The following is a 536,263-nucleotide window of genomic DNA, read 5'->3' on the forward strand; positions in this document are numbered from 1 at the left end:
TTATAAATACTTGTGGATAAAATTATTTTAAATTTGTCTGGAGAACTCTGGAATATAACTTCAGTCATCCACGGTATTGTCTGATCTCTTCAAATGACAGTTTTGCCAAAATTGGCTAAATATTATGGTAACAATGGTCTCATGCAATCTGTTGCAAGCTGATGGCTTAAAATGCAACATTAAGTCATTACTCCTCCTTCACATTACATCACTTTGTGCTGACTGTCCCTAGTACCACTTCTGCACTCTGATATGCAGGTATGGCTGATACAAAAGGGCAAGAGCAGCAAGCAGTTACAGGACCCTCAATGTATGGGGAGAGACTGGGGAAATCTTTAGGCTTGAGTAGTTCTTCAGTATTATATTTCTGCTACCTGATCCATCAATTTATTTTTAAAATTTACCATATAAAACCCCCCAAACCTTACTATTTTCAAAGTATATTGAAAGTGACCTCAACTCATTTAAATATCTTAATTGTGGGAAGAAGGAAGAGATTTTGACCAGCTGAACTACCACCCTTTAAAATCCCAGTGGTTATCATTTCAGCAATAGGAAATATTCTTACAAATTAAAGCTTTGCCCTATCTCTGAGGAATTTTCAGTGTTACTTGTGCCACACATCAGAATGGCTTACTCATCAGAATTATGCACCATTTTGAGTGCTTAAGAAGTGCTAGAGAGTTTTTGCATCATTGCTCAGGTAGACTGTGTCTAGATTAGGGTCTACATCTTTTAATACCAAACCTGGATCTGATACCTCAGCTTTAGGAAATATATACTGGAGGACTTCAATTAGAAAACAAGGAAGAGAGGTAAACAGCTTATGTTTCAAAGAAATAAACTGAAAACTGAGTAACCATATCAAGGAAGCACTATATCTGTGGTATGAATAGTCAAGGAATCTCAGCAAGAAGAAATGGAGTGAAAACACTTAATTAGATTACAGCATAAAAATACAGTCTGAACTGAGTTAAACTACTGACATTTATATTAAAATGTAAAAGGCTATAAGAACAATATATGTGATTGAAAAGATCTAAGATCAAAATGCTTTAAAAACCCCACAGATATACACACTTCTGGAAGATTTTTAAAAATCCACTTTCAGAAGAAGAAAAAATAAGATGACTATATTTTTGAAAACTACGAAGAACCTAGGAGAAATCTTACCTGACACAGGAGAATACATAGCAGTCATTTGACATATTACATTTATTTAAATAAGAGAGAGAAACTACAATATTACTGACTTAACTATTCAAGTTAGTGTTGAATCTTGTAACTTCGGGAATGAAAACAACTGATAGTGAATTTATGACTGATTTACTCAGAAGTATGAATGTTACATTAAGCACACAATTTTTCTATTATTTTCAAAAAATGCAATGTTTTCAGAGGATTCTCACTCTAGCTATAAGCAAATGAAAGGGACTATAGTAACCACTCAGTGAAAAAAAACAACACAAGCTAAAAAGAACCTTTTACCATTGTAAACATATCAGCAATCAGTTTTCCTACAATCTGACAGGTAATGAAAGACATGCATTTATAAATTATTGCAAATTATTTTCAAGCAAGTCAATGACTAGGTTTTCTTTGTTCAGGTTGTCCAGTCAGAAATTAACAACACATTCTATAGGTTACAGGTACCAAATTAAAATTATATCAGATAAGGTAGGCATATTCCTTTCTAGAAAAAGAAAGTACATTTTTTTGTATTTTTTTTTACTGTAGACTTTATGTACAAATGGAAACTCTAATAATTCTGCTATGTATAACATATCATAGTAAAGCCATTTTATCTACCTATCTAGTCACTAAGTGACTACCTGGAATTTAAGTACATGCCAGGAAAATAAAAGCATGGAAAAATAATAATGGATGTTATTTCTTAAAATGTCATTTCCTCTTATCCATTACGTGACCTTGTAATCACTGAATTATATGCTTAATTTTACAAAATTAACCTGTTGAAATTGACTCAACAGAATTACCAATAGAAAATTTACATGAGAGAGATGTTCAGATCTGTTGTGTTAAGGAAAAATAATGATAGCAGCAGTACTACTCTGCATTTTTCACATGGTTTCTAGGCTTTTTACAGATCTGAAATTAACAAAGCCTAACAATAACCTGAAAGATGACACTGCAAAATGTTTATAGATCTGAGCTGAAAATCTGAGCTGTAAAAATTAAGAATTATTTACAGTAAAAGGGAAAAGCACCTATAAATTAGGTGCCACCACTTGTACATTTGACATCCAGGCTAAGAACAGGATACAAAACCAGACTAGATGCTTGGACTCCCCTTAGTAATGACCTGCTGTTCAAAACACCATCTTGTGAATCAAGAGTGATATACAGATGCCCAGAGGAAGTTAGGAAAGCCATTGAGAGGATATGCAACTACATCTCTTAGTTCAACGAGCTGAGTACAGTGGAAAGTCATCTAAGGAAACAGAATTCAATGTCATCTTTACCTTTTCTCTTCAAACGGAGAGTATTCAAACTTTTATTTCTGGAAAGATCCAAACCACAGCCAAGAGACAAGACTGAAGTGTTCCCATTTTCTATTGGAGCTGTGACATCAGGCAAAAAAAATGAAGGAAAGACTCACATGACTGCTAAGGGAGTAAAGAAGAGCCTGACTCTACCGCCCATGGTTAGGGCACTAGTTGTAAGGGAGGATGCTGAAACACTGGTCTTCCTATTCATCCTGCATCAGAGAATAGTTATAGAGAAACACAAACAACCAAAATAGTTTACAGCACTGGGAGTCCAGCATTCCTTACTCCTAAGGGAATGCACTGGGCAATACTACACAGAGTGATTGGAACAGTAGGTTGACAGGGTTTTTCTGGGTATGTTGTGTATTTTATAGATGTATTGATATTATTTTTTTCAATTTAGCCCTAAGCAATTTGTTGATTCCACACAACCATTTAACGGCAAAGCTAATACACGCATCCCTACCATGACCAGCAACTCTAACTCCCACTGAGAGTTCTTGAAAGGCATTTTAAAAGCCTGAGGCAGATGTCAGCAATTCATGTGAAGTACAAAGGTTTGGCAAATGCCAGAGAATCTGGTTACCTCTCCTGCGGAAGAAAGGGTTTTTTGACAGCTGCCAGAAGAGTTGATCTTTTTCATTGTTAGGCCACAATGGGTTGCATATCCCAGTGTAAGGTGGGGAAAGTATGTCAGTGGCTGGGCAAGTGTTCTTCCTATATCTGTATTCTTGATGTAAGTTTGGCTCAGCTCTGCTGGGGATTATTTGCCACTCACTGCTTGCATATTATTGTATTAATGAATCGTATATATGCATGGTGGGAGAAATTTGGATCCTAGTGGAGTTACTGGCAAACATCCTACTGACTAAGCAGGAGACTTTTTTGAACCCAGTGCAGACTAAGGACACAGATGGATTCCTGTGGGGTGTTTCTCAGCAAAAATGACCTGCTCTGCAGCTGGCAAGCCTCTGAAACAAGGCAACCATTAGCTATGCCATCAACTCTTAAAGTATTCTAGGTAATGTATCTAACTGGAAATAGAGATGAACTTGTTACCTTTATTTTTCAGACAAAGCTAAAATGATGCTTTTAGAAAAGTAGAAATAAATGTGTGGGTTTTTTTTAAAAAAAAAACAAACCAGAAGCAAAATCAACTACTCAGCTTTCTGAATGCAATATGTGTGATTAATGTGTCTCAAAATACAGACATTTCTATAAAATATTAATTATCTCACCTCTGGACTGTATTAAATTATGTTTAGCAGTTTTGAAATTCCTTCCATATATGTTTATGACTAAATAATATTTATTATTTTTTTTTGTCACAGAAACCACTTCCTGAGTAATTTTACTCTTTTTGTTAAAAATCTGACCAAAATTTGAGACATATGAATGTTGAAGAGTGACTGATTAAAAACAAAATATAAAAAATTCTGCTTTTTAGAAAGTATTATAACATTGTGGCTTCTCCAGCTTAAATGATTTACAGAGGCAAATCATATGAAAGTTATGAATACAGCTCAAATACTTGATTTACCTCAAAATACCCAGAATGACTGAAATTTGTTTAATTTTCTGTTTTGCTAAAAAGAAAAATTCCCCTAATTGCAAAACTAATTTGGTGCTATATTAGTTGTTTGATGTAATAAGGTTTATCATATCACTTAACAAGACTATTTTGTTTTCTTTTTAATCTTATTAAGAAGAAACTTTGTAAAGAAGGATTAGATTGTAAGATAACAAAATGATAATAATGATAGCTACTGTTTAATAAACACCATATTTTCTCTTATTCATGTGTTCAAAGATAGAGAGTAGTGCCACACCTCTTTCATGTGCAAAACAGATTCAGTGTCAGAAGAGCAAGAAGTCAGCAGGCTCATGAATAATGCTAAAGGAGGAGAGCAGCTGTTTAGTTACAAAACCTTCTCAGAGCCTTTCAGTCAGTTGCTGTACCATTTGACGTGGTAATCATGAGAGTGTGCATGCAAGCAGATGTAACTGGAAAGGCAGGAATGTAGAAAAACAGATCCCAGTGGAAGCACTGATTGTCATATTAACTAGGTAAATATGTCAGTTTTTTATAAAAGGAAAGGAGCTCCTGAAAAGAGTCCAGAGGAAGGCCACAAAGATGATCAGAGGGCTAGAGCATCTCTCCTATGAAGACAGGCTGACAGATTTGGGGCTGTTCAGCCTGCAGAAGGTCTCCAGGGAGACCTTACAGCAGCCTTCCAGTACCTGAAGGGGCCTACAGAAAAGCTGGAGAGGGACTTTTTACCAGGGCTTGTAGTTAGCTGACAAGGGTAATGGATCAAAACTGGAAGAGGGGCGAGTTAGGTTAGACATTAGGAAGAAATTCCTTAGTGTGAGGGTGGTAAGACACTGGAAGAAGTTGCCCAGGGAAGCTGTGGAAGCCCCATCCCTGGAAGTGTTCAAGGCCAGGTTGGATGGGGCTCTGAGCAACCTGGTCTAGTTGGAGATGTCCCTGCCCTTGGCAGGGGGGTTGGATCTAATTGATCTTTAAGGTCGCTTCCCAGCCAAACCATTGTATGATTCTATGATTTTAAGATTTTCATTAGGAAAGAACCACCTGAAAGGAACCTCTCCTCTGGCCCTTTTTAAACTTCCTTTTGCCAGCACAGTACATCTACACAAGGTACTCTGCCACTATTTCTGTTTCTTCAACACCCAGTTAGGTAGATAGTGGCTTTTGGACAGTCAATGGAAATTTTGCCATTTATACCAACAAGATACAAATTTTACCATAAGACTTTTCTCAGCTTTACCATTATTTAAAAAAATAAAATACAACAATGCAATTGGAAAAGACAGTGTAAGAATTACTGAGGAAGAAATGATAGGAACTAAGAAAAAAACAACCCCCCCGCAAACAAAAAATAAAATAAACAAAAAGCCACCTGAACAAAATGGCAAGGTATGACTTTCAGACACCAAATGAGAAAAATGTCTTCGTTGCTTTTTGTTTGGACAGCTCCCATAAATTTACACACATGTAAGTTGTGCCTACTCAGTAGAGTAGCTCTCTTGACTGCAGTCTGTCAAGTCTATATATAGAGAATGGGAAGAATAGGCCTGTTATCCCAAATTCATACCACTGGGCAAAAGGGGAGAATTGCCTATCTATTTAAGGCAACTAGCTTCTATTATGAATACACTGCTGTTCTGCATTCTTCGCATAGGCTAAAAAGTCACATACACTTCCGGTAAAAAATAGAACATGTGCAGAAACAATTGGTTTCTAGAGGATATATTCCATCATTGTATTTGTTTGCTCTTGTCCAAGAGAGATACAAGGATTTAGGTGTGAAGTTTTGCTTTTTCTTCTAAATTTGGGCTGTTACACTTCATGACAGAAATTACCCTAGCAAAATAAAGGCATAAAACATGTCCAAAATTCCATTACATTAATAACTTCAGATTTGTATTTAAGTGTATGAATACAAATCCATTAACTCATTTTACAATGATAACAAAAGATCTTTTTACTCTTTATTGTAGGTACATAATAACTTGGCCTTTTATTTGGCAACACTTTTAAAGTCATGTTTGCTCAACTGACTGTTTTCATTCATATGTGTTTTAGTGTGTGATTTAGAGGTAAAATATTTGGCATAGGTATTTACCCATTTCAGAGTCATAGCTCAGAAACCAAGTTTTAGGAGTGAATGTTCTTAATGTTTTGTTAACATACTATTGGCTCAAAAGGCCTGAATTCTTCTAATGTAGTTTCATCTGATTACATACTGAATTCATACCACTGGGCAAAAGAACTGAACTGTGTATCTGTTGAAGGCAATCCACACCTAATAAGAAAACAATGGCTGTTCTGTGCTCTTCACACTGAAAAAAAAGAGCCACATGCACTTTTGGTGAAAAAAACCAGAACACATATACACAAACAGTAGACTTCTAGAGGACCTGTTTTGTAGCTGTATTTGTGTGCCTTTGCCCAGGATTCTGGTAGATATACAAAACAAGATCCTATTCAGCCTCTCCAACCTATAACACAAGGTCCAGCAATCCTTTGCAGCATATTTCTTTCCTAGCTCTCCCTTTAAGTCCTGGGAGGGAGGACACAGAGAGGTAAAGCCCTGAAACTGTAATTTGGCTTGAAAGTACTGCAGCCTACAATCAAATTATTGGTAGTTGGTGAACATTCTTTATTTCTGTTACATTTACTATTTGAGACAATTTGTAATTAAGTATCTTTACAAGGATAGTTTAAATAGTAGAAGTCAATATAATAGATGGTGTGATCATTTTCTAATTGTAATTGGTTGGTAAAATAAATGTTCTCCCTACTCCTTCCCACATAATTTGTTGTCTTTAAATCTGCTCATATGTTTACAATTTGGAGGAAACTGGTCTTCTTGCAGTATTGAAAAACCACAGTCTCTGACAACTCTTTATTAGAGAAGGAAAGGTGCTTGCCCTGTAAGTAAGACTGCTTTGAAAAACAACACTTCTCACTGTTTCTTTAGAAACTTAATATTTTAGCATATTTTTCTTGTAACATCTAAACTGTTGGTATTTGATACAACAACAACTTGGGTATTGAAATCACCTTGGTATGTTCGGAATTTGACCAGTAATATTGTAGTCAAATGAAGCAATGTATTATTCATGCTTAGTTAGGTCAGCTGAACACATTTCAGCCTTACCGTGTTTGCAATCATCTTGACTCATGTCATAATATTTTCCATCACCTCTCCCGAGGCACATTTAGCACCTTTTTTTTCCCCCTTTTAGAAAAAGAAATTTTCAATTATAGCTGTAAAGCAAACAGGCAACTGAAATCCACCCATTTCCTAAAGCTCTATTATCCCAAAGGTATCTGAAAGAAAAATATATTGATACTAATTACTGAGCAGAAAGCAATCAGGAAAATCTTTTTTACTCCCAACTCTCTCTTCTCCCCTTACTCCTGCATCAAATGTGCCTCTAAAGAGGAAACCCAGCATTGTTTTAAAGCATATAGGGGCACATGATGATAGCAAAAGCAAGCCTTCTTTATGCCCTTGTCCCTAGGAGACTTTTCTGGTATCTTCTCCTTGCAGCCCTCTTCTTGTTCACACGTGATAAGTCTAATCTTTTCTCAGCAGCTCCCAATGCTTCACTCACTGATTTCAACAAGCAAGCAAACAGCAGAAGAGGTGTTGTTCATAAAAATCTATCCTCCTCTCCCTTTACCTTACTGATGAATGTACTGAAATGATTTGTCATCAGTAAGTCCATAGGGATTGGCATCCAAACCAGCATGGGTTACAGCAGTAGCCTCTTTCAGCTAGAGAGGATGCTGTGGGCATGCCTGTTGCACACATCCAGCAAGGGGAGCGGGGTGCTGGGGGAGGCCCAAGTGCTCTGCTGAAGTTTCTGTCAGGCTGGGCTGGTGTAGCCAGGGGTTTGGAGCAGGAGGTAAAACTGGCTTATTTTAAGGAAAATACCTAACTGGAACAATCAGCTATTTCGTTGAGCAAGGCAGTATCTCTCTCCTTGGTGTTTAGGTTTCGTTAATATATACTTAAATGCTAAAGTTATCCTAAAAGGGACTTTTTCTTTCTTTTTCTAAACTAAAGCATGGAAGGTGTCTGGCTACTTTTCCTTTCTAGTTACCTTTTAGAACTGGATTCCATGTCTTTGTACACTGTCTCTCTCCCATGCTCTGTTGGATCTTTCTGCACTGCTCTGGCAATTTTCAGACTCCAGAAGTCAAGGTCCATCCCGGCAGAGTGGAACATAGCACAGCTTAGAAAAAGACAGGAAGTCATGGCACATGTGCATCTGGTAGCTGTCAGTCCTATATTGGAGTGTGATATGGATGTTTTGCTCCAATGTAAATCACAGGACAACTATTTTGTATGGCAGATTCCACTTTACTGCTCTTTCATGAGATTTTTTTGTCCTTGTTAAAAAAGAGCTTTATTGTACAACATGTTCTGCTCAAAGTCCCCTTGAAAATAGCTTCCTTTTTTATTTTGTTTTTTTAAACTATTATAAAGTAAATATTTTTCTGGTAATAAATAGAGATTCAGTTATGTAGCACCATGCTGGTCTACAGAAGTGATCAGGATGGTAAGAATGCGATGTCTCAGCATCTAGAAGAAGACAAAAAGAGCCGGTTAAACAGACAAAACCAAAAAAGCCCTTTGGATAACACCTGATTTTCTTACAGATGTGGAAAGAATGATGGTTGTGTCACTCACAGCAAAACATAATGAAGCCATGGAGTGAGAAAAAAGTATATCATTTTGTGAGTATACATATTAATAATCTTGGCACAGAAATTATTAAATGAAATTAGGACTTTAGGAAACAATGTTGCATCTAGCCAAGTTAAGCAGTGCATTGACATATTTAAATATTTATTTACATTTCAGTTTTCCATAGATAAAAAAAAAACATTCTGCTGCAAAAAAAGTCAATAGAAATTTAAGGGAAGAAAATCTTCCATTATTTATTTCCAAAATAATGGACTTCTGGAAATCTAAACAGTGGTCTATGGTCACTGTTTATTAATAACTTTTTTTATTTATGTGAAGAAACCTTAAGAGAAAGAGTACTGCATGGAAAAATTGTTTGATTTTGTATAAGCCAGGCTCAGTGAAATCACTGACCATGCTCTTGATGTTCCTTCTGAAATGGCAGATCATTCAAATGAAAAAAAAAATAATAATGGGAAGACTTTTTTTACTATGAGGGTGGTGAAACATTGGAACAGGTTGACCAGAGGGGCAGTAGATACTCCATTCCTGGAAGCATTCAAGGTAAGGTTGAATGGGGCCCTGGGCAACCTGATCTAGTTGAAGGTGTCCATGCTCATTGCAGGGGGGTCGGAACTAGATGACCTTTTATGTCTTCTTCCAACCCAAAACACTCTATGATTCTATGATTATATGATCAATGTAGTGTAAAATTTAAAAATTAGTAGAAGATTTGTTGAAAAAAACCCACAGCCCCAAAACCTGAACCCTCAAACAAGAACAAGGGTAGAGATTAGGAGAAAGGTAAAGAAAGGAGAATGGTCTATCTGCTATTTCTTTTTTCAGGTGTACTGATGATCAGGAAATCAATAATGCTGGTGAACTTTCCCCTTAGCACTATGAAATTATGTAGTTATTTGGGTCTCTTATAAGAAAATCCATTTATTGAAATTATTCCTATTAGAAACTAAGCAGGTTTTCCTTAATTTCAGATGAAGGTTTAAGTATTTACACTTCTATTTTGCCCACTCTTCCTGAAATAAATCCTTTTACATGCAATGCAATGAATTAACATGAGCATAAACACTAGCATGATCTCAAAGTGTGTGACAGTTTTCTCAGAAAGTCTTGTAATATTGATTCTTAAATCTTATGCAAAGCAGTGTATTTTCCTTGAAGTAAGACAGACCTGGCTGTTCTGATGTTTAATGAGGGATGGTGGGGAAGAGGGCAGCTTGTGGCAAAATAATATATGCAGATTTCATGTTCTACAACCAACAGCACATTGACTTTAGGTTTAGCACACTGGTGAGATTGCTTGCTTTGCAATTCCAAGTGGTGTAAAGAAAGCAATGCTACAAGAGCAAAGACAATTAAGAAAATGCTGTGCCTGTGCAAAGTGTGTGCATTGCTGATCTCATCTGTGGTTTGAAATCCCCCTATTCCAGAAGCATAGGGAAAGTGAAATAGGACTTTTCTCCCACTTGGCCCTGCTTAATGAGAGAGACAGAAAGAGGATTGGAAATGGTGGATTGCTGCTGCTGTTGTTTTCTATTCCTAGGACTCTGCTGTCCAAAAGGAAAGACAGAAGCAAACTTCCCATTTTTTGCTCACTTTGTATATAGGCTTCTAGATATCCAGACTTTATCTGTGTTTAGCTATGTTTATAATCAGCCTTTGTAGCATGAGGGTTTTTCAAAAAGGAAATAGGCTACAGAAAAAGGTTTGAATAACAACAGGAGCTATAAATAACAAATGTTGCATATCATTAATGACTTCCTCCTGAGTTTTTCAAGGTTTACTAAAACATTTATCGGAAATGTGTTTCTGTATAATTAAACAAAACCACTAACCTCTCTAAATTACTAATTGGATTTCATTATTACACTTCATTTTTTTTTCCAGTATTATTCTCAATGGTGGAAAGATTTTAAAAAACATTTATTCTGACAAATATTCTCAAAGATTTCTGAACTATTGTAATAATTTTTCACATTAAAAATACTTGGAGTTGTTTTCAGTTATCATTTCATTATGCAGTCTTTAAGTAGTTCTGTAGCTCTAACTCATAAAGGCATTAAACTACCTGTGCGGTTAGTGTTTTCTCACAGAGTTGCAATTTTTTCACCTCTTTCCCTGTGAATCTTTCTAAACCTTGCATGTCTTCTTAGTAGGCATCTGAAATGGCACATCCACCATTCCTGTAACTAATGCTGTTGCTGTGTGTTTCTAATTTGCAGAATTATTGAGGCTCAGAGGAAAAGTCCTCTGAGATCACCAAGTCCAACCTATGACCTCACACCATCACACTGGGTAGCACTGAAGCACTCCTCACTGTCCTTGCATGCTTCAGGTTAAAGTGGGCTGGGAAAGGCTTCCTGTTATTCCCAACCTCATGTCCTGCTTCTTTTTTTACACCTATATCTATGTAAGCCTACTCACTTTACTGAGGTTTGTTTGGTTTTTTTTTGTTTTTTTTTTTTAACTCAGATCAGGATCAAAGCAAGTGATACAACCAATTCCTACACAAGAAGTCTTCTACATGATAAAACTTTATGAAAATTCATTAACTGTTTAAGTTAATTAATACCTATGCAGAGTTTCAGAGGATACAGATCTCATTACTTTAAATTTTTATTTAATTAAGCTAAGAACTCTCATTTTTTTAAAAAAATCTGAATATAATATTTTAATTCTGCTAGTGTGAACTCAAGGCATGTATTTTGAACAAAAAAAAAGCAACCAAGAAACTAAAAATCAAGCTATTCAAATTAAAATTAAGTTCTGTTTTTAGGCTTATTTTTTGAGAAATAGGGTGTGACCGCAAAAATTCTTGAGCAGACACTGTTATTACATTGTCAAATATTTTTACATCTCTTTAGTGAGGACCTACCTAAGATGAGTATTTCCACAAATACTCTTCTGTAAGGCAGTGTCCACACAAGGCTGTTTTCTCACGTTTAACACAGAAAGGTTTAGCTGGTTAGAATTTTCTCAGAAATTCAAGTTCACAGGTAATGTGTCTTCAGGAAGGATATGAATTTTGAATCTTTTCATTTCCTAATTTTCAGATGCAAAACTTTTAGATGTGCATGCAGTCTGTAAAATTGCACAGAATGAGACATGCTGTTATTAAACATTATGGCAACAAGTAAAACACTCAAAACTTGCAATTTGCCAAGAATAAGGTTGCTAGTAAAATATTAATTTGTTCCTTCGTATGCATACATGAAAACGATCTTCAGCAATAAACGGAGAGACCGTGCACTCCCGCGTACCCACACGCGTGGCACGGGCGCACGATGCGCACAGCAGGTGGAGCAGATCAGTCCTGCTTCCTGCTCTTTCCCACGTTCCGTGCCTCACCTGCCACGGCCCACGGAAACCCATCTCTGGAGGCAGGAGCACGGACAGCCGTGTTGGCCACTTCACAGCACCTTCCCCTTGCAATTGCTTCATGGGTCTCAGTTACAACGCAGGAGGCCTCAGAGCGCGGGCGAGGGCCTTTCCCCGCTGCCAGCCCCCAGCCCGGTACCGCGCGGCGCCGGGGAGCTCAGCCCGGGCAGCCGGCCTCCTGCCTGGAGCCACGTCCTACCCTCCCCGGCAGGTCACCTCTGCAGGCCAGAGCGGGCTCTGCTGCCGGGCCTCACTCTTTTAATGACTACAAAAGGAAAGAAGTTTCGTGTTACAGTAGCTAAACCCGGGAAACACTGTGAAAAGTGACAGGCCGCCGGGCGAGGCAGAAGTGGGTGAAGGGGGCTGACCAACCCGCGCGGCATTTTGACATCTTTGAATTCTGTCTCAGCCATTTTCTCCCCGTGGCGGCACGGCTGCTGGGTGGGAGCCCGGGCTGGCCTCCGGCCCCCGCTGTCTCTGCCCTTCGCGGAGCCGGCCGCTCCGGGCAGCTCCGTCGCGGTGACGGGCCGTGCGGACGGACACACCTCGGACTGCTCGCCCGCCCGGCGCACGGCGACGCCTCGGCCTGTCCCGCTGCCCGAGCCGGGACTAGAACCCGCGGCCTCCCGGCTCCCGGCGCCTCGCGCTCCCCATCCGGCCACCGGGCCACAAACCCGCGGCCGGCGCGCGTGCCCGCAGGGGCCGGGGCGGGGAGGGGGGGGCGGAGCGGCGCGCGCGCGCGCGCAGCTGGCGTCCGGCCGCGCGCGCTCTCCCAGGCTTCCCGGGGAATCCAGCGGCAGCAGGAAGAGGCGCTTTCCCGCGCACGCGCAGCTGGCCGGGCGGGCGCGCGCTGAGCCGCGGCGGCGGGCGGGAGGGGGGAGGGGAGGGAAGCTGTGCTGAGGTAAAGTTGGGGGAGAGAGAGACTCCGTCAGCGGAGCCAGCGCCGGGGAAGCGCGGCGGCCGCCATTACTGAGCCGGGAGCGCCGCGGAGGGAGCGGAGAGGGGAGACGGGGCTGCGGCGGCCGGGAGCGCTCCGGAGCTGCGGGCCGGAGAGCGGAGAGAGCCCCGCGGGGAGGAAAAGCCGCCGGGGGCGCCGGCGTGGAGAAAGCGTCCCAGGAATGCTGCCGCTCCCGCCGCCGCCGAGGAGCCGGATCCCGACGGCGCGAGGTGAGGGAAGGAATCCGGTCCCGTGGGACCTCGCCCGGCCCGGCGGCCCGGAGCGGAGCGGAGCGGGGCGGGCGGCCGGCAGGCGGAAGGGGAGCGGGGGGAGGAGGCGGCTGCAGCCCGGCGAGCTGGTGCAGCGGCCGCTGGCTGTAACCAGTCCAAAGGGCTGGGGCTAGTGTGGGGCGAGGGGAGCCGGCCTCCCCTCCTGCCTCCCCGCGCGGCCGCCTCGGCACCCCCGCCCGGGGGAGGGGAGGCAGGAAGGGCAGGGAGCGGAGCGCCTGGTCCCAGACAGGTGATGAAGGCCTGAGCAATGGGAGGGTCTGAGCCTGCTGTGTGAGGCTGCCAGCTGGTCACGGCTCTCCAGGGAGGGAGGAAGGCAGGAAAGGGAGCTTCCCTGCTCCTCTCTTCTTCCTTCCTCATCCCCTTCTTCCCCCTACTCCTTTCGCTTCCTCCCTTCTATTCCCACAGCCTTCCCCCCGCTACCCCCCCCCCCCCCCTTTCTGTTCTTTCTCTGTACTTCTTTTCCTCCTTATCGCCCCCTTCTACTCATTCTCATCTTCTCTGTTCTTTTCCTTCTTTACTATATTTTAACAGTTGTCAATTCCTCTCCTTCTTCCTTTCACCTTCAAATACTGCTCGATATTAAATTTCAGAAAACTTCACTCTCCTAATGATGTGTGTGCGCTTCTGTTTTTCCACCAGGTGGATTTTAAGGCTTTGAAATAGGGTGGCCAGTTGCAGTGTTGCAGCTTTTAAGCATTTTGAATCCCTTCAGCCAGCATAACCTTTAGACTCTCTCCACCCAAGGAAAGCACCACAGATACACAGATATAATGCCATGGCATTGTCAGTATAGGCCATAAGGAGTATAAAACACAGTTTTGATTAAAAATAGAAGAAAGGCCATTTACTTAAAAGGAAGACATACTTGGCACCTTCCCCCTCCAGAATCCACCCACCCTTCCTCTGTACCCCCCCTTTTGCCCTCTCCTCTGTCGCTTTTGCTATCAGTGTGGAATATTTTCTTAATAAGTAGGAGGGAAACATTTTTCATCTAGACCAAAATAGGCCTGTGGGGGTATGTGTGTATTCTTTAGTTTAGTGTCATGCAGATAACTGGAGGGTTTTTTTTTTCTTAATAAAGATCCTTGACAGATATTAAAAAAACTACATTGCAGAGTAAAAACAGTAAAAAGAACAGCATTTGCTGGCCAATTGGACGTCCATTTTAAACCTGTGCATTGAAGCCAGTTCCAGCACTGACACTTGTATACTTATTTTATAAATGAATGAGGAATTAATAGGTGATAGGGTTTCTTCTGTTGTGATATCTTACCTTCCTGAGATTCTTCAATATGACAGCTGTTTTCAGCAGTGACATCAGTGACCAGAGTTAAGTGCTTTCTTAAAAAACCCATACCTATTTAAAATTTATAGTACATATCTAAACCTAACATATTACAAATACTCATTCAGATGCATTTTTGTAAAGATTATTTTCCTTTGTATTCTGGAGTTTTTTTTTAAGAAGTGCTAAAATTCTATTTATAGTACTGTACTGAAAGTGCTACTAGAGCTTGCAAGGTATGATGTAAATATGATAGTTGTAAAAAGAGTCTATAGTGCTTAAAGTATCAGAAATTGCTTTTGTTACATTATCAGTGGCTTGTTTTAATACAAGTTGCTTTTAAGCGTGAAACACTTGAGCTTAAACAGTATGCTTTTTTTTAAAGTACCCTGTTTAAAGCAGCTGCCAATGTTGTGAAAATGTAAATAATTGCAACCAAATGCCTACCACTCCCTAGTCTTGTACTGTATTTTAGCTAAGGTGTTGAATGTGTAACATAATCCAATTAAATCCTTTAGGCTCAGACTAAATTGTTTTTAAATGCTATATATAGCACTAACAGAATCAAATGCTGCACGTGTTTTTGAGGTTAAAGATAAAGTGTGCTTTCCTAAAGCCATAGGTGTTTTTCTGTGCCCAAACTTCATAGGAAAGAAAAGCATTAATCACAGTAATAGATTTTTCTGTATAAGTTTCCCCTTTGGGACTTGTTATTTGAGTAGATTGTGCGAAAATAATTCAATCCCATTTAGTAAAGGTATTAAAGGATGCTGGTGGTATGTTAAGACTTTCAAAAGCACTTTCTTAACAGAATTATCAATCCCGTGTACTGGCATCCTTCAGGAATATGTTGCATAAAACTTCAAAACACTCCACATCACTACTTTTAGGATACTAATATATGGTATGTTCTTAAAGTTACATATAAGGCATCCTTCAGGGGTGATACTTCCAGACCTTTACTGAGAGAATGGAAATTTGCGACGGGAAACATTCAGCGTTAAGTTCTGCGGGCACAGTTAGGTCGGGGAACAGCCTGAAAGCAGTCACGGTTATGGACATGACGTACCTATGAGAGCAAAGCCCGTGATGCATTCTTGCTGTGTGATAACGAAGGAATGCATTCGGAAGGAGCTGGCGCTGTTGGGGAAGAGCTGGCCGGGCTGGAGAGATGTCCCAGCCCCGCGCTGGGCGGCGCGGCCACCAGGGGGCTCCGTTCCTCCCGCCGCCGGCCGGGCTGCCCGGCCCGGCCCGGCCCGGCCCTGCCCTGCCCTGCCCAGCCCAGCCCTGCCCTGCCGTGCGCTGCCCGGGGCAGGCTGCCTGCCTCTCCATTTCTAGTAGGCGCTGAAAGTAAATCATGCAGTATTTGACCTGAGCTTCCCAGTGCCATAGCTGTATGAAAAAGTTTAGTTTCAGGTAGTCGTGGTAGCACTGGGGGTTCTGTATTAGGGCTGTCTGGTTTATTATTTTTTTCCCTGTAGCTGTGTTGTTTTTGTCCTAATGGGCACACAAAACTCTTAGTTGTTTTTGTTTTCGATTTTCCTTCTGAGAATTTTTAGCCTAAAGGTCAGTGTTAGTGAGCTGGAATATTACTGAACTTTTTTTCATCAGCTTTAAAAAGTAATTTTAAGGATATTATATTTTTCAGATTATTGTTTGAACCCTCTCATCGCTTCCTTATAGATACTGATTATAATGAAATATTAAAAGAAAAATCAATTTCAGCTTCCTCATAGGAAATTCTGAAACAATTGTACTTAAGTTACCTTGAATTTGAGTATTAAGTATGCCTTTCTAGTCACTTTGCATGTATTGGAAGCTGAAATAATTTATCCATGGCTAGTTCTGCACATTACATTTTTTTGGTAACTTACAGTAGTTTCTTTGGCTTTGAGTTACAATTCCCGTGCATTTTTGCAATTCTTCCTCAGCTGACGTACAAGCATAATAGAAGAATGTCTGCATTTGAAAAAGTAAAACCAATACCTGCATGCATGATTTTGGAAATTATGTATTTTTGCATCTTGGCATTAGTTTATCTATGTTGACTTATTCTGCATAATATTATCTGCTGCTTAAATATGGCTTTTCACTTGCTTGTTTTATAATTTAAATGGAAGTGTAGTGGGTAGCCACTGTTCTCATTTTACACAGGTCAGAATTACACATGTGACTTGTTCAAGGTCAAACTACACACTACTGTTTGAATTTAGTGTCAAAACTTATGGTGTTGGTTTCTGGGTTCTATACTGCAGTTTCTTACAAAGCAAAGTAACATTAAATGATCCAGATATGTGGATCAATGAAATTTGTCAGAGTTGCTGCTGCCAGGATGTATGTTTTTCTTTATGCAGCAAATGCATTTTAGCTTTTTTTCTGTCCTTGCCCTTATCTCTCATTCCTCATTTGTTTCTCTTTCTTTCATCTATTTTTGTCAATTCTTTCTTACATCCCCTTTATAAAATTTCTCCGTTAGTTCTCTTGTGTTCTTCCTGAATAACTTTGTCAATACGCCTGATCAGGTAGTCTTGTGCTAAGAAGCTTCTCTTGAGTGCAATGCTTGTGTTTAGTAGGAGCTTCACCTGTGCAAAAAGAATTAAGGATTTATTTTTCCTGTAAACTTGTACTATTTCCTTTGCTGTAAAAATACAGGCTTTGAACCTATGTTGAATGCTCTCATATATTCATAAATCTGCAGAGAAATAACTCAAGAGGCCTGAGTTCAATATAGTGCGATGCTGATAATTTGAACCTTTTGCAGTTTACCTTTTTATTCTACCTTGATCTAATTTGTTTAGGTTGTTTTTTTGTTTGTTTGTTCTTGTGAACAGCAACAATGGCTGGAAATAGATGCCCCTTGGAATGCTAGATTCCAGCTAATGAGTGATGTTTTGTTTTGCATTCAGAAGTAAAGTTTATGCCTCGGTTTAAACTTGGGTAGTACACTGGAGCTCTTGAGAGTATTATTATTAATAGGAGAAAAATACTGAACTTAGTAAGAACTCGTAGCTTTGAACTTTTGTTTCTAAACACAGTTTTGCATTGATTTGTAATACGAAGCTGGGTGGTCAGGCTTTTTCTCCTTTTTTTTTAAAGTTATTAAAAATTACTTAGCTTTTGTATGCAAAGAATTACCTAGACTGTGTAACTTCTTTAGGAATGGTAGTTGGCTGTCATACTAACCAAATCTGAAATGAACAGCAATTGGCATAATCCACTCTCATCCTTCATTTACCTGGCATGACTAATCACCATGCCTCTTAAACTGTATTCATTTTCAGTCAGAGTATCACTATTGAAGATATTTCAAGGCATTTTCCTTTACTATCTTGCCATTGCTCGATTGAGCTTATTTCCTGAATCGTTTTCCCCTAGTGTTGACTGGTACTTGCAGAATTTTACTAGGGAGCACTGTATTTACCCTTACTTATAAATAAAATTTCAAGTATGGTTACTTAAGATTACCAGTACTTGTGAAGACAAGAATATTGGTGTGTTAGTAATGAGAACAGGACATATAAAGTGTCTAGGACCTCAGCAGACTTGAGTTAATTGAAATTGTTGGCAAGATGACATTTTAGTTTCTAAAACTTAATTTGATTTGAAGAGAAGATTTCTTATGCTTGAGTGAGAAAGATATCTCTTGGTAAATATTGAATGAGAAGAAACAACATTACTTTAAGCTACATCAACATTAGATTTTTTTACTGTTTCTTGAAATTAAAATGGTTGAGTTATTATCTTGGTATGTTTTGAGTAGAGCTGTAATGACTGATGTGCTGATAGGTTTTGGAATTCGGATATTGTACTAAATGCTTACCAATGCCAAGTTTTGGTTCTCAAAAAGTGTGAAGTGAGGGATGACTCGGTATAAAAACATACTGTCAGCAGCAACCTATATCTAGAGCTGTAATTTCCTTGAAATCAAAGTCTTTGATATTTGAAAGTGCTGTACATTCAAATGTTGTCCTACAAACCATGTCATTGATATCTAATGTATTTCAGTTTACTGTGTCGATCTGCTGTCAAGTTCACAGTAACTTACTTTTGGTGTATTCCTATACCCTGCAAAGCAGACTAGGCAGTAATGGCCTTTTTTTCTATGTGTGCTTTTCTTGGCCAGCTAATTTACAAACGCTATCACAAGACTATGGTAATTGAAACTAATGCTGAAAAATAGTGGTCTATAGACTTGCATTTAGACAACATTACAGTGAGTAAAGGACTGTGAGGAAAACACTATTACTTTTTTGTTGGCATTGTTTTCAGCCACTTAAATAGCCGTGGGTCATGAGCAATTCTGTCTTTCAGAACATTTCTGACAACATTTGCTGTCTTTCAGACAACATTTCTGCTTCAGTCTGCAGATGGTAAACATTTTTAGGTTCAGAAAGCAATTTCAGAAGGTATTCAGATACATTCAGAGTATTTATCTGTGAGTGATTTTCTTTGCTATGGACCTGTCTACAAGTTCCTCTGCAGCCACAATTGCTAAATAATATGTGATTAATAATTTCAGTATTTATTAATTGCTAATAATATAGCATTCTATGTTAATGGTTAGAATTAACTGAGAAGACTTGGGGAGACATGTATGTGAAAACAGGACTTTCTCTGGCCTCATCATGTTTCTGGCTGTTCTTGTAGGGGCCTGTCTTTGAGCTTTTTCTTGTGGCAGTGAGCATTGCAAAATAGCTGGTATCTCCCTCCCCGCAAGCCTCAGATGCATTCTAGCAGGCAGAGACACTTTTCTTTTTGTCTGCTCTTCCACATCCTCTTCTTTGGTGTCTGGTAGTCTGTTTCCTTGTGTGCAACTGTGCTCTGCTCACCTAGCTGTGAACACAGAGGAGTGCCACAGCTAGTTGGTAAGGCCAGGGAGTGGGACTTTTCTCCTGTCTTCTCTTTCAAGTGATTGAGTTTAGCTTTGCAGCTAGCCTGGGTTTAGTGTAGGACTGATAGTCTGCTGCCTAAAGATTTTAGTGTTGTTTGGTACCACAGCTTGAGAATTACAGTATTACTGTGGAATTGGTGTATTGCTTATTGATATTGCAAAATTAAATTTTTTGTCCAAAAAACAGTTTACTAAAGCTTAAACTTTTTCAATTAGCTATATTATTCACAAAGCAAAATGAAATTACTAAGAGTATAATGGTAAGTGATAGAAGAAAAATAACCTCTGCCATGCCTTCTTGATTTTATGCATCTTGCTTAAAAATGACACTTTTCCATAGTTAAAAGGGACATACATTATGATCCAGTGCAAGTGCCTCAAGTTCCTTTCCTTTTCTGCATCTTAATATATGCATCTACTGGCCTGGCATTCAAAATCTGGGATTTGTTTGAATGAAAACTGAAGAAATTCAGTGGAAGAGAGTTTGGTGCTTGGTTGCTTTGTAGCAGCATCCCTGCAGTAAAATCAACATTTACCAAAGTTATACTAATACATTGTATCCTAATTGAGAGTTCACAATCTTCAAATATGATCTCCTTTCAGTTTCTGATTTGTCACAGTCTGTGAGGCCTTTTAATTTAGAAATCCTGTACTACAGGGAAAAGGGTTTTCAGATACACTCTACCTTTTTCTCATCATAAAATGTACGTACATGTATTTAGACATGTTCATTTTATAAATTCTGTATTTACTGACTATACTGACTTTATCTTATGAAATGATATTCTATATATTTTAGAATTTTAAATTATTTTCAAATGATTAGTGATTTTTATATCTCATGTTTTGTGTGTTATCTGAGACACTATATTAATTTTTTTTTTTTTTTTTGGAAGAGGCTTCTGCAGCCCAGACCTTTGAAATCACAGTCACTTAGGAAGAATTGTGTCCTGTCTGACCCAAGTATCAATAGCTGTGCTTACAGGATTTGAACACTCCCAGTTTAGATGAAGGCCAGTTTGAACTCTTGAGTTCTGCTTATGGGTTTAAACTTTGGAAAATGATCCTCATGTGTAGATGAAGTGTTGTACCTTCTCTGATTGCTCCTTTTTCTTTCATAATTCTGAAGATATTAACAAATCTTACTTTTTGTTTTCAGATCCCTCAGGGAAGGACTTGCTGAAGGACAGTGTTTAAATGTGTGACGTTACTGCAGGAAGATCACAGCAGGATAATAATCTTGCTTTGCACCTTCTTTTCCTAACGGTAAGTTTGGGCTTTTGGTCTTCATAATCTTGTTTTTAAGGGGGAATGTAGGTGAATAAATGCAAGATGATACTCCTCATTTTCTTTGTAACTGTTTGGAAATCTGAAAGCCTGTAGATACAAAGTCCTATGGTGTGACTGTAGAAGGTCAGAGATTCTTCCTGCAGTAATGTCATACACTTTGTGTGTTCTGTAGTTCTTCAAAGTTTTTCTATTTAAACATTTTTCTATTTAAATGTAATGCTCTATTATTTTCAATTTAAAGACTGAAATTAGTTGGGGAAATCAAACATCCCCACCTTTGAATCTGTAACAAAGGTGAAGGGAGTGGGGGTGGATGACAAATTGGAGTGTTTTTAATTTGTTATAAGGGAATTAGGCAGATTGAAATAAGATTATTATCACTTGCCATGAATTTCCAGTGTATATATTTTAAAACTGTACAGAACTGTAAAGTACCTTTAAATTAGTGGTATACCAAAAATAAAACTCTTCCATTTGGAGAATAATTTCATAATGACTACATATTTAACGTGAAGCCATTGTAATGTCAGGTTTTTACCAGGCTTATTACTTAATTAACATAGGACATGGGCTTCGTTCTGTTGCTTCACTTTGTACAATCAGTTCAAAGTAAAAACAGTATAAAAATGAAAACTACATTGATTTAAAGTATCTTTAGAGATTCGGCTCCCACTGTGGTGGAAATCTTCATGTTGTGAGAGACTAATGTGTATGTTTTCTCTTTGTCAGTGTCCCATTTCACCTTATTCTTTGTACTTATTTTAAGAATGTATTGATTTGACAAAACATTATTGCTGGAGGAGAAACCCTTGCTACATGAGGGTGTAGATTATCTGAAAGTATTAATTGTTTCTTATAAACTAGCTGCAAGTTGACAGCATCTTCCTGATTAAATGAAGTAATCCCATGGATGAAGATTTTTGTGTTCTAGTTTAGTCCACATAAAATCTGTATTGTGCTGTGGTAAACAGAAAACATTTTATACTGTAAGTGCTGACTAAACTTATTCTAATAGTTTGAATGATGCTACTATGACAAGCTTTGCTTTAGAAAAAAAACACACTGGGTTTATTTGTAGCAATGTGAATGATTTACTTTTGCTAAGTATTTTTATTCTCAGAGCCATTTTCTGTTAGTTCTAAATTCTGTGTTTTAAGAATTAAAAAAAACAAAACACAATGGAAAAAGTAAAAAGCAACATTTAAAATACAAGTTCTCTTTCTGAATGTCTCTTCAAGTAAACTGATGTAAATAAAAAAGAAAAATCATTCCTACAACACATCATGAAAGTTTCAGCTCTTGCCATGTAAAAACTCTCAAGTTTATTTTTCTCTTAATTTTGTAGTTAAATTTATACTTTTAATAAAAAATGCGCTTTCCTTGGCTATGAGTTCTATAACTGAAAGTTGGTTTTACATATGTGATTTTTATTTTATATTTAGGTCGACTAATTTCATTACAGATATTGTTACATAAATACTATATTTCTGATCAGAACAACAGTTTTATATTTCTAGGTGTTAATAAGTTGGAAAGCTCTGTAGGTTAGCCGTTGGTTCTATGTAAAATATTAAAGGTTTCAGTATTTTTATTTTCTGTTGCAACTTTTAATGATGCAAATACTTCTTTTACTTCTGCATGTTTTCAAACTCGGATATGTTTTAGCAGTTGTGAATTAGATTTAGAAGCATTAGAGCAGATTTTGAGAGCTTTTTGGGTGACAGATCCTGTGCTACTTTTATGTTTTTAAAACTAAAGGAAGGTACTACAGTACCATTCTTAAATTGTTGCAGAGAATGTCAAAATGCATAACAAAGCTGAAATGTTGAGACTGAAATTTCAGTATTGATAATTATTATACTGTTTCCTTTGTATAAGAGCTATTTACAGGTTTGTTTGCATACACTTGTATTATTTCATGGAATTGTTTGTGTTGGAAGGGACCTTAAAGCTCATCTAGTTCCAACCCCCCTGCATGGGCAGGGACACCTCCCAGTAGACCAGTTTGCTCAAAGCCCCATCAAGCCTGGTCTTGAACACTTCCAGGGAGGGGACATCCACAGCTTCCCTGGGCAACCTGGTCTAGTGTCTCACCACACTCATAGTGAAGAATTTCTTCCTAGTATGGAACCTGAACCTACCCTCTTCCAGGTTAAAACTGTTGCCCCTTTTCCTATCACTACACGCCCTAGTAAAAAGCCCCTCCCCAGCTTTCATCTGGCCCCCCTTCAAGTACTGGAAGGCCGCTATGAGGCGGCCTCAGAGCCTTCTCTCCAGGCTGAACAACCCCAGCTCTCTTAGCCTGTCTTAGGATGAGAGGTGTTCAGTGCTCTGATCATCTTTGTGGCCTTCCTCTGGACTTGCTCCAAATACATTAAGTGCAGTGGTCTGTACTTTTCATTTATAGTACCACATGATAGCTGTTTTTTTACCAAGAAAATGACAAAAGTATATTTATCAAAATATTTTAACACGATTATAGGTAGGTTGGAAGCAACCTCTAGAGGTCATCTTGTCTGGCCTTCCTGCAGGGTTACCTAGAGAAGGTTTCAATGAGGGAGCCTTTGCAACCTCTTCAGCTGACCTGTGCTCATTCACCCTCACAATAAAAAAGTGTTTCCTGATGTTCATATGGCATCTCCTGTGTTTTGGTCTGTGCCCATTGCCTCTTGTCTTCTGTCACGGGATGTGACCAGAAAGAGTCTGGCTCTGCCTTCTTTGCACCTTTCCTCCAAATATTTGCACGTCGATGAAGTTTCCCCCCCAGAGCCTTCTTCAGGCTAAAGAGTCCCATCTCTCCCAGCCTTTACTTATATGAGAGATGCTTTAGTCGTTTAATCAGCTTAGTGTTCCTTTGCTGGACTGTCTCCAGTAGCTTTGTATGTCATACTGTACAGCTGGACACAGTGCATCAGGAGAGGCCTTACCAGTGCTGCATTAGAGGGGAAGGTTCACCTACCTTCACCTGCTGGCAATACTTTGTCTCATGCTGCCCACGGTACCATTAGCCTTGTTTGTCACAAGTGTGCGTTGCTTGCTGTCCACTGGTCTTTTTCTGCAAAGCTGCTTTCCAGGCAGATGGATCCCATCATGTACTCTTACATGGGGTTATTCTTCTCTCAATGCAGGACATTGCAGTTTACAAGCTTCCTGTCAGGCCATGGCTGCAGCCTGTTGAGGTGTCCCTGAACAGCAGCACAACCCTCTGGTGTATCAGCCACTACTCCCAAATTTGTCATCCATCACCCAAGTCATTAGTGAAGTTGTTGAATAGTACTGGGCCCAGTATTGGCCACCTGGACTACACCACTTATTACTGGCCCCCAATTAGATTTCACGCCACTGATGACAACTTGCTCAGCCCAGTCATTCAGCCATTCAATTTTCTCTTTTTTCCTCATAATGGGATTCTTTCTAAACCCGTAAATGTATTTCTATTTGCAGTATGTATGTAAACAAAGTCTTATGATTAATAACTGAGAGTCAGGGGTAATTGTTATACTTGACAACAGCTTCAATAAAACTGCTGGAACCTTGTAATAATTCTGTGGAAATTTGAGTGTAGATATAGTAGTTTTTATTTAAAATGATCAAAAGTTATTTTATTTTCCTAGAGACAGAGAGAATGATGTATTACATCATAATATTAAAATATCAGACATAAGTCTTACTTTTTCTGTATCTAGTATCTGCATGACAAAATTTGTAATTTTCAGGTAGAATTCAGGTTAGAAACTTCTCCTTAAAAGCAGTTGATTGTTAGTATATGCATAAAGTAGTTTACTTCCATGGATAGGCAGTGGCTGAACCACATTGCCAACTTCCTGGTTTTACAGGTTCTTATTTTGAAAGTTTCTTTACTGAAAACTAAAACAAATCCTACAATTGCACACAAAAGTGGTGTTATTTATGCAGATAACAATGCTATCTGATGGAAGTATGTGTGTGAATAGTAATGTGTGTATGAATTTTGTGTTGGGTTCAGAGTTTTTGTGTTCGAATTATCATAGTGGAAAATGCTATTACCTTGTACCCATAAGCTATGAAGGAAAACAGTAATTTGGGGTTTGGGTTTGGCTTTCTTTAGAAGTATGCAGATCACCTATCAAAATAGATGATTAAAGCATTATTAAACTGTGCCTAAAACCTGTTTATTTTAAAATTTATAATACAAGTAGCATTACCATTAATGAAGATTAATTTAAGATCCCATGTAAAGTAGTTGCACAATTTCAGGGTGAACAAGCAAAAGCGCTTTTTAAAATCCCTTTTCTCATGAGTATTAGAAAGAAATACCTGCACTCTTTTAAGCTTTTTTCCCCTGTTTGTTTTGTTTAGGAAGATGATCCTCCTCATCCTGGTTATCTGAGGTTCTCTCAATGACAAGCTGAAGCAAGAAAAACTGAAAGCTATTTCTGGAACCCTGCATATACAACTTAAATTTGTAGGAACCTTTCCAGAATGAAAACCACATACAGTTACCTTGATAATTGCAAAAGGATGAGAGGAAAGTTATGATGGCAAAAAACAAAGAGCCACGTCCCCCATCTTATGCTGTTAGTGTTGTTGGACTGTCTGGAACTGAAAAGGATAAAGGTAATTGTGGAGTTGGAAAGTCGTGTTTGTGCAATAGATTCGTTCGTTCAAAAGCAGATGAATATTATCCCGAGCATACCTCTGTGCTTAGCACAATTGACTTTGGAGGAAGAGTTGTTAACAATGATCACTTTTTGTACTGGGGTGACGTAACACAGAGCGGTGAGGATGGAATTGAATGCAGAATTCATGTAATTGAACAAACTGAGTTCATTGATGATCAGACTTTCTTGCCTCATCGGAGTACGAATTTACAACCATATATAAAACGTGCAGCTGCCTCCAAACTGCAGTCAGCAGAAAAACTGATGTACATTTGCACAGATCAGCTAGGCCTGGAGCAAGACTTTGAGCAAAAACAAATGCCTGAAGGGAAATTAAACATAGATGGGTTTTTATTGTGCATTGATGTAAGCCAAGGATGCAATAGAAAGTTTGATGATCAACTTAAATTTGTGAATAATCTCTATATCCAGCTCTCAAAATCTAAAAAACCCATAATAATAGCAGCAACGAAATGTGATGAATGTGTTGATCATTATCTGCGAGAGGTTCAGGCCTTTGCTTCAAATAAGAAGAACCTTGTGGTTGTGGAAACATCAGCAAGATTCAATGTCAATGTTGAAACATGTTTTACTGCACTGGTACAAATGATGGATAAAACTCGTGGTAAACCTAAAATAATCCCCTATCTGGATGCCTATAAAACTCAAAGACAGCTAGTTGTTACAGCAACAGATAAGTTTGAAAAACTTGTCCAAACTGTGAGAGACTATCATGCAACATGGAAAACAGTGAGTAATAAACTGAAAAACCACCCTGATTATGAAGAATACATAAATTTGGAAGGAACAAAAAAGGCCAAAAATACATTTTCAAAACACATAGAGCAGCTTAAACAGGAACATATTAGAAAAAGAAAAGAAGAATACATTAATGCATTGCCAAGAGCTCTTAATACACTTCTGTCAAATCTTGATGAGGTTGAACACTTGAGCTGGTCAGAAGCCTTGAAGTTAATGGAGAAAAGGCCTGACTTCCAGTCCTGTTTTGTAGTGCTCGAGAAAACACCCTGGGATGAAACTGACCATATAGATAAAGTTAATGACAGAAGGATTCCATTTGACCTGCTCACTACGCTAGAAGCAGAAAAAGTTTATCAAAACCATGTACAGCATCTTATATCTGAAAAAAGGAGGGTTGAAATGAAGGAGAAATTCAAAAAAACACTTGAGAAAATCCAGTTCATTTCACCTGGGCAGCCATGGGAAGAAGTTATATGTTTTGTAGTGGAGGATGAAGCATTCAAATACATCACTGATGCGGATAGCAAGGAAGTATATGGTAGGCATCAGAGGGAGATTGTTGAAAAAGCCAAAGAGGAGTTTCAGGAAATGCTTTTTGAACATTCAGAGTTGTTTTATGACCTGGATCTTAATGCAACACCAAGTTCAGATAAAATGAGTGAAATTCATGCAGTTCTGAGTGAAGAACCTAGATACAAAGCTTTACAAAAACTTGCACCTGATAGAGAATCTCTTCTGCTTAAACACATAGGATTTGTTTATCACCCAACTAAAGAAACTTGTCTCAGTGGCCAAAATTGCACGGACATTAAAGTAGAACAGTTACTTGCCAACAGTCTTCTTCAACTGGACCATGGCCGCTCAAATTTATACCATGATAGTGCCAACATTGATAAAGTCAATCTTTTCATTTTGGGCAAAGATGGCCTTGCACAAGAATTGGCGAATGAAATTCGGACACAATCAACTGATGATGAATATGCATTAGATGGAAAAATATATGAACTGGATCTTAGGCCAGTTGATGCAAAATCCCCATACTTGTTGACTCAATTGTGGACTTCAGCCTTCAAACCACATGGTTGTTTCTGTGTGTTTAACTCTATTGAATCACTGAATTTTATTGGGGAGTGCATTGCAAAAATAAGGACTGAAGCATCTCAGATCAGAAGAGATAAATATATGGCAAATCTTCCATTTACATTGATACTGGCTAACCAGAGGGACAGTGTTAGCAAGAATCTGCCTATTCTGAGGCATCAGGGACAGCAGCTGGCCAACAAATTACAGTGTCCTTTTGTAGATGTGCCTGCTGGTACATATCCACGCAAATTTAATGAGACCCAAATAAAACAAGCTCTGAGGGGAGTACTAGAAGCAGTTAAACACAATTTTGATGTTGTAAGTCCAGTTCCCACCATTAAAGATCTGTCAGAAGCTGACTTAAGAATCGTCATGTGTGCCATGTGTGGTGATCCGTTTAGTGTGGATCTTATTCTTTCACCCTTCCTTGATTCTCACTCCTGTAGTGCTGCTCAGGCTGGTCAGAATAATTCTTTGATGCTTGATAAAATAATAGGTGAAAAGAGGCGTCGAATACAGATAACTATATTATCATATCATTCTTCAATTGGTGTAAGGAAAGATGAACTTGTTCATGGATATATACTGGTCTATTCTGCAAAGCGAAAAGCATCCATGGGAATGCTTCGGGCGTTTCTTTCTGAAGTTCAGGATACCATTCCTGTCCAGTTAGTGGCTGTTACTGATAGCCAGGCAGACTTCTTTGAAAATGAAGCAATCAAGGAACTCATGACTGAAGGAGAGCACATAGCAACAGAGATTACTGCTAAGTTTACAGCTTTGTATTCTTTATCTCAATATCATCGTCAAACTGAAGTTTTCACATTGTTCTTCAGTGATGTATTAGAGAAGAAAAACATGATTGAAAGTTCTTATATGACAGACAGCACAAGGGAAACAACGCATACAAGTGAAGATGTTTTTCCAAGGTCTCCCAGAGGAAGTTCCCTTGACTATAATTATCCAGATTCAGAGGATGATACTGAAGGACCACCACCTTACAGTCCAATTGGTGATGATGTAAGGTTACTCCCAGCACCGAGTGACCGTTCAAAGTACCGATTGGATTTGGAAGGAAATGAGTATCCTATTCACAGTACACCACTCAATTGTCATGATCACGAACGCAACCATAAAGTGCCTCCTCCAATAAAACCGAAACCACTTGTTCCAAGAACAAATGTAAAAAAACTGGATCCTAATCTCCTGAAAACAATTGAGGCAGGTATTGGCAAAAACCTTAGGAAGCAACCGTCTCGAGTGCCTGTAGCACCATCAGAAGATATAGACCAATCTGACAACTATGCTGAACCTATTGACACTATTTTCAAACATAAAGGCTTTGCAGATGATATCTACGCAGTTCCAGATGATAGTCAGAATCGTATTATCAAAATTCGAAACTCAATTGTTATAAATACCCAAGGCGAGGAAGAAAATGGGTTTTCTGATAGAATATCCAAAAGCCATGGGGAAAGAAGGCCTTCAAAATACAAATATAAGTCTAAGACACTGTTCAGCAAAGCAAAGTCATACTATAGGAGAACTCATTCAGATGCAAGTGATGATGAGGCTTTCACCACCTCTAAAACTAAAAGAAAAGGAAGGCATCGTGGAAGTGAAGAAGACCCACTTCTTTCACCTGTCGAAACATGGAAGGGTGGCATAGATAACCCTGCTATTACATCAGATCAAGAACTGGATGATAAAAAAATGAAAAAGAAAACACACAAAGCAAAAGAGGATAAGAAGGTAAGTCAGTTGATTTAAATTTTATTTACAACTTTTGGTGTGTTGTAAGAAGGAAAGAGTCAAAATATGCAAAAGTTGCACCCTATTTTGAACCAGCTGCTTTAAGATTTTGATGTAGCATTGTTTGATTTTTGTCCAAGTTTCTACTTAGCTTGCTTGGAACTGGCAAACCTGAGGGAATGAAGTGGTTTGTCTACTTAATCAGTTGTTCCATAAGTTTCAGTTCTTTTTGCCTCTGTGTGTACATGTGCAATCTGCTTTCCATATGAGTAAGTGAAAGCAGAATTTGGTCCACAGATCCTTCTTTGTTAATCACAACTTTTTATTTTCTTTAAGGGGGAAAAAAAAAAAAAGGCAAAAAGCTGCTTTAGGAGTTCTTGAGTGGAACTGGTTCTTTCTGTTCTTGCAGTTCTGGCTGTTGGAATGAAGTTTAGGGCTGATGAATGAAAGGGCTGGTTTCCTTTTAATTCTAAGGTGTCTGCCTGGAATTCTAAAACCAAGGCTCGAAAAGAAAACTTTGTATAATGTTTTACTGACTACTGCATTTTCCTAGAGTGGGCAAGCAAGTAAACAAATTAAAAACCGTGCTACCTGTACAGTTCTGTATTCAAACAAAATAAAGGGAACAAAATGCCTGCCCAGTGTGGTTTTCTAAATAATAAGGTGACATTCTGCTTGAAAATGGTCTGTGTTTTATTTTGATTATTATGCTTGATAGCTAGGCTTTTTTAGTTACTGTTTTAAAAGTTGTTATATCAACATAGTGTTGTAGTGTAGGTACTGGATGTATTCTCTTTAGATTTTAATTTTAGGCTAGCAGTCATTTTCTTGCATATAGTTTTTGTTAAAAATCAGGAGCATTCCTAGTCGGGTATTTTATTTCTTGTCTCAAAATAAGTTGACCTTTTAAATTTTGTCTTTTGTAGCTTTTTAGAAACATCCCTTTTAGCTTAGATCTGACAGTATTTGAATAGCATTTAGAAATAAGTTTTGTTCAAGTTAAATTTAGCATAGTTAAATTTTACCAGTGGATTAAATTCTGAATTGCACTTCCTAGTATGCAGCTGTGATTTGAATTAAACATATCTGAATTAAAGGGCACTACATTTTGTAAAGCTTACTCAAAAACATAGATAATGATGTACTGTGGGTATAAAATCAGATAGTTAAAAATAATTTGAAGGTTTTTTTTTTTAAACTTAAATGTTTTTAAAAACAATTTATATACTTTTGATTGAAGTAATATTGATACATAGAAATTTAAATGTAGTCATAACCCTCCTGCTGTCTCAGCTGTGTGGAGTCAACAGAAAGTTTCTGTGGGTTGCATATTTTTGTTTAAACCTTTTAAACCTAGTAGGATATTATCTTCCTGACATTGTCTTAAAAAAAACTCTGATATCTTGGCTTTGGCCTATTGAGAGACAGCCTGAGTCAGACGTTTCAGGCTATTCTAAATTTCTGTAGTGGCTAAGACTTGAAGAATACAAGAGCTGTTTCAAGGTTTTTTTAATGTACCCCTTGGTTTTACTGTTGTTTTTTGCTGGGTTTTTTTTTAATTTATAGTTTATTTTACTTGGAAGTTGTGGTCCAGGGTTGATACTTTTAAATTAGGTAAAACATTTAATAGAATCATGGAATGGTTTGAGTTGAAAGAGACCTTAAAGATGACCTAGCTCCAACCTCCCTGCCTGGGCAGGGGCACCTTCCATTAGACCCCATTGCTCAAAGCCACATCTAGCCTGGCCTGGAACACTTCCAGGAAGTCAGTATCCACAGCTTCCGTAGGCAGCCTGGTCTAGTGTCTCACCACCCTCACACTGAGGAATGTCTTCCTAATATGTAACCTGAATCTACCCTCTTTCAGTTTAAAACCGTTGCCCCTTGTTTTATCACTACATGCCGTAGTAAAAAATCCCTCCCCAGCTATGTCTAATAGTAGTACAAATTATTGTAATGATGGAGATAGCTAAAATTTTTGAAAGCATTTGAAATACCTAAGAATGCTGAGTGCTTAATGCTTTTGATAAGTAGTGGCTTCTGTGTGTGTTGACTTGCATAGTTCCAGTTTATATGATTAGTCGTTCTAGTTTGAAATATACTACTTTGGTTTTTTTAACTGTTGATTTTTTTGAAAGAGAGATTTAATTTTTTTACTTTTGGAACTTATTCACCATGTTTTTCTGTGTTGTTTTAGATGAACAGCTAGCAGTCTGTAATTACAAAATTAAAAAAAAAATATTCAAGTTATACTTTCCTTGTGAAGTGTTATTTAGTCTATGTGAGGGATGTTAGTGCACCACTATTTATGCTTACTTGCTGGTTTTGATTTTTTTTTTTAGAATTCTGACCCCTTGAATGTGAAAGGGTTAAATAAAACTTGTACTCTTTTCTGAATATTTCTTAAAGGTCTTCCTGATAGTTTTTCTAAATTGTTTGACTGTATGTAAAGGAAACATAAGACACACGTGTAACTACTGCTGTAATTATAGTGATTTGGAAATACAGAAATCTTACGAACAAAATGAATTTGCTTGGAAAATCTCAACCTTTGGAGTATGAGGTTGTTACTGTCTCTGTCAAAGATTACAGCAAGATTTTTTTTTTTAACTGATTTTTTTAAAGTAAGTTTTGTGATATGCTGTTTCTTTTTAAAGCACAAATAGGATGCAACATTCTTGATATTCCTTTCATCTTTGTTGGTTTGAGGAGTTTGAGATGTGGTATTTTTGGGTGGGTTTCTCACATAGCATTGCAGAAAGCTCCTATCTACAGTAATTTGTGGGTTTTGCACTTCAGTTTTCAGTTATGCAAAGCAGGTTTCATCTAGAGACAGAATTTGCCCATGCAGATTTTTACATTTAGAATTTTTTAAAAAATTATGTTCGAGGGCGTTGGTTTGTTTTCAGGTTTTTGTGGGTGTTGGGTTTTTTTCCCCCCATTTAAATACAAGTTAAATACAATGGAAGTTTCTCAAAGTGATACTTACTTCCTCTTGGAAGTTCTGGAAAATGTTTTGAAGGCAGGCCCAGATTAAGAAAGCATGTAAACACAATGTGTTTCAATAGAGACATGGTCTTACTGCAGGATGCTCATTCTCTCCTGATGCTTTCAGACCACAGTTTCCAACAAATTCATGTAAAGGTATGGGCACTAGGACAGATGCAGGGATGCAGAGGGTGGGTGTAGAGTTATGGTAGGATTCAGTTTAAAAATTGAAGTGAACAAGGTGAAAGGTAGGATAGATAGGAAGGAGGAATGAAATTCTTGTAAACAATAGAATAGGAGAAAGAACACTTCTTTTTTACAACCCTGGAATTAGTACTCATAGTTTGACTGCTCTGCTAACATATATGTACCAAACTTAAAAAAAAATATATATTGCTACTTGTTCCTGTTAAGAAGCAAAAATAAAAATGTTTTACTGTGGAAAGTATGGCAGTGACATCTGTGGTGAGCAGGTAATGTTTCTTGTAAGGTCCTCTAAAACATTTTCAATTATTACAGAAATAATTCCTCTGAAAACTTCCATCACCTCATTCTTACTATTCTGTAAAACTCCAGAACTTCTGTTACCTCTGTATTGGTGAGGAATCTTCTTTCAGTTTCCATTTTTCACTTTCCTTGTGGTAACCTTGCTCCTGAAATGTTTTGGTGGTTGTTGTTGTTGTTATTATTATTATTATTATTATTATTATTATTATTATTATTATTATTATTATTATTTTATTTATTTAGTGTCTGTCACCTTCAAACAGGTTAAGAGAGTATGTCTGCTTCTTCACATAAGTTTTTTTAGAAGGTTTTGTAATAGTTTTTGGATGAGGATGACTGAAACTGTGGGTAGTATTGCAAAGAATGTCATTGTAGTGCATCATATAATCTTAATGTTTGTTGATCTTTACTAGAAATGACACAATTGCATGATTGCGCCCAACTTTTTCTCAGCTGCAGTTATTGTCACTTTATGAAGATTTGGCCTATTATTATCCTTGGTAATTTCCAGCTAGTAACTTCCGACTGTATAGTAAAGGTGGTGTATACTACATGCACTTTATAGTACATACACACATGTATAGTAGGTACACATAATACATGTATGTTACAGTACATGCTATGTGCATGTTCCAGTGCATGATTATTCCAGTAGTCTATGACTTTATCATTTTCATTGTTGAACATCATCCTGTTTCTGGTACTCCAGTTGTCACAGTAATATCCTATATGCCACCATCAAATGCCTTACTGAAGCCCAGAATGGTAAAACCAACTGATTGTTTTAGTCTTTGCCTCTAGAAGAGTATGTTTCCAATGGAGAAGGTTGAATCAGTCTAGCATAGTCTTAACTTGTGACACACTCATCTTTATCCTTTCTTTATGTTACTACCATGTTTCTAAATGTTCTGAAAAATGTATTGTGGAGGACTGTTGAACTTTTTCGGGTATATGAAGGAAAGTGGAGAGGAGAAGAAAAAAACAAGCAGAGTGGCTTCGCAGTTATAGGACTTTTTAGCCAAGTTGGCGTGTGCATACTGTGCTTGAGAGCTTTCAAGCACATGTTGTGTGCCAATATTTGTCAAGCTATTGTGTGCTTTTTTTCCACCCCCCCCCCCCCCCCCCCCCCAAACTTTTTTATTAAAAGTTTCTCTTATGAAAAAGTACCAAGTTCTTTCTACTGGTATTATGCAAAGTACTTCTCAGATTAAATGCATTTTCCGTAATGAATTCTCCCCTATATCAAGATGCTTTCTATGTTTGATTATTTGTTTCCTTACCAGTGTTCACAAACTTGCAGGAAGGAAGCACAGAATACAATGTTCATATTCAACTTTGCTTCAGCTATTTCTGCTTTGCCAAGTTGGACCTCTTCAGCTGAGATGTGTGCTCATTCAGCTCCATGTCTTTTTAAAAAATTGCAAGTGGGAACCACAACTAGATGCTTATCTTAATTGGAATCTGTAACACTGTAGTACTAAGGTCTAGTATAGAATATTATTGTGTGTTGGTACACACACTCTTTAAAAGTAGCAGCCTTGCAGGCCGTATAGTACATTAACTTGATGAGTTTGGAGATAGGGAGCAACAGAGAGAAAATGCAGAAAATTTCAGGACATGAAAGGGCAGTGAACATTCCTAGAGGATAAGAATCTTGCTGGAGGAAATTCTTACATCTCAGGATGAATCTTTTCATGTGTGTGCAATAACCCTAAAGCTGCAACTGTCATGCAGTTTATGCATTGATATAAGGCCCAAACCACAGTTCTCCTTGGCTTTTCATTGTTCTCACCATGTTCTTCTTATGTGTAAATAAGCTTGATAGATGTGTTTAAAAAATTATTGAATATTAATGATTTATGTATTTATTATGTATTTATTACTACTTCATTAAGTATTTGCAAGTTATTTTTAACCCTTGTCTTAATTTAGTAATTCCCTTTACAGCAGGAAGCTTGCCTGATCTGAAAACTCGGTATATTTACAATTCATAACCTTATTATTTATCTTTGCTATGGAATTGACGAGTATTAAAAACTTACCCATCTAATTTAGAGCTCTTAGCTTTGTGGACACTTTGAGATATGTTGGTTGTCTAATAAAGGCTCTATTTTTTTCATTCTTACAAAGTATAGGTATTTTAGTTTTTGTCCTCCCCAGTATTTCATGAACAGTAAATATCCTGAATTTCTGTAAAGTGAAAACCAGAGCCTTATATTGAAAAAAATTCTTTGGGCTTCTTGCCTGGTTAAAGAAGGATTATTTGGTTCACACATTTGTAAAAGCAGGGCTAAGATTAGCGTGAATATCTTTAATTTGTAGTACTTCTGAAAACAAATCCTAATTAAAAGAGATAATGTAAAAATTTTTGTAAATTAACTGACCAGGAATAATTATTTGATATGCCACTGTTAAAAGTTACGAAATCTGAAAAAAAAATTATGCCTTGTAACCTTGTTTGTTGCTTCCAAAGAAGGTTGATAATTACTTTCCATTTTCTGTTATGCCAAGAGGATTGTAAGATGCCCTTAACTTTAAATTAATCTGAAAACTTGTCTCAATATTTCAGCAAGAAGAATCCACTTGATGAATTCTCACAAATCTTACTATAACTTGTTTTAGGACATGATATAAGTAGCACAGGTTTGACATCTATTTTTCTGTGCTTAAACTTATGTCCTATTATAATCTCAAAACTATATGAAGTTTTATGTTGAAACTGTTGCTGAAATAGCATTTAGAACTGTTTATCTCATGTTTATCTCAGTTTTAATAAGACTATGGCAAACATGTGAGAAATAGGAGGTCAACTTACATTTTTACTCAGCTGTTCTTGTGTAAATTCAATGGTTGACTTAGCAAAGTACTATACATTTCACACTGGAATGTGCAGTGATTTTTTTTTTTCCTCCTGAGGAGTTTAGGAAATAGCAAAATCTGTACTTTTAGGTTTCATCTGTTCAATTTAACACTCTTAAAATGCATACTTGGAGCCATATGCCTTCTTGAGTCTTTGTAGTTTAAAACTTAGTGTAGCAAGCTGGAACTCTAAAAATGGCAGAAGGCATGAGGGTAAGAAAGTGTGTTAGGGACCATCATCTGCATTATTCATATGTTGTATAGTTTCTGAAGAGCTAGCCATGGATTAGAGATTACAAATAATTTATTAAGCCTATAAAATGAATGCTGTTCATGGTGCATGGTTTATTGAAGTATTTTAGTAGTTCTGAAAATATTGACTTTGCTCTCTGTGACCCTAGGACTAAATGCAAATGAAGCAGCCAGAAAATTTGCTTTGTATTAAAGGTAATAGTGAAATGTGTGGGAGGTAGAGAAGTGACTGAATTTCCCCTTTGATAAATAAAGTACTGTGGTAGTTCTGGTGGGATGAAGATGAGAGAAAATAAAAATCAGTGGAGCTCCTCTTGAACTGAGAGGACTTGCTATAGTAGGCAGCCTATCCATAAAGCGATTTGATACATAGGTTTGGACAATTTTTTTTTCTTTTCTGAGTTCATTTTGGTAGGTTGGGTTTAAGAGCATTAACAGCTGGCTGAAGTCTCAGCCTAGTTTCTTTCTAGGAGATGGGTGCTGCTTAGCTGGTTCTCTGGTAACTACAGTCAAGAGGGTTAATCTTGAGTATACTTTAAATCTACTTTATTACAGCTTTATGCTTTTTATAATAATATTTCTAGTTTTGAAATAAAGAATTGGACACTGCCATGCTAGAATACATGTTTTCATGTTTGTCTTGTCTTCTGCTAAGAGGACTTCAGCTGGTCTTTTGTGGCACCATTTCAGTGATTAAACTAATGTAATTAAAGCAATATTGCAGGTAAATGCTTTTGGTATTAGCAATGCAAGGCAAGTTTGGGATTCTGAGATTTAAAATGCTTTTCTACCAAAGGATCAGCTGGAGGTTTGGTATTAACCTCTGATCCGAGATGAAGAGAGTCCTTGGGAAGAAGTGAGTGGTGAAACCCTTGCTGGAAAGCTCAACAGTAGTGCAGCAATCAATTATAAAAAAATCCAGATTTATATGAAAACTAAGGATTTCAGCTTTACAGTGCTGTGTTTGTGTTTTAATTGCTAATGTGAACTAGTGTTATGTGAAGGAATGAGCTTTTGCTAGGATTAACTAACAAAACTTCTTTGCTGGTTCTTGTCTCCTCCAAATTGGTGCCTCTTAGTCCTTTTATTATGATGTAGAAGCAGCATACAAAATTATCTTTGTTAGAAATGATTCACCTTTTCAGGTGCTGTTTAACTAAATGAATATTTTAATGTTTAACCGTGTTTTTTAAAAAATAATTTTAATTAGAAAACTTTTGAAAGTTAACTTTACAGAGATAAAATTATCATAGTCATAATCTTGACCAGCAGATTCAAAAGGTCCATGACGGGTGGATCAGAAGAGCTTCAGTTTTCTCAGAGTGGGGAGTATAGATTAAAAAAAACCCTTATTTTTGTACAGTAAAATGCTTTTTTGTTTAGAACAGATTCTCTGCTTAGGAAGTCTACTTAAAGTATAGAAGTCTTAAATCAAGAAATAACATGGTGCTTTATTAATACCTTAAAGTGTTGTTAATTTGCAGAATTATTTTTTGTAAAGGTGGTGTTATTTGCAGGAAGATTTGGTTAGTGCTGACACTGAGTGTTTTCCCACTCCTATGACCCGAAAAAAAGGGAAATCATTAAAGAGGTATTTTTTAAGAAATATTGACAGGAGAGGGACAAAATACATGATACTCAATGGGAAATGGCTTATAGAATTGTTATTGTAGTGTTGTCTACTTTGTGAAATCCTAATTTTGTATTTGTGGAATAGCCCTGCAACAATCATCTATTCTCTTCCTCTACTTTTAGATCAGTTTTAAAAGGACTTCAGGGTGTTTTTTTTTTTCCTTTTCTTTTTTCTCTATTCTTTGAATTCTTTAGACAAATTCTCCCTTTCCTAATTGGAGATTAAGCCAATTTTTTCAGGTACACAATTTGGTTAAGAAAACTTTCTGCTTTTTTGAGCACATAATCTTACCTGATATCTCAGTCCCTTGCAACCATTCTTCGAAATGCAGGACAATTATTAGAAAAAATGTTTCTTTATTCCAGTTTTGCAGACAGACTTGATATTTTATACTATTTTACACAGATAATATTAATTAGTTTTATAATTTTCATAAAATTGTGTGAAATCCTAGTTTATTATTTCATTAACAAGATTCTTTTCTACTTGCAGCAACAACATTTGTTTAAATTTAATTACATGATGCTAATATTATGTCTCAATCAAAGACACACAGTATTTTTCTACCTGCTGTGCCTGAAATGCACAGTCTGAGTGTTGCCTCATTTATTCTAAGAGGGTGCATATTTGCACTGAGCACCTTGGAGAAAAATAATTTCTATTTGTTTTTGCTTTTTTCATTGCATTAATGGATGTATCTCTAAAATGATCTTCCAGCATTTGACAAAGGCATTTTTGCTGAGTTGTACACATTTTTTAGCTTCAGCTCAGTCCTTTCAGCTGTTGCTCATCTTAACTGGATGTTGCCTAAATAAATACAATTTTGCCACTAAAGAGTAAATGGCCAGTGACCTAGGTTGGGTACTGGGCACTTCAAAGCAGGGGACTGTCACACTGAGAAGGAAGGAAGAAAAAGCTGTTTCTAATCTGAAGGCACATACTGATGGAACCACGGATAATTTACCCAAGATGAACAAAAGTCATGCAAAGAGTTGACAGATGAAAAGAAGGCTTTCAGAGATTTATCCTAAAGTTTTATCCTAAACATTGTTTCATTCAAAGGTTGAACTGATGACAGTCCCTCTCAGGAAAAAAAAAAAAGAGCAAAAAAAACCTGAACAAGCAAGAAAGCTATATATGAAGATCGTAATTGTTTTAGGATTAGGTGCAAACCTCCTTTTGGCTAAAATCCTGTTTGTGTAGCAAAACAATCATGCTTAGTAGGAGCAATTCTAACTCTGAGATTGATGGCTATACATTCTGCATCAGCATGTTTTTTTAGCATAGTTGTAATGTAAAGGTTATTTAGTGTCTTTAATGAGATGCTTATAGAAGACACTATTTTTTTTTTTTTTTTTTTTTTTTTTTTTTTTTTTTGTGATAGGGCACTTCACAATCTTACCCTAAAGCAGACTTGTGTTTCAGATGTGATTCATGTAGATTCCTTTGAGTGGTGCTGAAAGTTAGTATGTAAAAACTTAGCACTAGAAGTTAGTAGTGTGTTTATTTTTTTTTTTTTAATGTATTTCAATTACTGTTGCATTGGATCATCTTGTTCTTCATGTGATACAAAAATGACCAGATCTATCAGAAGTTCTTTTCAGTGCTTTGTATTTGATATGTGCTGGTTTAGAAGTACAATGATTTTTGTTCGGTTTGCCACAGAGGAATTTTAATGTCTGATAGGGGTATGATCTCTTTGTTTTTACTGAATGGTTGCAATATGATTTGATTAAAATACTATTTGAATATTACTTAAATAACTCTGTTTTGTTGTAGCCGAAAAAGAAAACAAAGACATTCAATCCTCCAATCCGTAGAAACTGGGAAAGTAATTACTTTGGGATGCCCCTACAGGATCTGGTTACATCTGAGAAACCGATACCTCTGTTTGTTGAAAAATGTGTACAATTCATTGAAGATACAGGTAAGATAGGAGAACTGTTGGAGGGGAAATACTTTTCCACTTTGCATAGTGAGTAAAGCCTCTCATTTCCTGTTTAATATACTTTAAGGATTTTATCCTAGAAATAAATAATTATGGGAAAAGCAAATTTTAAAAGTACAATGTGTTATTTAACTCATATGGTTGATATGTGACAGTCTTTTGTCTTTATTTACACAGTTATTTGTTTTACAAACATTTCAAGTTTAACATTTGTTTCTTGTAATTGCATCACTTTCTAATGCCAAATGACGTTCAACCCCGTGGTGTTCCAGTCTTACATGTCTCAGTGTCACCACTGTATTTTACCTTGTATATTGAGAAGCTCTGAAATCCACTTTTTCCAATTGCAGAGAATAGGTACTTGGTATGGCTTAATTAGTCAGCTTGCTTGCTTTATTTTACTGGTAAACCTAATTTTGCATTTTAACTTATGGAGACTGAAACATTTATTTTCAAAATAGTACATAATTCTACATGAAAAACGTTAAGCAATTTGTTTAACTTGCAGATTTCCAGTTTAATGTAAAACATTAACCTGTATGTGTTTGCACTAGGGTGAAATTTCACAGTACTTTTTCTCTCTCTCCTTTCTCCTTGGCTCCCTGGTTGTGTGTTTGTATCTGCTTTCAGCCTGTTTTGGGTTTGAGGCAAGTAACATGATCTTGCTGGTCCAGCATAAGATTACATTTATGAGTGGGGAGTTTTTTTGAGGTTTCGGAGTGACCTGTATTTCGGGTTTCGTTTGGTTTGGTTTTTGTCTTTAAAGATGGCAAGCACCAGTTTTCATTTAGTGCGTAGATCTTGCTTGCTCTGAACTTGTATAAATGCTGTATTTGAAACAAATGAAAGGGTGGTACTGACTGACTGGAACAGGGACTGCCTTTTAATGGGTGTCTGCAGTTTGGTTATGTTTAGCATCAAGTCAAACAGTGCCTTTTTCAGCATTTTCTTAAGTTCTGTAGTACAATTTTGGCTGTAAGATGACAGTAACAGTTTTAGCAAGAGTAAAGCTGAAGAATTTTCTTTTTAAAACTACATTCCGTTTTCCTGCCATCTGTAAGAGTATTGTTTCCAGAAGAACTGCTACAGGTGGTAAGCTTAATAGCTGTTTCTGAAGTCTTATTTGCTGCATTCTTGCAATCAAAAAAAAGGTGAAACCTGTCACTGATCTTTTGGGACACAGGGGTGTTAGTGTAAATCTTTTTTTAACCTTTACCTCCTACTGATTCCTTGCCTAAAGGAAGGAAGCAGTGTTTTCTTCCCTCTTGCTTTTGCTTCCCCACTTCATGCAGGAGAAAATGGGGAAGGAGGAAGAAAGGCAAGGAGTAATAGAGGGTCTCCTCAAAAGTGGTGATTCAGGAGGTACTGCCTTTCCTGTAACTGGTTGGGTGTATGTTAGTTCATCTTAGGATGCTTATGCAGCTACTGAAAGCTGGATAATTTTAATTCTGGCTTAAATTAAATTCTTTAATTTAAGCTGGACAAACATTGTGCCATCTGCATGCTTTGTGGCTGTGAAGACTGTAGTTGTCCCACTGTTACTGTTAAGCTTTTAATAGGATGGAGCAAACCTCCAACTTTTGATCTGTATTACAGTTTTCTTTCTCTTACTCTGGATTCTGTGCCAGTAGCTTTCGTTGTTCTTTCAACTTCCATACTTGGCTGTGGGAGTTTTATTTTTGGTGTGTATTATTTTTATATTGGGGTAATATTTTGTAGACATTTGTGATTCAAGCAGTGGTCTGATATGATGTATTTGTTGCCTTTGAGAGAGGAGGATGTTAATTCACTTGCATTGCCTGTATTGAGATAGACTCACACCGCTGAATGCCTGAGAAAATCCCACAAATACAGTTTTGGAGGTGATCAGTCTGCAGAAGGCAAGTCAGGAGTCCACAATGGTACCATTCCTATTTGATAAAGCTGTTGTATCAGCTGCTTGGCTCTTGGGAGTCATGCAATACTTCAGATGTCTCTTAAAAAGTCAGCCTACTATCATTAGTAACTGAACTGAATGCTAGAGTTTATTATAATTGACTTTTAATCAAGACGTGCAGTCTTTTCCAACTCTTCTTGAGTGAGGCTAATCTGTATTTCTCTTACAGAAGGCATATTTGTTTAGCTTTTTCTTCTGAGGTATTTTCACAGAGTTCAGCTCTTTCTATTACCACATGAAATTTGCACTGTGGCTGAATCGCAGGTTTTTTGTGAATATATTATTAATCTCAAACCAAAGGGCTAATCTTAATTTTTAATGTTCCCTATCTCTGCCTCAAGAAATTATACAAGGTGGTGCTTTCTACCCACTCATGTAAATTGTGACTGAGACTAGAAGGTATGCGGTGTGAAAAACAGTTTTCTCTGTTTTGGATGCTCAGATGATAAGGTAATATCAGACAGTGTCTTTGAATGTTATTGCTCCACCATAATCCTTTAAGAATTGAGCGCATGCAGAAAATAACATCAAATTTTTGTTTTGCCATACTGTTCTGGCATATCCTCATGGAAAAAAAAAAAAAGTCTGCATCAGTAGAAGAGGGGAAAAGCTGAAAAGTTTTAGCCTTTTGTAAATCAACATATTTTTCTTTTGAAGGAGCCATATGAATTCTGTCAGGGGAGGTCTGGTAGAGATAAGAGATCCAAGGTCAGAGCCTACTAATGTAGGTATTTTCTGTGTTCCTGTTTAGTTTTATGTTTTTCAACACAAAGTTTTATTCTGAAGTGGTTTAGCATTATGGAGTCAACTGATTTCTGATCTTGAAAGATAATCTAGGGTTTGAGTCCCTTTGGAATGTTTTTTGATGGTAGAAAAAATGAAAGATAGTAGAAACTGAGGGAGCAAAGTGGATAATACTGGAGCAGATGTAAACTTAATAAGCAGTAAGTATGTCTCGAAACCTCTGTTTCAACAGCAGTGTGTACTGTTGCTGTTACTGGTAGTACAAAGCAGCAATAGCACATAATACTTTGTTTTGTTGGAATCTATTGATTAAAAAAAATGTATAATACATTTAAAAACGCTGTCATTCCTGGATAAGGAATGTGAGGAAAGCTTGGCTAAATATTGTAAACAAACTTTGCTTGTATGTTTATACATACTTCATGACTATATGAAAACCTTTTATCTAACCGAGCCTTTGATTTGATTCATTGTAATAATAGCAGGATGAGTTTTCTTTTGATTGGTTGTCAGAGCTCTTTCTTGTTGATTATTCAACAAGATGATCAAAATAATTTTGTCTTTCAGGTAAGTAACTTGATAATGTTGAATTGTGAAGTTTTCCACAAAATGGCTTGGTACAAATGTATAATGTTTTTAGGAAGACTTTTTTTCTGGTACAGATACTGTGATCTTTCCTGTTTACATCTACAAACTGTAACGATTCTCTATCATTAGTGACACAGCATAATGTATAAACTGCTGGTGTTTGTATTCTTTTACCTCTGTCATATTCATTACAAATCAGTATGTAACTTGCTCTTGAGGGCAGCTACTTAAATTGACTTTTTCACATTGGTAGTTGTTTTCAGTTATGGACTTCAAAAGATTATTTTGATGATACAGTTGTACTGGTCTATTTTGTTGCTTTTTCTGGCTAGACTGATTAAAAGGTCATTTTGTTACGTCACGTTAAACGAACTTTTAAGTGTATTGGTTTTCTGCAAGCTAGATTTATTGAAATGTATTTAGCTGGGGAACTAGAGCTCAGTTGTGACTTTTAAGAAAATTGTACTGGCTGCTTTTGTACAGAAATAATGGTGCTAAGATGTGCTAGAAAAACATAAAACAAACAAAAAACAAAAATCCCTGCTTTTTTAAACAAAAGTTCTATCCAATGTAGACCATTACTTTTTTTAGCGTAACTAATTTTTTCTAAATAAAAGCATCAGAAATGAGAATTTTTGAAGCTAAATTGTTAACTGTATTGATAGCATGAGTTCTCTGTTTCACTAAGAGTTAGGTAGAGAGTAAAGAGGGTATTCTGATGGGCAGTTTTGTTTGAGAGAGAGGAATACAGATTTCTGAAGGGTAATTGAATATTTAACTTCCAAATGTTGGAATGATTCAAATTTTGTATTTCAATGCCATGTAAAAATATCTACTGAATGTCTAATTTGTTTAAGTATAAAAATTTTACATGTTTATTACAAATTTGTACCTCAGGTGTTGTGTTAGTATCATTTTTATGCTGCCACCAATTTAATTTCAAGTGCTATTTGTGTGCTATTCAACACATACTCTTGTTGATTATTGTTAACTTTCCTAAACTTGTAATAATTTGGGCAAAAATTATGCATGCTAACTAGTAGTAATAGCAATAGGAGGGTTTTGGTTTTTTGTATTTCCGTTTTTTTAAAATTGATGGTTTTGTTTCAATTTTTGTATGCGTCATTGTACATGGGTGAAAAGTTTGGTATAAACTACATTTCATTAAATTTACTAAGGAATATGGTATTAAATTAATATTATGAATGCTAGCACAGTTTTGCCATTTAGTAAATTCAACTTTAATAATAATAGCAGTATTTTAAAATGTTTTTTTCTTACTTTTCAGGGTTTTTTTAATCTTTGTATTGATATCTGTGTGCTTAATTGATTAAATTAGAAATTATAGATTCTGTACTTTGAGAACTGATAGCATTTATATTGTTAATTCTAAATTAAATAAGTGAGGGAAGAGAAGCTTATTAGAATAATATATATTCTAATAATTTAGTTACTCAAAAAATGGAATACAGAAGGAGGAATTAATCTGACAGAGCCATATCTCATTTAATGTCTCACATGGTCTCTGTGGAAAGCTATAGGTGAAATAAAAAATTGTGTATTTCCTATATGTACAATAATTAGTGCTTTTGATACTTAAACCTTTTTGTAATGCTGTTAAATTTACAATTTTGGAGTCATTTGAGTAAAAGACTATTGCCTTTTGTGCATTTCCCTCTCACCTAAGTTATACTCAGGTGTTTTACACTGAATCTGCCATGAAACCAGATTTTTTACCTTGAAAGTATAGATAATGCATAGTTTGTCTCCAGAGAATAAGGATTGGGTAGAAATCGGTGAAGGAAATGAGTCAGTAGCACCTGATGAGGTAAAAAGGCTGGTAAATCGTTGAAATATATTCATAGTGGCTGCAAAATCCAGAAACTTAAGATGGATTATGTCTCCTTATATTCGCAGGGCTTGAGAGAGCTAGAGGCTTTTGGGATCCTGTTCTGTTGTATAGAGAACAGAATGGGACAGGAGAGACCATCCCCCTCTGCCTGGTGAATGAGACCCAGCCTTCTATGGGTAGTTTCATAGTGGTGTAACAGCCAGTAAGGTGGTCTCCTGCTGTACACTTCTGCCACTTTTCATTCTGGGAGCTTGTCAGATGTCTCTGAATCAGTGGGATTCACTATCTTGGAAAGCCACATCAGCAAAAATGGACAAAGTCCCGCTGTTTAGTGTAACAGCTGCTACGTTAAAGGTCAGATAGGTGTCAAAACAAGTGCAAGGCAGGGAGCAGGACTGTGCAGCTATGAGCAAGGGAAGGAGAAACACTGATTGATGAGAAAGGGAGTTAGACCATCTTTTTCAGTTGTAACGATCAGTTGTAATGTAAGTTGAGCCAACTGCCCGTGAAGCTGTATGTTTAGCAAATAAAATGCACAGGCCATGATTCTGTAACTCTTGGATTTGGATAGATAGAGTCACAATAGAATTAATAGCTCTTCAGTACATTTTGTACCCTAATCAAATTTGTGAGTGATCTAGAGTGAATGGTGTGGTTAATAAATTCAAGGCCAGGGCTTCTGTTCAGAGGAATGTAGACAAGCTGGTGGAATAGAACAACAGGAACCTGATGGAATTCAGCAAGGACAAATGTCAAGTCTTGTAACTAGAATTGCAAGGAGTAAAGCTGTGCAGTGGTACACTGAGGACTTGACTGGCTGCATAGTAATGCTGCTGAAAATGATCTAGGGATTGTTGTGGAGGTTAGTCAGTAGTGCATCCTGCCAGCGTTGCATCCTTCTGCATTGGACTGTCCCAACCAGAAGTGTAGGTACTACAACAACAGAAGTGATTCTTCATTTTTACTCTGCACTTGTTAGACCTTACCTGAAATACTACAAGAAAGGTGTTGACAAACTTGATTGAGACTAGCAGAAGAGGGTCAGGGGCTGGAGCTCCTGACCTGTGAGTTTATTCAGCTTGGAGAGAGGAAGGCTGAGGAGGTACCTGAAAGTGGTTTCCCACACCGATGAGGAGATGGCTGAAAAGGTGCCGCCAGGCGAAAGTACTGAAGTATATGGCAGGAAGAGACAATGGTCATTAAAATACAATGTTCCAACTAGAAAGAAAGGGAAACTGTTCCTCTGAGGATTGTTTAAGCACTGGTTCAGGTTACCCAAAGAGATTGTGGACACTGTCCTTGGAGATACTCAAGATCAGATTTAAATAAGCAACCCAGTCTGAATTCAGCATTGATCCTTGTTTGAGAAGGAGGTTGGATTAGATGACCTTCTGAGGATCCTTTCTGTGATTTCTTCAAAATTGTGACAGAATACGTTTCAGTAATTAGGAAACGGTAAACCAGTTTGTTTTGCAGTTTTAGAATTAATCAACAGGGAGGAAACTGTCCAAACGTGAGAGAAGGGGAAAACAGTCATAATTTTTTCTCTTAATGGAAGACTGGCTACCAGACGGATGGAGAAGGAGCACGTGTGTTATTTTATTAATGTTTGAGAATCACTGAAAGGTGTAAACAAGTATGTTTTGGAATATTCATAAACATATTGTGCACTTGAGCTGTACTGCTACTTAAGGTATCTCTTCAAAGGAAACATCATGGGAATTAGGAAAAGAATTCCTAAACAGTGAAGACAGGACCAAGATGTCAGTGTCTTATGGTATTTATACAGTCCCTCTTATTCCCCTAGCTTTTCTCCAGGCCCAAAGTGACCAAACAGCTAACATGCCTGGAAAATTAGAGTATCTTCAGATGTCACCCATTTTTAATGAAACAAAGAATGCAGTACCTCTTCTTAGGCATGTTTGTCATGTTGTATTAATCAAAGCCTTTTTTTTTTTTTTTTCCATGAACAGGCCATGAAATATATGATTGAGTGACACTTCATAAAATTATTGAGACCTTGTTTAATAATTGATTAATGTAAATTATAGAAATGTTAATTCAGCATTGGATGAGAGCTCCCTTTTTTTTGAGTATTTCTAAAAATACTGCTTATTTTCTTACACTGCTTGCTTTCTATTGAAACTTTCAATGTTGTTTAAATTATTTCGTTACAAGAAGCAGTAAGACACATTTTTTTGTTCTCCTTTTCATTATGTTAATTGAATGTCTTGGATCTTTAAATGCCAGTGTTGATATACACAGATAAGAACATATTAAATGTAGAATTTTAAATGTATTTTATGAAGTAAATTTAGTGCTAGACTCTTACTTGAAAAGAGTTTGAATTCTTTGCTATGTAATCATTTGTATTTTAGGTGTATGTAGAAATTACCATTCTGGATCAGGAAGGTGACAGTTCCCTTAGTTTTGTGTAGTCTGGGTAGCATAGGGGCTGAGAAGACATACACCAGGTCAATCTGTGGAATAAAATTATAGAATTATAAAGATCATAGAATGTACAAAGGTAAGTGTGGAAATTATAATCTCATCTATTGTAGTGGAGAATGATTCCTGAAAAGTTTTAATAGGTCACTCTAGGGTATGGAATTGAACTGAGAAACAGACTTGCTGTCATATGGTGGTATGTATTCAGAAATGTAGACAGACCAGTGATAGGGAAACCTGGCTATGGATGTCAAGTTGGCAAATACCGTTTGACTTTTCAGCAGACTAAATATTAGTGTAGCTGTTGTCACTTGGGAAAAGGCTTTAAAATCTTCATAGACAGCTGTCTGAAAACTTCAACTTTCGGTACTTGCTATCAAGCAAGCAAAAAGAATTATGAGAGTGAGCGATATGGGGAAAATCATTCCATTAATCAGTTCCATGATATGCACGCAGTTTGAATACTGGTTATAGTTTGGGTCAGTCTGTTTTAGAAAAGATACTGCATATGATAGTAATAGTAAGTCTTAGATAAAGCAGGACTGAATTTGTTAGCTTAGAAAATTTGTGAGGAAGGGAAATAACAGAAAACTTAAAACCTGGTGCAGGGAAAGAGTAGAGAAATTTCTACTGCTTGTTAATAAAGAAAAAAAAGATTCCATTAAAACTTCAGGTACAAAGCATAAGCCCAGTGTGCATTCCTGAATTAGAATATTGTGTTTGCTGTGGATTGTTATAAAGACAACAGGTAAATGACTTAAGGGAGTTAGTACAAATTAGTGGAGGATAAATTCTCAAGTGGCTATAACACCTTGTGCAAAAGTCTATGTAAGCCCCCATTTGCAGGAAGCTGGAAGTATATACCAAAGAAAATTTGCTGGTGTTTTGGTTTGTAGGTTGTGTGGTTTTTTTGTGGTTTGTTTTTCCTTCTGTACTTCTCCTTAAGAATATGCCACTTAATTGTGTGGAAACTGGATATTGTACCAGGTAGACTTAGGTCTGCCCTTGTACTGAAGTTATTATATTCTATGGAGGAACCAAGAGTTATGAAATGTATTGGTGACTAAGAATGGAAGTGTTCTACAAACTAAGTCTTCATATAGGTGCAGATCCACCTTCCTTATTTTATTTGAAATGCTTTGAACCACATGTGAAGTTCCAGTTAGATGGGATGGAACTCTGATCACAACTGGAAGCACAAAAGAAAGTGCAAGAAAATAATCTATTAGGCACTAGGAAGTACTTTGAAAGAGGAATAGTCTATACAAAGGAGATGAGCTCTGTCTTGAATAAATTATGCACTACTGTGACATGAAATAAGGAGGATCTAATTCTTTAAACCTAAAGGTGAGGTAAAGCTAGCAGGACAGAAGCAAATAAACCAGATTATTTTGATATATATTACAACAGCCATTGTCTCCAGTAAGGATATCTTGAAACTTGCAGCTGGAAAAGGAGGGAAGCAGGATAAGAACATAGGTAAGATTTTCTGAAAAAGTCACTGCACTTGCAGGTGAAAGAAAAAAACATAAATACTGCATGCTCTATCTCAGTATGGATATACATTCTAGATATGCAAGTTAAAAAGCTGAAAATAATGAAATAGAGTGTCTTTTACTTGATGAAGATCTAGATGTAACAAGCATTGCAGAAACCTGGTTGGATAGTAAAAAACAAGGGTGAATTAAAGCATTACTTAAAAAATTACTCTTTCAGATTTCTAGCTGGGCGTTTGCAGACAAACAGATTAAACTTGTCTCCTTGTGTGCCTGAGAGAAACAGTATAATAACAGTTGACCAATCATTTAATGAAGTGTTACTTTCTAGAATATACAAGCAAGAAAAATAGGTTTTGCTTGAGGGATTTAGTTAGCTTAATCCAGAATAACAGCACTTAGCTATTTTTGGAGGATGCCTAATTTCAGGATGCCTAAATTGACATCTTGCTTAACATGAAGATTTTCTAAAGTTCTGGAAGCTGTCTTTTTTTTTCTTTTTCTCAGAGCTGTATTTGAGCAAAGAGACTGTCTACTATGTGATGAAATAGGAAAAAAACCAAACCAAAGCAAAAAAGCCCAGATGCTGCAACAGAGCATCTCTGTCTCGAGAGCAGCCCAGTTCAATTATTCAAGTTTTAAACGCTACTACTAAACAGTGACTGGATCTGACTTTTCAAAAAATGCTATTACAGCACATTCAATTCCGTTTTTGCAGAAAGAAGTTTAATAGTAGTTGATAAAACACAGAATGTCCTGGGGCTGTAGGGTCTCCAACTGAGAATTCTCCCATACTAAACAAAGAGAATCTCCATCCTAGTTTGTTCTTATCTACCATGTGGTTTTCTGTATTTCTTTATTTACAGCTTCTGGAAGTGAAATGCAAAGTGTTTCCATTTGTGATAGCGTGTAGCACATTCTGTGCATTCTTTTGAAGACAGGTTTGAAACCCCTTCCAGCTGTGGAAGCTATTGAATCACTGAAACCACTCAGTGCTTTCTGTACTTGGAGCATTGTAACAGGATTACTAGTGTTTCTTGGTAACTTAAAAGGCATACTCATTGACTGTGGTGCGACAGAAGAGTTATGGATTGATCTGATAATCTAAAACGCATTTAATTATTGGGTTGTGATGGTAAAGAGCAGAGATTTCCTAAAGCTCTCAAACTTCTGAATTTTTAAATAGAACTGTGCACTGTTATGTAGCATACAGTCTAGCATACAGATAATTTATACCCATAAGGTAACTGGGAGAGTTATGGAACTATAAACTTGTTGTATTCCTTAATGGGTTCTAAATTAACAAAGAAAAGGTTATTAGGTAATAGTGTGATTAGCAGGATGGATGCTTTCATTGAGTGAGTAGCTGTGGGTGAAAAGATAGCAGTGTGTTAGGAAACAATTATTGGAATGAAGTGAGCATGTGTGTGTGTGAGTAATAAAGGTGTATTTTTAAATGTTATTCACCTTGACTGGCTGCAGTAATTATGAGGTCTCCGTACGCATAGTAAAATAAATAACGGGAAGCCTGGAGAACCTCTGCTTTCTGACACCTTTCTCCTTTTCCCACCTTCCCTAGCTCCTTTAAAGGCTTTTAAATGACATGATAATTTACCTTGGAAAAGAAGTGTCTTTCAGAGATCAGGAAGATAATAATTTTGCATAGATTATTCCATAAATGCCTCCAGTCAGGTTCTTATTATCCTACAGTGTGGTTTCCTTTGATTCATATTAAATCAGATAGTGGACTCTGGTGTTTTGTGCTTTGGTAGTCCTTTTTTCACTATAATGGTTAGTATGTTACTTTATAGGCACTTAAGATTTGTATTCCTGCTTTCGATTTCTGAATTGGTAATTATGACTGGTTCTGTTTTGCTCTATAGTATATAAACTTGGTTTTGAATTTATTTTTTTCTTCCCTTCTAAGGATTGTGTACTGAAGGCCTGTACCGTGTTAGTGGGAATAAAACAGATCAAGACAATATTCAGAAACAGTTTGATCAAGGTAATGACAGATTTTATTATTTAAAGACAAAACAGAACTTGAATTCTCCATTGATTTATTGTAGCGTAATACAAAGTGGGTTGCACTTTAGACTGACTCCCATAGCACTGAGTACTTAATGCTTGGGTAGATTGTATTGGTATGGTCCAGGTTATTACTAATGAAGCTGTAAATAAACCTAAAATGGAATAGAATCTTTTTACAGCTGCCTTTAAGTGCTGTTAAAATATTTTCTAGGTGGTATTCTAGTGTTCAAAATAATTTAAATGCAGTGTTAGCTGCTCCTGTGTTAGTAGTTCATCAGACCTGGCCATTAAGGCACTCACTTCCTCCTCATATCTCCTCAAATGTAGTACTTCTGGATACTTAATCTGTTGGAAGCTTTCTTGAATAATATGGATTAACAATTAAATCTTGATTTCCAACACACCCTTTCTCATGCTAGAGTATACTATAATGTGATTGGTAGATCTTATTTTTCACTTTGATGTGTTCAAAGAGGGCTCCAAATTATTTTTTTCCTTCTGTTTTCTCACTTATTATGTCAGTTGATATTTCAAAACAAAAGCTTCTTTAAAGTTCTTGGGTATCTTAATAATGAAGTTGAGCCTGTGAAAAATTGTAAAATTCCTCCTAGATAAAAGGAAAATAAACATACTAGGTTTTTGTGCCTCACTATGCTGTTTCAGATCATCTGAATATAATGCTAGATTTTCTTCAGTCAAATTACTAAAGGGTGTTCCAGAGTTCAGGTGGAGTGGACTTTTGAAACAGAAACATAGCATTTTCAAAATTTTGGCTTTTAAATACTTAAAAGTTCTGTGGCTTACAGTGATTCCACTTCTAGCCTTGGTTTAAAAATTATGTAGCACAACTTTGTTATTACAAATTTCATTAAAAAAAAGAAATCTCTAGTTATAAAACAAAGCGTCTGTAATTTGGGAATCTAGCAGTAGATTATATGGCCATGTGTGGTCACGGGTATGTATTGTCAATTTTTTAAAAGGCTTCATGTGAGTCATATGAACACAATCACACAAATTCTGCAAATTGATGTGACCTGTACTGGTTTTAAAAAAAAATTTGACAAACTGAATTTAAAACGTATTATTAGGCAAAATTGAGTAATTGGAATCTAGTCAATGGCAAATAGAAAAGCATTTAAGTGTGCATGGAAAATTGGACAACTTTCTTTTCTGATCTTCTGCTGTTTTCTTATATTTCCAGAATTTCTTATGCTTGATTTCATGTGGGTCAAAGTGATGGCAACTTATGCATACATTCACCTTTTCATGCATTTTTTAACAAATGTTAGACATAATTTTCATTCCTACTGTTTTGAATAAATTTTTGCTGTCGTAAGTTACTATGAGGGAATGATAGCTGTAGTTTTTACTTAAACTGCTGTTTAATTTTGGTTTACAGATCATCATATCAGTCTAGAGTCTATGGGAGTAACAGTAAACGCAGTGGCTGGGGCTCTTAAAGCTTTTTTTGCAGATCTGCCAGATCCATTAATTCCTTACTCTTTGCATCAAGACTTGTTAGAAACATCAAGTAAGTAATACACAATCTTGTCTTGATCTAATGTTGTTATATTAATTGCCCTTACTGCAGTTTTTACTTCATTTTAAATTGAAATTGCATTGAAATATTTTTAAAATTGCTTAGGCACATGTGTTTTTTAATATTCTTTGAAATTAACAAAAATATATGAGGAAATAACGATAATATGTTATTTTTTCTAAACAAGTTCTGGATTATCATTTCCTCCTTTCCTGGAATATTTAGTGGGAGAAATCTGCTGTTTTTCAATTCTGTATTAGTGCTGCGTATGATGAAAGCTCTTGAAACTCTATTGCAGTTGTTAACAGGGTGAAACGCCCTTAAATTCATGAAGTCTTACATTCAAAGTAGGCTTTAGAAGTCAGATGCATCTATGGAATATTCTGGTAGTTCTCTGTTAGCTATTTTTCAAATTCTTTTTGATCTCCTTGAAAGATGAAATGCTTAATTTTGTTTGCCTTACAAACATTTTTCAGTCACTTATGAATGATGTAACTAAATTGTTCCCTTTTCTTAAAGAATATCTCTCTTGGGTTGGCAGCAAACTTAAAAAAGGCTGCTATGACTTTTTGCAGGATATAACTGTGGCATACAGTATTCTTAATGCTTTTTTGTTCAAAACATGAAAATACTACTGTAAAACTAAGGCTTGGGCCTGGACTTGATTAATATATAACTGTTAGAAATTTTGTGCTTCCGGACTATATCTATATATGGTTATTTGTGGTATTTCTGCTGTATTTTTCAGACAAAATGCTTGTTAGCATGTAATTAGTTAGGTGTAATTAGTTAGGTTTGCATTATTTTCTTAAAAGTGTATCACTTCGATTTCAGTCAAAACATGCAATAGCTAAGAATTTAAGTGCAATTATTGTTTTAAAATGTCATTAATACTGCTTTATCAAGTATCTTTTTAGAATACAGGCAGGTAATAGAAGTGAACCTATATTCCTTTTTATGATATGAATCATCATGGTGTAGAAGTATATTCTGCAGAATGTATGGTTCTACAATACTTCAGTGTTATTTTCCACAAGTGTTTAGCAGCATATTAGTTGTGGGTTATTTGGGGTTTTTTTAAGTTATTTTATTCCATAGTCCTTTCTTACATGTTGCTCATTTCCTCTTTAAAGCATAAATAATTTCCCTTGGGCCTGTGAAAAATTGCTGCTTTCCTTTAAACAGTAAATTCAAAACAGCTCTACGAGGCTTGTTCATAATTTCTTTATTGTTTTTATAACTGAGAAATTTAAGATATTCTAAATTCATGTGAATGTCTTCCTTCCCCCAGATCTTTAGGAAACTTAAGTTTGAATAAATTTTAAATCTAAGTCATAATGTTTGCAAGCACAGGAAAATCCAACACGAATTCACCCGGTCACAATATTAGTTATCATTTTACAAACCAGCAATGAGGTGATGAAGTGATTATTTTCTGTTAAACACGGATAAATAATTCTGCTTAAATTACAATAAAATATTTTTGGGTTTAGATAGTTACCTCTATATTTAAAAAGTTATTCTATGCAATACATTGTGTGCAGATAGGAATTTCATCAAAAGTTTTCTCACTTGGTGCTTCTTGGTGGGTATCTTACCTGTACCGTTATGCCAGGAAAAAAGCTTAGCAACACTTTATTCAGTATGTCTTTTGAGATGTGTCAGAAAATGTCACTTGTTTCTATAGAAATCACGGATAAGACAGAACGGCTACACGAGTTAAAAGAAATTGTGAAGAAATTCCACCCAGTGAACTATGATGTCTTCAAATATATCATAACGCATCTAAACAGGTTTAGTATTTTTTTTACTAAATTTTTTTGTTGTTGTAACAGATGCACAAAAGGTTGTGTTAGAAACACTGAATCAACCACCACAATTGAAAATTTCACGTTGCATTGCTTATCTGTTAGCATAAATGGGAAAAATGAAACTAGAAGTTAGAGGTTGATTGGAAAAGTTTTGTGTATTCTATTCTCAGATTTTCTTGACATATAAATGTCTGGCATCATCACTACTATAAAGTTATAAGAGTGTGTACATAATGAAGAAGCTTGAAAGAGTAACTATGCACCACAGTTACAGATCTCTTTTTTTTTCTTCTTTCTTTTTTTTCTGTTTGTTTTTGTGGTTTTTTTTTCCCCAGGAAGCAGTTATTAAAATTATGAACTATTACAGGTTATAAAGGATCTCACAGTCGTTTGGCATAAAATCACTCTCCGGCCCTCTCTCTCAACCCCTTAAAGCAGGGCTAGCTTCAGTCAGCATCTAAAATGTAGCACCCCAAAACTTTGGTGAAAAAGTAAAATATAGAACAAAGCTATAAGTAACAGTAAAAGGGTTACACTTGCTTCCTAAATCTTGCCTCTTGCACAGAAATTTAATGGTGTTCTCTTTAAAAATTATTTATCTATTTACAAAAATAATCTGATATGAGTAGATGTGCTCTGCCTCGTTATCTACCCCTTTATGTGCACAACTGTACGATATTCAGTCATAAAGAACAGGGTCAGCTTACTCATTTTCCTTTTTCAGCTAAAATGAGATTACTCTGAAATCCCCTAGATGGGATTGTTACCTATATTCTTGAAAGATAGAATAAACAATGTCCAAGCTAAAGTAACTTTTTTTTTTAATCCAGTAATCTGTCACTTAAAGATTAGCTTGTTATAATTTTTCTGCATTTTTAGACACAGTAACAGAATTGTCGAGGTTGTAAGGGACCTTTGGAGATAGTTTAGACCAACCCGCATGTACATGAAAGAGAAGAAGGTTATCAGGAGTAGCCAGCATGGATTTACCAAGGGGAAATCATGCTTGACTAACATGGTAGCCTTCTACGATTTTGTGACTGAATGGGTAGGTGCAGGGAGACGAGTGGATGTTGTCTACCTTGACCTTTAGCAAGGCTTTTGACACTGTCTCCCATAACATCCTTGTGAGCGAGCTCAGGAAGTGTGAGGTAGAAGAGTGGACAGTGAGACGGATTAAGAACTGGCTAAACAGCAGAGCCCAGGGAGTGGTGATCAATGGTGCAGAGTCCAGCTGGAGACCAGTAACTAGTGGAGTCCCCCAGGGATCAGTGCTGGGTCAAGTCCTGTTCAACATCTTCATCAGTGACCTGGATGAGGGGAGAGAGTGTATCCTCAGGAAGTTTGCTGATGATATGAAAGTGGGAGGATTGGCTGATTCACAGGAAGGTCGTGTGGCCATTCAATGAGACCTAGACAGACTGGAGAGCTGGGCAAAGAGGAACTTAATGAGATTCAACAAGAATAAGTGTGGATTCCTGCACCTGGGAAGGACTAACAACATGCACCAGTACAGATTAGGAGCCGACCTTCTAGAAAATGGCTCTGTGGAGAAGGACCTAGGAGTCCTGGGGAATAAGAAGTTATCCATGGGGCAGCAATGTGCCCCTGTGACCAAGAAGACCCGTGGTATCCTGGCATGCATTAAGAAGAGTGTGTTCAGCAGGTCGAGGAAGGTTCTCCTCCCCCTCTATTCTGCCCTGGTGAGACCCCACCTGGAGTAATGTGTCTAGTTCTGGGCTTCCCAGTTCAAGAGAGACAAGGATTTACTTGGGAGAGTCCAATGGAGGGCCACAAGGATGATTAAGGGCACCTGTCTTATGAGAAAAGGCTGAGAGACCTGGGGCTGTTTAGTCTAAAGAAGAGAAGACTAAGAGGGGATCTTTTTAATGTCTATAAATATCGAGAAGGAGGGGCCAGTCTTTTTTCAGTCATGCCATGTGGTAGGACATGGGGCAACGGATGCAAGCTGGAGCACAGGAAGTTCCACCTTAAGATGAGGTAGAACTTCTTTACTGTAAGGGTTGTGGAGCACTGAAACAGGCTGCCCAGAGAGGCTGTGGACTCTCCTTCTGTGGAGACTTTCAAGACCCATCTGGATGCATTTCTGAGTGACCTGCCCTAGATTCTGTGGTGGTTCTTCTCTCTCAGGCGGGGTGGACTAGATGATCTCCAGAGGTCCCTTAAAGCCCCTAACACTCTGTGTTTCTGTAAATTGTTCCAACTACTGAGTGTGTTTTTGCAGATACTAGTAAGGATCTAACTGGGTGTGTAATATGGGGGCAGAAATTAGACCTTTAACTTCCCTATTTAGTTGGCAGAGGTGCAGGTGGTCTCTCTTGCAGTTTGGAAGGAGTCTGCTCTCTCCACTGAATTCTGAATTTAAGCATCTACTTTTATGTTTCTCTCCATCACATTAAGACTTGCTAAAGCTTTATAAAGTTATCAGTTTTCCTTTGCATGGAAATGAAATAGTTTTTCTATTGCAGTCTTGGCAAATACAAATTCAGCCCAAAAATACTAAAATCATATCAATGGATATAATTATTCCATGCATTTGTATATTACAGAATTGCAAGATGTGCTTGTGTGTCTGAAATAAAACAAAAATCTCACACTTGACAAGGTTATTAGTAACCTGAAATGTTTCAATAGTTCTTAATAGACCTGATAAAACTTTTCATAGAAGAGTGGCAATCTCCAAATTGTCAGAAGTCTTCAGCTGGTCACCTATTTCTGTAGCACAGCTGAATGTACAGTGTCAAGTACCTGGATTGCAAGTAGAAGAGTTAAATAGAATTTTTAAAAATCCTGCATATGTTCTAATGCATGCTTACCTACAGACAAATGAAATCTATTAATTGTGGAACTTACTGGAGAATGTAAGAGATGTACACTGGCCTGTGCTCTCCAGTTCACTCTCTGATGGTGACTAATTTACACTGTGGGTTGCTAGTAACAAAATAATATTTTCTTAGGTAAGAAAGGTTGTAATTATTTGAAATTTTGCAGTGTCAGGCAGTTGTGTTCCACTCTACAAGAAAACTGCCTAAGCATAAGCAATTGCATATATATATTTATACATATATGTAGATATAGGTGGATACGGCATCCTAAAGGGAACTGGTAACTAAATTAATAACATTCTATATTTATTTTTACAGGATTCATTTAAGGCAAATTACTCTAGCGTATAATTAAAATGGAAATATTGTTCGTCAAATGAATTTAATTGGTAAATGAATTAAACCACTCTTCTGTATGATGGGAGAGTTCTCATCACTAACTGATGTCTTAAAAGCTGTGTTTTTACATCATATGTCATTAGAGTAAGAAATGTGGTATTGTTGTATGGTTAACAGAGGTTGGTGATTGATTCTATTTTGGTGTGTCCACAAGCACAGTCTTGGTTATTTAAAAAAAATTACAATTATCCAAATGAGTGTGCTATTGAAATATGAGAGGCCAGTGACCATGAGAATACAATAAAAACAGTGAGGTGAATTTTTCTTTAGTGTGACAAGCACTTTTCAGAGCATACTAGTTATCTATTTGTGGTTGATTAACTGTAAGCAGAAGTGAGTTTTAAAGATGGAGTTGAGACAGGAGAGTGTTGGGTTGACGTTGGCTTTTTTCATATTTGTTGGGGTTTATGTTTGTTCTTTATACTTAAGGTTTCATATAGCATAATATGCGTCTGAAGTCTGGCAAAACATAGGTGGTACAACTTATAAAGTCTGATCATGAAGCAAGTTTTACAGCCTGAAGTTCCTGCAGAGTTTGCAGTGGAAGAAGGTGGCAGGATCAAGAGGAACAGACTTTTTGTTTTTCATTTTGAGTGAACATGAAAGGAGTCGAGTAGACATTTGCTAAACACTTAGAGAAGATTCTGAAGTAGTTTGGGAAAGACTGATAGAAGAGGGCATGCAGATTGGTTTTTTTTTGTCTAGCCTTAGAAAGGAGAGAGGTCAAGTTTAAACACAGGAGAGAATAAAGGTGGGAGGTTGTTTTGTTTAGTCTGGTTGGGAGGTGCAACTGGGAAAGAGGTACATTGCTCTTCTCCTTTCCTTACTTCTAGCCATAGGTTCGCAGTCCTTTATTTCTTCGATCTAATTATTACAGAGCTGCAGCACATTCTAAAGGAAATCAGAAATAGCGGAAATCTGATTTTCTGTACAATACACTACCTGATCTCAGACCTCTGCAAGGCCACCCTGTGGTCTTATGCCAGAAACTAGGTGGAGAGGGAGAAGGAAGAGGGGAATAATGAAACTTAACCTGTTGCCCACAGCAGCAGCATTTTACAACTAGATCAGATTAGATTTAAGAAACAGTATGAGAGAGACAGCAAGCAGTGAACTCATGACAAGGGAAGAAAAAACATGCTTGAGAGGACATAGAGGTTCTTAAGGATGTTGGAGAGTATATGTTTGGCCTATGCAACTGAAGAAGCCCCTTGAAAGATTTTTAAATTCAGAGCAAAAATGACAGGAAAAAAGCAGTCTGCAAAATAGATTATCTGTTTTGTTTCATAACAAGTTCTTTATTTTCCTTTATTTTATAATGTATCTTATTGTAGTTTTTTCTCTAATGAAATACACTGTAGAGTTTGAAATCCCTTTTGTTGTTTTTCATTGTACGAATTTTAGGAACAAGTACAGGCAGTTCTGATTCAAAACTGATTCATTGTCCCATCACAATGTCTTAAATTTTATTTAATTCTCACTAAGTCCCGCTCATTCTTCTATTTCTAGATTATAGTTTGGGAAGAATTTATACACAAAAAATTCTGTATAGGAGGAAAAATCTGTAATAAAAATGCTAAGAAAAATGTTATTTATATTTTCAGGTTCTTTAGTCCTTAAATTAAGTTTAAATTTAATTATTTTAGGAAAGAGATTATGAATAGTACTGTCACTCAGAAGTAGTATCCAAATATCCTTTGGACCAAACTTATTCAAAACAGATTGAGAGGCAGTATTTGTGTACCCTCACACTGCTTGGAATAAGTAATGCACATGTCAAAATGGAAGTCTACCCTTTTTAGTTACCCCTATGCATGCATTGTAAATAAGTGAAAATATTTTCTTATAGCGTTAATTCTAGTGTTTACTATGGTTTTCACAGCTTTTGAATCTATGGACTACAGCCAGCTGTCAGGAATTCTTGCAGTCTGCTCTTGTTAATTGTAAAAATTGCAGCTGACAAGTTGCTGAAGTTTTATTTTCCCTCTGTTTCTGCAGGACAACTGTAGTTGTCACCGTTGTGCTGTCTGCTGTAAAAGAGTAATTGCATGTTCCCAACTGAATGAATATCTTAGGTGTTTGTCAGATTTATTAACACATGGTTTTTCATGTATCTATCACTAATAATTTCTAGATAAAATTAAAGTGTTACTTTAGAATGTAGAGTATTTTTAAGAAACAAAATACCCCTGCTCTTTCTAGCCTACTACCATGAAAAGCAGGTGTGCTTTTTCTGAGGAGGCATTTGATTGTAGATGCTGAATTTGGTAACAGGATGGTTTGCTGGTTTTGAGTTTGTGGGTTTTTTCTTGTAATAGTATTTTAGTAATGAGTTTAGCTCATAAGTGAAGAACCTGTTTCAGCCCTTGCATAAAAGCAGGGAACTTCTAGGAAGAGTAACCCAGTTGGAAACCTTTATATTATACATTGAAGGAAAAAAAAAATAAAAATGCTGATATTAATGAAATTTCCACTGATGATGTTGCTTACACTTTTGCCAAATTTTGTTGCTAGCCAGTATGAAAAAATCTGCAGAGTTGTGCTTCAATCAACACTTGATTTTTTGGGGGTTGTGGGTTTTTTTTAACATGTGATCTAGTGTGATGCCTTTTTTTTTTGAGTGCCATAGATGTTAGTTGATATCTGACTGTCCTACAGTAAAAAGCTATTTCTATCATTTTTCTTCTAGAAATTATAATGGACAAAATTTTGTTTTTTTTAAATCCTGTAGCTGAAGTTTGTTTATTATTGTCACTTCAGTGTTTTGGTGGAATATTGAATTTATCTCGATTAAAAGCTTAATCCGATTTATATTTGTTAGCTGTCCAAATGTGGAGAAGTCATGGTTTCTAAATATTTTTCTGCATAGTCACTTAAGAAACCCAAGAACGATTGGTTAAATGTATAGCTGGAGGAAAGGACAAAGACCTTGAGATTGTTTAATAGTAATGCTTACAGTTGGAGTGGTTGATTGCATACCAGTTTTAATTAATTTGGTGCGTGTCGTTCTTATTTCAGGGTTAGTCAGCAATATAAAACCAACTTTATGACTGCTGATAACTTGTCCATTTGTTTCTGGCCTACATTGATGAGACCTGATTTTGAAAACAGAGAGTTCCTTTCTACCACCAAAATCCACCAGTCGGTTATAGAGACCTTCATTCAACAGTGTCAATTTTTCTTCTACAACGGAGAGATTGTAGAAGCACCCAACGCAGCAGCGTGTCACCCACCACCTTCCAATGCTGTGCAAATGGTGGAACCAATGGTACCTCTGCAGTTACCTCCACCACTGCAGCCTCAGCTGATACAGTCACAATTACCAGCAGACCCTCTTGGTATTATATAGATGGAAGATGATTGCGGCAGCCTGGCACTGGACAGTAAAGACAAGCTGTAGACATGCATGTTTCAGGATACAGTAATGTACTTCATATTTATGAAAATTCCCATCCAGCTGATTGGACATCTTTTTGTTTTATCCCGTACTGTGCTCCTCATTTGTACACATTGCAGATAAAAACTATGTGATAAGCATGACTGGAGAGGTTTAATTTTTAAAAGCAAAAATAGCTATAAAGTACAAAGCTGCTGCTGCATGATACCTTATTGCAATCACTATATCATTCCCGTGACAGTTTGTCACAATATATTGTGAATAAAATTTTTCTATAGAAATTTAATGATTTAAAAAATTACATTTATGAAACATTCAGTGCTTACAGCCTGCTTTATGGCTGGTTTTGTTATTTAACATGCTATTTTTGGCAATTTTATTCACATTCAAGCATTCTGTGTAAACAACTAAATCTCAGCTATAGTTTATTTTGTAATCTCCTGGCTACTTATGTAATGGTATGCTTAGGATGGTTAATGGAAGAATGCAAAATGCACTGTTGAGAATTTTACAATTCCTCACCATCCATCTTTACTTGTAACTAAACCTGTGGACAGTTTGCTAAGGGTGGGTGAATTTGCGTATTATTTCTTACAGCACAATACCAAGGACATGCTTGTTGTAAAAGTTAGTTTCAAATATTGTACAAAAATTTTGATGTTGCCTACTTATTTCTTTATGTTCCATTACTGAACTAAACATTTTGTAAAACTGTTAATTCTGTAAACAGCTGCATGTTTAAAAGATCATTCATGGTCTTGTAAACTTAATCTAATATATTTTAGATATTTTAATTTTTCCCACTTGGGAATACATGTAGTGTTTAGAAAATAGTTCATGACATTTTCATATAAGGTTATATAACTTTTCAGACATAAACATGAATTTTGTTGTAGTAAAATTCTCTAAACCAAACAATGTTTAATCTAGGACTTCAATTAGTCTATTCTTTAAATCTATTTTTATGTGACCCTTTAAAGATATACAAAAATGCATTGCTAATACATAGCAATAAATACTTTGGGTACTGACAATTAACCTCTTTGGAGTGTGTATATATAAAATCACATAAACTTGTATTCATATTTTTTTCCTGTGGTATATTGTACTAAAATTTCAAATTACTGATATTTTTTTTCCCCACTGTATTTTTAAATTATCTCTTTTTTTTTTCATTTATTTTCCTTTTACATTGGTACCAATTTTGCTGTAAAAAATGCTGCTTAATTTAAACAAATCTTTTGGTTAAATATTTTGTTAGTGGTAAAAAATTTAGAAGGTTACAAATTGTAGCAAAGGGGAAACCACAGATAAACACTACCTGTGAGACTTTTCATAGCAGCTTTTTTCTCTTTCATGCTCAAAATATCCCTTTTTTGGTCTGCAGAGAAGAAAATAGTTTTGGCTCATTCAGCTGCTAGAATGTTTTGTGTAGTTTAAAAAAAAAGCTTTATGATGGTCACTGTTGTAATCTTCACTTATAACAAGATTTAAGATCGTCTTGTATGTATTATAGTAAATAGATGATTTTGAGAATTAAGGCTTTTAAGAGTTTGATTTGCTCCATTTTCCCCAAATAAAAATTGCCTTTCCCAATTATGTCCTAGGTATTGTACTTCTAATTATGACTTGGATTCTCATTATGGATTACTAAGATACCATAAACCCGGCTGCTGTTTGAAGTACATGTATATTAGAAATTATCTTGATATTGTGTTATATTCTTGCAAGTAATTATCTTTTCTAAGAAAACATAAACAAAAAAAGAAAAGTCAACTCTATTCCTATTGCAAAGCACACAGGAATTAATAGTACAATAAAGTCTGTCCTGTAAATTGTAGTATTCTTAACTTGTTCTACTTTACCTGTTGTCTATATAGCTTTTATTTATAGTTGTCAGTTTAATCTCAGCATGTTTAGCAGAGAAAATGAAACGTCAAGAGTTTTATAAACTATTTCTAGGTTGCTAAAGAATTTATTTTTCTACTGTATATGGTATAGGCAAAGCATCACCTGTACAGGAAACAAGTCTATTTCTAACAGAAGTAAGCTTAAAAATAAGTGCCAGTCACTTCCATGTTTAAAAGTTCTATCTATAAAGTATCTCCAGTCTTTGTAATGTGAATTGCATTTTAAACTTTCTACAAATTCCAAGTTGTTTGCCATAATATTTAACTAATCTTTGAATACTGATTTTTAGAATAGTTTACATTCCATATCATGGTGAACTTTCTTGTTGAACTTGTCATCAGAAGCATTTGCAGTATCATTTATTTCTTGTTTATGATGCTATTGCTAAATCACTTTATAACTTCCTTAACACTTATATTTGGCCAAATGTGAAAGTGTTACTACATTTACTGGATAAAACATAAAGAGAGAAAGAACAAGAAAGTACAGCATGTGGTGCTTGATTGTCACATGGAAAAGTCCCTGCATATTGTTTGCATTATAGAAGAGGTATATGCAGGAATGTGGATATGTGTGTGTGAATAATATATCCACTTTGATATTTTTCATGTGTTTGTTTATGTACACAAGCACATGTGCACAGACTTGCATGCACATATACCCACACAGTAAAGTTTTAAAAAGATACTAGGAAATTGTACCATCATTATTAAAGATTTATAATAGAGCTTTCTCTATTATTATTTTTATTAGTGCTATAAAATGAGGAAGTATGTCATTATAGATTAATTCCTCATACTTTGAATCATTAGTCCCTTCTAGTTTTAATGAAAATCCAAACAATAATAAGTATATTTTTTAATGTGAGCATTTTTACAGTAATATCTATCTTGATAAAGATACAAATGTATATTATTTTTGGTTGAGCATCTCAATGACACGTTATGGAGTAGTTTGTCTTTTTAATGTAATATTGGTATAGACATACTGCAGTGTATTTTCTTTCATGTTTTAGCAATTTTAAAATCCCAGACCTGATTTACAAAAGTGTCATTTTAAGTAATGCTTAACAGATTATTTCAGAATTCCTTACCCTCCATGATCTTGTGGAATTTTAACATATTTAGTATAAATAGATCCCAGATGTCAACTGAAGTGAAAGGAAACTTTTGTTGTTTTATGTTTTCTCCATTATTTTAATCCTGGTTGCTAGGAAATTACAGATATGTTTAGTTTTAGTTGCTGGAGTTTAGCTTCCAATATTTATGATCAATCTAGAAACAGTATCAATTGGAGAAATGGGCCTTAGCTTACATGCTTATTTAAGGGGTTTTTTCAGTAATTGTGATGCTGTTTGTCAACTGAAAAAATTGCACATATATAAAAAAATATTTAAAGAAAAAATTGTTCTTTGTTTATAATGTTTTTTGTTGCTACATCAGCAGAATACTGCAGTGAATTAAATATCAGTGAAGCTTATTCTGTATAAAAGATGCAATGAATAAAATACTAAGATGCTTATTGTGTATAATGTTGAGTTTAGTTGCCTAAATTTTTAAAGGCAAAAGCACCCTCTCTTGCACATCCACAGAGATGAAATGTAGCAGTAAGTCTTGCTAAACTGAGTGCAACAGGGTTTAAGGCATTCTCGAGTTGGAGGGTGTTTCTCTTCTTATGTTTGATATGTCTTTTAATCTGCTGAATTTTGGAAGTGACTGTCACAAAGGTGAAGACTCTTCTCTAGGTAACGCACCCCCAAGACGTGCAGACGCTAGAGAACAGACCTCCAAAGTGGCAGAATGTAAGATGTTCTGTTTAGCTGTGTGTGACATGTGAAATTCTGTCGCTCATTTGACCTCTGAAATTTTTCACCTGATTGAGCTGCTCAGCAAGCAAGGCTGTGATTGTAGGAAACAGTTTTCCAGATTTCTACCATGCTAAAGGAATGGGCCTCTTAATATTATTTTTTCTATGGAATTTTTAAACCTGAAGTAAAAATGGTAGGTTTTGAGGTCAGCTTTACGTTTTCAGAGTTGTACATTTTTTGTCATAATTCTGCTAACCATAAGGGATAAATCCACATTTGATGATAATACTGCTTTTAGTTCTTGTGCATGCAACATCTGTACTTACTTTGTTTCTTCAGAGCATCTTGAGTTGTATGGCTGATGCAGAAATAACTGCAAAAACTTCTGACAGCCTTCAAATCCAAATGCTGTTCAAGTTTTATAACACTTTTCATAACACTTTCAGATACTGGAGCACTTTAATCTCAAAAAGGATGCATCTTGTGTATAATTTACTCAGTGTGCAAATTCTGTCTTTTAGATTGCTGTATCAAAAAACATCTCTACTGAATCAGGCATAATGCAGTACTCAGGCTATGTAGCAGACCACAAGTTTCTGATTAATAGCTGTCCTAAAGAACCGAAGTGTAACATTAGTGTTCAACCTGTGTCAAATTTGATCCTTCAACTAATTCATAGTTTCCATGGAATCAGAAGGGATGAATTCAATCTGTCATCATGGGTAGTGAAAACCTACACTTACTTCCTTTCCTTATTGACAATTTTTTCCCCCCAAGTGTGTAGATGTGCATGTTATGGCTGTTGCCCATATGTTTCTCATCTTTATAAAATACAGTGCATGTGTGTTTAGAGCTGGTATTTTTGTTGCTGAATTGAGTGTCATTGATGCCTAGCCAACATTCTGGTGCTTTCATATTACAGAATAGGGTTTAATATAACTGATTAATAATACTTTGTCCATTACTGGTTTTTATTTGTTGCGATTTAGAAAATATAGATAATTAAATAATTTAACTGAATTGCTGTACGGTGCTGTAGCTGCGGTTTTTCAGTCTTGGAGTGTGATAAACGTGAAAGGCCATTGTTGCTTCTACTTACAAGCTGTTTGAGTTAAGAAAAGATGGGAAGGGAGTCTTGTGGTTGTACTTCCAGCCATGACTGCATACCAGTGCTTCCGGGGTAAACTGACTTGAAGAGAAGCTCTGGCAGCTTATGTGACTGACTGATTTATATAGTGTAGCTGTAGCTTTTATTTTCCCCAGAATTACGGTATCACAATCTTACTGCTCTGACAGATTTTTCTGGTTCACAACTGAAGAAGTGAAGGGAAGGCAGAGTACCCATTCTCATCTCTTCCTGCAGTTCTCTCAGCTTTGCCACTGATTGCTCTTGCAGGGTTTATGGAATGAAAAGTATGCAAGTTATGAGTTGAAGTTCTTTAGTTAACTGACAATGAGTGTGATGAATTGCTGAAGCATCCAGGAAAAAACAAGTTTGCGCTGTGAAATTACAGGCACTGTGGTCTCCCCTTGAAGGTTCCATGCTCAGTACTTGGCAGGGCAACCTGAGTTTCCGCACTGACTGCCCTTACTTGGTCATATTGACCGCATGCAAGTTGGGAAAGAAGAAGAGATGAAGAAACCTACCTCAAAAAATATTAATCATGTACTTTGAACAGCTGCCTCTTAAAACACTTAGATGAAATTGTTAAAAGTAGAATGTAGCAAAAGAATAAAGTATGGAGAATTAAATGTCTGTGGTTCATTATTGAAATATGTACATACATATACACTTTTTAAACTTTGTAAGGAAGTAGATGTTGATATACAGTCTGCTGTAGTAACAGGTGGCCAGACTGCTACAGAGAAATATTGCTTAAAATTCAGATGTAAAGTTTTGAAAATTGAATGTAAATAGATGTATCTAATTTTGCTACCCTATTTATGAGTTGTCTAGTTCTAACATTAATTTTGTTACCCTTTGTGATCACTCAAGCCTGTTTGACATTTATTTAACTGTGTTAGAGTTGAAAAGTTTATTCTCCACAAATTACTGCTTTCTTTATTCTTTCTTCTCTTAGTATTTCTTTTTCAATTAATTAGTCATTAAAACTTACAGTTAATAACATCATTATAGTGCTTGTCTCCTGTAAAACATACTGGGACCCACATAAAGTTTATAAAGATCTGTTAATACTCTTTTGTCCCCCTTTGTCTGCGCTTGTGTGTGTTCACTGGATTTTCTGGGTATGCAGAATCTGGGGCAATGTGGCACTTGTCCATGTCAGGAGATTCTCATAGCTAGGAAGTTAGTATTGGAATGATCCTTTTCCTTATCCTAACCTGCTTTTAATGAAAGAGTGTTGGAAAGAGGAGCAGGGTACCATTTAAAGAATGGTGAAGGATACATTGTACAAGTCTTTAGTAAATCAGGGAAGTGAAGATGCTCTCCTCAGCTGGGCTTCATTTCTGTGCTAGGAGTTTGTGTGGACGAAAGCACTTCCCTATACCCTTCTCTTTAACCTCAAGGGCCTGTGTTGTTCTAGCATGATTTGGGACACCGCGTCCTCTATGTCTGATGTGGATTTTTGGCCTCACAGAAAAATAGTCATGGATTTGCATGCAGCCTTCAACCAAAATTGGTACAGTTAAACACTGGGGACATACATACCCACCTTAAAGTGTTCCTCAGCATTCCTGTTCCTAAAGTGTGCTGCCCTGAGACTTTGTTGTTATTTTTAATGTAAAATAATTTTGAGTGATATTGCTGTCACAATCTGCAGTTCTAAGTCATCTTTACAAGTCCTCATAGCTAGGCAGGATTATTTACCAGAACACAAAGCTTCTCTGACCTGGAATACTTCTGGGGAAGGAGAAATCAAGCTCCGGCTCCTGGATCTTGTATGTGGTGCTATCAAGTACTATTTTGTTTTCGCTGCGCTTTTCAAAGGCTGTAGTTTCAAAGAAAAATGAGAGGGCTGAACTGTTACCTGTCAGAGGTGTGTTTTTGTAGCATCATATTGACACCATGTAGTAAATATCCAGCTCATTCAATGAAGACATGGAAGTAGTGTATGAAGGCGTGGAAGTAGTGTATGAAGACGTGAATCCTGCTTGAATAATTTGGAAGACTAGCAGAGTAAGTGAATTGTGAAACAAATTATCCTCTCAATCGCGGCTGTAGTTCTTTGAAGAAAGCTTAAGACTTTTTGTTTTTTCTCCAGAAGGGAGTTGAACTGGTGTGCATGTAATGTGGTTGTCAAAGCTGAGCTCTGACCCAGTGAGAAAATGAGTGAACAATTTTACACCAAAACTACCCTAAAAGACTGCAAATGTCTGTGTCCAATCCTAGTATTCAAAGTAATGGGAGGAACTGGTTTCTTCTGTTTTTCTCCATGAAAAAAGTGTGTGCTTCCCATAAGGTGAGGGGCAGGGTCTCATAGCTCCCTTTGGATTTTGACTGCTACCCCACATCTAGTATTCTGCTAAAAACACTGGCCATAATAAATGCATTTTTGAGCTTCTGGTCTGTAAATAAGTTGAGTCTAATTTCCTTCTCCCCATGCCCCCTTGGGTTTTTGTTTTGTGTTTTTTTTTTCCTCTCTCCCTTTGCCCCACCCCTGGCCCCCCAGAAACAGCAGAGCTGCTCAGCTAGACTTCACTCAAGATGAAGGAGGGATTCTGCTGCAGGGCGTTCTCATTTGGGAGTGGTTGGCTTTAGTCTCACCTCTCCTCCTTTGCACTACAAGAATGTAGGTCTGTTAACTTCTAGGCTTGCTGCAGAACCTATTTTTTGGCCCTCCATAAAGTTTCTGAGGATGAGTGGGCTGAAGTGTCTACAGGCAGTTACTTATCTTTGTCCATTAATTTATGGTGGAGTTGCCCAGAGCCCTAGAATGCAAAATTTCTTCAGAAATGGAAAGAAAAAAAAATTTTTACAACTTCTATGAGTCTTCCTTCTGATGTACTAATTAAGGAAGCCTATAGCTATTCTTGCACTGAACAGTAGTAGAAAGTATGTTCTGAACTTAATTAGATGATAAATGTCTCTATTTCTGATTTGTCTTAAAAAAAAAAAAGTAAGCAATTGCCTTCATGCAAATAGTGGTTGCACATACAGCTGAAGTGAAGGACTACTAGAAAGCATGCTAAATATGAACAAATAGGATATGCAACTGATTTAGCCTACCAGTAGGAAGCTAAGAGTGGGAATTTTAATAACTTAGATATTTTAAGTTGAATTGAAGGAAATATTTATGGTGGGTATTTTCTCCCTTTCAGTGTTTTCAGTGGCTTCCACTTGCATATCTATAATAGGAGGACGTATTCCAACACACACCATTTCCAGTGCTGCAGTGGTCACAAAAGCCATCCAATTGTAAGCTTTATGACAAGACTGTTGAGGACATGCTGAAGACAGTTTGCACCAGCCTTCTCCTTTTCACTGTAAGAACTGAGAGCTTTAAAAGAAATGCCTACTTACAGGAAGTGTTTTCTAGTTTCATGTAGGATAAGAGAGTTTCCCACCCTGACAAACTTCTCAGGAATGTACATGGCTGGCCAAACCCACAATCTCAACAGTTTCTGTGGCTTTTTTTTGTCGGTTGTTGGTTTTTGTTTGTTTGTTTGTTTTGTTTTGGGTTTTTTTGTTTGTTGTTGTGTGGCAGGTGTTTGGTTGGTTGGTTGTTTTTTTTCATCCTCACCCCCATTTTTATAAAAAGGAGGTCATCATGTACAAAACCTAATATGCATTTTTAGTGTTTAATTGAAAACGTTTTTAGGGGGATGGAATTTACTATTCAAAGGAAGTATTATAATTACCTAAGTAAGCCTCTGGAAATACCAGTGAAGTATTCATATTGAAGAGAATAATGGTTTTTTTGTTAGTTTTCCTAGTGGCATCACAATCTTTCTCACTAGGGAAACACATTCTTTCTTACGGCTTTGTCTAAGTATATTTTATTTGCAAATATATTAATGTAATTTTAAAACTACTACAGTTGCAGTCAGTAGTTTCTAAAAAAAAAAAAAATCTTACGTGGATGTATGCTTATAGGAGTCTGGATTATTCTTTATTCTGATGGTCAGTAAAAGGGATCCAGATTTGTTACTGAGAATATAGAAAGGAGACAGCTGACATTCTTTCTTATTAAAGAACAGCTAGGATGACCTTTTTTGTTTTGCAATTGCAGCTGGCACTACTGTATCTGTAACATCTGGAGCATCTGTGTCCCTATGCATGTAACTTTCCAAACAGGAAAGCAATTGGTAAAGCAGCTAAAAGCATGCCTTCATTTTGCCTTACTGGAAATTTGACGACAAGCTGTCACAGCCTTATTGCCTCATCCCATTATCTGGCCAAATATAAATGCCAGATACATATTGTCTACCCTGTCTCTTAAAAATACTTGGCAGACCTGTGTTCTTACATTCATTGTATTCTCGTTTCTAACATACACCCAGTTCCTTTTAAAAGAGAAATTGTCTACAAATTATTAAGCTATTAAGTCTATGGCAGCATTAGCCCAGTTTAGAAGGCTTAGTGGATGTTGTCAGAAAACAGTCTTTGGTTAGACTTTGTCTGATAAAGTTAGACCAAGTCCCGTCTTGCTGCTGAAATGCTTCTCTCCTTCACCTTAGGAGGAATTACAGTTTTCATTTACTTGCAAAGTCTCGAGGAGGCAGCTTCTGCTTGGTCAGTGGAAGTCACATTAAGTGCATGAAGGCACAGAGAGTTATGAAAATTGCTCTCTGATGCCGTTTTTTTTCCTCTACTTGTTAGTCTATCATTTCTTTGTCCCCAAATGTCTAAGATTCAGCTATGTATAGCACCACATGTTGAGTTTTCCACCTCATGTTGGAAACTAAAACTCAAATTTTCTGCAACTGCATAAATTTTTAGTCTATGTCTGCTTCCTGAAAAGCATCTGTGCTTTATCTGTATATTTGATATTCAAGAAGCAGAGGAGAAAATAAAGGTGAGTGATATTACCTCTGCGAATTTCAGAAAAATCTGAGAGTTTCTGTACTGGGAATTGGTCCCTGTTCTGTGTCTGTGGAATAGATGCAGCTGCACTTTTCATGCAGGTGTGCTGTGGGTAGCTGGTCCCTGGTGTCTTGTTTCTAGGCAAAACAGAGACTTGAAAGGTTGGCCTTTCATGTGCAGTTGTATTCTTGAAAACCTGTGGTACACGGCTGTGTACTGCCCTCTTTCAATACTGCGAATGGAAATATCTCTCCCTGTGATTTTGAAAATAAATTGTAAAAATTATTCTCTTGTTTCACATCAGCAATGTGTATATGTTCCCTTTTCCGCAAGTTGCTTAAAGGAACACACTTCAATTTCTGAAGTACAAACTTTCCCTGATCCTTCAGATTTTAATTGATGTAGGTGATAAAGAATTGTATAAACAAGCTTTCCGAATAATGAAATGGCAAAATGGAAGAAAGAAGTTCAAATATATTCATGAGAACTTCATGTGCACATAGTGACTGAGCTGAAAATAAAAGTCTTTGCTTTCCATTTTGACTCTGAAAACAGTTGTTTTAAACATGCGTATAACAATGCATGGGCACAAGTATAGTGATTTTCTCATATCTAGGGATCTTATATAATTCTTTGGTTTGTTACAAGAACTGCAAATGATATTCTTAACAAGCTTAATGCTAGGAATTCTTCAGCCCTCCCTACTTCCCCAGATGAAACAAGTAACAAGGAGCAGAGAATTACTTTGACTCACATCACTCGCTGTTACACGCTGTTACATCACCTTATCCATTTGTCATAGCCAACTGTTGTCTCTTGCCTTACTTAAATCACAAGTTTTTTAAACATTCTATGTGGTATATGGCACCTTCTTGGTGGGGCATCTAGGACCAAATACAATAAAAAATAAGCTGGCCAGTACACACTGAGTAGCTGGGATTGTGCTGATATTTGTAAATCATGTTGTTGAAATGTAATTTGATACAATACCAATAGCATTGTATTAACTTTTTGTACCACTATAATTTATTTTTTTTTGCCTGCTTTTTCCAGAAAGAATCAGCATACAGTAGGAATCAAGTTTAGAATTGAGAAGTCTTATAATGACTCACTCATGACACTTTTTTTTTTTTTTTTTTTTTTTCCCCCTCATCCTATGAAAGTGCTTTCACTTTTCTCCTTAGGTGAATACCTACTTTATTTTTGTGTTTTCCCTTGCTAGGTGATAAACCTCTATAGCCATGTAGTATTTTCTGCTAACAAGTTGTTGGAAGTTGGGGAGATTGCATGGACTGGTTAAAAAGTGTATAGTCTGTGGGTTGAAAAGATGACAAGAAAAGTTACATAACATTGAGAATAATTTGAAAAGGCCATAACATAGGGAACCAAATATGCAAATGTGAGAACTAGAGTTAAGGCAAAGATCTTAAAAGGAGAAAGAGCCAATTTAAAAAATAAGGTCAAGTTCCACTTCAAGATGCAAAAATAAGTTACTTCCAACAGAGGGGAACGGCCACATATGTTAATGTAAGGGTTCTAGCTCAAGGTGTGCAAGTGCAATTGTCTGACTAATTATCTACATTTAGGTTGTTGTGCTGATTTAATCAGAAAAAATGCTTATTAGGTTTTAAAATTTGCACAGACATTGAAATGCAACAACTCTTGATCCACAAGATATATTATAAAAATAAATATTATCTTGAATAAACAATTGTAGGTCTTCAGCATTCTTGTATCTCTGATAGAAATTTCTCTATACTTTTCTTCAAAACCTGTGAAATAGATTCAACAGACTTATCTGTGTCTTATTTCAGTGATTCAGTATCCCAGTGGGAAGAAAGATTCTCTTGGGAGCCAAGCTAAATCTTCTTTACTGCAAGAAAAACCAGCTTCTTCTTGTTCTATTGCAAGTGGATGTGGTGAATATTTATCACTGTCACCTTTATGGGGATCTTTAGATGCTGGAAGACTATGTCCCATTTCTCTCTCACTGCTTTCCAGGGCTGTCTTCTTTGTCCAAATAACACCCTCCTTTAAGCTTTTTTTACAGATTGTGTTTATAAACCTTGTAGTATCCTTGTTGCCCTTCTGTTAAATATAGTGGTGGTCCAAGCTGGGCATAGTCCTGGCAACACTAATACGAAATACACCAGTGTTATATCTCTTGTACCTTGTAAATAATCTGTAAGGTTGATTAGCCCCTAAGCCAATATATTGCAAGCCCCAGATTTTCTGACAAGTGTTTAATTCTAAAATGGTACCATTCAAACAGAGGGACTGGTTTTAGCTGGAGCTCATGAGACTGAAGTTCTTCTATTACACTGTTCAGTGCATGTTTCCACTCAAGAACTCAAATGATGTGAGCTGCTGGTTACTGGTGCCTTTTCATTAAGCACAAAAGAGATGTGGAGAAGATGCAGGATGAGGCATTCTGCAATTCTGCCTTTCAAAGAAGTTGTGAGGCAAGTGGTTTATTACTAGTTTCTCCTGAGATACTAGGTATTAAATCATGCTACAACTCTGCGATCCAAAACTGTCATTGAGAAGGATGATTTAGAAAACATAAAAGACACAGTGAACCTTGGATGAAAAAAAAAAGGTGGCCTTTCAAAATGGTTACTGAATTAAGTGGTGAGGAATAGAAATGTCCCTTACAGCATATAAGCTTATTGCAGATGTGCCATTTTTGTCAATTATCATGCCTGGCTTGCTTTAAAAAATATCAAAATTGCTTAATCCAGGGAGGATTCTAGAATTAATGTTTGTTCTTTAGTGCGTGCTTTTAATGTTCAAGAGATAAATGTGGTTTGGTGGCATAAGTTAGATGTCTTCACTTCTGAATTACTCCAATGTATCTAAAATGTTAAAATAATTCCCATTTGTTGGAGTACCTAATTAAGATTTTATAACTCATTCTAAAGTTGAAGGAAATGAGGATTTTCTTGCAGCATTTTTATCTTTTCTGCAAGGGTATATGTGATGTTGTATAAACAATGCAAATACCATTGGCATTGAATCCTGTAATAAAGATCTCATTTAGTACATGCTAATTTAAGATTTATTGTCATGTTTCCATAAGGTTTGTTGACTATTAAATTTATGAGTCACTTAGTCAGTTCCACGCCTGGATAAAAGCAAGAAAAAACCCAAATAAAAATCCACTTTAATTTGTGAAATAAATACCACTGTCTGAAAGTCTGTCATTTGGCTTCTTAAACATGTAGCTGTCCTCTCATTCTTCTCATTTCCTTCACATTCATAGGAATGTGAATCCATAGCACTGCAGCATGACTCTTCAGTCCAATGGAGGTCGTCAGCCCAACTTATTTTGGTTTTGGAGTGCAATATCAGTATCACTCCCTTCAGCCTCTAGGGTTGACAGTGCATTCTAAAATGTTAGAGTGGCTGTTTCTTAAATAGCTAAGCAATCAACTTACAGTACAGCTGCAAAAGGTAATAACATGCAAGGATTGTTTTAAGAAAAATATCCTATTAGGAAGCATATTTCTCTGATGTTCTGGATATGTTTATAGATACCACTATGCACATGTGATACGATATAGAATGAACTGTGTATTGTCCCAGAAATGCAGTCCATTGTGGGGTGAATGTGACGATTTTATTGACAAAAGTGTGGGATAACCATAGGAGTAGTTGGTTGCAAAGCCACTGCTGAAAGCTAAAGTACATATATAATAAAGGATATGTAAATAGGTAAAATTTTCCCAATATTGCATGTTTTGAACTGCTGGGGTGGTTATACAACATGAATTTGTTTTCTTTCTACCCCAATTGTGTCATCAGTATTCAAGTGAAGCTTTATTAAGGTATGTCTGGGAACCAAGAGGGGATTTACTGGGGTACTGATGTTATCAAAGATCATTTGGTTTTGAGTTTGGAGTGGAAGAGCACCAATGCACTCTGGCTATTTACTTACATCACACTGCTTTGAATAGGCACCAAAACAGATATTACAGGCACATGTGAATTCTTTTGGCTTGCAAGGGCCTTGCTGTGAGTGTGGTTTGGATAAGCTTCCTTCGTTATCATTTGGGGATCTGATGACTAGGTTGTAGAATTATTCATTTGACCTGCAAGTGGTTACTTTCAGCAGCACCCCACTGGTGGGCCTCAGCAGCAGGCTTTTGGGTTGGCATGTGTGGATGTGCTCTCTGCAAAGACAGGATAAGGTGCCACATAGGCAGGGGTTTCCAGCTGTAGAGTGAGTACTGTCTGTGGACTTCAAATAAGCTGGCTTCAGCTGAGATTCACAGCTGGGCTTCAGAGCTCAGTGAATGAGTTTCCTTTTAATAATGAGCAGGCAAAAAGAAACCACAAAACTAGGCAAGTAAAAAATAAGCCCTAAAAAGTTCCTGTGCAAAGATAGGATGTGATTTTTCTTTTCTTCTAGCTTCCCCTTCTCAATGAAATGCCATAATACTTTCAGGGAAGCAATACGATTTGTGAAATATTTTGCTATGCATAATTTCAGTAATAATATTTTAAAGGTAAAATGATAATGTATGTAAAAATGCATGCTTAATTGCTTGATGACATTTTAGTCCTTTAAAAATTAATTTATTACTTTAAAAATTTGTACCTGCTTGAACCATTAAAAAAAAAATCTCCTACTTTCCTGATTGTTTAAAATCTTTTGGCCAGTTTTCATGTTCCTTCTCTCAACCAGATTTGCATATCTTGATGTTCGTCATTGAAAGTGTTTGTTGCCAACAGCTTCAGGTCTCCTCAGGCTGAATTAGACATAGGAACAATCCTCATGTTACCTTTTCAGTCTGAATGCCTTCCTCCTTTCTCTCCTTGCTGTTGTTGGGAAGGGATCACCTGCTGAGTGGTTCTTCTGCTCAGCATTGCTGATGAGCAACTCAGGCAGCAAACCAAGCAGAACTCTTGCAGATCTTTTTCACAAAGAAGTTGTTGAGCAACATCATCTGAGTTCCTTCTCTCTGCAGCACTCAACTGTCACTAAGGTGACGGTTTGCATTGGCTGCAGGCCTTCAACCATACAATATTTGCTAGGGGACAGGATACACCTGAGTCAATGCTCCAGCAGAGAGACGTGCAGTAAGACAGCAGGCAAGTTCATTTATAGACAGCTGAAGGCCAGGAGGTCACAAAGCCCCAAGTGTGTATGTTGTGTAGGAAGGAGGACAGGATGCTGTCCCTTGGAGGTTTGATATCATCACTCAGATCTCCAGGTGAGCATCTGGGAGCTGGCGTGCTGCCAGGGCCTGAGAGCAAACAGGCAGAGTGCTGTGCGTGCTCCCCTGGAGAACCAACCCCTGCAGAGTTTGTACACTTCTGTTCCTTTCTTTACTTTCTCCCAGATCTCCTGTGGCCACAATGCTCCACTGAATGTTTCCTTGTATTTATTGCTGAATTTCAGTTTCTTTTCTCACAGATGGATTAGCTTGTATTTTTCCCAGCTAAAAATATCTGTGTTGGAAATAATTAAACCTTCCTGAATCTCTTATTTTGGTTATGGCAATCTTAATGAGATGTATGATTGACTAAGAATGTGACCAATGTGCTGCTCTCATCTTGGCATGCTCCTTTCAATTAATCAATACAGCCATTAAATGGAATGGGGCTAATATGAGTCTCTGGGATGAGGTTGTGTGATAAGAGCTTCAGCTTAACATTATGACATTTACTGTTAGCCTTTGTGTATGACTGTACAGCCAGTATTCATTTGTGTGACTTGCACAGCTGGATTAGTTCTCAATTACAGACTCCAGATTAACTGTATTGAATGTATTATTTGTATTTAATTTGATGCATTCTCATAATCTGTGATGTTCTCTCTGGATTAACTTTGTCTCCCAGTGTGGCAGCTTTCTGTGCAGCCTAGTGTGCAGACATGTCATTTCCTCTTCTACCAGAAGTAAACCCCATAAAGCACTAGATAAATGCCATTATTACATGGAGATGTATTAATCATTTTGATGGGATTTTAACTTCTGTGATTCTAATAATAAATTGTTTTTCAGTTCAATTGCATTTTTTTTCTTATGGGGTTTTATGTTGTTGAGAGGTCCCATCTAGGTACTCTAGACTATCCAGAATTTAGAGTTGACCCATTTGATTTTATGGAATGTAGAGTAATAGTCTTGCTCACTCTAAAATAACTTATTCTTTCCATTAATGTAACGAGTTGAAGTGTAATCCCTCACCAAAGTGAAGAATGCTGTTCATTCAGTTCTCATTGTGGTGTCCTTTCTACCTTGAAACTGTACATGGGACTTCATCCAGATTTTTCCTCTCCCAGGTATTACCTTAAAAGCACACATATGACAACCTGAGTATTATTTTTGAATTTTAGAAAAACCAAAGGATTAAGTATTTTCATATTTCTAAATTATTTCCTCCTCTTTGTTATCTGAAAAAGTCTTTGCTTCAACCTGATCATGTTCATAAAATGAGCACATGTAGTAGTTAGGATGCAAAACAGGGCTCATGGCATTCATACATATTTTTGTCTCGTCTGTTATCTCTAGGTCTCCTTACTGTGTCTCTAGTTTTTCAAGTCTGCAGTGTAAAGACAGCAGCTTTTCTTTCTCTCTACCACTGTGAGAGACTCACTACTTCCACTTTAAGTAATAATCTTTATGAAAACAAATGTCAACTTGCTGTTGCTACTGTTGCTTTATTTTGTCAGGAATGCAACTGAGGCAAATGCTTCACTAAAATATCTCTGTTGAGTAATGACCCTACTGTAAACACTGACTATCCCTGTTTAATAGAGTACATAAGAAATAATAATCTTCACAATGGGTTCATTTTAGAAAATATTTTTTTTTTCCATGTTTCATGCAGTAGTTTTGACCCCTAAGCTAAATAAAAGATCTGAGAGGCCTCTATTCACATTCAGCATTGAACCTGAGAACACAGCAAATACATAGGGCCAGACAGGAAAAATAAAGACTTAATGTATCAGACCCACGTGATAGACAGATTCTCTCTTCGCATTACATCTCTTTTAACCAGATGTGAACTGTATTATAGCTAGAATAATGGTCTTGTGTGCTAGAGGCTAATATCTTGAATCAGAAAGCCATTTGTTTTATTATGCTTAAAGCTCTTACACTGCAGGAACCTGCTGCAATTGAAAAGTGTGAGTAGACAGGCTGATGCTGATGAAAGTAAATATTGCAAAACACTGATAACAGAGAGAAACATAAACTGCTGAGCACGTTACTTCCATTTAGATGATTTCCAGTGTTATATCAGTGCAGTTCACCAAAGACAACTGAAATTAATATTATTGGGTTTTGTTTGTTGGTGCAGACATTGTTACTGTGGCATTGTGTCTACACATGCACACTTACTATATGTTGAAGGGACTTGAATATTTTGACTTGCAGCAGTTTAAAATAATCAATATTTTATTAAAAATAGGAAGTCACTGCTGTTTTCTCTTTCTGCCTGTGCTCTACTGAATGTTATGTATGTAAATGTTAATTGAAGCAAAGATTCAAAGCCCAGTTTTTCTTAGAAAAAGTGATTAGAGCAGCCTGCATCATCACTGGAGGTAGGACAAGAAATTTCAAAATATCTCAAGAGGAGAGTTGATCCAGAGACAAATCTCCTGTGTTTTAAATAAACATTGCAGCCATTTAACTATAGGATGAAGCTAAAGAACCATTACTCCATATCCTGGTTTTGTTTTATGAGCAATGGCTGTTGGAGACACCAAATTCCAGGAATAGGCTCAAGACCATGAATTCCACACAGACATGAAAATATTTCTTCTGCCAAGATTGTTGTTTTCTAGATCCACTTTTTAGTTATAAAATCTTTCCACACAGAAGTCTAAGTCACAATTAGTGGCTGTGCGTTGTACTAGACCATGAAGTGGCGAGAAAGAGTTGCACTAAAAGCAAGCTGTGGATCTAGCCTGATTAATGAAGGATATTCTCAGGCCTCTGAAAAGAAGCAGGAAAGGCTTATGTTTTAGGTTAAAATGCAACATTTTACAGAGAACTATCATTCATTTCCATGTGCTTTAAAACTGTACTATAACACCGCCCTCTGGGAGGTGTTTTACAAACAATTTGAAAATCCATCCGTTGGAGACAGAGAGATGTAAGCTTGTCATGTGTCCCAAGGTAGTATGTTCTGGATGGTTAATCAAATCCTTCAGTTAAAGCAGGGATTGGAGTGGCTGACTTCTTTTGTGTCCTTGGAGCATATTTGGAAAATTGGTGCTTAAAAGACTGAAGAGGTTGTTAAAAGATACTCCTTTGAGGGATGACTGCTTGCTTTGATGCAAACTGGTTGTCTAACAAACAGCCAAGTCAGGTCCATTTACAGCATCAGAAGAGTTGGACTACAGGGAAACTTATTTTGACTGTGTATTCAGTTGTCATCCAGAAAAGCGGTTTGTATAACTGAACATTTCACTACTATGTAATGGTATGCAGCTGATAATTTTTTTTCAGAAGTTACTTTTATTGCTTTTGTCTTGGTTTTGTGTCATGAAATGGACAAGAAGCACAAGATAAAGGTAGTGGCTGAGGGAAAGCAGTGCTTGTTTGGCTGCCTTTCCACTACATGCTGTTACAGTCATTTTTAGTTCTCATTTACATTTGGTACGCTGGGTTTACTCTTATTCATGCTTTCTTGCTTTGTTCACCTTTATTTGCTTCTCTTTTTCAGGCAGTTACTCTACTTTATTGTTCTTGTGTGCACAATTCCGCTGCAGTTATATTTATGAAAGAGAGTTTAGCCAAACAAACCAGCTTAGCCTATGCTCTACAGGGACCCATTAAAGTTCTTATTATTCTTACTATTCATGTTAATGCTTTGAATTTTAATTACTTTCACATGCAGATAAATAGTACATGTTCTTTATACTTGTAAAGCAGGTTCTGTGAATTCTATAGTATCCCTTCTGTTATATGTAGTATTTGTTTTACAAGGTTTTCAAAAGGAGCAAATTATATAGAGTTTACTGGGTTAAAATTCACACAAAAATCCTTGCTGTTTTTTATCTGTGCTAGATGTATCTTTTTACAGTGTTTTGTACATAATTGCAAGCTCTTAACACGTGTGTATATCAGGTCCATGTTTCATTGTGTTGCTGCACTTCTAGAAATGAATGTCACTTGTGATCTTTTCTTGAATTTTACACACATAAAGAACTTGAGCCACGATAGCACAGACTGAACGTGTATTGAGGCAGTACACATAACTCAAAAAATAATGCAGCAATTGAGACCTAGGTAAGATCCTACTGAGCTGCAGAATCAGCAAAGAGGATTTCTGGAGGAATTCACGGAGTTGTGTGGATGTATCGGAGTGGGAAGAATCCTGCTCTCCTCAAATAACATTAGGAAACATCACCATTAGCATTGGCTGCTTCACAGGCAGATGTCTTATTTGGAACTTTCTGAAATCCAGCTCCCTTCCACAGGTAATGTGGCTAGGGACAGCCATGTTAATTTGTATTGCACAGCTAATTCAAGTTGAGGAATGACACTTAAATCTGGGTAACTTCATAAGACCCACATAGTAGAGTGTATTATGGGTTGCAATATTTTTCCGCGGGAAAAGAATGTTTCTTGACACCTAAGACAGGGCTAAGAAACCATATAATAATTTCTTACTATCACAATTAATTTGGCTGTTAAGTAAGTGATTCCATATGTAGAGCAAACCACAAAACATTTAGTCCTTGAGTACTGTTGTTTGAAATGCCTCTATAGCTGTGGATTAAGAAACAGCTTTAAAAGACTTAAAAGGTAAAAAATCCCATAGAAGGTTTTAAACAGGAATATTTTTTCATTCTTTTTTGTATTGGTTTTACCCTCAGAGAAAACTTTTCTACCTCTTACAAAGGTTTTAAAAAATGTAATTATGTTTGTGCTTTGTGCTTTGACTTTGATAGACATAACTGTATATATTCTTCTCTCCCCAAACACAGGTTATTTCAGATTGTAGCTGATATGAAACAATAAATAATACAGGTTTTCCTTGGGCTGCTCTCACAAGCCATACTTTCCTTAAAGTAATGAAATTTATTTCAGCTTCCAAATTATTTTGTGTAGATATTTAGTTCTATAGAATATTTTGCAAGAAAAAGAATCTCTTAACTCCCTAATGACATAAAAACCAACCAAATAAAAAGCCATTTTGATGTAGTCTTCTAAATCAGCTGGTAGACCAAGATCTTTTAACTTCTTTGTGTTGAAATGAAAATTTTAACTCTGAGCGTTTTTTGCATGGAACAAACAAACAAATAAAAAAACCAAAACAGAAAAAATGATTCTTAGTTTTCACTGGAGGATAATATCCATTTTACTTAGGTTTACAATGGACTGATTGTGCTCCGATGAGCAGGCACTACATGTAACTCTTGTAACAAGGCTAACAGGAGTTCAAGCATTCGTCATATTAAAAACTCTAGAGACGGGAAGGCAGCTTATATACTTTAATATTCTCTGGCTTGGTGCCCTGATTTAAGATACTCCTATAACATCTTTTACACATACTTTGGATTGGCTGTGTTCAAAGCAATGGCATGCAATTGTTGTAGTTAACCATGATTTAGAATATATGTCGTGTTTTCTGTCAAGATCCCAGAGCAGCTCAAAACATAATTTCCTTATAATCCTTCTGAAAACATGACTTAGATTTTTAATCTATATCAAGACACGTTATGACTGTTACTAGAGAAGGTTTCCGGTTTTTTGGTGTGTTGTTTCGGGTGTTTATTATTATTTTTTTTTTTGGTGATGGTATTTTCCCCCTCTTTCTTTATTCTCTGTTATGGCTTTGGTTTATCTGCTTTGGAGAAGGAATGCTGCAGACCCAAGCAGACTTACAGCCAGAGTGAATTTGGCTGGGTACCGGCAACCACTGTGTGTGTTATTTAAATTATTTATATGCTCCTTTGGGAGACCTTCTTCGCTTCAATCTTCTGCTGTCAATCATAAAAGAAAAACAAAACCAACAAAAAGCAATAGGCAATGAATACATTGTGATTCTCTCTTTGGCAAGGTAGGGTAAAACGTACACAGAAATCCGTGGTATTTCTTTCTTTCCCTTGGTATCTGTGATTTCATAGCAAAGCTAATGATCAGTAAATGAGCAATTTTGTATACAGATTAATTTTTCAGCTGCTAGGTGGTGAGATTCAGTGTCCTTAGGTTTATTTATATGGGTTTCCATAGAAATATTGTGTACAGAATAAAGCAAAAAGATGGTTAGTTATTAGAACGGAAACAAGTAAGGAACAGGACAAAGCTGTTTTCATTGTTACAAAAATTGCAGAGATAGGCCAGATTTTTCAGCTTGACAACTGGGAGCTGTGGATCATTTGACTTGTTTGTGTTCCTATCTTTCAAGTTTGTAGGGGAATGAAGTTTACTAAAATCATCCCCGGTTTCCCCGTTCCTTTGTCTGTTGCACCTAGACTGAGGGTACTGCTGCTTTCCTGACCTGCTGTGCCACTTGCCTCTTGGGCTGCAGCCACCATCTCACAGTTGCCCTGTGTGGCTGTCCCCTGTCCTGGCAGCTGCAGCCCTGCCATGGCATGTCCCTGCAGTCAGCTCCTCACCCTTTTGGAGGGCACTTCCTAGACAGCAGGCTCCTGCAGGTGGCTTGAGACTTAATCTTGGCTCTGCCTGATGTGAAGGAGTGAGTGCTCTGTGCTGCAGTAGCCTGCAAGGGCTGACTTCACCCTCGTGGTCCTTGTTACTTTGGCTGCCTTAGGTTGCTGCATGTGTGTGTGTTTGTGGAGTTTTGTTTTTTTTTTACAGTGGCAGTATTTGTAACTAAAACTCTTTGCTTGTGACTCCTGACCTGAAGCAGTGCTGGCTGTGATTTAATGCTTTCTCCCTCACTGGCAGTCCCTGCAATTGGCTCCTGGTATGGGCTGTGGCAGGACCTGGACTCCAGCAGCCTTAGTAAGAATTCCAGCTCTTTATCATTTGGACAGAGAGATATCCTAATTCCAGCTTGCTTTTCCTGTAATGTATGTCATTATTTCTTCCACAGTATGAAGAAGAAATAATGTTCAGACTATTTTTTTGCACAGACAGATGGTGAATAAATGAGTCTAATGAGTGGAATAAGTTGGATCACTGTGGAAGCGTCAAAGAGGGGATTATTGGAGGTCTGTCTTGCACAAGCTGAGAATGCAACAAACATACATTGTAGCCAAAGTATATTGCTGTGTGGTTTTCTTATTTAATGTGTTACCTCTTTGCCAACATTTTTGCAACTGTCCTTGTTACTGAAAGGTAACTCAGTGCCATTCATGCGCAGGCATGTGTTCTTGTCAAAATTAGCTTTGAAATTTTTATTCCTGGCTCTGTTCATGTGTGCATTTTAATATTTCTCTTCCCAGCTTCCCAGATCTTGGATTTTATTTATTTATCTTCGCCCCCCCCCCCTCCAAAGTGGTAGGAATTGAATAAAATATTTTATTTTTTGTTATTTGTGTTGCATGTGGAAAATGTTTGGCAAGTGTTGCTGTGCCTGAGGTTTGCTCTGACTGACTGGTGAACTAAGAACACTTAATTGCACTTTGCTGTCTCTATCTGTTCTTGGGAGATTATGGTTGTGCATGCATCCCAAAGCCTGGCAGTTGGCCTAATTTAGGTTTAGGACCCATTGTATCTAGAGGTATTCAGGGTTGGCAGTTGGCCAGGCCTATTTTAATTGCAGCTTCTCTCAGGCTCCTTCCTGAAGTTTTGCTTTTCTCTCTCCCCTACTCTTCAGCTGTGTGGCTGGAGAGGGTGTAGAAGAGCAAACTGTTCACAAAGACTTGAATATTGGAAGGCATGCACAGGCAAACTCCTTTGCTGCAGACTAGCCACCCATGAACCCTCCTCATCCAACTGGGTAAAGCCTTTGGAATTCAGTTGATCCATTATTTTTGGACTAGAGAGGCTAACAGGATTGAATTAAAAAACTGAGAAGGAAGATGTAGCTTTCACTTCATCTGTCTTATGAATAAATTGTCCTTGCCTGTGAAAAAGATTTCTGTTTACAAAATTATGGCCTGTGGTTCCTGAGTGGGTTGTTTGAATCAGGCTGTGCCTTTTACCTACACTTTTCTTCATCAAATGATGAATCTTGAGACAGTCTATTTACTGTCATTTTTAATTATTATTATTATTTTTATTTTTTTAATTTGCAGAATGCAAGTACTTCAGCAGACAATTTAAGTTTAGGGAGAGAAATATAATTATGTGTTTCCAATATCTGAAGTGTTTGGAAGAAAAGGAAGACTCTTGGTTGTGAGTATTTTCTTCACTTCCATGTTACTCTTTTTAACTTGCTTCCTATCTAACAATAATTCTTCTTCCATTTGCCTTTTATAGCAAGAAGGAGAGGAAACCTTCATGTAACTGAGCTGTAGCCTTGCAGGTGCTTCACTGCTTGTGTACAGGGTGATGTGGGAGCATTTAGTTCAGTAGGAAACTTGACCATGTTTGTCCCCCAATGTTTACTTCATCTATAAAACTTATTTTCATTCCATCCAATTCTGATGGTACCACTTCTGCTTTCTTGCTAACACATCTTTTCATCCATTTACAGTTGAAATGCAAAGTCATGATGCTTAAAATGGCATGTAAAAACTTATTCAAAACACAGATATTAATTAATTTTCAGAGGAAGGTGGTGAATCCTTCTTCACTTAAAAAAAACCCAACAAACCAAAACAGGCAGAAAACTTGGCACCATATCTTAGAAAAAAATATGCAGTAGGCCAAATATCTCAACATTTGTCTCTTTCCTGGAAAAGATCAGTCCAACATCTTATTGCTGCTTTATTTGCAAGATTAATTGCATATCTGGAACAAGACTGGGATGGGGTTTATTTACAAAGCAAACAACTATTAGAGGAACAGTCTGTTTTTCACCATTGTTTTATTCCTTCCTATTTGATCTGTTCTGCAGCATAAAACAGGTGCTTACTTTAAGCATTGACTAGTATTTCCAGCAACAGAAGGTGCACTCAGAAAAAAAGATCTTTAATTGATGGGTAATGACAGGGGAGAGAAGCTGGGGGAAAATTTGTGCCTATAATAAATACTGCAGTGTCCACTGTGATAGTACTGGAAAACTTGGTAGAATGACTAGCTAATATGGCTGACTGACTTTTTTGATCACAAATCTGGTTTGTGGTGATTTAATTCAACTGCATCTGATGTTAACAATGAAATACCTAAGAAAGTTAAACACTGACAAATATAAGAACAAAGCACATGAACCTTAATGAATACATCTGATTCAGCCAGAAGAAACCTCTGTGATCAATCCATAAAAGAACCTTTCTTCTTAAAAGCTTGCCTACCTTGCGTAGTTTGCTAGCCTTTTGTAACCAGTCCTTGTTCTCCAGAAAACACAAGCTTTAAGGCACACTCACCCATCCCTGTATTTTATTCTAAACACTGTCAATACCATGTCTGTTCATTGCATCAGAATACAGATAAGATTTTTACATTTCTGAACAGAATGTTGCAACTGGGCTGCCAAAGTCAGTTAGTAATGCTAATGAACGAAGCCTTCAAGGCTTCCCTTCTTTGACAGTTAACGTTATGTACAGGTTTCCACAAACAAATCCCTGTGGTGTTTGAAAGGAAAACACACACACACAATACTTCAAGGAATAGAAAAAAAAAAAAAGTCAAATATCCTGTCCTTCTCTCTTGAATATGCAGGTGCTCAATTATTTATTCTTTCTCTTCCATAATAATAACAACAACATCAACAACAATAATGAACTTTGCACCTTTTTGATTCCATGGGTTGTTTGGTACATTTTTTTCCCAGCATGGGAATTGAATTTCACCTTTCCCTTACCAAAAATCAGCAACATTTTGTAATTTTTTTTTTCTTTCAGGGCTATCCCCAGCACTCTACTTTTCTTCAGTTTTTATTTGCTGTTAGAAATGTATCTCACACATGAAATTTCTGTCAAATTAATTCTGCTTCAGCAAGAATTATTTCTGCCTTTTTGACCTTTTTATTTTGAAAATGTCTGAAATATTTGGATTAATTTGTACTGAACCAGACAGGACGTTTTTAGGGTTTTACCAAAATCGACTGTTAATCATAAAAAATTTAATAATAACAATAAAGTTTTCCTTTTCACTTAATCTGAAAAAGAAAACTACACTGAATGTCTGGGAAGTCTAATTCTTCTAATTTTCAAAAGGCAAAACTTAAGTTGCCATACTACAAATGAATATTTTATCACTCCTTTGTCTATTTTCTGGCTTTACAAGGGTTTTTTAAGGTAAAAATCTTTGTACTAATCAGGAGAGCAATAATGAACTATGCAGGAAATACTGTCTTGACCTTCTCAAGCCCTGGAAGTGGTAATCTTGAAACATGAGGATTAATATTTCCTGTATTCTTGTAGTGTGTTTTACAACTTTTTATATCACAAGATCTTAACAGAAATCTGAAATATCAGTAACACTTTTCCAGCAGCTGCAAGCACAGATAATACTTCAAAGCTGCAATAACTGAGAAAAGAGCAAAAGTTAAAGGAATGGTAAACAAAAAGAGTATTCTCTTAACTTCTCTATATGTGTATGATTGCTTTTTCTCCTTTGCATGGTTTTCAGAAGTACAACACACTTCCTCTATATTTCTCATCACATCAAAGTGCTACCCTCTCTTTATTTATTTTTGTTGTTGTTGTTGTTGTCAATTGTACTAAATTAATTATTTATATTTTCATTATGTAATATAGCATCAACTTGTAATAGTTTTACATGACTTTGTTAAAGTGCTCATTAATTCCAGCTGGTCAGGTTTAGCATTTATTTAGACAGAGCTCTGCTAGGATAGGGAAACATCAGAGAGGAAATAGTGTCATATGGGAAAGGATAACAGGTTTTTTTTGTTGTTGTTGTTGAAATCAGGTAAAGTTTAGTAACATACAGATTATTCAGTCTCTTTACCTGCTTGTCAGCAGCCTTGGAGTGTGCCTGTGGAGTCCTCAGAAATCCATAAAGAAAGGCATTTTCCCTTGCATGAGAAGACATTGTTCTTCTTCCACATAAGTGCTGTTGGGAAAGATGGGAAAGTCATCATTGGCCGTGTACCAGAAGTCATCTGAGAAATCAGCTCAAATCATTGAGAATTCATATTGGGTACTAAGTGGACATCCTTCATTCTTACTACCAAATAGCCAGAGAGGTAATTTCAGTAAATAGGATTTAACATGTCCTTTTTTATTTGACTGCTTTCCTAGACCCAGTGTGTAATGAGATATTAATACCAGAGTTCTCCAAAATTCAAACATAGGATTATTCACTTCAGACAATGAAAGGAGGTCCTCTTTGTTCAGAACTTGACCTTCAAAGGTCGTTTAAACCAGACTGTCCATAGCACACATGAGCTAGATAGCCAGCTGTCTGAAAGGGAAAATTAGGAAGAGCTGAACAAAAGGCTCCTTTTCTCTTAAACAAATTAAAAAAAAAAAAAAAAAAGTCTTAGAGAAAAACTGTTGTCTCAACAAAAGGAAAGGATACCTTGTTTAGCTGGTATTCATCTTTTCTGAATGGGAAGTCTTGTTTAATTAACTGATAGATGTTCACAAAAAAAAACAAACAACCTTTGTATGATAGGAAGGTAAGCCTTATTATGAACACATAAATAGAAGGAAGGAGAATGTGGCAGAGGGACTAAATAACCAGCTGGATTCAGGACATAGAGCAGAACCAGCGCAGGCCAAAGAAGAAAAATCTATCCCATAAAAAAACATCTCTGAGAGGTGCTTTCCAGGCAGAAACTCAGTTTGAAGCTTTCTGAAAATGAATGTTTGTTTCTAGATTACTTGCTGGCAAGGATACTGTCAATTTTGCTCTCTGAGCTATGCAGTCAAGATATTTGAGACAGGTAGTTTGGCCTTCATTTTTCCCAGGCCTCTCTTTCTTTTCCAGTCTAGCAATAGTTAATGTTTATGTAGCTGGGTCTGTTATGTTAATCCCATATGACATTTTTCTTTCCATGACTCCTATACTGTTTATGGGAAACATGCCCATCAGATGTAAAGAAATTCCAAGTGTCACCTTTATTTAAATCCATGAAATCCCTAGTCCAATTGGTTTAGCTAAGTGTGTCCCATGTGTGCCCTTCGGAAACAGAAAATTTCAAACTCTAGTATTTTTTAAATTATATTCTTGTGTCTCTAATACTGAGTTTTATTGTATTGAATAGACTCATGGTTGTTCCTTTCAAGATCAGTTCCTCTTTTCATCCATAAATAAATAGGTCTTTAATAGTGTTATTACAGTTTTTTAATAATCTTTGTCAAAGATGAGACAACTCCTGGTAATTATTTCAGTGCTGTCTGTTCACCTCTGGACCTATACTGCAGCCTCTCTTTCTTCTCTCTCTTACATCTAGCAAGCCATTAATCAAGAAGGCTATCAAACATCTTTATCTTTCCCTGCTATCCTGGACAGGATTTAGACAGCTGTGCTCCATTCAGGGTTACTACACCATTGTGTTTCTGCTTTATGGAGGGTATCCCATTTTGTGATCTTCAGGAGCAGATCCATTCCTTCTAACATGCTTCTCAGGTTCTCTCTATTAACATAAGGATGTTTTGTTTTTCACTGACCACACTTAGTTCTTTAGTCTAGTTAAACATGGTCCTTTCACTGAACATACCCTCTACCTGAATACATTAGTCTTCATCGTTAGGCATCCTTTTCCAAGGTAAAGTTCTTCCCATCAGCTGTGCCAATCTCAGAGCCAAAGGTTAGTTCTCCTGATTTTCATGCAGCATCTTCTCTTCAAAATAAGTGGCTTAATACATTTTTCCCCCTAGAAATTATGTATATATAAAATAAATTCACTCTGCAGTAATCCTTGAGTTGTCTGTTGATCTGCATAATTTGTCATTGCATTTTCCTTGTCAGAAATTCTAAAATTTTAACATAACTTCTTCAAGGTGGAAATTCTGTTTTTTGAAAAAAGGTCACTCATCACTCCTTCCCTTACTGTCACAACTTCCACTCTAAAATCTATCTACATGCACTAGAGCCTACCTATTAAAGACAAGTTATTGTCAATCAGGGTAGAATTTGCTTTCAAGCAAGAGTTGCATGATTCATCTTTTTAGACCAGTTTATAGCACTTTCTTTATAACCTGTGATTAGTGTTTGCCTGATAATTTTTATTAGATGCTTAAACATCCTGTACTATCAAGAATTAGCATGCTTCGTTAATATTGTTGTTTGAACTGAATACCAAGGAAGTGTTTGGTCACAATGAATTGTAATATCTGTATTTTTAGAAACATTTGAATTTGCTGCCTTGCTTACTAAAAGAATCAAGACTGTATCTTATGAAGACATGGCTAAAGTTCAAGTTATTAACAGATTTCAGATGCTTTTCATGTGAAGGATGAGAACATAAGATTCGAGTTTGTACATTTTTTGAATAATATATTTAATTTCTTATGGTTTCTGTAGATGCCACTAAATTAGCACATACATGGCACCAGATGTCAGTAAGCAATATACATTACAGAATCATAGAATGCCTTGGGTTGGAAGGGACCTCTAAAGGCCTTGTAGTCCAACCCCCCTACAATAAGCAGGGACATCTCACACTAGAACAGATTGCTCAGAGCCCCATTAAGCCTGACCTTGAATGTCTCCAGGTATGAGGCTTCCACCACCTTTCTAGGCAACCTGTTCCAGTGATCCACCACCCTCGTATTAGAGAACTTTTTCCTAGTGTCCAACCTAAATCTACCCTTTTCTAGCTTAAAACCATTACCTCTTGTCCTATCATTACATGCTCTTCCTTGTGAACAGGTCTTCTCCAGCCTTCTTATAGGCCTGTTTCAGTTGTTGTAAGACCGCTATAAGGTCCCCCCAGAGTCCTCTCTTCTTCAGGCTGAACAACCCCAACTCCCTCAGCCTGTCCTCATAAGAGAGCTGCTCCATGAGAGCCCTCTGATCATTTTTGTTGCCCTCCTTTGGACATGCTCCAAAAGGTCCACATCCTTCTTGTATTGGAGGCTCCAGAGCTGAGCAGAGTACTCCAGGTGAGGTCTCACCAGGGCAGAGAAGAAGGGCAGAACCACCTCCCTTGCCCTGCTAGCTACACTTCTTTTGATGCAGCCCAGGATGTGGTTGTCCTTCTGGGCTGCAATTGCACATTGATGGCTCATGTCCAGCTTTTCATCCACTGGTATCCCAGGTCTTTTTCCACAGGGCTGCTCTCTAGTGTGTCTTCCTCCAGCCTGTATTAATATCTCTGGTTGCCCTGGCTCAGGTGCAGGACCCTGCACTTGGCCTTGTTGAACCTCATGAGGGTCACCTGGGCCCACTTCTCCAGCTTGTCTGGGTCCCTCTGGATGGCATCTCGTCCCTCTGGACTATTGACCTCACCATCCAGCTTAGTGTCATCATGAAACTTGCTGAGGTTGCTCTCAATGCCGCTGTCAATATTGTTAATTAAGATATTAAACAACACTGGTCCCAATACTGACCCCTGAGCAGCAGCACTTGTCATGGTTTTCCATCTGGACATTGAGCCACGCTCCAGATGTGACCATCCAGCCAATTCCTTATCCATTGCACAAGCCAGCCATCAAACTCATATCTCTTCAACTTAGAGAGATGGATGTTGTGGGGGACTGTGTCAAGGGCCTTGCAGAAGTCCCAGATAGATGACAACCATCTTCCCTTGTCCTCTGATGCAGTCACTCTATTGTAGAAAGCCACTAGGTTGGTCAGGCAGGATTTAACCCTAGGAAAGCCTTTTTGACTGTCCTGAATCACCTTCCTGTCCTCCCTGTGCCTCAGCACATGCCTTATCTATGGCATGTGCTAGGAAATTAGAACACTATGGCAACTATGTGTCAGCATTTCAAACTCCTAAATACTGTAATAACAAGTGATTATTAATAAGGCTAGATCATTGTTGTTTAGTGACAGAGAGGATGGTTATACTACGTATAAGGATGCACTTGTTTCCTTAAATAACCATGATCAAAGTTATTTATGAAAATGGCAGCACTTCTCTGAAAGGCAAGTCTTTGAATGGCTATGCATTATTTCCATTTTCTTTGCACATGAAGAAAGTAGCAAACAAAGTTGGAGCCATCCTAAAAAAACTACCAGGCTTTCAGTTGTGAATAGTTTGGTTTGTTAATCTGGAACAATACCTATGGAAATTGGGACAGAGGCTGAATTTCTATGTGACAGACTTGCCGTGGCAAGTCCTGGAGTGCCGTCATTTGTGTGTGGCATTCATGATCAATCTATCCTAATCTGTGCCTGCAACTGATTCACTGAGAACATCTGATTTCCAAGAGCTACCCAATGATGTTGCCTGGCACCGTGGGGGATTTTTGACAGAGGAAGTGTCAAATACTTTACTCTTCCTTGCACACCAGAGTTACTCTGATTGCCACATCTGTTATCTTGTACTTTTATTTTTAAAAGGTTACCTCAAACAGAAGTCAGTAATGTAAAGAAAACTACGGTGTGATGTTAGTAGCACATTTTTTTTTTCTGTTCACCAGTTGTGGCCTAATGTAAAGGTTCACCCTTGGTAGTTCAGCATCTTCCTTCTCCAGTCTTTGGCATAACTTTTCAAACAGCCAGTCAGGAGGCCTGTTTTAGGGGTATTGTTGGGGAATGAAACTGATGTGAACTGGACCGAAAGGTTAGATATGTGCACAGTTACTGTGGATCTGAAAATTCATAGTAATACTTCATGTATGTGCTCCTAACTAGAAAAACTGTAAGTTGTTTTTTTTTTTTAGGTAATTAGATTTAGCACATTTTCACTGAAATTCATTAGTTCAAGCTCCTATATAGATTAATTAGCCCTGCTTATTAGTCAGACTAATACTGCATAGGTGTGTCTGTCTTGTTTCTGGTACTTGAATTAATGCTTTGGAGGCGGCTTGGGTAGCTCACCTCAGGTTTGATTTGTGTGATGTAGACACACCCTTGTTACACCATTTAACAGAGCTATGGCTCGCCACTTCGGCACATGGAACAAAAGCAGGCAGTTGCAGCTCCTCCACTTGTAATAGAGGTCAAAGTTGATCCAAATCAGCCCTAGCAAACAGCTAGCTATACTACAAAAAGTAGCATGTTACTTGGGAGTATCTAGGATGCAGCTAAAATAGGTTGTAAGACTTCTTTTTCTTTGCTAAACAAAATCATTCATTTTTGCAGCTGAGATGTATACGAGGTTGTCTCTTCAGTTTACTAAAAGCAGCCTTCAGCAAAATGGCTTAAAATCTTGAAAACACATTAAAGACATTAAGGTAGTGGGAAGTGTGTTTTCTTCTTTTATAGGTATATCTTTTGGTCAGTGCTTTAATGCAATGATTGATGAAATTGTTGTCTATGCCTGACATCTGGGATTATTAATGGATGTGGAATCAAATTTCTTTGGCATTAGAGAGAAAAGGTGGTCTGTGTCTCACTAGATAAAATGTTTAAATGGGAATGGACCTTCAGTGTAATTGTAAGTATTACGTTTTAAAACTGTCAGGCTAATAAATGATGCTTAAGTCTGTGTTACTTATGAAAGTGTGTAACTTGGTAACGGATAAGAACAAGAGCTTTGAATTCTCTGGCTAAAATCTGAAGCCTTGATATGCATAAAATTCTAATCAAAGCCAAAAGGATGTCAAGTAAAGAGCAAATAGGCAAGTTCAGAAGGTGGCATTTTGCTCTGTAAATGCTATGTTTTACAGCATTCCATGGGTTAAAAGTAGAACACTGCACAAGGCTGCTATTGTGAGAAGCCAACTCAAGGATTTTTAATGCTGTAAGACAAAGGGTTCCCTTAGCTAAAAATAATCTTTTCTTTCCTCCTGCTCCTAAGCTTTTTCCTCCGGGGAGCAGATTCATTATGCTGCGTGTACGTGTTCAGTGCATTGCAGGAGTTGCTGAGATTTATGACGTCATGGCTCTAAGCCTTCCTCTTCTGCCACAAGGTCTGCACACATAGCTGTTGCCCTTTGTGTCTTGCTAAAATGCCACTTTGATGTACTAGTGTGCTCTTTACCTATGTAGAAGACAGCATTTGCTGTTTTAGGTCAGTAAATTTGCAAAGGGAAAGCATGGATAAAGAAAGTGGGCTTTTTTTTGTTGTTGTTGTTAGACAAAGCTTTCCCTTGATTTTAGGGCTTGCTAATCAAACAAAACAAAATGCACACCTCATCAAGATTTTACACGGTTCACTTGTCAAGCAGAAGTGTGCCTGGAATCCATTTCCAGTGTAGGTCAAAGATCAGAAGTGCTAAGGCAGCCAAGGGAATGATTCCCCTGTGACACTTTTTCTGTGTTTTGATGAAAGTGAAAGCCATGTGGTACATGGATGAAAAAGCAAACAGATTTTTTTTTTTCCTGTGGCAGTGCTGAATTTTGAAGCTGAGCACAGCAGGTAGGAAGAGTCTAATATTTGAAAAACATTGATACATTGAGACACCAAGTACTTATTCCAGCCTTTTTAACCCCTTGCTATATTTCTTACACAAGTGTGTGTTTTTAAGATTCACAATTTGGTATTTGTTTGTTCTTTTTTTCCTCTCCTATGAGCCTGGGTGTTTCTCTTAATCCCACACTGGGAGTGGAAGAACTGTGTACGTAATACATGGAGGTCATAATGTGGCAAACTGTATGTATAATATCTTGCTAGAAGTATACTTCCCCAGTAGGCATATTAACTTAAGTATGTGAGTGATATATGTTGGCGTATTACCTAAGGATGGGACTAAAAGCCAAGGTTAAAATTAATTTACTATAGCTTTTGGCTATGCCAGAAATAATGTCTTGTTCTGCTCTCCTGACAGAGTATTTCCTTCCAACAAGTAGCAAGCCTCTTACTTTCCACCCCTTTAACTGTTTTATATTCTATTGTATTGCCACATTTGAGGGTCATTTAATGCAAATGCTTCCATCTCTTTTACATGCAGCTTTTTATTACGCATTTTTCTGAAGCTTGATGAATGCGCAATTTTTATAAGATAATAAACAGCAATACTGCAAAAGCCACCTAGAAAAAAATATCAAGGGATTTTATGACTCAGGGGATCAGTAATGGAATACAGAGTTTTTCACCTCTAGGGCACTGATTCAAATATAACCTAGGTCATTAGTGAGCAAAAATCATTACCAGCAGCTGTTCAGTGACCTACTGAATGTGAAATGAGTTTGTGGTCTCAATACAGTTTCTACTACATCTGTATACAGATAACAGAAAAACCACAGGCAATGCCGGCCTCCTTGTTGGCATTTTCACTGGAGAAGCTGAAATCCAGGCAGATGCCTGGAGTGACTAAATGGCTCTCACATTTGTGCGTATGAAAAACATTTGACCGATATGAGGAAGGAGAGAAATCCCATCGACAGTGTGTTTAAGAAAATGTACAGCTGACAGTTATTGATTGAAAATCCTCTCTCCTCTAATAAGGGTAGATTCCCTTTCAAGTGGCTGCTGCTGTGGACATCTGAAGGTCTTGAATTAGGCTTGTAGTTATTTCATTGTTGTTAACATAATATGCCGCCAACGAAGCAAAGAATCGTGGGTTGAAATAACAAAGCATTAGGCTTGCCAAGAGATTAATTTCAGTTTCTTAAAGTTTAGGTGGGGATTGTGCAGCAGCGCAAACAATGTGGGTGGAAAAATGTTGTGGGTGGTGGGAGGGATTTCATGGCAGCTCTTTCCACATGACTGAATTAGTTACTGCCTTATCTTCTAAAGCAGTTATGTGTTCTCTCCTCAGCTGATGGATGTAGGAAGAAGATACATTTTTTCTTGGCCATTTTGCCAAGAACAAATGTATCCTCAGCTTACTATCTGAGACAGCCCTTGCAGTGACACAAATTTGATGAGCTCTGTAAGCGATTTCCATCTTAAACTACAGTACAATTAGAGCTTAACTGACTAAGGATTTGACACTGAGCAAATTTTCTTCCTGTCTATGTGATTTTTATAGAATTTGCTAAATTCTTAGTTGTGTTAATTTCTTCCTTTTTCTTCTGATATTCCCAGCACGTGACTATACAATGTTATGAATACTTTCATATTTTTAGATAATTGATCAGATTTGTCACATTTTATGACAGAGTTGGGACTTTTTTTCTAAAGAACTGCAAGCTTGATTGCACTTGCAATAACGTTTATGAGAATAAGATATAGCCATGCTGTCTCTGCCGCACTCTGAGTAAAACAGCTTAATTTAGGATAAATTTTCTGTGAAGATGCCGAAGAAGAAAAGTTGTGTAAGAGAGCTTCATGACCGCATTGCTTTCAGAACTCTGCATTATTTATCCAGGTATGATGCTAAGTGATAGCTAGTAGGTAGGAGACACGGAGTGCACAAAGCTATCCTCAGTTTTGCAGAGTGGCTAGGGGAGTTACAGCTGTGTGTACATGATCAGTAATGGCTAGGTAAGATCTGTCCTGCTTGGCAGCAAGGTGCCTTCCTTCTGTGTAGTGCTCCAGTAACTTATCTTTGTTTTGCCTAAGCCCATTTGGACATATTTTTTTTTCTGTTTCTCTGATGCCCATTAACTATAATAAGTAGCTTTGCAAAGTAGATTATCCCTTACGAAGTAAACACCCCCCGCCCCCTGGGAACCATTTGCAGGGTTTCCTCCAGCTCATTCTTCTGGAGGAGGGAGCAGGCTGTTCTTGGTGACTAACTCAAGTATTTAGCACTGAAACCAGTCAGCTTTAGAAGGCTGCAAGATCCCAGCAAAAGGACTTAAAAGCCACTGTACTGGTTCATTTCGTTTACTCCTGCATGCCCCATCTTCTGGTAGTGTGAAAGCCTAGAAGTTGTCAGCCAGGACAAGCAGCCACCTGGTAGAGCATGGGGGTGCTTATCAAGGGGAGAATTTGCCATATAGACAGGGGAGGGGGGAATCACTACTGACCTGGTTTGGCTAGACTTGAAAATACAAACCCAGCACACACTGGAGTTGTCATCTTTATGGACAGATAATTTTTTGCCTACTCTGATATCCTTCCTTCATAGTTGTGATATAAGATTTCTTGGGGATTACAGCAAAAGTAGAAGAGCAGAAGCTCTTGCACTCAAGAGCCTGTGCAGTGTCTGCTGTGCTCTTATTTCCTCTCTCCTCCATGTTGCCATGAATAGTTTAGTGAAAACATAGAAGGGCATTTTGTTGATGTTTAACTTACCAGTCTTCTTCTGCTAAGAAAAAGCAAGCCCTTAGCATTTGTTCCTGTCCTAAAGAGAAGATGATTTAAGTAGATAAGAAAGGCACAGATGTAGCAGATGTGGCAGGCTGCCTCCATCACTTCTCAGGTGAGAGCAGAGACGCAACTCACTTGACGCCATCTGGAGAACTTGTGAACCATCAGGGTGACGAATCCCTGTCTCATGAATTTGAGCTGCAAAATCACCTATTTTTTTTCAAGCTTAGGTCATGAATAAGACTGATATTTTTTGTACATGACATAGAAGCACTTGAAATGTGTTTTCTTTTTTTTGTAAGGACAACCTTGTTAAAAGTCCTGGCTTCTCTCAGATGTAGGGCAATATCTCTACAGGTGCAGAGTCCCATTGGTATAAACAGAAGCTATTCTTAAACTCCACTAAATTACCTTGGAGGCTCTGGCTGCTTTAAACTGAAACTCCAAAATCCAATGAAGGATATGACAAGGTTTACTTGTGGCACCCCAAATGGATCAGTGAATTATTTTTTTAACTTAGGTCTGTCTCACCTGATTGTAGAAAAGGGGGGAAGCCAGTGAAATCCCACTTCTTAGGTCAGATAGCTGACACCACGTGTAGGAGACTCAAATGAAACTGGGGTGCCTCTGCAAGTCTGATGGGCTTGCATAAATAACTCTCCTAAAACCATTAGCCTGATCTCTAGGACTGGAGCAGGAGGGAGGATGACACTTCTGAGGCTGCAGTCACTGTGGCACTATGGTGGATGTTGGAGCTGTTGTGTAGCGCAGCCAGGCTTCTGGTAGCTGTTCCATTTGCATGTGGGCAACACATTCAGTCTGATGACATACTTTCTTCCTGACAAGTAAAATATTTTTTTTTTTTTTAACACTTCACAAGAATTTTAATCAGTTTAAGCTGATTTTTAAATGCTTTCTTAATTTGATTTTCTGGCTTCAACACACTATGGATCATTTTTCAACAAAAACATGGACATTTTCACAAGTTGAGGAGGATGTTTGTCATTGAAACAAGGTCATGTCAGGCCTCCTCAGCACATGACTGTGTTTACTGCCATCACTGCTGTGTACTTGGCTGTAACTCTTCTGTCCATTTTAGCTAGCTTTTCCCCTGACTTCTGATTATCTTTTGCTTCTCATTTAATTCTGAATTAACCACAACAGTAGACTCCACTAAAAGTTTTTTCATAAATTGTTATTTTTTAAGCCTCTAAAAAGGCCAGTGGTTCACATGGTATGCCAGGACTGGAGGCCTTTCTGGAGTGTGTCAGGACTCTTCCTGCTTCTGATCCTCAAGGAGGAAATTGCAATTTATTGACTGAAGGTGTTGACAAAAGTGGCAGGACCTGGTATAGAAGTAGAGGATTCTTGTGTATATGCAGCACATTTTTTTTTTTAACTGCTGTAAAAAACAGGGTCAAATGGACAGAGGGAGAGATTCTCTGTGGGGAGAGATCAAAAAATACTGTGTTGGGTAAGAATTGATTTCCTGTGATCAGCTATAGCCAGTTTAGGCAAATCTATTGGAGGAACAGAAATGTAATCTCTAGTTTGGAGCAATGCCTTACAACCTTTTTGTAAGGAGGGACCCTGTGGTGCAGACCTGGGCCCCAGCTCAGCCCTGGGCTCAACCCCTCTGTGGTGCAGGGGAGCACCTGGCCCACCAGGTGTGGAGGCTGCTCCAGGCTGCAGGGCCTCTTACCACCATCCTGAATTCATCTCCTGATCCTGCCCTGACTCCTGGACCTCGAGTCTTGCCAGAAGGCTCCTGCCAAAAGGCTGGCTGGGCGCCCTCCTCTCAGGCTGGCCCTGCTCCTGTCACACAGGCACATGTGTGAGCGTTACCACTTCATGGCCAGAGGCACAGCCCTGTGTCAGCTGGGGCTGGAGGTCCTTCCCCACACGTGCCCTGTGCCCTCATTACCCACCTTGAAACTTATGTTTAAAAGCCACTTTGTCTCAAACTGCTTTTTCTGAAGCTTTATTATCTGAAAACTCATCCAACGTAAGGTTATTGCCCTCCAGGCTGGCTTAATTTATATTAAAATTTAATCCTCTTTCTTATCCAAATTGCCTTCATATCCATTTTTCCATTCAGATAACCGAGGTATCACTGGATGGCATTTGTGCAAAGCCTCCATTTGCATAATAATGTTTGAGTAGGTCATGATGACTAAGCAGTTTAATCTCTTCAGTCTGTGATCTTCTTCCTTAAGTCTTTGTTATATCATAAGAATATATTTCACTGTTGCAATTAACATAGAATTAATTAAGAATTTGTTTTGCCTGGGTTCTAGGACTTTTAAAGTGGTAACTCTGTGACAAGATAGAGGTTGCTTATAACCATTGTTGGTCAACTGTGTGGTCTTTCTGCCACCTTGTGGAGAAGAATCACTAAACTGCTGAGATGAAATTGAAAAGAGGATACGGTTATTAAAATCCATACGTTTCATAAGTGCTTCTAAGAGCAGCTGAAGCAGAGCAAAAATTATTACTCTCTCTAAAATGTTTTAAATTATTAAAAAAAAAAAAAAAAATGGTGCTGAGATCACTCCAGATCACTGACATGTCAACCTCTTGTAACTGTGCTAAACTATTACCACATGTATTAATTAGTTTTGTGGTATTTTTTTTTTTAAACATGTTCTATCCATACCTTCCATACCTTCATAGCACCAGTCCTTCTGGCCTCCCTGGATTGCCCTTTTTGAGCAGCATAGGTTACTATGATTTTCGACACTTGGATCTGAAGCTTCAGGCCCTGTTTTACAAGGGTTATCTAGCCTATCTAGCCCATCCTCTAATTCAGTCATTGCACATATAATTAGCCTAAGAGATGCACCAGCCTCTGTTCATTGGCCATGGTGAGTGTCTGTGAGCACCAGATGTTTTTAATTTCTGTCTTCTAATTCCTGGCTGAGGCCCTAGCATCCAGCCTTATGTAGACACTAAAATAAAGATGCTGCCAAATGGGGAAATTTCTGCCAATGGTAACCAGGCTATCCAAAGATTAATTTAACCTGGAAACATGGTTTTTTTTTTCACCTGAACATATTATAAGTGACTGTGTTTAGGTCTCTATCACTCATGTGCAAAACCTTTAAGTTATTTTATTATACACTGTACATGAAAAGTTTGGATTGCTGGAGTTCTGTGCATTACAGATTTGTATTACAAATCTTCAGTGAGCCAGAAAGTAAATTCTTTATAGATTCCTGTCATTTGACATTCAGCCTAGAAGCATCCTGCTTCTTCCTTCTTTCCTTTCTTCTCTGCTGTGTTAGGGTCAGAGAATCCAGCTTCCCTTTTTTCTTTGTGTTGGGACACAAGGAAATATAAAAGATTTACTTTGTTCAGTCCCCAAATTAACTCAGAATTCTTTTATTTCAGTAAAATCCTATAAACATTTATACACTTCAGTATAAATGTTTCTGTGGATTAAAATATGAAATTTAAGAATTAATTTCAGAAAATTAATGTTTGCATATCTGAAATATCCATTATTACAGTAGCTAAATTATTCCAAGTTTAGACAAAATGTGTATTTTTCAAAAGACAGCAATGTGCTTTTCATTGGTAACAACAGACATTATACTTTTGTTAGCTTGGCTTCCTTTGATTCTGTAGCTCTGCAGGTAAAGAGCTTTCGCAGCAGTTTATCTTTTATTTATTTCCTTTTTTCCTGGTAAGAACAAACGATACAACATAGATGTTAATGGTAGGAGTATCTGTGTCCTGTTTTTTATTAGTTGTATAATTCCAGTCCCTGTAAAGATGTCTTTCTCAGTTTCACTGAGAAATTTGGCTTTCTTCTAACATTTCACTGCCAGTTGTAGCAGAGAACACAGTCCCTAGCTTTTGCTTGTGTTTTAGCGTGTAGTTATATACAGTTTGTGAACATAAGCATATCACAGAATAGAAATGAAGTTGGTTAGCATGCTGTATCTTAGAATAATTTTGACTCACTGCAGGCCAAAGCAGTACAACAGAGAAAAGCACAGTGTAGACTGGAGTAAGAACTCTGCATGTCACTTCATTCTCCTTCATACAGGAGAGAGGAGGCAGATGTTCTGTGTTGCAAGTTGCTCTGTTAAATCTTCCAGTGTCATGTTAGCAATCTTGGCACTCAGTCAGGAGGAATTAATTGCATTTTCCTTTCTGCTGAGAATGAATATCAAAACATGAAATTGCTTTAATTGCTGTGACTGTTAATCATCATACTTACCTATTCCACTGTGCTGTTGAGATTAATTCTGAGGTAAGTACCTGGATGCTATTTCATTGTTGGCTGATCCCTGGCAAGTTTAATTGCAAAGAGATTTGAAGGGGGCTGTATGAAGGAAGCAGACACAAGAGCTGGAGAAGTAGGGAATTCCCACTCCCCTAGAGGGGCTGGCTTTCTGTTGCAGTTCTCTAACCTGTAACAACTTTTATCATCTCTGAAATCTGTCCTTCCCTTGAGGCATAAATAGAAATGCTGAGACTCAGGTTGGTTCTGTGTATACAGTAATATTGGGGCAGATACTTGTGCATAAGAAAGGAAAAAAATATCTGTTTTTCACTCCTCAAATCTATATTCAAAATTCTGTAGAGTCCCTGTGCAGGTGCTTCAGGCTGAGATAATTTTATCAAGAAGGAAGACTGCTTCAACAGAGGTAGCAGCCTCACCCTCTGTGCCTGTGTCACCAAGAGAGAAACTCTGTCTGTCTGTGTGAATAGATGCAGAATATCACTGAGGACAACAGGCTCTGGACATCTTCTGAGTCAACAAAGTTGAGCTTTAAGTCAGTATTGTGCAAAACTGGGCTGAAGACTTACGAAATAAATAGCAAATTCACAACAGGCAAGTTATTCTCTATTTTGTCTCTTTACTCCTCCTTCCTGTTACGTAGTTAAAAAACCAAAACAAAATAAAACAGAAAGAAGTTTACACTGGAATGTGTCCAGATCACTGAGAGAGCCAAGCTCATCTAAAACCCCAAGCAGAATATTTTTGTTAGAGGAGTTAAATTTGTAGAAAGTGCTGCAATGCAGTACCACAGACGTTACATTTGCTGGCTCTCCTTTGTGCTGGTGTAGGCAGCTAGGTGGGCTACAGCCTGTGTTTTGTATACATTGAAAATATTTGCCTGTTGAATGAGCAATTCAAGCGGTAGGGCCATGATTTTTCCTGGTATTTTTACACATAGGATTTGAAATACTTTATGTAAGAACCTGCTGAACTCTCCCTGCTCAGGCTAGAAATGCTAGATGTGAAAAAGTATTTGCACTCTATTTTTATTTAAGGAATGTGTGTTAGAACATGTGACATTTTAATGTGAAAAATAGATTTTATATTACATTTAAACTTCGAAAAAAGTTAAAAAATTAATTCAATTCATTCAAAATTCACACTTGAGCCAATTCAAGTAATTTATTGCTCTCATATGACGTATAATACGTAAACTCAGAGAATTTTAATTTATACCATATGTAGAACAATCTAGGCAAGGTGTAGAAAAAAGTTTTAGTCTCTTGTATCACCTTCATTTTTATTTACTTATTTTTTTTCCAGTGAGCTAGGTTTCTTTCCTTCAGGGAATGTCCTGGGGGTTTGGGTTTTATTGTTTTCCCTTAGTAGCTTTTAAATTGAGGTCAAGTACCAGAGGGTGATTGGGCCTGGAGGACAGTGGCTGAACCAAATGATGTGGCAGCTGCTGAATAAAACTTTTTGATAAGTGTGTAAATATAATACCTGTTCCACAGTACAACTCAAAAGTGCTTTTTTGAAGAGTGAAATAAAATGGTAATTGAAGCTCCATGTGACAATTTTATCAGAATCTCTGTTAGGTCCTAGTTTCTGTTTTCCAAAATAAAAGCTCAAGGATAAATAATTTTTTATGACATTTAGGATTCTAAATGGTCAAGTTAATGTGCAATGTAGGACTTGGGAGCTTAATTTTTGTTGCAAAACCATTTAATCCCAATGACTATCAGTTTGTGTTGTAAAGTGGTAAGCTGTACATGAGTCATCCTATCTGTGTAGGATAAATCTAGACTCAGTCTCATAGACTCATTCAGTTTTACAATAAGAGGAAAAATTAGTTTTCAATTAAGGACAGGCGGTTTTATTGCAACTATTTCAGTCTAATACCCTTAGTAAGCTTTAGCAGGTTTCCTATCTTATAGTGACTGTCTCTTTCCCACTTTTTTGCAGAAGCTTAAAGCAAAGCAAAGCCGTTTTGAGATGGGCAATCTGAGGCTGACCAGTTCCATCTTGTCCACTGTTAACAGCATCAAGCCTCTTGCAAATAAAGCTAAGAAAAGACCTTCACAGACAGCAAGATTTTCCCTGCTTCCCCTCCAAAATCTGTGTAGAGGAGATTGCCCATATGTTTTCCTGTCTTTGAGCCAAATGGCATCATGTAATGATGTTCACAGCCTCATTATCTCAGAGGTTCCACACAATGCTATGATTCATGAAATAATGGAATGTCTTTTTAAAACTCTGGAAGCAGGCTGACACCTCCCATTGAAACTGTTAGAAAGCAGCCGCTCCCTCTCCCTCAACCAGGAAATGCTGAGGGCTGGAAGCAGCATGACTCAGGCTGACTTGCCCAGGTCCTAGGCTCAGGGAGCAGTATCGGGGGAGACCTGATATTCACACTGGTTTCAAATCTATCAAAGAGAAGAGCAGTGAATAAATATCTGAAATATTAGTGAATTTAGAGACATGCATTTTCCAGTGGTATTCTTATTCTGCCGAAGATTCAAGCTGTTGAAAGATGATTCCTTCTAAGTCCTTGGGCTACAAAAACTTCGAATTCCACCTTATAGCACCAATACTCAACCACTGTATCCTAAACCTTACTTCAGTTGCTTAAGACATTTTAGTCAAAGCCCTGTGTGCCCCAGTGAAGCACAGGAGGTCCAGGACTAGGATATTTCCTGTGTCATCTGCTATTTGTAACTACCTGGTTGAGAGAAACTATTTTGAGGAATAATAGGCTGTGCAACAAAGGGGAAAGTTCTATTTTGTTTTCACTGGGGCAGCTTTGCAAGGAGGGCAGATCAGAATTTTCGATCCTTCCTCCCTCTATTATCTACCAAGTTGCTTCTCATTGTTCCATCATAGCATTAGTATTTCATATGCTCTTTGCTGTTGTAAGTTGCCACTGCTGTTTCCTAGTTTGCCTGAAGTCAAAGAGACTGTGAGACTACTATTAGGATGTGCAGTATATATATAATGTGGGGTTTTTTATGTTGTCATTTACCTACTTTGCAGTCCCACCTAGAGAAAAAAACTAAGAACAAACCAGCTTCTTCACTAGGAGGGTAAAGTAACACTGGAGCAGGTTACACAGAGAGGCTGTGGAAACTCCGTCCTTGGAGGTTTTCAAGACTTGGCCAGACAAAGCTGTGGCTGATCTGATCTAGTGCTGGCAATAGTCCAATATTATTCAAGTCATGGGTTGGACCAAACACCTCCAGAGGTTCCTTCCAACCAACTGTGATTCATCCCCCTGCAGCTGTGAGCTATAAAACCTCGGAGGGGCATGACCCAGTGTAAAGGATGGATTCTGTTCTCATCTTTCACGTGGACGGACTTCATGATCTTAAAGGTCTTTTGCAACCAGAACAATTGTGATTATTAACGTGCACGTCTGTTCTGCCTTGCAGTGAGATTACTTTTTTTTTTTTTTTTTTTTTTTTTACATTCTGGTCACTTTATGGAAGAGGGCAAAAGAGGGGAAAAAAGAGAACAACATTAGTGTTATTACTTTCAGAGACAGCAGCTATGGAAAAGTAGATGGAGTGGAAACTCACACTATACCAGATAGAATATTTTGCAGGTTCAAAGCATACTTGCTCCTATGGATTTCTGCTGCTTTGTGCAAATTTGGATGGTGACTAAGTGTAGTTTGCCTTGCATAATGCCAAGAATAGATTATGTATTGACAGGCACAGATTTTATTTTTGTTCTGGCAAGACCTGGTTAAACCCCATCCCATTGGGAGAGAGCATATATCCTTAATTAGCCTGGAAATAGGATGAGTGATGCACCCAAAGGCATTTCTGGGATATCACTCTCAAAATTCTAACATCAAATTTGTGGGAGGATTCCTGGGATAATTCTCTCTTTCAGAGTTTCCAAAATGCCAAATAGACAATGTTTAGTTGTTTCTATATCTTACAAAAATGCACCTGAAAAATCAATTTTTTAAAGGTAGAAAGCTTAATATTTTCACTAGTTACCCTATGATATGGAAGCAATGGATTTCTATTTTTTTTTCATTTTACCAAAATTTTACTGTTATGCACCATGCAGTACATACATTACCCTCTAGGTTCCAGATCAACTATGATGTTCTACAGAGGAGTCTAGCTTATTAGAGAATTGATTATTAAATTATGCAACTTTGATGCTAAAGTTAGCTTTTTGCATTATTATTGAGCATATTTAAAACTTCCTGCACCAAACAAACAAATGACTGCCTCCAGGTGGGGAAACACTTAGTCTTTACTCCTGTTGCCATCTTCTCTGTGGCTGTATACATCTTTAGGCTACAGAAACTACAAGAGTTGGAGGCAAACATTTTTACAATCTCATGTTACACTACTGATTCTATTAGAGATTTGAAATAGTGCCTTGCAAAATGCAGACTTTTGAACAAATATTTTATCCACCTTTCTCTTTCCTATTGGAGACAATCGCTATATCAATTTTCCTCTCTCCAGCACCTTTTTCCACTCTTAAATACCAGCTCCATTTTCTGTCACATATTGATTTAAGCTTTTTTTGAAAGCATTTATTCTCAGCTCATGCATATCTTTGAAATTCTCTGCTTTTGTTTACAGAGAAGGACTAATGTTTAATTTTCCACCTTTGTGAATCTGTCTGATGAGAATATATCTATTCTAACTTCACTTCTACTACTGCTCAGTTTGGTAGGCTGCTGGTACCTTGATACCTCTGCCTTATGACCTGCACAATGCCTAGAATAACCAAGGGAGTTTTAAGATGAGATTTCTTAGAGATTGAGAAAAATGTTCTTCAGATACTTATGTGGTGCTTTGCCAAAACAAAACTGTAAGCAAACTGTTCTGGGGGTTTTAAAGGATTGTGGAGTTTTGAGCCTTAAACTGATTTGGAAAGGGAAATGAAGAGACATTGGTGTGGTGGTGATGGGTTAGGAAAGGAATTGGAATCAAAGCCAACAATTCACACTTGTGAGAAAGCAGAGAATGCAGAGAGCAATACAGGCCAAGTGAGAGTCAACAAATTATGGTTTTAGTTTCAGTCTAGCTCTATCAAGGTCAGATGCCAAAAAATGGCAGTAGGTGAGTCATGAAATGGTAATAAAGTGGATTAAATCTGTAACTGTGCCTATGGATAGACAAGAAGGGCTGTGTCTTAAAGTCTTAAGGCAAAAAGACTTCATAAAGTTTAACACCCATGGTCATTTTGCTGAGGGATACAAAAATTTGTTTTCCTTTGTTAAAGTGATCTCTGGCCTTTGGAGGAATACAGCTATTTTGCTTGTATGGCACCTTGTTGCTGACAACATTGGAACACTTACAGTGAGTTGGGTAGCTCCTTGCTCACTGCAGGTGCCCTCAGCTCCCAGTGAAAATCCCATGCAAGGGACCATGCTGCACTGCAGCCTTTTCTTGTCCTGCTGTCACTCACCAGCACTGGTCAGAATAGAGGAAGATATTTAAAAATTAGAACATTTTGCACAGTGTATAAGTGAAAAGTCACTTTTGGTTTTTAGATCACTAATGTCACTTTTAGTTTTTATATCATTTTGATAAAGATGTAGATGTGCAGACATTGTGGATGGGCTATCCCATTCTCATAATATTTTCAAAGCTAAGCATTTTTGTGCCTTCTTTCTTCTTTATTGCATGCTTTTATTTTTCACAGTTTTCAAGTTTTTCCTTGAGTATTGTAATTGAAGCGTTATAAAAATCCACTTATATAACTGATTTATATTCTTTTATGTATAGATATAATAAAGTATATATTCTTATTAATTAGAAGACTAATTTGTATAGACAATATTAAGTAACTTAATTAAACAATAAACCAATTTAGTTGGTGCAAATTTCCAAGAGGCATGAAAGATCCAGATTTTGTTTTAATCAAAAGCTGATAATTTTCTTCTTCTCTGGCAAGTGCACATTCAGAATGGAAAGCTTTAAGAAGAAGCATAAAGTCGGCATAGCTGTTTTATTTTTACTGAGACATCCAGCTATGTCTTAACTAGCCTTGTGTTAGAAAAATTACAAATTTTTCTCCTTGTCTGCTGGCAGCTGGTAGTTCTATACATTTATCACCTAATATCCTTCATATGAAAATGTATTCTGATTTATTATGTATTGATAGTCCAAAGATTACTGAAGAAAAGTCACTTAAACCATAAGTCAGTCATCTGCCTATTTCACAGCATTAGAATTCCATTTGAGGGCCAGGCAATATCTGGGTCTGCTCTTTGGCTTTGGCTTGTGCCTTCTGTGCATGTATCAGAGATATGGATCTACTCCAAGGAGGATCAAACATACAAAATCACATGTATTGTTTGAAAAAGCTGTTCTATAGGTCACTGTTAAGATTTAGTCTCCTGACTTAGCTAAGGTAGACAACACTAGAATTAACGTTGAAGGGAACATCTTTCATGAGTGCTTTCTAATACAGTCTGTAATTATAATGCTCATCTACTGTTTCCTCCCCTCAAAATGGCACATGGGAAGGACCTGTGATAAAGGAGTGAAGGCAAAAGAGGTGAGGAGAAGATTTCTGTAGTATACACAACTATGGCAGAAGTTGAAAGCATGCAGGAAGTGAGTTCAGGAAGGTTTAAAAACTCACAATTTAGGCCTTTGAGTTCAGAATGTTTCTTGCCCATGTTTCTGCCTCTACTATACAGCTTCTGTGGTGTTGACAAGTTTACTTAAACTAAGCTTCTGACACCTGGATACTTGTTTCCTTGTTTTCCTTGGGCCTCACTTGAAGCCTCAGGAACTGGCTTGCTGAGTGTTCACAGCTGAAACTGACAACAGAAGATGTGCTTTGAATAGAGAGCATGCTGTAGGGAGCCATGTGCTCTTGAAAAGTCAAATCTTAGATCAGACACAGAAAATTAGTCATACTTTTATTTTTAATCTTTGTGTGCCTTTTAAAATCTTCTTTAAAGCAGAGTTATAACCTCTCCTATTATAGGGATTTCATGAAGATGCAGAAGCTTGGACTTTTGAAGATTTCAAGTACCCCGATGAGGAGTAACACAGAAAAGTTCACAAGGAAATGTAATCATTCTGCCTCTTGAATTCATACAATGAATGACAGCCTATGGCTAACCATTGAATGAGAGTAAAACAGGATGGAGTAGCAGCATGCTAAATAAATTTTACCTACCTTATGCAGGGAATCAGATGACACCCTCTAGATTAATATAATCATGATCTCTCTGAGTTGAACAAATACATCTCTGTTCCATAACAGGGATGGAAAAGTATTTCACAAAACCCATTACACTGGTAAACAAAATAAAAGCATTTTGGGAACATTCAAGGTCAGGTTGGATGGGGCTCTAAGGAACCTGGTCTAGTGGAAGATGTCCCTTTGTACTGCATGGGGGTTGGGCTAGATGACCTTTGAAGGCCTCTTCCAATATGAACCATTCTATGATGCCATGATAATACAAAAAGAAGGATGCAGAAGACAGAGAAATATATGATGATGTTTGATCATTGGGAGGTATAAGCTGCAGAGGTAATGGGGAAGGACAAGCACATAAGAGGACCAATACATACAAGCATTACGCAACCACATTGAAGTAACTGTCAGGCTGTCCTGTCAACGCCAGCCCTGATCCAGCATCAGGCAGTCTCTGAGGAATGAATCCTCCCCCACCAAGCCCAGAAACCATATGTCAGAGAAATATGTGGTTTGGAGAGAGAGGTGAAACCATCTATCAAATTCTCCTGAAAGTGGGAGTGGCACAGACTGAACTGTTTACCCTCAGCCAGTCAATTTATTTTACTAATTTAGCAGGATATAAACCCAGCAAAAATTGGATCATTTTCTGCTGAACTAGTGAGTTAAATGGACTGATGAAATTACCTGACAAGTTTCGTTAGTGTGAAGGAAGGCGTGTAATTGCTCTGCTGGAAAGTTAAGAAGGGACTAGTAAGGAAAGATTAAGTTTTCTCTTTTTTTTGGTGGAAAGTGAAAAACTGGATCAACTCAGCTGCATTCGATGATTTTTATATGGAAAACTGTGGAATCCAGTCTTGCAATGGTAAGATACCTTCTCCATTTACCACGCAAAGTACAGATGCCTCTTTGTTTACAGTGGCAGGCGGAGGCCAGACTAGACACCTACAGAGGCTACGAAGGCATGGGACAGTGTCAGCCTCACTATAGCAATGACTGCGGAGGCTCAGCCACACCAAGTGAGAATCAGTCCTCAGAGACTGTGGCCAGTAACACCTGAAAAATTCTACCAACAAATGTGAATTGTAATTTTGAGAGATCTCAAAGTCTGACAGCACAGGAAGGTTTAGTGATACAGTGAATTTGACAGGAGAGAATGTAAGTGAAAGAGAGGAGTGGTGAGATGGTCTGTGGCATAGGGAGAGACCTGAGGAGGAGAAGGGCGGGAAGAAGATTTGGTTTTATTGTAAGACCAGGAGGGGAAGAGGCAATGATGCAGAGTCAGTTCATTCTTACAGGACTTATTAAATCAGATGCTGTGCTGTACGAGTGCAGCTGCTCTGTCTTTAGGGAGAAGCCAGATTTTGAGACTATGCAGTCTCTTTAACACAGCACAGAGCTAATAATGTTGGTTCAGAGCCAGCCGTTCCTGGAGCTGTGAACAGCGAAGGTGCTTTGCAGGAACCTCACAGGGCCAGCTGAGTCTCACATCCCTGCCTCAATGGCAATGTTCATCCAAATGAGCCCTGTTTCTCAGTCTGAGCAGAGCTGTGGGGCAAAACAGCTGGCTCTGGGGTCCTAACTCCTACACCAGCAGCATTACAGGAGGCTTCACTGCAGACTCGACCATGTTTTGTTCCCAGGATTAAATACTTCTTAGCAGTTGGAGTGCATTGGTTGCTCTCATGGACTTCGTCTGCTGGTTTTGCTTTGTGAGAAAGGAATGCAGTTTAGGTTATTAGAGACTGTTCAGTGATCTGAAGGCAAGTACAATAAATGTAGATGATGGGGAAAGTTGCTTTAAAGATGCACTCCTCTTTCAAGCTAGAAAGATAATTAGAGCATACACATGATAATTAAATAATCTGGATCTAGTTTGTGTTTTGAAAAGAAAAACTTGGCTTGACATGTTGCTTGACATGGCCTTGGTCTCTTCTATGGATCCAATTAACCTTTGTGTTCAATGTGTCATAGGCACAATGCTGCCTCTTAGTGTTTTGACCCTAGTTGTCTCAGCAGACCCACAGAGCCATGGCAGGATTGAGTGTGGCTGTTGAACACAGCTGGCAAGTTTGGTACTGGGGAGAGGGGGCTTCCCTGGGTGGCAGCAGATATGCAGCACCTAGATTTTCAGATTCAACCCTATATGACTCAGATTTCAGTTTGTCAGTTTGTTTTGCATACATAGTCTTTGGACAACTGGCCATAAATAAAGACAGTTAAATCTGCTCTGTGGCTGAGTTCTGACATAAGTTGTTTTGCACTGTCCTGTGAGCATACCTAACTCCCAAACTCTTGAAAGAAAACACACTTAAAAATTGGAGGGCCAATCAGTCCCTCTGCCCTGACATGGCTTTGGATTTTTCTCCTTAAGCTCCCAACAGCTTCAGCACTTTGATGGAAATTCTGGTAAAACACAAGCTGAAAGAGAGCATTGGCCTTAGGTTACCAAAGCCATCCTTCATGAGAAACTGCATCTGCTCTTTAGCAGGAAATCAACTCAACTTCTACTCAAGGGTGAAACTTTAGATTTTGAGGCCTCGATGAAGTTGACAGCTTGATAAAGTTTCCCCCAGCATTGTCTTGATGACCAGATTAAGCACCTGCTGGGTGAGGAGACCCCATACAAGGGTTGGAAGCTGAGGGAAAGGAGGGGCAGGAAGGACCCCACAGGTGGGATCAATAGGCCCTGATGAGCCCAGGTTGTGGTCATTTCAGCATGTGGCAGCAGGCAGAACACAGGCTTATGGTGAGTAAGGAATCTTTGTCTTTGCTGCACTGTGGGTAGGGAAGAGAGCTGTCAATAATTTTGCTTTTTCTGCTGGTTAGAGAAGCTGCTTCTGTTTTGGTGGTGTTTTTTTGTTTTTGTTTTGTGTGGGGTTTTTTTGGTTTGTTGCTTTTTTTTTTTTTTTTAATGGGTTGTGTGTTCTTGTAAGGCAGGCAAAGGAGGGGTAGGACTGGGGCTCAAATGTGCCATTCCCATCTAGAGAACTTGCTTTTAGAGCAGTGATATCTGTAGTAGATCTAGATCTGCTGGGGTGTTAAATCTATGCTGTGCTCCAGTATGGGGGGTAATGTAATGCTTGCTCAACTGTTTTGATCATCTCTGAAGCCCAAGATGTTTATATAGACTATAACTGTAGCCAGAGCCACCTCTTGAATGCAGAGAGCACTTAGTGATATGGATAGTAACTTAGATCTGATGGGTGAAGGATATTGGTCTGGGGCCCAAAAGATGGTTAATACCCATTCTAATTTGAGAAGGTTTGCAATATAAAATTTAAAGTAGTAGAAAAAATAAACAGTGGCTATGTTTTCGATATATGAAATGAAGTATTTAAAAGACACATGCATACCCACCTGGTAGGGGTTCTGAATAAGCGAGTTGGTAACAAGATATTCTTGCCATAATAATAATGTAGCTCAGCATATTTGTCCTTGGATAGTAAATGTAAACAGTTGTTTATAGCAGTGTGAGTAAACTTACGAATCTTGGTGAGGCCGCTTCCACAGCATGTATGTGCACTGCTACTAAGTGCTTGCACAGTCTTCCTGAAGAGCTGTTGCTGTGTGTCCTGAGGAGCCTGTGTACAACTTTACTACAGGCGGGCATGGGCATCTTGCTTACATCCTCTTCACTTGTTAGTGAATGACATTAGTTGCTGTGTGGTAACAACAGCTAAGGTGAAAATACATAAGCAGTCCCAGGTTTTTAATTTTTTTTAATTTTTTTTTTTTAAAGAGTATACTTGTCTCCTGGAATAAAAATGAACAAATTTACTGTCTTCCAGTATCTAGGTAATTTCAGCAAATGGATCAATGACCCAAAGGTGAAATTCCTCATTTTGCTTATAAAAGTGCCTGCTGCATGAACTAGTTAGTATGAGGTGGTAATATACCAAGTAGGGCTTGTAATGTGCTGATGGAACTAGTCTGCATTTTATTCTCTAAAGCTGTCTTGCTTCAAAGGGCTATCAAACTGGTCTATGACATTAACTTCATAAAAATATTATTTTGTTCCTTCCAGTGCTAATTGCTTCTGCTATATAATGAATTTTTGTACCTTGCAGCAACCTACGATGATCAGAAGTTACCTGGTATTTCTTGCTGTGTTCCTCCTCCTGTGTTTTTTCTGTTTTGTTTGTTTGGGTTTTTTCTTTGTTTGTTTGTTTTTACCCATAGCTCTGTTTTCAGTTACACTAGTAGCCAGAATTCTTTGCTATTCTACTGTGTTTAAATACTAACTTGGGCTCCACTGAATGTTGAATTATGTTTTTTTTTTTTTTTAAAAAAAAGAATAAAGCAGCCTGGTTGTAAATAGGTGTTCTTAAAAGTATTGGGCCTATAGAAAATGAGAACAATTGTCTTACGTTATTATTTTTGTTAAATGACTGTTGCCTTCACATTCTAAAAATAGTTTCCTTCTTTAACTAACATGGGGATCCATGCTGTGTTTTTACCTCTGTGGGTATATGTACAGCAGCTGACTTAGCTATAAAGTAAACTAAAAGTTTATCCTAATAGTGGAATGCTGATTTACCTTCAAACTAGCCAGTTTCAGAGCAAATATCTGCAAATGCAACAGCATGAAACTAAAATGCTTATTCACCTTTTCCCATGGACTTTTCAGTCTTTTGTGTGTACTATGTTTATGCCATTAGCTGCTTGTTTCTAAAATGCAATACATAGTGAATGTATGAAACAAGTGGGGAGGAACACCACAGACTGGATGAGGCTGAAATAGAGGAAGGAAAATAGAATGTTTTAGAAAATGTTGGCCAAATATAATATAGAAGTCAATCAGGGATCGTAGTCAGCTTGTTGTTCTCCTGTTTGTTTACAGATAAGTTTAGAGCTGTGCAAAACAGTGTTAATAGAATTTTAATGAAGATGAAGATTATCCTGGATTTATTTTAGTTTTGTGGTTTTTTTTGTTTTTTTTTTTTAATTAGGAATTTTTTTTGCTGGCAGGAGGGAGCGGAAAAGGGAGTGATTGTAGAAGGAATGGGCTGGCAAGTTACTGACAAGACCCAAGTATAGTCAGTGCTGTGGGAACTGGAAGAGGAAACTATGCAGCATTTCCCAGAAAGTCTGAAGCAAAAATAGAAATAAATGAATTATATAGGATCTAATACTAAGGGATTTAAAGCTCACTGTAAGATGAGCCAGGAAGATGGACTTACTTGTAATACCCTGAATGGCAAGGGCAGAAATTGATCTTTGGTGGTTGGTGAGGAAGATATTGCAGTTTTCAAGATATGAATTGATCAAGTCACCTTGAATCAGACTGGTGTAAGTGGAAAAGAAACACGAGAAACAAGTTTGGAAAATCAGGAAAGATGCACACAATGAGGTCTATTGGTCAACACGCATGGCTGTAACAGGTGCAAAACCCAGGCTGTGACCTCTGGTGCTGTCTATAGTGGTAAATGGAGTAGATAGAAAAGCTCATAGGCAAGATTCACAACTTGAATTGGGAAAGATTAAGTTTTGTTACTAGAACTGACTGGTTTTTATATTGCATATAGGTTGTATTTCATAGCATAAGGAGAAAAATCTCAAGCTAATTTAACTTTTTTTTTTTTTTTCTTATAAATATTATTTTAAGAAGCTGAAGACTACCTAGGGCATTTTCTGACTGTGCTGATAGTATACTTCTTGGGTGGTTGAAAACAGGAGACTGGGGAAAACAAATACACTATAACATCACAATAATATATGCCCTGGAGTGTTGTAGTAGCAACATAGTACTTGGTCCAGAGCTCAACCAAACCACCTGGAGCTTGTGTTTCTTCATCTGAGGGCCATCAGTTAATTAGTGGCTGGTAAAAGGGTCCTACTACTCATGTTCGTGCTGTGATCTTTTGGTGTGTTGGAAAAGAGGATGCTGCCTTGCTTTCTGACAGAATTCTTTGAGTTGTGACAAAATAAGGTTTACAGTAGAATGGGATTGTTTTTCTATTGTATGTATGTAGAAAAGGGGTGACTGAAATGTTTCAGGTTGTAGAGTTACTGCTGTCTTTGTTTATTATGTGTTCTTGACTGTTTTGTTGTTGTTCTTTTTTTTTAATAATTTGCAAATTATAATTCTGAATAGACTGAATATTGGCTGTTTGCACTAGATGTATTATGTTAAAGGCAACGAAGAAACAAAAGTACTGTCAGATACAAACTTACTAACCTTCCAAAAAATGAAACAAAGTAGTCCCACTTAGGGAAATGCAATTTTCAGCCTTTTAATCTAATAGCCTCTCTTGAGACTCACATGCAGATAGGAAACCAGCGACCCTGTTCCCCTTCAAGCTGTAGTAACAAGTGTGAGTGTGTTCACCATGTAAATAGGAAGTTCTCTGCATAATGACTGAGTGTGAATGAGGACCTTCAAAATCAAGAGAACCGAGTGTATGTTCTGGCCGACACATTTGAGTTGTGTAGTTGTGGGAGCCCTGCTGCTTTTCTACTGCATACAAGGGTACAAGCTTGCACGAGAACAGCAGTTCCCACACCTAGTCTCCCTCAATGTAAGAACAGAGGCTCAGATGACCTTGATAACAGAGCAGAAAATATCCCTTATCTATGATGTAGGTAGATGTAGATGTTTAATGAGTTCAGTCAAGGCAGACTATGTATAAAACCTCAATTTGTATCCTTTCCCGTTTAGAGGAAAAGGATCAAGTTGTTATAAATGTGCACGACCTAGTCTTTCCTTCTGACAGAGTCAGGGGTGGAATGGAAACCCTGATATATAGCTGTTTAGTTAAGGCGCTCAATGCAGACTCTGGGAGATAGGTTCTTGAACTGCATTGCAAAATCTTGAATGAGAATCATGAATTCCTTTGAGTTTCATTACACCTTGCTGATCTGTCGTGCATCAGCATTTAGTAATTATTGTTTTCCTTCTTATGCATTTTATTTTTCATTTAAAGCTTGCTTCTGGCTTGTCTGACAGGTAATTCAGAACACACATTTCTCATTTCCCTTGGTCCTCCAGTGTACTTCCCCATTTCTCTCTTGGTGATTTGGGTAGGCTGACAACTGGTAAGCAACTGCTTTCCTTCATTTGGAGGAGGAAACAAATTGAAAGGAAACATCTGGATTTTGTGGATAAAAGGTCTGCAATGGTATTTTACTTTGCTTAGCTGTGTTTGTGAGTTGGCTGTGAACTAATTTTCTTGAACACTGTTAAATGGAAAGTGAATCATGTCAAGGTTTGTTCCTGACCTATTACTGATCTTACTGAGGGGAAATACGACTTCTTAAAGTTAAGGCAGTGCCTACTTACATGGCAAAGGCTTGCTTAATGAAAACCTTTGTGAATTGTGCAGAAGTTAGTTACCCACAGAAACTGATCCTAAGCAAAAACAACGACAGTAGGTAGGCTTCTTCCTTTCAGTTGAACTTCAGTAAAACTTGTTCCCTTCAAAAAAAATTGGGGGGATTCCAATATGAGGAAAGGGAAAGACACTACAGCTTCTGTTGGAGAAGAAGGTTATTAAAATAAGGATAGAAAAAGAAATATGTGCCCAGCATTAACTTTTGATATTATGATTGAAGGTAGGATAAATATTTCTATTTTGATAAAATAAGTCAAAGTCCCATAGTTTTGGCTTGGAAACCTACTGGTGATACTTCAAAATCATCAAGATGTTAATGGGGCTAAAGGATGACTTGGGTTCTCTCTCTCCTTCTCTTGTTCCAGTGAACTAGAAGGGATGCAAACAGAAAGCGATTTTAAAGCTTAGGTTTGAAAGATACATCAGCCCTGGGTTGGGCAGCTGTCTTAAACCAAAGGTTTCATTAAGGTTTTTCCCCCTTAAATAATAATTAAAAAAAAAAAAGTCTGGAGCAGCTTAGCCCAGCTCTCTTCCTGTAGATCTGCAAGTATTAATTAGGAGTCCACAAAGCTTGGGGGTGTTACTTTTTGTATTCATAAGGCAGAAATTCCTTTTAGCATCTGTTGTTTTCAGCCTTCTATGTAAGGTCACTGTCGTACCATTTGTAACACCTATGCATAAATCCTTAGTTAACATTCTGCCTGGGACCTTCCTGGTGTAACAGTCTTGCATGTGATCTGACACGTGCCCTGGCTCATGATAAATATTTTTTGGGAAAAATACAAACCAGATGGACACTTTAAAAATACTAAACACTCAAAAGTCAGGAAAATCACTATAATTTAGTCTCTATTTACTTATTATAACTTGCATATGTGAATAGACAGACTCGTATACCCCGTAGTTAATACTGAATAGGCAGAAGTCTTTGTAAAAATAGCCTGATATTTTTGCTGCTCCTACATGACCTCCGTCCCTTCCCCATACTCCTCTGCATCCCACATTAGCCATTCTTCTACTGCATCTATGCAGGAGGAGCTTACGTGGAGGCCACATACAACCAGAGGTGTTCTGAAGGGTCTGGAGCAAGAACTTGGAGTAGGACATCTGGTGGAGACAGCGACTGTGCTGGGGTGGGGCTAGCCCAGGCTGTGCTTCCCTGATCTGCCAGACCCACCAATTTCACTTTCCCAGCATTCAGGAGCAAAGACAGGCATGAGGAAGGGCCCTGGTCTCAACTAGATGACAACTTTTGGCTTGCCATAATGACTCTGAATTTTGTACTTTTCTAGGAAAAACAAAAGCTCACTGCCTCCCTTCAGCTCCACACCCATAGCAGTAAAGGTAGTAAAAAATATATCAAATAGTTACTAGGAAAAGAGAAAAAGTCCCTTTAATGAAAACTTTCAGAAGCTGTTATTTGAGCAGTTTGACACTTGGCATCCTGTGAACTTTGCTAAGTTGCAATGACATTCCTTAACTTTCTTGTCAGTCCAACTTAAATTCTGCTCTAATCATATTGTCCCCTGCTGAACTGTGAATTATACACTCAGAAACTTAAAGTTTTAAATGTTCAGTCTTTAAGTAAAACTTTATTATGGATCACTAGGCTGGATTTGATAGTGAGTCAATTAGAGAGCTTCATTTTGTTACTTGGAATGACAAAGGTTTAGTGTTACAAGAGAGAAACTATAAAAAAAATGAGAACTTGCAGGGTAATGGCAGCACTAACTAGAAAGGCTATGATATTTCCTAGATTAATGGCGGCTTTGTATTTAATCCATAAATCAAAAGGTATTAATGTCTTTAAAAATTTTTTTTGTTTTATTTCAAACATGGGTTATGGGGAAGAAATGGTAATTATTTCCTATGGTTTCTTCTGAACTCAAAGATCAAAGTTTTTACTTACAGGCTAAAGTTTAGTGGAATGAAGGGCTTCAGACGGTGGCACCCATATTTGTGGGACATCTTCAGTGCACTGAGGCTTCTTGCTACAAGCTGACCTTTTGTTTTACTCTGTGTTTCAGACTAACAAGTGTATAGGGTTAAGCTTTTTCTGTACTTTTTTTTTTTGTCCTCTACGATGTAGAAAGGGATTTTCATTGCTAGAGAATGCAGTTTTTGCCAGAAACTTTTCTCATCCAAATAGAGCTGTCACATGACAGGAAATGTGTTGGTTCTGCTTTGGCTGTGAATTTTAATTTCTAGACAGCTCCTTTTGGTACTTATTCGCATAGCATTTGCTTCTCTTATCACAACTGTGAACAGAGGATGAGAGCATGTTCCAGGAGCCAAAGGTAACGTCTATAGGCTTTGCCTCCAATCCCAGCCCCTCAGGCAGGTTATGGGGAGGGACTCTCCCCTTTGCTGGCCTTCCCACTCTACTTGGGAGGTGGAGGCTTGCAGCTTGTCCACAGCTTTCAAAGTCCTCACTCATCTGTCTGCCTCATAGGCAGATGAAAGCTGGACTACTCAGCATGCAGAGGGTAGTGCAGGTTGCCCTACAGTTGAAAAATGATAAGGAGATTTTTACTTGGTTGACTAGAAGCTTCTTTACTCCCTCATAAATAAAGAGCCACCCCCTTTTTTAAAAACTCATTGTCATTCATTCAACAGTGTGAAATCTGCTGATTTTGAAATACCAAGTGTTTTTCCCTAGCAACAAGATTTTTCCTGTAAATGAGAGACTGGATGTAGGAGCAGGGTGGGGCTGGGTGGAAATATATATTTCTTAAAATATTGTTCAATAACTATTGTTTTTACAGCCATAGTGTTAAAATAATACTACTGACTTTTTTTATCATGTATGGGAACCTGTCTTAAAATAAATTTGACTTATAAGATTTGTTCTTAAAATGGAAAGCGTGGTATTAAGTTTTAAAAATAAAAATAATTTATAACACATACATCTCAATTCTGTATCACCATGCAAGAATAATTTATCTAAAATGTGCCCTAAAAAAATGCATGTATTGAAACACGGGCTCTAAAATCTATGGCACAGTACTTTAAAAGCTTGTTTGCTGTCTGTGTCTTTAAAGGGCTTCCGTATTGTCTAGGGCTCCCCTGGAAATGCAGTAAGGATTCGTATCACATCTCAGTTGCCATGGCAACAGCAGCCTTTCCCATAATGAGCTGCATCATCTGAACTGATGTCACAGCATCATGCAGCAGGTCACACAAGGCACCTCCTAGTATTGCATCTTACAGATGTGCTGTAAACATCAAAAGAGGATGATTTGAACAGGACATGGTAAGTAATGCCGTGCTGTTCTTAATTGCGCTGTTATTTTTTCCTGTTTTATGAGGTTTTCCTAATATAAGAATATAGGGGATTTGCCTTGTGAAAATCATTTTGAAGAAAGATGCTGCATGCCTTAATATTGTTTTTCAGGCAGATGGGCTAAGACAAAGGCCTACAGAAAATGTCTTCAGTCTGAATGTTCCGACTTGTCTTTGCGTTTGTGATAATACCCTAAAGATTCAAAGAGAATGTATTTAAATGTCACAATCCAATTAAAGTTGGTACGGTCTGATTTGCTTAAATGGAAAGAATAGGTGCTTTCAGTTTCAATGCCATAAACATAGCTTGTTCCTTTCCCTGTCTCTTTATTTAAGCATTCCTAATATGTGTAGCTCTTTTTTTAACCTCTTTTATTTCAATAGCATGGATAGCATCTATTTACTTTTGTTGGCCTTCCATAATGTGATAGGACAGAAAATACTTTGGGAACCAGTGCTGAACAAGCAGCCGGAACAGTATAGATTTTAAACATGGTTCAGTACTGTCCTATTTCTGTTGATGTTCTTAAAGGCAGAAAATTGATTGTAAAACAATAACCAGGTATTTTGAAGGTACAGTAGCATTTGGCTTTTCTACTGTTTGGCTTTCCTTAAATCTGTTTATTTATAGTAGTAAAACTCATGTAAGGTGTTTTAGATCTATCTTTTACTGAAAGGAAAACGTTTGGTTTGTTGTTTTTGTGGTTTTTGTGTGCTCTTTTTTTATTTCCTGCTGCAACTGCAGTAAAAGGTGTAGCCAAAGATCCAGGCATTCTAAGGGCTTTTGCTATGAATAAAATAATAATAGGAATAATTATAAAGGCTTCCACCTATATAATGGAAAGAAAATATGTATTTTTTGTATTTAGCAAGCTGGTTAAAATGTCTATAATATCTAGCAGTTCTTTACAATGTTTGTTTATTTTTTATTAAGTTCTTGCTTCTGGAGGCCAGGCTAATTCTGCTTAACTTCAAGTTCATCTTTTTGGATGATATACAACAACGTTGTTTGATTTCCACATTTAAAAAAAATCAGTCTTTCAGCTGCTTGCTATTAGAAAGAAAGAAAAGCCCAGACACATGTCATTTTAATTGTTGAATATGTCCACTAGGAATTAGGGAGTGGTCTTTGGCTCTGTTCTCTCTGTGTAGTTTAAATTTCAAAAGTGCAGCAAGAAAAAATAGCAACTGCTTATTTTTCAGTGATGTCTATATTAATTGAGGTTTTTAGCCCCTTATACTTGATAAAGTATAGAGTAGTAAATATAACGAGATCTCACTGCTCTTCCTAGGGATGCAGTGGTCTTGTCTGGCACAGGCTGGAATGGAGCTCCTATATCTGAATTAGTCTGTCTGTACTGCATCATAGATGCTTCTTTTCAGCATGGTCTGGATACATTTGTGGAGTTTTGTTTTTCCTACTGCAAAACACAAAGGAGATGACTGTACATGAGTGTTAGAACGATGTTGTTTTATTTATTTGTGATGCATTTTAGAGTGTGAAAGTAGATGTCTCCTGTGCTTGCTGTACTTTCCCCAGACAAACTCAGAAGGTATGAGTTAGCAAGAGGGAGGGAGGCAGGCAGGCGAGACAGCTGATGTCTGGGTAGGGTCAGAATTAGAGATGTGAAGAGAGCTGGTGAGCGATGAATTTAACTTGTGAGTTTAGGTACCATCAAAGAACAGTTAATAAGGAATAAGTGTAAGACATGTTTGGTTGGAATATTAGGCCTTTATTAATAATAACAGACTTGGTTAGATTTTGCAATTTAGATTGTCACTGCAACTTCTCAGGCTAGAGTTAAAAATGAGGAGAAACATACAGGGGAAAACCAGCAACTTTTGACAGTATTCACAGAGACATGACTTGCTAAGAAGGCCCCAGTGCGGAATTTTTAAGTTTTTCTAACAATGAGAATGCAAATCCTGCTGTTTTTCAAACATTCCTTTTTTAAAAGCTGCTGTTACTCTCTATTCCACACCCTTCCCACAACATTATTTGTCCTGGGAAACACCTGCTAATAATGCAACTGTGATGACACTACTTATTTCGTGGTGAACATCTTAGCTAATTCTGTATCCAGCTGAATGTCTTCCTTGCAGAATACTTCCTGTTAATTTTCATAAGGACCCAAGTGTTTCACTGAGATCTGTACATGAAGACGGGGAAGAGTATGGAGTGAGGAAGAGGATCTTACTATAAAAAGCCAGCCTGATTGCCTGTGTCAAATCATGGCCAAATGTAGCAACATGACAGATTTAAGGCAATTTTGCTTGTTGTTGAGACAGATTCATAATTGGTACGATTACGTGTGAGAGAGTGTTCAACAGTAGGAAAAGTGTGTTGCTTTCAGTTTTGTTCCACAGCTGGTTTTACTCATCATCACTGAAGGCAACTGCATTTTGTGAATACATGCCTTCCTCTTCAAAGTAGCTAAATTTGGACACTTAATCTGGAGGCTAAAGTTCTTTGTATGCATTTCCATGCTGATGTGTAATTGGAGATGGGCTCATACTAGTGAACAGAAAGGGTGTTACTGTTTAATTGCTGCTTTATTAAATGATTTTATTATATTGTCAGTTGTATAGTTCCTACATAGCTTTGTACTGAACACAAAGAGATACAGAAGCTTGATTCCTCCCAAAAGAGCTGTGAGGGTTCATGAAAAAAACCTGATTCCAGCAATAGCAGTTGGTACAATTTTAACACGTTGCAGATTTTTTTTTTTATCAGCGTACAGCAATGCAAAGCCTACTGAGGGGGGATCAGAACTTGTCCTCTGTGGAAGGAAAACCTTTTTTCTTCTCTAAAGAGTAGCTGAGGGAACCCTGAGCTCTAGACTTTATTTCTGGTAGGTCATGTCTCTGTAAAACAGTGGCGGGTGGGTGTCCCATCCTCCCTACCTGTGGTGGCTCTGGAATGGGTCTGTGTCCAGGAACTAACCTCTGGGAAGTCAAGTCAAAGTAGTCCTCTTTATCAGAAGTGCTCAAACATTGATTAGAACTGGTGGCACTTCCAAAATGCTGGTGAAATTCTTCCTTCAAAATAACTTTTAAATCCTGTGCAATGTCATAGTTGACTTGCACTCTTCTGTTAAAATCACTATTATTCTGGGCTTGATGGTTTTCTTGTGTGTGTGCTGAATGCTACCTGCTACAGGAAGGGAAGGAGCAAACAGAAAAGCTGAGCTGGATGGAGAGCCAGTAGAAGTCTAGATTGCTGCTTTATGTAGTGGGGGAGTGGGATGTACAGTGGATGGAAGCAGCAACCATATCTGTCATGACTCAGAACTCTCCTGGAAGTGGCAGCTGCCATCCTGGGTTTTGTCAGCTTTTGCAGGCTTCGGCTTAAGGGAAGAGAGACCTCAGATACACTCGTAGCCATAACAAGTCCTTGCTATAGCTATTTTCTTTTTTGTCAGTGCTTAAAGTGCCCCTGTCTCATGTTTGCTGGGTGGGCACATAATGCTGTTTAATCACTTCCTTGTACCAGTGGAGTATTATTTCTCATGTCTAGTTTTGTATCTAACATTTTCTACTGATTTTAAAATAAAAGCACCTGACCCCACTTCACACCCCCTAAGTCAAACTTAAAAATGCACAATATAAATCCCTTAACTGGCATGGTATGGTCATCATAGCATGACTGTTATTGCAGTTAAACTAAGTATACCCACACACATGTCTCTGTGTAGTGATTCAGAAGGATCATAATGAAAATCGCTCTTTTTAAGAGCATCAAAATGTGCTTTCCTAAAGCAAAATGTTTCTTATTTTTAAAATACCTTCAGAAAAGCTTTGCTTCATGTGAAAAGGAATGGGGAATAAAGAAAAAAATGCCCATCCAGGTAGCTCTTCCCTTCCTGTTTTGTGGTTGAACTACCAGTTTAAAATATCTAGACTCTCAGGTACTTTAACTCCCAGCAAGGCTGACTCAGCATTTAATACCTCCAAGGTCAAAAAAATCAGCTCTGTGCAGTTTACAATGTCTGGCACTTTCAGACAAAGTGTTTAAAGCCAGGAATGCTTTCTGCTTTGTGTGAACTCTCAGTTCTCATGGCATGTGTCAGAATACAGGCTTGCCCTGGCAGCCTTGGCCAAAATGTCATCACCTCCTTCTTGTCCAGTATTCATTTCTGATGCCAGGCAAAGAGGGACTTTCTCTCAAGTGGTGAATCAATGTCTTCTAAGGCACCTGGAACAGGACTTGGCATGTAAATGAAGTGTTTTCCAGTCTTGAGGATAATTGTTGTGTCATATGAAGAGTATTGTGAATTGCAATGGGACGTTCTTACCTTTGCCAGCTAACTGGCTTCTGCAACTGTTCAGAGCACCCAGGGCAAGTGGTCAGCTCTCTGGATGACCAATTGTTTTTCAAGGTGAAACAGTATGAAGGCAGTGTGCAAGGGAAACCACAGGACCCTCCATGCAGCTGTCAGGCTTCTGTGAGGCTGAGTGCAGGTACAGAAAGGCCTGAACTCAAGTATTGTTGATGCACCAAGTCCAGCTACTTTCTCATAGACATCAGGTGTTCCAAGAATATAGCTGAAATGTGCTGTCTCTCTTTGGCATAGAGATCTTTCAAGTGATAGTGGTTTCTATGATGAAATAGCTCTGCAAAATAGACCTCCCAAGCCCCCATGGTACAGTGTCTTGTGGGAGCTGGCACACTTAAAAAGATGTTTAGTTAGTATTAGGTTGTGCTAAGTCCTAGCTTTTAGGTGAGGAAGCATCCAACTGCAACAATTAGTTGTTTTCCATCTAACTGTAAATCTATTACTTTTGCATCTTTTTTTTTTTTCTTTCAGGAGTTGCCCTGTACTGATTGTCTTGTAAGCTAAATGTTGTCATAGTTTCAGGTTTAGGAAATCAGACATGATTTTTTTCATAAGCTTTCAAAAATAATTATTTTTTTACCAGTTTGGTGTGTGGATAAAATAAGGGAGGTATGCACCTAATCATAAAACAAGTTTGGTGGGTTTCGGTGTGTGGGTTTTTTGTTTGGTTTTTCTTTTTTCCTCTGTGTCATTTGTGCGTCATTTCCTCTCTGAACTAAAAGGTTGTAGCTGAGTCTTCAGTTTTAACATGTATCCCACACAACCTCCTTGCACACTGTTGAACTTGCATTTCTTGCTTTCCACTTCTTCTCAATGCTATAACTTCTTCTGTGATCTACTTGCTCCTTCCAGGTTTCTGCTCCTCAATGTTATGGTTGTAATTCCTCTCCTGAATCAAGTTATGATTCTTTTCTTTTTAAATACCTTAGAAAAAAGTTTTATTTCCTCTGCACAGTCTCTAAAAAGTAGCTTATAAAAAGTTATATTCAGAAAACTTCTGGAACTTCAGGGTCATAACTGTTTTAAAATAATAAAAAAAACCAATTCAGATATCTCTACCAAAGTTTGGATAGGACCCTTACAGTCCTAGGGACTGTACAAAAACCTGAGACATGGTAAAGTCTTTCCTGACTAGATTGCATTAATTTTCAGTTTGAATTGAGAAGAGAAACTATTTTCCTCACTTACCCTCTGTGAGAGATGCTGAGGATAAGTAACTTGCCTGTATCTTGGAAAACCTTTGGAAGGCCTGGGAGAAGTAGTAACTTTTCTTTATTGTTCATCTAGTACTTTGAAAAGGATACAAACTTCTGCCTGTCCTTGTACTTTCCTGTTTGTGTTTCTGTGTTTTCTGAGTTTGGTGGTGGTTTGCTTTTTTTTTAATGTGGTGACTGCATTGGACAAAGCTGAGCTCATCGGAGATCAGTGAAATTTCAAGGGATTTAAAGCAAAAAAGATTGTTCCCTACCCTAAATTAGGCTGTAGCTTAATATAATGATCTTGGTAAAGTTATAGTATTTCAAAAGAGGAGGATTTGCTTGCTAACCTTTTGGAGACAAAACTTGAACTGTAATATTTAAACTGAAATAAGAAAAATACGTACTTTAGTTGCTGGAATCTGGTCCTTTTTATGCTTAGATGGTTACAGAAAGGAAAAAAGCTCCATGCGCATCTTAGTTTTTAGTACATTTGTTTGAAAATTTTAAAACAGAACTTCCTCTATTGGCTAGATAATGCTTGTCCTTTAACAAACTGCTGTGACAGAATACTCACTACTAATGGAGTCAATATAAAAAATATTTCAGCAAAATAGATACAAAAGATTTCAGAACACAACATACTTGTCTACCGAAATATTGGGCTGGCTAGTTTGGAAATTGGAGAGTAAGGATAAATGCCTGGTTTGCACTACAAAGAACAGCCTTAGATGCTTGCAACTGAGCCCACAGAGAAATAATGTTGAAAAGCTGACTTGTATTGCATTTTTGCTCTTACAATAAACAAGATTTTTGACATGTATTTATTTGATAGAGACCAATAGAACTCACAGAATGAATACAAACCAAAAAGGAGCCAGATTTCAAACCTGAGAGTTATGTAAAATTGTTTTTCAGCTAATATTGCAAGACAAGCCTTAGAGAAACTCAAAATATGAGCAATGACAAAACTAATAAAAGTCTTCTCTCAACACTTAGCTCTGAAGTGCAGCTTCTCCTGATAAAAACTAAGTGCTATTGACGGAATAACTAGGGTCTACTGAGAATGTTTTCAAATAAGGACACCTTTCTAAGCTGTTGCATGTTGCTACTGCAGACTGCTTACAGTTTTCAAGTGTGTTAAATCACGTTCAGAAGCAGCTTTTCCTGCTTAGGAGGCTAAGTCCTTGGTCAAGGCAATTCTGTACTAGCAAGTATGTATCCTTCCTGTACTTCCAGCTGCACTGTGAGTCTCCTCAAACATGGTATTTTGTTAGAATAATAAATCAGTTTTTGATTGCCACAAAAAAACCCCACCCCAATCTCGTAGCTTCAGCTAGAAAAGGCTGCTGTCAGATTTCAGCACATCTAGTCCGTGTTGCTAAGGCAGTGACACAGCAGATACGTGAGTTGCCATTTTAAGGGTCAGCTATTAATATACACAGGGTATATTTTACAGACCCTTTCATGTGTCATCTACAGTCTTGATGCAGCAAAAAAAATCTTAGTTATGCATTTTGTTCAGCTTCATTATGTCATTTTGAATTGGACTAGAACTTGTTTCGTTTGGTGGTCCTGCCTATATGATAGCTTTGCTTTGTTGTAACTTATAAGCCATTTTGACCAAGAGGGATAAATCCCCCTCAAATATGTTGTCCTCCCTTCTTGTTGGGCAATAAGGAGAAATGTTTGTCAGCATGTTGAGGGACTGAATGGTGAGTTATATAGGGCACAAGCACTAGATTAATACTTGTTTAAGGTAAAGATCTTAGGTGTTCTCCCTTCCCCACTTGTCATGAAAATGTATTGAAATGAGTATGAAGACTTCCTACATTTAAATTTTAATGTTAGAATAAGACCAAGTCAGAGAATAGCTACAAGAAATATAGCCTTGAGCAGTGGCCTGTGATACTTGAATCAAGGAGACCTGGAAACTGCTTCTGGCTCTGACACTGGATGTGCCCCCTGCTAATAGTCTCTGAACATGTGCCTCTTGTTAATTCCCTGTAGAATGGACATGATGATACTGATCCACTTTGCAAAGCACTCTATATAGAGTGCTGGGTGACACTATTATCAGTTTAACTTTACACACACACATATTACAGGTAAGACAGTAGCAGAAGCCATATAGACTGGTGCAAGGGAACACTGCTGAATAAAACATAGATGTGGGTGCTGAAAATAAAATGTAAAATCTAACAGCAGGAAACTAGCTTTTGGGATTTTTGTCCTGGGATAAAATTTTGCATAGTAGAAGACTTACCCAGTGTATGGAAAACTTGTGGCTTCGGCAACACAAAAATTACATTTGTAAGTAGTGTTTGCCAAACTGTCGAGTCTGCTTATTTGAAAATAAAAGCTTAATTCCACAATTAAGTTTGAAAAGAGCAGGCAGATATATCTACTGATTCTAAGTGTTTTCCATACGGACAGAGAGGCAGGAACACCTGGTCCATAAAGCTTGAGGCAATATATGCATGCGATTCTGCTGTAAAATAAATTATTCCTTTTTTTGGTAAAGAAGGGGGACCCACCAGATTTTTGCATGATCTTCATGAGCTCCATTCCACAGTTAGAGCTTGATAAGAATTATTCTACAAAATAATATTTTCTCAGTCATTGCTGATTAAAGAAAAACAACAATATGTTTTTTAATGAAACTTTTTCACTTCGGTTTTGTTCAGAGAGCAAACAACCCAAAACAGTGGATGACTGATGGATGTGTACTAAAATTAGATGAGATATACACAGGAATAACATCTGTTCTGAATTGGGTGGGCCTCTGGCTGCTGGAGATACTGCTCTTTCCAGTCTAATAAATACTTATTTATAGAAACCAAAATAGCTGTAAGTGTCAAGTGAGCTGAAGATATTTATTTCCAATTGATGTGCCAATAGCTCAGGGATGAGGAGCATGGCAAGAAAGGCATCTCATGAATGATCAAGAGTAAAAGCAGCCCCCACAATTAACCTGTATTGTCTTCTGGCTCCCAATGTAACTTTGAAACCACTTCAGTTTAGTCTTCCTTAGACCTGTGTATTGGCATGTAGCTTCGATTCCTGTGTTAATCCTTTGAACTGTTAAAAAAAGGAATAATCTAAGAATGTGTGTAATATGTAAGTAACACAAGCTAATATACTAAACTCGACACCTACAATTAATGTTAGACATATTTTAATTCCACAAGCATGTTTTCTTGAACTGTCTTGAATGGCTTACAAATTAATTGTGTTTTTCTCTGTGCTTTTACTGGGTGCTAATTGTTGATGGAGTATTAGTGGGTATTTTGATTTTTATAAACTGCCTAGTACCTCATGTTTTTTATATTTCAGCTAATTCTTAGTAAGTTCAGACAGCAATTACATAATCAAACATACAAAGATAAAACAAAGTTCTGAGAAACATTCTTTGGTTTGTCTGGTGCTTTCATCAGTATAGAAGAACCACAGAGGTTGTAGAGAAGCGCAACAAACCTTCAGTCTGTGAAATGGTATTTCCGCCCTCTAGATCTGACTTGAAAATTATGTTCTGAAAGTGAAATTTGATAGCATTTGGAGCCAGGAAAAAAGCCAGCTTGGCAGGGCTCTTTTTTTTTTTTTTGTTTTGTTTTTGTTAGCAATATATTTCTAGACTGGAGAAGGCCTCAGGGATTATAATTAGCCTGTCTTGGGCTGATTAGTGTTGGGTACTTGAAGTTCCTTGATCAGCAAAATAACATATCCTGACAGCCTAGTGGAAGGAAGTCTACCATTTCACTTCTCCCTGCAGGGAGCCAAAAAAGAATCGTTTTGGTAAATTAAATCCTCTTAGGAGAAAAAATGCTGTATGTATTGAATACTTAAAGGTGGTTATCTCCCAGGCCAGGATGCACAGTGCTTTATTCCAGCCTTTCAAAGCGTTTTACTGAAAGTAAGGAAAATATGATCTGTGCTGTAAGTTTCTGTTTAAGTCCCCTTCTTATTGATGGATCATAACTGCTAGCTGGGCCATAGCAAAATTTAACTTGTTTCTTAAACCCAAAAGCAAACATCTTTTCATCTACAGCTTCAACAACACACAGACACATACTGATGATTAAAAGGCTAAATAGATCTTTTCTGCTGATGAATGTAGTTTTATGGTGGGACAAATACTAAATAAGCATTTCAGTTTTAATTACATGTATTTTAAATCTAGCTTAATAAATAAGTTTATATTATTTGCTAAAATAGGAATGCAGTTGTGTTCAACAAAGACAAGAGAATGAGTAATTAAATGGTATGTAGAATGTGTATATTGGAAATGGTTCAAATTTCCTCCTGAAAATTATTTCAAGTAATCCTAGAAGATCTTCATCCAGAGAACTAAAGTACTCAGTATTATACTGTTGCAATATACTGGTTTTGCAAACCAAATCTCTATTAATAGTTGCATTTTTTGTAATAAAAAACTTCAGTTGGTTCTACTATCAGACATCATTCCCTACAGTTTATTTACAGCATTCTAACAATCTCTTCTAAGATATATCTTTCAAATATTGCAGAATCAAAGTTAGATTCAAATGGGAGGAAAAAAGAAATACTTCAATAACAAAATTCTGTTCAGCAACAGATGTAGATGTAGGTCAGATTACCAGTCATTTGATATAAAATTTATGAATCTAATGGCAACTCTGTGGTGCTGAGAGCAGAAAAAAAGTCCAATAATATTTCCCTGTAATTATTAATCATACTAGGGCCTAGTATTACACTTTTTGGTTGGTAATGCAATACAAGTAATTTCCTTTTATAAAGAAGAAAAATATTTTTCATTAAGATTGAAGAGATTAGAGGAGTAGAAGGATGGGAGTAGGAACAGGGACTGGTATCTAAGCATTCATTTGACTAGCACGTCAAAAGTATGTACCACAGACATTAACTATGACTCCAAGAAAAAAATCCAGAACATATTGAAACACAGCAGGGGAAATTTGATTAAAAAATGCACAAATAAAATGTGAGCTTCTGAGAGTGAGGTTTTTGGTTTTTTAAGTAAGAGTGAGGGAGGTAAAAGGGTATAATGTTACTTTAATGGCTCCCAGGCTTTGCACCAAGATAATTCCTGCTGCAATGACAAAGAGGAAGACTGTCCAAGTTCCCTTGAGAGCAGTGCAGTGCAGAGGCTGGGAGGAGCAGGGGCTGCAGAACAGAGGTTAGTCTTGAAGCTACCTTAGTATTTTCCTTTCACGATAATTTCTCTGCTGCAGCTATTACAGGCACACTGCTGAAACTTGCCTCAGGAGGTGTTTAGTTCTTGTTCAGGCCTAACTCTGCTTCTACTGATTTCTCATGTTTCTCTTCTAATGGAAATATAAACTTGGAGGTCTTATTCAAGGCTTACAGAAGTAATTAATAAGCTTCAGGCCCAATATCTTCCCATGTTGTGTGGGTGTTAGTTTTGATTTTTTTTTTCCTGGTTCTGCGATTTCCCCAAGGAAAGGTTTGAAAAAGGTCTCTTTGACTGTAAAGATTTGGGAATAATCTTGCTCCTCAGTTTCCTGTCAAATAATGAAAATATTATTGGTATCATCTGTGAAGTTCAGGTTGCTGTTAGTGTACTGTGGAGTGCTAAAGCATTTTTTGTGTTCTGGAAAGCTGATTAAGAGCTGAGCACAAGTAATATTATGCAGGTGGGTTTTAGATTCCTTTTTCAAGAAGCCAACATGAATTCTTTGCCTTTCTGGTGGTGATAAAATATCTTACAAAAGTTGAAGGTTTTTATTGTGGCTGCAGTTTTTAAAATATAGTATCAAGCTTTAAAAGGGTAACGAAGCCAACATTTTCAGGAACACATCAAGAGCTTTATAGATGTGTGGCTTTATTTTCTAAAAGGTCAAGTGAGATATCCCATGACCTGAAAGTAAAATTAAAAAATTCATTAATTTTTTATGTGGGGAGGACTAGACTGCTTGATATTGGCTTATAGTTTTGTTGGTTTTGTTTTGCTCTTATTTCAAATGTGAAAAAATCCCAGTACTGAATCTCAGCATAAAAGATTCTTGTTGTACAGGGAACAAAGTCTGAAGTAATGATTTCTTTGAACTACAGCATAATGGCAAACTTAAAATATAAATTTACAGGAAATATTTATGATAGCCCTAGGAGATGAAGTCCTATTTAATACAAAAGCAGGGATAATAGTGACAAAATACATGGGCAGTAAGAATATTAGTTGCAAGATTCATGACTCCATCTGCTAATATAATTCAACCCAATTTTGGATTAAAAAAACAGTTCAGTAAATGCCATTTGTTTTTGTAAATTCTAAAATCAAACCAAACACAGTACCTTGTCTTGTTTTGATATTAGTGTTATATCTCTATGGTTATTGCTGTTATTATTGTTGATGTTGTCAGAAAGTGAAGCTTAGCAGGTGAAGTCAGGCACAGATACACACAAATCCTGAGGATCTCCTCCCCACCGCAAAGCACATACAGTGTGAGTCTGAGAGCACACCTGCAAAAGAACATACCAGGAATGTGGTAAGTATGTGAGAAGATATGAAAAATTTGTTATATGAGCTCCTGCGTGACATATAACAAGCCTATTAGGGGTTCTCTCCCTCCATCACTTGTTGATGCGTTAGATATTTTGTGGTTGGTGGTTTTTTTTTTTAAAGAAATTAATCTTGCTTCTAGAAATATGAGGAGTGCTAAACGAGATAGTCAGTAGTATCCCTTTAGGATGTTTGGGCACACAAGGAGGGGAACTGAGATTAAGAAAAGAATGTGCCCAGGGTGTGCTCGTGATATCAAGGCACCCTGTCACACAAGGAGATAACAGAGAGGTAGCCTGGGACAGCCCAGCTGGTGAGGTTTATGAGTGTGGAGAAAGCATTAGAGAAGAGGCACACAGCAGGAAAAAAGAGTTTGATAAGAGCTACCTCAAGCAAAACAAGGGAGAATTGTGTTGCTACAGGCTACACGAGTTTGTTGTGGGCTGTAACAAGCTGAGGGAGAATGAGGTAACAACTCTTACAAGCAAGCCAGAAGTTAACTGTTGCTTAAAGACTTTGCAGGCACCTACTCCTGTCAAAAACCCATGAACATTGCAAACTCCTCTGTGGCCATCTAATGGGTATGATGCACTATTTCTGGTTGTATTGGGAATAAGTCTAAGAAGTTTAAAGTACAATATGCAGCAAAATGTATCTAATGGCACTATCCAGTAAGGTTACAGCATGTAAAAAATGAATCAGCAGCAATTTAAGAACATAATAATATATTTAACTTTGGCTAAGCAAGTTCATTTTTTAAATCCTTGGAGACTCTGCGGAATATTTTAATAGGTCTTTTGTGATATGGATATTTCCTCAGTTTCAAAACTGAACTAAATAGGTTCATTTTGCATAACTTAGGAAGGAGCCTTCATATGGTAATGATTTTAGGTCACTGCTAAGTTAGACCAGATGTGGATGAATGGCTTAACAGTGAAATGCTGCATATGCCATTACAAAGCTTTTCAGCCTTAATATTCTTGCCTCTTGGCAATAAACTTGCAATTAATGAGTGAGTTCTTAATATACAGTTATGTGTCAAAAAAGGCAATAATAGTTCCACCACAGTTCTTGATGATTTGGGGAAGCCTTTGAAGCTAATAATTGACAAAATAAACTGATGGGGCCATCTGAAATTAGGAATAAGTTAATTTGTGTATCATTGCCACCCAGAAATATATCATCTTTCTCTGTATTATGGAGGTTAGCAGAGAAGCACATTAAAACCATATACTAAACCTGTTTCTGGGGGAAAATAAGGAAATGGTGTCCTGTAGAAAGCTGCTAAACAAGGAATTAACTTTCTGAAATACCAGCTGCAGCCTTAACAGTTATTGAAGAGTTCTCATCTAAAAAGAAGACATTATTCACATGCAGAGAGGCAAAAAGTTAATTTTCTGTTCTCTGAAATATCAAAAATAATGAAACATAATTTACCAGCCTTTCTTCTTGTTGATACTTAATACAGAATAAACTATTTCAGTTGGAAGGAACCTGCAATGATCATCTAGTCCAACTGCCTGATAACTTCATGACTGGCCAAAAATTAAAGCCTGTTATCAGAGGCATTGTCCAAATGCTTCTTGAACACTGACAGGCTTGGGGCACCAACCTCTCTAGGAAGCCTGTTACAGTGTCTATCCGCTTACTCTTTAATAAGATGTCAATCCTGAACCTCCCTTTCTGCAGCTCTGTTTCAAGGACCTGCACATCCTTCCTAAATTGTGGGGCCCGGAACTGCTCAGGGTACTCAAGGTGAGGCTGCACCAATGCTGAATACAGCAATAACCACCTCTTTGACTGGTCATGCTGTGTTTGATGCAATCCACGATGCAGTCTGCTCTCGTGGCTGCCAGGGCACACGGCTGCCTCACTTGGAGCCTGCTGCAGAGCAGCACCCTCAGATCCCTTTCAGCAGGGCTGCTGTCCAGCCACTCCTCCCAATTTACTGATATCCAGTGTAAGCCAGCTTTATATTGAATTTGAATACAATGTAAAGGTAGATGTGAAATGGTTAAAATGATTGGGCTAACAAGCTCAAATATTGGTGAAATCTTGATTGCATTTGGTGCCTAACACTTTAGTACACTTGTAGGCATCCCCTTTTTAGTTTAGATGGGTATGTTACATGAACCTTTTGACAATGATAGATCTTCCACTAAATGTTATTAAGGTGCTTGGTCAATTAACTAATTAAGCCTTTATTGCATCTGTGTTCTCCACCATTAATTTTTCCTGTATGTTAATGCTTTGTCATAGATGAATAAAACAAAATTTAAGTAAACAGATAAGAATATAATTAAAATCAATGTTTTGTAGAACTTTTATACCTTAAAAGTAATTATCAGTGTATCTGCCTATATAATGAAACAATAGATCTGTCCTGTGCTTATTTCAACACCAGTCCACATTGAAAAGCCTTTTTTAAAGCTGTGTGCCATGATTTTAAAACAAAGAACAGAGGGTGAGTGAATAAAAAGTGTTTTTACTGATTTGCAATATCTGAAATATTAAAGAATAGGCTACTTTCCTCTGCAAAAAAACCAAGCTATTAATACAAATACCTGTGTTACTTTCTGAAAATAATAGCTACATCATTCTGGCATGGAGTTCAATTTAATCAATGCTGTCTTTGCATACTTCATGAAGAATTTGTTTCCCTGGACTATTAGATCACAATATTGAATGATGATCTGCTTAATAAACCCAAGGATAGCAAAACTGCATCTTTAAAGCAGCAGTTGAGGGCTTCAAATTCTAGCATAAATGATATTTTCTGTGTTTGAAACTAAATGAGAGCCATAATTTCATAATTTTTTTTTATTCTGGAGTGTATAGGTTATTTTTCAGCACATTTTGTAAACAAGCTTAATAGGCAAGTGATTTTCTTTTCTCTGGGAAATAATGTTTTCTTCAACACTTTGAAGTCTGCTTGTTATTTTTAAAGTTTCTAAGAGGGCATATACTGACCTAGTACCATAGGTCACTCACAGAACTATCCAAAACTGGGGAGTGACCCAGCGAAATTTTTTCAGTGCAATGATATGGCCCAGATTTCTTATGTTTCTTATGCCTCCCGAAGTAAGAAAAATGTTTGAAACAAGACTGGAAAAGCCAGTTTGGTTCTCTTAATTAAATTTTTTCCATTATGAGGTTACTACAACTTGTACATCAATTATTGTCTCTTAATGAAGTTACCTTAGTGCATTTTAAAGAAGTTTTTTGGTTGTTTTTTTTTTCTGTTTGGAAGTACAAAATAGAAATTATTAAAGATTTTTCTCTGTTTTTCATGAAACTGAATTTCCTGCCTTCATGAGACCATTCTTAAGAATCTTTTAAAAAATATTTGATTTCACAAATATATATTTAAAATCACGAAGAATGACTGCATTATAAAACACTAAAATTGTCAATCAAAGTAATAGAAAAATGGAAAGAACTTTTGTTGCAGAGCTTGTCCTTATTTCAGAGTTTTAAAACCATTCAGAAACTGATTCTAGAAGATATTTTAATGGTTGTAAAACTTTATCTATTCTGAGAAATGTAGGCACAAAGCTATTATAACATTTTGGAGTGGATTTTTGAACAGTCTTGTTCCTCAGTATGCTGACTTACAGTTAGAAGTTTACAAATTGTTTTTAAAGAATGAGGGAGTAGAATTTGCAACTCGAGTGATATTTTCTAACCTCCATGAGAGAAATTTCTGATCAGCTCTGAAGAGACTAAGAAATTGTGACAAGTCAGAGAGTGATAAATGTTAACAACAACCTAAGTGTAGAAAAAAATTCTGTGACACTGGCCAAGTATTTACAACTCTCTTCACTCATGTTTTCTAACCAAAAAAAGCCCACTTCACCCCTCACATTAATTCGTAATTGTCTGTAGGTCTAGGAATATAAAGTTTTCAAAATAAAATATTTTCAGCTAGAAAAATAACTGAATTCCTAATAGCAAAAAAAAAAAGGCAGTAGTAAACATGGTACCTATTTCAGTCTTTTTCCCTGGCAGTTTCCTAAAGCAAAATGTCTCATGTAATAACAGAATTAAAAGTGAGACATTGAAACGAAGTTTAAAATAGAGAGCTTTGAAATCTGCAGCTTTAACGTACAGCAAAAGATACTGGGCTTTTCAAGCCATTTAGTCTTCTCTAGCTAATCAGCCTTCTCAAAAGGGAAAAGAAGCATTCCTGTGGCTAGTATGTGGATTAGCCTAAATGCTTATTTGGGCCTCAAAACATTTTGTGATGTGAATTTTTGGGCAGTTTTGTCCTAGTTTGCCTTCTGTTTATTGGGTTTTGCATTTAGAAATTCTGAAGTGCTGTGGGAACACATTCTTGTGGTGTTTATGACCTGACCCAAATGAAAAATTAAATACTAGAAAACACAATTTTGTTGTCTGCTGCTATCTGCTGCCTCTGAGATATTCACTGTCATCATAACTTCCTTTGGTCAATTAAACTAGTTACCTTAGGAAACATTGTGTTGGCTACTGATCATAAGAAAGTGTTTCTCATTTTGTTCACTTTTGAGGCTTAGATGAGATATCGATGTTCACCAAAATTCATTTCTGCTGAAATGTAAGTAGCAGACATCACTTCTGAATGCCTGGAAGTTAACTCAAAGTTAAATACTTTCATTTTCACGGACATTACCTTTTATTCAAAAGTGCCTTTCATATAATTCCATCAAGTAAGAACCGATGGGTGCTGATCAATGAATGAACTAAGACTGGAACAAGATAAATTAGAGTCTGGAATGAAAAGCACTGATAATTGAGCTGGCAGTCTCAGTCTTTAAGTCATGTAGCAGTTGATAACTTTCATTACCATCAATGGAACTAAGGCAAGTTTAGGTGCATTGCTTTTTATGGAGGTTTTATAAAGGGTGAAATCCTGTAGGGAAGTTGGAGAACTGGATTAGCAGGAATGGCCTTTTAATGGTCTGTTCCTAAATTGTGCAAGTGTTGAGCTTAATTCCTGCAAAACTGATATGCTGACAGCTCTGAGCAGGCCCATGTTCAAGCTTTGGCAGGTTAGAGCTTGGAAAATCTACACTGGACTAAAAATAAACTATATTTTTTAGCACATTTTAAAAAGATGCATGAGTGAGTATCAAGGTATGAACAAGTAAAGATACAATAATTCCATAAAGATCCTAAAAACTGCAATGCATATATTAAACCTCTTTGCAAGAGTCCCAGGACAAGTCTGGTGCTGGCAATTCTGTAATGAAATACACTGTTTAGTAACCCCTGAGATAACAGTAAACTAACTTCCTGGCTTTGCACCATGTAGCACCTTGGTATGGAAAGCTCAGGCTGCTGAAGCAGTAAGGTCACTAAGAAGAGTACTCCACCTGAGGCAATACATTTTTCTATTGACTGGACTTATTACTAATGAAATATGGCTACTTTTGGAGTAACTAAATTCACAAACTTGAGAAGCCCTTCACTGCATCCTGCTGAGTGGTAGGGATCATTGCAGTGTCCACCTCACACATACGCTCACCTGCTGTCTACAAGCAACTAAAGTAATGATGAAAGGGAATCTTAAACTGACTAATAATTCAGGAAAATACTCACTATGAAAGAACTTGCATTATCATAGCATGACTGATATAAGATTTATATGTAACCCTAATGTGTGCAGGTACACATACATGTGTATACACAAACACGTTATGTAAAGAGTTCTGGAATACTAAAAAGCTTTCCTGTATTTAAAAATCTTTGACTAATGACTCAGTTCATCCTAATTTCAGGAAGTATCTTTCCATCTTCTCATAGAGTGATGATCATTCTTCACCACCTGCAGTTTGGCCACTGGCAGATGGGAAATGGGTCAAACCCCCTCAGAAGCCATATGTTAGCTCCCAGTGGGGAGGTGAAGGAAGAAAGGATTGATTTAATCCTTATTACTGCAAGAGCAGCCGTGTGGAAAATAGATTTCTCTTAGGACCCTAAAAATTAATTCTAGTTAAGGTAGAAAGTGAATTGGAAATGCAGTACAACAGAATAACTTTGTGTACATGCATTTCGAGTTCATCATGATGGGTATTTTCTGCTGCTGCCTGTTTGCTGCCAAGCAGCTGCTTCAGCATTTCCCTGGCTTGCTGTTTCCTCAGCTGTTATCAGCACTGCCTTTCCTCCTCCCCCTCTCCTTATTGAGATAATGGACAATGTAGTTAGCTCTAAACTCCTGCAGCACCTGCTCTGCTGCAGACCAGCCCTGGCTGTTGTGCTACTCTGGAAGCTGGTTTGACTTGTTGGCAGTTCTCTTTGTAGGTCCTGCAGCAGCTTGCCTCTAGCCATTTTCTCAAAAGATGCTTGTTCCTTTTGCTGACATGCACTCACTCTCTTGGACATGCCTTGCTTAGACTGGAGCACAGTTTTGTGAAGAGCACTGTAACAGTACTTTATTATTCCATCTGTAGGCAGAGGAGATTTTTTTCCCCTTGATGTTACTGAGTCCCAGCAAAGAGGAAATCCTAGCTCTTAATTTACTTCAGGTATAGGCTTAGATTCTTTGTTTGGAAACTGCTGTAACTTGTTTGACCGCAAAACAGGATAATGAGTGATAAACAGAAATTAGGAACAACTAAGATGGCAGCAGGGCAGGGACCTTCCAGTAGCTATAAATGATCTTAGCAGTAACTGAGGCATCAATTTTACTAGAACCAAAGTGTCACATTCTGCAGGGTCCAGACTGGAAGAAGAAAGAGGCTTTTCAACTATTTATTTAGAAGTGTTTGCTTTCTTTCTGATGACCTATATGGAGATTAAGCTCTAAGAAGTCTTGTGAGCAACAAAAGCGTAAGAGAACCACAGGTGAAATCTTTTGTTCCTGTCAATATTTTGTAGTTTTCCAATGTGTAGTACTGTGAAGATTTGAAAGATTCCTGATTTGAAGGGTGACATAGATGATATTGGCCATAATACATTGACTTTTTCTTAAAATTCCTCAGTGCTGGTGTGGATGTCTGCAAGTGCACACAGTGAAAGTGTATATAAACATGTAAGCTTTTATTTGTTGATTCTGCTTTGCCTGTGCTAGTTGTTGCACACTGTGCTGCCAAACAGAGAAATGTCTGCTGTTTGTGTGCTTACTTTTTCTCCTAGCTTCAATTCTCTCTTGCATGTCTGGGAGGCAAGAGTGGAAGACCATTATTCTTCAGCCTTTGATTTTAACAGCAAAATGAGATTATAACAGGAGTGGGATTTGCTTTACATAATAATTTAACTCCTAATGTATCTATCTGTTTCTTCCCTTGCTGCAGTAATTAATGCCTTCTGATCTTTCTCCATGTCACTGTATTTCCAGAAAGTCTGAGCCATGAATTTGTCAGCAGAGTGGGTGTGGGCACCAGTCCCACATCTTTGTCTTCACTTGTTCTTGCAGCTGCTATTTCTTCACTACATCACCTTTTTCATCTAAGTGTAACCAGTGAGAAAGAGAAAAGGTCAGACTCCTCTTAGTAAATCCATGTTGTATTCCTTTGAATTTATGAACCATAGCTTTTTCATGGACATTCTCAATAGCATTGATTTTTTTCTAATTTTTTTTTCCCCCTTGAGCTCAAAGGGGCATCCTCTGATAACTGTCTGCTGTTGCTTGACATTTTTTGTGGAACTGCTGCATACTGATGCCTCTCCAAATTCAGGAGTTCTATTGATAATAATTGTACCAGATTCTCTTGTTTTACTATTGGCTAGTGGACAGCTTGTCAGGAGTAGGGCTTCTTAGGTCAAGCCCTCCTTTTGAATGGCTGTGTATGTAGAAATATGGTTGAATAGCCCAGGATGTATAAATCAAACCAGTGTAAGACAATCCTAATAAAGGGCAAAATGAGGAAACAGGAGAATGTAGCTGAACTGGACAGAAGCCTCAGTAAATGCACTGAAGCCCTGCCAAATCCTACACTTGCATCTCCCCAGCTGAATCATTAACGTGTGCTAAAGTAAACTGAGGTTAAATCTCTCTCTCAGACTTACTTGTTTGAAGTTTTCTAGGGCTTGGATCAGAGAGTTTTTTGTTGGCTGACAGGGTTTAGAGAGAAAATTTATGAAAAACATAATTAACTTACATAGAAAAATTATCTAGGATGTAATAGAAGTGATCTTTGTCCCAAGCTCTGTTTATCCCACTCTTCCTGTTTCCCTCACTAATGCAGTTTTGTTCATAGAAACTTTTATAGGATCATCAGTGCAGACCAGCCACTAGCACCTTAATCACTGTGATGCGTATGTACCATTAATCTAGAAACTGAAGTGGTGAAAATGCTGACAGCATACATGCATTTCTAATCCTGTTTGATAGCTTCCTGTACCATGACTGCAATCCCAGAATGCTTTTCCTATGTTTAAAGTATGCTGTAATTCCATAATGCTCAAACTGCAGGCTAGATACAACCCAGAGCAGTGATCTCTGACTCATCAAATGAACCAAATTCTGAAAAAGCACTGAAGATGGTTGTTTTTTTCAGGCTTGGATTTGCAGCTAGTGCTCCGAGACAGAATTGAGAAGCAAGTATGTGTGAATGCTATGATAGGATTGAAAGACTTAAAAGATCACCACCACTACGACTAAAAAATCAGATCAGAGTAGCTCTCTGCTGTACTGGGAGAAGTATCCTGAAGCATTCTAGTGATGGGATGGTGATGCTTGTTCTTCACTACATCTTTAACTAAGAATAAGGTGCAACTAGGACCAAGGCTTAGCTAGGAACAAGGTTCAGTGTGTTCCTCTTGTGTCTTTCAACACACAGACTTGAAATAGTTCTGCAACTGGAGCAGTCTATTAACATAATTGGGTCTGAGGATCAACCCCAAGGGGCTTAAGCTCTTTGTTTTGAGTTTATTCCTCTTCTCCGCTCCTAAGTATTTTCTTTTTTTTCCTTTAGGTTTAGCTTGTAGTTTTACAAAATGTTATACAAAGATTATTTAGCTTTCCTTCATCCAGTGGCCATTTTGTGATTGTGTGGAACAGGAATAAGCAGCTCACAGCAAAATACTTAGGATGTAGAAAGCATTGCACCTATGTAAATTGTGTCCAGGCAAGAAAAATACAATGTATCTACTAGACATTTTAAGATGTTGTCCTTTATGAGACCTATTTACTTGTGCCTGGGTGGTCACATAAAGTTGTAAATGCATTTATATGTTTATGCAGGCTTTTTTTTTTTTTTTTTTTTTTTCCCCCCACATGTCTGTGTGAGGTGGTGTGTGAGCTTTTGATGAATGTTTACCATTTGACATTAAGTTTTACAGATGGATAAATGCCGAAGGCTGGATTTTGTTTGGATTTCTTTTGGGAGAGGGAGACAGCCTTTTTGAAAAATATGGGAGAAAATACACATTAACTAGTATTAATCAAAATAATAAGCAAAAAACCTGTTATAATTTCTTTAGGGTGATTTAGAGTATCTTTTATATATTTTTAAAAGATACTTAAAAAGCAAACCGTAAAATAAGAACTTGCTATTGGCAGAGGTTTATCCTCCTTCTTTTGCTTCCACAGGCAGTCAGGTGATATGGTCTTGAAAAAAACATTATTTATGTAGGTGAGATTTACAGTTGGTTGCAGTTTACCATGCATTGCTCTTTGAAATTTCCAAGGGTAAGTCTTGTGCTCGGCATGAAGATGAGACCAGGAGAATAGTTTTCTGTTTTTGATGGTCTTTTTGCAGTTTTGCAAGCAGTAAAGTGGTAAAAGTGACCTAAAGGTTCACAAAAAGTGCAAGATTTCCTGTATCACAAAACAGTGTTCTAGCTTCAGATTACATACATCTTGGGAGAATATAAAATTTTCCAAAAATTTCTTTTTCTTTTTCAAGTATTTAACAGGTTCAAAATTATTTTTCAGCTATAGAGTATAAACCCTTTTATGACTCTGGATTGCTTATTCCTCCCAAAAGCACCTTAAATAGGAAATACAACCAAAATGATTTTACCTTCTGTGTTTCATTCTCTACCTCCAACAAATTTCCAAAATTCGGATCCATTAAATATTAGTTAATTCTGACACAAACAGATGTTCTATGTGCTCCAGTCTAGCCTGAGCACCAACATCCGTATTGCAATAAAACCTGTTATATAATGGGTGTTGCTTGAGTTGCTCTGAGGACATCAACTGTTTTTGAGTTTGAGCTAACTTTATTTGTTAGACCTGGAGATTTTCCTTTTTCTTTACTTCCCATTATTAACATGATAATCTCTTTGCATTGCTCCTGAGGGCTTACAGTAACTTGCATATTATACATAGATCTACAAATCCACTTTTATTTTAGAAATTTTCCAAAAGAGTGAAGGATATTCAGTAACAGTTGACTCATTATATTTAGTGTGTTTTATTTTTTCTGAACCTGATGTGAAAATAAACAAGTCACAGAAACAAGAAAGGTGTTTTTCTAGTACCAGTTTTTGATAGATCTATAACCCCAGGACAAATTATTTTCCACTTCTTTTTCCTAATGATGCTTAAGTATTTAGACAATAAATAAATAAATAAAGCATGTCACAACATGTCATCAGAGCTTCTAGATCTTTCACAGGTATGTGTATTTTGGAAAAGGCTGTAAGGCAAAGTATCGAAGAGATGAGAAACAGAGGAGACCTCAAAACTGTAACAATTTGGATTTTTAGGTTATATAGAGCTAGTAACTGGAATATGAATATATTTAGAAAATCAAAAAGCCTGCAACACCAGTGTCCTTGCCCATCATGTTGTCTGAAACATATGCTAGTTAATTAGGTTAATCATATTTACAGAAGTGTTCCCATTTTTCAAAATTATGCTGTGCCTAAGAGAATCCATGGAGATCTGGTCCATTATTTGCAATACTTCTTTGCCTACCAACTGTTATTTACCTAATTAACATTACAATGTAGTGTTCTAGTTCCAGTATGCATTACAGAAGTTTTTCACTAAAGACCCCAAATTAGTTCATTAGTCATGTTCGTTTGGTTACTGCTCATTATGATGGTCATAAAAAGAGCCATTCTTATTGTTTTCTATTTGGTGCATGGTGCAGGTTTTTTGTCTTTAGTTTTATTTGACTCTAAATGCTGTAAACTACTTGAACATAAATTATAAAGATAAGGCTCAGTTGCATCAAAGCATGCTTTATAATGCCTGAATGAAGCCAAACCTTGCCTGTTTGGGGGTTTGATTTTTCTTTCTTCTTTGGTATGTTTACCATGTGTTATGTGGCATATCCTTTCCCATTTAATGAGAGTGCATTTCAGAGACAGACAGCTGGGACTTGTAAGAGATCATGTGTTTTTGAGAGCATGCTGTGCACAAAATTTACCAACTATGAAAAATCTGGCATGTTTTCTCCTTAAAGGTGTACTGCAGACATACACCACCGTGGTGCTGTTTTAATGTGCCTTTTGAACGCACTTAGGAAAAGTTTTGTCAAAACTATGTTACTCAATCTTCTGTAAATCTAAACAAATAGATTTGTCTTTGCATTTTTACTCGGAAAGAAACAATTTGACATATTTTAATGTTTTTATATGAACAAACTTTAGGTCAATGCATGCAAAATATTTGCAAAGATGGGTCTCTTCCTTTATTTGAGATAAAGACTGATAGAATTGAATCATAGAATCATCAGGCTTGAAAAAGACTTTCAAGACCGTGGATTCAACTGTCTGCCCTACTAAACCGTCTCCTGAAACACCACATCTATCTGTTTTTTGAACACCTCTGGGGATGGTACCTCCACCACCTCCCTGGGCAGCCTGTTCCAATGCCTCACCGCTTTTTTCTGTGAAGACATTTTTCCTAATCTGACCCTCCCCAGTGCAACTTGACTCCATTTCCTCTTCTTCTATCTCTAGTCTCTAGAGAGAAGAGGCCAACAACCACCTCCCTACAACCTTCTTTCAGGTAGTTGAAGAGAGTAATGAGGTCTCCCCTCAGCCTCTTTCTCCAGGCTGAGCAGCCCCAGCTTCCTCCACCTCTCCTTTTAAGACTTGTTCTCTAGACTCCTGTTCAGTTTAGTTGCCCTTCTCTGTCCTCTGTCCAGATATACCCCGTTGCTCTTCTCACTTGTACAATTCTGTTACACAACAGCATGATGCACTTCAGAGAATGCTCCATTCTGATGCACTGTGGCCTTGTTCTCAGCCTGTATTTCAGATTCTTCCATTAATGTAGAATAAACCATATATATATATACACACATACACATTTGAGAGAGCATTCCCCAGGCAGAAATATGAGCAACACAAAAATTCTTACATGGCCCTCATGGCTGGGTTACAAGACTGAGGACCAGCACCACATGTTACTAATTCTGAGACTTGTACTTGCAGGAAACAGCTTCCAGCTATTTCCTCCCTACTCCCTGTAGACTTCTGCCTCAAGCATCCTGTCCCTGGGTTAGCGAGGGTCACAGTAGAGCAGTTACAGCTACTCTTCTGGGTGACTGTGATCTGTTTTCCTTCTCCCTATGAAATCCTGATCTCTCCCAAAAAGTGGGTCCTATGGTTCTTTATCTGCAGCTTGAGAGAACTTCCAGCTGGGTTTTTATCCTTATCAGGAGGGAGCTTTCTAAACAATGTCTGGCCCTGTTTTCTGGTTGCCTGCTATTACTATTTCCTTCACGGATTTTCTGCAAGAAATTGGTGTCACCTTTGCTTCCATTGTGCTCTAGCCCATGCAGAATATCTTGCATGTAGCTACTATCAAAGGACAGCAGTTTAGATCAGTGTGTTATCTGCTCCAGATTACAGCTGAAGCTGCAGGGCCATCCAGACGCAGCAAGCTGGATAGTTGTTGCCATTTCCTATTTTTAGATGTGAAGGAGCTATATTATTTTGCCTTGAGTCTCTTACAAGCTTCACTGTCTATAAGTTACTGGTCCAAGCTTTTAAAATCAGGTGTTGTGGTTTGTTTTTTTTTTTCCTTGTATTTATGTTGCCATTATGATTCTATTCAGAAAGAAAGAAATTTTTCTTCCACTGAAAAGCATCTGTACGGTGCACTACTCTCTTCTGTTTAGACTTTCAGCTATTGTTTTTTTTATTGGTATTTACAAAAGGGTAAAAAAGGGTCATACATCAAAATAAACAAAACAAACAAACAAAATTAGCACACAGTCTATACAGGTGGATATTCCTCTTGTAAACAAAAAACCAGTAATTTTAAAATAAACCAATCCCCAGGCAGACAAACATAGTTACAGTACTTCTACAGTTGTAGTAGAATGAATAGTTAAATGAGTAGTTAAACAAGAAACCCTGGTTAAGTAAAGATTACAAAGAAGACCCTTGATAGAGAATTAGAGAACAGGCCAAAGAAGGCAGTGTTTCAGTTCAGGAAGGCTGTTGTGACTTGAGCAGATCCCCTGGTTCTGCCTGAGTTACCTGCTCTAGGGACTGGAGAGGCTTTCTGGTGCAGGGACTCAGAAATGCAAAGGCAGCTTAAAGTCACTTTTACTTCTTGTTCCTCCTGAGTTAAGAGTTCTTCTGTTTGTCTTGAGGACAGACAGCAGGTAGCATCACTGTACAGCCATGTGAAGGCAGACAGAAAACAGTTCCAGATGGTGATACTGTATTTGTTCTAATGTACCTAAAGTGGTACCCTTGGAGAGCTGGCTTATCTCACATTGTATTTCTATTACTTTTTAATCTGTCCTTTTAAAAGAGCAACCACCCTTCACCCGACACTGCATAAATAATACACAAAATGTTGAAGGGATAGGCTATAGCTGCAGCCTCAGACAAGACAGTGCATTCAGAATTTTTCCTTCTCCCTGCTGTGGACCAATAAATGTTACTAAGATCTTGTGAAATGTACAACTGTTGCCTTAGCAGCATGCTCATAATTAGCGTTATCATCTGATCATATGAACATCTTCAGTCATATTCACACCTGTCATGAGTTATTATAAGATTCTTCTCACTTACGTCCTTGTCTGGCCATATTTAAAGTGTAGTCTCTCTTTTAACCCATTTCATGGAAAGTTCATTTTTCCACATTTTTTGTTTGTCCCCATACAGAGCAGGATAAGTAGTGTGGACAAAAAAATAATTGCTTTAGTTCACACTTGTGTCCTGAAAGTATAAGGAGAAGTTTTTTAGAGTCATATTATAGCTTCAGACCATTTAATATAATAATAACTGACTCTGACTTAAGGAGTGTTTACACTGAAAGTTTCACATTTTGTGCAACTTGGTAAGCTTGTGTACAAGGCACATAGAGTTCACAGATATGAGCATGCTTGAGTGTAACATTAAGTGGGTTTTAGAAAGGACAAAACATATCTAATTTTTTGAAAAGGGTAACAGCAAAACAATGCAGCATTTTACAGCATTATCAGGAGCAAGAAAAAGAGCAGGGCAGTAGTTCTCAAGTTCAGCATGTCACTTCTAAGGCCTTCCTACCTTGCAGAATTAATAATCTGAGATTAAAGTCCAGATACGTGGGGGAATAAAATATATTTAATGGAGTTTAGCATATTAAACATTAAAAAAAATCCTAGCATGACATAAAGGAATTTATAAGCCCATTCCCACAAAAAGGTGTGGAGATCATTAGCTCATCTGAAGCGCATCTAAACCAGTGCTTGTAGCATGGGCAGCAAACAGGAGCTGGAAGACGCAGCAGGAAAACTGTGACATACTGGTTATCACAGAAGTGTGATGGGATACCTCACATGACTGGAGTGCCACAGTTGATGGCTACTAGCTCTTGAGGAGAGACAGACAAGGAAGGAGATGCAATAGGGTGGCCCTGTATATTAAAAATTGTTATGAATGTCTAGAACTAGACTATCCTGATGACAAGGTAGGGTGCATTTGGATCAAGAGTAGGAGCAAGGCTAACAAGGCTGATATTTCTGTGGGAGTCCTGCTATAGACCTCCCAACCAGGGCAGTGAGGCTGATAAATTGTTCTATAAATACCTCGGTGAAATCTCACAGTCATCTTCCCTTGTTCTTGTGGGGGAATTCAGCTTCTCTGATGTCCACTAGAACTACAACACAGCAGAGAGGGAACAGCCCCAGAGGTCCCTGGAATGTGTTGAAGATAACTTCTTGATACAGCTGGTGAGTGAAGAACCAGGCAGGGTGCCCTGCTAGAACTCCTCTTTGTGAACAGGGAATGACTGGTAGGAGATATGACGCTTGGAGGCCACCTTGGGCACAGTGACCACAAGTTGTTAGTTTTCTATTCTTAGAGACACCAGGAGGGGCAGCAGCGAAACTGCCACCCTAGACTTCCAAAGGGCAAACTTTCAATTATTCAGTAGCCTGATTGTCAGAATCCCTTGGGAATCTGTTCTGAAGGGTACAGGAGTCCAGGAAGGCTGGACGCTCTTCAAGAAGTAGACATGCAATCTAGGCTGCTGAGGTCTGTGTGTGCAGCTGACTGTGTCACTGGCCAAACATCAGTTGCACAATAGCGCACACGGATGCACACCCAGGTATGTGACAGGAGTGCCTAGGGGAAGGCTGTGGCTCACTTCCCCCAGAGGTTGAGCAGCTCTGCTATGAACAACTGCCAACAAGATGAGATGCAAAACTTCTGAGCTTACAATGCAAAGTGCATCAGGACTGTTTATACCTACTGCACACAGTCACTGACAGCTGTGAATCATGTACTATACAAACGAAAGCTGTGGTAATGGCAACTGGTACTGTTTAGCCATGCAAATGTTCTCTTGCTTGGTGTCAGCTCACATCTTGTAGAGATGGCAGGTACTTTTTCCCCATGACAGGGTCATGTTTTTTTCAAGGCTATGAGTCATGCTTTGCTATTCTTTTACTTCGAAGCTCAATGAAAAAGATTCAATATGCAGGTAATAGAGTGCAGAAGTGAAGGTGTAAATCCCTCATGCTGAAATGGAGAAAACTGAGGCTGTAGTGTTTATGATGGTTGTGGTTTGACAGCAGTCATCTGGCATGTCATAGCAGTTTTACAGAAACTGCAGGCAGACTTGTAGTTCCTAGAATCATATTTATATAAACAAGTCTGCAGCTCTTCAAAGATGGAGCAATTTTGTGAGTTAGTAAATTTTCAATTGTTTCAGTGTCAAAGGAAAAACACCTAGCAGAATGAAACTGTATAATACAGACTGCAGCTGTATACAGGATTTCTGTAATTAAAGAATATCTTGCAGTGCCTTTGAAATATGTATGAAACTATTGTCTGTTTTCTGAAGTTCTGAATAAAATAGTGTTTGTAAGTTTATTAGACTATTTTATTTACTGGATCCAAGAATTATAATTTATTTCTTTAATTGCACTTGCCCATGCTGAATTTTCTAACTAGAGAAATATAGAAAAATACAGAAAGAGATCCCTAAATATGAAAAAGTATTTTTGATATAAAGCTTCTCTAATTTAATCTCTTTTCCCTTCAGAAATGCTTTGAAATAAAATTTTCTTTTCCACACAAAAGAAAATACTTCAGAAATGCTAGCAGATGGTAAAATCCATTATTTACAAATCAACAATGTGTTTATTAATGAATCTCTTCACTTGGTGAGGGAGATGGGTTATGACAATGAAATGGTGTTAGATATTCAGAACAAAAACCACAATGAAACAAAGATTCTTGAGACCATGATCAGAAGGAGTCAGATGCTTATTTTTCTTGTAGCTCATCTTCTTTGCTATAGTGTGAAATATTGTGTACCCTAAGTGCCTGAATAATGACTATGGAAATCTTCATTTCTATTCCAGCAGTCTTTTTTGACAATTTTATTTCCTGAACAGTTTCTAGGTTTGAAAATTCTTAGATTTTTTTCATATTTTGCAGAGAATCTGCCTTTTTTTCCCCTCAGTAATTTGATTATCATGCCCATATTGCTGGAGACTTCTTTCATAACTTGACCTTCTCTGGCTTCAACTTTCACACCTGAGTTTTCCTCTGGATTTTAATAGGAAACATTTTCCTCTTTGGAAGTTCATCTGTTCTCCATGGAAAATGTCCTCCAGTTTTCCTGTTGATACAGTCAACAGATTGAGCTTTATATGCCTTCCAGTTTTAAGCATCTCCTTGTTATATCAATGACTTCTGCCACACACATTCCAGTTTTTCAACTTTTTTTTTTTTTATCTGTATATCACACCTCCACACAACATTCCATTCTCACTGTTACTTATATTCAGAGGTAGTGCTCATTTTTTCCTACTGTTCCCAGCTCCTAGTTTGTTCCAAAAATTGTATTTACTCAATCACAGCATACCTTATAGCGCTCATTTAGAGTTTGTCTTTAACAATCCTTAATTTCTTGCCTTAGTCAAGATTCCCCTGTATGTTAGTTACAGATTTAATTCCTTAATCTTTGTTGTGCAACTTTACATTTGCTTAGTTTAAAATGCATTTTATTTATTGGGCTAGTTTTCAAAAGACCTTATCCACCAGTGGGGATCCTCTGGAAGAGCAGGGAAGGCTTCTTGCTCTAACTGACCTGGACTGACAATTTTTTAGCTTTCCACAGTCTATCTGCAAACATTACAAACAGTGTTTTTACGTTTGCCTCCAGATTACTGGTGAAAATGTCAAATAGCACTGGGCTTTAGTAATCTCACTCAGAATGGCCTTGTTTGATTTCCCACCAAATGCTTCTTTCCAAGATCCCTCAGCTAACCAGCAGCTTTTAATTCTTTTTGGTATATGCTTTGTATTGAAAAAACACTGTGTGTTTTATCAGTGTTTACCTCTCATCACTGTAAACATGGTTCTGGTGTTAAAAGGCCCTCACTCTTGCCATGGGAAACCCTGCCTACATGCCTGAATAGAAGAAATTGGCTTGGAAAGTGGGTAGGTTGCTGTGGGAAAACTTGGATTATTTCAGCTTGTTTCTTCTTTCCTCACTGGAGAAATGCATTTCCTATCTCCAAGCCTATTTTACTTGTGCCTTTTAAAGATGACTAGATTTGTGTAACCAGAAAGAAACTCAGGGCAGCAGAGGCATGGCAAAGGCTGTCACTGGATATTACTTTAAAGAGCTACTGTTTCAGTTAAATTTTTATGTTAATATTCAGTACTGTCTTCTATCTTTGCTCTCTAGTAGGTAAAAAAGCTGGTTTCCATTCTGACTAAAACCATTTGGTTACATCAAGAGAAAATGAGGTCATTAGTGCTACAGAAGAGAATGCCAATTGCTGTTATGCTATGTTAATGTAAAAGGATGCTTTCACAAACAACGAGGCTTGAAACAAGATATGCATTAGAACTCCTACAGGGAGCAATAGCAAATGCCAAAGGTCACCTCTTCCTTTGATATTGTTACATTTTCCTTGTTGTTTAAGGTCTATTTATGTCTAAAGGATGAAAGTTAAGTGGTGAAATTTAAGTTACTGTTCATCCATATACTCCTATGCACTACAAAAATCTTACTAGTTCATTTCATCTTTGTATTTCATCTATGTGTTTCTGTTATATGGTGGTGCATAAACTATGTGAGTGAATTAGTCCAGATTTTAAAATATTCAGTGAGAATATTCATTCAAAAAGAACTGCATCTCTTGCATATCTTGGCATTTAGAATTTCTTTTTCATATATGGGGTGAGACTCCATAGTATTGGATGACAGTTTCTTATTGATTAAATAGTAAATTGAAACTTGGAGCATTTTTTCTAGGGTAACTATTCAGCTGCATTCAGTTAATATTGTTATGTAGTTAACAAACAACCAGGATGCAGCTAATCCAAACAGTTATTATCAATGTAATTGTTGTATTTTTTTTTGTTGTAATTTTTTTAATGGCTCCTGTTATTTACCAATTGGAAGATCTAATTGTCAAATGCTTTCATGTTCTCCTTTCTGCCATATTTGTATTTTTAACAGCAGCATCATTAGTTCCCTCATTTACATTTAACATTCTTTCTTCCCACTGATGACTCACTTTCTGCCCAGGATCAGTGTGTAACTCATCTAGAAGCTTTTGCTGTTCAAGGAAAAGATATTGAAGTCATAATGAAAATGGTCTTGACAGCACAGTCAGTAGCTTTTTAATACAAAGTAAATCTTCTCAAGTTTATTTTAAAATTTATTACTTCAATTTCAGCACATTCTACTGTACTCTTTGTCTTTTTGAGTAATATTTCAAACTGAATTCAGTTGGAAAGTGTTTGTGTGTTCATTTTGGCCTTCTTTAATATTGCATGTATAATCAGATATGCATATTTGTTCTGCAGAGGCAGCAAATTCCTTTACAAAAAGTAAAAGCAATGATAGAAGGAGAAATATAAGGCTGACAGCTAAAATATGACCAAAATTCTCTAAAGTGAATGTCCATTAGTGCAGAATATTTAATTGTTAATAAAATAATATATATTATTTCAGAGGAATATGTCATTCTCATAGGTTTCAGACAAAAAGTCCTTCTGGGTTTGGATGAAGATTCTCAATTGTCCCAAATACAAAGAGACTCAGGATAAGACTCAGGAGATAATGCTGTGGGGTCCTAGAGTGTGACTCAATTAGGGGATATACTTTGAACAACATGAGAGGCCCAAAGGTAGATGAGGAGATGTAAACATGCTCTAGTGAGAGGTGCTTGGAAAATGAGGTGGGCAAACCACATCATGGACTATTAGGCCTCGTTTCAGTTGTCCGTAGGTATTTGGGATGCCCCAGAGCAGTGGCAGCTCTAGCACTTTTAGCTGGTGGGGATCTCAGCAGGTGAGGCTGCCACACTTTGTCCCCTGACATGTGCTGTTGCTTCTGGTGAGTTGTGCAAGATTTGATGCTGGCATGTGTGCAATTCATACTTAGTGTGAGAGGGGAAATAGAATCCTAACACGGGTTGTAAAGTTTTGGTGAGTGATGTTGTCACCAGGATAAGAACTGGTAAGAACTGCACTAACCTAGAATATCTTGCCTGGCCTCTGGCTAGATCGGTTTTCCCATTGCTCTTATGTTACAGGTACCAGTCCCATGCAAATGTCCAGATACACCCTTAGAAGGGTGTGGTCCTAGTTACTGATGTTAGAACAAATGAGTCGAGGTTTCTTCTATCTAATGGATTAATACAGGTTGGGAAAATGTTTGCAACTTAAGAATTACTGGATATGAGGTTGGTTTGTAGGTGAGTCTAAGAAGAACTTGTGATAACTAATTTTAGGAGTGAGAGGTTAATTCAAGTAGAAATGAGCATCTCAACAAGGAACAGGATAGGAAGCTATAAGGAAAGAATTATAACTATAAAAAGAATAGTCATGGATGTTTACTGAGACTGAAAATAATCTAAACAAATTGTTGATGTCACTGCTGCAAGCACCAGAGTGCCTAAACTTGCTTGAAATCACATGGAGAATTTTCAAAATAATTACAAACAAAATAAGTCTAAACTATGTATGTGGATTGAAACTTTTTATATGACATGTTTTCTAAATATGGTAAATAGTTTATTGGCATTAAAATTAACTGATTTCCTACCAAAGAATAAACTATTTGTGAAGTGACTAATAGTGTTCCTTCTGAGACTCAGTAATGTTTACACTTTTTTTTTTTATGCTCCCATGTCTGGGCCTGTGCTTTCAATACAATCTTGTCATACCTTCCATATAGAGACCTTCCCTTTATCTAGCAAGCAACTGTTTAGAATAATTTCTTATGGCTGAGTTACTAAATAGCAGATATAACTACTTTTTAATTATGTACATTTTTAATGTATAAAGGGATGTTAAATAAACTAGCATGTGATATCATTATTTACGCGGATTATAGTATCAAGTACAATCCCCTCTTGAGGATCATAATGCTATTATGTTACATGCTCATCAGAAGAACAGGGAGGGATAAAAATGCAAGATCATGGAATTCCTGAAAAAGACCAAACAGTGAACATGAGTGAGTTACAGTATCAAGCAAATTTAAAAATGATTTTGCAGTTCTGGTTTTCACTTGGCACTATAAAGACAAAAAGCACCTACATTTGTCTGTAACAAACTTGTAAAAGGCCTATGTGAGTTTTACTACTCTGGATTTTTATTAATCTTTGCATAAAGCAATATGCTTATTTAATTCAGTCCTCCCAGTCAGTTCCATTATAAGTGAGTAGAACTGTCTTTGGATATTGCCGAGAATGTCAAGGATAAACACTGAATGATTTGTATGATAAATCCCAGTGATTATCCTTTTGAATTAATGTATGGGTATTGGATCATTGGTGTAACTCTGACGACAGAAAATGTGAGGTGACATTTTCAAAAATACACGGTGTGGGTCTAATTCTGCTCACTTGACAATAAAATATTTTGAGTTTAAAAAGCAAACATGAGGTTAGTTCTGCCTATAGCTATAAAATGCTTTCTTTAGCTATAAAATTGCTTTGACACAGCCAAGGCCTCGGGCATATAAACAGATATCATATAGGACTTTAGCAGAACAACTTGCATAAGTCAATTAAGCACATGAGTTGGTATTTCTCTTGAATGGCTTTGATGTAGGCCAAAATTCTCAGTAATGCAGATAAAGACAATGATGAAGATACTGAAGGAAAAATAACACAAAGAAAAGTTGATTCTAGAGCTGTTAATGTTATAAGGACTTGCAAATAGTAATCTGAACATGGACATGATTAAACCTATGAAAAAACTCTTTATATTCAGGTTAGATGCAGATATGTTTTTTTGTATGGGAGCCATGCACCATCACATTTCATCACTGGATCTGTGTATCAACCCATGTGATGGTAAGGGAATGAAAGAGAAAATAATCCTTTTCTTTCTTTCCCCCCCCCGCCCCCCCCCCCCCTCCAATTTCATTCTCTAGTGCTTGGTAAACTTGTAGCTGTTTTTCCTGTGGTTATCAGTTGTTACACTTATTGCAAGACTGTGAGAGTATAGTTAATTTAAAAATACTTTAAAGATGCATTTTTGGTCAAAATCTGTCATTAGTTTTGAACTTGCAATTTATAAGCACAAATAAGTACATATATAAATACAAATGTATAGGTCATAAATTAAATTATTATTATTTTATGATAAATTTAGGTAATTTTTATTTCTTTCAAATCCTAGCTGTTTCCTCATAATGGAGATTTTAGCTAATTCTACCAGCAGACCTTCTCTGCTGTAATAAAATGTAACATTGTGTATAAGGGTATTAAAAGTGCTTAATAGCTAGACTTCCCTCCTTTAAAAGCACTTCCCACAAATAATGTCTGAAGAACTGCATGCCATAAGCACGTCTGTAAAACCTGCATTGAATCTTCACACAGTCTTCTTATAACATCCATAATACTACTGCATTTTAACATATCCAAAACGGTTGTGATGTGTAACTATGAAGTGTTAATAATATTATACCCGCTGAAGAGGAAGAAACAAAAAAATCACTATGGCAAATACTTGAATATGATAATAAAATGGAATAGAGTACTCTTGCAATTTGGCTTCCAAGGTGACTTCCAGGAGACAATAAGTACAATTAACAAACCAGATGTAATTTATGAAAAGTTGTCCTGGTTTGAGCCAGGATGAAGCCACTTTTACTGATTTTCTTTTTCCCTTAGTAAGATCTCTTTTAGGAGCATTCACAATCCCAGTTTAGTTTGAATAGATTGCCAAACACATTAGAATAAAAAGAAAAATAATTCCTATTATAGGCAAGAAGGGTGGAGTTAAGGTTAGAGGAGCTGTTCTTGGTCTTTGTATTTACACTGTTTTTTTCATAGCTTTGTGTTACTTAAGCAAGCGATAAGGGATTGTTTTTTTCCTAGAAAAGAATCTGGGAAACAGTTGCTGCTCAGCAGATGTGTGTCTTCCATTCTAATTATTTAATAGAAGTGAAACTGTGCTGCCCTTCATAAATGTCTACTTCTTTAAGACTCTACTTCTCTGTTTAAAGTGTACCACTACGTCTCATTGTTACTAGAGAACGAACTGACGGTGCCTGGAGGGAAGATGATTAAGTCCTGTATGTTCAGAGTGGCTGTTACTTTGCTTTTCCATTTTCTTCACTGCAAGATATTGTTTACTAATGCTTAACATTTCCAGATAAAATCGGGCTCCATTTTGTGCATACTGAAGAGTCATTGGGCTGAGGAACTGACTCATCCAAGGCTTGAAACAGAGGCACAGGGAGGTGATTTTCTTATTCAACAAATGCAGAATCACTGGTGCAGTGATGGTGTCTGACATGGCTTTTTTTTTTTCATCTACACAATGGAGAATATGAATGACAGCACTAGAGAGCAGGAAGGTGCTTTCCATCTTACTGATAGCCCTACCTTTCTATTATATGTTCCATATCATTTTATGATTTTATTCCTCAATGAAAATGTTTATTAGTGAATGAAAGAACAAGCTTGGGAAAGACAATTATCTTATTTTACTGTCCATCATAAATGACTATTTTAAGCTTAGAGGAGTGTTTAAGGTATCATACAATAGAATAGCTTCTATTCCACAAGGAAGCATCTGTAGTCCTTGTGCAACCAAGTTATCTGAAAATAAAGGACAAACAGACCAATTAATCCATGATGCAGTTTGCCTTTTGTTTTGCAAAATAAATTTAGTTAAGACAGAAGAGTCTGTTCCTGTTTAAAGTGTCATCAAGGGGTGTAGTTACCAATTAGAAGAAGAGTGATGCAGAAAACATCCATGTTGGCAACTGCAAAGAAAACTACCTAACCAGCAGACTGTTCATCTCTCCCTTGCTCTTAACTTCTCACTGATTTAAAGATTTTTCTGGGAGAAAATGTTATCACTTATGGCAGGCCCTATAAATAGCACTTAATTCCACAGCTGCTGGGAAGACAGACATTTCCAGCATTTTCCACTGTTTCTGTTCGTAGCCTTCCAGCAGCTGCAATATCCCCGTCTGTTATTTTCTGTTACTAGGCTCTAGAATAACAAGCTCATCGCAGTCTTTTCTGAATTTATGTGTTAGACCACACATCTTCTTTCATTTTTTTGTCCTGGAGCCCTGCTATCTGACCTAAACCAGATAAATCTCAGGGATCTGTGAAGTGGCTGCCCTCAAGTTTATTTCAGCAGCTTTTCTGAGCTTCCACTACTATTCCTTACTGCTCAGTAAGTAATTTATTTGTCTCTGATGCTGTTCACAAATTTCCCCAACAGAAAAATGAATTTTCGTGTGCAATGCAGAAAGAAAAACAATGTCACCAGAATGTAACTTAAGTAGACCCAAACTTTTGAATGAAACATACCTGGGAACTCCTCAGTGATAACATCTACTGCAGCTTGTTTCCATGCTGTTTCTTTGCTCAAGCAGTTAACCAATACTTGATGTCTTTGTTGTTTCTGTTTGAAAAGGACCTTGCCATTAAACTGAAGTTACTGAGCTGAAGCAGTTTTTATCAAAATATGCTTAAGTAGACACAAATATTTTTCATGGATTATATCTTCCTTATTTAAACTGTCAGACTGCTTTTTTGCAACCTAGGAGCAGGTGTTTTAGTGCAAAAAAACATGTTCCAATCAGTATTAAATGGTAGCTGTATTTAATAAATCAGTCACTGATTACATTGTCATATTATAATGCTGATACATGAATGATATCTGTTTTGTTTTTATGTAGGATCTTGCACTAACTTGTTGAACTACAGCTATGGCATGTTTTTGAACCATGCTACTATTTCTTTGAGGTCTTGTCTCTACTTCTCAGAACGATAAATTTCAATAAGGAAAGACATAACAAAAATTAGATCCAAATAAATTCCACTCTCCATAGATGGGTTAAATGATGGGATGACTGAATTGTGCTAACACTGTAGTATTTAATAGCACCATTTTTCATACCGCTTTGGTTTCATCTTAATCAGTTTCTACTGATTTTCCATACCTGCAATGCACTGAAATGACCCTTTGGCATGAAAGAGATATAGATATAGGTACTGATATAATGATTTATAAAGTATACGTCTTCTAATAAGTGAAAGGGCACTTCTGTACTGTTACATTTGAAGAAGCAGAGGAAGCTTCAGCAGAAGAAAAGAATATAAGGCCTTTAGCTCTGAGAAAGTAACTTAGGTCCAATGCCATTTCATATACAGTACAGCTGGTCAGAATGAATTTCAAGTCAGTAGTCATAGGAGTGTATAAAATGAAGGTAGAATAAAAAATGTAAATTGGAATTTGGCAGCTGATTAAACAGACCTGACAGTGTGTCATTAGATGTTTTCAACTAAATGTTTTCTTTCAAAATTCAGTAATCTGAATGTTGGACAGTTAATGTATTTTTTTTTTTTTTACTGTGTTCCTTAGAGTTTGGGTGTGTATTCCTCAGAACCTAGCTAGGACTGGAGCTTATAATTCTGAGTTCTTGCAGCACCTACCTTTTGACGGAACAGATTGTCTGTCAGAGTTAAGAACAGAACCCTCTCTGCAAGGTGTGAGGCAAGAGATACCTTAACGGTAATTCACCATGGCCTCAGTGTAGACCAGCATAAGCCAACAAAGATGGTAAGCACAGGGATGTCTCTTACATCTTGTCCTAATCAAATTAGTTACACATGTTACGCAATTCAGAATTCCATGGGTTTTTTTCCTTCAGTTCCATGATCTGTATGAAAAGCATGCCAAATACTATTCAGTTTTCTGACAACTTGGTTACTTTACATGTGTGTTTAAATCACACATGCAAAATCTGGAGCCTCGTGCCTTGGGGAGAAACATTTCCTTATACTTGGTAAAGAGAAAGTTATGGTGGTGGCTTTTCCCCCATGTACAAATGACTGCAGAAACCTTAAACCACATGAGATTTCTAATTGCTCCTCCTGCTTTGAAATGGCATCCATTCTCAAAGAAACCACCTCATACAGAACTCTATGAGGTGCTTTGAGTGGAGCTTGCTCAGTTGCTCCAGTTTAATTCTACTTTCTGTAAACTATTTTTAATACAGTGTCTGGAATCTAGGTCTGAGCCTTCCCAGGTGATTATCTTAGAATTTCAAGTTACTGTGGAATCTGTAAAACAATTCGTTTTTCCATCTCTGAACAAAAATGTAAGTTCTGAGTCAAAGCCCGATATTCTAATTCATGCTGAAAGCCTGAATTTTTCTGAAATACTGCATCAGTCTCAGTGTCACAGTTGCATCATTTAGCATACCATAGGAGGCTGGCAGCCACAAATAACTAAACTGAAACTCTCTGAAGACTGTTTAAGAATAAAACTGTAAAGTCATCAGTACATTTAATCAATATGTTAACTCCTGACAAAATTAAGGTACCAATCCTGAAAAATTCCTGTAGGCCTTAAAAGAAGTGATAAACCACCAGAACTTCTCAGAAAGAGGCCCTAAAATAATGTAAAATTAACTATTTGGAATTACTCTCTATTTTTTGAAAGCAGAAGAATTAAAGGTTTCTGTTTATTCAAGTATTTGTATAGCCTTGAGAAAACTGTTTAACATGTTTTGGTGGTTTTTTGGTGATTTTTTTCCCACCTTTTTCTTGATTTAGTTGAGGAACAAGTTAGTGTCATAAAAGAAATTCTATTTTGTGAGCATTTTAAACCTGGAAAGTGATGATGTCTGTTGACAGGGATTCTTATGGAATTGCAATCCCAATTTCCAGCTAAAAGCTACACATAATAAACAGATGCTTAATCTTTTAAATACAGAATTTGTTATTCAAGTTTAGGAAACACATGTAGAACCACATGACTTTGTATAAATTCAGTCATTGCACACAAAAAAATTGTTCATGTAAGTGCATCTGGGGTCGCAACCGCTATAATTTATCTCCATGTACAGTGCACACAATTTTCAAATGTCTACACATTATTTTTCTACTTTTTAGTGGTTTTCCATTATAAAATTTTTCTGGATGTGTGAAATATCAAACACATTCCTGCATGCATATAGTTCATATCTATATGTTTACCTATCTTTCTGAACAAATTCTGCCTATTTATATAACTTGCTTTACTAGAGTAAAAACAGTTGTTAATAAACAAAGATAAACTGAAGACATACAATTGACTTGTAGCAATATGTTCAAAGCAATAATGAAAATGTATTTTTGGAAGTAGCTACTATTTCTTCATAATAATAATTTTAATTTTATACAAAATTTGAAGATCATACAGAATAAGAAAATCTAGAGTAAAACTGTGAAGAGTAACACTGGATACAATTGGTCTTACTTCTGGATAAGTGAATATTTCTCCATTCTGCCCATATACTCTTTTTATGTGCTGTACACGTATTCAGTGGTAGAATGAAAAAGCTTTTGAATTGGAAATACCTGTAATTATATGTACTGACTTGAATTTTAACCAAAGAAAAATGCTAGTTTGTATCAATATTTCAATTCTTCAAAATGTATTAAGATTCTACTGTTTCTGTAGATGCTTGATCTAAAATTTAAATTGCAGATCAAATTGAATGGACCTTCTGCAGTCCATTTTATTTTTTATGGCCTCTCTGTGTTTTTCATTCATGTTATTGAATTGTTCAGTACAGTTCTGTTAATAATAAGAAAATTATGTGAGGGAAGAAAACTTACCCAAAGCGTACAACCTATATATATGCAGGGAACAAAGAGTTTGCAGATGATTTGTTAATAAAATATGCTGGTGCCAATGTCTTACTGCCTGCTGGTGGCAGCAAACAGGGTAAGATCCATCACACTCAAGCTACTCTTATGAATAAAATCTTAAGATCTTATTTGCGCTAGCAAAATTATTTCTGGCTCTGAAAAATTAAAATATAAAATCCTGGTCACATTTCTAGGAGAATCTTCTGTGCTTGAAAACACTCCAAGAAGTCTCAAAGCAAGATGCTACAGATACCTTTTATATTAGGAGAAAAAATAATAAACCAGAATGAACACTGTAATTATCTGTACATTCTTACTGTACAAAATGAGTGTAGCTCAGTCATTATAGGGCAGACAACAAAGACAATGCTTTCTGCATTGTTGAGGTACAAGAATCTGAACCAGAAACACCCAAGCCTGTTTATTCCCATGTACAAGTAGCTTTTGGAGCTGGAGGCTGCCACCCTTCTCTTCCATGGCAGCCCACAAGTGACAATAAAAATGTATGAGATGAAAACTGGAGAGGTTTGATACTGCAAAATGGCTTGGCCACTATCAGTATGCTTGAAACTGGTTTTGAATTTAAGAATAAGTTCTGCAGTTGCCAATATTTTTAGATTTTGCTGGAGTTCAGGTGCAAAATGAAGTTGGAAGCACTCTTGAATCCTGTTTAGAGATGCCTTTGATACTGTTTATCATATAGCTTTTCTTCCAAAATTTGTAAGGTACAATGAAATGAGAAAGTAATTTTTTTGTTTGTATTCAGAAGATGAGTGATGGTGAAACTAGAAAGCTCTGAGTGCAAAAATAGTATTGCATGTGGAGAAAAAGAAGTTGCCTCTGTCATTTGGTATAATCCAGAAACAATGATTCTGTGGTCAGGTTGGGGAAAAGTTTTCTGATGCTTTGTGTCAATCGTAAATGACCTTGTAAAATGGCACAATAGAAAGAAAGGTGATAAAGCAACTGTACTCATTATCTTGAGTGATGGTGTCAATCAACTGATAACACAGCATGAGTGGATATCTTTTCAGTTGACCAGTAATTCTACATCAAGAGTCAGAATTTTATTCATGTAGTGACTGAGAACAAGTTTACAAAATAGTTACTGAAGCCATGATTCATCCTTGTAGTGCAGGAAGTCTCTTATTTTCATGTACATAAAAAATAATCCCCAAAATAAACGTTTTACAGTGCACGATTACTGTGATAACTGAATGTCTGAAACAATGGAGTGTACATGTTTGATAAGATATTACTGGTGTTAGAACCAAAACAACAGAGCAGAACTCTTCAGTATGACTCAGTAAAAAAAACCGATTGGTGCTCCAAATGGCTTACTCTATTTCTGTGAATCTACAAATTGAGATAAAAAGCATTGACTGCAGCATTCTGCTGGGGAGGGACTGTTTATAAGGATGTGTAGAGATAAGATGAGGGGCAATGTCCGTAAACTAGAGCAGGGTAGATTTAGATTAAACATTAGGAAAAAGTTATTCACAAGGACGGTGGTGAAGCACTGAAGCTGGTTGCCCATAGTTGTTGTGGAGGAGGCCACATCCCTGGAATCATTCAAGGTCAGACTTGACGAGGCTCTGAGCAACCTGATCTAGTTAAAAAGATCCCTGTGCACTGCAGGGTGGGCCAGGCTGGATGACCTTTAAAGGTCCCTTCCAGCCCCACACGTTCTATAATTCTATGATTGTATAATCATCTTCCATAACAAAAAGAAATAAGCTTGTTTAGCTACTTGATAATTTTCTTTGAAATAATGTTAAGAATTCTCCTAAGTAATTAGAAGGTATTTACGATGAAACTGGAGTGTGAAATTGCTGGGAAACATTTTTATTTTACGTAACCTTTAGCTAAGACTGCAGCAGTGCCTTTCCTTGTGTTTCACAAAAGAAGTTCTGAGAACACTGGCTTTAAGGTAACTTCCACGAAAAAGAGCAGAACTTGTTGAAAGTCTGCAGCAAAATTTATTTGCATCAAAACACTGTGCTTTTTAACTGCCAGTATTTGCTGGAAAAGGAAAGAAAAAAAAAAAAAAGAAAAAAGTCTTTATTCCTTTCCATTTTGGAGATTAAGAGAAAGAAATTTGTATTTAAAAAATGGTTTGACATTATCTCTTTCATGTAAAATTTTGGAACAGGAGGCCACCTTCTCACCTTCTTGCTAGATCAATTATTTCTCATCCTTCAACATCTGACTTTTGTACCTGGTGAAGTAAAAATTATTGTATGAATACAAATGCTTTGCTGACTACTGGCCACTAGAATGACAAAAGTGGCTTTATCCAGGAAGATTAAATAAAAACCCATCCAAAAATACAAATCAAACCAAACAAACAACTGCTGATGCGTATGCTGAAGAAACAGCATATGCAAGTTGCCACTACGTATGTGTTCTATGTACTGCTGACACTCTGGAGTGGAAATTAGGACAACAAATGCCTAAGGTGGTGTAGAGCGGTTAGCTTGTAAAAGATGCTGAAGTAATGAACTAACATGAAGTACCTAATTTGTCTTTGTCTGTTGTAATGTTGATCTCCTTGCACCACATCATCTCCCAGTCATTGTTTCTTACTGCAGGACCAACCTGTGATGACTCAGAAATGGCCAGGAAACACAACTACTCATCACAGTATGTTTGCTTCTCAGAATACATTCCTCTATCCATATGAGTCTGACACTACACAATTGTTTTCAGTGTCTGAATATGTAATGCAGATTTTTTTCTGATGTGTGTCATAATGGTTGTATAATGGGATCACTTCCAGCCTAGACTCCCTGCTTTTTTGTAAGTAAGAACATAAACTTATAAGAGCCAGAGAGTATAAATTTCATGTACTGTTTCAGGCAAGACTTCACTGTACATCACAGCCTTCAGGTTTTTACATAAGCACATATGACAGAGGTTGTGGTTTTGGTTGTAGTTCCACACCTCCCCCCACCACGTGTTTCGCCTCCATTATTTTTGAGGGTAATTACAGTTAATCCTGGACTAGAGCAGTTGGATATATTTTTCGATAAACTCTGTGCTTGTGTAAAGATCCACAGTTGGTACCTATTGAGATGTCAACACTGTCTGAAGCAGAACTCTACTTTGCTTTGTTTTAATCCACTGATTAATTGTAGGGGCACAATACTGTGTACAGTTTCCACTGGATTTATGCCCGATGCATAAATTATCATACTTGTGGCTTTATATATATCCTGAAATTAATTTAGATCAGGCATGTGAAGTTTATTGAAGCAGCTGAAGACACCAAATAAAGTGAAGGCTTGAGAGAGGTGAGTTCAGGACTTTTTGCTGTTTGAAACGTTTAGTTATGCTTTCTTTAAAAGGAAGTTGTTTGAAGGTTAAGGTCTTTTGTTGAGTTGTTCCTGAAAGGAATACTTGAAAGTGATGATGCAGTGATGTAATTTTTTTCCAGCTTTATTTCCTATTAATTTGATAAATATTCCTAGAGGATTTTTTTTATTTTTTCCTGCTATTGAGTATTAAGCTGTTTTTTTGTGGAGCTTTGATTGCTTTTCTTCCAACACATTGCTTTTTCATAGTAACATTAATCTTGGAGCCTGTTCTATACATGCACTTAGGACTCATTTTTTTGCTCATACATATAACTTCGTGTTTGCCTACAGTGAGTTTAATATGACATTTTATTGCTCAATTTTTCTGTCTTGCAAAGTCCTGCAATTACTCTGAGCCTAAATTTGTCTCAGGTATTTCAAAACTGTCTACAGACTTTTTCTCCTGATTATTCACCCATTTTTCAGGTCATTTATCAGTTTATTGAGAAGCATAGTGCCTAGCAGATGTTTCTGTGATACTCTCTCTGCTTGTGATCTCCATTTGACTCCATTCATTCTGGTATCCTTAGAACCAAATAAGTTTCAAATGAACTGTCACCACAATCAGCAATTTGGCTATTTCACCCTTGGCTTCTCACAGATTGCCTGAATGTATAATGCCTAGAGCTGGTGTTCTATCCCTGTGTTTCATACTCTCTCCATTATGCCATTTATTTCAGATAGATCCTTTGCTAAATTCTGCAGCACAATTTCCACTTACCCAGATTTGCCCAAGTATTTCCAGTTTCTAGCTAAACACTTGGCTTCTAAGTTTTATGTTTTCATTCACCTCATATTAGAAAGAAAAATAGCAGATACCAAATAGCATGTTGGGTCATTGAAGGGCTTTAAATCCTGATTTATAGACAGAATCTGGAACTCAAACATCTATAGTGGGGTTTTCACAGAAAATAATTGGTGGTCTGGCTTGGCTACCATTAAAACCTTGGGGATAGAATTTTTAATGGACTTTAAATCAGTCACATAAAATTTTTCAATCATGATTCACATTAATGTTCAGGCTTAATATTGGCATTACTATGCAAGGCTCTTTGGTCCATATCCTGCAGGGGTTAAGGCATCATTGTATTCCCTATCACATATACCTTCTAAGAGTCTACACACATCAAATAGGAGGCCCAGCAGTGCTACATCAAGTTTATTTCCTTTCCTGTCTAGTTTGTTCAAAATTTTAGGTATAATAACATAACTGTAAAGGAAGTATTTTTGAGATATGTTCACAGAGAATGATATGAAAAGAAAAACATCTGAATTGGTTCTCTTATAATTCAGTTCTCTGAAAGCTTTTTGAAATTACTGTATGTCTCGGTTTGGTGGACAGGGTGAACCAAAATCCAGAGAACAAAATTGCTCTCTGTTACTCCCCTCCATCTTCCCAGGGGAAGATAGAAAGGAGAATAAGGAAGAAAGACTTAAAGGCTGGAACTTAAAACCAGAACAAGTATACTAGAACAGGAAAGGGACTGTAACACGGGGTAATAATGAAAAATATATAAATATATACAAAACTAGGTTTCAATGTTATGTGTCTGAAAGTCCCTTATGGCAGAGCTGATTTGGGTAAAGATTCTGGGGCTCTTACCAACACAAAATGGAGTCAGATCCTGTAGAGAACATGGCAAGCTGAAGATAAAGAGCGCAAGTCTCTCTTCAAGGTATCCAAGCGCAGGAAGGAAGAAGGAACATGAATGGGTGGATTTTTCTGCTCTCCTGAATTTTTTAGGGTATAGTAGGAAATGGGAAGGAATACTGACCATTCTCTGTTCTTTACCCTGGGTACCTCAGGGTCCTAAAGAATGTCCTCTCTCAGGGTCCTCATAACTGATGCCATAAAATTAGCCTGTGTTCCCTCAAATCATAACATTGTATTTCTTAAATCTTGTAGGAAATTGGCAATAGACTCAGCATATCATGGATGGTATTAATGTGATATTAAATTCATGTTGCTCTATATGCAGTTACTGACATGAGTATTTCAGTTTTTTTGGTGTACTGATATAATTTATCTTTGCAGTAGATACAAGAGATTGCATTTTCAAGGAAAGATGTGAAGGGCCTTATAACTTGGCAGAGTATTCCTGGGACCACTGAAATGGAAAATATATAAAATTGTAACTTGGATGTGTAAAATGTTAGTTTTGATTGTATCTGTTTAAGAAAGCTCACCATCAATGACCTCATTAAATCTGATGTTAAAATTTACATCATTAGATTTCAAAGTCAGCAAGCACACATAATTATTTAATTCTGGAGATTCTCTGTTTTTTTGGGGGGCCATTTTGGAGAATGAAATTAATTGTTTACTTGACAGACAGGTGGCTGTATAGTGCTTGTGGCTGATTTTAACAATATGTGACAGTAAGAAAAATTAGAGCTCATTAACATTCATTCGATCTTGTGTCTGCACCACTGATCAATGCTTGGACTACTGGATGGCTTAAAATGCTTAATGAATCTTTATTTGACAGGAACCAACTGACATTGAGAAAATGTGGATGATCTGATAGCTGGCAGAGTGAATGTGGCCTGTACTTTTTAAACAAGGTAAATGTGAAAAATGGGGAAGCAGAATGAGTGAGAGAAGTCTTTCAAGGCTTGTGGTGATTGATGAACTATATTATGGTGGACACACACATTCTATGTTTCGCATAAAAATGTTAGTATCTGATTGAGCAGAAAACCAGGGGAAAGTGAGATTGCTGATGTGATTAATGGAAAGTAATCAACCATCTGTTAGGCATAATGCACTTACTAAAGATGAAGAGAGAAAGCATATGTGTGCATGTGCTTACACAGGATCTTTCACCTTCTATACAAGTACCCATGAAAATATAGAACCATGTATAAAGAGATAACACAAGGCAAAAAATTACTCTACAGTAATCTATTTTTTTTCTCCTGTGAGAAAGATTCAAGCTTGTAGCTATGTTGTGTAGCTCATAAACGTGTCCTCTCAGTGCACTGAAACAGTAGCTTCAGAAATTACAGAAACAAATCATTTGTGGTGATTCTGGTGATATAAATAAGGCTATGCCCTGAAAATATTAAGATATGAACTTTTTATTGATCACGACATTTGAAAATATATTTTCAGCTGTTGGCCTGGAAAAGTAAATTCATGCAATTTATACAGTTATTCCAGATCCAGAAAGGATTTGTTTTAGAAGAATGCTAGACTCTGATGTAGCATTGCTTACCCACCTAAAACTGTCACTGATGCTACTATGATTTCATGATGTAGAAAATGAGACTGAGCTTATCTTTTCATGTTTATAAAGAACTTTAAGGGTGATAGTGGTCCTGCTTAAAAGGAAATCAATCAACTACATTGTGTAAAAAATAATTTTTGCATAATAGCATATAAAAAGCAACTCTAAAAATTGTATTCTGTTTCATTAAGTGTTCTAACACTTATTATAATAGTTTACAATCACTTTCTGTATATCTCACAGAATCTGGAAAAAACAAAATACACCAGAAGTAGAATGAACACTAAGGCCAGCATTTAAAATTAGTTACTTAAAATTTAAATCAGCACAGTATATTAAGTCAAAGCATTGTTTAATTTTGGGGGGTTTTGGGAAATGTTTTAGTCCATCAGATGACACTTCGTGTATGGAATATTGTTCCTGCATGCACCTTTTCAAATTTCAAATTAAGATTGGCTTGCTGATATTTATCCTATGTCACTGATGGTACATTATGCAATACTGTAACTGTTGAAGTAGGACTCCCATGCACCATCTTGGTGTTTCTAGCTTCCATATTTCAGTATAAAAGTAATACCCTAAATATTTGAGGGAAAAGGGAGGGTATGTCCCTACACGGGCAGGAACACTTCCTACTAGATCAGGTTGCTCAGAGCCCCATCCAAGCTGGTCTTGAACACTGACAGAGAGACGCAACCACAATTTTCTGGGCAACCTGTTCCAGTGTCTTGTCATCCTCACAGTGAAGAATTTCTTCCTAATATCTAACTTAAATCTACCCTCTTTCAGTTTAAAACCACTACCCCTTGTCCTGTTGCTGCAGTCCCTGATAAAGGGTACCCCCTGCCAGCTTTCCTTTGGGCCCCCTTCAGATACTGAAAGCCTCTATAAGTTTTCCCTGGGGCCTTCTCCAGGCTGAACAACCCCAACTCTCTCAGGGTGTCCTCACAGGGGAGGTGCTCCAGCCCTCTGATCATCTTCATAGCCCTCTTCTGGACCAGCTCAAGCAGGGCCCTGCCTTTCTTATGCTAGGGATTCCCAGACCTGAACATAACATGGAATTCTAACTTGCACAAGATCAGTAATCCAAAAAGTAGATCCTACTTCTGGTCAAAAGCGTTTTGGCAACTCTTAAAACTCCTAAATTTCTCAAACTAGATTTGTCTGTGAGGTTTGTTGTCGTTGCTGCCGAGTCTTGTTTGCTCTTTGGTATTTCAACATTAGATCACTGTAAAGACAGCTCTGTGGTGGGGATTTTCCAATTCTTTCATACGCAACGTGGGAGTGTGACCGAGGCTTGTGTGCTCTCAGTGCCCTGCCAGCACATTTCATAGGTCAGTGCAGGCGTGACAGGGGAGTTATGTTGCTTCGCCAGAGTTGCAGAGGAGCTGGGGGAGGGATAGTAGGGTGGAGCTTACTGTTTCTCCAGTGATTTTAGAAGCACTCCTGTGAACTCGTCACTTCAGCGCTGGCTTTCTTCAAGAGCACGGGAGAATCTTTCAGTTTTCTTTTCTAGCAGTGTAGTTGGAAGATGATGCCCTTTTATTCTGCCAAGAAACAATTTAATGAATCTGTGTCCTAGTGTTAGGATTCAGTAATTTCTAGCTGCAACAGTTTCTCCTTTTGAGCATTTGTGGGCTTTTTAAAGTTCTCCCAGGCCTTTCAAATTATTATTCACGGTGTGTTGTATTACCTTTGTAGGATTTTTTTTAAAAGAATGTAAAAAGCAATGATAAATTTTAAAGTTTCTCCGCATACTCTTACTTGAAGTGTTGCAGTTCGTGATCTGGCAGAAATAAAAGTACTTGACTTTAAGAGCACCTAGGATTAAGGAGGCATTAGCTTCAATGCTGGAGAGCCAGTATATAGAGTCAAGCACATCGTAACAAAATCAGGTCAGCAGGTTCCTAACGGTTGCTAATTGCAAACTCAGTGTATCGAAGCTAGAGCTATGCTCTGCATGCAGCATGGACTAGCTTTTGTTTGCTTCTGCAGGAGCATGTTTTAATTTCTGTTTGCTAATTGCTTTAATGTCCTCACTAGAGCTGAGTCATGTTGAAAATAGAGTGCAAGGTTTATTTGTGTGGAAGACTGCTAAGCAAGTGCTGCTCTTCCTGTGTTTCTGTATCATTTAGTGATTCAGGACCAACTATTTTGCTGGCAGGCATGTTTAATTTCCTAACAATAAACAAGCAGAAATAAGGACCACATGCTTCACCAAAATTTCATTTTCAGGAGGAAATAATGTAAAGAATATGCTTGAAGTAATAAAATAGTTTTGGCTGTTAGAACAGTTGGTATATATGATTTAAACTGGGGATGTGAGTAGCAGTGTCCAAGACAATAATGTTTTCGAATTCAGTCATTTGTCTAAATATATTTTCAGTATGTATAGGAGCAGAGTTTAAGCTGAAAAATTGCCATGGAAGTTGGAAATTTTGCAGTGTGCACTGAGAATGATTGGAACCTTCATCCATTTTCCTTGATTCCTCTGATAGAAAATTTTGTTCTGAAGTGCCAAATTAATATTTACTAGCTTAATATCTATTCTAAATACTGTTTTGGGAGAGTGGTACACATGCAGAAGATAACTTACTAAGTAGCAGCAAGATAGGAAATAAAATTAAATTAATGTTACATGTAATATTTTTGCTTTTCCTGGCTATGAATTTGGTGTTTGGGTACTCTGCTGGTACTCTCACTGTCTGTAGGAGTAGTGTCTGAATGCTAAGAGTATAAGTTTTAATGAAGTTTTATGTCAAAGGCAGGCATATGTCAAATGTGAGTCTCTTCAAAGTTAGGTAAAAAGTACATCTCTTAATGAATGAAAGTTTTTAGAATGTTTTAGGTACTTAGCTCCAAACCAGGTGCATGCAGTTCAGGGGAACATTATTTTCTTGAATGTAGGGTATACAGCAGCCTTCTGTGTTACAAACAGCTTGAGTTGACCGGGAAAAAGGCACAAAGTAAAGTGTTTTACTTATTTACTTTTTCCAGTGAATCTTTAAGTGTATATTGATGACACAGCTCTTGGATTTTCATAAAGCCACTCTTGTAATATGATGCTTTAATTTTAGGTATATATTTTGATATTTGGAGTTCTTAACTATAAGTTTTGATGGAGTTGTTGCTCATTGTAACAGTTCTTAATCTAACAAAACTGCAAGAATTTAAACTTCAAAACTAAAATCTGCCCACTATAGATCAACGAAGTGCCCTCAATGGTTGCTTCAGATTTGCCTCCAAAATTTTTTGTTGTACGTGGCCAGTTGGAAAATTTGAATAAAACTTGAGATAATTTGTGTTTAGTCATAAATTTTGGGCCGAGCAATATGCTCTAGTGTGCTAGTTTACAAATACCAGTCCTACATTAACTGGTGGAGTTCAATAAAGTTCTGATAGCTTTACCAATGCTCAGTTTACTTATGTTGCAGTTGTAGAAAATTAGAACATATTTTTCACAAATGAAAACTGTCAGTTCCAAGGTGACTGTCTACAATGAGAGAAACATGGCATTTGTTAATTTTCTCAGAGAACCTGTTTGTTCAAATCAGCAAAATTAATTACAAATAATTTATTTATTATTGAAATTCTAGTGTATATTTGCATGTCAAAGAATTTGTTTAGAATTATGATACTTCTCAGACATTGCCATTTAGTCCTTGTCTTGTGATCATTTTGACTGCAAAATTTGGTCTCAAAACAGTAGTGTTTCTTCTTTTCATCTTTGCAGCTATTTTGGAGAGAATTGTGGTTTAGGCTTTCCCATGTTAGCCATGGATGTAGCGCTTTCTCCCATGAGAACACAAGAACTAGATCCCATGCCATCTGATGCATCTCCCATGCTTATAAACATGACTCCTACAGTGGAACAAGAAGGGGAAGAGGATGTCATGAAGGAACTTGATTCTGGCCAGCAATATGAAAAGCCTCCTCCTCTACATACTGGGGCCGATTGGAAGATTGTTCTTCACTTGCCAGAAATTGAGACCTGGCTTCGGATGACATCTGAAAGAGTCAGGGATCTGACCTACTCTGTCCAGCAGGACTCAGATAGCAAGCATGTGGATGTGCATCTAGTGCAGCTGAAGGTAGGATGAATTTTATATTGCAGACTTTTCATTGAAGGTGGTTTATTCGACTCTGCTACTGGTACAGTTAACAAAAGAGCTTTTCATAACTGTTGTAGCATGTCTGACAGCTGGTGTTGAAAAGGAAGTCCTTTTCAGGGAGATAATAGAAACTGTATAATTCTCAGATTTTTTTCAACATTATTTACTCATCACTTAATTCAGCAGTCATAACCATATTAATGAACACGTTCACACTCCAACAGCAGCTAAAGCAACACTAACAGTAACCTGACTGCCCAGAAATATTCCCATTAAGTGTAATGGGCTTCAGTACCTAAAGCTCCCAAATTTGTGATGACTCATTTGAAAGCTAAGCAAGTTTCAGTGAGAGTAGCATAGAAAGATGGTGTAATGCCTGGCTTTTCAGTCACGAAAAGTTTACATGAAGATTGAACTCAGGTGGGACTACACAAAATAGTAAAGGTATAGAATTTCTTTTCAGATCTGAGTCTTGGTAAGAAATATGAAATGATAAGATCTGAACAGTCACAGCCACTAAATCAAAATTTTTTTTTCTTTTCTCCAGCAAGAAAATGCTTTAGCAAGACTGAGTTTTTTCTCAAAATTCTGTGTTTTGTGGAAATTAAAAGAGCAGCAATCTTCCTTCCTCAACCCAACAACTGAACACAAATATCTTTAAACAGAATCTCTGTCCCAGAATTAGATCTCGGGATTGAATCTTTAAAGATATTAAAGAAATTCAGGGTGAAATTAAAATAAACAGTGTCTGGGAGTGTATGTGTATGTTCGTTTGTGTGGCTTGGTTTGCTGCAGCAGATGAAGCATGCTTTTGAAGGCAACAAACAATCGCCATAAATAGCAGGCACATGTTATCTCTTCAGACTGAGCTGTCTTCAGAGTTTCATTCTGAGGCCTGTTCATGAGAACATAGTCTTCCTTCCTACTCAGTAAGATGGTATTTTATTTGTGTTTATCTTAAGAGTGGAGCTGTGGACTGTCTTAAAATACAATTCTGTGTACTAATGCTAACCATAAAGCAACTATACTGCAATCAATCCTAATCAAATAATAAGCTGATCTTGAATTTTTTATGGTCCTGCCATTTTAATGAAAAATTTGGGGTAGATAATGCCAGCTTTTGATGAGAGAAAGGGCTATATCCACAATGTGCAGTAGGTTTTTAGCAAATTCACCAAAAAAAGGTATTTCTGCAGGCAACACAGCAAATCTTGCTGGACTTAGTGCCAGTTCTGATCTATAACTCCTTGTGGCTACATTAGTGCAGTGCTGAGATTAAATTAAAGAGATGTAGAGCTTGTGGATGGTATTCACACAACTTTGGGCTGGCTCAGACCACAAACAAAACTAAATTGTGTCTGCTTACAAAATGGGAATATTCTTTACATATAACTCACCCTCACATGTATTTCCAAGTGGAGGTGAGTGCATGAATAGCATTCCTCACATTTTCCTCCATTTTAGAGTTTATTTGTGAAGTTGTGTCAATGGTAGTTAATAAAATACCTTCCTAATGGTTTTTTTCTGTGTAAGCAGTTGCTGTAGCATGGAGGGATTTTTTGTGACTAGAAAGAAATCTGGTTAATGCAACTGTAAAAAAGGGCAAAAAAATAACACGAAGGAATCTCAAATATCTGCAATTATCTGACTTGTCAGCCTGGGAGGTGTGAGGATTGCAGTTGAGTCTGTCAAATATTCTATGTACAGACCCTGGACACCCAGGGAAGTGTTCTTCTCTGTATGTTTATGCATGTGTGTAACTGCTTGCATGCATGAAAATTACTTGTATTTAAAGATATTTTAAAAACTTGTTACATACTTTTAAAATTTTCACAGAGTAACATAAAAAGAAAGAGCTTTCAAAAAGATATAAGGTCATAGAAAAAATGCAACAAAGTCTTAGCAAGCACATGAGGAATACAACACTTCTGTAACCTGCTTGCTTTAGAAGAAACTTCTTTACTGTGAGGGTGGCAGAGAACTGGAACAGGTTGCTCAGAGAGGTTCTGGAGTAGCTTGCCCTGAGTGGTCCTGCTCTGGCAGGGGGGTTGGACTAGATGTTCTCTAAAGGTCCCTTCAAACCCTTAGTATTCTATGACTCTATGAAACCTGTACTGATAAAGATAATGCCGTAAAAGCAAGTTTTGTGGAAATGCTTTTATTCAGACTTTAGCTATATTTTAAATTGTATATCCTTGTACTGCCTTGCATTATGTAACTTATTGAAAACCAGCTAAGGAAAAAAGACCCAAACATAACTTCATATGGCTCCTCTTTTATTTCGTCTATGCTCTGATAGCTCTCTATGAGGGGCTCCTTCCAAATGATCTGGTTCCTTCTGGAATTGTTGTGCCCAGGTTGGACAGAGGGCCCAATGTGAAACTTCGTAATAGTTGAGTAGACTGGAAAAATATTTCACATCTTTCAAGCGATACTTACCCGTTTAGTATTTTGGTTTGTTGTGTGTTTTTGTCGTGTTTGTTTTTTGTTGTTGTTGTTGCTTCCCCCCCCGCCACAACAGCAGGAGATGGTTGATTCATGTTCAGCTTGTGATTCACTGCAACTCACAAACTCCTTTGTTGCACTATGGGTTTTTCACCTTTTTCAAGTTCTACATGTAGGATTTGCCTTTGTCCACTATTGTACTTAATTTTTTAAAATCTTTTTTCTTATGTGTGTGTACATGACTTCCTCAGTTTCAAATGTGTCTTCTGTTATGTTTGAAGTATCTCCCTCAAGCACATATATTTTTTGTCATCTGCAAGTTTAAGAAGCCTTCTCTCTACTCCATTGTCCAAATCATAAAGACTAACATGAATGGTACAGAGTCTGGATATAAGTCTGAAATACTAACTTACTAGCATAATAGTTTCTGAATATAATTGTTAAACTGTAAATGTAGCAGTAAAGCAAGCATTTTTAAATTTTGTTATAGGTTATTTTCCTTAGCCAGGAGAGGTTAGCCTTATCTTTGTTTTGGATGTTTGAAGCTGATTTCCTTTCTCTGGTTTTGAGTTGGTTTGTGGTAATAAGGCTAGTTTGAGGATCTAGGCCATAGCAGACTTTTTATGTTATTCTTTGGAAAAATTGCTCAGCAAACAGATCGTCTCCTTCTCTTGTGAATATTTGCTCTGTATCGCTGTTGTAGATCTGTGACTCTGCTGTTTCTGTAATCAAGAGCGTGGTTGTTTTTCTGTGGCTTGTCCTGGGAGGATTTTGGTGTTTGCTGGCAGTTTCTTTTCATGCTACGTGACTTAGGGTTTTACTAGTCACCACTGATCCTTTGAAAATACTAGTTTCTCTCACTTTTGCAATGCCCTTTCTCAGAACTAGCCATGCAACATGAGTTGGAGGCTTTTTTTATGTCATCCCATGGGAAATTTCCCGGAAATCTCAGCTTCACATGAGTGCCTCAGTAAGCTAGATGCTTGAATCATAGCTCTCTGGGGTCCAGAATGCCTTATATTAGTCACTTATCTGGCCATCACTCTTAACTCAAGCTGTGCTAAGATACATTTATATGTCTCTAACACATTTAATGTAGATGTTACTGATTGCAATTGTTTGTAAAAGAGATGAAAAAATATGTTTTTGCTATAAACAAATCTTAAAGTGCTCTCTCTGTCCTTGTGTTGTGTTAACTTGCTGAGATGCTTTCGTGATCCATTTAGGGGTTTTATTCTGAATAAAATATGCTTGCTTTTACAAGAAGTCATCTTTCTTGGAAAACCTCCTGAGGTCCAATTTGGATTCAGCTCCCATTCTACTTTATTTTATATCCCTTAACCTTCTCAGGGAAGTGTCATTTTGGATGATCTAATATAATCTTCAGTATTTGATAGGTCTCTTAACTTCTAACTTATTGAGGAGTAAAGCACTGGCTGCACAACTTTATGACTTAAATGTCTGAACCATATGTTATTTTTTGAAATAGAAACAAACACACTTTATGCTATTATAGTGTCTCTAGGTCTTTGCAGACCACTGATCTTTTCTCTCTTTCCAAGCAGAGAGACTTTAGTAATCTTTTTTTCTAGGATACCTGGGTCAGCCTCAAACCTCTCTTGAGTGGATCTTTCATCTTTCCTTCTGACTCCTATAAGGTTTTAATGAACTTTGGATACAGGTCAAATATCATGTAATCATTATCCTTTTGCTGTCTCTGTTTCTGTTTTTTTGGCGGCCAAAAATTTTTTAGTTGCTTTTCTCCTTGTACTTAAACCCTGAATAAGAGAAAAGAGCACAGTATTATCAAACAAGATATTAAATCTGTAGTTAGACAAAGATTATTCCTTTTTTCATTAAATTAAAAGCATTCTGTAAAACTGTAAAACCAGTGTTTTACACCTACAGAAAGTAGGTGAGTTACTCATCTCCTTATCTTGAATTCAGTGGCTTTTATTAAATTAGTAGTATTAAATATTGCTGTGTTTGTCAAATAAATGCTGAAGACTGGGCCAAATTATTTTTCTGAGTACTTTTCAACTATTTTTTAATATATATCAGCTCCTTTCAAAAGAAAACTCAGTATTGTTTTTCAGATGTTAAAATTAGTCACCCAAAATATGACTGAGTCTGGAAGAGAACTTCAGTAAGTTCAATTTCTTGTAACTTGAGTCTCAGAACTGTCTTTATACTAATCTGTAAAAGGACATATTCAATATTAGCATCACTGGTGAAGTACCTCCTCTACCACATGTCTTCCTATAACTTCAGAAAGAGAATTGTTCTTTCTTCTCACTTTTGGTTTGATGAGTCTCAATGGCTCTATTCTGAGGCTGTGACAACATACCTTGCTTCTGCAGTTGTATATCTTTTCAGCTGTGCTATCTAAAACACCTTTCTCTAAGTGCTCAGTTTAAATTTTTCTAGAGTTCAAATCTCTAGACTGTATAGACAACTGTGAATTATAATAGAACTTGGAAAAGAACTAAGCCTCATCATGTTACCATAACATAACTGGTCTTTTACAAATGATCACAGAAAATGCTGGTGACAGTCTTTATGAAAGGATATATAGATGAAGATATTAACGGAAATACTGTGTGGACTGCCTTGACAGAAGTTTGCCACAAGTTATAATTCTTATGTTCAGCAGATGAAAATAAAACCTTACCTGGAGAAGCTGACTGCATCTTGGATCAGCTATTTTGCTTACATGCAAGATATGATCCTGATAATTCAAGCAAAGTGTTACTTTGAAAATTTATTACAGTTGCTCTTCAGGAGTTAAAGGAAAATAAGGACTTACATCCACAGAAGTATTTCTGAGAAGACTTCTGGGTGTGTTTAACAGTTATGCTTCATTAAGCAAATTTCTCTGACAAATAGTTTTATAACTTCCATATGTGGGTTAGTATGATTGTGTGTAAAAGTAAAAATATACCACTTAGAGCTCAATGAAGACAACTTGAAGACATATTATTGTACTTAGATCTGAGGACCAACAAGTTTTTGCACATAAATTTGTGGAAATGTTGCTATTTGCAAAGAGTCTCAGGTCTGGCAAACAGGTTGAGAGCCAATAATATTTTAATTATTTGATTTTGTCACTATTAACAATCCTATACTAAGAAGTCACCTTAAGTTGCGTAAGAAATAAAACTAGTTAAAAAATAATTTAAATGTAATTCAGTTAACAAAAACGAGCATTTACGGGGTATTTGTGCAATAAGGCGTCTCCACTCTGAAATGGGGTTTTCAGGTTTTGAGAACCATCTTAGATTGTCTCTCACTAGAGGACAGAATGTGCACACCAAACCACCTAAAATTAAAGTGGACCTTAACACAGGGAAAATGTAACTTTTTTTATACTGAAATAGATAAGATGTCCTAGAAGTGTAGGACAATGCATGTCAAAGGGACTGTCTTAAACTAATGACACATGGTGAATTTGAGCCTCCTTAGTCCTGTTAAAGCTGTAAACTTTTCTGAGAAAATTAATCTGAAAAGGTTAAATTTAAAAATTAAAATTTGAAAGAATTTGAATGTCACCCTCTATATCAATGACCAGCTGGAGTCTGTAGAGCTCCGTCAGGGGATGGAGGAAGAGTCAACTGAAACTTTATGGGTCAGGGTTAAATGGAAGACAGGGTCAGGAGATGTCATAGTAGGGGTCTGCTACAGGCCATCAGACCTGATTGACTGAGCGGATGAGGTAGACAGCAGCATCTTCGAGCTCACAGGCCCTAGTCCTCATGGGGGATTTCAACCACCCGCGATATCTACTGGAGGGACAACAGAGCAAAGCACCAGCAATCCAGGAAGTTCCTGGAATGCATTGATGACAACTTCCTCCTCCAAATGGTAGAGGAGCCAACAAGAAAAAGTGCTCTGCTGGACTTTGTACTCTCCAAGAGAGACAGGCTGGTTGATGATGTATGACTTAACGGGAGACTAGGCTGCAGCGACCATGGCACAATTGTATTCAGGATCCTTAAGGTAGTGAAGCAAACTCACTACCCTCAATTTCAGGAGAGCAGATTTTGATCTCTTCAAAGATATGCTTGGTAGGGTACTGTGGGACAAATCCCTGGAGGGGAGCCCGGGAAAGCTGCTCCATGATCACCTTCTCCATGCCCAGGATCTTCGTGTCCCAACAAAGAGGAAGGCAGGCAGGAGAGCCAGGAGGCCTGTGTGGATGAACAAGGTATCCCTGGACACAATTAAATGTAAAAGCAAGGCATACAGAGAGTGGAATCAGGAACAGGTAAACTCAGGGAGTACAGACAAGTTGTCAGAGAAGCAAGGGATCAGGTAAGGAAGGCCAAAGCACAGATAAAGCTGCACCGGGCCAGAGATGTTAAGAACAAGAAAAGTTTCTGCAGGTAATGTCAGCAATAAGAGGAAGATGAGGGAAATGTGGGCCCATTTCAGAATGAAACTGGAAACCTGGCCATGCAGGACATAAAGAAGGCTGAGGTACATGATGACTACTTTGCTTCAGTCTTCACCGGCAAAAGCTCTGATCTCACTATCCAAGCTAGTTACAAAACTACAATTTTGAAAGGCATGGACTGTGAAAAGGAAGACCTCTCCACTGTAGGAAAAGAGCAGGTTTGAGACCTTCTGAAGGACCTGAAGGTGCACAAGTCCATGGGACCTGATGGGATTAATCCACAGGTCCTGAAAAAACTGGCTGATGAAGTTACAAAGACTCTGTCTATCATATTTAGCAGTCTGGCAAAATTCCCACTGACTGGAAAAGGGGAAACATAAACCCCATTTTCAAGAAAAGAAAAAAGGAGACTGAGGGAACTACAGACCAGTCAGTCTCACCTCTGTGCCTAGCAAGATCATGGAGCAGATCCTCCTGAAGGCTCTGCTAACGGACTTGGAAAACAAAGGGGTGACTGGTGACAGCCAACACAGCTTCACCAAGGGCTAATCCTGCCTAACTTATTTGGTGGCCTTCTACAATGGGGTCCCAGCATTGGTGAACAAAGGAAGAGCAACCAACGTTGCCTACCTGGACTTGCGCAAAGCTTTTGACACTGTCCCGTGTGACACCCTGGTATCCAAACTGGAACAATATGGATTTGATGGACAGACCACTATCATGTTTTAACGCTGGGCTGGCAATTAAACGAATGACAGATTGCTCTCTGTTAACCCCCCTCCCTTCCCTGCCAGGGAAAAGAGAGGGAATAAGGGAGAAAGGCTCTCATGGGTTGGAAACTAAACAATACAGCTTTAATGAGACAGTAGTGATGAAAATAAAAAGTGGTGAAATATACACAAATATGTACAAATGCACTATCGTGCTTTCAACCCACCTCCCAATAACACCCACGTCACCACCGACGCTGCAAGGCTGGCCCTGAAAAAGTCCCAGACTTGACTCTTGGGATCAATGGCAGATGGGAGCTGGGATGCAGGAATGCTGGGATGCAGGAATACAGGGTCTAGGATCAAAGGCATATAAATGGATGGAGTACTCCCAGGATGCTGACCATGGACAAAGAAGAGAGCGAGCCCCTTGTGATCCCTCAAATTTAGATCCAGTATGACATGTTTAAGGGACTGGAACACCTGCCTTACGAGGAAAAGCTAAGAGACCTGGAGCTTTTCAGTCTAGAGAGGAGAAGACTGAGAGGGGATATAATTAATGTCTATAAATACATGAGGGCTGGGCATCAAGAAGGCAGGGACAAGCTCTTTTCACTTGTGTCATGTGATAGGACAAGGGGCAATGGATTCAAACTTGAGCACAGGAAGTTCCATCTTAACATGAGGAAGAACTTCTTTACTGTGAGGGTTATGGAGCACTGGAACAGGCTGGCCAGAGAGGTTGTGGAGTCTCCTTCTCTGGAGACATTCAAGACCTGTCTGGATGCCTTTCTGAGTGATCTGCCCTAGTTGGTGTGGGATTTTGTTGTTGTTGGTTTTGTCCTGCTTCGGCAGGGGGTTTGGACTTATGGTCTTCATAGGTCCCTTCCAATCCCTAATATTCTGTGATATGTTTGGCATGGGATACTTCATTTGGTTAACTATGGTTGCCTGTCTGGCCCGTTCCTCCCCAGAGGAGGGTCTCAGGTGTGTTTCCTTACTCCCTCCTGGTTCCAGAGCATATGATGTTTTTTTTCAGAACCAAGCAGTGACCTTAGTTCTACATAATGTTCTTTTGCTGTAACTATGAACATTATGCGTTATCAGTCCTAGAGGCAGACACTGACTGGAAAACTTGCTGTTAATTTCATCAGCTGTAGCTACTTAGAAGGGACTTAAGTGAAAAGTAAAATCACAAGAAGGAAATTAGTTCAGGAGCTCCCAACATAAGAAGGACATGGACATAATTGAGAAAGTCCAGAGGAGGGCCCCAAAGATGATCAGAGGGCTGGAGCACCTCTCCTATGAAGACAGGCTGGGAGAGCTGGGATTGTTCATCCTGGAGAAGACAAGGCTCCAGGGGGACCTCATAGTGGCCTTCCAGTATCCAAAGGGGGCCTACAGGAAAGCTGGGGAGGGACTCTTTACAAGGGCTTGTGGTGAAAAGACAAGGGGTAATGGATTAAAACTGGAAGAGGGGAGATTTAGGTTAGGCATTAGGAGGAAATTCTTTGGTGTGAGGGTGATGGAACATGGGAACAGGTTGCAAAGGAAAGTTGTGGATGCCCCATCCCTGGAAGTGTTCAAAGCCAGGTTGGATGGGGCTTGGAGCAACCTGGTCTAGTGAGAGGTGCCCCTGACTAAGCTGGGGGGTTGGAACTAGATGATCTTTAAGGTCCTTCCAACTCAATCCATTCTATGAAACTATGAAATCTATGAAACTATCAACAAGCATGATTAAACCAAAATTTGCTGGAGATTTTTTAAAAGACCATTTTCTTGAATTAGTTGAGCTTCTGGTGTCCACTACAGTTTTAAAAGCATTAAAAAATGAAAATGGTAGCTGTAGCTGTATTGCACTCACAGTTTTGAGGATCAGGATTTCTTTACTGCACATTTGGTAAGAAAAGTTTAGATCTTGGTTCTCTGTGCAACATATGGGTTATTTCTGTGTTGGATTACCCATTTAAAGGAAAATATATGCAAAATCAATTTGCTCTTATCCTTTTTTTCCTTTTTTTTCTTTTTTCTTTTCCAAATCCAACTCAAAATCTCATCTGATGACAGGTCATATGTTTGTGAAGCACTTGAACACCAAACAAATAGTACTTTCTCTGTAAACATATCATGTATTACAGTGCTTTTTATGCTTAGTGATTCCTAAGATTTGACAGTCTTTGTAGATTGCAATCTAAGTAACTGCAGATGGGACTTTTTTTTTTTTTTTTTAGCCAGAGGGCTTAATACATATACAACATAGGCAGAAATATGCTACCTGACTGGCTGCAGATCAAAACCAAGTTTTTGTTTATGGAACTATGGTGAAAGACTAGATGATAAATGCATTTATCTATATGGAACATTGCCAATGGAATGTATTTATATAAGCACATACTATATGTTTATATTACACTGGTATTGGTGAAATGCTTTTTTTTTGGAGGTGAAGAGTTAGGATTAATAGAACATTCTAGCTAAGCCTCTAGTCAAATGCTAAACTCACTGTGCACTCATCCCAACAACCTCAGTGGCTCAACTTTATGTGCCTTAGTTCTCCCAGCATTTAACCAGTGGGTAATAGCATTTATTAGGATAAAAACAGCTGTGTTGTGGATATTATTTTAAAATATTTTGTACTACCTATCATATTTCTTAAGACCGTATACATTATGCACTCCAAGAATGTCAAGCACTCATAGTAACTCTGCAGGAGCAGATGATCCACAAATATATGTATATATATATGCTATATATCTATAGCATATCTATATATGCTATGATGAGAACTTGGTATGTCTATGTATTGGCAGAATGTATCCAATATATGTATTAGTTTTATGGCATGTCAACCCAAGATTTCATATGCAATTTAAAGAAAGTAATTGGTTGATTAAGAAGTTATGTTCTTATTTAGTTTGACTCTGAACATCTTGCTGGAATCACATCATTCGGTAGGGCAGTTTACTGTCAGTTCTGGCAAATGCAGATTAACTGTTCTGAAGCTGGGCTTTGCACAGGCCACTCTTTTTTTACAGTCCTGGCTTGAACATCAAACTGGAGGGTTTATTAGCTTTTGTTATTTTCTGAGTAGTTGAGTGTGCCTACATTTTAAAACCTTCTTATATTTTCCTCTGTGCCCTGAGCATATTCCTCTGTTTTGGAAAAAAACCATGACAACAACAAAACCAGAATGGCAGACATGGAGTACCAGAAATAAATACTAGTTTCTCAAAATCTGTTTGGTCAAACAATCACACTGTTTGGAATCCTTCCAGCTTGTATGGCATTTCTACACTTTTTCTTTTACTCACCTACAGAGTCAGTGACTTCAAGGATGAAAATGATGATGAAGTACATGTCAATTTTCTAGGTAGTAATTAGGCTTAGAAATGAGGTGCAAAGTTGCTCAGACTTGCCAGGACTGGTGGTAGTCTGAGCTCAGAAATGCAAATTTTTAGGCAGCTGGATGCTTTTAATGGAATGATCAACAGAGGTGTACCTGTGCTATTTAGATATCTATGAGCTAAATGGCAACTGAGCAAGATGATAGCCTTGTTGTCTGCCTTCTATCCTAATGTTTATTCTGCTCTGGTTGTTGAAGTCTGTTACGAATGTATTCCTGAAGACCCAATCTTAAGTTCCTAATGGAAAAAATAATAACTTTCTGATTGCTCATAACATTTCTCAAGAAACACGTTAGTGTATTGGATTAGTGCTAGCTAAATATTATTGTTAGTGCTGAAATAATTTGTGGTATTACAAATATTTTATACTAAGTGATTATCTGTTAAGCCTATGTGGGTTCTTACATTAATTTAACTTCAGGTACCTGGGTATTGCTGGTGACTATATTGGTTTATTAACTTTCAGACAATCTGTTTTTCGATTGGAATATTAGAAAAAAACAATACACACCAACATTTGTAATCTAATTTTAAATTAAAATCTAGTGCAGTTGTAGAGAATACTGCAATTCTGAAATGATATTTTATACCTTTAGGATTTAATTAATGCCCATTGATAATAATGGAAGGTTAAAACAATACTTTTTTAAAAATTGCTGAATTTAAACTATGCCATTCAGCATAATAGAAAAAAATCTTTCCCTCTCTCTTGCCAGTATGGTTAAGTCTGCAGCCGCAATGAAGTTAAATTTATTTTTTTTCTCCTGTTAGAATTTAGTAAATAAGTCTATTGATATAGCCCATAGTTAAACAAACCCACTGTCCTCTAATTTATTGCATGGATGCCATAGGAGATATACTGTGGACATAGAAGGAGCATACATACTTTACTGGAGATTCAGGTCTTCTGAAGAAAGCTGGTCATTATTTGAGGGATCAAATGAAGATGGAAGGCTTCTGGTTAGATTATAATAAGATGATGAAAGAATTGGGAGCTAATAAAAAGAAGCAAAATGGAGAAATAAGAGATTCCTATATCTTGTGATAGAGGAGTAGAAGAGTAAGAATTACTTGGTTAGTCTGCTGTTACCTATGTATCAAGAGAATGAAATTAGCTAAGAGCTGGAAAGGATTTAACTGATAACTCCAGTGATAATGGAGCATCTGGCTTGCATAATTTATCAGGATAAATGAATAAATAATTAATGTTGCAGACAGTGTACAATACCCGTTTTTAAGCTTGGACTTTATTTCTAGAGGAAAGGATGTCAACAAAAAAGCTTGGAATTACTGCTCTTCTGACAATGGGACTTGAATAATTCTTAGAGTGGTAGAAGATACCAGCAGTGGATACCCCTTCTAGTCTTGAGCAAAAGAAAAAAGAGAGGGGAAAAAAAAGTTTTAAAAAAAGAAAAAATAAGAAAAAGAAAAAAAGGAAAAAGAAAAGAGAAGGCTACCTAATTGACTGATTTGGGGTCCATATGCATGGCTTTTGGAAAGGAATTGTAAGCAATGTGTGGAGCATCTACGCCCTCTCCTTACTGCAAGGGTAGTCTCTGGAGAGCTGCTTAAATCACCTTGATTTTCCTCAAAGCAAACCAGTAAGGATGCACTGGGCAAAAATACTGCAACCTGTGACATTACTTTTAAGGGAGTGTTCTTCTTGCAAGGGTGGAGGTGCATTCATCAATTTCTGAGCAATATATTTGGACACAGAAGGGTGATGAGTGATTCAGGGAGATGTAGATATGAGCAGAGTAGGATCTGCAATGCTACAGAGGTCTTAAGGTTGTCCTAAAATATACATTTGGATTAGTCAGCAGTCAGGAGACTCAGGAGAAGGAAGGTAAACATTTGCCTGTGAAAGGGAAAAAGAGGAGGTGATTGGTGACAGTCAGCTTGTGCCTGACAAATTTGGTGGCCTTCTAAAATGGGATTACAGCATTGATGGGTAAGGGAAAAGCAACTGATGTCATCTTCCTGGACTTGTGAAAAATATTTTACACTGTTCTATGCAACATCTTTGTCTCTACATTGGAGAGACATGGACTTGATGGATGAAACACTCGGCAGATGAGAAACTGACTGGATGATTGCACTCAGAGTTGTAGTCAACTGCTCAATATCCAAGTGGAGATCAGTGACAAATGGCATTTCTCAGGGGTTGGTATTGGGACCCACAGTGTTTAGCATCTTTGTCAGTGACATGGACAGTGGGAGTGAGTGCAACCTCAGCAAGTCTGCTGATGACAGCAAGCTGAGTTGTGCAGTTGACACATGTGAGCGATGGGATGCCACCCAGAGGGACCTTGACAAGCTTGAGAGGTGGGTCTGTATCGGCCTCATGAAGTTCAACAAGGCCAAGTGCATGGTCCTGCACCTGGGTCAGGGCAACCCCGGTCACAAATACAGGCTGGCAGAGAATGAAGGGAGAACAGTGCTTAGGAGAAGGACTGGAGTGTGTCAGTTAATGAGGAGGTCAACAGGAGCAGACAGCGTGTGCTTGCAGCCCAGAAAGCCAACTGTATTCTGAACTGATCAAAATAAGTGTGGCCAGCAGGTCAAGGGAGGTAATTCTCCTCTTCTGCCCCACTCTCTAAGTGAGAAACTCCCTGGAGTACTATGTCCAATTCTCAGGCCCCATAACATAACAAGGACATAGAGTTGTTGGAGTGAGTCTAGACGAGGGCCATGAGGATGATCAGAGGATGGAAGCATCTCTCCTATTAAGAAAGGCTGAGAGAGTTGAGGCTGTTCAGCCTGGAGAAGGGAAGGCTCCAGGAAGACCTTATAGCAGCATTCCAATATCTGTGAAAGTTGGGGAGTGCCTCTTTACAAGGGCATGCAGTGACAATACAAGCAGAAATGGTTTCAAACTGGAAGAGGGTAGATTTAGTTTAGACGTCAGGAGGAAATTCTTTAATGTGAGGGTGGTAAGACACTGGAACAGGTTGCCCCCTCCCTGGAAGTGTTCAAGGCCAGGTTGGATGGGGCTTTGAGCAACCTGGTCCAGTGGGAGGAGTCCCTGCCCAAGTGGGGGAGTTGGAACTAGATGTTCTTTGAGGTCCCTTCCAACCCAAACCATTCTATGATTCTATGAAAAGGGAATTGGAGGTCTAAAATACAAAAAAGTGGGTGTTTTAACAGTATTAGTTTCTTAATCTATTTCCAAAAACAGAAAATCTGCAAATTCTCACTGTCATTTGGATATCTGATGTTTTGATATGCTCACTTTTTCTGGAATTTCTGGATTAGGCCACATCAATATAAGAATGCATGGAAGTGCACTTTGACCAAATATAATTATTATTTCTTACTCTTCTGACTTCACATTGCTCCTGTGTTAAAATATGCTAATACAGGCTTTAGAAAATGAGCTAATGTACTCTACTGATGGTCTCTAGAGAATTATTAAAGTAAATATCAAATGCCAGTGCAGATGTTACCTCTTACAGTCTTCTCTATTCTGTATCTTAATGTGACTCAAACACAAATGTTTGCTGGATATAATGATGTAATTATATAAATACTTTTCAGTACGGTGAAAAAAATGTGGTATTTTAAGTCACTGTGCAAATTAATTAGCCAAAACATTTGCTGAGGCAATGTATTTTCTTGTTTAGTATATATGATGATAATAACATCTACTACATGTCCAGATTTGCTGGAAAGAAACCCTAAATTAATGCTATTTCAATGGCATGGGTAGGATTTAGTACTGGCAACTTTTAAAAATAAAGATTGTTGACACTATATCATTATTTTTATTTAAAAGCAAGGATGGCAATGGGAATTTTTACTATGATAACTGTGACTTGGTTGAAATAATTTCTTTTATATAGTTGTATATACATAAATATATATGTGTATATATAAACAAAAGTATACACAAAAAAAACCCATGTCACATAAATCCTTCTGGTGATTTTTTCTTGAAGATTTATTTGAGTCTATATGTAGTTATTATGTTTTATAACAGGCGTTTAGTTCTGCTGCACATCGTTAACTAATATGCTTACAGAAGTTTTCTTGCCTTGAATATTTCAATGCACTTTGTGGACATATTTATTGCTAATTATACTGACAGGTGTTGTTGCTTTTTTAATTGATCATTGCATGTCACTTATAATAGATAGCTAAAAACTCTAATATGGCATGAAAGAGTAGTCATAAAACAGGCACAAAAAATTGCAGGAAATGTAAGGAATTTTTTAGTTTGCTCCATTGTTTTTAACAAGACTGATGGGCTTTTATTATGAGAGTTAAGAGAGGAAATTTCAGGTTATAGGATGATCTCTGTCTGCATGCCAGAAATGCAAGATGAATATTTCAGTAATATATCACACTTGCATTTTAGTAAGAACAAGTTCCACAAATTTGTGATTTTTAAACATATCTGGATATTTGCCTCTTGAATAATATTAATTCTTCCTCAGGATGGAATCCCTTTCTGTGTAATTAACTGTTAAGGATCCTCCTGTGAATTGATGTGATTCCTTACTAATTCAATTAAAATCTCACAATTAACAAGCAAGTAAGCATAGCAAAAAGGTGTTGTGTGTTTTCTTGTGGAGAACACAATGGCTTGTCTCTACAACTCTGTGTATATTTCTAATAGAAATGCTGCCTTATGCATAGTACCCACCCTGTGACTGAGATGCCTGAGATTTCTTCTGGAGGATTGAGAAGAAGTTCACGTGTCCTTGTCTGAGCCAGATCTGTCTTCCTGGGGCAGACTGGGAACCATGCTGTACCCTGAACCTTTCTTAAGGATTGCTTTGGATCTTTATCTCATTCTTTGCCTCTGACAAATGTAGCCGGGTGATAAGTCTGGAACCTAGGCTCAGGCTAATATCTGACTGATATGGTAGGTGTAGTGATGTCAGCTTCTTCAAAAAAGGTTATAAATGCACACTAGATTTCTTTATCTTTGATTGTCTAACTCTTGAGTTATGCATCAAGAAGCATTAGTAATATTACATACATAGGTCAAAAATATTTGATTATTTGAGGTTGTAACATGTTCAATGTTGCTGTCTCTAGTGACATTATGATGAACAAGCTATCACTTTGACCAGCTTTTATGGAGTCAGCCATGATTCTATGCCATGCATTTCAAAAGATGGGGCACTTCTTTTTCTTAAAATGTTTCAATTTCTTTTTGGAAAATACAGGTAATATAGAAGGTATAAAGCAGCATGGCATTAGCAATTGTAGCACAACAAAAATAGGATAGACCTTTCATAAGTTTTCACAAATACAAAATCTACTGAATCTAATAATACATTGTGGTTTCCTTTCCCACTGAGTAGTGTACTTGCTTTTCATAATCTGTATTTGCTGAGAAAACGCATCTCGTAAATTTCAGTGAAGTATATTGCTTTTATTCTTCCCAGTTGGCTCTGCAGCCATCCCTGCCCTTAGCTGTGGTTACATACTTCAAAAGAGATTTGAAATAAGTTGCAATATATAGTCTCTTTTGGTGCAGCAATTAATCTTTTTGTGATCTCGTGAGTACATGTGCTTCTGATCACAAATTATACAGACATTTAAAAGGAGAGAAAGCAAGTAATGTTTCTGCAGAATAGGTTCTGTAGATTTGATCATATTATGTAGTAATATATAGGGAATAGATAATTTTATATGCACATCTCCAATGTCATTGTGATCTGATATTCTGAAATATGCTCTTTTTAATAGCTGACATACATATAGGGACATATATGTGCATGAATATGTGTATGGAAGGTTTGTCAGGAATTTGTCACTACATCTCAACACTGTCCAGTAGCTACCAGACAAAATTGTCAAACAGAAATGTGCAAAATCATAAGCCAACTATGCTTTAGAATCATAGAAATTGCTAAAATTGAAATACTAAGTTGAATATTCTTATTTGGTCTTCAGAAGTTACTTTGAGAATATATTTTTAAGAAGGAAGCAAGTCTACAAACCTTTTAATTAAAACTGGGATTTTTAGGTAATAAATGAAATTCACAATCTGAATATTTAAAAATATTATCAGGTAGCACGATACTCATGATAAAATAAAAGGAAGAGTCCAAGGACAATACAGTCAGATTTGTGTAGATATGGTATCTTTCAAGATATCCTATATTTTTTTTTCCTGAGATCATCTGGATCTCTTTCGTATAGCATTTGTAGGGACTTCCTGAGTTCAGATGCCTGGTTTAACTGTGAAGACAAGACAGTTTGGTATGTGTCTGTTTGTTCATTATCAGATACAGGATCCCTTCTTTACCTATTTTTCACATGGGGATGGCATCTTAACTTGGAATGGTTACTTCAATACATGCGATTAACAGGGCAAATGTTATGCAGTGCTTTACCTGAAAATATGTGTAACCTCATGGATTCTGGCATATGATGCACATGACTATAGTCTGCTCTTCAAAGAGTAGTTTAAGTATCCACATTTTTATCAATCTGGGGCAGCAGTTCAGAATGAGGGATTAAGGCAGAAGTAAATAGGAAAAGTATACATGGGAAGAGAGCTAGTCACTTTTCTCCATAGATTACACATCTCTGGTTATGAAGAGCATTGTTTTCTTTTAAAGAAACACAAAACATTGGCAATGCAGTATTTTTCAAACTTCATGCTGAAAATATGCTTTTTTACCACATCACAATTTAAATTAGATGCTTTTGATTTTCAGCTGAGATCTGCAAGAACAACTTCGCTGATTAAAATCTGTTCCAGATTCTTTCTTGATCCTAATTATGAATTAAATAATTATAATATCTCTCAGTGTCTACCCTTGTTTCTCTCTCTTTTTTTTGGTTGTTTTTGTTTTATTTTGGTTTTTTCTTTCTACCCCCAAGTGCTAAGAAAAAAAAAAAAAAAGAGCGACAAAGACTTTGTGGTGATCTTCACTGCAATTTAAGCAATTGTTTCAGTTTTGAAGTTACAGTATTTGGAACTGATTTGTGAATTTTGCACCAGTTTTTAATTGTCAGCTGGATTTTCTTCACTACTGGGTTGTTAGAAGATCAGATAAAGATAGCAACTCAGAATGACAGGGCCACACATGGCAGTTATTACAGAGGTTTCTGGAAAAATTACCAAGGAAAACCCCAGAATATCCCACATGATGTAGGTATCTTAAAAATTGCTAGAAAAGAGATTTTCCTCTATGCAAAGGAATACACTTTTCAGTGTGCACCAGCTCAGGAGTTTTATTTTGTTGGGTTGCAAATCAGTTTCTAGCTATCAGTTGCTAGCTTTATTTTCCAGCCTCTCTCTGTTTTCTTTTCCTTTCTGCTCTTTTCAGGTTCTCTCACAATTTCTGTTTTTCAAAACTTGCATCTGATTCTTGTCCTTTTTCATTTTTTTATTCCTGTTTGTCCTTCACCAAAGCACATTGCAGAGTCATCTGCTGCCATGCTGAATCACTACTTCAAAAAACTCTTCTTTCTCTCTGAACCTGGACCAATGCTACATAATGCCACATTCTGTGGAAAGGGCCTGCCAGAGCACATGGTTAAGAAGTATTTACTGCATTAGAAATCAAGGGGGAAGTAGAGAACAATATTGTTCTCTCCACATGGGCCTTATTTCATTCTAGTGCCTTTTTTTTTTTTTTTTTTTTAAAGTTTAGCTTTGTGTAATTTCTATGACCATATAAAAGCAAAGAGAAAGGTCAGTTTAAAATTTTTAGTGCTTTTTCTAGGATGCTCAAAACAATTAATGCATAGGACTTGCTTCTGCCTCAAAGAGTTTCTAGTATGGTTGTGGTGTGTTACTGCAGCAAATTAGCTGGTCAGTACTTGGCTGTGGATTTTGACACATGGTCCTGCATAACTAGAATCTGATCTTACCAACTTTAATGGAGGCTTTATACTTAGTCTTGCATTTTCCATTATTAAACACCAAGATGCACTTGTAACTGAACAGCTACTGGATTTGTTGCCTTGCTGTTTGAATAATCTGGCCTTGACTAAGAAATACAGCTATTAGCATTTATACTTAATTTTGATAGTGAAAATTGGCAACTGAGAAGGAACTCTAAGTTAGACATCTACAAGAGCCTCCTGGAATTCTCTAGCAAGCTGCAATTAGTGAATGCTTCAAGTCTATTTTGAAGGCCTCACTTCATCAAGCTGTTTCAGGCAAGCAGACTTTACTCTTTTGCAGAGTCAGCAGCATCTGGGAAATCACTCAGTGCATAGAAGGCCCTTAGCAGGGACAAAATTATGAAAAATTAAAAAAGCTACAGAAAGTCGAACTGTCTGCCTTTAGTAATATAAAGAAAGCCAGAGAACTAATGGACGTTTAGAACACAGTTCTGGAAATGTGCACTACAGCAACTTTATACTCCTAGGAAGCCCTTGAACTCTATGGAATCATTCATACGTGGAGTTTAGTAACACATTTGAGATACTTTTTAGCAAGTTTAAATAACATGTTCACAATGGTGTACCTTGTTGAGTTATTTCTAGAAAGGATTAGAATGTCTTTATTGCATTGTAACCCTATTAGAGAAATTACTTCTACAAGGTACAAGTTTTGTATTATGTAGGAAAATGAAAAAGAAAAAGAAAAAAGAAAAGCCTCTGGGTCATAGTCTTCAGTAACAATGTTTAGTAACTTCATTATTAAAAAAGAAAAAGCAACGAGCTGCTTCAGGCAGGGTTTGCTTTGTACCGGGCAGATCTCGGTTGCGGTTGTGCTGCAGCACCACCTGCTGCTCCGGGAGCTGAGGGAGCCTCCGAGCAGCTGCCGGAGCTGAGGGCGGGGGGCGGGGAAGAGAAACGGGCGAAAAAAGAAAGGAGAAAAAGAAGTCTGTTGTCACATGCGCGGAGCTTTGGAGCATGGATATTCGTTTGGGAAAGTTTTTTAGTGGTTCTCCGAAAAAAAGTCGTCACTAAAGTGTCCAATTTAGCATAGTAAGACTTACAAAATAAAATGCTTGATCTTGAAATTATAGTTGATATAGAGCCCCTATGGAAACGTGTGTAGATTTATGCATATACTTGTACATTTTTATACTGGTACTCCTGGGAAACATTCAATTTCTATGGCGCTTTATATGAAAAAAAAAAATAGCAGCCTGGCAACGCTGCTAAGGGGAGACGTTTAACTTCAGAGTGTCCCTGAAGAGGGAGTCCCCTATAAACCCAGAAATTTCTTGTTGGGTACAAAACTACAGTTTCTCCAGTTCTTTGTGGGTCACTGGATAAATTCATATTTTAGTTGTTTTTACCCACTCTTTTAAAGTTGTTTGCACAGTGCAAGTTAGCCTGATCACACCCACCCTGTACTTGACATAATGCAGACAAAACAGACACAATGTGGCTTGTACTGAGTTCAAAATCACCAGGTAACAAAATCAGGAGTAAGAACAAGCTCTTTTAGTTCCACCAATCTAGAAGACCACTGCTGTTGTCCTCCCCTTGCCCTCTTTGGGCAGTTCCTAAGGGAAGCTCTCTCTCTGTAATAGAATGGTTCTTTTACTGTTTTGTTTATGCTTCACAATTTATTTAAATCAAAATGGGCTTCTGTACTGTTCAATAAGCATTATTACAAAAGAAGTTTTCTTGAAGATATGCGAACATGAAAGTAACAACATCCTGGAAATGTGCAGTATTCAGCCTAATAAAGTTTGAGAAATGCCCTTATGTATAAAATAGACTAATGGATTTTGTTTACCTTCCTCTTATAGGTAACAGATAATTTAAATATGTAATACCTAAATATATTTCTAAATAGAAACATTATAAACTCCTTTTATCCAAATGTACTCATGATTCTATGGTTCTATGTTTTCCTTCATTGAAAAACAAAACCAAACCAGTGAAAAAGATGTAAGGTAGGCTGAGCTTGAAGCTCAAAAAGAAGCTGATTACATGAGCTGGCATGTATCATCAAAAGTGTCTGTGCTCTACTGTAAAAATCTCCATGTGTGCTTCAACTTCTTTTTTCCCTTCTATGAAATCCCGTTAAAATTATTCACACAAAACACATACAGCTGTGCACATCAAACCCTAGTAAGAAGCAATGTGAAATACATAACAGAATACTGTACTGATCTTGTGAGTGGGATGAATAAGGGGGACCAAGATTTTTGTATGCTGCATTTCCCTAAGCTCTGTTTTCTTTCTATTGCCTTGGAACAATATGTGCATTCATTTAAATGTGGAATAAAACTGTTTGGTCTTCTGCAGCTTCATTTAGCTGCAACTCAGATGGACTGAAAGGACAGCTGAATAACTTGATATTGAAAACTTAAAGGTCATGAATATTGGATGTAACAGCTGTTTCCATAAAAAAAAAAATCGCATGATGTAATCCCATTGCCTAGAAATGTCTGGAATGTGACAATCAGTCACTTGGAGTAGGAGAAGGAAAACCAGTTTTAACCATCCTTCCATTTTCTAGGAAAGGCCATGCTTGGAGTTTTGCATGATTAACTCCTTCAGGGCAAAATCTGAAACTGTAATTTGTTTAGCTATTTATCCTCTATGAAATACTAGAAATGCAATTTATAAAAATAATTCCTCTGCAGTAGACTTACTCAGCATTTGGTTTTTCAGGATGATGATGAAATATTATAACAGAGAAGTCTGGCTCCACTTAGAGTCTTTCAGTAACAAAATATATCTCTGAATATGTCAATTCATACTTTGTAATGATAACGTATTGAGGATTTTTTAAATAGGATGCTAAGCTCCAACTGTGTGAGTTAAATCTGCAGCTTCATCTGTTTTCAGTGCATTTGTTTGCTAGATTAAATAGGAAGCCATCATGTGCACTCCAAGTAGCCCTGTTTAATTTCTGATTTTCTGAAAAAAAATTTTAAAATGTTGGGAGGAACAGATTAAATCTTCAGTCTCTGCTGTGTGCAAATGGAAGATATGCTGTGACAAAGGGATACACTGTGAAAAAAAATATTCTCAGTGTTTCTCAGTTTAAATGCCAGTAACAAACATGCCAAAGGCAGCATTCACTGATGTTTTCTTTATCAAAATGCGAAGTTAATGTCTCTACTACTTCTCTGTGCCTCACATAGATACCTTCACATATTTTTCATGAAATTAAAGCAGATATGTTCAGTCAGACCAGCATTTGGGACAGTTTTGATGTTAAACTTTATTTTTAAATTAAATTATGGTGATGCACAGACTGCAAAAACTGCCATGTTGTAATTAATCTGTTTTCATTTCAATCTATATGTTGCTTCTAACGTATGTGTTTTCATTTTTTTGTTTATAATTATGTAGAAGGGTACTTAGAGAAAATTTTAGCAGAACTTACAAAAATATCAGTTAATTGAAACTCTGTTAAGTTTGAAAATTCCCATTCTTGTATTTAGATTTGGTTATTTTACCTGTGAGAGAATACAACCACCGTGTTTTGATACCTTCAAATCCCTAAATAGAATTTTAACAAAAACTTTGCAGAACAGCATAGTATCACTCATACTACACTTGTCTTGATATGCTTCTTAATTTGTTTTACATACATCTTTGATGTACTCCAGGTGTAGTTACACTTCTGTGACTTAGGAAATACCAAGTAGAAAAGAGATCTGAAATTTGTTCTCTTACATCTTACTTGAAAACTACAGAAACATAATAGGCTGTAAAACAATTTTTTTTTAATAATGCATATTGAGTTGGCTATATAAACTGAATATCATTGAGGGAAACCTATTCTGCTTTTGAGAAACTTTTCCAGCCAAATTGTACACCAGTTTCTTAGACTATTATATTTAAAAAGTGGTTTTTGTAATATAAATTATGTAGCTTATCTGATTGGTTAGGATAGCACAAGGGAAAAAAAATAGGAATTAAACCTCAAACAAAATTATATAATTGAAAAGTTACGGTGATTTTATAAGTTTGAAATGAAAATATAATATTATATATATTATATGTATATTATTTCTGGTGGGTTTTGTTTGTTCTGGTGTTGGTGGTGTTTTTTGTTGGCTTTTTTTTTTCCCCACCTAAAACCTATAAAATCCATCATTATTAACAAATAAAACCCCTCAGCTCACCCAGTAATTCTATTTAGGGTGTGTAAGTCAACCCATGACCGATGAAACTGATCATGGGTGTCACTTCATTGAACGTTTGCGTTTTTCCTAACCCTGCTAAAAGTATTTGCCTTTAAGAGAAAACATAAGATTCATTAATTTTACCCTGAGTTGTTTTCCTTACTTCATTCTCTCACATCTCCAGAAGAATTTGCTGAAAATGTGCCCTGTTTTGCAGAGCTACTAGCAAGAATATTATTTCAAAACACATATGATGAAACCACCCAGCTCTGCTGAATTATCCTCCTACTATATGCTGTTTATTTATTACAAAGTCAGCTCATGTATATTTTTCTGCTTGTATTTCTTTCACCGTGTATTTATTAATGATCTTTATAGTTTTCTGATTAAGCTTGTAGCCATTTCCAACTCATCAGAAGACTACATACATGCCTGTCTCACCCATCTTGATTCATCAACAGCTGCCTCTTGGAGTAGGGAGTTCAATCAGCAAGTAAAATAGTAGCTAGTAATGCAAGCTGAAATGTGTTTGTTGAAGGTTACTGGTGTTCAACAGGAACTGGATTTCCTGATGCTAGACATGTATGAATCAAATTTCAAAGAGAGAACTGAGCCACTGATCCTCAGTTGTATTTTCTCACCATTTTACAAGTTAAGCCCCAAAACAGAGGAAGCAATTGCAGATTCATAGCATGTGAAGGTTTTATGCAACTGTTGCATATAAATTAAAGGGAGGTTTTAAATAACCTCAGAAAATCTATTTAATATTATAAAAAGGATACAAGCCTACTGTAGCTTATGTATCTACCTGTTTAAGTTGATGAAACCAATATTTTTCCTATGAAAGATATCATATTTCTGAACCAGAATTATTTGAAATGGGACAAAAAAAATCAAATAATAATTTGATCTATTTTTAAAAATTTGGCCAGAGAGCTTCAAATGACATTTTCTAAATGACTTGAGTAAAAACATATAATACAGTGTAGGATATAATCTTTGATCACAGAGCAAGCAGCTGTGGCCAAACTTGGAAATGCTGCTTCAGGCAAATTTTTCTCCCCTCTACTTTGAAGTCAGTAGTCTCAATTTGTTTTTTAATTATGCACTGAAACAAAATATGTGCCTTACTGGTATTTTTCCTGCCATTTTGAAATCAAATACTGTTAACACAGTTTGGTTTTTTAAAAATTACTTATTCTACAGAAGTCAACATATTTCTGTGTTCAGGAATCAATCTAAAATGGAAAACACATACACTACTTTAGTGCAGATTTTTGTATTCTTGGGTTTTAAAAAAAGAGAATATCTGTCTGAGAGAGGAAAAATATTTTTTATTAACTTACTTATTAGAGTTTCTGATGGCTGAGATGATCCTGTATTAGCAATCTAATGCTTTCTTGATGTCTTCAAATAATTAAGAGATGATATTTCAGAAAGATTATTCTCTTATGAAGGTATTCTGGGGAAAAAAAAAAAAAAAAAAGTAACTGTGCATCCATGACAGTATTGTTTCTGTCCTTACACTCAGAGTTCAGAAGTGTGTATGCATTCAGGTACTGTACTAGTGACTATGTTACCCTTCTGAGTCTTGACCATCTCAAAGATACATCAAATACCAGTTCACTCAAAAACTCTAGCTCCTGATCTGGTGATATATTGGAAAACTCTGCCTGGTGCCTGTATTATAGTTTAAAATTTACTATTTGGAATACCTCTAACAGTCAACTTGTTAATTGTTTTTAATGCTTTCTCAAGTTTGTATGCAACTCAGAATACATTTGACATTTTTAAATGAGGAAAAATTGAATTTATGTTGTTTTCACCATTGTTTTCTTAATACTCTTTATTCTCAAAGAACATTTTGCCTCAAGTATACTTTGCTACAAGATCAAGGGAGCAGATTCATTTTTATTTGTGATGTGTAGAAGTTACTAAATAATTTGCAAAAGCAACAATTTCTATTGATAGGGATTTTTGAGTGATTAGTTTTGGTTGGGACTTTTTTGTGGGGGTTGTTTTCCCCCCCATAATTTACTCTCTCCTTTAAAACTTGTCTTGTGTGTGTGCATACACATGAGCTGACTGACCATTATAGCTCTAGTGTGGGGCAGTTGGAGGAGCTGTTTGTCATGGTTCCACTTCTGAGGTTAGATCTGCTGCTATTGGAAGTATGAGGATGGGTGGGAACAAGAAAGCTGATCCAGGAAAAAAAAAGAAGAAAGGAGGGGGAGGAATGAGAATGAACAACGAATGAGGGTGTGGAGGTATGACTGAGCCTTTCCACACGACTTTGAAATAGTTAGACAGTCAGAGAATTCAAAAGGAATCCAGGGCTACCAAAGGCCTGTACAGAAGAGGGAGCCCTTTTCAAGAGAACCGAGGAGAAACAGAGTCCAGCTGTAATAAGGTCAGAGTGGTAAGTGATTTTCTCCTCCCATTCAGAATGTAATAGCCAATTACTAAAATGTGAACCTTACAAAAGTAACAGTCTCTGTTTTGTAAGTGATGAATCACTCCATTGGGGAAGTCACAACTTCCTATTAATACATTTCTTCCAAGCATGTGATCTACCAGGTCCTAAAATAAATCATAAGCTTCCTAATATTAACTCAATAAATATTTCCATTTCATTTGAAGCTTAAAAATGAAAATCAAAGTAAATTGGGGGTCAGATATTTACTTTAATACTATGAATTAAAGAGTCTGTCCTCTCTAGGATCAGCGTTACAGGGTTACCAAGAGACGGATAGTATATTAGATTCCTTCCTGTCATAATGCCACAAACATTCTGCTGGAACTTAGGTCAGAGCTTAAAATAACCTTGCTAATTGCAAGTCTACAAGTGTCGGCTGAAATTTCAGTTAGCTGCCATACAGCAGATCTAAATGCTGAGAAATCACTACTGTATTTCAGAATGTGCAAGGGAAGAGCAGACAGGCCTCAACTTGATCTGCACAATAACACAGGTAGAGGCAGCAGACTATTTGCTGTATTTCATGCAAAACAAAAGCTGTTGACTCTGCACTGAAGTTTAATTGGGTTACAGATCATCTATGGCTTATTTGTCAGTCTTTTAAACAGATACTTATTTTCTGAATTACTGGTTGCATGTAATTCCTTTAGCTAAGGAAAAGAAATGGGACAATCTTTTTTTTTGCAAAGCTGATACCAGAAAATCCTCCTTCCAGTATAAATAAGGTAAGACACCATTAAAAGGAAATATTTTACATAATGTTAGAAATGTCTAGCACAATAAATTATTGGTGTTTGCAAGTATTTTTTACCAATAAAAGTCATTTTTTTTAATCAGCTGGTTCTCAACTTCTTTAGCAGTTTTATATTGCATTGCCTGACCACTGTAAATGTAACTTGCAAAATTGACAGATCTTTTGCCTTGTGGATGTAGATTTCTGAATCCGAGAAAAGCTTGTTCAATCTCTTTTGCTCCCTATTCTACTTAATGTGAAGTTATCTGCAATCATAATCTCAGGCTTAAGCTATTTAAATCTTTAGCTACTGAAGGTAAAAAAGAAGTGTTTGTTATGTGTAAATGAGGAGATTATAGCTTTTTTTGTGTGTGTGGAGGTGAAACTTAATGCTCAGTCTTCTCTATTCCCTGAGACATTACTCAGCTAACTTTTTATAGGTCACATTATAATTAGAAATAGACACTGTAAGATTATAATTACATTACTTTGGCTAAAACTCTGACCTATATTGTGAAGAGATGTATTTAGTAAAACCTCAGGAAACCAACAGATTGAAAATAATGTAGGTAATGGAAAGCATGAAACTTCATAGTTATATCTAGACTTTACTATCTTTATTAGAAGCTTAATAAATTCTGTAGCTCTTCATAGGGAGACTGAATGTGATATACAAACTCTCTGATGCTTATCACAATTGCAGGAGACCATTTAAAAAATACTCTATGAGCTGTAACCTTTCCAAGGGCCCTTTGTTTTATTTTTGTTCTCAGCTCACAAAGTTGTATGTGTGCCATATCCTGAGGAATATGCTCTGACTGCTCAAAAGTGTCCTCTCTGCAGAATTGTTTATTCTTTTGAAACTGTATCTACATGAAAAGTTCAGAAATTTTTGGCTCGTGAAGACTGTTTTCTTCAAAGATTTACATTGAAATAAAACAATAAAGCCTTTTGACTTTCCTGAAGCAAAAGTTGGCACTGGATGGGGAATTGTTGACTAATGTATAGTACACAGAAGGTGTCAGAAGAATGGGAGATCAGCCATAGATTATGGCTGCAGTTACAGCTGGTCTTTGGGTAGCAATTTTGCATTTACTTTTAAAAGGTTTTTACTTTTGCTCTTCAGCTGCCTGTACACCAATAGCCAACTGCTCTTTTTGAGACTTTGCTGGCTAATCAAGTTAGGACCTTCATCATCTCTATAATGGCAGTCTTTGCTGTATCCTTCTTCAAAGTGTTGTTAGTGAAAGTTTCATTTTAAAGCTCAGGAGCATCACAGAGTGGAAATTTCTGCAACTGGTATCTGTGCTTAGCACAGATTAAGTGTAGTGGGTGCTTATTACATACATATTGCATACATATTATTGCTCCATTTCTTATTCTTTCCTGAATGTTTTTTTTTCAGATACTGAAGTATATCAGTAAAGTCTGAATTCTTTCTGCTCCATATAAGAAGAACTAGAAAGATCTTTTTGCTCTTCCATGGATATGTCTATATAACCGTTTTAGTTTGGGTTGGGAGTGTGGTTTTGAAGTGAATCTGCTTCTTATCCCCATTCAACAATCTTACGTTCATGCTGGAGAGCAGTTTCCCTGTGTGCAAACTTCTTGCTGCTGTTCACAGTCTTTGCCAACAAGGGGTTTCTTTTTTGTCATTTGTTTTCTCAACACCTTTGTGTCTATTTATGTTTCATTTATTGTCACATATGAAGTGATTTTTTTATTTAATCTGTGTTGATACTTTCTTGTTCAAGTAGGTTTTGCATTTAATGTATGATTACCCTGAATGAGCTAAGATTAGATTGTTTAGTATTTGCTTTTTCCATATCTGTTGCTTGTACTGATAAGCAAAGAAACTTTCTCACAAATTAATTTTTGTCAGTTTATTTTTGCAGCGTGCTCATTCAGAGACAAAATCAGAAGGTGCAGAGTCAAGCTCAGTTTTCATTATTACCTGAATTTTAAGTCTGCACAACAGAGTTTTCATGCTATATTTTCTATTCATTCAAGTTGAAAATATCTTCAGAAGATATTTTTGAATTATTTTGATGCTCCTACCTCCATTTGAAATGGGGAATAAAACAAATAATGAGATATAAACAGTAATGGTAGATTTCAGAAATTCTTCACGCTGTGACCTTCAAATCAAGGTATGACTAATGTTTTGGGAAAGGGTCATTACAATGAGTAATTTTGTCATCCGTTTTGCTCATGCTTTAATCTCAGAGTGAGAGACCGTTCTATTCATTACAAACTACGGCCTTCCCCAAACCTTTATCAAGAGAGCTAAAAGTGTGGATTTTAGGATGTCTTCTTGCTGGAAGTTAATTTATAGTAATGGGTAAGAGGAGTCATGATACTTAACATAGTACTTAACATATTAGTGTTGGTTAATGTATTTTTGGAGGGCAGGATACTGAATTATAGGCAGTGCTAGAATTTTAAGACAACTGATTTAGGGGGTATATATACTAGGTCTGACAGATTTGCTGTTCTCAATACTGTTTCAAGGATTTCTCAGCTGTCTGAATTTCCTATTCACTCAGTGTGACTCAGTTTCTCACAAAACCCTTGGTGAGGTGCTGAAAAACTCTCTGTGAAAAGACCTCAATATTTAAGAGTGTAATAATAATAACAAAAAAAGATCATTTAAATAACCAGTATTCCTTCAGTTTTAGTCAGACTTGCCAGTTACTGTATCAGCATAGTCTGATATCCTACCGTTGCTTGTCAAGACAGACAGTTGCAGTTTTTGCTTTGTCTACAGCATAACAGTTTTCCATTTTGGTAGAAGATGACCTGCATAGAAATATATTGTATAGTTGAAACCTGTTGAAAAGGTACAGAAACCCCTAGAAATGTGGGCTTTAAGGGTGCATGGGGTGGTGTTCCTTGTTATCAATTCCACACTAGAAATGCTGGTTTTATGGTTGGGGCTGTGGCAAGTGTTTTTGTTCCCAAGACAGTCATAGAGTAACACTGTCTTTAGCCTACCAGAGTGAGTCATTCCCTCCTTGCCCATGAGCGTTTTATATTACCTGTGCAAGAGGTGGAGAGTTAGCCCAGCTACCCCTGGTAGGCAGAGTGAGTCAGGCTTTGGCAGGGGTATTACCTCAAGAGTGACACCATGGGAGTACAGTTACTGTATTTCCAGGGTCACATCCAGCCCAGCAGCAGCACAGCCACTTCATTGCAGAGGAAAGCTTGTGAGCAAAGCCAGGTCTCTGCAGACCCAGCTCAGTTGTTCCAAGAGGAATAGGGAAGTAGGAACCCTTGCAATTTGCCGTACTTCTTCCCTTCTTCCCTGTTTATACATCAGGCTGCCACAACCAGGGATCACATGCCATTTCTTGTGGATCTTATTGTCTGAGAAAGGAAAGATTTGACTTTGTGTAAATTTGGGATTTAATTCAAGGCAAAATCAATTATTGTTTTTGCAGGAAATAAAAATGTATACAAGTGGATAAAATAAAAAAATACACATTTGAAGCTTGAAGCCACTTAGGTTCATTCACTTCCACACAGAGAAGTTCACCTATTGAATTTCAAAGGGTTAGTTTACAAGCCCAGGCATGGCAACAAACTTTCTTGTCTCCCTGTGCCTGCACAGTGGTAAGAGTTATACTCATCATTGAAAGCTACCGTCTAGACAAAGATAATTTATAACTTATCCCTGTATAACTATAAAATAAAATTACATATAAAGAAAACCCTGTTGATAGAGAAAATAATTATTCCATCTGACAGCATAAGAAACAATTTGTCTCAACTGAAAACGTAGGTCATGCTGTCTTGCTTTCTTAAAGATGTGAACAACCCTGACTAGGAAGTTATTTATACATCAAGGATCTTATTCCAGTTAGCAATATCTAATAAATATATTTATATATATATGCTTATGTGTATATATAAATGCATAAATATTTAAATAAGCACTGCTCTTTTCCTGCTTCTTCCAAGGCACTTCAGTCCTACAGTGTAATGCAGGAGTACTCTATCAAACAGCATCAACATCCTAACACCAATTAAGCCTGTCAATGTTTTACACTGCAAAGTTATCTTGTAAAGATAAACCTGGTACTATTAGGAGAATTATCCTGCTAGAGCAGTCACAGTCACAGAGTTGTCGGGGTTGGAAGGGACCTCTACGGATGATCTATTCCAACATCTCTACTAGAGCAGGATCACCTACAGTAGGTCACACATGAACATGTCCAGACAGATTTTAAATGTTTCCAGAAAAGGAGACTCCATAACCTCTCCGGGCAGCTGTGTTACTCTCACAGTAAATAAATTTTTCCTTCTGTTTAACTTGAATCTCCTATGCTCCGGCTTCTGCCCATTGTCCCTTGTCCTGTCATTGGACACTGCAGAAAATAGAGTGGACCTATCCTCCTGACATTCGCCCTTTAGATATTCATAAGCATTTATGAGATCCCCCCTCATTCTCCTCTTTAGGCTAAACAGACCCTGCTCTCTCAACCTTTTCTCATAGGGCAGATGCTCCATTTCTCTAATCACCTTTGTGGCCTTGCACTGGACTCTTCTAGTAGTTTCTTATCCTTTATGAACTGGGGAACCCAGAATTTGATGCAGTTCTCCAGATGTGGCCTCACCAGGGCAGAGTAGAGGGGGAGGATAACCTCCTTTGACCTACTGGCTACTCTCTTCTTAATGCACCCCAGGATGCCATTGGCCTTCTTGGCTGCAAGGGCACATTGATGGCTCACGGTCAGCCTGCTTGTACAGGTCCTTCTCCCAAGAGCTGCTCTCCAGCAGGTCAGCCCCAACCTGTACTCATACAGGGTTCTTCCCCAGATGAAGTACTCTACACTTGCCTTTGTTGAATTGAATTAAGTTTCTCCCTGCACAACTGTCCAGTCTGTCCAAGTCATGCTGAATGGCAGCACAGCCTTCCAGTGTGTCAGCCATCCCTCCATGTTTTGTATCATCAGTGAACTTGCTGAGGGTACACTCTATCCCTTTATCCAGGTCATTGATTAATATATTGAACAGGGCTGGACCCAGCAGCAATCCCTGGGGGACCTCACTAGACATAGGCCTCCAACTAGACTCTGCCCCACTTAACTCTCTGAGCTCTGTCCTTCAACCAGTTCCCAATCCACTGCCCTATCATCTGATCCACACTTCTTGAGTTAGGTTGTGAGGATGCTGTGTGAGATAGTGTCAAAAGCCTTGCTAAAATCAAAGTAGACCACATCCACTGCTGTCTCCTCATCTATTCATCCAGTTATACTATTGTAGAAGTCTATCAGGTTGGTCAAGCATGACTTCCCCTTGGTGAATCCATGCTGGCTGCTCCTGGTGACCCTCTTTTTCTCAACATGCTTTGAGATGGCACCAAGAACAAACTGCTCCATCACTTTTCCAGGAATGGAGGTGAGGCTGACCTGTCTGTAGGTCCCTGGGTCCTGTTTCTTGATCTTTTTGAAGACTGGAGTGACATTGGATTTTTTTCAGTCCTTTTCTGTTCTCCAGGACTTTTCAAAGATGACAGAGAATGGCCTAGAAATGACTTCAGCCAGTTCCCTCAGGTGCATCCCATCAGGGCCCATGGATTTGCTGATGTCGTTTACTTAGTTGGTCTCTAACCCAGTCCTCTTCAGCCAAGCCAAAGTCTTCCTTTAGCCTGTCTTCCTCTGTGGTCTTGAAGATCTGGGACCCCTGAGGGTCAGCCTGAGCAGAAAAGACCAAGGCAAAGAAGGCATTCAGTAACTGCCTTCTCTATATACTTCGCCACCAGGGCACCCTCTTCATTTAGCAGAGGGCTCACATCTCCTCTAGTCTTTCTTTTGCCTTCAATGTACTTAAAGTAGCCTTTCTTGTTGTCCTTGACCTCCATTGCCGGTTTTAATTCTAAGGAGGCCTTATCTTTCCTCATTGCATCCCTTCATCCTCTGACAACATTCTTGTATTCCTTCCAAGTGATCAGCACAAGCTGGCTTCTCAGAATTGTCACATTGGAATATGCCATATATGAATATGCTGTTGAAATATGCTCTGTCGTCTCATAACATGTTTGTAACTTACAGTTACAGTATATTTAACTGGTTCTATCTGCAATATGTTTAATTTTAAAATTAAATGTTTGGTTCTAAATACAGTATTAAAATGCTAATTGCTGGCACTCTGAATATTGTAAGCAGCCAGAACAAGCATCTATTAATGACACTGAATTTTATGTTCATTAGAGATAATTTAATTAGAAATAAATGCTTCATTGTGTCTATTTGATATGGCAATTTTTACTAGATTATGTTGGAAATACTTGTGATTAAAGTACTGCAGAGACAGTATAAAATCTGAGTTTCAACCATCATCTACTTATACAGTATTCTCTTTAAATCTAAATTAAAAAAAAAAAAAAGGATACTACGGACATGATTTTCTCTGAAAATAAAATACCATTCACAAACCTTTAAAAATACATCTGAATTAACCAAGTGGGGGATGACAGTGAGATTTGGAAATAATAAGATAGTACAAACTACTAGGTAATATATGCCAATTATTTTTATATGTGAAGTCTCGTGTAAGCATTTTGGTACTTGCCAAAGCCCAATTAAAGTAGTTTGGATGATTGAGTTAGCTTTGGAAGTCATGCCAATCCCATAATTCCAGGCTTCAATTTAGTCTCCACTATATTTCTTCTCAAAAGAGTCTGCAAAAAACCTACCATATTCTTCTTTCTGTAGATGTAGATTAAGCTTTTTGTTTATTTTTGTCTTTACTACATGGAGGCCAAAAAACACAGTAACATTCTGTGCGACCCATATTTTACCTGTCACAAACAAATTAATAATGATTTATAGCACATTGTCTAATTAGGAATTATAATAAAAGGGTTGATTTGCCTGCTAGAAAGGCTCTTTCCATAAGTAAATCAGGAAATGCCCTGTGCACTTTAAGAAGTGAAATTAGAATAAAAATCTTTAACATTTTGAATGTCTTTAGGTTTCAGTATTCTAACTTTTATTTATTTTCCTAAAATTTCCTCTTTTATTTCTTCATTCACTTAAGACTTACATTTTTAAAATGGCAATTTAAGCTTTCTACCAGTCCTTCAAATTGTTCTTCCCGGATGTAACAAACTTAAGTGTGTTTGTTTTTGTTTTTTTGATTTTTAACTAGCACTGATAATTATTCAAACCCTGAGTCTTATAGTGAGTGATATCGAGTGTGAAGCAGGCCTCTTGGTACGCTGGGTAGGTGGTAGCTGTTTCAGACTACTGGAAGTGCCTCTACATGCCTGGAGTGCTTTGTAATTGTTACTAACTTATTGGAGGATCTGTAAGAGCTTCCAGCTGACTTGAACACTTGTTGATCTGCAGAGAGGGCAGGAAGGTCACGAACAGCAAGCAGCATGCGAGATAGGCTATAAGGCTTCTTTTCTACCTTTCTGAACCAAGCAAAAAGTTTCAGTGATCCCCATAAAGGTTCATGGATTAAATGTTAACTTTCATTGAACAACGTAAAAGGGAACAACAGTGCTAATAAAGCAAAGTCTGATAATATATGAGAGTTTGTGTACTTTTTGCTGCCCTTAACAATAACTGATGGAAAGTGACTTCAAAAACGTGTCACAGAAGCTCTTGGAGGCTTAGCTGCACTGATATAAAACAGCCACTTATCTTGAAAACTTCCTATTGTGGTGTCAACTTTCATTACAGAAAGCTTGGCACAGATGGTAGTTCTTCACTTCTGACCTTTTCCAGAAAAGAAAGGAGAGCGCAGTCACCATATTAAATATTTAATATGAGAGTAAAGACTGTCACCATTCTTCTTCAAATTCCATTATAACCATTAAGCTTTACTAAAAGAGAGCAAATGAGGTTGGCATTCTTTGGCTTGAACAAGTCAAAACATGGTGATTGAAATTTTTCTCTTGTGTTCTGCATGTCTGTGTAGAAGGATTGAATTTTTCTCCTGTGTGAATTTGCAGTTCCTTTTATTTATTTATTTAGACGTATTATATTTCAGTAGTTCATTGCTGCCTAAAATACTTCACACTATTAATCTGGGGTTACACTTTGTTGTTTGAAACTTCAGTATTTTGAGAATGAGACTTCTTTTTCTCCAAGGAATTTTTCTCTTTCATCTAAACTCTTCTCTTTAGGAGTAGCTGATGACCCTAATTAAGTCTATTGAGTTTAGTAAGAACAAAAGTCTTTCTGAAGAAGTTTATAAACTAAAAAATCTTTTAAGAAGAAATGCAACTACTTTCTTGTATTAAAAATAAAAAGAGATTGGCTCATCAGAAAACAGAGATCAGACAATGAAGAACCTACAGCTCTGAAGCTGAGACATCAGAGAAATAGTTTGGCTGCATAAACCTTTGAAAACTCACTTTTTTCCAAAGGGTAACCATTTTGCTGGAAAATTACTGAACTATTGGTGCATTAGTACTGAATTCTGCTAGTTATTTTATACTGTGGGCCAAAAAAAAGTTCTGATTAAATAATAGGAGTGGTCTTTCTGCTGCTTCATGTAGCTGACATGGTTGTTTATAATGTTCAATTTTTATATGTCTTGCATGAAATGATAGTAGGGGTTTTCTCATAGCCAATTAACTACTCTCTACACAGAGGTCAAAAACAGCCTAGTCCTGGCCAGGCTACCAAGAATTGGTTGTTTTCACTACAGCAAAGTGTATACGTTCACTGTGAGTAAAATGTCCTTCCATTTGCATCCTCAGTTTTAATTTGCATGCGGTATTTTGAACTTGTTAGAAATGCCTTTAATGAAATGCAAGGAAGTGTTGAAGAAAGACAGTAAAAAAATAAGAAACAAAGATAATTATCTAGACAGTTGCAAAATACATCCTACATACTTCCATTGTTACAGAAAAAAGTATAGAGCTGTGTGCAGAGAGCTGCAAGGTATTTAAGCACTTTTTAATAAGTCTTCACTCTTCCATTTCAGTAGATATAAATATATAATACATGATGAGTGTGCTTCGTATAAAGCTACCTCATAAATTTTTTTCTCATTTCTTTGTGCTCTTAAATGATCAGTGCAAGATAAATATATATATATAATTATAATATATAATTGTCCAGTGAGCAAGTATTTGAAAAATGCTTATTGTGTGTCAAAATACCAGATTATTGCCTAGGTTTCATACAGGTTTGGATTTTGCTATTTTTCCTTTTTGTCAGAAGCAGCTAGAATCACACAGCTCAGTAATATCTATCTCCTGGCATGAAGAACTACTCTAGAGTGCCTGTGTGACACTGTCTTCCAGGATGCAGTACAAAACCAGATTTCTGTGAGCACAAATATGACTTTCTTTCAAGTGCTATATTTTTTTAAACAGTATTTTTTTTTAAATTCAGAAAGTTAGGCCTTTATAAAAATCAGTATGCTTTCACATGCTTATAGTAAGATAAGTGAAAAGTTGTGTAATTGCTCATTGAAGAGATGTTGCAGAGTGGTAAGTTTAATTGGCAAAGTCTCTGAAAATTGTAGGCTTGACCAGTTCTGGGGTGTACAAGAATATATTTCTACTTCTGAAGGTTTCAAGGGGTTTTCAGGTCATAACTTTTGGCACATCACACAGTGGAACCAGTAGAAGTTCAGGAAGATAAAAACAACATTGAACTGCAGATGTCACATCACTGCCCACACCAAATTAGTTGCCGTATTCAGTTTGTATGTGTGGTTTCTTACATAAATTTAATTAATGCATCAATTTTACTGATGTTAGGAATATCACAGAAATTACCTAGCCCACATTTGTTTCCATGATGCTTCTTCAGTACTGTTCTGAGGTGTCCCATCTTACTGCTAAAACTTCTCCTGTGGTTCTCTAGTTCTACCCCACCACAGACTTTATGGTAGAGTATCATTGTGCATCACCTATCTGAAGCTTCCTGGGTGAACTAAACACTTCCTTGCACTTAAGAATCTGGCCTATGGTGAATGCTGTGACCAGAAAGTCTTTTTGCATTAAAGTACTGATTAAACTTAATAGGGAGGAAAAAAAATACCTTTGAAAGCAGCCTGTCTTCTCTGCAGCCATCTTCTCCTGCAGAAAAGGTACAGGCTGCCCTAGATTTGTAAGGCACTGCAGCTGGTCCTGCAAGTGAGTTGGAATGACTTTCAGCAACAACTGCCTTGGTTCTGGACAAAAGGATCTTTTTGCTTCTTCCCAGTATGTTTGATCATTTGACCCCAGCAAGGGGCCAAATGGCAACACAAATGCAAGTTGCTGGAATTCTGAGACAGGAGCTTCACAATTTACATTTCAGACATTGTTAATTGACAGCCTGAAGTGCTTAGTGAGTGATATAATATCTTACTCTCTTCCTCCTTTCTTCTTTCTCATTTTCCTTGCAGATTGAAAGTCAACCAATACATTTGCACAAGAAACATCCTACTAAAACACGTCACATAAACCACTAATAAACTATTATAGAGCAGCTCTGTGACTGTCACAGCCCCAGACAAACTTGCTGTTTTAGCAACACTAACAAAGAACTGGCAATTTGACATCAATTTCACATGACTTTGAAATACAGGGATATAATATAACTCACTGATCCATGTCATAATGGCATACACTAGAAACCTGCCTACCTAGAGTTCACCAGACTGTATATTTATTCTCAAAACTTTTTTGAGATTTTTGTAATAGGAATGTTTGGACAACATAATATGGGTCTCTTTTTCTGGCAAGAGTGTCAAGAGAGCTGGGCTTCTATAACACCTGAAAATGTCCATTGAAAAAGTTTGTTTGAAAACAGGACACTCTTAAAGAGAAAAAAAATTAAAATTATTTTTTTCTGCAGGAAAACATTTCTGTCAAATTAACTGCTATTCTGTATTCAAAAAATTTGAAAAGGTAAAATTAAGATTATTTACTGGACTTTTGCAATGATGAAAATGTCTCTCACTTATAACAAAGTAAATAAAAAGAAAACCATCTGGGAAAGAGAATAATGGGCAGAAAAAGATGGAGCACCTCAAAAAGTGACTATCATTAGTATGTGTATTAACATGAGGGAAGAACAGAGAAGCACAATGTATTTCCAAGCTGTCATTGCCAGTGGAAGAGAGGATCAGTGATCTTAGAGCCCTTGTCTTAGAGACAAACTCTTTTGCATTTTCTCCATACAAAATCATAAAAGGGCAGTACATAGATTGAGCTTAATTCATAATTTTAAAATAATTATTTTTTTAAAAATCTGAAAATTCTTTGGCAGATATTCTCATTTTTTTTTCTGAAAAGTAGAATTTGTACATTGTGATTGGAATATTTGTCTTCTGAGGAGTTAAAATGTACTTAAAAGGAAAAACCAAATAGATAGACATTTTATTAAATTATAGATTTTGTTTTGGATGTACAGTAGTCATAAGACTCAATGACTGGTTTTCCTATGGAAGTTTTACTGCGATATCAAAGAACAGAAATCTGCAGTATCACTTCTCTGTCACTGATATTAACTCTGAAGCAATTTATTGCAATCATTCATCTTTCAGTAGTTTCATGTACAATTTAACATAATTTATTGAACGGCAGATAAAAATATTTTTTAAAGTCAACATCAAAGCTTAGTTTTCATTGACTCTTGAGGGTTTGTTTATGCACTTTGTCTGCTGCAGTGTTTGCAGCTCAGACTATTTTAGTTGACATGGAGGGCTATGAGCAGGCTGATGGATTCAGCAGCTGCAAATTATGGGATCAGCTGTCTGGAAAACTGAGTGAAGTGGGCAGTTGGCAGCCAAATGGACACAGCTCCTGTAGCCTAAGAGATTCCATGGTCATTGCTATAGGATAGCCCATGAGAGAATGAAAAAATCTTTACCTTAACACCACTACGAACCTGTGTAAAAATAAAAATGCCTCATGGATGTTTGAGATCAATGATTACAAAAAGTTGTTTTGGAAATGGTGCTTGCTAAAAATTGGGCTATAATAGCTTCTGATGTGGAAAAGTATACTGATAAACTGGGGAAGAATTTCCATGCTTGTGTTTGTAGGCTGTATATTATTGTCATTGTCCTGGAATGATGCATATTTAGAGATAGATGCCAATAGACAAATGCTCTTTTCTTATTACTGAAAAGCACATGGTTTATTTTATTCACTTGCAGATTCTGATAGGAGCAACCAGCACTCATCACAGCATTTAGGTATTATCTTGTGTTACTGCTGTTCTTTATTTATAAATACAAAGCATAGAAAGGGCACATGACAATGTTCTGCTCTTTTTGCTGTTTCTAATGCAACTACAAGGACTTAGGAAGAATGGGAACTATGAGGCCATATTGTACCAGGTCTTCATATTGAATCTCAGTAAAACCAGGAACTTACATAACATGACATTATTGTTCTGTGTTTGAAATGCATTAATTATTACAGAAAATGATTAAATTTGCAGCTGTTCTAGATACAACTATTTAATTCATCTGATTTATATGTAAATCTAGACACCAAGTACAGTAGTAAGAAAAGATTTTATAAGATAATGCCAACTGGATTTCTCCATTTCAGCTGAGTTTGTAGCCATTGCCAAAAGAAGTTGATTTAATTTCACCACAGGCCAGGTTCCAGGACAAAACGGACTAGACCTGGATTACATATAATTGGAAAAAATAATTTAAGCCCCTATTGGTATCCTTTTTCCTTGTTTTTCTAACTGGCATATGGCATTACTCACCAAAACAATGTTATCAGATGCAGAAATGTGAACTTACGGTTCCTAAGATTTTTTTCAAGAAATACCCAATAGACTGGGCTATGACTGTGTGCCATGTGTGCTGGGTTGAATCTACTGGGGACTGCTGATCACAGAATCACAGAATGGTTTGGGTTGGAAGGGACCTTAAAGATCATCTAGTTCCAACCCCCCAGCTTGGGCAGGGACACCTCCCACAAGACCAAGTTGCTCCAAGCCCCATCCAACATGGCCTTGAACACTTCTAGGGAGGGAGCATCATCCCCCACAGCTTCTCTGGGCAACCTGTTTCAGTGTCTCACCACCCTCATAGGCAAGAATTTCTTCCTAGTATCTCAGCTAAACCTGCCCTCTTCCAGTGTGAAATTGTTTCCCCTTGTTTTCTCACTACAAGCCCTTGTAAACAGCCCCTCCCCAGCTTTTCTGTAGGCCCCTTCAGATACTGAAAGGCCCCTATAAGGTCTCCCCAGACCCTTCTCTTCTCCAGGCTAAATGACCTCTGCTCTCTCAGCCTGTCTTCATAGGACAGGTGCTCTAGCCCTGGAATCATTTTTGTGGCCCCCCTGTGGATGCACTCCAAGAACTCCATGTCCACCCTGAAGGGAAGGAGGCAACTGCTCACTATCACACAGGTGGCTAGTACATGTGCAGTCAGATTGTTGCATTGATGCTACAGCTATGTAAGCACACAGTGAATCCAGCCTTCTTTTGTCCAGCTTCAGACTTAGAGTGCCAGTGCAGGTGGACTACATGGCATATATGCAATTTTGAACTGGCCGTATTGAACTTGTGCCAGAACTTTAGATATTTGTCCAGGACTTCTGGACATTGAATAGCTGGAACTATTAATGGGGGAATTAAATCACTTTAAATCTAAGCCTGGCCCTGTTGCAAACTAAATCAGACTTCCTGAACAGTTCAGTCAGATTTTCATCTAATAGGAAAAGAAGAAAAAACCCAAAAGACATTCCTTAAGATCACACCATGACATAACATAGTTATTAGCAAAGGAAAAACTCCTTTCTATTCTCCCATGAAAGTAAAGACAAGGCTACAGTGATATTCAATGCTGTACCAGAAGGTAAAGGGACCTGATAATAAAGTCACAAAATGGAGCTCAGAGTTTATATAGTGTGAGAAGGTATGTAAGGACTTGATTTCCTTCCTGGCTCATTCAGCCGCTCCAAAAATAGCATCCTGTCTTTTGGCCATCCACTCTTTCTAAAACCTAAATCTTGTAAGAGCTGGTACTTTGTTTCTCTCTGAATGAGATGGTAGTCTTACATGTTAAGAACAAAGTATGTGACCTTTACTTGGATATGGACTAGGTCAGCCTTACATTGTCTCCATGTTACTGAGACTGTCAAGTGTGGTTAATTACCTTGTTAGTACAAAAAGCATTTGGCTGCTGCTATGCTTGTGGTAGTCTGTAAGTACTTCAGGCTTTGCTTTTTGAGGAAAATGAGTAACTTATAACAAGCCATCGTAAAATTAATAGCATATGTCCTTGAATATGTGTTTCTTTCAAGCCTCTAGGGTGCTGGGATTTAAATTTCAATACAAATTTTTCTGTGTTGTGGAAAGTTTGCCCACTTCAGAAATATGAGATGCTTTGGTAGCTAGCATAATGGAATCTCAAGAGAAAACCTGTTTGAAGTGTGGGTTTGAACTCTTAATTTAGAGTATTATCTAGATTCATTAGCCAGTATTTTTGGTGCATTATCTAACAATTGTCAGAAGACACTCAGCACTAAAACCTTCTTATGGATTCATGTTTGCAACCTATCTGAGAATTTTTATGGCAGTTGAATTCAGCATGTAACTGTGTTTGTGAAGCTGGAAAAGAATGAAAACTTATTTTGCAGGTTGGCACAAACTCGAGCTCATTCAACCAAGTAGTCTAAATGAAGAGATATTAAGTGTTTTTCTATAGATCGAGTCTAATCTACAGAGTTATAATTACTGGGAAACAACGTATTGTTAAATCCCTGAAATTAAAACTAAACTGCTTTGCAGCTAAGAGGAAAAAGGCATGAACAACACTGGGAAAGTTAATATAAATTCAGTCAAATTAATTCACTAAAAATATTCTTTAAAACATTTGAAATAATGTAGAAATACAGCTGTGCCTTTCAGTCAATTTTCAGTTTAGTTGGATAAACAGATAATAATAATAACCTTCTCCAAACTTGGAAAATATTTTGCTGAGCATTTTAGCTTTGTCTGTGTGTCTGTAGAATTAGACTAACCCACTAATCTGACAACTAGAGCATCCATTTGGTCACCTGGAAGTTTGTGGGTATTTGAAGTCCTGAACACTTGCAGTCCTACATGTTGCCAGGCAAGGCTGTGTATTTTGTATATAGTTGTTGTCCCAAGGGCACTGAGGGCATAGAGGAAGAGATATTGCCTCTCTCTCAAGGCAGCCCCAAAACTCTGCTTATTGAAACTCCAATGTTTTGTGCTCATCTCTGGCATTTCTGAGAGCTTCTCCTGCAGAAGACTTCATGTAGCTTTCAGTGCATTATTAAAATGAGTAACTACTGGTAGTACTCAGCTATAATAGTTTCTCAAGGACTAATATAGTGCTGTCTGTTGTACTCAAATAATTTAATATTATCTAGGGATTTGATTTTGATTTAATTTGTTACATACATGCAATTACACTTTCGATAATTTGGCTTTACTTTCAGACTGAAGATGTCAAATCTGAACTGATAAAAATTTCTCTATTGTACTCTTAATTTTTAAAGCATCAGCTTTAATGATTTTCTTATTATACGGCTGAACGTAATCACAGTGGTATCATCATACATGAGGTTTCACTGTAATGTTCTGATAGAACTGTTTTGATGGCAAATTTTAAATGAATCAAATGTATGTTGTTTATTATATTTTTAATTGATGTTATGCATATAATACCCATTACCTAAAAACAAAACAAAACAAAAACCAATTCTGAAGGTGTTTTCTTTATGTTTTTTTTTAAATAAACTGATGTTGAATTTTAAAATATGCTATTAAACCACCCTTAAATATATGTCAGAGATGTAGGAAAAACCTTCTAGGTTCCACTGGTAATTTCTTTTTAGTATTTTAATAATATTTCTTACTGGTTTATAATATGATTTTACATATGGTTTTCAAACAGGGTTGTCATAAAGATGTGTTGCTCAATAGCATATGCCTAAAAATTCTTTATTCTTGTGATTTACCCTTTTGCAAAGGAAATTAAGACTAGATTGTAAGAATTTTACACTTTATGTAGCACAGTTTAGACATCTGGAACATCAATTGTTAAATTTGGAGGATATCACCCCTTCAAAACCTTAGTTTGATAACCTGGTGACTAGTATTATTTTTTCAACTTTCTCAACACAACTATTTTCAGCTTCTCTGTTTTCCCTCCTCCCTCTCCACCATCTTCTTCTGTTCAATTCTGAGTCCAGAACAAGACTATGCAAAAGTTAGCGCACTCTCAACACAGCAGTCAGCAACGGATCTCAGAAACAGCTTATCCACTCTGAGTCTATCCCAGACTTTTGCCCTGCTTGGCTATAGAGGCTAGATTAAAAGGCAAATTGTGTCCAAAAGCATTTTGTTGATGATGGCACAGATCAGATTCTTTGAATTTTAAATGGGGTGGGGTAGGGGTGAGGGGGTGGGATGAGGGGGTTGGGAGGAAGCAGAGAGGGAGACTGCTTGAGGCAATCTTCTCACTTTCATTCCTATTGCTGTCTTCTAGGATGTCACTTTACAGTGTTAGTTTTCTGCTTCTGATTCATGTGATCTTGTTGTGTCATCCTTCTTTATTGTATGCTGTCTCTGCACTTACTGAACAGTCCTGCCAAACAGGACAGCTGCTGGTTCAGTTGCTGTAGCATTGCCATAAATAAATAAATAAATAATAGACAAGCCTGGATATATTAATTACATTATCTTTCCCCTCTGAATTAATCTATTCTGCATATAATACAAAGTACATTAAAAGTAGAGATGATCCATGAAAGAACCATGCCTGTAGCTAAATATCTACTTTCTTTTTCTGTTACAGGATATTTGTGAAGATATATCTGATCATGTTGAACAAATTCATGCTCTACTAGAGACTGAGTTTTCCCTGAAGCTTCTGTCTTACTCTGTCAATGTGATAGTTGATATCCATACAGTACAACTACTCTGGCACCAGCTACGTGTTTCTGTTCTGGTTCTGAGAGAGCGTATTCTCCAGGGACTACAAGACGCCAATGGAAACTACACCAGGCAGACTGATATTCTGCAAGCATTTTCTGAAGAGACTAAGGAGGTACAGTAAATAAATTCAATTTTGAGAATTTCATCTGCATTTGAAGCAGCTCCATCCTAGTTGCACATTTAAAATTGCTAGGATGACGGTTTCAAGGATGGCTTAGTAGTCTTCTAGATATTTTGTTAATTTTGTGTTTTAAATGTCTTCAGCTGGTATATGTTCTCATTCAACCAAATTAAAGCAATTTAAGGTCAGATTTCAATAGTGTCAGGCTAGTGGCTAGCAATACTTTCTCTTGCTTGAAATATTTTTCATAGAGGATTGGAAAAACTTTAAGAAACACATCTGGTCCAAAGTCATTGTTGAATTTAAGGTTCATATCCAATTAAAACCTCATTTTTTATATGTAGTGAAAAGCTTAGACACTTCTCATATACACAAGCCTGACGCTTACACAATGTTTTCCAGAACTTTCCAGCCTAAGTCAATATTGCTTTAAAGCAGAGACCATGGACTTTAAGTTGTTTGACTGGCAATTCTGCAACATGCCTCTGAACAGTCACACATTTTGTCTCAAAAACAATGATGCGTGAATCATGCATTTTTCACTCTGACAGAATGTCAGACTCCCACACATATAAACGCTTTGTAAATCTGGCTTCATTTGACTAAAATGCCTTTTCCTTTGAATTCATCATTACTAAATTAACTTAGTTGCAAGAACGCTACTGGCCCAATTTTAAACACTAAAAGAAGATGCATATTTTTAATAGGGTAATTAATGGTTAAGAGAAGATAACTTAGAATGGAAAGGATTCCTCCTTTGCTGAAAGTCCCAATGTTAGGATAAAGTGTTTTTGTTAGGATTAGAAACATTTAGAGAAAGAGACCTCTAGATCAATGCAGTGAGATTCTATGTTACAGAGTCAGAAGTCCCCTAAACATGTCCTGAATTTCAGATCACTCAAGTTTAAATAGAATGTGCATATTTCTCTGCTTTCTGATGTGGCTTTGGCACAACAAAGTGGGTGGTCCTGAATGAAACACTCAGCTATGCCCAGGCCCACCTTCTACCTCCCTCTTCCTGACATGTACATACCTGGTGCTTCAGATTCAGTTTCTGCTTTGCTGTTGCTGATATAAACCTCCTTTGGGAAGTGTGAAGGAAATCCACATTTGTTTGAATATCCAGAGTGGTGAATTAGGGTGAAGTAATTATTTTATGAGTGTGGTGGTTTCAAGATATAAGGGAGGGGCAGATTCAGATACTAAGAAACAGGAAATGTTCCATCTGGATCTGGTTACAGCTGCTATAAAAAAACATCCCTCCAATACACAGGCAGACTGACTGGGGACAGATAGATTATTTTCCAGTGGGGAAAAAAACATCTGTTGATGAAAATAATAGTAAAAAATATAATGTAGATACAATTGTATCTACTCCTATCTAACCTTATTTTTGGTGTTTCCCCCCTGTCCCTTCCCAGATAGGACTACATTATGGGACCTGTAAATGCCTCATGATACAAGTGTTATCCATTAGGGGTTTTCATGCTTACATGAATAGTGAAACTGTTTGAGCACATCTAGAAACCCTTGCCCATAGAGATAACCCTTCTCCTAATTTTCAGTACTCCTTATGGATTATGAACCTGGAATGACAGCTTATACTTTTCTCCTAAGATTGAGAAGTCATCTGGTTAGAAATGCATAGAAGGAAACTTTCACACACAATGAAGACTTCTGGAATTTACTACAGTAGGACATCTAGAATTGAAAAGAAATTAAAAAAAAGAAAAGTATGAAACCTAAGCAAAAATAGGAGGAATTATAACTTCCAGATGAGGAAGTCCCTATGCTGCTCATTGGTAGAAGCTGTGAGTGTGAGTAGAAATGTTGTGTGTGGAAGGGCCATGTATATATGCCCATGTCTTACAGCTCAGCTAGCAAAAAATGTTTAGAACTGATGCAGAGATGGGATATTGGGGTAGACGGAAATTTGATCTGAACCAGTACAGCAAATGTTATGTTTTCTGTAGTCCATAAACCTATATTTTCTCAAAATATTTGGCTTGCTTCTTAAGTCAGCTGTCTTCTGTGTAATGGTGAAGACAGGCTTTGGCTGTCAATGTTAACTGAGGAGCTCCATGGAAGGAGTGACCTGCCAAGGGTTTTTCCATGATCAGTGAGACAGACTCATCTTATTAGTATCCACTACTCTCCCACTTCATGGACTGCACAGCCAATCACAATGCAACAGTCCTGCCTGGGCTATATTTGATCTGTAGCTGTAATACATAAATGTGCACAAGCCAGCCTCAACGTAATGAAGAGGGATGGCACTGGCAGAGTAGCTACCAAAACAAGAATGTGTACAGCACAGGCTGTACTGGCTTGGTTAGGAGCCCAGTTCATTGACTGGGCAGTCAGTACCTGCTCTTTTGTCTATTTCAGCAGTGTCATACCAAATAAGATGCCAGCAGGAAAGGGCACAAAATATCTTATGGCTTAGAGAAAAGAGAGGAACCAGTGAGGCAAGCTGGCTGCCATGGTGGAGATGTCAAATTAAGCAAATACTTTTTAAAAATTGTTTTTAACTTCAGGTAGTTAACATTTTGAAGAACCATTTCTCCTTCAGGAATTACCTGCAGATAGATAAGTAAAGAAAAATAAAGAAAAGTGAGTTCTGTGTGTCCTGAGTAGCTGAATCTAACCTGTGAATTTTATTTCACAATTGACATAGCAGGAAATCTGGAAAGGTTCAGTATAAGGTTATGTTAAATTTCAGTGAATCCTGATGTTCTCAAACAGTAAAGTTACAAAAGAAATATCTTAGAAATTAGGTCATTTGAAAGAGTAAAAAAATAATCAGAATTGTGTTGGTTTAAATATAAACACAATAAAGCATTAGAAACAGGCTACAGAGCTTTACAGGAAGCATTACAATGTGAAAAGGGACAATTTTTTTTTTAACTCCTGCATTCTTATTGGTAGCCATACAACTAACTGAGTTTTTTCTGAAATAAAAACAATATTAAAAATGTGGTAATACAGACATTGAATAATGCTTGTCTGAAGCACACATTTAAGAGGCTGTTTGGAAAATGACCAAGCAAGATGGTTTAATGCATGTGATTGTAAATATTATAAATGAAAATAAACATATATTTAAGAGACAAAGGAATGGAGCTCATTACTTACGATAAATGAAGGCCCTTAGGGCTTTGGAAAGTGTTTCAATTTATACATGGTTTTACAGTTTTTAGTACTTTCCTGAGATGAGAGGGAAAATACAGCTGTAAAACTGATGATTGTTTAGTCATTATTTTCTTTAATAAATGCAGCTCCAGAATATAGATTTAAGAGATTATAGAAAATGCTTTTAATTCTGGACTATTGGCAGCATTTGTGGCATACCAATTTCTGGCATTGGTTCTACCTCTGGATAGAATGTGCTAAATAAATATATTTTCAGTGGCCAAGACTATGGTTGATGGATAACTTTCTAATCAGTCTTTTCTATAAATAATATTTTTAGCTGTAAGATTTTTTTATATTTCTGTTTTGAGTTAAGCAAGCAGAGTGGAAAGAGTACAGAGCTCAAACATTATATGTTTATAGAAGATGGCAAACAATAGCCTTCTTTATTGCGATTATTCTTGTTCAGATTGAAATCCGAGTGATTTACTATGAGATTAACATACCTCCTTCAGATACTTTGCCTGCGGTCCTTAAACTGTGTAGTGAGATAAGCTGTTCCAGAGAATAATTCAGACAGGAACCTATTGTGGATACACACATGTCTGCTTTAAAAAACTTTATTATGAAAACCAAACTTTGAAAGAAAGACCACTATACTGATTTAGGCACCTCAAGTTGGACTGGTATAACATGCATTTCTGCCCTTTATGATATTTTTAAGTAGTCTCTGTAAACACTTGGACTAATGGGTTTATGAAAGGGAGGTCTTGCTTGGTCAATCAGACAGCCAGCTAAACATCAGCCAGTTGTGTGTCCAGGTGGCCAAGAAGGCCAACAGCATACTGGCCTGCATCAGGAATAGCATGGCCAGCAGGAGTATGAAGTGATTGTGCTCCTGTACTTGGCACTGATGAGGCCACACCTCGAGTACTATCTTGATTTCTGGGCCCCTCACTATAGGAAGGACATTGAGGTGCTGGAGTGTGTCCAGAGGAGAGCTACCAAGCTGGTGAAGGGTCTAGAGAAAAAGACATACAAGGAGCAGCTGAAGAAATTGGGGTTGTTCAGTCTGAAGAAAAGGAGGCTGAGGGGAGACCTCATCAGCCTCTTAAATAACCTGAAAGGAGGTTGTAGTGAGGTGGGTGTTGGCCTCTTCTCTGGTTCAAGATAGTTTCCTGGAGTTACTTAAGATGTACACCAATGTAAATAAAAACAGAAATAGTTCCATAATTATTTGATCCTAGGTTCAGGTTTCAAATTATGTGTTAGCTTTTGGAAATAGTTGAGGCCTGCTCACGTGTTAGAACATTAAATCATCTACTAAAAATATTCTTATAAACTGTTGACTAAACATAATTTTGCTGTGTTTGTTATATCACAGGCTGCTTTTGGATTCTAATGTAGTCAGATTTTTTAAGTGTCCTTCAAGTAAGTCACCAAAATGTTTACAAACTTTAATTGGACTTTGATCTTAAGTTCTAATTTGCCACTTGAGATGGTCTCCTCTGGCTGTGTCTATGTTTCTGAGGTTGAAGGACTTCCATTGAGAAAATGCTCACAAGACAACACGGCAGGCAGATTTAGGATTCCCAGCTACAATTTCTTTTCCTTGAGCTGTTCTCTATTTATGCGCCAAATATCTAGCAAATAAATGCTCAGCTGATGATGCAACAACAAAACAACAGGAAAAACAACAAAAGAACCACAGAATCATAGAATGGTTTTGGTTGGAAGAGACCTTAAAGATAATGTAGTTTCAACCCTCCTGCATGGGCAGGGACACCTTCCACTAGACCAGGTTACTCAATGCCCTGTCCAACATGGTCTCGAACACCTCCAGGGAGGGGGCATCCACAGCTGCCCTGGGCAAGCTGCTCCAGTGTCTCTCACCACCTTAACAGTAAAGAATTTCTTCCTAATGTCCAATCTAAATCTACCCTCTTCCAATTAAAAACCATTACCCCTTTTCCTATCACTACACACCCAGGTAAAAAGTCCCTTCCCAGCTTTCCTGTAGGCCCCTTAAGGTACTGGAAGGCCATTATGAGGTCTTCCCAGACTCTTCTCTTCTTCAGGCTGAACAGCCCTAACTGTCTCAGCCTGTCTTCATAGCAGAGGTGCTCCAGCCCTCAAATCATCTTCGTGGGCCTCCTCTGGACTTTCTACAGGAGCTCCATGTCCTTCCTGTGTTGAGGGCTCCAGAACTGGACACAGAACTCCAGGTGAAATCTCATGAGTGCAGAGCAGAACTGCAGAATCACCTCCCTCCTCCTGCTGGCCACACTTAAGAAAGAAAGAAATGCAGTTAACAGCCTCTATCTCATATGGGAGGAAATGTCTATTGTTGCTAGATAATCCTTGGAAAAAACATTCTGGCAATCAGCTGAAAGATTGTGAAGCAGCATGGATTTCTGAGAACACGAGATTAACAAGGTGGCTGATATATTCAGCAGCTCCCAAGTTCTCCCTCCTGTTAAAAGTCTATTAACAGAGGAAATACTAAAAGTCTGCTGTATGGAATTTCTGAATCCCCTTTACAGAGTAAGTAGAACTGAGAACAGAATTTAAGGAGGAGACTACAAATAGAAAAGGGAGTTGCTATTTTTGGGTAACTTGCTGCACCAGACTGAAACTAAGCATTTTTCAGTTTACTCCCCTTTTTAATTCCCAAACGCTTTAGAATGGTTTGCTCATCTACAGAGCACTGCAAAAATAGGCAGGTCAGTGATGAATGCTTGTATAGACATTAGGCAGTGAAACAGAGAAGCTTATAGTTTGTTACTTTGTGTGTGCTGTATGAGAATCAATCTGCTAAAAAATACCCCATCTTTGTCTATTTCAGGACCGTCTTGACTCTTTAACTGAAGTTGATGATTCTGGACAGTTAACCATTAAATGCTCCCAAAATTACCTGTCACTGGATTGTGGTATTACTGCATTTGAACTATCTGATTACAGTCCTAGTGAGGACTTGCTTGGAGCTCTGGATGAGATGACCTCCAGCCAAGGGAAAGCAAAATCATTTGAATCCTGGAACTACAGTGAGATGGATAAGGACATTCCAGGATTTATCAGAAGTGCAGGTTTACTTGCAGTAGCAACTGATTCCATTGCTTCCCAGTGTAATGAAGCATTAAATGAGAAAGAAGCCCACATACCTCTTTCAGCAGAAGATGAAGAAGAAAGCAAAGACAGGAAACAACCACATGAGGTCTCACAAGTATCTCCTTCTGCAAACTCCTCTCTTTCTAAAGGACCTTGCTCAGAAGATGGTGGTTTACCTACTGACAGAAAACCAGCTTCTACATTAAATAAAGCAGAATGCAATCTTCCACAGCACACCAGTGAAAAAATCAAACACCCTCACTGTGAAAACTCAACTCCTAAGAGGTCCATAAGAGACTGCTTTAACTATAATGAAGACTCCCCTACGCAGCCTACATTGCCAAAAAGAGGTTTATTTCTGAAAGATGATGTGTTTAAAGATTATGTAGAAGCCAATGATTTAAAAAGGCAAATCTCTCAGATAGTTAAAAATGAAATGAGTAGAAGTACCCCCTCCTTGTTAGATCCACCAGACAGGTCCAAGCTTTGCCTAGCTTTACAGTCACCCTACACCAACAGTCCATCTGCAGTTAGTCAGTCATATGATTGCTTAAATAAAATAGGTGATAGAAATCCTGAGTACACAATAAATAATCACTTCAATGGCAGTCCCGTAAGTCTAGGGAAGTCTACTTTCTACACCTGTAAAGAAAAATCAAAGCACAAGAAGTCTCATGACACTCCAGAGAAAGTGCAAGGTGGCAGAACACCTGAAGGTACATGTAAAACAGTTCCACCAATACAAGTCAAAAAAAGAGGACGTTCTTTACAAAATGGAATTACTTCTCATAACTCTCAGTCTCTGGAGGAGACAGAAACAGATTCTTCTGCATCATCAGATTCTTATAACCGGAGAGACCCAAATGAACAATCACAAGGTAAAACTGAGCCTTTTAGTTCACCAACACATAGCCAAAAGAGTGCTTCCTCGGCTGGTTCTGAGCTTACCAGCTCATCACCTCTTCTACTGAGAAGAAAGAATAATAAAACATTCTCCTCAACAACAAGTTATACTCAAAAAACCAGTAAAGATGGTGAGGTCTGGTATGGATCTGATGAATATTTAGCACTTCCTTCACATCTCAAACAGACTGAAGTATTAGCTTTAAAACTAGAAAATTTGACCAAGTTGCTGCCCCAAAGGCCCAGAAGGGAAACCATTCAAAACATTGATGACTGGGAGCTGTCAGAAATGAACTCAGATTCAGAAATGTATCCAACATACCACACAAAAAAGCACAAAAAAGTGGGTAGAATTTCACCAAGCTCTTCAAGTGATATAGTGTCCTCCTTAGGTGACAGTATCGAATCTGGTCCTCTCAGTGATATTCTCTCTGATGAAGATATTTGTATGCCTGTATCTTGCATTAAAAAATACATTGAAGAAAAGTCAGAAAGGACGTCTGTCACTCAGCCCACTGAGAATGAGACATCTGCCTCAAATAAATCAGCTTTAATTCAGCAACTGATGCAAGATATACGACATCAAGACAATTATGAAACCATTTGGGAAAAAATAGAGGTAAGGCAATCATTCTGTCTTCATCTGCCTAGTGCTTCATAGGTCTATATATATGGAGATGGGGCTGTGGGCAGGGGTGGAGTTGCTTTCTTTTATTTTTTAATGGTGAAAATAGTCTCATCTAGGGAGTGCTAGAAGTAGAGAACAGCAGCAATCATTGTAATTGTAATAGACTGCAGTTAACTTTAACTAACAATATAGAATTTGCATACATTATTTTACAAGCACAAAAATCTTTAAACTTAACAATACATTATTTTATCAATAGAGCTTCTCTTTGCCAAGGTCAGGTACATGATATGCCAATTTTTTATGACATTAAAGATAAATATTGGAAAATCAAAAATCTTAGTTTTATTTGCATGAAGTGATTCAGATGATATTATCTGCCTATTTTCTTTATAAAAAAGAATTGCTTGAGTGCAAGAACAGCAGAATATTTTCTTCATTCCTGTGATATCATATGTAATGGTATTTCTTTTTAATCAGTTTTCTTCCCTTGCAGTGATATTTTCCATTATTATTCCCTGTGTTTTCCATTATTATTTCCAGTGTCAGTGGAACTAAGCACAACAACTTTTTTCTTATTTATTTTCTTTTTCTTTTCTTTTTTAAATAATCCTTCCTAAATAATGGCAATTTAATAGTGCAACATGCTAGAGCAATAATCACAATATACTATCTCATTAAACTTCAGATAAGATAGGATTTCTTTCCTGTCTTTCATTCCTATCATATCCTATGCTTCTGGCATCACTTCTTCAGAAGTAACTCTTTATAAAATGGAAGTGTTTGCAGTAGTTAACACTATGAAAGGTCTTTTTGAGAAAAGAACTTTGGAAAGGTGAATTTGAATGAATAATCAAATAAGGACCTAGTCATATCAATAATATAATTATTAACTTACAATCATAGTAAATTTTTGTTCCAGTTTTCTGGTGGGTTTGTCTTCCCGGCCATTGTAAAGGAGAATTCTATTCAGAACATTTCATGTGCATCCTCAATATAGTTTAGTAAAGTGACAGTCAGAAAAGAATGTTCTATCTCTACTAGATTCCAAAATAATTTAAAATTCATAAAATATGCTTTAAAGGGTGATCTTGGCATCTAAATGCTAAATCTAGATATATATTCTCTTCTGGTTATCAAGCTCTGTAAGAGCTAAGATAAAAAATTTTATAACTTCAGTAAATGCTTCTTACAGTCATGATTTCTGTAACTTTTTAAGACGTTGAAAGTATTATGACTAGTTGAAAAGTAGTTGAACTAGAGACGATTCAGTATAAAGTCAGGGTAGAAAATACAGGAAGGGAAATGTATTCTTAAACAAAGAACTTGAAACAGCTCTAAAAAGGCAGTGCTTGATGATTCAAGTCGTTCCCTCTATCCTGATGGGTGAGGTTCATCTTCTGGACTCTAATGAAAGAACAGTATTTGTAAGACCAAGCGGTTTCTGGGTTTGTGTAGTGTTGACAATTAGTCCAGATGAAGCTGACAGATTCAGAGCTCTTCATTCTGTGCAAGCAGTAAATCCCATCTAAGCTGATGGTGAATACACAAGACCTTGTCTTTAAAATGATACCACAAGAGCCTGTTTAAGTAATGGAATTATTGAGTGTCAAGGGACCAGCTCCCTCCACTAGATGCTGACGAGCATCCCTTTGGCAGGAAGCAGGTGGCAGAGAAAGTTTTTGCATCACCCTTTCAAATAATCATGTGGTGATTTTTTTCTCAAACTTTTTGAAAAGGTAGTTCACTTTTGAGGGGGTCATCTGTCTGTGTGATTCCCTGCAGCTGCAATTCAGTCCTGCCAGGATGGAGAAATAAGAAACAGGTGTTAACAACTGGCTCCAGCTGTAAACACCTGCTTCCTCTACATACTCATGCCCTTCTCACCTCCTCTGGAAAGTAGATTGAGCTCCTGACAGCAATTAAATGTAGTTAGCTGTTCTCTGGCCAGAGTAAACCCTTCTGGCCAGGGATTACAGCTGCTGCTCTAGTTCTACCATCTTGCTACTGCTGATACTGCTGTTTCTACAATTTCTCAGTGTTTCTGCTTATGATGAATGTTTGGGAAATGCTGATCATGGAGTTTTAAAATAGTTTCATGAAGTCTGTTGTGGGAAGGGGCTCAGAGTAGAAGGGCCTCAAACGGGAAGAAGACCAGATGCAAAGAGCACTGCTAGAGGTAGCTCAGTGATCCATGCCCTTGAAAGAAGCACGCAAGAGTTTCATATTTATTTTATGCAGAAAGATGTCTGCTAGCTACACTAAATGGCTTGCAAATGTGCTCCCTGAATGGTGAATAAAAACAGTCCAGAGAAAAGTTTGGAAAAGTTTTGCAAGACAATTGTAATATTATAGCATTTTAATGAAATAGAAGGTTTTCCCAAGCTGCTTAGTGACCTGAGTTTTTTGGTTGTTGCTTATTATATCTTCTGTTTGTAAGACTGGTAAAGAACTAATTTTTTAATACAAGAGCTCTTACCAAGGCAAATCCTGCTTCAGTACTACCATGGTGCCTTGCTGAGGTACTTTAATTTGACACAAGCAATAGAAAAATAAAAAATTCCTCCCTTATGTAATGTTATAAAGTATTGTACACAAAATCTAACTAAAAATATCATACCTATGTCTCAATTGAGTCCTTTCTTTTGCTAGATCTCCTGTTTCATAATTCCCTAAGCAAAGTATCAAAAGCATGCCATTGCTTTTTTAATGATCATTTGGTGTTTACATTAATTTTATTATTTAATAAGACCTCTCCAACTCTAAAGTGAGTTTTCTAATTGCATGAATATGTGTTTTAGCAATAATTCAATACTACTTTTGTTAACTGTATTTTGTTAGTGGCTAAGAAAGTCAGATCTGAGCGAAGAGCTTAATTAAGGACAGAAGAAGCATGATCATGTCCATTAGTAATTCAGTTAGATTGCTGCAAAAGCCTAGCCTAATATATTTTATTTATCGTAAAACAAAACTAAAATAACTTGACCTTTCATTTTGGGATAAAAACAGCTTAGAAATGACTGGCAGCCTCAAAATCATTGAAAGTCATGTTTTTGCTAGGTAGGGAAGTTTCATTATTTTACTATGATGGGAGTAATTTTGAATTCTTATAGGTCTGGTAATATCTTGTTAGTAAGCAATTTGTTGAACATATGAATTTATTGGAAGGCTTATTAATTTCTCAGTTGTATGGATGATTGTCATGTGCAGAAACTGATAAAATGTAGTTTTTCTTACTTGCAAAACATGCTGATGTCCTGGCATGGGTATTATCATGCTGTTAATCTGTCTAGCTACAAACAGAATTCTGCTTGACTGGCCCATTTGCTGTTATATAGGATCACTTTTCTGTTTTGCTATAAATATTACATACTCTTGCCAAATTTTGCTTTGTACTGCAGCTAATTCTTTGGCACATACCAATGTGTGTGCCATTAGTACTGGGTACTTCCGTTCTGGGGTACATAGAAATTTCTGTGGCAGGTCCTTATATGTTTCAGAAATTACTTTTTGGAGTTAAATGTAAGAACCAGTGATACCAAATTCTGAATGTCCCTCCTATTGTTAAAGTACAGTTGAGCAATTTTAGAAGCTACCCCAAATGCACTTCTGGAATGCAGGTTAAGCTCTGTAGTTTCTGTTATACTAACTGGAGGGGAAAAATACATAAAAACTTAATTCTCATGGTAAAGTCAATTGAGTGATTTGCTTTAAAACAATGGCCAATTGCCACTTCACATTTGTAACACTAGGACTCCATAGTAGCAGTTTCAGAATGCTTAAAGGTTTACTTGCTGTAACAAAACTGTTTTCTGTAAGATCATACTAATAATTTTCCCCCCTCCATTTTTATGCACAAACTGAAAAATTGGAAGAAAAGACTCATATTGGGCTGATCTAATGATAATACATTTTCAATCATCTTATGTGAATGAAATAATAACAATAAAAACCTTGTTCAGGCAGTTTCTTCTCCTCTAGAAAGCATTATGACACTGACTCTACTGACATGCATGTGCTATAATCTGTGGTCAATGATAAACCTGTCTACCTGATTTTTGAGGGCACTATTACAAAGGGTAAAAATGTGACCATTTGCAAGACATTCCATTTAAATGACGATGTGTTTGCTTTGCAGGGCTCAAGGTTAATTGTATGGAGCAAATTGCCAATTTTTTCCTGTTATATAGACTTCTAGCTTTTTTTGTCACAGGCTCCATTTCTGTAAGAGACAGCTGAATTTCCTCTGAAAGAAGCAATTTGGTATCTATCGATCCTATCTTTTCAGGTCATCACATTTCATGACCTTGCCCTCAATTCCATTGGCTCTGTATTTTTGCCTGGGGAGCCCAGTCAGCCTTGGCACGAGTTACCCACCTTCTCAATGTGCTAGGGGAATCATTTAATGCTGCTCTACATGTTTTTCTGCTTTGGGTTAGAGCATGTCCCAGGGATTCTGCAGCAAAGAGCCAGACAAAAGGCTTGCTGCCTTCCAGGACCCAGTCAGGGACCCGCTCACCCTCATGCAAACATTTATCCCCTCTGAAGCTGAGATGCTTCAGTAGAGCAGAGATTAAAGACCCCTTCCCCAATTATTTCAATAACAGGAATAATTTTCCTTTTTAGGAGGAACAAAGGGTCTGTGCAGTCTACAAAGGAGAGTCCAATATGAGAGCTCTAACCTTGTTAGAGTGATAAATAGCTTATGTGTTTGAGTGGGAAAATTTTGCATTTTTAGAGGGTTGTCCCAAAAGGTGGCAAAACAGCAGGTTTCTGGAACTGGCTAATGGACTTGTGTCATGGTTTGGGCCTAACACAACAACAAAGGAACAGCCCCATGGCCACTCACTCAACTCCTCCCCACACACACTCTCTGGGGTGAGGAGAACAAAGCTCATGGGTTGAGACAAAGGACAAGGAGGGTTCTTCACCAACTGAGGTCCCAGGCAAAAGAGACTCAGGTTAAAAATAATTTAATTTCACACTAATCAAACACACACAGGACACAGACAACACAAAGAGCAGGGGTTGCATATGTTACCCCACCCCTCCCTTCTTCCTGGGCCCAAATGACTTTTTTCCCGGTTTCTCTCCCTCCTTCTCCCCAGCGGCACAGGGGGACGGGATGGGGTTTAGAGTCAGTTCACAGGCTGGTGGTTCTTGCCACTCCACCCTCCTCAGGAAGAAGGATTCCTTACAGTCCTTCCCTGCTTCCCCACGGGGTGCCTCTTATGGGAGAGAGTCCTCCACAAACTTCTCCTTCATGAGTCCTTCCTGCAAGGTCCAGAGCAAGCTGTTCCAGTGAGGGCTTCTCACAGTCATGGGCTGCTTCAGGAACAGCCAACTCCCCTGGCACCAGGGTCTTCTAAAGCTGCACAGAGTCCACTGGCAGCAAATGCAGTGGCTACAAATCCAAGTCCACTGGCCAAGCTGACTCCTCCTGGAGCTTTCAGGGAATGTTCCACCATGTTCCTCCATGAGTGCAGGGGGACAGCTGCCATCTCGCTGTGGGTTGCAGGGAAACTTATGCTTGGGCACCTTCTTCCCCTTCTTCCTCACCAACCACCAGCACTGCTCTGCTTCCCCAGCACAGCTCTTCTCCTTTAAGTGCCCCTCTGCTCAGATGTTATCTCAGTTCTTTTGTATGTTAATCGCTGAGGTGCATCTACTGTCCCTCTAATGGCTCCTTGGCTGGGTTTGGAGCAGGGGGAGCTTCTCAGCTTCTCATCAGAGCCACTCCTGGGGCCTTTCCCCTGATACCAAAAAACTCACTAAACCAGAACAACTTGGTAGAGGAAGTTTCTATCTGAGATATAGCTGGGAGTACATTTAGGCAGTGGAGAGCCAGTCGGGTAGAAAATTTTTGCAGAACTTACATGATGGGGAGAAAAAAAATAGATTGAAAGGGGACGGGCAGGCAATGGACTGAAAAAACACCAGTACAGTTAAGGTATAAGCTGGATTTCTTGAGAAAAAGCAAAGTATATTTGTGTTTAGAAGTAATTTTCATCACCAGGGGGAAAAGCATGCACAGAGGACAAACAAAGGCTGTGGAGCTAAGGTAGAGAAAAACCAATAGGAACTGATAACACCAATGGGGCTTGGTAGCAAAACAGAAACATAGAACTGGAAACAACAGTGAAAGAACAGGTGGAAAAAGCAAAGTTAATCAACAGGGAACAGGACTGACTTATTTTTTATAGACAGATAAAGGATTTTTAAAGTGTTGCAGTGCTCCCCTCAGCCCTCTTCCTTTCAATAACTTCATAACAGTGCTTCTAATACTGAAATGGTTTGCATATTTTTCCTAATAGATTGAGTGTTTGCTAATTTTTTTTAATCTCTGAATGTTACTTATACTGCTTCATACAATTCACATTGCTCTTGGTTTATAACCAGTTGTCCTGGTGTTACCAGATCCAAAAATTCCTTGGCAACTCTGCAGTTTTCTCAGCACTCTTGCTGCTTTGTGCAGCATAATTGGAAATGTGACTTTACATTTTGCACTGGGAGTCAAGTTTGTCCTTTCCTGGTTTGTGTTCAATGAAACACCTCTGCTTTGAAAGCCCATTGCTCAGTTTACAAACTGCTTAAACTGTTATTAAGCAGTAAAGTAGTATTCATATGGAGCTCACTTTTACTCAGAAAAATACTTCTTTACCAGAAGATAATATTGAAATACTGTGAATCCTCTATTCTTCAAAACACTTTGTTCCTAACAGTTTGCTTGAATTTTAAACAGCTCCTCCAAGTACACTTACTTTTTGGCATTTGCTATACCACAAATAGTCTGAGAGAGTTTGTCACCAGAAATCTTTATAAAACCAGCAACTTCTATTTAAGCTGTGCATACTCTGAATTTGTAACTTTACATATAAAACAGAATGCAGAAATTATGCTTTCTTAATGAAAGACTTCTATTGTGAAACATAAGCTTGTTCAGAAGTGTTGGAATCTCCAATGTAAAGACCTCAGAATGATTTAGCAGTGAGCAGATTTAGATCAGGGATTTTTTATATTCAGTATTTGGCAAGTCAGTCCAAATGAACTCAGAAAAGAGAAAAAAAAAAAAAAGAGAGGGTGAAATAGAAAAAATTCTACTCACAAGTAATTTTAGTAGCATTGATTTGAGGGTATGGCTTTGCTAGTATTTTTACCTGATTGTAAGGAATATGTCTACATCCAGCGTTTGGCTCACCTCTGATGTGAGATCTTTGGTTATAAAAAGCTTCCTGCTTCTCTCTTGTTGTGTGCATAGTTGGGCACCTTAGCCCAGGGACTGCTACTAACAACTTAGATGAACCAAGGAATAGCTGCTTTTTGCATACATGATGCCGTAAGCACTCCCATTCTGATGAAGTCACTCAGATCAGCTTTAAGTGACCATTTGCTTTACAACCCAGAGTCAAGTCTCAATCATCTGTATCACTGTTTAGCTACCAGCCTGCACCAGAGCCATCCACATTATTTATTTGTGAACTGGATGTATTCTAAAAATTGGTCAAGGATTATTTCTTACCTTCTGGATCTGTACTAATAGGCAAAAGGGTGCAGCAGAACTGAAGATGGAAAGAAGGAACAGTAAGATTGTAAGAGCTGCATTTCCTGTGCTCACTGTAGTAAAGGACATTATTGAAGGTGAGCAGTGAGTGCCAGGTAACCTACCTGGGAAGCCATTAGAGACACCAGGTTTAAAAGGGACACAGCGATAACTTGAAGAACTAATCACTATTTACTTTAAGATGATCTTATGATTGACTTCTTCCTATCAGTGCAGAGACAATCTTTATTCCTTAGGACTGTTCAGGGCTTTCAGCTCTCTCATAAAGAAGGGCACTCAGAAACCACTGAAATAGGTTTGGAGCTTTCAGTGATGGTACTAGCTGTCAAAACACAGGCAGAAAGATTCAAATTGCTGTTGGGAATTTCCTCTTAAACCACCTTATGCACCTTGAAGTAATCTTCTTGTGTTGTTCAGGTCTGAATCCTCTAGAGCTCCTGCCTTACAGAGGGCAGGTACTGGGGAGTGGGTTGGTTGATAGAATGTGAAGAGTTTGAGATAACTTCTGAGCTGCTCTGTTAACTAGTTACTGTATTGATTTTAGGACTCCTTCAAGTGCCATCATTACTAAAAAGAAAATACTGAACTTAAAATTGTGTTTTCTAATATTCTCTTAAATATGGTAAATATGGGGAGGTGACAGATAATGCTTATTTCTTTGTATTTTTACAGTGATATGCCTTTCCCAATGTTTTAAGGTTTAGCTTTTCCATTACATAATATACTTAGGCTCTTGGCTACTTATGTTTTATGTATCTTCTGTGAGGAAGTACAGAATATTCCAGGAATATACAGTATACCAAAATCACTCTGCTCTGCACTAAATATTTAATTATTTAAATAATACATTGCTACTAACTTCTACCAAAATAAAATTCCAGTCTATCTACTGTTGTTAACACATTATTGCCTTAAAATAAGTACATGTTGGAGATGAGTCAGAGCAAGAGAAATGTTCAAGGGTCTAGAGGGGATTAACCTGAGAAGAAAGATCAAGTCCTCTTGTATAAGATTATTACATAACTCCTCAAAATATGCTCAGATTTTTTTATTCTTGTTTATCTTTATATGTTTTGACAGTGACTGGTTTTCATTCCTTCATCTTTTCCAGTATGTTATGATCAGGAATGAAACACTAAGCCATGCTGACTCCTAAATCATAGTTGTCATCATTAGGCAACACAGTGAATATAATTTGTGGTAAACATGGACAGAAAACTGTCTCTCAGAAGCTTGTTTCAGACTGTCTGTATGCTTATGCAAGTATTTTAAAGTTATCTTGAAAGCAACCAGAAAGGCAAAAAATTGTTTTCTCATCCTTGCTTTGGGTTTTGGAGAACTTCACAAATCCTTACAAACAGCCGACCTGTCCTTAGCAAATCAAGCTGGAGTATTACCTGAATATTCATTTATTGTTTGTAAAGACTTATTTTGAACACTGATTCTCACATGGGTCAAGTAAGGTTACCAGAACAAGGGCTAGATTTCCCTCTGGTTTCTCTTAGACAATATTTAGAAAGTCTCCAGGTTGACAGGGGAAAACCAACAAGCAAACAGTTTTTTGGTAGCGGGCAATATAGAAGTTCAAATCACAGTAACTTAATATTACTAATTGCTTTTTCCTTACTGATGCCAGCATCCAACTACATGGGTGTTTCCTCCTTGTGCTGCACAAGACTAAAGACATACATACAAAATGTAAATATTGCTGCACTATAAGCAGCAAATGAACTGTAGAGCTAGCATAAAATTTGCTCAGATAAATCCAAACTAGAGTCAACTTCATCTATAAATTGCAGTGTATATCTTCTGTAGCTCTGCTGAAGAATTAAACCAGGAAAAAAATTAGTAAATTTCTTAGCAACAGCTAAGCTTTTGGGGTTAAAAATAAAGAATATGAAGACAAAATAAAAAAGACCAGAGATTTTGTTGTTGTTGTTTAATTTCATTCTGTAAACACATCAACATTTTCAGATTAACAATATAAGTCAGAATTAAAGAGGATATTAAGGAATGCCCACCAGTGACCACTTATAAAAGAAACTATCTGAGAGGGAAGATAGAAAAATTAGAAGGAAAAAAAAAAAAGCTATTAGGAGGACCTAGTAGTGATAGGATTTCTTTGGAGACTGCAGGTGAACAAGAACCAAGTGTATAACAGGAGGTTAAATTAGGAGTAAAGAAAAGAGACGTTGACTCTTATCTCTCCTCACTGCTGCCATATTTAGCAAACAGTGGCAATCATAAATCCTCCTGTTTTTAAACTCATAAGTCTTAACTGCAAAACAAGCTCATGGATCAAAGAATTATATCTCTTGTGAAGTGGCAGACTTAACCTCTTCTAACCAATTTGACATGAATAGTAGGACATACTCAATTAAGCGTCCTGATTTTGAGGGGCTATTATGTCTTAAGTAATGTCAATGGTATAGGGGAGGTCAAAATATTAGCAGTTACTCACAAGCAAACAGCTTCTGTTCTGTTTCAGTAAAAAGGGGTTTTTTTCCCTTCATTTTCGAAAACTTTTAGACATGGTGATGTATCGCCCTCTTGAGGCCAGAGCTTGCTACTGCACCAATTTTACAGAAATTTTGCTTCTGAAGTGAATGAGACACAACTTTCAAATGAAGTTGTAAGAAATTCAGATATCAAATAAATCATAATCTAGAATATTACTTCCGTATGAATTTTTTTCCTTTAGTAGAGTCTCCAACATTTTTTTTTGCTATGCATTGTGTTCCAACAATTTGAGTTGCCATACTGTTCTGATTTTAAAAAGTAATAGCATGTGTATGCCAGTTACTAGATTTCAAAAATATAAACTTCACGTGTGAAACATATTAAAAGAATAAACCATACCTTCTGCAGAAAAATTAGGGTTTGGGTCTTCCTGAAGACATAACTGCCATTTTTATTATTATTTAAAGAACTATAATTATATTATGTAAATAAGCAGTGTTTAATCCTGCTTTTTGACCAGCAGACCAAAAATACAGTGGCTTTCTTCCTTTATTTATCACTTACTGGATAACTTACTGAAAATGTAATGTAAAAAAAAGGTTAATTTTGTTTTTATTTTAAAGGCACTCGAAACCCTGTGGAATTAATATTATGCCATTGGGTAAAGGTATACAATTTGGCTAATTTCATTAATTTAAGATTATTTGGTTTTTTGTTTGGGAAAGGTAAAATTTTTGGAAGTGCTCAAATCTGTTTAATTGAAAACATGCCATAGGGTCACTCTGATTACAGCCTACCTGAGCAACCATGGCGTATGAATATCATGTGCAGTGTGTTCAGTGCTGGGGAATGAGGTTCATTTCTAGCAACTATGAGATCAAAAGGTAAAGAAATGTTGGGACCTGTTGGGGGAGGTGCCAACGTGGCTTCTGTCAAGTGGCCTCTGGTGCTGCCCACCGTGCATGCAAGGTAGCAGCTGACCATTGGCAAAAATAACAGCTGCTCAAGGGCGTTCCACCCCCAGTCCACTGCCTGAAGCCCAAAAAACTCCGGCTATGCAAACCAAGGAATTATGGTCATTCATAATTGTCTATGTTTCAGAGCAGAATAAAGCTGTATACTAATATACTGCTGGGGGCACTATATGGAAAAATTGCAAATGAAGATTAGTTCATCTTTTGGATGCAGTTCATAATCGATACATACATTAGCTGTAAAACAATCTGAAAATAAAGTATGTTGCCAACACAACATTTAAAGTAATATATGAAGAGGCAATGCAGTACTTCCAAGTACCCTTACGTCACCATAAGTTGCTTCAATATAGTTATATTGGCAGCATTTTTAGAAAAAGCACATCAGACAACTAGCTTCATTGAAAATGAAGATACTGATTATAGACTTAGAGAGTTTGGACCATAGCAAACATTGCATACTGAAAGAAAGGGAATGGTTATGGATAGGAGATTTGCTTTAAGATGTATTAGTAGAATAAATAATAAATTTGCACTTATGAACAGATCCTGAACTAACTTCTACATTTTCTGTTCTAGTTTAGAGTTGCTCAGAGTGGACAAAAAATAAATTTGGGACTGTGAAATAGATTTGAATATACTGCTGCATTTTGCCATTATCCTTTAAGGAGGACATAGTAACTCATTCGGTGCCCATTTTTTTTTTTACCAAAGACAGGCCCTTCTCTTGTGCAGTGCTCAGGGTCCCTCCAGAATCCAGACACTCCTTCCAGCTGCAGTGGCAGAGTTGAAGTCCCACTTTCCAGGCATTACTAGCATAATCTTTCTTGGCTCAAGTAGATTTATTTATTTGCTGGTTTTGTTCTTCCCTTTCTGGCTACAAATTTCTGGAGAGATGTTCATAGCTTGCTCCCTGGTTGACCAGCTGAGTGAAGCAAGAGTATGTGACCTAAGAACATTCACATTGCTCAACTGATCTCTAGGTATGGCAAGTCATATAGACAGTTAGACATGGTCACATGAAGATATCATCTAATAAGGCCTCCATTTAGGATATTTGATGCTGTGATATATAAGAGAAACTTAAAACTTATCATGTACTAGAACATGTTTTGGGCACTTACCTTTATTCCCTAGCTGCCCCTTATGCCTCTTGGATTTTATGTAGAGAAGAATTACTCAGAAGAAAGTTATTGTAAGAGTAGTGACAGTTTCTGTGAGATATGACCAATAACAGGCATCACTCTTTGTGAATAAATATATTTTCAAAAAAATACATTCAATCCTAGTAGTGTGATGAACTTCAAAGACCAGATTTGGATGATAATTCAGAAGTTTGTACATTACTCAGATCACTCACAATGTCATCACTGCTGACTGTTCTACTTTTAACTCTAAGAGCTTTTCCCTGCCTGTTTTATTCCCAATGACTGAAGGAACATTACACTTAAAAAAAACCCACCACAACAAAACACAAAACAAAACAAAAAAACACAACAAACAAACAATATTTTCCTTTTTTTATATTTCCTTCTCCTCTATTTTTCTTCTTATTTATGGCCTGTTCCTTATTGTCTGTTTTCCCTTCCCATTTCTGTTTCATTTTCAGGGCTCTTGCTATCCTTTAAATCCTGTTTCTCCTTTCTGCTGTTCATATTGTTCACTCCACAGATTCAATATTTTTCCTTGGGAACCTTTTCCCAGCCAACCTCAAAATTTAACATGGACTTGTGCTAGAAACATATGAAAACAGATTGACATTGCAGAGGTTTTCTGACAAAACCCAGTGCTGCTTAGAAAGAACAGTGGAAATTACTTACTTCTTTAACCAATGTATCTGTGTCTGTAGAACCCAGTGGCGAGAAAACTTATTTGTGTAAAGGTGATGGTTTTTTTGTCAATAGTGCTTTCATCCTTTTGAGAGGACGCTTTAGCTAGCTGGCACAACAGTCGTTTTCAAGTGGTGTTGTCTCCACAAGAGGGCTTGCGCAGGCTGTGCTCCAGCGTTCCCTCAGCCAGGCTGCAGCTCCGAATTGCCGCTGCCATCCGGCACCGTGGCCTGACGTGGAACTTGAACAATTTGAAGTATTGCCTCGAAAATAACTAAGAGTCAAATTCCTATGCATGATAAATTAGGAGGCAGATAAGCAAAATTATTTTCTGTCATCTGGAATGTGAAGTCATATGTAAAATTTTTCCATACAAATAAGAATATGCTAATTTGCAGTTACTTTGTTCCCAGAAGTGCTTTTAATCTCATACCACTTTTGAGATACAGAACTGGCTCCCATATTTTCTCAGCATGAACTCTGTCCTCACCTGAATTAAGGCAGGATGCCTAAAACTTTAGCTGGATTTGTACCTGTCAACATTACGTCTCAGGCAGAAAGCATGGCCACATCAGTATGAGAAGAGATCAGCAACCATTTTGTATGCCTGGTATAACTGTCACCAGAGCAGATGGCATCTCAGGAGGTTTACAATCAATCCATACTGCTGTTGAGTTCATACCAGATGATTCTTACAATGATGGATGAATCAGATCATGTTCCTTTCCCCTTCCTTTTCTCCACCAGTTTTCTTTGCTCTTGAACACTTGCAAAGTCACAATGACACTGGCCTTTCCTTTGCTGCTGTGTCACAGAATCACAGAAGAGTCATGTTTGGAAAGGATCTCTGAGATCAGTCCAGGTAGCTATCTTGGCCCCAGGGCTACATGGCTCCCTTCTCCCCAGCATAGTTCTTCCAGCCCAGGGATACTGCTTCTGTGGTTGTAGATGTTCACCGATCCTTCAGAAGGCAGTGGGAAATGTTACCAGTGGTTTTGGAAGCTTGTCTGCTCCAGAACAACACAGCTCTTTGGAACAGGGTTTAGTAATCAAGTGGCTTATTTTTTCTGTATTTATCTTTGCTCCACAGTCTGATACAAAGAATACCGTTTTTTAGATCTTGTAAGTTTGAAATAGCAGTGGAGGGCTTGTGGTAGTTCTTCACCTGAGCAAAAGGGAAGACAAGGTATAGCGTGAAAGAAGAGTTGTTTGTGGCATCTGGAAAAGTTTAAGTAGTCTACAGATATACATTTAGGAATTATTCCTAATATTCAGATTAGCATAACCTGCTCTTTACCAGGAGCAGATGTAAAGTCAACAGTCCCATAGGGGTGGTGAACTCCTTATTGCAGAATCATGTTCACTGTCTTCAAGTTTTTAATGGATTAAAAAGTAACACTTTGCATGTTTTTCTGTATCACGCTTTTCAAGCTTATCTTACCTGTATGGCTCTAGGTTCTTGTACCTAGAAGGCTTTAGGACATGGAGAACTTCTTAAAAATCTTGTCTGCCATTCCTGCTCTAGTAAGAATACAGTATAGAAAAATAGCTTGTAAATATTAGCAACATCTCTTGATTTAGTAGGTCTGAAAAAAATAAGATTGAGTCTTAGGGATAAAGCTGGAACTGAGTTCATTTGTAGTGTTTTCATAGGCTTGTAAGAAATACACACTGTCATTCTCACTTGTTCAGGTCTAGAGGTACTCTCAGTTCTTCAGTGAATTCTCCCTGTAAAAGCTGAGTGTCCTGGTTTGATCCAGGATTAAGCCAATTTTCCTGTTACTGATTTTTCCCCCCCCTGCATATTAAATAACACTGTCCTACTGACATGTTTGGTCAGTTGTATGTTTCTATGAGGTCACCATCTGCCACAGAATCTTGACATCACACAAAGAATATTTTCCACAGTGGCTCCTTGGTTCCTTGGGTACCCCTAACATCTGTACTGCTAATGGTTTTATTGTTGCCTCCAAGTCTAATTCCAATTAAATTGACTGTGGCAGTTCGTTGCAACCTCATCCTCTTGAGTGCCTGGATTTCTTTGACTTACCTTTGCCTATGAAGAAAGTGCACTTTTATCCGTTTGAAAATAAAGTCCATGGGCAGGAATGTGTTCCTCCTGAGACTAATATGCAAGTCCTTTTGTGGTTAGACAAAGGGTTTTCTTAATGCATTCCTTGATAGAAGTGCCCTTAGAGCCAGCCCATCCTTGTACACAGACCCCTCTGTGAGCTCAGTCTTTTTGTAAACTGGGAACAAACTTTACAACACTGTCTTCTTGCAACAAAATTGGACATTCATTTTTAAGCACACAGACTCATAACCAATTCTTTCAAGAGAGAACTCCCTTTGTGTAATAAAAGAAAAGGTGGAAAGCAAAAAAGGTCTGGGGTAGTAATTTAACAAGCACTGCTGTCTGGTGCTTCCACACAGGTTTGTGGAATACAGTAGACTTTCCACCATCAACTGCTGTGGCAGGTGATTTTAGTATGTTTGTATTTGGTGTGTCTCTTTTATTCTGATTTTAAGCTTAGCTCAAATCTTTAGGAGGGCTTTGTATTTCTACAGATGCAATGACCAAAAGTACCAGCATATGTTCAATAAAAACATTAGACTAAACTGAGTGGTATTAACACTGCATAGCTTAAAATTGCAAGACAAAAGCTATGGAAATAATCTTGCTACCTGTGCCATTTAAGCATAGTAAATCTGGAAAATTTTTTTGGTCTAGGATGAGGGCCATACAACTTTTCATAATTGTCTTAACTGGATGCGGTTGCATCCTCTGTGTTTTATGGCATAATTTTGGCAACATAAATGCGAGCTTCCTTCAGTGCACATATCTAAATTCCCCATCTAAAGGAATCTCACATCAAAAATATACTAAAACCACCTAGGATATTGTTGCTTTTAGGATACAAAAAAATAATAAGAATTTTAATAGTCCATGTTTCCATGTTCTTTTTTTTTAGTAACCATAAATGTGCTATCTCTTAGACTAAAGCTCAAAATTACAGAACTGGGCTTTAGGCTGTTTCCATTCTAAGTATGGTCTAATAAAAGCTGTATTTCTAAAGTGATAGCTGTAACTGAGATGGAAACTTCCTCCTTTCCCATTCCATTCAATTAATGAAAGCTGAACTTCAAAGTCTAAATGAGATCATTTGAAGTGCTAAAATTATTGAACACTAGAACTGTTTACTTTCCTATGTGACCAAAAAAAGAGAGCTTGTAATGTAAAAGTAAAGTTAAGCACAGAAAAGAAGTTAGGGAACTTTAAAAGTTCTAGTGCAAGAGGTGGTGTTAGCTTAGTTGAGATGCAATTGTGCCTAATTTTAAGTGACTTGCTTGACAGTCATGCATTTTTTTCACAACTGTGACAGTGAAAACTTTTCTGGGAGGTCTTAGTTGTGTGCTACTCAGAAGAGTGTGATCCAGTGAGAATATATCTGAGCAACAGCCCTGGCAAGCTAAAACAATAAGCAGGGATATCATCAGGGACTGGAGTCTTTCTACAGTATCATAAGCACTTACATCGGTATCACTAGTTTTGTAGCTGTTATCAGAAGTTTTTATGCTTGTCAAATGCTTGTTATTTTCCTGACAGCCTACAACATTTCTCTGGGCTCTAGTTTGTCCTTTTTCAACCATGAGCATTGGCTGTGCCATCAGCTCTGGTGGAGCATGAAGCTTGGATCAGTGGGTACCAAAACTTCGATTGACTCATTTGATGACAGTAAGCATCAGCCTTGAGTCTTCTGCTGCAAGCTAGGAAGTGGGAAGTTAATGGTTACTTGATATCTTTTTCTACAGGAAGTTGGTCTTTGGCTGGAGATGGAGTGAGCTTCTGAAGTTCAATGGGAAAGTGTAGGGTGGGGCACTGTGGAAGCTGTAGAGACACATGGAGAGGCACCCCTGGGCTGTGCCATGAGGCAGTAGCAGGGTGCAGCTAGTGAGCAGTGAGGTGTGCTGAACAGTTGTGAGTAGGGAGGAAGATGCAAACAGGATCCAGCGGAACAGGAAAAAAAAAGGATGGAGTCAGACACAAACAGCTTGGGATGCCAAAGACTGCCCATTTCTGTGTTCATTTTAAGTATTTAATTTTTCTGACACACATGGGATAGACAGAATACACACAGTCCTTTTAACTTTTAGATGTAATGAATTACATGTAAGACTTGTTCATCTAGCCACTTCCATAGGCCTCACTGCCATGTTCCAGTGTTTCTTGTCCTGGCAGCATACCACCACAGCTGGTCTCCTGCTCTCTTATCCCACATGCCAGACGTAAGCAGGCTGCCTAACCTGAGATCCTTTAACCAGTTGTACCGGGTGCAGGGAGCCCTGTGCAGCCCCTGAGCGCTCTGTATCTTTTGTATGCCCTTGTATCTGACAGAACAAGAGTGGGAGGCATGATTCCAGGTGCACCCTTCCTCAGCTTGATATCCACCCATGCCTTTGGCCTCTGAGCTGATCCATCCCTGCCCTTTTTGGGTGGCTCAGCAAGTGAATTCTCATGTCTTATGATTAAAAAAATTCAGTGTTCTGGTCATTAATGACAAAGTCTCAGCATACACAGTTAAATCCCATCAAATTTATTTTTAATTCTTCAGTTAATTAATTAATTCCTTACTTCTATAGAACAATGGAATTAAGAATATTTTAATGCTATAAGACACCGAAGCTGACACAATGAGTTGCAGCCTTTTTTTTTTTTTTTACCCCAATAGTCACAATTGTCTGTTTTTTTTCATTCTTACCCATCCAGAGCAAAGAGAATTAGACCACAAAAAAAACCCAAACAAAACCAACCAACCAAACCCCACACACACTTTGTACATGCCAAATTTCAAATGAATCCATTTTTTCTCTAGCTTTGTTCAGTGATGAGTGATTAGAACTTTCTTCCTTCCCCTAGGAAAATCTGTAAAATTGTCATGAAAGAAAATAGACAAATTAATGTTTTAAAGGTGAATGTTGAAAACATTTTCAGTATGGGGTATGGGAGGAACTTTATAATTATTTGTAAACGTTAGTAGAGGTTGCTACAAATCATCCAGTTATAATCCGAAAACATTCGTTTCTGTGTTAAGCAGCATAGAATAAGAATAGCTTTATGCTGTGTAATGTAGGGGCTTGAGTTTTTTTAGCAACATTTAGCTTGTGAGCACAGAACAAAACTATTACATTTGCAAGACTGAACCAGCTAGTCAAAAGGCAGAGACTATATTATACTGGTGCTCCTTTCCCCCTCCCCCCCCCCCCCATTCTGTTTCCTTCTTCTCTCTCTGTGGAATTCTCATATAGTAATTTTTTGCTTCAATGTGGCTAACTATGGGTTTTCAACTTCCAAGAAATTTTAATGGAAAATAAAGCAGTTTAATTTCCCATTACCAAAGTATGGGTTTTGTATATTTTATTATATTTTCATTATGAGTGTGCTACTGTATAGATCAAACTTCTATTTAGTATAAATCCATAGTTCTGCTGAAGTTTACACCTGTTGAAACACTTAACTACCTTAAGAACGATGAAGAAAAAAAATAATCTAGAGAAAGAAAAACCTAAGTACAAAACAGAAAAAGCAGAAATGTAAGAGGTTCCTAGGAAGAAATGTGGTTTCATAAACATCTTAAAAAATGAAAACAAAACAAAACACAACAAACAAAGGCCTGAAAAATGCCCTCTATTGGTCAAAATTTGTCATCCTATGAATTTACTTCTTTTACCGAGTACTCCTGAATTTGGATTTAGGATTGCATACTAAGCCTTATCCTGTGTTTTTATGTGTTGTTATCTGCTTTTTCAAAGCATAGTTTCATGTTCAGTCAGAGTCTCACAATACATTTTCTGTATTGTAGGACCTTTTCTCCCTGTTCTTTTTTAGAACTTAATTTTGTCCAAAGTTTTTATTTAAAATACATGTTGTGAGAAACAGCCTAGATGATGAGAAATGCATCTATTGTAATGCTGTTTGTGTCCCTCATTAAATGTTCATCATTAATGGCATTCCATTCCAACTAACTAGGCCATCTTGATCACGGAGAAATTACTCTGTTGGTCAGTCTGTGGAGGGTCAGCAGCCCTTCAGTAATGGATAAGTTATGTTTTGATCTTTCCCTCTGTTGTGAGACTTGAGGAGGTGAAGAACTTGGGTTTATATTTGTCACAGGGACCAGTGATACTGCAGATGGTTCCTCTCTCAGCAGAAGAGAGCAGGCAGCCCCCTGCCTTGCGCTGCCTGGGCCAGCAATGCAGAAGAGCTTGCACCAGGTCTGGGCTCCAGCTGGTGCGGGGAACTGGCTTGGATCACAAAGTGCTGCTGATAAATGGACCTTGACAAAAAGTCAAAGGCAAGAAGGGAAAGTTCAGCAGCAAGAGTGAACTGTAGTCTCGTCTGTAACTCCAGAGATAAGGCTGTTGGTTATACCTGCACAGGCTTTGGTTTGCAAGCTGGGGTGCCTCCCAGGCGGGGATGAGTCATGAAGCTGGCGGTCGGTGAGAAAGGTGCCTCCTTCCTTGCTCTCTGCCATCAGGCTGTTAAAATAAATGGGATGGAATCATAGGCACAGCTATGGATTAAAAAAACAAAACAAAACAACACAACACAACACAAACACAAGCGGGGCATTGTTTTGATCATTAATTTGTGAGGAATGAAGCAGGCACTGCATTGTTGCCATTTAATCTTACAGACAAATTGAGATGTAGTTTTCTGTTCTTGTGCGCCTTCGAACGGCTGAAAACACACCGCCTGTAACGCTGCCGCGGTGCGCGCTCTCGAAGGGCTGTTCCAGTTTGTTTTTTCCCTGCGGGTCCCCACGATCCCCGTGTGCCCGGCCCGGCCCGGCCCGGCCCGGGGAGCCCCGCACCCCGCACCCCGCACCCCGCAGCCCGGGCCGAGCAGCCGGGGCCGGGCGCCTGGCAGTGCGGCGCCGCCAGGTGGCGCTGTGGGCCCAGGCACGGCAGCGAGTGGGCGGGCGCTGCGTCCTGCACTGGCGGCCCCGACGTGACCGGCCTGCCCTCCCCCTTCCCCTTCGCCTTCCCCTTCCCCTTCGCCTTCCCCTTCCCCTTCCCTTTCCCTTTCCCTTTCCCTTTCCCTTCCCTTTCCCTTTCCCTTTCCCTTTCCCTTTCCCTTTCCCTTTCCCTTTCCCTTTCCCTTTCCCTTTCCCACACCAGGGCCTTCTCGGGCCTGCAGTCCCCTCGTCTGCATGGCGAGGGTAAGTGCACCAGGCTGCTGGAGCCTGCTGCTTGGGAGTTTCCATGTACCAACGTCAAGTAGCAAAGTTAAAAAACGGACACCTTTTGTGGGAGGGCAGAAGTAACTTGGTGTCTGGTAGTGGCTTTTTGTACTGGTGCAAGCCTCTGGTCCTTCTGAGCACCTTTTTGGAGGCATACAGACACAAAGTACTGCAGGCAAACATAACGTGTCTGTCTTCATAAAATACACAACGCATATACAAGAGAGAGCCTTTCTTCATTTTTTTTTTGTGCTTAGCATATCACCTTGTCTCTCAAGGACAGCACATTGCTAAAATGCAGGCAGAGATTTATTGGAGGGACTAGAATGACTTTACTCCTCCTGCTCCTCTCCCTCTCAGCACACGTCTCACACTCCTCTGCCAATCTGGCATCTCTTATGCTCCACTTCAAGCTGGAAGAAAACAAACAGCAGAGCCAGGGGAACATCTAGCCCTGCCTCTGTCCCGTGGCTTGAAGTGGTGAATGTAGCCCTTGTGTCATGACATGCTGAGGGAGAGGAGATGCAACTACCTTCATTGCTCACCCCAGAGTGGAGGCATGTCATCTCAAGCTACCATATGCACTGGGTTGTTATTCTTGTCTGCTTCCTTTCTGGAATGTGCTGGTAAACAGCCTACAACAAAACCTGCAGATTAACAGTGTTCTTCCTTATAATGCTTTGAGATACAGTGGATAACATGAACAGAGAGGGCAATAGCTTCCTTCTCATCCTGAAGACTCGTAAGGACTCACATAAAAATAATAATAAACAAAGTCTTCAGAGTGCCTTAGAGAGTGCTGTCGTGCCTGCAGTATGTATTGAAGCATCCTGACAGAGGCTAGCTTCGGTTCAGAAGCACTGTCACTTCAGCTGGAAGCCAGGAGTAGATTACTGGACCCTGACTTCTTGGCACCACATTGGGCCAGGATGACTCTGCTACCATGTATTTTGTAGGAAGTGTGACTCTGCTTGGTCTGGTTTATTAGGATTGCACTTCTTTGCATAACACAGCTGTGTGCCAACTGCTTGAACTCCTGTTTCTGTCTCATTTAGAATTCCAATTTCATGTCTTACTCTGAAGAAGGGGATTTGGGCAACTGAGTCATTCGGAAATCTTTAAAATTTTATGCATAGCTTGCTTTTAGCTATCTGAATGGCCTAATAATTACCAGAAATCATTCCATAAATAAAGTGGTGAGGGTGAGAGACTAAGAGTGTATACTGAGTTGTTATCCAACCGGCAATTGAAATTATCACTGTGCTGCAAAATTAATAGTTAATAACTAATAGTATAACTAGTATTAGACCTAACTTGATCTAGTCTTAGGATGCTTGTAATAGATTGATTTTCCTCTCAGAGTTAATTTTCAGAGTGCTTAAAAACATAACGGTCAGTTTATTCCATTTACTCTCTTGCTTTGTGGGGGATAAAACTTGGCTAAAATTATCTGTACTCAGTATGTGCCTATAGTATCATCCAATCATGTAAATTCAGGGGCACTATTTTTAATCAGACAATATAATTGGTACTAATCTTGAAATAAATGGTACTCCTGAGAAGCAGGAGCTCCTGTCTTCTCAGGAGCACCATCTGTGTGGCTTATATGCAATCAGCAGTATTTATACTAAATGCTATATATTCTGCCTCACATGCTGTTTGATTTCTTGTCTCTGAGTCTCATCCTATGAACCAAAACAGGAATCACAAGACCCAAGTTCTGTAAAGTAGTTTATTCCTTCGGTCTACTGATATGTACCTTGTTAATGCAGCCTTTTTCAGCACTTTTTTTCAAACAATGCTCATGCTACACCCAATCTGCCCAGTGCAAGGTCTTCAGCTCAATTTTCATTGTAATCTGTATGCAGCTTTTTATATATTTCCCTCATTTCTTCTAAAACTTTGCTGTTTGTTTTTTTTCCCATTTCATCGCAGTCATAGGGTTCTCACATTGTCCTGTCCCAAAATGTCACCTTATATTATCCCCAGAAACACTATTCTGCTTCTTATTTAGAAGGCCACTTGCTAATTGTTTTGTTGTTGTTGTTTTTTCTGTGAATGACTGTAAAAGGCAAAATTTTACTGTACAACACTCTCCTGGCTTAAAAAAAATATTGAGCATACATTTTTTGGATTGCCATTTTGCTAACAAATATACTTTTCTTGTTCTTTCTTTTTCTTACCTGATAAGGGGTTTGTAAGCAAGCTGGATGAATTTATTCACTGGTTAAATGAAGCCATGGAAACAACAGAGAATTGGACTCCTCCTAAAGCAGAGACAGACAGCCTTAAACTCTACCTGGAGACACACTTGGTAGGACAAGATTATACTATGATTATTATCAGTAATTGGAGTGTTCTGCTGTGCTTTTTATTTTATTATTATTTTTCAATTACTAGTGTGCATCTATATTTTGATGTAAGATTTTCAGCCTTGCATTTTCTTTTAATGAAAATACCCACAAATTATTTTCTCTATTTGAAATATGCCCTTATAGCTTTTTAAAAATTAAATTAAAAGCCAGAATTACATTGAAATTCAGAAATCATCTCCAGAACTGAAATAAAATGGAAATAGCAAAAGGAAGAAAGGTTTTTTTTCTGCTGATCCTTCTTTAGTTTTTACTATACTGTAACATTATGAGAACTCTTACTAGTAAGGAACTCTTTTTGTCTCTCCCACAGTTTGAACATAGGCATTTATGGAGTCATTTAAAGAAAATTTTTGAAATAATTATTTAAATCATATTACTTGATATGCGTTTGTCATGTAATTATTACAACTGTCACTAACCTTGTTCTTGTGCAAAAAGCTGAAACATTGGGTGGAAGCAGAAAACACTTGGATGAATAATCTACTGAATACATTATGGGCTAGAATTATAGATAGAGAAATATTTGATAAACCTCAGGAGACTTTCATTGAATTCTTTGAAGAGTTGTTTCTGATGATGAAGAGGGGAAAAAAAGACCCAAGTTAAACCAGGTATTAAGTTTTCAAAAGCCAAATGTTATGCTGTAGGTAGAGAATGTTCAATGGGTAGGTATCTTAATGGGTAAACCATCTGGTAAAAAAAGAAAGAAAAAAAAAAAAAAGAAAAATTGAACCAGTGAGCTAGACGCCCCAAGTAGGTAAAGGAATGCATTAGCTGAACCCACATCAGAGTATCAGCCCCCAAAGCTCAATCTCATTTCCAGTGTCTGATAATCTGATGTGAAAAATTATTTGATCGTCCCAGGAAGTCACATGATACATTACAGGAAAAAATGTCATCCAAATCTCTACTGTAATACTGGAGTGATCATTATTTAATTAATTAAGTATACGTTAGCCACATATACAATTAGAACCAACCTGAAAACTGTCTTCAGAATTTCAGCTACACAGAAAACTCTTGTTTATCAAATGCAGTACAAAGACACTGAATTTTTGCTTTGCATTGCAGATTTTGGATTTTTTTGGCAGTTTGGATTTTTGCCTTGTACTGCACGCACTGAGTCCCATGATTCCCATTATGTTTACAGGTGCTCTGAAGACAGAGTACATTGTGAGATTAGACCTCAGAAAAGACATTGGTGATTTCAATTTGTTTTCCTCTTACTCTGCAACATGAAAGTTTTGGAGAGATGAGTTTTTATGAGTAGAATTGTAATTTTTACTCTTGACTGGGTAAAAAGAAACAATTCCAGGAACAGGGTGATCACCAGGCTGAGTCTCTGTCACAGTAATTTTTTTTTCCCTTTCTTCCAATGGGAGGAGCACAGTAGCTCTTTTGCAGGCAAATTGCTTCCAACTTTGCTTTGTGGTTCTGTGGGAGGTGAGGCCAAAACCTTCTGTCAGACTGGAATGTGGAGTAGTAGCCTAGAGGTAACTCCTTCAGTGCTAGAGGTAGTCAGAATAAATGTGTATTTTTGGCACCTGTAGTACTTCACATTCCTCTGTAAGTTCTTAGGCTCCCAGCTGTACTCTGTATATCTGCATGTATTTGGGGTAAGAAAATATTTGTATGTTTCAGGATGATTATGTTATGAAGCATGGTATTTTCCTTCTTTGCTTCTGTGATAAAGAAAAATGTCTAATGAACAGTTCAGTTTTGATTTGATGGTATTATTTTTATGGTATATATAGCTGGTGAAAAAATTATTGCACAACATGAATAAGAGTAACTGACTCTTCTATTTGGATTTCTAAAGACATATGCTATCACATTCGTTCCTACAGAGCAGAATCAAAATCTTAACATACAGAGCATTTTTATAGTGGGGAAGATAGTTACTTGTATTAAATTGTTAGCTTTTCAGATGCATTTTTCTGTCAGAAATCCTAAACTGTGTTTAAAAAGAAGTATATGAACTTCATATTAAGCTCAATGTTCAAATTTCTCTTGGTTGAGCATTGTAAGACAATAGTGATCAAGATCTTTGTGAGGGTACTTACACTGCTGATTTTCTTTTTTGCCAGTCTAGTTATAGAGGCTATCAGACTCACCTAAGAACTGTTGAAGTAAAAGGGGCTTAGTACTTTACAAGTTTACGTTCCAGATGTATGGGTTTGTAGTACAGACTGGAAAACTAAGAACATGTGTTGGTTATTGTCTATATACTGCATCTGCGCTAGCAAAGCTCAAACTGTGATTCCTCACTGGTGCAGATTTTCTGGTTGTAGTAGGCATGAAAACTCGGTGTAAATTAGTATTTTTATTTTTATTAGTAGAGACAAGGCCTTAGCCTTTGGCACAAATTATCAATTTCACCACCTGTGTTATTGTTTTCTTGGAAATATGTTTGTTGCAATAACAAAATAAGTGCCATAAAGAGAGAATATTTTGCTTTCATGAATTAAATCTCTCCTGTCAAAATCTAAGGAAAGAAAATATGGGAGCAGGAAACCAGAAAAATGTGCTTGTTCCCTTTCTCATTATTGGCTGGGAAAAGTCTTGCAGAGGAGACAAGGACAAGGTTGTGAATGTCCAGATTTTTTAGTATATAAAATTCTAGACTGCCATTTTGGGGTCCAAATATAAATTGTTGATAAAGGATTGAACATTAGAGTCTCTTCTCACTGAGCCTTGCTTTCCACATCTTCTACATTTCGAGAAATGGTGTGACACAGACACTTGAAAACAGTGTCCAACACAACAAACAAACAAAAACAAACCACAGCGAGAAACCTACAACTTATTAGAATCAACTTATTAGAATCTTTGCATAAGGTAATGCTCCCATGAGGAGTCATATCTCTGGAACAGGATAGTGTTGGAAGTCTCCATTGCAAGCATCCTTGCGTGGTATCTTCAGCTTAAATTCTCATACTGGGTGTGGCAAGATTGTCCACCTAGGATGTTAATCAGCACTTTGAAGCATAGCAGTAGTGTCTGTCAATTGGTCTTTGCCCAGCAAGTGCTGCCTGAAGGCATCCCTGTGACTGTCTAAAAGTCCCACCTGAACAGCTCCTGAAATAATTAGTGAAGCATTTTGTTATGAAGGTGAAAGGCAGCCTCTCCTCAAGTTGGTCAGTTCTTCCCGATTACCCCATTATCTCATCTATGCAGAGACTAGCTGGGAAGTTATTGAGCCACCCAGGGAATTCATGACAAAGTGCACTGTGTGCACACACAGACACAGTCCTGATATCCAAATGTACTACAATTATAATTATTAACTGTTGGGCAAATTGGAATTTCATTCTTAAATTACAGTTACAGCTTAAACTCCTTGGGTTTTTCCATTATGAGTAACTATGCAATTTGGCAAAGTATGTGTTTTTTTCTCCAGAGTCAAAGGTAGTCTACATTAGGTATATGTGCCAAAATAGACAATCTTCAGCTTGGAGGACAGCTTTCTTGCAAATTTTAAAACCTAGCTCCCTGATTTTCTGCAGAACAGAAGTTGCTATATACTTTATTTTAGATAACACCAAAGCACAAAGCTATCAATGAAAATGTTCTCACAGACCCCTGGAATAGTAACTGAAATTATTTCAATTTTATGGGTCTTCACAACTGAATAACATTGGTGAAACTTATTTGGTAGCTGTGTGCTTCCTATTCATATGGGAGGGCTGACATGGAACAGCCACCACTTGAACTTCTAGCACCTCTGCAGGCAGCCACTCAAGCCAGCAGATGTTGAAAACACAACTATGTTTTCATAAAACAGGAATGTTTTTCAGGAGAAATCTATGTTGCCATGAAAGCCTCCATCAACCTTGCTAGAGAAAAAAGTGAGGCAGGTTTTGAATTTTGGGAACAGTTAGGCTCAAATAAATTCCTAATGAAATGGTAGCTTCATTGAACTTCTGAAAATGGTTTCTGATTTGCTTTATCTTTTGTAGCTCTTTTTCTCTGTTATGCTGATTCTTGCGCATTAGCACCCTGATCAAAATCAGGTACTAGCAGACTCTAAGCTTAGACTTGGTGATATGCAAATCAGTTCTCATCAAAAACAGTATCCTGAAGGCAGCTTATGAGCTAAAATCATCTGTCTAGATGATACTGCTGTGCTTTTGAAAACAAATGGGATTTCTTACCAGCTCAACAAATAAGAATTCACCATGTTGGTCTTGACCATTTTAGTTTGCTAAAACAGAAATTTTACTGCTTTATCCCTGACTTGAAAAGATACGTTATTTTAGCTCAGTAAACAAGTAAGCTAGTCTCATAGTTTGACTCAGAATCGGCAATTAAACCAATGACAAAAATGCTTTTGGTCTCCTACCTCTCTCACCCAGATAGGGAAAGGAGAAAGAGAATAAGGAGAGAGACTTTCCATGTTGAAATCCAAACTAGACAGCTTTAATGAAGTACTAATGCTAAAAGAAAATATGTACCAATATATACAAGTATTTGCAGGAATGTGCAAGACTCTATTGCCACCCCCACCCTCAGCAACTTCCATGGCACTCCCCTGAGCTGTGAGCAGTTCCAAAATGTCCCAGGGATGGCAGCAGAGCAAAACAGGAGCTGAGGGTAGAGTTACAAGTGCCAGGAATGCATGGGCCTATGGATCAAAGGAAATGGATAGATGGAATCCTCCCTGGACACTAGCCATGGACAGACGAGAAGGAAGAAGAAGGGGCTTGACTTCCATGATCCCTGACTTTATACCAAGTCCTACATAAATATATGGATGGAATACTTTAGTTGGTTGGTTTTGCCATCTGTCTTGTCCGACTCTCCCTATAGGAGGGCTGCAAATATGAGTCTTCTTCTTTAGAAGTGTCCAAATTACAAATCCAACAAGTAGAGCAAAGTGTACTTGGTCTGTCAGCAGTATCTATAAACACTGAGCATTATCAATCCAGTAGCTGGAAAACTTGCTGCTAGTTTCAGCAAGTGTGCTGCTTAAAAGAGAGTTCATTGAAGAAAAAATATATCAATAAAAGGAAAATTGGAGTCATCCTGGCTCAAACCAGTACAGTTAGCAAATGAGGAAATGTGAAGAACCACTGAGAAAAACTGTATCTTTTAGATGAAAGGCACTATATATATTTGTTGAGGTCTAGGACTTTTAATTCTGTAGTCTTAACTTTTCCTGTTGTTAGCACAATACTTTTGTTTTCTGTTGTTGCACAACTCCTAGTTGTGCACCTTATTTTGATGTGCTCTTAGGTCTTTTGGCCAAAGCCATTTCTGTGTCTAGTATCATAAAAATGTGGAACTAGTATTCAAGCATTTTTGTCCTAACAATCTTACACTTTTGAGTTTATTTAATCCAAAAAGATTAAATTCTGAAATCGTGAGTACAGGGAACATAAATATTATATATATAGAGACACACACATATATATTTATATATATATACACACACACACATACAGAGAAAGAGAGAATAATGATATATTTTGCATGTTTGCAAAATCTGACCAGTGAATGGTGAGAGGTTCTGATGATTACGTACTTCCTTTCAAAATGGCTGTTGCCTTTTGCCGCTTTGGGCAAGACCAGGGCTGTAATCTGCCCATATTTGCAATCTGGAAGACAGCAAGTTATAGAATGATAGAATAGTTTTGTCTGGAAAGGACCTTTAGTCCAATATCCCCTGCAATGAGCTGGAAGTTCTTAATCTTGATCAAGTTGCTCAGAGCCCTGTCCCACATGACCTTCAATGTTTCCAGGGATAGGTTATCTGCCACCTCTTTGGGCAACCTTTCCAGTGTGTCACTGCTCTTGTAAAAAACATCTTCCTTATACCTAGTCTAAATCTACCCACTTCTAGTTTAAAACCATTACCTCCTATCCTATCACAATAAGCCCTGTTAAAAAGTTTGTCCCAATCTTTCTTAGAAGCCCCCTTTAATTATTGAAAGGTCACTGAGGACTCCAAAACTGGATGTAGTACTCTAGGTAGAGTTTCATGAGAGTGGAGTAGAGGGGCTTCTTTTGGTCAGCCCAGGAAAGAATTGGCTTTCTGGGCTGTGAATGCACAATGCCAGCTCATGGCCAGGTTTTCATCCAGCAGTATCACCAGTCCTTCTGCAGCGCTGTTCTCAATGTTTCACTTCACTGTCATTCTAACTGTGGATGTAAGATATCCTTAGATGGTAACCGGTGGTTGCCTTTTTCTCCAGACAGCACGAAGTAATTGTTGGTCACTCATGGAAAGAATGGAGAAGGATAGCCTCTTTGAAAGTAATCAATTGTTCACACAATTTTAGGCAAAAATATGTGTTCTGTTTAGCTGAAACTAGAATAGCAAATATTATTCTATTGAAAATACAAGTGTCTAGGATTGCATGGAGTCATTGCAGTATGAAGTGTTGTTTGGATATGGTAAATGATCGTTTCCCTGAATCAGAATTTCGTTTTCTTTTCTAATAAAGTGTGTGATCACTGTCTGTAATTCTTAACTCAATTTAGCCACAACCTTTGTCATGTATTAGAGTGTTTTTACATTCTTAGTCACCATATTTACTTTACATGCTACAGTCTGAAAAACATCATGAGAAAAGTATCATTAGTATTTAAAAAACAATTTTGCATGTTGATGCACACTGGCATTTACTTATATTCTTGATAGGAAGTTCAGCTGTCATCTCCACTCCAAACCCAAATTTTTCTTAAGACATGGGAATTTTGAGAATTTAATTCTCTGGAGAGAAATGAAATAAGAATTTTCTTGTGTCCAATATAAGTGTTTCTGGCCACATCATGGCTCAGCACTTTGTTAGCTGTAAACAGCAAATGCTTTCATACAGAAAATAGATTGTATTTTCACATTTAAGAAATTGTATTGGTGAAGTAATGATGCTTCTGTGACATCTCATGATAACTGATCATCTGTTTGTAACAGGTCTGCTATGTCTGGAAAACAAATCATTCTCATCTCCCTGGAAAATCTAATTTTCTGAAAAATGTCAGTTTAGAGAACTATTAAATACCAGTTCTCATTGAAAGTAAGGTTAAATACAGATGTCCCTGGGCTAATCTATTGGCTGTCTTTGTGGTACTGGTGGTAACAGTAATTTTATTAAAGGTATTAAAGCCTCTGAAATGGCTGTTATGTTATATGCTTTTGCTATATGGGCGTTTCCAATGTCTGTGGCATACAATTTAAGGTTTTTCCTCAAAATACACAATCTGCAAGCTGATGGTGCTAAAGGGCCTGAACACCATGAGTGGACTACTCTCTTGCTTCTCTAAGGTCTTTACTTTGAATCTGTTTAGTCTATTGCAAATATGCATTTAAGAATTTTATGGTGTTATCTTGAAAGGTATTTTGGGTTTTCATGGGTACCTCCATGTATGTCTTTGTAGATAGGAAGTAGTCTGCTGAACATAATCAGAGATACAGACTAAGCTTAGCAGGTTTCAAATAACATGAGCAAATAAAAGGACTTAACAGGAAGCAAGACCTGAACATTAAACAAAAGGAATGTATGTATACTGTCAATTGTGACTATTATTTGGCTTTTGAAAACTGTAAACCAAATACCTCTGTGTTTTTCTTTTTCGTGAATTAAAGGGCCTGAGATTATCAACAGGAAGTGTTGCTGCTATTTAACACATATTTGTGTTGTACTCTGGAGCCAGAGAATGTACAGTTGCTGGCAATGGGAAAAATAGAGGTTTATAAACTGCTTGGACAGTTCTTTTGAATTTCAACAACTTTTTTTGGTGGCTAAATTAAGAGAAAAATCAGGTATATAAGAGAAAATCCAGGTATATATCCTGCTAATCACAATACTGTTGTTCTGACCAATACAGACATTCTTCACTTGATCTAAAATGGTTTTCTGTAAGGTCATACAGTGTAGAAGAGCTGAGACATATATTTTGTTTGTAAGGAGAAGGAGTGGGCCATGTTTATGCTATCAGCATCACCAAAGTGAGGGATTTGTTGTGATGGAGATCTGTTATTAATATAAGTGTTTTTAATGAAGGAAGGACTGTCCATTTACTGTCCTTCCATTCTGTTGCTACTATTATTACCACACAGGCGCACTCAGGACATTTATTTTGTGCAAGCCTGTACCATAAACAGTAATTGCTTAATGATTTTTTCACAGACTGAATGGCTTAAATACTGTTAAAAGTACTACTTTTATCTAAACCTCTCTTCCAAATTTGTAGATACCTAAACATGTCCTGGTACTTTCGTAGGTATTTGTGTACAGCTTTGAATTAAAAAAGGATATTGCCTTTACTTTGCTTTTGATTGGCTCCGACCTTCCCAGGACTCCCTTTGTTCTCTTTGCTACCACCCCAAATTTACATAGTTGTGCATAGGATGAGGATAGGAGCCCATAATGAAAGTTATTGCTGTTGGACCCGCCTCTAACATAGTAGTTGTTAAGCAGCTCCACAGGAGGCTGTCATAGTCTTTTCTAGTTCTGAGAGCTGCAGCTGTCTCTTGATGGAGGACATATTAAACCAGAGGCAAAGCATATTAGGATGTCATTCTAAAGTAGCTCTGCTTCTTCTGCTGAAGTAGAAGGGAAAATTGTAATGTCCAAAATCTAAAATCTATCCATCACTTCTGAGGATTTTGAAGTCTTTTGATCTAAGTGTATGGATATACAAAGTATGAAAAAAATTGACCTGTATCTCAAGAACAACTGTATTGCTCTGTTGTTGGGGCTTTTTTAATTCATTATGTTTGAGATTTAAAAAAAAAAAACTAAAAACAAAACGTCACCAATATCCAGGATGCTTTTAAGCTGAATTTTATTGCTCTGGAGAAGGGAATGATGAGATCCTTAAAACACAGTGTTCTTTTACATTCGAGAATATAGATGGTGGTACATTCCTCTGGGTATGAATTAAATATCTGATGTAGTTTTCTTAGAAAGCAAGGCCAAACACTGTCATAGGGCACATTAAAACCCAGGTTGTTCAGACTTTTGGAAATGTTTACATTTATTTGCACTTGTGATAAAGCTGAACAAGGCAGAGTAACTTGATTTGGCAGTGTTATGTATGTTCATCCCCTCTCAAGTCCCACCTCCCAAAACTGTAAAACTCTTGGGTGCCAAAGTATCCCAAAACACAGACACTATAAGTTTGAGTGGTGAAAGTGAGGGATTATACTGTGTCCCTTCTGTACCAAGCCTGAGGAAGAAACTGTTTGCATGCAGAGGATGCAGTGCCTATAATAGTATAATGAAATCAAACTGCCATTATAAAACATTTTGAACATCAGCAAATTTCAGTGAAAAACTATTTCACGTAAGTCCTGGCTTAGAAGCTTTATAGCAATTGCAGATAATCACTCTTTGAATGGCAACTTGGTCATGCTCTTTAAACTGATTTATCACTGTAACAACTACTGAAACACCTTTACAATTTTCATTTGAAAATAATATTTATTTTATTAATAAACAGCATAATGCTTATGTTGGAACTCTGTTAACTGTAATTTTCATGTCTATTCACATGGATGCTATGGCCTGAAATTTTAGTGTGCTGGTATGATCAATTAAGTTGTAGTCTGTAATGTTTTACTTTTAAATGAAAGTGATTTTTAAAAAATTCTGAGGTGGGAAATAATTAAAATACATACTGCCAAGATCTCAAAGAACAAACAAGCACACTTTCAGCAACATTTAAAGTTTATTTGCTTTTACTTACCTGTCAAGAGCTATGGTCCAGTCCCATGGGCTCTGTTCTGTGCCTCAGAGGCATCATCCCATTCGCGCTTTAAGTACTAGAAGCAATACAGCTGCTTTCTGTGCTTTGGTGTTTGCAATGCCAAACCTTTCAGCAGAAATACAGAAAATTCAGAGCATGAATGGAGGTCTTGATTGGTAAATGTTTTTCTGTGCCTCCTCTCTGATATGTAATTTAAAAAAAATTCTTTTTTCTACAGATGAATTGGGTTAATAAATTGGGATCTCAGTTTGTTAGAGATATTTTGCTAAGGAAGACATTTTTGTGCACCTTTGCATTGCATAAAACTTTATACATATATAAAAAGCAAATTGCATCTCCCTCATATTCCCCTGAAATTTCAATAGGACTAAAATCCTTCAAGGGTTGTTCTAAAATTACATAGTGCTGTTTAGAGTCAGTGAGTTATTTTTTTGTCTTAAAATTAGTACATTTGTATATAAATAATATATATGTTTTAAATTCCTTAATAATTCCGTATTTGCCAAGGCTGCTATGACTTACTTATTTACCTTTGGGTTGGAAAGCTTTTTTTCTTGGATGCCTTTTTCTACATGTGGTAGAACTGTCCTGGTTTTGCTGGGATAGAATCAGAATCGATTTTCTATTCATGGAAGCTGCATTTCTGGGGAGACTGCAGCACCCGATACAGAAGAAACAAAGTTGACAAGATACTTTCATAGAATCATAGAATCACAGAATCATTACGGTTGGAAGAGATCTTCAAGATCATTGAATCCAGCCTTAATCCAACTACTACAACCACTAAACAATCTCCTGAAGTGCCCCATCTAAACACTTCTTTAACAAGTCCAGGGATGGCAACTCCACCACCTCCCTGGGTAGCCTGTTCCAATCCCTCACCACTCTTTCAGTAAAGGAATTTTTCCTAGTATCCAACCTGGCACAACTTAAACCCATTTCCTCTCATCCTATTGCTAGTTACTTGGAAGAAGAGACGAATGCCAGCCTCTCTAAAACCTCCCTTTGGGAAGTTGTAGAGAGCAGTAAGATCTCCCCTGAGCCTTCACTTCTTCAGACTAAATAACCCCAGTTTCCTCAGCCTCTCCTCGTATGACACGCCCTCCAAACCCCTCACCAGCCTCATCACTCTTCTCTGGACACGCTCCAGGACCTCAATGCCTTTCTTATACTGTGGTGCCGAGAACTGAACACAGCACTCAAGTTGTGGACTTACCAGGGCTGAGTACAGGGACGCAATCACTTTCCTACTCTTGCTGGACACACTTTTTTTGATACAGGCCAGGATGTCATTGGCCTTGTTAGCCACCTGGGCACACTGCTGGCTCATGTTCAGCCAGGTGTCTACCAGTACTTCCAGATCCTTTTCCATCGGGCTGCTTTCCAGCCACTGATCCCCAGGCCTGCTTGGGGTTATTGTGACCAAAGTGCAGGACCTGGCACTTGGTCTTTTTAAACCTTAACCTGTTGACCTCAGCCCGTCGATCTAACCTGTGAAGATCTCTTTGCAGTGCCTTTCTACCCTCAAGCAGATCAACACTCACACTCAATTTAGTGTTGTTTGCGAACTTGCTGAGGGTGCACTCAATCCCCTCATCCAAATAATTGATAAAAATATTAAACAGAACTGGCCCCAACACCGAACCCTGGGGAGCACTACCGCCATCTGGATTTGACTCCGTTTATCACAGCTCTTTGGGCCTGGCCATCCAGCTAGTTTTTAATCCACTGAAGAATCCACCTGTCTATGCCACAGGCTGCAAGTTTCTCAAGTAGAATACTGTGGGAGGACTTACTGAAGGTCAGATAGACAACATCCACAGAATTTTGCTCATTGACTACGTGGTTCACCTGGTCATAGAAGGAGATCAAGTTGGTTAAGCACTACCTGCCTTTCATGAATCCATGCTGGTGGGGCCTGATCTCATTATTATCCTGCACTTGCCATGTTAGTGCACCCAAGATGAACAACTCCATGATCTTCCCCAGTATCGAGGTCAGGCTGACAGGCCTGTAGTTCCCCAGATCTTCCTTTCGGCCCTTTTTCTAGATGGGTGTCATGTTTGCAATCCTCCAGTCATCTGGCACCTCCCCTGTTAACCAGGACTGCTGATAGATGATGGAGGGCGGCTTGGCAAGCTCCTCTGCCAGCTCCCTCGGCACTCTGAGGTAAATCCCATCTGGCCCCATAGACTTGTGAGTGTCCAGGTGGCATAAAAGGTCATTAACTGCCTCCTCCTGGATTATGGGGAGTTGCTGTTGCTCCCCATCCCCATCAGGAGGTTGAATACCCTGAGGATGATGGGTCTGACTATTAAAGACTGAGGCAAAGAAGGCATTCAGTACCTCAGCCTTTTCCTCATCCTTGATAGCAATGTTTCTCCCTGCATCCAATAAAGGGAGGACATTCTTCTTGACTATCTTTTTGTTGTTAATGTATTTGTAGAAACCTTTTTTGTTATCCCTCACAGCAGTGGACAGGTTCACTTCTAGCTGTGCTTTTGCCTTTCTGATGTTCTCTCTGTATGACCTAGCTAGATCCCTGTAGTCTTTTTGAGTTGCCTGTCCCTTTTTCCAGAAGTGATAGGCTCTCCTTTTTTCCTGAGCCCCTGCAAGAGCTCCCGGTTCAGCCAGGCTGGTTGCCTTCCCTGGCAGCTCGTTTTGCAACACATGGGAACAGCCTGCCCCAATGCCTCTAAGACTTTCTTCTTGAAGAACATCCATCCTCCCTGGGCTTCTTTGCCCTTCAAGACTGTCTCCCAAGGGACACTCCCAACCAGTGCCCTGAATAATCTGAAGTCTGCCCTCTGGAAGTCCATGGTAGCATTTTTACTGACCCCCCCACCTTACTTGACCAAGAATTAAGAATTCTATCTTTTCATGGCCACTAAGCCCAAGATGGCCTCTGACTCACCATCACTCATCAGTCCTTCCCTGTCTGTAAACAGTAGGTCTAGCAAGGCACCTCCCCTGGTAAACTCATTTACTAGTTGTGTCAGGAAGTTATCTTAGACACACTTCAGGAACCTGTTAGATTCTTCCCTGTTGTGTTGTATTTCCAGCAGATGTCTGGTGAATTGAAGTTCCCTATGAGCACAAGGGCTGGCAATTTGGAGACTTCTGCCAACTGCCTGTAGAATGTCTTATAGCCTCCTCGTCCTGGTTGGGTGGTCTGTAACACACTCCCAACAGGATATCTGCCTTCTTGGCCTTCCCCCTAGTCCTTACCCATAAATAATAGAATAGAATAAAATAGAATCATAGGGGTTGGAAGGGACCTCTGAAGATCATCAAGTCCAACCCTCCTGCTGCAGCAGGAACACCTAGGGAAGATCACACAGGAATGCATCCAGGTGGGTCTTGAAAGTCAACAGAGAAGGAAACTCCACAACCTCCTTGGGCAGGCTATTTCAGTGCTCTGTTACCCTCACAGTAAAGAAGCTTTTCCTTAATGTTGAGGTGGAACTCCTTGTGTTGTAGCGTGGTGCCATTTCCCCTTGTCCAGTCACAGGGTACCACTGAAAAGAGACTGGCCCATTCTTGACATCCACCCGTCAGATATTTGTAGACATAAATAAGGTCCCCTTTTAGTCTTCTCTTCTCAGGTCTTAGCCTTTCTTCGTATGACAGATATTCCAGTCTCTTAATCATCCTCGTAGCTCACTGTCGGACTCTTTCCAGCATATCCCTATCCCTCTTGAACTGGGGAGCCCAGAACTAGGCATAAGACTCTAGATGTGGTCTTATGAGGGCAGAGTAGAGGGGGAGCAGAACTTCTCTTGACCTCGTGGCCACACTGTTCTTGATACATCCCAAGATACTATTGGCTCTCTTGGCCACAAGGGCACATTTCTGTCCCATGAATAACTTGTCCACCAGGACCCCAAGGTCCTTCTCCATGGGGCTTCTTTCTAGCAGGTCCACCCCTAATCTGTATGAGTGCATGGTGTTTTTTCTCCCCAGGTGCAAGACTCTACATTTATTCTTGTTGAACCTCATTAGATTAATCTTTGCCCAGCTCTCTGTCTAGATCTCGCTGAATGGCTGCACAGTCTTCAGGTGTATCAGACAGTTCTCCCAGTTTCATATCATCAGCAAACTTGTTGAGGATAGACTCCATCCCCTCATCCAGGTCATTGATGAAGATGTTGAATAAGACTGCGTGCAATGCTGACCCCTGGGGAATACCACTAGTCACAGGTCTCCAAATGGACTCTGCACCGCTTATCACAACCCATGCGTCTTCTTTCCTTTTCCTGATTCCACTTCTTGGGTGGGGAGGGGTCACTGGGTAATAGAACAGCTGGCTAAATGAAGACAGCAACTTAAGCATATTTTGATGAAAAAGCTTTTATGTATGGTGGGTCTCCAGGTAGAAGAAGTGTACCTAGAAAATGTATAAGATCAGCCAGTCAAATATCATCTTGATAGAAAAAGGAGTCAGAAGACTGTGACTTCTGCAGATTGTTTCCTGAGTGTCTCAAGAAGACAATTATCAAGGAGAGTTATATATGTTGGTCTGGATGTGACTTTACCATGCTTATGGCAACTTAGCAATTATTTTTGCTGTATAGCTGTTTTGCTTGTGTGCTTTCCTGCCTGTGTTCTTCCATCCCTTGTTGATAGTAAGCAAACAGAGATTCAATTTAGGAAGACTCACATCAACTTTTTTTTTTTTCTTTTTTTTTTTTTTTTACAATATAAAGTGTTTAGACAGGCAAAACAAAGAAATTTGTGTAGTGAAACATACAAAAAAAGAAATTAGAGTTGGCAGCAGAAGAGTTTATGTGTTTGAAATATGAAATGTCTGCAAAAATAGCCTCTATTCCTTCTAAACTGAGTCTGCAAAATAGGTTTCCTGGAGAGTTGGTTCAACTGTTTTTTTTCTTCACATCCAAAATTAAGCATTCAAATATTAGCTAAATTACCTAAGAGATGACAAACACAATGAGGAATGAGAAGCAAAATTGGGAGACTTAAAGTATTTAATGAGATTGTGCTATTCAAGTTTAAGAGGTAACAAAGGGGAAAAAAATTGGTTGTTTAGTACTAGACTAGCAGAAACTGTGACAGAGAAGAAAGGAGTGAGGTGGTTTTACAAAGTATGAATTACTGTAGCACGACTAGTGTAGAGCCTGACACTTTGTATTTAGTTTTTCTGGCCCTTCACAAATTCTGTGGCATGTGAAAGACCTAAGCTACTGCTCTGTTAGCCCATTACATTGCAGTCCTTACTTCTATGTTTCCATCCAGTCTAGATTTAAAAGGGATCAGAGCTTTCACTGTTTCCCATAGGAGATTATTACACAATCTAAAAGATCTGACTTTCAGGAGAAATTTTACTGGTAGTTTCTTAAATTTTCTCTTTCTTAACTTAATTTCATTAGTTCCATCTGCTATACCCTCTGATATTGTACTATGTTAATTAGTCTTCTTTCTGCTTGGTGTTCAGATTCATGGAATACAAGTAGATAACAATGGCCTATTCTCTTAATCATAATTTAATCACTCTTGTCTTTTTCTTACAATCTTCCGCCATTTCCACCTTTAAACATCTTGTCTTTCTTCTTCACTGAACTCCCACCAGTTTGTCTCTTCATAAATGTGCTTGGTCCTGCCAGGCAAGAAGTACATCCAGATGAAGTTAAAGGTGAAGAATTAGTATCAATGATCAGAAGGTAAAATAAGTCCTGGGGCTGCTATAATTATCTTACTACTGAATACACTTAACTGAGAATGTTCAGTTACTATTGTATTTAAATGAATGATAAACTTACACAAAGAAATTTTCTGGGCAGTCAAACCATCTTGCATCTGATATACATCTATGGTGGCACAATGCCAGCATGAGATGATGATTATGAGATTTCAGTAGTGAGGTTCCCAGATAAGTTTTATATCTGTTTTAAAGGCATTTAAGATTATAATCTGATATTGTGAATTAACATAGACGGTGCTATTGTTATTTTGCCCTTTTTATCTGCCTACAGATGCCAGTGGAAGGGATACCCCAGAGAAACCCAAGAAATTATTGTCTTTTAAAGCTTTTTCATTGTTGCAAGGGGTAGAAGACCACATCTTCTTTCCACTACCTTTTCAATCTTAACAACTCTCTACCAACAGTTCTTCTGGTTACAGAAGAAAATAATGTGTGGTTCATCTAAGGAAAATGATGGTCATCTTGTATTAAGCATTAAAGATTTTCTCAGCAGTTGGTGATAATAGAATCATAGAATTATTTAGGTTGGAAAAGACCTTTAAGATCATCAAGTCCTAATGTCAACATAACACTCCCAAGTCCACCACTAAACCATGTCATCTACATGACATCTACATGTCTTTTAAATACCTCCAGGGATGGTGACTGGAACACTTGCCTGGGAAACCTGTTCCAGTGCCTGACAACCCTTGTCTTTCAGCATATGGGGACATCCTGCTTCTGCACCTGTAAGACTTCCGTCTTGAAGAATGTCCAGCTTTCCTGGACTCCTTTCCCATTCAAGACTGCCTTCCAAGGGACTTTGTCAACCAGGCCCCTAAACAATCGGGTAGGAAGTGTTCTCTTCAGAGTAGATCCACTCTGGATATTGGGCCTTCTATTTCTCTCAGGAGAGAGACTTCTATGACAATTACCCATTTGGGGTGTGTTTTTTTATGGAAGCTGTTTTGATGTGGGTGTAGGCCAACTTAACCTCAGCGACACTTCCAAGGCAAACCATCATCCTCATGACTGTTTAGTTAACCTGTTTTGTGAGGGCACCAGAGAAGGTGGGGTGGTCTCAGAGGAGACACAGCAGCTACACTGGGCAGGAACTTGCAGTCATTGCCTCCTGTCCCTTAAATCACCACATTCAACCAGGTGGAGAGAAGACAGGGGATGCTCCACATCATGCATCCTGCCTGCCTGTCAGCCCTGTCCCATGGAAGGTAGAGTGCGTTCTGGAAGTCACTTTCTTTCTTGCACTGCCTGATACTCCACAGCCTTCTCACCTCCTCCCAGAGCTGTGTTACTAAGCAGGGGAGTTTGTCTGCCTGGGCACACCTCCCACAGGCTTGCTCACTGCTGCCATCCTATACTGACATGGGAGTAGGGCACAGCCTGCAGCCTTATGCATGCCTGGCAGGGTGTTCCCTCCAGGGCTCTGTCTGGGAATCTGTGTCTGCATAATTGACCTCTTGGCCATCATTGCTATAGGGAGGATATGTCCTCAGTCTCAGGAGAGAGAAGAAAAAGACCCTTAGGGGGTGTTGTAGCTTCAGAGGCAGACTCACCATGCTCTCCTTAAAAAGCAAAGGTAGAATCCCTGCTATTGTGCTAAAAATCAGCCTTGAGTATGGAGCTGCATAAAACATTTCCATAGGCATTGTGTTCTGTCTAGCAGGTGGAGTGTCATTCAGAAATACGGCATGGAAGAAAATAAGAAAATAAAAATGTCTTTATAGTCACCCAAGTTTTATAGAAAATATAAAGAAATGAGACATTGACTGGAACCATTTCACTGGAAAAATTTAATTCATAGGAAAACATATCCTAGTGACTTCTAATACTGAGTAGGCTTTATGTCTCTGATGAAAGATGTGAGGCTTTCCTAAGGTATTTCCCAGTTATTAAAAAATCAAATAGTTTGATGACAAATGTATAGATGTAATGTGCGAAATGCACTATTTCATAGCAAATAAGATCTTTTTCCATGTACAAATTGCATATGAGTATCCATTTTAAATAACCATTGACCAACTAATTATGTATTTAGTATAATGTCATTAGAATGCTAAATATATTACAATTTCTATGTTAATATAAGGGCAGCTTGCATGGTAGTTATTTTTGATTTAGTAAATGTCATTGGTAGGCAGTGCTCAGGAGTATGAAAATACCATTACATTATTACATGGCTTATAAGTTTTTCACTTGAGTACCTAGATACTAGTCAGTAACCAAGCAGAGACCTGAAGTGTGGTCAGAACTCTATAAGGAAAATAATTTAAAATAATAAAAAAATAAAATACACAGCTACCTTTCCATAGCCAAAAGATTAAATCAGTACTTCATATCTTGGTATTTTGTCATAGCAAGCTAGTCTGAGGTAACTGTTCCAATACCAATACAGTTGCAAAAGTAACTGTATACAGTAACTGTATAAAGAATATAAGAATGAATTTTCAGGAACTGTTTAAAATCATATTCCCTTTAAGACAAGTGAAATATGGTCATTAAGAAATAATCACATTTTCAACTTTATTTTTTTTCTTAGAGTTTACTAGTATATAGCATATATCTAATAAATACGTGACACATGTTTGTTGCTCCATTTTCTAAAAACTACTGTGTTGAAACTGTCTCCCTACCCAAATCATAACATTATGATAATATTTGTGAGAGTTTGGTTATCGTTCTAGCTTTGTCTCAAAGAATCCTATTTCTTTTCTACTAGAAACTGTCCCCATCACTCTAGATATCACAACTGAATTATATCTGTTACAGTGTTATAATTAAATTTTTAATAATTTTCTATTTTTTAAAATAATTAAATTAGCCAAAATATACATTTAACTGTGCCTAAATATGGAAGTCCATATTTTAGTAATATTGTGTTTTTCTCCAGAAATGCAAATAACTATTAGGAAATTTAAAATTAAGTTTTCTATTTCAAATTTTAAATTATACGTCACATAGATAATTTCAGTTGTCTATACCATTGCTCTAAAAATATAATGCCCTAGCAGCAGTAATATTTTTCTCAGAAGTAGTTAAACACATAAAAAATGCACCTCAAGAAAATGAGGTCTCAGGGAATACCCAGTACATCACACATCCTAGTAGTATGATTGATTGAGAAAATTAAAATATTTCTTTTAATACAATATCTTAATCTGGCAATAGGTGTAAACTGCTGTTTCATTTAAACTAATCTATAGTGATGTATACATTGTAGGTTCACATGACATGTAGTTGCTTACTTGTGTTTCAAAGACACATAGTGCACCGGAAGTAATTGGTTTGACGCATCATGACTTAAAATAATAAATGCTTGTACAAAGTCTATGTGCCTCTGGAAACAAAAATATTTTATAATTGACAGTCCTTACTGCAGGTATGAATGGGTTAAGACCTGGGTTGGGTTTTGCTAAATTACGAGGATTTGCTAAGAGCAGAAAATTACAAAACAGTGAAGGACTGTGTATCAGAGCTCAGTATGTACATACTGTAGGATAACTACTCAATAGAAGTTTTCTAAGTTTAAGTATCTACAGCCGTAAAATAAATCCTCAGGGGAATTTTAAATAACTACTTTTTTCAAATAATTTTTCTCATCCCCAGCTGTATAGACAAACAAACTGAGAGAGACTATTATAAGCTGGGAAAGCTCTCTCCTATTTTTAGAGCACTGTAGATCAGGAGGTGCTGCTTTTTTTCCCTATGGAAGTTTCTGTGGTATTCTTGTCCAGTGTATCAATCAGTTTTCAAAAGTCAGGGGACAGCTTCATTTTGTGAAGGCTAGGGTCCTTTGTGCTGTTCAGTCAACAGAAGATAGCACTCCTGGAGCTTTGTACTTACGTTTTTTGAGTCTTCCTGTTTGTTTACAGTTCTGTAGCTTAAATAAAACTATATTTTTCCTGCCTCACTTTTCCTTTCTTGCTAAATAAGAACAATTGATATTTATATATAGGTACATGGTGACTAGGGAAAGTGCAGAGAAGTTCATAAAAATGGTGCTTGTTGCAGCTTGTAAACTACATTATATACTCTGCAGTGCTAGGGATGACATTGATGTGTTGTTTAAAAAGCTGTTGTCAGGGCGATGCCTATGTATTTTCCATAATGTGTATGTGTTCATGTGTGGTATTTAGACTGCTCCATAGCTGCAAATGTGTCAGAAAAAAATGCATTTGATTAACTGACTTCCCTCCCCTTCTCCTTTCCTCTCCTTAGATGCAAAGGCTCCATTCATTATCAGAGATGATCAGAGGAGGCGGGGAGCAGAGTACCTGGGTCACATGCTGTTAGAGTTACAGTTTTACAAATGCCATAAGTAAATAGAAGGGAGTGGGAAATATTTAGGGTAGGAGAGAACCTCTGTGTTTGAAAGTCCTCCTCCGTTCAAAGTATTTGGCCTGAATTTATTTTTAGCTGTGCATATTTACATCTCTCCATTGTATATACATACTTGTGCATCTTCACCTCTGTCCAACTTTTTCGTGTGTCACATTTTCAGCCACGCAGGTGTAAGGAACTACAAGCACTGATGCACTGATGAGGACTATTCTCTCTATGAATTTTCTTTGTCTATTTTTTCCTTCTTCTTAGGAAACTATCACACATAAGAAATTATTTATATAATTCTAAAGCTCAAACTCATACTTCACTACATCAAGTTGCAGTTTCCTTTGCTTCTGTTTGCATTTTTACTCATATGCATGGTTCCCTGCTTTTGATGCCCCTGTGCTGATAAGAGTTTGTTTCCTCTAAATTTCATATATGTTCACGGTATTTGTGGGACGTATAATTTATCCATAAAATCAGAATTTTGCACAAGAAGAATATTGCTAGTCAAATCCCAAAAGTTTGGCCCCATCTTTATTCATCATATTTTGCTGCTTCGGTTTAACATTATTACTGGTTAATAGGTGCACCTGAAAATCAAGCGGTATTGTAGTATCGGGTGCGTTATGTTAAATGAATCTTTTCTAGGACAGCAAGTCTCTTTTTTTTCCCCTAATGAAAAAGAATACCTCATCTTTTCCAATTTTCCTATCAAATGTATCCACATCATCTTGAGACACTGCCACATCCAGCTGCATCTATACTCAACTTCAATTATGTGAAATTACACAACCTACTCTCAGGTCCTTTAGGTTCTCTTTTGCTGTGCGAGGCACACGCATAGTGCATTTCCTGTGAAGTGCATGATTACAAACTATTCAGTACAAGCCTGTTTTAAGTAAACAGTAAATTAAATATTGTCAGTACTTTTTCAGACATGCTCTTATGAAGGAAAAAGAAGTTATAGATTTGGGTTCAAGAAACTCTAGATTTAAGAAAGGGCCAGACATAAACCAGGCGTCCTTTTTCCTTTTTAACTTCTCTTGGCTGACCCAGTTGTTCAACAGCTGGTACAAAACATTATATTCACATGCCCATACAAGGCATATTGGCTAGACAAAATGCTGAACATAGCAAAATTCCTGTTTATTGCTCTTTATTGGAACGGAGCTTTCTCAAAACTGCTCTGTCACTAACTGTCAGGCACAGTGCTGCCTGAAAGATAGCTAAGAGTCTGAGCAACATGCCTCTTTCAACCATGGCAAATACAGTAAAAGTACATAGTTTTATTGGAGTTCTGGTGCCATTATGTTCTGCTACACTAAACAGCCTGACTACAGGAGTTGGGAAAGAAAGGATTTTGTCACTTCCATAAGAAATGAGGGCCTGTGACTGTAACTTCCATACTAGCATGGTCACTAGTGTTTGGAGAAGTATAAGTAAGTTTTATAAAAAACAGAATTTACACATGTGTACTTGCAAAGTCTCCTTTCATCTCTGCCAGTTAACTCAACCCCAAGAAAAGGAAAACTCTTTTCTTTCAAGGGGTCAAATATTGTTTTCATTCATACCATAGATGTTTCAAAGAAAACAAGAGTTGCCTGTGTGTGTTCAGGGCTGCACATGATTTATGAATAAATACAGCAAGTACTCCCTTCTTTGTTGTATTTTGTTTCACTTTCTTACATGCAAGTATGAATGAGAAGCTCTGGCAATTAATTCACAAATCTATCCAAATTATCAGTGGTATATGAAATGGCATAACATATATAATAGATCATGTTTCCAGTTCCTCTGTCTATTACCTGATTTTAATGCACTTTGTAAAAATAAAAAATAAATTTAAAAAAGAAACAGTATTTTAATCACTGTTAAAGCGGAGATCCTTTGCAAAAGAGTAAAAATATTAGTGCAAAAAAGGATTAAAAAATACTTGCTTTGCAAATTAAGAATGCAGGCATCTAAAGCAGTCTGATTTGTTCTTTGAAAATGGAAATGAGAGTTAACTCAGAAACACAGTATTAATAGATTTATATGAGTGCACATAAGGCCAATATGTTTGATGCTGTAATTTTTTTATGGTTTTGTAAATAGTGCTATCACCAACATTTCAAAGAAATCTGAAAAAAACAGAGCTCATATGTGGTGACATAAATTTAGTGTATTTTATAGAACACTCTTACTCCAGATATAGCCTAGGGGTTGTGACTTTTCATAAAATCTAATGAATTTCTAGATTTGTCAGCTGTTTCAACACGGATGCACTTTGCTGATCTAATGGAAACATTTTGAGCCCAGATCCAAAATATCAATAGCTTTTAGTATTGCAAATTATTTTGGCTACTGGGTAAATAGGGATGTAGTCCTTGATAAAAAGCAGCAAGTAATTTTGTACATGTGTTTTATAATAACTGCCTCTCCAATGTCTGATACTGAGTTTGTTTCTCTGTCTTTTTTTTCTTTTTTTCTTCTTTTTTTTTTCTGCAGAGTTTTAAGTTGAATGTAGATAGTCACTGTGCTTTAAAAGAAGCAGTGGTAGAAGAAGGACGTCAACTTCTTGAGCTTATTGTATCTCACAAATCAGGTAAATCCTTCTGAAATATTGCAAGTCTTTATGTCTCCAGACTATTAAAGAATGAAGAGGCATTGCTGTAAATTACTGCATATATTCACTTCCTTATGTATTATTAATATTTACATTATCAGATTGACCTTCAAGATTTATAAATGTTTCATATACTGCATACAATGCAGTGATACTTATAAAATGAAATACTGCCTGCAAGTAGTCTGTTCATTTTATTTTGGTCTTGCTGCTCAGCTGAGTTTCAATTGAAATCACATCACTGAAAACTTCACACTGACACATTATTTGATGTAGGTGCTGTGGAAATAACATTAAGATAATGAATTAGGACTTAAAATGTATATATGTATTTTACATACTCTGCATGGGTAATTGCATTGATAAAACTTTATTTTGCCACTTAAGCTAAGTCTTACATTGATTTTAATATATTTATAAGGAATAGATTAAAATTAAAAATACCTTTTTCCTTTGGCAGGCTTGTCTTTTTCTGCACAGGCCTTAAATCAGGAGGGGGGATGGGTGGGGGAGAAATATACTGATTTCCCTTTCTCTATCCCCACCACTCTTATATTTTTAGATGTTTGCGTGACTTGTATGATAATAGGGTTTTAATCAGCATATACTGCTACAGAATCCCCTTTTAATTTTGGCCTACTTAGCATGCTTTTCCTCCAGGTTGAAGTTGTCCTTTGGTTTACTGTTTTCTGATCATGTTATACATTGTGACTATTTTTTCACAGCATCACACAGATTTGTCTTATGTGAAAGCTGTAGGAAATTAGTTACTTTTATTTATAGTTCTAAAAAGGTGTAGAAGCCAGAGCAGAGAAGGGTGGTGAAATGGAGGAAAGAAAAATATATTTGGAAGATTATTAAATGTTTTGAGTTAAAGGGGAGATATTAGAGGTGAGATTACCATAGCTTTCGTTACTGCACAGGAGCCATAGTTTAGGTGGGATTTTCCTTTTGTGGAAATTGTGAGCTGAAACATAATCAAAATCTAACATGATAGCTAAAATAAGTGTTTTGACCCTATAGTATTGTTTTGCAATATGAATTTGGATTTATTGCTGAGAAAATGCATTAAAATTCTTGTAGTACTTATTTTTTTTAGTATCCTGTTAATTCTTTGAATAAAGAATAATATTCAGAGATGCAGTTGAGTTTATAACTTTTACTTTCCCCCCTTCATTTTGGAGAAGGACTGAAGGACATGCTGCAGATGATTGCAAGTCAATGGAAGGAACTACAGAGGCAAATCAAACGGCAACACAGCTGGATTCTTCGGGCTCTGGATATCATCAAAGCAGAGATACTGGCTACTGATGTGTCTGCAGAGAATGAGGAAGGGACTGGGAGCCCGAAGGTAAGTGGCTTGAAGTTTGCCTTATTTCCTCTTATTTCTATCTTCTTTTGAACTAGGCACCACTGAAGTTTTCTTTCCACCCTAAGGCTTTTCATTTCTACTGGGTAAACTTTTTTTTTTTATAAACGAAATGAAATGCCTTACTCTGAAACAATAAAAAATCGTAAGTTTCAAGTTTTCCAGGAAGACCTGTCTCATTGTGTGTGGAGGTGCATGGGGCGAGGGGGGGGAACATAAAACATTTAGTAAACAAAACATAAAGCATCTTTAACATGAATAATCAGAATGGTTTTAAATTGTTTTGTTGCAACTATAAATCACTATAATCAGTGCAATCACTCAGCTCTGACATCCATTAGCCGCTTGGTTACAGCAAATTAACAAAGAAGAGAGAAAGTGATTCATTATCTCATTCCTGTTAATGACTATCAGATGCATTGCTTAATTAGGGGATGGCCATTGTAGTGGGAAGAAGGTCATATGCTTTTTCACAAATCTTCGTACTCTGAGTTTAAGTCCTCCATAATACTGCATGTGTTGAATAAAATTACTTTAAGGATAAGCTATCGATACTTACCTTGAGTTTGTGGATATTAATTATTAAATAGGGCTATAGTACTTACCCGTTGCCAAACTTAATGTTTGTAAGAGCATTTTAAATAAAAAACATGCTTATTCAAATGGGTGCAAGCAGTGTAGGGATACTACACACAATACAAACTGCAGATAGGGTCCATGACCCTGAATTATCATCAGTAGTAAGCAAAGGTGGTTGAGGAAGGATGTATTGGAAGTGTTGATTTTTCCAATGCAGTCTAAGCAAAAAATATGCTGCAGAGCAATCTGGTAACTCTTAACATCTTGGCATGCAGTAGGCTGAAATTTATAGAAAAATTCAGGATTACTATTTCTAGAAATAACAGAGATGGTTGTGCTGAGTAGGTTTTCAGATTCTGATGCCAGAAAAGTTTTTGCATTGATACTCAGTGCTTCCTCGAGAGCAGTTTGTAGTGGCTCCTGACTAGGATTACATGAAATATTCTGGTATTTTCTTACCATAATTCTCATAGCAAGAACAATCTTAGAGATGGTGGATTAAGAGCAAAGGATAACACTGAAACAAAAATACAGGAAAAGACCTATATGCAGGAGACAATTTGAACTGAAACCCTCAACACTTGAATGATGGAAAATGCCCTTGTGTCACATAGCTCTTACTTTAGGAAGTAAACTTTGCTTAATCAAAGTTATCACATAAAAAGTATTCCATCTTGCTTTTACTATGAAAAATATGGAATCCCTAGCTTAGAGTACTTGTATCCAAATATTTGCTTGGAAAAGGGGAAATGGAGGCATAGTTTTTGTTGCAATACATTTTTCATATATATCGGTGATAGTTCCTTGCCCCGTGCTTTTTATTATAGTGATAGGAACCTGAAGCAATACTTTTTTGTTGCCTGCAGCCAAATAAAACCACAAACTAATGACAAAAGGAAAAGTATTTTCAGGTTATTTCATTAATTAAATCACATCCCTATATGATCCTTGTGAGTATGGACAGTCAAATACCATCTACTTCTTCATACTGAAAGATTAACTAAAATAAAAATTCAGTTGTTAATATGACTGTAGATTTCAGTTTGCATTTATTTCAAAAGCCTAAAGGAACCTGAGAAGTATAGTAGGAAATCTAAAGATTATATCTAGAGGGTATTTTTCTTTTTACTTCGTTTGAGGAACTACAGGAACAGTGTTGTCATTAGAATTCTGTAAAGAAATAGAAAAAGGAGGAATTTCAAAGACTTTAGGAAACTTTTCCCTTAGGACTTTTAAAGTGTGTTTTCATAGCACCATGGCATCTTTTATGTAAGCAAATGTGAGTGGAAGGGAGAGAGGGACATTCTGCACTTTAGACATACATTGTCAACGTTGATATTCAATAATACAGATTTTGTTTATGGAATCTTTCATTTTATTGTATGTGAGTTTCATAGTGGTTCATGGAAATTGCTGTAGAATACTTGAGGGATTTTAAACATTTCTGATGCCTAAGCTTTTCTAGTGTATGACTTTTTTTGTACAATCATAAGAAAACAATGAAATCTGGTTTTTAAGTATTTGCTAAAACTAATATACTGTAATTTTGATATATTAAAAATTATTACTGTATTCAGCTTAAATTTGAGAATACAAGGTTTTACCTTCTTATTCCATTAGAAGTGCCTTTTAAAAAAACATATCAGAATTGCCATGATGCATTTTACCATGTACTGATCTAACATTTCAAGCAGTAAACATGACATACCTTTCAGACATACCATGACTTCCTTTCAGAATCTTAAAAAACTTGGCTAACAGTAGGGGGTTTCTCTTCATGGAAATAGTAATATTCTAAAATAGCTGGAAAAATAGGGTTATGTTTGCGTATGTGTGTGTATCTTGTGTTTTTCCAGCTTCTGGAGATGTCTGAGACCGCTTGTTTTGTAACTGATCTATTTATAATAAGATTGCCTCCTCTCTATCAGGAAAGGCCTACTGGAACAGTATTGCTTTAAATAAACAGCAGAGAGGAATATTGAAAAATAACATTATATTTCTTATCTAGTGGCTGTGAGTTAATACCTGAATATCATGCTGATCCATTTAACTCCTAGTTTTGTGGAAAAGTTTTTTGCTTTATGAAGAACTTGTAAGTTAATTGTGTAACTAATGTCCTTGAAAAGTGTGCAAAACTTAATAGCGTTTGCCCATAGTAGTCATTCTCCTTCTTTAAAAATTGTGTGGAACAATATTGTTAGGGTCAGTTGAAGTTTCTAATCCCAGAAGACATTTGGACAATTTGTTCATTACTATAATTTTTGGATCTGTATTTTTTTGTTGTGCAAGTAAACATTTGGCTGAATTTTTGGGGTTTTTGTGCAACAGTTCTGACCATGACATCAGAAAGTAAATGCTGGTAAGTTAAAAGAATAATGGTATACTCTAGAAATATATATGTAGGCTGGGCATGTTCCTTTCTAGAATAATTACTGTGTTACTGAAAAAATATTTCTACTTTTCCATTACATCTTCAGAGGAATAAGCATAAAACTGGTTAAGACATTGGGCCTAATGCTTAGAACATTAAAATCTGACTTAGTTGTCTCCGGTAAAAAGCCGTCTTGGAAGATTCTCTTAACTGTATGATGGACTTGTCTGTCAGTAGGTTAATGACAGAGGCAGTAAGAATTTGCAGAATATTAGAAAAGGTAAAAATACGTTTAATAAAGTAAACCTAAAATCACAGAAATAGTAGATGGCACAGTCTAACAGTGTTTGAAGTGGCTAAACAAACCTTTGTATAAACAGAAAATGAAAAGCAGTGTAATTTTCTCTTGATATGTAATAAAGCAGCACACTTTCAGGACCATCTCCCACTCAACTGATTACAATTTTACAGTTTTTACAGCCATTCTAAACAAGCAGTCTTCAGTACAGAGAAAAGTGATTTTCATGCAAAAACCAAAAACTTATTGAGGTTTTTTAATATCTACTACAGTTTGGGTTTCTGGTCTCAGACCTAGTGGATGAACTAAACACTGTGGTCCAGAGTGATTACATCCTTCTCAGTGTTTTAGTATGAGGATGAATTTGTGAAATAGACAACAAAACAAAAGGGTAGAGAATGGTAACAGTCATTTCTTTATTGCTGCGGAATTGTAGTTTGTCCTGGCCATCCAATAATGCTGCTATAACTACAACACTTAAATTAATACTTTGATGCAAAAGGAGTGTACAAGTGAATTTTTTTGACATCTTTGCCATCAGTGCAAAGAAATATCGTATTTGTGAGTAAATATTTGCTTTTTCTCAGTGCAGTTTTTTCAGCTCTAGATTTCTTACCTGTAGACACCAGTATGATGGCATATACTGTAATATTAAAGCCAACACCCCCCTATTTTTTCTGTTGTCTTCCATTATTTAAAAACAGGGAAAGTGTATTATTGGGATAGTCTTCTTAAATATTTCCAACAGATAACAGAGAGCATCAGTTCAGAATCTAGTGTTTTTACTTATATAGCCACTTTGAAAACTGTATTTCTAGCGTGCTGTAGGTTGGAGCATTGCGTGTAGTATTGGAGCAGTCAGTGCTTTGGAGTTGTCAAATGCCCTGGGTAAGGGGCCTTCATTCCCTTCTCTCTGAGTTAGTTGTTTCTAGTCAGAGGGCAGGAATATGCTAGAGGGATCATTTGAGTTGTATTGCTGAAGTTTCTTAAGCCACAGGGGGACTTTTAAAGCTTCACATCTCAAAGCGAACTGATTTATTTAATTTATTAAATTTATTATCTCTTTCTCTGTCTTCCACATGCACAAACTCAGGATCAGGTGCATGCCTTCAATCCTGTGTCTTATGTTCTCAGTATTGTGGAATAAATTGTCAAGTAAATAGCCATCACTTGGTCAGTAACAATTTGAATTATAATAAAAGGGAAAACAGACTCTGACATTGTACAGATATATGGAAAGGGAATTTCATCTGGTGATACACATGCCATCCTGGTCTATGGTTATCTCATTACTATATCAAGTCATTTATTGGAAGTGAAATGTACAAGGAAAGTTGGTATCTGCACTTTAGCAGAAGTAATTTTTTTCTCTAATGTGTCCATAACGAGCCACATTCCTATCTAGACATGACAGAGTTTTATGCCATGAATGCAACACCTTATAGATCAAACAATAAAATGAAGTTTCAACCACATTTATCTAGGCTTACTTCCAGTATCAACTTAATTCTTTGCAGTTTCATCAGAATATATTAGTCTCTTCAGTTCTGAACAACTGAATGGTCCTGGGCACAGATAAATAGTTACTATGTTTCACTGATTAATAAAATACTTTACAAAGTATTCCTGTGCTGAAAAGTATTACAGCAAGTCAGTAGCTCACCTTTCACTACTTCAGAAGATGGTAGTAGGAAAAGTGATTTTCTGTAATTAGAACAGAAGGCTCTGCTAAATTGCCATTGAGGCATAGTCTTAAATTGTTGAATATTTAAAACGCTGTCTCTACATAAATAGAGTATTATTGTGCCTAACAGCTGACCAGTTAAAAATCATTAATTTCACATTCCAGTTCTGAATCTTTTGGAACTTCAGAAGTTAGACTAAATATACTGTGACCTTACCCTTAAATACACATTATGCCATTAATTCTGCCCTACTAGGATGGAATGCGTTGCAGTTATTTTGCTTAGCTTTAGGTATTTTAGTTTGTGACATCACAGTATTCTTCATCTGCCAGCTTCTGTGTTGGGGATTATGAACCTTTATGACTGGTCAAATGGATGGAAAAAGTAGTAGTACGTACAAAATCCTTCTGTAAATCAATAAATCTACTTTTGGTTATGTGAAAAATAAACCTGTCTTTCAGTATTTCTACTGAAGCTTGTGAAACACAATTGAGTTATTTTTAAATTAGCTGTTATCCAAATACCGGATTGAAAACATATGTTAAGAATTTCCAAGCTAATCAAAATGAGCTACAATGATGTAACAATAAAAATAACCTAAGAAAGAAGCAAAAAGAGGGAATATTTGTGTCTTGTAGTGCGACTAGACACTTCAACTTCCTCCTGGCTTTTAATACTTTGCTTTATAAGTTACATATTTCTAATCTTGTAGACATCATCACATCACTTAGAATGTGCACAGACTTAGCCATCATTGTAACAAAAAGTATCTTTCTGAAGGATTTTAGAGATGAAACCATAATTTTACTCACCATTTTAGAGTGCCTGAATAAAAGGAAACAGAAGGGTGTTGTAGAATAGGTGTAGCAGCAGAAGCTCGCATCATTTGAACAGTCTGAATACAGAAAATTAAATGGTACTGACTTAGAGTGAGTCTTAATCATAGAATTTAAAATACTTATAAATGGGATCTAGGAAAAGGTTTCAAATATGTGATCATGATAGCTGGGCAGAAAAGCTTTGCTGAAAGTACTGTCGCAGACTCCAAGTATTAGTTGGAAAGTTTTACATGAGAATGTTAGTATAGATAAAAAGAAAACATAGAAATTTAGCACCTTTCGTCACATTTCTTGTATAGGTTTTTTATTGACAAAACCTGTATCTTGCCAAGAAAGTGCCTCTCTTTATCTTACTTCAAGCAAAATTTTCTTCAGATAAGCAGAAGCTTTCAAAAACGTATGCAGAACCAAAGTAGCCGCTACATCTTCTATGTAGAGAATGTTTTCTTTAAGCTTCTAAGTAAATGCAATCTTAAATTGATACCTTGCATACAGAATAATATTCATAGAATACCTCCTCTCCTTGGTAAAACTGCTAAGATTCTTCTGTCTTGTATTTTTTGTATTTTCTAGAGTAAAGGAATTATGTAGCTGAACACGTTCTTGCTTAGTTAAAATGCTTTAACTGAGCAAGTAATTATAGGGTGAAAGATTTTAAATTTTCAAGCTTGTAAAATTTGAATTTTAGGGTCATTAGACCAGGGCCTTTTTCACAAATACTGGAACAAGCCAACTGAACCTTTTTTGGTCAGCTCTTTTACAAGGGATTTCTCCCCACCTTACCCTGAGAGATGCAGGTGTCTGAACTACTGTTCCTTTCCCAGAGGAAGACTGCTACATTCCATCTGGCTGTTCATAAGGATTTGCACAGCTGAGATCTTCCAGGAAACTCTGTAAATCAAATCATGTCCTTGGCAGCTTAATCTTCTTGTGCTTCTGAAAGCTTGTTGTGGACTGTGCTGGTGGTGGGCTACTTCACAGGAAAGAGGCTGTGCTGTTCCTCCCTGCTGCCTTCCTCCCCACTGGTACTGGGGAGGAATGAGTCAGCCTGCATTACTGAGGCTGATTAGGAGGAAACTAAATTATTGTGTTGGGGGTAATATGTTGTGGTAATAACAGCATTTTAAAATGGGTAAGGTGCAGGATTATGCAGATGTGCTTGTAAATGGATTAGTAACACTTCACCATCACTTTTGGAAGTAATTTTCAGTTGATAGAAGAATTTAAATATTAAGTATCTGGGAGGGCTCTATATTGAAAATGTTTATTTTGTGTAAATAATTGTAGGGTTTGTTTTTCTTTTTCTGGATGACTGCAAGTAAACCAGTAGAAGTGCCCAAAAAAGATTCAGGGCAGTTGGATGTACAGTCAGCTTCTATATGGTAGATTCACTGCTATATACTGGAAGCTGTTTGTCCTGAGTTGTTAACTATGTGCCCTTTAGTGGGCAAGAAGAATAATTTTGTGTTTAATACAGAGCCTCCCTTCATGAAGAAAGGAGTGAAGCTTGGCAGCCAGTGTTTGAACTGCAATAAGAGAAGACAAATGAATATGAGTTCCATACTAAACTTCTTTCATGTTGCATAAGCCCTGTTGAAACTTCTCTATAACACACGTTAACTAAACATTTTGCAAGTTTTTCATGAAATTATGTCCCTGAAGTCTTAGTTACACAAGCCTGGGTCCCATTTTAGCTCACAGAGATTGTTTTCTCATATATCCATCAACATCCTTGCATATTTGCTGCGAATTCTCTTTGACAGTATTGTTTTAATGGTATGTAAAATAATAGCATACTTAACATATACTTAATAGTATACTAAGCATAATAATAAATCTCATTGTAAAACATATGTATGTTTTTAAATCAACCTATTCTAATATTTAGTGGAGAAATATAGAAAGTCTTATTCTACTTGAAGATGTGAATAAGGACTCCAAGATACCTGTCTTATGCTTCTAGTATTTTTTACACTGTGGTGGTTCTAGATACTGTATATTGATTACTTTGGGCAACTGTAGGCTCTTTAACAGCCATCACTGTTAATGGGAACAGTTATGCTTAAACAGTTAGCAAAGAAATTATTATTAGTTTTGACTTTAAGAATAAGGAAGGCTATTTTCTATTAAAACATAGATCAATTTCAGTTCAAAAGATGTTTTACATCTAAATTACTCCACTGAGAACAAGTGCAGGCTGAGAATTTGATGAGAACAGATATTTAAACTGACATACACCCAAGGGGAAAATTTTATCATAATGCTATTTGAATCTTTGAACATTATTATCTGAAACTCTGAAAGTTTGTTCAGCTATTGTAACTGCACGTGTGTAACTGGACCAACTCTTATAAGTTGTATTTAGGCAAAACTGCCAGTTGGGTTTGGCCTGTATGTGAAAATGTAAAAACACAGTATATTTGTGCATGAATTCATATGCAGACATTTATCTTAAGCCACTTAAACTCTTAGCCACTCAAAGGCCTTGATTTTCTGTTTTGCCAGTGTCTGTTCATTCTGCTTTCTGTACAGAATTGAATTGATGCATTTTTGTTCTGCTGTTTTTAATAGAACATATTTTCAGCAGTGAATATAGATGGAAGAGTTCTCTTCGTTGTGTCTGCCCCTTGTTTCACATGATGCTCACATTTCCAGAAAAATGCACATTTCATAAGTTTTCTGTAACATGCATACACAAATGCACAAATTTATTTTACTGAAAACTGGACAGCCTTCACTCTAAAGCAGAAATTTCTGGGATAGCCTGTCAGAGCTATTAGTTGTCTCCTTTTCTGTGTGGGTTCAGAATTCCGTGTGCCCTTTCAAGCCCAAGTTCTTACAGCCACAGGAGAAACCGACCTTTCCCCTTCTTTTTTTTTTTAATTGTTGTTGGAATTCAGAAGCTGGTAAAACACACTAAATTAAATTAATTAATAGGCAAGGGACAAGAAGGAAACCTGGATGACTGCAAATGTCTTGGTGGAACAAGTTTGTGGTTGGCTTTATAGATAGTGATCACTAATGAAGCCAATTATTTGAAATACAGATCTTTTCAGTTAACTTTCCGTCTTCGTTCTTGTTCCTGCTCCCTCGCCCTCCATGCCATGTGTTGATCTTCAAAATAGTTCAGGATTTCACCAGGATCTCAAGTGAAACAAAATACTGGAGTGTGTGAGAAGAGTCTCTCCTCACAGTGTTTACTGCCTGGTCAGACTCAGATGGAAGTGCAGTAGGAGTGAAGGCTAATGCTCTATAGACAGCATAGCTGATTTGCAGATCAAATTGGTTCTGGTCAGCCCACTTGAAGCCATGAAGTTTGCATGTGTATTCTACTCATGTGATGTTTACCAGTTATCATCCTGATAATTTTTTTTAATTGTTCATATAATAAGCCTAAAAGTCAGATGTTGGTCTTACAAGGTTTTCTTCTACTTTCTCCACTAGTCTATTTTGCTTTTTCTATCTCTGATAGTAGCAGTGCAGTATCACCTCATGCTCTTCATCCTGATTACCTCTGGGTAGTGCAGGCTTCAGTGGAATAAACTCATCTTGCCTCCTGTACTGAGATGCTTTTTTTGTTTTCTTTGGATTTTGGTGTTTGGGTGTTGTTTTTTTTTTGTTTGGCTGGGTTGTTTTTGTTTGTTTGTTTTGTTTTTTTCTTTTGTACCAAACTGTTTTGCTTGAAAAAGATCCATGTTTAAAAAGCTAGTTTTCCCTTTTCAGTACAGTCTCCTAAAAATAATTTACTTTAAAAGCAGCAGCTTAATATGGATGCTGTTGCCAATTGTAATTACTAAAGATTGTTCCTTCAGTTAATAGTATTCTATCTTTGTCATTTTATTAAAATTATATTACTGCTCTGGAAACAAAAATTGCTGCCTTATTCAACTGAAGAGTGACTGACATGGCACTCCTCTGATCTTTAAAAAGAAAAAATACTTTTATTGTATTTGTGCATTAAATAAAGTGTTCATATCTACAGAGTAAACTAACATCTTATAAATATTGCTGTGTTTAATTATAAGTTCAGTATTTGAGTTTTTGCTGTTATGGTTGATGTTAAAGAGTGATTAAATGTGTAATAGGCAACAAAGGGAAGACTGATGTGAACAAAGATACAATTAGATAACAGTAAATTTTATCTTCTGCATGTTTTTATTCTTTTTAAAGTATTTTAATTACTTTTATATTTGACATGATTGGGTGGCATTTCCTTTTTTTGTTTTTTTTTTGTTCAATTCAGTTCCTATTTTAGTCTTCCAAATTAACATCATCTAGTAATGATTTAATGTGTAGAATCTTTCCATCCTAGTCTCAGCTGTACACATAAACCAGCTATTCTTCACTGGGGTGGTCACAAAAGGGAAATCAGGTAAAAATATTTGAAGGAAAAATCTGCTTTGACATCCTGCATTTTAAATCTGACTTGTTCTTAAATGTCTTGTGGCATAGTACACTTGACTACATTTAAACTTTAGATTCAGAGAGATTTTGCTAGCTTTTTAAACCAATCAACCATGCTGAGCATAGTGTGACTTGTCTTTTTTATGTTTATCTGTGTTATGAAAAATATAAATTGACCTTTTCAGTAGAGCACTTGGTGAAATATAGACTCATATATTGAAAGACTGCAAGATGCTTATGGTAAAATCATACACAAGTTTGTTATGTCAGCTCTAGTAAATCAAGGATATTTTCTTTGGTAATTATACTTATCCAGAGTAGTCTAACTGGTGCGGGGATACAGTGGGAACTGCATCAGATTTAGAAATGTGGACTTGCTCCTTAAACACTTGCAACTTAACTGCAGACAAATACGTGTGGTAGTAGTGTACTTAGCCACATCCCATGGGCAGCTGTTCACATTAATGACAATTAACCTAAGATGGCTTTAAATGTAAAATGGGATTTCTGACCAGGAGACAGGTGGTATGCCATATTCTTTTATAATCACCCCATAGCATGCTTTATGAACCATCATCAGGCCAGAGAAAAAGAATAGCTCACCTGGGCCTGTACACTTCATTTCTTCATCCTCTTTTTCTTCTTTACAACCATGTTATAGAAAGGAGCCAGGCATTTAGCACAGAATGCCTTCATCCTTGAGTTTATGAGCCCTAAGAACATCACAGGTGGAGCTGATGCTAACAGGTCACATCATCCCTTATGAAATGAAGAAAAATGGAGAAAGGAGAGAGAAAATGGCAAAGGAAAATGTTCAGATCTGGTTAAGAGTTTGGCACAATGTGTTCTGAAATACTATGTCTTAAAGCTATTATATGCAACAGGAGTCTAAAATGGTGTGTTTAGAATTGCTTACATTTGAAGACTATCATTTCAGTTCAGAGGAGGGGGGAAAGAAGAAGGTGACTGAGGTTCAGCTTGTCTTTTCTGTCCTTGTTTTTAGTTTGGCAAATTTTCCTGGAGCCTGAAAGGGTCTTAAGTACAAGTATTAACTTTACAGGCTGCCCTTCCTTTCTTAGATTAGAAATGGAAGAATACAGAGTATTTTAGAATAACCAAGTTCTACTAGAACAGCAAAATATAAAGAAGAATGCAAGAAAATAGGATCAATATTGATTTTACAAACTTGGTGTACTAAGATGAAATGGCTCTTAAACAAGGAATGGAAGTGTATACCCAGCTGTTTTTTTTTCTAAATATGACAATTAATGGGTTAGTTTGCAACACTGTTATTTTTCATTATTAGCTAGTCAATAATAGTAAGGTTTAAAAGTTACTGCCATAGGTTTCTAATCTAATACATTTTTAAAAAAATATGTTATCTGTTGGACAGACAATGTTTTAAGGAAATAAATAGAAATACATAAGTTAATGTTTTGCTAGTTCATTCATTGAAGCCCGGATTCTTACTCTTTAGTATAGATATTGTATGAAACATCCGTATTTATCTCAGTGGACTTAAACTTGACATGTATTGCTACAAAGTCTTTTGTTTGTAGAGTATCATCTAATTAAAATAAATCTAAAACTGAACATGAAAAATGTTGATTTCCAATCCAGTAAATCCTAGGAATGTTTGTTTTTAATTCTTGAAAAATGTATTGAAATTAACTTTTCTCCCATTTACGTAATGCATATAACTAAAACTTCCTTCCTACTGTGAGACAGTTTCATTTATTGTTATTTGTAAACAGCTTACTAAAGAAGCATAGTGGATTGGTCTAGAAACTCCTTGAACAGTTTCTTTTGAAATAACACTACATACGTTAAGCTCAATTACACATCCAAACAGCCACAGCACACTTTTGGTAATTTATTCATTGATTTAACATAGTACCCAGAAGAGTCATGCCTGCTGTCAATTTTGTAATATATTATGTTTTAAATATACTCATGCTCACCCATGCACACCATTAAGGTGTGCATAAACCTGTGTTTTTCTCTCTTGACAGCTATAAATGTTTGTTATTATTACACAAAACATATGTTCATGTTGTTTTTGTCTAAATTATTCTATCTGGGGCTATAAAGTTTTAATGTTATTAGTTGCCCTTAGAATTTTAATGTTTCACTGCTGTAACCTTCTTAGGATTTCTCTGCAATTAAATAGAAACTATTACCCTGCAGCCTGGAAGAACAATATATTTTATACAAATAATAAAAAAAATCCTTCTTGTTCTATTTTCTTGCAGTGTAGTAAACTGTTTACTTGACAGCATTCTATATACAGCAGTCCTACCTGTATTATTTTCCAGAACTGAATAGGACAATACACTTTCCTGCAGTCTCCTCATTAAGAAAAATCTAGCTTAACCCTTTCAAGAAAGGAGGTATGTCATAAGCAGTTTGCTTTGAAGACCTTCTCTCTCTAGTTCTCTGTTCCCCCTCTGTTGTCAGTAAAGTAGCTCCATTACACAGGAAACCTATCAATGTAAGAGATACGCTATGAAAAAAGCTGAGATTTCAGGAGATAGCATATTAATGTTGAGAAATCATTTGAAGAAATATCTCTTGTGTTGTCTTCTAAATAGCAACAGTATTGACATTATATGTATTATTTCCCCCCTTTGAGTTTTCAAGGCCTTTTTTCTAAGGAAAGAGAGCAGATGGAAATTCATCTGTGCCTTTAAAAGATATTTGCTGCCTTTAAATTAGCAAAGCACTCACTTAGGATATTCTTTTCTACATACTGGATTAAGGCATATACACCTTTTTTCACATATTTAGTGCCAAAATATTCTCTCATGGAGCAGGCCATACATAATAGTGCCATGCAGGTTTTAAATGTCTGAGTTTTCTTATCTTGTTTCTAAGCATAGCACACTGATATTTCTTCTAGACTTCATCAAGTTTTGTTCCATAACCTGACTATAGCTCCCTCTCCATGTAAAGGAGCAAGAGAGAGCAGAAGTGATTAGAGCATTCAAAATAACCTGATGAGAATATGCTGCTTCTTTTAAATAGGCAGGATTTCATTTAGGGGGAAAAAAAATAATAATAAAAAAATAGATTATTTCTAACTGAATTTGTGCAAAATGCTTGAGGTACTTCAATCTAAGTATTTGAGTTGGAAGATGCTTCATGAATCTTCTATTAAAAACTTGAAATGAAAATAGCCTGCCTGACAGCTTTAAGAAACATACGAGCAAGAGGACATAGTTAATGGCATCAGTAGCTACCAATGCTTTATATTTTTGAAGAACAGCATATGGGAACTTCAGAGTGCCTTTTGTAAAAAAAGGGTGTTTTCTACAATTTACAGAGAAAGAAACTGAGGCAGAGGAATGAAGAGCCTTCCCCAAAGTTACAGAGAGAGTCCTTAGGCCAGCTGTAATTATAATTCAGGAGTTTTGTCTTCCAGTCTCATGTTGAGCTCAGTGAACCAGTAATTCTCACATTTCTACAGTAACAAAGATCCGTTAATATTTAAAGCTTCCAGGACTCTGCCAAAAAGATTTCTTTCTTTATGAAAATGAATTATATCCACCCAAATTTAATGTCTCCCCTACTTCCTTGCTCTTCTTTATTTGTTCTTTCATTCACTTTTTCCTTTCACTTCCTTTATGCTCCTGAGTCTTTTTGTGTTTTTAAATTAATTTTTCTTTTTTCCTCTTTTTGTCCCCATGTGGTTAGAGCACTGTATCTTTTCATCCTCAGCTGTATTTCTTTTTTTGTTCCTCATTTTCCCTAGGTATCTCAAACCTACCCTGAGAAATGCTCTGTCTTACAGGGCCAGAGCTGCTGTTCACAGTGTTTCATAGCACCCTAATTTTCAAGATTTTAATTACATCTGAAGCTTTGCCAATTACATGGTGAGCTGCATTGGAAAGAATAAGTCCACAGCTTTCTATCCTCAGAACTGAAAAGCCTATAATAGAAAAAAATGTACTATTTGTTGAAGAATAGAGATAACAGCAAAAAAGCAGTGTGTCAAGGTACTTGGTTAAACAATAATCTCTTACAGAGCACTCATTACTGCTAAATAATTGACTGTGTTGGGAGAAAGGTTTCTATGTGAAGAGAGGTTCAAGAAGGTCAGTTATCTAGTGGTAATGACCGTAGCGGTCATTAGAGGGTATTAATGCTATTAAGAACAGAACTTAAACTTTTTATTGAAGTTTTTATTTAAATTATATTAACTTTGATTCAACTTTTAATTGAGGTGCAACCATCCAAATTCTATAGTCAGGAACCAAGAAGTAATGAACATAAAATTGCATGTTCTTCTGATAGGCTGATGGGTCTTTAATATATTATAATTTCAGGAGTCTCTACAGAGCAGTTATTAGTATAAAACTATTCAGAGGTATTCTATTTGAATTAGGATTGGGTGACTGATTCAGGAAAAATCCCAGCTTGACCTGCAGCAAGTGCAGATGCTATATTTTCTGAGTCAAAAAGAAGTTCTTCTCATAAATGCACTTACATGTGATCTCAAAACACTTGCTATGTTTAAGCAAAAGTCCTTTGATGACTAAAATTATCTGTCTTATAAACCTGATGCATGGTGGCAGCAGCACTGAATTTATTCTGAATTGAGTTTATTGTTCCATCCTAAGTTCAGTACTTGTAGATAGAATCACATTCCGAAAGTGAGCAGGGACAGTACTACTGTTGTTCCACGAGCCACTACAAGACCTAGATCAGGGTATGGCTGGAGATCCCAGGAATCTGAAACATAAGCTACTAGGTGGAAGGACTGAGCTAATACTTCAGTAGCCTTCCAGCTCCATCTTTCTCTGTTGTCTTTTCCTCTAAGGAATTTTGGGAATAGGCTGCTAAGTGTAAAATGCTGGAGGGCTGGAGAAGAGTTCTGAGACTATAAAATGAGCTCTGAGAGGACTAGAGGAATATTGCCTCATGCCACCTTCTAGTCTTCTTGCAAAAGAATTTTTTGTCCTTGTATTTCTAACCTGAGGAAATAGTAACATGCTTTAAAATAACAGCAGCAGAACAAACCTGCCACCAGAAAAAAATACTAAACATTATATGTTTCATTCACATGGGTGAATGATGAGCAAAATAATGGCTGATAAACGACAGGAGTTAATCACGTTGCCAAGTGCATGTCTGGGCAGGTGCTAAGAGACTTTGGTAAGAAAGGAACAGCATAGTTACAGAAGATTGCAAGCTGAACAGAATCTTCCAGGCTGTCATGACAACTTTCCAAGGTACAATTTGAGAGCCAAAAGCTATATTGTGTTTATGAAAAACTGTGACATTAAAAGACATCTAGCAGTCTTATAATGTATGAAGGATAAAAGAATCTGGAGGTGAGTTATTTATATAACTTGCTCTCCACAAGATTTTTTTCGTTGCTTTTATACTAGTGCATCAAATAAAAACAATGAGGTTGAAGGGTAGTTATTTGTTGCATTATCTGAAAGGCTGTGAGTTTTGTTTTTTGGTTTTTCTTCTGTTTGTTTTTTTTTTTCAAGGAGGAAAACCCAATTACTAATACTAATAGTGGCAATTGAACTTACTACAGAAAAAATATTCTGCATTTTGGAAGGGTTCTGAGTGTTTCTAAAATCTCCAAGATGATACTCAATTTGCAGTTCTGTTTTGCATTATGTATTTCTATAATTTCACTCTATGGTTTCTTGTACAATGCTACGAAAACATCTTCTGCTTCTAAAACCCTTTGAACTTCTTTATTTTCTTATGATTACAGACTTGGGCAATACTTTTTATTAAATTGGTCAGTTGCCATTTTCTTGCAGGGAGATTTGCTGTACAAACTGATAATGGCTCTTTTTCCCATGTAAAAAAAAATAAGTAAACTGCTTTACATTTTTGGTAGGAAGCCAGGTTTTTGTCATTTAGACATGTCACATCATGATGAAAACATCATGCATCATAACACAACGCAACAATGTGATTTGCTGAGATGCTGGCTCCTCTTGAAATATTGTAAAGTGTTGTGTGCATATGTCCATGCAAAGAACTACTTAAGTATTTTCGAAGACTTTTCCTGGGGCTGCCTGGTGCAGTGTTCCAATGTATTATCCTTGTAACTGGGATAAGATATGTTCTAATAAGTCATGTACAAGTCTTTGTGGTTGTATTTCATAGGTACGTGACATTTTCATAAAAGCATAGAACAAAGTACTAAAAGATATTCCAGGAGGTCATTTAGTTCTCTGCCCTGCCCAATGCACACAAAGTTAAAAATTACATCTGAACTGATTCTGTTGTCTGATGCTTTTCTTAAAAATAGTCAGTAGTGGGTATTCTATAACATCCAAAACGATTTATTCCAGTGCTTAGCAAACTTGAAAGATTTTTTCCTGCTGTCTTGCCTGAATTTACCTCTCAGCAGCTTATGCAAAGCTGTTCTTCTCCTATCTCTAGAAGACACAGGGAATTGTTACTTTATTCTGTGTGGCAAGTTTTAACGTACTTGAAAATCACCACCCATTTACTATTCTGTTTCACATTGCATGGACTTGTTCTGCCAAACTGTAAAGCAAGTGTAAGAATAATAATAAATGAAAGGAAAGATAAAATGCTTCCATGTTACAGAAACAAAACAAAAAAAGAAGTGATGTTCTCTTCTCTGTGCCCCCTGAGACTCAAACATTATCCCAATATTCTGCAGTATGGCACAGAGCCTTCACTGTATCAACAGTCACAGAAGGACATTTGTATCTATCTCCCCTGGTCCTTTGGTATCAGCTCTGTACATAGCTGTTTCTCACAGTAAGACCAGTTCCATAATCCCTTAGACACAGTAGAGGATGAGCCTGGAAACTGAGCTCTGCAAGAGTTTCTGAAGATCTAAACTAAATGTCATTTGATAGCATTCCAGTCAGCAATGTATTGTTGTTAACCTACTTAAATGATAGGACATTTAAACTAGATTAAAGTAAAAATGTAATAATAAATATTCAAGAGAGATGAAATAGTTAGGATGTTTAGAGAGGGAGTAAATGAATCAATAAAATAAATTATGCACCTAATTTCCTAAAGTGTATCAAAAATCCTCTCTCTCAGACCAGTTGCTACTTGCCTCCTGTCAATGTGTGAGATAGGGCTTTGTGCATGCTCTGCATCTCCCATTCAGATCTATGGAGTCTAGGCTGTTTTAATCCTTTACTCTTCAAAATTCCTATTTTATTCTTCAACAGGGGAGGTTTTTGACCAGCCTCTTTATTAGAAAAAAATTTGTTTCTTTGGTAACTACTTAGAAATATTCCTTGATTGTACTAAGAATGATGTCCTGCACTTAACCTGCTAGTGAACAACTGCTTACTCTGCGAGATGTGCACTTTCCCCCTGCTCCTTTTGTTGCTACTTTAAATTCTCCTCAACGTGTAACATACTTTTTGCTGGACCTTACGTTCTTTAGTAATGTGTATGTTAAAAAAAACATAGGACAATTCTGTTTTCTTAGCTTTTTATTATTTCTTGACTAAGAACGGTATCTCATGCAGTTACTGGCTTCAGGGTGCTTCATTCTCAATTTTGTTTTAAGAAGACTTTGGTAGAAACCAAACAGATGAACAGTTGAAGAGGTGTGACATTGGCCAGATAAAGGCAAAATTAGTTTAAAGTCCTCAACATCTAAGTATTAACACAGTTAGGCATGTGATGATCTTATTAAAGACAAAGGAGCTATAAATACATAGAGTTAAACATGTTCTCAAAGGCTGCCAGAATTGAGACGCCTGTAGAAACACCACAATAAATGGTAACAAAAATTGGTTGTAATAGGTGTTTGGAGAAATGGATGAAAATAATAATAGGAGGGGTAGGAATGCCATGTATTCATAATGATAGCTTAAAATAAGGAGTCAAACTCATGTTTGTTTGTCAGTTATTTCATGTTTGTTTATTTTGTCTGTGTTGACTGAAGTAAAGAAGTTGTGGAGAAGGGAGGTGTCTGCAGTAGGCTGAACCTTGTGAAACATTCTAAAAACAATGATGAAAAGACGTTTAACTGAAGCAATACTAAGTAAAATATTGGGACAAGAAATAAGGTTGCTATATTTTTGTGGCTAGTGACTGATGTCTCTAAGCAAGGGAGAGGCCAGATCTAAGCTTGCTGAGATAAGAGCTGCTGTGCACTACCTGTCATGAATGAGTATTCTTTTTTTCCAGAGGTGGTAAAACAATGGGGGCCAGGAATGACACCATGAAATGATGCAGTTATGAATGATACACAGGATGTATATGGAGAAGCCACAGTGAGGAAAAGACAGCAGGGGTGAACAAACTAGGCAAACCTGAACTGATTTCCTCTGATTTTGGTGGAAGCTGATTGTGACTTCAGAGCTGGAAACGCCGAGCTGTTCTAAGGAACTTTTCCCAGAGGAGTGGTAGAGATAGAGTCTGTATATGCAGAAGACACTGCAGAGTGGAAGTATTATGCCCATCCAGTGTTAGTAACAGGGCATGGTACATTTTCTGTGTCTCTAGGATTGCAGTCGCTTTAAAGTGTGAGATGCAAAATAAAATAAGGGAAATTTTCATGCTGTCCATTTTATTTTGGGAGTTTTGTGTAAGATCAACTTGAGTAGAGTTCCTTCCTTATAAGAACACTGAAAGATTTACCCCCAAAAGAATGGAAAAAATTACTTTAAAAATAATTGACTATATGAATAAACATGAATCATGTTTTCACAATTCTCCTAAGAATTGCTCCACTAGGCTCACATGCGCTGTGTGAGCAACACTTTGTCAGGAAAGTCAAATGACCATGTGTATTGATTTTTAACTGTAATTGAAATAGCTTAGTGTCACATGGTGTCTGGTTCCAATTTGTGACTTTGATTTGTGGGGATTGTGAACTAATCTCGCCATTGCATGTAACATTTGTAAACTAAAGTTTTTAACTGTGCTGATTGGGCATATGTAGAAAATTACAGCTGCACTGCAGGCTTGCACCTGGGCCTGGATTTCAGCTTTTCTAGTCTTTACTCAGGGCATATGATTAAGCTATGAGAAAATTTATGGTGTGGGGAACTTGTGTTAGTAGTATGTGTACCACAAAAAAAGTGGATGGGAAGTTAAGACATGGTTCTGGGAATCAGAGGCAAAGCAATGGAAGCATTATTAGGAAGTTCACATAGCAGGTCCAAAGCAAGAGAAAATCAGAATCCTCGCTCTCAGTTCCTCTGCATAGATAAGTCCAGCCTGCTCCGTCTTTTGGTTCATTGGCAGAAGGTAATGCAATACCAGCCTCAGTTAGCAAAGGCAAGGAGGGGTGGAAGATACCCACACAGAGCGATTAGCAATGATACTATGTCCTTCGCATCTGAAAGTTTGTCTGCATGGTGGGCATCTAGGAAATCTTACTAAATTAATGAAAGTATCGTGCAAAAGTTAAAGAGCATTTAACTCCCATGTGGATGTTCTTACTCAAAATAGTCACCATAGCTTGCTCTCAGTGCTTTGAGAAGGATTAAGCTATAGCAAATTAAGGCCACTATAGTCCTGAATGAGGGTCCACATGGGGGATTATTGCACTTTAACTTATGCATGTTAGGTTTGAAGCATTAGTTAATTAATCTTAGAAGTCTTGTCCCCATGCTAGCAAGCTCACAGAGAGCTTCCAGAGATGTTGATTCCCAAAGTGCTAGTGAGTTAGTTCTTTTTGCATCTCTCCTAATAGGACATTTTCTGAAAAAATATATTCTTAAATATTTAAAGCTCAGTATTTAAATACATGCTTTCTAGGCATGTGCAGATCTAGTCCCTTGCTCATTTAAATCTCAAAACTAACATCTTGAATAGGTGATGTATGTCGATATCATAATGGTGTCAGAAAAGAACTTACTCCAATTCAGTAAATCACAATCATCTTTAAGATGGGAAAAATCACAAAAAAAACCCCAAACACAACAGGGTTAGGCAAACAATTTCCACACTATACTATGGTTTTGTGTAAGTATAAAATCTATTACAATCGTATTTGCCAAGTTAGGCTGTATCAATGAAAAGCAAAGCACTATGTAGAAATATCCCTGAAATTTGATAGTTTCTCCTGCTGTTGAAGTTGAATTTGATTAAAATACTTACTTTCTAGAGCATTTTTATTACCTTCTGAAACAAGGTTCTTAAAAGATACTGCACAAGACATATCTTGTATTTAGAACAGAAAACTAGATATTGCAAATAAGTACTGAATACTGGGAGACGGTATTGTTATTACCCAAAATAGAAATAATTAATCTAAAGCTGTTTAGAAGTTGGATGGCGAAAAAGAGCCAAATTGAAGTTAATTTAAATGGAGGCACTTGAAAAAGATGACAGAAGTTACTGGTCTTCCATTATTTTCTTAAATGTTCATCTTGAGTGCAGCTGTTTAAATAGCAAGCTGTCTAGCTATAAATAGGTAACGTGGCAAAGTCTCTCTTCTTTTTTTCATATTTCTTAACCTTACACTGTGTAATTGATTAAAGTAACACTCAGATAAAACTGTCTGAAAAGATATGCTTTTTTTGTTCCATCCCAGGCCAAGGTTTATATAAAACAGTACTTTTAAAAAAGTATGTTGTTAAGCAGATATTAATTTATCCTTCTGTATACTTTGTTGCTCAGATTGTGGATTGTGAAAAAAAACCCCAAAACAAAACAAACAAAAAAAACCAAACAGAATAAAACCCCAAAATAAAACCAAGATAAAGTCTGAAAGGGAAAAGATAATTCTTTATTCATCATGCATGCAGAGTTGTCAGTTCATTAAAATACACCTATAATTAAAAACTTAAGCTAATTAAGTTTTTACTTTTTATATTCTTGTTATCATAAAAGAGGAAAAAGAACAGTCTAGAGGGATCTTAATGTTTCACAACCATTGCTGGCTGGAAAACATCTCAACTTCTTTTTCTCTCCATTAAATACACTTACTGAAAAAATAAAAAGAGCATGGCTTTTCAAGAAGAAAACTAAGACGTTCTATCCATAATTTATACTAAAACAGTGTTGTAAAAAAAAAAAAAAAGTTGTACTTTTTGCAAAACAACAAAATACATTGTTAAACAACAATGCATTGATAAAATGGTAGTGCTGGGAAATCTTCAACATGCTTTACTCAGTAAAATTTTGCATTTAATTCATTTTAAGAAGTCTTATTGGTTTTAGCAGTAACTGCTATTGGCAGTTTTGTATTTATCACTACTAGTACATTTTGTTGTGGTTTTTTGTTTGTTTGTTTGTTTCAGTAAGCTTCTGTATCTGAATTTTCATTAAAAAATATTTCTAATGAACTGAGGAGCTCAGATAAACTCATAAAGAAGGGACTCATGCTGCTTTCTGCAGATCCTGCAAGAAAGACAGTTTGAAAGGAAGTAATAATTTTACAAGATCTTGTTTATGTACTTTGTATCAACATTCAGACTGTGATAAATCAGGAAAGGCACATAACTTTCAGTCACGTTCACTTTGAATTTTCTGCCTGGATGCAATCTTTATTTTTGCTTTGGATGCTGGGTGTTCTTGTCTTTCTGGTTTCCAAAAAGAAAAGAAAAAATGTGTTACATGTTGCAGAGTTTAAATCATCTCAAATTATTCCAAACCAAAATAAGGATCGATTGAGAGGTTTGTTCTGTTTTGGTCTGATTTTGTTTGTCTTCTTTTAGATATAACTCACAGCTTTTTTGAGTGCAGATCATTCACCAGAAACATTGTAGTATAAGTGTACTGTTAGACATGAGGTTTTTTTCTTTCAGTTTCTAAAATTAATGTTCAGTTGTCCTGGAAATCTGTAGCACAGACACTGAAAACTTGCTAAAAAAAAACCCAGCAGAACCCCCTCCATCATTTTTATTGGGCTTTTGGCATAGCGTATCACTTCCATGAGAAATAAGATCTTTCAAACAAGGTGACCAGTCATTTTCCAAGAGGCAATGGGCAAGGATTCTGCAATGATGGCTTCAGCTTGGACTCAATATCATAAAGGACTTTTCCAACCACAATGATTCTATGATATGAGGATACCCAAAGTGCTATTTTGCTGAATTCTTATAAACAGCCGGCCCACAGTCCTGTGTAGCCAATCCAGCATGTGAAGGATCCATTGCTACCTATTATTGTGAATTATTTACTAAACATCTATTTATTGTCTTCATTATGTATGAAGGAATGTCCTGCATAAGCTTTTCTTCATCTGCAAAAACAGTTTCTACTGAATATTTGCAAGTATATTATCCATGTCTAGTTCTGCAGCAGGAACTGCGTGGGGAGTCTCAGAGGTCTGCCAAGTTGTCCACCCAGGGTGTTAATCAGCACTTTGAAGCATACAAGTAATGTCTGTCAGTTGGTCCAGGCACAGCAGGAGCTGCCTGCAGGAATCTCCAGGACTGAGAGTCCCACCTGGAGAGCTCCTGAAACAATTAGTGAAGCACTTTGTTGTGAAGGTGGTGAGACAGACAGTTGCCTCTTAAGTTGGTCTGTTGTCTCCAATCAGCTCGTTTTGTCTGTTCAAAACTAGGCAGGGTGTTTCTGGGCCACCCAGGGAATTAATGACTAAGTGCACTGGATGTGCACACAGGCACATGATACCTTTGATTTCCAGCTGCACCACAATTACAACTTTAGCACAAACCTGAATTTCATCTTTATATTACACCTATAACTTCAATTCCATAAGCCTTGCCACAAATGTCTGCTGGGAGAGACTCACTGAAGGTAGGAAGGAATGGAATGTCTCTTGCAAAGCTTTGTAACAGTGAAAAAAAAAGAATTACAGCAGTGTTGGTATGTAAAATACAAATTCTCTGTTTTGGCATATTAAAATACAAGCATGAAAGAGAGAGGATTTGTATTTGTGTATTTCATTGTCTATATTTATTTGTGTATCTGTCACTCTAAGATCTGGACTGAAGACACAATAGAGATTAATTAAAATCAGAGTTACTTCACAAAGCGCTTCCTATAATAGAGCTGTATTAGTAAATTAGTTGTGACTAATAGTCTTTTGTAGATGGATTAGGGGAATGAATTAAAATGTAATCTGAAAGAATGTTGTTAAAAAGTGATGTCTGATAAATCCAAGTTAACTTCTATCCTTGACTGGAAATAAAGTGCCATTATGCCATTGTGTGCTTCTACAGCAACATGGACTAAAAAAAAGTAGCTGTGCTCTGGGCTGTCCCTTTAAAAAATGCATTAGTAAGAAGATTCAAAAGCACAAATAATGCCCACTTATTAATTAGCTGAGTCTATCATTGGATTCTACCCACTTAATGTCCTCTAGTTGTGTATGGCTACCAAGGCATAAATTAAGCTAATGTTATGAGTATGCATATCTATGTACGTATTTTCTATATATTTCTGTCAGTATCTAAGGGGTTGGTATAATTTAGGTTATTACTCTGACAATTTACTACCACTCATCTGGTCAAAATTTTCATCCCATGTAATTTATTGAAAAGAGCTGTTTTTTTCAGATCTGCCTAGAGGCAGAAGAGCTTTCCCTCTTAGAAGTTTCCGATGTAGGCTATTACCTGCAGGACATTTTGCAGAGTAGCTGCCATGTGAGAAATAATGCATGACATTTTATAAACATTTTGGTGAAATATAATAAATGTAAGGCAATATTAATATTCACCTCAAGCTGTTAAATTCCAGAAATACTTCTACATTAATGTACAACATTTCTCTACAAGCAAAGATGACTAATAACAGTATTCAGATTGCACGTGTCAAGTTTCTGAAAGACCTTTCACAGATTAGTGTTGTTTTGGGCTTCTCAAGTTCCATTTGCAAGCATTCAAAGTCTGTTTTGAAAGAGCCTAGTGAAAGTAGTAATCTAAAAGCAGCTAGCATAATTAATTCACTGTTTGAACACCAACACCAAAGTTTACTTTGGGACCAATACAAAGTTTAGCAAGACTTCTTCATTGTTTCTGTAGAAAGCTTCTTTAGACTGAGCATTCTTCAAGTCCCAAAAGCATAATGTATCTAGACTTTGGAAGCAAGGGAGATTTTTTGAAAGAAATAGGTTTAAAGGGAGATTTGTATGAGGATTCAGTGATTGCTTGACACATAGGATTTGGGAAGCTGATGAAAGTGTTAAGAAGTAGTATGAAGAAAGTATAAAGCTGAGAGTGTGACTAGATAAAAGATGAAATTCACTGCTATGCAAAAGGCCAGCACAAAATCTATACATCACTTAGATCTTACTTAATCCCTCAACATAGGGATTTATAAAGCTATGAACTGTTTGAAGAAATTATGATGGAGCTTAAGTGGGACTCATGCAGAGCACTGATCTTGTGCCAATTCATTGCAAAATGTGCACTTACCATATGGTGGAGGATTGGGCTGAATCTTAGGAGTCATATGGAATATATATAATGAAATCGAAGTACAGGTATAAAGAGGTCAAATGATGAAGACATTGAAACTGTAACAAGATGAAAGGCAATATTATTAGGAATTATAAAGAAAATAATATTTCAAGATGTACCTCCTTTAAGTAAATGGAAAGTTATGACTCTCCTCAGACTAACATAAAAATGAAATTAAAAGAAAAGAAAAATAAGGTCTCTAACACCCATCTTGTTTATACTAATCAGGGCTAGCTTTATCCTAATCAACAATCTTAGATTCAATCTGAATAATATTTCATTAGCTTTTCAGATCTACCTTTCCTGTCTAGGTCTAATTATATCTAATGGAATGTAGCTCAACTCACTATATTAAATCATTAAAAAACTCCTCATCATTTTAAATGATTATTGGGCCTTGGGAAAGAATAGTCTCTCCTTCTTCTAAGACCTAAAGGGCTTGCCCCAGATACTTGTCATCATTTTTCTGCAGCCTGTTGTATGCTTGAAAAGAAACTTAATATATCCATTTTCATTTGTAACCATCTATAAACAGCTACATAAATAGAAACATAAACATCTGTTCTAATCAATCCTCAGAGAAGGTAACTTATTCATAGAAATCTGATTTCTCTTAGAGAGAGATATTATTCTTACAATTATAATACTTTTACATTATACTTTTTTGTCTGTTCAGTGTCTTGCGTATTTGATTATTTATAATAGGGTTAAAGCATTAATTGAACTGTATTCAAATAGGCTATATATGGAATTGCCAAAATAATCAATACCCTTCAGACATGTTGCAAATATTAAAAATACAGACATATATCACTTAAAGGATGTTTGCCAGATCAAGACATAGAAGGGAAATTAAATTTATTTTAGAAATAATTAGTCCCAAAAAATTTAGGTCTCTGAACAGTGATAAGTAGCCTTTACTGGAGAATCCACAGGAGAATGTGGCATACTAGCTGATCACAGGCTAGGTCCTGGATTTTTAGGACAGCAGTAGGGCTGTTTCTGAATGGTGGAAGACGCTTCAACATAAGGTAGGCTTGAGAACATGTTACGTCTGTATTTCATCTCTTCATGTTTTGAGTAGATGTAAGATGTGTCACTTTTTAAGGGCTAAAAATTAACTTCAAGAATTCCCAAGAATTTAAGGAATTCTGAGAAAGAGCTATAGTAGTAATATTGCAGGTTTTATCACTGCTTATTTGTCTTTCTGGCAACTGTAGTTTATGTGTCACTGTGGCATCACAAGCCCAAAAGAATACAAAAGTAAAACATATTGATTCTGTGTTTTTTGTAGTAAAGCTGGAGACTGGATGCACATATCTTAAGAAGGAAGGGAGTGACCCTGCTGGGAAATTCTAGGGACTCTTGACTTGAACTTAGCTATCACATCTACTTATGTGAAGAGGTGCAGTAGTCACGTTAAAGTATTTATGCTGATAAGTGTGTTTGCAGTTCTCTGACCACTGAACAATCCAGTTCTATGCTTAAGAAAAAAACTGGTTAACAATAGATTTCTGGAAACATACTATCATTTGTAGAGAAGAACAAGATATAATAGTTTGGTCTGAAGGAAACTATTCCACAAGATAAAAGGCTGTTAGCTAATTAACTGCGTATCAGCATTATTTGTGGGGTTTTTTTCACATTTGCAAACTAACTTTATTGCTATTGTTGTTGTTATACTCCACTATATACTGATGATAAGAGAACATAATCAACATGAAAAATTATACTGCAGTTGTTGGATCTATATTTTGTAACTTTAGCATTGCTCTTTTTGGAGTCTTAGAGTTATTTCCCACTTTCATTCAATAATGGGCTTGCAGTCCATTGTATTTGCACTGTCTACATTGCAAGAGCATTGTATTTGCACAGTTTCATCAAAACTGTTTAATCTCTGAAAATTTTTTGTCTACATTGGTGGAAAAGTTCTGTTTCTGTTTAAAATTTTAATGTAATTTTTTGCCTCCCTATTTCAGGTAATAGAAGATTTTTTTTCACTGATACTTCCTTAGCAGTTGTCTATTTTTCCCATAGTGTGTAGATCTTATGTAATAAAATGCAAAGAGAAAAACCTTGAAATTAGATATCTTCCTCTTAAATGGATGATGCAAATAGCAGCAAATTGGAACAAGATCCATGTTTAAAATCATGAAAGTTACTTGCAATTGTTACGCTACATAAAAAGCTATGTCCTGGCTATGAGTAAAAGCGAATTGTTAAAAATAAAAGGTTGAATTATCCCAAATAAATTTATTAACATAGGGTTAAATTCTTAGCTTAATTCAGGAAGATTTATTTCCCTTACTATCTTAGATAAGATTATTACATTTTAGAAAAAAATAAGCCATACAAGTGTGCTAATAAAGTATAGTTTTATGTACATTTCCCAGGGTAAGTAAATGATGGTAGTACAATGCATTGGAAACTGATCAGCACAAAAGAAAACTCAGATTACCTTAGCTGTCTTCATTATTTCATAGTTTTTTGTTAAAATAACCAGAACCTGATTCAGGATTAGTGTACACAGAAAACTGCCAATACAGTTATAGTACACACATGTATATAATGTGCACAGCAATACATAATACATAAAGAAAGGAAGGAGAAATAACAGAGAGAATACTGTTTCACCCTTGGAACAAGCAATTCTGAGCTTTTTTTTCTGTTCACAATATGATTATATGTTTTGCCCAATACTTCTTTGATGAAAAATTACTACCGTCTCTAGCTTAGGACCACAATTAGGGCCAGGAAGACAGACTCTCATCCTGTCTTTTCATTTACTCAGAAGATTGTCTTTCTCCCTGGGTGATACGTAGGATCCCTCTTGCTTCTCTGCTGCATCAGGAATCTCATATTTCTGGTTCTCACCACCCAACTTCAGCAGGAAGAGCAGACACTACCTTGCATGCAGTCCAGCTGTCTGAACAGCTACTACGAGAAATCAAATCTCTATTTTTCAGCTTCCCAAGACAATGCCCTAATTACCAACCTGCCAAAAAACAGATTCATCATAGTAGCTCCAATGCCCAGATTTTTTAAAGAAAATTGTGATCCACTTCTCCTGGAGAACTAACCTATAGGGGTATTTTATGTACATTTTTTATGTTCAGTAGTCATTTTATGGTCTGAATTCCAGATTTCTGTGACATCTATTTTAGGCTTATGTGTGACAGTGTGAAACCTGGCCTTTCTTCATCATTTCCTCTTGGTTACTTATTTAATGTTCTGCTCAGTGCACTGAATGTCAGAAATTCCGTTCATTCTACCCAGCTATCTCTGTGCCTTCTAAAGAGAAGATAGCCACCTTGGCTGGACTGTGAATTCTATTTTTAAATTTCCTCCCATGTGTATGTCTTGAACTAGGTCTCATGAGTGTCTTTAATTTTGCATACCTTTTAGGTACATAATATACAGCAGGTGTTTATGTCATGGCAAATTCAGGATTTTAGTTACAACTTTCATACTGAAAAAAAGAAGACAGATTAAACCACATGGAGCCTAGTATTAAAGTGCTGAATTGTGAAGGTATAAGTCAACAGAGAGTTATGCATAAAATATTTCTTCACCTTGGGAAGGTCACTTAAAAATATTCAAACCTGTGTGTTAAGACTGCATACTTAAATCAAAACTTCAATGCCCAAGTGTCTTAGGTTTTCTTGGCAATAGCTAGGGCTCTGAGGCACCACTTCTGACAAGCAGACTATTTCTTGTAAAGTCCAGGTAACAGTTTAGATACATAATTGTATGCATAAATGTTTTTGTCTTATTATCTGGTAGCACATTGCCTCCTGGAAGAAAGATTTCCCCTCTGAGGTTCTCCAAATTTCTTTACCATGTGTTAGTCTGAAGTTTCCTTTCACCTCATTAAAGAGGAAAACAATTAAAGTTGCAGTGAGGTGGATCAAGAACTGGTTGAAAGGAAGAAGTCAGAGAGTTGTAGTCAATGGGGCAAAATCTAGTTGGAGGCCTGTGACTAGTGGAGTCCCTCAGGGGTCAGTACAGGGACCGGTGTTGTTCAACATCTTCATCAACGACCTGGATGAGAGTACAGAATGTACTCTCAGCAAGTTTGCTGATGACACCAAGCTGGGAGGAGTGGCTGACACACCAGAACGCTGTGCTGCCATTCAGAGAGACTTAGACAGGCTGGAGACTTGGGCGGGGAAAAACCTGATGAAGTTCAACAAGGGCAAGTGTAGAGTTTTGCATTTGGGGAAGAAAAATGTCATGCACCAGTACAGGTTGGGGGCTGACCTGCTGGAGAGCAGTGTAGGTGAAAGGGATCTGGGGGTCCTGGTAGACAGGAGGATGACCATGAGCCAGCAATGTGCCCTTGTGGCTAAGAAGGCCAATGGCATCCTGGGGTGCATTAGAAAGGGTGTGGTTAGTAGGTCAAGAGATGTTCTCCTCCCCCTCTATTCTGCATTGGTGAGGCCGCATCTGGAGTATTGTGTCCAGTTCTGGGCCCCTCAGTTCAGGAAGGACAGGGAACTGCTTGAAAGAGTCCAGCGCAGAGCCACAAAGATGATTAAGGGAGTAGAACATCTCCCTTATGAGGAAAGGCTGAGGGAGCTGGGTCTCTTTAGTTTGGAGAAAAGGAGACTGAGGGGTGACCTCATCAATGTTTACAAATACGTAAAGGGTGAGTGTCAAGAAGATGGAGTTAAGCTTTTTTCAGTGATGACCAGTGATAGGACAAGGAGTAATGGATACAAATTGGAGCATAGGAGGTTTAAGGTGAATATCAGAAAAAATTTTTTTACTGTGAGAGTGACAGAGCACTGGAACAGGCTGCCCAGAGAGGTTGTGGAGTCTCCTTCTCTGGAGACATTCAAAACCCGCATGGACGCCTTCCTGTGTGATGCACTCTAGGTGACCCTGCTTTGGCGGGGGGGTTGGACTAGATGATCTTTTGAGGTCCCTTCCAACCCCTATGATTCTATGATTCTATGATTCTATGATTCTATAAAGAATATGAATCTTAAGGATTCAAACAATATAAAGGGACAACTGTATATCACCTATGTATGTTCATATTTCCTACAGCTTTCTTGACTCTCATTACCATGGGCTTTTCTGGTCAGCCACTGTATGGATAACCCGTGGTTATTCCAAGTAATACAGCCTTAGAGTTCACCCATTTTCCTGTAGGTAGTCCTGGAGTTTATGGTAGAAAAATGCTCCTGGACCTAGTCTTCTATATCCTAATTTATAGCTTATAATTTGAAATTTCACTCTTGTTACCTCACCAGGTTGAAAAATTCAGTACTTATAAATCATAGTGCCTGCTTCCAAGGTGATGTTCATTGCATAACCATACCTTTTCCTGATAGTAAGTAGGAATTACTTTCTGTTTTCAGCTACACACCATCTGTCCATTTAGAAAAAGAGAATATCTTCCCTACAATGATCTGGTCCTCAGGAGATCAGTAGTTCAATTTTATATTCTCTTTTCCCATAGGAATATTCAAATGTATACTAAGCAAGATGCTGATCTTTGCTTCCTTTTTAATATAGTTTTCACATCCTCCTCCAGATTCCGCTTTCCCCTTAATTTTGCCTTCACTCCCCTCTTTCTCATAATCTTATGGTGACATTTTCTTTGACAAGGGGCTGGATACTCCTTTACTTGGAGACCAGCTGAGAATGTCTAATGAAAGGAAGGGTTTTCTGAGAGTTCTCATAAGGTGCCAGCACTGAAGGGATGGTTAGCGTAAGCACCACTGTTTTCAGCTGAAGAAGCCACAAGATAGTAATCTCTGTTAAAGATTTATTTTGTGTGGTGAAAACTGAAGCTAAAACCTGTGTTCATGCACGGGCACACTACTGACATCTACAGAGTTCCCCTCTATAAGAAGAATATCTGCTTTCCTAAAAGACCTTCCTTCTTTCTAAAGGTCAAAAGGAGTCACTGCTATTCTAACACTGTGCACTGAAAAACTAGATCAGAAAAAGCTGTTACTAATTTCTATGCATAAATCTGTGGACATTTTTTAAAAGTTCAAGTGGCTAAAGCTTATTTGTAGCAAGAACCACAGTCATGTATATGCTGAAAAAGTACCTTTTAAAATCACAGGAAGCGATCAAGAATATTGTTTATTTATCTTTTTGCAACACTGCAAATGCCAAACTGCCAGTCTGATTCCAGGCAGTCCTACATTTTGAAATTAGTTCATTTTTGCAGTTCAGTCTTGCCACACTTTTAAAAAGATTGCAGGAGAGCTCAGCATCCAACTATTATTATTATTAATGCGAGCATACACTTGAATTTAACTATCCAGTTGAATCCCTGAGCACCACAAACACCACTAAAAATTGTTTATTTTGAGCCAGCTCTATATTTGTTTGTTAAAATCTTCATCTTGCAACTACTTATGCCTGAGCAGATACCCACTGATTTTAGTGAAGCTTGTGCACTGGGGTCCACAAGGGTCTATCAACATGTTCAGCAGACTGTAGGAACTGAAGATATAATTTAGAGACATTCAGATTTTTTGAAGTTCTCACAAAGGAAATTGAACTGAGAAGGTAAAAATTTGGGCTGATTTAGTTCAACCATTTTAAAAGGTATTAAATTTTTATGGAGGAATATTAAATAAAACTTGGTGAGAATTATGCTCTTGCTTGGTTTATAAAGGTTAGTATAACTAAGTCTTGAATACTTGAAAATTAATTATCAGTACAAAGAAAATGTTTCACATCATTAAAGATGCGGAAACATCAACGGAAACTTGACTGAGAAAAAGAGATTTTATTAATCTCCCACAATGAACAGGTAACTTGAACTGACATATTTTCTCCTACCTCTTGCATAAACACTCAGAAAAAGACCCTGGCATGAATTCGGTGAAATGCTTTAACATGCACTAAAACTTAAAGCATGTGTGTTGCCTCATTGACTTTGCCAAAGCTGCTCATGAGCCCGAAGTTCCTCTCTCTAGTGGGGCCAACAAACACTGCAGCCAAAGGATAGATTAAGGATAAACGTTTTGGAAAGTGCAATCTTCAGTTCTGGAAGTAGTAAAGACAACTATATTCATCAAGCAACTATATTCATTAAGCTCCTGGGTATTCGAATTTCTCCAAGTTGTTTTTATTTCAGAACAAAAAATATTTAAGTCCCCGTAGTACAGCCAGAAGAGTGTGTAAGACCACTGTACCCAGTATTTTAAGATCTATCTTTGCTTGGAATATTATTTTTTTAAAAATCCAAATTTGTTAATGCACCAGTAAAATAATAAACAGAATAAATTATGAGATATAACTATTGTAAACATTAAATCCTCTTTGATATTATGCTTACATTTGTGTCTGATCAGGAAACTGTTAAACTTAAACACAATTATCTGTAAGACAGCTAGGTTACTTTCTAAAATTTAATCTCATCAGTACGTGCTTTTTGAATTGTGTATCTCTACATCTGTGTTAAGAACTGTCTCTAAATGCCTGTGAGTGTGTGTTCAGCAAGCACTATGAAATGTTGAGGTGTTCTTGTTTGCTAAAAAAAAAAATAATAAAAAAAATAGAACTATCACATTTCCAGTCTTCTTTTATATGGTGAAATAAATAGTAAAACTTTACTGTATCAACATGTTACATTAACAGCAATATAACATATTTCCTATCATTGAAATTAAAAACTCTTAAAAATTTCTAGATTGTAACAACTGAACAGATAGACTAAAGATTTCTCCTGAAAAGTCAACTTCCACGTGTAGGGGTCTGTGAGGAACAAAAGGCAATCTGTACTGCCTTGATAAAATATGAACTATTCAGTGTTGGATTGCTATACATCTGTTAGGAAGGTGGCTGAGCCACTTGGTAAGACACACTTTCACCCTTCTTACACCTATTGTGATTTTGTTTTGGTACATTTTTTAAAAATTGGATACAGTTCTCTTTTGGTTTTGAAAGCAAGATAGTCCTTTTTCAGAGGAGCAGTAAGTGTAAATTTTAACTTTCTCCTAATCCTAATCACTTTTCAGATGTTTATGCACTGAAATCCAGAGTCCTGGCAAACATATATTCTAAGCAGTACCTAAGAAAACCAGCCTTTTAACAATTTTTAAATTAGGTGTCTTTTATTTCTGAAAAGCTGATATCCAAATAAGCAACAGTAAAGACATCCAGGTTTCAATGAAATATATTTCATAAATTAGCTTATCATTGCACTGATTTAGCATGCCTAGCAGGTGAAAGACAAAAACATGTGTTATCTTCCCCAGGGAACCTTCAATGAATGTCATTCGAGCTTCATATGTCTCTCTTCTCTCCCCTTCTTGAACTGATATAAAATTCTAATGTGTGCCCTCTAGTTCCATCTTCATTGAAATCTAGCAAAACCGCTGAAGGTAAGATAGTGGCAATGGTGCATGAAAAAAGGGAGAATGAATACAGTGATTCATAGCATACTTGAAGAAAGTTGCAGTTGTTAACAGCACTACTTTTGTATGTAGACAGGTTAAAATGTGTCATATATCAGTGTTAAAAATAAAACTATTCATCTTGGCTATTTTCTCAAAGTTCAGAAAAAAAGGCAGTAAAACCTTTACCATGTGTGTCTTTAAAAATTATTTCACATTTCTCTGAAAACAAACCAATTCAATTGCTTCCAATGGTAGCAATATTAAAGGCAGCATTTTACATGGATTTGGTTCTGTAATTTCATTAGTTTTTGAATAGTGATTGCTCTTTGTTGAAAAGCTCCCACATGTTTTCAATCTTCCATCCATGGACATCCAAGTTACTAACATACAGTGACTTTTTCTTATTTTGCGTTTTCCTTGGAAATCATTGTTAAGAGTAGAAGTAGAAAACACCCAACAGATTATTGCTGTTATAATTTCAATTTATAGGTACCACATGGCCAAAGTGTCTTCTGTACTTTAATAAATTTGCACAATAAAATAGAAAACATAACCAAATAAGGCCAAGTGATCTGCCAAATATTGAGCAAATCAATAGCAGAAAATGAAATGAACATAATACTCTGTTTCCTCACATTCACAGTAATGAAAATGGAAGCAGCCATAAGAGTAACTTAGAAATAAAAAACTGTGACTGAGTTCTTTAGTCCTTTTCTGAAAGGCGGCAGGAATATGTTGTGTCATTGGTTATGTCAAAGAAGCAGAATCTTGACCTAAAGATTTAACAGACCTTGCTCCCTTCACTGCACATAGCCTGTGAAAGCTGGCAGGTGTGACTTGACCACTCCCTTTCACAGCTAGAGTGAAAAGCATTAACAGCTTTACTCTGCAAACGTGTAGATGTGGAAAGGAGTAGTCATTGAAGTAGCTAATGTGAATTTGGAAAATCTGCGACATGAATCAATTTCCTGCACAAGTACATGTTTGCAGGAAGGAGTCTGACTTGGTGTGCTGGCTACTGCACTCACACTGACATAATGGAAAGCTGCAGGAGTAAAACCATGTGCTGCACTTTGAAAATCAGCGCATCAGGAGAGTGGAACTTTCACTTTGGATGGGCAGCATCATGCTAAACAATTAATCTTCTTCAATCCCTCAACTTCTTAAATCTTCTACAGTGCACAAATGCACAAACCAGTTTGGGTTGTGTTTTTTTTTGCTGGATTTTTACAGTTTTTTGTTAAAAATGCGGATGACTTTTAGATGATAAATTATTGGAAAGACCTTTAAGCCACTCCATTTTGAAATGACTCATGACTGTACACAAGCCTCTGTCATCTATCCGTATTTCAGGCTCACATGGTATTTTAAAATAGCTGTAAAGAAATGGAGTTCTGGAGACAAATATTTTTATTACAGACATTTTCATTGATTCACTTGGCTTTGAGTCAGACAATGAAATTATTCTTCACTAAACATTTGAAGAAAGAGAGGAGAATTACAAATTATAGTGACTGCATAAAAAAGATAATCGATGTATTTTTGACAAGTATGAGAGGCCAGTGTCCTATCTGCAAAGGAGAGCTTTCTCTTTTTCAGACTAGAGAAAAAATAGCCTACTGCAATTAGTCTTTCCAATACAGTGAAGTGTTTTGTTTGGGTTTTTTTACATTTTCAATCCCACATTTATTTAGCATTCAATTCACAAGTAATGAACACAAAGGGAACAAATATGTAGGTATGAAGGTCCTGAGTCACCAAAACCTTTAAGCAAGTCCATGACTTGTAGCGGTAACTGTGAGTGTCATTGTATCGCCCTTCAATGGGGCAGATTGTGTGCTGGAAGTTAAGCATGTGTTTTACAGAATTAGGGCTTTAGTTATTGATTTTGCATTTTTATTATCAAAGTACTGTCACTTTTCATTCAGAATATTCTAGATCAAATATTTTAGAGCAAGCAGGTGGTAACAAAATGTATTCTTTATACAACCACAAATATTCTTATTTGGTATGGAAAAGTTAAACCCCAATTTGAATTTCTCCTTCATATTGGCTGGTTCTTTAGTGGATCAGTGGCTCATACAGAAAGCCAGTTTTAGGTAAGACAATAGAGTATCATAACAGTGAAACAGTATCAAAACTAAGTAGATAGATTTTCAATTAATATTTAAAAGTAATGTTCCTTTTAAATATTTCTGTACTGATTATAAATGGAACTGAATGGGGATTTTTTCAGTATTACATCCTATGTATTACATTATTTGCAAAAAGGCCCGAGCTCACACTGAAAGCATTTCTGGACACAGTGTGGATAGTTTGGTTAATGTCAGTGACAATAAATCCAAAGTATCTGGAGCCACACACTCCATATTTGTTAGATTAGGGCTTCTAAATGACTGACAATGGATTCAAGTGTAGAGCCAAATAAAGCTGCATTACTCATGAGCGTGTGTATCCTCATATTGAAATGTAGAAACTCCAGTTAAGCTCCAGCCCTTCTTAGTTCTTCATTCATGAGATGATACCTTTATAGCAAAAGCAAATAAGTAAAAAGTTTCTTTTACCCCAAATTAAAAAAGCGACAACATTTCTAAAATATAAGTTCGAAGTTAGTCTTCCACAGATAGCCAATTAAATTATGCTAAAAATGACATTTTTAATTAAACACCAAGGTAAGCATAAATGGATTTCAAAATAATTAATCAAACATCAAAAAATTGAAACCTTTTTCTGCTTGAGCAGCAGAAATGAAAGAACCAGTCTTCAGGTCTCATAGAGATTCAATCTAATTTAATTCTCTGTCTTCTCTAAATAAACATTCCTAAAACCTTTTTTTCATCTGGGGGAATAAGGATGAGAGGGGTAATCAATATTTCTAGCATTTTAATTAAAACCGTTAGTGGAATAAATCCATTTAATTATCAGTTAATGAAATACAAGGTCATTTACCTGACAGGAACTTTGAAGGTGGATTACTAGCTGGAATAAAGTAGAAGAACCCAATGTCACAGCCATTTAGCTTCTGTCAAATTTAAGGTTAAAATCCTTTTAGACTGTTTAACCTGTTCTCTACCATTTTCTATTATGTATGGCAATTGGCAAGAAGAAATACATGATAAAAAATTTACCTACCTTGAACTTTACTCCAAAGTTTTTGTGAAGTTTCTATTTCTTTTTCCTTTTGAGTCTGGAGATGCAAGGTACAAATGAATCCTGGGGTATTTCCATTTATTGCAGATGGTCTGCTCCTTGAGTCAAGTTAGTGTACTGCACTTTAAATTTTTTTAGGAAATTATTAGCAGTTAAACAAACGAAACACAAATGTAGCCAGTAAATTAAGCTAACAAGAAATTCTCAGTTAATGAGAAATATTGAGCTTCTCTATTTTTTATATATACTGAAGGAAAATCTATGACTTGATTACAGAGGATTTTTAAGGCTGATGTTCTCATTATGCATGTAAAAAGGAAAACAGAAACAGAAAGGGTTTTCTCTGTGACTGTGACAGAAAACTTCCCATGCTCCTGATAATGTCTCAAAACGACAGAAAATCAAGCTGTGAACAAAAGTTCTGCCAGAGACACAGGTAGTGAATAGCAGTATTGGCAAGCAGCAAGATCAACAGAGAAAGAAATACCCTTTCCAACATTCTGGCACAGGGCAAAAATCAACATTAAAATGGACTGTTCCTGCTTTGAGGTAGGATTTTAAGTTTAGGGTTGATTTAATGTAATTAGAAATAGGTTATATCAAATTGAAATGGATACTAATTGGAATTACAAGCTCACACTAAAGTGTATACATTGCCATTTGGAAACATGCTAAGGTGTCCTGCTCTACTGTCTTCAAGAACAGAAATGGCTCTGTGCAATGTTACAGCGTCTTTCATATTATGACATTTTAAACATAGAAAAATAAAATCTAGGTTTTCAAAATTGGTTTAATGAGTAAATTTCAAAGTTGCACTGTCATATTCATTGAGGCTTTTGTAAATGGAAGTCACGTTTGCCAAATTACTCATAAGACTCCACAAGACAAACTCATAGTTATCATTCCAGTTCATAAAGGATGTTAGTTATGTATTTTCATAGCCTAAGAAAAATCATTGTACTTAACAAAAGGATATCAGGTGCTGTGTATCACACATATTTTGCTTTTAGCAATTACAGTTTTCCAGGCATGTTTAAAGTAGTGCTTCAGAACCAGAACATGTCAGACTCTATATGATACAAGACTGCTCATAACTTTAGTTTGTAAGGACAAGTTATGAACTGTAGACAGGGTAGGGAAAGTTTAACATCTTTTATTGGACCATCTATTAGAAAAAGAACAGAAAGGTTAAGGGAGGGCTTTCAGGACAATGCAAGGTAGGCATTTGTCTATGGTATACATGATGCTGCTGTCTGCAGTTTTCTGTGTCTAAGTAATAGGAAACTCGTAGCTGCAAATGAAGAAACTGGTGTAGGAGTGGCACCTAGTACAGGAAGGCAAAATCCTCTTCCCGCAATCAACAAAAGAGTTTTGGTGTCCCCAGCCCTTCCTTCCTGCAGCAGTATTGGAGAAGCAAGGCCCAAGTTACTGACCAAACTCAATGTTCCCTGGTTTCCTCATGGTCAAAGGGAGCTACATTATTCTTAGAGCAGTAAAATTCAGTTTTTCCTGTAACTGCTGAAAAACATTGACTCCTCTGCCCTTACTTTTAAATTGTATTGGCTTGCAACCCTGTATCATGATAGTTATGCTACAGTCTGCATTCCTTATATTAAAAATATGAAGAATATTAGTGTCAGGAATCCGTATTTTTGAAATTATTAGTTTATATGTATATAATTTTTGTCACATGATTTGTAATATTTTGTCTTCTTAAAATGATAAGGAGAAAATTGGCACTTGCTTCGATAGAATAGATTCCATTGTTAATTTTCTAGGTTTAGCCGATTTTGCTAGAGGTGTTTGAAGATTTTGAATGTTAACACTTTAAAAGCCTCACTGGACAAAGAAAAAGGAAAAGGAAAAGGAAAAGAAAAAGAGAAAGAAAAAGAAAAAGAAAAAGAAAAGAAAAAGAAATAAAAATAAAAATAAAAAGAAAAAGAAAAAGAAAAAGAAAAAGAAAAAGAAAAAAAAGAAGAAAAAGAAGAAAAAGAAGAAAAAGAAAAAGAAGAAAAAAGACCTTTCCAAATGTCGTAAATGCAATGCACTTCATTCCCTGTATGTTTATAATACTTCTGTTAATTAAACTTCTTTTACACAAGTGTTTACTGATAGAAAACCCACTGCACTGAAGAAGGACGTCATACCTACTACACAGACCTGTTTGAGAAGTCAATTTTCATATTTTAAAACTAATGGATTTACCAGATTTGCAAGTTGCATATTTATAGTATTTGTGATGTGTTTTACTATGGTAGGACTCTTTTAAGCCATTCATTTTTAATAACAATCTGAACAAGTTTACATAAGGAAACTCAGAAATAGTGGCAGAGATGAATGAAAGCCTGATTTTATATTTTAGAATTTCTGGGCCAGTTATTCCCACCTTTTAGTTTGGTATTAAAAGTGAAGCATGTCTATTTTAACTTTGTGATATCAGGGCTAATGAAGAGTATAATGCTTGTAAAATCCATCACTCTAAGTTCAGGCTTGTGTAAGTAGTACAGCCAGCTATGAAAGCAATCAGAAACTTTTTGTCACCAAAACCAAACATTTGCAGAAGATCACTGCAGTCAAAATTCAAGTTTCTCGTTGTATTCTTCCGTTGTCCCCATTTCCCAACAATAGGGAGGATTCCTCAGAAGCAGTGACTGGTAGGTAGATCTAGTTATTTCATTATGTTGCAAAGATTATTTTCTGATGGGGCTCTAGAGGGTCTGGCCTTTTACAGAGTAATCACATATTCTAGAGAGGAACAGGGGTCTCAGCAGCTCCTTGATCATCATGTGGTCAATTCACTCTGGGTTCTTCATCTCAGGATGAGACTACCTTGATTCTCAAGGTGCTGCTTAGAAATTTTTAAGCACTTTCTTTGCATATCTTATTCTTGCTACTTCCTGTAACAAGACAAAAACAATTTTTGTGGATTCATTTAGTATTACATGTAAATCTGAACATGCACAGGCCTTGAAGAACTCTGTATTGTGAAAGTCACTGTCTCAAAAGTATTGTCACATTGCTTTACAGAAAACAATAGTTTCCTGATCTGTATGGGTTACCCAGATGCAAATCAGGACAGATTTTGACTATTTATGTTGGTTTCAGTCTAGCTGTGGTTTTGCAGGATATAAAATATGGTGATTTCAACAGCATGCCATGAAAAGCACTCAGCAAAGTATTCTTTTAGTTGTAATGTTCTTTTCATTTCAGGGAGAACTGTCAAAATTCCACAATATGTCTTGCAGAATCCCACAAAATCTGGCAAATAGCACCAAAGACATCTAGCTTTTTTTTTTTTTTTTTTTTTTTTTCCAGCTGGAAGCATTGTAGATTCAATGTCTGGAAAGCCTTACGTGTGTGTGTTATGAATATGAAACACAATGTAGGGTTTACTCCCATGGAGAAAAAGTGCTTAAAGTTAAGTTAATCTTTCCAGTTTTAAAGCTTTTTTTTTGTTTTGTTTTCATGCTTATTTCATGAAAGTTCTTTCTTAACAAAAATAAACAAATAGAACCCAGACATAACATTGATGTGGTACTTCTAGGAGCTTCAGAAAGGACATACTCTTTTCTTTGCACATGTACATGATGTCTTTGAGATCTGCAGATATTTTAATGCAATATGAATAGAGTGTTTGGTCTTTTCATATCATCCAGTCCTTTCCCTGCCAAGTGCAATGGAGGTTCAGAATGTGCAGAAATTGTAGAAAGACATCTAGGTTTCAGCTGGCTGTATTATTCCAGGCAACACATGCAGCATCTTATTATGAGAATAGTGTAACAATAATTAATACATGTTCCTTCTCTATGTATAGGGGAAGGAAGCAGAGGAAATACAGTGGATCAGAAATCTTCTATGTGATAATAATGAAGTTGTAGAAATGGAACTTATCATATTTAAAGCAAAGCTGTCAGGATCATAAGGGAAATGCATACCAGAAGGAAAGGATTAGGAAGATGAAGGTATCTTTGAATTGTTTGGAAATATGTATTCAAAGATACTGATGTTAAATTTTATTTAAAGAAGGATTTTTAAGATGGAGCTCTGCACCATTTAATTCCACAGCCTTGGATGGAGTTCCTTATGTTAGGTATGTCTGGGAACAGACATATAACTTCAGTTGCAAAATAAAACAGGCCAGAGTCATAAAAACCTTTTCTGTATCAAATAAATATGCCTGTAATTGGTTGTAAAGCATTAGTGTGCCTTGTTCAAGTTCCCTTGCTTATAGAGCTTTTACAACTGTAAATGGGGCCTGCTGAGCTGAAGGGCTGCTCTTGAGCCAGCTCAGTTATATCACTACAGCTCCCCAGTTACTTGAGCTTCCAGAGGTGATGGTGCTCAGCAGCGAGCTTTGTGACACCAAAGAACAAAAAGTTTTGGAGCAACAGGTGAGTTCTTGAGGATGTTGTTGAAGGCTCTGAGCAAATTCAAGAGGACGTTCAGTTCATATTTGCAAATAGGTTTGCAGGCACAGGCTTACTTTGGGGAGCAGCATGATGTTAAAATGTTAGGTGTTCAAACAAGCAAGATGGGAAACAAAGTTGGTACTGTTGATTGGACATTTATTTTTAAAATGCTAGCTCTGGTAAATACTGTCTTGGACTCTGGCATAGAGTTAACAGTGAGCAGTGGATCTGATTACGAATGAATTATTTTCATTTATAAAGCAACTATGTAGACACACACACGCACTTATATGTCTTTATGAATTTGAGACCAAAGTTTTGAAGTATTATGTGAGATTTCTTCGTACATAGATACTCCTAAGAAATCTCTCCCACCATTTTAAATGTTCAGTTAAACAAGGATGTACATTTATATGCATATTTATCTTTTCAAAATGTCTTTATGTATTTAAGGAAAAAAAGAATTTATGTGTTATATGATTTACAGTCTTGGAAAAAAATAACATAGTCATAACTTTGCAGTTTTCGTGATGCATGAAGATCAGATTTTTTAATGTTGGTTAATGCTTTACTAATTAAAGTGTGCATGTTAATTAAAGCAGAGGCTAATGTTAATTACCTATATTAATGGAATCTCATGTAGCACCTGCCTGAAGCAATGGGTTCAATTTTCAAAATATCTCAATTAAGGCTGAAACTTTTGATTTGCATCTAGTAGGGTTTCAATTAACTGCATTGCAAACTTAAATAACACACTTAAAGGGATAATATCACCAATCACATGCAGCACAGTGGAATTGGTTGGTTCAATTATTGACTATGGCTGTGAGAGCTTTCACAGTTGGTAGGTAAGTACTATGGTACTGGCAAGTGATTATTGTCTAGGGCTGTCATCACTTCTGTGGCTGTTGTAAGAGAGATGTTAAATTGCTGTACTTGGGTCTTACTGCAATTCCATTGTTAAGAGAGACAAAAATAGACTGATGTTTGCTCACATCTAGCATTTAATGGTGAAGATTCAGCTTGTCTGAAATAAATGACCACTGTTCCATGACATGGTAAGGCATTTTATCAAATGGGAAAGCAGCATTTGTGATAAAGTGTACAGTGTTGCAGTGTACTTCTCAGCCAAGCCAAGAGATGTGATTGTATTCCCAATCCATGTTTCAGCCACCACAGCATTATGTGTTGACACAGGAGCGCTTAATGAGCAGCTTCAGGAAGCGATTAACAAAGTGCTAGAAATAGATGCAATCATGCTGATTGGAAATTCTGCCTAAGCTCCATAAACAAGACTGTAATGTCCTGCTACCATACAACTTTCTATGGCAATTATTCCTGTTAGCTCCAAGACTTAAACTTTTTATCTGAGCATACTTCAGTAAGACATGGATGGTTCTGTTATACTGGAACAAAGATCCAAAAAAGCATGCTAACTTTTGTTGGTTGGGACACAGTTAAAAAATGGAGGTGAGGTTCTGTGGAAGGATCCAAATTTTGTTCACACATGTAATGCAAGAGTATCCCCAAGCATAGTTCCTAGGTGATCTCTGTGAAAACAAACCACGGGAGTCAGTTTTTAACCATGTTCAGCAAAGAAAACCTGGAGCACAAGGTTATATTAGAGTAAAACCATTTTAGCAAACTGCATTTAAAATATTGTAACAAACCTTGACTTATGAGTTATCAGTTTGTGACCTCTTTTGGTCTAGATTAATCAGTGTGTAATGATTTCTGTTACTATTTTCATTTCTAAGGAGCCCACATAATTTTGTACGGTCTTTAGGTGGTTTAAAACTCACCAATTTGTGTGTCTCTGGAAGGAAATTAAGGTCTATCATGATCTGAGTGCCCTATATAATAATTTTCAACTTTGTTAACAGTCCAATATATTTTACATGTACTCCCTAGCCACAAAGTATTGTCTTATTTATGGAAAATTTATTTACTGGAAATACACATATTTTAATTAAAGCTTTATCTTAATAGTTTTATAGTAATTGAGCTTCAATTTCCTTGAGTCAATATATATCTTATTTTAGCTGCAGAAAGTCACATTTTCACTGGTTGGGTGTTAAAAGATGCACCAGGTATGTATATTACACTGTGATATGTTATTGTCATCTTAGTTATACTTCCTAATATTATTTGAAGGAAAAATATTAAATTATGCAATTGTACAGTCACATGAACATTTGTTGTACACATATGTCCTCTTCAGACATCTACATCTTGAGTGGGGTGATTTTACTGTTCTCAGTGTCATTTATACCTGGCTCTTTTTCCTTGTGAAATTAAAACATTTGTTCCCTTCCTTTTAAATATGCATCTAAACTGAAGTAAAAATAGCCAAATATCTCCTGTTTGATTCTTGGTAGCACAGAGTACTGTAACAATAAATCTTGTATTAATTAGGCAATTTTAACTACATTCTAAATGAGAAACAATGCAGCACTGAACAGGCAGCATCTTGTGTAATGGTCATGTCTTTGATGAAAATCTGTTGAAATCATTGTATTTACAAGATTACTGAGTTTAGGTCTCTTTGGGTATTAGTTGGCCCAAAGGCACTTAGCCAATTAAGGCTATTGGAAAAAATGAAAGCAATCCAACCTGAAGCTTTCTGAAAGGAATCTTTAACATGAATTACTTCTTCTGCGCTATAGGGAATGTTATATAGCACCTTCAGTATCACGGGTATACTTGTTTTGGTTTTATTTAGCAGGGGTGTTTTTGTTAAGAGAGAGAAAAAAGTGTAATTCATTGTTTAAATTACAAAATTATATTACATAAAAAACATCCTGAGCAAGAGATTCTACGGTATCATTTTACCAGGGAACAAGGAAGAAGAAGGCCATGCAAATTTGGGTAGGCTTTTGTCAATGGTGATTTGAAAGGCACACCTGAAAAGTTCTTATGTTTTGGCAGATGTGCACCTCCTGAAATGTTTGCTTTATGAGTAAGCTTTAGCCAAGTCAGCTGTGCAGGTCTGGGCCTGGAGTCATGACAAGTTTATAACATAGGTCTTTGGGAAGAGTAAAACAATTACAAGTAGATAGAATGAAGTCTGTTATACTGTGGTGTTTTAAACAAAAATGAAAAGAGCAAATAGGTTGAGTCACACTAGATAGTCATGGGCTAGAATATATGGTATATTTTTTAAAAGGTTCACATGAGACCCAATAGCACAGTCTTTACTCTGGCAAAATTCCTTTTTACACTGTGGAAAGCTTTCCTAAATACAGTATCTAAAGAATCTGGGTGCTGGGTATTGGTTTTTCTTTTAAAGTTATTTTTGGATCTTTGACACACATAACATAGATCTGAATCAAAATCTCCCGTAAAGTGCTGAAATAAAAGGTTTCCACTACATTTTGTCTTGGTAATGCAATAAAGTGTTCTCACGTTAGAAACCTTGTCAAAGTAAGGTGTCTAACATCTTTCTGAAAAGGCAGTATTTCTGAAAATAAAAGGAAGGTTTTATTGTTTAAAAAGATATGTCATTTTTGTTTTATTTTAGGGCTTTAATTGTTCCATTACTTTGTTTTAGCCGTGAAAAGTCTCTCTACATGATTGGGTCATATCTTAATATTTTATATGTATATATAAACTGAGGTTTTTAAAAATAATTTTATATCACATCTGTTTTTACTGCATGTTGCTGCATGTCTCTAGAGGCATGCAGCATTTTTATTTTCAAGTAAATTTATATTAGCTACAGTCTCCAGCTGTTTTAGATATAGGATCATTTCCTGTTGGTAGAGTTTCCAGAACAATTCGGGTTTTTTTCTTCTCAGAAGAATGAGAAATTTAATTTAACAAAGACATCCTATAATTGCCTTTGTATCTAGCAAGGTATATAGCAATCTAAATATTTTATTTTATTTAAAACATCTGTCTACATAATATCATATGACTATACAAGCCTATATCAGCCTTCTGAAAGACAGCTGCTGCCACTTTTATTTAATTTATAAGAGACCAACAAAATTGCTCCTTAAGAGAAAGCCCGTCTGCCACTGAGTCATATATAAAAAAATTTGCCAGATGAAAATTGCTTGTATTTACAGTTCTTGTTAAACTAATCTAGGTCTTTTTCAAATTTAGAAGTATCGTTTTTCCTTTTCCCTCTGCCACCCCCACCCCATCACTGCAGAAACATAGGAGCTTTACATATACATTTTTTAGAAGCTCAGTTTATGATGATTTAAAGTACATTTCTTCTTAAGATGAAATGCAAACTAGAGTTGCATCTTAATTGCTTGCTTGTTGGATCTATCTTCATTATCACAAACATTTGGTGCAAATTAAACTGGTCAGAATTTTCATGCAGTTTTTCAGAAAATATATAGGGGCAGTGATAACATCAGCATCTCTATCTGTTTTGTGTTACTAAGCTTTGTTTGCAGTGGTAGTAAACTGTTTCTTTGTATGAAGCAACTCATACTGAAAAGAAAATGTTTAATAGATAGTATCAATTTAGGCACAGCCGCCATCCTAGCAAGATAGATATAGGCATTCTACAGTATGTCTAAATACACAAAATGCACAAACACAAAAAAATAAAATGACTTGATTCAGCATTTTTCAATTCTAAATCCCCAAGCTCCAAAGAAAGAAGTAAATATTCATCAAATGATCAAAATTTATATTGATTTTTATTCTGCATTAGCAGCTCAAAGTCAAGATTCTTGACAGGGTGGATGTTGGTTTGAATGATTCTCTTTGAAATAAGGATACAGGCACTGGGTTGAGTGCTACTGTGAATTCCTGAACCGTAGGAAAAGACTATTAGAACCCTAGGAAGCTAAATTTTTAAAAGAATAGTATAAAGTCATGCTTGTTCAGTACTGTTTTGATAACTAAATTGTTGTTATTAGTATGTAAAGTAATTCTCATTGTTTCTGCTTTACTCCATCCTTTCCATTATCATCTAAGGACAACTTTTCTACAGTACTTCAAAGGGGAACATTAGTTCGCGTACTATAGTAACCAAGTTAATATCAGTAGTTCCCAAAGTGAGTGTACTTTAGAGTGAAGTGCTAGTCTGGCAGAGCAAAGGAAACAAATATTGTATCTGCACATTATACAACTTTAATTTTGCAGTTTCTGCCAGGGAGTAAATACAAATCTTGAGGGGAGGGGTGAGGGAAGGAGGATGGAAATCCAGGGGAAGAGAATGTGAGCATGAATGCAGCACTGAAACACAAATGCGATGACTGTGATTATCGAGCTGTGAGATTTAATGAGAAATCTTGTATTAGAGTGAAGTAGAAAATCATAACCATCACCTCTAGTCTATAGGAGTATAATTGGATCTCAGCCCCCAGCAAAAAAGTAAATAAATAAGGTAGTGACATTTGTAAAAAACTTAAATATCTTGACAATAAAAAGGGAAGTTATCTCCATTACTGTACTGTTGCAGTATACTGGGGGTTTTTTAAATATCTCAGCTTGCATTAAAATGAGATTCATTGTTGTAAAATGGAATAAGAGAATAATAAGTGTGTGATTGTAGGAGGGTTAAATAAAAAGCAAAGTGAGGCAGAAATACTGTAACTATCAAAGTGTTAACAAATTTCCCAAATGTCCTAGGTGCTTACAATTCAGCAAACATCTTTAACAGCATAGCTTTAAAATTAAATTTTACAAACATTATGGGTAATGCTTTAATAGTATGCAAATTGCAATAAAGTCAGCAGCAGCAAAGCTGACCTCTCAGCAATACAAATATTTTGTGTTCCAAGTGGTTATCTTTATACAGTTCCTTCTACCTCAGTAGGTGTTAGGTTCTTCAAGAGGCTCCTCATCTAAGGATCATAAATAAAGTAAAAGGAGAAGCAATCTGTGCCTGCTTTTTTACATGGCAAGGCAGTTGTACAAATAAAAATATTAAGCTATATGTTTTGCTGTTGCAACAATAATTACTAATATTTTTACTAATATTTTTTAATGTCCTCAATGTTTTTTTTTAACTTCCTAATTTTCTAATTTTCCTCAAAAGCAATCTGTATCTCTCACATATATATGGAAAGGAAAAGTAATGTACAGAGAAAAATAGTCGGCCTGCGTTTCCCTGCTGTTATTAAACAAACGAAACTACAAGTTAGTTTTATCCTCCTTCATAGTCTGTCTATTCTTACTTATGCTTGCAGTGGAGACACAGTCCTGTGTTCATATATGCACAATTTTGTATAATTAATAGTTTGATGTCTAAAAGCTGTTGAAAAAAATTGCAGTTTCTCCCTATACCAGGAGAAAAAATGATCTTAATTAAAAAATCAAAACAAAATTAAAAAAAAAAACAACACTCAAACCACAAATAACAAAACAAAGCCACTTGCCTTATATAATTAGAAAACATTCCCATCTCCACGGGTAATATAACATCAAATAGACTATCTAGGCATGAAAAGAATCTCTTTCAATTTCAGAACAAGTCAAATAAACATTCGGTGAGAGTCTTTGAGGTGCAGTCTGGGCATGAGTTTGGACTTGAAAATGTTTGATACTGTTGAGCCTTTCAAAATATTTGGCTCAAAGTATTGAATTAAAAGGACACTAGCTCAAAACTTCTGCAATTTTGTGAGCTGGTACATAAAGGAGATTGTGGTATTTACAGATATATGTAATAATTAGGTTAATAAAAATAAAACATGTCTCAAGTATATAGAAGTTTGAAATGGAGCTACTAAAAAAAATCAAGCTGTTTATGCACTACTTAAAATAATAGCTATGTAACATGCTCACAAATTATGTCATATTATAGAAAAAATATAATAATTTTTCTGTAATATGGCATCATCTTACTAGTAATTTCTACATTTTATGTAGGTTCCTTTCAGCATAAATAACAGAATTATACAAAAATCTCTGTTCATTAAAAGATAGTAAAACATAAAACAGGAATAATATTACAGTATGGTAAAATTAATGAAAAGTCAATGTGTATTACCAAAGTAACTTCAGATTCATATACTGCAAGTTTAAAGAAGCAAATAATCACATTATATTTACTTCCAAATGAGATATTTCAGTTTAATCAATGTGGATGACTTGGAAGCCACTTTCTACAGGTAAGTCATCAGGTTTCACTTCAGTGTAAGGCAGTACAGCTTCCAGCAGTGAGAAAAGAGATTTCTCCAAAATATGCACAAGGTAGATCTCTGAACAAAATTTCCAAGGAAAAGGCCATAGCATTTTTATATTATCTCAGTCATGCCTTCTTGTGATGAGTTGGGTAGTTTCCCCCAGAATGCATTGGTTTTGCAAGACCTACCTTCTGCCATTATTTTAAAATAGAAATGTACATGTCAATCTGCAGCAGAGATGGGGGCACAGGAATGTTCATTTTCACTCTAGAATTTCTCTTGCACGTGGGTGCTGTCCTGAATTCTGAATATTGGTGCATTTAACCTTAAGAGCATGCCCATTTTGAATGCCCAGCCCCACATATTGAGTCTGGTGAATTGCCTGTCCGCATGGTTTGGAATACAAGCCTTTTAGAAAAGTATGGCTTTTAGAACTCTCAATGCTTTGGATGTCAGGCAGACTCTTTAATAATCTCTTTTTAAGCCACTTCATTGCTCTAAAAGTGCAAACAGAGGGAATGGAAGGAACAATCAGAACTGTGCAAATACTGGAGTTTTTAATTAAGTAAGATTAAGTTTACAATTTTACCACATTGAGGAAAGACTAGTCAGACACAGAAAGACTTTGCTCTTCTTGACTACTTGGGGATCTTAAGGCTGGCCTGGTAAGGTATTCAGCCTTGTGGTTAAATATAACAGATTTGTGTTCTGACCTCCTATGACAAATTGTTTTCTCTGCCAGACAGAAAAGAAAGACAAAAGATTGTGTTGATTAATTGTTACTTTTATAGGAGAAATTCTTCTGGGCTTGTAAGAAAAGGGCTGTTTGGATTTACAGTTCCTGTGGCATGTGGAGAGCTGTCACTAAAGGAGCTGGAAGGCATGTGGCAGCTTTGATGAAATGAACTCTTAACATTTACGTTGATGGGTTTGGCTGGATCTGCATCCTTGTTAGTTTGTATATTCTGCCTGGTTTTAGCAAGCAGCACTCTGTCATCCTAGTCCGTTATGTTTTCAGAGCAAGCCTATTCCCCTCCTGGCCCACAATTATTGCAAACCCTTCTTTTGCATCTTGCCTGTCACTCTCATTCTGCAGGCTGGAGATGCAGACCTGCAAGACAAGAAAAGCAGCAAAAGATACTGGCCATTGTTCAATTCCCATTCCTACAAGGATTTTTTTTCACCTTGCAATTTCGGGACGCTATTGTCAGAAACTATTCACAGTCTTGGAAGTCTCTGGAGAGATTAATCCTTTCATACTTTTCTTCAATGCTTTTTGGTATTTGTGATATAGGAAACTTCTCTGGGTACAGAGCCGAGATCTGTTTGATGCACAGGGCATGCCACGCTCTTCTGTTGTACTTAATGTTACACTGAACAGAACCAAAGCAACAGGGACAGTCAGGAATTAGACAGCAGAGGTCCAGATTTTAAATTAACAGCATGATCAGGACACCTCCATGGATTTGATCAGACAATGCTGCTGAGGCCACACTACTGATTGCATTTGCACTCCACAGTCCTGAAGTCACAGGTCATGTTCCTAATCTTTATAATGAAACAGAAAAAAACCTTATGTATTCCTGAAAGCCAAGACAAACCGTGTAAAAAGCTATTGCTGTTATTTACTAGCTTTTTTTTTTTTTTGCTGTGTGGTTTTTTTGCTTTTTTTCCACCCCTGTTATTTCGGATGGCTATGGGAACTGCCTGAAGTTCTGTCTTGCTATAACACAGCCCTACTCTATCTGAAATTTCATTTTATGGCTCCTGTGGACAGGCTTCAATTCACTGTGCTGTTATTGCTGTTACTTAAACTCTACGATGGGTTTAAGTACCTTGATAAGTAAGAATGTTGTTGCCTTGTCATTTTGCTCATTCTGTGTGAAGGTTTCACATTGTTGTGATGGCTTTAGTACACTCAAAGAAAAAGCGATAAAGTTATTACCTATATAAAAGCATTTCTGAGGTTTATGACAATGAAAACACTTTGCTGAAATTTTAACTGGTAACAAGCATGCTCTGATTAGCAGAATTAATTTCCTGCATGATCAAAACACAATGTGTCCTTTGTCATAGGACTATCAAATGTTCAGCTTTCAGTAAACACACGTTATGATATAGGATTATTTTTTAATCTGATTCAGTCTTGAAGAGAGTGAGCAAGGTGAAGGATGGAAGAGACAGGGAAGCCAAAAGCAGGAAGGGCAACAGACTAAGAAAGAAGTCAACTGCAGCAGGTCGTTGTTTCAATTATACAGGTGACGAGGCAGGGAAGGGAGGGGCAGAGGCCAGGGAGTGAGAGAAAAGAAAAAGAGCAATGGAAGATAGGAGTTACCATCCTGCTTCAAAAAAACCCTCAAACAAATGCCTACACTTAAGATAGAAACTGTAGTTCCCAGAAGTCACTTAAGTCCAAGAAGCCTAACACTGCCCTGTTGTGGGCTCTATGATATTAAAGGTCTTTTCCAAACTAAATGATTCTATGTTTCTGTATGTCTGTTACACAATGCCATTTAAAATGCTGAGACAACATATTGTAAGTAGTGCTTCCACCCCGAGTGTTCTCAGCAACATAAGACCTGTTGGCTGTGAGGATGGAGTAGTGGTTAATCAAATCTGTCAGTATAGTATTTGGTTCAATTATTTCTGTAAGCTACATCTCCATGGAAGATATTTTGAGTGATGTACTCCTCAACATAAATTATTCAGTAGCTACATCTGTGACAGAGCCAGGGTCTGTTTCATGTCCTGCAATAAAGCCTTCTCCACAACTTTATAATGTTGAGAAATAGACAGAATGTTTTGACAGAGAACAACAAAAAATGCTTGAGGGCACAGATATGACCACGTAAGTGCTACTGTTATCAACTTAATTCTAGTAAGCAATTACTTCCAATTTTATCTCTCAAGAAATTTCACCAGTTACAAAGATATAAAGAGTGCCAAGCTGGGATGTACACCCTCTTTAAATGGTGTGGCTCTGTTTGCACTTCTGTATAATATACATAGAAGTGAGCCTTCCAAATCTACATTCTGCATAGTGCAATCTAACCACCTCCTTGTTTGGTGGAAACTGGCATTTGTGCTGTAATATAAGAAACAATGTTTTTTTCCAGCTTAAGTTCAATTAATGGCAAAGGAACTGAACAATGTCTGGATTTCATATGTAATTCTATAGTAAATACTGTCTAGCCTGGCAGTGGCATAGCTTTTCTACAGCAGAGAAAGTAGAGAAAGGATGATTCAAGATAGGATACTTTTATAACTCAAATTCAACTGAATGTATTATAGTTTGTATATTTAAAACACAGAATAGTTTGCTTACAGTAATATAGTTCATAATAAAAGACTTATGCTCCCTAGGAAACAGTTTCTGAACATACTTTCCTTTCAAAACCAATTCAGGAATATTTATTCTAGTACATTCCAATGTTTTTGTTTTATTGTTGTAGTTTTTCCCATCACAACAAGACTAGTGCTGAGTTCTCATCTCCAATGTACATTGTTCAAAATTTTTAGTCTCTCATTTGACACTCTGTATGCAACATAACCTTTCAATCTCCTTCCTCTCACCATAACAGCCATTATCCCTTGTCTCGTCTTTCTCCATTTCAGGGTAAGGTCATTCTAGCATGTAGGTCTAACAAGAAATACAATGTATTTTCATTGATTTGTATTGTTACTGATTACCCCTTTGTGTTATATAGTGATCTGTATAGTAAAGGACATTTTATATTGGCATGCAAAGCCAGTCTTAAGGAACAGATTCTGCACCCCAGGCTCCCTCTGTTTATTTATAAGGTCTTACTTTTTAGAAAATGAGCTTTCTGAAAATAGCCTTGAAAGTATTTACCATTATTAATTGATCACTAGAACAGAATATTTGGCACTGTTTATCCCCAGAGACTACTGTTTTTTCATAGTCTTATTCAGAAATTGGATTCTCCAGGCTCAGGAAAATGAGACCATTTTCTCATTTGATTATTGGAAATATATCAGTTTGATTTACAACAGAATATTGTAAACTCATTCTATCCTGGTAGAACAGTGACTGTTAGTGAATCTGTACAAGTTTGTAAGCAGACCATCATCAGCATCTTTATTGTGTTTTTACTGCAAAAATGGTCACTTAGAAGAGAACCACAAAGTGGAAAACAACTGCTGAATATCATTCTTTGGCAGTTTCCATGTTCAGTTTTTCACTGATTCTGACACGATACATCCTCTGAAAAGAAAAAACTAAAAAAAAAAAAACTAAAAAAAAAAAAAAAAAAAAAAAAGAAGAAAGAAACTGAATTCCATTCTAGGATTGGGCACTACAAATAAGTGAATCATTGCCCACTACCCATTTCTATTACATGTATATGGGATGATGCATATTTCAGTAGACTTTCCCAGAATTTGCTAGATACTCAAGTCCACAGGGGCGTGTTCGTGATACAAATTAAGTTCTCATAGTTGTGATAAGTAACTAGAATGCATATGTAGAGCAATCTGAAAATACACGCTTAGAATAAGCTAGAAGGTAAAGCAAGTAGCTTTTCTATATTTTATTAGCAAATAATAAAGTTGCTACTTTATTCTGCCAGAATACTGCAAAACTTCCTTATCATTTAAGTTTTTATGTTTAAAATAAACTGCAGTAGATTTATTGCATATCTGTGCTGTGTACTGTTTTCTAGATTGTGCCTTGTGCCTGTTAGTTCAGCTTCAGAAGAATGTAGGTTTTTGAGACTTAAACTGATCAATACCTACTCAAGGTCTTTGGAGCCTCTTTGGATTTGCAGTTGATATCAGAACAGGGACAAAAAATGCTTAGGTATAGCAGTGAGATAGATGAATTCATACAGAAAAGAAATCAGGGAGATCCATCAGAAACTCTACACTGCCTGAGTTTGAGTTGCTGAAAGTATTAACAATTAGTGAAGACAGAAATTGGGTTTAAAACCAAAAATAGTTGATTTATAGAGGGATCATATTTCTGAGATACAAGAACTGGGACACAACTACTTCCACTCAGGATTCATACAGTATGATATTGATGGAGTTTATAATCCATACAAGACGGCCTAATAGCTGTGAGGAAGAAATAGAGGATTCTTATTCATCCTTCTGCATATATTTACTTACCCTTTCCATCTTGTTTTTCCTTTCCACCGGTATTCTATTTCATACTCCTTTTTCTTCCCCCTTTTCCCATATATGTTAATGATTTGCCCACTTACAAATATTTTTGCAATGGAACAGAGAAGGAAAGATCTGTGAAAAGCTGCTTTTTAAATTTTTCCTGTCTCTTATTTTAAAATGTAGAGGAAATTATAGGAGGGAGAATTAGAAAATGTAAAAAAAAATTAAAATGTGTATCTGGAGTATTGGGATAGTTGTTCTGTTTGAGAAATAGCATGTGATCATATAGTTCATAGCTGAGTTTTAATTAATATGTGTGAGGTCCCAGAGTTTAGGCCACATGTGAATTCCCTCCTTTTGGAGTACAGGGGCGAAGGAGGAGGGAATTTTATACATACTTTCAACAACAGCCAAAAAAAAAAAAAAAACAAAAAAAAAATCCTCTATCCATAAAATCACACAAAACCCATAGGAAAAAAGGAAGAATTACTTATGTTGATTTTGAAACCCATTCTGACAATCAGGAAAATTATACGCTTAAAGTTTTCCACGAGATTCACCTCTAGGTTAAAAAATAGTCACAGAAGTTTTAAATTCATAATGTAGTTGTTTCAGAAAGTTACTGGTCCCTTGCAGCAGGGCTTTGGACTAAAAATATCATGTCAAGCATAACAAAAATAAAAAGAACCAATGAAGAACTGCTTTCTGTTAAGACTTAAGCTCAATGAAAAAATTCAGTGTTATGTGGACAATACAAAATACTCACCTGCAAGATTGTCCTTACTGGAGAAGAATCCTTCCAAAGAAGAAACTTGATCAGGAACCCCTGTATACTGTGGAAGGGGATTGTTTACCAACTTAAAAGAAAATTTACTTGGAGGTGGAAAGGGAACAGGAAAGCGATAATGTGTATTTTTTTTGCTGCTTTTTGTAATTTCTGAGTTACACAAACAGCAGTGTTCCTTATATTTTCTGAAAGACCATCTTTTATAACTCTATCAAACCTTAATGTTTTACTCAAACTGGACAGTACCAACTAGTAAGTCTTTGTATTCAAGTAATGTATCCTCATTGGTAACCCCTTGTGGTTTAATATTTCCCCTATTTAGACTAGGCATTAAAGCCTTGCATTTCATTTATGTACACAGTAAAAGACCTCCATATTTTACTTTGAATTTTGATCTATCTCTTTGGAAAATTGCTAGTATTTTTTTATTGGTAGTTTGTGTTTTTTATAATTTCTAAAAAAATGTATTGGGGCTTACTGCCAAACATAACAAATCTCACTGTAAGAAGCAACTGAGAGAGAAAGCTGTAAATGACTGAAAGAGAAATTTTAAGAAGGAAATGGAATTTCCAAATCAGCTACATTATTACTCAGCAAAAAATGCACCAAGGCAAGGCATAAGCAAATATATGTAACTGTTATTACTTACAAAGACACTCTAATCTTCCTTCAGACTTTCTCTACATTCTTTAGTGCTTGTTCCCCTTCACTTGCCTGCATTTCTCTTAGATTTTTCAGATTTACCTTCTCCTCTCTAGCCCTTTCACTGCTTTCTTTTTACAGCTGCCATTCTTTGTAGACTGGTAACTCAGTTGTGCTGTCAGCAGCCAAGCAAAATCTTCATTTCCCTGCCTCCCACAATAGAAAATGCAAGAGAGCCCTGATACAAAATGTCCTCCATGCTTGTTGCATTTACTTACCATAGCACCAATTAGTTAAGCAGTCATTCCTCTCCTAATGGAAGTAAGAGTATGTAGTTACACAGCAGTAGCAGTTTTTGAAGCATTATCAGAATTTGCAATGTGTTTTTCTTTTGGTGAAGCATATTAAAAGAAAACAATGGCATATTGGTCCCAAAGTGCTTTTGAACTTATTCTACCCTCTGTTCTTTGTCCTGTTCCTAAGGGCAAGTGTGGCAAACAGCAGATTTCATCCTTTTATCATCTGGTTCTGTGAGCCTCAGAATCAAACTGATCACAACAGCTGCAATAAATAAAGTGTCTAGTCGATAAGTTATGATGCCAAATATTATTCAACATTCTTCTAGCCAGGCACAAAATCTGGTGGAAAACAGCATGTCTCACTTACTGCCTTTTTCCTTGCAATTAGAATTGCTGAGTAATCAGTGGATGCCAAATATCAGAAAGCAGAATGTGAATAATGCCCATTTGCTTGTGTTTTTTTTTTACGTTTCCTATTTAAAACAAAATTACCTATAGCAATACGGCTTTAATGAATTATGAAGCACAGGCAATGTGTTAGCTATATCAGTCTTGAAGCCTGTAGCAAATGTAATTTTACGTATCTACCTGTTCTCTCATAGTATGTGATTTCTAATATATTGTTTATTCATGTCCAGACATTTTTATGCAGCATTTGTTTGGATATACATTTTGTGGAATATATATCTCATTATCTGTTAGAAACCTAAATAGTTCAGTTCTAACATTTGGGAATAATTTAATGGTTCAGCCTTTTTAACTGTTATCCAAGGACATAAATGATTGTGTGAATCACTTGGTTAAAGCTGTTGTAGTCCAAAAGTATTTAAAATGCATTCTTTCTGAATTTTTACTTTATTTTAAAGTTCTCTTGTGTTGTTTTTTCTCTTTGTTTTCTTTTTCTAGGCTCAGGTTCAGCTATGCTATCTGGAAGCACAAAGAGATGCTGTTGAACAGATGTCCTTAAAGCTGTACAGTGAGCAGTACAACAGTGGTAGCAAGCGAAAGGAAGAGTTTGCTGATATGTCAAAAGTTCACACAGGGGGAAGTAATGGGTAGGGAACTATTCTTTTTGTTGTTTTATTCTCACTGATCTGTATTTTTTTTTACATGGTACACTTTTTCTTACCTCTAGTTAACCAGGATTTTTCTTCCTAGGCCAAGAGGCAGGAGTAAACTCTCCATATTTATTTTTTTAATACATGAATGTAAAAAATAATGGGTCCTGGATAATTCATCAAAATCATGGTTCATTCATAGGATTACCTAAGATTATCTAAGAGCATTCCATTATTTTGATTTTTTTTTTTTTTAAATGATGTTTCCTTTTGCTTCAGGCTTTTCTCCTCCGATGGCCTCATATCTTTTTATTTCTTAGCATCTTCCAAGGAAGCATCTTTATAATGTAGTAATACCTCTGCAAGACAATTATCTATTATAATTATTCCACTAATAACTACGAAATACGAATGTGAAACCATTCACTTGTATTTCACTAGTTCAGACATCCCAGTTTTGTACTTTTAGAAAGCTTTAACTGTTTTCCCTTAACTTGGCCTTCTCAGTCTGTTTTTTGATAAATGTAAATACACATATCTACACACACACACATATATATGTCAGTGTATGTATAAAAACACTCTTTCTTAATTGCTTGAGCAAGGAATCTTGGTCAAATCAAGCACTGGATTATGCTAAAATGAAATCTTGCTGCCCCTCTCTTTTTCACAACCAATAAAACTTGTAGTTCTGGTTTAAGTCTTTTTCTTGAAGCTCTTTTAAAAACTGCTAGCTTCCCTAAATGAAGATACGAACATACCTGGGAGTTCATAATAGTGTGGGGCAAAAGCAGTTCAAAGGAGCCAAGCGGTGCTCATTGTTTGGGTACACCCTCATCCTAACAAATTATTCTTGTAACCAGGAAGTACAGTACAACTTTTGCCTGTAGATTCCTATGCAAGGAAATACATTGACCAAGGTGTTCTTGAGATCTTTATCTCCAGAACTTCCTTTTCCAGTTGTCAACTCAATGTTGAGATCTCGGAAACACAGTTTTATTAAATTACTGACTGTAAAGATAAATGAGCCTTGTAAACATCCCCTCTTATTATACGGAAAGATGACTGTTTTAGAAAAGTTGATGTGAGCTAATTATGTAGGATTACTGAGATCTTGATTACATATGCAGAAATCTGTCAGATTCTCAAACAAGCCAGTGCAGCTAGTGCCAACCATAAAAATAATTTGTTCAGAATTGGTGTGTATATGTATATAAATGTGCACTGGGGGCTACATATTCAAAAAGAGCTAATTTTGCAACCACACTGAGCAAGAAGTTAAGGTTAGAATTTTTTGTGGGATGTTAAGACAGTGAGATATCAACAGACATTTTGTTTTCTTTAGGGTAGGGGATATAAAGCTTTAAGCCTCATGGAAAAATCCAGTTTGCAGTCTTACATACCATTATGTGTGAGGTTCTTAAATGCATTTGTTTGCAGCCCTAACTACATACGTATAACTGGGAATTGTAATGTTCCAGTTTTCCCTACCTCCTCTATTCTATGGCCACCTTTCAGGGCCCTTATGGCTATCCCAGCCTTTAGAGGTCCAACAGTGGCTTAAGGGGCAAAAGGACCAGAGGGAGACTAATACAATACCATGTATTCAGCCACTATAGAAACTAGGGTGGGCTGGATTCAGATGGAAAACTTCCAGTTGAACCAGTGTGAGGTATTGTACTGAACACAATGGAAATGCCTTTCAGCGGTTTGAAAATACAGTTGATACAACATTTCCCTACTGCATGAAAACTGTGGACAGAAATTCCCCAGTAGGATGACCTAGCTTGAGACTGAGATCTGTACAGAGAAGGGGCTATTTGCATAACTGGGAAAACTAGGATACCTATCCATTAGCTGTTGTGGAGTTTTGACCTAGGAAAAAGAAAAGTGTCTACAGGGAGATCAAGAGTTACTTTAGATTAAATGTCTCTATTAGGGGAAAGATTTGGAGGTGCTTTGTGTAGGAAATAGCTAGACTGAGATTGTTGAGTTTGTATATGTAGAACAGGGTAATGCTAGTGGGTGTATAAAGAACAGGAGATTTCCTGCCATCTTGTTGCAACAGCCATAGAGAAGGTGTACGTGTATCTGCATGGAAGTGGCTAAAGTGATGATGAAATAGAAGAGAGTAAACATCCGCTGCAGGGAGCACCAGCTAGCAAGGCAGCAAGAGTAACCAAGAGTAGTTGAGAGCAGCTTCAAAATGTTTCAGCAAACCTGGCTGGAAATACTGCATTTCCTCAAAATTAGGAAGGAGTTTAACACAGGTACAGTATTTACAGCACCATGGCACAACATGATCATGGGGTCTTGTGATTCTGTCATCCCCCAGTATTGGGCCTTCATGAATGAGGCTTTGAGATAAAGCATTAGAGGGATCTTTGAGTATGCATAGACTATAACACAGTTTTAAAGCTGTTAATGTCAGAACTCTGATTTCTCCTGTATCCTCCTTAGAAAAACAAGTGAAAGAAGTTCTCAAAAACGATGATCCAGAAACTTGGAAGAACTTGTTGTCTAACTGAATATTTTTGGTAGGCATAACAATGTGTTTACAGTACTTCTAAATACCATGTGAGTTATGCCGTCAAAGAAATAAAACAAACTGGAAGTGTGTGTTGAACATGGGGAAAAGTGCTGATGAAAAGAGCTTTTATTTATTAATGCTACAGATGAACTGCTTTTCTCATGAGAAAGATGCTCATGAATTTTCATTCAAAATAATAAATTGATGTCCACATTTTAAGAAATATGTTTAGGGTTCAAGGGATTAGACATGCAACTCTGCATATCTGATTCCCTGTTTACCAAGATAAAATATACTTCTTAATGTCATTTTAGTTATTATGTAGCTAATGATTTTAGCTTATTAACCAAGAAACCTATATTAAGGAAGCTGTAGTTACCTGCCCTTTAATTAATATGATAACATTCTTGTTCGCAGTGTTTGAGTACTTTGAATGGAGTAGTATTTTTTTGCAATAAGCAGATGACCTCATTTATTCTTTTTTTTTAGTGATTGGTTGGCTTGGATAACCAAACCAAATTAGATCTTTTCTATACTTCTTCCATCTGTAACACACATCAGTGTTTCAGAGTTATGCTTTCCCTGATTCTGCCTCTAGCAATATGAAAAAAAATCTGCTAAGCCCAGAAAAAATAGATTCTGAATAAAAAAAGAAATATTCAATATACCACAGAAATACCGACAAGTACATTTTAATCTTCACCTGCCACAGATCCTACAATTGCTGGATTTTCTGAATGTCTTTTTAGTGAGTTAATAACTCACATCCTCTTCCAAATAGTAATTTAATAGTAATCAGTAGATCCATCTATTTAGATGTGAGGCATTCATTTTAAAAACAAAGTTGTCAGGTTTTTTTTAGTAGAGTTATTTTAGAACTAGTAAAAACATTGCAGTTAAATTTAAAAAAATATTGATGATGCTTTGTAAGCTGACTACATTCTTCAGGCTTGGGCAAATAACTGCCTTAGGCAGTTTGTTAAAAATGCTCTCAAATTACATGATTTTACAGCAGAAAATTAAAAAATAATAAAATAATAATAATAATAATAATAATAATAATAATAATAATAATAATAAGGGGGATAGGCACAATATGTAAACTGTGGGGACAAAAAACCTCCTTTACATCTTGCATCCCTTCCTGGGCTTTTTCCAGTGAATCCTATTTCTCTCACTGTATGTTTTGGGTAGAGTTCCTGTTTAGAAATTTAGCTAGAAGTAGAAATGTTCAGCACTTTCCTAGTGCTCATCTGTGTTTTATAAGGGTCAGGGAAAAGTGCTTTTTTGTTTCTTTAAAGGATCACTTTTTTCTACTACACCAATAAACGGACCAGTTAGGACTGTAACTACGATGTGATTCTATAGAGGCAAAGCAGGTGTTTGGTCTCAGCACATCTGCCTGTTATAGTAAAATCCCAGTCCACTTTCTGGTGCAGTTTCCAAAGGCATCCCATGCCATTCATGAGCATTGGATGTGGCTTTTGTTGCCTGTCATCTTCATATCTTTAGATTTTTCACTGGTACATGCTGTCCAAGTCCAACTGAACCTGTAACAATTTATATGAGAATTAAATCTAGCCTCTTATATAGTAAGAGGAGTAGTAAGGAGCAGTAGATACTGAAGATACAGAATGCTTATACTGCTTTCTGAGGAAGGTGTAAAGATTCAGTATCACTGCAAATATGCCATTCAAAATGAAGTTTAGCTTTAGTTTCATTTCAAAATCATATCTGAGTCAAATACCTCCTGAAACAGGATAAAAGCCCAAACTCCAAATGAAATTATTCTGTTTCCACAATAGTAACTTGCTCTTTTATACTTGCCCTTCTTTGCAAAAACATCATTGCTTAACTTCTTGGGGCAGCAGGCAATTTCACGTAAGTACACCTCATAAATTATTGACTAAAAGTATACTAAGTACAGCAGATTAAACGAGAGAGTTACTTCAGAAGAAGGAATATACTTACGCAGTATATGAGACTTCCTTTGTTGTCAACTCATTGCATATCGTACTGGAGAAGGAAAATGCTTTCTCCTCTCTTGCTTGCTTTCTTGCAGAGATACAGTTCTACTTGTCAAAAATTTATAAGTTCTCAAAATTACCATTTGCGTGATATTCTAGTTAATAACAACTGAAAATTCGGTAGTATTAGTAAGAGCAAAAACTTGTTTGGTTTATTGTTTCTCTGCTGAAATATTGCTAATGTTTTCATGGGCTTGCTAAAAAGTTGTTAATAATAATAATGGGAGAAATTAGTGTTAATGGAACATGCACTATTGTTAGATCTATATGGGGGCTTTTTGATACTACTGACAAGGCTTTTGTTAGTTCCAGTTTTGCAAGTTTTAAGATCCCCTTTCAAGGGGTATCATTTTGACGAATGTGCAGTTTTTCAGTGTGTACCTTCTGCCTTGTATCACAGTGTTTTAGAAGAATCTATGCTATACTTATTCACTAGGCTTTCAATAGAGAATCACATTAATCCTTTTAAGCTCCTTATTCTAATGATTTATTTTGTTGAAAACCGTAGTGATCCTCCTTTGAATTTTAATGATTGCTGGCTATTCAAGGATTCATTGTTTTGACTTCCTGTCCTTACCTTTGTTTCTTACATGTCTGTAGGGAACACCTGTCTAATACTGTATCTGGCCTTAGTTCTCACTGGCTTACCATATTCACTCAAGCCTATCTTAAGGTGTTAAGTTGAAATGCTAGCTACTCATCCATGAAAATGAATATAGGATATTTACAGAGATAGGCAGATGGACAGCAGAGGGATGGCTGAGTGGATTGAGTAATTTTTTTCGATGAAAACAATATTTTTCTATTCATTATATCATGATGGCTGTTGCAAATTTTGCGCAATATAAAGCCAGAGCTTTAAGAACCATTAAACAACACCACCTATGGGGAATTTCTATTTCAAAATTTTTGAAGCAAATGCAGTATGCCAACAGTTGTCAGGATTTGGCATCAGCCACTGAATTTAGGTCATGGCACTGGCTTAAATTGGATTTCAGTTTTCATTTTCATCCACTCTGCATAAATACAGAATGTCTCTTTAGAAATATAACTAGGAACATCATGAGTTTTCAAGAATATATTATTCTAATACAGGATTTTAACAACTACACAGTATTTATGCATAATACATTTTGTTCCTTATCTACAGCCTTTTGGACTTTGATTCAGAATACCAGGAGCTCTGGGATTGGCTGATTGACATGGAATCCATTGTGATGGACAGCCATGACCTGATGATGTCAGAGGAGCAGCAGCAGCATCTTTACAAGGTTAGCGCTACCGTTACTGCCTTTACCTAGCTATAGAAGATCTGATTAGCTTGACAAGTCTTTCTCTCACAGGATATCGCTGCGTTCATTGTATGTATCATGGTGTCTATTAGAATTCCCTTCCCTGTCCCCAACCTCATTTCCATCCCCTGTGCACTGACAGGCTGCACCGACATCATAATTGCAAGAAAGTTCCCTTTATCACATTCTATTTGGTGTAATTCTATAGGAGGACAAAGATTTGTCTTCAAGATGAATAGAAATAAATGAACTGCATTAATAAATAGACTGAAACAAAATGAAGGAAAAAACTGAAATGGTAGCATTTAACAAAATGTGTTTTGATTGGAGCTTTCAGCTGGATTTTTATCCACCTTTCAGACCTCGTCTGGGAAGAAAGAAATTTGCCTTGATTTTGGTTTGCTGCTGCCAGGATACAGGACTCTTCCAATTTAATTTTTATTAGCTATATATAAAGCAGACATTGTCGTGTTAAGTCACCACTCTTGCTTGTGATTTCAGCAAAATTTTTTTGAACTTGAATATTGATTATAGAGTCATCATCTAATATATATCTATATGCACATATATATGTATATATATGTATATACACACACACATGGTTTCTCATTTCTCATAACAGCCTTAGCCTGGAAGCTTTATCACTTCTTTTAGATAGACAGTACCTTTAAGAAGTTCCCCAAAATGTGTAATTTGATCCTAAAATTGATTTAGGCTTCACTGTATGTCTGAGAAGCTGTAGTCTACGGGTCAGAGGGGTGGTGGGGGAAAGAAAGGAGGGGCTTTTGACAGAAATATCAGGCTGCAGTAAATCTTCCTCATTTAGGCAATTTTTATTGGAGTAATTCTGACAGTTGTCATCCTTGAATTGCTTTGAGCATATGGCATATTTCAAAGAGCAGATTGTGAATCATAAAAAATAAAATTAATAACTAACCACAGAATCAGCAACAGTATAATGACAAGAAACAACTACCCTCTAGCTTTTTTTTATTTCTTGTCAAATAAACGGTACATTGAAGGTCATATAGAAGTTGTTTTGTTTCTTCTGTGGTTGCATGATTTGGTAATTTCTTAATTATATCTTTTTTCTTGCTTTGGCACCCTAACTTTTTGATGGTTTTCTTGCATTTTATTCTTTCTACTTTTAGTTCTTTTATTTAAAATACCCAGTGAGAAAATGTTGTCGCATGAGTTAAGGTATGTTTATAAATGGAAATATGGTTCAGATCCAAACTATTTTAGGCTGCAAGTGAGTTTAATTCAGAGGTCTCCATTTCTTGCTTTGACAATGATTTCTTATTTTTGCTAATGTCTTTTTCCTAACTTGCTAGATACTTAATCAGACTTAATCACACATTAACACTCCTGGCCCTGCCTAGGCTCAGAAATAAACAATGTCAGAAATGGATAAAAAATTTCTTGCTAATCTAAAATAAGGTGTTTTGGCAGTGCCTGTCCATATAAAAACAGCTTGTGTCATGCCTAACCTAATCACTAGTTTTAATCCTATACAGAAAAAATCAATGAACATAAATTTTAAGGAAACAATCTATCAGTATGAAAAGGAATGCAGCTTAAGCAGCCAGCCCAAGTATTTTAGGTGCTATTTGAGGTACTTCCAATACTCAAATGTAACCATTAAGAATAATTATAGATGGCAAGGCTGGGATAATCACACATGGTGAGAAGAGTAATAGAGAGCAATAATTTAAGAATTAGTTTCCAGTACAGTATGGCAGAAAAATGAGGAATATTGTATATTGAAAATTAGAAGCAATCATTTCTTAATATTATGAAATTGTGTATTGTGATAAGAATTATGATGGTTTGCATCAGATAGAGCAGCTGTGTCTGTAGTCTGTGTGGCACAGACAAACCAGCACTGCTTCCAAAGCACAGGCACCTTATTTGTTCTGCAATTTGTTCTCCCTCTGCAGGGAGGTCATCTGCTAGTTACGAAAGCCCCCATCTCAAAAGTACCTATCTGGTCACTGCAAAACCACTTGAAGAAGAAGGGTAGAAACAGCCTGCCTGACCTCCCACTGTGATTATTCTCTGCATATCCCTTTCTAGTGAAAGCAGCAAGGAAATTGTTAAGGACTGAAGAAGAGACTTAACTAGAAATGCGGAATTTGGTTAAGAGATGACTAAGGAATGTCCATAAAACAGGAGAGGTATTTGCAGGTAATGTAAGAGGCTTGAATTTATTACCCTTAAAAAAAATAACAAAATAAAATTAAAAAATCACCTACTGAAGTGCTGAAAGCCCTGTCCCTCCAATTTCAGATTTATTTTCAAAGTAGACAAAAGAAAACATTAGCAAATGTAATTGAGGGAACAATTCTGCACCAGCACAGGAGAGATGAGATAAATCATTAGGTCTTTATCATCCTTAATATCAGAGATCTGTGTAACAAATGAATCATGCCCTCAAAATGAGTATTAATAGTTTTATAAAACTAGCCTAGTAAACCTCTCTTCTAATCAATAGTGACACCCTTTTTATTTGGATGCTCTTATACAGAGTTGTGGATGGTCTGGTGCTCACAGCCAAGGGGCAGGATAACTGCCTACACTTTTCAATGAACACAGCCATTCAGGTCTGTAGGGAAGGAAAGCTGTAAAGGGAAATTCAGGCAGCTATGATTATCAGCATTTCTCAATGATGTGGGGTGTTATGAAAACACAGGTCTTGCTTTAGTCATTCTTTATCCGTTACAGCTTCAAATGTGAACCTGCTAATTGCACTCTCTCCATTTTGGTGGATTCTCCTAAACCTGCAGATCCTTCTTCTCAGTTATTGAGCTGACAAGTAATTGCACCTCTGAGCCAGCTCAGCAAGCCTCCTTTGCCAGGGAACCTGCTGTGGTATCACTATTACCAGCAGTAATCAGTGCCCCTAAGGAAGCTATGAATGGGAAGGAGCAATGATGAAACAGATAAATCGGAAGGGAAATGCATACATTAATGCAGCATAGCATAGTATAGAAATGCTAAAATTGCATATGGGAAAATAAAATGTTTTTCATGGTTAGACTGTTTTCCCAATACTCCATTTTCTGATTTAATACAGATTTAAGTCAACTCTCAGTTTAATTTTGTTTCTTAATATTCCAGGAGCTTCAGAGTTTTTTATTAGGATCCTTATTATCGCTCTTTTATTAAAATAAATATGAATATGTATGTATGCCTTCCTCTAAATTTCCTAGATTTTGGTGAAAAGATTGAAAAAAGAGAAAAATTTCTCACTGTTCTCTTCCATAGCCCTAAATTATTTCAGCTTTACAGTCAGCTAACAATTTTGAAAATCAACTAGTGTTTGATAAAATGGCAGACATGTAATGAATTGATGACAGTTTGTCTTCTAATGCTTTATGTATTAACTAAGAAAAAAATTAAAAGGGGCATTTCCATGTGTTTGGACTCTTGCTTCTTTGAACTGCTGTCATAGCTCAGTTTAATGCCAAATGTATCATGTTTATTTCATTTTAATCTACTGCATGTGAGCCTGATCTCATAAGCTCTAAGAACACAGAACTTGCATTGACTTCAGCTGTATTCATATGCTGTTGCTGGAGGATCAAACCAAAGAATTTAAACTCTGCTAATTAGCCCTTTAGTGAGAACTTGAGTAATTCTGTACCTTGAATGTTCAAAAATGAAGCAAATCAAATCAGTATTTACTGGAACTGTATAGATTAGAAATGAGTATGCTAGGCAGAAAAGTTAATGATAATTTTTTCCATTTTCCTCATAAGATTAATTACAAAACTTAATTGTGTTAGATTAAAACCCTATTTAAATAAGTACAGTATGATTGTTAAAATTGTTACTATGTTCAGAATAAAATGAACTAAACATTTTTAAACATCAAATAAAAGAACTTCTAACTTCTTGTCTGATTACAAGTAAAGTATGGTGTTTTAAATACAAACTGCATAAGCCCTAAGTCTTCACTCTTCAGCATCAATGGTCATGATAGATGGAAAAAGATACTTTAGTAGCAGTGCAAAGATTTCTGAAAGCATTTAGTTGACAAAACTTTTGGATGGCTGTTAAATTATTTCATCGGAGGGAAGCTGTTCACTGTATTAAATAACATGAAAATGCACATCAAAAGCTAAGGATAACTTTCAAAAAAAGTTGAGAGGAAAAAAATCTCCCAGCACTTTTTGTTTCCTTACTGGAAGCTCTGCCTCTTGGGAAGGTGCAGCTCGTTTTCTCCTCTGGGTGTGCTGCTGCTCCATTGTGCCTTTCTCCCTGGCTCAGTGTGCTATGGCCCTGAGTGGATCAAACAAACCGTGGTGAAAGTTTCCCTCATTTGCATCACTTCTAGACAGCCTTGTCGTACTCTTTGCTGACAGGAAATCACTGTCTTTGTCACCTTTTTTCAGCGATCTCCTTTTGGCAGAGATCGGCCATGTGACCAGGATTAATCACAACAACAGTTCTGGCTCAGAACTCAATGACATGTTTTCCTCAGCACTTCAATAATGGTGTAGAGGAGTCAGTAGGAAATGACTACATTAATTTCAGAGTGAAAAGATAATTAACACTTAAGGACTAGTGCTATAACCTATGGAGCTATTATTCAAATTAAAACTAATTTATTGCAAACTTGTGGAAAAAGAAAAAAATAAAAGAAAAACAAACTAACAAGAAAAAAAAGCAACAAACAACAACAGTAACAACAAAAAAACCACATAACCAACTAGCCTTTAATGCAATTGTTAATGCAGTCTTACAAGAGTCCCCGAGTTTAAAAAGAAGCACAAACTATATTTAACATGGTAATATTAATACATAAAAACTTAAACATTTCGAACTCGTGCCTGAAGTATGTAAAGTGCTTACTTAGATGATATGAATAGGATACTGGCAAACAAAAGCAGCAGTGTGCTCCTAGAATGCTGTGCTTCAAGGAGTTTCCTTGGCAACAGAAATGCAGTTCCAAAAGTAGACAGAACTTTCCTCAGAAAACATACTATTAATAACAACCTTCCGGAACAACTTGGAACAATTTGACTACTTGGCAATAATAATGCCAAGTGTTCTGCAAATTAATCTAACACATAACAGTTATACGTTTCTCTTGCCCATAATTCTCCTGAACTGGAGGATACAAATGTGCAAAGCGGTTCCAAATGCTGTGCCAACAGAGAGAGGGCTCAAATAGCAGCAGCCTATAAGGATCAATTAATGTGCTTTGTATCATTTTAACTTGTAAAACAGATTAGTTTAATTGGATTACTTTGTTCCATTTAAAATGAGTCCTGCGTACCTAGTGAAACCATGTTGTTGTTGTCTTTATTTCAAGCAGATTTTCCTTATAAAGAAAACTTATTAAAAGATTAACGGCCTATAGAGTGGACAATATGCTTAGGGATTGGTTACAAACTAGAAAACATGAAGATTTTTCCTCCTATACTGTGTATTCTGCACAGTCCAGGATGCCTTCTGTCTGTCTGGTAATCTGTCAGTGCCTTCATGGAGCTACTAAAACGGTCAAGTGGGAGAAGATGATGATCATCACTTCACAAGTAGCTCTCAGCACACTGCAGGATTGAGCTCCTTGTAGGTAGCAACTATAAATCTGTTATGCATGCAGTATTTTTAGATATGTCATAATTTCTGTCTGAGTCAAGAGAATAAACTAATTTCAGATTTGCCTTGCCAATAGAAGTCATTAGAATTCCACTAAAGGCCGTAAGTTTACCAGACAGGAAAGGTAGGCTGTGCTACTACCTTGACTTTTCCTGAATTCTTAGATCTGAAGGTTAAAAGTAATCAATATCTCATTGTGCAGCCTGATAATAAGTAATAACCATGATGTTAAAATCTAAATGTGATTGCAGATAGCACTTAGGTATGTTGACCCATTTGGGAGGGATTTTTAATTGCAATCAGGATAGTCATTATAGTTTGCTAATACATTTTTAGGCTACCTGGCAAAAATCACCACCTTTTTGAAATACAACCTTAATGCTATTAGCAGATTATATCCCAAAGTGAAAGCTGTTATTTTATCTGACAAAATACATGTAACAATTAAAATAATAATATATATGTTTATATTCTACTAAATAATATCAGTGGAGATATTCATTAGCATTTGTAAATTGTAGCATTTACTTATGTCAACATACAAGGATTGATACATGCCTCAATGGAAGCTATTCTTTGCCTTTGACATTGTAATATGCTTTTAACTGCTATACACAGTAAAATGCCTGAGCTCAGTTTTGCAGAAAACTCTGACTTCAGTTACTGTTCTTCACAAAGTCCAGTAATTTCCATGTACTAGGCTGTTGGGTTTTTTCCTCAACAGATTAAGAACCTAAATGACTTTCCACACTATGAAGGAAAACAACTGTTTTGTACATGAGGTCTCATAAATACAGATACTGCAAGCAGCAGTAAAAATCTGACTGCTATTAGGACATCAACTAAGTTAGTTCAGGACTTTACACAACAAATTTTCCTGGTCTTCTATTGCAGGGGGTGATGTGAATTTTTTTTACTTTTTCTACACAATTATTTTCACTTCAGTTGCACTGGAGAACAGAGTGAAAACTCTGTGACACATACTATAAAATCCAACTAATTTTTCAGTGGTCCGTGTGTTTTCCTTTGTAATATGATTAAATTCCTTACTACTTCTGGCAAATTTTGTATTTTAAAAAGCAGAAAAGAAAATTATTGTTGGCTAAAAGTCTTACTTAAAGCAGATAAATGCTGTTTTAATGTTTTATATAATTACAACAGGAAAACACTAATTACCATGCCTATGGAATTACAAAGTAAGTCTAGAGAAGGATAAAGACAGAATATGAAAACTATTTTTACATGTTCTTGGTTGCTTCCATAACACATTTCAAATGTAAACATGCACTTTTAAAGGCAGCATTGTAATTTCTATGGAGCAGACTCCCTATATTTCCTCAAGAAGTGGCTTCATGCAAATAAGTAGGTTTCTCCTATTTCTTCCCAGCATGACATTGAAGATGAACTTCACATTGTAGCAAAGCAGTACTTACTGAGCTTGTAGAAAAAGCCAGCACAGCTTTTGGGAGATTAAAGCAGTGTGTCTAGAATGAAAGAGGCATTCAACTTCAAACAAAAGTAAATGTGTACCACATAGCTGTCATCACCATTCCTTACTACAGCTGCAAAACTTGGACAATTTACGTTCATCACGTCAAGCATCTTAGTCAACTCCACATGCTCTGTCTTTGTGCCCTTCCTGGTATAAAATGGCAGGATAAGGTCCCAAGGAGTGAGACCTTAATGCATTGTCAAATATTCAGCACTGAAGCAATGGTTTGGCACACTCAGCTGTGGTGGCTTGAGTGGATACATCCAGCAGTAAATTACCCAAAGCTGTTTTCTGTTCATCAAGCATTTTCAGTTTTTCAAAAATGGAAACGACACCTTAATTTAACCCAAAGGATTATGAAAGTTACAACTTCCATTGCTTTCTATATGCTAGGACTGCCTAGTGTCCAAACAAAGTAGAAAGACCTCATAATTAGTCTCTCATACACTGAATTATTCATATTCTCTAAAGAACAAGTAATAATATCTGAAGAATAGAAGCACTCCAGCCTAATATTGGACCAAGAGTTCCTGAGAAAAGGTGATCTACTTGTGCTATTATACGTGCAGTCAAACACCAGGGACAGCAGTACTGGTGCCACAATGTTCTTCTCTGCCTTGAACTGCGTAAAGAGGCCACGTGGGGCTCCAAAACATGAATATGTTCTAATTTACATTGTTCTTAGCACAACCTTTCAAAATTTTATTCATTTGTCTAAAGAAGTTTAAGTTATCTATATTTTCTGGTCTCCTGATACACTGGATCACATGCAGAACACATGTAAGCAGTGCAGAGTCATAGGAGCTGCCCATTCAGGCTAGTATTTAATACATTCCAGCATATTTTATGGAATTTCATATGAATAAGCTGACTAAAACCATCTCTTGAAGTGATTTGTGAATTTGCAGTCAAAATTCACTCATAAAATCTCATATACAACTATGCCAAATAAGGGAGATCAGACCTCTAAGAAAATAAAGAAATTTAAAGAAGCCAGGATTGGTTTCTCTTTATCACACTCTTTACCTCTGATGTTTTAATCTCAAATTTCACAGCCTTTGTTCTCAGTTGTGAAACCGTGTACGACCTTTAAGATCTTGTACAAGTACTATATAACACAAAAATGGCTCCATCAGGACAGAGGACAGTTTGTCCTATTTACTTCCCCAGATATTTTTCTTCCATGAGGTTGTCCAGTAATCCTGAGCCTACATAACCTTACAGAAGCCACAGCAACCTGCCTCAAGGAGTCCCACAGGTTTTGCCCCATGCTGTAACAAATAACCCTCTGTGCAGTGTGTCTGTGCTTATGTCTGCTCTAAAGCTGCCTTCCACAGATCTCACCAAATAATATATTGAAGTAAGTTAAAATTAGGAGTGTTAATAACACAATGACACATAACTTTTGAAGTTGTGCGCTCACGTGTTGGTTGGATCCAACTCGGTGGATTAGGTTGTTTCAGCGAGAGGCAGATAAAAAGCCATTAGCAAAAAATATACAGGGTAGTAGTATTACCCTCTTCCTAAAGTTAGCTGTCAGTTTTTAATTTACTTCCCTATTTTTTCACCTCATACTCCAGGAGAAAATACATTTTTTTCTAAACTCATAGGAATTATGTGCTTTGTCCATGATGTTTTGCTTCATAAAAATAATACAGAAAATACCGTTTCCTTTCCAAATTACTCCTCATCAGTATACATCATAAATAATCAGTATTGTAAAGTTTCTTTTTTAAAAATAAACAAAAAACAAAGTACCACAGAAAACCTTTTTAGCAGATTTTCTATATGAAACCCAAGTTCACAAAATCTCTGTAAACTCGCAGTGGCAATACATTCAATGCATTCATATCTAAATTATATAAATAAGTTGTAGTGAAGTATGCCAGTTTGCAATCTCCTGAATTTTTATTTGTGATGTATTTTATTTGTATTTTTCAAAATGTATTTTATATATATTATATTTATATATTGAAAATACATATAATGTCAATATATAATACCAATCTAAAATATTTATTTGTAGACATTTGTAACCTTTTAACATACCTAAGGTTAGATGATGTTTTTACATTGTGTGCATACATTTTTAATACATTGTAATGAAAATGGTTACAACATTTTATGCTAACTTCTCCATCTAACAAGTTAAAATAAGCGATCTTTACAATTTCTTTCATAATGGTTGCAGCTGCAGGGAGGGCTATGGAGAGATGGTGGTTTCCCCAGTAATACATTGGGAGAAGGAGTCATCTATGAAGACTGATTTAGACTACTAAGAGAGCTAAGTAGACCAGCCTGTATTGAGAGGTTCCTTTAACGGGTGATTCAGAGCAGAAGCTTAAGTCAAGCACTATAAAATAGTTTCAGAGGATACCTTTTCTCTCCCTTCGCCGATTGTGTAAAGAGGTTATGAAGATCAGCCTCACTTTGCATTACTTCTCACTGACTCTCAGTTATCATCAAAAGTGGGGTTTTTAGTACCGTTGTGTCATGTCTATGCAGTATTCCAGTTTGAAACCCTGCTGTGATTCATCCAGATTTTGACAGACATTACACTAATGTTTGATCATCTCTACTTTATCCATTGATTATTCTTAGAAATGGGAGATGATAGATACAGAATTGGCGTTACGAGATTTTCAGGTGGTAACTTTCTGAAGATAAGCATTAGGCTTTTTGAATGATATATTGAGGCTGACACACAGGTTTTTTGCTGACCTCCATCAAGGAGGACTGTGTGTCTACTATGCAGGTGGAAGAACAATAATTCCCAAGATCTCTTAGTTTATTATCATGTGTGGAGAGATCAAATAAACATCATCAGAGGTGAGAAGTAGTTAGTCATGTGATCTCACTTTGTGGTCTCAAAAAGTTAAACTCTGTTGTTTTGGTTGGTTTGTTGTTTTTTTTTTCAGTAAGCATATGTAATTTAGAGTCAGGGCTCATTTTTCTCCAGTAAGTCAACAGTCAAATGTCTCATAGTATGTATAAGGAAAATATTTTGTTTCCTTTTCACTTTGGCTTGGATCAAATAAAAATTCTACTTTTAGAACTTCTACCTGATTAAATCTCCAGTTACGGTTTTTAGGTGTTTCTTTTTTGTCAGCTATCTACTAGAATATGTAAGGTGTTTACATCAGAAATTGAAACTTTGAATAGTTTAAATAAGGACAGAGAATATAACAGGAAAATCACCCCTCATTTCCACTTTTCCCTTTCTGTCCATTGACACTGATGATATTATAAGATGCCAATTAAAAATTGGAATGGGTACAAAGATATATGTTTTATTAACTTTTAATTATTTGATTTTTTTTAAAATAAACATAGAGAATAGGGGTTTTTTTTGTAAATATGGCCAAACAGAAGTTCCTCATCAACTCATGAAAACATATGATAGATTCGTAGCTGATGCCTGGTGCCTAGAGAATTACACAAAAGGGAGAAAGTTTCATTGCAGGTGAAGACTATTGGTCTGGGATCCCTGGGCCTGCCAAAGTTTAATAATCAGTCGAGTAAATAAAGACCCAGCTTGAGACTAGAAATATTAAATCATTCCATGTTATCTCCCCAAATGTAGTATATGAGATCTGAGATAAGAGTCACATTAGAGAGGAAGGAAATTCCTATTAATAACCAGGCAAAAAACTACCTAAAAATCATAGCATATAGATAGCAGTGACACTGAGCATGAGGAAAAATGGAAGTCCAGACAAAAAAAGACTTTGTTTAGGGGTGATAGAAACAATATTTTAGTCTCTAAAAATAATTTATCAGAATGGTACAAATAATTCTAAGTAATTTTATAGCTATAGAAAGTTTTTCTTCACCAATAACAAGGGGCAACAGGTACAGGTTGGAACAGGTTGGAAGTTCCATCTAAATATCAGGAAAAACTTCTTTAGAGTGAGGGTGATGGAGCACTGGAATAGGCTGTCCAGGGAGGTTGTGGAGTCTCCTTCTCTGGAGATATTAAAAACCCACCTGGATGCAGTTCTGTGTCAAGTGCTCTAGGTTATCCTACTTCAGTGGGAGAGCTGGACTAAATGATCTCCAGAGGTTACTTCCAGCTCTAGTGATTCTGTGATTCTATGAATACCAGAAACAGAAAAGGTGATATGGTATGGTGCCAAGAACTAAAGTGCCCATGTGTAAGTGGAGACATAAAACATTTCTTAGTCTTAACTCTTCGCAAGATCACTTATGACATACACAGTTCCCATTCACAGGGGAGACACTAGGCTAAAGCCAGTCTAATATATGCTTCCAAACAGTGACTGAACTATCTAGAGAAGTGCCAAAACAGAAACAGCAGAACACACATGTAGATTTTACTCAGAGAAACCCATGAAGCAGGATAGATGCAGACTGGCTGGAAATTGAGGTATTTTCGTGTAACATATGTAGAGTAACTGGCAACACGAAAAGTAAAAGGGAAACTGTTCTTGAGAAAAAGAGCCATGCAGACAGATTGAATATTGCAGTTACCTTTGAAATTAAAATATAGCATCTGAAACCATCAAGAATTTAAGGTTTTAGTGAAGAAGGAGATATCTTTAATGTGACTGAAGCAGATTTGTTTTGGCATTGCAGAAGGCTGCCATACATTCAATTGCTATATTTGCAACTATGCTATTAGATCACTGACTAATTTGATACCAGCTGGATTGTGAAGCCAGCTGCAGTGGAACACTGATAAGGAGCAAAATTAGACTGGAGAGTTGCAACCAAACACTGCAGATGTGCAATGAAATCATTATGACACCAGTGGATAAATGAAATTAGTCAATAAGAAACCCCTGAAATAAGAGATGTCATCACTTAAAGTTTACTATAGTAGTTTTGCAAGAATTCTACACACCTGTGGCCACAGGCCTCTACAAGCTCTGGTTTCAACTGGAAGGCAGTATGCAAAGCAGTACCTGAAAGATACAGGAAAATCACTTTCATTGCTCCCTAGTATTCTAGCTGAATGTAATATACATGAAGAAGATGAGCACTAAGAAGTTGCGGTGAAGTTAGCATGAAAACCCACAAATCACCCTAGAGTCCACCAAAACAGGATTCTGTTAGTCTAGTAAAAATGCTGAAAAAGGCAACATGGCAAAACAGAGACCACGCACCCACAGAAAGTAATGCAGATTGTGTAAACAATCTGCTAATGGTCAGAAAATCTTGGAGTAAACTTTTTCCAGTCATTGAACAAAATTCTGAAATCCGGGGACATTTTTTCGTAACAACAGTTTTGACTGTGGTGTCAAAAATACATTTTGGCATATTGATCTGAATTAATAACATAGCCACGGTTTTGCTACATATTTTGTCAGGTATCCATAGGCTTTTATGCTCATCAGTCTATGCTTCTAGAGGTATTGCAGCGTAGTATGGACTAGGCACTCTTCCTCTAGTGAGTAGCTGATGATAATCTAAACATAGGAAGAGGCAATCCATAAGCAATTCCTAAATGGACACCTGGGCAGGAGTATCAATCTAAAATCAGAAAACTTGGAAGAATCTGAGTCAATTGTGGGTGGCATCTGTTGATTTTTGAAGGGCTTTGCTGCTGGCCATGAGAAACCAGGAGCTTTCAGGAAGCAGGCAGAACACTTGAAAGAAAGACAGTCCAGTCTTTCACAGAGATGAACAACTGATTTTACAAAATTTTTGCACACTTAGCAAAAGCCTGTGGGATTTTGCCATGGTCAATATAGACTGACTCAAAAAACAGACATATTTGTAGAGCTTTAGAAGAATCTCCTGGTGATATGGAGCTCCTTTAGCAGCTCCTTTATAATTTTTTTCCAGCACAGTGGTAGAAGTAGTGAATGAGAGTAGGAGTAAGTAATAATGAAAATAGCATTCTTCCCAACAGAGATCCCCAGACAGCCCTGGTTTCTGAAATCAGTGAAACTAGGAAATTCTGTCTTACCCAGAAGCAACAGCCCATCTTCCTCCCTTCACATGAACAGTGCACTTTTTTTTCCAGCAGAGGTGATGTACCAAGAGTTTTCTGATGGACAGTATCTCACCTTTAAGACATCACCTGCTGCCTCCAGCTGCAGACCCACACCTCACCATTTTTTAAATCTCAGTTCAAGCAATGGATGTTCCTCTGCAAACCAATGAGCAGTACTGAGACCTCCATAAAAGCAGATTAAACTACTCAGGAACTTAGTATGGCTGCAAAGCAAGGATAATACAGTAATTTAAAGACATGTATCTTCATTTAGTTCAGTTATCTGTAAGATACAGATCAATATATATGTACTTTGTCTAACAACACAAATACTAAATAAGTGCTATTCCTGGCACATTTCAAAGTTACTCAGAGTATTAAAATGTTATGCAATAAATGTGTATTTCATGGAAAATGTTTCTCTTTGGCTCACATTAATTAAATTTCAACTCTTCCTGCTAGAAGCCAGATTAAAAGAGAGATAGAATATTGTTGGTGACCTGCAACAGGCAACATCAAGCAGAAATGCTTATTGGGGGGGATAGGCGGGATATAGGTGAGGAGCTTATTTCATCTCTTTTAAAAGCCGTATCTCCCACAAGTTATTTCTTGGGTGAACAGCAGAGTATTCTGTCTCTTGGACTAACCATTTCCACAGACAGTTCTCCTCATTGCCATGGTAAACCAGCAGGTAGGAAATCCTGACCTTGGTGCTGAGGCATTCTCAAATGATACCTAAAATTTTCTGGTTTGTCCCTGCCATTATAAACAGTGATGAAATACATTTCTTGCATTTTAGCCAAGTTAATTTATACCAGAAAATTAATCTTCTACCAATTTCCTCTGTTTCCTTCCCCTCAATATACTACAACAATAACTTGCACATAATTTAGAAACTACTATGCTCATGTGTGCCTATATGTGTTCTGAACATGTTTTCATTGTCTGGGTAGCCTCCAAACAGTGAGACCTAGAGTGATGGGAGTAATGGTTTCATTAAAATCAGCATAGACCATGTGGATCATGCATATGATTTGTTTGCTAATTTAATGTAGAGATCTTATGAGAAAAGTCTTTGATACTGGTATTTATGGGTCCGTAAGGCTAAAAATAGCAGAGAACACCCAGCATTTCCAGTCACATGCATATTGCTTTGCTCTCCGGCACTTTCTAAATTCTTCCCTCCTGAAAATATGGTCCCTTTTCCAGGTTCTTCAGAGACTTCTGCATCTTTTAATTCTTTTTGTAGGTATATCTTCTAGCTTGCCGACTTAATCTGCCAGGGTCAGAATTTGATACCCTAGCTCTACACAATTTAACACCACCAGGTTCTGATTAAACCTCAAAACTAGGCACTCTCCTATATTTTGATCCCTACTTGTCAGGTCATCCAACAGTTGAGGATCTTTCTGAAGTTTTGACCTTAACTCAGGCATCTCAGCTACTTGTCACTAGTCAGCAGTGACCTTACAATCCATATATACTTCATTTGTGAGTGTGAGTGTACAATCTCTTGCACCTGATGCCTGTTACTATTGCTTTGTACAGCTGTAAGATATCTGGATCCAGATCTGTGGGCACAGAAGTCTTAGTTCCTGTGTATTTCCAAGTAGCGGAAGTGGTGCTGGCCAACACATTTTTGTGTACCCTATGTTCAAGCTTCCCAGGGAAGTTCCTGGAGAACAGATTTTTTTTCATCTCTTTTTATCTTTCCGGAATAACTGAGGGGTATAGAGTGATAGACTGTCCTGTTATGGAACCTTACTTTGTAATGTGGCACAGAAAGGCCAAGGAACTTAGCTACTGATAATTTTTAACACTAGAAAACATTTCTCAGTCAACCTTCATGCCCTGCCCCAAAGAGTGACCTCTCCTGGAAAACCTAAGATGAAGAAACACTTTATTTATTTATACTTACATTCGCTCCAACAGGCTTTAGTTGGTGGGGTTTTATGCATTTCCTTCATGTTTTTCTTTTCTTCGTATGGTCCTCGAATTTTGTTTGTAAATGGCTAATTAGCAGATTTGACCACCAGGTGGCCTGCTACACTGTGCTCTTGGCATGTGCCCTCACCCACGGCTTGAGAAGGAGGTACAAGAATATTTATTAACACTTCTGTTGTTAGGAGGTATTATTCATCATCTTGGTCCTTTTTTGTTGTACCAGTCAAACGCAAATGCATTCATACTAATGGAATTTTTTCAGACCTATGAAATCTTGCAAAATTAAAAACATACATAAAGTCCTTTAAGGTTTTTCCATGGTTTAAATATCCAAACCTTTCTCTTAAGTGCTTAATGGCTTTTCTAAAGGACAGTTAACTTCTGCCTCTGCCATTTCTTCCACACTTTATTAAAGAGGCAAAGAATAAAATCAGTGAAATGACAATTCTTTGAACATCAGTACCAAATGCCAATCACCAATGAGCTGGGAAAATTACATTGAATAGGGTTAATGTAGTGCTAGTGTAGTTACTTAATGTATAAAAGCTGTATGGCCTGTTCTAAAATATGTATTCATGACTTTAACTTCTTTAAGCTTCGGTTCTATAGCAACATACTATACCTCAAACATAATAGCTAATGAAATTACCTAAAATAATTGACTCAGATGTAGGTTTGAAAAAAAAGTAACCTAGTACTGTTAGGCACATGGATTATTCAACAAGGTATACTTTTTTATTTTTAGAATTGTCACTAATTATGAAATTATTGTTAAGCTAGGAAGTACAGCCACTTAAACTAGGAAGTGAAAACACTTTATGTCATTGGAGTGCTGATAGAGAATCAGAGTCATCTGTTTTTCCTGATATTCTCAATAGAATGTATTCCTTCAAAAATGTGAAAAACATAGAATAAGCAATGGGATCTAATTCTTTTCCCCTCATCCTCTTCTCAGTTTTTTTTTTCTTATATTATTTCGTCTTCATATGGAATGACTAAATTCCATACCTATACAGCATAGTATCCCAAACTTCTAGTAATCAGGCAGACAACAGTTAAAGTTGAAGACATTAATACACATTACTTTAAGCATATGTCTTGTCTCAAAGGGTACAGATCTTTCCAAATTGTATTTGAACTGCCAGTTATCACGGCATGCATGGTTACCAGGATGGGCTTTCCACAAAGCAGGACCGGAATATTTTGAGAGAATGCCAGAAAGACAAAAGTTCGCATCTTCCCTAGAGTTTGCTATAGCTGAAGTAGATTAAAAATACCCTGAATTTGCTTAATATTACTTCATTTTCGGTTTTGTGTCCTGATATTCCTACTACTGTGATCCTTTGGAGCATTTCTTTCCTTCTCAAATATATGCATATATTTTCTAATTTTCAAGACAGGCATTTTTCATATTTTTTACGCAGAATTCAGACATTAAAATAGCGATAACTTATGAGTCTTTAAATCCACTGACACTGCAAGGGTTATCTAGATTTGAATATTGATGCTATAGTCACCAGTCTATCAGTCTGCTTAGAGCACAGAGATTAGCATTTCAGCAAGTAAACAGAAGTCAACACAAACTTGTGTTTTGTCTTTTCTAAAATAGGTTTCTACAGTTTTGTTACAGTATCTTTACGAAACTATTCTTTTTTAATTTCTGAAATACAGATTCTATTAAAATACAGGTATTATGGTGTGTGGTACTTTCAGAGAAGCTCATTATAAAGTTCTTAACATAAAAGGGCAGATTCCCTAGTCTGTCAAGATCACTTCACATTCAACTTTCAAATTTGCAAAGTGAATTTGGAGTAGTCAGTGCTACACACTAGAAAATACTCTTCTTGTGGGTGAAATTCTCATTGATATCATCCATTTCATCTGCTGCTGGGGTGTTTTTCTCCTGCTGCTTGTCATCCTTTCCAGCATGAATAGAAGCAGAAAAGAATCTTTAAGTGAACCAGAAAAGCCTAGCAAGTAAAAGCCAAAAGATTAATACAGGCAATATTGTCCATAAGCTCAAATTATTTTTCATTTATAACAGGGCCAAGTTATTGAAAACTGGCTTTCTGGCAGCCCTTGGAAGAATCAAGCTTTAAGAATGGCTGAAGTATGTGTATCTGAGTTCACCAGCCTCTGCATAAATTGTTCAGCTTCTCTATGTTTTGGTTCTATAAATTGTAATCCCAGAAACACCAAACAGAGTTAACCCAAGATCAGTGCAAGTCATCTGGTTTGGTGTTTGATTCTTGTAGTAACGTCATGCTTTCACAGACATGCAAGCTATTGGCAAAGGTATGAGAAGATAAAACATCTGGAAGTTAAAATTAAACAAATTCTAACTAGAAACAAGCTGTGCAGTTTCCAAGAATGAAGGAAGCTGGTTATGTATCATCTTACCAAGGAATGCTATGAATTTTTCATCACTTATATCTTTAAGTAAGTCAGGGCTGGATGCAATACCAAAAGATCTTCTCTAAGCCAGAAAACTGAGAGCCTAATATAGGAAGAGAAGGTAAGACTATGGCACATTTTATACAAGTGGTGAGGTTAGATTATGACAATTTCTTGAACTTCACATCTGTGAATCAGCCCAAGTTTTGTCAGAGAGTATTTTGGCAGAATGCCATTAGAGATGAGAAGACACTTCCAGCTTTCATCATGGCAACAAATAACAGAGTTCACATTTAGCAGTAGCATAAATCCTTGAAAAGTGGCACCTGAAACTAGGGAAATATAAAGAAGCAGAGGAAAAGTTTATTTTGCTTGTGTCTCACTAGTTTTTCAGCAGACAAGATTAGTCTAGTGCCACTGCATTCATGTATTCTTTTAAAGGTAACTATCCATGTTGGTTCTTAAATGTCTTGTTTTCTTGTCTCAAGATTTATTGAGTTTAGAGCTTTTTGAGTTTAGAGTATTTTCCATGATGACAAAATTATCATAATTACAGTATTTTTTATTTTTTTATCTTTTTATTTAGTCTAGTGTGAGGCAAACACTGTTAAGCTGTTCTGAGCTCAGAAAATACATTCTGTTGGACAAAAAGCTGGAGCGGATCTCAAAAAACTTTTGTTCCCACATCAGAGATCTTCTCTGACAGCAGACGTGGTATCTGTCTGTATCTCAGTTTCCCATTTTAGGAGGACAATATTTCTCCACCTCACATGACTGTTGCAAGTCTTCAACTATCTGGAGCATAGGAATGGCAAGCTTAAGCCTGCCTATAAAAGGCTGAGTTTGGGATACCCTTGCTGGCCATTTGTAAAGAGGCTAAATAGCTCTCCTAGGTGCAGCAGCTGTTGGAGAAACAGAGAGACTGGCTTTCAGCATGTCCTGGACTGTTTAGTTTCCAACATTTCTGGGCAGAACTGAAGTTCATAGTAACATCTCACTCCGTCACTTCAAATCACAGAATAAGAGTGCATATTTCTCTTCCTGATGGTTCATTTGCTCTTAAAGAGCAAACTGGATGTCGCATGCAGGTGGCCAGAAGCAGGGTTTCTTTGTCTTTTCCCTTTTTCCTTTACCATGTTTGATAGTTCTTATTTTTATTGCTTAGGCTTTGTCTTGATTAAATTATTTAAATATTATTACGTTCAGAAAGTCCATTTTTAGAAATTAACTCAGAGTCTAATTTTCTAAGCCTCTGAAGGTTAAAAAAATAATCTAATCTATCATATATGTTAGTTTTTAGAAATAATGGCCACGGTAATGTAGTCTTTAAATATCATTTGGCAAATACAGGGCTGTTGTTAAGTGTTCCAGAATTGAAATATATCTTGGAAGAAGTTTCTCCACCTTCAGGGTAGCCTGACTCTTGCTGAAGAAGCTGCTTGGGCATCATGCTGTTTCAAATACCAGTGAGGAAGAGAGAAAGCATCTGTGTCAAATATCACTAGATCCATCAGGGTGTTACCAGTCTCAACTATTCTGAAGAAGGCTAATTGTTAGATCCTGCTGTTCAATCATCTTTATACACTTGGTTTGTTTCAGGGAGTATTGAACTTCCTGTCCATAAGGCAGAAAATGGTCACTGCCATAGAATTTACCATCAAAGCTGCTAATACTGTAAAAAAAAATAAAAATCTTCCATGTTAAAATAATTCAATGACATTTGTGAGGTGTACAACTTCTTGCCAACTCTTCTAATTTAAAACATTATCTGTTTGAGGAAAACATATGTTATAAATTTTTATTTCAGTGATAGGAAAGGCATTAATGAAATATGCATGTATGAATTTTGTATTGCATAAGTTTCCTCTTTCTTGAAATGTGATTAAAAGCCAAACATCTGGATTATGTTTAAAAAGCTTAAATTTCCAGTTTTCAGAGAGATTCAATCTATTTTGACACTGTACACTTAGCCTTAACATTTTCAGCATGCTGTTAACATTACTTGCTATTGTAAAAAGTAAGCTCAGGTTTAAACAAAATTTGACTTCTCCTGATGCAAAAAATGTTTCTGAAATAGCTGTTTCTGCAGCATCCACACAGCAATAATTTACCCTGTATCAGCACTTCCATTATAAATTTGCTATTGAAAGTAGTTCGTAGTTGATCATAAAAATAACTTTTCAACTTCAGATTATTTTTTCTTTTATTATAAAAGTACTGGTTTTCTTAGAATAATATTTAGAAATGAAATATTAAGTTCTTCAGAATTTATAAAATCCAATATAGAGATTCAAAAAGAGAACCTATTGTTAACACAGATAATGGCATTGGGATGCCAGCTTTCTCTATTTGTTTTAATAACATCAAAGTGCATTGAAAAAGTTAGTAGCTATTGTCTTCTATATCTCTTGAAGGGTTCAGAATATGTCTGTCTGGAGATGACAATAAGTAGTTACCTATATAAGTTTCTTTCTAACATGTTTTAACAATAGTTTTGATGCTGTACATAGTAATGGTATTCTTGTAAGAGGAATTACAGCAATTGTCAGTGTTTTAGATAGTCAGTGGAGATGTTGTAGCACTCCCACTGGACCTGCTGCTTATGCCAAATTTGACATAACTCAAGGGAAATGATAAGGAACAAATCAAATAGCACATTATAAAAACTATTAACTTTCCCTTTACTTAACACAGTGCATGATGTGCATTTAAAATAAAAATGACATTTTTCATTATAACTTTGGGGCAAATTGAGAAATCTGCTGTCAACGCCCTTTCTGATCAGCACCTAGGCAGGCCCTCAAACAGAAGCAGGTTCTGTCATGTAGAAAAAAGTTCAAATACTTTAAAGATCCAGATGTTAGCCTAGATACTATAGATAATGAGAACTCATATCCACATGTTGTGTGGTCAGAGACTGAGCAAGCTAGATGCAGATTCTGTCTAGTCTTGAATTGAAGTCATTCACCAGCCTGCAGAGCTTGCAGGGCTATCACCACAGTCCAAGGAATGTTTCCTTTACTCACAGTTGACAAGGTCTAGTAACATGGATTGCTAAAGCCACTGTGCCTTAAATGGCGGGTGTACTGATCTTTGTGGATTCTCCTGTCCTTTGGCAGAGACTTTGAGTTCTGCCTCTGTTGGTCTGTGAAACTTAGATTTCCATTTGGCTTTCCATTTGACTCTTTTTGCATAGGGGAACCTCTTGTCCCATGAAACGGTAAAGCAAATAGATAAGAAGAAGAAGGATCCAAAGATATTCTACCCTCAAACATATCCCAGTAGGTATTGCTAGAAGAGAGGATAATTTATTTGTCGATTTTCAGTCAGACTTCACTCACGGGAGGCTATTACTGACCACCATTAGCATTCTGGCTGAGTAACGATGGAGTAAGGACTTCAGAAGAGCCAGTCTGTGAAAGATAAATGCACAGGAACATCAATTTCAGAATAGAATGATGCCTGTAACACACATCCTGACAATAGTCAGTGCATTTGGAATTAAATCTTTGTGTAGAGGAGTTCCAATATTGTGTTTCATACATTCTCTAGAAGCAGGCACAGCTTAGCAGAAGGGAGGATAACAGGTAATAAATTACTTTTTCTGACTATCTTCTTCAAAAAATCTCCATAATCTTTCATCATTGTATTTTATTTTGTAAAAATGTAAATGTAAAAATGTAGCTATATGAGATTTGGTACATGTAGGGTCAGCATTTCAGAACATCCAGCTAAGGATGGAGCTGCAACTACACCTTTTTGTTTCCAGACCAAACAGTTTCTCTGCCATCAAAAACATTATCTGCTCACTAATGGGCTGTGGGAAATGGCCCCCTGGTTTGTGACATGGGCTAACTGCAGTCTACACCAGTATTTTGGAATCTCCCTTAGTCTGTGGGGGTTTTTTCTAAATAAATTTACCTAAGCACTAACCCAAAGGTATAGTAGTTATTAAATCCTAAAGAGCACTATTTTTAATTTATTTAAAATCAATTATTCTTCAGGTAACTAAATACATGTAAATTAAGCTAGATCCCCATTTCATATTTTGAGCATGTCTTTTGGTTTCACCTATATTAGTCTGTGCCAAGTCACTTCTGGTGCCAAGGTGTGAGAAGACCCTCAGAGCTCTAGCAGCATTGTTGCAAACAATGCAAGATGATTCTCAGTTCATTCGTATCTTGGCCAGAGATCCCAGTATAACACAGATCTTACAAGATTGATAAATGGTTATAACATGAAGTACACCAACTCTGTGGCCTTACAGGAGCTGTGCTGTAACCTGTATTGTGGGATCATGCTCTACTAGGTTTTGTCTTTATTTGTAGATGGGCAGCAGTTTATAGATATAGTGGAATCTCACCCACCTGATACTTGATTACTCTTGCTGTATGAATTCAAACTGCTGTATTTTGGCTATATGTTCTTAGGAATTTAATTATATTTAAAATCTGGTTAATAGTGTAGTAAATAACTGGTATTGCTACAAAATTGCATTTTGAAGGTAATGGGATTGAATTTCAACACAAGTTGACACTCAATTAAAATTTCCATATATCTAGTGAATTAGCCCGTTCTTGGCTGTTATATTAAGGTGGATGTCTTCCTGCTTAACTGAACACTGAGCAAGACAGGCAAAATGCATAATAAAGCCAAATCAAGACTTAATATACCCACTGAAATTTTTATTGTTTATATCAAGGAGTACGCTTGCAGAAGAAACTCAGGAATGTGGATTTAAAAAAATTTAAATAATCAGTATTTAAACAAAATTCCTCTATATTTAGAGTAATGAAGCTTAAAGAAAAAAAAAAAAAAAAAGAGAGAGAGAGAGAGAGAGAAAAGGCTTTAAAACTTCTTACTGAATTACTGCCTTCAGCCAGTAGATCCATGGGGCTTGTTCGGCTAAAAGCCACAACAGACTTTGTAATGCAATGATGTAATCTTGGCTTTGTGTCATTTATATTCAACCTAAAAAAACAATTTTCTTGAATAGACAGGCTGACAACAATATTGTTCAGTGTTGGTTTTTATTTGGATTGTTTCCAAATGGTTCATATGCCTCCACAGCAACATACCATGCCCGCTTAAGTTTTTACTCTGAATTCCAAAGTTTCCCCGTTTTCCTCACGTTTTATTTCACTTTTAAAGTCCCAGTTATATTTGTGAAACTAGCCAGCTCGGCCACAAAATTAGGATGTATCTTGCAGACTGCATTCATTTTACTTTTTGCATATTTTTCCCGAGGTCATGTCAAGGTTAGTTTGAATTCCATCCTACATTAAGACTTCTTTCACAGCTATTTAGCTCTGCAGCCTACTCCCCGCTGGGGTCTGCCCCTTGGGCACGTCAAAGCTTCAGACCTGACAAATCACACACAGATGAAGCTGTACAGTTTTTTAAACAGTTTCATCAGTAACATGGGGTTGGGTTCTTTCGCCTTTAGACTAAACTTTTTTTTTTTTCCTTCACTGGATTTTGTTCTCTGAATTGCAGTATCCTGAAGACTGATTTTCGAATGGAAAATTCCCTTGCACAGGAAAGCTGTAAAATAGAAACAGTGTTGTATATTATGCACCACTCACAGCCTCACAGAAACTCAAAGTACTGCAGATCCTCTTAATTAGTAACAAGCTATAGTTCCTTGTCTAATAACTGTAATCGTATTGTTAACATCTATTTGCACAGAAGAGCCTAAAACTATAAAGGCTGATAAATATTCAAAATATTCCATCCATATTGCGAACCCGTTAGTTATCTGGGAGAGACATTTGTTGTTCACAGGAATAAACTTCTGACATCATGGGGATTACTCAGTTGAGTAAATGTTCATCAGTGTCAAGAAAAAACGTTGTGCTTTAGCAGCAATACTTGTGGGACTTGGGAAATTTTAAGTGGGTGTATATGTGTGTATGTATGATTAACTTCACAACTGCATGCAGAGCTTTCACCACCTACATTCATGCACAGACACTCCCCTCCACCTCCCCCACCCCCATCGCACCCCGATGTATATGTTGCTGCCCAAAAAACAGTTTGAAGTGTATAATGCAGCTTGTGGGTGAAAATTCATTTTCTGAAATTCTTAGCTGTAGACTTCTATCAGTATTTTAGCATTTTGTGAAACTAGTGGTGAAACACCATTTCCCCTTTAATTGATTAAGTTAAAATGCTTGGCTGCTAATGAGTGTATTAGCAAACAATATACCCTTAACAAGCTTAAGCAGCTCAGGATTTTAAAAAGCCGCTTACTGTCCTCCTCATTTTTATAAGACAAAATGTACTGCCTTCTACAAATTGCTTGATCGACTGATGAAGTACTATAATTATAGTTGTATTGCAGTTTTGACAAAGCCACAATAACAGATTGTAGTTTAGTCCCCACTCTAGGCACGCAACTCTTTGCATTACAAAACCCAGTTTTACTGGTCTAATTCTTACTGAGAACAAAAGGCACCTGGAGATGTTAACTATATACTAAAAGAAAACTTGGAATCTAGGAAATAATAATATTGAAGCATGACTTTTCTACTAGCAATTTGTTCACTGGGAATGGTATCTAATGAAGAGTTGTCTAAAGGCTTGCTTGTTTGGAACTAATTAAAGACAGATATCCTAAATAGAAAAAGGATCATGGGAATTACATTAGGTGTCTGGAGACTTGTTATTCTTTTGGTACTCTGAGTAGATTGTGGAAGTTGTTAGGGATTCAAGAAATAAGGCAAGCTAATAAAAAGTTCTATTTTTTTTTCTGGTTATTGGCCAACTATTGTATTTTTGTTTGCAATAAGATTTGTGCCAACAGGCTAGGGGCTTGAATAAAACATTTAAACATTTGTGCATTAACACATTATGGTGAAAAGAGAGTCTTGTGCTTTCACTCAGTGCATTTCAGCCTTCAATTAATGTGAAAGCACTACAATGCCTATGCAACTTCTCTTGCCTAGTGGTGCACCATTTATCATTGCAGTTTTACATTGACCTTGACACCCACTTCATTAGAATAAAGATTGTCTACCATTTAGGTTACATTGTTCCTCTGCACAGAGACCCCATGCAAATTTCTGTTCAGATAGAAGAGCTGTGAGCCTGTCAGAGGTCATCTGCATTAAATGATTGCAGCTATTTTCCAACTGCTTCTTTTCATTCTACTCAATTCAGGCTAGGAGGATCAATCAAGCCCTCTGCCTGAAACAGTGGGACTGCTGGGAATATAACTGTTTTTGGTAGTAGTGGATATGCCCTAAACAGTATTAAATATTTAATATAAATTCATTAAAGGCCATACAAAGTCTTCAAAAAGATATTACATTTATAGTAAAATTTAAAGGCTTGGAATCACCTACCTTTAAAAAAAGACAGAACAATGGGTACTGACTGCATAATTTTTTAATGTGCACAAAATTTAGTTCATGAAGTTACTTAATATTTCTTTGGATGTGTTTCTTTTTCTGCTAGAGAAAGGAATGCACAGCAGAGGTGTAATCTGCATTTGCTACTTTCTGAAACAAAAAAGCAAGGTGTCTGCAGAGGTTTAAGACAAAAGTGCTAAGGTTTGTTTTGCTTGCAGGAATACAACCATACACACAAGCACTCTCACACAAACACATGTTGTACCATTATGCTTATTTGTAGGGGGAAAAAGCAAATGGAAATAAGTTAGCGCTCTCCTTCTTGAGTTTTCTGAGTGATATAATTGGAATTAAATTATTAATGGGAGATACTTAAAAAAGATTGTTTTATGATCTTCTATTAGAGAATTTGCAATTCATTTTAATATTTGTAGTTTGATTTATATTAAAGATAATGCAATCTATGTCCAATTAACAATACATAGCCAATGTAATGTGATTTCCAGATCATGCAAATGGAATAAACTAGAAGAGGAAAAACTGATTCTTAACCTCAGATGTAATTTGCTGTGTGAGTTCTGGCAATTTTAAATGACATCGCACTTTCTAATTTTTCCAAAGGCTCAGCAGCAAATTTATCCCAATCAAGAAAGCCTATTATTAATTTACAAGGACAATTGTAGGAGTCTTTATAATTTCCCTGTGCAATTATTTGCCATAAATTGCTAGTAGTGAAATACATGAAGTCTGCAAGAAACAGCAACTGCTATTTATCTAGACTGATCACTCAGCTCAGATCTTGAATGTTGTCCAGAGGTTCTAGTGCTACTGACAACCTAAGAAATATAACCAATCTTCTGGATGGTTTCTAAAATGTTTCACACCGATGGTACCAAAAAGGTAGAAGCATTAAGAGCTATTGTGAATGGTAGGCTGGCCTTTAGCAGATTCCTTCACTTTGGTTGTATACAGCTGAGCTTTGGACCCTGGACTTTGGAATGAAAAGAGTCTTTGTTCATGACTGAATGGCATTAGGCATGGGCTTCCTAAGGGGCCACCATGAAGCCTAGCATGAAGAGTGCAAACATTACCCAGAAAGCAAAATGAGAATGTGTGTGAAGAAATTATGGACAAGTATTGCTATATGTTTATATATGTTTATATATATATAAATATATATAAAACATATTTGTTGAATTTGTTTGTGGAGTACTGTTTACTCAATTTTATGTATGGGGTGTATTTTGTGCATGTGTACCAGTGCTGACTATGCATGCACATACAAACACTGAACATACATGTGTATGTGTTTGTGTCTGCGGGAGCGGAAACACCCCAAGTGTTTAAAATTTGAAGATCCAGTCCATGTAAAGCAAAATTGCATTTAACTCAGTTCTGATCTCCGTTGTATATCATACAGTGCCACTCAACTGAAGGTACTTTGTTACTATGTGAATGATGGAATGCAGAACATCTACAAATAGCACACCCTTATTCCAATAATGGAGAAAGTTCACTGGCTTAATTCTTCTGTCCTTCGTAGCCATAGCTCCACTGTGTGTTCAGTATGTCTGGTCTCTTTTCACTATAACCAACAGAAGCACCATACAAAAGTCTTACAATGGATGTCTTAATCTCTCTGTGTGCTTTTAGAGCATTATTTTGAATTCCATCATGCAGGCTTCTTTTTTTTCTTTTTTTTTTTTTTTCTCTTCTGAAGTTTTATTACAACAGAATTCCCAGGGAGCTTTAGGGGAAAGGTTTGCATAATATTGCCCTAAAATTTCGGTTGAGGGGTGGAATCTGCACCCCCAGACCTGATAATCTTTTTGTGGTGTTTTGCTTTCTGAAAGATGATGTGCAAGTTGTTAACTGTGTACAGATTTTTTTATTGTTTACCAGACAGTGCACATCCACGAACCTTTCATGATGATTTCTTTCTCTGACCTCTCAGTGACTAGGCATCTTGTTCCTTAACACTGAAGGAGGCTGAAAAATGCTTGAGTTGCTCAATGTGTGCCTTCTATACCAGTTTCAAAATGGCTTATTCTTCTGGTTTCCATGGTGACAATTAACACTGTTACAAGGCATTGTTCCAGTCTCCATTTGGACAGAATTTTCGGGTGTGATTTTTCACACAAAAAAATGTTTTACGTAATTTTTTAAAGAAAAGAACAAAAATTAAAAAAGGAAAATAGAAGGCACAATTTAGTATAAACTGTCAAAAAAATGTGCCTTAATAAAGCCTGCCTGAATTTCTTAGAATATTTATATCAGAGATAGTAAGGTTTTAAGTTGCTTTGTTTTGGAATTCAAGTTCTCGTGGTTCAAATATTTTTGCCAAACTTATTAATGGATAGATGCTACTGCCTTCTAGAAAAGCCACTATTTGTTGTTTGAAAAATACTGCTCATTTTGCGTGAGAAGGAATAGAAAGCCAGAATTCTTTAACTTACATAAAAATGTTTTGGATTTCTTTTGAGTAGCTTCAGGAACACAAAACCAGCCATGCATGCACACAGCTAATCATGCTGTAAATATTTGCAAGCTTTCCAGTATGTTGTTTTGGGGCTTTTTTTTCCCAGTATTTTAATATGACAGGTGTTTTGGGCAACTAAATATTACTCATTTATTTATTATTGTGGCTGTTGCAACAAACCTGTGACTTTAATTTCCTTAATCTCAATTTTGCCTATTAAATAGTAATCTGTATCATAGCATCCACACACTGTCACAATGGAGCAGCCTGTGCTCACTTAAAGCTGAGGAAAGAATGAACCTGAAGATTAAATTATCTTCTCACCACAAGATTAAGTAGTCCTACCAAACTAGGGTTGTGCAGCACTGATAGAGCTGGTAGCTAATTTCTACTGCTTAGAGTGTAGGTGTTTAATGGATTAAAAAACAGCATTAGCAATAGCATCTTGTGCTATCAGTTCCCAAACCATACCTTCTGTACATTAAGCTTTTCCCTTAACTTAAAATATACACTGTATGTTAAATATCCAGGAGTCAAATAATACTGACTCAGTCACATACCAATACATCTAATAACGAACCAAATTCTTTAATCTTTTACAGTTACAGTATAATGTATTTTCTATCAATCAGCACTTTCATCATGCTTGTTTATACAGTAGGTTACACGGTGACAAAGGCAGAATGTACACATAAAATCTAGTTTATTTATTTTTTGATGTAATAACCTTTTATAACATCTGTCACACTGCTTGGGTTATGCTGCACTGAATTATTTTATCTGGTCCAAAATTAAATGGAACATCTTCTGTTTCTATGTTAACAGGAGCATTGTAGTTATGAAACATGCAATATGTCTTATTTTCTTCATCTGGGCAGTCCTGCACTGCTCAGCAACATGCCCAGCCCATGTCCAGGCAGCAGCCACTGGCTGCCTAGAAGAGGTGGTGAGCAGTAAGTAGCTGTGCCTGCACCAGTGTCACGCAGCTAGAGGACTCCCTCAGTCTATTAATTCACTTGACAAAAGAAAGGGAGTCGCACAAACTAGATTACAGTGCCTAGCAAACTGGACTCTGGATTCCCCTTGATATTACACGTACTTATGGAAATAATTATGCAAATCCTTTCCAGCTATATCATTTTTAAATAGAAATCAGATTACATAAAGAAGATTGTAATCTCCTCCTGTAACTGTTCTAGCTGAAAAGGCAGTAATACAGGACCAAGAAGCAGACTTGTTGAACATTTTAGTCCAATAAAGTGGTGTTGCCTCTTGGCAGGTCCAGTTCCCTAGTGCCAAACCTGGTTGGTACCTATTGTTGTACATTTCTAAAACATTAGCCACAATAAACCAAGTATCAAAAGGCAAGTTCTTTTTAAACAATTCCTTAGTTTTTAGTATGCATATTCATGTAATTTTGGATACACACACCTGATCAGTGTTCATTAATAATGAGAAATTGTTTGAATCACCTCATTTAAAACATTTGCTCTATGATCCACAAATGACTAATATTAGCTGAAGTTTACATAATACAAATGATGTGCATGTGTTGTATAAATGAGAGATTAAACTACGAAACCAACAATATGCAAACATATGCATAGAAATGCTGAGGACCTGTTAGCTGAAACAGTGATTTCACACCTTTATTATTTTCTTTAAGCTGTCTCCAATTGTATTTTTGCTTTGTTTTCCTACGGAGCATGTTCTTGGATCTGGCAAAGGCACCCATGTTTTAAACATTCCTTATTCTAGTTTAATTTTTTTACTTACCCAGTTATTAACTTTTTCTGTATGAGCTGCTATAGCGGTTTTCTTGGCTGAATTTAAAGCAAAGAAAGCTTAATGTTTAGGATGTGATTTACTAATAACTCTGCATAATTTATGTAAATCTTGTAAAGAATATGTGCTAAACTCTCCTCTTTTAGTAAAAGGTGCATTTTTTTGTCATATCAGAAGTTCTATTTCTATGACTGTTTTTAATACATAAGAGGGAGAGGGAATTAGCTTAACTATATGGAAGGATTGTATGGGAAAGGATGCCCATGTTTTAAATTTTGGGTTTTGATTTAACGTACCAGCTACTAAAACATAATTAATCATTATAGTAACTATTATACTTAATACTTAATTCAGATATTCAGAGAATATAGGGGTTTAAAATATTAATTTGTCAGTTTGTCCATAGGTTAGGATATATTTTTACAGATTATGTAAGTATTATGCATCTAAAATATTGAGAAAATTATAATTCAGTAATTCAGAAAGAAGTATTTGTTTTAATTTCTGTTTTATATAGTTTATTTTGTGTTGTTTGTTTTTGGGTTTTTTCACAATAAATAACACTGCTGGAAATAAAAAGTAGTTTCAGCTTAAAGAAACTATTGGACTGTACGAGCACTGTAGCTGTTCTCGTTTCTGTGCCATTTCACTGCTCCTGTTGGTTGATGTAATAAAAAATCAAGTTACTGGTATTGTGTTGTAAGGGAATTATGTCTAATTGTTTTTCTAAGGTGAAACTGACTTTTTCACATGTAATAGCATTTAAAGCCATATAGAAGACTGAAGGACAGAGAGAAGAAATAAACTGTACAGGAAACAAAATGATGATGTTATTTCCTTGCTGTTGATTTTTTCAATAGAGAGCCTCAATGTTACTTGCTGAACTAGCATATTTGAAAAATAAGATACCACTGACTTGAATGAGACAAAGGCAGATCAAGCTTCAGATGAGTGTTAGTGAATATTACTGTACAAGTGAATATTGTGAGTGAGTGAATATTACTATATGTAATCAGTTACTAACTGCCTGCATAGATACATCACCCAGAAGGCTACGTCTTTGGTCCTTAAATCTCTTACAATATGTCATGAGATGGATGTGTGCTTAAAAAAAAATATAAACATTTGAAGATGGCATAGTGAGCATGATCTTAACTGCGCACATAGAATTTAAGTTTAATTTTTTAATAGAGAAAACTCTTTACAGTAGCTAATATTATCTTTTCATTTTCATTTTAGAGATACAGTGTAGAAATGTCAATCAGGCACCCGAAAAAGATGGAACTGCTTACTAAGGTTGAAGCTCTGAAGAAAAGTGGTGTTTTACTACCAAATGATCTCCTTGAAAAAGTGGATTCAATTAATGAAAAATGGGAACTGCTTGGGGTATTTGCATTTTTATTACTGTTTGCGGGTTATGTGTACATTTTTGTGTGTTGAAGTACGCGCTGTCTGTCTGATTTCTAATTTGAGGCACAAATATCTCTTTCAATTCACGACGCACATTTCAAACAAGCTACTCATGCTATTATAAAAAACTCCATAGTATTTTCCTCTTCTGTTGATTTTTTTTTTTATCCCATGCTTGTCTCCTGCCTGACTTTAATCATTTTAGTTCTTTAATACATAAAAAATGTAAGTAAAATATGCCATGTATTATGGGTATGCACCAAATCAACTATAAATGCAGTATATCTGATGTACACTGACTGTCATGCTTGAGTGAATGTTAATAGAATTTATTCTGAAGGTACATGTTAGAGACATCTACTGTTTAACTATTTACTATACCCTTAAGATGAAAAGTGGGGTTGTCACTGCATATTTCAGGTCACACTGACGGCTCAAAAACAAATATGCAGATTCAGTACAAATCCAAATACCTGAAGCTAAGAATAGAGCCAGGATATGTTTCATTGCTGCTGTATCCAGCTCACTTTTGACAAAAGCCAAAAAAGTTTCATGTAATTCATTTCACGCTATGATGGGCTGGGTCTCAGCCAAAGAGTGAGATACAAGAATCTGGCAAAAAAAGCATTATAGTGATTCTGTTACCCAGAGACTGGTGATGGCACCGTGCAGGAGACACTATTGTCCTATTGTTGTAAAACAGCTGAGAGACAGAGAGGTCAAACTATATATTTTTCCATCCACTTCTCTCCTTAATTGCCTTCACTTCAAATCAAGGGTAAGATAAATTTATAAATTACTTTAAATTATTAATTATATATGTGTGATATTAGCAATACAGTTACATTGCATAACTTTGCATGCTATTATCTTAAAAAACATTTCTAACGTATTATGACTAAGCTGTACATGCAACCTGCCAACAGCATTTTAAATACTGACTTGTGTCAGTTTAGCTTATTTGGTACTGCAATAGCTATTTTACAGAAGGTGGGGCTTTTTTTAGTTCTGCACAGTTTTTGCTAATCACTTGATTCTCTAAATGTGCAAACTGTCAGAAAATGTTAAAGTTAGTTACAATAGTGAGGTTTTTACTTTTGAATTTTAATCTGCACCATCGACATAAGCATTTTAAAATTATTTGAACATACATTAACAAATTTACTGATAAAAATGGGACTTATTAACCTATTCTTTTACATCTGATCATGACAACTTGTACTTTCAAAATAATTTCAGTTGTAAGCCTTATATTTCTGACTTTCAATGTATATTATCAGGTTAATTCAGTGTCACTGATTAGAGCTGGTAGGATATAAAACTATGAGATAAGTTACTGACCATAATTTAAAAAATTTGGAACAACCCTGTCTTAAAAATTTGAAGCCCTCTTCTTCTCAGTATGTTAAAATAAAAATATGCCTCTGGATTAAGTTTTGCCATTAATTTCAGCATTTACAGAAAAATAAAATATATCTATTATAGTTTTCCTGCTAAATGCAATTTCATGAATAATAAGCAGAGTTTGATAGAGTTTTGTTTAATTCAATAAAAACCTCTGCAGAAACTAACGGCACTAGGCATACTGTTTTAATTGGCATGATTACATTTTAATTGGCATGAAAAAAATTAAAGACAAGGATTTTAACTTCTAACAATGGTAAAATAGAGGGATATGGTTTTTAATATTACTTTCATCTAAGGTGAACAGTGTGGAATGGAAATACATTAGAATGAAATGTCAGTGGTGCGTACAGTTTAATCTGTGAAATTTTGTCCCCTGTGCTGAATATTACTCTGTCTCAATTGCATATTAAACAACCCTATCAAGGCAGGCATTGGCATCTGCTGTGCTGACACAAATTGTGAATTAAATGAAATTGATGTCCTCTGTCGTATATTTATGAAGACGGACCATTCTCTGAAGTATTCTGTTTATGAAGAATTTATGATTGCAAACTGTTCCAGAACAAAAAAGTGGCAATAAATTCTTTTTTGTGACCCTACCCTCCAAGGGCATTGATTTCACCTCCTGCTGCTACTTTTGTTACAGCATAAAAACAATAGCTAGTGCTGGATTCCACTGAGGGTCTTCAAATTATCAATATTTCCACCATGAAAATAGCAGGGTGTTGCCAAGAAGGCATGTTTTTCAGTTATGATCTCCTAAAGACATTGTTTACAGAATGCCACAGAGTAGATAAATGTCTGTTGGTTTGATTTTATTTGTGGTTTAAAGCTTATTTTTGGAAGCTAACAACATTGTTATAAATTATTTTCCAGTAGCTTCCTAAAGCATGTGTTTTCCACAGACAGCCATACTGGGTCACCTAAAACTGTATCTTCATGTTACAATAATTAACCACTGCTAATTATCAGTTTTAAAGGTTATTGGATGTGATTGTCCGTGTATATTCAATATTCTACAATCAGCAACACAAATCTAGTGCTTATAATAAGTGTCAGCCTGACAGCCTCTTATAGGTCATACAAAATACTGCATGGCATAAAAGAAGCAGGCAACAGCATATATCCCTCGTGATGTTAAAGGATTGCCTTTCAAAATACTGAAAAGTAAGGTAAATTTCTATCCCTGGCCTCTTCAGAATATTCATTATGCTCCCTGCATCCATTATCAAAACATTATTCAGTGGTTCTTTTATTAGAAATACTACTTTGAAAAGCTATAGTGAATTAGTTTCTTTAGCTATCAGAGGTGAATGTTTATTCTGGTCCATTATTTTTAAAATGGATGCTTAACATAGAGAACTTAAATCCAAATTTAATTGCCTAAATAATTGGCCTGATGTTCAGGAACATTGAAGCTTTGCAATTTCTAGCTTGTTGGTGTCTACATGAGCTCACTGACTTTTAAAAGCAAACCAGCTGGTTTGTGACCTAACTGCTCCTGAATACAACCTCAGGGCTACCAGATTGGAAACTACAACCTGACAGTTCATACCTGAAAAATATTTCAGTGTTTCCCAAAAAACTTAGTACCTTGGGTACAAGTTTGGAGAACTCAGTGCTTGTCATATTTTCTCTTCTGACCTAGAAAGCAGTAGCTCTCACAGTCATGTCTAAAGCCATGGACAAATTCCGTAGAGCAACTACTTTAAAAAGTTATGTACAAGTTTGTCTCCTCTGTCTATAGCTGGTCTTAATAAACATTGATTTATCATGCTTTCAGCAGTCAGTGACCCAGAGAGAACAGCATAAGTGAGAAACAAGGATACAAAAAATGAAATTGATTGAAACAAGGAAACAAAGAATGAAATTGATTTATATTAGTAGTATTTATTAAAAACCCTACATCTCCATTAATCTAACAGATGATTCTTGTTGTACATTAACCTGTATATGTTTTGGTACACAAGACTAATATATATTTTCTTTATCCGCTGCATTAGAAAACCCTAGGAGAGAAGATCCAAGACACAATGGTAGGGCACAGTGGGTTAGGTCCACGTGACCTGCTCTCGCCTGAAAGCGGCAGCCTGGTAAGGCAGCTGGAGGTCAGGATCAAAGAGCTGAAAGGGTGGCTGAGAGATACAGAGCTTTTCATCTTCAATTCCTGCCTGAGACAAGAAAATGAAGGAACAATGAATGCTGAGAAACAACTGCAATATTTTAAGGTAATAAAAAAACAATCATAGTCTTCATAGAGAAAGGCTCCTTTATGGTAGGATAAAATATTTATCTTATACATAACGAAAGGCAATGCATGTACTGTGTAATCATATATTCATATTTTTCACCTTCACTTATGTGCTATGCATTCATTCATGTTGATTTTATTGAATCTTTACAATAATACTTATTTTTTAGAGTTTTTGTAAAAGAGAGCTGTAGAGGGCTAATCACACCGCAATTGGAAAAGCAGCTGTATTCTTCGATTCTACTTCACGATAAAACTGAGTTTTGCCACAAAAAGCTCCGCTCTGAATTTCACTCCCCACATCAGTTAAATTTGTTCATGTGTTGTGTGACTGTGAGTATAATAGCCTGTTTCTCTCCACATATGAGTCAAAAATAGCCTACTCGAGGTCACATTTACAGATATAAATTTATCATGTATGAAAAAGCATTCGAGTTTGTGATGAATAGGTATGTGGAAGAAGACATATACACTATGAGATTTGCATTCATCTAGGCCACATCTTAAGCCTAAACCTGACAACTGATGGGCAGGAGGAAAAAGAATGGCAGTCACAAAGCTGTATTTGGATGGATAAGCTCCTTCAACTGAAGGCCAGCATTCAGCTTTGCAACTGACTTAATGGAGGTTGTATGGGTTTTCCCATTCCCCAAAATAACTGGGACTGTTTAAAAAAGAGGGCTATGAAGTTAACAAACAAACTTGGTAGAACCATGCAATTTTCTTCTCTTCATAGCTATCACTTCTAAATAAAGCCTCATCTTAGTCATCATTACAGGTCACTTTACTCTGTAAGTGATCTTTGACCAAAGAATCAGAAAGGAATAACAAGTAATTGTTGAGCTTTAGAGGTAAAGAGGTTTTTCTCTTCAACTAGTACATTACAGTGCCTAGGGCAACAGCACTCTTAAAAAGTGATGGACAATTTATTAGAAACCTCAGAGGGTATGTTGCGAACACTACTAAACCTATTTTTTTATATAAGAATTCAAGAAAAACAACAGCACAAAAATTAATGTATTCCCATTTAGTCATTCCTTAACTCTTTCTTTTCCAATTACTAGGATTAGTTAGAAAGATGTGTCAACGTAGATAAAGCTGGTAGGGGTTTTTACAGGTTTCTGAGCATGTCCATTTGAATGTAATTTTAAGCTTTTTTATGACACCTATTTTATTTTATTTTTTATTATTATTTCTGGTCTTCTGCTACTGGAGAAAAAATCTTGCTGGTTTTGTTTGTTCTATCAGCAAGATTCAAAGCTACTGATTATGAAGGACTGCTGAGAAACCTGCAGAACTTCACAGCAATAGATCCATGTTTTCCATAGAAAATGCTGGATCCTTTTTATTTCTGTGGAAACTATGGCATTTATTTAAGTGCATAATTATGGATTTAAAAATTTAATTTCTGAAAGCTTATAATACGTGGCTAAGACTTATATATATATATATATATGTGTGTGTGTGAACAGAAATACCACAGTAATGTTACTTATGTGTTACTTACTAGTTTGGAATGTGTGTAAGTCTCTCAGGTTCAATATTTTAATATATATATGACATGATGTCATGAAAAGAGTTTGAGAGATGTTAAACAGGATAGTACCACCCACCCTGATGTAACCAGAGTATTTAATTACTTGGTTGATTATCTATTAAGTACATAAATAATACATTATTTCCAAAATGGTAGTATTTGAGTATAAAAAATAATTACCTATCAAATATAGTGAGAACACATCACTTTGTCATATATACTGAACCATCTTTGTCTCATTACATCTGAAATCCACTAGAAGTAAGTTTTCCATCCTTCACCGATCGCCTGGGGAAGTGTTTCAAAGAGAAAATAGATATAATTAACAATACTGCAATGTATAATACATATATTTGGGAAAGAACATTTAGAACATTTTAAAAAACATTAGCTGTGCCACTAGTAGGAAACCTGCTGGGGTTTAGTTTGACTTACTTTCCACTTAACCTAAGAGTTTAACCTTATTATTGCTTTCACTGTGATAAGTGAATCACTGTTTCTTGATGGAAATGTAGTGTGTTGCCCCACCCCAATTATACACATAGGCACTGTATGCAGAGAGACATTTTTAATAAAACAAACTTAACAATGCTGTTGCTTTTCATTCCATAGTGTTCTATTTTAAATTACACTTACGCCTTAGGAGAAACAGTTATTTCATTTTACAAGTGTTTTCCTTCCATTTTGCACTTGGAAGATGAATTAAATGTGTAGTTCACATGCAGTTGGGACCCAAGATAAGAACAACGTGGTGGGAGGAGGGATTGTTAAATTCACTAGAAGGAAATTATTTAAATGTCTTTATATTCTTTTATAAAATATCATGCCATATTAATATGAACATTCTTTTTATTAAAGAATGTACTACTTCATTACTTTTCTTTTGGGATATTATTGTACAGAAATAATAATAAGACTTAACATTTCTGTAGTACGATCCAGTCAAGAATAAGGTAGGTATTATTATCCCCTTTTTAGAAATGAAAGAAATAAAATGCATGAACATTAAGTGACTTTTCCTGGTTTTCACAGAAAGTCAATGGCTGTGTTAGGGTAGAACCCTGATATGGTGACCCTAAGCTTTGGGACTAGCCACAAGGCAGCCCTTTCCTCCCTCCCTCCCTTCCTTCCTGCCTGCCTGCCTTCCTGCCTCCTTCACTCCCTCACTCTAGGTTACTTCTCAGTATATTTCATTTTCATATTTGATTAAAAGAGACTGCTTCCTTATGTTTACTGCTGTTCCTTGTTTATATTCAAAGTTCAAATCCTACTGAATATGTTTGGCTGATTTTTGTCTATTAATATTAACATGTTTCAACATTAAAGTTAGAATATTGTTAGGTAAGGTCATTACCCAGCTTACGTAACGTTCTGTATTGGTTTTGTGAAAACTATGTGGTATACCTTGGTCTGCCCAGTGATTTCTGTGCAACGTAATGTGACCAATCTGTAGAGCCATTTTGTTACTTATTCCACCAGCTTTAAAGCTCCTGACTGCTTCAAACATTTTCATATTTAGTTGCAAAGGAGAGGCATGAACTTTGCTTCAGTCTGTGCTGACACTTGCTGGCTATTGCACAGCAGCATTAAGGGAGCTTCCAAGTGCAGCCTAACCCAGATTTGACTTCTGTCAAGAAGGCAGAAAGACTGAACACAAATTGCCCACCTGTAAAGGAGAGAGCATGAGTGTCTTACTCTTGGTTTCTTGTCTTCTTTTGCAATATGAAAAAAAAACCCCACAGTAATCTGGACTAAGAAAATCAAGAGATTGACTTAAAATTCATTAGCTCTTCATAACTATCAAATTAGATTTATTTTATTTCTTCATCCTTTGTATTTCTCTTCTGCCTTTTGAGTTCCTTGAGTTCATGTTTTCTAACTTTTCATTGAAATGATGAGGACCAGAACCAGAAACACACTTTTTAAACTAAATATAAGATGCTCATGTAAACACATAATTCTTGCAGCTGAAAGACCTAATGTCATGAGACTAATAATCGGAACAACCGATTTCCTAACCTAGTGATGTATGGCAGTTCTGTGGGTCAGGAGAAATTTGGAGCAGGAAAGAAATAGGGGCAATAATAAAAATAACTCACATTCTTTCATGAAAGTTTTAGCAGATTTCATTTGAGTAAGTTTTAGCCAGAAATTTGTGTGCTTGTTGGCTTGTAAGTAGAAGTGTTCTGCCACGTTTGCTTTTATGTGTCTGGGACTTCAAAAAGCATGCTGTTTTCTCTGCAAAATGCTCACCAAAAGACAGCAAGGAAGCCTGAATAATTAGTTATATATTTCTGCCACTTGCAATAAAACTCATGACTTTATGTGCTCAATATAGAGAAATGACCCATCAGCATCAAAAAGGTAATTGTTATGGCTTTGGCTCACAGACCAGCTACTCAAGAACAAGCTTAAGTTTGTGAGTATCTGTCCATGTCAGAACCCCTTCTCAGTCACTTAGAACTAAGAAAGCCTGTGTTGCTTTCAATACCAAGATTTATAGAGGATCCTGTTCTCCTTCCCATCTGAACTTAGTTTGGAGGGAGAACAGGATTTTACTGTTCAGAACAGGATTTTAGCAGAGGTTTTCTGCTAAATTATTTTCTTTGTCAACAATAATATTTTGTTTCCTGTTGTTTTCTGTTCTGGTTTTATTTGAAGTAATAAGCAACATGCTATATATATTGTCATACATGTGTCCTAAATTTATATTTGGGGCTTTAAAAAAGAGATACTTCATTTTCAGTAGTACTGAAAGCTTGTGGTTCTCATTTACTTTAGTCAAGGTGTTTATTAAAGAAATCAGGCTGCTTATTTGCACCAAAAAATGTTGGAAATGTTTTCTCATGTAATATTTCTAAAAATCAATGATCTGTTGAATGCCACAGCTAGTAGTATTTGCAACCATTTCTGTTTGCCTTGTAAACAGTGTAAATTATCTGATGCTTGCAACTATTTCTAGTGACCATAAGCACGCAGAAGCCTTTGTTTTCATCTTCCACTAAATTTTTCTGACTGAGCATAGCAGATGATGCAAAAAAAAAGGAAAAAGTCTTTCTCTGCACCATTTCTTATTCCTCCAATACCTAAAGCAACCAAGCTTTCTGGTTAAACAATATATGTTGCATAGGTAATTAATAACCCATCAGTTAATCGATATTCCTTATGATGCTTTTCATTTTAACTGAAAATTTTGTGTAAGTGTCAGCACTGCACTTCTTAAAAACAATTCAGCTAAACACTCCTCCAGCAAATAAAACACAACAGAGTCTGGGAGCATAAAAGATGATGGCTAAAGTGAAACACAAGAAAAGTGCTAACTTTGAGTAAAGGTTTGGAGACTCAGAGATTGGAGAAAAGTGCTGGCTATTCCTACAGGTGCCAGGAACTGCTTTCACTGCTGCATTTTGGATCCTTTACAGTTTTTGGAATGATGTTCCTGGCAGAGCTGCAATCAAAGAATTACAGAAATTCAATGTGCATGTAACAAAAGTATGCAAAACAGTTTCCAATAGAAAGTCCAAAAGAAGTCAAGCAGGGATTAATCCTTTTCATACCTCTAAGATGATTTAAGAAAAAGTAATAATTTTAATAAATTTATCAGAAAGAGTGTGACTTCAGAGCCATAAATCTTCTTTTCACAGATGAAGAAACGTTTACTCAAATTTTGTTTGGTATAACAGGAAGGCATACACTATTAAATCATATGAAAAACAGGTAGAATTCCAAAGACAAATGTAACCTGATGCCACTTACCATGGTTTGAAGCAAACTTAGACTGAATATACATAAACTGCCATCCCAAATAGCACTTCTGTAGACCCCTTAAATGAGAAGCTGCCTCTTTGTAGTAAAGCAGCTCTACATATTTTTTTTGCCAAAAATGTGGTATTTGGGCCGTAATACAATCCATTATTTTATAGCTCTTTTTTAATATACTCAAATATTAATGCTCAATAGTGTATATATATATATACACACACACACACAATGCTCAAATAATATACTGAAATTTTAACTTTATATACGTTATTGCTTGCTGAAAGTCCAGTTCATATTTCAGTAAGTTGTCCCTATTTAAGGCAACACTAATACAATTTAAGGTTCCCATTTAGGACTAAACGTACCATCTGAGATAGCATAATCCAGTTTGGACTGTGAAGCTTGAACTGTGAATTCTCTGAGTTTTTTTATATTGTTATTCATTTTTTAATTAATCAAAATATCAGAATTAATTGTAAATGCTATTTGTTTGTCTAAAACTGTTTTGCCACACAAGTGCTCCCTTTGCTGGGGGAAAGAAAGGAGCACTGAAGATTGACCCACCAGGGATGGTTAGAACTGACATGCTGCAGGGTCCCACAGAGATATCATAAAGTGCCTGCCTGCAGTTCTAATTCACCAGTGGCCATGGGCTTGCAGACTGCAATTGGGGTGCTGGTGAGAGAGCAACAATGGGGCTCTTGTCCCTGTCTTTCTTACTGTACTGGGATGGTCTGCATTTAATTCTTATGTCATAAGTATGTTTTTAAGACCTGAGGTCTGACTCAGGCTGACTAATGCAGAAGACACCCTGGCTTACAGAGAAAGGTGTCCCAAACCGGCCATTACAAAGCAAAACTTGCAATTTCGTAATGACAAATGACTTACAATTCTTTTCCCAAACCTTTCCCATCAATGACATCCACAGACTTTGGGCTGTATTTCCTCTCTGTCATGGCCTCTTGAAGAGTCAGCTATATAAAAGTGAAAGTAGCTGATGTGAACTCTTTTGAGAGAACATTCTCAGTTCCACCAGTTATTATTGTCATTATCATTGAAGATACATAATTGATTTTCTTCTTTTGACCCACCCAGATGATTCCTTGAATATGTGACTGCTTATTGCCTTCAAGATATAACTAGTGCAAAAACAGAATCTGTATTCTGTTGCTATCATCCAGGAAAAAGAAAATGAGAAGAAAGATAACAAAAGAAAAATAGAAAAAATTATTTCCCCTAAAAATAAGACCAAACTGACTTGCACTAATCTACAAGGAGGGTTGGTGCTTAGGTTGGACTCTAAGCTTTGTTTCTTTTGTTAGTGGCAACATTTAGAAAAACAAGGACAGTGTGTACTGGAAATATAAAATAGATTACAAAAAATCACTGTACTGTCTCCATTAATGTCCATTTTGTTCTAGTCCATGTGATAATACGATTTATTTGATTGTCTGCAGCAGCCCCTTTGAAACCATGGCATTGCATTTTCACGTGCAGATCTCTCCAATATTAGTGGATTATTGATTGAATGGTGTTCTCTGGAGCCATTAAATCCTACTAAAGAGATTTTTCTTTAATTGGTGGATCATTGACCTAGTAGAACATTGCCTAATTTTGGTTCAAGTACTGGACAGGCTTCCCAGGTTTCATCTTTGCATGTAAGTTAATAGATCATAGTCCTGAAATGGTATAGTGTTATAGACTGCATTAGTACCTTTACTCACACTAAAAGTAATTTCAGACTGCCAGGAAACCCATTGATTTTAGTAGAATTATTTACAGTATGAGTAAGAAGATGAGTATAAAAAATATGGGCCTTCAGTATACGTTCTCAAGTGTTACTGCAATCCTTATCAGATATATTATGTATCACAAGTATGTGATGTCAGTCAGGAATGGGATTTGCCAACTGGCAACATATTACTAGAGACAGTAGAATGGCTCAGATTATGCTTCCTGCGGAAAGTCAGTGGAAAAAAAAAATAATAATAATTAGAAATGTGTGTGGATCCCTGTCCTTTGCAGGATGATTTGCTTACTGGTTTGTTAGGAACGTGCTGCATTGCAACACCCCAGGATAAAACTCAAGACCTGACCTCTAACCTGGTGGATTTTCTGTGCATTTCTACAACAGCTGATGATGCAATATCATATTTTGGACACAATAAGAGGAATCATGTTATGTTCTCTAGTGAAGGAAAGAAAGCCTGTTTTGTGCCCTCTTTGCTTTCATCCTATCTAGTCTTCTTACCCCAAACCTGTTATCAAGGCAATGGAAGAATGGCAGCTGAAGGTGCAATAATATGAGTGACTCTGAGCCTCAAGACCATCATACACAAATGGTAACCTCTTCCAGGCACTTGGCTTTTGACAAGACCAAGCTTTTTGACTGCTGTCCACAGTTAATCTTGATTCTTGACTACTTCACCTGCCTTTGTCCTCACCTCTAATTCTATCTTTCTCGTAGCCCTGGGGCTAAACTGTGCATATCAAAGTCATGTGTGCTTAACTTGTACAAGAGGCAAGTTAATGTTACTTTAAAATCCAAGATATTTATGCAAACATTTGCCTAAAACTGATTTATGCAAGTAACATATTGAGGCAGGCTAGCCCACTTAGATTTGAATGAACCTACCTCCTCGCAGTGCTGCCTGGCTCTGGTTGATTCTGCTGCAAGTAACTTCTGTTGTTGGGGACTTTTAGTTTTGTCTTGAGCTGGAAAAAAAAAAAAAAAAAAGTGTGTCAGTGTGTATATTTATGATTAAGATATGGCAAAAGAATGAAAATAATGTTGTTATGTTTTAGTGATACATCCATTCTGAGGATGTGTTGCTTTTTTGAAATAAGATGAGGAACACCATTTCTAGAAAAGCCTGCTGTTGTCCTTGTCCATATATAGATACACATGAAAGCACCGTAATATATTTTCCTCTGTTTACCCCAGAGCAGCTCAAGCTGTACATTTTTGAATCCAGGCTAAACTTGCTTCACTGATGCAAGAAAAAAGCCAAATAAAATAATTTTTTTTCCTTGGTCATTACACGTGTTTATTTTCCCCTTCCTATCACCCTACGTGTCCTGAAGTCTCCAAAATATTAGTCTAATTTATTTTATGTTCTCTGCTTTTCCATAAAAAGGTAATACCAATGCACTACAGGATTTTTTTTTTTTTCCCTGTAATTCAGACTGGGGTAAATTCTCACTACATCTCAGGATATACTAGGCCCATTGCACATAGGCAGCAAAAATGTGTGTCTACCATCTCTGCTGGAACTAGATTAAGAAAGGGAATAAGTACAATATTAACACCTGAACCTCAGCCTGAGGTTTACAGGTATTGATGTACATCCATGCAAGGAAGTTGCTCATTTAAAGGCTCTTCTATAACTCTGAGGCAGGATACAAAGTTTTAAGTTTTAAATGTTCGTTAAAGATAGCCGAAATCCTGATATCTAACAGTTTTTAGACAACTGGAGGGAGTTTCTTGACTATTTTAAGCTGTAATTTTTAGTGATTTCCAACAAATGGAAGTGAAGTTGAGCCTAACTTCTGCCCCACTTGAATTTGTGAAGTTTACACCTGTACCTTAAGTCATCTGATCTCTTGAATTTCCACACATTCATTGGAAACTTTGCACAGTGTGGTGATCTAGCAAAAAATTCAATTTTGTAATGTCTGCTACAGGCAAAATAATTTTTGGGTAGTATGGTTCAGGATTAATTACAAAAGCAAAACATAGCACTGATATTTATCCTACCTATCTGATGCTTTCCCTACTTTTATTTTAGTGGGCGGGGGCAAAAAAGAAACACTAGAAAACTGTGCAAAGTCTTTCAATATTTGTCTACTGAATCTGTTTCTATGGAAAGAGAACTTCTGGAACTGAATGAAGAGGGGGCACCAACCAAAGGCATTTATAAACACACACTCTGCCAGATTAGAAAAATGGAATGTCCTGCCGTCACATCTGGCTCCTCTGTCTGAATTACTTGGCTTATCCCCTGGAACCAAGTTAGCCCCAACTTTGCAGTGTGTAGTAAATGTCTCTAAAACATTTCAGTGTGAAAATTAGTCTAATTAATCCCCCTATGAAGCACAAGAAAAACAACAGTTGGAAAAACTGTTGTATTTCAGTAGGGAAGATGCATTTACATCCAACACTCTTTTTCTGTTATTTTTAGAAGTTACCTTACTGTAATTGCACAATAGTTTAGAGCTAAGATAGGAGCATCTTAACAATAATGGGCACTTTTTTAACAGATTATTGCCAAAACTGCATTCTTTATTCCAGGGAGACACTGTAATAGATACCAGCGCTTTAGTAATGATACAAGCAATCTGTAAGCTATTATGGTTTCTTTTATAGTAACTTAATCTTTATATTGTTTTATATGTCTGGAATTTTAATAGTGTTTTTAATTTATGTAGGAAAGTATATTACATATTACTAGTTACACGGGAATATGAGCTCAATATCAGACCTTTGAACTATATTCTTACAAGCAAATATTTTTAAGTATTTAAGTGAGCATAAGGAATAGAACAAAGAAATTTAAAAATGTCATATAGACATAATAGCAGAATTTATGGAGTGACCCCAGAAGCATCTATTCTGGACTGTTGCTGGTTTTAATTGATACATTGTATTTCTAGGGGGAAATGGGAACACAGTTAATTTCAGAATGCTACTTAAAGATAAACATTTTATTTAAAATAAAGGTATTTACATCTAATAAATTTATTTGCATTATTGATTGCAAATAAACACAAAATCCCATTGACTTGTTTAACAGTAGTGAAATGAAATAAAGAATAGTTAACCTGACTCTATTAAGCTCTTGTTTATATGTAGAACAAAAGCTCCTATGTTGATTTTTTTAACCCGCTACAAAAATGAAGCATTTTTTCCTATTAATTTACTGCCATTTTAATATATGTAGAAACAGGCACAATCCATAAGGAATATAGTGAACTGTGCTCTGTCTTGGCGGAGAGGTATCGTAACACTTCGTTAAGCAGTGAGTAACAGAGAGATATGATCAATGTAGCAATTTACTGGTTGTAATGCTATTAAAAGTGGGGCTTTCAAAAAGAGGAAACCAGTTTGCTGCTTTGAAAGAAGTCATATTCTACTTTAAGCTGTCATTCTGTATTTCTGAGTTGCAATTAGACGGTATTTCTAAAATGTCAGCCCCAGATTCTGTTGTGACCGTCATGGTAATAAAATGTGACAGCAAAGATATTATATCAATACCTTTTCCATAATTAGCATTAAGGATCTCTCAAGGGTTAAGCACAAAGGTTTTCCACTGAATGGTCTGCAAACCTTGTGCCTTTAAAATCTTTTAATACAGCCAAGACTGGTGACAACCAGGAGACAAATCTATGAAGAAACCTGTTTGGAGAGAATACTTTTGTGGTGTGTGATATATGTTACGTAAATGAGCTTATTAGGACTCTCATCTATTTTATTATTGGTACCGAATTTAATAGAGGCATTTAAAAAACAATATTTCTGCCTGACTCCCTGAAATGAAGAAGATACATTGATATAATTGAGAGCAAATGATTGCATGTTGTGCCATTTAATCATGTCATTTTTCAATTGCTGTTTTTTGCACTTCACTGCATACTTATAGAATATTTAGCTTCAGTATAGATTAAGTCCCACAGTATGCAACTGAGTAGAGTTCCCCCATTAGATGACATTTTCTTTTAACCTTGAAATCAGCAAAATATTTTTCTAAAAGATGACAAGTCATCACTCATTTCCTATCTTTGTCATTTCACTTTTTTATTTTGAGGAATTCATTGCTTACTAATAATTTTTCAGAAATAATTTGTTTTATTTTTCATTCAGAAGCAGAAATTCTTACTTTCACCATATGTCCTGTGAGAATGAATCTTGAAATAAGTCTCCCTAACAGGAGAAGTTCCAGTTGGTATTGCTATTTCACAGAACACTGAAAATTACATTTTACCCAACATTTGCAAGCATATTGTTTCCTGCTTTCCCTTTATTGATGTATTAGTGCTGTTAGTCATGATACTTAGAAGCTTTACATTAGCACTTTTGAAAACTGAAGTGCTGCACAAGCCAAAAATCAGATGTTTCTCAGAGTTGCATTTTGATTGTTGTACTCAGAAAGGTACTCAGATGTTGCCTTAATTTCTGCTTTCAACTGTTATACTAAAGAACAGTCCCATCTTCATTTTGTCTTCCATCAAGCAACAACCCTCACACACCCACATCCCGTAACAAGGAGCAAGAACAAGCCTTTAACAGACAAAGGTTAGACAGAAACTTCCTCATGGATCTGGTCATTCCAGATTTATCCACAGTGGAGCTTCTTTCATTTTCCTAAAAACATCCAGTATTGCCCATACACAGGAATCTGACATCAGCCTAGAAATAGCATTTGTCTCAGTATAGTCTGGCATTTCTTCTGAACCTGAAAGCACAAAGAAAATCCATCTCAGTTACCATTTGTCATCTTCTAACTGTTTTCAAGGCTCTGGGCACCTCTACAGGGACCTTTATTATTCCTAATTGTAGAATGAAAGCAAGAAAGATGGAAATGCTTGAAAGAACTTCAGATCACATAAAAATTAATTCCCCAAACAATACATAATAAATTATGATACAAAAATCATATCTCAGTATTTCATGTGGTGATTATGTGTGGATTATGTGGATTTAAGTGAACTAAACCAATCTTGAGCTGATTTTTAACCTATTTTTAAGCACAAGTCCCACTGAGTTCAAGCATTAATATTAAAAACCTGCTCAAGAGCCTTAATATAACATTGCTAGAGTGGCCAACTCATGTACCAAATTGTGTGAGAAAGCCAACTGACTTCCCATCCATGTCCTTAGTCATGCAGGGCAGGTGGTGTGGCACAGCCAAGGCACAGATGCACTGCAGGAATGCTGAGGATTGGACGGGGATTGAGGCTTGAGGGGCTCTAATATTCCTCAACTTCCCAACTTTCTATGCCTCCCACACTTTCTGGCATGGCCCGAAGCTGCACACATGTTTCTGGTCAAAGGCCATTCACTTAGGAGTCACACAGCTATGCAGAATACCTTCTGTTTAGAACATGGCTACTTCCAACCCCATAGACAGTGCCATTAGCCCATGGCTTGAAGAGAGTGTTTGATGTCCTTTGACTCAGCAGGGGCTTTTCCAGATGATTTAAGGCATGGTATTAACAAGCTGTGAAAGTAGTTTCAGCTAGCCCTTTTTAGCTATGCAGGTAATAACTTCAAAGCACCGAGAACAGGAGTAGGCAGAGGGAAGAAAAAGCTTCCAAGATTCTAATGGCACAGACAGGATTCCTCAGTATGGGAAACCATGACTCATAATAACATTATCATTAATAACACCTCAATGTTATCAGGATATCTGTTGCAAAGCAAAGGACTCAGACACAATGTCAAATCCCTACAGAGCAGCTGCAGTTACTGTGTGTACTCATTGCCTGCAGCAAAAAATTCAAATATATTCATTTACGTCTTGATGCAAATGATTTAAGTGAATGTGTTTCTCCCAGATTTGTAAGGTTTTGGATTGTATTTACAGTTACCACAGCTCAACAGCTGCATGATAGTGTGAGGACGCACAATCAGAAGTGTCTGATCTCTTAATCTATACTTCAGTAAATCTTCAGTACATGCAGGAGACTAAGCAAGCCAAAGCAATGTGCCTCTGTCTACTGTAAGCTCAGTTTCTGAACATCAGGTACCCAGAAGTTCACTGTAGCAACTGTAGACCATCAGGCCCAAGCCTCAGTAGAGATACTGATAATCTTTCTTTTAGTTATTTAATTAATAATCAAAATTTTAAATTAAGAATGAATTATAGCTTTCAGTTCTCACTGTAGCGTGTACCTTGCAAATAATTAAAGTAACTGTGGTCCTAGAAGCATCCTTTGCATGTACAATCGCTGTATTGGCAGGTTTTTATACAGACCTTTTTTTAACAATAGCAGGACAGGGATGGATACACAAAACTATGAGATGTCATGTCATAGGACACAGGCAATTATTGTGTCCCTTTAGGACACTGTATGCCAGAACCTCATATTGCTTAGATCCCTTATTGCTAGTGCTATTATATAGGGTTTAAAGATGTCTTTACATTATTAAGTTCTCTGGCTTTTAAAGTATTGTTGCTATAGCCAAGTCTTTCAACACACTGTTAGGTACAACCACATTTATTCTCCTGTTTAGTATTAACCATGAAATCATGTAATAAAATTGAAACAAAAGTGCTATAAGCCTAATTGTACTGTCACAGCCATGTAAATCAGGAATAGCTTCACTAAAGCTACTGTTATTATGCTGGTGTAAAATTGATGTAAATTAGAAAGGACTTGGATGCTGTAGTTATGCTTTCAGATAACACAATATAAAGGCCTCACTTCAACTCCTATGTAATGGTTTATGAATGAAATACTCATTGCCTCATCATATGATATGACATTGTATAAAAAGAGAACAATATTTATAGGGGATGACATAATTAGATAGATTAAACTCAGTTAATGCTTTGGGCCAGATTCTGAGCTGTATATTGACTTCCATGAAGTTAATGCAGATCTACATAGATTTAACTGCCACCAGGACAAAACACCATCACTTCCATAAACACAAATTGCTTAGGTCCTTTTCTTATGTAAAATAAGAACCCTGACTTAAAAAACTTCAGACTTCATCTTCAGGTAGAATTTTTGGTTTGGTTTGGTTTTTTGTTTGGTTGGTTGGCTTTTATTTCAAAATCTGATGTTAGGCTAATGAACAGCATCAGAAAGGAAATGTGCCAAATGTGGTGGTTGCATCAGGAACTATATAGGGAACTAGTAATGAACTCTAGGAAAATAAATAAGGGCAAGTGCAGGAAACGTAAGTGAGCATGCAGCTCTGCTATAAATTGAATAATAAAATTCTTGGTCATATTTTCCCATAAATAGTGGTTTGGGAATTTGTCATTCACCTTATTTAAAATTCAGAAATATTAAAGGTACAGGGTTCTGTCATTATAGAAGTAATAGAATTCCAGCTATTGTAGAGTTAGGGTAATTTAAATAGCTATAGAATGCATTATATCAATAAGTGAAACATCTGTATGAAAAGTCCACCTGCTGATATACTACTCAGTGTACTTTACAATGAAATGTACTTAATCATTTTCAGACGTCTTCTAATTAACCCTTATCAGGATTCACATTTTGAACACAAACACTTATAGGCATTAAAACTTTTGCTTGAAATGAGATTGCATTGTCTTGTTTACCCTTGTTGATTAATAAGTAATCTGTTAACTGTTAGAAAGGCCCAGTTGTGGCAGTGAAAGCAGATTAGTAATTCAGCTGTTTGTGGGTTTAATCATCATTTTTCTTGAAGGCTTTGAATGAAAAAAAAAATCACTTGCACGTTATCCACAGGCAAAGAAAAGATACCTGTTTTTAGATGTGTACACCAATGTTTTGCTTCAGACTTTCAGCTTAGTACTATTGATCAAGCACATACTTCTAGCAGCAAAATGCTCCTTTGAGGTACAATATTTGAAAAACCCAATTTTTAAACAAAAAATCTGGAACTTGAATTCCCTTCCTATAGAGTGCTATTGTTTAGCTAATAAAATTGGTTTTTTAATCAGTTAATGCTTGTAAACAGCTTTAAGAGATTTGGTGGGTTTGTTTGTTATTTTTGTTTGCTTATTATGATCAACTGAAAGCTTAAAGGCAAATACCCTGTCTTCAAAAAAGATGATAGTTCAGATTTTCTCATGGGGTCATGCACTTTCATCTATGGCATCCCACAGAGGGCAACAGATGTTGGCAAGTTACAATTTAAATTATCTGGAAAGCTCCCACTTTCGGAGCGCAATTCTGTTAAAATCAGGAGTAGCACAAGCCTATGATAACAGTTGCATACTTGAAGCATTCAATGCTGTACAAGTGTAGGATCTCAGAAGCTGAGCTGAAGCAGTCACTTTTAGATGTGTCTGTGCCTTCTGTACTCAAGCTTCTTAGATATTTTTTATTATTATTATTATTATTATTATTATTATTATTATTATTATTATTATTATTATTTAATATAATCCTGATTTGATGTTGAATTATGGTAGAGTGTAATTGTGGATAAAACCATGCTTTAAAAAACCCATGCCATGAACTGCTTCCAGGTGGTAGATCTCTCTTTAATTTTGGCACGTACATTGCATTATTTATATTGCTGTTCGATGCAATTCTCATTGTAGTTAGTTACTTAGGTTTCTGGAGAGAAACCAACATATCCTGGCTGCCATTAATATTCAGCAGTATTAGGGCTTAGCGATTGTTTCCCGTCATGCAGTTCATGTCAGACAGCATTCTTGATAGCACTGGAATAAGTATGATGAAATAAGTGCAGTGAATAACTCATCTTGAAGAAGGATACAGTTATCATAGTATTCCTACATGGAAATACCCTGGAAATCTTTTATGATAACAAAAAACATCTGTAAATAATTTTATACCAAAGTTTCTCCTTCCTTATGGTTTATCCCTTGACAGGGTCCATATGACCCATAATTTCTACTGTTTTTTCTACATATAGATATATCTATATATAGTCTCATTGCATGATTACGATTTTCCCCCCATTTTTTTTCCTGAGGGATTTCTGAAGCTGATTTCTGTCAGGGTAACTAATTTCAGATGTGTCCCAGTTGAATGCAAAAAAAAAAAAAAAAAAAAAAAAGGAAGAATAACCAGTCTACACCATAAAACTTTCAGCATTGTTGAGACAGTTAGCTATGTATGGCATTTGTTTGAAGAAGACTGAAAGTAGCTTTACTCCTTTTGTGCTATTTCATCTGAAAATGAAACACTAAGTTTTGTAGCCAACTATGAGAATTTATGAAGAGCTGAAAAAATCTATTATAAGACAGAAATTGGGCACCATTAAATACCAGATAATAGTTAATGTTTCAATTTGCAGTCTTCCATGCTGACATCTGTTGTGTGTCTATCCTGTAGTCTCTATGCTGTGAGATCAAACAGAGACGTCGTGGGGTAGCCTCCGTGCTGAGATTATGCCAGCACCTCCTGGATGATCAGGAGACCTGCAACCTAAATGCGGATCACCAATCCATGCAGTTGATAATCGTAAACCTTGAGAGAAGGTGGGAAGCTATTGTCATGCAAGCTGTCCAGTGGCAAACAAGGCTACAGAAGAGACTGGAAGAAGACTCGGTGAGTGACGCTTGCTTTAAAAAGATTCCATGTGGTTTCATGAGAGACACTTTTTCAGTGCAAGACATACACTTTAATCTCAGAGTGTTTTCTTCTGACTGAAGCAGCCATTCCTAGCCTTTGCTGCCAACAAGTGAAAGTTCAGCTTTTCACAAATCATTGTGTTCTGTGGATAAAACTGATTAATACGGTAAATTCACAATACACATGTTCTGTTTGCTGCATATTTAGTCACATCAGATTTGATCCTGTCAAGCAATGAGAGCAACCTTCTCCTGGTGCCAAGTTGCTCAGTACCTAGCAGAACTGGGCCCAGAGATGTATTTCACTGATTGTATATATATATATATATCAGAAAAAAGTTATTTTCTGTGTAAGTAAGACTGGTTTTAATTAGTATCCCAGCAGTAGATGGGTATTTCACGTAGAATGCCATGGGTATGTGATGAATATACAATTCTTGGTTATTTGAATATAAGTAAAATGCATTAATCTGCTTTTATCTCAAGGAAATGTTTCTTAAGAGGCAAAATAGCAGTCTGCTTAAACCATCCATTAAGTGGCATAAATTAGACAGATTTTCTACAGCATAAAACTGTATTACAAAGCAGTATCTACATTTAAACAACGAACCATGGGGAGAACAAAATAATCCCTACTGTAACACCATTGACTGTAATGGATGAATTGGCTCAGCATGTTCTGTGCTGCTCTCATAATGCTGAAGTCTTTACACTGCAGCTATATTGACAGCAATGGTGACCCTATGTAGTGCATACGCTGAAGAACCTTGATGAGATTTGAGAATTCTTCTTAGATAGTTTTTTAGGTTGATATCAAGCAAAGAACAGGAAAAATCCTTGGTACTTACTTGCTTCTAACAATTATCCAGCTAACAGTGACTTCTGACTTCTTTTTGTTAAAGTTCCTTTACAAATATGACAGAAGCTGTAATTCTCTTGTTCAGTTCTGGTAGTGTTGTATGCAGTTATACACGGTGCTGTTCAGAAACATTAGCAGTTCCTGAGTGAAAATACTGTTAGTCTAAATGGGCCAAAAAATGAGTTAGTGAGGAGGATGCAGTGGAGAAGTGAACAACTGAAGGTAATAAAAAACTGTTGCCTACCTACATTTATCCAATGTTATAAAGTAGGAGTGCTCCTCGGCCTGCTTGGCTTTAGGTTTTGAAATAGAAATGGAACTTGATGAAAGGAGCAAGGTTTGAATGGATTTTCAGGCCAAGTCAAAAGGGATCTGTCTCTGAGCTGACCAGCAGTAGAAGAAAAAATTTGAATTTTGGAGCTTCAAAAAACGAAAGTGTGCAGTATCAGACAACATCCAAAAATAAAACACACCTAGTTTTCAGAATCCTGAATTTTAGTTGCTAGAGGCTGAGTATCCATTGGGTCTGTAACTGCCCAAGAGAGATTGGACTGGGCTTCTACAGTGTTTCTCTCAAAGGTAAAGTACCACAAAGATTAACTGCCTTTTTCATCTACTAACCCTACCATTTCATTGTAGTAAGTATATCTTTTCTATTGAGCTTGGTGCAGAAAGAAGTTGCATTTGTGAGATAACTCAGAGAGTGCTGAACGGAGGTCCAAGTTACTGTAGTGAAAGCATATTATCTCGTTTTGCATGTGGGCAGCTGCTGTGTGGAAGCAGTTTGATGTTTGTATCTGCAGTTAGTCTAAATAAACTGTTAGAAGCTAATTACAGCTTGGCACTACTCTTGCAGCAGGAGTGAAATAAATCTTATGTTTTTGTTTGGGTTTGCAATCAATCAGCAGTTGAGGTATGGTGAGGGTATGAGCATGGTACCTTGCTTGATATCTGGATGCTTGGAACTTCACAAGGTGGACTGCTGCTTTGTTCCCTCTTTGCCTGAGGTATTCTGGAGTTATTTGCTGGGCTGAGGTTACTTTCCCCAGGAAGGGGGTGTATCATTCTTTCTGCTGGGAAATGGAAGCCATTTGGAGCTATCATGATGCTCATCTATTTTTTAATGTGGCCTGTTTTGTTTTGGAACCTCTCATCCTGGGCTTGAAGATATAAATATGATTCTTTGAAGTATGGCACTATCTACAAGTTTGTCATGTTGGTAAAAATGTCTGTATTCTCAACACTTAAAGATGCTCCAGTCACTGCACGATTCAGATTTCTTTGGTTTTCCTGGCTGGAGTTGGCATGTTCTAGCCTTCCTTTTCACTCAGTTCCTGTGTAGTTATTTCTTGGGTAGGTACCAGGACTGTTTCTTCTGCTTCCCTATCTCTTGGTATTTGATGGTGTGCCAGTCTTGGCACATAAAGTGTATCCCTTGGTAACAAGTCTTTATTTGTGGTTGCCCACAAAATACTGTAATTTATGAAAACAAACAAAATGTTTTTATACCCCAATTGCATCTGACTCATTCATGGCATCTGACTTGCTGACAGTAAATAAGATAGCCTAAATGGTTTTATTACCTCATATAAGTACAAGAGTCACTTGCATCTTCTACTGTCTTCTTAGTTTGTGTCCTGGGATCTTCTTTTGTCCTGTTCCTGCCCCTCTTTATATTCAGTCATTTATCTGGGCCACATATAGCATTACAGAGGTATGCTGAAATTACTCACAAAACATTTTTGTTTTCTTTTGAATTGTTTGGCTTCATTGATGGATTTCAGCAATGTTTAGGTTTACAAATAGCAAAAAGCCTAAAGCCTGGTAAAAGATGTCCTTCTCATAAACCAGAAGTTATGTCTGGAATATGAAATAATCAATAAGAATCACTCCAGAAGAATGAAATTTTGTTAGATTCAGTAGGCTAATCTAGCAATAAAAAGTGAAGTATTCATACAGTGACAAAACCAAATATTTATTTAAAACAATAATAGGACACTTGTCTGTTACTGGAAGCGGTCCTAATCTGTTTTAGCAAAAGAGGATTTTATTTCCCCCCTCTGTTTTTTTGGGGTAAATTCTTTTCCCCCAGATTTACCATTCCATAGTTTGCTGATATAATGTTGTACATCACCTAAATTTTAGTTTCAGAATAACACAGGTGCCTCATAGTTTGCCTAACAAGACCCTGCTGGCAATCATCTTAAAAGAAAAAGGAGTCTATCAGGCAATTGCAACAGCAATAGCAACAATCTTCATTCCGCTAAACCCATCTGAAATTCCTGCTCAAAAGCTGGAGAAGCTTTAACTCATTATGCACCTTCCTTTAAAGGGTCTAATCTACTTGAAAGGCTGAACAGTTAAGAAAGGTTTTGGGACAGACTCAGTCATGGTCATGCACACAAGTTTACAACAGTTAGGTCAAAGATGGAAGTAGTAAGTTATTTTATGCTTTTTTTTTTTACTATTTTGCTCAGCCAGTGGTATACCTAATAAAAGTTGTGTTTACCTTCTGTGTATTATTCCAGCAGCTAAAGATGTGCACAGTTTGGGGATGTCCTGTCCAGGTCACATATGGCTCTATATAGAAAGCTGTAATAAGATGACCATGGAAATTCATTTTTCTGGGACAGTTTTACCATTACTGGAGTATATAAAACTGTTCTACTGCTATGGCTGAGGGAGAGACAAAACTGTGGCTTCCAATGGATTTTAACTCTTAAGTTGCAATTTGAATTCCAGATCTTGTGTTGCAATTCAGTATTCCTGCCTCTTTGCTAGCTGAAGAAACTGCTTTTCCTCTAGACTACTCGTTCATTAAATGAGAAACATATCTGTTTCATGGAGCATACAACCTCTTTTCTTATTTAACAGAGAGGGCTAATTATTGAAAGGACAGTAATAATCATGCATTTAAAATTGAGATTTTGAGCTAAGGCAATTTGGGTGAAGGTGTTGTAATTCTCACATTGTCCTGAAAATATATTAAATATTGATTTGTCTAATCACAAAGTTCACTACTATGTTTCATGGAAAAAAAATAAAAAAATTATCTTTCTTGTTGTCCTGAATCACCCCACATGTACACTACACTGTATGTCCAGCAAAACCCGTGTCTGTGTTGGCTTGAAAATATGCTGCACATCCAGCCACATAATTGAAAACAATAAGGCCACAATAAATGGGATGGCCTTGGGGTATAACACCCAAGGGATTCAATTGGTGTCACTTTGCATCAATGTCCATACATCATGGTAATTGAGGTAACATAACCAATTACCACATTTTAATTAGAGTTGCAAGGACTTGGGAAAATCTGCAATTATGAGACAGCTCACTTAAAGAAAAAACACAAAACAAAACAAAAACCCCACACCTATCTTTTTTCCACCACCTTCTTTCTTAGGTGGGAAAGAACCTGCTTAAAGCTCTGTTCAGATTTTTTCCAGTTTCCTCTCGGTTTCAGTCTGTATAATGAACTTCAAAAAATAAGTTGTTTAGAAATACTATGTAGCTTGTGATCTGGTATCTTCATCCTTTTTTCTTCTGTTTAACTCTTTCTGTGATACTTTCAGGAAAACAGTTTTTAATAATGTTAGGGATGGTGTCTCCCTTACACTTCTCTGTATTTAACTCACCAGTGCAGTAATTTTTCAAGCCACGGACTGACATTTTTTCTAAGCTCAAAAAAAAACCCCAACAGAAAAATTGTCTTTAGAGGTAAGAAATGAATTTGTCATGGTTTATTTATTTGTTAGATATCTTCACTAAACAAAAACTTGTTTTTTAAAGGATTCTTATTTTATCACATACCATTAGTTTTTAAGGTGGGATCTAGCCAAAAATCTTGCATAAAATTTAAAAGTTCATCAGAAATGTCTCATACAGCAAATTGCTGAGGGATGATTAACTTAGTCGGCTGAGGAAGACACACTACATATTGTAAAGCGCTGAACACCTAATACATGTTCTGGTGCTCACAAAGAAATTAATGGCTTATGTTTGAACCTGTATGAATTTTTTTTTTCATTATATATTCCAAGTAATTTTTGTTTTTATATTGGACCTCTTCATAGTGTTATGACAGTACAATCTTGATTGCTCATATTGATTTCTGTCAGTTATCTTGCTTTACTCGTATTTCATCATGGAAGACTGCTCGCTTCAGTGTTTCCCTAGAATTTATATTTTTAAGTGAATTGATACTTGATTGTATCGTCTGTGATGTGATGCACCATCCTGGAACTTGAAGTGCATGTGTTTTCAAGCATCTGGGTAGCATTGCATGTCTGATTTGTGACATGGAGTAATTATCTGTAGAATCCAGAAGTTATGGAAATGGTGAACATAGTCTTAATTTTTATTAGACTTTAATTGGAGATAAGTTATATGTACTACATTCTTGCAAGAAACTCTGCCCAGGGAAGTGGTGGAGTCACTATCCCTGAAGGTATCTAAAAAACCTGTAGATGTGGTGCTTGGAAACACAGTTTAATGGTGGACTTGGCAGTGCTAGGCTAATGTTTAAAGTTGAAGATCTTAAAGGTCTTTTCCAACCAAAAATTATTGTGTGATTCTATGATTATATCCAGATGCTTAAACATTCTAAACTGTTATATCTCAGAAACTTTCAAGGCTGGTCAGTAGTGCTGTATTACCCAGTGAGAAGATGGAAATCTTTTATTTTGGGGTTCTACGGAGATTTTGTGTTCATACATACAGCTGGAAGAGCCTTCTGTTACTCATTGATTTACTGTTGACTCCGTTTCAGACTGCTGCTGTTTTGAAGTGGGGTGAGGGAGTTTTATGGCTGGTAGAAAGTTGGTAATACTTCTCTGCGGATCAGATTTTTTTAAATGGTTGCTGTTTACAAACCCACGAGAGATTTAGAATGCCAGTGAGGCCTTTAAAAGTGCCAGTTTATCACACATGTCTCTAATTCAACCTATGGTTGTGAAAATACTGTCCTGTCTCTCACAGGTGATAGCATACGACTCTCATTGATGGTGTATCTAACATTCCTAATTTCTTTGCATTTATAGATAACTACAGTATTAGTAAATACATATTCTACCAACCATCTGTCAATCTATTAATTTTTTTTTTCTGTGCTACAAATTAAATAATGGTCAAAACATTGTGAGTAAAGAACCTTCCACAGCTTTGATAAAAAGATATTCCCTGCTTCTGAAACATGTGGTAGAATTGTATGATGCTTAACATCTTCAAGCGAATTTTCAGGAATAATCAGCTTTAGTAGGATAATATTTGGTATTCCAAAATTGGAAATAAGATGTTTCCAATGCATGCAGATGCTGGAAGAAATGTCAAACATTATTTCAATGGCAAAAATAAGTAATTAAAAAAAAAGAAAGGGAGAGAGAGAGGAAAAAATGGCTAGGCTTTTATTTTCAAGGACAGACGTCTTATTTCAAAAGAACAAACTTCCTACTTAGGCACTTAAGTATAGGGCCAGATATTTAGAAGTGCTCAGCAGATAGTGATTTTCATTGTGTCCAGCTTACAGCATTTTATTTAGATGCCTAATATCCACTAATCATAAGATCATGACTCAGGCCAGCATTGTTTAAAAATTTAGAATTAAGGGGAAGTCACAAACTTGTGATTATTTTCATTAATTTAATGACTTGTTGTACTGCATCTTTTATGACCCCAGTTCTGCTAGGAATGGTATAGAAGTGTAATTGAAGCCAATTTGCTGATTTTTTTTTTTCAAGATTTCTTAAACAAAATATTTTTTAGAAAGAAAAGAAGAAACCTTTTTTCTAACAGCTTGTCCAGCAGTTATTTCCATCTTACAAGTGTCTTCCGAACCGGATTACAGGGTTGCAGTCCTTCAGCCATTATGGAAATGTATTTACGGGATCTTCAGTAAGTATATGCATAATCAGTGTTTCATTGTTCAATATTATAGGATGTTCTAGCAGCTGCATCAGCTGTAAGCAGACAGGAATACAATAAAAAACTTCTAAAAATGCATGAAAATAAGTAGGTTACAATTATTAAGTATTTTTCTTAACACACAAAGTAAAAAGTACCCAATGAAATTTTTAGGCAGGAGATTTAAAACAGTCAAAAGGGAAGCTTATTTTCATGCAGTGCACAATAAAACTGAAACTTGTTCCTACAGGATGTTACAGATAACAAAAATACAAATGAGTTCAATAAGTAATTAGACAAATTGATGGAGGAGACATCAATTAATGCTTATTAAATTCCAGCTCTGAAAGTCCCCACAGACTGCCTTCTCAAATTTTGGATGGCAGCTTCTATACCATTCTGTGTGTTTGAGGATTTTTTAGCTTCTCCATAAGCATTCACTGCTGGCCACTACAGCAGATGGACTCAGCTGAATGAACTCCTCCTCTCATCCAACATGGCAGATGCTTTTTGAAAGCACATGAACTTGCAGATTTGAAGGCCTTCCTGTACTGTATTATTTTGTATATAGCAAAGAAGCTTTAAGGAATGCCTAGAGGGTTTTCGTTGTACTTGCTTTTTTCACAGTTTCCAAGGACCAGGATGTGGTCATTTAGATAGTTTGCTTTCACCATGAGAAAGCATTGAAAAATGTACCCACTTAACAGTTTTCCAAGATATTTCTAGCACATTTTTCTGTAAAATATAAAGCAAATACAATATATACAGCTACTTAATATTTTAATAGGTACATACACTTATGTGTCAGAGGTACTATAATACATATTGAATAATAACATGTAAATCATTAGCAGTGATGATCAGCATTTCATTTCTTCCTACATATAAGACATTTGTGTCATCACTGTAGCTCTAATCCATATTCAGGTCTTCATGTTTGCCGTGCAGTAATATGTAAATTACCCAGCCAGCTGCATTAAGCAGTGTTTGTTTATTCTATTTCTTTTGGCATAGCATATAACTGAATTTCTGCCAAAAATGTGGCTGCTTCAGGGAACACTGTTCAAGAAGAAGGAAGTTTTGAAAGGAAACGCACATCATAAGTCTTTACTCTGTGAAACAGCAAAATCAAAACAAACTTTCTGCTCATAAAAATATCTGTATTAATGTAAAATAACGTGCTTGTAAAATACAATGAGTAAACTGAATCTGTTTAGAACGCTCTGTTTACATTGCCTTTGTAAACAAGAATACAATACTAAGAAGCAGTGATTTTTTCATACGTGGGAAGGGTGACTAAAGCTGGTGAAATATGAAAATGGAAAGTTTAAGAGAAATTATTTTAAAATGGCGTATTAATCTCCCCTAACACATAGTATATAAATGCATTTAAATTTAGAAACCAGTGAAGTTTAAGTGTTTAAAAAATGGCATTAATGATGCATAGAGCTATCTACTTGTGCTGGCAGTCCTTTCAGTCTTCCAGTCTGACACTTCCTTTTCTATCCAGCCAGCTAATTTCCCCTCTTTTGTGAGGAGTAACTGTTTTCACACTAGTGCTTACCCAGCAAGCCTCCTCATTGTTTCATGGTTAATTATCTTCTTGAGCTTCACCTTCTCGAGTGAACGGAGAAAGACTGGGCCTCCCCACAGCTCTAAAGAAAGCTAGGTTTTAGAGATGCACTGTGTGAATAAATGCAGTGTCTGATCTAGCAGCATAATAAATGAATTCCTAAACTTTATGGAGTCACAGTTCATCCAGCAGGTTTACTGAACAACACAGAAAGATGCTTTATTTTTAAAACCCTTTTTTATATTTAAAAAGGGGCAAGAATATTGCTTCAGTGTGAAATAAAATACCATAAAATGTTCCAAAATCTCTAAACATTGCACAAAAGGTACATGTCAAACATTCGGTTTCAGTACAAACTGAAGCTGCTATAGAATCACATGAAAGACTTTGAGTTCTCAACTTTGAAGTTGTACATTAACAACATTTGTACTAATGTTAATACTAATACCCCTGTCCCTCTGAGTTATTACACCACTTTGTAAACTCTTAATACACCTTGGACTTCTTGTGCCTCACCAGCACTGAAAATAGCACTTATGGATAGACTTAAATCTTTGACTTATGCTCCAATTTGAGTCCAAGTTTAAACGTGTAACATTTAAAATAAACTCTCCTGTAACAGAAGCAAGTTGAACAATGGCAATAGTGGGTTTGTGATAATGAGGTGCTACCCACTGTAATTTTATAACCCACCAAGCTAAGGCAGGCAAATATAAACCTCCCACCATAACAAGGTGTAGTCGTTCATTACTTTGTCTTCTTCTAGGTGAATATCTACAAAGTATACTTCTACTAAATAATTTCTCAAGTGACCAAACCAAAATGTGCATATAACACTGGTACTTGAGATGTTGCTCAGGATCCATTCAGCATACTAGATTAGACTGAAAATTCCAATCCTTTTTTACATTCAGCTTCAGGGCTGTGTTGGCATCTATTAAGTACAGAGAAACTATAAACATCATCACTTACCAGTGATGGAGACAAGAAGAAAAATCTGGAAGAATTAAGATTATCTTAGTGAAAGAGCTCTGCTTAGGGACTTCTCACACTTGGAGATAACGCCAGTGTTTCTATTTTGCAACATTTGAAAAGCAGCACTTCTTATAGGCTCTGTGATAGCAAGGAGCAGCTATATTGTTGTAGCCTTAAGTTGCTTACCATTTTAATTTTAATTCATCACCAGGAGAACTCTGCCACTTTTTTGCAACAGTGGTGTTTAATTTAATGCTTGGAAATCCATAGATAAGCAGACTGTGAAAGTGCATATAATACGCAGCATTCTTCTAGCCTTTGACTTCACAGTACTTGCTTATTGACTCCCCTCTAGTCAATAACCCAAATTTACAGATGGTGAATCAATGACTTCAGGAAATGCCTGAACTGAGAATATAAAGAAATTGTCTTGAAAATGTGAATAGGGTGAAAAAAGAGTTTGTTCTCTTTGATAACAAGATTTGGGCTAAATTTGGTAGTCTCTCAACTACTTCATGAGGAGAAGAAACTGATCATAGAGCCAGATATTCTTCATGCAGTCCCATTATAAATAATAGATAAAGTCTCCCAGTATACAAGAAGAATTTTTATGCAGAAGTTCAAGCCTCTCTCCTCCAGCTCTCGGTGAGAAAACTTTCTTCCTAGGTTTCTCATAAGGTCAAGCTCCCAAGAGCCTATGTCCTATCCTTTTGTACCTTATATCTATCTGTTTCTATGGCGATTCTCACTCTTCAATGTTTCTCACAAACAATAATTTCTGCTGAAACAAAGCTCTTAAAAACTCTGTTGTTCCAGGTGCCCAGATGTGCCTGTTGTAGGTTGGAGATGGCTATTGTGTCTTCTGAGTCAGTTCATAGCATCCACTGAGTTCCTCTGGTTTAACTGAGACTTAAAGGAGTACCAGTTCCAATGTAAATTGTACTAAATTGAAAGTCTTTTTAACCAGTATGCAGAACCCTTAATGAGTAAAAAGACAAAATAATACTGATTTTATTATACCACTGTGACTTTGCCGGCACAATTTTGTTCGTGGACATCTGAATGCAGAATGCATCAATCCCATCAATACAGGTGTACCAGTGGAAAATTTGCTGAAGTTCTGCAACGCAGACAAGCACTAGGTAAACCTACTTAATGCATGGTCAGTTCCACAGATTCCCTGGCTTTGGTAATTTGTTTCATCTTAACCATAAAGAATTATCTTTGATGGGTCAAATTCTGAGACTAAGCATGAATGAACTCCCAGCAACTTGCATGGGCTTGTATCTGAGATGGAGTGCCAAGATTTGTTCCTTTCTGAACTAGGTGTGCATGGCAACATTTTGGGTTTGGCTAAAGCTGGGAATGTTTTCATAAGAGTTTCATAAAGGGATGTTGGATTCTTGCACAAAGAACATCATATATTCCCCTGAAGTAAAGGTGAGGCTGAAATGACATTCAAGGGCAAAAAATCCTGTCGTGTAATCTCTTGACAGAAGAAAAGAAAACTACAAAGCAGTAAGAACAACAGTCAGTAAAATATGCCATGTATCCAGGTTTTCTCATCACAAGAAAAAAACAAACAAACAAACCAACACCAATTTAAAAAAAACCAAATACACAACTTGGAATATAGGTCTGGGATTGTAAACTTATTTGTATGACAATATGATTCAATTAAAAAAATGTTACAGATGTTCTTCAGCTTTCTAGTAACATTTAAAGGGGTTCTCCAGCAAAAGAGAACCAGAGATGTTAGAAAGCCAAATGAAGATATGGTGGCAAAAAGGGGGGCCATTGCTTCCACAGGGCCTGGAAAACGGTTCATGGGTACTGCGTTAGCAGGGATACTCCAGGCATGGTGCAGGGACTAAACATGTTGAGTCCCTGCTTTTACCTTCATCTATGATAGAAATCAGTTCCTGCAGGCCTTCTGCTAATGCAGCTCACCTTCTGTTCCAGCCTGACTTGTCTGCACTGACTGTTGTGTGCTCAAGGGGCTGGAGCTTTTCACTCTCTTTTGGCCATCTGGCACCTTACCAAGAAAGTTAGAAGACTCTCATAGGACTCATGTGTAGGCATGACTGGCCCCAGAACACCATCAGCCTAACACCATCAAGTGACATTTAAATAGCAGCAAAATGGTTAGAGAATGGCCAATTTATCTGACTTTTTAAAGCACTTTTGCTAGTAGTAGGGAGCCATAGTTTTCAGCTGGGTATCTTCTTAAAATCTTCACTGCAATTATTTCATCGTTGCTTAGATGTGCACACAAAACCACTAACATGATGAAGAAATTATCAGTTCTAAAATCCAGATAGGAAAATCCTATCCTCTAGAATTCTATTTCTGAGCATTATAGGTGAACTTCAGACATCATCATAAAGACAGGTGCTTGAGCAATGTCATAACCTCAATTGTTCCCATATGGCCTAGCCTGCATGGAAACCTTGCAGGTGACATCTGTGACTGCAGAGAGCAGAGGTCCTTCCTGCAGTAGAGGAATCTGTACATAAAACCACCCAGGAAGGACCCTGGCAGTACCCGTAAGTTTCCATAAAGCCTTACAGAAAAGCAGAAGCTCTGTATGTGCAGGATTAAGCACATTACTTCATAGAGCTAGGCAATAATAATTGTAGCATGCAGCAATAGAAAGTATGAACCATAGATCTGGATCTTATTTTCTCAGGAAATAAACATGTACCTCCTTCATTTAACTGCATTTATAACAAATATTACAAGCAGTTTCCCTAGTGATCTGTGATATAGTGTATTGCTTCCATATACTTTGAGACCATATTGTAATGCGCAGGTGCTTTCAGTATTATGCACATGGAATATTATGCATATTGAAACTTTGGTGTTGGGAAATGGGGACAGTTTTCTTGTTGGCTATGGTATAGAGAACCCCACTTAGAAAATGAACTTAAGTGAGGCAGAGGTGAAGTGAGGACTGTACACACGACTGTTTTCCTCAGTAGAAGTACTTGGCATGCTTGCATTTTTCAAAAGACAAAATCATGTTTGTCTTCCTTGGATGTGTACACATTCCTGGAGATGGGGGATGGTTTTCTTTCTCTCTCTTTCTTTTCCCTCTGGCCCCTAAATGCTGTTAAGTTTAGATGATTTGTCCACAGTAACTGAAGGATATGTTGCAAGGGGGGGAGGAACAGTTTGTATTTGTTATTGTGAAGCTATTTTTTTCATGTTAATTCCTTTAAAAAAATATAATGGTACGTAGGGGTTACATTACAGGCCTGTTTCACCAACACAAAGTATCTGTACTGGAGTAGCACATGCAAATGAAGCTGAAACAGAGAATCATTGTTTAATCAAATTTGATGAAAAAAACCCCAACACAAAACCACCAAAACCAAAAATAAAACAAACCTAAAACCTATCTGTGTTTAATAAAGGAAAAAAACGAACAAAATGCATTTAAAAAACTTTTTCTTAAAGAGCAGTGGAGTTAAGGAAAGGTCTTTATTTGATTTAATAATTTTCTCACTAAAATAGAAATACTGTCTTGAGCAAAGTAGTTCAGAGTTCAAATTAGGAACAGCCAAACTCCCTAAAGCAGCGCTTTCAAATACCTGAGAATGATTTCAAGTTTTCAATCCTATGATTCTGTAATTTAATCATTAGGTATCAGGAAGATGTCATTAATTAGACATCAGGAAGAAAATATTCTCCATGAGGGTAGTAAGGCAATGGAATATGTTGCCTAGGGAGGATGTTGATGCCCCCTCCCTGGAGGTGTTTAAGGCCAGGTCGGATGAGGCTTGTGCAACCTGGTGTTATGTGAGGTGTCCCTGCTCGTAGCAGGGAGGTTGGTACCTGATGATCTTTAAGGCTCCTTCCAACTTTAACTATGATTCTATAACTGAGTCTTGGCTTAATGATATCAGAAACTTTCTGTGCAACAGTAAATGCGTCCTAAGTGTTGTTTATCTAGTAGTTATATTTTTTAAATAGGAATATGTGTAATATGGTGCATCTTTTTGTTGTTATTGAATCTTTTTTTTTTCGTGCTTGGTCAAAACTACCTTATTTTACTGTTAATCATGTGGCCATCAAGATCTACTCTAGACATTGTGGCATTTAGTGACTTTATAATGATAAAGTCTCTCTGACCTACTTTGAAGATAACCATTTTTAGAAAGATCACAGACACACACGTGTATGCATGTGTGTATTTATGCACACACACTCTTCCACATATGCAAAGCAAGTTTCTAAATTCCAGGAAATGCAGTGCAATCAGTTATACCAGCTGGTATCCAAAGAATTGTTGCCAGACAGGATGGTGCCTTTGCAGCAAGTTTTGTCACAGACTTCAGCATGGCCAGGACTCAAGAGTGAGTGTACAGGGCTCACCCCATTGAAATCTAAAGGTCTTTAGCACACTCAAAGCTTTTCTTTAATTGTAGTCTTACATGTGGAGATTAACACGTCTATCTGTGACAGACCCCTTTCTTGTTCGGTATTTGTAGTTCAAGGAGTGGTACCTTGAACCAGGCTAGGTAGAACATCCTTTGGAGTGTGTATGTGCAAAGCGTGTAGGAAGGCCACACTGATTATTAACTGAAACGGGATAAAAAACATGGTGCAGCTCTCACACGAGCAAAGTTTTCCCAACTGGAAACATCAGCAGATTTGTCTTTTTCATGTAAAAATTGTGCAATACTATACAGTTCTTTGGAATTAAAAACAAGACAGACAGGAGATGAAACAACAGCATTTTTTCTCAGTGAAGTGAGCAATCTGAATTCAGCTCTGGCACCAGCTGAAACTTGTGGTGTTGTATCTCCAATCCTTCATACAACACCAAGTAAAGCATCATTTTATGGAGTTTTAAATGTTCTGTTGGCCAGACATACTAGTCTATTACTATCAGGATAATTCTAATCCTTCAGCACCCTACCTATGCACTGAGTAGTCTGATAAGGAGACATCTGACATTATAAAAAGAGTCCTCAGAGATTCCTGTTTTTTACCTTGCTACTGCTGTCAGTGTAAACATAAGCTGGAGTGATACCATTTTCTACTCTTCACTCTACAGCTTTATCCAAGAATCTGTATGGTGCTACTCTTGCCAACAACTACCACAATGCCTAAAGTGTCTTGTTTGAGCAGCTTGCTAAATATTGCAAAAAAAAGTAAAGGAATTATATACTGCTGCTAAAAATGCCAAAATACAAGATATTTGTGACTTAAGCTGAGTGGTTTGTTCCAAACTTGGGAAGAGCTGCCAATGTAGTCAATAAACACTGAAGTTGTACTTCAAGGGAGATGATGCTTAAAAGAAAAGTAGTAACTAACTAGTATCAATTCAGTCAGTTCCTTGGAAAGAGAAAGCTGTGCTTGTAAAATGATCATATCCTCATGAAAGCCTTTGGAGGTATAGCTGTGACAATCAGAAAAAAAATAAATAAAAAAACTAAAAAACCCTTACCATCATATCTCTGCCAGCACAATTTTGAGTATACACCAGGCCTCAGAGAAGCATGTGCAGCTGAAGAATGAAGAATAGGCTTTGAAGTAAGGAGCACTCGGTGAAGATGAATGGGCTGAGGTCACAACTTTACATGTTTTATTGTTTTAGTCCATCTGACTTGCAGAACAAGCAAGGCAGCCAAGTACTGATTTACAGGGGGAAGGTTATCTTCCTGACCAATAAGGACCACATGTTTTGGTTTTGAGAAACAAAATCAGATTCTATGGAACATAAAATCCTTGGAACCTGCTACTGATTTCCTGCCTTCGTGAATTTCTTTTTGCAGCTGGCAGAAGCTAAAAACAGTAAAATTGTGCAGTTTAGGAAGCTTTTCACAGAAATGTCTTCCTAATGCTAAGTACAACAGTTGTAAAACACGCCACAGAGAAAATTAGTAACTGTCACTTATTTCTCGTTTAATCTAACAGGTTTTCAAACTAACTTAATTTTATTATTGTCGTTCTCTTGCACCAGTTTTTACTGACAGGTTAAGAGTAAGATAAAGGTGGGACCTCTGGGTCCAACTAAGTATCAAACAAGAGTCGTTATGAAAACATGGTAAACTGGCAAATCCAAATATGGATTTCTGAACTCCATAATGTACAAAATTGCTATGATAGCCATACCTGTCTGGCAAATGGCTGTTTTCATAGGAATTTAACATTTAAGTTATCACTAGCCAATATGCCGCAGGGAAAAAAAAAAAAGATGACCCTTACAAATGTGTTCCATAAAAGCTTTGGGTCAGGAAGATCCACAGAGAGACTCTAACTTTCAACATTAGACTTCACAGATTCCCAAAATCCCAAGATTTTGCCAAGAAGGAAAAAAAATTCTTTGGCACCTGCACTTCTACTATACCAGGCTTCTTTTCAAAACAGCATGTAGGTAGTTCTTCTCCTGAGAGAATGGGAACCTGATTCATGGCTCTTATAATCTGCCTGCCAAAGTGTCCCACACACAAAAAGCAGTGCCCTAACTATTGAGCTGTTGGAGAACATCCCATGATTTCTCACAAAAGGGATGAGCATCTTTAGTTCTTACTTCAAAGAGAAAGTTCCCGGCTGAGAACAGAAGGCAGAAATACGTGTCTTCCTCTGCACAATTAACCTTGGCCAAGTCTTAATGTAAGTAACTAAGTTGTGTGCAACTGCACTTCACTGGCCTACAGCCTCATTTTATCTCCTTGTATTTCAGTAACTTTTTAAGTTTGTTGTGCTGTTTGGCATGTGATCAGTGCTGTATCTGAAAAACAAAACTTGCTCCAAGAAAGCTCAAGAGAGTGAGAGATCACAGTTGAAAAGTTTGCTGGAAAATATGCTTGTGTTTCTGGATACGGTGATCATTATTCAGCTGTTAAGATGATACAAACTAAACAATTCTACATTAGTTAGCAGTTCTATTGCAAGATACATTGTATAAGTAGAGTCCTCCCTGAAGGGGATGCCTGAAGTAGAAAAATAAAGTTAAATTAATTTGTGCTCAGAGAACTAGCCCCAAAATCAAGGATCACTCTGATCTCATTTTGACAGGGTTTAAGGTAAGTCAGCACTGCTGGCCATTTTACATATCACATTTGAGTGAGAAAAGATGTCAAGGTGTTAGCTCTCTCCATCACATATTTCTCAAAGGAATAATTCCTGATACCATATATTCTAAGCCCAGAATAGCAGATATTACTGGAAAATAATATTTATATTATATTACAGTACATTACAAAAGTATTTAAAAAAACAAACTAAGTTTAGCTTAATTATTTATTAGTCCTTTCCCAAAGAAAGGTGTCAGGGCAGACAATATTTGAAATTAATGTAATATTTTATTAGACTGATTGATTGTACTTACAACTGATGATATTAACATTCATTATTCTGCCTTACTGGTCATTAGTACTGCCTTTATTATCAAGTAAAGACTAAATAGAAATGGTAGCAAAAACTAATCAAGTCTTGTGATTTCCAGTGTGTTCGTTCTGTTGCTTTAAGGGTCACAACAGAGAAGTTTCCTATAAGCAATTAAAAAATCCTTTAATAAATATTTATATCTGAACTTTTTAAACTTAAACAGGCTAAGAGACATTCTTGTATACGCAACATAATAAAGTGCTAACTGCATGGTTTTTACTAATACACTCACTCCTATGTGATCCTGAAGAACAGTTAAAGCTTTTTACTTATACAATTACTAGCTACAATTAGTCTGTAGTAAAGAAAAGTAAAATTTCTGTATTATGTTTTGACAGAGAATCAGAAAAAAAAAAAAACAAACCCTAAGAAGACTATGAAATCACACAATATTTAATAGGTTCCATTTTAATTTATTCTTTTAATGGTTCACAAATTGTAACAAAATTAAGTCTATTACTGATCATTGTTCCAAAAGTGAACTTTACTCCCATAAATCAGTGGAAGCATATGTAAAGTGCAGCTGTATATATTTTTAATCTTTTACTTTTTTTTGCAGGAGCTTCTGAACGTTATTGATCCGAGCCTGATGGATCTAAGTGGTCCAAGCGAAGATGCACTAGAATGGGATGAAACTGACATAAGTAATAAGCTGATCAGTATTCATGAAGACTTAAGTGATCCTGATCAGGAACTCAAGAAGGAGAATCTAAGCCAGAAACCCACTTCAGGTGGACACGGTGATAACGATGTGAATGAAGGTGAAATCAGTGATCATGGAAGTCCTCTTTACTGTCCTAGCATTACTTCTCCCCCAAATCCTCACATCTATCAGGTCTATAGTCTTCATAATATTGAATTATCAGAAAAAAAGCACATGCTTTTTTTGAAAAAAACATCCAAACTCTCCAATGTAACAGAGTCTAACATTTTAAACAAAAGTCTTAGCAAAGACTCATCATTTTCATCTACCAAATCCCTGCCAGACCTAATAGGGGGGACTACATTGGCCAAACCATATAAATATATGTATCAGAGTGGAAACATAAGCAGGCATTCTGAGAGCGAGAGTGGGATAGTGAGTGAATGTGATACAGAAACTACAAATAACTCAGAAATTTTTTTGCTAAATGATATTGAAAGTACTCAGAGTAATCCTGAGATTGGGCACACAGAAACTCAAGTGGATGATATAGTTGATGTAATAAAACAAAAAATAAAGCAAGATGAAGAAGACCAGGCTAGTCTCTCAGATGATTTCCAGTTGGCACCTTCTGCATGTTGTGGAAGTGAAAATGATGAGGATTTGGACAACATTACCATGCGTAACCCTGTTTGTCTAGAAGAATTGAAAGGAAAACATGACGTGTTTACATTTTATGATTACTCATATCTTCAAGGCTCCAAATTCAAATTACCAATGATAATGAAACAATCACAAATTGAAAAAACACATACAGAGGGCAGTTTGTTTCATGACTTTTGTTTTGATAAAGTACCTGGTAAATCTGAACATAAACCTGGAGAGTCACAACTGGATGAGTTTATTCATGACCATACTCTGGCAAGTGTCCCTGGAGAATCAGATCCCAATTCCTGTAAATCTGCAGAAACTGTAAGAAAAATAATTGCTACAGAGAGCACAAGACAGGTTTCAACTTTATCTCGTAGTTCTTCATTGGAATCCCTGTCTATAGTAGGTGATTTTTTTGGCTCAGGTATTTTTAAAAGTGGAGATGGTCTTCAGCGAAGCACCTCTTTGGAGAGCTGGCTGACTTCCTACAAAAGCAATGAAGATCTTTTTAGTCATCATGGTTCAGGAGACATAAGTGCAAGCAGTGATTCTGTTGGAGAGCTCAGCAAAAGGACATTAGATCTTTTGAATCGCTTGGAAAACATCCAGAGTCCTTTAGATCAGAAGATAAAGCGCAGCATCTCTGATATAACATTGCAAAGTAGCTCTCAAAAAATGTCTTTTACTGGACAGCTGTCCCTAGATGTTGCATCCTCAATCAATGAAGATTCAGCAGCTTCCCTCACTGAACTCAGCAGCAGTGAGGATCTTTCTCTCTGCTCTGAAGACATTGTACTGCACAGAAATAAAATGCCAGATTCAAACGCATCATTTAGAAAACATCTTAATAGATCAGTAGCTGATGAGAGCGATGTCAATGTCAGCATGATTGTTAATGTCTCATGCACTTCTGCTTGTACTGATGATGAAGATGACAGTGATTTGCTTTCAAGTTCCACCCTTACCTTAACCGAGGAAGAGCTAGGTATCAAAGATGAAGATGATGATTCCAGTATAGCAACTGATGAGGATATTTATGAAGAATGCAATTTAATTTCAGGCCTTGATTATATAAAAAATGAGCTCCAAACTTGGATTAGACCAAAATTTTCTTTGTCGAGGGAGAAGAGAAAAAGTAACCTCAGTGATGAAATTCAGCGCAGTAAAGAAGTTAGTAACGAGACATCAAAAGCCACAGATACGTTGAGCATTGAAACACTATTGAATGGTTCAGTTCAGAAAATATCAGAAAATAATGGCAATAGTAAGAATGTTCTACGTGATCGTGAAAAAGGGACGAAGAGTCATCTGATGAAAGATCTCTCTCAAGTTGTGAAGGATCAGCTTGTGGATGATATGGAGAATGGCAATGTTGAAAATACTGTTGACAGTGAAAAGGAAGGTCTTGTTAGAGAATCAGCCACACCCAAAAGTCTTGCATCACTTGATGTTAGAGAAGCTGAAAATGAATGTTGTGTCTGTGAAGCATTTACAGACAGCTCAGATGATTCACATATGGATGGCAAGGAGACTGCTAGGTTATCAGATGGATCCCGAAATCCTTCCAAAGAATGTCAAAGTCATCTTCAGCCTGATTGCCACTCTGTTGCTTCCTCTCCTGCTAAAAAGCCTTGTCTTGAATCTTCCTCAGATATTAACTGTATAAACATACAAGATACAGCTTTACAAATATCCTTACCTCATGGTCAACAACATCAAATAAGCATTGCTGAAAAATCTCCTGAATGCTGTACAGCCTTGAAATCTAATGAAGTAGAATGTAATTCTTCAACCGATGGTCCTGATCTGTGCTGTAACTGTGAATCTGCTGCTTTTGATAAAAGAAGCATGGAAGATGGCTCAGTACACAATTTTGTGAAGGAGATCATAGACATGGCATCAACAGCTTTGAAAAGTAAGTCACAACCTGAATGTGAGTCATCTGCTCCAGCTTCATTAACACAGATCAAGGAAAAAGTGTTAGAACACTCTCACAGACCCATTCAGCTAAGAAAAGGGGACTTCTATTCTTACCTTTCACTTTCTTCTCATGATAGTGACTGTGGAGAGGTCATCAAATACATAGAGGAAAAGAGCAGCACTCCTGTGCCACTGGACTTCACAGATGAGAGAGAAAATATTGAATGCTTTTTTGAAGCCTGTCCTGAGGAAGAAAGGGTTGAGCAGCAGCAATCAATTTCTAACAGGACTCCTGAAGCACGAGTTGAGCAGCAGCAACCTATTTCTAACACTATTTCTGAGGCATCTCCAGAGTCACTTGGTGAAGAGACTCCAGAGTCACTAGAAGTCAAAACTTCATCTGAAAGTAGGGTTTTATCTTTCTTATGTGACAATGACCATGATATGAATGTCCCTAATCAGAACAACCAAAGAGCATCAAATTATTTGAAAAATGCTGCTGACAATTTGCTAATTTTGGATGGGCAAACTGAAGGTTTGGAAAAGAATTCTCCAGAGCTTAGCACTAAAAAGAGTAGTACAGGAAAATCACCTGGAACTGAAGAGCTCAAAGGATGTGTTGCTGCTTCTGAAGAGGCTTCAGCTATAGAGATTCATTTAAAGCCTGGCTGTTCACAAAGAAATGAAGTTTTGAATCAGAATAGTAAAACTCTTACTTGTGAAGAAAATCTCCTGAACCTTCATAAGGAGAGACATATAAATATGCACAGATAGAATGTAAACCTCTCCAGATACGTACATTATCTTAAAAACAGGTATGTACTCTACAAGTTGCACATTCTTTTTTTTTTTTTTAATTTATTTGCCTTTTTTATGTTTTATGATAGTGCTATGGCATTTGTTTTGATTACACTATAATTCCAATTTACATGCCACTGGTCAACAAATGCAGTAAATACTAACTGCTTCTTGCCCTTTGGCTTTGCATTAACTGGAGCTGCTCTCTTCTGGAACAAAACTGCTATCCTGCAGAACTCGGGAATTCTTCAAAAGTAGTATTTCTGTATCAGCCTCCTCTTCCCTCCTCAACTGAGCTTTGGAACCAGAAACCAGCTCTACTCATTGAACCCCTTCTCCACAGTCAACTGCCTTATGAGATGTTCAAAAGCACTTGACAAAGCTGAACTTCTGGTTTTACAAGAACTGTGAGTGACTAGGGGGCTGGAGTTCTACAATATTTGCAAACAAGCCATGAAGAATGGCTAAGCAGACTGGAGAACAAATAGAGAGATAATAAGTCATCTCTTGATGTTAGTTTGCCACAATTTAAGTCCAGTAAGCCATTATTAAGGACACAATTATTACAACACAATGTTGGGCCAGAAGTTGATGTTTCCAAAATAAGAAATCATTGCAACATTATTAAAGAGTATAATATTGATATACTCAGAATAAAGACCTGAATACCAAAGCAGATGGCAACTGATAGCCACACAGCAGTACTGGAAGCTTTGGTTCTATCTTGTGCAAAGCATTTTGAAACATAATTAGGATGGTGGAACCTGATACGAAAAGTGGCTCTGATCTCTTCCAAAGTTTGAAAGTGGTTCAGATCTGGAATTTCTGACCTCACATAAATATTTAACAATAACTCCACATTTAATGACAAAAGAAGATCTACAAAGTAACTTCTGGATCAGATCCTAGCATGTGGCACTGCTGCTTTAAGTCTCACTAGTTGTTTGGGGACCTAAAAGCCAGTATATCTGTGTGAGAATGCTGTTAGTCTTTGCAAACCCTCCTCCAGTAGACCAGAGCCAGCATGGCACCTCCAAATGCCACTCCAATTGCAAGTGCTGCTGCTTTCCAGAAGCTGTAGCAAGGGAATTTCCAATAAGACACACGGACCAGGTTGCTCCAGGAAGTTCTGTAATCTCCATCCTTGGAAATTTTCAAAATTCAAGTGGATGTGGCCCTGAATAATCTGATCTACCTTTGAAAATAGCCTTCCTTTGAGCAGGAGGTTGGACCAAATGACATTCAAATTTCCCTCCAACCTAAGGTATTCTATGGTTCCATGATGTTGCCAGGAGAAAAGGCTGTTACTCATCACTGCCCATGAAAACCACTAGTGCTCTCCTATTGCCAATCACATAGGTGTAGCAGAGGACCTGGGCCTATTTATACAAATAGATTGCTTTGCTGCTATTAGATACCTAACTTCTGTATTTTCTGATTTTGCTATATCTTTACTATGCTTTGGGCTTTGCTTTTTCACATATTGGTTTACCCAACATTCACACATCCACATATCTATAAATATGTCTAGCAAAGTCTTTGGGTTATGACAGCAGTAGTCTACAGCTTGCCACTATCTCCTTCAATTCTTATCTAGTTGAATAATGCATTATCTTGGAACTATCACAGCAAAGAGGGTATTTGTTGAATGGCTTTGAAACAGGCTATCATGACCTGTTGATTGCCGGTTAGGTTAATACTTGAACACATCCAAACAACTGGAAAATTACAAAACTCCTAGATACTACTACATGAATTCAATAATTGCATCAAAAGGATTGTGTGTATTTGACTGCCTCTATTTGGAAATTGAGATGATGACAAAAGTCTAGATTCATAACTGAAAATTATGTAAACATAAGTTTTTCCTAAATTACTGGGGTTTTAATTTTCTTAATTCTGTCACTCATTTTTATAATATTAATTTGAGGGATAATACTTACTATAGGGACTGTGATTTTATTCTTCTTATTATTCTTTCCCTGAGGAAGATAATAGCATGTCTTTTCAATTCATTAGTACTTTTCCTCTGAGGATCTCAAAATACTGTATAAACTTCCCCTAACTTCATAACTTCTTAGTTACTTCCATGATGGCTAGTTGTGTTTTTCAGAAGACTGGGTTATGATAATATCCAGTTTAAAAGGTGTAAGGACTAACACTGGACACAGAGGATGGAGATACTAATAAATACACCTCCAGGCAATAAAATGTAATTAAGAGTCTGTATGCAACAACTTGATACGGTAATGTTAGAGTTTTAATTTTCACCCAGGAGTTGACGGATCTTTTTAAGGTAACAAAGCCCTTCACACTACCTACCACTTTTTACATTTAGGAGAATACACTGGTCCTTAACTAATATGTGTAGCATTGCTTTCATGGAATTAGGTACTATATTATTCCCAATAGTGAAGCCCTAGGATATGTATAGTTTATCTCTGGCACATCAAAAAATGAAAACGTGAGCTGCTAGATTTGGTTTCACTAAAGTCTGAGCTCCCTTCCCCCATTCCAAAGCTTGGTGCTTTAACTTCATCTCTCACGCTATGGGGAATGAATTACAGAAGCAATCTATCCTAATTTGTTAACTTATTCAAATAACAGTTATTATACTTAACTATGCTAAAGATTATCTTTTTGGTGGCAGATTGTTTATTTTTTGATGAGGCTAATTACTGATTTTCCAAAGGTAATTTACATTTATTACTAATACATCTTTTAAAATGTGACAGATAAATGTTGTTCCCATAAGTGTATTATGAAAAAAGTTACTATTTAAAAACACATTATTTAATTTGAAAGATAAATGGCAAACACCATTATTTTTCCTGTAGCACCTGTGCTGTAAGCTCATTTAAATGTGTAATTCCATGTGTAGCTGCAATACTTAGAGAAAAATAAACTATAGTATGTGTGTACCTTAAAAGCATACTGAGAATTCAAAGCTGAAAAAGGCATAGTTTCAAATGTAGTTTGATTTTATACTCTTTTAGTATTTTGACTTGGCTGTACAGGAGAATAAAGTAACATTTTTGCCAAATGTTGCAATCCTATGATTTAGTAGTGTGCTAGGAAAAAATTACCATAATAATAACAAAAAAATAATAACTTTTCTATAAGCAGGCTTAAAAATATCTCTGTCAGCAGTGACTAGTCTCTTGTATGAGGCAACTCAGAATTCTGGTGCTCATAAAGCAATGCTGATTTTATTTGTCAAGTAGGGGACAGCCTGAAATAACTATTTTTCTGTGTATGAGATCATGCAATCTTCTGCACAGTGACCTGTGACCCGTGACTCACCTATGGGATGGGAATTTTTAATCACATATTCAATGTGCTTAGAGATCAATACATTACAGAGGTTTATGTGATGTGTTCAAAGTCTTTTCTAGAGGAGACATTCTAGAGGACTTCTGTGTGTCATCTTACGTTAGTTCTCACAAGTAAGTCACAAAAGCTATTTCCTTCCTTTTGTACAGAATTTGTAATTAAAAGTTAAGTTTTATCTTAATTTAGGGAAAAAAATGTTTTAGACTCAAGAAAATTAAATTGATTTTATGTGACAGGGCAGCAATATTAGCCAGAATATCCTGCCACTTACTAAAGCCAGGAAAAATCCAGGTCTGGTACTCAGACTCAGTTATTTCCTGTTCAGTGATACATTTTCTTTTTTTGTATATGACTTATTCCTTCCTTGCCTCAGTTTCTTTAGCAACAAAATAATGAGAATAATGATCAATGGGGCCTGTGAAGCATGATGTATTAGCTGAAAAGTGTTTTGAGATCCACAGAAAAAAAATACAGAAATGCAAAGGACTGTTATTTAATTATGAATTACAGGAGAAATATAACATACAGGTTTACACAATAGTTAGATGTAATGCTTTACTTTTAGAGACTGGAACTACAAGAATGATCTGAACCATTTCTGACTTTTTTTTCCTAGAAGTTTTTATAAGGAGGTCAATAATATAATGTTTCTTTATAGAGTTTAAAACAGTCTTTTTAGCTCCTTACATTAGCTGACTTTGAAAAATTTGAATAGAACAGACAGATAATCTTGTATTGTCTGTAAATTACACAACTTTTGAAAAACCTGTCATAATCCATCAGTGAGAGTTTTAGAAACCTTTTGATACAATCTTACCCTTTATTCAGATCAGTTCTTCATTAATTTCTAAACAAACTGTTGAGCTTTTAACTATTTTCATGTCAGTTTATTTCCTCTATAAATGCTGGGGCAGAGTGGGGTGTCAGTTACAGCAAATAAGATCAAGGTAACTAGATACATCCAGATATTCCTGCTTAATTTGGAAGGCACATATTGCACATCTGGATTGCCTCTTAGGAAAGGCCTATGAGATGTACTTCGCACTGATTTTTGAGCTGTATTCTGACAGTTGCTTCTTCATAAGCCATATCATAAACCTGTGCTCTTTGGTGAACATTTTAACTCCAAACTCCTATCTGGATAATTCTATAGTTTGAAAATGTACCTCATTGCTGGTACTAGAAGTGTCTAAATAACTATTTACAATTTAAAAATACAGTGATGACACAGACAACCCTATTAATGGACCACTTCTGTGACAATCCTTTCCTCCTCTCCATTGAAATCTCATTCTATATGTTTACATAAATATTAGTTATCGGTAGATCTTTTTGTTGCTCAGCTTTTGAGAATTCCTCTGTTTTCATGGACTGATGCACTTCAGAGTATGCTGAAGGTAAGTTTGCAGGTAAGGATGAGGACAGGATCCAGGGAAAAGGTCAGATTTGATGACTTTTCATGTTTCTTTAGAAAAAAGTCTCTACAAAAATCAATGAGTTTTCTACATCAATACATTTTTTTACACTAACTTGTACCTCAGGCCATTAAAAGTCATTGTTTGCCTACTGTATGCTTCTGCCATGTGATCATTTAATGACTATCTATGGTTGTTCTGGAAGAGCTATGTTTTGCAAATAAAACTTCATTTTCTGTAACCTACTATTACTTTTTTGTTTCCTTTTAGAAACTTGGCTGCAATTCAGGTGCAGGTTCATCCTGTAAACCCTGGGATGACCTCCAATTCCATTGTATCACTGCCTTTCATTACACTGACTCCCAAGATAAATTTTCTTTCCAAATGTGATTTGTCAATGTTGGCTTTGTCATCAGGCTGCATATGCTAGTCCTATTTCAGTGATCATTTTGTACTGTAGCAAGGCCATTTGCTTTCATAGGGATTCCTTTCCCGAGCTACCTCTAATGACCTCCCCTTCCTAAATTGGATGCTCCTGTTCTACTTACCACTGGTTCTGTTCTTTAAGGTTTTAAAGCTCCACAGAAGTCATGATCAGTCTGGTTCATGTTTTCAGAACTGTACCTGTCAGTATTCTTCTATTTTTTGTATCAGATTTAACATTTATGTGTATAATGCATAAGTTTATTGAAACTGCTTTAAAGTGAAGCTTTTGTTGGATTGCAGCAAAAAAAGAAGTCATTAGCCCTACTGATTCAATGCATCTAAAAATTAAGCAATTAAAAAATGGCATTTTATTTATTTAATTTTAAAATTTAATCTATGCAACACTTCAAGAAACAACTACATGGTGTTGTATATTAGGAACTGTTGACATTCTACTGAATTAAGTACAACATTTTGGTTTTTTATGCTTCTTGAGGTGGTAATGAGAAAAAAAAGTTTTTTAAAAATGTGTGCCTTGCTGTATTTCTTATACCATTTATTAAAAAGCTGCTTTCACAGTAAAATTATGTTTGTTTGAAAGGAGGAAATAGCAAGGTAAAGATGTGTGAATAATTTCTGTATATATGTATAACCAAGTGCAAACATTGATGTATAATGACAGTATAAAATGCTTTCATGTTTGTGATGTCCAGTGATGTGGAAAATATAAGCCTTAAAACCATTAGATTGCATGGTAATTAGAATTGGCATAATAAACATAGTTTATTGGGGAAAAAAAAAAGCAGAACTGGTGATCTGTTTTACCTGCGTTCCAAGAACAGAATGCTTTATCTAAGGACAGAAGAATGTGGTTTTGTTTGCAAATATTCCTTAGAGAGACACAATTTCACAGCTGGTGAAGATTTGTATTACCTGGCTCAGAGGTAAAGAACCTTTTCATTAAAGATTCTGAATGTCTTTTGGGCCAAACAAGGAGACACAATTATTTAGTAATTTAAACTACTACACTGCCAGCTGCAGTGGTGACAATGATCAAGCACACTTTTATAGCAGATATTTTGTTTCTTTATCAAGAACAGTTTGCTATCTAATTCTTAAAATGCCATTCATTTACATAATTATATTGAATAAGCTTTATATAAAGATATATATGTACACTTTTACAGTTGGTTGTTTCAATGACTTAGACTGTACATGTTGAATGATTTTATCTTGTGCTAAAACTACATTGGGTGGTCAAAACAAGCCACACGGCTTTATAACCTACCTCTGCAAACATGGCAGTCATCTCCTAGAAACACTATTGGAAAGGAATGTCAGGAAAATTAAAAGGCAAGGAATGCTCTCCCATACCACATTTTATCATTATTTTTCCAAGTATATAAACGTTTTTACAAAAAGCTTCAACATTCTTCTTCCTTTAAAAAAGTACATCAGTTTGACAAGCTTAGCTAGTAGCTTAGAGGTACTGTACTGACCAGCTGATATATTAATCCAACACTGAAGGAACAGGTATTTAAAAAAAATGTTTTCAAAATTATTAACAGCTTCCTGTTACGGCAAGAAAAAAACTATTTATCTCTGACTTTAAATTTACACTGCAGAGTCTTGGGTAGGCTATGATATAGCTAGGGTTGCAGAAGTAACTTTTAGCTTAAAGAAAAGCATAAATAGAAAGAAGCAATTTGTAAAAGAGCCTTTTGAATTTGTAAAGTTTCTTGCTCTTGCATTCCTCGTGGTGTATAAATCTAATAGGATAATCTATAGTTATCTAAAAAGTATAATTATGTAGCTAAAGATCACTTCAACTTATTATAAATACTTTTTGAATTGTATACAAAGTAATTTGGAATATAACTCCTAATTTTAGTAAAATATTGACAGTGGCAATTATGTTAATCTATTAATTATTTCAAACATTATTTTAAAAATTATCTTGATATGGGAATTGAGTTTAGAATAATTTTTTTTCTCTCCCTACCATTCTCTGATTTATATTGTATTTTTTTAAACTTACTTTGACTCTAGTCATACCTTACACTATGATGACTGGAAAACTAGTAAGTCAGAGGCTTTTCAGATCTGTCAACCCACTCAACAGACTGTACAGAACTCCATCAATTACTTGTACCATTCTATTAGGCCATTTGCCACAAATTCACTTCTTTCCTAGGGGAAAACACTAGTACTTGTCAAATCAATAAACCACATATTCATCATACAATATCTGGAACATTATATAGCCACAACTCAGATTTCTGTGGTTCCTTCTTGAGGGATGTTGAACATTTTAATGTAACTAGTATTCCCAGATCTATATTATTTCTTCTCATGAGATAAAGTAATCATTTTTATTACTGTGATGCAAGACCCATCACTATCAACTATTCCTCTTTTGGAATGGTTAGAAGCTTTATTAATTTTTATTTTTATTCTCAGAATATATTTGACTTATCAATAAAAATTGATTTTTAAAGGAAAAAGAATCTCTGATCTGCAGTCTATAGGATTTGTAAATGGTTTAGTGTAATTCATATGTTTATGGACAAATTGTGCCTAGAACTTGCAAGAAGTTCTAGTGCTAAGTCCCTAGAGAAAAATATTGGTATAGTGTAAAATTTGTGTTGCTGTAGCAATATTACTTCTAAGATCAGCCCATACATAGATTCCTGTATAGATCCTTTTCCCTGCTGGTGAAATTCTCCTGTGCAATAGAAGCATGAAGCAAGTGTTCTGCAGCATTAATTCCCCCCCTCAAGTTCCATAGGCTGCTTTTTATTCCACACACTCCTTGGCTCATGCTTGAACAACATCTGCAATGTGTGAGGAGGGCATTTGACAGCAACGTCGCTGACACGTGGATCTCCCTTTCCTGCCTGCTTCACATTCCTTCCATGGAGAGCCAGAGCTCTCCAGCTCTAAGCAAAGGGAACACACTCTAAAACTGGTGGTAAAACACAAACCTGTGACTACGATTTAAAAGGTGTTCTGTAATCATAGTAGTTTTATGTAGGCATAGCCTTGTAAACCATGTCCCCAGTCTTTCTCACTTAATGACTTGCCTTTTTCCCAAGGTAAGTCAAACAGTTTTTACAGAATAGTGCCTCTGCAACTTTGTTACAGTTAGACAAATCTAGGTGGCATCTCTATGTCCTTATGATTGTGTTGTTCATTGCATACATATGTACATGTAAGTGTACAAACACAGGCACACATACTGAAATTGTTCCTGTTTGTTTCACAGTAATCTCAAATGAAGTCACAGTCAGATGGCATCTTAACCTTCCTCCTTGGTGACAGGATCCATGGGTGACATAGCCTCCTGCACCACATATTTTAGAATTTTAATCCTATTTAATCCAATTACCCTGTGTTGAGCAAAACAACATATTTTGATACCACACCTACGTATCTGAGATACATACCAGATAAAGTGTATCTAGTAAAAGGGCTTTTTGTTTTGGTTTGGTTTTAAATTTTGAAGACATCAGGAACAGTATTATAAAGGTTTCTGTGCTGCAGCAAGTGGAGAAGGGTTATTAATGTTTAGGCCACACTGTACTCATATTTACTTGAGAGGATTAACAGGGATGTCAAGTCCTCAGCCAAGTCAATTGCCTTCACTGACAAGTTTCTAGAAACTCATTCCTAATAATAGCATCACTCTGAGAAGGATTTTGGCCAACAAATGACATCTGATCTATTGCCTTCAGTGCTGTGTGTCTATTTTTTCAGGCTCACCCTGTCTTTTATACCTCTTCTACAAACCCAGATTGCTTAGGTTTTTCATGTGACTACTGTTTGCTTAGTAAATGCTTGTTCATCCCTGATTTTAGAAATGATTTTAAGGACTAAAGCATAAATGAACTTGGCATCACCTAGGTCTGTGCACTGGATAAATTCTAAGTGCTTCAGTGCTTTAAAAAATGGAATTTCCTATGCAATAGTAAGTAGCAGTACTTTATTTCTCAGCATTGGGGACATAAGCTAAGTTAAAAGCAAAATTAGAATTGCATAAATAAAAAATTTTAATGTAAAAATATTATTAGGATATTGTATATATTTTCAAACTGGTCATTAAAAATATTAGAAATACAGAATTACATCATACTTAAAATGAAAATATATAGTATGGAGAAGTATTAGACAAGTAAACAGTTTTACCTCTACCTTACCCAGAGCTCTATCTCTGTGACATTCTGGGTTTGCAAATGGAAGTGAAAATAATTTTTAAAGACACTTGTAATATTAAAAATATTTTACCTTTCTTGTAATTGCTGTGGTAATGTTTTAAATGCAGCAAGGATCCAATTGTAGCCTTTTCCAAATAAACATGAAAGTGACAGGGAAACATTTGACAAGATTTCAAGCAATAGTAAAAAATCACAAATCATTCTTGCAGTTCATTTGCATAATGAAAAAAAACCAGACTTTGGAAGAACTAATACAAAGCATCAACCATCTACCCCAAATCTATCCATTTTTTTAGGGGTAGATAAATGCTACTGGAAATAATGTGCCCTCAGATGACATGGTATAACAATTTTTCAAACAGGCTACTGTATACCTATACATATACCTGAACTTCTGCTCTGTGGGCCTCAAACCAAAAGTCTGATGCCAGAACTGCATTTACAGGACATGGGGTTTATTGTTTCTTCAGTACCAAATTTAGGCTGAGAAAAATCTCCGTTTAAGTTGTAGACAGTATATTTTACATATTAAACAATGGCAAAAAATTAAATGAATAATCAAAAAAACAAACCAAAACAACAAAAAAAAAAAAAAAAAAAGGAAAGAAAGCAAAAAACCCCCAATCTTTCTGTAAATCCTGGTGGTCTCCTACCAGCAGTTTAATCAAGAATACTCTAAGCTTTGTAGAATTATGATAGTTCTATTAACTGACCATTATTTATCCTGACATATTTATATATTTATGCGAGACAGATCTATGTCCCTTTCAGTTTTTTCTTTACTTACCTCAAACTAGGGCTTTTAAAAGTGCTGAAAAGCTTATGGAAATGTACTTTCAATAGTTAAAATCATGTCATGAATCAAAAAAACCCAAACAAACAATCCCACAGCTCTGTTTGTAGAGCATCTGTGCCAGCCCAGCTGATCAGTGATGCTTTTGGCCATATTTTCTGGAGGCAAAGTCTTCAAAAACTTTTCATGCACACAGAACTCTATTTTCCACTATTAACATAACTACTAAAGAAAGCTCCCCCTGTAAGGAGCTTTTTTGCCTTAAATGAAAAGATAGATATTTCTCAAATCTGTTGCTGTTCAGTTAACATATTCTTGCATCTCTTATCCTTTGGTTTTCTGAGCTGAATAGTTCACAACTTCTACCTTTTCTTCCTGCAAAATTCAGCAACTACAAGAAGGGTTTGCAAGATGTGTTTGTAACAAGCAAATATAGGTAACATTTTGAAAGCAGGGCAAGTGGCAGGCAGAGCAATAGGGACTTGGTGTGCAGAGAATGTGGCTGGTAGATATGCAATGCAGCACCTGTGCCAGCAAGGCTGGAGGGAGGATTTGGATCTGCAAATGTCATGCTGGCTGATGACTGAAAAAGAAGAGAGAAGCTGAGGAGGAGGAGGAGCTTCAAGGATGGTTGATGGAAACAAGCTCTGGTGAAATATTTGTAGAATGATAGGAGTATACACTGTATTGAAACAGATTTTTCTCAATTGCTAGACTTGTTATTGCAAACTGTAAAGTGATGCTATTCCTCATTTTTCTGAATCTGCTGTTCAGTATGCCAGGCATATCAATCAGATGTACCATTGTCAGTTAATTAACATTTGATTGCATTAAACATAGGGTGTTGAAGAGGAGATTTCTTCTTGGAGGGGGAAGGGTGTGAGCTCTTTGAAGGAGGAGGGATGTGTTCTTAATAATTATCATCAATTGTGAGTAAAGTCAAATTGAAATCTGTGTGTACATATTTCTGAGCCACTTGCCACTCTTATGGCCACAGTAAGGGGGGGAGATTAAGGCAGTAAGGCAGTATCAGCACCTTACTCCTTAGCCATATATTCTGCGTATTGGATTGTCATATGAAGAAGAGCATCTGGAAATGTAAATGTCATCATATTAGACAAGGGTAGAAGAAGAAGAGGGCAGGGCAGGGCAGGGCAAGGCAAGGCAAGGCAAGGAAAGGAAAGGAAAGGGGAGAGGGAAAGTTGAGTTAATGTCTACAGGACATATCTATAGCTATTTGATAGCATTTTGTAACACGACAGACATGATAGTATTCAAAATAATGAATGGTTTGGTTAAGACAAATCCGTCTTTTATCTTCTCCCAGCCACATAATACCAAGTCACTCACAGAAATGGATTGGTAGTGAATTTAGACATGATGGAAGGAGATACTATATTCCTTTGCATTATATATAATTAACCTGTGGGATTGCATTTCTACAAGAAATTTCAGAGTCAAATAGCTTAGTGGGATTGTAAAGGAGTCTAAACATAGAATAGGCAGCTGTGCTAAGATAGTAGGTTAGTTCAAACTAATGACATTGGAGAGCAACCTTCATTCTCCATGATGAAAGCTGTCATGCTCTGAAAGAACAGGGGAAATTTTCAAAACCCAAATTAAAAATGACCAAAAGAAGATGAAAGATTTCTGTCTTTCTCTGAGGCAATCAAAATAAGGCACTGACAGGCACAAGGCACACACACAAAAAAAGCATAGAAAATGCCTGTGTGTCTTCTCTTTCCTCTTCATTCTCCTGTTAAGAATGAAGATGTGATGTCAGAAACAAATTTTTTTGATTGCTCGACAAGTTATCATGCTGCAGCAAAAGAAATTATCTCAAACATGACTGTGGATAACTGTAACCAGCTTTCCATATGCCATATGAAACATATACATGGTGACCTAGAAGGAGTTAACTGTGATAAATTATATTTCAGTAAAGAAAACACTCATATTTCAGGCCAGTTGGGTAACAATATTTCAGAAGAATAACCCTTCTTTAATCATATACTTTGATGGAGGAATGCTCATAAGCGCATCAGCACAACTCAATTCTTTCCACGAGGACTGACATCTTAAACTGCTCTACACAATTAATCACCTTGTCAAATAAAGTGCAAAATGGAAAACCTGTTTTCGAACTCAGCTTATATAATGACATTTACAACAACATGTTTGAGATGATAAACCAACAATAATAATTATATTTCTCTTAGACTTCCATTGTACTTTGTTTTTTTGTTGTTTTTGTTTTGTTTTGTTTTGTTTGTTTGTTTTTTGTTTTTTTTTTACTTCAACAAAATTTTATACCAGGACTTTTACTTTATGGGTCTAAAACAAGCCAGGAAGGAAACTACATTTTGCATACAACTGGAACTCTTAATTTTAACATTTTCTTAGAAGAAACTAGTTTCAATAGCAAGACAACTTGTATATATCCTCATCTGAAGATTCAGGTCACTCTTTTAGAATATTATATATATGTCAATTATTTTCTTATGGTTTTTCAATGGTGATCAATAATATTTCTGTTTCCTTGTCCTTATCATGACAGTAAATACATTAATTAAATACTTCTGAATGTATTCCCTTAGTTTAGTGAAATAAAAAAAGACTATATTAAGAAAATCCATGTTAATCTTAGAAATCTATATTCTAATAATTGTTATTTAAAATATGGTCATGAAGTCTGTGGAAGGATAAAAAAGAAAGCTGTTTCAGGAACATCCTTTCAGTAGCTCTTGCCACTACCAGAACAATGTTCTTGGCTGGCTCTGTCTCACCTACAGCCACTGGTATCTCTGAACAGGGAGATTTCATCCAGCTCGTCTAAAAAGAAGGTTTGATGAGATATTTTTAGAGGTATTAGAACTGCAGTTATTTAGTATCTGCAACAAACACATACCGATCTAGTGCTGTAGAAAAATGGGCCTTTGGGGAAAATCTTGACTTTCAATACCGAATATGTGTGTTGAGCTGGAAAAGGCTTAAGGATGTGGGATAAACTTTCCAGACACTGGTGAACAGCAGCTGAAAATCTTTAATAGGAAGAAATAAAGCAGATCAGGTGCTCATCAAGTAGAATTTGATAACTGATATATATAAGCCAGCACATGGAGAAGAGAGGATTTTTCTGAGGCTTCTGCACAACAAAAATAAAACACTTCTCAAGGTAGGTGTGCGCTACTAACAAAATTAGTGGAACTGTTACAGTTATATACTTGTATCTAAGATGTTCCCACTTGGTAAATATATCATTCTTAAAATATTATCAGTTTGGACAAAAATGTACTTATGCTTCATCATCAGATCAAGGGAGGTCCTCCTCCCCCTCTACTTGGCCCTGGTGAGACCTCACTTGGTGGTGTGTCCAGTTCTGGGCTCCCCAGTACATGAGGGACAGGGATTTACTTGAGAGAGTCCAACAGAAGGTAAGAGGATGATTAAGGGACTGGAACATCTGCCTTATGAGGAAAGGCTAAGAGACCTGGGGCTTTTCAGTGAGGGTTACAGAGCACTGGAACAGGCTGCCCAGAGATGTTGTGGAGTCTCCTTCTCTGGAGACTTTCAAGACCTGTTTGGATGCCTTTCTGAGTGACCTGCCCTAGTTGGTTTTGGTTTGGTTTTTGTCCTGCTCAGGGGGGTTGGACTTGATGATCTTTGGAGGTCCCTTCCAACCCCTAATATTCTCTGATTCTGTGATTCATTACCAGTGGGACCTCATACCAAAATGTCTAGATTAACATCTCATTTAAGTTATTTTCCCCAATGCCGCTTCTTTTATTACTATACTGTTGCACAAAAGATGACAACAGACTAGATTTTGGAAGAGTATTCCTTATTTGAAGGGGAAAAAAACAGCAACCCACCAACTCCTTGCTACTCCTGCTCGCAAATAGACACGTGAACTTTTCTCATCAGTCAAATTTTAAAAGAAGCAAAATCACATGGTATACAGTTCTTCCATTCACACCCATCCAAACTTTAAACCAGGTCTGAAGTCCTAAAATGTAATTTTATTCTGACAGTATTAGTGAACAGAAACCAAGCTGTTTCTACAGAAGGATCTGTAAGTACTGGTTCTGATAAGGGAGCTCTTGCAGTTTTGTTTCTAGCAATGCCTGTGCCATAATGAGGGCTACAGATGCTCATTGTCTGTTTTGCCTATCAGGAAATTCTGCTCTCAGCACAGAGGACATGATTAGAATGAAAGGGGAATACTCCCTGAGTATTTCTTCCTTTGCAGTGTTGGAAAGTGGAAGTTGGATAGTGGGGTCTTGTATTCACCAGGGCAAAGCAATGTATAAATACACAAGTAAGTGGTGATACAAGTACGGGAAAATGGATCAACTAGGAAATAGTTGCTTAAAAAGGCGGTGGTGTTATGGTGTAAAAAATGCCACAGTGGCCCCATAAATAGCCAGTCTTTCTACAAGACACATTTCCCTTACATTGGTGGAAATCAGAAGCAACTAATGTGAACTCATGAAAGTGTTAATAAAGTGGAATGAATCTGCCTAAGGAATCAGAGGGCCAGCACCTCTTTGAAGTGTGGCAAATGATTGAAAAATTTTGCAGCATCTTTCTTTATATAGCTCAAATCCTTAAACATGTTTACATGCTGCACACTTAAAAAAAGCATAGTGATTTTTTGGTGCTATAGCTGTTTCATCCAGCCTACACCTCATCATATGTCAATAGTATTGTTAAAGTAACAAGCTGACATTTAAAAAATTATAAGCTTGCTGTGGTGTTGCATTTTACTTGCTACTTCTATGTCAAACAGACAAAGTTTCATTGTTGCTGTCTGTATATAGAATCTGTTTCAAGGTCCAGTTAGAAATAGAAGGTTTTAAACTTAATTTATTTCATAAACAAATATTTACATGTTATTGTTGTGAATATCTTTGGAAACAGCAAATAATAGTTCTTTGAATTTGAGTATTGAGTTCTCTAAAAAACCACACACTTAAAAAGAAATACAAATGTCAGCATTCTAAAGAAATTCGACTAGTCATATAATACATTAACTAGCTATATGTTTTAAATTGCGTGGCAACTTGTCAGTATTGCTGCCAATACACAATTTTGCAGAATTCAGATCCCTTTCACAATTAAAGCTGCTGACTGTTCAGTGCCATAGCAAATGACGAATTGCCCTTCAGCACTGGCTAGTAGCAGAGACCCAGCTTCTTGGTAACATACCATGTGTCCTAAGATATAAACATGAAAAAAAGAAAGTAATGACTCAAAAAGACCTTAAAACTCAGATAAATCCCCTAGATTAGGTGACAGAATGGAGCCTGGATTTGAATTCCTGGCCACTTATGTGAGACTAAAATTTTAAATTTCTTTTATTTTTAAGACAGAACAATGGAATAGGTATTGCACTATGACTTAAGAATATTTTCATAAGGCAATGCTGAAAGGCTTAGTTTCTATTAGTGTAAAAACAAAAGTTTTAACGTTTCTATATATGTATTTCTCTGTGTATTCCTAGTGCTTTTATATGAACTTTGTGCAGCTGAATAATTTAGTGATTCAAAAAACTCTGCACTTACTTTTCCTGTCTCAAACTGGCCTCTTTGCTCTCACCACAGCTAGACAAATCCATACTTTTGCAGAGACCAGAAAACTCTTTCCCCCTTCCCTTTTTAAAGGCACAGAAAGCTGAAAGCAAACACATTGGAGAAAATCTAAAGCGTATCAGGGACTAGTGTCGGGGCTCCACAGCAATAGCAGAAGGATGACTGTCTTTTCTTACACTGGAGCAACCTTGCATTTTCTTAAAATCAAGTTTAATAAGGCAAATATCCAAGTTCTGATGTTGCCCAGAGGAAAGGGTTTGTCAGACTACAATCTTTGTGGAAAAGTTGTTCCTTGACCTTTTTTGCCACTGTATGTCTATGGCAGCATAGGGAGGTCAAAAGTGCACTAGTTGTTAGCACCAAAGATGAAGCTTAACCTGACACTGAGAGCAATGATTGTCAAACGGCCCCATTTGCAAGACAAGAAGTGTATCCTTTGCAGAGCAAGGGAGATGAAAGAGATTATTTTCTAGGGGTCACATTTGTTCTTCCTTTCTGACCTCTCTCAAGATTGCAAAAGCAGCAGCAAGAGTTTTCTATAGCAAAGAGGTGCTAAACGGGCCCATTCTTTCCTCATCTCTGCTACTTTTCCAGCCGCAGCCATGCTCTTCCCTTCCCTTCCCTTCCCTTCCCTTCCCTTCCCTTCCCTTCCCTTCCCTTCCCTTCCCTTCCCTTCCCTTCCCTTCCCTTCCCTTCCCTTCCCTTCCCTTCCCTTCCCTTCCCTTCCCTTCCCTTCCCTTCCCTTCCCTTCCCTTCCCTTCCCTTCCCTTCCCTTCTCTTCTTCCCTTCCCTTCTCTTCCCTTTTCAAGCCCTTCTTAGAACCTGGAATTGTTTGAGCTATGGTTTGGAGCTCATGTTTGTTTCCTGTACTCCCTCACCCTGTTTTTGTCATTACTACCAGTATGGAAGCAGTATCTCAGAGCCCTAGCCATGGATCTGTGAGGTTTTGTATTTCCAGTTTTTTCCCTCTGGTTTTATTGACTATAGCTTGAAATCATCTTACAAGCTTTCATTTCTGGGTGCCATAAACTCAACTCCATTGAAAGTGCTGGTGCATTTCAGGGCACAGGTGGGTTACAATGCCATTTTATTCCATCCCTCCTTTGGCAGGCCCCATTCCAGCAGGGTACAAATACAAAATCCTGCATGAAGAGAGACTTAATAGGTACTCAGGGTTCTGAAGTTACTGCAATAATGCTATAGCAATTTATAGAACTATTATACCTGATTTTAAACTACTTCTTTGATTTATCTTAGAAACAGGCAAAACACATCCAAAAGCTGTTCTAGCTCTATAATGTTGCAGTTTTGAGCTTGAAATAATAAATTTTTGACATATCAGTGAGGTCTTCTATTTATCATACATTGATAAAATGAATTGTCATTCAAAATAATGTGTTGGTTTTTTTATAAGTAGCGAGTATGAAACTCATCACTTCTCAACTCTTTGATAAAAGATCATGATGATGGATAAATCAAAGGGTTATTACAAGGCATAGTGTGAAGTAGTTACTGATTTTGTACTTCTCTACTGTGACCTAAAAATCAAATTTGACCTAATTTTTCAACATTAGGGAGGAAGAAAAGAGAAATTCTATGCAGAGGTAACTTGGAAGTATGTTTCAAATGAATTGACTGGAAATATGGGATAAAACTCTCTGAGTTACCACAAACAAACAAGCAAACCCCAAAAAACAACAAAACCAACAACAAACAACAAAACAAACAAACAAAACAAACAAACACAACTATTGATTACATTTTTTAATACTCCCATTTTAACAGAGTAGTTCACAACCCAGATGTCACTTGACACGAACATCTCCATAGCGGGAAGCTCAAATTATGGCCAAACACATCAAAGCTATGCAAAAATTTAAAAAAATACAGTGGGTCAGTCAGCTATAAGGCTAAGAAAAGAGAAGAAATTCTGACAGTAATGGGCTACATTGTTTAACTTCAAACAGGATTTCATGCACCTCAGCAAAGCTCTCTATCATAGCAATAGATTCTGTGATTATTTTTCTTATGACTTTAATTTATGTTTTACTGTCAGTCATCAATGTTTGTTTAACACGTAGAATAGTTCTTTTTAAACATTCCCTCAAGCTACTTGGCTAGACTTGCAATCCATTGGGTGCCTCAGAGGATAAATTATTGAAATCTAAGCATATTAATACCTCATGCTCATTCCCATGGCTAATGCACAATTTTGCAGTTGGAATAAGAGTTTTAAGCCAAAATTTTAAGCAATGGAAAATTTTGCCTGTCTTATAAAGTAAACAGGTTTCAGTTGCCTTTTCAGTTCTGGAGGGGCCCTTGAGAATCCTTTAATGCAGAAGGGATGGGCTGGTCACCCCACTTTTCAATAACTAAAACTCAAGCAGGCCAACTCCCTAGTTAAAAAGATAATGTAGGAATGGAGAAGTTTTTTAAAGGTATTTTGTCTTATTCTTGAGTATCTTCACAACATATAATGTTCTTCTGAAGTGAATAAAGCATCATCTTTAATGGGACAAAGCTGTCATTACTTTATTCCAATTTCTGGGCTGGTTCAAAACATCATTTTCCTGATAGAAACTTTCTTCTCATTTATTTAATTTTGTATGAACAAGAATCTTTATCAACAAGATACTGGTGACAGTTATTATAAAGTATTTTATACCCATGGCACAGCATCTTTCTGTCTTGTTTAATCAAAGATACTAAATGGAAGTTAAATATCTTCAGTTCTGCAGGTGCCACATTTCCTTGATTCTACTAACCCTTGCCCTCTCTAACAATTGCACCCTACTTTTTCCTGACAACAGCAACTTTTTCTCTCACCACTTACAATTAATGTTAACAGCTCTTAAGGTATGGCATTCAATACCAAGGCTGACAAAGAACAGTCTTTTTTTCCCTTATCCTAGATTGGTATCTTCAAAGAAGTCTTAGAATTTCACAATACACCCATGAAGGCTTAAACCCCCCCTATAAATACTCTCTCATTTTGCTTCAAGAAAACAGTGGGAAAAAATAACAGAAATTTTTGCAAAACCATTCTCTGAATAGAGAACTATCCCTGCTGTAGGCACTGTTGGTTCCCTCTCAACCCACTGCAGCCCTAAAAGCAAGAAAGATCATGGTCATTAGTGCAAAACAACTGAATGTATGTCTCAAAGTTTGGAGGTCTCAATCCATATCTGAATCTTAAAACAAAAGAGTTGTTTTCAGAAATTCTCATTAGCCCCAATTGAAATTACAGCTGTCATATTAGGCCATGCAGGTTGAATTTAGTCTCCTAAACCTGAAATAGCTAATTTAGGTGTCCAAGGTAATTAAATCTGATTCTCTGAATGCTTTGTAGAGCTGTTAGAAAACTTTTACATAACAAGGGCAAATATTAAATATATCTTTCAACAGAAAAAATTAGTTGTGGCCTTGCCTTTCCTGTTCTCTCTCACTCTCTCTTTCTACACTTTTAAACTCAAAGATCATCCTTCATTTTAGCAATGGAGTGTTAAGCAAAATCAACATGTAGCGCAGCAATACTGTAATACAAACTGTGCTCACAGCAATGAGTACAAAACACTGTATTTAGCAGAATTTTTTGTCCCTCTTAAATCTTCTGCAAATCACATTTTAAAGAGCAGGCATGACCTGGCTTATTGTGCTCAGCATCTTTTATAAACTCAGCACAGCTTTGGAGAAAAAGTACAAGATATATGTTTCTGCCTTGACAAATCAGAAAGAAACAAGAATAGCACAGAGATTGAGCTGAGCATTATGGATGTATACTATGGACCAGAACCAGGATGTGTGTTAGGTTAATTAACGCAGAAATAGCTGAGTGACAAATAGCAATGATTAATTTAATAGAAAAAGAAGTTATGCAAAATGTATCAACCTAATGAAGATCCTACTGCAATTATTTCTGTGTGCTTGCTAAATCTTTCAAGATCCAGGTGCTCTTCCAATAACTAATTGTATAGCTTACCACGCTTCTCTGATTTAACTTATAATTATTTGCTTTGGAGAAAGGAAGCACTCAAGTTGGTTTGGGGGTTTTAAGTGCAACAGTAGTTTTTCAAATACAGAGGTCACAACTTACATTATCTTTTCATTATACATTACTTTCCAGAAAGTTATTCATTCCACAAAACTCAATATAACTGGCTATTCTGCACACAGGAGGGTTACTGTTGGAATGACTGGCATGCAGTAAGCGAGAACTGAAGTATGTTGCCCAAGTAATGCAGACTTCGTGCAAAGAATCAGTGATCTGATTGATATCTGTTTTGATAACATACTCTTACAAAAGCAAAAGCATGATATGATACTTGAAATGAAATTAGTAAGTCTGCTTCTTCTGAAAGATAATAAAGGTGTTTGAGTTTGAAACATATATCATATGTACATATGCATATAAAATACGTCATTGATTATAATCATTTATGTATGGTCTATATTTACAGGAAAGGCTAAGAAAACAGAAGGAACGTGCATTGTCTTCATACGGACAGGTGCCATTTAATTTTCTAAGACATCACTTGATAGCAGTGATGTTGATGCTGTAGTTAAAACATGCTTGGAGCAAACTTAAACGTTCAAAGTGTTTTTGGTTAGAATTCAGTAGGGGATGACAGTACACCTTTAAAATCTCCTAAAGGAGGATTTAAAGCTAAGTCTTTTGTACTACGTGACTATATAGTTAATTGAGTGTCTTAACTGGTGCAAGGCTATGTTCATAGTCTTCTTCCTTGTGAATATTTAATAATTCAACAGGCAGGACTAACAAGGATTTCCCTTCCAAGAACCTTGCAGTCTTGTGGCAATAGCATGAGCCAAACAGTTAAAAGTGAAGGATGAAGTCTCCTCAGGTGGAGTAAACTGTCTCCCATATTTGAGAAATGCTCAAGATATTGTATATAGGATGGTGTTTTCTTTTGAAAGAACACCAGTCATCACAATGGTTGCTGAGCCTTTAGGGGAAAAACACTTTCCCAACAAAACATAAAGCATCTTCAGTTTAGCAGATAATGTATAAAACTCCCTTGTTTTGGAAAGACTTTACTTGAAAGATATTTCTTCAGTATGTGGTCACACTATTAGCTGAAAATACTTCCAACTTTTTCTTCAAAATTGTGAATGTATTTGATGGCATTGTGATTATTCTTTCACTGTACCTTTTCCAAAATTATTGCCTACATATTGTATCCATATGAAATAACCAATTTTTGTTGAATAAGTAAAACAAATTACTGTTTCCTTCTCCAGTAAAGTGGTGGGAATATTTTTTTGTTGTTGGTTTGGTGTTTTTTGTAGTTTTTTTAAATTAATCACTTCTTCTGACAATGCTAAGAGAACAAATCTATCTTTCTGGTATATTCAGGAAACACTATGTAAAAGATTTTTAGATTGCTTTGAAATTCCTATTCAGAGCACAAGTTCATATGTGATGGTACACTATCACAGTGTCAAAAAAAAAAGTGATGTAAATTGAATGATCTTGCAGCTTAATGGAACAACATAAGTTAGTCATCTGATTAAGCTGGTGGCCTGCCTAGATATAAAAACTTCTAATGGAATTTGTATATAAATTCCACATTCCTGGTACCAGAAGAATAATATTTACTTCACTACAGTTAGCCTTTTTAACAGAAGGAGAAATAAAGCACAAAAATTGGCATTGGGGAATGAATACATGAACAGTTGTGCTGAACCTATATGAGGTGAGCACTGACAGACCAGCTATAAACAACATTCAGTAATAAGAAGTGAGTTTTAAGTTAATGTTTCTTGGCCTGCTTTTGAGGAAGGCTATGTCAACGATGTTAACGGCAGATTTAGGCTCTGCTCTTTTAAATCACTCTGGCCATAAATAAGAATCTGTCTGCTTGAACATCTTCACTGGACTGGGACCACTAAGTGTTGTATTTTTGCTGGAAAGCTTACGAGACGCTTCAAACTGTAAATCTGAATACATTTGGGTACCAATCAGGCACTTCCAACACCAGCAAAACTCTCACTGACTTGAAGGGAGTTTTGTCTGTGTAGAGAACAGGATTAGTCCCTCACATAGTTACTTCCTCAGATAACACATTACTGGAATAAATTCTTCTGGCTTTAACATTATTTACTCAAAATAGTTTTCTTCTATTTGGTATTTCCATACGCATATAAACTCTCTGTGCTATGAGATACATCTCAAGTCCATTTATTTAAGGATCTTAATTCTGCCTTTACACCTACATCATATAGCTCAAACTTTGGCTTCTGGCCTATCATGACACTATTTCCCAGATTTTTTGTCCTGTTACTATTTTATCATTAATGAGAATAACTGACATCAGAACAGCTATGGCACAGCTACTTCTGAGAATTGTGTGATGACAATACTTTAAGTTCACTTGATGGGAAGCTGAGCAGATTCTATAGAACTGGTGTATTTATATATGATGGGTGATTTCTCTGCACTTCCTAGCTGATGCCTTATAAAAGGTAATTAAATAAATTAAATTCAATCGTGTCTTCCTTGGCAGTCTCAATCAACAGAGCCCTTTTCAAGACTAAAAAAATTAAAGCCATGATAGAAAAGATCTGGTACCGCAGGTTAAAAGCTACAGTACTTTAAAGTCTTATGTGGATAGAGATTCAGAGGACTGAACTAATATCATAGAAAAGAAGAGTTTTGAACTCCAGGAATAATCTTCATTTCATAAATACATGAGGAATTTAGAGTTAATACCATGGGTTTCATCCAGATCTAGAAAGGACAGAGCAACCATTGCAAAGGTCTCCAATCTGAATGCCAGTTTTGCTCTGAAAACAGTCAATTCAGTCAGTGAATTGGATGAGTAGTAAAACTGAACAACAGCTGCTAATTCTACTATGTAGATCAAGACAGGATCTCAGCTTCCAAATTACACCTTTCAAAAGTACTACTTCAATATGAGAACAGGTTATTTGATTCATGTCATTCTTTGAAAAGCGTAGGAAATGGGAAAACTGTACAAGTTAGGAATAAAAGTTTTAGAATGTTATGAATGCTCAGTGTCTTTCCTACACAATGGCATATATCTATATGCACCCTCAAAACATGACTGTCAAACTCAACCTTAACAGAAAAGTTAAATGAATGGTTGTATGTGCACCAAACTCCAGTGCTATAGTATTTATTCTGGCACATCCACCAAACTACTATGCTTATCTTACTATATCAAAGATGGTTCCCAGAGCAAAATTAAGCAAAATTAAATGAAAATATTAGTTGATGTGTACAGGATGAAGAATAACTTCCCTGAAATTCTGTCCCTCCTTAAGAGGTTTTTACCTCTGCCAGAAGTGCCTATAACAAATCCCTGCTCATTTCCTTTCCAAGCTTCCTGAAAATCTTAGTTGCAGGCCCTCTGTTTTCACAGGAGAAAAGCTATCACTTTGTTTTCTGAGGACAGGCCCAGAAAAGAATACTTGAACTTTGCATCATCTTGCTGCACACATGCAATCAATACCTATCATTGCCCTATAAGCTTTACTCAGTTGCATCATTTTATCTCTCCAGTTTATAATGGCATTTGTTCTACACTGCATTTTTTTGATTCCTGTGGAAAAGTGATTATATCACGCAACTATTGTTCTTCTGGTGCTAGGCACTTTATATTTCTGCTGGAATTTCAAGAGAAGCAGTGTAAACATCAGCCACAATTACTAAAATAGTCAGTTTTCAAATGCTTTGAACCAGAAGTTGGACTAACTCATATGAGATGGCTATCTTTGATAGCCTAGCAAATGCCATTTGCTGAAGAGTTTTGTGAGAAAAGTACACTGTATCTAAAAAAGCCAACACTGACACTGGTTTAAAATATATATGCTTATTGATTCCCTTTTGGTTGTGGCAAAAATATTGCACTCTTGACAGCAAGGGACTAATAAGATCTGTGTAGCATATTCTTTCCTGTGATGAATTATTACAGATGGGTATTATAGCAATAATGTCCCAAAAAATTACCGGACCAGTGCTTTCTGCAAACATATAGGCATATATCAGCCTTTCTGATACTTCCCATCTTCCTGAAATCTGAGCCAACCTGTTGTGAGGAGTGTCTTGGTCTACATGGGGTCAGGGAAAATTCTGAAAAAATAATGTAAATAGAGTTTTTCTTTGCCTGTTTTTCAAAACTAAAAGTGAAATCTTTGTGTTCTCTACATGTAGCAGAATCTTTCACATAAATGAGCTCTGAAAGTGAAGAAAAAAGAGACACAAGGAAAACTGTGGAGAAGAGCAGGCATGAAGGTTACAACCAGTCAGAATTAATGTACACATTAGGACATACTGCACATTCCTTTAACTTCACTTCCTACTGGTTTCAGAAGTACTTCCTGAATTCAGATCCACAAGAGTTTTGTTAGAGTAATCAGTACTACTTCCTCATGAAATCATCAGCAAATATTTCATGTGATCCTATTAATAGGTAATTTAGAAATTGAGACATACCATTCCATGTCCTAAACAGGTTTCTAATTAATTAAAGTGCTAGACTAGTTGATGTTTCATTATACTATGGAGTGGACTCTAAATGGAACCTCAATTAAATATTTTTTTACACCAAATCCATCAAGTTCCACAGTTCAAATAAAAGGAGAAACACATGACAAAGACAAAAAGAAGAGACTCAAAAGAATGCTAACACGGGGAACACAAAATGTGAGTTTGCAATAGGGTAAATAATTTTCTATAACCACTTCCCTGTGACAGATTTTATTGATAGCAAAATACACCAAATCTGCATTTAGTAGTGCTTATATTACATTAAGGAAATCTGCAGAGACATGGTTTCATGGTTGCATCACTTAACAAAGAGTTGTTTACAGAGACAAGTGCAAGATTAATATCACCGTTTTCTGCACTCTTGCTTACGTGCTTAGCGGTCAAGAATTAGCTGCTGCATCTCTCTGTTGTTTCCTTACAAACTTTATAGCCTCACTTTGTTGCAGATCACTCATATTTAAGACTATTCATACATATTCTAGTATTTTCGTTTGGATTCAAAATGTGCTTTTGAGTGGTAGCTCACAATGTTTTCTACTTCCCAGGCTTTGGTTCCCACTGCAGGTAGTCTCGAAGCATGCAGTCTGGATTGCTCTCAGGTAAAACATTTCTAAAATTCTGCCTCAACAGTCATGAACTTTAATGCACAGGAGCTCTGACACACAGCTTTGATGTAGAGGACAAGAATTTTGAAAGTTTGAAAGAATCCGTTTCCCACCCTCCAGGTGGATATACATCAGAAAATGTATGGTATGGACGTTGGATCCTCAGCACCAGCTCTTCTCCTCTACAGATCTTAGGCTGTGTTTGCAGGATGAGTGGTGCAGCCAAGAGAATAAGATTTGTAGAGGAAAACAATTCAAAACAGAATGAAGAAACTTCTGATTTATATGATTTTTTGGTTGCTGATTTGACTTTTACTGAAATAATGACAGTCTCCCCACTGATTTGAGAGCTGATTCTCTGTGTCTAATGAGCTGTAATTAAAAATAACAAACACTCTCCTCTCCCTTCCCAAAAATATGCCTGTTGCTCATCTGAAAGCTTGCTCTTCTCAATTTGGTAATTATCCCTACCATATTTCATTATTAATTTTTTCCTCAAAGGACCAGTGCCAAAAATTAGGAGGTTGTATCAGTCTGAGTTACAAGGTATTTACAGGCTGCCTAATCTGCTTTGCAATTTCAAAAAGACAGTTGTGTTCACCTGCCTGGCAGCCACACATAAAACTCATGAGGTAAGTTTAGTGTTTGAGCTCTGCCCAGAGGGACAAGAAGTCAAGACCAGAGTCCTGTTATTGCACAAAATATGGTGTGAACGTATAAAAAACATCATCTAGGATTTGTGTCCTAATCAAGAGCATCTGCTGACAGTGGGGAGTCAGTCAGACCGACTGTCAGAAATTCAGTTATTTTTTTCTCAGATGCAGGGAGTTACATTACTTTTAATGAGCTCTCTACTCACACCCATTGAAATAATGTTCTACAATAGTTTGTTGACTAATGTTGCTTTCCTAAAGTCTTGTTATTTTAATATGCCATATATTTTCTTAATGTCTCCTGAGTTACAAATAAGGAAAGAAAGAAACGAATCAGACTAGGAGGACTAGCCAAACATTTACAACAGGATGCAAGATCCCCTGCCATCATGGTAAAATTTAGACAATGACTTGTGCTCCATGGTTCCAGAGCTCAAGTACAGTCACTCCTGAGGATGCCCATGTGATTGATGTTTTTAAGTCAGATTTTAATGCTACAAATAAAATGGTAGAAACAGACTGCTTGCAATCATCCGTGGTTTTGCCTTCCTTTTGGCAGGTGGGGTTTTTTGTTTATTTGTTTGTTTTGAAGATCCACAATCAGTGTTTTTCACTTCAGGTTTTTTGACTGAAAGGGAAGGGAAGGGGAATCCTAGATTACCACAGAAATCTCTTATGCTAGGCCTTGTATAACTTCATTAATGATCCCAAAAAAGGCAGTAAACAGAACTACTAATTTTCATAAATGATACTGGATAGGGAGGAGCAGCCATTACTTGTGAGGAACAGAGAAGCAACTGCAGAGGAAATCTAGAAAAATGAGATTTGTGAATAGAAAGTAATCAAATCAGATTCAACTACAAAAACTAAAAGGTAACATGATTAGTACATTACTTCTGAATGCCCTAAAGCTAAGACGGAAATCTAAGACAGTTCTTTGAATAAGATAGTAAATTTTGGTGAGAGTGAGATAGATATGAAGTTGCCATTTGATAGACTACAAAAATAGCAGCACTGCAAATGTGGCCTCTTTGTGCATGCCTACAGCATCAGGAAGCCAGGAGGCAATGTCCTTATAAAATAACTGATTCAAAGCCCACTGAAGCAAATGGAAGGACTCCAGCCCTTGTCAATAGGCTTGGATCAGGCCCTAGGCATGTCTGTGTGAAGTCACTTGGAACATTGCATTCCCTTTTCAGGCACAACCATTACCACAAAGACACTGAGAAACTGAAGGAACGCCAGAAAACTCTGCTACCACAAGCACAGAGACTGGAAAGACTGAATTCAGGGTGGATTGATTTAAATCAGCACACAGGAAGTTTGGATTTGTACAATTAAGTATCGTCTTGTTGTGCATTTGTACCCTATTTTCCTTAAAGAAAAGTTGATTCTTTCCAATGAATGAGCAGTAAAACATGTTGATAAATAACTTTTTATTTTAGATCCCTCAAATTTAAAGTTTTTTTTTTTACTTAACTGACAACAATTAAGTATATTCATCTAAATATGCATTTAATTTTAAACCAATTTTACTGAACACAGAAAGTAGAACTGATTCTTTCTGGCCACTATGTCCCAGTTTTACAAATAGTTAACCTCATTATTTTTCCCTAGTAGTTATTAATAAACTAGGAGGAGAAAATAAGAGAAGTTTTTCTGCTTTTTAAAAATTGCAATCAATTTTTCAGTTTTGAAAAACGTAGATAACAAATTTAATCTATTAAAAATATAGAAATGAAGAAAATATTCACTCTGGATCTATGGGCAAGGCTGCTATCAGGATCTTGTTTAGTTTTTCAACAAACTGTGGCTTTACTCTGCAGTATGTGGCTACTGACTCTCAGAAGGTTGAAAAGGCTCTTTGTCTTTCTTTTGAACTTCCACAGCAGATAAGTACTGTGCTTTTAAAATTACAAATTGCCTTAAAATTTGAATAATTTAAGGTATACACACATTCCTATGGATAAAACTTCTTGTATATTTAACTTCTTGCCATCTTAAATTTTCACTTGATTGTTTTACTGTATCTTCCTTTATTACTACTAAACTGTTAACATAACTTGAATGAGTGGGTGTAAGGGAGAGTACTATGGTTGCCAATCAATAACTACTCCCGAGTTAGGCAGTGTGTTGCATAGTTGCCTGTAGAAATAGCTACTAAAATAGGTAAGGGAGGAAAGACAAAATTTCACCATAATCCATGCTTTCCACAGTGCTGGCCCTCTGGCCAGTCTAGGCACAAGAACTAGATCTTACCAGGATCTGGAGCTCAATGTTATCTGCTCAAGCCCATTCCCTCCAGGGGGAGAATCTTGCATCCTGTTTGTGAACATTGATGTTGTATCCATGTTTCAGTTCCTAACAGAGAGGGGAGGTGTTAAGCAGCTGTGCAGAAGCACATATAGGAATGCCATAAGCTTGAGAACACATCTTACCTACAGTCCTATGGGCTGACAATATATTGGATGTATCACGAAAAGAAACAATTGTCCTTCAAAGTGGACACTGTAACACTTTCAAGCAAAGCAAACTCACAGAAAGATCTAAATAAATCGATGCATTCAGGCCAGAGACTCAAAACCTGTCATGGTTTTTAGGGACTCATCCTGTGACACCATGCAAGTGGTTTGATGGGAGGATTTTCTCCCAGGTTGTTCCCATAGACTTCAAATCAACATACAAGGTTTCATAGCTTTGGAAAGCTGGTACAAGTGATTATAAATTGGACATCAAAAATTAGAAACCACTCTTCGTACACACTGTTCCAGACCATGGGGGTTCTTAAATTATGTTTCTATAGTCACACTTGTGTAAAACATGTTGTTTTAAAACATTTTGTCTTTAATCTGTTTTGTAAACCTGTTTGGGAGAACAAAACTATGGCAAAGAGGGCCAATATAAATGAGAAAATGGATGAGGTGAAAAGAGGCATCATTAGGCATCATTAATTCTGGACAGACTTTAATTGACATAATCCTTGCTTCTTTCCCTGAGGGGGGGGAAAGAAAAAAAAAAAAAGCACAGAATGTCTTGAGCTAAAGTTGAAAATATAGGCAACTGTTTCCTGCTGTTCATATATAAAATTTAACTTGTCAAAATGTTCAAATCTGAGCACCTATATAGTAGGTCTGCAGCTAATCATAAGAATCTATTTACTCAAACAGACAAGACATGAAATGAGCCAGTGACTGAAAATGACAAGAAAACTTCAAGGTAAAAATAAGACACTTTTTGACAGTAAGAAACTTACTTTTGCATCAGGGAATGTTGTATTTTTGTTAAAATTAAGACAGAATCCGTGGACTTTTTCTTATCACAAGAATGGGGCAACTAAAGACTTTCAACTCATTTGGTTCTGTGGTCTACTGCTCACTTAAGGTGAGCTTCACACACCTTTAGGTATCAAAGGCTTTGGAATGTCTATCTTAGGAGTGATTTCAGCAGATGTCTATTTCTGTGCACAAGCTACACAGATTGTTCTGATGACTAATTTAGCCTGGCAGAGCTAAAATTTGCACACCTTAAGGTAACATGTGCTGCAAGTATCTCCTTCTCAGTAGTGGTGTAGTTGGCCTCGGAACCTCTGTAGCTCCTGCTCCAGAAGCCCAAGGGTCGACCTCGAGTCTCTCCTGGTGCTTTCTGCCAGAGGCTCCAATTGGGACCATTGTGTCCGGCTGCAGTGTAGAGCACGTTCTTGATGTCTGGCCCCGTTCGAACTGGACCAAGGGCCATTGCCTGCACAATCTCTTTTTTAATCTGTTCAAAAGCTTTCTGTTGGTCAGGACCCCATTTGAAATCATTCTTCTTTCGGGTCACCTCATAGAGGGGTTTCACAATTTCACTGTAACATGGAATATGCATTCTCCAGAAACCAACAGTCCCTAAAAAGGTTTGAGTGTCCTTTCTAGTTGATGGCGGGGCCATAGCTGTTATTTTATTAATCACATCCATGGGGATCTGGCGACGACCATCTTGCCACTTGATTCCCAGGAATTGGATCTCTCGTGAAGGTCCCTTGACCTTACTTCTTTTCACAGCAAAACCAGCATCCAGAAGAATTTGGATGATCTTTTTACCTTTCTCAAAAACTTCTTCTGGTGTGTCACCCCACACAATGATGTCATCAATGTACTGTAGGTGTTCTGGAGCTCCACCCTTCTCCAGTGCAGCATGAATCAATCCATGGCAAATGGTTGAGCTGTGTTTCCACCCCTGGGGCAGTCGATTCCAGGTGTATTGGACTCCCCTCCAGGTGAAAGCAAACTGTGGCCTGCACTCTGGTACTATAGGAATAGAGAAGAATGCATGTGCAATGTCAATAGTGGCATACCACCTAGCTGCTTTCGACTCCAGCTCATACTGAAGTTCTAGCATGTCTGGTACAGCAGCACTAAGCAGTGGTGTCACTTCATTCAGGCCACGATAGTCCACTGTTAGCCTCCACTCGCCATCAGGTTTTCGCACTGGCCAGATGGGACTGTTGAAGGGTGAATGGGTCCTGCTGATCACGCCTTGGCTTTCCAATTGCTGGATCAGCTTATGAATGGGGACCACCGAATCTCTGTTGGTGCGATACTGCCGTCTATGCACCGTTGAAGTAGCAACTGGCACCTGTTGATCCTCAACCTTCAGCAACCCCACTACAGAAGGGTCATCTGATAGGCCAGACAAAGTACGCAGCTGTTCAGTATCCTCAATCTCTACAGCCGCTATACCAAAAGCCCATCGGTACCCTTTTGGGTCACGGAAGTATCCTTTCTTAAGATAATCTATACCAAGGATGCACGGAGCATCTGGGCCAGTCACTATAGGGTGCATCTGCCACTCCTCACCAGTAAGGCTCACATCAGCCTCCACAACAGTCAGCTGCTGAAAGCCTCCTGTCACTCCAGAGATAGTGACGGAGTCTGTTCCCTCATGATTAGACGGCACCAGTGTGCACTGTGCACCCGTGTCCACCAAAGCTCTATATCTTTGTGGTTCTGATGTGCCAGGCCATCTAACCCACACAGCCCAATAAAATCGGTTATCCCTCTCCTCCTCCTGGCCGGAGGCAGGGCATCTCTAAGGCTGAGCATTAGAACTCGATGAACCATCCTGATTATTGACTGATGCAACCTTCCTCTTGGAAGAACCATCTCCTGGGTTTGTTCTGTTTAGTAGCTCTTGCACACGCAACTGGAGAATATCAGTGGGTTTCTTATCCCAGACTCTCATGTCCTCTTTAAAATGATTTTTCAAGAGAGACCACAGGTGGCGTCGCAGTGAGTCCTGTCTTCCTCGCTGCTGTCTCGTAGCAGGACGTCTTTTATTAATGACTGCAACATGTGGCCCGTCGTCTCTAGGGAGAATCTGGGGTTTACCTCCCCATCCATTTGGCATCCTATTCTTTCTGTCAGTCACATTTTCAATTGCTGAGGTTTGGAACTGAAGGGAATCAGAGATGATGTCTCCATACTGTCGTGCTTTGAAAGCCACCTCACGCACAGTTGGTCTTGCGCCTTCATTAAAGCATCCCATGAAGGAGAATATATGGGCATGTGCTGCTGGCACAGCTTGAGCAAATCTCCGGAACATCGGTGTGTCACACTCAACATCATCAGGATTTGTAAGTCCATCTTTATCATAGATAACTTCTCTCACAGCTATCTCTCTCAAGTATGTGATGGCTTTCTCAAGAGTGGGTGTTCTACTCCGGTGCCATTCGATGTCACCCTTGTGGGGGTATCTCTCTCTCACAGCTGAAAGGAGTCGGTCCCACAGGGTGGTAGTTCCCACCTTATTACTAAGTGCTCTGTCAATACCAGCATCTCTGGCCAGGGATCCCAACTGCTTGGCTTCTCTTTCGTCCACGTTGTGGGTTTCAGCACCACTATCAAAGCATCGGAGCAACCACGGAAGAATTCCCTCACCCTCAATGCGGGTAAAGTCCTTTCTCATGAGGCGCAGTTCTTTCATAGAGTGAGGATAGAAAAGGACGTCGTCGTCATCGTCGTCGTCGTCATCTGATTGAGGAGGGCCTGCTGTCGCTTTATCCGTTTGAGAGTGGTCTGGTTTTTTATCTGTCTGAGAAGCACCCGCTCCATCAATTGTATTAGAATTCTCTTCTTCCTCACCCTCACCTTCTACTGCTTTAAGGAACTCTGGACATCTCAGACGGGAGCGGGTGAAAAGGGTGGAGCGCTTTGCCTTCGCCTTGCTCCTAGTCACAGGATCAACTAGCCTGATTTGTGATGGATCAGACTCTATCTCTGTAGGAGCAGTGGTTTTTGTAGCAGTAGGAGTGGTGGTATTGGCAGCAGTGGTGTTGGCAGCAGCAGTGGCAGCAATATTGCCTGTGGGGGAATGGCAGTGAGCAGAACAGCAGCTGGCCCTACGCATCCACATTATATTATAAACATTCAGCAAAAACATTCCTACTGTGACAATGCTATTCAGATCAAAAGCTGGGAGATTCAACTTGAAAGAAAACAGAGGTTTAAAGATGGACCATCTAGAACTTGTACTATAGCTGTACATATACAGTGCCCCCATAAAGAATAGTATCATAATCCCTAAAATGACCAAGCCTGTGATTATACGGTTGATGATGGCTACCGTTCTATCAATAAACCACAAAACGATCACAAGAGCAGCCACAAAAAGCAGAATGCTCTCGGCTGCATACCACAAGTATAGTTGCAGGCTTGATAAAAAATCTAGTAGATTCATGGCATCAAATGTCTGTTCAGTTTTCATTCCTTCAAGAAATTCAGCAAAATTGCTCGCCATTGTTACGTGAGGGATTTCTCCCATCAGAGATGGAATTTGTAATCTGGGCTTAAAAATTCGAGCCCCACGTTGTGGCGCCAATAAATTGTTGTCAACGTTTGACCCAGTTGGACAACAATGCTCTCGATCCCCTCCCCCTCCTACCCAGGTAGGGAAGGAGAGAGAGAAAAAAAAGAGACTTGTCTAGATTGAAAACTGAACCGTGCAACTTTATTTAGAAAATTAATACGTGATGTTAGAGTGTATATATATATATATATAGTGATTATACAAAAGTGTGGCAGAAACCTCTCGCCTCCCCCCACCCCCAGCAACTCCCACAGCACTTCCCTCAGATGAGACAATTCCGAGGAATCCCGAAGCTGCTCCTGGAGAAGGCAGAGAGTTACGAGGGTCAGGAGGGCTTGAGGTCAATGGTCCGATGATGATGGGCAGATGGTGTTGTCCCAGACGCCGGCCACGAACAAACGAAAGAGGAAAAGAGAGAAAAAGGAAGGCGGATAGACAGGCAAGGCGAAGCGGCGAGAGAACAAAGCAGGAAGGAAGGAAGTTTTCTTCTGTCATCTCCGACCTTCCCCTGAGCCTACGTAGATATATGGAATGGAATATCTCTGGCCAGTTTTGCTGTTCGTCTAACCCAGCCTCCCACGGGGGGGGGAGGGGGACCACAGATCCCCCCGTAGTGTCTGAGCCAGCAGAGCAAAGGCACGACCTTGAGAGCCCAGCAATTACAAAAACATTCCAGTGTCTTATCAACCTAGCAGAACACGCAGTTGCTAGTTGAAGAAAGCTCACTGAAATAAAAAAAAAAATCAGCAAAAGAAAAACTGGCTTCATCCTGGCTCAAACCAGGACAGTGAGATGTAGCCTCACCTGTAGTAAGGTACACCAGGTACACTAAGGAGGTGTACCTGGACTACATTTCAGATTATCTTCCAAGTGAGACTTGGTGAGACTTATGACATTATTAAGCTTCCAACATTCTCTAAAAGAAGGAGTATTGAGCCTAGATTTGAGATGGGATGTCTTTTTAAAATATATGTTCTAGCCCAATCAAAATTTACTGTCTGCTATCCAGGAATTGGCCTGGTTAGCCACAACAGATCCTTCTTACCTTATAATTTTATTAAGAAAATAATTGAATTGAATACAATTTGGTATTTAGTTCTTATCTATAGATTAAAGAAAAATTAAAATAGTCTACCATGCAGCCACTGAGGAACAACAATGAAAAAAAAAAAAAAAATAGCCCCCTCAGGATTTAAAGTAAATAATGAGCATGGAAGAGAAAAATGTTTACCTTTGTGCTGCAAAAAAAGGACATAATCTGGAGTAAAAACCCAACCAACCAAACAAAAAACCAAAAACAAACAAAACCAAACAAACAAACAAAAAACCACTCAAAAAGCTACTCAAGTATCTTGGCTGAAGTGCTCCACGGACTTTATGCTTCTCTCTGTGATAAGGGAGAGGACCAAAGCATTCATGTAATGATAGATCACCTCTTACAGCTATTTCTGCTCTTAAATAGTTCTTAAACAGTGATGCCAGCAGTCCCTTCAAAGTGAGACTCTGTAGCATATAAAACATACACTCATTCCAGGAAAGCCTTCTTCAGTATATTCAGGAGCTACTTACAAACTGTAACAGTCTTCCTGGTTGTAACAATCTTCATTTGACAATAAAGGTAAACTTCTAATCTAGTCATAGGGCTTTTTTTCAGACATCGTCCTGGCTCCTCAGGCGCAAGATGTTAGAGGTACCTTGAATCTACATAATTAGCTTTTCATAAGGGTGTGAAATTCACTGGAGAGCTGAGGACTTGAGCCAGGCTCTGTGGACCAGTTTGCCCTCTGATGAACTCCAAAAGAGAGATTAAAAACTGGGTGTTAATGGCTACTGCCCTGCTGTCTTTAGTAGTACTGGACGAAATTATATTGCACTAAGTCTTGTGAAGCCTTTTATTGACAGGAGAAACATAATGGAGGTAACAGAATAAAGAGATGGTCTTGTAATTAGAAGATTATGTTGCTCTTGTTGAAAATATTACACCTAAGTATCAGTAGCTGTATAAACAGCATTTCATCTCACATTGGACTTCTAAGATAGTTGGTTTCATCTTGGCCTCCAGGATGTCTTGTCAGAAAGGCATGTAGCTACATGGGCTCTGGGCTTGTCCAAAATTACTCAACATTTGGATCTTTGTGTTTCAGAGTATTAACCAGACTACAGGTCATAATCTGTAAAAGCTCCCCTGCCACTACTCTGCTGGACTCCATTCCAGATGAAATCTCTTGAAATAAATTCTGGATCACAATGATACTGTTTTGTGTGTCTACAGCCAGAAAGAAGCGAGCAGAAATGAGAGGAGATAGTGAAAAAAATGTATGTATATCAAGAGATGTTTCCTTGAAGGGTAAAGACCTCGATTAATGAAGTTCTTCATTTATAATCTCTGGAATTTTAAAGTATCTGTTCTCTTAATAGAGGCCAATTACAATATTTAGGGTAAAGCAATTAATCTGGTGATCTCTCTTCCATTCGAAGCCTCTCAATTTCTTATGCCCTTTTCTGTGGATTCACAATGTGAACATACCTAGGCATGCATCTGTTAGTCACAGCAATTTAGAGCAATTACTTAATTAACTATGACATATGGTTTTGTTTTACATTGGGGGTATTAGACCTGTTTTCTTTTAAGAGGAGAAAAGAAAGGCTAGATGCAGACAATATACATGAAAGGAATCAATTGAATTTGTTGCATCACATTAGGCCATTTACTGTTTACCATTCAAGACAGCCAGGGATGCAACTACCTGTTTCTAAATCCTTCATGAAATTAATCCTTGCTCAAAGCTTCTATTTATGGCAAAACCAATCCTGAGTGCACAAGACAGGGAAGACTACACTTGCACTCAGAGATGTAATTAAAGTAAAATGTATTTATAGAGTTTTCTATAGTATGACTCCCCACACTGTAAGACCACTCCACACATGCTTATCCCTATAAGAAGGTGAAATTTAACATCACTAGTTCCGTTACAAAAATGCAAAGAAACACAGAGGTAAGAGAGTGAGTAAAAAGCTTCTCCAGGATTACTGAGGAATCCTGTGGAACAAAGGTGATCTGAGACCTCTTCATCTTAAGCACCAGCCCGCTGCATCTAAAATCTTTCATTACCATTCACAGGAATGGAAGGAAAAAGAAAGAAGCTAGCAGCTTTATCTGGACTCCTGTATGTAAAAGTAAGGGTTTAGCACTAAAGCAGCTGCAATGTTCATAGTTATAGAAATAATAGAGGCATTGGTCTCAAGCTCAGAAATGATGTTTCAATCCTACTGATTTTCCTTCAGTGGCTTTTAAATTCTGAAGTCACTTTGGGAAACTAGGATAATCAACTTTGGTAAAGCAGCAGAACTTTGAGAAAACATTGACTACTGGGAGTGTATACCAGGAAAAGCACTGCTTCTATGTGATGATACTGTTTCCCCAGCATCCATTTTTGACTATCCAACTGAATGGGTTTGCATACTATTCCAGAACAGTAAGTCTTACTCTCTAATTATAAAGAAGTAGCGGTAGTAGTAGCAGTAATACCCAGATTTCTTACTGTAGAGGATAAAAATGCATACTTATCCTTCAGAAACTAAAATCAGTTTCTACACTATTTCAGACTTAGTGTACTAAAAGACGTATATGAGATGCCATTGCTCAGGCTGGTATTATTTCTATTGTCTTGTAATGAGCAATGTAAATGTCCAAATATCAAACATCCATTAGTTTGAGGGTCTCCCAAGGAGCTAATTGTAGTATACATAAAGGCCAGTACCTAAAATGTTACTGGTATTCTAACATGAGTTTCCTTTGAGTGTGTTTAGACAGAGGAAAAAAAGAAGAAAAAGGTATTTGTCCAAGGTGGAAATCAGAATGACAGTACCCATTGTTTCTAATAAACAATTACCCGAGGAAGCTCAAAAGAAAAACCACAACAATTAGATAACCTGAAAGCCAGAGACTGGTGAAGAAGATTCCAGTTCTCCAGGCTGGCAGGGGCCATGGAGGGCCACCCTTAAGGGTTCGGCTGCATACCTTGTTAAACACTACCTGGTTTCACCTGACATGATCTGTAAGGCTGTAAAGTAGTCACACTTCAAGTGCCTTTCATCTGCACTTCAAATTCTTTTTCTTTTGAGATGTTCTTCACTAACAGGTTTTTCCACTTTAAAAGGAAGGATACTTTCAAAAGATGACAGAACCTCTCAAAAACACAGTAAAAATTGGGGAGGGGGGGAGAAGGTAAAAACAAACCAGTGGTTTGGCTCAGCTCTAAACATAATGTTATGTAGGAAGAGTTTGATTTTCACCTTTATCAAACTGCTTCATTACCTGGCATGATTTTTCACTTTATTATTGCTTAAATGTGGGGTTTTTTTTCTGTAATATAGACTTACACAATAAAGTACATGACAGACTAAATGTGTTTGAAACTGTCCTTGCATCCTTATCATTTGCATTTTGAACTGCCCATGTGGGTTGTACACATATTGTATGGCTTCTTGCCAAGGCACTCAGCTACAACACAAAATGTTTTCAAGTTCAAAGCTTATATCATTGTTCACCTCATTCTTATGTTTTACCCTCACTTCTGTTATACCAATAGAAGATGTTTCCCTTGCATCAATAAAATCCTTAATAACTTGCTCACTTTTAAAATGTGCGAGCCATAACTGAAAAAGAAAAGAGACTGATACATAAAAATAAAATACACCAGCTTTGTGCAGCTGCTATATTCAGCTATTTTTAAACCATCAGTGTATAAGGATCCAGAAAGTTCAATTAAGCCAACCATAGAGAAATTACTGCTCTGTTAGTAACTTTGTCTTCCACCACGGAGCACATATGCAGACCCTGTTGCTAAGAGTGTTCCACACAGGCCTAGGGCTTTGACAAGGTCTCCAATGCAAGACCAGAGCCTTTGTGCTGGCAACCACTGACAGAATAAATATATATATTTTAAAATATAGGTCAAGTTACCCAAGTATGCTCTACTTGCATATCATATCAGTGGTCATCTTTCTTTTGTATGTTTCCTGGTATTAAATTATTCCCTTTCTTAGCAAAGCTTTTAAAAAATAAATAAATATGTAAATAAAACACGATAGAGCTGCTTTCCCCTTCTCAACAGTCAGGTTTTTCCCTCTTGAGTGGCAACTGGGGAGGGAGAGAACAAACCTTGCTTTGAATTTCTCTATTGCATTTTCATGCTTGTTGCTGAGGTTTTTATTTTCTTTAAAAATGCACTGTAACAACAGAGATTATGAGTACTTTCCATTCAGAAAATACTTTTTAGATGCCCTAAAAGTGTCTGTAAATAAGACTTATGATTAAGTGAAATGTAAGAGTGGAAGAAAAATATCTCTGTAGGATCTAGAAATTCTTTTGGTATTCTGATCCTCCTTATTTATTCACCAATGTGTGCAGGACTTCACTGTGTGTCATAACCTATGGCATCTATGATGATTTACAGAGGTTAAAGATGACATCTGCATACTCTGTTCTATTGTGTTGCACACCTTTTTCTTTTTTTTTTGTGCTTGGCATTATTTTTCCAGAAGCACCTACCTCTCGGGCATTTATACTAACAACAGATTGTTGGACCCATATGGTCAGAAAGACCACATTAGGATACCTGTTTCTTACTGAGTATATTGCATCTCACTTGAAATGGTGACACGGAACAACTACAAATCAATAAACCATGGCACACAACAGTTTGTGTTATGCTCTAAGAACAGATTGGTGTAGTGATTTTAGGCAGGCAGTCAAAAGACAAGTACTGTCTCTGGAAAAACATGTTATGATTAGACTCAACCCCAACCAGGTTCTGTCCTGAACATTTTAAATACAAACTACCCTATTAATTTGGGATAAATTACTTATATCACAGAATGTGAGTCTTTTTTGTCATTGTAAAAGAAATACATAGAAGGTTTAACATGAGGAAATGGTAGAAACAAATAATTTTCTGTTGGGTGAAAGTCCACATTTCAGGAAGACAGTTTTCAACCACTGTGTTTGTATAGTGTTTGAAATTTTGCTTGCATTTAACTCAATGTAAACGTCATGTGTGTTTATCTAAAAGGAAAAGAGATTCTTCTAGAGCTATTCCAAACACAAGGAAATAGTACAGCGTATGTGTTGCAATAACCTTGCCCTTTTTACTTTTCAGTGAAGTGGAATGCTTTGGAAAATGTTCTGTGAAGCACATGTTCGGTAATTTCAGTTTATGTCTATTTTTAATGAATTTGTCAAGTTATGCATGGGCTCCACTTATCATGCTGAATCAGAGCCTGTGAATACATTGGAAACAGAAGGTTTACTGAAATTCTGGAGCTGACAATTTAAATTACACAGGAAAAAGAAGGGGAAAATGCTGACAAATAGGTCAAAACCACTATAACAGAGGCCCTTCAGTAAGAACAGGAAAAGAGAAAATTGATGAAGAAGTGTGCGTCCAAAAGTGTAAAGTACCTACAAAAGAAAGCACTTGGCAGAAAAAAGGGGTTGGTGGCAGGAGAGGAATGTATGAGTTAATGGGCCAAAGCTCTGCATGTCATGGGAGATACTTAAAGGAAAAGCTGTGAAATGTCACTTCCTTCCTCCCTCCCTTGGTATAGTTAAGTGATATGGAGCTTTGGCACCAATTTCAACTGAAGCTTCTTGACTCCACCACACACTTGGCCAGAAGGAAGATTACCTGACCGTGATTTTAGGGCACAACTCTGTGCCCAACTGTAGAAGGCTACTTTCACCTTTGCTTCCCAAGTGTATCCCACCTGGGCTGCAGTTGCCACTGCAAGAGCACACTGGTCTCCCACAGGACCTGCCAGCTCCATGTCAATAGCTCAGGTACCCTGGCATAACTCAGAGGCCTACCACCCCTTGATGAGACATCCAAACTGTACCCTAAATTCAATCATCATGTATTTATCCAGAATATTGGAGATAGTGATGACCATTGTTTCAATGAATGCTCAAAACCTGTATGTAGCAAGTAATCATTCAATTGTGCTAAAAGGTCACCAGTAGGAAAATGTACAGCTAAAATGTTACATTTTTACCATGTTCACATAGTAAAATTCAGCACATCTACATTGACTGGTCTATTCAGTATAAATTAATGCTGCTTCTATGAATATCATACATGTTCCTTATACCAAATATCTCCAATTTCATGTTAAAGAAAAGATTTTGCAAGCAAATGAAGTCTCTTTTTACTACCCTTAAGAAGGTATTTAATGCTGAGGACAATCACAAAAATTTTCAAGTTACCAGATTGTTTGGGTCAGCATCAGATGTTAAACTGGGTTGTACAGGCAGAGAGCTGTAATCCAAACACTGGTGTGTTATTAAATTTCTGGAAAGTAATGAACTGGCACTGGAAGTGAAAAGGAAAAAAAAGCAGTAATGTGGAATGGCCCCTTGTTCAGGAAACTTTGAAAATGTGCAGCCATAATAGCTGTGGTGAAGTTCCTTTAAATGAGACCTTGGTATGTTGTGGAATAAAGTCAAAATAGGAGATTGGGACATTCCAAGTCATACTGAATAAATGCATGCATTGGGCCAAATTGTGGTATAATTCACAAGGGAAACTTTTTTTCCCTTTTCAATAATGAAATAAAATAAAACCCACAAAAAACCCACCCCAAAAACCAAACAAAAAAAACAACACAAAACAGAGCTGAGAACACTTTTAGATACAGGGCACAAATGTGTAATTATTCTTGGCTAACATGGTAGCTGTTGATCATTTAATGAAACCATAATTACCATATAATGGTAGGGTATTTATATGACAGATTACTACATCATTACAGGGTAAGTGCATGATTATTTCTGTCCTCAAAATCAGAATAAAAAAACACATGGAAGTGGAAAAATAAGTTGAAAAAAGAGGGAGGAGGAAATCTGAATTTCCCAGTGTTACTCCCATATTGTTACTCCATCCCCACCTCAATCACACAGTGATGGCAATGGCCACTGTCATGCAAGATGAAGCCAAATCTCTGCAGGAAACCCATGCCACAGTACAACAGATCATAAGGCTCTTTGCCAAATGGCTACAGCTCTGGGCTTCATTGTACTTGTAGTTAAACTGATTCAATAGCAATTTGGTCACTGGTCTCTTGTCCTCAGAAGACATTATACTCCTGCTTGCTTAGAGAGATAGCACGTACAGTTGATGTAAGAGTTTGTACTGAGAGGTACTTAACTCCCACTCCTAAGCTTTCAGGTGAGAACAGTGAAATAATGTAGATTTCAGGGTAGTTTCAGTTTGTACTGGGTAGAGAAGTTGTATTCTGCAGGACTACCTATTGGTACAGTTTGACTTCAGTGAACACTGCTGGTGTTTACCATTGTGTGGAATTTTGACTACTTAGTAAAGACTGATATAAATTGTGAGAACATACTTAAATGATTCCTTGTATGGGGAAAAATGCATTGACAAGTTGTAAATTTATAAATTTACTCAGAGTATTGTAAGCTGAACAGAGTCCATTTCGAGCTTTATGATGGCAACTTTCCATGTGGGAGACAACATCAAATTGTAAACACGGCTGACTCACTCCCTACCCAAGTCCTACATGGAAGTTAAAAGAGCTACACAATCATCTGCTACACCTGAAATTTGCCTGTGTGTCTTCGTAGTGCTACTTAAGTTGTGTGGGAAAAGAAAGCCAGTACTCCTTGTTTCCAGAAAGCATTTGCTGAGTCAGTATTCTAAGTCACAAGTTATTCTAAGTACAACAGTTTGGCCCTAAATAAAAACTTCTGAATTTGGCTGAATTCTTCCCTCTGGTTTTCCTAGATTTTTTTGTCCAAGAGGCAGCACTGTTGTAGCTATTTTCAGTCTCTAGTTATTTCTCTCTCTTTTCCTTCTTGAATGTCTTTGTAGGGAGACAAAATAGACTCGGGTAAAAGCCACATGCTGTTATGTTTGCTCAGGATTTATCCTATATGTCCGTAAAAGATATACAGGTTGCAAGCGAAAATAATTTAGAGGCACTAAGAAATCGGTCTGTGTATACTTACTTAGAAGACAGCTATAATTGCAGTATCTTTGTAAATAGCTCCCTTAATAAACTGGTTATTACTCTGAATGGTCAATGATTGCTCATAATTCACTGCTGCTAGGCTATTTCTCTCTGCAGAGAAAAAAAATCTCTGATCCTTAAAAGGGTAGCACACCCATGATGCCAGTGGGAATTTGGTTACATTAGAGTCTAACCCTGCCCTCACTGAAGTCAAATGAGCCTCAGCAGACTCCCACAGGCAACAGCATTCATTCATGGAAAGCAATAGGTACGGAGCTGGCTATGCATGTAGCCAGATGAAGACTTCCTTAAAATATTTAATGTATATACTTTATTCAATGTAGCATCTTTTGTGAACTCACTCCCCATCCTCCGTGTTTACCTTAGATGAAAATTAATGAGAGAAAAAAGTTTTATGAACTGAACTCTCTGCTTCTGTTATCTCTTAATTATGGGCCTCCCCTGCCTCCATCGTATTTTTTGAATTACAAATTGTTACAATGTATTGTCCAAATACCATTAAACTAGCTCCTATAGATAAAACATAAAACATAAAACATAAAAAAGTAAGTATTATGAAGTTCTAAATTCAGGAAACCAAAATGTTAACATTTTTGCCTGTTTGGTGTTCTTCAAGAAGTTTATTCTTATGAAGTTGGATGAGCTAGAGTCTGAGTTATTTTAATGGTTTGCAAATTAAATGTATTTATAAAATCTTCTCTTAAGAGGTGCTGGTTCCAGTGGAAACCAACAAAAATTAGGATATTCAGCACCAGAATAGAAATAAGCCTATTCTTCTTTTGGGGATCGTGATGTTTTGACTAGTAGCATTTCTATTAAGAAAGTAATCAAAGGACTTTTATCAAATCTATTTTTCAAAAAAGTCTTGATCATGCAACAGGATAGCAGGAAATATTTGCCCTCTCAACTCCCCATCCTCCTCCAAATACTATTTTTTAAAAAAGCCAACAAATTTCAAATAATTAAATGCTGGGTTATTCTGCAAATTATTTCCACCCATTATAATGTTGTTCATCAAGGACCTAATCCTTCTGGCACAGTAAAATTTCACTGACTTCAACCTAGCATGGTAGGGCTTCAAGCAAATTTCATGAGGGCTTTAAAATAAAGTTCTGTATGATTTGTAATTACTTCTTAGAAATATACTCTATTTTTCAGCTATTGTTGTCTGTAATTTGCCTCTTTCATCCATTTCTAAGCAAAGGTCATATATTACTATCTTTATTTTCAGATTCTCCTGGAAAAAAATGAGAGACAATCAAGAAATTTTCTCCCAAGCTAAAATAATTCTACTTTCAGGGTTTCAAATTCTGGCAAACCAGCTTCTCCAAGGTCTCGTAAAAATTCTGGGCTGTTATCTCCACAGGCCTGATGGACTTTTTTTGTGATCATAATTAAAACCGTCTGTCCTTTCTCTGTGACTTCAGGAGAATGGCAATGAGTCACAGGAGCACTAAAAAAGCTAGAAGGATAGAGACTGAGGTTAGCAGCTCAGAATCACTTAATCTGCTATATTTCATCCACAGAAATGTAGATCCAAAGCACTGCCACCTGCCTCTTAATTCAGAAGACTTCAGACTAAATCACCATGGCAGAAGGCTGCATCACAGTTAGCATCAGGAAACAGAGTCCATTTCGAGCAATCCTGGGTTTGGATTGAACCATAATGAGATGTAAAATCAAATAAATAACTTGATATGGAACATAATTATCCTTGTAACACTAGTTTTTACTCTTCTTGTAAAGTTCTATTAGAACTTTCCAGTAATAATACGTTTTCAACAATAACTGGGAAAACATATTTTTTAAATACAAAGGTACGTGAAAAGTGAAATGATTAATACATGAGGCACAAAAATTACATGGAAACAGTTACTGGAGTATTATTAAGGGGAGAAACATAACTTTCAAAACATAATTTAGAAAATCAGCTTGCTATGATGTTGTTTGATTCTGTAGTATTTGTGACTTCTCTTTATTTCTCACACTTTGATATCCATTCTCCAAACTGAATTAATTTCCTGTCTTTTTTTAAGCATTCGGGTTTTGAGGCTTTTTTGCCACTTAGAGGAAGCTTCCTCTCCGGGTGGGTTACATCCCCAGCTCCTAGAGCCCTGTTTTCCTCCCTTTTAAAATGAGATTTAATTTCAGCAACAAGTCGATCTGATGTTAGAACAGGAGATGTCGGAAGATACAATCTTAATGAAAGCCTTAATAAGCTAATTGTATTCCTGATGATCTCTGTTGGTAATCTGATAGTGAGGGAAGCAAAAAATGAATGTTTGACATGTTCCTTGGAAGTTCAGTTTCTCCCTTGATGAGTAAATTACTTATGTGAAACTAAGCAAATATTCATATACTCTGGTCCTTTCACTCTTGGACAAACTACAGTTGCCAGCTTTGGCTCCCAAATTTGGAGGAAAAAGTTGAATGTCTCGTGAGAAAGACAGTGTGTGTCTGAAGAATCAATATGGTGGCTGCCTCCTGAGACTTGGTAACCTTGACTCACTGGTGTTTAGAAAACCAAGCATCTCTCAAGATCGGGATCTTAGGCAATATCACTTTTTCTTAAAAAATAATATTAGGTACTTAAAATTATTTGAGAACTCAGATCTAAGCTCTGCACAGGCTTAAGCTTTTTAAGAAGCATATGGTTTGCTGATCAGAAACTGGATCTCTATCAGTATGCAGTGCTGCTCTAACAAAGCAAAACATGTATCTACCATGAAACAAATACTGCAAAAGGAATAAATGCATTCCTGGTATAATTCTCCTGAAATCAGCACAAGAGATTAAATTAGAAGAATCACTCTTAAGGGAAAATATTTTGTTTGTAATAAATAATATTTCTTCAGGATATAGTAATTTTAAAAGGTTCTCTTTATTAAATTTATTTTGATTTCATGAAAACATAAAAATATTACTGTAAGCAGACTTATCAGTTCAATTTCCTACTGAATGTTCTCTTTGTTAGTTTTCTTTATTTTTCTTTCTGGTTTCCTGCTTTATCATTCAGAAGGTTTGCACTGTATTCCTGTACAAATTTGGTTTGGTGCCCAGAAATGTATTATTTTAACAGGGCTAGTTCATTAAAAGTTATTACTTTACAGGGGTTCTACCACACATACATAATTACAAATATGCCCTTCTTCAATGAACAGTGTGATAAAACTATCATAAAAGATTCAATTTTTCAGGTTTATCATCTCTGCCACTTCAAGTCACATTGCTTTGACTAATCCCAGCACCTAACTGTCTTATTTAAATTATTTTCTTTAAAAGGTACTAAACTGTCAAAGCACAGTTTTCATTCTTCATTTAATAATATTAGTCCTTCAGAAACTATTGGTACTGTGAATTGCTCTCCCTTTGTGCTGTCCAAGGAAGAAAGCAAGCATAGCTGGCAAGACACACAGAAGTTCTCTCAGCCAAAACCAGTAAGTCAGTTTTCAGTGACCTGCACAAGGATTGACTGCAGTGCCCCTCAAAATCCTTTTCAATAACTCCATGTCACTCTGTGAAGTTTTTTGAGAATATCTCCAGACATATAGTTGTTTGGTTTTGTTTTTGTTTTGGTGGGTTTTTTTAAGACTTTGAGAAAGATTTGAATGAAAAATTCTATGATGACAAGAATCTAGGTGAACTGTAAGATAAACAAGTAAAAAGAATGTCATTTCCTTGCATCTATATGTTTCTATAAAGCTGTATCACAAGGCCACGTAAGGGTAGAAAAAAACTCTGCCACAACCTTTGCTGAGAGTTGGCAGGAAAAGACTGAGTATCAGTGTGAGCAGTGTAACAGAGAATTAGACTAGTGTAGTTGGTCAGGAGCCAACATTTCCAAGCTGACCTGAAAAGCATGTTATATGCTGCTGCGACTTTAAAGTTACATAAATATCTTCTGTACTGAGGTACCTGATTTGCTTCCTGCAGCTAAGGCAGAATGAACAAAATCACTTATTACAGTTGAAGGACAGGGGACATTTAGTGTTTTGCTACTTTGTTCTCATCTTTGCCCACCTGGAGTTATGCAGGACAGGTGTAAGACTACTTAAACTAATCTACATTGGCTAATTTAGACTGTGTTGACTGGGTTGCACATACTTCATCTTTTGTTTCTCTATATACACCATCTAATTTGGTATATGTCCTTTATCGATGGCATGTTAAGTAATACTTTCACTCCAGGGGTTCCACAATTACAGAATTATTCTGAGCTCCACAGACACTCACGAAAATAAAGAATTAAGCATTCAATGAAACTTGAAATTGCTGTACTTACACTTTAAAATTAAAAAAGTTTACAGAATCATTTTTAATCAATGGCAAACAGATCTGGAGCACAGAGAACATTAAGAATTGTGGAGAAAAAAACCCAAAATTGCTTATCATTTACAAAATATGTAATCACTCTGAACTATTTATATACCTACATATATCTATGTTTGTGACTAGTATTTGCCCACTTAATTTTTTTTTTCTTTTTTGTAATGTTAGTGGTAATTACACAGTAATAGGTTTTGGAGGAATGACAGCATCCAGGAAATGGTAAAGCAAAGAAAGTTTCTGACTGAATTTATACAAACTAGAGCAGGATCTAGTCATGCATCTGCTGGTTTTATTCAAGTTCCTCTAAACATTTGAGAAGTTATTAGTGATTAAATCTTATGTTTAAAAGAATGCTGGAGATCCCTTTTCCTGATGGTAAGTAGATAAATTTATTCTCCATTAGTTAGATGTTGCAAACCCTGTAAATGTTCTGTGTGTGAGTTTCACTAAAGTGAAGGTATTCTTGCTCTCATGGCAGAAGACTTGTTTCTTTCATATTAGGAGAGAAAGGCAGTGACTATATTTATTTACACTGGCTACCCTTTGCATGAGACATCGGACTCCTTCAGCCTGATTCCCATGGTCAGCTAGTAAAAGCAAGAACTCGAAGCACTGTTCAAAGTATAGGATATGTGATATCTTGCCTAACATTTCTCCTCTGAAAATGTGCTGTTAGAAATATGCGAGCTGTGCTGTTAAATGGTACTGTACAATTATTCTAAGAGCTAGCTGCAACATCTGTTTACAGTCAATCTGCTAGCCTCTGTGATACTACTCTGCGGGTTTTTTTAATACATTGTGTGTAAGTGGTGATACACAAAACTTACACTTTATTTTCTTTCTTCACAAGACAAGGCTGTATTGAACATAATTGCACTGTGTGGGGTTAACTTTCTGTAGCCTTTTCCCTTTGACTTCAATAGATTGCTATCAAAAATTAATCTCCACAACTTCAATGAGACTCACTTCTGATAATGTTGGCCCATTGACTTCAATGAAACACTATCAAAATTCTTTCTCAATTCACTTTAATACTCATTTTTAATGGCATCAGACCACAATTCCACTATCATGTTTTCAAGACTGAATATTCAAATGTTTTGTAAAGACAAAAGCAAACTTCAATATACTTCAGTGAAGACCTGTTTCTTGAAGTTGTTGTTTGTTGACCCCAGATAAGCAATACTGAATTGCCTCTTGTGAAAAAAAAAGAAGCACTTTGCAGACTATTTACTAGTGCTCTTTTATATACTTTTTTTCTTGGGCTGGGGGGTAAGGTGAAAAACCAGAATGACATTTTAAAACACAAATGGATCAGCAGTCTTCCTTGTTCTTTATGAAAGTTACAGGAAAAGTAAAATATTTTATATTAAATTTATTTTTTTGTGTGTGATGCAGTGCTTTGTGTGATTCAGTGTTTTGTGTGAGGTTGGGGTTTGCTTTTTGTTGTTGTTTTTTTAGTAATTTGTGGGGTTTTTTTGTTTTGATTTTTTTTTTTTTGGGGGGGAAGGGTTGGGTTGGTTTGATTTATGTTTTGGGAACTACAGAATTCTTCCAAGAAATTAAACTGACAGTGGACATATTTGGGGGAAGACAAGCATGCTTGCTTTTACTTGCTTCCTTCAAGTATAATACAGCTCAATTATTATTCAAATTTGTGATAGAATAAGGTGTGTTGCTGTTCTAAGCACTACGCTGTACTATAATGCTCTTGGTTTTGGTTTCTCAGAGGGAAAGTATAATCTGAACCTTTTTATTTCTTCCATCCATCCAGATCTCAGGTTTCCTATCTGTTCAAGATATACACATGCTCTCTGATATTTATGTATTACAATTTGCCTTGTTTGAGCTCTTCAGAGTTGGTCATTAATTTAGATTTTTTGTTGTAACCACTGATTTAACTTGAAATCTATCCCTCCACATGCAAGACAATTTTGCCATTTTCCTTCAGAAGCCAGACAATTTATAGATGAGCTCAGACCAAATAAATCAGGCAAGATATATTTATAGGTCTAATACAGCATATATATTAATATATATATTTTAATCACCATCATACTGTCACTCTGCAGAAATAATTAGCTGTGAGCAGGGCATACACATCTGCTATCCAAGCAGATACTATTGCTGCTATCCAGGCTAGGACACTTCAGAACAGACAGTATTTAGCGTCAATCCCTGCATACTGTTTGTGTCCATTAGTAATGAGGTGAGTGTTCTCAGTTTCCCTTCACTAATTCATCTGAGCGACTGTGTAACTCTAATTATCTTTAGACTGAGGAATTGCTTCATGAGACAACACTTACAGTAATTCTGAACAAAGAGATACAGATTCACACTCACGTTTACTTCAGTACTTAGTCGTGTAAAAAGGCATTGACTCACGTTCTGCTCCACAGCTCCTCTTCCACCATGAAGCCTTGGGAATTGCTCACTTCTGCTTTCCAAACAAGGACTGCATCTCAGACAGTGGTCTCCGTTTTGGGTTGACTACATTTCTCAATATTCATGTATGAAAACCAGTGGTTTGACACTTAAAGATACTGATCTCCCCTTGACTCTAAGTGAAGTTAATGGAAGTGTAAAATTCCAGTTCCTGTATATGATAGTGAACATTTACCTCTGGACCTCTTTTGAAAGGCAGTGATTTTATCTTCCTGCAGCATCATAAATGAACCTAATAATAAATCACAAGGCACCTGCTTGCAAAACTATGATTTTTTTTAGATTATGGAATAATGTGTGTGTGATAAAATGAACAATATCAAAATGCATTCCATAGCAGAAGAAATATTGTTTGGTAGTAATAAAGAAACACTTGAATTAGCAGGTTCTGGATGCATTTGGTATATTTGTTTCTTTATTTTCCAAATGCTTGTTTTCTCTGAAAACCATATTAAGATACATTCTTTCAGTTTTTAAAGATCTTCCTAACTAACAGTGAAGATAATAGATATGTTGAACTCTAAATTAAATAATTTAACTCCAGCCTTGTGTGTTTTCCAAACCAAACAGCAACATCTGATAGTATGTGTGCAGTCTCTTACAGATAGCTGGATTTACAAGTCAAAGGAAGACATAATGATTTGCAGTGTCAAGCATCATCTGTTATAACAATAGCCTCAAAGAGCTCACAGTCTCTCAAAAGTAAAATTATTTTGCATTATTCCCACCAATGGACTCTTCTTCTCCTAAAAAGTAAATGCAAAAAAGTAATATTAGTGGATTTAGCAAGGACCCATTATAAGAATATTCTGAAAGCTAAGAATACCATAGCTATTTAAAGAGAATATTTCTTTTTCCTACCTTCAGATATGCAAATTTTGAAGTAGCATTAATGTACACCATAAAAACTGTAAGATGTACAATGACTTAGAGAAAAATCTTAACCTTGTTTTTTCTATTTCAGGTGTTTGATATATCAGCTTTAGTAATTTTATTAATTCAAAGGATTTTGCATAGAGTATCTTCCTTGTTATGCAGATCTTTACCCCTTGTACTTCTCAATAAGCTGACAACAGTTGAGTAAAACTGATTAGAATCAAAAGTTCAGCTTCACAGAGTAATAGCTTATAGTATATTTTAGATAAATCTGGTCGCTGTACTTGCATATAGTGAAGGACTGGATACAGAGGAAACTTGTTCTAAATTGATGGCATAGAAAGTACCATGGGCTGTTAATAACATTCTTCAACATAAAATTATAACTTTTTAATGAATGAAGTGATTGCATTTGAATACTGAAAGAATTGCTGCTATGTGGTATAGACAGACCCCAAAATATACAAAATAAGCTGTACCTGTATTATAGATTTTATCTGCACATGGTTTATTTTGGAAAGCAATAGCGATTTATTCCAGTTAAAGGAAGTTATATTTTCCTTTTATTTTTTTAATGATGAAACTTCCCATGATGTTGCAGACTTTGAAACAAATTTTTCCCAAAAAGTTTTGCAGAAATTGAGAAGCTGAGGAGATGAACAGTGATTATTACAAGTTGCAATAAAATATAAACTGTCATTGTGCAGATGCTGTTGCTGTTGTTGTAACATCTACTTGTATGAACTCTCTGATATTTTGTCTTGTTCCAGACTGAAAAGGTCGAATCTATATTAAATGAAATAGGTTTGAAAATCTGTAGGGGGTTTTCTCCAGAATAAAGGACCCATGTAAAAATAAATGAAAGTTTGGCTGGAGAAGTCCCCTCACTTTTTTTCTGTATTATGTATGGAAAGGTGACATACTTAGCAAAGAGTGATTTTCAGCAAGTCCTATCAAGGGACCAGTAAAAGAACAAACTTTTCTTTCTTTCTTTCTTTCTTTCTTTCTTTCTTTCTTTCTTTCTTTCTTTCTTTCTTTCTTTCTTTCTTTCTTTCTTTCTTTCTTTCTTTCTTTCTTTCTTTCTTTCTTTCTTTCTTTCTTTCTTTCTTTCTTTCTTTCTTTCTTTTTCTTTCTTTCTTTCTTTCTTTCTTTCTTTCTTTCTTTCTTTCTTTCTTTCTTTCTTTCTTTCTTTCTTTCTTTCTTTCTTTTCTTTCTTTCTTTCTTCTTTCTTTCTTTCTTTCTTTCTTTCTTTCTTTCTTTCTTTCTTTCTTTCTTTCTTTCTTTCTTTCCTTTCTTTCTTTCTTTCTTTCTTTCTTTCTTTCTTTCTTTCTTTCTTTCTTTCTTTCTTTCTTTCTTTCTTTCTTTCTTTCCTTCTTTCTTTCTTTCCTTCTTTCTTTCTTTCCTTCTTTCTTTCTTTCTTTCTTTCTTTCTTTCTTTCTTTCTTTCTTTCTTTCTTTCTTTCTTTCTTTCTTTCTTTCTTTCTTTCTTTCTTTCTTTCTTTCTTTCTTTCTTTCTTTCTTTCTTTCTTTCTTTCTTTCTTTCTTTCCTTTTCGTGTGTCGTATGTACAAATAAAGCAAATGCAGACACTACTGATTCTCAAGTTAATACAGAAAAATGGGTTTCCTTTTTGGGTCAAAACCAAGAAAGGTATGATAAAGCCTGTTTTAAAACTCTGAACTAAAAGAAATTATAATTTTCTTGTTATAGACATCCATATCTACCCAAATGATGCATTCTCTATAGGCAAACGTATGTTGCCTCAAATGTGTAATTGAAAGAATAATGGCTAAATTCCATAATATTTAAAAAGCATATGCTGGCCTCCAAACTGACAAGATATAGATTTGGCAGATGGACCACTCAGTGGATAAGTAATGGGCTGGATGGCTGTACCCAGACAGTTGTCTATTGTTCAAGTGGAGGCAAGTGATGAGTGCTGTCCCTCAGGGGTCAGTACTAGGACCAGTGCTGTTTAACATCTGTTGGAGACATGGACAGTGGGACTGAGTTTGCTGACGACACCAAGCTGTGTGGTGTGGCTGACACCATAGAGGGAAGGGATGTCATCCAGAGGGACCCTGACAGGCTGGAGAGGTGGGCCAATGCCAACCTCATGAAGTTCAACAAGGCCAAGTGCAAGGTCCTGCACCTGGGTCAGCGCAACCTCAGGCACAAATATAGGCTGGGGGGAGAATGGCTAGAGAGCAGTCCTGAGGAGAAGGACTTGGGGGATGGTAGTAGATGAGAAGCTCGACATGAGCCGCCAGTGTGCGCTCACAGCCCAGAGGGCCAGCCCCATCCAGGGCTGCATCAAAAGAAGTGTGGCCAGAAGGGCCAGGGAGGGGATTCTGCCCCTATACTCTGCTCTGGTGAAACCCCACTTGCCGTACTGTGTACAGTTCTGGTGCCCTCAGCACAGGAAAGACATGGAGCTATTGGAGAGGATCCAGAGAAGGGCCACCAAGATGATCAAAAGGCTGGAGAGCCTCTGCTATGAAGACAGGCTGAGAGAGCTGGGGCTGTTCAGCCTGGAAAAGAGAAGGCTCTGGGAAGACCTCATAGCAGCTTTACAGTACCTAAAGGGGCCTACTTAAAAGCTGTGAAGGGGCTTTTCACCAGAGAGGGTAGCGAGAGGACAAGGGGTAATGGTTTTAAACCAGAAGAGGGCAGATTAGGTTAGACATCAGGAAGAAATTCTTCACCTTAAGGGTAGTAAGGCATTGAAATAGGTTGCCTAGGGAGGTTGTTGACATCCCCTCCCTGGAAGTGTTTAGGGCCAGGCTGGATGAGGTTTTGAGCATCAGGTGTGTGAGGTGTCCCTGCTCATACATGGAGGTTGTAACCTGATGATCTTTAAGGTCCCTTCCAACTTTAACAATTCTATAATTCTATGACCAAGCAATCACATTGCTTATTTCCTTCTAAAAGTCTGTAAGTTCTCTATCCACTGTGTTGCCAACAGCTAATAGAGCAAGTCTCAAAAGTCACAAAGACATTTGCTATGTTGTCCATTCATGTATATTGAAATGAGATAATGTGACCTGTTGACAGTAAAAGGAGAAGAATGTTAGGTAGTGTTTTTGGGTAATTTCCAGTGAATGAAGTATTCAACTTTTTTTAGACAGAGACTACAGTTCAGACCAATTTCTGGTAATAAAAAGACACTTTAAAGTGGTGAGAAGACAAAGATAACCAAAGAACAAAAAAGAAACTCACTCTTAAAGAGTTCAGCATGTTCTGAATTCGGTGCAATTAATGACCACACTGTGGACTACCCTATCTGTAAAAATGAAAAATAAAAGTCTAGCAGTGGACTAAAAGGGCCTCTGATTATTTTCTGTTTTTGTCAAAACTAAACTGTCCAAGGAAGGAACCCTGAAGAGTGAAAAGTTGGGTGCTGCACATCACGTTCTAGTTCTTCTCAATGCTTACTGCATTATGGATGGCAGGGACAGAAGTGCAAGCCATGTGGGTGGAGGTCTGCCTTTGAAGTGAGTAAAGCTGTCTCTTTAAGGTTTTCAATGGACCATGTATAAATACTAGACATGTTTGTTTGTTTTTTTAACCCAAAAAAGTTTGAAATGGAAAGAATAAGATTTGAGCTGTGTTTGAAGGCCTCCTGTGAATATGCTCCATACTTGAACTTCTTGCTTAAAAAAAAGAGGAATTAAGGAATTTGGACAATCAGCTTCTTAATGGTGAAAAACGAAACTGCAAAGTAACAAACAGCTGTAAATAAGAACGGTACTTTGCTAGAGATCCCTGTGCCTAGACATGGATACATTTTCAGTCAGGCTGTATTTATTTCTGACTCTAATGTATGCTTGAGATTACAGAAGTCGTTAGTAGAGTCCCCAGATTTACATGGCTGCCCATCCGGAACCACACTACACAGGAACCCAATGTACCATCTCCTTCAATGACTGGCAAAAAAAAATGCTGTTGTTACAGAAAGAAAAAAATTTTGAGAAGCATAGCTTTAAGAACCTAGCACAGCTTTAAACTGTTGTGGATGTTTACAACCTCTGCTGCTGAGAGATCCCAGCTCCCACTTACTACACTGTTGGTTTTTGGACTCCCAGCTTAGATAGTAACGGAGGAAACACATATCTTTTGTTCACTGTTGCATGACCACTGATGGTATCGACCAAAGAAGAAAGGCCACATTGGACTGTACTAGGCTTTCCTGTAAGAGCTCTGAAAGAAAGCTTAGTGCTTTTTTTACTAGATGTATAATTGACTTGGATTTGTTAATTAAAAAAAAAAAAAAAAAAAAAAAAAAGAGAAACAACATACTTGGCTTCTGTTTCTTCTTTCTCAGAAGGGAATGACTATTAAGTGAGAGAAATGATAAGAATCCTCCTCTAAACACAGTCAAAAACCCTAAGCTGCCTGTTGATGCTCTTTCTAGGACACACCACCTGCAGCTTCCATGAATTATTTTGGCTTAGGAACACTAACAGGCTGAAAATAAAGGCAGGTAAATAGAAAACTAAAACGGGAAGGTGTATTGACTATCCCTGCGCCCTTTTTAAGTTTCACTTATCTTATGCACAAGCAGGACCAAAGGGAATTACTGGACCAATAATCTGAATGCGATTTGAGAATAGGATAATACACCAGTGATAAAAAGCATCTACATGATTTGCTTTTCCACTTTCTTGAATTAAACTTCTTATCAGACTGTGTGGTATAAATCAGGTTTTTGTTGAGGTGGAAGCAGCACAATTTAGTTGTGGTCTCCATGACCCAAACTTGATGTCAATGAAGTAGATTACTCCACTTTGGAAGGATAACACTGATCTTGAAGACAATGAAAATGGATATACAGGTGCTAAAACTGCCTGGAGGAACATCACAGATTAGATGCACTCTGCAAGAAGAGCCTGGAAAAACTTGCTGGCTGCTCCTTGGTATTCTGCTGGAGCTGCTATAAAATTTGTGGGGGATCAACACTGAAGTAAACCTCTAAGAGATAACTCATTCGCTAAAATCTGGGGCCATAGCGAGGTGTACAACACAAGTGAGACCGAATGTTCCAACCCTGGAAAATTAGCTGTCCTTCGTCATTATGCAAGAGGCCAGATGTGCTCTTTTGCTTTCCCACAGCAAGGTAATTAGGCTAGCTGGTAACAGAGAAACTAGAGACTCCTTCCTGAAACAGCTTCAGTGGTCAAAACAGAGCCTAGGTACATACTTTTGGGTGTGTTAGCAATGTATCAGTCTTTCTCTGCTGTGGACACCTCATCCTCGCACAGCTTTCAGCTGCCAGTACCAATGAGAGAGATCCTAAGATTAGCCTCAAACCTCAGCTGCCTGTTCCCAGTGGCAGCACAGTGTGCTAATCGCTGAGCCATTGGGATAGCCCTGTAGGGCATTCTTCTAATAGTTTTTCTAGTTCTTCCACTGATGTCCTTATACATCTTTTATGATTTCGATAGTGATGCTACTTTCCCCAGGCACTTTCCTTCTATCTTACTCTCTGCTTGCTTTTCTTTTGAATATGGGGGGGAGGGGACTACCTTAATCTTGCCCTTCATTCTCAGCACAACCTTTCAGAAAAGACAGTTCTGCTCTTCCAAACCTGAGTACATGTCAAGGAGTTGTGAAGATGGAAAATATTTGAGTACTTCCTATTTAAGTTTTGATGGTCTTTTTTCCTGACTTCATGTTCTATTTTAAGATTTTTCTTCTAAACAGAAGAACAGCCAGTTCTTTTTGATTTAAAATTAAACTCCAAATATTTTGTTTAAATTGCACTCAGTGCTTTTACAAAGGAATGAAAACAAAATGCAGCAAGTGACATAATTTGAAAGAAACCGTATTTTTTAACTTCTTCTCTCATATGCACTGCTGATAAATAGTTAAAAGGAATTTTTTTCCTAACTACATACTTCTCTCACATTAGACACATATAAATTCCTTTGGGAATAACTTTAGCAATATAATGTGAGACATGAGGTAGCTGATATATGTGAGGTATTAATATGAAAAATATTTTTACTGCATGTATGTTACAAAGCTCTTGGGATATTACAGTCAACAAAAGTACAGGTCAGTCAAAGAGTTTCCTTATCCCCATTCTGCCCATCTTTTTATTCTGCAGGTCCACCACCTCTTGTTTTCTTCTCCTCTATTATTTTAATTTCCTTTCTCATATTCCATTCAGTATTATGCAGAGCATCCTTTGAGGAGCTTCTTTTGCTTCACACTGATGACACATATTGGTAGCAAGAAACTGAAGAAATAGTCAGTGGACACTTGTAGAGATGGTGAGTTGTAAAATAATACATTGCATATTTAATACTTAGACAGAAGATGTGGACTTTATCTACACTTAATGGGTGGGGAGGCTGATTATTCATTCATAGCTACGCCACTTGTGAATGATGAGGTCACCCCTATCTCAGGAAGATAAATGCCATATCCTGCTATGACATATTCCTTTTATATAAAATTAGTTCAATTTTCTCACTAGTGAGAAATCAGTATAACTAAAAAAAAAAAAAAATCACTTCACGATAAAGGCATTTTTCTACTGCAATTCATTATATATCCTATTTTTATTTTATTTCTGTTCTGTTTTGTTCTATCTTATCCTGTTCTACGTATAGCATTTTACTCTCTACCTAAATGATATCTCACTAAAGTGAAGCAAAAATTAGATGATACAATGAAGCTTTGTAGCATCCTCTCACACCTGTCACAGGCTCCTTCCAACAGCAGATAATGAAAATTCAAAGTCAAACCATTTAACTTTAAGTAAATGGAAATGAATTTCCAGAGAAGAGAGATTTTTTTCACCTATGAAAAAAGGAACAGTAGTACACTGACAATGCAAATAAAGATATAATATATAATTGTGGTAGTGAGGTACATGTAAAGCATAAATATTAAATATTATTATATTACACACTGTCACATGTTTTTAATTTTTATCTTTACTATGTTTTTGCCTAAGAGAGGAAGGTCTACAGTACATTGTTAGAAACAGCGGTACTCTTAGAATATTTCTTTGCTTAATCCATACTAAAGCAACTTTCAGAATATCTTACAATAGTATATGGTATTGAGACAAAAACTATGTCACCTAGACACCAGAACCTGTCAATAATTTCAGCAAAATGAGAAATAAATTAAATTAAGAATACTGGGGTTGATTCTCATCTAATTTACACTAGCATACTGCACTGAATTAATTTAAATCGATCATGGTATGTTGTAGCATTGGTGAAACATGTGGTGAATTGGGTCCACACTACTTTATATGGCACAGAATATAAGCCTCATGGCAAATATTTTCCTCCATGTATAAAATAAGTCTCAGAAATTCTTACTGGATTTTACCATTGTGATTGATTTGGGAAAAAAACACAAACCACAATCAATCAATCAAAACGGACCTTTTTATTCAGGTATGAGGGTTTTAAAAAATTTTCTATCTTTCAAGGGCTATAAGAAATAAAATGCTTCTGTGTTCTGTAACCATTCACAAACCTACCTTTGTATCCTGCTCATCTTATAAAGTACAAAAATTGTTAGTCAGTAGTTCCACTGACTCTGTGAGACTACTTACACAAGCAAAGTTATCAAGACTGACTTTTCAGTTACATTAACACTTAAATTAAGCTACTAATCAATAGTCATAAAAGATCTTCTGAAATAGCAAGAGATCCTGGTTCTGTCTATGCAGATGAAAAGCAGCCACTTTCGGGACTAAGCTGAAGCAAGCTTGACTAAAGGCAGGCTCTCTGTCCTGGCTGTCCCTTTGAAACATGAAAATCTGCTTAGAGTTGCCACTGTAGAGCAGAGTGACAATCAATGGATGGGGACTTGGACATGATTACATCCACTCTACTGCCTGGCCATACATTGACAGACAAAACTACTGTAATGGAGTGATCATTTGGAAAATGGCTACTGCCCACATTTAAATTCCTTTCAGCGTTATTCCATAGCCAATTAGAGTAGTAGCCCAGCCTATATTCATGCCAGTCTTGTACTATATTGTAAGAAAAAGGAAAGAAGCAGCTCAGAAGTCTTTAATTATTCCTCCAGCCATTTATTGACCTGCTCTCTAAAGGCCATATACAGGCCTTCATCTGCATGCACAATTCCTATTGACATCACTGGAAGGGCCACAGGCAGATGGAGGGTACTTTGTAAACCTTACATTTTAAATATGTGGTAAGAGAAAGGCGTAGAATTGGCAGTCCTTTAAAAAAGTGAGCAGCTTAATCTCATATTGCTCTTTAAACGTGGAGTTTGAATAACATTTTTCCAAGCAATAACATCCCCCCACTTCTCTGCGAGCTATCTAACCTACACGTTTCTGTAAAGTCTTCATATTTAACACTCAAACAATTGATGTCCCTATAGTATAAACAGGATAGATAATGAATATAAGTGGGATAGAAAATTAATCCTACTTGCGAGGAAAGAGAGTCATAATTCACTTAGGCTCCTCAGCTCTTACGTTATGAGGTCTTCAGCTAACTCATGGGATCCATTCCACATCCCACAGATGCTCATTATGAATTCTTTTTATGTGCAACATGTGGGGACTAACCAGTTTCATATCTCCTGGTATTAGCTGCAATCCAGAGCATTTTGTATTAAAACAGAATGCAAACACAGATGCTATTTAATACAAAGGATTTGAATGCAGTCTCTGTTTTAACATAAAGTTGGTGTGTCTTAATTTGGTTTGGAACAGCAACGGAAAGAAGTCAAGATAAGAGGATATTGTTGGATTAAGAGCCAAGCTATGATTCCAAGAGGCACACAGTTGCATGGGAAAAGGGGAGAGTGGCCCAGGTGACAGCTTTGATTTATGGAAGCAGAGGTTAAATGGCTTTGGAGAGGTGAGGCAGCCTGGGACATGTGCCCCTTTCAGAGACGCTGTCGTAGCCTTTTCAACACCATGGGGATTCCGGAGTGCAACCTCTGTTCTGTCTCAAGTAGCTCTTCCTGGTACGACCCTCGGTTTCCTCAGAAACGAGTAAACAGCACAGCTGCTGTTTGTGTAAGGTGCACCAACACAGTGCACTACTTTCTCCTCCAGCTGTCCGCTCGCTAGGCTGCCAAAGAGTCCAGTTCTCCCCTGCATGCACGACACTACTGGTGGAGAAAGCCACTTTTTCTCCCGTTGCCCTGCTGCCTTCTGACTCGGCATGCGGCTCTTCCCTCCTGCCCTCCGGGACGGGCTCCTCACCCTCGCCTCCCGCTGCAGCTGCAATGAGGGGACACGGAGCGCAGCCCCAAGAGCACCATGGCGAAGAGGGTTCGTGTGGCCGTGCTCCCTCCTGCAGCGCCTGCGGCCCCCAAGCCAGCAGCAAGGCGGGGGAGCTGCCGCGAGCGGAAGGGGGGCGTCCCGCCGCCGACCCGCACCCCCCACCCAACTTTCCGCGCTTCCCTCCCGGCGTCCGCCCCCGCGCAGCGCCGCGGCCGGGAGGACTCGCCGGCGGGCGGCCCTGGCTGGAGCGGGGAGCAAGGGCAGGGCAGCGGCACGGCAGCAGCGGGCTGGCGGAGCCGCGCAGCCCCGCGGCCCGGGGGGAACACTCCGCGGAGCTGGAGGAGGAGGGCAAAGCCGCCCGAGCGCAAGGTGGGGAGGGCTGCGCGCAGCCCCGGGGTGGCACAAAGGAGCCGCGGCGCTGCGGCCCCGCGTCCCGCGGCGGAGGAGGAGAACGAGTCGCCCGCCTGGGCGCTGCTGGTGCGGTGCGTACCACACCCGGAGGGGAGCTTTGAAAAGGTTTTTTGCGCAGCTCTCGGCGGTATAGTTGGTATGTTGAAGGAGCAGTAGGGATCAGTGCGTGCACACACACCACACACCTTACAAGTTTGACTAGCAATAACATTGCTGCACACTAGGAGGGGAGGAGAGTCAGCTCCCTATAATAGGGAACAAACTCTGCCATTGCACAAAAGCGGCGCATTTCCTCGCTTGTGAAAACCGTCCCTTCATAGAAAGAAAGAAAAGGGGGAGGGGGGGCTGGCTAAAGCAAGTTACCAAGAGCAAGAACTTGTGCTGCAACAATCCTCCACTCTTCCTCCTCAGGACTCTGGGAGCAGGGATATTCCTCCCCTTTCCTCCCCCCGCACAGTTGGCGCTAGCCCAGACTGTGGTCAGCCGCCTTTATTATTACTTCATTGAGACAGAGAAATCCTCTAAGACTTGCATTTTGGGTGGAGGGTGGGGGGTGGAGGGACGAGAAGGAGGAGGGAAAAAAGGCAACATTTGCTGCTCATCATTTTCACTGCACCGCTAAAGTAATTGCGCCCCCCGCTCTTCTCCCTGTCCCTCCTCAGCTTGGATTTTTCTCTTAATATCCACAGCTCCGGTGGTATTAGACACCTTTTTTTTTTTTTTTTTTTTTTTTTTTTTTTTTTTTGGTAGCGCTGCTATTCCACCCTCCCTCCCGCCACCCCCTCTCCCCCCCAATATTTACGCATTGCATGTTTGCAATTCGGTAACCCCCCACCCTTTTACCTCCAGCCCCCCCAAACTCCTCTCCATCTCAGCCCAGCAGCTCACATCAAAGCGCCCTTCCTCACTCACAGTGGCCGCCACTCACTAATGGGATTGCAGTGTGCCTGGCTCTGCTGCTGCAGCCGCCGGAGGGAGAGTCGCTGCTGCTGCACCTCTTCGCTGAGACTCGCCGGGTGCTGAGCCGCGGGGATGATCAGGATCTTCCCGGATTTCAGCGTGCAGGTGACGGCGGCGGCGGCCGGCGGGGCGGCCGGGGGGGTGCCGGCGGCGCCGGGCATGGGGCGAGCCGGCGCTGCGGCCAACGGCAACCCGCAAAACGTCCAGGGCATCACCTCCTACCAACAACGGTGAGCACCGAGTGGGAGAGGGTGTGCGGCTCTTCCTGAGGCTCCCTCACTTGCTTTTTCTTTGTGCTTTTGTGTTTCTTTGTTTTCCTTATTTATTTTTTTTTTTTTTAAATCTCTCGCTGTTTGTTGGGGGGGGGGAGCTTGGTCGGAGGGAAGGGTTTTTCTTGTTTTTCTTTTTTCTTTTTTAAAATACAGCATCTTTTAAAATGCACTGAGAAGTAAACAGTCCCCTAGTTTTGTCTTGGATGAGCTGGAACGCAACCATAGGAAAGAAAAAAAAAAAAAAGAAAAAGAAAAGAAAAAAAGTGAGACCCCGGCAGCTTAGCTTGTCTGCTGCAAAGTTTGGGATCCCGTCCGCTCATCCTTTCTAAAGAGGAATTTCTCAATGTCAATGCCTTGTGCAAATCCCAGTGTGTGGCAGCCAGGGGGATAATTGATCATGGTATGCTTATTGATAATTTGCTTTCAACCAAGAAAGAGAACAATTTTCACTTGGGGTTGCACACTTGCAATTCCACATTGTTTAACAGTATTATCATGTCACCTGTTACAACAGGGAAATATAGCACGAAACCCTAAGTATACTCAGCACTGTTATTTTTTCATCTTAAATGCATTCTAATGCAAATGCAGGAAATTCACAGAAAGCGCCTTTAGAAGCAAAGCGTAGAAAGTTGGCAGTAAGTCATAATGAAGTTTAAAGACTTTCCCCATTCCCCCTAACAATTCATCGATATGTGCTGATACTAACATGAAGCTTAATTAATTAGCTGACATTTATTTGTGTTTCTACGAGGCAAAACCTGAATTTTGAATTTGTTAGCTTTCTCGGTCATAAGCTTAAAACCGAAGCCAAACTCCCCCCCAACAAAAAAAAAGAAAAAAGAAAAAGTAGATGACAACAGATAAATGTAAGCTGAAATCGGAACAAAACATTTACAGTTCTGTAAATGCAATAGAAATGGCACTGTCCCAAGTATCTTGATTTCCACTATTGTCTTAAATAAAATAGTGAGAAAAATGCGGTATAATATCAACTATCCAAATTAAATATCTATGATATAAAAAATATTAAAAAAACCATAGGAAGTTTCAGCATAGTATTTCAAACTTAATCGGTTTTGGAGCCAGGCTTAAATAATCGACCATTCCCTGTTTTGTTGTTCAGCAACTTTGAGTGGCTTCATATAGTTTTGGAAAACACGATGTATTTTCCGTTTGATGCCCATGGTGGTAACTTTGTAGGTTTTATTAAATTAAAAATTAATAGGAAGCTGGTACTCCTGAAATAATCCCTGATGATGCCTAAGCACTTAGCTGAGAAACATTTGAAACTAAGAATCAGTCTTGTTTTCCTCAAGCAAACACATCGATCTTTCATATAGATACCTATTTTTTAAAAACTTGAATGTGAGAGATATAAAGAATGGATTAAAGTTGATTTATTTTCATGGTTTCTGTATTATTTTTGTCACTCAAAATATTTAAATTACAATGGAAACTGACGGACACTTTAACGAGAAAGTACAGGCAGCAATCACAATAGTTTAGTCTGTGAAGTGGGGAAGTCAAGGGTCAGAAATGTCAGATTGGCTTTTAGACAAATGAAAGAGACCTCTGGAGACTTACAAGTTAAACAGAAATATATAGACAAGACAGCAGGCAATTTTTTAGTACTTCGCGTTTAACAGTTTGATTATGTCGGTCTGTAATCAGCAAGAAGTTATACAAGCAATACTTCTCTGACAAACTACTAACACCTCTAATCCAAATAGTGCTTAGCAGCTATTCAAGTACTTGGACTAACAGGAATCCAGAGCAGACTTCCAGTTCTTCCAAATTTTTACTCTTATGTTATGGGCGAAAACAGCGTGCTTTCCGTCCGACGATTTTCCTTTGCGCTTTCTGGAAGCGCTTAAAATCGAGCAGACACCGACACCTTACGCTGTTGAAAAAGACGAGGCGACACCTGTTAACTTGGTGTGTGTGTGTGTTCTTGTTGGAGGCGCGGAGACAGCTTTGCCGGCAGCGGACGGCATGTGGCACTTTCTAGACCCCCTCTCTCTCCAGCTCTTCATCTCCACCTGCACCCCCAGCCGCCTCCCGCAGCCGGCTCCGGGTCCCGCCGCGGCCTGCCCGGGGCACTCGAGGCCGCGCGGCCGCCATCCCGCCGGCCCTCTGCGCACGTGCGCAACGACAGCGCGCAGGCCGCACGTGCGCAGCGCGGGGCGGGCCGCGGCTCTTCCCCTCCCCCGCCCGCCGGGCAGCCCTGGCAGCTCCGCGCAAAGTTACGCCGGTGGGATGAATCCCTCCGGCCCCCGGTGCGCGAAATGCGCCCCGCAGCCGAAGTTAAGGTGGTTTGCTAACTTCTTCCCCTGCAGCTCGCACGCGCGCTTACGCCCCACTCTCCCCATCCCCAAACTTCTGGAGTTCTTGTGGAAGCGTTTCGCGTGAATAAGTCCCCCCCGAGTTTCGGGGCTTGCTCCTTTCCCCAAGGAAGCCCGCTGGATTTTCCCTGGGAGCAGGATCAGGCCCAGGAAGCTGTACTTCCAAGGCAGCAGCGGTGCAGGCTCAAAGTTACCTTGGAGATGGGAAGCTTTTAGCGAAGGAGTGATTTCTCCTTTAAACACTCAAAGCGCTCGGGTTTTCCCGATGTCCTGGAAAGAACAATTAAGATAGCGGCTTATTTTCCCCGCTCCTTTATTTCATTATTAGTTTCATAATCTCCAATAAAACAGCGTGAAGTGCTACACCCCTTCCCAGCAGAGCGGGTCACCGCTCTCAGATAACGTGTCCAGCATGACGCCCTTTATCCCACCCGTACCCAACGCGTACTCTCAGGACGTGCAGCATTCTCGGACGGGGTCAGGGGGAAGCGCGGGGCCCACGAGTCCCCCCGGGCCCACGCCGTCCCCGCGGGCGGGCACCGGCACCTCCGCGCCCGGCCCTGTGGGCCTCGGGGCGCTCGCATCCCCCGGCCGGCGGCCCCCGCCCTGCCGCGTCCTCAGCCGTGGGAACCCACGGGGGAGACGTTGCCTGCGCCCGCCGAGTTCTAGAGAGTCTCTGCCTCCCTCAGCCCCTTTTCCCTGCTGGAGCCCAGACTCCAGAGCAGGAAAGTGTGCGAAACTGCAACTGAGTGGCGTTGTTGCGCCGGCAGCGGAGGTTGTGTCCCCTGCACGCAGAGTGGGAGCGGATCTAGGGAAGCAGCTGGAAAATGCCCAGAAATACTTTCACAGCGGTCAAGCCCGAAGATCCCTGACTCCCCTCCTTCCCTTCCCCGCCCCCGCCCCGCTAGCCCCATGGCCTGGCACCCCGCGTAGCCCGGCCCGCGGGCGCGGGGTGTGAGTGTGTGCGAGTGTACGAGGAGAGTACGTGTGTGTGTGCGTTTGTGTGTGTGTGTGTGTGTGTGTGTGTGTGTGTGTGTGTGTGCCGCACCTGCCGGGCGATGCCAGCGGCCGGGCTGCCCGCCGGGGCTGCGCCGCGGCTCGCTCTCCCCGCCGCCGCCGCCGCCGCCGCCGCCGGCCGCCGCTGCCTTTGCTGGGCATGTCTCTGGGGCCGGCGGGGCCCCGGCTCCCTCCGCTCCTCGGCTTATGGACGGCGGCAACGGCAGCAGCAGCGCTAGCAAGCGAGCGAGCAAGCAACCTGCACCAGGACTGCGCGGAGGAGTGGGAGCCCGCGATGCTTTGGCCTCAGTACTTTTCCTTAGCCTGCCTGGCTAACCAGGGCCATTGCTGCCGCCGCTGCTGCTGCTAGACACACAACACACACCAACATCAGGAGAGGGAAAAGTAAGGGAGAGAGGAAAAAAAAAAAATCCCAGGAAGATGGCGCCCACCAAGCCAAGCTTTCAGCAGGATCCTTCCAGGCGAGAACGGTAACACTTTCTCTTTATTGAACCTGCAGCAGCAGCAGCCGCAGCAGCGGCGGGCCGTGCCGTGACGCCGCCGGGGGCCGGGGCTGGCTGCCATGCCGGGGTGGGGGGGACCTGCCGCCGGCACCCGCTGCTCGCACAGTCGGGCACCGGGAGTTCCTCCTAGTGCGTACCGCCAGCGGCACGCACACAGACACACACACGCACACAGACACACACACACACACACACACGGCGAGCCGCGCAGCAGCAGCCAGCTCTGGCAGCCGCACCGCCGCGGCTTGCCGGAGCCGGTGCTTGGCGGGGCGCGTTGGCGAGCGGGCGTGTGTGTTGCGGGGGTGGAAGCCCCCCCCAGGCAGCCCCCGCCGGGGGCAGCGGGGCGCCGCGCCAGGCCCAGCTTGCCGGGTGGAGGGGCCGGCCCCGCCGGTGCGGTTCAAGTGCGGCTAGGCCGGAGGTGGGGGGGGCCGCGCCGCCAGCTGCGTCCGCGGGGCTGCCCGGCCCGGCCCCTCAACCCAGCCGCCGGGCGGGCTGTGGGTGCCGGGGCCCCCCGGGGTGGGCAGAGCGGAGCCGGTGCGCGGGCGGGCGGGGAGGCGGTGCGGCGGGCCCGGGAGGGAGGCGGGGGCCGGGAGGCGAGGGCGGGGGTTGCGGGGGACGGCGTGCTACCCCCCTGTTTGCTTCCCGGCCCGCCGCCTGCCCCATACACTTTTGTTGGGGGAGAGTGCTTGCTATTAATCTGCTCTGCTGGTGACACGAATTGCCCGTAGCGGATTTGTTCTAGTAAAGTGAATCTTGCTCGAAGTGGCTGGTAGGAAACAAAAGTACAAGTTCATATGATGTTACTTCGCGATTCTTACAAAAGTATTCAAAGCTCCCTTGCTAAACTGCGATGAGATAGATGTATGCCCAGGAGAGCAGCCGGAGGGTCTGGGGTGGGCTTTTCCCCTTCTTTGCCCTTCTTAAACTTGAGGGTAAGGGGTGAGGAAGGTTCCTGGTTAGTTCTAAAAATGGAAATTAACATTTAGACAGCTCTTAAAAGTAGCTGGGTCATGTGTTACTCAGTTTGTATTTCATAGCACAAGTAAGTCTGAAAAATATTTAAACAAAAATGAAGGCATCAGGCTCATTTTAATCTTAATTTCAAACTTGTATTTTTTTAGTACGATCAGCATTTCTAGTACAACTTCCAAAGCCCACAGGTTCTGTCTAAATAGCTATGCCGTTTTTCTGAAGGAAGCAGTCTGCCTGGTATCAGGAAACCATACGTTTCATATTCGCCACTGAGGTATTAGTGTGGCTGTGTTAGATGCGTTAGTATTAACTGTTGCACTTTGACAAGGCAATATTGATATGTGACAGAATTTGGAGATACATGTAATGGGGGAACAGTGCATCCTCAGAAGTCAATGACTTTAACTTACAGATATTCATCTTCAACTATAAATATATATTTTTTTAAAATCTCCATTTCAGTGGCTGCAGAGGAGCTTCTGCTGTGTTAATAACACTTACAGCAGCAGGCTTTTCTCCTGCAGAGTTCTTTGTTGGAAAAACAATTTGTATCAATAAGTCCTGTCCCCCCCTCCACACAATACTGCTGTCTTCCTTCTGAGAATGGCACTATATTAGTGCTAAGTGTATTTGCCAGGATAGCTTCAGTAATCTCTCCAGCAGAAGCATATTTGTGTGCCATTTTGGGAATTTCTCTGAGATAGGAATCTTGAAGATAGAATTAATTTCTAGGGGAAACTTCATAGCCTGTGCATGAGTGCTTTCTTTATCACCTGTCTCCATTTGGCATTCGGAGAAGGTAAATCAAAGTGCACGATTTGTTATTCTGCTCCACTTGAGAGCTGAACTAAATAACACTTGGTCTGAAATTCTGATTGAAGTTGTAGGAGGATATACTGTATTTAATTTAATGCCCTTTAATAGCATCTTCTTGTTCAGCTCTGATGCTGTCATTTTAAAGGTTGGATTGGAGTAGTTTTTCCCTGTAGGGAGTGGGAGGGCTAATCATTTCAGGGGGAAAAAGTGGTCTAAATTCCTAGAACACTAATAGCCACTAACTTGGCCTAGTGTCTGAGCAGTTGTTTTTTGCCCTTAAGGTTCAGTTTGTTATCACTTTTTACAATGCTCTGAACAGTTAGTTGTAAATATTACATGTAGAAGTGGATGACATTTTTTTTGTAGCAGAAATAACGGCAGTCTGTTTGTTCTTTAAAAAAGAAATTGGAGAAGATTGTTCAATGCTTCGACAAACAGGTACTCGAGTACACTTTATTAAAAGTTATGTAAGGTGCTCCTGAAGTCTTGCATGTAGCTATTTAAGCTGGCTTTGTACACATCCTTTCAGCTGTGTGTGCCAGGCCATTTGAAATACAGGCACATATCAGTTACTGAAGGGGTTTTGTAGTCTCTTAGTTACTGCTTCAGTAAGCTAGTTCTAAAGATTAAGAATCTTGTAAGTGAACTTTGTGTACATGCTTTGTTTAGTCTTCACTTCCACAATATTTAGGTAGATTGTGTTGTATTTTTTCAAGCAAGAGGTTAGTGATTACATAACAAATGTGAAAAGTAGTAGTCTCTAATGCAACCAAGCACTTGAATTGTTCTGAGACTTTTATCACCTGTTTAGGTTTTTTGAAGAGTATTTGAAAAGTTACATGCTTAAATTTTGTCTGATTTTCTTTTGAACTCTGAGTGTTAGGAAATTTTACGGTTACAGTAGCAATTTATGGTTTTACAATTGGGTGGATACATAACCAAGAAAATTAAATAGACAGAAGTGTCATGCGTGTGATATGCCAGCATTGATTTGTAAAGCATATAGTAATATCAGAGTCCTATTGGTTTAAAGTGAAAGAGAAAACCACCTTTATTTTGGCATTTCTTTCTAGAGCATAAGCTTAAACATAACAGTGATAAATGATGATATGCATTGTCTAACACTTGCTTTTATATAAATAGCTCCAGAAGATTGCTTAAATGATAATCGAAAATATGAAATAGGGTGGCCTTCATATCACAAGGCCAAGGGTCTACAAATGGAAAAACTGAAATAATGAAATATTTCCAAGGCAACAGACTGTCAACAAGAACAGTAATGCATGGGCATATCATAGAGCTACCAGAGAGGATATTAGATCTTATAGCTCTAGAGCCAGGAGTTATAATGACCTTTATTAAATAGAGCCCTCCCACATTACAACAATCTTTCCAGTTTCTGATTTATGGATTAGCAGTCATACTACTCTTCATAATTTGAAACATTCTCCCACCATATTTGATTTGCTGCATTTTTCTCCACTGGAATCATACATTATTTAGAGCTTACATGAGAGTATTGATCAACAAAAGTTATATTACATATTTTCAGTAACTAATGGGATTCTGAATAACAGAGTTTTGTCTGCAGCACTGTTTCTGCATTATTTACAGAACAACTGTTTTTTTCTTACAAGTTATATCCAGTCAGCTTGTTTTATAGCAATTCAATGGATTTCTATTCTAATGCTATATTATAAATAAGTTATAATTAGAGAGTTTTGTTAAGAGATTAATACAGCAGCCAGAACCATAGGTACTTTTAAAGAGAATATCAGGATATATTGTCAATGTCTGTCTCCTTTTATTAGTGTCTCACTTGAATTTCAGAGTCTAGTATACTGGCAGTTTCAAATCACATTTGTTTGAAGCTTGGCACACAAGTTTCCAGCCCAGATGGGAATTTTACTGCGAGAGTGATGTAAAACAGTTGTTGAAAATTGATGTTCTAGGTATTAGTTTAATCAGCATCCTTCCTAAAGAGTACAAAGTTGAAATTAATGTTTGTTTCCTAAAAAAAAATCTTTATAATGATACTCTCTTTACTGGAAAATGTGTCCTAAGATAAGAATTTTGAATAACTGATAGTGACCATGAAAATTAACTATTACCGTTTTATTAACATTTTGGGATTGATTCTGTTCCCAGAGAGGTCAGTAAGATGAAGTTTTACAAACGTGGCAGAATTTCATTTGATATCAATTAAGTAATTGGTTTTTTTAGACTTTGATGTTATAAAACCATGTCCTGAAATCTCATCTCTTTTGAATAAACTTTGTATTCAGTCAGTCCATTGGATTTGTTTTATATTATTGTCACTAGTAGTTCTTGCAGGCATGAAAGCACCTCATGTGAGGTGATATTTCAGTCATATTGTTTCAAAATGAATCAAGAGAATTTGTTCTGCAGCCTGTCAGCCTGGAAATCTTGTATTTTAAATATGAGATATTTTTAAGGTACATAGCCAAAACTTTGCATTTTCAACTGAGTAATTTGTGTCTTTGCTTGGTTTGTTTGATTGTGCTTAATGTTTGGACTTTGTTTTTCTTGTGAAGAAGCTGCCAGAGATTTATGTCTATGAGATGAAATGTTTTGAAAATTAATTTAATAATAACTGTGTTTTTTTCAGAAGAGGCAATTTCTTTCTATATAATATTTTTAATGCTACTGCATGTTATCTTTAACATACAAAGTCCCATTTGTGGGAGTGAGGTGTGTGACTTTTTGTTTAATAGAACTTTGCCTAATAAGGAGAATTTGTAATAATATTGCATTTTGCTGCATAAGATGTGCCATAGTAAGAATAGAATGGTTGCTCCCATGTCCTCTATGACTAGACCATTGTTCTGTGACTAGCTGGAGCAGTAATTTTGCAATACACAAAGTCCTAGTCAAGTGAATAGGACTCTTGTGCTATTGATTTGAACACGACTTTAAGTAGTAGAAATATTAGTTAGTTTTGTATGCTATAGTAGTATATTAAGCAGGACAGACAGGGTAAGAGTAGGATAGCATTTGTGTCTGTAACTTGGCAGAACTACATCCTATCTTTGGGAGAATATTGAGTTCGAGTTGTACCTTAATCTTTAAAAAAGTCTCAAATGAAATTATGCATATAATTAAAGTATGCTACAGAGAATCACAAGCAAGGATAAAAGTATTTTACTGTATAATTAAATAGATGTGAATTGGATCTCAGTGAGACCAGAATGACAAACTTTAATGCACTTAGTGGGAGGAGCAGTGAATGTTGCATCTGTGTATTATTATAAAACACAAAAGTTTTGAGATTCTCAAGTAAAAATGGAGCGGTCCTCAAGAAGATTCTGAGCTCAGCCTGCTGCAGCTGATAGTTATGTCAGCCCTTACCCGCCACTCTGCATGCAGGCAAGAACAAGTGATATGTAAGCAAGAATTTGAAACGGATTTCTGAAAGCAGGGTTTTGAAAATCTACTACAGGCTATTTTACCAGCCTCTCTTTGGCTGGTAAATTTTGGACTCATTTTGGACTTTCACTCTTTGGCCGTATCTTGTAATTTGTCTATTCTAGGGAACTCCTCACTGATGTCATGCTATATATGAAGAAGACTTTAATATTTATATGGAGTTTTTCTGTAGATAAGTTTATTTGTATAGCTTAGTGTGCATTGAAAAGTCTGCAAACACTGTTCTAAGCATTTTACTGATGAGATAGTTAATGCACAAAACATTTTTGAGAACTAGCAGAAGTGACAGAAGATGTAATGTTAGCATTAGGAATAAAATTCCAGCCCCCATTTTGACTATATTAAAAGATTGCTCTGCCTTCGTTAGACGAATTTACATTTCTTTTACAGGCAAAACCTCTGCTGAAATAAAGTGCTTTCAGAGAATGGCTTGATTGCAATTTAAAATTAGCTGTTAGCTTGATGTATAGTCGAAGTTCAACACTTAAGTTAAATAATTTAAGTGGAAAAGTACTGTTCCATTACCTGCAGGCGTGTTAGGTTTACATATGTATATAGTGAACTTACAGGGTATAGTCTGAATAATATGTATGTATGTAATCTACAATAATATCCCTAGGGCTTGGATTTTCTAAAGAGCCTATTGGAATTAGGCATCCAACTCATTATTGCATTTCAGTGAAAAGCGGGTGCCAAAATCCTATGAACCCCTTTTAAAATACTTGCCTGGGAATTTTTTCTCCAACAGGAGTTTAGAACAGGCTTCATTACACATCACATTCTTTTAAACTGAATTTTATTGAGTAATGAGTAGTCTTTGAACAGACATTTTGGATTAAATCCTAAAGGGTTATAGTTTTGCATGAATTTATTCATACAACTGATTTATTTATATTATGATAGGGAGGTCCAAGGGGGTGTTTCCTCTTGCTTATGTGTCATGTTTGAAAGTCATGTGCAAATTCACATTTAGGTTCAGTTTACTCACAGCCTAGGCTTGTATGAGTTAGGTAACTCAGAATTGTCCTGCCAAAGCTGCAGTTCGTTTAGCAAAAGTATAACATACTGAATTTTAAAAGAATGCTTGTTAGAAAGCTGTTTTTTCTTAGACGTTATGGGAGGTAGAATTTGTTACTTTGTGAGAAAAAAATGTAAGTGGGCAGTTTTCACAGGTCAAGGTTGAGGTCAATAGAAAGAACCGAGTGACTAAATCTGTACAATGCTGGCAGTGGGAATTAAAAAAGGAAGAAAGTATTAAAACCAGAGAACAACTGCCAGTGGTACTTCAACCTTCACAGCTGCAAAAAAAGTTGCTGATTTTATTTGTCTGACTACAGTTAGATGTAGGATTGGCATGTTTGCTTCACCTTTGCATAAATTACTGACAGTATGGACAGGAGGTTCTCAAAAAAGCCTATGTTGTAAAAAACCAAAATGTTTTATCTTGGTAAATAACAAATAGAAGATGAACACTAAAAGAGAAACAAAGGCTTTGGGCTAATTTGTATATTCATTCATTCTGAGTTGCTGTTTGGTTTTACAACAAAACTTGCATTTCTTCTGGAATATCGAAAGTACAGTAGTTTTTTTTTCAACAGCTGAATGAGCTAGGTAAATGGTACTCAAGTAGCAGTGTTCGAAGGATCCAAGTAGTTTACTAAAGTATCTTAATTAATCGGATGTTCACTTTAATAGTGAGGTTTCTTGTTTGTAGGCAGTGCTCTGTAACAAGAACGTATATTTCATACGTAAAAGGTGTATATGATTTCAGAAAGCATATTTTAATTCACGATCTATTTTTACTAAACAACTGTTTCAGATTAACAAACAGCAAAAAATAAATGGAGATGAGATAAAATACAGACTTCATATGAGAAGCACGAGAGAAAAGATACAGCAGATTCCAGATCTTTCAAATGTTTATCCTGCCTTTTATCAGTCACTCTACCTACACTTAAATTTCAAAACTAAGAGGTGATGTCTTTCTTTTTATTCCTTTGTTAACAGGAAGAAAAATGCTTCTCTACAGAACTGTGATTTGGAATCTGTTATTCCATGCTTTCTGAGGGCAGTTTTTCAAATTTTGTATCACTTTTCAAGACCAGAATAGGAGACCACAGGATGTAGCAAACACTGCAAATCCTGTCTTCTTCCCCCCAAGTTTATTCGACATACTGAATGTGCTTCTTTGGGAACATCCAGTATTTAGATTCTGGATTTATGGATCTTTTCAGTGTGATTTTTTTTTTAATTGTTTCTTAATGAGTTTGTGATACTACTGAAAAAAAAAATATTTGTCCTATTTATTACTTATTTTTTTCTTGTGGCAATTATCATATATTACAGTATTTGTTCAGTTCAAAAAAAGAACAACCCCCAAAATTATTAAGGGGCAAAAATGTCTTTTAACTGACAGAGAAGGGCAGAATATTCCACCTGAAAAGCAAAACTCATATTCTTTATTCTGCTTGTTACTAATTGTGAGGAAGACTTTAAAAGATTTTCCACTGACTTTTATACATATATACTGCAAAGTGTAGGCATATGTTAGATAGACACAATATATATATTTGCCTTAAAGGAAATAATGCTAGTTGACTGTCTTCTGCAAACTATAAATGTCTTACTTCAGATAAAGTTAAATGTAAATACATGCATTGGAATGGTGTGGGTTTTTTTTCCTCTAATGCTGTGAGGGAAAAGTAGGCTCATCCTTTTTTTTGCACATTTTTATTGTTCTGTGTAAATGTAATTTGTTAATCCTGTGAAATTTGTCATAGATAAATTTGCTTGGATTATCTTGTCACCACCGTATCTGCATTCTTTTGTTCATTGCTTATTCATAATTTAACAGTCTGGCAGTGAGCCTTTTTGGGATGCTCACAAAAGATATATGACCTCTACCAGCTGCTACTATAACCTGCAGAATGCACAGCAAGACATTAGAAACGTGAGGATTCCTCTACTGATTAAAGTGCTCTTCATTTAAACAGTCTGTTCGTAAGAATCTCAGGAATCTTTGCGAATAGCAGTTTTGATTTTTCTTTTCTCACAAAATTAGTCCTAACATTTCTTTTTTTTTTTTCCCCTGAGTGGGAAAACTAACATTGAAGCTGGTGGTGCTTTGCTTTCAGATGGACTAATGGAAATCAAATCCCTCATTATATATGCATATGTGTACATAAGTGTGCATGTGCATATGTGTATTTGCATATATTTTTACCTATCTCTACCTATGCATGTATACACATATATATGTATTTTGTGCAATTTTACAATGGGAGAAATCAGTCCCTTTGTGTGTTATTTTAAAACTAACTCTTCTATTAGGATATTTTTCAGCTTATGTTATTATCTAGTGCTAATTTACTGAAGAGTTGTCTGATTTAACCCTGCCTTAGCCCCAGCATCTTACAGATTGTATTGTGTAAATACTCAATATTATACAGTACATGAAAGACATTAAATAGAATGTTACTTGAAGTGTAACATTTTAGATTTTCATTGTTCTCCTGACTCAGTTTAGCATAAATTTTTTTTTTCCCTTTTTACTTTTTTTCTTCTTATCTGCAGATCAGCTTGTGAGTAATGGCTAGTTTTCACCTCCCCTTTGTGCTGGCATATGATTATAGTTCAAAATAATTCATTGCTAATCCATGCAGTATTGGTTCATCTCCATCACTCTGTTTTGTGATTAGAGCCTCAGGCCTGTAACAACATCCTTCTGAACAGTTTTTTATCCTGATTTTCTTTAACTGCAACTCATATTTTAAATAGTTCTGTCATTAATGTTCAGCTACCAATCCTTTTGCGTTTTTAAAAAATGTATCAATTACTATAAAATTAATATTTTGTTTGGGTTATTTTTCAAGGGTTTATGAGAAATGCTTGTTTTCCACTGCAGTAAGTCTCTAGCAGTGGTGTGTATAGGTCTTAGTTTATCTCAGCCAATGATGGAAATCTGACTTGAGTTTCTCATTTTTCCTTAGCAGGCTGAATTTCCTGTGTACTTATTTACGTTAGGTCCCTCAAGAAGTCCAGGATCTTAAAAAGAAATACCATGTCTTTTTGAAGTAGACCGTAGTGGAATAGTAGGTACAGTCGTGCCATTTTTAACACAACATTCCAAACAGAACTGGTGTAAAATAAAGCTGATGGAGGAACTTTGAAAATATGTAGTGCCTGATCCTACTGTGGTGACTCTGAAGTCACTGATTATTGGGTCAGATATGAACTGATATGATGGTAGAGCTGAGCGCATATGATACAATGATATCACACGTTGATCAGACTTAAATTTAATATTTCCAGATTATGAAGCAAATCCATCATTTCACATCAAATCATGCTAGTTTTCTGAGAAGGTCATCTAAAAGATTTTTCAAGACTTTGTTTCAGCATTGAGTAGTCCTATGTTCCTTTTAATAATTACTTTCATCTCATTGTATCCGTGTGTTTGAAAGTGTAGGTCAATAAGGATGATCGCATTCAGAATTTCATGATCTGTGTAGTGGAACAAATTGAAAGCAAAGCCTGTATCAATCACTGTGAAGGGAGGGTTAATTGTTACTGCTTCTCAAGCCTCTGGACAGATAAACCAGTAATGAAATACTTATTGCTCTGATATGTGAATGGCTAAGGATGAAACAATGGAAACAGAAGCAGTCTTGAAAGATAACAAAAAAAAGCAAAGAAAAAAGAATAATCTGGACTAAAGTAAGATACTGTGTATGCTGTGTATTAACATTTTTAAAGTTTTTTTTCATGTAATACAGCCTTCTAGTAATGAGGTAAGACAGCAGAATGCATTTGGTTTCTAAAGTGAATATAAAATATGAATTTAAAAGCTTTTATAATGCAAAAAAAAAAAAAAAAAGTCTAGACCTTAGGTAAAAGTAACATTTCTAGCATTAAGTGTTTTCTTTTAGTTTTTTTGTTTTTCATTTGTGGTACCATTAAGTGGTAGGATTTTTTATTTATTTAAAAGTGCAGCTGTATTTACTAAATTGAGAATGTTTTGTTTTCTCGTGAAGTCATTTAAAAGCATTTAGTCTACAACCAACCAGGACTCTAAAGGAGTATCTAAAGATAGAAGCAGCAAAATAAATATGAGTGCAAAAACAAATTATGGTATTACAGTAAACATTTAACTATTTCTAGAATGTGAACTTAACATTTTAAACATCTGTTAGTTACTTATATGTTGAAATATATGCAAAAATATTTAGCCAAATTGAAGTCTTAGGCCCATGACAATCATCTCAACACAGTGGGTAGTTCTGAAAATTAATGAGAATGATAATACTGTAAAGACTGTTCCAGAGTTTGCCCAAATTCATTATCTAAGAGTCTTGTTAAGAACATCTCAAAGAATTTTAACCAGGAAAATATTTTACTGGTTCAAAAGCATTTTTCTAAACCGTGATTTATAAAAGTATAATGGAATTATATATGCAAGAGCTATAGTTAGAAACACAAATAACACAGGAGCAGCACATTATGAAGGAACATTTTCTTGATAGCTAGGTTACTTGGCTTTGATTTTGCCCATAGGTGTCAAGCTTTCCTTATCAATTTATATTTTGGAATGGAAGAAGTGAAAAAGTGAAGGCAACTTAAAAAAAATGTTTTTGACTCTTTGTTAGTTGCTTGATGAGGCCTATAGCTGCTTAAAAGCTGAATAAAGTAATTAATAGTTTTAGAACTTGTGTAAATGTTTTTAGACAATCAAAAAGCTCTTTTAGGAGGAAGGGTGATGAGACACATCTTTAGATTTCTCTTCAGAATGTTAAGAATTTCCTGTTGCCTGTTTCCTGATGGGATTGACACAGCTGTGTATCATATGGAATGAAAGAGGAACAAAGTGCCTGACTTTGTTTTGTGCAGGTCCTTTATTTAAAAAAAATATACATTTGTTTGGCCTTTTTTTTTTTTTTAACAGATCACTGATATGAACGCTATATACAAAATTATCCAAGTGGGAGCTAATTATAATTAATTTATCTGGTTTTGGTTGGATAGAAAATTTTAATAACCGAAGTATATTACTTATGAATGTGGATTTTTTCTTTTTTTTTTTTTTTTCTCCTGCATGCAGTGAGAAAGAAAGCAGAATGCTTGAAAGATTACTATGTCATTTCCATTTGTATTTTCAGAAGTCATTGATATATAGAAGCGTGTGTGAGTATGTGTATATGCATGTGTAATCACTGGAAAACAAATCAGTTTATAGAGTTTCTTACTCATTTTGGCTGTTGTGCAATCTGTAGTGCATCTACAAAACGGTTTTCATGAGAGATATGAATGCAAAATAGAGAGGAAGGCGAGGATTAAAAATAATTCTAAAACAGTAATTTTGATCTGCATGGTCTCACTTCATGGACAGGTTCTTTGAAGAGAATTCAGGATGGGAAATTTATTAATGAAATTTTTCAGTAAAAAAGTGGTGAGAGCTTAGCAGAAGGTGGCTAATCTGGTTATCTTGGAATGGGTGAGGAAGAGGGGATGCAGATCCATGGTACCAGTAGGGCCACCATTCCACTTGCAGCCCAATTCCTGGTAGAGTCAGGAGCTTGTCTCATAAAGTTGTGTATACTCAGTCCCAGGTGGAATTTGTACTGCCTCAGTCAGTGTTAATTTCTGTTCAGGGGGCTGTATAAGGAAAATTAATTTGCTGTACAAAAAGTTCTGAGCATTGCAGTCATAGGCATGAAGCAGCTTCTTAACATCATATTATACCCCTAAGCTGTCAAGCAGGAGCAAACACAAATGCAGAGGGCAGGGCAGTGCTGGGCAGTAGTGCCAGGGATGTGTATAAAAGGCAGAGCAGAGGCGTATGTGGCTAAGTGGCATGAGACCCTTGGGTTGCTTCTGAGACTGGCTCTCCGTGCGAGGTCCGGACTTGTAAATCATTATGCAAATTGCGCTTTAAATCTTAAGTTTTGACCCTCGCAACCTGTCAATCAGCTGTGAGAACAGTTGATCGTGTCCCTGTTCTTTTTGCTCTGTGACTTCTTGGCAAATGTCTTCTTTCTGCTGTCTTTGATTAGTTTGATCACTTCTTGAGTACATTCTGTGGAGGATCTTTCTCATTCACTATCCAGCTTTGTGTGGGAGTTCTGCAACGTGTTGTCTGTCAACCACCCCCTTTTTTTCCTCTTTCTTCTCTTCATCTTTGCATAATCCCATGGGGAAACACAAGTATCATGTGGAAATTCGAGTATCATCTCGTTGCAAATGATTCATAGGCTCATGATGTTTCTATCTGAATGAAAATAGAGCCTTGCTTCTCTGTCATCTCCCCCATTATTGCCTAGCTTAGACTCCCGTAGTCAAAAGAGATCTGGAGTTCTTTCCAAGCTCTCCCTCTACTTTTCAGGGTAGCACTGCCATGCTGCCTGTTAGGACAGGTCTGTAATTTGGCAGTCTCACTGATACAGACCTCTCCCTAATAGCTTAGCAATTAAAAAGGCTAGTAGAGTAGTTGGCATTAGTAGAAAATAAATAGAATAACAGAAAACATGAACATTGATACAATTATGCCTATCCATAAATCCATGGTGTGTCCAGTGTATGTATTGTGTAAACTTTTGTTACCATAATTTCAAAAAGATACCATAATTTCAGAGAAGGACATCGAGGCTGATGAGAAATATGGAAGGCTGTGGTTGCATATCCTATATGCTGTCACTGTTTTTATGTTGTCAGTTGCAACTGGTTTTCGGGATTGTTGGGTATGTGATACAGGAAGCACTGGTCTGACCCAATACACGTGTTTTTACATGGTTGTGTAGGATGTTTATGGAAACTGTAGCAAGTCTCTGGTGATTCTCTGTCTTAGAAAACTGCTGGAGAAAATGGCCTCAGCTAAGTAGTTTTAGCTAGTATTATTTTCAGCACATTTAATGAATAGATGTCAGATGTGTCACAGTTTGATTTCACTGCTTCATAATGTATTTTTGTCTCATGTTGATATAACTATGAAAGACCTTATTGGGATTGTATGGACAAGACATCATACCATATGATGCCTTGAAAAAAAAGAAGAGTCCCTGCTTTGAAGAGTTCATAATTTTAATTGCTGTTTATTTTTCATTTTTTGGAAAGGGTTTTCTGTAACATAGTAGTTAATTTTACACTCTTATTTGAAGTTTGATTTTTTTCCATCAAACAAAGTGTGTATTAAGCACACTGAATTCAGTAAAATTAAACACTTGGATATTATTTTGCTTAATGAAACCCCAATGGCATAAAATTAATTGTGCTGATGACTTGAACATTGCAACGAACACATGTGCATGTCAATGTGTATTATACTTTTAAACTGGGAAACTGGGATGAAATCTATTTTATGCATGCTAACAGTAAAGAAAACCAACTAGTAATGGTATGAACATTAGTTTAAAGGGCATATAGTCGAAGTACATATAAATAACTTTTGTCGAAGGTATGTACTATCAGTCCCCATATAATTTCTGTATTTATTTCATTTTTGGAGAAAGAATCAATTCAGAGTAACTGTTTTCATAAATATGTAAGCAGAGATAAGTTATTACATGTCTAAATTTAACTAATGATATACACAGGTATTTGAAGTCACTTTTAGCTGTTATATCAGTGCATACTTGGCACTATTAGAAAGGCTTCAGATTTATTGAGGTAGCAGCAGGTATACAGTTTGCTCTTCGTAAGTTCCTCTAGCTTGAAATACTCCCTCTCATGTTGATTTATTTAAGGAAAAGGAGTGGGAAAAGAAAATGGTAGTTGAATGCCGTTCATCAGAAGGTTGATATCCATACCTGATTGTGTAATAAAGATCTGACAAGAAGATGTCAGGAGGAGAGATTTGGAGAGTTCAAGGAGCAGAAATTCAAATTCAGATGGCAGAATTGCCTAGGACCTTGAGAGGGAAAGTGGTGCTGGTGTTCTAGAATGAAATTGTACCACTGTGTAGACTTCCAAATAAGGTAAATACAAGTCAGACACTTAAAGGAATGTTTTGAAAGGAGACTGAACGGAAGCATATTGGAAGAGGAAGAAACAGCCTGATTTCATTTCGGGTTTGAATGTGTATGACAGTCTAAAACAAGGCCTGGGTTTACTGTGTGATATCATGAGAGGCTTAGGCTATGACTTGCTTCAAAACACAGAGAACTTGAAGTTGATGGGGTCCTCTGGAGATTATCTAGTCCAGCCATCCCTGTTGCAGCAGGGGTCAGCTGGAGCAGGTTGTCTAGGATGGTGTCCAGTTGGGTTTTGAATGTCTCCATGGATAGAGATTCCAAAGTGTCCCTGACCACCTTGTGGTGTTTGATCACCTTGTGACAAAAACAGTTTTCCTAATATTAAATTGGAGTTTCCTGCATTCCAGGTTGTGTCTTTGCCTCTTGTCCTACAGCTGTGCACCTCTGCAATGGGTATGGCTCCATCGTCTTTGTAACATTTCACTAAATAGCTGTAGACAGAAATGAAAACTCTTTTTCACCTGCTGTTCTTACAGCTTAGCAAGCTCAGGTCTCTCAGCCTCTTCTGGTGCATTATGTAGTGCAGTCCTATATATATATATCTTGGTGGCTTTTTGCAGTGGGTTGCTCCAGTATGCCCCTGTATTTCCTGTACTGGAGAGCCACAAACTCCTTTTTTCCTGATCCCGCAAATGTTGGGAAGAATGGGGCACCTGCTGTGTAGTGTAGTTAATGTATCTCAATATGAGCTGGCCTTCTTTACTGCAAGGCTGCACACTTGGTCCACCACAGTCCTGAGATCTGAGGTTTCTTGTCGAGTAGAACAACTCTAAAATTGTAGAGCTTTCCAATAACACTAATTTTATGGATGTTGGTGGAATGTAGTCAATTTGAATATGAACTTTGCCACAAAAATGTTAAGGGCAGGTCAATAACTCTACCTTCCCTGTGTCACCAGTCACAAGGGCACCCACCTTGTTCATCAGCAGGCCTACATTTCCCCTATTCTTTCTTTTTTTATTGATGTACTGGAAGAGACTGTTCTTGTTGTCCTTGATGCTCCTCAGCAGCTTTAGTTCCAGGTTGTCCTTAGCTTTCCTCGCTGCATCCCTGCATTCTCTTACAACATTCCTGTATTCCTTCCAAGTGGCCAGACCTGTTTTCCACATTCTGTAAATTTCCTTCTTTCCTTTACTTTATTCCAGAATACCCCTACTCATCCATGCACGTCTCCTACCTCCTCTACTTGGTTTCTTTCTCATTGGGATGCATCGGTTTTGAGCTTGGAGCGAGTGGTGTTTAAAAGTTGCCGAGCTTTAATCAACATCCATACCTTCCACAGCCTTGACCAATGGTATTCCAGCGAGCAGATCTTTGAAGAGCTTAAATGTTGCATTCCTGAAGTCCAGGGTTGTAGTCTTGCTCATTTCTCTCCTACTTCCACCCAAAATAGTAAATTCCACCATTTCATGATCACTACAGCCAAGTTTACCCTGAACCTTCACATCCCCAACAAGACCCTCTTTGTTTGTTAGTACCAATCTCTGTGATCAAGTTTGTTATGTGAATATACTGAATATTGCGATTCAGGAATTGTGTATTGAGTTTAAGGGATAACAATTCACCAGCAAGGTAACAGTGGGAGTCAACATCTAGAACAGAATGATTGAATTAGATTCTTTCAAAATACTGGGCATACTAACAGATACTAAGGTTATGCCTGTAGCGTAGTCCCTAGGAAAAGAGCCTCAGTTATTCTGTAGAGGGAAAATCCCAGGAAGTTACTAATCAGGAGTCTTGTTTTATATCCAAAATGACGCAAAACTATTCTGGGAAATGTGGTATTCTGTTTGTTCTTCTTATGCTTATCATTGTGGGTAGAATTAATCAGAAATGGAAGTGTGCTACAGATACTCATTAGCATAAATGGTTCAGCATGTTTTCTTTCTTTTTTTTTTTTTTTTAATTGCTTTAAAGCTGTGCCTTGAGCATCAATAGGTGTCCTGCTACTATAGAATTATAGAATAGTTTTGGTTGGAAAAAACCTCTAAGGTCATCAAGTATAACCGTTAACTTAGCACTGCTAAGTCCACCATTAAAGCATGTCCCTAAGCACCACATATACAGGTCTTTTAAATACCTCCAGGAATGGTGACTCCACCGCTTCCATGGGCAGCCTGTTCCAATGCCTTACAACCGTTTCAGTGAAGAAATTTGAAATGTCCTATCTAAACCTCCCTTGGCACAACTTGAAGCTGTTTCCCCTTGTTCTGTCACTTGTTACTTGGAAGAAGACACGCACCTCACTACAGTCTCATTCAGGTCTTCCTTGAGCCTCCTTTTTTTCCAGGCTAAGCAACCCCAGTTCCCTTAGCTGCTCCTCGTAAGGCTTGTGCTCGTGACACTTCACCAGCTTTGCTGCCCTTCTTTGGATATATTCCAGCACCTTAATGTCCTTCTTGTGGTGAGGAATACAACACCGGACACAATATTTGAGGTGCAGCCTCACCAGTGCTGAATACAGAGGGACAATCACTTTCCTACTCCTGCTGGCCATACTATTTCTGATACACGCCAGGATGTTGTTGGCCTTCTTGGCCGTCTGGACACAGTGCTGGCTCATACTCAGACAGCTGTTGACCAGTACTCTCAGGTACTTCTCCACTGGGCAGCTTTGCAGCCACTCTTCTCCAAGCCTGTAGTGTTGCATTAGTTTGTAGTGACACAAGTGCAGGATCTGGGACTTGGCCTTGTTGAACCTCATGTAGTGGGCCTCAGCCCATTGATCCAGCCTGTTCCTATCCCACTGTAGAGCCTTCCTACCATCAAGTAGATCAACACACTCCTGCTCAACTTGGTGTAATCTGCAAACTTACTGAGGGTGCACTTGATCACCTTGTCAAGATAATGGATAAAGGTATCAAAGGAGAACTGGCCCCAATACTGAGCCCTAGGGAACACCACTTGTGACCAGCTGCCAACTGGATTTAACTCCATTTACTGCAACTCTTTGCGCCCGGTGAAGAGTATGTTGCAGGTGATAGGTAATTTAGCATACCTGAAAATTTCTCAAAGGTCCACTGACAATGGATCTTGATAAAGGAGATGCCAGAATGGACAATTAACAGCAGGAAGAACAATTTTACTTCCATAAGAAGTTGGTACATGATAAGATTGCAAATAACTTTTAAAATCTTAAGAAAGTTGGGTTAGCTATGTCTGATGTGTCTCTAAGAGATAACGTGATGCTTGAAGAATGGAAAAAATAGGATTAAATATTAACATTTCCCTTCATGGTGTAGCTGTGTTTTACATTACATTGGCAGTATAGAAATGCACAAAATAATGTGGAGTGAATTAATAATTTTAACAACTGCTTCCAGACATTAAAAAAGTGCTCCCATGAACATCCAGAACTTCAAAGCCTGATTTTTCAACCAGTATTGCAGCTCATGTTGATGCCTATTATTGACCTGGAAACAGTGTTATTACAGGAAAAGAAATTCTCATTCTGTGGGAGCAGCAAGGTGCTGAAGAAATGCTTACTGCTCAAATGGACAGCATAGAGTCTCGGACATTATTTACAAGGGGATCATTTTTTTCTTGGAGTGGATCATAAAGGATTACATTGGCTGCAGAACATGAAAGACCACTACTCATGTAATTATGTGGTAGTTTACTCTGCAGTCATATGATTTCACTTTTCAGCATAAAATGTGTTATAACACTTGGATGTCTGGTGCTTTTTTCTGTTCTTACAGTGGAAGCACTGTGCTTGGGTGTGGGAGGGCAGAGGACTGGGAAGGAAAGGAAGGAAAGGAAGGAAAGGAAGGAAGGAAGGAAGGAAGGAAGGAAGGAAGGAAGGAAGGAAGGAAGGAAGGAAGGAAGGAAGGAAGGAAGGAAGGAAGGAAGGAAGGAAGGAAGGAAGGAAGGAAGGAAGGAAGGAAGGAAGGAAGGAAGGAAGGAAGGAAGGAAGGAAGGAAGGAAGGAAGGAAGGAAATTCTTTGGGCAAACTGACCTTGGTGATTAAGGAAATGTCTTCATGAAGAAGAGACTGTTTACTAAAGTGGGACTAGACTTCTTCATTTGTGGAGCAGAGGATCCCAGATGGAATCCTCAAGATGAAGACATACCTTCTAAGTAAAAGTATTTTGGAGTATTACAGATTTGTCCAGAGCTGCACAGCTTTTTCTAGAAGGACCAGATCAGAGTTACTGAAAATTTCTTCCTTTAATCTGATGGCTGGATTGAGGGTAGAAAGGAAAGGTCTTTTGATCTGCAGAAGGGAGGAAAGAAAAATTAGTAAGTGGAGGTAGCATTTTGTCTGAGAGCTTTTTAGCGTCTGGATGGAATTATTCAGGGCTGTATATGGTGTAAACATTTTACTTCTCCTCTTGAATCCATGAGCAAATATATCCAGTGTGTCATGACAAAGGCATATCTGGCCATGCAATGAGACTGCACATGAGCTTCAGGTCAGAGCTCAGAGGCTGTGTGCCTTTCTCTTTATGTGACAAGGTGGGGCACATCAAGTGTAGGGCTCTATTTCTTGCTCTCCCTGGTCTTAAGGAATCCCAGACGTGGACAAGGACAAGGTTGTAGGCCAGTTGAATGATTTGGTGAACTTGATTGCTGCCCAAATAGTGAAATAGTGTATACTCTAAACTCTTGTATTAATGAAGGTGAAGGTAGGAGGCAAGATTGGACTTACTACATTTTATCACAAAAGTATTTATTTGTACAAAAATGGAGGAAAACAGGATTTGTAAAGTACTGCTTGTTTCTCTATCAAAGCCGTTGGATGGAAGGTGGGGGTGGCTGACCAGGAGTTACTCTGGGAAGTAGGAGCAGGACAGAGCACAAACAGGAGGCCAGGCCTTGAGCACTCATTGATGTCCAGCACTTGGTGGTTTATAGATGATACTTTCACTTTGGAAGATAAAATGCACTATAATCAAAAGCTGTAATAAGCACTTTTAAAAAGAAAGTAAAAGTGGTGTGCTTTCATGCCTTTCATGACTTTTATGTTGGAGGGAGGAACCTGAGCTCTCTTACAGGTGGGCATTCCAAGCCCAGCTCCCTGTTTGTAAGTACAACTGTATTGTGCAGGGCAGCACACAATATGGTACTAATTTAATTTAATTTAATTTCTAAAAGTATTTCACAACAGAGTGAACTAGAAGGATAATGCAGTTTCACCTATGTAGACTCATCTGAACAGATATTTTTAATTGATTTCCTTAGTCACAAGACTAGTGATGGTCAAGGCAATGGCAGTATTCCCATTGACCTCAACAGAAGGATTTTATCCTTCCACTGATAAACCTGGAAACAATGGACAGAGAAGGTAGGCTTGATTTACTACTTCTCCTACTACTACTACTACTACTGCCACCAGTAATCATCGTCATCATTGTTGGACAAGGTAGGAGTTCTTTATCTTTGCACTTATTATTGGAAACTATGAGGTGATAGCTGCAGGCAATGGCATAGAGTTCATTAAACTGAGGCCTTCTTTAAAAAAAGAATAGGTATTTTAAAAGATCTTGGTATAGATTTAGAGTACACTGAAACTGTTTTATAGTATTTAAAATATGTGGAAGCTATCAAGCTGCTGGAAACTTTCTGCAAGAAACAATAGATTCAACATTAAAATGGCACCGCACAAACCACTTAATGAAGTGATAATAAGATTTTTTAAAGTATGCCTTGTAATAATACCTGAGATGCATCTCTCTTAATGTCATTGTTTTAAGATCAAATATTGTCAGATGCGTTTTTAACAGTGTTTGAAATTATGTCAAACTTGAAATTTATTGCCCGTGGAGAGCTCTTTATTTTTTTCCCAGCAAACTCTTTGTTAGAATAAAGTAATGGATTCTGAGAGATGAAATTTGAATATTTTATCAAGAGAAAATTTCATTTTTTCATAGGGCTAGCAGCTTTATAACCACAGAATTTTGAATGCTTAGAAATTATTTTTACCTCTATGGTATGACTCAGTAAAAAAAAGTAATTGTCACTGTACATTTCACCACATCAGAATTTTTAAGATAGTGTCCTCAGCTGCTTTGCTGACATACATAAGGTGTTAATTGATTTTATTTGTTGAAGCCCTTATTGAACTATGGATCATTATTTGTCCATAGAGGTAAAAAAACAATTGAGAAAGTTTAGTTCTGAGGAAACAAGGAGTTAAATTTTGGTAAAGTAATAATATTTGTGTAGAACTGAGCTGGAGTAAGTAATGATAACAGGTAAAATTACCACAAGGATAATCTAGAAAAAATAGTTCACTGCTACCTCTTTACAGAGTGAAAGTGATGGAATTCACAAAGTGGACCAAAGTCCTACATTTAGGAAAACACAGCTATAACATATGTAAACAAATCCTGCCTGTTGCTTTGTGTTTAGGATAAAGTTTTTACTTTTTCAAAAAACATGCAACTCAGATATGTGTTTCCACATAATTGTGTTTTCTGGTTAAGACTAAATAAGGTGAGATAGAGAAATAAATGTATCTACTATACATACTGAAGATACATATATAAATAAAGGTGGAACTTGTGTAAGAGATGCAGCTATTAATAATGGTAAAGAAAAGTACTGGTAAATTCATCACAAATAATTCACTTCCCAGGAGGAACAAAGCTTCTCTTAGAGGATGCTACCCCATGAGTGAGGAAGATGTATGTGGCAGAATGTGCTGTAATAAGGTTGTCAGTATTTACCTTTATTTTCTTATCAGAAGGGTGTTCATTACTCCTGTAGTAATGAATTTACTACTGTACGATGTAAAATTATTTGGTAGATGTGTTTGATTTAGGTAAATTAATACAAATCAGACCAAAGTGGGTTTTTTTGAGAACTTAGCAGAAATACACAAAAACTTGTTGAAGGTTTCAGTGGGAAATACTAGTTTAAAAGTTAAAAGAAATTTCAGGATATTTGTTGATGGGCAGTGTTTTGCTTGTGCAGAAATAAATAGATTGCTGCAGTTAAGTCAGTTAGTTTATCTGAACTGATTAAAAGGATGGAAATAATTAAATTGATTAAACAACAACAACTAAAAATGTTAATATTACAACAGTTATCCTGGAAATCGAAATTAACTCCTGCAGTATTTTCATTTCTTATCTGTGATAGTGCCTAAAAAAATCTAATGGCAGTTCTAATGTAAATGACGTCAAATACTCATGATGTCAGAGAAGGAGTTTATATATATTCACAAAAATAATTGGATTAGTGTTAGGGAAGGCCAGCTTGTCAGACACACTGAAAAGTCTTACGAACTAAGAGGTTTGAGGGAAAATCTGTGTGACTTAACTAATCTTTTGCATAGATCAAAATCCAAGCCTATCCAGAATGATTTGATTTGATCTGCTGATATTAAAATGTTGAAGAGAGGAGCAGTTTCCAGTATATTTCCATTTAAAGTGGATTCGATGGTAACAACAATGTGAAAATGATTGAAATTTGCATTTTCCAGGCTTTGGGATCGTACTAGGAATATCAGTGTGGATTACTTCTTAGCTCTCTTTTCTCTGGTAGAAAGTACTCAGGGAAAAAAAGGCGTAAACGGTGAGTCGTTTTTGCCATTAGTTATATCCAAACGATTCCACTGGTGTTAATGAAGTTGCAAAGTGTAATTGAAAACAGAAATCAGCCCTCTGATATTGAACTTTAGTATATATTCTGGAAATGTTTTCTAGGAAAAATAAATTAGCTCTACGAATAATTCAAGAAAAAAGATGGATTTGCTTAGCTTTAGGTTACAGTCTTGATGAGGTGAACACTTATTGCCTCAAAGTTTTGTGATTATTTGATTAATACACTGGTGTTGATTTTCAGTTTATCACTGAGATGCCCCCAAGAAGAAGTGAAATTGAAAAAAAAATTGATTAATTGCTGCTTGTAATTAAGCACATAGAAATTAAAAAAGAATAGTATTGATATTTTATTTTATTTTAATGCTGGATTCCCAAGAGACAAGATTAATTGAAAGGAGAAAGAGAGGCAAGCCCTTAAGGCTAGATAATGTATTGCTTTCAATTTCACTTGCTAGTATCAACAGAGTGAATGTTAAAGTTGCCTAAGAAATGGAAGCTTGTTTTGCAGATGTGTTGAAGTTAAAATCTTTAGTAAGTCCTAGTAAACGATATTAATATTGCTAAGTTAAGAGAGATGTTACTGTGAAGCAAACAAACAGCATTCTCTATTGAACAATTATTTGCAGTGGCAGGGTAATATTTTCAAAGCAGCCAAAGTGTTTCAGGACCTTAAGTTTCATTTTCAGATATTATTAGTGTACACAAACTTTAATCTAATTGAAAAGGACAAAGATGCATAGCTGCTTATGGGCCTGTTTTGAAAAAATGGCCTTTGGTTTCCCAGTCACTACTCATTTTTTTAATGGTTGTCCTCTAGCAATGAAATGTCACGTGGGCAGTGGTTTTCATATAAGTCTGTGGTGTTAACACAGAAACTCATCTAGTTCTCAGTAGAAGTTGTATTAGGTTCTTTTTTGCCAGAAAGGGATACTTTTTGGAAGAGACAAGTACATTAATTAAGGATGTGAAAAAACCTGACTGCAGTAGCTAGTGAAGGGTGTCAGGATTTCACATGTGAACATTTGAAGCCTAACAACAGTAAATCTGATATACAGATACTTCAGGTTTAATTTTCAAACCAGTTCTGTATTATCATGTATTTTAGAGAAAAGATTCAACATGCACTGGTGCTCTGCTAAGTGTGTGGAGAGGCTGCAAAAGTGATCATCATGGACATTCTGTTCCTGCTGTAGAATGCATGACTCAGCCTTTAAAATCTTTGCATTTCTACTTCCAATTTAATATCTAAGAACAATGTTCCTACCCAGTTAAAGATTTTCAGGATCACTAATGTATTAATGAATGAATGCGCAGTGACAACATATGGTATGTCAGAACCTAAAGTTATCCATTCTTCATATAATATTTTCTGAAGGAGAATAATACTAGAAGATATATAAAGTTATCCAAAGAACAGAGAATCCATTTAATATTTATTTAAAATTTAAATAAACAAAACTAGACAAAATATGAAATGAATGCAGTGTTACAAAATGTAGAAAAAAAAAACCAAACAGGCCAGGAGCGTAACTTTGTGTTAAATATTTTCCTTAACTTAAGAAATTTGTATACCTCTATTTTTCTTGTAATGATCTGATTTATCCTCACCATTTAGAAGTAAGCAAGCAGGCAGAAGGCTGCTTTTTAGAATTTTTACATCACCATCTAACCTTTTATTATTTATGTGCATAGCACAAGTTTATTTTTGGTTGTGGCTAGGGGAGTTACTGAAAGCTGACCATTCTCCGAGCCAATTGAAACGGTCTGTTCTGCCAGCTCTTAGGGCCAGGGAATCGCTCTGCTGGCAGGAGCACCTGGCATTTGTCACGGAGGATATTCCCTTATGGTGTTCAAGCCATGCCATGATCACTTTAAATACTTCAGATTAATGTGTACTGAAAAAGAGAGAAAGAATCCCTGACAAGCAGTGTAGTATTAACGGAGCTTTGTGAAGCTATACTGAAGATTACTGAAGAGTTGGCTTTTCTTCTGTCAGGACAGAGGTACAGTAATTCCATACTCGAACATACGTAATTGAATTTTACTTTATAATGTATCCTGAAGCATCATTGCTGACCGATTCAGACTCCCGTCAAAGCTGACAGAAGTCAATCATTGGAAAGACTCTCAGTGATTTCAAGTGATTTGGGATAATGTTCTTAGTCTAACTTTCTTAAAAACTCTCATTCAGTGGTAGCTTTGATGTGTTTCATGTTATTAACTAGGCTCGAAGGTAATAAAATCAATACATTTTACTTTGATTTTTTTTTTCTGATAAATTACTAGGATAGTCACAGTGCTTACTAGATAGAGCCTGTGAAATGATTTACATTACTTCCCAGAAATGGAGAGTGATTTCTGAAGGTTAGGACAGCAAAATACTTTTCACATCATACGCATAAGAAAATCTGTAAAAAAGTGGAGTATCAAATAGGCTGGCAAATATTTTTGTAGGAATTTCCAAAACATAAACTGTCCGTGTTGTGTGTTTTACATCATCTCCAGGTGTCATGTGACTATGGATACATTTTGCAAAATTGTTAACCCACATTAACTAAAAAGTTTTGTTGGTTTTTATAAAATATTTTATTTTTCATCAATAAAGAAAGTTGAATTATTCTAATTCTTAACCATCCAACTGATTGCTAGTTACTTATGTTTGGTCTGTCTGGTAATACCACCATTAATTTATGTGAATTTCTCAAAGGGTGTCCAGCATACTTCACAGGTTTAAGTATACCTTTCGCTGCTGTACCTTGGGCTCACAGTCTCCTGTCAGTAAGTTTTTCTCTCTTTCTGAGCAATACAAAGGCACACAACGCAACAGCTAGGGAAGATTTTCATTAAAACTCTCTTAAAAGTAAGGTTACATGAGACATTGTTGCTCTGCCATTACCTTCTGTGTCTCTTCATAATTTGATTTGCATGGAAGATGCAGGAATTCCCCAAACACCATCATATTCATGATAGTCGCTTTTGTTAATTTCTTTGGTGGGAAAGCTGTTGCTTATTTTTGTCTTGACATTAGTAAGTAGGGCTGGATTATTAGTTTATGTTACAAACTATATCTCCATTGGCTCCAGTCTTGAGTTGTCAGTTTGCACAAGCTGAGTATTCAGCTGAGTATGTGCAGTGCAGCTAGGAAATCTCATTAAAAACCATTCCAACGTTCCTCTTCTGCTTCTTCTATTACTCTCTCTCAGTTTGTACACATGGTTTTATGCCTTAGATGCAAAAACCTTCACTTAGTGTAGGTGTTAGAGTCAACATTTTATATAATGACTTGATATTAGTCACCAAAATAAGTTAGTCCAATAAGATGCTCAGGTCTTTTCAGAAGTTGGCCACTTACATTCAGGCCATCCGAATTTTTTTCATCACTTGAGATCTATCACAGGTGAAATCAGTAAGAGGCAGTTCTTTGATTTCAATGAAAACTAGGGTAACACTGCCATTTCTGTAATTCCAATTTGTAGGTAGTTACTGGAATTCTGTTATATGCATTCACATATGTGAGCCTTAAAAACTATGAGATTTCTGTTCCTGACATATTATAAATATTTGGTATGTAGCAAGATATAGAGGGAATTGTATCAATGCACAGTATGCTGTGACCTTTTATCTGTTGCTTTCCTCACTTTAGTTATTTTTTGTAAGCATCTATGGTGCTCTTTGAAAAGCCTATTTTCTACGTGTGTGGCCTTTAGCTAAGAGCAGTTTTCACAAAGATCTCTTTAACACTGCTGGCCAAATCCTGAGTAAGTGTATTTCATTGTTAACATTAGTTATTAAAAATGTTATAATTTGGTAGTGATGTAGAAGTTGGTAGTTTCTAAATACTCTGGGGTGTTGTTTTTTTTCTTTGAGGTCTTTGGATTGCTCTTTAACAAAGCTGTGTTGGAGCAAATCTATTTAATCCCTCCTTTTCTCTTTATATATAAGCAGTTTATTACACATGCAGACACCCACATCTATTTGAACCATAAAGGAAATGATATTTTCATTCAAGTGTTATGAGAAGGTGAACTTCACTCATATTAGCTGAAACATGTTACTCTCTATTTTTGATCTCTCTGTGTTTGAAGAATAGGACAGATTTGTTGAAATTTTCAGAAAGATGCTGATCCTATCTATGTTGGTCTAAGGAGGATCATACAGTTTTCCATTTTCTTAAGCGTTTGCTAGGAGGATGAGAAGTAGGAAGGGCCAGCCAGAACACCACAGGGACATGTATGTCATGCCTTCAGAGCCTCAGTGATGTCACCATGTGCTGATTTTGGGGTTTCTTTCTTTATGCACACTTGCAAGAGAGTTGGCCATGGGTAGGTAGAAAAAGAGATAACTGAGAAACTGTTTCCTTTTTTCATGAAGAAGATAAAAAAAATCTAAAAGAGAATCACTTAGAAAATAGCAAGGCTGCAGTTACTAAAAAGTAACAAAGGTTCAGTTCAGATGATAAGTGAAAGTCCTGTTAGTCATAGGACTAACAAAGTTGTCCTCCACCAAGATTGTTCTCTTTTAGGGAGGAAATTGGATGTTATTTTAGTTTGTTTTGCTTCCTTTGTCTTAACACACTGTAAGCCCCGACCAGGACTGGCCATTACATACCTCTTTATTGCCAGCCCACTGAATACTAGAGCTTGTTTAGCCTTTGGATACTCCTGGATGTTAATGGTTGGTAAAATAATAATTTTTTAAAAAAGGAAAAAAAAACACTTTATGAATAACTGGCTCTAAATTGAGGTCTAAATTCAGATGGAATGAGTTTTTCATTTTAAAGTTAGAGCGAGTTGACTGGTTTGGCAGAAAATTTGCTAGGAAGTGGTTTTGGAATTTTGGTTTACTATTATGGGAGATGCTAGGAATTGAAACTGGGCTTTTCTTGAAATGCAAATTTTTGCCAGGTGTTTTTGAGCATGGCCCTGGAAGCTCAGGAGATGTAGGTACTCACTGGTGTTTCCCACCCTTTTTTTGTGCAACTCTGTAGTTAAGGGGCCATCAGTCTTGAGTGGCTGATTGGAGAAACAGACGGTTCTTTCTTAAGTGAAAATATGCTTTCTCTGACTCAGATCTACCTTCTGGATTTCAATCGTAGTTGTCTGGAGTGTCAGGTTTGGTTAACTGTATATTCCTGGTGAATAGGAAAACTGGAAAAAACTCTTGCTTTTGTTTTTTTGTTTTGTGTTTTCTGAGGCTTGGATGGTTTTGTATTGAACTCCAAGAAGGCTATTGTGAAAGCTGAATAGGTAGCTTGAAAAATGTGAGTTATTATTGACTAGTAGGATTGGGTTCAGCATAAACAATTGGCCTGAAAGAAAGATCTGACTGAGAGAAACCAAATTTACAGGTTAAAAAACCCCAACAAACATTGCATGGATTCGATTGAGCTTTACCTCATTTGAAAAAATAATGAAGAGCTGCATGTTAAATTTTCTACAATGTCATGAAGTATAATACTGAATCCAGTGTCATTAAATTGTAGGTTTTTGTTTCTTGTCAGCTACAACAATTTCAGCAGAGCACAATCCATGTGAAAGTATGAATAAAATTCAGGGAGTACCATCAAGGACTTCCGAGCTCAGGAAACTGAGTTTGGCAGTGCTAATTTGTATTAAAGTTGTTGTTGCATGACAGCAGGAAAAAGATTTAATGCTTGCCACCTGAATCAAGCTATGGAACATTGGTTTCTACAACTGCCATGAATTTGAATCAAGGCCAATATCTCTAAATTTGAAATAAACTGATACTCTGTCTTGAAAGAAGATACAGGCCACTTATGTTGCAGAAGGTATTCAGGAAATAGATTTCCATTTATTTTTTAACAGTATATATCTTTCAGATTTTTAGGCAGTTTAGCTCTGGTCTTTTTGGGTTTTTCTCTACTCCAACAAGTAAGCAGCCTTTCACTCATTTGTTTATCAATGTCTAATTTTGAACGCGTACTGATTTGCAGAACACTACAGATGCTGGTTTTTCTCCCACTGTCACTATGCGGCTGCTTACCTTAATCTGAAAGTAATTTTTCTTTTGACTGCATTAATGGAGAAAATCAGATTTCAAGCCAAGTGGTCCAACTATGAAGCTTTAAAGACATCAGATACAAAGCTTGTACCATGAGCCCATGTGTAACTGTCTCGCCTTTACAATAGCCTACAGTGTGATGCTACCTTTCTTTCTAAAGGATACCCAAATACTTTACAATAAGCAGATACAATTTAGGATTTTTTTACTTCTCTTCAGAAAACATGCAAAATTTATATGAAGTTCTTTCCTGTACCTGGACTGGCTTTCAGTCTCCATATAAATACTACATATATGCCACAGAGATTATTTATCATTGTAACAAAAATGATTTGAGTATTTGCATAGTATCTGAGAATAGTGAAACAGGACCCTTCATTCCTAAATGAAAATTAAATTTTGAACATTCTTCTATGGCTGAGTGCACAAGATCATGTGAAGTTTCAGGACTGGAGGTGTGAGGACTAAGTAACAACAACAGTAAGTAGCAACACTTGAACTCAGCTGCTCTGTTTCTGCATGTGCCCTCTTATGAGTAGTTTCTGTTTTTTTATTGGGTACAGATAATAGATCCTTTATGTGGGAATAACTTAATTCACCATTGTAATTCAGCCATCTAGGTTGAAATGTAGCAGCTGTTTCATAGCATGTAGGAGCAATACACAAAAATCTTTTGATGGAAGGGGAAGAAGATACGGTATGCATCTTGAAGTGCCCAGGAAACTTGCAGAGGTAGAAGGCAGGTGTTCCACTAAAATTATTTGATGTCTTTGTTGTCATATAACATACTTTCTTGGGTTGTCTTTCATGTGCCTGATGAAGCCCTGAGGATATACTCCATTTCAGCCCCGTTTTTAACCGCTTGCTATGCTCAAAGACACAGTCTCCTTGGTGAGGAGGATGGAATTCTCTTCAGAGCCTATCAGTGCTACTTCTTAATCGGCTGGAGTGGTGTTGGCATGATAACAAGAGGTACTACTCTCACCCCAGGTTATGCCAGCTTGGGAAGCTATAGAGAGGCTGGAAATTTAACCCAGATCTGTGACATGGTAATACAGAGCATTACCTTTAGGCTAGCAGGCCTAGCTACAGTCCATAGTTGAAATTTAAAGTGGTTTAAAAAAATGCATTCAATTTGAAATGCCCCAAGGTTCCTATCATTTGTAAAGCTGCATCTCTTTCAGAATATTATGACCGACATTGAATTTTTGCTTTTGGTGGATATGTTATAAATATGAAGAATGATAAACTGTAAGGGGGACTAGTCGTAGAATATGATAAAGGAAAACTTGCGCTATCAAGTGTTACTGCTGTCATTTAAGTGGCTCCATAGCATTAAGGTGGAGGACAAATGCTGTTATTGAGCTTATGCCAGAGACTTCATGAAACAAAAATACATAGTTCATAATTTATGCATTCTTTTTTTAAAGGGTGTGGGAGGTAAACTTCCATTTCAATATTGTCTTTTTGCTGAGCATGAAAGCTGTTCTGTAATATTTTTCATATTTACGTGACTATGTAGTCTTTCCTTGAAATGCTTGCTGTTTTGTATATAGTACTAGTGCATTTTAGTAAGTTGTAATGCTTAAAATGATACATATTTTACCAAAACACGTAAGTATACAATATTGTTGCTTAACTTTAATGATACTATGTACTCCCTTCTAGTATAAAATGTCTGTATTATACAATGTGTTTACATTTTAAGTAGAAATAATAATTTTAAGAAGGCTGAATCACTAGTAGACAGAACAGTATGGGGCTTATGGGGCTTTAATTTTTTTTTCTTTTTGTGCTTTTTTCCTCCACAGCAACTCAAAAATAATGGGTGAGAAGCATGCAAGAACACTGCCCTGTTTAGAGTTCCGCTGTTCAGCAGTCCTGCTACAGCTGATAATCTTACACTATTTTTGCATTTATAACTGTTTTATTTGGACTGCTTCTCTGAAGTATTTTAACATTTCCTTCAAAAGCAGTCCAATTTTTTCCCCTTTCATACTGTAATGCTCTCTAATAAGCATATGGCACAATACCTGTGGTGGACATCAGGCTAACATTGTGCATTCAATACATGCTGTTGTTGCTGTCTTAAAGTAAATCTATTATCATAGAACAGATTATTGTCTTTCCTGGGATAATTTAATTCATTTTGTAGAGTCAAAGGGGAGAGGGAGTAAGTGAAAAGGTGCTCTTGACTGCCAGTGCCACAAGCTCAACCTGTAGTTTGAAAGTCTAGTCTGTGTTCTTTCTGGTTCATGGATCGCCAATAATGAGGACTCCACAGTTGGAATTTGGCTGATACATGAGTCAGAACAGAATCCAGTGTGCTCTCCCATAGCTGTGCTGATTCTGTAAAAAAAAAAAAAGTAGACATTTTTTCCCACTAAATTCATAATAATTACTCTTAGAGAATGTAATGAGATGGTAACATGTTTGAAGAAATGTGTTAATATCTTTCCTTTTAAGTGGTGGTAACAGTTTCATCTCTTCCTGTCATTAATGCATTTGGAGAAGTGGATTAAGTAATAGATACACCTTGATATACTGTTAAATACCTGTTGGGAGCAGGTTTCCCTTCTTTCCACAGCACAAGACTTAGATCCCAGTTCCAAATTACACGTGGAGAGCCAAAAGTGTCCCAAGTCCTACCTTCTGGCAGAATATGCTTCAGAGGTATTTCTGCAGAAAAGATAGTAGGAACCAGGCTTCTTCTATCTGAATTTTGGTGGAGAGAGTAAAGGTTCACAGCACCCGTAGGTCTCTCAGGTCTTATGACTCTGAAGTGTTTCTATCCATTGTTATGGCTTGTAGTTTCTTTCAGAGTAAATGTTTCTGTTTAACCTTTTTTAATATTGGCTATAGTATATGGAATCTAGGTGCCCAAATAATCACAAAACTAAACAAAGTAAATACCAAAGCAAACCACCAACAGCAAATCACCCTCCTAGGCAAACATAGCAGTTTTTTGAGAACTATATGCCATTTGTCTACTTGAGACATAGCATGTTTTTGGCAGAATATGTTGTAGCCAGTACTCTGTTTAGTAGATATGCAGGAAGAAAATGTTCATGTGTTTATTATGGGTGGTAAGGTGACATCCTTATGTTCTGTGTATTATATTATTATACATACACACACAAATGAGCAACATTTCAATCCAATAATAACATCTGATAGCATGCCCAACCTGAAAGTGTCTCTATTTCTATATTTACAGAACACAGAAGTTCATATGCTTTATGTGTTGTTACTTGCAATTGTGACAACAGTTGGAATTTCACAGTTCAAACAGGCTGTATGCATATATCTGTGCATGTGGAGTATGTATTTCTGTGCTGATAACATTTGACATTTTCTCTGGTCTAATGATGTCTTTGTTAAGGCTGGGTTTAGCTTCCTGAGTACATATCCATCTTCAAAATAAACAGCATTTTAAAAAGTGCTTGCAAAGAGCTTTCTTTTCCTCCTCTAAATATAGCAATCCTCTTTTTCTGTCTCTCCCAGAGTTAAAATTTTCTGACACCCAAAATGGCAAGAACAAACCTTTGACTAATTATAGCTCTTTTGTACAAAAAGATGACACAGTTTTAAAGTTTGATGTCTTGAAGTTCTTCAGGGCTGGACTCAAAATACTGGATACCATTGGAAAAGAAGTTAAATACAGGGGTGTTTATTCTTTTTTTTTTTGAGGGGTGGAATATTCTGTATTTCCAATATTTTTTTTTAACTTTCATAGAATCATAGTGTTGTGTAATATAATGTAATTTCATGTAGCAAAATATGAGAGCTTAGTGGAGTGGTCTAGTAATCTAGTATATTAGGATGTAAAAGTTTTATTTATTATAATTTCATCAGTTATCTTGAGATAACTCCCAACTTTGCTTCTCATAAGTGGAGTTCTCATTCCTGAATCATGCTGATGGTACTTTTAAGCAATTTTATAATGTTATGCCTTCCCTTTATATCCACACTTGTGAGCCTAGGTAGTAAAGATAGATTCCCTTTCTGCATAAAGTAGAGTTTCACACAATGAGAATTCAGAGTGTTTGCAGAAATGAAATTTATTGCCAGTATGTGGATTTATTCTGTTGCAACCTTTTCCTGTTTCCTTTCTTCCGTAGTTGATTTTTCCCTTTCCTGTGTATAATTGGGAGTCATGAAACAGAATAACCCCACTAAAATTTACACCATTTGGTAACAGGGCAGTATTCTAGCCCTAACCAGGCTGCAGTGTGGAAATACAGGTCTTTGGGGTAGAGAAGATTTCACTTTTGTAAGGTGCAAAAGGGAATGAGGGGTGCATTTATGTTTTGCACCTTGGCCAAATAGTGGACTTCTCTGTGATGTGACCTATTAAGTTGGAGAAGCTTTTCTGTGTGGCTGCCCTGCAGTGCTGAAAGTAACTTATGAATGCTGTACTGTTTAAGAGCAGAAAGGTTTGCCTGGAAGAGAGCGGTGTGCCTGGGCCCCCTGCTATTGAGAAGATGCCAGTCAGAAATGAAAACGTCTTTCATGAAACTATAGTGAACTTCCCTGTGATACAGTACAATAATGCAAGGAATTTTTAGTCAAAACCTGTAAAAGTAAGTATAGTACCTTGGAAATGGCAATGAAGCACTTGGTTATAAGGGACCATTTTAAGAGGTTACTGCCAAAAATATGTGTGGTTTTGACACAGTTTTAGAAGTGACAGGATTGAGGAGTTTAAGCCATTCCCCCCCAGCCCCCCCGCCCTTTGAGATCTCCAGTTTCTTTCGCCTTTTGGTTACAACTACAAAAGATGTCTTCTGAGAAAAATGCTGTCTGCATGACATCAGAATAAAGGAATGTTCCACACTGTTCAGTGTACTTAAAAGTATTGCTTGACTGAAATAACATTACATTTGAAATGAATACTGAACAGAAGGCCAGTTAAGGGAGAAAACAGAGCAGATCATGTTTTTGCAAACTTTTATCTTTAAGAAACATTGATTTATTGGACTTTGTAAAAATGTTTTCTTTAAAATAATAAAACTATGCTGTGTGTAACAGCACAGTAAAATAAACAGACCTGCTGTTTTGTTGTGTAGTAGAATGCATGTAGTCACTTAAAGACTGAAACATTTGGAGTCAGAACATGAAAATACATACATATAGAAAAGTTATTACTACAGAGAGGAAGAAAGCTGTAGGAAATGTAGTTGCATTTTGTAAAAAGTCTCAGGGTTTTTTACGTTGTCACTTGCTTGTTTTTATTTTGTCTGACTTCAGTTTATTTTTCATATAGTGTTAATAACAAAAGCTAATTATTCCTACAACTTGTGCATTCATGAAAGTGTTTCTTTTTCTTGAGCAATAGCAAATACATTATTACTTGGGCACTTACCTTAACATTATGTTTTGGCATACTGTAATTTTCATTGGCACTTGGGATAAGCAAAGAACGAACTGGAAGAGTGTTAAAAGTAGCAAAAAAAAAAAAAAGAACTTGTGCAAGTATTTTCTAAAGAAGCAAAGTATGTGTAATAAACAGTAGTGTTACTAGTAATTGTTTTGAATTAAAAATGGTATCAGTTACAATTGTAGGGGGCATCATTGTCCAGAATAATGAAAATGTTCATTTAATTACTGCTTGTAGTGTTAATAATTAGTCATTACAGATCAGTGGAGCACTTATTGAAGAGAAAAGGAGTCTTAAGGTGCACTTCAGTTCATACGTGAGAAGGAAGACTTAAATTTACATGATCAGAGTGTAAATGCTTTCATATGAAACCATTGGTGCATTGCTGTGAAAATCTACATGACTTCGTAGGCTACGATAGGGGTCCATATCCTTGAGAAGAAGTGTGGCAGGAATTTCACAAATACAGATGTCAGCCATATCCTTCATTTGAGGCATGGAAGACAGGAAGCCGGGAGAGCTGCCACCATCAGTGAGAATTGCAGTGCAGCTGTGTTACATGGGTACTGGCCATATGCTGCAGGTGTCATCTAGGTTTTAGTGTTGGTTGTATGACTCCCCTTAAACTTAGATTTCTATTTAATAAACTAAAACCCCTTTAGTGTGTGTTCTCATTCTACAAATGAGAACACATCCCCAAAGTGGCAGCATTAGCTTGCAGGAGAGCAAGCAAGGCTGTCAGAGCAGTAGGCTGCAGGGAGACACTTCCATCCCCTCCTGAGAGCAATCTGCCTCTGCTGGACCTTTCCCACCCAGCACCCTGGGCACAGGAGCCCAGGTGAGCTGGGAGAGGCCTGAACCCAGGTGTCCAATAACCTGAGTAACAGCAGAGCTGCAGCACTGAAGGGAATCAGGGCATTACAGAAATGCAAGTTTCTATGTAAGTTTGCCCAGTTGTAATAGCTTGTGGGAAGAGCATGTGTGTTTTTATAAAGCTTGTGGAAGAAGAAAGGAGGAACAGGAGAGAAAGAAGTGCATGATAAGGGTTGCTACAGTGTTGCCACTTCTCATCTAATTCTGAGTTAATGAGACTTGTTTTACTGGAAATCCCCTGATATCGTGTCTGAAAACATTACAGGCTCAGTACCAAGACTTACACCTTGAAATATATTGTTATTATTAACATTTTATTATTTTTATTATGCATCTCATGATATTTTTATTGCTGTAGTGGTCAGCCCTTGTACACTGGGTACCTACTTAATGAATCTGTACAATGTCTAATACCAAGTGACACAACCCTTTTTCACATATTGCAGCATGAGAAGCATCACAATGCATGAGAAGCTAAACAGAGGAAGGGGACATACTGTCCTCTGTATAGACTCTCTGCAGCGAGTCACATCTGCACAACCAAGTATTTCAGATAGAAGGGTTTTGCTGCTCATTCTCTTTTTACCATAGTTTGTATGAATAATGAAGTTGCATTTGATACAGTCATAGAGTTATTTGGGGACATACCTGGAATATACTTGAGGTGAAAAAAGGAAGAAAAAATATTATGTTGTTAGTTTTAACTTTGCATTTTGGAAATAAATCCTAAAGTAGTGAGGATAGCACCATCAGGCAGACAGCAGGTGGGTCAAGCAGCAGGAGGGAAATGATACTGCACCTGCTCTGTGTGCTTCAAAAGAAAAAAAAAAAAGGAGGAAAATTTGGTAATTCCTGCATGACACCTACTTTTATTCTGATATTTTATTTCTATATTTTCTTAGTTAATCTTAAAATATGTGAGAGGGAGATCTGGAGATTTCAGACCACTTCATGCTGTGTAGATTTATGTGTATACTTATATTCTTACATGTATCACCATGCTACCTGAACTGTCATGTGTTGCTAATAATGGTTATAAATTAACAATTAACCTCTTTTTTTATTTTATTTTCCTGATGGAGGTGGTTCACTATTCCCATTTTACAGGTGGATAAAAACTAAGTACAGAAAAAAGTCAACATCAATTCATGGCTTAACTGTAAACAGAATTTATGGATTACAGCTCGAATGCGTAGATGATGAAGCCAGTATGTAAAAATGACTTTAGTTTCCTTTTGCTCTCTTGCCTCTCTGCTGGTTCAGTAACCTTGTACTTCACTGAAGGATTTGCTGTCTGGTCTAATTTCAGGAAGATTGGAAACAGCTGCAGGGGTCAGAAAGTGCATCAAGTATCAGAGTGGCAAAGGAAGTGGCTAAGCCTGGCCCTATTTTTCTTGTGCAACAAGCAGTAGAGAAGACAACAGCATACAAGCTGTAGGTTGGATATGTGGTGCAGTAGGATCAGCTGTTAACTAGTCAAGGCAAGGTTATCCAATTAAGTTGTTATTAGGGCCATTGTGTATGGAGCATGTGTTGCAGAGCAGCTAGATTCTACTAGAAGATTTGGCTCTAAATTGCTAGCTGCTAGAGCTGACTGTGAGCTATCAGGGGATGCTTCCAGAGAAATGGTTGGTCTAAAAAATGTATTCAGGATTAAGGTGTCTGGTGTTCCTGGCTTCCACAGTTCAGCCTGCTGCAACTCATTGCAAATGACCTTAGGTAAGTCACTTCACTTTCTCTCATCTTCCTCCTTGTTGGAATTTGCTTTGTTACTTAGCACAGATGCTACAAACATTATTTGGGTAGTGCTTTGCTTTGACCATATGAAGTGTCATAAAATACAAAGGTACTGTTTATCTTATTGTACAGTAATTTCTTCCTTGGAAGTCCACTGATACAAGATACAGCACATGCAGGAGTTTTTAATTTTATATTAGAGCTAAGATGAATGGAGTAAGGAGTATTGACTACATTAGGAGGGGATGAGAATTCGCTGTCTAATTTGTCTCCTGGTGATTCTGATTATTGAGAAAAGTGTATTTCTGCCTTCAGAAGTTGGATAATATTCAAAATGCCAATAACACCTGTTTGAAAGTTAAGCAGTTTGTGCTACTCAATAAAAATTGTGGTCCTTAGCAAGATGAATTTTGCAGCATAAGGGCCCTATTCTGCAAATAAATGTTCCAAGAGTCAATCTGTAATTACAGTGTGAAGTCAAATCACTAGCAAACAAAGACTTCATCACAGTGGTATGATTAGTGACAAGAGCTGCAAGACCTAGTCATACACAGTAGTAATTATTTCATTCCTGTATTGACTAATTAATATGTTTTTCACTGGCCACCAGTGAATAAGGATTTCACTATGATGAAATGAAACTTACCTTTACTCAAAATCCTGGTTAACAAGGCTTGTACTTAATCGTAGCTCTTTAGAAGGAGTATGACAGCTATTTTTCTGTTTTATGCCTGTCTCATTCTGAATGAGGTGAAGAATTACTAAAGAACTGACCATAACTAAAGATAGTGAACAGACTATTGTCTGCAAACTCTAACATTCTCTGACAGGAGAATCAACTACTTCTTATTAAGACAATACAGAAGCCTTCAGTTTAGCAATAAACTATAGCTGTCCTGAAATGAGAATACAGGTATCTTGATGAAGTATGTTAACTAGGTGCTGTATTATTCTTTAAATAAGAGCTCCCACAGTTAATCTTCTAAGTATGTGAGGTATATTTTTATATGGTTATTCAATCATTGCATGCATATTGGTGAAATTTCTGCCTGCGAAAAGGTGGCTCATATCCACCTGAAGAAAACTCTTCCTTAAATGGATTGTGTAAATAACAACTGAGCTTTTTGAGGAAGATCCTGTTTATCTCCTAAGAGTACTGTGAGCTCTTTATGTCAGATTACTTGATTAGTCAATCCAAATATTTGAAAGAAGTTGCTGAAGATTTTTTCTGTAGAAAACAACAACAAATTAATTCCTTGCAAATAACATTTAATGCATGTTTTTGAAGAGAAGTTTCATATTAGAGAAGGGCAACTAGGCTAATGAGGGATCTGGAGAACATATCTTATGAGGAGAGGCTGAGGGAGCCAGGGCTGCTCAGCCTAGAGAAGTAGAAGCTGAGGGGAGCTCATTGCTCTCTACAACTACCTGAAAGGAGATTGTAGTGAGTTGGGTGTTGTCCTCTCCTCCCTAGTGACTAGTGATAGGATGAGAGGAAATGGGTTCGAGTTGCTCCAGGGCAGGTTCGGATTGGGTATTAGGAAAAATTTCTTCACAGAAAGAGTGGTGAGGCATTGGAACAGCCTGCCCAGGGGAGTGGTGGAGCACTGTCCTGGAGGTCTTCAAAAAACAGGTAGATGTGCTTTTGGAAATGGTTTAGTGGTCATGAGGTGTATAGGGCTGACAGTTGGACTTGAAGATCTTGAAGGTCTTTTCCAGCCTTTATGATTCTGTAATTCTGTGTTTAGGTGGAAAATCTATTATCAACACATTCATTTTTTCAGGCAGAATGAAGGAAATCCTTCTCTAATTTGAAGTTAGGACAAGTAGATACTTCCAACAAGATATTTACAAGTTTGCTGCTCTTATTGGTCATTTATAACTGTAAAAAAGCTTTGCATCTTGAAGTACAGTAAATTGGAAGAAAAAAGGTGTGGTGGGTTTTTAAAATTATTTTCCCCCAATGAACAGTATGTAATTGAGTAGGTATAAAACCTATCTGTAGAACAGACTTTGGTGTAGTTACACAAGACAGGTTACTACAGCTGGGCTGTTGTTTGGCTCTTTTGCATTTTAACAAGACAAAATTTCCCTTTCCTTTCGTATAGATTCTCTTTTGCAAGCTGACAATCATTATGTTCAAGTGTGAAGAAAGTGTAGCAGCCCTAAATTTAGCTATTCATTGCCTGTGAAGTTCTAATCATTGAGTCAGCTGAAACTGAAGTCCTGTTTCTTCACAGGTCAGGTGCAGTGTTGGTAGTCAGAATGAAAGCTTCTGTAACCTGCTCTGGTGGCGAAGACAGAATCCTCATGAGTTAGCAAAGGAGGGAACACTGGTCCAAAACTGGCAGTGGGCTGTTTTGGAGTTGGGGTTTGATAGTTTTTATTGTGGGGTTTTGTGTGCTTTGTTTTGGTTTTGAGATAGGCCTGATTCTAGTCTCTACTTACGTGATTTTGTTTATTGGCACAGGTATTAGCTGCATCTGAAAATGAGATTAAGTCGTACGCTGTTGCACATGAGTTTGCATGTCCTGCTTCTAAAGTCATTGCTTCTTCAGAACTTGCCATGAAACTGTATGTACATACTTTCTAGATCTTGATTTTTTTTATTTTTGTTTTTATTTTTAAATAACTGACCTTTTAGGGTCTGTGTCCTGCATTACCTTTTGTCACAGTTTAACTCAGGATTGGTAATTAAGTCAAACACAGCAATGCTCTCGTTACCCTCCCCCTCCCACCCAGGTGGGGAAAGGAGAGAATAAGGAGACTTTCCAGATAGGAAACTAAACTAGACAGCTTTAATGAAGTACTAATGATAAAAGAAAATATGTAAAAATATGTGCAAGTATGTTCAGGAATGTGCAAAACTCCTTTGCCTCCCCACACCCCCAGCAATTCCCATGGCATCTGAGCTGTGAGCAGTTCTGAAATGTCCCGGAGCACTGCTAGAGAGAGCAGCAGAGCAAACAGGAGCTGAGGGGAGAGTTATGAGGGTAGGGAATGCATGAGCCTGGGGATCAACAGTGTTGGATAGATGGAGTCCTCCCTGGACACCAGCCATGAATAGAAGGGAAGAAGAAGAAGGGCTTGACTTCTGTGATCCCCGACTTTATACCTAAAACTATGTAGATACCCATGGAATAATTTGTTTTGCCGATTTTTTTTCTTCCCCCCCCCCATCTGTTTAGTCCACTCCTCCCCATGGGAGGGTTGTAGATATGACTCCTGCTCCTTTAGTGTCCGAAGCAACAGATTCAACGAGTGGAGCAAAGTGTCCTTGGTCTCTCAGCAGTAACTATAAATATTCGGGTGTTAATCAGTCCACTAGCTGGAAAACTTTCTGCTACTGGGCTGCTTAAATGAGAGTTCAATGAAGAAAAAAAATAAATGAGTAAAATTGGCCTCATCCTGGTTCAAACCAGGACACCTTTAATATATATAATTTATATTAAGTCTTTGTAACTTTGGTGATCTTTATCCTCTTTTTTGAAAATCTATGTATATATTTCTGTTGGCATTGTTTTAGCTGTTGGATTCAGTTTACATAATGAACTTGATATTTTTAACATGTTTGTTTTTTTTAAAAAAAAGCCTATGATGACTTCTGAAGTTCTTTTCTTCAGCCTTCTGATAGGCCACCACCCCAGCCACGTGGTCTAAGTAAGCCTGTGACTGTTAAGAGTATCACACAAACTCCAAACCACTGATTACTGCAGAGCTATGAAGCTAAGATACTTGTTTATGTGGTTCTGTCCTTGGCATTGCAGTGCATCACCTCTGTAAATTCATCTCATCACTTGAAATCCTTGTGGAGTTTAGGTGCAGGGATTGATAATAAGGCTTTTGTATTTTATAACAAAGGCATCTGAGGAAAGATTGAGAAAGTAATTGCTTCTTTTTGGGTTGTCATCCAAATACATGACTCTATAGCTGAAAGAGGAGGCTGGTGTGCTAATGTGCTATCTGTGCTACACACTGCCGACTAAATGCTTTCTGTCTTACACAATAGTAATGACAAGTAATTGAGGAGCTCTGCAGGATACAGAGAAAGTTTTAATTTGTGTGTGCTAAAGACTGATGAAAAGACACATCGTATCTTGCTCCTCTTTGATGCTGTGACTGTGCCTGGTTTTCTTTGCCAGCACTGTAGGCCTTGTGTTTGCTGTAGGTTCGTAAAGTTACCCTTCTGGAAAAGAGGCTGCTCTTGCTTCTTTTTTCTTTAGCCTCCCTGTCTTGCTGCCTTTCGGCCCCTTTCTTCTTCTGCTGATGCTGACAAAAGCTGTTGCAGACACTGAAACTGCCTTGCTTTGTGCCGTGTACCGTAGGTTAGTAATTCTTACACCCCTAAACATCAGTGGGGCATGGGGGTCGGAGGCAGTTGCTTTTATTCAGTGATAACATGTCATACTAATGTTTATACTGTAGTATTATAAAAGTAATCTAATAGTTACATGTGGGTCATATTAGCCTTCAATCAACAAAATACTTAGACATGCTTTAACTCTAATGCAGTGAATAATTCTGTTGACTTCAGTGCTCTGCTCACCTACTAAAAAAATAAGAATGTTTAAATGCTTTTCCAGACTAAAGTCTTTATTAGTAACATGCATATTACAAATGTATATTGTTCAGATAGACAGGATATTCATGTGGTGAATTATTCCTTTATGTTTGATAGGATTGAGTAGTATTTTTATATCTGTCTGCACTGTTCATTTTTTACATGTTAATGACATTCATCTTGTCTATCTGTGGTGTTTTTAATGTGCCCATTGCCAGAGTATCTGCCTGTCTCTTCTGCAGAATAAATGCCTCTCAAGAACAGACAGGAAAGGTAATGCATGTGTAATTACTTAAAAAAAAAAAAAAAAAAAAAAAAAGGTTATTGCTGAAACATAGTAGCCTTCCATCCCCCACGCCAGTATTTTTTCTAGTGACAAAATCTGCAGCAGAAAGCACTGAGCAACAAGTTTATCAATTTGAACAGGCCAACTGCAAAACTAAACGTATGTGAAACTTAACAAATCCCTTGGGGAAGCTGACTGTAAGAATTTCCTAGTCTGTGTCGAGTTACTGAGGTGCAACATGGTGGATTGAACTTAATGCCTTAGGCAAGCACAGTCAAATAGAGAGAGTTTAAGATTTTGCCATGTCCATGAAGGGATCTGCTGGTAGTCGTCTAAATTAAGCTTTCAGAAAAGAATATAACACTATCATGAGCTTTTTTCCCTTGAATATTTTTGCAGGTTATTCTTGTATAAAAGAAATCCGAGTAGGATTTCCTCTGCGTAAGCCTCATAGCAGTTGCAAAAAGATTGAAGAGGTATTCATCTTACCAGGAACAGCAAAATACTGGAGGAGAAATTTTCCATTACACTGTGCTGTCTGTTTTAAAGGCATAGCTTCTTAGCCAAAACCAAGGCTCCCCTGCTGCATGGGAATTGACTGTGATGACCCCACAGGTGCTGCTGATGCTAGGACTGCAGGGACTGCTCTCCTGCCCTGAGTTTTTCACCACCTCATTTCTTCTTGCTTGCATCTCTGTGAGGGGAAATTGATCCTGATGACCTGTCTGGCCTCAGTGACCTTTATGACCCTGTAGCAGCTAGCTTGAAGAAGGTGGCATCAGCTCATGGAAGAGTCTGTACACATGCTGCAGAGTATAAATTAGGTCTTTCAGTGACAGTAGTGCCTTCAGCTTACAGTGCGAAAGAAGCCACTTGCTACATATGTGTGAAGATTTGGAGAGTCACCGAGAGGGAAGAGAAAAACATGGGTTATCAAGTTCCATGCACAAATCCAAACAACTGAGCTGGAGCAGGTTTTCTGGAGTATTTTTTTGGGCAGATGTGAGCTGGCATCCTGGAAGGTTGGGAATTTTTGATCAGTTGTCTGCAGTACAGCTTCAGCTGCAGGAGTAGACATTTTCTGTGCCTGGCATGTAACTCAAGTTGTCTGAGTGAAGCTGAAGCAGCTGGTAGAGCTGGATTTGAGCTGCCTCAGTTGCAGAACACAGTGATGGCAAAGCGAAGATGGGCTTCACTTAAGCATTGCCTTCTTTCTCCTTGAAGAGTGGCTGGAAACTTAGATTTCACTGTGTGGTGTTCGCTCTAAGTTCTCATTATGATCTCCAGCACCATTTCTTCTCCAGTGTGTAAACACATCTCTAAGTGACGTTAGATCTTAATGTTCTTCAGCAAAGGATCCAGTTTCTTTGATCACTGCTATATAAATAATATATTTACAAGGTGCTCTGTATGTAAGGCATGGAAAACGCCATACCCTTCTTATAATCTGAGGCAAGCATTCATTGACTGAGGAGTGCTTTTTTATTTTTTCCTGAGCATCCTGAGATTTGGAATTGAAAAATTATTTTCCTGGTCTCTGACACTGGGTATTTTTTTTGTTTAAACTTGTTCTCAGATTTTTTTTATTATTTTGTTGTTCATTAAATTGGCTAGGTGGTGTTTTGCCTTATTGCCTGGTAAGAATTTGGCAGGGCAAATTAAACAAGTATATACTATTTGGTTTTTTTAGAGGTGATATGGGGCTAAGGTGCCACTGTGTATTTACCAATTCAGTATTTAGAACATAATATTTTTTTAGCTCTTTACATTGCCAGTATTGATGGAGATCTCAGCTGTATGATGAGCTTATACCCATTTCTCATTTGTTAACCCAGAACCTCCAGCAATTAGCTAGAGCCAAATAAATATAATGGGATATAAGAATGATGCTAACCTTTCCAGCTGAGTAATATGTTTACATCAAATCTCTACTTTTTTAGTTACATGACAGGAATTGATGAGTGCATTTCTCATGCCATCCTAGGCAGACTTGAACTTGACTGCCAAAGGCCTGCCTAGACATTGACAACACCTCAGAGTTTCTGGTTCCAGGGAGAAGAGAGGTTGCTCTGAAATCTACCAACAGGGAGTTAGACATATCAAGCAAGTGTGTTTAATTTGTCTCCTATTTCTCAAAGCAAGCAGTAGTCTGCCAGTACAGTGACCAATTCCTAGAGTTAATTACCATAATTCATTAGCAAAGCCTCACTTCCTGGATTATTTGAGTTGATTAGTAGACACTTTGTTCTATCACCTTTTTTGGCAGAGTGTTCAGTTAGAGGTTTCAGAGTCCAAAGACTAATGGATTTACGTGTAGCGCTTACCCAGCAGGGAGAAACAATTGTAATCTTATGTAACCTTCTGCTTTCACGTTATAGGACTTGGTGCAAGGGTTAATGGGAAGGAGACTTATTAACTTGAAACAGCAAAACTTTTTCTCCTGTGCTTTCCCTCTGAGCCCTATGACCTTGTTATATCAGCTGATTATGGGTGATCACTTTAAGAGACCTTATGGTATTTATTTCTCATATGCTAATAAAACTGTTCAAAGTTGTAGATCCTTCTCAAGAAGAGCAGGAGCTATGTAAGTTTTCTGTGGGACTGTGATCACATGTACATTAATATGAGTCATTGTTTTGCAGGTAGAGAAAAAAGTTCCTTGTTTGTTACTAATGTGTGATAAAATGACCAGCCTTTAATTTCCATATGTATTTTATCAGGCAATGGTATATAGTAGGAGTTTGTAAGTCATGAGGCTGTGGGGAGGTCTCAGTTAAACTGGAGGATGTAGCAAGTTTACCCTGTACTTCTGCATTGTGAGCAGGGTTTAGTGACTGTTCCTCCTATTTGTGGATATTAAGTTTGTCCATCCCTTTTTGTGTGTTTGGACTGAAGCAGTGCTTTGTTCACCTGCCTATGGACAAATAAACCCCATGATACATAGTAAAATTTTATTAATATCTTGTTCAAGCTAGTATGAATTACAAGCAAGATCAGCTCTTACCACTAGTTTTTCCTGAGGACAAAACACTTCATTTTTTAATTTTTTTTTAATTTTTCTTTGTTCTGCTGCTTATTACAAAGCTAATAAAAATTTTAGAATAAGAGGTATGTTTTTGAAGAAGGGCTAAAACTTCTCCCTTCCCTACCAGGGTGATTCTCTTGTGAGTTGAGGAAATGGCATTGATGGACTCAATTTTAAGTATTGAGCTGGGAAGGGAACATCTTAATATGGGGAATTAGTCCTCTTTTTGGTTCCCATTAAATAGGATCTATAACCCTTGAAGTACAGGAGTCCAGTATTGACCTTGTATTTTATAACATTTCTGAAGTAGGCTCAAAATACACAGGTGGATTTGGTCAAAAATTAGCAAGTAGCAAAGTTACTTTCTGCAGCAAGGTGTGTTAACGCATGTTAACTGATGTCACTGAGTTATTTGAATACCTTTGAGAAGATGCAAGGAATGCAGTATGCTTGCTGGCTAGATTTGGTTGAGAACAATTTTATTTTTCTGGTTGTCAGTTGGTTGTTGTTGAAGCCTTCTTTCACCAGTTTTTTGAGTATGTGTAGTAAAAAGACAGGAAAGGAAGAGTTAATGCAAAGGGAAGTTTTATTGCCATATTCAAGTGTTACCCCAGCTTTAGTATATCAAAACAAAAGAGTTAAGTCCCATCAGTGTTGGTAGAATTAAGAGTCTGATGTTAGGGTTGGACTTCATTTCTTTGGGGTCTAGTGGATATCGTATTTTGCCTTTGGGCTCTCATAATTCACTACAGCAAGGACTATGGACTGTCAGGTAATATTGTAGTGCGAGTTACTGTATTTCAATGAAACTGTGGCCTTGGCCTTTAATCTGATTACCAGAGATCTATGTTTTCTGTCCCTGTAGTCCAGAGAGGCATTTGCTATGTACCAAACACTAAAGACTTCCTTTCTTCTGACACATTAAGAATGTTGTTCAATATAAGTGTTTCTTCCCTAAAAGAATTATGTCTTCAAGTACTTAATTTCTAATATGAACAAGTAACCTGAGTATTTTTACACACCTTAACATTGTCATGGCTTTCAAAAAAGGATTTTCCATTTTGCTGATAAGACTAGGCAGTGTTTTTTCTTTCCACAATGGGTTTTGCATAGATGAAGCTAGCTGAGGTTATTCAGTATTTCAGTAAATTGGGATGTATTAATGCTTTTAAGCTTTGAAATGTATTTCTAGTAACAAAAACAATTCTGTAACATCACACTGTCAATATTTAATTACAACTGAAAGCCTATGACAAGATGAGCAAGATATAAATTTAATTTCTTATACTAAAAAACTTTAATAAAATTATTTTTATTTAAATACAGTACAAACAGCAATAGCACATGGAGGTTTAAACTGACTTTAGGCCTTTCCTAGTTGTGGAGTTCTGCTAGAGCCCTCTGGCACAGCATAAGATGCAGAACACGCTATAAGCTGAAACTAAATGAAAACACAGAGATGGAGTGGCCTAGAAACTGGCAGGGCATGGCCCTGCCTTCCATCCACTGATAAACAGATCTGGCCAGCTTCCCACTGATAAACATAATGCAAAAATCTGTTGTGTCCTGGACTGTTACAGCTGTGGGATACATTTAGATTCAGTTGTTATTTGCAATGTATTCTGCAAGGCTTTGCTGTATTCTCTCTACCTGTTTTATCATCAATGCTGTTCTGTTAGAATCAACTGGTCTTATAATTTGTTAACATTTATAGCATTAGTAAATGGATACTTTTGCCAAACTTTTATATGGGCATTTCAAAATTTGCACAGCTATGTGCTCCATCCAATCTAGTGTGCAACTGACATGACACAAGAACCACAATAAATTTATTTATAGCTAATGGCCAACAAATAACATACTATTTCATGACAGATTTTCTAATAATGAATTATCTCTAAACATCTTACCAAATGTTAGCTATTCAGAAGTTTCAACCACATTTTAAGTTAATTTATTTCTTCCTGATTTGGGAAGTGCTATTTGTGAGACTAGCTGGGATGTGAAATTTAAGATCTTTGGGTTTGTGGTTGTTTTTATTCCCTGGTTGAATTGATGAAACTCTTAAATTTAGTATCCCAAGTGCTAGTCATTACCAACTCTGCAGCAGGTAGAGCAGTTCTCTCTTTCCTTACTCAGTTCTGTCAGGAAACAAGTTTGCCAGAGCACTGGAATAAAAAACCCAAACAAATGAAACACCAACATGAAAACATGCATGTGAAGCTGGTAAACCACTCAATTGAACACTTTTCAGTTTCTGCAGCTTGGGAACAAAAACACATGAAAAAGAACTGTCTGTATGTGAAGAACTACACTACAAATAAGGATAATCTATTCTGAGCACTTTCCCAAGTATGTTACCTATAAACTGCTTAATTCCATCTCAACCTGTGCATATAACTTCCACTGACACTAATGGTAATTACTTATGCTTGCTGCCAAGGAAATAGGACCTCTCTTAGGGTCAAATTAACTTAATTTGCATAAAGCTATATAATTGACGGATCCAAGTATCTACTGCTGTAATCCAGGACCATGGTGTTGGGGCTGTATGCAATGCATAGCCTTTCAAGTAACTCCATCAGTTGCTTGACCTTTTTTGCCTACCTAGCATTTCCATAGCTGCCATTTGGCTAGATTTCAGGTTTTTGATTAATTTTTCGTTTTGCCTTTCTGGCTGTCGGATAGGTCTTTGTGTCACTTTCAGAAGATATGTATACCATGATTAAAGGCAGCAGGCTTCAAGAAAGTGCACTTCAGTAAACTCTGAGAAATGGCAGCTAGTGTTCTGTAGGAAGCAGATGCATGGCAAAGTGACCTGAAGGCAGTTGACAGTTATTTAGAGAAACTTTCACAAGGGCTGAAACACTAACTTAACTAGTATAAAGAAAGGAAGTTTAACACAAGTACAGTTTAACTAAACACAAGCTTTCCAGTGACCTAAAACTTGAGGGTTGTTGCCAAAAGCTGAAACTGAGTTGAATTATTATGGATGATTATAAAAGAATACTATCAGCAAGTGGAGGTGGAACTTGCAAGACTTGGACACAAAGTGGAATTCAACTAAAGAAGAGACAAAGCACTGAGAATGCAAGGTTCAGAAAAGGGCTTGCCCATTACTTAGTGAGTAGGTAAGAGACCGATAAATGCCTTGGCATTCTCAGAGTAATTTAGCTTTTTGTTGCTTAGCTTCTACTAGAAATTGTTATGGACAAGCATATCTTACTGTTAACATTCATAGCAACATGTGAGACACTTGAGTGTTCATATAAAAATAAAGGAGTAACAAATACCTCAGTAAGTAGGGGTGTGGTGATTGTTTTTTCCTTTTCCTGTTTTTTTAATAACTCATGATATTTACCCAAGAGTAACTGAGAATTGGCCAGGCTGCTGACATTGCTGACAGCATAGTCTATGAGAACTCTTGCAGAACTGGTGAGATTCCTAACATACTAGCAGGTGTAGATCTGTGCTAATGGTGCTTATTCCAGCACTGGAGTTAGATGCTTTTGTTAGGACTTCTGGCCTCAAATAACAACTAGAGATGGTTCAAGGCTCCCAGAGGAGGTGGGACTCCTCTGGCAGTGCCCTTCTGTGTAAGAAATTCTCATCTAAGCATTTAATTGGTTTTCTGAGGGGAGTCTCTGAATACTGTCTACTCACTCAGCCATGCTTCTCTTTAAACCTTATTGACCCAAACAACAATAGACCAGTCAGCAAATAAGTTATTGGCAAAATACACATTGCTTATAAGCATCTAAGATAACAAAGGCGTATGTGACAGCTGATATGACTTCTTCAACAAAATGGTGTCAAACCTACTTGATTTTTTCAGTACTAATATAAACATACCTTATAGGTAGTAGAGAAGCAAGGTGTGGTGTGCATCATGATTTTAACATACATTTTAGTAAAATAATAGCTTTTAGTAAGTATCTTAGTTCTAACGTTATTTCCTCAGATGTTCTGTCGTAAACATGGTTAAGATGAAATGACCATAAAGGTGGTGGGGATAATGTTTGAGAGAATAGTCATAATCAGAAAGAAAGATAGAATCCTAAGATTAGGTACCAAATCATGTCCTGATGAAAGCAGTGTGATTACAGTTTTAGTGTAGAGGGAGTTGGTGGGATACCTTCAGGCCGTGACCTCAGTCTGATAAATTTGTCTTCAATGATACCTTGAATGAAGGAATAGGAAGTACTTATTTAGTTTGCAGTTGTTACCTAGAGCTACTTGCAACGGAGAGTGTCTGAGAGCACTTTTAATCATAGGGATAGAATTCAAAATTAGCATGAAAAATTGAGGAAATAAAATATACAGTTCACTAAAGGGAAGTGCTAAACTTCACCATTCAACATTTTAAATACTTGGTGTGAAGAAGCATCTTGGGGTCATAGCAGTTGTCAACAAGCTGAAAGCAAGACTAGCATAGCACGTTAATGTGAAAACAAAGATTGCATCATCATTCTGAGATGTGGAACAGGAGTGTTGAGTAAGTATGTGAGATTTAGAAACCTTGTTGTAAAAGGAAAAAAGAGAAAATATGAAGTGTTTCAATCAAGGAAATCTTAATGAGAGTGATATAACTGTCTTGAAATGTTACAGGTTAAATGTTCCATGTGTTGCCTTCAGCTAGGGCAAGGAAATGGAAGAAGACCACACCTCATTTTATCAGTCACATATGAGCATGCTCAGACACTGGAAAGTCAGACAAAGTCTCTTTTGGGTGCAAATAATGGCAACAGTTTCTTGAATTGATTTAGACATGCTTTGCAGTCTATTTAAAGAGCCAGTTTGAGATGGTGCTTATTTTATTGATTAAAACTCTCCTTTCATAAAAAGAAAGTATACTGATGGGCTTATCTCAGCTTTTTTTAACAGCTAATAAAGTTAGCATTAAGTCCTGTACTTGCATGTAACCTACTCATAAGCACTAGTTGTGTTCATAATAGTTCACAAGTATGCAATCTTCATATTAGCATTAGAATGCTAATAATCACATTTTCTTTACGTATATACCGTGGCATCAGTGTAGCATGCGAGTGTAAACTGAATGTGTAGCAGAAGTGTGTGTTTTAAAATGGATTTGGCCATCAAGTTTATTTTGCACAAAAGCAAAAGTCTGTAAGACTTCTCTTGAACGTGACTTGGTGCAACATGGCTTGGGAGGTGATACTAGAGCATCCTTCTATCTACATTTATTTGTTCACTGTGATGATGATACATTATGAAGTCCTAAAGGCTGCTTTTGCATTTGAGCATCTGGTGCTCCTTTTGATTTGCCTATAACATATTTGGCTTATTTTATGCTTTCTATTTGGTTATAACACATTTGTGTTATGAAATGTTGTGCTCAGATTGTTTGGAGTAGATACAAACGGAACTGTTTTGATTTGGGAGAAGGTGAATATTTTTCAAGATCTTTGGAACTGAATTGCAAATATTTGCTGTTAGATATAAATTGATTCTCTGGTTTACTACTGTGTAAGGCTTTGGAAGAGATTAAATAAAGCTCAGGGCAGCTTAATAATGGGATTCAAATGTGAAAAAGACCAGTTAGATCATCCAGTCTTTCTGTTTGTATACAGTCAGTCTCCATGGTTTATTTTCTAGTCTTCTGCTTTGTTCTGTTATAGAAGTAAAAAGCTAGTGGGCTTCTGCCATCTCTCCGAGATTGTTCTATGACCTAATACACTTGTCCTTTAGGAAGTTTTTTACAATAATGTGTATATTCATTCAGTCTCATCCTAGTGTTTCTCATTGTCCTCCATATTTCCAGTTAAGTGTATCCAGGTTTTTCAGCCATAATTAGACCATCTTAAGTGGTCCTGTGCAACTATAGCATGATGTTCATGGTCTCAGTGGAGAATCCATATGTATTTGCCTAGACTTCTGATACTCTTTGCATCTCTTAAGCTAACTGCTATGAGAGTGCTAACCAGCCTTCAGCTTTGTGTCATTAGAGAGTGTCTGAACAGACTGGATAGGTGAATAACATACCTCATCAGCAGTTTTCTCTTTCTGTGTCTATTTTGCCTCTTTTCAGGACATACGGGTATGATATCAGACAAGATACTAGAATTTTTGTGGTTAAAAATTGGATGCCTACATACGCCATAGATCAAAGTTATAGACTGCAAATGTAGCAAGGTTATAAAAATGTGGGCAGATTTCTTTGCAAGTTCAGTTTTGAACCGCTGAGAGGTCTTATCGGAGATAGCTGTTGGTGTATAAAGCAAAATCCATCTGTTCCTTATCTAAGACAGCTATGTTTTTTGGCAAGTGAAGTGCTCTATAATCAATATGCTTCTAAAAATCAAATGTTTGTATTTGCTAAGCCACCTGAGTATTATAGGTCATAAAGTTCTTGGATGACAGCTGAGTAGTAGTGATTGAAAGAAAGCTGAAGCAGTGCTGTTTAGAAAGGTGGGTCACTGCATCAGCTCTGTGTTTGTTAGGTGGTTAGGAAACTGATACCTCTGGAAGTGATTTGAATGTGTTAAGTGGAAGAGTTAAAAGAATTTGAGCTATGAGCTTAAGGATGGTTCATAGAATAAAACTAAGTTTTTTAATTCTGTTGAATGCTTATGAAGTAAATAAACCTTAGACATGTGCCTCTGGATTCTAGTCCTGCACATGGATACCAGCCACAACTCCCTCTACTTCTGCAAATACTGAGAAACATAGGCAGGGGTTCAGAAAATGATGTATGTCTTTATGGAAGATTAGGGCCTGAGTTTTTTATCCATCATTGTGAAGTACTTTTACCAATAGCTGTTATCAGAATTTGCCTTGTCTTTCAAAATTTTAATGATTCATTTTCTTCAGTGGAGCCTTTTGTAAAGTAACTCGGTGGTTTGATCACCAAATGGTCTACAGAAGTCAAGAAACAAAACTTTATTTGAACACTTGGTAGAAACAGTGATAATTCGATGATTTGCCCTACAGTCAGTTCTGATGCTATCCTTTTTATATTTTTAATTACATAGAACACCCACTGATAAAGGAGTTGTGTCTGGGCAGAGGCAGTGAAAGCAGAGCACTAGGTCAGCCACTGACTTGAATAACTGATGGACTTTACTCAATTCTGGCTGCCACATGAGTTGTAGTTTCCTGTCACTGGTCTCATAACACAGTAGAGTAAAAGAAGAGCTGTAGTTGTGTTTATTTGGGGAGGAAAGAATGAAGGGAAGCATAGTGTCATCAGTGATAGTTGCAATGGGTAATAATAGTCATAAGCTGTGGCTCATAATCTTAACACATTTTCTTCTGTATGTCTACTGCTGACAGTGTGCAAGATGTAGCATGTTCAGTGGCCTCTGTACAGCAGCAGTAGGGAAGGAGAGCTCCCTACACCTGTGCCCCCTGTATAAGACTACTAAACACTGAACAGAACATGGACTTCTAGTTACTTTTTCGTGAGATGAGTTATATAAATAGCAGCTGCATATAAACAAAACAGCCACTTGGGCTTCAGTCGCATTCAAGCAAAATGGAAGGAAAAAACCCCAAACATGTTTCTACAGTTGAAGCAGAAACATAAAGGAATTATTTTTTGTTCTAGTCTTCTACAGACAAGTTCAAGAAAAGCAATTAAAATGCTAAAGGGGTGAGAGGTACTGGTTTTATTTGCAGAAGATGATAACTTATAAAGAGGTGAAATGGGTGTTGTTACAGGTGAGGTGGAGAGATGAGGCAGCAAGTGAGGAATTGTTCTGTAGCAGTCCCACTTTTTAAAAAATATTGTAATTTTTGTGAGAAAGTTGAATTGACTGCATATATGTATGTGTATGTAAAACAAATGGCAGAAAAAAGACTGGGACAAGGATGTGGAAGATAGAATTCTTGCAGCTATAGACTAAGCATCTTTCCTTCTTGCCTCATGTGGCATTGTGTGCATGTAAAAGTAATTTTAAAAAAAACAACACGTTATTTTGAAGATCAGTTAATTTAACTACAGGTGATGAGGAATAGGTGAGTGTATACATAGCAGTAGAACAATAATATGCCCAGATAATTTCTTATAATGTGTATTAGAAAACAAAACAAAATGCACAAAACTTTGATTATTTAGAATGTGATAAAGGTTAGTCCATTAAACAGCATATTATTTGTTCTGTTAAGAGAATAAACCTGTTGAACTGGAAGAAAGCAAATTTGTTCTTCTTATGTGATGGAACTGTCTTAAATTAGTAGCCAATCAGACTCAGCCTTTTAAAGGGATGAATTTACTGATGAAGAACAATGGGTGTTTGCTTCCTCTATGCCATGTTAACTTTATGGGTTAAGTTGATTTCTCAGAAAATCAGCAAGCCGTGGTTAGAAGTAACAGGTTTTTTTCTCCATGTTTTGAAAAGTGCCAAATGCTGCAGTGCTACTCTGGGATCTACAGTGGTAGTTCATGTAACTAAAATCATAATACTTGAATCAGATCTTAGAGTATTAGAAATTATTTATTTTAACCTCTTCTTGAAAAATATTTTTGTCCTTTTTGTAAAGGACAAGAAAAAAACCCATCATTGTGGTATGTCCAACACCTGTGTGTGTGTGCGTGCAGGTGTTTTTCCTGTTTAGCGTTGCAACCTGTATAACATAAAAATGTTCTAAATAGTATCCAATGTGAACAGTGGCGCTTTGTATATGTATTTGTAGTATCAGTTTAAATGATTATGCAGGATACAGGACTGTAGACAAATAGGTCTTTTTTTACTTGATTAATTTTGCAGCAAATCAAGGATGTAAAGGAAATACGCATGTGTAGGTTCTCCTGTCTGTGAAACCCCACTGATGGTGCTGGGTGGCTATCAGTGGGATTGCAGAGGTGTAATTTGAGCATACTTAAGAAGTTGAATAGATGAAGCCAATAATGTCCCAGTGGTCCTTTGAATTTGGCCCCATGAAATTAATTTCCACCTCAGTTTGTACACAGAATAAATTAATTCATACAGACCCAGTACTGCTCTTCTATAATCTGTGTAATTGCTTGTTTATTCCAGCACCTGGTAGGTCTCTTTATCTCTGAACTTTTGTGCTCTGCAATATTAGCTTGTCTAAGGCTGTAAAATTAAAAGTTACTTAAGGATTTTATTGAGCTGAAGCGATTGTGTTTTCCAGCCATAGAGGGTTTGTTTACTTAGCAGTGATTCAACCCCACCCAGTTGTAAGGCCAGCCCAAGCTGTTATCACACAATAGGACTTGGTGTTTGACCATAACTGCACGTTTCACTCAACAGGCAATCAGCATTTTAATTAGTGATTAAAGGAAAGTCATTGTACTCTAGCTGCTTTATCACAATAGCCTAATAATTTTGTGTTGAATAAATAGATAATGCAAAAGGAAAACCTCCCCTCATAATGTTGTTGTCATTAAGGGCTCTTTTACTCATTTGTGTGTGCATTAAAACACACATGACATGAATAGAAGTAATTATAATTACTACAGGTTTTTTGGCAGATTAGCTGACATTTATTTCATTGTAAACCTTATCCTTTATAATGCCACTCCAAGATGAATGCAGTATTTAAAAGTTCAGATAAAGGTAGGTAGTGGTGGCTCTTTCTCACCAAGGTGTGTGGATGTGAATGATGGATTTGCTGTGTGCATCTCTGGAATTAGGTGACGTGCGTCATGACTGTGATGTACTGTAATTGATGCAAGCCCTTTCATAGCATTCTGAGATTGAAATCAATATTTATTTAGAGTGCAACAAATATAATAAGCTGCATTTCATGTGTAAGCATTGGTCCAGCTCCATTTTTAGTTCAGTTTTGTAGATCGTTCAGAAGCAACTGGTATGTGTTTTGTTGTGGTTAAAGAATTGATTTGGAGGATGCAAACAAGATACAGAAAACAATCCAGTCTGAAGCTATGAGTGCAGAGTTAATATCCTTTTTATTATAAAAGGATTTATACTTTATTAGTAATTTTTTTTATTTAGTACTACAGATACTCTTCATCTGCATACTACTTAGAGGGGAATTGTTTGACAACTTCACAATGCTTTTTTCTAAACTAACAGTGAATGTCAGTTACTAATTTGTAACTGTTTGGAGACAATTAAGAACATCTTGCCTTCTATGTACCCAACAGACAGATTTTTCTCAAAGTAAACAAGCTATTGCAAAGATATAGTGCTGTAAATACAACACTTTGTTTATTTACAGCAAGGAAGTACCTTTGATGCTTGGGAAAACTTATCAGAGTTTTGTTTCTTCATTTGTTTTTTCATTTGAATAAAACCACTCTAACTTGTAATGAACTCAGCCATTTCTAACGTAGAAATGATAAGGCATGGTAGCTAAAGGGACACTGTAAGATGGATTAATTCAGGCACTTTGCAAAAGTTTTACACCCAGTTTTGATTACTTGGAACAGGGAGATTTGAGTGCAGTACTGATTGTCATCAGAGCTTGCTTTGCTAAGCTGTTATTTTATGTATTTATTAAGGTTAAGAGAGCTGTGAGGGCAGGGACTTTTTGTGGTCCCGTTGCTTCACGATGCACTTTTAAGCATTGCAGCTCTTGTTAAGATTCAACACCCACTCCATGCTCTCTTGATACACTCTTAGTAATTCTCTCTGCTGGCGCTTCTGGCATGTTGAAACAACAAGCTCACCCACACCTGACTCAATAAAAGGAGCTCTGAAAGAGATGCAGTGGTAATTTGCCACTAGATTTTGCATGTTACGTTCTTGAAAGTATTAGAAGCATTATGTGAACCATGTAAGGGACAGCTTTCATGCACAGGTTCTTTTTTTTTCCTGTCTATCCTTCCTTCCCTGCCTCCCCTAACAGGTGAAGTCCACAAAGAAATGTAGACTTTTCTGATGCTGAAATAAGAATTAACTTCTATTGATCTTTTTTTTTCCCCCCGAAAGGTGATTGTTAGTGGGATTGTGAGGCCTGTATTACTAACACATATGTTGCTCTCTAGGCTTTTCTTTTGAAATACCCATGCAAATATCTTACATGCTTAGAGTAGAGGGGAAATTAAGTATTTGATGTTATGCCTGGATGACCAGCATGAGGGATGTGAACAGCAATGGAGAGAAGAGGTACAAAGATTCCAGTTAGACTGGATCTAGAAAGGGCGGTTGCTAACTCGGCCTATATAGATTTAGAAATCTTGGCTTTCTTTTACAGGCTCTCTTTCTCTTGGCAACTGGAAACCTTTGAAAACTTCCCTTTAGCATGGAAAGAGACTGGAATGCATCCCTATTTTGTTCCATGGTAACATGCAACTTTCATTCATGTGTAAATAAATAACGTGATACAAGTTGTGCTTTGTTTTGTGTAGTAGGATTTTTTAGGGAACAAAAAGAGTTTAACAAATCTGAGGGGTTTTTTAACCTGCTTTTCTTTGGAACTTAAATAACATTTTATATGAATTTGTAATAAATAGCTTAATGGGAAAAAAAAAGTTTATGTGGGACCAGTACTAAAAGTTGCTAACTGAGCCATAATCCCTCTTCATAAGTTTGTATTCCCAAGAACTGAATTATCTTAATAAATGTCAAGTCCACATGTAGAGTGCTTCCTTAATTATAGTACTGTTGAAATATTACATCCCTGTAACTGTATCTAACAATATTAATGAGGTAAGTCCCATAGCAGCATATTGAGTAATAGTAGTTCACATAGCAATGCCGTACAGCTGTCCAATATGTAACAGTTTGGGTACAAATCTGAGCCTCAGTTGTCAATTCCAACAAAACCAGATCAATCAAAAGACACCAGCTTTATAGCTAGAGTGATCAGCTTGTGTATGGAAGTATGCACATCCTAACCTAAACTGGCATGTTGCTTCTTCCACATATCATGCTATCTGTTCTGTGTCAGGTTTGACCAGAAATCTACAGGAGTGCCAGAGGGCTCTCAGCTGCTTGGCTGCCAGCCTTCAGTGTGGCCACCAGATCTGCTGTCATCTGATCTCTATCAAAGCTATGGACTATCACTGACAAGAGCAATCTAGAGATTTGAGAAAAGGATCTACCCACAGTAGTAATTTCAATTATAAATGTTAGGAGATCAAAACCATTTTTCATAGAATCTTACAATGCCAGGTTGGAAGGGACCTCAAGGATTATCTGGTCCAACCTTTTTAGGTACTACTATCATTTATATTAGATGGCTCAGCACCCTGTCAAGCTGATACTTTAAACTGTCCAGTGTGGGGGAATCTACCACTTCCCTTGGGAGACTATTCCAATGTTTGATCTCATAGTGAAAAATGTACTTCTTGTATCCAATCAGAATCTCCCCAGGAGCAACTTGTGCCCATTACCCCTTTTCTATGTGATCCCTTGTAAATAGGGAGTCTACATCTTCTTGGCCGCCACTCTTTAAGTCCTGAAACATGGTAATATGGTCTCCCCTAAGCCTTCTCTTCTCAAGGCTGAACAAACCGAGTTTTCTCAGCCTTCCCTCACGTGGCAGGTTCTCCAGTCCTCTGATCATCCTTGTGGACCTTCTCTGGACTTTCTCCAGCCTGTCTGCATCCTTTTTGTAGAGTGGGAACCAAAACTGATTTGGAACCAAATTATTGGGAAGCTGAGACACGATGTTAGTAATACTCTTGAATTCAAAGATGGCCTCTGGCATCACTTCTGGAACATACTACTTTATTTCAGTACAAAGCACTAGCTGATCTCCACACCTACCCAGCCCCACCTTCCTTTATGTATTGTATTTTAGCCTGGTTTTAAAGTTAGCTCTACTTTTTCAGATTGCTAGTGAAAATGTTTTTCTGCCTTCTGCTGCTGGGGATATTAATGTTGCTAGCTGATTATAATCATATCCTCTTTCTTAATGTGTAAGAACAATGCTCTGTGAGACCTAACCATTTATATGCACTTGGAGTGAGAGGTGAGTTGACACATTTTTAATGAGAGGATTCACAGGGAGAATGATGTTGACCCATTTTGGTACAATGGCAAATCTCAATTTCTTGCTGGAAAAAGAACTGGAAGAAAGAAAAAACCCCAATACTTCAAGTTCTGCAGAGAAGGAGAAACCAGACTTGAAGTCAGTTTTAGTAATCTTATATTTGCTATTCAACTTACCTCTGTTCCTCTCTCACACTATAGAAAAAAAAATCCCAAGAAAAGAGAAGTTGAGCCTCTGTGAATGACACTTAAATGTGAAGTGCAGTTGTATGTTGGACTTTCACATTGTCCTTGTTAGTGAGAGAGGAATAGGAGGAGATTTTTCTTGTGTTATGGCAAAGGTGAGTTTCTCAGGTCACTGCTGCCACAGTGAAAGCATAATTCTCAAATACATGATACCTAAAAGTACTAAAACTATGTGGTGTTACTGTGATTCCTGTAGTATTTATGATAACAGTTGGATGCATCAGCTGTGTTGTGTCTTGGTCTTGTCAGTCTTGCCTTCAGCTGAAGCAATGCCCTAGGGGTGAAGTGGGTCAGGAGGGAAATATGTAAGGGAAGAGCACTGCAGGGAGAGGTGGGTTTTTATTCCAAACTAGAAGGACAGAGCTGTCCTGTAAGGAGATACCGCTGAGAACATAAATTCTATATACTTAAAAGAGAGAGGCAGGGAGATAGGGGAAAGAAATTGGGTTCGTGACTTTGTGCTGCACACCTCCTTGATGAAGATCTCCAGGTACAGATCCTGTATAGGTGACATGTGAGTTATACTTCCAGAAGAGCCAGAATGTAAGCTGTAATGTTGAAGTATGAAAGACCTCTGCTAGAATATGTGGTTCCTTGAATCTCCACTGACTTTTTTTTTTTTTTCCCCCACAGCCCAGTAAATTATCATAGGACAACTATTATTTTCAGTGGGTGGTTAATTTTCATATTGCTTACAGTCTAAGAATTATCTCTGTGCTGCAGAAAGCAGCTGCACTTGTGGGAGAGGTTTTAGTGTTGGATTTCCTTACAGTCCGAGGCTCAGTTATCTCACTCCTAAGCAGTGCGACAAATTCATTTTTTCAAGAAAAAAAATTTAAAATCAGTATGGAGGTTGGCATGATAGTTTTAAGGACTGTTTAGCCAAACTATGGCAGAATTGTCTGTATTTGCTCCATTCTTAAGACTTGAAGTTTTGATGCAATGAGCACCTTCTTTTGTAACACTGTAAATAAAGCAAAGTCCTCTACACTGTAATCATTAATAGTATACTAGCTGTATTATATATGTTACACGTGCATGATCAATACCTGTGAGAGCAAGATGGGCGTTACATTATGAAGCTTTTCTAATAGCAGAATTGTGAAACCAGTTGTTTAGATGGGTTTTTCCAGTAACTGTTTTGTTCTTTTAATACTGTAATCACTTCTGGTACATGGTAGTAAATATAACTCTTATGTTCTACATAATACCTATGAAAAGGGGTTGTTTAGCCTGGAGGAGACTCAGGGGGGACCATATCACTCTCTTCAACTACCTGAAGGGAGGTTGTAGTCAGGTGGGGGCTGGGCTCTTTTTCCAGGCAATTAGCAACAAGACAAGAGGGCATGGCCTTAAGCTGCTCCAGGGGGGATTTAGGTTGGATATTAAGAAGTACTTCCTCAAAGAGAGGTTGATTAGACATTGGAATGGACTTCCCAGGGAAGTGGTGGAGGCACCATCCCTGGATGTGTTCAAGGAAAGGCTGGATGTGACACTTAGTGCCATGGTCTAGCTGATGTGGTGGTGTTAGGTCATATGCTGGACTTGATGATCTTAAAGGTCTTTTCCAGTCTTTGTGATTCTGTGAAAATGAGTTTAGTAATTAAATGATGCTGGTATCATGATAGCCTTTAGTATGATGAGTCAAATGTCACCCTCCATTCTTACCCGCTGGATGACAAATGTGTGAAGAGGAGGTTCATCTGGATTTTTTGTTATTTTGTTTTATTTATTGGATTTTGTTTGTTTGTTTTTAAGTCATTCACATGTGACTTAGGTGTCTCTCAACTGGTGACCTACTTCCTCTGCAAATATCAGAGAAGAGCAGGCTTGTAGACTCCTGCTGTCCCTCCATCCTGTTCTGTTCTTTTGCAATGTTGTTCCTCCTGTTGTGTTTTCATCCTGAGATTTAACCTAGTGGCAACATGCCAATCCATTTTGGAGAACCTGCCAGTTTGAGACTGGGATGTTATTTGGGATGTGATCCATGCCCTTCCTTCCTAAATAGTAAATAAATAACTCCTACCTAGCTGACTTAGCCAGTTCCCACTGAATTCTAGATCTTGTTTCTATTGTATAGTTGTACCACCCTGCTTGGTAGTGGCTTGGCTTGCTCTGAGGCAAGGGGATCAGTTTTCTTCAGCCTCATAGTTTTTATGATTGCTCTTTTTTTTAATTGTATGATCACATTGATGGAAAACTAATTTGATTTTTGGCAGTGTAAGAAGGTAGCTGCAGAAATTCTTGCAGTTAAAAGAATAAGTTATTGAGAGCCTTTAAATTACTGGAAATGTTATAATGTGGGTTTTTTAATAGGCAGCATTGTTGATGTCAAGTTACAGGGCGGTATTTCCATGCACAGTATTTGTAGCAATCTGTACATGCTAGCTGCTCAGAACCCTTTTGCAAACCTGCGGATTCCCAGTAGTCTTTTTCCAGTGTAGTTATCAATACAGCCACTACTTATCACTGATGCTATTATCCAGAATTATCAACATTCAATAAACGTGTTACCCTCCTAGCTAAACTTTAACAATTTACATAATAAAAATAGACCTATAACTGGTATTAAAATATATAAGCTATTTATAGATCTATGAATAGTAAATAATACATTAATATATAATTTATTTTTAGCATTAACAGAGGTGTTTCTAGCCACTTGCCATAGAAGAATGTTATTCTTCAGCTTTACGTTACTCCTATTCTCATACAAGTCAGAAAACTTACTTGGAAATGAAGATCCTTTCTACAAATCAATGAACCGCAACAGGAAAATATAGCCATATATTTTAATGGAGCTGACATGATGCTAGTTAGTACTTCCTATCAGAAGACTGCCTCCTTGACCTGAGGCATAGACACAAGTTAGTTTTACACCTAAATGTTTACAGTACACAACAACAACAACAAACCACAACTTTGTTTTAAGTGTGCATCTGAACAACTTACTGTATTTATATTTTAATGAAGTTGAAATTCTTTACTTGGATTCTGTCCACTTGGTTTGGGTTGAACAAAAGTTTGAGGTGGGGGGGGATTCCTTTTACTAAATAGTAAGTGTGTAGTCACTCTGGCTTCTCTTGAAAATGCATTACTTGTCCCTTAAATCCAGCAGCCACTGTTCCTTCATTTGCCGTTCACATTTTTTGACATACTACAAATCCAGAAAGGTCTTATGACATGAATTCTACACAAACTTCTTCAGCATTTGTTTTCAGATCTAAATTATCACTCTTCTATGAAATATGTTGTACCTGTGTTTGCAGAACCTTTTCTAATCCTCTAGTTTCTCATTTTACGTACAGAGAAGTTTCATGTCATGAACATGCTGGCTAGGATAACACTTTCAAGATTTCTTAATGTTTATCACATTGTAAACTGTCAAATGGCATTATTTTTGGCACACAGTAATGCAGCTGTCTTTCCAATTAAGTTTTATAACCTCAGAAGTATAGAGTTAATTTCTATGGGCAGTAGGATGGAGAGAGTGGACTTAGTTATTTTTTAGTGGCTTAGTTATTTTGCTGCAAGTCTGCATGTTTATAGTCTTACATGGTGTAAGAATGTACTGAGTCCAGCTTGGCTGGTTTTGCTGTTTGTTTGCATTTTTTGTTGTTGTGTGGTTGGTTGTTGTTGTGTTGTTTGTTTTTTTTTTGGGGGGGGTGGATTGGTTTGGGCTTTTTTTGTGATGGGCTGGTTTTGTTTTTTGTTGTATTTTTTCTTGTTTGATACTGTTTCAGCTTCAGGTTAGTGGTATGGGAGAAGCACACTGAAGAACTTCTAATTCATGGCATATTCCCAATGACAAGTATAGTGTCATTTTTAATTATTTTTTTTGGCCAATAGGTGGTGGGTCCACTTCTTTGAGCTGGTTTCATGAATATGTTTTGCTGCAGCAATACTTCATTCAGCTGTTTGATGTTTTCTGTTCCATTAATAAAACCAGACTGACCGCACAGCAAAGCAGTGAGCTGCACAGTGTCAGTGAGAAAACAGTGTCATGGGGAAAAATGAAAAGTCATCTATATGTTGACTAAGTCACTGTGTGTACATGTGAATATTGCATGGTTGACTTGCTAGACATCGTTCATACAGAACATGTAATTTCTTACAACCTCTTGTTTGGTTTTTCTAACATGCTGTATTAAAGGTACAGCATTGCTGTAGGCCCTCTCAAAGCTGTACCAACCATGTGCCAACTGTGCCTTCTTTTCAAACTGGTCTTGACTGTGAGATACATACAGCCTTTCAAGTGTGCCTGATAAACAAAAGTCTGAAATGGCATTTGTACTTCAGCTTAAAAATGTGCATGTTGTAAAGCCATTCAAAACTAAGGAGTTGAACCTACGCATTGGGTTTCAGTTGTCCAACCAAAGAAAGATGACTGAATTCAGTCTTGAATTTTATAGAACTAAATTTAATGGTGAGCATAATCACACTCTATGGTGATTGTTTTCAGTGCTGCTTGATTAGGTTATGTAATGCCAAAAGTTCAAACTCCAGAGATTGTTGAAATAGTATATTTAGAGGCTCCATTAGAATACTTGTCAGTAAGAAGTATATGGATTTTCAAAGTGCAGAGATTTTTACCTAGATACTGCTACAGCTTGTGCTTTTTATTTAAATAGTTTGGAGGGTTTAAACTTAATACCCTGCTTTTAAAAAATGTTTTAAAATCTTGCTTTATTCCCCGAAGATTTGTTTTCTGCTGTTGCGATTAGATGATGACAGCTAGCTGGCTTTTAAAATTGATCAGGAAGTATTCTGGCAGTCATTCAGTGTTGTAATAGCACTTTAATGGATATGAGCTATTCACCCAGATCAGACTCAATGTCAAAACAGGCGAAAATACAGCTGTCACTCTGGACAAGAAGTTACACATATGCAAGCAGCTGCTAATAACACTGGAAAGGAAGCTTTATAATAATGTTTTAAAGATGTATGCATGCATAACATACTGCTTCTATATATGTAGATGCCTCATAATGAACATGCTAGAGACATTATTTTCTGGCCATGGTTGTGCTTAGGAAGAACAGAAAAGTGAAACATACCCTGATCTGTTGGGAAGTTGAGATAAGTTCATTATGTGCTGGTGGGTTCCCAGGTTTGCTGAAGTAGGGAAGCTCTGAATGATGTTGCTAGGACTGTGGTATGAATTTTATCTTTTAACAAAATTATTACTTTGTTGTGGGTCCTTATTTAATTCCTGTGTTGGGCTATTGGTTTCAGTGGAACTTTGACCATACATATAGATCAAGAACATGGCTATAGAAATGCAGTGGATTTTTAAAAGCCATTTTCTGACAGAAAATTTAATAACAGTATCTTAATGTTCATATATATGTTAGAATCTCTTTTTTGTCAGGGTACTTTACTGTCCTTTGTGTGTCTCCTAGGGTTTAAATTGATTTCATATATGGGATATTTCAAGACCTTTTGATGTCAGAGAGGTAACTGGATAATTGCTGTGAGGACAAAAACAGTGATCCTTTCCTATCATGAAAAGCACATATGTTTAGAGCAGATGTTTGATGTAAATGAAAACTATGGTTTCTAGGCATGGTATGTTTTCTTTCATATTTGGAATTTGGGGATGGAGAGAAGTTAATATAGAGTACAGAAATGCTTTGCTGTTTGGCTAGATAATGCTCAAGAGAGTCAAGCAGCAGTGAGGCTGGGGAACACCTTGTACTGTCTTTTTAAATACAGTAGCCTAATACAGGCTATTACCAAAGCTAATTGGGTACTGCACAGTTGATGATGATGTCCTTGCTTGATTTTTCTACTCTTGCTTGTGTTATTGAGTTTGGTGGCTTAATTTTGTCTATTTAGGGGATATTTTTTTCCCATCAAGTTTTAGCTTGGTGTATTTCCTACTGTTAAAAATACGTGAGACTTGGGATATGCAGATTTACAAGAAATGCAGGATGTCTTCTGAGTATATTAAATATGTTCACATATCACCCTAAGCTAAAGGGGCAAATTCAGATGTGACAGAACAGTATTTTGAGAAGGCCATAAAATAGTTAACTCACTTATATTATGCCCTTATATAAATGTAAAGATTCAGTAATAATTTTTGAGAATTTAAAATAATAATTTTATATATTCATGTACACACATACACAGAATTGTATTACTGAGCTTTCTTTTTTTCAGACACACTAAATGCACACACACAAAATTGTATTCAGCAAGTGTGAGGAGGATAAAACTTGATGAACTTGGTGAAAAACTTGAGGATTAGCTCTCTTTTTGTGTGTTTCAGAGGCATAGGAAGGACTCTGAACAGGCTAGGGAAGCAGTATGAGCTAAAATGAGAAGTCTTCTGCCTGGACTGAGACATCTGAGACAGGTCTGTCCTTGGGGACAGCAAGTGGAGGAGTGTGTGTCACCTTAGATCACTGAAGAAGCACTGAAAGAAGGAGGAGTTGGACTAGTCTGTATGCAGTTCTTGTTGGCTAAAGCATTCCTGGGTTTTGTGTCATTGCTAATCTACAGTGCAAATAAAAGTAAACTCCAGATGGATAGTGCCACATGTGACATGCATATCAGGAACATGCACTTAATAGACTAATTTCTGTTCCTCTTTAGACATGTATTAAACTTGAAATTATGCCCATGCAAATGAAATAAGGTCATGTTCTTTATAAGCAAATCTGTATTGTGTATTGAGTGCTATATATCTGAAAGCTAGACATCTGTTGCATCCTTTTGTAACCTTCTCCTGGAAAAGTTATTTGCAAGCTCATGTATTCCTCCCTGATGGCTGCATTTTCAGAAAATGTTGAATTTTTAAGTCCTTACAGAGTACACTCTGGGAATTGTTATTTTGTCTATTTAAAATAGGAATCTCTTCACTCTGGCAAAACTTTTAAGGTGAAAATGGGCAGTCTAGTGTTTACTCGTAGAATCATACAATCATCCTGGTTGGAAGGGACCTTGAAGATCATCAAGTCCAGCCATAACCTAAATCCCCCTACCATAACCTGATTTACCCATTCTGTGCTTAAATCATATCACTAAGCACTATATCTACATTTCTTTTAAATACTTCCAGAGATGGTGACTCCACCACCTCCCTGAGCAGCCTGTTCCACTGTCCAACCACTCCTTTGGTAAAGAAATTCTAATTTCCAGCCTAAACCGCCCCTGGTGCAGCTTCAAGCTATTTCCTGTCGTCCTGTCATTATTCAGTTGAGAGAAGAGGCCAAATCCTGCCTCAGAGATGTTTGGGTTGTTGTTTTTTTTTAAGTCCAACTGAATGAGAAGAAGCACTTTCTTAATTTAAAACACTAACCAGAAATAATGTTTTCCTACTTGCAAGTTGATTTTTATTTTTTTCCTCCACAATTGTCTCCTCCTCTAAAATTGAAAATTCACTTCTTCAGACTATAATGTGTGATGTTCATCTGCCTAACGCTCCTTATCTTTTCTGCTCTCATGCTATTTTGTAAAAAATTTACAGTGCCTATAACTAGTCAACACATTGAGAAAAAAATACCCACCTCTGCATTCATTTGACTTACAGGCTTTTAGAACTGGTTCCCACCATGATAACCAAATAGCTGGATCATGGCAGACTTGCAGCACAGGCATCTAATGACTTGCTGTGCCTGGTATAAATTGCTCAAACAGCATCCTTCCAGCTTTTCCTCTCAAGGGAGCAAATGCTTTAAAGAATGACCTTCCTCTGCCCCAGCATGTCAACTTGGAAAGTTTCTATTTGCTATTGAATTCTTGACAAGTAATAGGCAGTACTTAAACCTACTTAGGACATAAAATGTGAAAGATATGCTGCTTTTTTTTTTTTTCTTTAAACTAGCGTTTTCTTTAATATCACATAAAAAGTATATTGCTTGCATTTCAGATTCTTGTTTGCTTTTTTATATCTTGTGTTAAGGCATCCAAAAAGGCATTTTGTTTTTAAATGCCTCTTCTGAAGCTGGAAAACCTAAAATATCTTTTCAAACACATTGTTCTCAGCCTTCTCATCTTTGAATTGCACAATAATGAAGTGTTCATTCCCTCAGAATTGTAAGGACTAATAGTACCTATGGACTATGCTTTCAATAAATGGCAATACTAAAAATAATTATCTTACAGCCCTTCTTCTGAAACATCAAATCCATGAGTGTTTTGCTCTAAAAGAAAACCAGTTAATTTCAGGTCATCATTAAGCAAGCAGAGAGCAATTGCAGCATTTTTGGGATCAGTTGTTCTGATAGTGGTTCTGAACTCAGTCTTGCTACTTGCACTCAGTGGAAATCCAAGAAACTTTTTCATAATTGTTTATCTTGGCACAAAAATAGAAATTATTATTAAGATTCAGAGGACAAAATGTTATTAGAAATCAGTAAGAATCCATATTGATGATCCTTGTTATTTAAACTGAGAAAAATAATGTGCAATTATGACTAATTGCATATAATCCTTAGTAATCCTCCACAGAAAGTACAAACTGTCAGACCACACAGTTCTTTTCAGGACTTGAGATTCTTGCATATGAATCTGAGAGGGCTGGTTTTGGTGGGTGTTTTTGGTGGATTTTTGTTTGTTTGTTTGTTTGTTTGTTTAATATATATTCACTTCAGTGCTGACTTTTCAACAGTCTTAGTATGATCTACTATGGAATGCTGATAAGGAAGGTAGTGGAAGAAAACAGCCTGCAATAAAGCTGAATAAGGTAATTGAAAGTAACCAAAACTGATTTTGCTGTTCTTCAGAAACATTTCAGAAACAGAGCAACATTTGTGAGGTTTAAAACTGTTCATCTGGAGATTTTCTTACTTGGGCATATGAAAGAAACATCTGTGGACGTTCCTAAGTATATTTGTTGCTCATGCATTTAGGAGGGTATATTTGCTCTTTTGTATTAGTCGTAGCAGGAGAGGAATTCTTTAATTCTCAATAGAATGGTGTAACTGTTACGTATAACTGGGATCTGTTGGGTTTTGGTAGCTTTGTTTTAAAAAACAACAAACAAATAGACCCCTACACACAAACCCTAAGGTAATCGTGAGTGGTGCAGATTAGGAGGCAGTTTCATAAAGGTTTCCTTCCTGCAGGTTTATTCCTCTAGGGATTAAGTGGACTGTGCAGAAGCTCACTGTGTTTTAGGCCAATCTGTGGAAATGTGTAGTGTAGAACTGAAAGTTTCTATTCACACCATTTACTCCAAATATTGTAGTTTGGATGAGATTGTTGCTGAAGTGGCTGAATGTTTTGGTAAAAGCATCTTAGAAGTAGAAGATGCAATTTAATGCTTTGCACTTGATTGAGTTTCATTTTTTCGGGTTATTGTTTCTGTACAGAAAGTAAAAAGCAATGCAGTTTAGTCGGAACACACCCACCTGCCAGGCTAGTGTTGCTTAAAAGCATATATATTGTCTGTAAAGGCTTGAGGTTTTTTTGGTTTTAGGTTTTGGGGGCATTTTTCCTTGCGTTTATTCTTTTATTGTTACTGAGAGAGAGGTTAATATTAATTAACACACAAGCAATGTGACCATTTATCATTTTCATTGCAAGGATCTAAGGCTGATCCTTTTACACTCAGTAAATATTAAAAAAAAAAAGTTATATATATGAGAGGTTAGAAAGACTCTTGAAGTTTAATTTGTCTATTTACCACCATTATTCCCCAAGGCCTGTATTTTATGCACACACCTTTCCAGAGCATGCTTAACTGCTAATTGAATTTAACCCAAGCCCCTTTGTTTATAATTTTTCTTTCTCGTTCTTGTCCCTCACACTCTTGCAGAGAAAACTATACTCAGATTACAAATTTATTTTAATCTTCAGTCAATATATTTTTTTTTTTTGGTGATGTAGCAGAGGTCATGTCAATTATTGTGGTGATGGAGGACTTAGAGGGGGTGGTAGAAACTTGTCCCATTGCTGAGAAATCCAGAATCTAGGAATTTTGGGGAATGCAAGAGCTTCCCGCCCCTTTAGCCCATACCCACATAAGCCATTCCAGCTTACAGTACGATTGATGCCCCTGCTACTCATTTCCCCAGCTGAATAGCCTGTGGCAGCAGCTGGTACAGCTGTTGCTGTTGTGTTTCTGAGGAGTCCTCCCTGCCGTGCTCGCGTCACCTGATGTGTGCTTTCCTGCCTGAGGAATATCTACAGCAGTGGATATCATGAACCTTTCTGTGGTGTGTGCAAACCTTGGGTTCAATGTGAACTCTAATGAAAGCGAGTCCTGCAGCTGTACACTTTCGCTGTATGCCAGCTGGTGTGTTTCGGATAAGCATAGCTGCGATGCTGGTGTCTGGGGGTGTGGGTGGGAGTGTATAAACCAACAGGGACCCATGCCTCTGAGGTCACTGAACTTCCGATTAGACTTGACATTGAAATTAGGGTTGGTGTATGATACTGTGAACTATTTTGAATTACTGTGTTTTGGTTTTGTTTAACTATCTGGGACTTCCAGTCTGTTCCATATGGGTGGCTTGCAGGCTCTGCTTTCAGAACTTCGTGTTAAAATAGCTTAGTGTGCTGTTGTCTTACTGTCTTGCTAATAAGGTCTTTGTCCATTAAAAAATCGCAATCCTCTGCCCAACTGAAAATGGAAAAATTACTTTATGTTGGCTACCAGTACTATCTGGGAATCCAGTAACAGATCTCAGAAAAAAAAGTCTTGATGCTCACATTGTTCCTTCTTAATTGGAAGAGTTAGCTCTGGATAGTAGCGCTGTGAGGCTAGAGAAAAGTCAATTCTCTTGACCTCTGCTCATGGAGCTGAATTTGCAGCTACTCTACAATTCACGGTCTCTAGGAAACAATCCCAAGCACCACCATGCTTTTGGGTGTTCTTGAGAGGGGCCATCACAGGCAGTTTAACTATGTTCTGTGTATCACAGGAGATAGGAATCACACAATGCATAGTGTCAGCAGGAGTCTGTGGATCAAATAGCATTAGTGGGTTTTGACTTTGTCCATAGCCAGCAGGTGCTAATTCACTGAAGCCTCACTCAAGGCTGTGTAAGATTTCTACACATTTAGAGCACAGCATTATGGAAGTTGAAGAATTATTGAGAAGGGGTAAGTATGATGGAATTTTGCAGTACAAGCTGATGACATTTCCTTGCGGATCTTTCTGCTTGGAGTAGCTGATCTCTGCTATCACTTCAGTTTGTTAATCGTAGCCACTGTTTGAAATAACTTTTTCTCTTAATGTACAGCAGTCTCAGCTGTTTTGAAGCAGGCCAGTAGTACACACACGCACACGGCCACCTTTTGCCCTCCTCTGTCTTAGCAAGGGGCCCGTCTGCCCAGCTATGGCATGTAGCAGAGACGAGCATCTGGCCCTTTGTGATTGGAAACTTGCTGGGTAACTGATTCCTTATGCAGAATTAAGGATGCTGAAATAGACCCTGATGACAGCAAAGCTTTCATGAGAGGGTTCAAGAAGTTGACATTGATGCCTTAGAACAGTTGAAAAGAAATAATGACGTGGAAGTGAACTAATATAAATAATTTAATAGGAAATCTCTGTGCAGTCTCAAATACAATCCTCTTTTGTTCTGAAATATGTCAGTGTCTGGCTATTTTGCTAGTGTTATGGAGCCAGTGTAAAGATCTAGAAAAGTTGTAAAATATTGTCACCAGCAGAATAGCATAGTTAGAGCATTTCAAAAGAACAGCAGTTTTTCAGAGAAGAAATTATGCAAAGTAACATTGGGGGAAGCAAGGAACACTTTATCCTTACAGGTCTTACCCTTTTATGTGATCTGAACAGTTTGGGAGTTGACACTTTTACAACATACTGGGCAGAAGTACTGGAAATTCAGTTTCCCGGTGTTGAAAACAAATTGAACAAGGCTAGCCTGTTGTCCAAGTAACTTGAGAAATATACCTCCAGTTTTTTTGATACTTCACTCATCAGAACCAATTTTTTTTTTTTTTAATTAAAAAAAAAAGAGGGAAGAAGTTAGCCGTTTCTACTAGGTCACAAAGTATCAATAATCAGCAGTATTGTTCTACAAAATAGTTAGGGGGTTAGTCAGTAATACTCTTTGCTGGAGTCATCGGGAATATTTGTAATATCAGTTTGAAAAGAAAATTAAACAAGACGGGTTGTGCTCCACCTTTTTGTATGTTTACTATGCTGTTGCATTTAAATTATTTTTTCAGGAGTTGTACTTTGCACGGAGCAGGCCTTTGTGTGTGTGTGTAGCTGGAAGATTTGTGTGAACAGATTTCTGTCAGTTTTTGAAGACTTTTGGCTTAGGTTTATGTGGCTTAACGATGTTTTATTAAAAGATTATGGTATAGAGGTGTCTTCAGCAGCATGAGTATTGGAACAAAGTACAGTTTCATTAGTAGACTTCATCTGTAACAGTTTTCTGGGTTTGAGTTAGCACTTGTATATGCTAAGTTGGAGACCATATATATAAACTGGTGTTATGTTTTGTGTTTGTTCGTTGTCCTAACACCCCCACCCACCATTCCCCCAGAGTCCTTTTCTGCTCTCCGGTTGCAGTCTAATTTCCATTGTATTCACTCTGCTATAGAAATACTTAATGTCAGGAAGGAGATATTTACTGGAATACACGAGTCCAGAATTCATCATGATTCAGTGTGAAATCCGCTCGCCCTTTGCTCCCCACCCCCTCTTGAATTGGAATGAAATGTGCCTTAAACTGAAGTGAAATACATCACATGTAGCAACAGTGGGCCCTTGCTTCGCCTCTATTCCTGGTGTGAAATCGATACACTATCTTTCCTCCTGACCTGTTCTGTGACCTCCATTGCAGCTTTCATGCTGAACAGCAATTGCTTTGAACAGTCTGGGTCTGCCACAGCTCACAAATGATTCTCAGCTTCTGTCTAAAACTGGTGCTGGTAACAAAGGCTTAATTTTGAATAATGCAGTTGTAGTCATCTTCTAATTATGAATTACATGAAAGTGCATGGTCTTCTATTATTAAACACTTTCAATAGCATGTGCAGTATGTTTGCAGCCAGAATAACTCCTCACTGAGAAGACGCTGGAGTTCTGTTCCTAAATTTATCTAATAAATTATGCTGTAATGGAAGAGGAGAAATGTAGCAGATACTTCAGAAGACTATTCATGTTATTTTTAAGTGGAAACACATTTTTCTTTGACTTTATCACTGGCTAATATGGCACAGTTGTTTTTTTTTTACTGAAACTTGAATTTTCAAAGGAAAAAAAACACACCAGATGATGTGTACGTTCAAAAGAAGGGGACTGTTTCTCAGACTAAGATGTTTTAAAACTGTTGCAAAATTAAGAAAAACCCAATCCTTTGCTTAAAGAGAAAAAAAGAAAAAAAACAAAACACAAAAAACCAAACCAAACCAAACAACTGCATTCTGCATTCCTGATTACTAACTAACAGAAATATCAGAATTTTTAAGAATTATTTCTTTATATATTAGTGTGATTTACCAGAGGATTACTGAAGGCAAAGATGAATTGAAGATGTAATGGGCATTTATGCTTGCATCAAGAAGTCTATTGTGCGATTAGCTAGATTACTTTAATAGCCTTTACTGGCTTTGAAATCAAGAAGCTGCATGAACTGCTGGATAAGCATTCATTTTCCAAAATTTAGTGGTAGGAAATAGGATATCTACAGTTTTCTGTTAGGAAACAAATATCTCCTAATGGCGTATTCCACTGCCATTCTTTTCCCCAAAACAAAAATATGACTGTAGCAATTTTGCCATCATAATTGAAGTAAAAATCACCTTTCAACATAATATAGTTACAAAGCAATGCTTAACTCTGTGATGATAAATGTACTGTCTGGATTTCACTTATTTATGAAACTGTTTACAATTAAATTAGTTAGAAAAACATGGCTCTATCTATACATTTTAACAGTACTTAGCTATATAAATAATCTTTTTGTATTGCTTCTGCATGTATTGGTTACAGCTGTTACCAGCTTAGATTTCTTGTATCACCAGAATGGGGGAAGAGATAGATGTACAATAATGGTGTCTATATCATACAAAGAATTGTAAGAGTGATTGTGAATCACTGGTGTTGGGCTAAGTATTTTACTGAGATAATAAGTGATAAGTATTTGGAATATTTGCCAGTGATATTTATAATGTTGGAGTTTTACAAATACTGACACCTTTATTTGGAGAAGGTAAGGTGTGTAAAACTTGGCACATTTAAAAAATGTAATCATATTAATGTAATTTAGGGACTAAAGATGTAGTTAGTAATGCAGTATCACTGACCAGTAGCAGTATAGAAAAAAACCCACAACAAACAAAAAAACAAACCCCAAACAAAAAAAGAACAAAATCCAACTGTTTCAATAATTCTCTTAAAAAATGCCTAAATGGAATCATAAGAATCAGATAACCAGGGATTAAACAGAAAATAAACAATTGGTGCTGCTGGGAAGCTTTTTTTATTCATCTCCCCTTCTAAACAAGTTGAAATGCTTCCTTAAAAATAAAGAAGTTCTACTGCATTTTTCTCTGAGGCTTTCAGTGCCACCACCTGTTTTCTCTCCATTAATACATTTAGACTGCCTTTCTTACTGTTCACAGAGAGGTGTATCTCAAAAAAAGATGCTCTCAGAATAGTTCCAAGTCAGCAATAGGCAATAAGGAGTTTCTGTATTTGAGCACTAGTTATTGAGACCATTTTTCCTTAATATCAACATCATCTTTTTTGACTGCTAAATGTCACCTGTGGCTTCCTGTACAACTCTGGTTTATTTTCATTAATTTTAGACTGATCACTTCATTGTTTGCTTTGAGAAGTAGTTAATATTAAGAGCAGGTATGTGTGCAATAATGTAGTTTCAAAGAGTAATATTGCCACTCAGTTATTTGCAAACAAAGTTGATGTAGTTGCTTACAGTGTTGTATAAACATTGTATTTACATACCCATAATAGAAATAGCACTTGCAAACCAGGAGAGATTTTTTTGTTACTTGAGAGTCAATTCTTGTTCAAATGTGCACATGTGAATGGTGTGCACACACATTTCTGCACACCTAGTGCTACAGGCATAGTTCAGCATCATCAAAAACTTAGGCTCCAAGTAAGCAAAGGAAAAGTAAGTATCACAGAATCATCATGATTGGAAAGGACCTGTGAGATCACTGAGTTTCCATGCTGCTGCTGTTTCTTCTTAAGCACAGTCTTACAGAAAGGTTATATTTAACTTAGAGTGTGTTTTGTCAGGAATTTCCACTGTAATTCAAGAACTGTTCTTGTCACTCAGAAGTTCAAGATCAATAATGGGGATCTCTCATTCATATGAATAATCAGTTTTAATGACGAGAGATTTGTAAGACTTTACGCAGAATCATCTTGAAGCAGCACAATAGTATGTGAACTTAAAAATAAAATTGAGAGTATTTCTCACTTTTCCTTTCATGGAATGCTTCCAAACAGCATTTCCCAAACATATTGCTGAAGTTCAATTCCCCTAGCCTTTTTCCCTTAGGTTTTTGTAATTGTGAATGTGAGCAAGTATGTCCCCTCTAATGAACTTCTGTGCAACAAGACTTGATGCTAATTCTGGCTTTCCCGAAATTTGATATTGAGCAATTTATCTTCTAAATAATAATCTGGAGTACTAAACCTGAAATGTTTTGGCTTAAGCCCAAGTCAGACTTTGCGACACTTATTCTCAGGAGCATATTCTCTACCTCCGTAAATGTAGTTGTTATGATGAATAGAATACATGTGTCAAAATATTACTTATGAGTCCTACCTGTTTGCTTTTTGTTCCTGAAAAAGGAGCATCAAAATAACAGCGTGAAGTGCACGTAAAGGTTTTGGAGGCCAATTAATAGTTTGTTTTTTTTAAGGAAAAAATATTGAGGGATAAACCTGCTAAACTGGACAAATCGTGTCTCCCTCATCTGAGGGCTTTGAAAATCTTTAGTGGAGTAGGAAAAATACTTGCTCCTGTGTTCTGCAGAGCTCTGCACAAGACCTCTCCACATCATGCTGTTCTAGGAGATCCTGTCAGTGGAAATGGATGAGTGAATCCACCAGCAAAAAATACTGGATATACTGGGGTGCTGAGGGCTTGGGCTTTCAGCCTTTAGGGGCAGGTCATGGAGCAGCCAGGTTTTCTTCCCCTCATTCTGTTATCAGGGAATTAAAACTACAGTCCTATAGATATCTCTTGGATTACTGTTTGAAGATTACATTTAGCCCTATGGGTCTGGTTGTGCTACTGATTTCATTTTCTGCCAATACAATCACAAAATAAGGGTCCAAACATTTTTAAAAATACTCTGGTTATCCCTGTAACAACAGGAGATAAACTAACTTAAAAGAATTTTTGTCCACTTCACAATAAAGCATTCATATTTTATTTGAAAATTTAAAAAACATGCTAGGAACTTAAATGTATAGAAGAAACAAGGATGACTCCTATGCTTGAAAACAATGCCTTTCTAAGATATTAGAAATCAAATATTAATCAGAATGGTGTGATGTTCCTGTCAGAAGTTTCTGAAAATGTCCTCCGCTAGATTTTTTTTTTGAGAAAAATGTAATACATTTATGAGCCTTAAAAAGATAATAAGATATGGAAGAACCTCACTTCTATTTAGTTCTGTAGAGTTAGAAGAAACTGAGAGAGACTTCTGAGGCATCTCACTGAGCTAACAGGCACATAATGGCAAATGATTCATTGCTGGCAGATTAAACGTAGTGCACATTGGAAAAAACAATTTGAACTACTCATACACGTTGCTGGGTTCTAAATTAACTATAACCTAGACGAAATATGCCTGGATGTCACTGTGGACAGCTCAGTGAAAATCTTTGCTTTAGTGTGCAACACTAAACATAAAAGCAAACAAAATGTTAAGCAGTATCAAGGGAGATGGTAGAAAACAGTATTGAAAATGCATGTAATGATACCATAGTGTGAGCATTACAACAAATATATTGTGGTATACAAGTCAATGGTATGACATCACATGAATAATGTGCTCAGTTCTGATCACTGTGAGAAAGATATAGCAAGAATAGAGACAGTCTGAAGCAATAAAATTACTTGTGTTTAAAATGAAGAGGCTGAAGAGACTGGGTAAGTATCAAGAGAAATAAGATGAGAAATGAACAACATCCAAAATACTAACGGATATACACTGAATGTTCCTGCTTACTATGCTTATAATGGGAAATGTGAGTGGATGTAAAGTAAAAAAAAAAAAAAAAAAAAGACAGTTTAAAAATACAAAAATGTATTCAACCTCCCTCTCTGCAGTGTGTGATTAATTATTGAATTCCATTGCCCTCTACATCCTTGATATCAAAAATGTAGAAAGGTTCAGAAAGGACTTGACATTTGTTGAAGTATCGAGGACAATCTCCATTTCAGCAGGGAATGGACCAAGGGGTGGGAATTCAAGACCTCGCTTCACTTCTGTCTGATATTAACCTGCTCTGCAACCTTGGGCTTCACCTCAGTCTTTCTCAGTTGCAGCTGTTTTCAGTTGTAAAGGACCCAGGACAAGATTTACAAAACTATCCAACTGCTTAACTTGTAAGCAGGTGCTGAGCTTTGTATTATATTGATAATGATTGATATGCCCCATGCAATGCTAAAAGCTTGGAGAAGAGTGGCTGGAAAGTTGCCCAGCAGAAAAGGACCTGGGAGTGTTCATGGACAGCCAGCTTAACATGACCCAGCAGTGTGCCCAGGTGGCCAAGAAGGCCAGTAGCTTCCTGGCCTGTGCTGGGAATAGCGTCGCCAGCAGGAGAAGGGAAGTGATCATTCCCCTGTACTTGGCACTGGTGAGGCCACACCTTGAGTACTGTGTTCAGTTCTGGGTCCCTCACTATAAGAAGGACATTGAGATGCTGGAGCGTGTCCAGAGAAGAGCTACCAAGCTGGTTAAGGGTCTAGAGAACAAGTCATATAAGGAGGGGCTGAGGAAACTGGGATTGTTTAGTTTGGAGAAGAGGAGGCTGAGGGGGAGACCTCATTGCCCCCTACAACTACCTGAAAGGATGGTGTAGTGAGGTGGGTGTTTGCTTCTTCTCCCAAGTGGATAATGATAGGACCAGAGGAAACGGCCTGAAGTTTCGGCAGGGGAGGTTTAGATTGGATATTAGGAAGAATTTCTATCTGAAAGACTGGTCAGGCACTGGGACAGCCTGCCCAAGGAGCTGGGTGAGTCACCATACTTGGAGGTGTTCAAGAAATATGTAGATGTGGCACTTCAGGGTATGCTCTAGTGGCTGAGGTTGTGGGGTTTTTTGTTGTTGTTTTTGTTTGTTTGTTTGTTTTTTGTG

The 536,263-nt window shown here is 37.1% G+C and overlaps 3 protein-coding genes across 13 annotated transcripts in view; all 3 read left to right on the top strand.

The window, feature by feature from the left end:
* Positions 1-13,026: 13,026 nt before the first annotated feature.
* On the top strand, positions 13,027-66,181 carry ARHGAP5 (Rho GTPase activating protein 5). Its single transcript, XM_051622366.1, has 8 exons — positions 13,027-13,297; positions 20,693-20,799; positions 25,162-29,060; positions 39,079-39,226; positions 50,239-50,316; positions 51,742-51,873; positions 53,570-53,675; positions 59,957-66,181. The coding sequence occupies exons 3-8, from the start codon at positions 25,338-25,340 to the stop codon at positions 60,285-60,287; spliced, it is 4,518 nt and encodes a 1,505-aa protein (XP_051478326.1). The 5' UTR covers positions 13,027-13,297; positions 20,693-20,799; positions 25,162-25,337; the 3' UTR covers positions 60,288-66,181.
* Positions 66,182-117,146: 50,965 nt separating this feature from the next.
* AKAP6 (A-kinase anchoring protein 6) lies at positions 117,147-397,333 on the top strand. Of its 4 annotated transcripts, none has more exons than XM_051622356.1 (13): positions 117,147-117,242; positions 167,114-167,471; positions 210,429-210,680; positions 216,667-218,451; positions 240,717-240,839; positions 263,147-263,243; positions 264,449-264,615; positions 319,950-320,098; positions 325,809-325,929; positions 356,202-356,348; positions 359,783-360,007; positions 376,358-376,573; positions 393,865-397,333. In XM_051622356.1, the coding sequence occupies exons 2-13, from the start codon at positions 167,148-167,150 to the stop codon at positions 397,291-397,293; spliced, it is 7,035 nt and encodes a 2,344-aa protein (XP_051478316.1). In that variant the 5' UTR covers positions 117,147-117,242; positions 167,114-167,147; the 3' UTR covers positions 397,294-397,333. The 4 variants fall into 4 exon arrangements, with proteins under 4 accessions (XP_051478316.1, XP_051478315.1, XP_051478313.1 ...); XM_051622355.1 differs by lacking the exon at positions 117,147-117,242 and adding an exon at positions 162,661-162,715; XM_051622353.1 differs by lacking the exon at positions 117,147-117,242 and adding an exon at positions 164,871-165,275.
* Positions 397,334-457,213: 59,880 nt separating this feature from the next.
* Positions 457,214-536,263, top strand: part of NPAS3 (neuronal PAS domain protein 3) — a 616,938-nt gene continuing 537,888 nt past the window's right edge. For 6 of the 8 annotated variants that reach the window (XM_051621651.1, XM_051621653.1, XM_051621654.1 and 3 more), the window contains exon 1: positions 460,790-461,129. In XM_051621651.1, the coding sequence (XP_051477611.1) occupies positions 461,080-461,129 (50 nt within the window). In that variant the 5' untranslated portion in view covers positions 460,790-461,079. Of the gene's footprint in view, positions 457,256-460,789; positions 461,130-536,263 lie in introns of those variants that run through there. The other 2 variants (XM_051621658.1, XM_051621659.1) reach the window with 1 other exon arrangement.

Source organism: Apus apus, chromosome 5, assembly GCF_020740795.1.
Source record: "Apus apus isolate bApuApu2 chromosome 5, bApuApu2.pri.cur, whole genome shotgun sequence".
Lineage (NCBI taxonomy): Eukaryota > Metazoa > Chordata > Aves > Apodiformes > Apodidae > Apus > Apus apus.

Excerpts from the sequence above, each read along its gene's own strand:
- ARHGAP5 (XM_051622366.1), top strand. The coding sequence starts at position 25,338 with ATGATGGCAAAAAACAAAGAGCCACGTCCCCCATCTTATGCTGTTAGT. Across the intron at positions 29,061-39,078 it reads AAGCAAAAGAGGATAAGAAG|CCGAAAAAGAAAACAAAGAC; the intron begins GTAAGTCAGTTG and ends GTTTTGTTGTAG. Across the intron at positions 39,227-50,238 it reads ACAATTCATTGAAGATACAG|GATTGTGTACTGAAGGCCTG; the intron begins GTAAGATAGGAG and ends TTCCCTTCTAAG.
- AKAP6 (XM_051622356.1), top strand. The coding sequence starts at position 167,148 with ATGTTAGCCATGGATGTAGCGCTTTCTCCCATGAGAACACAAGAACTA. Across the intron at positions 264,616-319,949 it reads AAGGGACTGGGAGCCCGAAG|GCTCAGGTTCAGCTATGCTA; the intron begins GTAAGTGGCTTG and ends TTCTTTTTCTAG. Across the intron at positions 325,930-356,201 it reads AGCAGCAGCATCTTTACAAG|AGATACAGTGTAGAAATGTC; the intron begins GTTAGCGCTACC and ends TTTTCATTTTAG.